The sequence below is a fragment of the Lynx canadensis genome, chromosome D1 (assembly GCF_007474595.2).
Source record: "Lynx canadensis isolate LIC74 chromosome D1, mLynCan4.pri.v2, whole genome shotgun sequence".
Classification (NCBI taxonomy): Eukaryota; Metazoa; Chordata; class Mammalia; order Carnivora; family Felidae; genus Lynx; species Lynx canadensis.
This window is the reverse complement of record NC_044312.2, coordinates 82,657,759-83,234,474: the sequence shown is the minus strand read 5'-3', so window position 1 is coordinate 83,234,474 and position 576,716 is coordinate 82,657,759. Positions and strand designations below refer to the sequence as shown.

The window sequence follows — 576,716 nt, the reverse complement described above, 5'->3', positions numbered from 1 at the left end:
GAACAATGGGCAGGAAGAAAATGGAATCAAAAATTAGTCCCTAAGGTCTATGTCAACTCTCAGTCTATAATTCTGACAGCTGGAAGTAGCTATACAAGGAAGATATAAAATAAGTGGTGGTCTTGTTAGAAGCACCACTATCGCGTTACCTGCCATCTGGGTCATTTTGACAGCAGCTAAAGAAAGTGAGGCTTTGCCCATGCATGATAGAAAGCACTCCTTCTGCCCAGGGGCCAAAATAAAAAGGCAATAATCAAACCCAGCAGCCTAACATTTCTGTCTGGGTACTATCTCAGACAGTGTGAAGAGGGGGACAATGGGCTGGGCCTGGCACATGCTCTCACGCTGAGACTGCAAGCCAGGAATATTTTTCCTAGAAAGCAACCCAGTGGGGAGCCTCTGTGAAAGAGTGAAATATAAATTATTCATTTTCTGCTCTTTGTCTACTACCCCCAGCAAGCCTGGTTTTGCAGAGGCAAACAGAGCACTGAAGAAGGTATCAGGACAAGAAGTCTCTTGCACTATGCTCAGCTGAAGGTCACTGCTTTCTAATGAGTGTGCATGCACAGCAGACTGCAAGCAGTCTGGATGGTAGCAAGAGGGAAGGACTGTCACTGGTCTGACTGAGAGGCAGACCCACAAATTTATCATGGCTCAACACTTAATGAATGGGCAAATCACTTCAATTCTGTAGACTTCAGTTTTATTAGCTATAAAGAGAGAGAAATCTAAGATTATCTTCGAAGGGTTGGTTCTGGAAAAGCACATTTCCAAGACTTGAATTCTTTCCTATCCAGCCAGCCTCCCTGACTCCTGGGCAGCTCTTTAAGTAAGAGAAAATATCAACTAGAGAACTGCAACCCTAAGAGCCTCCCAAAAAGAGCACTGTTTGCAGAGCATAACACTAAAGGGAGTGAATAAATGAACTCTTGAAGAATGACTGCTGTCTGCAGAAGGACCAGAAATGGCATCACTGCAGCAGGGTGCAAGAAGGTATTAAACCATGAAGATCATTTTCCACAGCAACACCATGCAGCTATGACAGAAGGAACCTATGTGAAACAGGTTCTGCTACCAGACTGATCATTTTTCCAGGTTTTCTATTCTCCTGCAATTTAGAAGTAGGCCTGGAATCTTTGGGCTAAATAAGTAAAGTTATTGGACAGTTTGTAGAGGAAAATCTCAAAATTAATCCAGTGATTAGCCTAAATATTAAAAAAGAAAACAAAGTGAACTTACACCACCAAGTTGGTGAAGAGGATCATGCAAATTTCATTTGACAATTCGGTTCAGTCAAGGCAGCCTCAAGTCTTCCCACCTACTTTCAGAGCCTCAGGACCTTGCTATAGTCCCTGAGAGGGACCCTAGCCTTCCACAGTTTCTTTCTAGGAGGCTTTCATGGCCCTTATTCAAATAAAAGTCTTGTCCAGGTGAGTACAACTGCTAACACACCTCTAGACTTCTTGTTAAACCAGCTCCAGTTCAAACAGTACCCTCTGGCTTTCAACAGCAAGCTGGTTGAATAAGACAGAGAGAGGGGATGAGAGATCTGTCTCTTAGTCATCTGTACTATCAGCTAATTACATTGCCTTTATGCTTCCATATGTTAAATATGAAGCACTCAGTCTGAGACCCAGGAGGATCAATGACCAAATACACATCAGTGTGTGTAGGAGTTTAACATTGCATTGACACGATAAACCATTCTCCCTCATCTGACATGTTCATGTAGAGCTCATCCTTCATTGCCTAGCCAAATTCTACATATAAGAAATTTTTGGGTCAATAGCATTTTCAAGCCAAATATTAAATTTTCTCATAAAAATGTGGTGCTTGCCTGAACTTTTGGTACAGGGCTTATGAGACTATCTCATTTTTGAATGCCTATAGACTAGACCAGGAGCCTTGCCATAGCTTCATCTCTAAGTAACCTGACATCTACCTTAAGACTATCAAGCTGTTTATGAATTTTCTCCCAGAAAAGCTGAACTTTGCCACTTTGGGCCACCTTCAGCTATCTTTAGGAGCTTACTTTCTCACATGCATTCATATACCCACATTTATGAATATCTATTTCTATAATATTTTGAGGGGCCTTGCTCATATTTTTCAATTATGGTCTTAGTGGTATGTTTGGTAGAGACTTTTGTAACATCTAGTTCTCTTATTATTGTCCCTAAAAGTGCTTCTAACCTGTAATTTTAGGGGGAAAAAAACATAAACTTTTTTTTAAGTAACATAAATTCATTCATTAAAATTAACCTAAAAATAGTTAAGTCACACTTGTCCTGCTGCCTCCAAGGAGCATAAATATGCCTTATAAACTGTGAATGTAATAAAATTTATTCTTTTGTTATTTCTTGGATTAAAGAAAGAATTATAGAATGACTATGGAATTTCCAATGACTGAGGAAACAAATTAGTGAGTATTTATCACAAGGGTGAATAAGATAGGATGAGGAAAATGGAAATAAATACTTACAAATTGATCTCTAATACTTAGAAAATCATACAAAAATTTTTAGTTTATTCATTCAATAAAAACTAAATACATACATACATACATACATATATACCTACATATGTGTATGTGTGTGTATACATATGTATATGTGTACATCTCTATTCATATGTGACAGTATCTACCCTGGAGCTCACTGCCATTGGACAGGACAGATAGGAAAACCAGCAACATATTAGAAGGCTCCTCAAGTCTTCCATAGAGTGGAGGCACTGAAGAGAAGATGTCAATTCTGCCCTGGGGAATGGGAATGGGAAAAAGAAAAGGATGTGGTATTAAAATTCCAGAAACACTGCAAAGGAGTCTTGAACAAAACATTAGTTTGCATTAGGCAGATGAGGATGGAAGGCAAATGCTCTGCCAGGTTATAGTCTATAGGTGGATCATCAGCAATAGATGACTGGGAAGGACAGATTAAGGAACAAGATAAGCTTGATAACGCAAAGGTGAAATTGAAGAGAATCTTTAATGCCATTCTTTGTCTTTCGTGAAGAACTTCATATTCCATTCTTGAATAACATCCTGAGTCCCAACTCTTATTGGTCCGTAAGTTGCTGCTCTGAATGCCAAGGTGAGAGGGATTCTGGGAACTTCTCTGAGCTCCAAGAGGAAAAGAACTGTGACTACGCATACCATGAACATGTCTGAGTCTAGCATGAATGCAGGAGCAGAGCAGGGCAGCACATGTGCCAACAATTGGTCATTGCAACTGAGATAGATTAAACGTAATAAATATTCCTTGACTGATGGACAGGAAGACACCATCATAAGATTTGCTTACCCTAGAAACAGGAAGCCCTAATTGGTTAACATGTAGCCCAAGATTGGTTTAACATATAGCACTTATGACATTGCAATTTCAGCTGCATTTCCCCAGGGAATTAGTTTCATGACTCTTCTTGGTGGCGCACCACCAGTTTCCAGGCACTCCTGGGAATAATTGAAATTCAAAACCAATATTCTCTCCAGAAAAGTCTATTAAAATGCTAAATGGAAAGAAATTCCTAGGTGACCCATACATTGCAAAATAGTCTATAGTGACATGAAGACAGGGTATTGCAGGTATCAGAGCCATCTTATCTCATCTCATTGAATGCCAATCACATCACCCTCATCCACTGCCACTACATGCTTTTCCTGGAGGAATTTTAGTCTGTGCTCCTTCCTAATTTAGACCTCAGAGTTTCTCTGTTGGCTTGTCTGCCTCCTTCCTTCATTTTTTCCCCCACATTTACTGAAAACTTATGATGTGCCAGGCTCTGTGATGACTAGGTAAACAGATCTAGAGCTGGCCCTCTTGGAGCTCAAAGTCTAAAGGGAAAAATAGATATTTAAGTAATAAATTACATTTTCTGCTGAATTCTCAGTCTTCAGACTTTTCTAAGGCCCATGTCTTGTTCATTCTTTCTCTTTCAACCACATTTTATTTTGCTGGTGTTTGCCATGTTTTCTCTCCTCTTTAACAACTCTGCAATACTTTCTTTGCTTTTTAACCCTTGGAACTTTATCCAATCTCTCCTTGAGATTTCCTCTCCAGCTACTCCCTAAGGGCCTTTTTCTACATGACCTTTTTTTAACTTATTTTTTTAATATATTCTCAAGTTACCTAGCATACAGTGTAGTCTTGGCTTCAGGAGTAGATTGCCATGATTCATCACTTACATACCACACCCAGTGCTCATCCCAACAAGTGCCCATCACCCATTCTCTCCCCAATTCCCACCCCCATCAACCTTCAGTTTGTTCTCTGTATTTAAGAGTCTGTTATGTTTTGCCTCCCTCTCTGTTTATATCTTATTTTTTCTTCCCTTTCCCTGTGGTCATCTGTTAAGTTTCTCAAATTCCACATATGAGTGAAATCATACAATATCTGTCTTTTTCTGACTGACTTATTTGACTTAGTATAATACCCTTCAGATTCATCCACATTGTTGCACATGGCAATGTGACTTTTTAAATTATCATTACAGGTCTTATATAGACAGATGTCAAGAACTTAAACTAAGAAAGACCTGGGAGGTTAAGGGATAGGAGTTGGGGGGGGGGAGGGGTGTAGAACAATGCTTTTAATTCTTAGATCACCTTGCAACATTATAATCCCAGGCTTTACTCAAGATGTTAGAGGTTGAACCAAAATCTCTAAGGAAAAGGAGGCAATGCTATAATAACCACATTTTCTAGTTTCTGTAACTGACACTTCAACATCTTGAGGCCTTGCTGACCCCAAGGGGTTGCCCCTCCCAGGGTTAACCAATTCCTAGAGACTATAAAAGACTTGCCTTCAAGTATGCCTTTCGTATGTAAAGCAGCCAATCCAGCCCCCACAACCACACCACCTCCTCCATCAAGCTCATACTCAGAACCACTATCATTTTGCTGGACTCTCCCCAGAGCCAGTTAACTAACAATCAACTAGGCCCAGTTCCTATACTCCAAAGCCCACTAAACTATTCAAACTAGCCAATCCAAACTGGTAAACCCTGCCTTGCCCATTCCTTCCCACAGAAACCACAATAAAGGCTCTTGCTCATATCTTCCCCTCATTCCCTCTGTCTCCTGACCAGCCCTGGTGCTTCCCCATACAAACCCCATGGCTTGGCATGGTCTCTCCTTTTGGATCTGTGAGTATAACAAGTTATCTTTTCAGTGGAAATGGTCTTCTGTTTTTAGTCTTGCCATAACTGCATTATAATAAGTCTACATAAAAAAAAAGATTCTTGAACTGAGATGATTTTCTTAGACTTTTTCAACTGGGAATGACCCAGAGGTTGCCACGGCCCTTTAGGTTCTTCTAAAAGAACATAAGTTTTTGGTTTGCCCTATAAGAATGGGTTTTGTGGTGGACATGTGCCTCTCAGATCTCTGACTGTAGATGTAGAACAGACTCCTGGTCTAGATGTTGTGCTCTTCATTTCATCCCTCTTTTTGCAGTGAGGCCATACTTCCCATGGGCTACCCCAACCAATAACTGAGGACTGAGCACAACAGGGACATTAAGGCAGGTATGTTCCCAGGAGATAAGGAACCACTCCAGTGGGCAACTTTGGCTTGAGGACTCCCTGACTGCACTGCTGACCTTTCATTTGGACTACACTGCAATCTAAAATGCTTCCCTCACTCTCCTACCTTCCCTCTCTCCTTCACCCAGGGTCAGGCCTGCATCACGTTCTGCCAGTTTGACTAGCCTTCCCTGGCTCCCTTCCCATTTTCTCTCAGTTGTTTCTCTTAGTCAAATTCTTTCTCATCTAATTCTGCATTTGTGTCTGTTTCTCAAAAGAAACAAAATAACACAAGTGTCACACCAGTAAGAACTGGAATGATTCCAAAACAGCCCATCTTTGTTTGCTTATCATGAAGAGATGAACTACACAAAACAAATGATCAGTGCTGGAAACTAGGGATTCATTCAGCTCCATTAGAGAGTCAATTAGTTATTAGCTTGAAGTTAATTAAGTTCTGGTCACAAAGGCATTCAGAATGTCCCACATGTATGATGTTTTTGTTCTTGGGAGCAAAGAGAGACTCCTGTGTCATCATCTGTTCTTAATGCTGAAGTCTGTTAGGAGAATGAAAAAAAGAGAGAGAAAAATAAAAAAAGAAAAAAATAAGGAAATATTAACTCTAACAAGGTTAAAAAAAAAAAAAAAAGGCATAATACTGTCCAGGTGGTCCAAGGATTTAATTTCCACTGTCAACATTGAGTGATGGGCTCAGAATCCAATGACCCAGTGATTAGGCTCTGACCCATACATTTTTAATAATGGCAGGTGTCCCAGACATACCTTTTGTTTCCCCAGGCCAAATTCCTGCTGCCACCATCAGGAAAGAGGCTGCCTGTTTGAGATTATATCAGCATGGAATTTATTTCCCAAGCAAGAAAAGTGTACACCAGATCAATCAAGCTTCAGCATACCAGCAAAAGCCTCAGCTTCCCTCCAGTTTTTCTACCAACTATTCCTATTGAGGTCACTATTTTAATTAATTAATTAATTAATTAATTAAATTATTAAATTATTATTTATAAGGTAGGTGGCTATATGCATTATTATATCACCCTTCCACCTTGGTCACAGGTGACTGAACCAGGGGAGGACAGCTTTTACAACTTCAGCCAATATGTAGGCCAGCTGGAAGGTTATGAGGTAGGCTTATTCAGGAATTCTGCCCATGAAGATGAGAGTGACAAACCATACCAGTCAAATCTCATTCAGAACTTTGAATTTGAGAGGGGGGCATAAAGAGGGATAGGGAGCAAGAGAGGGAGGGCGGGAAGGAGAGAGAGAGAGAGAGAGAGAGAGAGGGAGAGAGAGAGAGGGAGAGGGAAGTAGTTTAAATCTGGAGGGAAAGTCAAAGAAGCAGATCATGCAAGAAAAGATGGGTCATGAAATGGTGGACATCAGACTGGGGAAGAGGCAGAAGGAACTGCTGCTAGAGCTGTACCAATACCCAACACATCTTGCCTCTCAAACTACTTTCCCTTGCAGCCTGGTTGTGTGACAATCCCCATATTGCCTTGAGGCTTGGCATAGTAATAACTTATTCTTACATGTAACCCTTATTCCTACACTTATGGATTCTGAGTGAGACTCTGCTCCTTGAGGGAAAAAAAAAGTAAAACAGACTACAATTATCTGGGGAGGAAAAATTGTTAAAAATACAGCTTGCACTACACTATCTTGTAGATTAAGATTCAGGAGGTCTGGAGTGGAGGACCAAGCATATATAATCACACATATATATAATCATAATGACAATAAGCCAGATCTAAATACTACTGACCCAACACAATGACTAGTCAATTCAGGCTCCAGAAATAAAATATTCATCAGAAAAGTGTACATGATGGAGAAGTGAAAGGCTTCATGCTTCCTACCCTTCCCCCTCCAAGTAAATGAACAGCAACATACTTGTCATAGGTGTCTTCTTTAACTGTTTGGTGGTTTGAGCTGTCACACTATACTATTCATAGAATAGGATCCCTAGAAAAAGGTTACACTATCATATAAATCAAAGGAAGGATTCATTTTCCAGCAATTATGAGAATACTTATGGAGGCAATTGTACAGATGATTGAAAGGGGGATGGTCACAAGAGAGTTAAGATTTATTTCATCACTCAAAGCCCATGTGCAAACTGTAAGTGGATCTAATCATCTGACGTTCAGTGTGCAAATCATACAATTAAGAGCTGGGCTCTGAGATAAGACAGATGTAAGTTCAAATTTCAGTTCTGCTCTCTACATGCAAGATATATGACTTTGGGCAATCTGCTTAAGCTTTCTTGGCTTCTGTATCCTCATCTAAAAAAAACAATAGTACTTGGACCTTCCTCATAGAGTTGCTTTGAAAATTAAAAGGAGCTGATTTATGTAAAGCATTTAAAACAGTGTCTAGTACATATTAATTGCGCATTAAATGCTGTTTTGCTGCTGCTGTTATTATTCCTCATGTACCTGCTAGCATGTAAAGTGAGATACAAGCACTTCTTGCATTTAAGGTACTTGTCCTAAGGCTCCTTGCTCCTTCCTGTCCTGCTTTCCTCTCAGTTCAGTCCACATATGCTTTCTTTCATCTTTTTCATAGCCCTGTTGGAGTAGATGTTTGCCTCTGATACCTCTGAGATTCTGACTTTTGAATTCCATCATGGAATCTGCTTTAGATGTATCCCAACTAATTTCCTTAGCCTCATGATACCTCAGGTGGAATACCTCAACCAGTATACCTCTGGAAATCCAACACCAATGTGGCCTGCATGAGCCCCTATAAAATTGAGATTCAGGGGGCGCCTGGGTGGCGCAGTCGGTTAAGCGTCCGACTTCAGCCAGGTCACGATCTCGCGGTCCGTGAGTTTGAGCCCCGCGTCGGGCTCTGGGCTGATGGCTCAGAGCCTGGAGCCTGTTTCCGATTCTGTGTCTCCCTCTCTCTCTGCCCCTCCCCCGTTCATGCTCTGTCTCTCTCTGTCCCAAAAATAAATAAACGTTGAAAAAAAAAAAATTTAAAAAAAAAAAAAAAATTGAGATTCAGAAATTGGGTAAATTACAGCTTTATTAGCAGATCGATGACTACTTTATTAAGTGCTCACAAGCAGTTAAGCCCCTAAACAGGTACCTATCAATGGTGAGCTCCCAGCCATGCCGAATTTCTGGAGCTTAAAATATCTGATGTAAGAGAGCAAAGGCTTTTAACAAATCTATTATCAAGTTCTAGCCAACACACCTATGTGCTAATTATGGGGACACTTTCTGTTGTTATTCATTGTCTCAAGTTAAATTGCCTTACTTTTCCTGGAGAAGTTGTACTTCAAAAAGACCATATTTTCTCAAAGTTTCTATTGCAAGCCTATGACTAGCAGGAATCCCAGCTGGACATTCAGTCTTCTTCAACATTAGTCTCTTTTGCCGGATTTGATCTGCCTCTCCTGAGCTCAACCTTACGTCATTCAGAAAAATCATTCAAATAGCTTTTGCCTCAAAGTATTTCATTGAGAGGTTTTTTTTTCCCTCCCCCCCCCCCCACAGAGAATGAGATCTGCTCTGATTAGCATAGAATCCAGCCAGTTCTTTTCCTATGATCAAGGACCACTTTTCCCACCTGTACTGGGAAGTATATAATCTACCAGCTGGAAACATTTTCTCTACAAACAACAATATTAAAGTCTATAGAAATGGGGGTTTATAAAGAAATATCTAGCACTTCCTCAGAGAAGCTTACACTGTACCCAGACCTTGATTTAGAATGTGTTGTGTTCTGTTCCAGAGATAACAAAAGCTTTAGCTGAAATGCAACCCTGTGTGATGGCAGAGCTGGGAAGCCATAACCCCAGGTGAAGAGAGGGCTACAGTTGGAATCATGTAAAGCCCAGAAATTCTTTCAACCACTGGTGCTCAAACCTTGTATCACAACTCGGAGGAATGATTAGTTATTCTACTGAGTCAGATCACAAAAGGGAATTTTTCCTGAGCATAAAAAATGAAAAAAAAAATTGTTGTTGTTGCAGCTGATCTTTAAAGATGTCCCACATCTTCCAGTATTCTTACCCTGTGAGATTTCTTCACCTTGAATCTGGGTTGAGAATTTGGTTTTCCTGAAACAAATAAGTAAGGCATGCTACATGTCTTCTGACGCTGGGTCAGAAGAAGCAGTTTCTGCGTTGGTCTCTGGTATTCTTACTCTGGAGAAGCAAGCCTTACATAAAAAGTCAACTTGTGAGTGAAGAAGTCATCTAAGATGTCCAGCCCAGTTGGGTTTTGTGGTGCCTCTAGCTTGGGGTGACATCTGATGGCAGCACATGAGAGGAACCACGCTAGAACTACCTGGCTGAGCTCATTTGATGGACAAAAACATGAGCAACAATAATAAATTGCTGTTTTAAGCCTCCAGAACTGGGGCAGGAGTAGGGATAGACATGGTTATGCTCTAGTAAATAACAGGAAAAATATTCTTAGAAGTTAGGGGTACTAACTCCAAAGGTTATATGACATCAGCCCTGCATTACACAGGAATTTTTTAGTTGAAAATGACTTACTGTATTGACTGAAGCAACAAGAAGGGAATTTATTTGTTCAGGTAGCTGAAAATCTTAGTTGTAGATAATTCCAGCCGTAATGAGATCTAAGTCCTCAAGTGATATAGTAGGAAACTGAGCTCACTCCTTGCCCTCTGCTCTTCAGTTAACTCCACTCCCAAGCAGGTTCTAGCATTCGCCACCAATGGCACTATTCTTGAAGTTAACGTTTGGAAACTCCAGCAGAAAGTGTTTTTCTGTCTCAACCATTCCAATAAATATACAATATTTCTGTAAACTGGCCTGGTTTGGGCCACAAGCCCACTCCTCAAGCCAGAGATAAAATCAAGGCTTTTTCATAAACAGACACTAAGAGTAAAGGAGTGAGTCCCTGAACAAATGGGGGTGCTTATGTTAGCTAGGCTATCACTTCGGGTTCAGGAGCAGAAATCCAAACTTTAAAACAGCTTTGAAAATCAGTTCATTTCTTTCTCACATATAATTTCAAGCAATGAACCACCTCTCATCCTTGAAGATGTCAGGGGCCCAGGATTCTTTTATCCTAGTGTTTGGCCATTATTAATACATAGGTTCCATCTCATAACTTAAAATGGCTGTTGCAGCTCTGTCTGCCATGGTCACATTCTCCCAAGCAGAAAAGGGGAGAAAGGGAAGGGAAGGATACAACAGTCACACATTAAACTTCTGTTCACATCCAATTCACTACAGCTGAATCACTTGGCCATGCCTAGCTACAAGAGAGTCAGGAAGCGTAGTCTTTATTAATGGCCTTGTGCCGAACTAAAATTCTTGTCACTGTGTAAGATTTCTAGGAGACAAACGTTGCCAGCAGAAAAGAGAATGGGTGCTGAGTAGGAAACAAAATCATTCACTGCATGCATCTGGATGGAATTTTTATGATTCTAAGATTTTTTTTAACAATATGGGATTCTTTTTCCTTGAAAATTATTAGCAGTGGCATTACTAGTATTAATGGCCCTCTATTTCTCTAATAAGAGAGTCTGATGGGCACCTGGGTAGCTCAGTCAGTTAAGTGTCCGACTTTGGCTCAGGTCATGATCTCACCACTTGTGAGTTTGAGCCCAGTGTCAGGCTCTGTGCTGATGGCTCAGAGCCTGGAGCCCATTTCAGATTCTGTGTCTCCCTCTCTCTCTGCCCCTCCCCCACTCGTGCTCTGTCTCTCAAAAATAAATAAAAATGTTAAAAAAATTAAAAAAAAAGATTCTGCATGTGATTCAGGGTATTTTTTAATTTGTTACCTTTTGTTGTTTTTGTTATTTTTTGAAGTTTGTGCATGAAATGTTTTAATTAAAAAAAATAGGTACACCACTTTGCTTGGCAGCCTATCTAGTATTTAGAATAAGATCATCTATTATTGATTGTTTTTCGATAAAAACTTCTCTTAGCAGTTGCTTAGCTTGTATCTTATTGCCACTAAAATATAAAGATGGCTGGAAATTAGAGCCTGTCAGTTGTGACATTTCTATGGAAGCAATAGCTAAACAAGGTTTTTAAGATTAATATTAATGGTTACCTCTTCCTTTTAATAAAATAAATAAATAAGCAAATAAACATAAAGTATACCAGGTAAGTTAGAATACATTCATGAGCCTGACACTGAAAATTAGCAAATGTTGTTGTGTTTTAATAGAGACTGTAGACCTTTTCTTTTTTTTTACAAAATAAAATATTACAGACAAAGTCAAAATCCCCTGTGTTATATTCCCCTGTCTCATTCCTTTCCCTTCCTCCCTAGATACATCCCACTTCATAAAAATTTTGTGTGCAACAATGCACAATATAATATTTTAATAATGATAGTAATGATAGGAAATATAATGCTTCCTCTGTGTAGACATTTTTATAAGAACTCTGTAAATAGTAACTCATTTAACCATCATAATAACCAAAAGGTGAGTACAATTATTATCTTCATTTTACAGATGGAGAATTTAAATAAGAGAGATTAAATAACTTCCCCCAAGGTCATACAACCAATAGTGGTGGCTCCAGTATTCAAATCCATGCATGCTGACTCTGAATGGAGTACATGCTTTTAGAATCACTAATAAAAAATGGCCACTGTGCCTCAAGAGCAGTGAGTGGTATTGTTTTGTGCAAGCCCTTTTTTAAACTTCAATAAATGTTACCATCTGTAGCCCTTTGCATCATGACATTTTCATGAAACATTTTTGATATTTCTTCTTATATCACAACTTATCATATGTTTAACTGCTATGCAATATTCCTTTGTATACTTATAACACAATGTCATATTTCCCTGTTTTCTAAACATTTCCAAAAAGTTGCTATCTCAGAAAGTACTAAAAGGTTAAATGAACATTTTTATTTTTTTAAAGAATATTCAGTATATGTTATATATCTTCAAGGCACATGTGTTGTGAAAAACTTATTTCATAACAAATAAATAAAAGGAAAAATATGCCCCTAAATTGTCAAAACAAAACAAAACAAAAACAAAAACAACCACACTGACTGGAATAGATCATGTCTAGACAGCAGACATTTTGACTATCTGTCCTGGAATTTGTGAACAATCCAAGGCAGTGAATTATTCTCAACCAAATCAAAAGCACAAGTAAAGAAAACATAACTAACTGATAACTATGCTGTTATTCTTATTGTAATACCAGTAAAATATAGCAAATATTTATTAAGCATACATAATATTTAGGCACTCTCCAGCAATAGATAATAAACTATGCCCCCAAATTTAGTGGCAGAATGTCAAGAAAAAAGAAAAAAAATTAATGCATAGAATAAAGGTGTCCCTTGGGAATGTGCTTAATTTGAAGCACCATTTTTCAAGGTATAACTGTATAGGACAAAGTTTCCCAAAGTATTTTTCATGAAGGTCAAGAAAAAATGAAAAAAAAAAAAAAAAAGGAAAGAGAGAGAGAGAGAGAAAGGGATGTTTCTTAGTCAAATAACTTTGGGGCATCCTGAAACAAGCAAAGTTTTAAACATTTTCTCATTGCACAGATATAACAATTTTAAATATGGAAAATATCTTACAGATTCAAAAATCAACAAAACCACTTTGCTCCCACCCAAGGAGGGGATCTAATAATTTTGAATTCAGGAATTTGGTAAATCAAGGTCAACTCAATTGTGAATTGAATTGTCAATTCAGATGTAAACATTACATTAAAAGCTAGAGACTCCATGGTGGAAGCCAGGTATCAGAAATTGGCCCAACTAAATAATGTCTAAAATATTATTGCCCAAAAGGTATGCACTAGAAGTGCAAGATTTCACACACACACACACACACACACACACACACACACACACACACTTTCATTCCTAAATAAATTATAAAACACATGAACTAGATAAATTTGGAAAATAATGTTTGCTATATTATTCTTTTAAAATCCTTAAATAGGGGTGCCTGGGTGGCTCAGTCTGTTAAGCTTCCGACTTCGGCTCAGGTCATGATCTCGCAGTCTGTGGGTTCGAGCCCCGCGTCGGGCTCTGCTGACAGCTCAGAGCCTGGAGCCTGTTTCAGATTCTGTGTCTCCCTCTTTCTCTGACCCTCCCCTGTTCATGCTCTCTCTCTCTCTGTCTCAAAAATAAATAAATGTTAAAAAAAAATAAAATAAAATCCTTAAATAGGTCCTGGAGGTTTCAAAAATGTTGTATTATGTTTATAAAGTGGCAGAAATTAAAGTCAATTCTTAATTGGGTTTTCTATCTACTCCCCAAATTGGCCTTGTCTCTAACATGTAAAATAGAGCTTCAACTGTGAGTGCCAATTGGGATTCAATCTTTCATTCAACCAGGAAACACTGATTGATCAAAAGACATTAAAATACCAAGAAGGGTATATGAGGTGGAGCTCTAGAATGTTATGGAAATTAGCAAATTGAGTGCTAAAACTGTGGCCAGTATGAACACCCTCATCACGAAACTCCCTTTGCTAACTGTGGAACTCAAGGAGTTATTTGCAAAGGTCCATAATAATCCTTTCTCGCCGTTCAGAAAACCTACACTAGGGGCACTCAGAGAAATTTGAGAGCTTTGGCAATTATGCCTGCATATATTATTAAATAATAATATTTTGCATATAAATAGAATTTCTTCACAGATTTATGAACAACCCCTTGGTCTCTTAAGATGATGCACACTAGGGGCGCCTGGGTGGCTCAGTCAGTTAAGCGGCCCCTTCGGCTCAGGTCACGATCTGGCAGTCCATGAGTTCGAGCCCCACATCAGGCTCTGCGCTGATAGCTCGAGCCTAGAGCCTGTTTCAAATTCTGTGTCTCCTTCTCTCTGACCCTCCCCCATGCATGCTCTGTCTCTCTGTGTCTCAAAAACAAATAAACGTTAAAAAAAAATTTTAAAAAAAAGATGATGCACACTAGGCTAAGACAATATTATATCAACACTTATTTGATAAACCAGCTAAACTAGGTGACATGCCTCACTGTCCCCAGTTTGGCATTGCTTGTAGCTGCTCTGGGAAACAAGATTGTTTTTTCATGGATGCATGGCAGTAGTTTTGATCCTGCCCCTTCATTTCTCCTTTCATTGTGTTTCTATCCTGATTCCCTGGTGCTCTTTCTCAGGAGTTACCCTCACCCCATTTGAGAATATCTCAATTACAGAATTTGTAATGGGGAAAAAATCCTAATAAAATACGTTGTTTAATCTCCTTAGTTTGTATATTAAGAAATTAAGATAAAGAAAAGGCAAGGGCCTGTCCAACACTTCCAGGGACAATCAGAGTAGGGGAAGGACTGGAAAGCAAGTCACTTGGGGTATATCAGTGTTAAGATGCACAGGGATATTAGCAGCATTAGAATGAAATGGCTGGGATGTCATTTAAGTTTTATGCTGAGATTTTAAGTTCAAGCATTTAAGGGGTAAGGTCATGTACAATCTGCACGCCAGGCAGTCCTATAGTAAAATAGCTATTTCCATTTATTCAGAATGTCAGAATGGTGAAGTGCAACAAATAAGTATATATATATATATATATATATATATATATATATATATATATATAGGAAGAGAAATTCATATCACTGGCTCCTCTTCTTTCAAGTCATAGCTAAGATGTCACCTCTTCAAAGAACCCTTTATTGGCCATATTGCACCCAGAAAATTGATTTATTTCCTTGCTTATTATTGTCTCCCTTAGCCACCACCCCCTTACTGAAACACGCAATTCTCCTGGTCTGTCTTTTCACCATTGTGTGCCTGGTGCCTAATAGAGTATCTGGTTCAGAGACAACACTCAGTACCTGAGTCAGTGAAGCCAAACCCAGACAGCCAATGACAGGAGAGGGAACAAGACAGCAACAGATCCTCTGTGATTTCTAAAAATGAGTGATGCAAAAAGAGCACTGAGGACTTCCAACAAAGGGGCACAGACCTAATGGAATGTGAGCAGTTGAGAAGAGGTTAGATGACAGAAGGTGCTGTGGGAGGATCAGACACATGCAGAGTGAAGTGGCCAGCAGTGGGGGCGGGGGGGGGGGCGGTGGGGCGGCAGTTAGGAGCCTCTTGTTGAAGAGCTGAGCTCTTCCAAGTCAGTTGGGTTGCAGGTGTCTACAGCGGTGTTATGCAGCTTGATCTTTGTGTAGCATGAGAATAAAAATGTTCCTGAAACACCAAAATCCTTTTCTCAAATCTTTATATTGCCACTATCTAGGCTCCTCATCCTCACCCTCCTACTTCCAGCCATTGCTGCATGAGCCCACCATGACCAGAGGAAGAAGTCTGGAGGGTCAACATGAGTCTAGCCACATTTTGATTTCCGTATAGTGCCTCCTCCATTAGCTCCCCTCTCCGTGAACTAGAATAGCCAACTGGTGCTGGTGGTCATTTAGAAAAGTTACCTAGGGATATCCTTAAAGGCAGCATGCCAGAGTTGAGAAAGGGAAATTTTAGGCCAAGCCATTAGGGGAAAAATTCATATATACTTTCCCCAAAAAGAACTGAAGTTTTTAAAAGCATCTCCAGGGCAGAAAGTATATCAGCTGTGGTAGTTTCTGCACCTCCTCCTCCCCAGCAGACTAAACTCTGTGCATCTTGCCTAGACATAAGCCTCAGCTTCATCAGCATCTGTACCACTGAGCCCAGATACTTCTGTTTTACCCACCTCTAACTGCATTTATTTCCCCAAACTAGCTCCTAAAAGAATAAACTAAACCTGTGGCAGAATAGAGAGTTAACAATTTGCAAATAACTAAGGGTTAATGAGGCTCTGGATTTGCTGCAAATATGTAGACAATTGGGCACCATATGAATGTATGGGGAGAGCCACAGCACCTTAGCCAGATGAAAAGAGTGAGGTTGTGGTTGAGACTGGCTTTGGAACACAAAATTACCTAGTTACTGGAGACAATCACCCTCCAAGGCTTTCTCATCTATTCTGGTAGTGCACTAATACATCCCACACATCTTGAGGAACTGGGCTGAGCTGCAGTGTGGCTATGGTCTCTGTGTTTGTCTTACTACTGATGCCTGATGGGTTAGGCCAATATTCAAGTGAAGAGGAATTTTCTCCATTGGAGGGACCCATCCTGTTTCCAGACTCTTTATTAATGTGAATTTCTTTTTTTCTGTGGGTTTATCATAGAAAGAGGTTTTAGTGGAAACCTATTTTATATCTGTCAGATGCCTTCTTTCAGAAACAGTCTTGTGATAATCTTCCCATCCCATCTGGTTTCTGCAGGAACTAACATACCTCAGCCTGTCTTCTGACACTGGCTATGGTTGATTGATCCCAACATAGATAACTGACCCAAAGAGAGCCAACATTGTGGATGCAGCTGTGCCCAAGGCCCAGCCAAATTCATATTCTTGCATTCCTTAAGATATTACCTTTTCGTCTAATCTAGCTCAAGTTGATTGTCTGTCCCTTACAACATAGAGCTCTAATTAACACAGGAAAGAAGGGAGAGATGGAATTAACATATACCTTTCATATGGTTATAATAAAGATATTTGAACACAGTGGTTCTCAAGTGGGGCTAATTATGACCCCTCAAGGGACATTTGGCAATGTCTAGAGTCATTGCATGTGTGTGTGCATGTGCATGTGCATGTGCATGTGTATGTGTCACAATGTGGGGTGTGGGTTTAATGGGTAGAGACATGTGTTGCTGCTAAACAACTTACAATGCACAAGACAAACCCCACAACAAAGAATTATCCAGCCCAAAATGTTACTAGGACTGCTACTCAGAAACCTTAGCCTAAAGAAAGTCACTCATCCATTCGCTTTTTCTTTTATTCATTCAACCAACATTTATGAACCATTTATAATGTTGTAAGCACCAAGTAGCTACTTAGGCATAGACAAACATGACCAAGTAATTGATCTTGAGTGGCTCACAGTCTGGAGGGAAAGACAGAAACTGACCAATAATTACAGTACAGTGTGCCAAGTGTACACCATTGGAGTTATACATAGTGGACTGATATGGCTCAGTTGTAGGGTATGTAACTCCCATGGGAGAAGGTTAAGGAGGCTTTCTTGAAGAGATGATGACTGAGCTGAGTATTACAGGGTATGCAGTGTTAGATGAGACAGAGAAAACAGGGAGGAGAGAGAAAAGTTTTCCCTTTACAGAAACACAGGTAGTTGCTCAAATACCAATTTATCCATTCATTTAGTATTCACTCATTCCATAAACATTTACTGAGAAAGGAAGAATGCATAGTGGTTAAGAGTACAGACTCTTGGATATAGAATTGTCTGGCTTCAAATCTCAGCTCTGCTATTTCCCAGCTGTGTGATCTTGAGCAAGTTGCTTAACCTTTCTATGACTCCACTTCCTCTTTTGTAGAATATGGATAATTATAAGAATCTTCCTTCTGGGATTATTGTGTGCAATAAGGGAATGAATATGTAACACTATAAAAGTGTTTGCTATTATTATCTTTGTTATTCAGTGCTACACACTTCTTAGGTGCGGAAGATAGAAAAGTCAGTAACATACACATAATCCCTGTCTTCATAAAGTATATAGTCTACTGGGAGATGTGCAAGTGCAACAAAGGAAGAAGTATGGGGTGCTAAAAGAAAGGAGCACTATATTAATAAACAGACGCTAGATTACGTCAAGGCATCAAACAACCCCCAAATCATAGTAGTTTATAACACAAAGTTGGTACTTCATATTTCTACTGGATGGCAAGTTTTCTCAATCAGGAATCCAAATGGATGGAGCCTTTAACCACCTGGAGTTTAGCATTTGCCTTGAGAGCTAAAAGGGGTATGGCTAATCGCACATTTGTTCTTAAAGGTTGCTGCCTGGATGTGACACACACAACTTCTGATTACATTTCACTGGCCAGAGCAAGTCAGATGATCACAGCATAATTTAAGATGGTGGGAATGTGCAATCCAGCCATGTGCCCAAAAGGAGGAGAATGAGAGCATTTGCAAATGGCCTTAATGGTGGTCACAGCCACCTAACCTAGCATTACAGGGTTGGAAGAACTTCCTTGAGGAAGTGACATTCTAGCAGAAAGCTCTTAGTAAAACAGGAATTAACCAGGTATAAGAAGAGATGGAGTGATTCCAGGCATTATATTGAGAAAACTGGCTAGTCAGAGTCCAAAAGTGAGGTGGCAAGAGAGAAGGCTAAGAGGTTGTTCAAGCCAGATGGCACAGGTCCTAGCACATATATGTCATGAATATGTTTGAAAATTAGATTTTCATTTTAGAAGATAGTTCTGGTTGTGATGTGTAGAATGTATTAAAATGACTAGACAAAAGGTAGGGATACCAGTTAGGAGACTCTTGCTGTGATACAGGATGAGCCAGGGAGATGCAGGTGAGGAGAGAGAAGAACACAAATAAAGCATCTCAGTGGGGTCAGGGGCAACAAGGATGTTTGCCAGGTCTCTGATTTGGCAACCAGTAGATGGTGGAAACAATTCACCAAAGATAAAATATAGTACGAAGAAAGATGAAGGGGTTAGCCTTAGAGAGATTAAATATGACAGGCTTCTAAGTTATCCAAATGGAGATGTCTCATAAGAAAATTTATAGGTGTGGAGTTCAGAAGACAGGTTTGAGTAAGAAAAATGGATTTGGGAGTCATCAGTATATGGAATTTAATTAAATATACAGGAGTTAATTTTTCAGTAAGAATGTGCAGAATAAAATAAGAAGGTATAGGACCTCTAAAGAACACCATTATTAAAAGGATAAGAAGGGGAAGAAGGTCTGGAGAAAGATGTCTGGAATATGGGAAGGAAAAAACCAAAAGGTTTGCCAATAGGTTTACTACCAAACAAATAAAAGGAAGAGAATATTTCAGAAGGGAGTAGTCACTAGTGTCCATACTGCTGAAGGATTTGGATAAGAAAATAGAAAATGGACAATTTCTCATTGAAAAAAAATGTCAATTAGAAATTGGCTAGAAAGTGTTCCTTGTCCATGTTGTCAAAAACAGTGTAATGGTGAAGTTGGGAGGCAGATGACATTAAAAAGATGAGTAAGCAGGAGAGAAGAAAATAGAGCCAATGTGGCCAGATCTTCCAGGAAGCTTGGAAGTGATTAGGAAGAAAGTTGTAAGGTATCTTTTATGTCAGGTCATAAAATTAAATCAAGGACATTTTTCTTACCTTCAAGGAACTCAAAATCCAGTATGAAATGAGGATATATCCACAGAGAAGAACATTAAGGTAAAGAAACACTGAGCCAGATAGTTTGGACTTCAGATGAAATAGCTCTCACTAGTGATTAAACCCTTAAGGGGAAGCCTCAAAAAGAAAGTAGAATTTGATCTGGCCCTGAGACAGAGGAGTTAAACTTAGAAGGAGAGGGCATTCATAGGAGGGGAAGAATGTAAATAAAAGTACATGCATGCAATAGCATTTGAGGAACAGAAAGTAGTCTAATCTTGCTGGAGAAGAGTAGTAGACTTAGAAAGGATCCACATTTCATAATTTTCAAAGGGCTCTGGGGAGCCCTAGAGTTTCCACAGGGATGTCCACAAGTAAATTTTCTAGATCAGATAATGATAAAATATGGCCCTTGGGTAAAATCCAGCCTGCCAGCTATTTTTGTAAATCATGTATTATTGCAACACACCCATTTGTTTACATACGGTCTATGACTGCTTTCAAACTACAATGACAGAGTTGAGTAGTTGAGACAGAGACCCATAAAGCCAAAAATATTTAGTATCTGGCCTTTGTCAGAAAAAGTTTGCCAACTCCTGTTCTAGGTAATAGAAGTCTTTCTGTTCATATGATTAAACTCTTCATTTTCATCATCATTGGTAGAAATCTGTGTAAAATATTTTAGATTGTATTGCACAGACAAATGATGACAGTGTTATATGAACTGAGGCTTTCTTCACCTTTCCATAAATAAAATGAAATAAATCCCTTATATTCTTTCTTTCCCTCTAAAGTCAAATATAATCAAACATGATTGAACTTTGGCGAGATAACTCCAGCATTGTTGTAAACTTAAACTCTCACCCTAGGTTGTAGTATGGGAATGACTGCAAGAAAGCTCTCTAGTGTTCACCGGCATCTAGTCTTTCTTTCCTTCTGACACAAGGGAGGATTACTTGCCTGCTTCTCCTTGCACTTTGAAATTATGTGCCTAGTTCTGCCCAGTGGTAAATATGTGTGTGTGTGTGTGTGTGTGTGTGTGTGTGTGTGTGTGTGTATGTGTCACTTTCAGGTAAAGCACTTAACTGCCAGGAGGGAGATGCTCTAAGGATAATTTTCCCCTGCCATGGCATTCAGTAATAAATGTGTTGAGGGTCAAGTGTCCAGTATGCAGTAGGCTAAACTGAGGAGCCCCCACATGGATATTAGTAGTCTAAAAGAGCCACCCAGACCAGAAGTAGTCTTTGTGTAAGGAATCATCTTTAGTGGTGTTCAGTCCCTAAGATTTTAGTAATGTTTGTTACTGCAATATAAACCTATCCTATATGGACTAATATAATGCCCTATGAATTATTTATCAGCATAAGAATGTTTTCCTCCATGCTGTTTGCTCCCAGACCCATACACTAGGGCATGTCAATACTTGAAACTTCATATTTTCTTTTTCTTTGATATCAGGCTATCCTTTTAAGTCAGCATGTCCCACATTCACATTCACTTATAATTTGCTGATCTTAATCTTATATAGTCTGAGAAAGCAGATACTTATAATCATTTTAATCATTTCTAAAGTAAAATTAATTGTCTCTGAGAGAAGTCCTTGAGGGAATTTCTTGTGATTAAAATGTTTAGTAGTACGAGTCTTATAATATCCATTTGACTTTTCAGAGGTCTATTTTTTTTAACTTCCTTCTTTGTTTTGGGTGGTGTTCTAAATCAGAGAAGGTTTCAACCAGTAATTTTTGGATAAGAGATGAATGGATTACCACATGTTTAATTAAATTTCATGGATTTCTTCCAGAAAGTTTCAGACTTATCACAGGTAGTTCTAAAATACACATTAAATTTTTTTTTCCACACCCATGATACATCTTCATATTACATATCTGTTAGGCTTCTCAAAATAGACTTGTCACCCTCCTGTAACACCTGTCCCAATAACAGTTTTCATTATCCATGAATTCAACTGTGGCAAAACTCTTCTGTCTTCTTTCATTCCTCCCTTACCATTTCCCCAATGGATAATGGACCGTGAAGCCTTGTTGATTCTTCCTCTAAAATATGCTTTGATATTCTCAGCTTACATAAAAAATCCTTCACAAGTTGGTCCCATCTTACTTTTAATGGACATTTGTCATTTTTCTGGCCAGTATCTGTTCCCATCTATTTGGGTGATAGTAACCAAATAGATTGGAGCTCTCTCTCTAGAAAGAGCTCTATCAAAGAGTTTTGCTCTCTCCTAGCCAAAGGATGTCTAAGTTGTACCAATCATATGCTGCCTCACTGAACCCTGATGTTCAAGAAAAATCACTGAAGATGATTCACCTTATGAGACTGCCTGAAGAGACCACCATTAACAGTGACAGTGTGGGTGTGTATGTGTGTGTTGGTGGGGAAGCTATGTGAGGGTATATGTGTACATTTGTCATGAGTTACTCCATTAGCTTCTGTTGCTTGTAACCAGAGAATTCTAACTGGTCCTCCCAACCTTCCCCCAGGCCTCTCCTTGTTATACGTACTAGATTTCAAGACCACAAGAAGTTGAGCAGTTTCCACAGAATGCTATATATTTCCATTCTTCAAGCTTTTAATCATACTGTTCTCTGTTCCCATAATACCCTTTCTTCATTCCTGGAAAAGTCCAATTCATCCTTCAAGTGTTAGTTTAAATATGGAAGTATTTCTACTTCAAACCTTTCCCCACCCTTAACAGGCAAAATGAAGTGTCCTTGCCTTTGTGTATCCATAGCAACTTATACTTCTTTCTAACTTACAATATGGTATCATAGCTAGTGATTCCAGGAGATGCTGAAGTCCTCAAGGACACACAAAGTTCCACAAATATCTGTTGAATTGAATGAATTGAATCACATCTAAAGAGATTTATTTTCTAAAAGATGGTTCTTGCTTTTATTTATTTATTTATTTATTTATTTATTTATTTATTTATTGTTTATATGTTTTAAAGTTTCTAATCCTGTGCTCTTTTGAACATTGTATTCCATTAACACTTTACAGAATTGGGAATTAATAACTGATGAGATGTAGAAAGCAAAAATAGTTGTCCCACTTCTTTCTGTGCTTCGGTGCTTCTCTCTTTTCCACTGACACATCACATTTTAATGCCATTTTTTGTTTTTTTCTAAATTCCCTTGGCCTTTGTCTTAGCAGAAATATGCAATGACCCATTATGCAATGAGTTACATTGTATAACAAACAGGATTTCCCTCCTCTCTTGAGACTATGTGAAAAAAGAAAAAAAAAAACTCATGAAATCCTTAATAAGGCTGCTAATGTGAATGAAGGCCAAGGATGCAATCCCTTAGGAAATTCTGGAGATGGATACAGTTGGGCTCCTCTTGGTAAATAGCTAGTGAATTATTCAATAAAAACAAAACATAAAGAAGAAAATGCCAGGGATTCCTCTCTTCTTTACTGAAAAGATTGATCCAAAGCTTCATTTTGCAATTGTTCAAATGAATTCACTTCAATCAGAGAAGCAAAATGCTAATCAAAACTAGGGGGAAATAAATGGAATTGGTTTTCTCTTTGTATTATTTAATGGTGCCTGTCCTATTTCACCCGCTGCCCTTCCTGATTGACCAGAGTTAGATAATATGTCTTTGGTATTATATGTCCCCATTCTTGAAGGGAAAGGAAAAATGATCTTTCAAATTTGACCTCTTGATCCTCTTCATCTTAACCCCTTTGTGTACAAATTGAACTTTAAATTCCTCACATTAGCATACAAGGCCCTTGATGATTTCGTCTGGCTCCACCCTGTCTCTTCTCCCACTATCTCTACCATTCTGCCTCAAAAGTTAGTTACTCTGAACTTTTCCAGTTTATCCAAATATATATTTTTTGATCCTGGTACTTTCAAGCCTGCTGCACCCTTTAACTGGGAAACCTAGTCCCCTTTATTTAGGGGAAAAATCCTCTCCATACCATTTACTCATTTAAAAGACTTAGCCTTCCACTCCTCTGAACATCCACAGTGCTGTAAAACATATCTCCATGATCTGTGTAATTTATCTTTTGATCTATCTTTCCCTCCTAGACCCTGAGCTCTTTGAGAGCTAAGACTATATATCAATCACAGTTCCCATAAAATACAGTCCACTATTTGTTGGATGAATTAATGACTACTCACTTCCAAAATAATACCATGTAAGGTTGTTGTCAAGGGAAAAGTAAATGCCCAGCTAACTGTACACATACTAATAATGTGACTAACATGTGTGTCTTTGAACTTTTCTTATTATGGCAAAATAAATTTGCCACCTCCAAGTCCCACTGAAAAACACTCAATAACATATAAATAAATGGGTTTCATGGGGCCAGAATTTCTTGGTGTTTAATATGCTGGCTAGAAATCATGGTATCTGTAAATTAACACCAACAGAAACCAAAAGAAACTTCTTTATGTACACATAAGGGCATGAAACAGCTAATCTATAAAACCATTATGGACACCAAGGATAAATGACAAGGGATAAACATATACTTATCTCCAACTGGTTCTGTTTAGGGGAAGAAGAAAAATGAGGTCAATGACTTCACTCAAAAAGCTATTCTAGGTTAAACCTTTCTAACATGAGCATAGATAGAAATTGGTTATTTCAGCCCAGATTCCAACAGCTTTAAAGAGCTTTTCTCTTTAGAGGGTAACATTCATTTATGGGATCTTTCAACCTATACAATTTCCCAATTCCTAAAATTGATCATAGGAACAACTTGATTCCAAAAGAGGATAGCACTTCAATAATAATGGTAAGATAAGAAATAAGGAATTACTACAAAGTACTTTTCTCGGCCTGAAATTAAAAAAGCACTATGACACTGTGGAAAATGCATATGCTTTAGAAAGACACAGGTTCTAATCCTGACTCTATTTCTTCTTGGCTGTCACTTTCTGCCTGTGGGAACTTGGGTAAGATTTTTAACTCCAGCAGACATCAGCTTCCTCATCTATGAAACTGAGATTTTAAAAAGTCCTCTTCATAAAGTTTGTGAATTTTGAAGATGCTATTGTAATACTTAACACATAGTTACATATCAAGTAATATATACTCACTATATAAAAGTATAGTAATTACTTAATTTAAATTAATTTAATTTTTAATTACTAGTTTGAATAAGGAATACCAAAGTACATAGGAGAAATTTCCTTTGCTCTTGGTGTTTGGTAAGGACACAATAGAAGAAAAAGTTAAGGATGAAGAGCCAAGATAAAGAACAAGACACAAAGCAAACAGGTTGAGAATCAAAGTAGGAACATCTCAATAATCTGGATCATGGGAAGGGTGTTTATAAACATGTCAGGTGAACTAAAAAATCCAGAAAGAACATAAACATCCTAGAAAGAACATAAATAAACAGACACTGCATAAACAAGTGAATTTCTGAACATTCCACCTGACTTTTTCCACCAGTAATGGAAATCCTTCCTTCCTTCAACAATAATCCCCCAAAATGTCCTGCAGCTACAGTGGTGTAAAGAAAAGACAAATGTGTTTTTCTACTCACAGATAGTCATGCAGATGGATGGGAAGCACCTCTGGACAGATGTAGGTTACATGTTGTTTTGAATAGCATCAAAGAAATAACATAGGCAGTCAACTTGTGGACCCAAGTGATATAGTATTCCAGGATTTCTATGCAGTGACACATTTTTTTTTTCTGCTGCAAGGCCCTAGGCAGTTGAAGAACAACTTCACACCATGAGAACACTTCACACCATGAACTGTCCTATTATTTTGACTTAAAAGACATGCAGAATCTCCTCTCTGAGTAGTGGGGCATGAAGAATTCCAGGCTTTGTCTGGGAGAAAAAAATTAGGTTCAAATCCTTCCTAAGCCAGTTGGGATCTATAAGATATTGGGCAATCTATATCTACATTCCAGTTAAATGAATAGAATAATAACTATTTCATAGAGTTACACTAGATATTAAATAGCATAATTATGGATATTATGTATCACAGTCCCTATATCATAGTAAACACTCAATAAATGGTAACTATGGTTATTTGGAAGAAAAAAGGAATGAAACAGGGCCATTTGTTCATTTCTGCATTTGATACTAAAGGAATCCCACAGAAGACTGAAGATGAGACTTCACAAAAATGAATAATCTGATACCTAAACCCATACCAGTTTCAGTGAACCCCAGTGACACCAAAGGATGCATTTCCTACAAAGGCTACCATAGAATATTGGACTGGAAGACTTTCGTTGCATGCAGCTTTAAAACTCCCCCATTTCCTCAGTGAGGAGATGCACTCATGTGTGCTTATATTCTTCTGCCCATTCAGGGTGAGGTCTTGACAGTTGGAAGCCCTGAGGAGGGGATTTTCAAAGCCTGGATATTCCCAAAAACATCACTCTGAAACACCAGCATAACTGATGTATATATTTATGAAAACTGTCACCTGAAACTAACATCCAAGTCTAGATAACAAATTCATATCATGATGCCAGCCCATCTCATTTCATTGTTGTCAGGTTATGTTTTAATGACCAAACATTAGGGGCGCCTGGGTGGCTCAGTCGGTTAAGCGGCCGAATTCGGCTCAGGTCACGATTTCGCGGTCCGTGAGTTCGAGCCCCGCGTCGGGCTCTGTGCTGACCACTCAGAGCCTGGAGCCTGTTTCAGATTTTGTGTCTCCCTCTCTCTCTGACCCTCCCCCGTTCATGCTCTGTCTCTCTCTGTCTCAAAAATAAATAAACGTTAAAAAAAAAAATTAATGACCAAACATCACACTTGCCAATCTTTTGGCAATTGTGCAACAATGCTCAGTATGTGAGTGTACACAATCAACTATCTTCCCCTTATAGCACCTAAGAAGGGAAGAGTGTGGCAAGCCTGCCTGGTGAAGGCCTAATACCTCAGTTCTGTGGGCAGCTGAGGCACTTGCGGTCCACAGGACGTCTAGTAGGAAGAAGCCCAAGAGGTGGGCAATGTGAGGCTTTAACAGCCATGAGAGCTTTGAAGTCCAGGAGCATCTATGAGCCTCAGTTTCCTTGTTGAACAAACAGGGATGAAAATACTTCCCCTATATCAACCTTTCAGACTGGTTGAGTGAACCAAAATATAAACAGATAAAATTTGTGCAAGTTCAGTACAAATCATAAATGCTAAGGATTATAATAATATAAGCAGTCTTACAGGTGTTTCAAAACATGTCTTACAAATGTTTAAAAAACACAATTTTGCATTGAAAGAGCAGGATCAGACAAAAGTGGGGATGGGATCTGTTTATTTGGGTCTTCTTTAAACACCTAGCAAACCCATTGGTGCATTGGGCTTATACCTCAGACATTTTTTTTGAAGGGGCAATATTTTGTCCCTAGAAAGTCCCTATTGGAATTATAGGAATGATTTTGGCTCTCCATTCTTTCAATCTCAGAAAATTTGTGAGCGGCAGTATCTTCTCAGTGCATTTCCTTTTTGCTTAAGCCAACATAATTGGTTACTGTGGCTTGTAATTAAGAACTCAAATACTCAACATGTTACAGTGGAAAGACCTTTTGAATAAGTCAGAGCTGGAATGAAATGCCAGGCCCATTATATATGAAACTTAGACAAGTCACTTAACCTCTCTAAGTCTCAGTTTCTAGAGAGATTGTATAGATTAAATTACTATGAGAAAAAATACTGCATAGGCTGGTTGATGCCTAGAAGAGTTTAATATATTACAATTGCCTTAATTCTTCAAATCAGTGGTTCCTTACCTGTCAGGATCACTAACACCTTTGAAAATCTAACAAAAGCATTGGGTCTCTCATTCAAAAGATAATGTGCATAACATATCCACATATAATCTTGCATATAATTTCAGAAGTTCTTTGGATCCACTGAAGTCCAATAAGGGCCCAGCAAAATTAGGTTAATAATTCCTGCAATATATGGTCACTTATGACATATACTTATTTTCATTTTGAGTGTTAAATCTCTGTTTTGCCTCTGATGTCTTCTGCTACTGATACTATCATCAAGACTCAGTAAAAGAGGGCCCCTGGGTGTCTCAGTCAGTTAAGCATCTGACTCTTGGTTTCAGCTGAGGTTATGATCTCACAGTTCATGGGTTCAAGCCCTGCGCCGGGCTCTACACTGACACTTATGGAGCCTGCTTGGGATCCTCTCTCCCTCTCTCTCTGCCCCTCCCCTGCTTGTGCGTACACTCTCTCTCAAAAATAAATAAACATTTAAAAAAAGACTCAATGAAAGCTTTTACCTTTATAAACAATAACTACCTACAAAAAGCTTTCACATTCATCATATCATTTGATTTTCAGGAAAACCCTATGAGGTTTGTATTAGTGTCCTATTTTATGGACTGGAAGAAAAGTTTTTGCTTGTTCCATTTTTGTTTTTGTTCTTGTTTTTGTATTTCTCCTTTGTAAATAAGACTCGTGAGCACATAGACTATATTGTTTTAGTCACCAATGCTTCACCAACACTTTATACAGTGCCTAGAACATGAGAGGTGCTCAGTGTGTTGGAATAAATGAAGGGAAAATATAAAAAAAGAACCCTCAGTTCCTGAACAGTAAAACTGAATACTTTGAGGCCAAAACAATACAAAGCTAAAACTCTATTAGAACTTCCTGGTGGACTTAGCCCAGTGTCATCAGAGATATAATGAGCTCTTGATAAATGTTGGTGGATGGATAGGTGGCTAAATAGGTGAATGAATAAAACATCATTTCTAAAAAGTGAAACCCAAAATTTAAGCAAAAAGTCTGTTTCCTTAATCTATTACTGCCCAAAACTTAGTGGCTTAAAACAAGCATTTCATACTGGAGGATCAGGAATTTGGGAAGGGCTCACCTGGCTGGTATATCTCTAAGCCATATGGCATCAGCTGGGGTGAACAGAGCTAGGGGATCCATTTCCAAGATGGCTTCTTCATTCACTTGCCTTGGCTTTTGCAGGAACTGCTGAAGGTGGTCCAAGCTGGACTCCTTTCCCTCTCTATGTGATGTCAGAGCCCCTCCATGTTGTGTCTCTAGGGAGTATTCAAACTCCTTACACAGCAGCACAGGCCTCAAAATGAAGAAGCAAAAATTATTCACCACGATCAAGCGGGATTTATACCTGGGATGCAGGGCTGGTTCAATATCTGCAAAACAATTAACGTGATTCATCACATCAATAAAAGAAAGGATAAGAACCATATGATCCTCTCAATAGATGCAAAGAAAGCATTTGACAAAATAAAGCATCCTTTCTTGATAAAAACCGTCAAGAAAGCAGGGATAGAAGGAGCATACCTCGAGATGATAAAAGCCATATATGAAAGACCCAATGCTAATATCATCCTCAGTGGGGAAAAGCTGAGAGCTTTCCCCCTAAGGTCAGGAACAAGACAGGGATGTCCACTCTCGCCACCATTATTCAACATAGTATTGGCGGTCTTAGCGTCAGCAATCAGACAACACAAAGAAATAAAAGGCATCCAAATCGGCCAGGAAGAGATCAAACTTTCACTCTTTGTAGACGACATGATACTCTATATGGAAAACCCAAAAGATTCCACCAAAAAACTGCTAGAACTGATTCATGAATTCAGCAAAGTTGCAGGATATAAAATCAATGCACATAAATCGGTTGCATTCCTATACACCAACAATGAAGCAACAGAAAGAGAAATCAAGGAATCAATCCCATTTACAGTTGCACAAAAACACATAAAATACCTAGGAATAAATCTAACCAAAGAGGTGAAAAATCTACATGCTGAAAACTATAGAAAGCTTATGAAAGAAATTGAAGTAGACACAAAAAAATGGAAAAAGATTCCATGTTCCTGGAAAGGAAGAACAAATATCATTATAATGTCAATACTACCCAAAGCAATCTACATATTCAATGCAATCCCTATCAAAATAACACCAGAATTCTTCACAGAGCTAGAAAAAACAATCCTAAAATTTGTATGGAACCAGAAAAGACCCTGAATAGCCAAAGCAATCTTGAAAAAGAAAACCAAAGCAGAGGCATCACAATCCCAGACTCCAAGCTATACTACAAAGCTGTAATCATCAAGACAGTATGGTACTGGCACAAGGACAGACACTCAGATCAGTGGAACAGAATAGAGAACTCAGAAATGGACCTACAAACATATGGCCAACTAATCTTTGACAAAGCAGGAAAGAATATCCAATGGAATAAAGTCAGTCTCTTCAGCAAGTGGTGCTGGGAAAACTGGACAGCGACATGCAGAGGAATGAACCTGGACCACTTTCTTACATCATACGCAAAAACAAACTCAAAATGGATGAAAGGCCTCAATGTAAGACAGGAAGCCATCAAAATCCTCGAGGAGAAAGCAGGCAAAAACGTCTTTGACCTTGTCCGCAGCAACTTCTTACTCAACACATCTCCAGAGGCAAGGGAAACAAAAGCATAAATGAACTACTGGGACCTCATCGAAATGAAAAGCTTCTGCACAGCAAAGGAAACAATCAGCAAAACTAAAAGGCAACCAACAGAATGGGAGAAGATATTTGCAAATGACATATCAGACAAAGGGTTAGTATCCAAAATTTATAAACAACTTATCAAATTCAACACCCAAAAAACAAATAATCCAGTGAAGAAATGGGCAAAGGACATGAATAGACACTTCTCCAAGGAAGACATCCAGATGGCCAACCGACACATGAAAAAATGCTCAACACCACTCATCATCAGGGAAATACAAATCAAAACCACAATGAGATACCACCTTACATCTGTCAGAATGGCTAACATTAACAACTCAGGCAACAACAGATGTTGGCAAGGATGAGGAGAAAGAGGATCTCTTTTGCATTGTTGGTGGCAATGCAAGCTGGTGCAGCCACTGCGGAAAACAGTATGGAGGTTCCTCAAAAAACTAAAAATAGAACTACCTTACGACCCAGCAATTGCACTACTAGGCATTTATCCACGGGATACAGGTGTGCTGTTTCAAAGGGACACATTCACCCCCATGTTTATAGCAGCACTATCAACAATAGCCAAAGTATGGAAAGAGCCCAAATGTCCATCAATGGATGAATGGATAAAGAAAAGGTGGTATATATATACAATGGAGTATTACTCGGCAATCAAAAAGAATGAAATCTTGCCATTTGCAACTATGTGGATGGAACTAGAGGGCATTATGCTAAGCAAAATTAGTCAGAGAAAGACAAATATCATATGACTTCCCTCATATGAGGACTTTAAGACACAGAACAGATGAACATAAGAGAAGGGAAGCAAAAATAATATAAAAACAGGGAGAGGGACAAAACAGAAGAGACTCATAATATGGAGAACAAACAGAGGGTTGCTGGAGGGGTTGTGGGAGGGGGTATGTGCTAAATGGGTAAGGGGCATTAAGGAATCTACTCCTGGAATCATTGTTTCACTATATGCTAACTAATTTGGATGTAAATTTTAAAAAATAAAAAATAAAATTAAAAAAAAAACAAACTACAGATCACTTAAGTGTAATGGTTAGAGCTAGAGCACTACGTCTCTCCACTGTATTCTGTTGGTCAAAGCAGTCACATGATGGCCTGTGGCTCAGACTGGGGAAGTTGATCCCACATCTTGATGGCAAGATTAACAAAGAATATAAAGTCACTGCTAATCTGCTACAGTGTCCTTAACCAGGACAGGAAGTTCAGCAACATTGAACTATACAGTTGTTCTTATTGCCACCTTCAATCAGACTTTCCTCATGGCATAACTTTCATTTCCCAAATATCAGTAAATAATTCTATAAACCCTTAGATTAAAATTCAATGAAACTTGGATGCATATCTGAATTAATTTCCATGCTTCAGTGAGCATGTCTCAGGGGTAACATAGGAATGTCTATGTTCTAGTTATTTAAGGTAATTCAAACTTCTCCAAATCTGGTGGGATCAAGCTGCCCAAAATATCATTACAGCTAAAAATTTACTCTACAGTAAAGTGTCATTACAAATCAACCCTGTGCTATCCACCTCCTGGGCATGAAAAAATTCAGCACCGCCACTTTCAGGATATTTTAGCATCTCAACAGGGAGTATGGCTAAGTAAGAGCTAAAATAGCACAATGATCCCAGAAACCACATAGAAGAAAGGAAATACAAATAGCACAAACAAGCACAGGGCATCTCGGACGATTCCAAAGAGAACTAAAGTTTATTCTCCACACTAGTTTCTAGAGGCTCCTTATTTTAAAGAATTTTACTTCTCATGGTTTTACTTCTCATGGCTAAAACCCCCACTCCCACAAATTCAAATTAATTCCATAGGCACAAGGATTATTTTCTCATTGTGTCATGATCTTAATTTCTACCTGTCACAAGCAGTTATATTACACATATATTTTCAATGACCCAAGGCTTTTTTATTAACTGATTAAAAAAAGAGGAGCTGGTTGGTTTGACCAAATTCAAGTGTACACTTGGATTATTTAGTCCATAGGAACTTTCAGTATAAGGGCTGAGTATACTGGGGAGGAAAACATTTTATAAATGCAAGACCTGCCATACCTAAGATAGATTTAGACACAAATTTGGAAACCTTAGAGTACAAAAGCAAAGGATAGGATTGGCAGAAGTTACAGATGGATCCCTAGAGAGGATAGCTGGGAGAACTGCCTTGTTTCTGATGGGACACAACTGTCCAGCCCCAGCATCACAATCTCTCACTCTTAAAGTGTCCACTGGAAAGCAAGATCCATGGGGAGCAAGATTCTGGTATTTGTGCTCACTAATGTATCCTAGACATCTAGAAAAGCACCTAGTACATAATGAGCATGCAATAAATATTTGTTCATTTTTAACAAATGAAGCTCTTGAGAATTACTTTAAAGGAATCCAGGAGGCTAATTGAATGTGGGTGCAGTTCTGCTCATGCAGCAGTTAACTCTGCCCTGGCTAATGAGAATGGAGACAAGATACCTGCCAACACTGAGGCAGCTCTCAGGATCCTTGCCCAATGGACAGTGTCTAATGAGGGGTTCTTCAGTGTCAAAAAGAACAACCCACCAGAGCTCAGAAGAGGGGCCCCACAGAGAAATCCTATTCTGAGGTGAAAGTGAGAAAACTGAGAAAAGGGGACAATTACAAGGCTGCTGCAACCCTGTCAGCACTTGGGCATTCAGATCCCAAGCCTTGTTAGCAGAAAGGGGGATTGAGACACAATGGAGTGGACACCACATGATCTGTGGTGTGATACATAACATAATTCCAAGATTTATTCTACTCAAAATATAGGAGCAATGTGAAGAACATCACTATTCACCATCTTTTTCTCTTGGTTGACTTAGGAACTGGGGGTTGTGCCTAAGTCAACTTGAAGGGGTGGGCATATGTAGGTATGAGAAAACAACAAAGGCTGGCATAATCTATCTTAACCCCTAAAGCAAGAATTCTAGTCTCTCTCTTATTGAGATATTCTGAATCTGAAGAGTTTTTCAGCAAGAAAGTATATAATATCCAGTCTCTAAACTTAAAAAAATTTTTTTGAACGTTTATTTATTTTGAGACACAGAGACAGAATGCAAGAGGGGAAGGGCAGATAGAGAGGGAAACACAGAATCTGAAGCAGGCTCCAGGTTCTGAGCTGTCAGCACAGAGCCCAACACGGAGCTCAAACCCACGAACCATGAGATCATGACCTGAGCTGAAGTCAGATTCTTAACTGACTGAGCCACCCAGGTGACCCCAGACTCTAAACTTTTTAATGCATCAAGAAGAATTGATTTGAACAGTTATCCATGGTAAGTTTTGTAAGATTCACAGTATAAAACTAGAGAATAAAAATTCTCAAAATCTAAGTAGAACACAAGCTAAAGAGATCCAGCCATTGTTTTCTGAGATACCAAAGATGATAAATTATAGATAGATAGATAGATAGATAGATAGATAGATAAAATGTACAAATAAAGGGGGGAAGTCAAGGCCCATTCTGGTCTTATTCAATGCTTCATTACTACCATGGCTAATAGTGATGAATTCATAATGAATGAAGGAGTTTGGCCTTGCACATTCAAGACACTGTCTTAACACTGTCAAGAAGTGGTGTTCACCAAATGGTTCACGGGTAACAGATGCTGTGTTCCCTTTTAGGAGCTCTGCTCTGGAAATTCTTTTCTGCATGTCTGATCACCTGACTCCTTGCCAGCCAGCCTGCTGTCCTCTGAGCTTTCTTCCACTGCCTTTTGTAATCAAACCTCATGAGAGAACTACATGCCGTAGGGCTCCAAATTAAGAATAACATTAAATAGCCTGAGATGCTCAAAGTTGACAAAGAAAAAGAATATTAGAAAGCAGAATATACAGTAATACAGATGCATAAAAAAAAATTCTGAGAAAAATATCCAAGTAATAATAGAGGTGAGCAGAGCAATTACAGGTAATTTAAAAATATGTTTCCTTTATATTCTTTTTCTATTTTCTACAAAGAACACAAAGTATTTTTACACTGAAAATATTATGAAAATATACGATCCTATTTTTTAAAAAATATTTACTTATTTTGAGAGACAGAAAAAGCATGAGTGGAGGGAGGGGCAGAGAGAGAGGGAGAAAGAGAGAATCCCAAACAGGATTCGTGCTGTCAGTGTGGAGCCAGATGTGGGGCTTGATCCCATGAACCAGGAGATCATGACCAGAGCGGAAATCAAGAGTTGGACGCTTATCTGACTGAGCCACTCATGCACCCCCATTTTCATTTTTTAAAGAGAGTGTATTTATGTGTGTACATGTGCATACATAGATGCTTGTATGTGTATAGAAAAACTCTGAATCTCCAGATATCAAAACTATAAGTACTAGTTTTAGGAATATGATTGAGGGTGAGGAGGATACAAAGAAAGAACTTTACCTCTTTTCTTTCATTCTTCTGTAATGTTTGAATTTGTATTTTATAATAGATATATTTTTTTATAATAAAAAAGAAAAAATAAGTGAATAGAAAAGATACTCTAAAGTGTCTCTTTGGGAGTCAAGTCCATGAAAAATAAATCCAATGATAAAATGAACTGTGTTACTGCTGTGATAACATGTAGTTATTGACATGATAACTTAATGTTAGTATACCATAATTGCTATTACAACAGTATTTTAAAATTGTTATCAGTTAAGTTCTTTTTTCTTCTTTTAGATTGGACTGAAGAAACAAACCTGAGCGATAAGTGATAAAATACCATTCTCTAAATATAATGAAGGGCTTGTGACTTACTGTGAGTCCTTCCTGAAAACAGGATGAGAAAAAAATGTAAGACCTGCTCCTTAAAAAGTTAGTTGATTTACAGGGAAGACTTCACACAGTGAGGGCAAGTGACACCATGTGGGTTAACAAGAAGCACACACAGAATTACTTTCCCTGGAGGACTTTAAAAATAGGCTGGTGTGTCTGGGCGAGTGGAAATGTGTTTCTGCTGAAAGCTAAGGACATTGGCTTGGTGACCCCTCAAGATCCCTTCTGGTCCTGTGACTCAGGCTTACAACTCTGGCTCAGGCTAAGAACTCCACCTGACCCAAATGGCCTAACTTGTATTCAATGGCTGTTGCTTCTCCATAGGCACAGATGTCCCACCATGTCCTGCTATACCTAGAATCCTTAATCCTAACTCTATCTGGATACAGAGTCTAATATATCTGGCAAGAAAATGGCAGTTCAGAAGCAATTTCAAAACATGAGGTCTACAAAATGCAAATTGAAGAGATCCTATAAAATAACTGCCCTGTAATTTTCAAAAATGTCAATGTCATGTGAAAACAAAGAAAGGCTGAGACACATTCCAGATACTAAAGGGACATGGAAACTACATGTAGTACATGATCCTAGACTGGATCATACAATGGGGGAAAATGCTGTAAAAGACATTACTGAGCCAATAAATGAAGTTACAATGTACTGTATTAATATTCAATTTCCTGAATTTGATAACTAGACTATAATTATGTAAGAGAAAATCTCTGTTCTTAGGAAACAGACACTAAATAATTAGGGAATAAAGAAATAGATAGATAGATAGATAGATAGATAGATAGATAATAGATAGATGATAGATACATACATAGATACATAGATACATTACATACATAGAAGATACAAAGATGATAAAGACACAAAGATGACAAAATTGTTCATAGATGGTGAGTATGGAAAAGGGTCTACAGAACTACCTTTTACTAATCTTACCATTTTTCTACAAATTAAAAATTATTTCAAAGGGAAAGTTTTAATTTTTTTTAGTGTTTATTTTTGAAAGAGAGAGACAGAGCATGAGCGGGGGAGGGGCAGAGAGAGAGGGAGACAGAGAATCTGAAGCAGACTCCAGGCTCTGACCTGTTAGCACAGAGCCCAGTGCAGGGCTCGCACTCACAAATTGCAAGATCATGACCTGATCCAAAGTCAGATGTTTCACTAACAGTCACTCAGGCGCCCCTCAAAGGAAAAGTTTTTAAAAATGAGTTCTAATGTTCATACCATGACTTATGAGTTTCACTCCCAGGATTCCTGCCTCCTCATTTGTTCCTAACCACCAGGAGTTGCATCCATGTTGGACAACCTCAAACACTTACTTCCCACTTGGTTCTGATCTCTGGAAACACCACAGTTTTGCCCCTCAACTTGTTTCTCCTGGCTACCCCCATCACATCTGTAACCCCATCCCTTCAAGATCAGGATTCAGGCCAGTTAGTCATATCTGGTCTGACCTGATGCTGCTCACATCCTGACATGACAGCTGTCTACCTTGCTCTGAGCAATGTCCCTGGCTTGTCCATTCTTGTTTTGAAATAAAAAAAAAGCAAATATAATTTTCCTTATTTTCTTAGGAGTTCAGCAAGTTCAGTAAGCTGCAGGAGAAATGGCTCGCTTGCAATTCATGTCTGTGTATGATAGTGCTAGTGTGGGAATCTTAACCTAGAAAAGAAGGTAAATTTGGAAGGGAAGGAAGGAGGTAACATTTGTGAGTGTCACCCTCATGCTAAGTGATTTATGTACACTATCTTGTTTAATCCTCACAACACTGCTGCAAGGCAGATTTTATTATCCCTATTTTATAGATGAAGACATTGAGGTTCAAAGATGTTAAGCAACTTCAAATTCACACCACTAAATGATTAAGTCATTAATCAAACCCATGTCTTTATGTTTCCAAGCCTCATGATCTAAACAACTTCATTACATGGTATCCCAATTCTGTGGGCAAACAGTAGAGAAGTACTATCTGCACTGACTTATAATTAGCAATATCAAATAAACTATGAACTATTTTACATAAGCTATTTTGTTAAAGCCCAATAAATATAAGCCACTTTATATTGATCTTTCATTTACATCTTCTATAAAATTGTTAATAAAATTCAACTAATTTAGGGGAAAAAATCTCTTTATTGTTAGCACTACAAGTGGGAGCATTGGTCTATTCTTTTTGAACACAACTTGACAATACGTAGCTACAGCCTCAAAATGTTTATAGCCTTTAACCTAGCAATTCCTGGACATCTATCCAGTATTGTAATTATGGAGACTGGATGACTTTATGCAGCAAGATATTTCTTGCAGTGTTATTAATAATAGTTAAAATAATCGTCAAAATGTCCAATAAGGGGGTGAATAAGTAAATCATGGCGTATATCTCCATATAGTAACAATGCAGTCATTAAAAATTATGTTTATAAAGAGTAATGACATGAAAAAATTCTGTTATGGTATTGAGTGAAAAAAATCAAAATCTAAAATTAAATGTAAAGAATGATTGCAGCTTGGGAGAAACCTTCTGTATTTTAAAAAATTGTGTCTACCTGTTGGTTGGAGAATAGATTACAGGCTGATAGGTCAACCACTTATAAAATTACTGCATTAGTCCAGGGGAACAGTGTTGGAGGTGGACTGGACTCAGGTGTTAATGTGGGAGGTGGTAAGAATCTGTCAGATTCTCTTATATACTCTGAAGTAGAGCTGCCAGGATTTCCTAACAGATTTATTGTATGGTATGAAAGAAAGAGTAGAGTTAAGAATGCCCTCCAGCCTTTTGGCTCAAGCCACTGGAGTTACCATTTTCTGAGATGGAGACACTGAGGAGGAGCAGGCTGGAAAGTACAAATCAAGGCTTATATTTGGGGCATGTTACCTTTGAGATGATAGTTAGACATTCACGCGAGAATGTTGAGGCAGTTGGATATATAACCCAAGTTCAAGGGATGGGCTGGGATTATGGATGGAAATTTCAGAACTGTCCTCCACTGAAAGCCATGTGACTTGGTGAAATCACTATGAAAAGTGTGCAAATAAGGAATACAAGAGAGCCAAGCACTGACTCTGCTCAAACAGATTAGGAAGATGATGAGAATAGGGCAGAGAGAGAAAAGTAGCAGCCAGTCAGGTGAGAGGTATAATGAGAGAATACCACACCATAGAAGTCAAGCCTGTAGGGTCTTGTCTGTAGGGTCTGTAGGGTCTGTAGGGTCAAGTCTGTAGGGTTTTACAGAGGAAACTATTAGTGGTGTCAAAAGTTGATGGGTTAAGCAGTGATTGTCAGTAAATGGTAGGACCTAAGTTTTATTTTGTTTTGTTTTGAATTTCCCCTTTCTGATAGATATCAGAACAGGGGTTGCCTAGGGTGGGGAAGGAAATCATGAAGATAGATAGGAAAGGGACATCAGGGAGCTTGCTGGGTGATGAAAATGTTTTATATCTTGACTTGGGTGTGGGTCACACAGGTGAGAATACTGTTCAAAACTAATCAAACTGTACACTTAATATCTGTGCATTTTACTATGTGCAAATTATACTTCAATAAAAAAATAAAAATAAATTCTGTTTTTCACATTTCTGGATTTTCTAATATTACTATAATGAACATTCATTACTTTTATAATAAAAAATAAACATTTGGAAACGAAGGTTGGATTACTGCATATGTCAAACTTCTTTGAATTGTAAAGGTAAGAATTAGCAGGATATTATTTTTTCCCTCAACCAAAAACCAATGTAAATAATAATTGAATAGTGTACATAATGAAAACTTTGCCATGGATTCCCCAGAGGAAACTCACCTCTGCAAGTAAAAAACTAATTCTTATAGATAAACCAGGCAAAATCTACTTCTCCACAGGTCAAGACTGGACACTTCAGGTGATAAGTAATTTTTGCATTTTTCACACAAAGAACAATGGAAGCTAATGTCAAAATGTAGTTTTATGTCCTTGAGTAAGTCAGCTAACTTTTGTATCCAGGTTTTCTACAAAATGGCAATAATGCTGTCTGCAATTTGTCAATCTCATGGTCTTGAGACAATTCCATGAGCTAATGACCATGAGAGCTATTTGTAAGTCATAAAAAATTCCACAAGTTCAAGGCCTGGGAAATATTAATACCATCTGAGACCATGGGAAGTTCCATTTATCTCAGTAAACTCATAGAGATGTGTATTTTGAAGGTAGAACTCAAAACCTCCTTCTTTCCTGGAAAAATAACCCAGAGTAATTGCCTAAACACCTGTGAATCTGAAGCATCACCTTCTTACAGTCAGCACACTTTTGTAGTACAATGAGAAGCTCATGGTCTGAGAAATTGACAAATGACCCTACCCATTCTATACCTTTCTCTAACTCCAATTTTCATTACAATGAGAGCCCCTTCTTATCAGTTAGTTCAGAAGGAAGTTTTAATTTATCTAAATGGCATATCAACTTCTATATGTCCCCATATGAAATCTCTTCTTCTCTCAACCCACCAACTTGCAAAACCTACTCTTTTTCTTGTGTACAAAGCAGCTTAGCACATTTATATAATCCCTGGAAGTTGTGTTTGCAGGATAGAGAATAATTAGTATTTTCTAGAATAGAGATCTGGACCAAGAAATTAGAAAGAAGACAGGATGATACGAGGCTAAATGAGGTGGATCCTATCTTACAGGCAAATTGGTATCATTGAAAGTTTTTTAAAGGAAGAATATAATTTTTTCTATTAAGTGATGTTTTTAGAAATATGAATCTGGATTTGGTAAGCAGAATGGATTGAAAGGAGTCAAGTAATAGAAATCTCTCAGATGAAAGTCTACTGACGTGGTTCAGGCAAGTGGAGGTGAGGTCGTGAGAGCAATAAGAATAGAACAGAAATAGGAAAGTCAGAAATAGGATATAGTCGTGAAGAAAATGAAAATATGGTTTAGGGCATGGTGAGTTTAAGGTGACAGTGGGATCCAAACAGAAATGTCAGGCATATACAACTGAAAGTGCAGGAATAGGAAGCAGAAGAATGGCTTGAAACATAATTATTTTGGGAAGAACATTCCATCAATGTCATCATAGAGAATCTGTATAGTTGCCTCTGTCAAAGAGTGTAATGAGTTTATTAAATAACATATTTAACCATTGGACATATCAGAAATATATTTTCATCATGTAAATAATATTAAAAATTACTGAGATGTTTATACTTTTTTCCCATATTCTTCAAAATTATTTTTTCCATAATCTTCAAAATCCAGTGTGGACTTTGCACTTACAGAACATCTCAGTCTGGTCTAGCCATATCTCAATTGCTCAGCAGCTAATTGCCTATGGGTAGTGACTACAATATTGCACAGTGCAATTCTGGATGATATTTTCCTGTTTCTCATAGTTTAGCATTTATAACAGAAGTCCGTAGGAGAAGGAAAACCTGATTACCAAGACAGAAAAGGTAAGAAGGTATATAAAATTATGTTTGTTTGTGTGCATCTGTATGTGTTTATATTTATGTGTACATTTGTAATGACATTTATTGAGTTTTTATTATATACCACGCAATTAATTTACCATTTTGCATATATTAGTATGTTAAAATGGCTAAAACTACTCTGTGGAGTAAGTACTATGAATATTAGTCTTGTTTTATGAATTAAAAAATAGTCTTCATAAGATTAAGTAAAATTTTAAAAGTTATGCAATACTTAAGTAGATTTGAAAAGTTATCTATCTTCTTTATTTTTTTATGTTTATTTATTTTTTAGAGAGATACAAGAGTGCGAGCAAAGAAAGGGCAGAGAGAGAGAGAGAGCGAGAGAGACAGAATCTGAAGCAGACTCCATGCTCTGAGCCATCATCACAGAGCCCAGTGGGGGGGCTGGAAGCCATGAACTGTTAGATCATGACCTGAGCTGAAGTTGGACACTTAACCAACTAAGCCACCCAGGCACCCCATTATTTACCTTCTTTAAAGTGGACCAGTCTCATCCCAAAATCTTTGCACTTAACTTATATTAAGATTTGTGGGATTTATACAGGCAAGGGCATTACAGCATGGACTTTTTTTTGTGTGTCATATCCATGAGATACAGCCAGATCAACACTAAACCATCCTGCACACCTAGAAAACTGATTTGAGGATTAACACAACAATTTCCACAACCTGAACCACAGAACTCAGCAAGTATGTGGTGTGGAGAGGTGGACTGGAGGAGAGAGAAGCTGCGGGGGGCAGGGAGCTGCTTTTGCTTGTGGAGAGAAGATGGAGATGGGGGAGGGTACGGGAAAAGCACCTCCCTCCAAAAGCAGCTGAAGAGAAAGTGAAAAGGGGAAACAGCCCAAGGGACTGAATAAAAAAGGGAGAAAGGAGAAAGGAGAGGGTTTAAATTACATTAAGATTCTATAAACAGAGGGAGGGCAGAGTCTGAAACTCCACAGCTTGATACCTGGCGGTGCTCTGGTGGTAAGGACAAATCCCCAGGAGCAGAGAGTGAGGTCTGGGGGTGGGGGGTGGGGGTCCTCAGGCCACACAAGGAGAGATGGTTCTCCTGCTAGGGGGACATTTGGTAGAGGCTGTGTGGCAATCCCACGGGCAAAGGTCCCAGCAGACCCCAAAGAACAACCACATTCTCTAGTGTTGAACAAGGTCATTAAGGGTGAAGCCTGGTGACAGATGTGTGCTATGATTTTCCATAATCCTTGAAACATTTCTGGTATATAATCATGTGAACTTTTTCTGGGGTAGGCTGGCACCCAGCCACAGTCTCTGGGCATCAGCCACAGCACAGTCCTGTGAATGTTCCTGGGTGTGGCCGACACCCACCCATTTCTCAGTGAGACCCTCCCACAGAAGGTCTGAGTGGGTCAAAGCTGCAGTCCCTCAGAAGTGAGGGGTTAGAAACACAGCCACATCTGAGATAAACTCAGGAGGGAGGTGCCATCCGGAAACTTGATGGCTTGGTCACAGACAGTGTAAAAGCATGGAGTGTACAGGAGCTGGAGATAAAAGATAGGTGCACAATCACTGATCGGGAGAACAGAGTTATGATACTAGAGACTGGGTAGCTGGGTGACGCCATTTTCACCCCACCCGCATATGGGCATACATGCCTACAAGCTCCACAACAATTCACCACAGTAAGTTGAGCAGCGCCTTCTAGTGAACAATGGAGCCATTACACTAAGCCCCACCCAACTGGGCCAACCTTGATCTTCAGGAACAGGTCTCTCTGCCTGCTTAGTTTATGGACTATAAAGTGTTTCAGAGTTTGACTTCTAGGGGAAAACTGTGTAATTTCAACCATATTTCAGTCTGTTCATTGGTCCATCTATTCATTTTTTTCTTCTTCATCATTTCTTTTTCTTGAATACAGAAAAAGAAAAACATTATTTTTATTTTCAATTTTATTAAAAATATTTCTCTTTAATTTTTTTCTACTATATTTTTTACTTTTTTTGTAAATTTTCCAAATTCTATTTGGCATCCATCATTTCTTTTTATTCTATTTCATTGTATTCATTTTTTTCAAATATTCAAACTTTTTCCTTTTTTTTCTTTTTCTTTTTTTTTTTTTGTTTTTTATCTATCCCTTTTTTTCTCTAATCTACAAAGCTCCTCTCAATACCCAGATCAAAACTCACCTAGGATCTAGCATCATTTATATAATTTTTTGTGTGTGTTGTTTTTAATTTTTTTAACTGATTAATTCCTTTTCTTCCTGCAAAACGAAAAAGTGAAGGAATTCACCCCTAAAGAGAGTAGGAAGAAACGACAGCCAGGGACTTAATCAACACAGACACAAGCAAGATGTCTAAACCAGAATTTAGAATCACAATAATAAGAATACTAGCTGGAGTCAAAAATAGTTTAGAATCCCTTTCTGTGGAGATAAAAGAAGTAAAAGCTAGTCAGAATGAAATAAGAAATGCTATAAATGAGCTGCAATCTCAAATGAATGCCATGGCAGAAAGGATGGATGAGGCAGAGTGGTGAATCAGTGATAGAGGACAAACTTATGGAGAATAATGAAGCAGAAATAAAGAGGGAGACTAAGGTAAGCACAATTTAAGAATTAGAGAAATCAATGACTCATTAAAAAGGAACATCAGAATCATAGGGGTCCCAGAAGATGAAGAGAGAGAAAAAGGGGTATAAGGGTTATGTGAGCAAATCATAGCAAAAAAATTTCTAAACCTGGGGAAAGACACAGACATCAAAATCCAGGAAGCACAGTGGACTCCCATTAGATTCAACAAAAACTTACCATCAACAAGGCATATCATAGTCAAATTCACAAAATATTGAAGCAAGGAAAGAATTATTAAAGCAGCAAGGGGCAAAAAGTCCTTAACCTACAAGGGAAGACAGACCAGGTTTGCAGCAGACCTATATACAGAAACTTGGCAGGCCAGAAAAGAGTGGGAGGATATATTCAATGTGCTGAATTGGAAAAACATGCAGCCAAGAATTCTTTATCCATCACAGCTGTCACTCAAAACAGAAGGAGAGATAAAAAGTTTCCCAGATAAACAAAAATTAAAGGAGTTCATGATCACTATACCAGCCCTGCAAGAAATTTTAAGAGGGACTCTCTGAGAGGAGAAAAGATGAAAGAAAAAACAAACAAACAAACAAAAACACCAAAAAAACAAAGACTAGTAAGGACGAGAGACCATCACCAGAAACTCCAACTCCACAAGCAACATAACGGCAATAAATTCAAATCTTTCAGTACTCACTCTAAATGTCAATGGACTAAATGCTCCAAAAAAAGACATACAGTAACAGAATGGATAAGAAAACAAGATCCATCTATATGCTGTTTAGAAGAAACCCACTTTAGACCTAAAGACACCTTCAGATTGAAAGTAAGGAGATGGAGGGGTGCCTGGGTGGCTCAGTCAGTTGAGTGTCTGACTTCAGCTCAGGTCATGATCTCATAGTCCATGAGTTCGAGCCCCATGTCAGGCTCTGTGCTGACAGATCGGAGCCTGGAGCCTGCTTCAGATTCTGTGTTTCCCTCTCTCTCTGCCCCTCCCCTGCTCAAGCTCTCTCTGTCTCTCTCTCTCTCTGTCAAAAATAAATAAACGTTAAAAAAAAAAAAGAAAGTAAGGAGATGGAAAACTATCTATAATGCTAATGGTGGACAAAAGAAAGCCAGAGTAGCCATATTTATATCAGACAGCATAGACTTTAAAATAAAGACTGTAACAAAACATGAAGAAGGACATTATATCATAATGAAGGGTCTATCCACCAAGAAGACCTAACAATTATAAACATTTATGCTTCAAATGTGAGAGCACGCAAATATATAAAGCAATTAATCACAAACATAAAGAAAATCATTGATAATAATACCATAATAGTAGGAGACTTCAACACCCCACTTACACCAATGGACAGATGATCTAAACAGAAAATCAACAAGGAAACAGTGGCTTTGAATGACACACTGGACCAGATGGACTTAACAGATATATTCAGAACATTTCATCCTAAAGCAGCAGAATACACATTCTTCTCCAGTGCACATAGAACTTTCTCCAGAATAGATCACATACTGGGACACAAATCAGCCCTCAACAAGTACAAAAAGATAGAGATCATACAGTGCATATTTTTAGATCACTATGCTATGAAACTCAAAATCAACCATAAGAAAAAATTTGGAAAGGTATCAAATACTTGGAGACTAAAGAACATCCTACTAAAGAATGAATGGGCTAGCTGAGAAGTTGAAGAGGAAATTAAAAGTTACAATGGAAGCTAATGAAAATGATAACACCACAGCCCAAAACCTCTGGGATGCAGCAAGCAGTCATAAGAGGAAAGTGTATGGGATTCAGGCCTTCCTAAAGAAGGAAGAAAGGTCTCAAATACTCAATCTAACCTTACACCTTAAAAAGCCTGAAAAAGATTAGCAAATAAAACCCAAAACCAGCAGAAGACAGGAAATAATAAAGATTCGAGCAGAAATCAATTCTATCAAAACCAAAAAAACAAAACAAAACAAAACAAAACAAAACAAAACAAAACAAAACAAAAAACAGATCAATGAAACCAGAAGCTGGTTCTTTGAAAGAATTAACAAAATTGATAAACTCCTAGGCAGTTTGATCAAAAAGAAAAACGAAAGGACCCAAATAAATGAAACCAAGAATGAAAGAGGAGAGATCACAACCAACACAGCAGAAATACAAACAATAAGAGAATATTATGAGCAATTATACACCAATAAAATGGGCAATCTGGAAGAAATGGACAAATGCCTATAAACATATAAAGTACGAAAACTGAAACAGGAAGAAATAGAAAATTTGAACAGACCCATAATCAGTAAAGAAATCGAATTAGTAATCAACAATCTCCCAAAACACAAGAGTCCAGGGCCAGATGGCTTTCCAGGGGAATGCTAACAAACATTTAAGGAAGAATTAACACTTATTCTCTTGAAGCTGTTCCAAAAAAAAAGAAATGGAAGGAAAATTTCCAAACTCTTGCTATGAAGCCAGCATTACCTTGATTTCAAAACTAGACAATGACCCCACTAAAAAGGAGAACTATAGACCAATTTCCCTGATGAACATGAATGCAAAAATCCTCAATAAGATATTAGCCTACCAGATCCAACAATACATTAAAAAAAAAAATTATTCACCACGACCAAGTGGGATTTATACCTGGGACGCAGGGCTGGTTCAATATCTGCAAAACAATTAACGTGATTCATCACATCAATAAAAGAAAGGACAAGAACCACATGATCCTCTCAATAGATGCAAAGAAAGCATTTGACAAAATAAAGCATCCTTTCTTGATAAAAATCCTCAAGAAAGTAGGGATAGAAGGAGCAAATCTTGAGATCATAAACGTCATATATGAAAGACCCAATGCTAATATCATCCTCCATGGAGAAAAACTGAGAGCTTTCCCCCTGAGGTCAGGAACAAGACAGGGATGTACACTCTCACCACTGTTATTCAACATAGTACTGTAAGTCTTAGCCTCTGCAATCAGACAACACAAAGAAATAAAAGGCATCCAAATTGGCCAGGAGGAGGTCAAACTTTCACTCTTCGCAGATGACATGATACTCTATATGGAAAATCCAAAAGATTCCACCAAAAAACTGCTAGAACTGATTCATGAATTCAGCAGGGTTGCAGGATATAAAATCAATGCACATTAATCGGTTGCATTCCTATACACCAACAATGAGGCGACAGAAAGAGAAATCAAGGAATCAATCCCATTTACAGTTGCACAAAAACACATAAAATACCTAGGAATAAATCTAACCAAAGAGGTGAAAAATCTACATGCTGAAAACTATAGAAAGCTTATGAAAGAAATTGAAGTAGACACAAAAAAATGGAAAAAGATTCCATGTTCCTGGAAAGGAAGAACAAATATCGTTATAATGTCAATACTACCCAAAGCAATCTACATATTCAATGCAATCCCTATCAAAATAACACCAGAATTCTTCACAGAGCTAGAAAAAACAATCCTAAAATTTGTATGGAACCAGAAAAGACCCCGAATAGCCAAAGCAATCTTGAAAAAGAAAACCAAAGCAGAGGCATCACAATCCCAGACTTCAAGCTATACTACAAAGCTGTAATCATCAAGACAGTATGTGCTGGCACAGAAACAGACACTCAGATCAGTGGAACAGAATAGAGAACCCAGAAATAGACCCACAAACATGTGGCCAACTAATCTTTGACAAAGCAGGAAAGAATATCCAATGGAATAAAGACAGTCTCTTCAGCAAGTGGTGCTGAGAAAACTGGACAGTGACATGTAGAAAAATGAACCTGGACCACTTTCTTACACCATACACAAAAATAAACTCAAAATCGATGAAAAATCTAAAGGTAAGACAGGAAGCCATCAAAATCCTCGAAGAGAAAGCCGGCAAAAACCTCTTTGACCTTGGTTGCAGCAACTTCTTACTCAACACATCTCCAGAGGCAAGGGAAACAAAAGCATAAATGAACTACCGGAACTTCATCAAGATAAACAGCTTCTGCACGGAGAAGGAAATAATCAGCAAAACTAAAAGGCAACCAACAGAATGGGAGAAGATATTTGCAAACGACATATCAGATAATTGGTTAGTATCCAAAATCTAAAATGAATTTATCAAACTCAACACCTTAGAAACAATCCAGTGAAGAAATGGGCAAAAGACATGAATAGACACTTTTCCAAAGAAGACATCCAGATGGCTAACAGACACATGAAAAAATTCTCAACATTACGCATCATCAAGGAAATACAAATCAAAACCACAATGAGATTCTACCTCACACCTGTTGAATGGCTAAAATTAACAACTCAGACAACAACAGATGTTGGCGAGGACGCAAAGAAAGAGGAACACTTTTGCACTGCTGGTGGGAATGCAACCTGGTGCAGCCACTCTGGAAAACTGTATGGAGGTTCCCCAAAAATTAAAAATAGAACTACCCTATGACCCAGCAATTGTACTACTAGGTATTTATCCAAGGGATACAGGTATGCTGTTTCAAAGAGGCACATGCACCCTAATGTTTGTAGCAGCACTATCAACAATAGCCAAAGTATGGAAAGAGCCCAAATGTCCATCGATGGATGAGTGGATAAAGAAAATGTGGTATATATATACAATGGAGTATTACTCGGCAAACAAAAAGAATAAAATCTTGCCATTTGCAACTACATGGTTGGAACTAGAGGGCATTATGCGAAGCGAAATTAGTCAGTCAGAGAAAGACAAAAATCATATGACTTCACTCATATGAGGACTTTAAGATACCAAACAGATGAACATAAGGGAAGGGAAGCAAAAATATTATAAAAACAGGGAGGGGGACATAACATAAAAGACGCTTAAATATGGAGAACAAACAGAGGGTTACTAGAGGGGTTGTGGGAGGACAGATGGGCTAAATGCATAAGGGACATTAAGGAATCTACTCCTAAAATCATTATTGCACTATAAGCTAACTAACTTAGATGTAAATTTAAAAAAATAAATTAAAAAATTTATAGATAAAAAAATATTTTATAAAGGACTCAAGAGAGAAGAAAAGACTGGTGGGATTTATTTGATTGACTTTCTTTTCTGGCAAAAAATAAATGCTAGGGCTATTATCAGCTAATAAGTCATTGTGTACAATTTTCATATCTCAAAATAATATTCAAAATTGTGACTCTAATGATTGTGCATAAAATTGCATATGGATAAATTATTTATTTATTTCTCCTTGTCCGGATTTTGGTTTCCTTCTCACAAGTGGGGCTTTGTTGTTCAGCAACACAAGTAACTTGCTCACCAGTTTGATTGGGTATGCAAAAAGGTATAATGGGATATATGTTGAAAACTAGGTTGATTGTCATTCAATTACCCAGGCATGGATATCCCTGGGGGAGAATAGCAATATAGCTGTAGCTCTCCATCCCACCTCATAATATTTGCAAGAGTTTTTTTTGTTTGTTTATTTGTTTTGTTTGTTTTGTTTTTAGACTAGAAATCTGGACCAAGAAATTAGAAAGGAGACCAGAATAATACCAAGCCAAATGGTGTGGGTCTTATAGACATAATTGGTATCATTGAAAGTTTTTTTATAGGAAGGATATAATTTTTTTAGAAAGTGATGTTTTAGAAAGATAAATCTGGATTTGATAAGCAGAATGGATTGAAAGGAGTCAAGTAATAGAAATCTCCCAGATGAAAGTCTATTGATGTGGTGTAGGCAAGTAGAGATGAACTTACCTAGGTATCTAAGAGACTTGGCAAAAGCCTCCATCTCTGCCCAACACAGTCACAGTTGACAAATTCAGAGCCCTAGGAGCAGCTCTGAAGATAGATATGCCAACTAAATGCCAAAAATGAAAGCAAGTCAGATACATTCTCTTGTATGTGTCAACTCCACAGGTGGGCAATGAACCGACACGTTCTGCTAACATGTGGCAGGTTTCCAAACCCAAGGCTTCTCTTCAAATTGAAAACCAATTAGTCTCAAAGTACTTAATGATTAAATCCCTCCTCTTGGTATGTCTACAGACCTGTAAAATTCCAGCAGATAATTGCAGTAGGAGTAAAAGAGATCAAACTTAACAGTGCTTATAAAACACATCCCCACTAACCAAGGCTATCTGATGTTAGTAATATTATTGAGTACTCACTGACTATGTTTTCTCCTCTGCCTCCCATTGGTCCCACCCACAAAAATAATGAGGGAAAGACACATATAGAGTTCTACGTGAAGAAATGCACCATCACATTCAAGTTTAGGCACCTGATCAGATATGATACCTTAATAGACAAAATTCTGTTATTCCAAATTGCTTTAACTAGTTAGTTTGGGATTGAGTTCTCCTGACATCTCATGGAGCAGATCTGTCCCATGTAAAACATTTACTTACGTTGTCCATATGCTGGGTATATGCTCAGCACAGCAAGCTTTCATCATCATCATCATCATCATCATCATCATCATCATCACTATTGCTAGCATCAACAATATTTCTGAGTGTTCTCTGGAATACATAACATATGATAGGCACCTTCCTGAGATTTTCTAGGAAAGAATTAGCCTTAACAAAATTTCCAACCTCTATGCATGCCTTAGTCCTTTTGAGACCTCAATCATTCCTTCCATAGATCCTAAAACAGTTACAAGTTATTGCAAAAGAGAAAATGTTCACCCAGCCAAGATTCCAAACAAGGGTCTAGAGACTTCTAGCAATGGGTGGCAATTTCCTTTTTTCTGTCCCCGACTGGATCTGTCCCCAATGGACCCTACACAGACTTTTACCACAGCACTTATAGCACCTTATGACATTTTTTTTTTGCATTCTGCATACACACACACACACACACACACACACACACACACACGTATACACAGACAATTAGTGTTTCTAAAAGTGTGGTCTAAGGACCACCAATATCAGAATCATGAGTATGAGGTAATTGATAAAATGGTTTCCTGGGACCTACCCCAGTCTGTACAAATTAGAATACTTGGAGAGTGAGAAGTGGAATTCAGTCAGACAATAAAGTCCAACAACCATGGCTTTGAACCCTAAATCTCTCAAGTGTAGGGAATATGTTTTAGCAGGAGAAGAGATATTTAGGGTCAAAAAAGACTTTTGAGATTTCCTAAGTTACCCACTCAGGACAGAGACCCTAGTCCTTTCTGCCCCACTTGGTCTGAAAAGACTCCAACATCCTATTTGTCCTGTTAGGAACTCTGAAATATTTCACTTTGAAAATGAAGCTCCTGGTGAGCATAGTGCACAATTTCTCATTCTCACTGTCTGGGAAAAGGTCTTTGAGCAAAAGTGCAAACTGGGATAATAATAGAATTGAGTTCCTGGGCTCTTTAAAAAAAAATTACTATTAAAACTAATCACAAAAGAACTCCCTAATATAATGTAGGCTGGAACTTCTTAAAAATAGAAATAATGAATTCAGATTTGTTTATTTTAAATTCATTCACTAACTCATTTACTCATTCATTTATTCACTCCTAATCCAATAAATATTTAGTAACATCTACCATGTATGGGGCACTGATATAATGGCTAAGAATAAACAAGATAGACAAAGTCACTGCCCTTGGATGGCATAAATCTGGTTCATTTATTCACTCATTCATTTACTCATTAATTCATTTGTTTAACAAATTTAGTAAACATGATTTGGAAACAATTGGATGCTGTGATACATTCTGCCATGCAGACAGGAGAAGAACATTCATTGACTGAAATAACAGGAAAAGGCAAATATGACTATCTATTATTTGAGGAAAAATATAACAGGATGAGTGCTTTATAGGGTATGTTTAGGAATTGGAGAGAAAAACATCAGAACAGGTTGAATAATACCTGGCTAAAAATTTAGTCTATGTTGCATACCTATATGTGCATATTCTTTTTCTACATATCCACTCAACTACTCATTCAAAATATTCATTAAGCACCTAATATGTATCAGCTGCCATAGTGGGTGAATATATATATATCACCCACTATATACATATCTCATATATATATCTCATATATATATCTCATATATATATATCTCATATATATATATCTTTCATATATATATCTTTCATATATATATATATATATATATATATATATATATATATACACACACACATATGAGATCTAATCAATACCCTCGACGACTTTAGGGATGAAGAGAGAAATTCTGAGTACATGGCACATGGGCCACTTCTATTCTCACTAATGGCTGAAATCACTAAATTAACACAGTACCCTTTTCTGCTGAGCTTATATACAGCCTCTGAATATTCTAGAACATGGAATTCCATGTAAGCACTTAAAAAAATTCAGTGTAAGAGATATTTGGAGGAGGGCTGAGATTTCCCAGTGAAGGCCACTCTGGATCAGGTTGACCATAGATATAAGAGCACTGAAGCATTAAAATTAGCTCAAGATCTGCAAAATCTTCTATCAATCCACAGACTTGTGAGAAATGACACATTATTGTTATTTTAGTCATGAAATTTTGAAATGGTTTGTGACATACACTGTAGCAAGCTGACAAAGAATTTGGTGTTGCACATGGGTTCTGCCATCACTAAAACACAGCATATGCGACATTGGCTTTTGGTCATAGGAGCCTACACAACCTGGAATGATGAGAATGGTCATGCACTTCATATAGTGGTGAAACAATTGGTAAATCTGTCACTTGTTGTAACAAAGAAAAGAGAAAATGTAGTAATGAGTTTTTAGATTTGACCAATGTGATTTCTAGGCAAAATCTTGAAATATTTACTGGCTCTTATTGGCTGTGTTTAATAAGCTGCTGTAATAAGGAGATGGTCTAAAGAAAAAAAAACTAGCTAGTTTATAAGCAAACACAGAAGAAATATAGAGGGTTTGCAATTTTCTGGCAGGAAACATAAAACTGCTTTTCATCTCTAGCCTCTCTAGGGAGCAAAAAACTTCTCAAAATAAAATATAGCTTGGGGGGTGCACCTGGGTGGCTCAGTCAGTTGAGCATCCAATTCTTGGTTTCAGCTCGGGTCATGATCTCAGGGTTTGTGAGTTGGAGCCCTGTGTCAGGCTCTGTGCTGACTGCACAGAGCCTGCTTCAGATCCTCCCTCTCCCTCTCTTTCTGCCCCTCCCCTACTCTCTCAATCTCTCTCTCTCTCTCTCTCTCTCTCTCTCTCTCTGTCAAAATAAATAAATTTAAAAACTTTTTTACATAAAATAAAATATAGCTTGGGGACAAAAGATGAAATCATAGATGTGGCTATCAGGCCCTTATAAATATCTGTGAAAGAATTAAGGCAGGGCCTAGTAGAACCTCTCTGCTATACAAAAAGGCTTATAAAGGTATTCAAGATGTGGCTTTTAGTTCATGGAGTAGGATCATATCATATTCAAAGGAAATCTGCAATATTTTAAATTCAGCTGGATTGGCAATGTTCTGTCAGTATGCACTAAAATGAATTGGGACTATAGAAAAATGTCAAAATTGTAGAAAGACCTTTGTGTCCTCAATTCTTTATAGGAAAAAATCAAGAGTATTTTCCAATATCTTCTTTGGAAATACCCAAAATGGATGGAAAAGAAACAACATGCCAGAAATCTGACCCAAGAGCCATGAAGAAGAATGGACTGGGGGCCATTCCTAGGGAGCAGAACTAAAGTCTATTAAAAGAACATTCCCTATCTCCAGAGTAGGAAAACAGACAGCATATGCCCAAGAAAAGTTCAGAATTGCTATGGACCAGTGACTGCTATGTACTTTCTACTCTTCCATTTTCTAGATGGTAATATTTGTATTGGTCATTCCTCATTTCATTACTATATAGTGAATATGTATAGGGCAGATGACTTTTTCTCAAGAAGAACCTTATATGAACTTGATGTACATCATAATACCCTAGACTTTAAGCATAATGCCAGGACTTGAGATATGGGAGTAAACATATTTCACATATGACAGCATGTTAGTAATTGTGGCCAGAAAGCAGACAGCAGTAGATTGTTTGGAGTAATAGCCCCATGTTTTCACACCTCCCTATATCCATATTTTTGGTCATGTTTTCCCACTAGAACACATGACTTATTTTGGCCAATAGGAAATATCTGACACCAGCAGAAACTCAAAAAAGCTTTTATGCATTTCTGCCTTGATCTCCCTGATTCTTGACACTATCATTAGAACATATCTGGGTTAGTCTCCTGGAAGGAATGAGAGACACATAGAAAAGAGCCAAGTGTTCTATCTAAAACTATAGTAAATCAGACCATCTCCAGCCAATTTGCTGGGGATTAGAAATCCTAGTGGGATTAGAGGGAAAAAAATGACAGATCTGTGAAACATAATCAAAGGAAAATCCTACTAGTCTTACGGTCTGGTTGTGGAAGAGGAAGAGTGAAAATGAGGCATTAAAGGTGATCACAGACAGTCATTAATCTGCTTAAAAACCTTCAATGCTTCGGGGCGCCTGGGTGGCGCAGTCGGTTAAGCGTCCGACTTCAGCCAGGTCACGATCTCGCGGTCCGTGAGTTCGAGCCCCGCGTCAGGCTCTGGGCTGATGGCTCGGAGCCTGGAGCCTGTTTCTGATTCTGTGTCTCCCTCTCTCTCTGCCCCTCCCCCGTTCATGCTCTGTCTCTCTCTGTCCCAAAAATAAATAAAAAACGTTGAAAAAAAATTAAAAAAAACAAACAAACAAAAAAAAACCTTCAATGCTTCTTTAGGAATGTATGTGATATCCTTACTAAAGTCTGAGCTCCATGAAGGACTGGGTTATTAGAAATCATCATCATTATCCTCAAAAACTGACATCTATTGAATACTTATGCTTGTTATAACAAGCATATCAGGCAGTGTACTAAATTTGAACAAGAAATTAAATAAACATCAGTTTTTGGCATCAATGATATAAAGGAAACGAGGTTATTTATACAGATAAGAATAACCTTTGCATATCTAGGAACAGAAGGCAAAAAATAAAGGGAAAAAAAGGTCATCCAAATGAGCTAGCACACAAGTTCTGGGAGTTTGCTGCTGAGAAAGAATATCTTACCAAGTTGTGGTCAAAGATGGCCATGCTATAAAGCATTCTTCCTGAGTTGCACCTGCTTCCATGTGCACTGACCCTAATTAGCAAGAACAGCTGAGAATTCACTGCTTATGTCTGTACATGTACTATTCATTGTGTCAGACCCTTCATATACATTCCATAATTTAATCCTTACAGCAACACTCTTAGATTGATACCATTCCTTCCATTGTGTGGATAAAGTTCAGAGAGAAAAAATGGTGGAGGGATTCAGACTTAAATCTGTCTAACATTAAAACCCTTTCTTGGGGTGCCTGGGTGGCACAGTTGGGTAAGTGTCTGACTCTTGATATCTGCTCAGGTCATGATGTCACAGTTTGTGAGTTTGAGCCCCACATTGGGCTCTGCGCTGACAACTCGGAGCCTGCTTGGAATTTTCATTCTCATATTCTCTCTCTCTCGCTCTCTCTCTCTCTCTCCCCCCCCCACTCATCCTCTCTCTCTCTCTTTCTCAAAATAAATAAAGTAAAAAAGAAAATAAAAAACATAAACCTTGTCTTATTTTTTTATACCATGCAAGCAGAACTTTCAGACCACTGACTGAAAGAGAAAATTACCCCCACCACTATATGGTCATTAATCCTCAAGAAAGAAGGAAAGAATACCCAATGGAAAAAAAAAAAAAACAGTCTCTTCAACAAGTGGTGCTGGGAAAACTGCACAGCAATATGAAAAAGAAGGAAACTGGACCACTTTATTACAGCATACACAAAAATAAATTCAAAATGGATGAAAGACCTAAATGTGCAGCATGAAACCAATAAAATCCCAAAGGATAACAGGCAGTAATCTCTTTGACATCAGCCATAGCAACTTCTTCCTAGATATGTCTCCTGAGACAAGGGAAACAAAAGCAAATATAAACTATTGGGACTTCATCAAAATAAAAAGCTTCTGCACAGTGAAGGAAACAATCAACAGATCTAAAAGCCAACCTATGAAATGAGAGAAGATATTTGCAAATGGCATATCAGATAAAGGGCTAGTATCCAAAATATATAAAGAACTTCTAAAACTCAACAGCAAAAAAAAACAAATAATCCAATTTAAAAATGAGCAGAAAATGGGGCACCTGGGTGGCTCAGTTGGTTAAGTGCCTTGACTTCAGCTCAGGTCATGATCTCTCAGTCTGTGAATTCAAGCCCCACATCAGGCTCTGTGCTGATAGCTCTCTGTTGACCTGTTGTCCCCCCCCCCTGCTCACACTTTGTCTCTCTGTCTCTCAAAAATAAATAAACATTAAACAATTAAAAGAAAAAATGAGCAGAAGACATGAATAGACATTTTTCCAAAGAGGACAACCAGATGGTCAACTGACACATGAAAAAGATGCTGAATATCACTTATCATCAAGGAAATACAATGAGATATCATCTCATACCTGTCAGAATGATTAAAATCAGTAACACAAGAAACAACAGATGTTGGTGAGGATGTGGAAAAAGGAGAACACTCCTGCACTATTGGTGGGAATGCAAATTGGTATAGCCACGTTGGAGAACAGTATGGAGATTCCTCAAAAAGTTAAAAATAGAACTACCCTACAACCCAGCTATATACTACTAGGTGTTTACCCAACAGATACAAAAATACAGATTTGAAGGGGTGCATGCACCCTGATGTCTATAGCAACATTATCAACAATAACCAAACTATGGAAAGAGCCCAATGTCCATCAACTGATGAATGGATAAAGAAGTTGTGTATATATACACAAAGGAATATTACTCAGCCATCAAAAAGAATGAAATCTTGCCATTTGCAACTATGCAGATAGAGCTAAAGTGTATTTTGCTAAGCAAAATAAGTCAGTCAGAGGAAGACAAATACCATATGATTTCACTCATATGTGTAATTTAAGAAGTAAAACAGATGAACAAATGGGAGGGGAAAAAAGAGAGGGAAAAAAAAACATAAGAAACTTTTTTTAATGTTTATTTATTTTGAGAGAGAGGGATGGGGAGAGGCAGAGAGGGGGAGAGAAAGAATCCCAAGTAGGCTCTGAGCTGTCAGCACAGTCTGATGTGGGGTTTAAACCCACAAACTGTGAGATCATGACCTGAGCTGAAATCAAGGGTCAGATGCTTAACTGACTGAGCCACCCAGGCATCCACCATAAGAGACTTTTAATGATAGAGAACCAACTGAGAGTTGATGGAGGGAGATGGATGGGGGATGGGCTAGGTAGGTGATGGGTATGAAGGAGGGCACTTGTCATGATGAGCACTGGGTGTTGTATGTAAATGATGAATCACTGAATTCTACTCCTGAAACCAGTATTGCACTGTATGTTAACTAACTAGAATTTAATTAAAATTTAAGAAGAAAGATGTTAAAAACAGAACTACCCTAAGAACCAGCAATCACACTACTAGGTATTTACCCAAAGAATATAAAAATACTAATTTGACAGTATACATGCACTCCAATGTTTATATCAGCAGTATCTACAATTGCCAAATTATGGAAAAAGCCCAAATGTCCATCGACTGATGAATGGATAAGGAAGATGTGGGTATAAATATATATATGCAATGGAATATTATTCAGTCACATGAAGAATGAAATCTTGCCATTTGTAACAATGTGGATGGAGACAGAGAGTATTACGATAAGTAAAATAAGTCACAGAAAGCCAAATACTATATGATTTCACTCACATGTGGAATTTAAGAAACAAAACAAATGACCATAGAGGGAAAAAAGGTGAGAAGCAAACCAAGAAACAGACTCTTAACTATTGAGTACAAAACGATGGTTACCAGAAGGGAGATGGGTGGGAGGATGGTTTAAAAAGGTGATGGGGATTAAGGAGGGCACTTGTTGCATTGAGCAGTGGATACTGTTTGTAAGTGCTGAATCACTCAGTTGTACACCTGAAACTAATATTATGCTGTATATTAACTAATTGGAATTTAAATAAAAGATTTTTTAAAAAGAAAAGAGAAAGAAAATGTCCCCCCTTTGCCTTCAGTGGGCAATGTTGAAGAAGAAACACTTTCTCCCCTCAAATACATTTCCAAAGAGATAAAAGAATAATAAACATGAATGGTCATTTCCAGTCAGTTGAATGATTATATCAGAGTTGTTGGTCCTTATACTTGATTCCTTAAAAAGAAAGAGATTCACCCAACTTTGATTAAACTACCACAACATCTTAAAGACTATTAACAGAGAAATAAAACAGTAGTGAGTTGTTTTTCTTTTCCAACTCTGTGTCCTTATTCTTTTCCATTCTCAATTACTAACCAAACCACCTGTCTACAACAGACTATAGGGTTTGACTAAGAATTTGGTCACCCCAATTATAATCCCATAGATGGCACAAAAGGGCATTCTCCATGAGATGGATGCCAAGTCACATAAGGTTTCGTAGTGGAAAGTTGGACTGTTTCCTATACCCATAGTTACATACTGCGGTGTTAATGGAAGGATTTCTCCATTCCTAATAAAGGCTGGGAGGGAGTCAAGAGTCCTATGATGTCCTATCCTGTGGAGACACAGTTTGCTTGTTGTCTAATAAGCTATTAGTCTGACTCTTTCCTGGAGTGTCACTATAGACTTCACTGGACATAAGTATTTTCTTTTTTTAATGTGTATTTTATTTATTTTGAGAGAGAGAGACACAGAGAGAGAAGGGGAAGGACAGAGAGAGGTGGAGAGAGAGAATCCCAAGCAGGCTCTGCACTCAGTACAGAGCCCAACGTGGAGCTTGGATTCATGAACTGTGACAAAGCCAAAATCAAGAATTGGACTCTTAACCAACTGGGCCGCCTAGGTGCCCCTAGACCTAAGTATTTTCATTCCTCTCTTTACTTTAAAGTATTGTAATAAACATACAACTTCCACCAATGTTTCAAGGCACTTCTGACTTCTAGCCTTCTTTGTCATTTAAGGACATATATAATGTCCCCTAAGACAGCGTAGTGTTTTGAGGGCAGGAGCTCTCTAAACAGCAGTTCTGGTGGTGGCAAGATAAAACTGAGAATAGAGTGTCAGATTGAGGGACCTATTACATAAAGTAGGGTAAAGCAGTAGAAAGCTCGTCCTGCTATATTCCTGACAGGCCACGAGGTACAGGGAAGAGGCAGCAGTCCAATAGGCAGCAGTGTCACAGAGGGCCAAAAGGTCAGGCAGGTAGAGTGTGGTGATGAGCATTCCAGACAAAGGCTATATGAATAGGTGGTCAGCATCAAAGAAGTAGCATGGCTGGCCCCAGCAGGGCCTGGGGTTTAGGAATAGGACTCTAGTCATCAGGATATGAGAACGGGATCTGCTGGTGACAAATACAGGCCCATTCTCAAAAGCACTAGAGTCCTGGAAAAGAAAGACACAAGGTAATAAGATAGCAATGATCTGACCTCAGGGATGGGGAGCAGTTGGGCTTGTCAAGGAGATCATGACAGATCAGCAGAGAGACTGAGGTCCTAAGCTCCTAAACTTGATTCAGGGTAAGATGTCTCCCAGAGCCTCTGTTGGTACTCATCTTTCCTCATAGAGGCATCTGTGAGGTTTACAGGGATCAAACCAGTCCCTATAGTGACTTGTAGATTATATAATTTTGTATTCCACCACAGGTTCAAGTCCAGAACCCTGAGCATGTAGAAGACACTTAATTATAATTATATAATTATATAAGTATATTCTATGTGCTAGACACTAGTTGAGGTGCTTGCCATGTGTTATCTCATTTAGCTACATTCTAAGAAGTATATACTATTATTCCTATTTCACAGATAAGAAATCCCAGGCAAAGGCATATGAAGTAATTGCCCAATGTCATGAATTTAATAAGAGGTGACACTGGAATACAGATACAAATAGCTTGACAACAAGATGCAATGTATAAACTACATTGCTGATCTTAGTCATACATTGTATACAAAAATTATTTGCTAAATTCGTATGATGTGGCGGACTCTGTGCTAGGTATTATAGATATCACTCATGCCTTCAAATAGCTTAGGTTATAGTGGGATTATAAATGCAATAAAGATAGTAACACTTACTCCTGGGCCCTGATGGGAGACTACAGAGTGCTATGAGAGCACTTCACGCCAGGACCCAATGCTCCCTTAAAGTGAGATCTCCTGAGGGATGTGACAGAAGACAGTGGTCATGAAAACAAAGGAGGGACAAGAAATAAAATGAACAACTTGCTTAAGCCCCAGGAGCAAGAAAAAGCATGATTTCTTTCAAATTACTGGAAGAAACTTGTACAACAGGAGTGTAGAATAGATAGGGAGGTGAGAGGAAAGGATAAGGGATGTCACCAGAGAAGTGCATAGAGCCCCATTGTGCAGAACCAGGGAGGTCACATGCAGCAATCTAGAAAAATCTGATGGAAAAGCCAGGAAAAATTTTAAAGTCGAGTAACATGACCAGATGTACATTTTGGGAAATTATTCTGGCTTCTGTGTGGAAAGAATGGATGGATGGATGGATGGATGGATGGATGGATGGATGGATGGATGGAAAATCAATGCTTGTTCTTCCTCCTCCATGAAATAGGCCATAGTTGGTTTACTTGCTCTGAAAACCCACCTGCCCCTCAGTCTTCTATGAGGGCCTAGAGCCCAGAAGACAGCCCCAGAGACCAAGTCTACCAGCAGGAATGCTATCATATGGGAACAAGGACTGGTTTTCATTTAATGGTGGTTTCCTTTCATGCTTTGCATGGCCCCTCATGTTCCCATCCCAGCCAGGCAGCCTTTGGTTTCTGAGACTTCATGCCCAGCTTTTATAGGTCTGACAAGTCATCTACAACCCTCCACCACTACTTCAGTAACTGTAAACATATGTTTTCTGTTCTCCCCACATCCCTGCATCAAGCCACAGGTCATGGCTTGATGCAGAGAAAAGGAGGCACAAAAAAGGTCTGGAATGTTCGGTGCAATCCCACTCACACAAAAGGTCTTGGCCTTATGTGATAAATCATACCTTCCACATCTGTCAGTGGTAGAACTGAAAGGGCACATCTTTTCTTCTGTGTGTGGCCGAATGGTTTTCTCCAAGCATTAAACAAGCCCATTTGAGGCACAGGGTGGCAGGGGTCATTTCCTTTATTATCACACACATTTTAACAATCCAGGTGCTCATAGAATACAAAGTTCTCTAACTGACAAGAAAGACACGGCTTTGAAGAGCCTTTGCTAATGCTTTTCAGAAGGAATTAGGTGCAGGAAATTCTAAGTGTTGTATTGAATTTATGCTGTTCTTTGTGTTTCTATCATCTTCTTTGTCATATGTACAAACCTTCTCTACACTTTTACCCTATCTTATCCTCCATGCAGAGAACCAAAGAGGTGAGAGGGGCCTATAGTAATTACCCACCTTGGGTAACAAGTGATAGGTTAGACATTTTTAATTCTTCTCTGTAAGATTAAGTCTTTTTTTTTAACTTATTAGCAAGGTTAGTTTAAGACAACTTTATAGCCATTATGACTATAAAAATGATGTAATATTAGCATTATATCAAAATGACAGATGCAAAAGCCAGTATGGAGAAACATTCTGAGCAATATAAAAAGCTTTAAAAATGAAAAGTATTATGACTAGGTGTTTCATTAGCCCCATATTGCTATGACATCCCACCTCTACTCAATATTCTACCATTCTTGTTCAGAATAGACCTGATGAAAAGAAATACTTCACTTGCATGAAACTTGGTAATGAAACAATCTTACTTTCCTGAGACAGAAAGAGATAGAGGAAGGAGGGAAGGAAAGAAAGAAGGAGGGAAGAGGGAGGGAGGGAGGGAGGGAAGGAGGGAAGGAAGAAGGAGGGAAGAGAGGAAAGGAGGGAGGGAGGAAGAAAAGAGAGAGAGAGACAGAGACAGAAAACAAGAAATCAAGAAAATAAAAGAAAAAAGAAAAGTGGGTCACTGATAAAGCAAAGTGATATAATAAAACTCATGCACTTTATTCACATCGGGATGTTCCTGGGGCTCACATTTAGAGTTGATCTGCTCATATTTTAGGCACAACTTTAATGAGCATGATTGTTTAGTTTCCCAGTTCAAGGTATCCTGGAGGCAGGTCACAGGGAGATACACACTGGCAGCATCAGAAAGTGACAGCTGGCAGCCTGAGAGTTGATGAAGACAGGAAAAGTCTGAAAAATTGATACCAGAACTCTAAACTGGAACCCCCACAGGTTCAAACACAGAGCCCTGAACTCAACGGGCTCTGTTACAGCCCTTTAGAATAATTTATGATTGAGTCATCAGGACAAGATCAAATTAGAATGTTCTATTTAATAAGGAAGGGAAGTATACATATATTTTCAAAGACGTTCACCAAAAATAATTTAAATGAACCTATTTTTATACACATGAGCGTTGTAACCAGAACAACTCATTTCCGTAGTTCTGGATAGATAGATGACATTTTACTGTACATTAGTTACCTCTCAATTTTAATCCCAAGCCACCTGCCCTTCTTACCCCTCACTGGCCAGGAAGCCATGCTCAGGAAACACAATATGTTTATGCTAGTACTACCCCCAAGCTTAGCAAAATTAGGCATATAAAGTTACTGCTACCCTCCCCAAAATAAAATCATACACTGCTAGCCACCCCAGCCCTACACAGATGATTCCAGACTTATCTGTCCTGCTGCCAGCTGCCAATCGTAAGTAATGTATGTTATTGTATGTGCTGATCAAGTTTAAATCCAATTTTAGCAGTCCACTTAAGAAGATATCCTTCTAATCTAACGGTCTGAGTTTCTTGTGATTTGATTTCTCTTTGAATCCCTTGTGCTGGATTCTCAAGAAATCAAATTATTGTCACCCAATAGAACTGAATTCTTGAACCTAGAAGAGAAAGATAATAGATTGACTGGGACCTAGAAGATGGAGCAAGAATCTACGTAAGTGATATTTTGCATGCTTCTTTTCACAAATGTTAAAAAGGAAAAATCAGGTCACCAATACCAGAACAAACCAGAGATAATTCTACTGTGCAAATGGTTAAGGTTTCTAGATACTGTCAATACTTGAAGTAAGAATGAAAAGGAAAAAAAAAAAGAAGGCAAAGGATAGGTGTACAAACCCCAGGAAACACTTGTGGGTAGCATGCCAAAATTCTTTCACATCGTGCCAAGGAGGAAATAACCCTTTGGAGATAAGCTTTGCAAAGCCATTCATAAAAAGTCATAGTCAGTTACAGGTTGGAGGAAAGGAGGTATGTCAGTGAGGACAATGCCACAGCGGTGATCACCCCCGAAATTTCAAAGCTTTAAACAACAAAGGTCTCTTTCTTTCTCATGCTGCATCTTCATTGCCAGTCAGCTGGGACTCTGCTCTGTGTTGTCTGCTCACCTCCCTCCAGGATCTAGGCTAACAGAGCAGCTATTATCTGCTCATTGCAGTTCACAGTGACAGAAGGAAAGACAGAGTAGCAAAGCATACACTGGCTCTTAAAATGTCCACTTGGAAGTGGTCATGATCATTTCCCTCACATTCTCTTGGCCCAAATAAGTCACATAAGGAAGCTTGACTTTTAAGGGAGTAGGAGGTACTCCTTCAGGGGGCAGGGGCTTCAAATATGGGTGTGCCGGAAGGCAGTCATTAGACACTAGGGCAGAAATGACATGCTGTCCACCAGAGATCAGGACTTTTCAAAAGAACATACACAGAAATCCTGTGGAGGGCTTATTAAACTGCAGCTTTCTGGGGCCCACCTCCATTTGTCCTAATCTATCATCCTGGGTGAGGCCCAAGAATGTGCATTTGTAACAAATTCCCCAGTGATTCTGATGTTCAGGTCCCTGGAGCACATTTTGAGGAGAACTGATCTAGAGCTGTGCCTGGGAAGCAGCTGCCCAGACAGACACTGTACGTCCCAGCCTCACCCTTGCATCCAGATGGGGCCAAATGACTAGTGCTCATCAAGGCAATATGAGAAGTGATGTGTGTCACTTCTCCAAGTGGTTAAAGAGCAATTACATATCCTTTTCTCCCACTCCCTTTTCCTATATGCTTTTTGCATGTGGATGACTGGGAGACATTGTAGTTTCATCAGTCTGAGACATCTTTCCCCACTGGCAGGAAGCACCCCCATCAGATTACTAGGGGAAAAAGAACACATGGTTTCTTTCATGCTAAAGCCCTGAAATTTGGGGGTTTGTTTGTTACAGCAGGTAGTATTATCTTAACTAACATTGAAGAGAATGGGAAGAAGGTCAAGAGAATCTCTTCTGCCTCCTTAACTTCTACAAATGTCACTTCCTTTGATTCGCCTGCATTATATCTCTTTTCTTCTCTAAGTCACTGTGGTAACATAAAATTAAATAGATTAGGGTTAGAAAGTGGAAAAAACTCAGAATCACTTTAATTCCTGCCTATGCTCCCAGTTATAATTCACTCATTTACAGTTTATTTATTCATTTAACAAACCCTACCTGGTACCTACTTGCATATATCTAAGACATAGTCCCGCCTCCAAAAATGGCATAGGTATTACCCCAGCCTCTCCCACAATGATGGCAGATATCAAAAATTAAAAGAAGTACTTTTTCTCACTGAGTCCAGAGAAGGCCTCAGAATCCTTTATAGCAGAGTACTCCAGAAAGCCATTACAACTAAATCCATAATGGTGGTTTTACCATAAAAAAGGCAACATGTATCTAAGCTGTTTCTATTTGTATCTCAATAAATGGGCTTTTCCAAAGATATTGCAAAGAGGTTTGGTCTCATGTGGTCACTCATTTCAATCTACTTCTATGGTATTTTCCAGAGTAATAGAAACTGTGAAGACCAAGCTACATTTGAAGCTAAGTTTCCACACTGATTAGGTTCCACTAAGCAGATATACCCGCACAAAACCTGAAATGGAAAAATCAACATTGTGAGATTATAGCCTTACACAAGAGACCGGACCTTCTGGCCAGCATAACCGAGGAAGTGTTTGATTCTCCTGAGGCAGCTGTGAGGCAGGCTCTATAGGTTAGTACCTGGCGTCAAAGGTACAAAGCAGCCAGTGTCTGTGGCAGTCAGGTTTCTCTAAACAAGTCCCTTGGTGTGGCTTGGCAATTCATGAGGCTGCATTGTACCTGAACAAGCAGGACCTACACTTGTTTCTGCCCTTTGTCCAGGTGACAGAGTCTCTTGTTTGGGTCCAACACTTTAGAGGTTCTTATCTAGCTCTCCTCTGGCCATCCCCTAAATACTGAGTAAGGAATATGTGGGGTCAATTGGACACACTTAATTGGAGCCCTAGTCCCAGAGTGTGCCTTGGGAATCATAGACTCAGATTCCTTACCTAACTGGCCCTGAATTTGTTTCCAGGGTATCTGTGGGCCTGCTTCCTGGGGCTGTTTTCTCCTGAGAGTGAGCCACACAATCAGTGTGGATACCTTTAGGTCTGAGAGTGGCTACAGGGCAACTTTCTTCCAGGGGTATAGATACAGCCTGGACACGGTGGGTGCAGTGTCCACCCATATGCGATGAGAGTCCCTCACAGCACAAGAATAGAGCCAGAGACAAAACGAGAAGGTGGAAAACCTGGGCTGGGGACTGGGGTTATGCTTTCCTCACACCATTATGCTTTGGTGAGGAACCCAAATGAGTCTGAGAATTTTAAAGTCCATCTTGACCTTCCAGCTCATTTAGGAGGTAAATTTCTCAATCAGGAAACATAGCACATTATGTTATTAACAATCTGAAGCTGATGTTTAACTTTTGAGTACTTAGACATGTTATGTGGGTATCTACTCGTACTCTTGCCCCAAATCCCACAAATTTTAGTAGCAGAACTACTCAGTTCTCTAGCCACTGCTACATTCTATAAACTACCTTATGCTCTGTAATAAACCTCCTTCGGCCTAAACTATCCAGAGCATATTTTGTTCTCTAAAACCAAGAACTCTGTCTGTTACACTTCCCTAGATGTTTAGAAAGGAGTGGTATTTCCCTTTTGTTGTAGATAAATCCACATCAACTCCAAAAATATAGAACTCTTCCAGTACCAACCATAGCTCTGATTTTCTGTGAGTGACTCTTCCCAATCCCAAGGTTCTGTACTGTAGCAGCAAGAGTATTGATGTTGAATGAGAGCCTAGGTTGGAGACCCAGCTCTAACACTTAACTGGTATGCACTTTGAACAAGCCATGTTTAACCTCTCTAAATCCTAATTTCTCACCTGAGGACTGAATAAGATAATATGTGTACTTTACTGAATGCAGATGTAACACTGTTATTTCTAATGCTGGACCTAAAGAAAAGAGTTAATAATAGCTGACTTGTTAGGTACATTCCCTGATGCTTTTTCTTTGTTTACTTCAGAAACCCCTGTTCCAATCACTGCCTCTGGAAAACCAATTCCACTGTCCTAACTTATGACTGCATTAGGAAATATTTCTAGAAAGCCATTCAAGTGTTTCCATTTGCCAATTCCATTCTGGTACTTCAAGTTCTAACTCCTTATGCTACAGGAAACCATGTTCTTCCTTGCTTGCTATTTAAACGCTTCAAGGACTTGTCAAGCATTATTATGTCATACTCACCCTACTCAGGGATTTAATCACACACTCCATGCACTTCAAGACATATTCATTTTCTGGAGTATCCAATGACATGATCTGCAATAGAAAGATAAGGATTCAAGCATTTAAGTTCCTCTTTGGTTTTCTTGATTTTCAGAATCTTAAGGAATCTTTTAGAGTTAGTCCTATAGCAATACAAGTTTCAAACAGCTTTCATAGCATGATGCATTTTCTTTTCATTACATTTTTCAGATCAAGGGCCTACCACAACAGTAGCCTATGCTTAACAGGAAGATAAGCTTTCTGTTTCTGGTTCAGAAACTTGGAAAAGGGAACATTTCAAAAGTTATTTTATTGGCATATTTCAGTCAAATGTCTAAAAATCCATAATGAGATGAGCAAGGGCTGCATTAAGTAATTTTTATTTTTAGAAGATTCTTCTAGTTTCCAATGGTCGCCACCAGATGGTCCTGTGAAGTTTCCCCCAGCCCCCAAAAGAAAATGATTACTTGGAATTGTGGAACCATTGAGACATGGCACCAAACATAGAAGCTTTGGGAAAAACTACTTTAAATTTTGGAAAAAATTGATACACCTATAGGCCCTGTGGCTAGGAGCTTGGGCATGGTGGCTCCATCCTTTGTCTTTCTCCAGCTCAGCTCTCCATTAGAGGGAGAGACTGAGCCCTGCAGTCCATGTTTCCCAGGATCCCAGATCAGTTGTCTTCTGGCTGAGTTTTGACAAGGAAAGACACAGGTCAGAGATTGAATGGGGTGGGAGAGAAGCCAGGGCCTTTCTCTTCCTGCCTCTCTACCTGAGGCATCTTCTCAATATTTGCTTCTCCTTTATGGCTACAGCTCCTTGGTTTCATGGCTCAGCAGGTTTGTCTTAGTTCCAGCTTCCACCTGATGACTCCCTGGGCATTAATACCACTACATGTTTCATCTTTCTAGCTCAGAGATGGTAGTGATTTCCTGCTGTTTAACTTTGGAATACTTTACTACCTCCTCTGTGGGTCTCAGAACTTCCATCACCTGTGTAATAAATCCTTGAATTAAATTCACTGTGTTGGAAAGTCTTAAGGTGGTTTCTGTTTTCTTGGTTACACTCTGATAATATAATGCATTGATTTTTTTATTTTTTTATTATTCTTTTTAACATTTATTTATTTTTGAGACAGGGAGAGACAGAGCATGAACTGGGGAGGGTCAGAGAGAGAGAGAGGGAGACACAGAATCTGAAACAGGCTCCAGGCTCTGAGCTATCAGCACAGAGCCCGACATGGGGCTCGAACTCACGGACCTGGAGATCATGACCTGAGCCGAAGTCCGACGCTCAACCGACTGAGCCACCCAGGCGCCCCAATGTTTTTTTTTTAATTGGAGAGAGAGAGGGTGCAAGTAAGCGAGGGTGAAGAGGGAGACGATCCCACGAGGGGCATGGGGACGGGGGGGGGGCAGGGAGAAGGAGAGGGAGAGGAGTGGGGCTCATCCGAAAGGGGGCGTATGTTTACCCCAAGCGGGTCTCAAGCTCACCCAGAATGAGGCTTGAACTCAAGAACCGTGAAATCATCACCTGAGCGGAAGTCAGATGCTTAGACTGAGCCACCCAGGCTCCCTATATGCATTGACTTCTGAAACAATGCACATGACCATTAGTGCACTGATAGGAATGTTAAGGACCTGGGATACAGTAAGTCACTATATATATATAGTATATAGTATATATATATATAGTATATATAGTATATATATATATATATATATATATATTTTTTTTTTTTTTTAGGATACTACATTAAATGAAGCGTAAATTGTGGAACAAACAGCCCCAGCAAGAGCCAGAAGACTAAATCAGAGGCACCAGAAGAATCTGGGAACTTGATTGCCCTTTTCTTTTTCCTCTCTCCAGATAAAACAATATATAGGTGAGCAGTGAATGCAAGAATAATCACTCACCTATTTATCAGTCTGACTTCGGGCCAGCAGGTTTGTTATTGCTGCACTATTATACAGGCTACACTACGATGTTCATTAGAATAGCTCAAGGAAACATCTGAAAATATTATGTCTGGTGTGTTAACAAAACAAGTGCCAAATATTGTATAAACCAAAATCACAGAAACGTCTGCCTTCATTTTGATCTCATTCTTTCATTTACTCATTAAGTTCCTACTGTGTGTCATTCTTCTATGTCCTATAAATATATCCCTGAATAAGGAACAACAACAAAAAATAATCCCTTACTTGTGTGGAGGTTATGGTCTGGAGTGGGCAGAGGTGGTATTTGGACCAGTATCAGCCAACAGGTGGTAAACTTCATATGAAAGACAGCCAATTAACACTTCGATATGTTTTCTAAGCTATTTCCGTCATCTTAAATCCTAAAAGGAAAAAGGAGATTGTCGTCTTACTCTCTAAAATACAGTTGTATAAAGGTACTGGATTTGAAGTTTGGCAAGTTTTGCTTTGAGTTCAAGTTCTTTACTAATTTTTTAAATTGTCTTATTTATTTATTTGTGTGTTTGTTTAATTTAAATTCAGGTTAGTTAACATACAGTGTAATCTTGGCTTCAGGCATAGAACCCAGTGATTCATCTCTTACATATGACACCCAGTGCACATCTCAAAAATTGCCCACCATAACCGCTGTCACCGGTTTAACTCACCCCACCCCCCACCCTCTCCTCCAGCAATCCTTAGTTTGTTCTCTGTATTTATCAAAGATCACTCACATAGGCTCCCTGAAGTAATTTTAAAAGTAGAAAATTATGTTGAGATTAGAGATATTTAAGTTTGGAAAACTGAAATTAGTGAATAGCTCTCATTTTCATTTTATTCTTGATTTTCAGCAAATGGGCCATGATGTGCTTGTGGATTGTTGTTGCTGTTCCAGAATTGGGGGTTTTATGTCATTAATTTTTCAGATTTATTTTTCTGCCTTATTCAATATCTCTACATCTGTGACTTCAACTACAGTTTCCTTTTTTTTTTAATGTTTACTTATTTTTTGAGAAAGAGAGAGAGAGAGAGAGCATGAATGAGGGAGAGCCAGAGAGAGGGGCACAGATGATCCTAAGGGGACTCTGCACTGACAGCAGTGAGCCCAATGCAGGGCTGGAATTCACAAACTGTGAGATCATGACCTGAGCCAAAGTTGGACGCTCAACTGACTGAGCCACCCAGGCACCCCAATTACACTTTCGTTAGAACAGTTTATAAGGTCCCATGGTCAGTGAGAATATATTCTATTTTATTAAATCTTTTTTTCTCTGTTCTTCAGAGTAGATAATGTCTATTTTCCTATCTTCAAGTTCAATAACTTCTTTTTTTTTTCCAGTTTCCAGGCTGCTGTTAATACAATCCAGTCAACTTTTTAAGTGCCAGACAGTGTGTTTGTTAGTTCAATTTGGTTCTTTTTTATAGTTTTCATTTTTCTGAGATTTCTCATTGTATATCTCCTAATACATCTTTCCTTTTAAATTCTTAAACATATATTTTAATAGCTAATTTAAAATTAGTACTCCTAAATTCTGAGTCATCTAGGATTTGTTTCTTTTGGCTTCTTTATGTCAAAATTATTGGTCACCTTATTTTTTATTTCTTCTTATATCTAGTAATTGTTAAAATTTTTATGCAAGACATTTAAGGTAACATTACATTACACATATACATATATTATACATGTATATATAAACATATATACAGTTAGGTTAAATCACATTATAATGAGTCTGATTATTTCATCTTCCTTTAAAAGCTATTAAGTTTTGTTCTGGCAGGCAGTAAAGTAGCTCCTTCTTTTAAATGTCCTCTTTTATGGTCTCACAAAGTGCCTCCTATTCCTTCAAGTACATTGGACCAACTTCCTCTACCATAAAAACTATCACACTATCAAACTATCTCTTTTCAGGAGAAAAGAGTCTATACAAATGATCAGCAATTCAAAAGTTATGCGTATTAGAATTCAAGATCCATTTCATCCTTTTATTTCAAGGGTACTTCTGTGTGAAGAACCCACTATACAGATTTGCATATGTAATATTTTGTATTACCTATAAAAATTAAATCCTGTAAGAAACTAGTATAAATTTTGTAAAGTGTAAATAGTCTTTCCAAAATCAGTTTTAAAAAACATCTTAGTATAAAAAGCTTAATTTGAAAAAAAGGATTATAATTTCAGGGAAGGAGTACAACACTTTCATGTTTCAGATTTTCTGAAATTAGAGGAAGTAAGAACAGTATTTTGGAGGGAAAACAAACAATACTACTTGCTAATATCTGGATGAAATATGCATGAGGACTAAGTCAGCCCATGTCTGAAAGGGTGTCTTTTTCCAGTTTGAGCCCACGCTGTAAAACGCATTTGTTTTGTTTTGTTTTGTTTTGTCTTAAAAGAAAACTATATTTGTTGTAAAAAATGTTTTAAATGCTTAAACTATAAAGAATAAAATACAGTCTTCTCAGAGATAAATAGCCAAACATATTAAAGTATTTCCTTTAAATTTTTCTTATGCATGTGTGCATTGGAAAAATATATATATATATGTGTATATATATGTATATATGTACATGTATATGTATATAATATATTACAAAATTGGAATGGTGCACTCAATATGATGTGTCTTATGTATATCACTAAAACATAACATGGGCTTTTTCACATCTCTAAATGATCTTTGAAAAATGTGATTTTTGATAACATTTTATTACATGGATCATTTACTTACTTATCCATCCCCCTATTATTAAAGATTATATTGTTTTCAATTTTTTATTATCAAATAAATAATTGTCCCCATGTATGATTCTTTCCTTACAGTACACTTCTGAAATAGAAATGGTGGGAAGAAGAATGGGAATAAAGATGGCAGCACATGAAGCCAGTATAATGTAGAGAGAAAAGCTTGAAGCTCAGAAAAAGAGGGTGGTTTTAGCTAGCATTGTTTTTGTAACTGAAATGAGAAGGAGGGCATGCCAAAGCAACAGGCTTTCATAAAATAGTGGCTCTGAATTTCCAACAATCATTGGAAAATGGGAGCTTAGACCAAAGACTTGTAAAGCTCCAGCAGAATTCTCCATAGCAGAGTATCCATTGTGTGGGATTTTAATAGGTGTTACATTAGGGAAGTGTTCTGAGGTATAGTGACTTTGAGAAATACAGACTTAAAGCGAGACAAGATTTTTGCTATTATGTTTTACTGCAGGACTTCCCAGAACCTTTAATGTTCTTCTATGTTTTTTAACACACCAAACAGAGACTATAACATGGAACAATTCCCAAACTTATTTGGCCACAAAATCTTTTGTGCACTAAAGTATCTTGAGAGAAGAGTGTTCTGTGGAACACCAGATTGGGCAAAATACTTGAACAGGATTGAGGAAAAGTAAATTATAGTCAAGGCCAGTGGAAAAACCACATCAGTTTAAGTTATAGATTAGGTTAAATTGTTTAATGGCAAGCATTGCATGTTTTGAAATCTTGATTTCAATTTAAATTCCTTATCTCTTTAAAAATGCCAAACGAGCTATATTCTTCTTTTGTCAGTACATAGCTCTACACAAAAGTAGGATTTGGTGGACTGTGAATTTTATCTTATCATGACATGTTTTTGTGGAGGCCGTATAATGAGGTGACAAAGTCCCAATGTAGGAGTTAAAATAGAGTCATTGGCTCAGCCACTAGCTAACTTTGTGACCTTAGAAAATTAACTCAGGCTCCCTGAGCTCTGCTTGGCACAGTATACATATACAATAAATTGTTGGATCAATGAATGATTTGAACTAGATGTTCAGAAACTTTTCAATCATTCTCACCTGGTGTCATTCATGGACTTCAGGAAGATCTAACCAGCTTCTCTGTGACTAAGCTCTGATGGTAATCTTTTTCTCTAAGACCCACAGCATTTTTAATAATGATGCTATACTGTAAAGACATAAATCAAGAGGAAGACAGATAGTTCAACTTCCCATCAATAATTAAGATTTAAGTGCATTTCTGTCTTGCCTTTTACCTAGACAGATATTTGTGCCCCAGAGATCAGGGACCTTGCTCAACTACATTTTCTGTATTTATCTCCATAGTTCCAGGTTGGCCTATGGTTTATTTGCCCTCACAACAGAAATGTTCAGTCTGGGGTTACTAAGCTTCAGGGGGCCCTTGAACCCCATGAAACTGTGTATAAACATTTTCTTTTTACATGAGAACATTCATCTTTCTGGAGACACACCCCATGGCTTTCAGTAGATTTTCAAATGGAATTTTAAGTCCCTCAAAAAAGTTAAAACTTACTGCTTATAGGTTTCTTAAGGTTTTTGAGAGGTACATGAAGAACAAAACAGGCACAAATTAATGCTCAAGTTCAAAATACTAGTCTAAGTTACTGCTACAGTAATTTACCTATCATCAGAATCATCATCAACCTCAGGGTACAGTAATCAGCGCAATTGCTAAAAGGAAAAAAAAAAAAGCTATTTAAAGGGATTTTCTCTTCCTCTTAGCTTCCCAAGATCCCAACTGCTACATGGAAAAAATAAAATAAAATAAAAAACAAACAAACAAAAAATCCTGTAGGAAAAAATGTCTTAATATGTTATAAAAACAGCAATTAACCAGATAGAAGTGTCATCATTGGCAATAAATGAGATAATATTTACCCATTTATTAGCCACGTAGAGACCTTAAAAAGAAACATTTCTATAGGATTGTCCAGTGTCATCAGAGTGCCTATGAAATAGTCCACAGTGATTGGACCTTTTTTGGAGAGGAAAGCCTGCCTGCCTGTAGGTAATTTCGCTATCTTTAACCTAATCCTGATTCATTTTGGTGATCTATTACCTTCTGCATGCTCTTGAGTTCCAGGTCCCAATTTATTAACTCCTATTCTAGATTAAAATCACATATGTGTCTCCATGCACCTCTGAACATCACTGTGTGATAGTGTGGGTGATGATGGTGATAGCTAATATTGGTCTAGTACTTAGTATGTGCCTCACAGCAAGCCTTGGAGGTAGTGACTATTATTAACAAGTTTACAGACAAGGAAACTAAACTATGGAAAGGTTATGCAAATTATCCTGGATCACAGAGCTAGCAAGCCCAAACCAGAACTTAAGCCCAGTCACTCCACAGTTTATTATGCTACTTGGCCTCTATTTGCTCATATATTCCTCATTTCTCGTCAACCCAATTTTTTCCATGTTTGTTCTCCTCAGCTCTACCACTTAGAATGTCAAAGTTCCTTCTATATTCAACTTCCATAAACTTCCAGCATTTTCTGCTGGCTAAAATGGAGTGGGATTAAATGGAGTCATCCTAGTGACCTAGGATGACCATTTAGGGACCTTGACTGTCATACTCCTTGTTGGTCAATTATGTCTGAATTCGGTTGTTTAAGAAAGGATGTTGAAACATTTATGTTGCAATGGCCTTAATAAAGTTGGAGTTAAACTCTGAACAGTCAAGTTTAATAAATTATATGTAGAGGTTTTATGGATCACATGTAGAAGACTAAGTATACTAGGCTGGCCAGGGATAGATACTACATTGATGGCTATTTCCCAAAGCTTGGCCAAGACTTTTCTTCAGTTCTGTGCTATCTGTGCTAGTATTTATTTAATATTTTTATTTAAATATACTCTTTTTTTAGTTAAATGAATATATTTATAAATGAAAGCTTATTTCATCACAATAAATGGAAAACTAGTACCATCTAACCTAAATAGAGGGCAATTTTCAAAGCAAACACAGAAACCATGTTGTCAAATTCTATCTAGATTTATGGCCTTCTAAGTCTAAGTTTCATGCTTCTTTCTTATTGTTAAAAGGGGAAATTATGTAGTATTAGAGAAAAACTAGTACTAAACTAGGATTTCTCTTTGATCCAATCAGAAGAGTTAAAGGGAAATAAAGAAGAGAATAACTTTTATTACTGTATGATTTACTCTTATTTAATGCCCTGTCTGCACATTACCTAAAATTCATCTTGAGTAATACTGTCCAATAGAAATATAATGCACAGCATAGATAATTTAAAATTTTCTACTAGTCACATTAAAAAAAGAAAAAGAAACAAGAGCTTAATTTCAATATTTTATTTAAACCCAGATATCTAAAATATTATTTCAACATATTTAAAAATATAAAACTTACTGTGTGAGATATCTTACACTTTTTTCTTACAGTCTTTGAATCAGGTATGGATTTTACACTTATAGTACATCTCAATTCACACTAACCACATTTCAAGTAGTCAGTAGTCACATGAGACTAATGTTACAGTAATAGCACAAAAGCCCCACACTGCTTAAGGAAATATAAGCTGGAATCAGGAGGTCTGGGCTCTAGGACCCTTTGTGATTAACATGGTTATGACCCCTGGCAGCCAGTTAACCTTTCTGACCTTCATTTCTGTGCCTCAAAAGTAAGAGGATTTCACTGGCTGTCCCTGTGGTTTCAAGCTGTCCTGCTCTTGTCCTGCCATTTGTTTCTTTCCTACTGAAATTTTACCTAAAGCTTCAATCCTACTCTCAGAAATCTCCAAACAACAAGTTGCACCATAACCTTTCAAAGGTACACATTGTTGGTGAATGTTGTCATAGAAGAGCAGATACAGGGATGGTTTAAAATACATAAAAGTTACAGTGCCTTAAAGCAGCCTCAAAAGAAGCAGCAAAGCACATGAAAAATCAGTGTTCATCTGCGTGTTCTATCATTCATTAGTTAACTTATTCATCCATTCATTCAACCAACATCCATTGAGCCTGCTCTGTGTCAGGCCCTATGTCAGGTGTTGGACTTAGACAGTTGAATAGGATACAATCTCATCAGTGGTAGGATGGGTTGGGAAGAGTTTGGAGAAACAGTGTGACAAGTACCATTGACTGAACTCAAGTTTCAGAAGCAAAGAAATGGGACTCTAAACCCAATCTAGGGCATCCTGGAGAAGTGGACACTTAAACAATGAATAGGAGGTAGGCAGGCAATAAGCAAGAAGAATGTTTTAGATAGAGGAAGTGGCAGGTACAAAGGCCCAAAAGCAAGAGGTGTATCTGGAGAACACCAAGTAATCGTCATCAGATTCAAGGTGGAGATGGTAGTGAGAGATGACAATGTTGAAGTAGTAATTAGGGTATAGATTTGGAAAGGTCCTCAATGACATGTAAGGATTTAGACTTTGTACTGAAATGAAGAGCACTGAAGACTACCAGTTGGTTGCAAAAAAAAAATATTTATATTTGATGAGTATCTTTCTGTCTGCAGAGTATAGAAGGAATAACAGAGAGCCAAGGAGATTGGTTAGGAGACTGCTTCAGCAATCAAGACTTGAGAGAAGGAAATGCATTGGAGAGACATTTAGTGGGGAGGATCCATGGATTGAATTGACTTGTTGCTGCTGGTGAGGGAAAGGGAAGAGGCAGAAGGAATGATACATGTTTTAGCTTAGTTAGCTAATAGATAATGGTGATATTCTCTAAAATAGGGACAAGAGAAGGGGAAACAACTTTATTGACCTGATATCTTCCATATTTTGTAGAAGTTCTGGAAACTACTAAAGCAGGCTTGGGTAGGCTTTGGAAGGTTGCATGCACAGGAAGTGGATGCTTATCTTAGGTAGGAGTTATACATGTCTATTTCACATTCACTGGTAAGGAAACAAATGGATCAAAATATACAATAATATGAAGCTTTACTGCATAGTTTAAAATTACAGGGTTTTTTTTTTTTTCATAGAGACCTTGAATCATGCTGAAAGTAAGATAAAAGATGTTCCAGCAGTAACTTAGCTATCCTAGAAGTATCTTCCTACAAGAGTGATTTGGCCTCTAAAGTTTATGAATTACAAGGGAACAGTGTCTTTTTTTGTTTTTTTCTTTTGTTGTCATTTTTGGTCTCTTTTAGTCAGCCAAGATGAGGATTGAGATCTTCATCAAAGCCAAGTAAGAGCTTCCCTTGGTTCAGGAAGGACCAAGTGCAGGTTTGCTGAGAACTATGAATGCATTCAGCTATTTATTCCCAGGTGTGGCACTGGTTGCCTTGTACGGATTTCACTGGTTCTGCTGTTTACAATTCTCATTGCAAAGACAAAGATTAGAAACGGATACCAAATAAATGAGACAGCAATCATCAAGACAATTACTCAATAAAAGAACAGAGATAAAAACAGTAGGGTCAACAAAAGGAAAACCATATAAATCACACAAAAGATGAGAGAGAACCAGTGAGTCCTCCTCCACATCTGGAAAAATGAAGATGATTTTTTTTAAATCCTGATAATTAACTAAAAAAAATAGATTAAGTAATTACTTCTTCGGGGAGGTAAAAGCCCCCAAAAGGATCCTCCCCAAGCAGATATTCTTAGACAGAAAGCCATAGTCAGCTGATTCTTCCTCCAGGCAAGTAATAATAATACCAATAAAAATAATGGATTCCCTAATTTAGGTATTTCATTAAATTGAATCACAAATATGGCAGTCTCACGTCCACTTGAAATCAGTCGATTTTTGTCAACATTAAAATGGCAACAGATACCGCTGGGCATGTCATTTATTTATGGGGAACTTTGCCAAATAAAAATCTATTGTTTGCTGTAAGGAAAACTCATTGGCTATTTTAAAAACAGAGATTGGTAATGATTTCCTCTTGACAACTGTTCACACACACTAGTGTGTTCTCATCCTAGTCCAGTGGAAACCTTGCAGTTAAAAAGACTTCAAATAAGTCACTGCTCTCAAGTGTTTTCAATCCTGTTCAACTCAGCGCTGAATGAAGCTGGTTAGGAGGGAAACTGCTTGTCTTTCCAAATTCAGTGTTCCGAAAACACGTTGTTATAGTTAGTGAACACTACATGAGCCATCTAAATTTAGCAAACATTTTCATTCCCTTGCCCAAGCCCACCCACCGCAGTGGATGGAACTTTGATTTCATCCACCCTCATCTGGTTAATGTAAACCCCTTGGGTTCTACAAAGCCTGCTGAGCAAGAAAGCTGAATGCAGAAATGTTAGGAAAATATGTAACCTTTGGACCTAAAGAGGAGTGCAGGGGTGGGGGCAACTAAGACTACACTGACTAATTTCAGTTGGCTTTTAAACCATTCCTCACCTTATCCACATCAGATCTCCTTTGTTTGTCTGGGGAGCACCTGGAAAGATGCCTAATTATGGGAAGCTGGCTTGCTGTTTATCTGAGGAGCTGGCCTTCAGCACTCATGGTGCCTCACCTCTGAGCAAAGGTCAGATTAGGACATCATAGCTCCCTTCCATGTTGATGACTGTGAGTGCAGTCATGTTTAAAAATTTGTAGGCTTAACATTGGGTCTGGATTACCAAGGTTGAATGGAAGCTGCCTTGTACAGTACAGGACTGCTGTAGGGAAAGAAAACTTGCTCCATACAATGCTATACATAGTAGGTTGTCAATAAATTATGGGTGAATAAATAAATTGTAGCCATCTCTAAGCAAAAGGCCAAATATATGGTCCTGAATCAAATCTGCAGAGCAATTTTTCTCAAACTTTACTGCTTAAGTGCAGCAAAGAATGTGAGGAGGTAGAGAAAAAAGAATGATCTAAGATTAGGCAAAAACAGGTCATTGTAGGAATTTCTTTGAAGTCTTAAAAGTTCATGCAAATTTTATACTCCACCCCATAGTAGGATATAAACATTTAGCTTATGGCTTCAGGTACCATGCTGCCAAATAGTGTGGGTAACATGGCAATTTGTCATTCTTTCTGTTATGTTAACTAAAGAAAAGTTTAGAAAAAGACTTTGTGAATGACCTATCTACCTTGAATTTATATATCAAATGTTTGTGTAAATTATATGTAAATCTTTTTAATTTTATTTTTGGAATTTCATTATCAATCAGTAGATGCATTTTGATGTTTTCAAATGATTAGAAAGATTTTATACCTTAATATATTGAGGTCTGTATTAGGGGAGAAAAGCAAGTAATGAATACAGTAAGTAACCTTGTATTAACCACTTGGTATGTATCTGTCACTACTACAGTATAGAATTAGCTATTAGAAAAAAATTGCTAACTAATATTCCAACATATGTGCTATGAAGATAAATGATTTAAAAAAAAACCCTCTTGACATTTAGATACATTGCTTTAAAATAACACCTTCTACAAATACAATGAGGATGCTATCTACAAGTTTTCTTCAGAGAGATGAAAATAAAGTTCCATTTTCCCTTTCTGATAGTAGCTGCTACAAATAAAAGAGAACAAAATTTCCCTACTTTTAATGCATTGAAAATAATCCACACTTACACCATAAGTGCTGAGTTCTTATACTTAGATACTAAGTTCCAGTTGTGAGTTTCAGGCAAGTGTGATAAATACTAAAATAAGCAAATTAGATTCCTATTGTTCACTTGGGTTATGTTTTATTAGTGTTACCCAAAATTCTTGGATATTATATAATATATTGGATATTTTATATATCTTGGATATATATATCTTGGATATTGGAGATATATATATATATATATATATATATATATATATATATATGATCTCCATCCCTGCAGAATTGTCCAAAATCAGGGCCAGGGGCAGACTTTTATATCTCCATGTTGACCAGGGGACATAACCTTAGGTGAAGTAGCTGTCTTCAGGATAAGGCCAATCTCCTCAGGGGCCTCAATCATGAGCTATCAGTCATCAACATGCAGCCAATAGGGGAATTAGTGTTTCAGTCTTAAAGCAGGTAGGATGGGTAATCAGGCCAACATACTACAATGACTACTACAGTAACCTCTGTTCAGTCTCCAGGATCATACAGGAACTCAACTACTTTCTCTTAGAAGGCAGACACAGTATTCTCACTATCCCCGTGCCTTAACACAGTGCTTGACACCTACAAAGTGCTCAGTGAGTTTGTTGACTAGCATTCCCCTGAAAATCAGAGTCAGGCTTGTGCTTCACGTGACACTAAGTTCAAAAGGACAAACAGTCTTGGGTTCCAAATTGTGAAGGCAAAATCAAGTCCCTTTTGAAGTAGAAGGAAATTGTGGGCAAGGATAATTGTCAGATAATGTCAGAGAATGCTATGTATAAAATATACATGTGGAAGAAACTCTCCTAAATTGATTTCATTATATTTTATTTTAATTATGACTGGTTTATTAGAATCAGCTCACTGCTTCTGCAGATTTCAATAAGTAGTGTGTTTGGTGGGAAGGAATCTGCTAAGATGTAATCTTAAACATGGATTGTTTTGAATAAATGATTTCATTCATTTAGCTTATGCTTAATACATATTCATTTGTGTATCAGGGACCATGATGTGCATATAAAGATAAGTAATGCTTGACTCTTTCATAGTCCTGGGAAGAAACCAGCACAAACTAATGATTATAGGAAATCAAGGTAAGAATTTTGTTGGAAAGGACAGAAGAGCCACTTCCAGAAAACAGCAGCAATGGTGTCATTAAAAAGATGAAGTTTCATTAATGTCTTTATGTGTACACCTCTCTTTCAGTGTAGAATCTAGTTATAAGAAAAATATCTAGGGGCACCTGGGTGGCTCAGTTAAGCATCTGACTTTGGTCAGGTCATGGTCTCATAGTTTGTGAGTTCAAGCCCCGCATAGGGCTCTGTGCTGACAGCTGAGAGCCTGAAGCCTGCTTCAGATTCTGTGTCTCCTCTCTCTCTGCCCCTCCCCTGTTCACATTCTGTCTCTCTCCCTCTCAAAAATAAATAAACATTAAAAAAATAAAAGAAAAATATCTAATATCTTCAGTGCATGTGGACCTCCCAGCATAGGAAGATTAGAACTGAGTCCTTAAAACATTCTAGGAATTTTTTAGTATTGAGAATTTTTGTCTTCTGCCATCTCTAAGACCACACTCCTTTTTATAACTTCCATCCCCCCTATTTGTGAGCCACAGTGTGTCAGTGAAACATCAAAAGGAGAACAAAAAGAAAATTAGACCCAAATATGACTGAATGTGATTTTCAGAGCTGTACAAATTGAATAATACCAAAATTCATACAAATTCCTCAACATTTCTGTTGTGGTGAAAGATTTTCTAATTGTTCCTGCTCCTTCCCAACTGCCCTTACAAAGATATATTTTTTGTTGTTGTTAACCATCTGCTAATTAACAGAAATGGAACTCTTATGTGTCATAGAGCCTTGTGACAACCAAATCTAATTGCTCAAGATTGATCTTTCCTTCCTTTATCTCTTTGTCTTCTTTCCTTCTTCCTTCCTTCATTAATCTTTGAGCAAAATATAAAGTACAAGGATAAAAAGGCATGACCCCTACATATATATGCATATTGATACATACATGTATATGATATATATGTATATGTATGCACAGACATACAGTGCACACTTGCCATTTTAAATAGATATATAGTAGTATGCAGAAGAGGCAGTTACACAATTTGGGAAATTCAAGGAAGGCCTCTCTCGGGTCCTCCTTTCCAAGATGACCAAGAAAAGAAAGAACAATGGTCATGCCACAAAAGGCCGCGGCCACGTGCAGCCTTCTGGCTGCACCAACTGCATCCATTGCGTGCCCAAGGACAACGCCATTAAGAAGTTCGTTATCTGGAACATAGTAGAGGACGCCGCCGCGGTCAGGGACATTTCCGAAGCGAGTGTTTTCGACGCCTATGTGCTTCCTAAGCTGTATGTGAAACTACATTACTGGGTGAGTTGTGCCGTTCACAGCAAGATAGTCAGGAATTGCTCTCGTGAAGCACGGGAAGGACGGAACACCGCCACCCTGATTTAGACCTGCGGGTGTTGCCCTACGACCTCCATCAAAGCCCATGTAAAGAGCTAAGTCCTTAAGGATTGAAGAAAAACTGTTCTCTGGAAAAATAAAAGAAAACAGAGATTATACTTAAAAAAACAAAAAAAGAAATTCAAGGAAGGCTTCCTGAGGATTAACACCTAAATGATAAATGATGATGTGGTAGTAGCTACCCTTCAAGATGGTCCCCAAATGATCTTCATCTCCTGGTGTTCACATCCTTGTGTAGTGTTTTCCCACAGTGAAGCAGGGCAGACCTGCATGACCAAGAGAGGACTGCAGTAAAAATGTTCTCTAACTTCCAATGCTAGAAAACAAAAGGCTTTGCACCTTCAGCCTTGGTCTCTTGGATTATTTGCTCTAGGAAAGCCAGCCCCCATGCTATGAAGACTCTCAAGCAGCCCTAAGCAGCGGCCCATGTAGAAGGGCCACCTGCCAACAGCCAGCCCCAACGTGCCAGCCATGTGATTGTGCCACTTTGAAAATAATCCTCCAGTACAGTTAAGTCTTCAAATGGCTCCAGCTGACACCTGACAGCAACCCTTGAAAGACCCAAAGCAGAATTGCCCAACTAACCCACTTCCAAATTCCTGCAGAGACACTCTGAATAATAATAAATATTTATCATTGCTTTAAGTTATTAAGTCTTGGGGCAATATGTTACACAACAATAGAAGACTAATATAGTTGGGCAGGCTTAGGCAGGTGAAGGTCATGGGAGTTTAGGGAAGAAGGAAAATGGAAGGTGTTCTATGAAAAACAGAAACAACAAAAGCTCTGAATATGTCAGGAGCTAAAAATGAAACTCTAGTGCAAGAGAGTTAATCTTAGGATAGAAAAGTTTTGTTGTTGTTGTCGTTGTGGGTTTTTTCTAATGTGGTTGGAGAGGTAGCCAGAGCCAAGACACGAAGTGTTTTATTAGTTAATAAATTTGAAGTGGATCCCAACAAAGATTCTCAACAGTGGACTCGCTGCGTCTCTAGGTTCAGCTGAATTTACAGAGTTAAAATCTTTGTGGGCATAGCCTTCAAATATGCTTTTTAATAACATCCTCAGCTGATTCTCAAGTCCATGCAAATTTAAGAATGTGGTGACAAATGAAGAGCAATTGACAACTTTTTAAGAAAAAAAGAACTTAGTCAAAACTGAGTTTCAGATGGACCATGGCAGCTATGTGGTGAGTGGATTGGAGAGGGACAGACTGTTCACTGGCAGGCAGTTAAAACAGTTTTCACAGGGAAAGCTGCTTGCTTTCCAATCAAACTAGGTGAAATCCTATGTCTGATATCTGCTTATTATCCAGGACATCAAATTCAGACCTAATCTGGCCTTTAAAATCTAGCAATAGACCATACTATCTAATAATAGCTAATGTTTAGTGTACATTTATTATCTGCCAGGCATGTTAAGAAGCACTTTTATAACGCATAGAGAAGCTAAGTGAGTAGTTCAAGGTCACAAAGCTGGTAAGTGGCAGAGCCAGGACTCAAACCCAGAGCCAGTGTTCTGAGTTCTCACTCAGTGTCTTCTAATGTGGTTCCTGTACTTCACAGTTTGTTATCCTGCAATGGGGTCCCCATGGAACACTTATCTATTTACCTTCAAAAATTTCACATAGCTAGTTGATCTTCACCACTCTGATTTTCTGTATAGCATTTATCCTCCTGACATGTTTTCTCTGTTCCTAAAGCAGTGGAGAAAACACCAGCTCTGGAGTCTGTTGTGTTCAAATCCTGCCTTTGATTAATTAGATATATGATCTTAGAGAAGTCTTTTAAGCTCACAATTTGTTTTCTCATCTGTAAACTGGTAATAAAAAAAAAATGTTTATAAGACTATTGTGACAATTGGGTAAGAAAACATTTTTAAAATGCTTAGTATACCTCCTGGCCCATATGAGGTGCTCAATAAATGGTAATTTTCTGTCTCTTTCCTGTCAATGTCTTCTACAGTTCAGAGGTCACAAACTCATGAACTTGAGAGCCATATGCATCTACTAGATACATTTAATTTGGTTGGTATAATGTTTTTTTGATGTGTGTGTTAAAAAATACATAGCATAAAATTTACCATCTTAATCATTTTTAAGTATACAGCACTATAGTGTTAAATATATGTACATTGTTGTGAAATAGATCTCTAGAACTTTTTCATCTTGCAAAGCTGAAATTCTATATCCATGGAACAACACCCCCTTTTGTCCCTCTCCCTAGCCTCTGGCAACTACCATCCTACTTTGTGTTTTAAAGAGTTTGACTACTTATACAGGTAGAATCATGCAGAGTCTGCCTTTTTGTAACTGGCTTATTTAACTTAGCATAATCTCCTCCAGGTTCATCTATGTTGTAGCATATGCCAGAATTTCCTTCTTTTTAAAGGCAGCATAATATTCCACTGTATGTATATTTCACACTGTTTTTATCCATTCATCTGTCAGTGGGCATTAATGTTGCTTCTGCTTTTTGGAACTTTTAAAATTAATTCTGCAATGAATATGAGTGTGCAGTATCTCTTCAAGGTCCTGTTTCAATTCTCTTAGATATACACCCAGAAGTGGAATTGCTGGATCATACGGTAATTCTATTTTTAATTCTTTGAGGAACTTCCATATTGTTTTCCGTAGGGGCTGAACCATTTTACATTTCTGTTAAAAATGCATAAGGGTGGGGTGCCTGGGTGGCTCAGTTGGTTAAGTATCTTGGCTCAGGTCATGATCTCACGGTCATTAGATGGAGCTCCACGTCACGCTCTGCACTAAACATGGAGCCTGCTTAAGATTCTCTCTCTTCTGCTCTCTCAGCCCCTCCCCCACTCACTCATGTGCACACATGGGCAAGTGCTCTCTCTCCCTCCCTCTCTAAATAATAATAATAATAATAATAATAATAATAATAATAATAAAAGTACACAAGGGTATTTCTCTACATCCTCACCACTCACCAACACTTGTTATTTTCTGTTTTATTTGTTTGTGTGTGTGTGGGGGGGGTGTTTGTTTTGCTTGTTGTTTTGTTTTTATCTCTTTTTGCTAGTGGCCACCTTAATAGGTGTGATTGATATCTCATTATGGTTTTTATTTGCATTTCCATGGTGATTAGTGATGTTGAACATTCTTGTTGGCCATTTGTATATCTTCTTTGGAGAAACATCTGTTGAAGTTTTTTGTCATTTTTAAATCAGTTTATTTGTTTTGTAATTGAGCTATAGGAGTTCTTTATATATTCTGGATATTAACCTCTTATCAGATATATGGTTTATGAATATTTTCTTTCATTCTGTAAGTTGTCTTTTCATTGAGTGTTTCCTCTGTGGTAGTTTTTAAGTTTGATGTAGTACCGTTTGTCTACTTTTTCTATTATTGTTTGTGCTTTTGATGGGTCATATCCAATAAATCATTCCCAAATCCAATATCATGGAGATTTTCTCCTATGTTTTCTTCTAGGAGGTTTATAGTTTTAGGTCTGACATTCAGGTCTGTCTTAGTTTATTTAGGCTTATTATCACAAATACCATAGACTGGATGACTAATGAACAATAGAAATGTATTCCTTACAGTTTATTTTAAGAATATACTTAAAAGAATGCTTGTTTGTTTGTTTGTTTGTTTGTTTATGTCTGAGAGAGAGGGAGAGCACAAGCAGAGTAGGGGCAAAGAGCAAGGGGGGGTGTGGGGGACACAGAATCTGAAGCAGCCTCCAGGCTCTGAGCTGTCAGCCCAGAGCCTGACATGGGGCTTGAACCCATGAACTATAAGATTATGACTTAAGCCGAAGTTGGACATCTAACAGACTGAGCCACCAAGGCACCCCTATTTCTTACAGTTCTGGGGGTAGAAAGTCCAAAATCAAAACAGAAGCAAATTTGATGTCTAGTAAGAGCGTGCTTTCTGATTATTAGTTGACTATCTTCTTTCTCTGACCTCATATGGCAAAATGGGTGAGGGAGCTCTCTAGAGTTTCTTTTATAAGAGTATTAACCCCATGCATGAGGGTCCACCCTCACAACCTAGTCACCTCCCAAAGGTCCCACCTCTAAATATCATCAGATTGGGGGTTAGTTTCCAACATAATTTTGCAGGGACACAAACATTCATTCACTGGGCCCCCAAAATTCATGTCCTTCTCATAGCAAAATACAGTCATTCCATCCCAATATCTCCCAAAGTCTCAACTTATTCCAGCATCAACTCAAAAGTCTAAAATCCAAAGCCTTATCTAAATATCATCTAAATTAGATAGAGGTGAGACTTGAGGTATGATTTATCCTGAGGCAATTTCCTCTCCAGCTGTGAACCTGTGAAATCAAACATGTTATGTGCTTCCAAAAGACAATTGGACAGGCATAGAACAGGCATTCCCATTCCAAAAAGGAGAAATAGAAAAGGAGTGACAGGTCCCATGTAAGTCTAAAATGTAACAGGGAAAATTCTATTAGACCTTAAGGCTTAAGAATAATCTCTCTTTAGAGGTGCCTGGGTGGCTCAGTTGGTTAAGCATCTGACTTCTGCTCTGGTCACGATCCTATGGTTCATGGGTTTGAGCCCTGCATCGGGGTCTGTGCTGGCAGCTCAGAGCCTGGAGCCTGCTTTGGATTCTGTCTCCCTCTCTCTCTCTGCCCCTCCCCCTGCTCATACTCTGTCTCTCTTTCTCAAACATAAACAAACATTTAAAAAATTAAAAAAAAAAAAGAACACTCTTTGGCTTGCTATTCTGCCTTCTAGAACCATAGGGCTAACATTGTCACCCCCAAGGCTTAGCAGAACATTCCTATGGCCAGCTCTCTGCTGGGGCCTGCCTCAGTAGTTCTCTCAGAATGAGGTTGAAATCCTATGGTTCCAGGAAGCTCCATCCTTTGAAACCTAGGTAGAGGCAGTCGTGCCCCTTGGGCCTGTGGTGGCAGAGATGGCACCACACAGATGCCACCAAAAGTTGCTGCCTGTTCTGCTCTGCACTGGGGCCCAGGGGAGCAGCACTTGTGGTGGCTGAGGAGCATGGTGCTATGGAGCAAAGAGCAGAGCCCTGAATGTGAGGCAGTGCTGGGTAGCAAGCACCAAGGTTCTTCAAGTGCCAGAAGCCTCTCCTTTGAAACTGTTCTACCCTATGGGCCCTTGCACTCTTCGCCTGTGATGGGAGTGGCAAATCTGATGATCTCTGAATTGCCTTTGGGGTCATTCTTCCATGGTCTTATAGAATAGCTCTGCCTCAAGTTAAGTTGGCCCACTTACACTTATTTCATTAAACTATCACATGGCTACACCTTTAGTGTTTAATTAAAAAAAATTTTTTTTAATGTTTATTTATCTTTGAGAGACAGAGCATGAACAGAGGAGGGGAGAGCGAGAGGGAGACACAGAAGCTGAAGCAGGCTCCAGCACAGAGCCCAATGCGGGGCTTGAACTCACGAACTGTGAGACCATGACCTGAGCTGAAGCCGGACGCTTAACTGACTGAGCCACCCAGGCGCCCCATAGTGTTTAATTTTTTTAAATGTCGAAAGGCTTAGAATTTTGTAAATCTTTTAAGTTCTACTTCCCTTTTCCTTAACAGTTCCATCTTTAAGTCACTTTTCTCTTCTCATATTTTCCTATAAGCAGTCAGGATGTGCCAAGCCACACCTTCAACACTTTGCTTAAAAATAGCTTCAGCTAAACATCCAATTTCATTGCTCAAAAGTTTCACCTTCCACAAAACACTAGAACATGAACACAATTCAGCCAAGTTCTTTGCCACTTTATAATAACAAGGATGACCTTTCCTCCAGTTTCCAATAACATGTTCCTCATTTCCATATGAGATCTCATCAGAATGTCCTTTACCATCCATATTCTTACTAACATTCTTTTTAAAATTATTTAGTATTCTCTAAAAAGACTGAGGCTTTCTCTACAGCTCCTTTCTTTTTCGAGCTATAAATAAAATCACCCTTAACAGTCCGTTTATAACAATGTAGGTTTTTTCTAGCATGCACCTCAAAACTCTTCCAGCTTTTGCCCATTAACCAGTTCCAAAGCCATTTCCACATTTTTAGGTATTTGTTAAAGTAGCACCCTACTTCTATGTACATATTTCTATTTTAGTCTGTTTGGGATACTATAACAATACCATATACTGGTATAAACAACAAAAATTTATTTCTCACCATTCTGGAGGCTGGGGAGTCTAAGATCAAGGTGCCAGCAGATTTGGTGTCTACTGAAGGTATGCTCCCTGCTTCACAGATGGCTGTCTTCTCACCATGTCCACACTTGTCAAAAGGGGTGAGGAAGCTCTCTATGATGTCTTTTATGAGGGCATTAATCTTTTACATGAGGGCTCCACCTTCATAATCAAATCTTCTCCCAAAGGTCTCATTTCTAAATACCATCACACTGGGAATTAAAGTTCAACATATGAATTTTGGGGAGGACACAAACATTAAATCTATAACAGAGTGTTTAATGTATTTTGAGTTATTTTTCTTTTTTTTTTTGATGGTAGAAAATCAAATTTACTAGTGTATATACAAGGAATCCACATAGATATGGGAATTCCAAAGACACTCAGGCAACATGTATGTGTGTATACACACACACACACACACACACACACACACATACACATATATATACATATATATAAATATACATACATATATCTGTAAATATTCATATATATATCTATAAATATACATATATATAGCTACAAATATACATATATATATATGTGTGTATATATATATATATATATATATATATATATATATCTATATCTATCTTAGGGTTTTTTTTATATGGTATAAGATAAAGGTAAATTCACTATTTCCGTGGATATTCAGTTTTCCCAACACCATCTGTTGAGACTATCCTTTCCCTGTTGTGTAGATTCAGCAGCACCCTGTTGAAGATCATTTAACCATAGACATCAGGGCTTATTTTGGGGCTGTCTATTCCATTGTTCCATTGGTCTATGTGTCTGTTTTTATGCCAGTGCCATACTATACTTTTTTGATTACTATAACTTTGATTATTGTAACTTTTTTTTTTTTTTTTAAATTTTTTTTTTTTCAACGTTTATTTATTTTTGGGACAGAGAGAGACAGAGCATGAACGGGGGAGGGGCAGAGAGAGAGGGAGACACAGAATCGGAAACAGGGTCCAGGCTCTGAGCCATCAGCCCAGAGCCCGACGCGGGGCTCGAACTCACGGACCGCGAGATCGTGACCTGGCTGAAGTCGGACGCTTAACCGACTGCGCCACCCAGGCGCCCCTACTGTAACTTTTTAAAATCAGGAAGTATGAGGCCTCCAGCTTTGTTTTTCTTTCTTAAATTTGTTTTGGCTCTTCAGTGTCCTTTCAGATTCCATATGAATTTTAGAATAATTTTTTTCTATTTCTGGAAACAATGCCATTAGAATTTTGAAAGAGATTGCACTGAATCTAAAGATCATGTGGGAAGAATGGACATTTTAACAATATTAGGTCTTCTAATCCATGAACATGGACGTCTTTCATTTATTTGTCTTTTACAATTTTTTTATCATTTTGTAATTTTTAGTGTACAAGTCTTTCTTTTCATTATTATCTTGTTATATATTAACTAAGAACTATATTATTTATAATTCATATAGAGTACCCACTTTTTCCTTTTCTCTTTCCCCACTATTTTATTTAAGGAGTGTTTATGGTGATTAATTTTCTAGTATAGTCTTGAGGCCATAGGATGTCCCAGTGCAGTGTGTCTGAATAAGAGCAAGAATTGACATGCTCAAATGCACAGGTGACCAAAAAGGCCTTCTGCCCTCCAGTCTTTGGAAGCACCAGTGTGTCATTGGCATGACAATAGCTACAGGATCTTAGGCCATGGCTCAGTGTTGCTGCTGAAACTGGGAGGTAAGGTAGGAGGTGAGTACAGGGGCTAAAAGCCCAAAGGGTGCCCATGCTGGGAAGTCTGTTAGTCAGCCTGTGTGTCTCAGCAGCAACAAGTCTGGAAACCATGGGCCTTTGCTGTCTGGATCCCTTATTGGGTTCTGAGATGAAACCAGTGTGAGGTTTGGGAAAAGCCACTATGGTTCAAGCCAGTGACAGGCATAAGGCTTTGCCAGAACCCCAGGCATCCTTCCAGAGTTGCCCACATCAGAATTTCAGGCAGCCAGAATCAGGGTGGTGGGCCTCCATGAATGCCATACTTCCTGATCTCCTGTCCATTGTTCCAGCCTTGATCTCTCAAGAGATTAAATTATTAATCAAGAGATTAAATTATTAAATGTCTTTCTGCCTTAAATTTCTCAAGTGGTTTTGATTTTCCTGACCAAACCCTGTGAAATAAACTGATGCTGACCCGGGTAGAGACAGCTTCCAGTCCCCTCCTCAGTGAACACAACCCCACATTACTGTCAAGGGGAGACAGAGACCCTCTTGAGCTGCATTTAAAGAAGAGGCAGAAAATGAAAACTCTATGTGATGGTAAAGAAGGATATGAAAGACCACCCTGGAATGAGTGTCTCTTCCTCTTCCCATCCAGAGGTCGCAGAAAACTCCAAGTGCTCCTGCTTTGAGAGTTTGGTTGTCCCCAAAGGCTGATGGACTAGGATTCACCCTGGAACTCATATACTGTCTTTGGAAGTACTGTCCTAGTTGTTCTCTTGGAAATCAGGACTGGGACTGCAAGGCCTCCTCAGACATCTGGAGTTTTCTGGACACCAGAAACTCAGACCGGGTTTTGCTATGGGATAGGCACTCTTCATGTCTGAAGGCCTACAGCAGACTGAGTCTGTGGTGCCACATGAGATAGGTAGTCAGCGCAGTCAGTGTCAGCAGAAGCAGAGCGGCTGCTACTATCCTTGCAATAGAGGAGTTGGTGCTGCTGGCACCACTGCTACCTCCATGTTGGTGTAGGTGGGCGCTGGTGCTTCAGCAGGTTATACACCATGTCATCAAACATGAGCACTCACAGCTCAGCCACAGTATGAGTTTGTGGGCCAGGGTGCCGGTATGGAAAGGTGAAGCACAGTGTGATGATACCTGAGTGAGTCAGTGGCTGCATCACGGCTATAGCATGCATTCCTAAGGAAGACTAAGGAGGCAAGGCCCATGAGCAGTGGCTGGAGAGGAGCAGCATTAGGACAATCAGCTTGTCCCAGGTCTGTGACCTACTTGGTTAAGTTGATTTCTAAGTAATTTATTCTTTTTTATGTTATGCTAAATGATTGTTTTTCTTCATTTTTTTTCTTTTTTAAGATTATTTTTAAAGTTTATTTATTTATTTTGAGAGAGAGAGGGAGCATAGTGGAGGAGGAGCAGAGACAGAGGAGAGAGATAATCCCAAGCAGCCTTTGCACTGTCAGTGCAGAGCCTAATGTGGGGCTCAAAGTCATGAACATGAGATCATGATGTGGGATAAAATCAAGAATCAGACACTTAACTAAGTCACACAGGCACTGCTTTCTTAATTTCATTTTGGATTGTTCATTGTTAGTGTATAGAAATGCAACTGATTTCTATATGTTGATTTTGTATCCTGTGATTTTTCTGAATTAAGTTTTTAGTTCTGACAGCTTTTTGTGTGTGGACTCTCTAAGATTTTCTACATTTAAGATTATATCATCAGTAAATATCTTCCTTTCCAACATGGATGCCTTTTATTTCTTTTTCTTGCCTAATTGCTATGGCTAAAACTTCCAGTACTATGTTGAATAGAAGTGGTAAGAATGGAAACCTTGCCTTGTTCCAGATCTTAAAGGAAAAGCTTTCAGTTTTTCACAATTGAGTATGACGTTAGCTGTGAGTTCTTCATCTATGGCCTTTATTATGTTGAGGTAGTTTCCATCTATTCCTAGTTGGTTGAGTGTTTTCATTATGAAACAGTGTTCAATTTTCTCTAAAGCTTTTTCTGCATCACTTGAGATGATTATCTGATTTTTTTGTCTTTCATTCTGTTAAAGTGGTGTATTACATTTCATATGTTAAACCATCCTTGCATTCCAGGAAAACATCCCATTGGTCATAGTACATAATCCTTTTAATGTTCTGTTGAATTTGGTTTGCCAGTATTTTGTTGAAGATTCTCGCATCAATATTCATCAGGGATAATGGTCTATGGGGTTTTGCTTCTTTTCTTTTTATACCTTTGTCTAGTAATCAGAGTAATGCTAACCTCATAAAATGAGTTTGAAAGTGTTCTCTTAACTTTTTTGGAAGCATTTGAGGATTGGTGTTAATTTTCCTTTAAGTATTTGGTAGAATTCTTCAGTGAAGCCATTTAGTCCTAGCCATCTAGTTTCTTTGTTGGAAGGCTATGAATCCTGATGCATAATTGATTTATTTATGATTTAATCTTAGGAGGTCTTATGTTTCTAGGAATTCATCTATTTTTTTCTGGGTCATCCAATTTTTTGGTATATAATTGTTCCTAGTAGTCTCTTATGATCCTTTTTATTTCTGTGGCATCAGTTATAATGTCTCCTCTTTCATTTCAGGCTTTGTTGAATTTCCCTGTGTTTTTCTTAGTCTAGCTAAGGATTTGTCAATTTTGTTGATATTTTCAAAATAACAACTCTCAGTTTTGTTAAAAATGTTACTATTGTTTTGCTATTCTCTCTTTATTTCTACCCTAATCTTTATTATTTCCTTCTGTTAATTCTGGGTTTAGTTTGTTCTTCAGTTCTATTTCCTTGCAGTATAAAATTAGGTTGTTGATTTGAGATCTTTCTTCTATTTTATTAATGTAGGTGATTATCATTATAAACTTACCTCTTAGTTCTGTTTTTTCACCCCATACATTTTGGTATGTTGTTTCATATTCATTTATCCTAAGAAATTTTCTAATGTCCCTCATGATTTCTTCTTTGACCTGTTAGTTGCTCAAGAGTATGTTGTTTAATTTCCACATATTTATAAATTTTCCAGTTTTCCATTTACTGTTGATTTTTAGGTTTTATTCCATTATGGTCAAAAAAGATACTTGGTATGATTTCAGTTTTCTTAGATTTGTTAAAACTTTTTTTTTAACTGTTACATGGTTTGTAACCATATAACATGTGATCTATCCTGGAGTATGTTCTGTATGTACTCCAGAAGAATATCCATTTTGCTGTTTTGGGGTAGAGTGTTCTGTATATGTCTGATATGTTCAATTGGTCTATAGTGCTATTCATGTCCTCTATTTTCTTATTTATCTTATGGCTGGTTGTTCTATCTTATATTGAAAATAGGACATTGAAATCTCCTACTATCATTGTGTAACTATCTACTTGTCCCTTCGATTCTATCAATGTTTGCTTTATATAGTTAAATGCTCTGATATTAGTTGCATATATAATTGATATATCTTCCTGTGGAATTGATCCTTTTATCATTATATAATGTCCTTCTTTGCCTCTTGTGATGATTTGTGACTTATAGCCTATTTTTCCTGAATTAAGTATGTAAGTATGGCCACCCCTACTTTTTCTTGGTTACAGTTATATTGAATATCTTTTTCTATCTTTTCACTTTCAGCCTATGTGTGTCCTTATATCTAAAATGAGTCTCTTATAGGAGCACCTGGGTGGCTCAGTCAGTTAAGCATCAGACTCTGGCTCAGGTCATGGTCTCTTGGTTTGTGAGTTTGAGCCCTGTGTCAGGCTCTGTGCTGACAGCTTGGAGCTCAGAGCCTGGAGCCTGCTTCGGATTCTGTCTCTCCCTCTCTTTGCTCTTTCCCCACTCGTGCTGTCTCTCAAAAAATAGAACTTTTTAAATGGGTCTCTTATAGATACGTTATAGTTGGATCTCATATTCTTGATCTATTCAGCCACTCTGTGTCTTTGATTGAAGAATTTAATCCATTTAAATTTAAAGGAAGGATTTACTATTTCCTACTATTTACTATTTCCTACTATTTCCTACTGTTCACTATTTCCTACATGTGTTATAGTTATTTTATCCTTCCTTTCTTCTCTTCCTTCCTTATGTTTTATTGATTTGTGTGTGGTAATCTGCTTTAATTCCTTTCTGATTTTCTTTTGTGTATCTTCTATAGGTTTTATGTGTTTGAATGGTTACTATGGGGATTACATAAAACATCTTATAGTTCTGGGGCGCCTGGGTGGCCCAGTCGGTTGGGCGTCCGACTTCGGCTCAGGTCATGATCTCGTGGTAAGTTCGAGCCCCGCGTCAGGCTCTGTGCTGACAGCTCAGAGCCTGGAGCCTGTTTCAGATTCTGTGTCTCCCTCTCTCTCTGACCTTCCCTCATTCATGCTCTGTCTCTCTCTGTCTCAAAAATGAATAAACGTTAAAAAAAATTTGGGCGCCTGGGTGGCGCAGTCGGTTAAGCGTCCAACTTCAGCCAGGTCACGATCTCACAGTCCGTGAGTTCGAGCCCCGCATCAGGCTCTGGGCTGATGGCTCAGAGCCTGGAGCCTGTTTCCGATTCTGTGTCTCCCTCTCTCTCTGCCCCTCTCCCGTTCATGCTCTGTCTCTCTCTGTCCCAAAAATAAATAAACGTTGAAAAAAAATTAAAAAAAAAAAATTAAAAAAAAAACATCTTATAGTTCTAACAATCTATTTTAAACTGTTACCAACTTCAATTATATACAAAAACTCTACTCCTTACATGTCCTTCCTAGTTTGTCAATGTCATAAATGACATATTTTTATATTTTGTATGCATTAATATAGTTTTATAGTTATTTGTTACAATTTTATATTTTAAATTCTTTGCCAGAATCAAATATGATTTATGCACCACCATTAAAGCATTCTGTGTTTGTTTACCATAGATTTATGATTTCATATGCTAATCATATTGCTGTTAGCATCCTTTTGTTTCAACCTGAAGGAGTCCACTTAGCACTTCTTCTAAGGCAGGTTTAATGCTAATGAACTCCCCCAGGTGTTGTTTATATGGCTAGGTCTTTATTATCCCTCCTTTTAAGCATTTTTTAAATTTATTTTTGAGAGAGAGAGAGAGATACACACAGAGTGCGAACAGGAGAGGAACAGAGAGAGAGAGGGAGATGGAGAATCCGAAGCAGGCTTCAGGCTCCGAGCTATCAACACAGAGCCAGATGTGGGGCTTGAACCCATGAACCAAGAATCATGACCTAAGCCGAGTCAGACGCCCAACTGATTGAGCCACCCAGGTGTCCCTTCCTCATTTTTGAAGAACAGTTTTGTGAGATAGAGTTTTCTTGGTTGGTAGTTTTTTGGGGTTTTTTTTGTTTTTTTTCTTTCATCACTTTGAATACATCTCCACATTTTCCTTCTGGCTGATATATCTGCTAAAAATCTAATGAGAGCTCACTTGTATGTGACAAGTTGCTCTTCTCATGATACTTTCAAGATTCTCTTTTTGTCTTTGAGTTTTAACAATTTGATTTTAATGTGTCTCAGTTTAGGCCTTGTTAGAGTCCTCCTAGTTAGAGCTCTTTGAGCTTCTTCAACCATTATTTCCTCAAATAAGCTCTCTGTCACCTTTTCTCTCTTTTCTCCTTCTGCGACTCCTGTAATGCATATATAGTAGTCCCCCTTTATCTGCAATCTAGCTTTCTGTGACTTCACTTACCCGTGGTCAATTGCAATCTGGAAGCAGTTGATCCTTCCTCTGAAGTATCATCAGAATGTTAGTGGTAGCCTAATGCTATACCACAATGCCTACATCATTCACTTCACTTCATCTCATCACACAGACATTTTATCATCTCACCTCATCACAAGAAAAAGAAGAATGAGTAAAGTATAATATTTTGAGATAGAACACATTCACATAACTTTTATTATAGCATATTGTTATAATTATTCTATTTCATTATTATTGTTAATCTCTTAATATTCCTAATTTATAAGTGAAATGCTATCATAAGCATGTAGTTATAGGAAAAATCATAGTATATATAAGGTTCAGGTACCCTATGGAACACCCCATGGATAAGGGGGGATTACTATATTGTTCCGTAGATGGTGTTCCACAAGTCCCTTTGGCTTTCTTCATTTTTCTTCTTTCCTTTTTTGTTTGTTTCTTCCTCTGAGTTGATAATTTCAAATGATCTGTCTTGAGTTTGTGATTCCTCTGTTTGATAAAGTCTGTTGTTGAATTCCTCTAGTGAATTTTTTAATTTAGTTACTATATTCTTCTACTCCAGAATTTTTGTTTGGTTCTTTTTTCCAAAGTTTCTATTTCTTTGTTGATGCATGTTTTTGTCATTCATCATCTTCCTGATTTTGTTTAGTTGTCTGTGTTCTCTTGCAGTTCATTGAGTTTTTTGAGATAATTACTTTGACTTCTTTAATAGATAAGTCATCAAATTCCATTTCTTTTGGGTCAGTTTTTGGAGATTTATTTTGTTTCTTTGATAGGGCTATCTTTCCTTATATTTTCATATGGCTTGTTTTTTTTTTTTTCAGTCATTTTTTTGGGTATTTTTATTTTATGGCCTTTTTATTTTTTGCTAGGATCTGGGCATTCAACAAAACAGCCACCTTTCCTGTTCTTATGAACTGGATACATACAGAGAAAGATCTTTCCCAATCAGCTTGGCTAGAGATTCTGGCCTCTCAAGTCTTTTCTAAGAAGGCATCTTTTCTGGGCTTGTATATGCCATTTCTGAATTCGAGGGGTTTGCTGGTTTCTTTTTCTGGAGCTCATAATCTCTCTCTCCCTCTGGTGTATGGGCTCATAATCTCTTTCTCCTTCTGGGGTATGTGCGTACACTGCAGGTTTGCTCGAGTTACAATGAACCATTGAGCTCTTTTTTTCTCAGAGGCCCCCACATATCCAAATATGCCAGTTCTCTATCAGCACTGTGAGTTAGGTAAGACATTGCCTGTCCCTCACGCAGTCCCCCAAAAAGCCAGAATGTTAGGCACACGTTCCACATTTCCCTTTCCCTTCTTAGAAAAAAGTGGGCACTTTATCCCAAATGCATTAAGCTGTGTCAGCTTGGGGAAAGGACTACCACAGGTAAAATGCAATGGCTTTTCTTACCCATTTCAGTGCAAGTTTTCTGGTTTTGCACTTGTTTGAGGTACTGTGTTGTCTTAACTAAATTTCTGAATTCTCATGAAGGCTTTTTGGTATATTGTTGTTAAGTCAGTGTCTCTGTGAGGAATGAAGTCTGGGATGCCTATTTTACCATCTCGCTCTGACATAGTGTTTTTGGAAAATTTGTATTTGATTATAGATCAGCAGAGCATGCAGCTCAATTTAGTCCTCCCCTCACTTATATGGAGCCCTGAATGATACAGAATTGTCTTCCAGGCCTCTCTAGACACTCTATATCCATACATTTTCCAATGTTTGAAAACCCAGTATCAGAATACCATTCACAGGAAGCCTCACTACAGGAGTTTCACCTTCAAGAGTGAAGGGATTACCACTTCATGAATGAACTAATTCAACTGATAAATAGTCTTAGCCTTCAGAAATTGAATTTTCATGATTTTTTTAACACTAAATTGTAATCTACTTCTGTATTGTTTCTACTCATTGCTCCTATTCCTACCCTCAGGAGAAATTCAAACTAATTGGTCTGAGTTTGTTTTTGTTGTTGTTTCCTTTTAATTACATAGGGCAGTCCTTTATCTAAACATGAATACAATGACTCATTCTAGTTTCATCTGGTTCTGGATGAACATCCCCAAGCCCTTTTGTTGTATGAATCAAGGACTTCTTTCCATCTGTATGGCCTCCATGGAGTCTGGTTTGCTTTTGTCCTACCTAAAATTTTCTTTAAAGGACTCCAGAACTTAACACAAGATTCCAAATGGTGTCAAGTTAACATTCTGCTTTTTTGTCCAATCCTTCACAGATTTTTCACATAAAATAATGCCAATTGAAGTCTTCCATATTCTATTCTTGTGAAAGGAATTCCACAGTTTCCAGACTCAGAGTCCTAAAGGAGGAATATGATTAGCATAGAAAATAATAGGTTTTATTACTTCACTGAGACCCAACATACTCTGATATTTAATATTCCCCACCTAGCGTTCTCTCTACTCTTTTCTTATATTTTTCTTAATATCACCATTGTGATTCTTTGCTCAATTATTTGGTGGGTCCAGTGTTTTGTGTAATTTATTTGTTTAATACTATTCCTATTTGACTGTAGCCATAAGAAAAGGAATCTTGTTTATCTTGTTCATGGATACAGCTGGTGTTTAGCATATCACTTGGCCATCATTGATCATCAATACATACTTATTGAATAAATAAAAATGCTCTCTCCATTTTTCTTTGAAGGTCATCTGCATTGGCTGGGTCTTCCAGGAAGCTGACATTGAGATGGAGTTATGAGTGTAATCAGTTTATTGGAATAATGTTTGTCAAAGATAACAGCGAGAGGAAACAGAATTAGGCAGGGAGAGCCTTGAACAGTCTTCTCCAATCCAATGAGGAGCTCTAGAGCAAAAAGTACTCATTAGAGGAATTCTGTGTTGGGAAGAAATAGACAAGCTCCAGTATCCCAACCTCTTGGGAGCCAATACTATGGTTTGATCATATTTTCTGGCATGTTATAAGCATTAAGTAAATATTTACTAAGTGAAATAGCAATATCATAGGATTCTTTATGCTCTCCTCCCCCTGTCCAGGAAGGAAAGATGTGCTTTAAAAGAGGATACGGTTCTGGTAGTGTATTTATTAGAATTCCTCATTAGGAGGCAACAGAAACCAAATCTAGTTGGTATAAGTAAAGAAACATTTTTGTTTTTGTTTTTGTTTTTGTTTTTTTGGGGGGTGGATATATTTTAAGGATAAAGAGATGCCTTACAGATCCTGAAAGATGCCAGGCCTCACAGATTCTGGAAAGCCTTCTGGATCCCAGGCAGTGTTCCTCTTCCACATCATGCCTGAGTCTACAGATTGGCTTTCTCCATTTCTCTTGTTCTCCAGGGGAAAGTGGCCATCCAACATCTTATGAGTTTACATTGTATGGTTACAATACAAACTATCAGCTGCTTCTCAGTTCCAAATACCAATTCTCATGAGAAGGATTAGGCTAAATAATCTGCTTGGTTCATCCTGAATCATGTTTTCAGCCCAGTTCCAATCAGCCTTGCCTAGGGAGTGAAGTGGGATGGTAGGTGAGGTGGTTGGATTATACAATGGAAATATGGCTGGTAAGTTCATCTCATGCTTGTGACCTGGAGGAGCAGTTCGAACAGAATGAAGATAGCAAGTGAAAGAATGTATCTCTGGACATGAAAAGATGTCATGGTGACTGTATCCCTGGAAATCTTAAAAAAGAAGATTTAGGAGCTCCTGGGTGGCTCAGTTGGTTGACTGTCCAACTCTTGATTTTGGCTTGGCACATGATCTCACAGTTTGTGAATTTGAGCCCCTTGTCAGGCTCAGTGCTGGCAGAGCAGAGCCTGCTTGGGATTCTCAATACCACCCTCTCTGCCCCTCCCCTGCTTCTGCACATGCTTTCTTTCTCATTCTGTCAAAAATAAATAAATAAACATTAAGAAAAAAAAAAGAAGAGAAGCTTTAATGATGTGGTTTAGATATTCCCTTAGAGGCAAAACACCCTCTTAATGTCTCTTCCAGCTCCCATGACTCCAGTGATCAGGCACTCTCTCCTGAGGGGTGAGTTTCTTTTCTATGTCTTTTAAGACCATCTCGAGTCAAATTTACTTTTGGATCAAGCAGGTAAATGGAGATAGGGATCAAGGTGAAAGAACTGCACCTCTCAGAAATCACTCCAGAGAACTGGTATTAATAGGGTGTGGATGTTACTCTCTATAAAAATCACTCATATAATTAAAGTTGCTTCAGTTAGGAGGGTAACTGATTCTGCAAATTTAATAGTTGTTCTTTTAGTTAAATCAGTTTGTCAAAGAGCATGATGGGTACAGTTTTTTATGAGTTGCAAAGCAGAACAAATAATAATTTCTTATATATACAAATTTAAAACCAAAATTTACAATGCTATCCCAACAAATACTTTGACTGTTTGGGTCTCAGTGTCAATAGTTCACTAATTCTCTTACATATTCACTCATTATTTCATCTAACAAACACATCTCACATGTCTCCACAATGTCAGGTTCTATGCTAAGTTTGGGAGATACAAAGATAAATCACATAGTTCCTTCCCTTAAAGACACTACTATTTTGCAGAGATGGTCACATAAATAGGTAATCACAAGACACCAAAAAGTACTACAATGAAACCACATAAAGGTGCTGAAGGAATCCAGGGGAGGCAGTAGGAAAGATTAACTGAAGTTTCAAAATTTAGATCTCTGAGATTCTATGTGTACTTTCTTTTTCTATTTCAGATCCAAAGTACTGCTTTTAGCATGAGGCACTTCTTCCCTAATTAATTTTTCATTTTTATACTTCATGCTTCAGTCAAAGTTGCAAGCCTGGTGTAGTGCTTTTTACTGATTCTGTAACAAATTAGCACAAACACAGTGGATTAAAACAACACCTTTTACTACCCTTACAGTTTCAGTAGGAAGTATAATATGACATGATTGCTTAGGGCCTCACAAGGCTAAAATCAGTTCTCAGCCTTTTGCAGCCCAAGATTCACATCCAGGCTAACTGGTTGTTGACAGAATTCAGTTACTTGTGGTTGTTCCATGGTGGGTTGATGTTCCCATTGCCTTGACACATGGTCCCTTTTATTTTCAAGCCAACAAAAGCACATAGCATCCTCCTTGTATTTTGAATATCTCAGATTTCCTCTTCTGCTTTAAAGGGATCATGTAATCTCCCTATCTTAAAATCCACTGATTAGTAACTTTAATTACATTTGTGTAATTCTGTCATGTAACAACATATTCATGGGTGTAAAACCAGAAAGAGATAAGGTCACAGAACGAAAAATCTACCTATTATACCTGACATATGTATATTATTCTTCCTTTCTTTGCTGGTTGATTCCTTTTGAATCACTATAAAAAGTGACCAGTGTCTTAGACAGAAGATGTACTAAACTCAAAGGCAATGCCTAGGGGCGCCTGGGTGGCGCAGTCGGTTAAGCGTCCGACTTCAGCCAGGTCACGATCTCGCGGTCCGTGAGTTCGAGCCCCGCGTCAGGCTCTGGGCTGATGGCTCGGAGCCTGGAGCCTGTTTCCGATTCTGTGTCTCCCTCTCTCTCTGCCCCTCCCCCGTTCATGCTCTGTCTCTCTCTGTCCCAAAAATAAATTAAAAATGTTAAAAAAAAAAAAAAAAGGCAATGCCTAATAAAATGAAGATTTCTTTGGACTAGGTCAGGTGATTAAACCACTTAGTCCTAATTTGTGGTTTTCTTTCATTAAACCTCTCAGTCATTCTAGGGTAGTCAGTAAAGGTAGAGGCTGATAACCGAGCTGATTGGTATTGACTACTTACCATGAATCAGGCACATAAATTCATGTAATCCTCACAATGCTCTTATGAAGTAGAAGTATTACTGTGATTATTTGAAAGATAAAGTAATGAAGATCCAGAGAGTCTGTATAGCCAGACAGGAAATCCTGAGATGTAAATCTAAGGCTACTATCCAGTGTTGTTTCTCCTGGTAACCAGAGAGAAACTTTCTTTTATATGTAAACTAGGTGGGAAAGAAAAAAGAAATGAGAAGGGAAGGGAATATTTATGTGTCAAACACATGCACACACACACAGTCTCATGGAATTCCCCAAGATATTCTATTTGGTTATATATTCTCCATTTATGGAAAAGGAAACTGAAGCTCATTCAGGTTAAGTAATTTTGCCAAGACCCTAGACTTTGTAAGAGGTAACCAGAGAACCACGTGTAAATCCAAAGTCTGTAGTCCTTCAGTTTATGCTACCTGTCCTACAAGTGACACACTCCTTCCAAAGTTAAAAGCAAAAGTTTTGCCTATTAGGAGCAGGAAATGGAAAGAGAAATGTTCTGTGTGCAGTGAACCAGGATGTTATTAGCACCCGTGAGGTTCTGGACACATCCATGGTGTCAGGCTCAAGTATGGAGCTGAATGTGCCCAATCTCTTCAAGAAATGAGCCCTGAGGCCAGCACACCTGGGCCTGTGTCAACCACAAACATGCCAGGTGATGCCTCTTCTACTCAGGAGAACACCTTGTTTCAGCCAGGATACCATCTGGGTCTCTGATTAATTTGAAGGTGGGTTAGCTCTAAATACCTAGAGAAACTGGTATTAATCTGTGAAATCATTCCAGATTGCTCTACAAAATGACATCATTCAAATGATATTTTTGTTCCCAGGCCTTTGATTTGGCATGGTTCAGCTGGTCTGAAAATGTTCTGCCAAAATAGAACTTATGCCACTGCTTTGACAGAAGCCACTTTTGGAGTCAGAAGATGCCAGGCCATTGTCCACCCAGCCAGAGCTCCTGGTTTGGCTTTCCTTCTAAACAAACCCTGGCCTTTCAAACCTTTCCTGTAGAGAGAGCTTTCTCCTACCTCTTCTTTAAGACTTCATAAATATGCCCAAGTGATTTCTTATGAGAAAGAGCAGAAACTTTATATATATACATGTTTTACTTTTTCATTATTTAAATTTTTAAATAGACTCATATACAAAGGGCTCAGGTTATTCATTCAACAAGCATTTATTGAGTGTCTACTGCAAGTCAGACACTGTATTAGCTATCTTGGGCTCTGCAGTAAATAATATTGACAAGGTTTTTCAAAGAGCTTGGAATCCAGTGGAAGGAGACAGAAAACAACAAAGTAAATACACACATAAGCAAAATAATTACAGATTGTAAAAAGTGTTATGAGAGAGACATATAAGCAGGGTTATGAGATACCAAAAATCCACAGAGGCAACTTTAGATAGAAGGCAGGGAAAGACCTCACTAAGACGGTGACATCTGAGCTGGGTCCTGAAAGGTAAGAAGGAGCAAAGAACTGTAAGTATAAAATTACAAGTAGAGAGAAGAATACATGCAAAGGCCTTGAGGTGGGAAACAGCTTGGTGTTTTTAAGGAAGAGAAAGGCAGTTAGTGTGCTAGAAGGGTAGTGAGTGAAGGAAAAAGGTATTATGAGATAAGGTTTTGAAGGTAGGGAGAATCTAAATCATGGTGGCAGTAGGTGCTGGAGGCCACATTGTATATATATACGTATATAATATATAATATATATAAGCAAATATATATATTTGTTTGATCTTTCCACAAACCAGTTAAGGATTAATGTCTTTTCTACCAATAGAATTTAACCAACTGAATGGTGGCTTTCCTCCAAAGACAAGGAAGCCTAGCCTTGGAGAGCTACTATTAACCTACAAAATAGTTCCAAATTGCTGCATAAATAAAATTCTTCAAATATAATTTTTGTTTCCAGGCCTTTGTATTGGTGGGGCCTAGAAAATTAAAAAATCTATTTAAAAATAAGAATTTTTCAAATTTCAAGAGAGACAACTTTAAAACAGTGAATGAGGGATGAAATTATATGAATACTTCCATCCAAAGTTGATAACGGAAAATAGGTTTGGGGATAGGCAGACAAAGACCTCTCAACTACTTCTGTATAAATGATTGTAAAATCTGTGTTCAACCCCAAGATCACACCCAATTCCTATTCATGCCTCCTACTCTCTTCCATTGTGGTTCCTAATACCCTTTAGTTGGCAGCATACGTTGACATACAATATACATGAAGGGGTTAAAAGTTAGAAGTTCAATACTGATTTTAAAATAAGTTTTGTCAAATAGAAAAAAATGCACGCAATTATAGTGCCACTCACTGATTTTCCTTAAGCTCTATGTCTCTGTGTGAGTAGCAATGTTTACTGCCCTGACCTTTCTTATTTTGTTTGTTGGATAAGCTATCTAAGGAAGATGGAGTTTAATCACTTTTATTTTTTATTTCCACTGCTGCCCTCAAACCATTCTACAAGATTTTTCTTCTCTGTCCTCTTAGGCCAATTTGTTAACTTTTTTGGCCACTTCTGGATATTAATAAAACTGTTATTTTCAAATATTAAAATCAATCTAAAACAACATCTATCCTCAAATTTAGGTTCCTCTCTTTTCTAGTTTGGCATTGCACAATAAATCTACAGATTAGAGTGGGAAAGGAGATAGCCATTTCTTTGCTACTCTGATATCCCATTCTCCATATTCTCACCTCACCCCATTATGTTCCTGTGAGAGCACCAAAATGAGAGAGCCATGTAGGCTGGTTCATTGGTCAGCCATTTTTACCTAAACATTCTGTCCTCCCAGCAGAAAGGTCAGACAGCATTTCTCACCTGTGCTGTGAAGAAGTGCAGGCTGGGTCTGGGGACATCTCTAAGAGTTCAGATTCTCAAACTCAATTTGCAAAGAAAGGAAGTAGACCTAATGTAGAGAGAATAATAAATTACATCACAAAAATTACATTATCTATACCATATACACTGACTCTCAATTTTCATCTACAGAGCCATTTTCATTCTTACAACCATGAAATCCTTTTGAGGGAAATCAAAGCCGAGAGAATAAGTGACTAGCTTCATGGCTCCAGGTGAAATGAACCTTCCAGCAGAGCTTATAAAACTTAGTCCCTCTCAAGTTTTGGCTTAAGAGGTTTCTTAATCATTAGCCATCTTCATTGAAGACCTCTAAGTCCTGCCTATGATGATTTTGCTTAGTTATAAATTTCCTGTCATGCCTAACTGAAACATGATATGTGACTGGGTAATACTGCTCTGTCATATTAAACTGCCTTAAGTTTATACTTAATGATATTCAAATACAAGGACACACACTGTCATACTATGGCTTAGCAACCTGTGTAGACTGATGAAGACTATATACTCCCTTACACCTGGACTGTAGGCCATGGTTTATGAAATGCTCTCTCACACACACATATCATCACACTGACTTGCTAGTAAGGCAGATACTCTCATAGAGAAGTGGGGCAAAGGATTTGAAATGTTCATGTTGCTTATTTATTTGTGTTGATGAATGATTGTTTCTGAATTCATACTTTAAGTAGTCTGCTTCAAATTCCATTAGGTTTAACAAGTAAGAGAGATTTCTTCTGCTACTGCCACACTGTCTGTAAGGAGAAACTAATGGAGCTCATTGCATTTTCCAGGTTGGCTAAACTTCTCAAATTCACGTAGGATATGGGAGAGTGGGTAATCTTTGTAATTAAGAGTTGCTTGGTTACCAATGGCCTATTTTAATAGTTAGGGTAGGGAATGTATATAAGGAGGTTTATAATTCCTACATCTCAAAATTTAAGTTAAAAATTTTAATTGTGATTTATTTTCTTAAATAGAGCAAAGCTCCTTAGGGACAGTGCCCAGGCAGTGAATGAATACCTGTTGATTGTTTGACAACATCACTTTGTGTTCTATATTTATACTTTTATCAATGTGCTAACTGAAGCACAAAAAGAATTCCCCAACTTGGGTCAGATGCTGAACAATAAAAAGATATAAAGGCAAAAACGTGTAGAGCAAAAGGAGCGATCACCATTTAGAAAGACCAGGCTTTTCTCCAAAAATCTTCAAACCAAGTAATTTTCTTTCTAGATGGATTTTACCATGAAAGGGGCAACTGTTTCAGCCAACTTGGGTTGATTCAGTGTTTAATAGGCTTAAATTGTAGATTATGGGTGGCCCTTTTATTTTTTTAATGCCAGATGTAATTCTATAATAAAACTACTTTTATTTATTAAAAACCACATACAAATTGTTAAATAGGAAATCTACCCTCTTTGCTCTTCCCTTGTTTTTCTCATTTCTTTCCAGTGCCTCTGAAATGGTCAATTTGCACATCTGTAGATTTGTGAATTTTGGCCATAATCCATAAATTAGAAACAATAATTTGTGTGGGGAATAAGTTTAGGAGTTCCCTGAGCCTGCACTGATGGGTTAACAAGGCATAAAGAATTAGAAAGCCATAGGATGTTCACGTCCAAGTTTGGGTAAACTAGGTTAAGTAAATAGGTATAGAGAGGGTGGGGCAAAGGCCCCAGTATAGATAAGGCAGGGCAAATGCCCCAATATAGAACAAAGGTATACAAGGTAAATAAGGTTAGGTATTCAGGGCAGAAACACCCCTCCCCCCCTTTAGTAGTATAGCAGAAAGCTGCTTCCACAGGAAGGAAGGACCAAATTAGGTGAACAGGTTAATAGGGTTATATACCTCTGCGGGGCAAAGTTGCCCAAAGGGGAGCTAATTAACAAAAGAAAGGTGCCTTTTTGACCCTGAGGTAGTGTGCTCTGTCTTTCTTGTCCCCTAGACCAGTTTAGGTAAACAAAGGTGGTGCCTCACGTCTGCTGTAAACAAACTTCCACCAGGAGTCAGGATTTTGTTTTGTATTAACCCAAACCCTTAACATCATATACCTTCAAAAACCCCTTTCCCTCACGCCCATGAGTTAATATTGTTTCATTGCCTCTTTGTGCATTTCCATCACCATGTTTGTAAGCCTTCTGATCCTAATAAAAACGGAGCAAGTATCCTTAATCAGGGCTCTTGTCTTCTCCTGGACATTAGGAGAAGAAAAATCTGTCACATTTTTAACCCTGCGTCCTGCTTTCTTGCTGGACAAGAAAGAACTCCAGACCCAGAGTATATGACAAATTTGTGGCCATATTTGTAAACAATTCCTTGGACCAGGTTATGGTGATCATCTTTATTTTGAATGCAGGCATTGTTCCTTATTTGTCTTTAGCTCCTGGAGCACACAGTAGGTATATAGTAAATGCTTGGAAAAATGAGTACATATGAAGGGAGTAGAGAGGGAAGGTTAGAGCTTGTATCCATTAGCCTAATATTGGTGGCTATCTTCAGTGTAGCAGAGAAACATTTCTAAGGGCAAGAGAAAAACTCTGCAAGATGTCCATGAAACAAACCATTGTGGCTACAACACCTTCTGTGCTATCCCCTCCCTACTCCTTTTATAATCTTTATCATTTATATTTTATTTTTTTCATCAACACTTTACTTAAGAATATTTACAAAGAAGCAAAACCAATCCTGATATAAATCACAAAACTCAATGCCTACAGGGAATGGAAATTGACTGGGATCTTCTAGGGAGATGTAAGTATTCTACATCTCAATGTGATTTTATATATATATATATATATATATATATATATATATATATATATGTTAAAGCATTGAAATATATGCCTAAGAACTGTGCTGATTAAAGTATGTAACTTTTTCTTCAATTAAAAATATATTTAAAGAAAAGAAATAGACCGGGTAACTTAAATACATTCACAATTAAAACAAAAATTGTGTTATTAACTTCTAGATAGATACTATTCCTTATAGAAGGCTCTACGCCTAAAGCTGCTCCCTTTTTAAAAGAGAAAAAAAATATAAAAAACACTAGCAGCTGTATCTCTCCCTCTCCCCTTCCCCTTTGTTTCTTTCCTTTTTTCAAAAAAAAAAATTATTAGCATTTTTCTTTCTGTTGTTCAATAGCCATGAGTTGAGTCTGACAAGGAAGGCTGCTGGCCTATGCAGAGGAAGCCAAACATAGCATGGGGCAGGTGTATTTGCAAAGAGGGTGGTGGCCCAGCAGTATCAGAAAATTGGCTACCTCCAGGGAGATTGAGCAAATAAATAAATACATCAAGAACAATAAGAGTCAGGTTTCTCACTATTGGATAAAGAGCTACAAATACAGAAAAAGATAAAGCTAGAATAAATGCAGCTGCCATTGGGTTGGAATTGGATGTACCAGAGTGAGCTAAGTTTCCATTACAGATAAAGAAATAAATATAGATGTAAACATGTGTTTAGTTCCTAGCTATCTGCTGGAAAGGCTTGGGAGCAGTGGCATCTTAGTAGTAACGAATACCTCATGCTCTTGGTGTCAAATGCTAAATGAACCAGGGCTCTTTGAAGAAATGACTGAATCCAGGGCTGGGGCTGGAAAAGAACACGATGCACCTGGATCATCTTTGGTAACAGAAAGTAAGGAAATGCTCAAAGAAGGATAGGGGCATGTCAAAAGAACACAGAAGTAAACTTGAGGGGGCTCTAACTGGCCAAATAAAGGACAATTGGAGCCTTTAAAGAATGATATAACAAACTGTAACTCGTTGATTTAACTAGTACTCCACTGATATAAATAAATGAATGACTAAATAGATGGATAGAAGAGAAAGTTCCTCCATAGAGTGGAAAGCCTTCAATGAAATGTAGAAGGAATAATGGTTTTTAGAAAATTACCATTTGGCAAAAGGCATAGTAATAATTAGCCCAGGCAAGAAATTTCAGTGGATACTAAAACAGGTAGGTGAAAATGAGACAAGGAATGAAAATTTTACATGGTTTCAAAGAATAGTCTTACAAAGTACTTGTTAGTTACAGATGGAACAAAAAGTAGATAAACCTGGTCTTGATAAAGTGGTCAAAATGAACAACACTAGTAATGGAACAAATAGCCATAATGTGCAACTGATAAAATATAATGAAGAGACTACAGTGAGACAGTCTGGCCACAAATACACAACGGGTATAATAATGGTTATATATCCAATAATGAAGAAACACTGGATGAATCTATACTGCAAGACATTCTAAAAAAAACAACCGGCCTGTCTTCAAAAGTGCCAAGATCATGCAAGCTAAGTCAAGTATGGATGCAAGAGGAGGACACGCTCTGAATTCTGTTTATAGATGTCAGGAAAGGCTGATCAAAGGAGATGACTCACAAGTGGTTTTGTAAACATTGCCGTATAAACTAGAGAGGAAGTCATTTTAGGCAAGGGGATAGCATTTTCAAATTGCAGGGTCCTGGGTACTTGTAGTGAGCTGGGTATATCTGGAGCCTAGAGATGGTAGAAGCAGCCAGGGTAATGAGGTGAGGCCATATTATAAAGGGCCGTTTTCTTTGCTTTCTTTTGCAGAGTATTATATACATATACAGTTTGAGAAACTGAAAAAAATGATCTGAGTTAATGTATTAGTCCAGGTCTTCTGAGAAACAGGTGCGAAGACAGGATTAAATGTACAAGTTTATTAAGAGAAATGCCTGCATGAAAGGGAACTGGGAGGAAGCCGAAGTCTGGGAGAGTCATTTGGCTGTGACATACATCTGACGCTGAGTGAAGGAAAGGTAAGGAAAGTTGGTGGGAAGGTTCAGTAAAACCATTTATGAGTCCTTGAGCCAAAGCATTCCCCTGTTTCCCAGGAACAGGACTGCATTACTATCCTACCTCACTCAGTTACTGGTGAGAAGCAGCCCATAGTAGGCACAGCCTCAGTGCAAACACAGGGAGAAACTTCACAGTGCAGCAGTTTGGATCCTTAGTCAATTAGGCTCCCTCTTGTAGAAGAAAGCAATATACATTCTCATGTACAAAACTCAAAAACATTTGATGATTATGAAAGGATTTAATTGACAGAAGAGGTGAAGGATATTCCAGGGAGAGGTGTGAAAAACCTTCAACTCAAGCATTTAGTATTTCACCTTTGTTGTTTTTAAATTATCAGTTGGCTTTTATTTACAAAGGAATCAGGCACTTTTGAGCCATGAGCCATGAGCACACTTATCAATCTGCAGTTAATAAACATGGACATCTAATCCTGGAGAGCCTACCAACTTGCTTTGGCTTCTTAATGTAGTTAAAATTTCTGTTTTTATTTGGTCCATCTGTGGAGGAGGCTAACTTAAATATCACATAACTGTCTTTTTTTCTGGAATTACTTTGATCCATCATGGTAACACAAGTTGTTTTACACTGAACAGAAGCTGTTTAGTAATTACATATGTGTTTCACTAATAAAATAGGGAAGTACATTTTATTTATACAGTAGAAAAACACATTTTTCCCCCTTAAACACTAGGTTCATGTGGTAGAGAAAAGCTGGTAAAAAGGAATAGCAAAAGGGATCCTCAGTTTTGTGAAGGTTGGGAACAATTGAAATTACTGATCTTGTTGAGGTCCTATTGAGTCTGAAAAGAGTATGAATTCATAACACAATTTCAAGTTGTTTTAGTCTATTCTTAATTGCAAATTTTCTAAACCCTATTAAAGAAAGGAAATGGTCTTTCTAGACTCATTTTATCAGGTCTGGAGTCCCCTCATTCTTTATCAAGGGCCTGAAAAGTTCTCCAAATTGCATAAGTAACAACTATAAAATATGACTCACTGCATTTTTTTCACTGAGTAATGCAATTAACACTGCAATACTGTAGCCACTATTTTGAAAAAAATCTTATTAACATTTATTAACTGCTAGCAGAGAGATTTTTTTTAACCCTAAGAAAAGATTCAAGATGTCCATTATAGCTTTTAACAAACTTAACAATGTGCCCTTTCCTCAAAGTATGATTTGTCTGTTCCAAATGATGCCATTTAAAAACACAACAGAATATTTTATCAGGTAAAAAAATGGTGGCTAGAATAATTTGGAGGATTTTTTTTAATTTAATGGCAAGAAAATTATCCCAAAAATGAAATGCATACAAGAAATAGCTTAACTGGGGAATCATGCTGAAGATGTGTCTGTAAAACAGCTACATATATACTATATGTATATGTATACTCTAGCTTATATATGAGCTATAATTTTGACATTTGGTCTTCAAGATTATTCAGTTAAATGTCCTATAGTACCTGAATAAGATAGCAATATTTTATGAGCGGTGAAGAGGTTGAGGAAGGAAGATTTCCACTCCCTCTTTTTTTTTTTTTTTTTAATAATGATTTGCTTTAAATATCTTTCTCTATAACCATCATTCCTGGCTTAATATATGCTGTGGTTGTTTCCTGGCCAGGAATGCATCAATTTACCTACAGTATAAACTCGTCTTTTAATGCTGATCAACCCTGGTGTAGTCAGCCTGAAGCAATTTTTAGAGAGGTTGCTAGTATGAATTAGTTTGATTTTGGATGTGGCTACAAAGATCTGTTTTGGTTATTTTATTTTTAAAGCTGTTTTGTAAGTCGTACCAAATGCATTGGCCCTTTAGAGAACAGGATTGACAAGATGCAGCTTCCTCCCGATCAGGGCCACTGCACAACATGGTTTCAGGGGGCATGGCTTGCATCTCTTCCCACGTGAGATGCAGTACAATAGAAGAAAATAAACCGTTTCTTCCCAGATAGTTATGGGAGAAAGTATTCTTAAAAAGGTAAAAAAACTGATCACTGCTATAACAAAGCCAGGTATACAGAAAGATTGACATTTATTCTAGGCTTAATACCTTCCTGTCCAGTATGAAAGCCACTACACACTCGTAGCTACTGAGTTATTGAAATGTAGCTAGTCCAAACTGAGATGTGCTCTAAGGGTAAAATGCATACCAGATTTCAAAGACTTAGTACAAAAGAAGGAATATAAGATATCTTGTTACTTTTGTATATTGATTACATGTTGGAATATATTGGATGCATTCATTTAAATAGATTATGCTATTAAAATTGATTTGAACTGTTTCATTTTACTTTTCTCAGTGTGACTTCTCAAAATTAAAAATTACAGTGTGGCTTGATTTGGTGGCTTGCATTGTATTTCCATTAGACAGCACTCATCTGGAATATTTGATCTACTCAGGTTTTTGGAAATAATTTTATCTCTTCTATTCATTGTGCCCAGTCAAAACTGTTACAGGAGCTCAGATTAGCCTTGGGACACTGCCCAAGTGGGTGATACCAAGATTGGGATCCTTGAAGATCCTTCAGGATCCTTCAACGTATGGAGCTTGAAGTATCTAGGACTGAAGGGACCAGGTGAACCTGAATGGTAGAAATTGTCAGCCTTGATCCTTAGATGTTTCACAGGGTCAGATTTGGAAATGCGATGAACTGAGATGTTTTTCTAGTGCTAGAGTTACTGAACTTGAGCCCATCATAGACATGAGGGCTTTATAACCACTCAATGTTACACAAAATTAGTCTGTGTGCACCTGTTTATTTAAAGAGACTCTGGGGTGCCTGGGTGGCTCAGTCGGTTAAGTGTTAAGCATACGACTTCAGCTCAGATCATGATCTCACGGTTTGGGAGTTTGAACCCCACACAGAGCTCTGTGCTGACATCTCAGAGCCTGGAGCCTGCTTCACATTCTGTCTCCCTCTCTCTCTGCCCCTCTCCCGCTTGTACTCTCTCTCTCTCAAAAATAAATAAACATTAAAAATAAATAAATAAAAATAAAGAGGTTGTAATTTTAAGAAGATTCTCATAGGAGGCCATGGCTTCAAAAATATTAAGGATCCTAATTCTACTTTTCAACAGAATTATTTATTTTTGCATTAAGTTGTATGAATTCTTTATATATTTTGTATATTAATGCCTTACCAGGTGTATCGTTTGCAAATATCTTTTCCCATTCAGTAGGCTGCCTTTTCATTTTGTTAACGATTTCTTTCACTGTGCAAACGTTTTTTATTTTGGTGTAATCCCAATAGTTTATTTTTGCTTTTGTTCCCCTTACCTGAGGACATATATATAGAACAATGTTGTTAAGGCCAATGTCAAAGAGATTACTTATGTTCTCTTCTAGGAGTTTCATGTCTCACATTTAGGTCTTATTCCATGTTGAGTTTATTTTTTATGCATGGTATAAGACAGTGGTCTGGTTTTTCCTGTCTTATAATTCTTTGTTATAGATTAATTGACCATAAAAGCATGGATTTATTTTGGCTTTCTATTCTGTTCCATTGATATGTGTGTCTATTTTTGTGCCAGGACCATACTGTTTTGATTATAGTAGCTTTGTACTTTAGTTTGATATCTAAGATTGTGACACTTCCACTTTGTTCTTCTTTCTTAAGATTGCAGGATCTTTTGGGGTTCCATAAATATTTTAGGATTACTTGTCCTAGTTGTGTGAAAAATACTATTGGTAGATTGATAGGGATTGCACTGAATCTATAGATTGCTTTGGGTACTATGGACATTTTAACAATATTGGTTCTTCCAATACATGATCATGGAATATCTTTACATTTGCTTGTATTGTCTTCATTTTCGTTCATCAATGTTTTATAGTTTTCATGATATAGGTACAAGTCTTTCACCTCCTTGGGTAAGTTTATTCTTAGATATTTTGAATAGACATTTTCCCAAGGAAGACATACAGATGGCTACCAGCCACATGAAAAGATGTTCAACATCACTCATCATCAGGGAAATGCAAATCAAAACCACAATTAAATATCACTGTCAGAATGGCTAGAATAACACACACACACACACACACACACACACACACATACACACACACGTGTTGGCAAGGATGTGGAGAATAAGGAACACTTGTGCACTATTGGTGGGAATGTAAATTGGTGCAGCCACTGTGAAAACCAGTTTGAAGGTTTCTTAAAAAATTAAAAATAGATTACCATATGATCCAGTAATCCACTACTGGGTATGTATCCAAAGAAAATGAAAACACTAATTCAAAAAAGATATATGCATTCCTATGTTTACTGCAGCATTATTTATAATAGCCCAGATAAGGAAGTAACTAAATTGTCCATCAATAGATAAAGAAGATGTGGTACATTATACACAATGGAATATCAATCAGCCATAAAAAAGAATGAGATCCTGCCATTTGCAACAACATGGGTGGAACTCAAAGATATGATGATAAGTGAAATAAGCCAGGTGGAGAAGACAAATACCATATAATTTCACTTATATACTGAATCTTAAAAACAAGACAAATGAACAAACAAAAAGCAGAAATAGACTCATATATACAGAGAACAAACTTGTGGTTGCCAGGGGAGAGGGGGGTGAGAAGATGGACAAAATGGGTAAAAGGGAGTGGGAGGTACAGGATTCCAGTTATGGAATGAATAAGTCATGGGGATGAAAGGTATAGTATAGATAACATAGTCAAGAATATAGTAATAGTGTTGTATGGTGACAGAAGACAGCTACACTTGTGATGAGCATAGTATAGAGTTGTTGAATCATCCACTATGCTGTACACCTAAAACTCATATGAACTCATATGAAAAACTCAAATGAATGAAACTCTAGAATGAAATGGCTCATTTAGATAGGATACTTCACAATTATTGTAAGGTAGTCATCTATGTCTATGACTAGTAGCCTTCTTAATAATGTGAACATGTGTATACACACATCATGAAAATGAAAGTGCATAGAGCTCAGTGAACAAGAATCACCAGCAATAAGTATAAGATGGGAAGGCTATCAATGGCATTAAAAGGAAAGACACCTGGTGTTGATTAAGTCCCAGGACACTACTGATGATTCAGCACAAAATTCCTGTAGCTCTTACACTTAAAGGTTAAGTTATAAATCCAGCTCTGCTTGAAAGAAGAAAACATCATTCACTTACTGTGTTCTCAATAGTTTCTCTCATCATTCACTTTGTGTTCTCAATAGTTTAACCTCTATTACAGAATTTAACCCATTATATTCTAACTTCTCATAATTTGCATATCTGTGTCTCAATTTATAATGTGGCTCTTCATGAACAACAGGCACAACTTTTCTTTTCACTCTTTTGCCCTCAGCGCCTAACAAGTGGATGCTCAGTAGGTGTTGTTGAGTAAAATAAGTTAATGGTTGTTGCCTGACTTCTACACATCTGAGAATAAAAGATGATTTATGAAACAAATACAGCTTTAAAGATTAAAACTTAATGGAGGGCTAAATAAAAGGCTAGAGCTGTGTAGTTTTAGCCAAATCAACAAGATTCAGCATTTGATCTCATTCAACATCCAAAACTGAGCTAACCTGTAGAAAGACTGCACACAGATTGTGGCTGCGATACACTTTTCCCAGGCCCAAATAGTGCTGATTCATTCACCACAGTTTGTTTGCAAGTGAAGGAAACAAGCTTTTAAGTTAGAGAAATATAAGCAGTCTTAGATCTGGGAGTCATCAGGAAATGTTTGATATTTTAAAGAACTGACTGAAAGTTAAACAGGTTAATGTGACATTTCAAAGGGATTTTGAAATTCAATAGCTTTCTCTAGCAGCTGATGTTTATTCTCTGGTTGTAAGGCAAATGTTGAATTTCTTCAAAGGAACAATGATAGATTCTAGGATAGCTAGATAGGTTCAACGTTCACTATAGGTTTTGCTTTTTGTCTTCTCTGTGACCCCTCCCCATCATGAAAAATATATATGTATGTACACAACAGGAAATGGGAAAACCATCTGGCTGGCTTTAAAACATGGTTTTATTCTTCATCATCAAAGGGTTTCTGTGTGAAAATAAATTTATGGATAAAGAAGTAGATATGGTGCCATTAAAAAGAGAAAAGCAGAATCATAAAGAATATATGTAAATTTGGAAAGAGGACATAGTCATTTTTTCCCTTACCATATCAGCACTGTGCAGGAATGTAAGATGTTTGTTATCACTTAAATGAAAGTTCCATGGGTTGGACAGTCTCTTTCAGATGGACATATTCAAATTTAGAAAGACTAATGACAAAGCCATGTGATATCTAGTTAGGTAAGTTTGAGGAACTTATTTTATTGCTTAGAACCTGGATATGTATTGTACAATTGTGCATGTAAAATAATTTTGTAAGTGTTCATTAATATGAAGATCACATTTAAGTGATTCAGTAAATTAGGAAAGCTAAAGAACACATTTTAAGGAATTATTAAACATTCAGGTAAAATAATTCTTTTTTTTTTTTTTTTTAATTTTTTTTTTCAACGTTTATTTATTTTGGGACAGAGAGAGACAGAGCATGAACGGGGGAGGGGCAGAGAGAGAGGGAGACAGAATCGGAAACAGGCTCCAGGCTCCAAGCCATCAGCCCAGAGCCTGACGCGGGGCTCGAACTCACGGACCGCGAGATCGTGACCTGGCTGAAGTCGGACGCTTAACCGACTGCGCCACCCAGGCGCCCCTCAGGTAAAATAATTCTTAAGCATCATCTATTCCAAACCTATACTGGTGTAATCATAAATAACAGAAATTCAACCTGAAGTGATTGTCTTTAAAAAAAAAAAAAAAGTGATAGGAGGAAGGAAGGAATATAGTGGCTTATAGAGTCCAAGAATGAGCTACACAGCAAAATCATGGAAAAGGCATGGATACAGATGGGTTTCCAGAAAAACTGAGATCTGGAGTGAGAATGCTCCCAGGAGTAGCTCTCCAACTCCTATCTCTTTATTGTCTCTGCAAGTCACAGTCACTCTTTTTTTACATGGTGGAAATGTGCACTCCTAAGAGTTCTTCAGTTTTACATCTTTCAGATATGGAGGAGGGATCAAGAGATTTCTTTTTTCACATTAAATCAAACAATTTTAAGAAAAGAATGCATTATTGGTCTAGATTAGGTCAATCACTTGTAGTCAGGATTAATCTAGTTTGCATCAGAATCCTCCCCTGGACCAATCAATTATTGTGACAAGAGTGGAGCAAGAGATTTGGGGAGGGGAAGCAGTCATGGAATAACACGACAGATTGCAAAGAAGTCATGTAGATGAGAGTCAGCTCTAGAAAAGGTGGAGGGTACAATGGAATGTCTCATACAAATTCTGTCGTTTTACAGGTAAGCAAGCAAAGAGATGAATTGGTTTGTTGTAGCTTATATGACAAACTAGCAAAATAGCCAGAACTCAATAAATGAAAATAAAAAGATAAATGTTGATTGCTTTGGCCATAAACTGATAAAGTGTTGTATATACATATTTATGTTTAATACAATCACCTTATAAAATAGGTATTAACATCCTCATTTTTTCAGATGAGAAAACTGAGGTCCAATGATTAAGTAAATTTTCTAAGGCTACACTACTACTTGGTGTCTCAGCCCAGATTTATACAAAGGTCTGTCAGATTCCAAAACCTGTGCTCTTTAAAAATAATAATACTAACGATGAGATTGTTTTTATAAAGCATGTAAGTGCTCATTATAAATAGTTACACTGTGCTATGTTTAACACAGAATGAATAAACACCCCACATTCCTCCACCTAGAATTTAACATCATTAACAAAGAATATCTTCAATATATCACTAAGAAGAGTAAATAGATCAGCAATGTTTTTTTGTGTGTGTGTTTGTTTTGTTTTGTTTTTGCAAAAGGGACCCGTCATGATGTATCTTATTTTTAAAATAAAAACAGAATATTTAATTTTACTTGAATTTAACTGGAAAGAAATTAGAGAGTGAAGAACTGCTGAATCTCTATTTTTTTTAACTATAAAAAACCCTTGTTTTTTTACAGAAACAAGTTACAATTATGTAATGTACAAAATATGTAATGTACAAAAATGTACAAATTAATGTACAAAAAGGTTGGAATATTTTTAAAAGAAACTATGTTTCAAATTTTCACAGTATTGAGTCCTTGCTCTAAAAATAAGGAAATTGGTGCACTATACTTCCCTGTATCTTGACCTCTTAACCTTATAATTTTGGTGAGTTCTGTTAATTTTCAAGACATGCTTGTATTCTGTTCTGTAGCCATAATTCCCATAGTTATTTACTCTTAGTTCTGTATTACATGGATTCCGAGCTTATCATGGTACCCTTTACCAAACTTCTCCCTTACTGGTTTTTTTTTTTTGTTTTTCTTATCTTGGTTTGCTTTATTTCATCATCAATAGTTACCTTTCCCTAAGAATAGCTCATGTGAGCCATATTCCTAGAGAATGCCTGTTGCCTTTGATTTTGATTTCTAGTACGTTTTAGATGCTGTTTCTAGAAAGTTTTGAGCCTTCTTGAATTTGTAGCTTGATGTATTTCATTAGCTTTGGAACATTCTCAGTCATTTTCTCTTCAAATGAGAAAATTTTGGAAAATTCTCAGCCATTTTCTCTTCTTCCTCTTTTCTCAAGATTCCAATCACACATGAATTAGACCTCTTATTGTAACTGCTAAGTTACTCATATTTTTGTGTTCCTTATCTTTTGTCTCTCCATGCATTATTCTGAATATTTCCCTTTGAAATATCTTCCAGTTCATGATTTATCTTTAGCTGGGTACAATTTGCTCTTTAATTAATCCACTAAGTTCTTAAGTTTGAATACTACATCTTTCAGTTGTATATTTTCAGTTGCTTTATTCTCTATAGTTTTTAGTTCTATTCCCTTGAACATATTTATAGCATTTGTCTACATACCCTATGAGTATTTTTAAATTATCTATATTCTTCTCCTTCTTTTAAAAATTGTCTTGTCTCTTCATGACTGGTTATTTTTCTGACTCAGTAATAGACAATAAATATGAAACATAACAGAAATTGTGTGCAAGAGTTCTGCACCCTGCCCTCCCCACCCCCAAAGAGTATTTAAAATTGCTTTGGTCAAACAGGTAGGGACTCTAGCATCTGGGATCAGTTTAGTCCAATTTCAAGGACTAAGATGATTTGAAACTGAGTTTCAGTTCTTTCAAAGTCCAATTGACTTCCAGTTCACCTGTACTCCATAAAAGATTGTCAAAAGTTTGGTTTTCTTTCTCACTTGCCTTCTCTGGAATTAATTGGCAATTGGCAGTTACAAATGCTAGGGTTTCCTTCTTCTCCCAGATATTCTTCACTGCCTTATTAGCTTTTTATGTTTTCAAATAGACATTAAAAAAAACACATTTTTTTTCTAGATTTTCTAATTGTTCTTACTGGGATATTTGGTCCAAGTTATTGTCTGCCATTACCAAAGCTGAAGTCCTGATTAGTATATACTTTAATTTGATGTCAATTTTAGCATCCAGGAAGACTCCATTCTCTGTTCCTTCCACTGCTTGTTATCTTGGCAACATACCCATCTTTCATCTGCTTCACAGATGATCATGGAGTGATTTCATAGCAGTGCCTTCACTAAATGTAGTTCTTCACTTGGTATACCTACACCATGAGAACAAATCACATGAGACATGGTCTGGCTAGATTGGACAAAGGAAGAAAATCTGGTGAAGGAATTAGAGTGTGAGAGAAACAAAACTACAGAAGGGGTGATTTTGGAGAATGCAACAGAGAACAGGTTTTTATGGAAGGATAGACCAGTGCAAAACACTGCAGAGATAAGGTACCGCAAGAGGAAGATTAGGCTATTGGGTCTTGTAATTAAGAGGTGACCATTGTGCTTACTCTAGCAGCACATTCACTAAAATTCAAATGACACCAACAAGAGTACCGTGGCCCCTGTGCAAGGATGACAGGCACATTTGTGAAACGTTCCATTAAAAAATTAAGGTCACTGGGGCGCCTGGGTGGCGCAGTCGGTTAAGCGTCCGACTTCAGCCAGGTCACGATCTCGCGGTCCGTGAGTTTGAGCCCCGCGTCAGGCTCTGGGCTGATGGCTCAGAGCCTGGAGCCTGTTTCCGATTCTGTGTCTCCCTCTCTCTCTGCCCCTCCCCCGCTCATGCTCTGTCTCTCTCTGTCCCAAAAATAAATAAACGTTGAAAAAAAAAATTTAAAAAAAAAAATTAAGGTCACTATTAATCATTAAGAGAACAGTTTCTATAGATAGTGTACTAGATTGGATAAATAAAAGGAGAGGAGTCGGAGGTAGTGTAGACTTTAAGGAGTCAAGTTATGAAAGAAAACAGAATGATGGGTGTGGTATTTTGGTAAGGAACCAAAGGAAGACAGAGTCAAGGAGAGATTTTAGTCCTTGTTTGCTTTTCACCTAGGCACTTTTGAGTATGTTTGGCAGCAGAGAACAGATTAAAGCCTGGAGGGACAAGCAAAATTAATTGAACTAAATCCCAGAGAAAATAAAAAGAAAAGGAGCAAGGCTAATCTCTCTACTGAGATATAGGAGTACAAAATAGAGATAAAGGACAAGATTTCTAAATACTGAGATGAAGATAAAGAGGTGGGAATTACATGGATTCAGTTCTGTAGTATCTATTTCTATGGTGTTGTAAAAAAGGTCATCAACTCATTCTAAGTGTAAATAGTTCTCTTACCTTTCACTGACTATTTTCCCTTTAATATCTGCAACACACATATTTAGTCCTTCTCATTGGCTTTGGAGCCCTTTGGTATCCTTTCATTGCCTTTAGTGTGAAGAAGTAGGAAACTTTTTTAATACTCCCAAAGCAATCTTTTCTTACTTCACAAAGTACTCATTTCCTTTACCTCCCTCAAAATGTATTCTGAAAAATCTTAATATAAGGACCATGTAGGTCGGCTACTTACTGATATGTAAGTGTAGGAGGACAAATACTTTCTCCAACCTAAATGAATGTCAAATAACCTTAGCAACTAGTTCTTTTTTTCTTATTTTGTTTTCTTATAAATGGAAACTCCACATGAAAAATGACTGTGTTTTATAGGCCCTGTCAATGTGTTGCAAACATTGGGGGCATTACATAAATAATAAATGGGGATAAAGCTTCCAAATAATAAAACTGACTATAACCCAGTCAATTGCTGCTAGTAATGTAGATACTGTACTTAAAATTACCAAGAATAAAGCACACACATCCTTAATCATGATGTCCAGAAATGTGAGTTACATTTTGGTAATTATAACTTTCAGTTAATTCATAAATATTTATTGAGTGTTTTCTATTTGACTCATAGCAACTGATGAGAAAGTACCAATATTATCCTCATCATAAAGTGAAATAAATGAGGATTCAGGAGATTAAAGAGCATGCCCAAGTTTGTATATTCAGCTAATATATGCAGACCTTGAATTCAAACTTGTTTTTCTGAATCCAAAGCCAATAGTGTTACTTACAATGCTATACAGCTTCCTCCCCAGTCTAGCACTTATAATTATGAGTTGGATGATAATATTTTTCCTTGTGAAAGAATAAGAAATCAGAATATTTGATTGTTTGTCGTAACAAATTCTAACCCTGTGCAAGGCAGACAAGTATATTGCCCAAAGTATAAGGATGGATTTTAATGGATAGATGCAATTATTCAAGAATGAGAAATGGAAAATGTCCTGTCATTTGATTTCACCTTTGTTTTTTAGTGCCTGGGCAATGATATATTGAATAAGGCATGTACTAAGGGGCACCTGGGTTGCTCAGTCAGTTAAGCGTCAGACTTCAGCTCAGGTCATGATCTCATGGTTCGTGAGTTCAAGCCCCATGTCGGGCTCTGTGCTGACAGCTCAGAACCTGGAGCCTGCTTCTGATTCTGTGTCTCCCTCTTTCTCTGTCCCTCCTCTGCTCACACTCTGTCTCTCAAAAATAAATAAACATCGAAAAAAAATTTTAATAGGACATATGCTAATGTAGAAAACTTGTTCAATATTTAAGGTAAAGAACTGTTTAAGGAGATGTGACATTACCAAAGAGGCAAACTTCTACTGTGCATATCAGAGTATTAAATTTTATTCTTTATTTTATTGTCCAACAATTTTGGTAGAATATATAAGAAAAGAATGAGGTGGACAAAAGTCTATGAAGAATTTTTAAGGTCCATCTAAATAACAGGCATTATGACTATCACCACTACATCTTAAGTAATTAATTCTATTGAACTTTTTAATGCTTTGGGAAATCTATGCTGTAACTAGACTTATAAAAAATAATTTATACATATTTAAACTTTCTCTTAGTATTCCCGCAGATCATGCTGTGTGTTACCAAACATTAGCTGGAAATAGTAGCTATAAACAGATGAAATTTGAGAAAATAATATAAAAATAGTTATGCTTGTTATACAATCCAGCCTCTTTAGAATATGATGCTGATTTTTATAAATCATGCTTCATTCAACATCGAACATATGGCATTGTGGTTCTGAGAAAAATATATCTCTGATCAAGATTTCTATCACTAAATTTATATTTATGAAGCACTTCACAAAATTCCCTTCTATTCTTTATTGCTTACCTCTTTCTATTAAAGAATGTTGCTTACACACACACACACACACACACACACACACACACAAATCTAGATTAAGGCAGCAATCACAAAAACTCAGTAGAAAAGTAGCTCAATTAAAATTATACAATTTTGACCATAAGCAATTTTTAGTTAATTTTTAGTCATTACAGAAATCCTAACATGTAGGGCTTAGTTTGTGAGAGTACATGCTAATATTGTCTAATATTTCTTTATCTACAGTAAATATGAAACATAATGCCACCACAGTTGGCATAAGAAATTCACATACCAATGTGAACAGAAACAGGAAAGGGAAAGAGCTTAAAAACAAGACCAAGTCAAAAGCTTCCATGTTTAATGTTATCCTCTTGCTCTATAAGTAAAGCAAATTCCTTTAGGCCAGGGTCTGAGAGGGAGCTATCTTGTCATCTGTTAGAGTAAAGTAAATATTCTACACACATTTGAAAATGGCCCTAAATAAATCTAAAATTAAAAGTTTTGAAAGAATAAAAAAGAATATCTGATAAGGGACTAATATCTAAAATATATAGGGGCGCCTGGGTGGCGCAGTCGGTTAAGCGTCCGACTTCAGCCAGGTCACGATCTCGCGGTCCACGAGTTCGAGCCCCGCGTCGGGCTCTGGGCTGATGGCTCAGAGCCTGGAGCCTGTTTCCGATTCTGTGTCTCCCTCTCTCTCTGCCCCTCGCCCGTTCATGCTCTGTCTCTCTCTGTCCCAAAAATAAATAAACGTTGAAAAAAAAAAATTAAAAAAAAAAAAAAATAAAATATATAAAGAACTTACACAATTTAACACCAAAACAAGCAATCCAATTAAGAAGGGGACAGAGGACCTGAATACACCTTTTTCCAAAGAAGATATATGGGTGGCCAATAGACACAAGAAAAAATGTTCTGCATCACTAATCATTAGGGAAATGCAAATCAAAATCACCATGAGCTATCAACTTATACCTGTCAGAATGTCTAGTATCAAAAAGACAAGAAATAACTGTTGGTAAGGATGTGGAGAAAAAAAAAAACACCCATGAACAGCTGGTGGGAATGTAAATTGGTATAAACACTATGGTAAATAGTATGGAGTTTCTTCAAAAAATTAAAATAGAAATGCCACACAACCCAGTAATTCCACGACTGGGTATTTACCCCCTCAAAATGAAAAGACTAACTCAAGATGATATATATGCACACCTATGTTTATAGCAGCATTATACACAATAGCCAAGTTATGGAAGCAACCAAAGTGTCCATCAATACATAAATGGATAAAGAAGATATGATATATACATACAATGGAATATTACTCAGCCATGAATAAGTGAAATGTTGCCATTTCTGAAAATATGGTTGGAATTAGAGGGTATTATTCTAAGTGAAATAAGCCAGACAAAGAGAAATAACACATAATTTCGCTTTTATGTGGAATCCAAAAACCAACCAAAGAACAACCAAAGCAACAACAACAAACGCAGAAACAGAATCATAAATACACACAACAAATAAGGTGACTTCCAGAGGGTAGGCAATTAAGGTAAAGGGAATTAAGAGGTACAGACTTAAAGTTATAAAATAAGTAAATCACAGGAATGAAAAGTATAGTGTAGGAAATATAGTCCATAATATTACAATAGTGTTGTAAGGTGACAGATAGTAACTATACTTACTGTGGTGAGCAAGTATAATGTATAGAATTGCTGAATCACTATGTGGTAAACCTGAAATTAATATAACATTTATGTTAACTATACTTCAATTAAAAAAAAAATAAATAAATAAAAGAAATATCACCTTAAATTTATTAATTTAATGGATAATACAGTGTAAAATAAAACTATAAAAAAGAAGTGAGAATTGTTTTGATTTCTTCCTAAATAGCTTTAAAAAAATTATTTATTTAAGTAATCTCTGCACCCAATGTGAGGCTCAAACTCACAACCCCAAGATCAACAAGTAAGAGTGCATGCTCTTCCAAATGAGCCAGCAGGGTGCCCGCAAATAGTTTTTAATACATACTATGTAAGAAATATACATATACATTTTAACGGAATAAAAGTGCTGATACAGATTTTTTATTTGTACATTTATATGTACATGTTGAATTTTCCATCAAGAATTATCTCTTACTTTTTGAATGAGAGATTTAAAATGAAATTAAAATTGCTTTTTTTTAGAAGTCTGCAGTGTAGATACATCATTATTTCTGCTTATTTAAAAACAAAAATCAGAAAAAAGAATTTTATAAACCTCTGAACATTTATTACTCTGCATAGACTAAAGAAAATACGATTTTCAAATGCTCACAAGTGAATCTTAAGAGATATAAAAAACCTACTTAGGTGTATTGGATTCTCTCATGAACTATTGGTTGTAACATAATAAATACTTCAATAAAAATGACTTTAAGCACAAATCATGTATCATATATTACATGAAATAGAAAAGATGTCTCTCAAATGATTCATGTCTCTCAAATGACTCTAGAAACTACAAAGAGAAGATTATATAATAACTAATATACAGTACTTAAAACAAAATGAATATACAAAATAGAGATATCAACTAAAAATTGTGTGCTGTTATTAAATTTAATTTCTTAATAACCAACGAACTAAAACCTCTTAAGAACTGATGTACTACACAGTGGTATTGATGCTATATTAAAATGATTAGTAGAAAGCAGTCAAGAAGATGGGGCGCCTGGGTGGCGCAGTCGGTTAAGCGTCCGACTTCAGCCAGGTCACGATCTCGCGGTCCGTGAGTTCGAGCCCCGCGTCAGGCTCTGGGCTGATGGCTCAGAGCCTGGAGCCCGTTTCGATTCTGTGTCTCCCTCTCTCTCTGCCCCTCCCCCGTTCATGCTCTGTCTCTCTCTGTCCCAAAAATAAATAAACGTTGAAAAAAAAAAATTTAGAAAGCAGTCAAGAAGAGATTCAGAAACGTAAGACACTTGTTTTATATTCATTATATTTGATTAGAAAAGAAATACACATTCATTTTTAAGACCAGTGTTTATTTTCTGTATGTACTGTTTGAATTTCACAAAAACATTTTCCAGCATAAATTCATTCATGTATTTTATTATACATCCTACAGCAAAGACTAAGAACCAGGCAAGAATGATTGTGGCAAACAGCCTAGTTACAGAAAATAACATATATTTTTACACTACAACATTTGAAATTAATTTGGTATTTATCAAAGAAAGGATTTCTTTCATGAATATTCAAGATTTTTTTCTATCACGGTATTAGCTTCCCAGGGCTGCTGTAACAAATTACCACACATTAGGTGGCTCTGAACAACAGAAACATATTGTCTCGTGGTTCTGGAGTCTGAAGGTCTGAAATAAAGGTGTCAGCAAAATTGTTGGCTCCCACTTCAGACTGAGGGAGAATCTCGTCCATGCTTCTCTTAGGTACTAATGGTTGCCAGCAATCCTTGGTGTCCTTTGGCTTGCAGATGTATCATTCTGATCTCTGCTTTTATCTTCATGTGACATTCTTCCCTGTGTCTCTGTCTTTCTTCTCTTCTTAGAAGGATACCATACATATTGGATTAAGGGCCTGCTCTGCTCCAGTATGACCTCAGCTTAAGTACTTACATCTGTAGTGACCACAGTGCCAAATAAGGTCATATTCTGATGTTCTGAGAAGGACATGAATTTTGGAGCGGAAACACTATTCAATCCAGTGCAGTCACTTGCCATTCAATGTTAAAGAAAAAATTCCCATACTATACAGGATCCAAAAATGACTGATGAATAAGTGAATCATTGTTATATATGAGTGTGATCTCCTATTTTCCAATCAGATACTCATACAGGAATTCACTTTTTGGAATTTTCTCATTCACAAATATGACTTACATGCAAAACATTTTTTTTTCAGAAAAGATTAGCAGATTAACCTGGGTGCATTCATTTCTTTCTAAATTGAGGACACGGCTTCCTATAATATTTTCTAATTCTGCATAACTAGAAATTACTTTCACTGCAGAATTGCTCAGACTTGAATACAGCCTATACAGTAAAAGCTGTGGGGCACCTGGGTGAGCTAATCAGTTAAGCATCCAACTCTTGATCTTGGCTCAGGTCATGATCTCACAGTTCATGAGTTCAAGTCCTGCATCGGGCTTTGTGCTGATGGCACAGAGCCTTCTTGGAAATCTGTCTTTCCTTCTCTCTGCTCCTACCCCACTGTGCTCTCTCTCAAAATAAATAAATAAAATTTAAAAAAATAAAGTAAAAGTGGCGCACAAGCTTGAGAACTAAAGTTAAATATCACAGAGGTAGATAAAGTAAATCTAAGGAGAATTAAAGTATTTAATTCTTATCTTTTGCCCATAGTTATGTTAATATTTTATTCACTTGTACTCACCAATTCAGAATGTCATCATAGTGGAGAGAATGAATTTTCCCTGTATTTGAATAGTTTACTAAGCATATTAGTAGTATAAATATGATATCAGGAACAACTTAAGAAAGCAATCATTTATATACACCTTTATTCAACATGCCAATGTACCCTTTGACTATATCTCTCATTCATCCTTCAAGTCATAATTCAAGCATCACGTTGTCAGGCCTGGTTTCCTTCAGTAAATGAAATCCCTACTAGATGTTCTTATCCCTGTATTGCTTCTTTGTAGCTTTTACCACTGTGTTAATTTTACATTGACTTTTGTGATTATTTAACTACCATCACTCTTCTCCACTAGACTCTAAACTCTACAGGCCAGATACTGTGACATATTTTACTCACCTTTATTTCTCTGCCTAGTTCAGTGCTTGCTGAATAATTAAAAAAAAATAGAAATGTTTATTTATATATAAAAAGTTTATATGTGAATTGTGAATCAATGTCATTAAGAATCCTCTACCAAGTGAACGTCTCCTGAAAAAACATCTTACTATTACAGTACTGTTGGGTAAATAAAAACATTAAAGGGCACATTCCTTTTAAACTTTTTTTTTTTTTTAATGTCTATTCATTCTTGAGAGAGAGGGACAGAGTGTGAGAGGGGGAAGGGCAGAGAAAGAGGGAGACAGAATCTGAAGCAGGCTCCAGGCTCCGAGCCGTCAGCATAGAGCCCGCTTCCAGCCTCGAAATCACAAAACGTGAGATCATGACCTGAGCTGAAGTCAGACACTTAACCAAATGAGCCACCCAGGCAAAGGGCACATTCATTTTAATATCTTTAATATGCCCTATATTTTATTGCAATAACTTGGTTGAATTATTTTGAATAGCTCAATTAAAAAATGCCAGATTCAAATGATGACAGATTTTATTATTTGTCAAAGACATTCTGGGATATTATTAAAATATAATTGACTTTAAATATTAGTTTTATGAAACATTCCCTATGAGGGCTATTGAACAATTTTGCATTTTTACTTTATACTATATAAAAAGATAGTACATATCATATTGCAAAATTCCTTTAAAACAATGAACTTTGTAATTTCAAAAGTGACATTTCTCAGTATGATGCATTTTAAAAATAATACTTGAAAATTTAAAATTTACATAATACCTGTATTTGAGAAGACTATGGTACTTACTAATTAATTACTCCTAAATAGAAATGAAAATTTCTTTGATGATCTTTACTTATTATTTATTACTTGACCCATAGAAAGTTTGTTGCAAATCTGAATATCTAAATTCAGAACTTAGAAAATACAGATACAATTATAATCTCTATCTTCCGACAGTTTGAGTGTTCATACTTAAATAAATACACATAGTATTCTTCTTTTTAAAAATTTTCCATGATTAGGGAAAGGACTACATTGCAAAAGTCAAATATAATGCTCAGATAGAGACATTATTCGAGTTTTGGGATGCTGCTTCTCCTTGAGTTGAACCTTCTGTGTCATGCTAGTATTTCTGAGATTTTCTTTCTAAGACAAAAAATGGTAAATACCCTCAATTTCCACACATATATAGTACATGTTTCTCTATAGATCCCATACTTCCTTATATTAAGCTATTCAGGAATATCCAATAAAAGAAGAGAAACTCTGAGGGAAAACTTGAAGGACCACATGATGAAAACTTTCTTTATCATAATTTGATGGCTGCTCTAAGCTTGGCTGAGCGTGCTCTGGGGTTATCCTGTACATCCTGATCTTCTGGAGTAAGTACTTTCTTGTGTATCAGTTCCCACATTAAAGGGGCTCTGCTTATAGAGTCTCCTTCCTTGTTTTCATAACTTGAACGTAATTGTGATGCTTGTATCACCTTCTGTCTGGCACTTAGGTTAAACCTTTCTGTCATGCTTATCCCAAGCAAGAATCGTTTGACAATGCGATCCTCTAGTGAATGGAAGGAGAGGGCAACAAGGCGACCACCAGGTCTCAGAAACTTCTGAGCTGTCTTCAATCCTATGTAAAGTTCATTGAGCTCATTATTTACAAATATTCGAAAAGCTTGGAAAGTCTTGGTAGCAATATGGGTAGATCGTTGTAGCAAGTCTTTTCGTGCAAAAATAGCAGATGGAGGAAATGCACCTATAAAAAAATTTAGTAAAAACAGGAAAAAAGGAGAGGAAAAATTAATATTTTCCACTCTAAGTCTACGTTGTATTGTGTGTGCATATATTTAAGGAATTAAGTTTCTTTAGAAAATTGTGGCATTTCAGCCATACTTTCCCATTTTATTTCCAACCATTCAACCAAGATTCAAACTATTGTGTCAGAAACAGCTTTCATAACTCATAAGAGTAACTGGTGTCAAACACGGAGCAGATAAAGAGGTAGCCAAATTTTTGAAAAAATAATGATTAAAAAAACTTCCCAACTTAGGTGAAAGACATTAACTCACTGATACAAGAAGTTCAGTGAACCCCAAATATAATGAACAAAAGAAAACTGCATCTAGGCACATCATAATCACACTATTACAAGCTAATCAGAAAAATCTTGAATACAACGAAGAAATACATTACATAAAGAAGAGCAAAGATATGATTAACAGTTATTTTCTCATTAGAACAACTGAAGCTATAAAGTACTAGAATAACATTCAAATTGTTAAGGAAAAATATCTGTCTTCCAAGAAGGCTATCTAAAACTATTCTTCAGAATTAAAGTTCAAAGACATTTTTAAATGAATAAAAAAATGAGAGGATCCACTGCTAATATGTCTGTATTCAAGAAATGCAAAAGGAAATACTTCCATGTTGAAGTAAAATGACACCAGATGATAATTTGCATATACAGAAAAAAAGAGACTATAGATACATCTTTATATATTAAATCTTCTCTTATTTTCTTTAAAATACAGGACTCTTTAAGTGAAATTATAACAATTTTTTACATTTATAAATATTTTAATATAGATAGATATGTCCTGTATATGATAGGCAATAGTGTGAAGGATTAGAGTGGGTAAATGGAACCATACGCTTGCAAGATTCATGTTTTGCTAGAAGTTAAAGTTGCATATTGTGGTCCCTAGAGCAATCAATAAAAATAATGCAAAGAAATAAAGCTAATAATCTAACAGAGAATAAAAATAATACACAAAAATTATTGTTTAACACAAAAGACAGAAGAGAACAAGAAACAAAAATGAGGCAAAGAGAAGACAAATAGTAAAATGGCAGACAGTAAAACCAAATATATCAATAATTACATAAAGTATAAATGTACTCAATATCCCAATATAAATGCAGAGGTCATCAGATGGAAAAATAGTGAAACCTAACTGTACATTGTCTAGAGAAATGTACTCTAAATATAAAAACAAATAGAAGTGAAAGCAAGGAACAGGCTGTGGAAAGTTATGCCACGTACACAGAAGCATAAAGAAGAGAGGTCATTATATATTATTATATCATAATATATAATAATGATATTAATATTAGAAAAAACAAGTTTTTGAGAAAAGGGAGAATTCCTAGACCCAAAGAGGAACATTTCCTATTGACAAAAATGTCAATACAGCAGAAAGATACAACTATAAGTGCATATGCACCAAATAACATAGTTCTCAAAATTTCAATGAAAGAGAGTATCTGTACAAAAGAAGATGAACTTAAATTCTTACTACACACTATACACAAAAAGCAATACAAAATGGACCACAGACCTAAGAGTAAATACTAAACATAAAATACATATCTGACAAAACTCTCTTATCCAGAATATATAAGGAAATCTCACAACTTAATAAAAAGAAGCTAAACCACCTATTTGAAAAAAAAGGGCAAAAATTTGGACACTTCACAAAAAGATATACAAAAAGTCAGTAAACATGTAAAGACATTCATCATTATTAGCCATAAAAATGCACATTAAAACCACAATGAAATACCACTACACATCCACTAGATGCTACATCCTAGAAAGCAACAAACTATTGAAAATGACCCAAGAGGGGCATCTGGGTGGCTCAGTCGGTTAAGCGGCTGACTTCAGCTCAGATCATGATCTCGCGGTCCGTGAGTTTGAGCCCCGCGTCGGGCTCTGTGCTGACAGCTCAGAGCCTGGAGCCTGTTTCAGATTCTGTGTCTCCCTCTCTCTTATCCTCCCCCATTCATGCTCTGTCTCTCTCTGTCTCAAAAATAAATAAACGTTAGAAAAAAAAAATTAAAAAAAAAAAAAAAAAGAAAATGACCCAAGAAAGAAATAGATAATCTGAACAGAACTGTTACAAGTGAAAGGATTAAACCAGTAATCAAAAGCAACCCACAAAGAAATGTCCAAGCCCAGATGGCTTCACTGCTGAATTGTGCCAAATATTAAAAGAATTAATAACAATACTTCACAAATGCTTCAAGAAAAATTGAAGAAAAGAGAACACTTCTCAAATTACTTTATGAGGCCAGTATTACTATGAAACTAAAACCAAAGGCATCACAAGAAAATTACAGATCAATATCTCTTATGAATATAAACAATAAAATCCTCAACAAAATATTAGCAAAGCAGCATATTAAAAGAATTATATGCCATGACCAAGCTGCATGGTCATGACCAAGGATAGCTCAACACATGGAAATTGACCAATGTAATACATCGTATTTATGGAATGAAGGAAAAAAAAAACACATGATCATTTCAATTGATGCAGAAAAAGCATTTGAAAAATTTCAACACTCTTCCATGATAAAAACACTCAAGAACTAGGAATAGAAGGAAAGTACTCAACATAATGAAGCCCGTATATGAGAACCCAGACCTAACATTATACTTAATGGTGAAAGACTGAAAGTTTTTCTTCAACGATCCTGAACCAGCAAGGATACCCTGTTTTTTTTTTTTTACCACTTCTATTCAACACAGTACTGGAAGTTCTAATCAAAGAATCAAACAAGAAAAAGAAATAAAAGGCATCCAAATTGGTAAGGAAGAAGTAAAATTATCTGTTTACAGAGGACAGGATCTTCTATGTAGAAAACAATAAAGATCACACATATACACACCTTGTGAGAACTAACAAATGGATTCAGCAAAGCAGCAGTATATAAAATTAACATGCACAAATCAGTTATGTTTCTACACTTAATAATAAACAATCCAAAATTAATTTTTTTCACTAGGGTTAGTTTATTATTTAAATATGAAATTTATTGTCAAATTGGTTTCCATACAACACCCAGTGCTCATCCCAACAGGTGCCCTCCTCAACACCCATCACCCACCCTCCCCTCCCTCCCACCCCCATCAACCCTCAGTTTGTTCTCAGTTTTTAAGAGTCTCTTATGTTTTGGCTCCCTCCCTCTCTAACCTTTTTTTTTTTTCCCTTCCCCTCCCCCATGGTCTTCTGTTAAGTTTCTCAGGATCCACAAAGGAGTGAAAACATATGGTATCTGTCTTTCTCTGTATGACTTATTTCACTTAGCATAACACTCTCCAGTTCCATCCACGTTGCTACAAATGGCCATATTTCATTCTTTCTCATTGCCACATAGTATTCCATTGTGTATATAAACAGAATTTCTTTATCCATTCATCAGTTGATGGACATTTAGGCTCTTTCCATAATGTGGCTATTGTTGAAAGTGCTGCTATAAACATTGGGGTACAAGTGCCCCTATGCATAAGCACTCCTATATCCCTTGGGTAAATCCTTAGCAGTGCTATTGCTGGGTCATAGGGTAGATCAAAAATTTGATTTCCAATAGCATCAAAAAGAATCAAACACTTAGGAATAAAGTTAAAAAAAGAAATGCAAAATTTATGCTATGAGAGCTACAAACAATATTTTAAAAATTTGTTTAAGATGGCAATACTCCTTCCTCCAAATTGGTTTAAGGTTCAATGCAATCTCTATTAGATCCCAGCTGACTCTTTTATATAAACTGACAAGCTAATTCTAAAATTCACATGGAATTGTAAGAGACCCAGAACAGTCAAAGTGATCCAGGGGTGGGGTGGGGGGATGAAAAAAAAAAAAAAGAGAGAATGAAGGAGGACTCACATGTAAGGATTTCAAAACTTTCTAAAAAGTAATGGTAACTAAGACAGTGTGGTACAACAGAGAGATCAAAAGAACATAATTGAAAATCCAGAAATAAACCCTTCTATCTATGAGCAACTGATTTTTGACAAGAGTGTCAAAGCCATTCAATAGGGAAAGAATGGTGTATTGAACAAACAGTGTTGGGACAACTGGATAGTCATATACTAAAAACTGGAGTTGGACCCTTAAGTTATATAGAAAAATTAACTCAAAATGGATCAAAGACATCAATGTAAGAGCAAAAATTAGAAAACTCTTAGAAGAAAAACACAGGGATAAATATTAATGATATTGAATTTAGCAAATAATTCTTAGATATGACACCCAAATCACAAAAAAAAAAAAAAAAGAAAATTGTACTTCATCAAAATTAAAAATTTTGTTCTTTAGGGGCACGTGGGTGGCTCAGTTGGTTAAGCAACTGACTCTGGATTTCGGTTCAGGTTATGATCTTTTGTGTCATGATTTGAGCTGCAGGTCAGGCTCTGCACTGACAGTGTGGAGCCTGCTTGGGATTCTCTCTCACTTTCTCTTTGCCCCTCTCCTGCTCGCCGTCTCTCTCACTCAAAATAAATACATAAGCTTAAAAAAAATTGTTCTTGAAAGGACACAATCAAGAAAATGAAAAGACAACCAAAAGACTGGGGAAAAAACTGCATATCATATAACTGATTAGAGATTTGTATCTAGGATATGTAAAAGAAGAAAATTACGAAGTGATGCATGTATGTTAGTATTTACATTTTAAAATATGCACATCAAAAGAGACAAGCCCCATCTAGTTTTCAAGAATAGGGTTAAATAAAAAGTGTTGATTTAATAAATCAATGAATATAATTTTATTTAGACCTACTCCATTGGCATACAAATTATATTAAAGTATAATGTTCAATGCATTTATACAGAAATTTTCTATTTAAATTTTTGTTTAATCATGTCTTAAAATTTTTGTTCCTAGAGAGTATTATCCCAGAGAGATGTAATCCTTCCAGTCCAGACTTTCTATGGATGAAGATCTGAGAGTATGGCTGCAATCCTGGCACTTGAGTTTCCTTGGCATGCTTCTTACAGCAAAGTAAATTATACAAGACTGGTACCTCGGTACACATTTTAGTAACCTGCAGGTCCAGAAGTACATTAAGACACACCTGATTAAGCTTCTTGGGGAACTGGATCAGAGAATGAAAGAAATAGTATCTTACTTGTACCAGGGAGCTGAGAACCTGGCTGTCAACAGTTAACCAAATCAGTGTTATGGGTTCACTCTTTCCTCTACCAAAACTACTCTGATGAAAGGCTCTTAGAAGATATTAGATGTTAGGAAATTTATCTTCTAACAACAGGTCTCTCAGAAACAAACTATCAAAGACAAAGCTGAAGAGGGAGATCACCTCTTTTCTATTTGCTATTCAATCTCCCTGCTTTCCACAGAATGAGTTTTGGTCACTGGGAAATGTATTTTAAAACATTTGAATATCTGAACAAATATGCAACTCTTCATATTTTAGAGCATGAATTTAGAGGATGCTTCAGGAAGGGTGTATTCCTAAAGACTTGCATGATTCAAACCTTGCATAGTTCAACACTAATTTTCTTTTTTTTTTCTTTTTTTTTTCTTTTTTATTTTAAAAAAAAAATTTTTTTTTCAACGTTTTTAATTTATTTTTGGGACAGAGAGAGACAGAGCATGAACGGGGGAGGGGCAGAGAGAGAGGGAGACACAGAATCGGAAACAGGCTCCAGGCTCTGAGCCATCAGCCCAGAGCCCGACGCGGGGCTCGAACTCACGGACCGCGAGATCGTGACCTGGCTGAAGTCGGACGCTTAACCGACTGTGCCACCCAGGCGCCCCAACACTAATTTTCTCAAAGAAGAAATGTAATATAGAATACATTTTAATTTACATGTATTTTGATGTAAAATAGGAGGTTAACATCCATGGAGCACATGAAGCAACAAATAACGTAGCATTTAAAAAAATGTTTTTTCTTAACATTATCTCTAGTATTTTGTAGAAATAAAAGGATGGCTCAAAAGGTTAATTCCCTAGCTTTCCTGGTTCTTATCACATTTCAAGGATATATATTCGAGGATGTTGTTCTAACAGCACTGAATTAGTCAGACCTGGCTATATGTTAACTAATTTGATGAAATAACACAATGGCAGAGAGCTTAAAAATATTTGCTTGATATGGTCAATGAATGTATTTTTAAAAGCTAATGAAAATAGAAAATGCTAAAATCATAACTCAAATCACCATGCAAATTCTAATATAAACAACAGCATTGGTTCATTTGACATAAAGTATGGTAGGCATTTCCATTTACCAGCTAAATGGTATCTTCCCATGGCTGAATTATCATTTATAATTCATTCAGCCAGCTAGCTGTGAAATTATGAGATCCCTAATTATTTTAAATGAAGGGATCTGTTTTTATTTCAAAGTATTTCACATGAGAATTTATTCATATTTTATATTATACAACCTCACGTTTATATAATTAATACATTAAACATATGCATACTGCATACGAATCTGCAGCTGAAAAATTAACACCACTGTGATCAGACAAGTTTTCTTTATAGGGTCTAATTAGGCCTTGCCAATGTCATATAATAGAGAGAGAAAATAAGAGCTTTCATTTTATTTAGGAATGGTCTTAAAGGTAATAGGAGAACTCCAATCCATGAAAAACTTTTCTTCCAGGGCTTTCTTATTTTGCTTAGAAAATCCTAAACTAGACTCTGTGAAATGGGTTTCCTGGGCAGGATTTCCAGGTGTGGTCCGGTGACCTCCTCAAGTCCCATCTTTACGGGAAGATAAAGAACTGCAATGGGCAAACGATGTGTTCTGTGGAGTTTTCTGGTGCTGCTCTGGGGATCAGAAGTACATATGCTGCCTTATTTTAGAGAAGTTCAATTTCTAGGACTACCCTTCCTTTATAAACTGGCACTTCTGTGTCTGTCATTTATAGGAAGAAAGGCTGATGATGCAGATTGTATAAAATGAAATTAAAAAGAAAAAACCAGAATTTAAACAGTCAGTAATGGAAATTAAAATAGTAAAAACAAAACATCAACTGGCAATGGTACACATAGACAAGAAGAAAAGACAATCCTACTATCAAGGATTAAGCAAAGATTTTTGGTCTGAATTAGCAAGTTTAAAGACAATCAGTAAATGTCCTGTCCCCAAAAATGGGCTTGCTTGTGAAAGTCACTGGCCAGAGAGCAAGGGCCAGAGTTCTCCTAGGTAAGCAGAGACTATGTGGGAACATCTGCTGGACTCTAAATTAGGTCAGAGAAAGAAAAATATTAAAATGAGACCTGGTTCTTGGCCCTGAGGAACTCACTGTTTTGCAAGACGTCTTCCTTCTCCCACCTCCTTCTCATCGCTCATATCCTATTATCAGAAATAGAAACAGGTTTCTGCTCTTCCCTCTATCCTGAGCTTAGTCACAGATCTTAGATGGCTAATTCATTTGATTAAGGGATACAGTAGGTAAGACAGAAAATATTGACTCAATCACAAATTTGGTCCTTTGATTTGGTGCTTAGAGAAAATCTCTTTTGTGTTTTCTAGTCCATCAATGGACTTAGTTAACACCAGGCCAATGTGAATGAGTTCTAAGTGGGCAGAGGTGTGCTTACTCCTAGTGGAGCACTTGTCACACTCTACTGTGATTACTAGGTTACTTGTATCTCAGTACCTTGACACTGAATAGGAGCTGTTTCATGTTCATTCTTCATATTCCTCATACTTAACAGAGAAGCTTGTGATTCTTAACCTTGACTGTACATCAATCACCTGTGGAGCCTTTGAAAAAAAAAAGATGCCTGGCCCCAGTCCAGACCTATGGAATCAGTTTCAGGGGTTTATTACATGGGAATCACTACTTTTAAAAAGCTTCACAGAGGATTTTGATTGCAGAACTACTATAGTAAACACTCAGTAAATGTTTATTGAAAAGATAATAAATAGATAATGAATGGAAAAAATAAATGGATAAGTGAAGAGTATAATATTCAATCATATAAATGAACGACTAAATGAAGGGCATATTTTTAGTCACAGAAAACATTATGAACTGAATTTTCAAATAATGTTGTGAAATGCCCTACTTTTTGGCCAAATGTGAATATGGGTAACAAATTATGATTTTAATGGGACAACTGACCTCTCAAATTTGCTAGTTATTTCATTATCTCAATATAATTATTCCTATGTATTTAATGATATTTGATAATGGCTGGGAATGAATGTCCTTAATGAATCAATTATTTGCACATGCAACAGAGCACCTGCAAATAATTTTAACCTCAGGAAATGCAAACTTGCAAGCCTTTATTAACTGAAAGTAACCAATGTGCAAGGTGAACGTTTTTGCATATTTCTTTTACAGAATAAAATAAGACATGAGATTGATGTTCAATGATATCAACCCCAAATTTTTTCCACAAAGATTAGTGCACAATACTGTTGATATTTTTTGTAAGCTTTTATTTCACTTAACACCTATGAAATCCTTAACCATGAGTTTTCTCAATTCTTCAAAATAGCAGAACTGCTTTCCTCCGAATACTTTTTTTTCATGTTTTGAGGTTTTTTATATCCTTCTAATACTTTATGATTGCAAAATGATGCTAGTAAATCTGACTACAAAAGGGAATTAAAGGTTAACATACATTTAACAGCAAGATGTTTTCGAGTTAAGTACACTTTTAACAACGTATAGTTAAAAGTAAATGTACATTAAATCCACTATGCGGTAACAAGTTGTAATTTCAATTCAATTTTACATTATTTGATACTTACCTCTCACACAGTAATTTGGGAAAATTCCTGACATACGAGATTGACCCTAGCTGTTCAAGAAAACTGTTGAGTTCTGCCTCATTAGAGGTACTCGCTTCTCACATTCCAAATCAAGTTTGTTGTTGCAAGATTTTTAAAGTTCCTGACAGTCTCATATGGTTACTCTTCCCTTTCTCTCATATCAGCAATTTTTGACAGCTCTATATCCGAATTGCATCCAGAACCCCACCATTTCTCACCAGTTCCACTATCACACTAGTCCAAGCCATCATCTTTTCCACACAGCCACCAGGTCAATCCCTTTTTTTCTTTTTTTGGGAGAGACAGAGAGAGAGAGAGAGAGAGAGAGAGAGAGAAGGGAGGGAGGGAGGGAGGGAGGGAAAGAGAGAAGGAAGGTACGCAGTGAGGGAGAGGGGCAGAGGAAGAGAATCTTAAGCAGGCTCCATGCTCAGCATGGAGCTCAGCTCACACAACCCTGGGATCATGACCTGAGCTGAAAGCAAGAGTCCTACCCTCAACCAACCAAGTCACCCAGGCACCTCAGACCACTTCTTTTCATATAAAAATTAGATCATGTGATTATACTATTCAACACCTTTAGTGTCTTTCTATCACGTGATTATAAACTGAAGGGTCGCCTGGCTGGCTCAGTCAGTTAAGCAGTGGACTCCTGATTTCGGCTCAGGTCATGATCTCAGAGTCTCGAGATCCAGACCCGTGTCAAGCTCTGCGCTGAGCGTGGAACTTGCTTAAGATTCTCTCTCTCTCTTTCTCACTTTCTCTTCCCCTATCCCTTGATTGTGCTCTCTCTTTCTCTCTGTTCCCCTCTCCCCTGTTCGTGCTCTCTCTCTCAAAAAAGAAAAGATTTTAAAAAAGAAAGAAAAACTGAAGTTCTTACCTTGGTCAAGTGTCTCTGTGCCATATGCAACCACTGCTACCTACCACTCCCATTTCTTTGACCTCACCTTCGTAACCTTGAGCTCTGTACTCTTAACTGAACCATGGCATTTTCCTTCCTGGGACCTTTGACTTCCCTCACATACCTGGATGGCTTATTCCCTACTTCATTCAGGTCTATTCTTAAGTATCACAGAATTAGATAGCCTTTGACCACAGTTATGAAAAGTAGTATCCTGCCACTAAAGTCCCTTACATTGTTTAATTTTTTTCCTAATATCTTATCAGGAACAAATATTCACTTGTTTACCACCTGTCTTCCTCTGCTAGATTATGTACTCAGTGAAAACAGAGAACTGTTTGTTCACTGCCATAAATCCTTTGCACCAAGAAGAGTTGGTGGATTTAATGAATGATTTCATTTGTACTTTAAAGTTATAAACATAATTATTATTTAAAAAACAAACAAAAACATATCATTAGTTGTACATGAAGTAAAACATTAATGTCATTAGTCCTTAGATCCCACCCCAAGAAGCAACTGAAAGGTATACTTTATAATTTTTTTCCTGATAAACACATATGACATTGTATATGTAAATGTATCTATGCATATAAATATATTTGTAAGAAGGAAGAGCACAATAATCTGCAACTTGCTTTGTTTACTTATCATACTTTAAAAAATAATTTCAGTTGTAGAGATGAATGTAATTCATTTTGCTTGTTCATATAACAAATGGGTGTAGTGTGAACCACAGTACCAGAATACCATGGTAATTAAGACAGAGGCAGTCTCTACTCTGGTGGCGCTCAAGTTGCCATCACAGCAGTAACATTTAGGATTGTCTCTATTTTTGCTATCACAAAAATATTGCAGTAAACATGTGAATTACACATTTTAAATTTCTGCATGGTAGAAAACTCCACAAAGTAAAAAGACAGCCACATTGTGGGAAAAAAAAAATATTTGTAACTATTTGAATCTATGATAGTCATCTATAGGATTAGAGTTTTTAGGTCAAAAGCTATTTACGTCCATTTAAACTTGAATCAATGCTTCTAAATTCACTCTCAATAGATTGTACCAATTTATTTCCATCAATAGCACATGAGTCCATCCTCCCATATCTCCACTAGTACTAAAACTAGCTATCTTTTAAACCGTAACTAGTCTACTATACTGAGCAAATAATAGTTTATAGTTGTTTTAATTTACATTTCTTTGGCAATTAGTAGAATTGGGCATCCTACCAAATCTAATGGCCATTTGATTTCAGCTATGAATTGACTGAGCAAATCCTTTGTCCATGTTCTTATTCTGAGGTTGCTTTTTTTTTCTTTATTGATTTAAGAGAGCTGTTTATAAAATAAGGATATTAAACTGTTTGTCTTATGTATAGTTGCAGATATGTTTCCTGGATTGTGACTATCTTTTTACTTTGTGGAGTTTTTCTGCCATACAGCCATTAAAACAGTATATAGACTTTTTTTTTCATATTTTTTTAGATTTTATCAAGTTTAAAAAGTCTTTCCCCATATCAACATTATGTAGTTACAATCAACTGTATGTTCTCTGGTATATTTCTAGTTTTATTTCCTATATTTAAATATTTAATCCACAGAAGATTTAATTTTAGTATGGTATGAGGCAGGGATCTAACTTCATTTTTTGAAAATTACATAGCCAATTATCCCATTACATGGTACATTAATTCCCTACTCATTTGAAGTACCACTTTGATCATATACTACATTAAAAAATTTTAATGTTTATTCATTTTTTGAGACACAGAGAAACAGAGCATAAGCGGGGGTGGGGCAGACAGAGAGGGAGACACAGAATCTGAAGCAGGCTCCAGGCTCTGAGCTGTCAGCACAGAGCCCTATGTGGGGTCGGAACCCATGAACTGTGAGATCATGACCTGAGGTGAAGTCGGATGCTTAACCAACTGAGCCACCCAGATGCCCCTAGTTTTTGTTTTTTTTTTTTTAAGTTTATTTATTTACTATTTGAGAGGGACAGAGACAGTGCCAGTGGGGGAGGGGCAGAGAGAGAGGGAGGGAGAGAGAGAATCCCAAGCAGGCTCCATGCTGCCAGTGCAGGGACTGGCTCGGGACTCAAACTCATGAACCCGTGAGATCATTACCTGAGCCAAAGTTAAGAGTTGGACACTGAGCCACCCAGGTGCCCTCTCACATATCTTAAATATGCCATTAAATGCCTATAATAATTCTAAGGGAAAGGCAGATATTCCTATTTCCATTTAAAGGTGAAAAACTGAGGGTTAAAGGCCTCTTCACAAGTTCACAGAGCTCAAATGGAAATCTGGGTCTTTTTAACATGAAGCCTATCCCTACACCTGTTCTTCCTATGAGACCGAATGAAGTCGACTCCTCCCAAAGAGAGGCCTAACATTTCTGACTAGTCTATCTGATAAACACACTCTGGGAAGGCCAGTTTTGTTTCGTTAAAAAAAAAAAAAAAAAAATCATTTCATTATATAGGTTTGTTATGTTAATTTTTCAGTTTCTTGTGGATGTTCTTGAGTTTTCTTGTCTTTACGTGTACGCAAAACAAGGCAACAATTTTAATTGTTGTGAATGGTACATTCACCAAACCACCTCATCTCCTTTTTCCTGATTAGAATTTAAGGAAGTTAAGATGAAATCACATGGCTTAGAGTGATTTGCAGAAGCTCTGATTCCATGTCTAGTGTTTTATTCCGGGGAGAAAATGAGTGTGGAATCTTTAAGCCTGAATAGCCTTTTACTGAGAGATGTTGTAATGGAACCCAAATCACTTTGCATCAAGTTGCAAGAGTTTGGCTTTCTCTACACTTTTCCCTTGGGGAGATGTGCATTGTTAGGCCTCAAGACGGCACATCTGGTGAAGGCAGCGAGTGCCCTGGTCTCTTACCCTGGGAACGGTAATGAATACCTTTGGCTTTTGTCCTTTTCATTCTATTGAAAATAACATATTGTTAGCTCAGGTTATTAGACTGTACATTTGCCTCTCTTCTTCATCAGCTTTCTTGATAGTGGGTTTAAAAAAGAAACTGCTGTCATTATCAAAAGACTTTTGGGCAGGTACTGATTACATGTTTTTGATTAAGAATCTAGACTCATCCAATGCAGTACACACCGGGGCCTTTCCTGACTCACTTGCTAGGAAAGGAGCCCTTTATAGTTGTTTTTATGCTCCAAAAATTAGTGCTTAATATTCTCTTGCTAAGCAAAATGAGGGACAAGCTTGTGTAAAATTAGAAATAAAGGGTTCTGGTGGCTAAAGTCTTGGGAAATTAAACCCAGCTCTAAAACTTTTTCTTTAAAGCTTCTTGAGAAATATTGAAAGAGAAGAATGAAAGATTTTCTATACATTTTATATTATGCATTTCTTGTAAATACAGTTTCAGCAATGACAGGGCAGTGATCCTTGCTCTTGTTCTGTCTAGAATGCCCTTCTCCTTCTTCTTACAGTTTATATCTACTCATCCCTAATGCTAAGGTGGCATCTTCTCCAGGAAGCTTTTGCAATGACCTTTTTATACATATTTCAACAAACTATTGCCATTCTACATTATTGGTCTATTAACATCTACTAGCCTGTAAAAGGTCCAAAGATCTTGTACTATCTTCATTTATATCCTCAGTCCCAGGTCTCAGTCCCAGGGCTAAAGCCTGGTGCACAGTAAGTGGTGAAGGGATAAAATCCACTAAATAAGAGACACTCCTCCAGTCCCAAAGAACAAGATGCACCATAAATGGTATTCTAAATGTGGACATTCCTGAAAGCGCTGAAATCTTTGTAAGATTTTGTGTGTATGTACAGTTTTATGTGGAGATAATCCAGGGTTTCTACTGAATTCTGAAATGCATCAGGGACCCCAAAGTAGGTAAATTCCTGGTAAAAAGAGTTGGCTGAGTTGTCAGCTTACAATTTACCGCCTTTAGTGACACCACCAAAAAAGCCTCTGCCTTCACGTAGTTTGGTTTTGCATTTTTAACTCCAGGAGTACCACCACTTAGCATCATCAGGGGCACGGATTGAGAACCCCCTTCATGCATGACAGCAGAAGCTGGAAACTGCATCAGTGAATACTCAGTTTTCTGCTGACTAACAAGGGATTTCATATTAAAAGTAAGAGAAAACCTTGCTTAGTAACAGTCTGCACTACATATAATAATAGAACACAATTTGTATGGGGAAGCTGTAAGATAGATTTCATTCATAAAAAACACCATGCTTCTGGCTAGATAAATGACTTGAAGTCCCAGAGAGAAATTATCATTTTTAGTTCTGGGATACCCTTATGCTACTTACACTTTTTAAAATTTAATACATTCACATGTTCAAATGTATTGAGATTTTTAAGCTTGTGAATGAAATTAGCAACGTGCTGTGGCTGTCAACGTGATGCATTGCAATTCCCCCTGAGTGGTAGGGTTTAAAAATTAATTCAGCTCTTGCACCTGTTTGCCGGCATTCGTCTGTTGAATTTCCATCACATTTAATAAGTCTCTGTGACGCAACTCGTGTCCTTTTGCCTGGACTCCTATAATACAGTGTTAAATTCTCACCCATTTGAAATTCAAGTAATATTACAAATTTCAAACTGTTAATTAAAATCTGTGAACTTGAATGGTTCTGGATAAAATTGGCTTTACTCAGTGAGGTTCTTTTTAAACTTCTTCATCGTCTCATCTAATCCCCAACTCCTACAGGTTAAGTCTGATGACAACATGATCTCACTATGGGTGGTTGAGGCTTACAAATCCTCATACAATAGGGGAAAAAATCAAGTTATAGGCTTGAGCAAAAAAGATAAAGAGGAACATTACCTGCTGAGCTGAAATAAAAAACATGGCTTAGAATTAAAGAAAAGGACTGATATTTTTCATATATAATTTTTAAATAAAACATATAACACTATATAATATTATATACTATAATGTAGTATAGTACTATAATTCTATAGTATCTAAGTCTTAAAATATTGAGGGTAGATGGCATATCTCAAAGTGAATCATGACTCCTTTTACTTATTTAGGTGGTCAATATTAAATTTAATTATTGAATCTTTAAGAAGGAATTGAGGCCTATTTGCCAAATACTGTAAACACAAAGCAGAAGAAGGTTCTAGCATATTTAAGACCCATAATAAGATACTTTATTTGAACCATTACTTTATTTGAACAGGGCAGTGCAGTACTGCCCTCTGAGCTGGGACATTTGCACTTCCCAGCACTGGGAGATAGTAACAAGAAAAGGTATGTAACTGTGCTTTTTTGTGAGATGAGCACATATTCAGACCTGATCCTTGGGATCCAAGGTAAGTTGCCTGCCCTCCTGTAGCATACTTAACCTGCAGTGGAACACTGATCAGATGTTTACAATGATCTTTAAAAAATGTTTATCACTTCCACTGAAGCATAAGCTTGCAGAAGGCAGGGACTGCGTGTTACTCTCAGAAAGTAGGGAGTTTGCATTATCATAATTTTTCTCATAACACGCTTGTTGAAAGACTAACAGACTATCTGATTGAAGAATAGATGATTAATATCTCCAAGGGCCAATAGCATATGGATTTTAATTAAATCACAGGTTATAAGTAACTTTTTTCTACCACATCTAAATTCAGTACTGAACTGCACTCTTCCATCTTTTATTTTTCCGCCTGTTCTATTCTACTACCTTGGTCTAGGAGCAGTGCTTTGAATAATGTCCAGTAAAGTCTTTTGGTTTTGGATGTGTATCCATTTTGAAAGATAATGTTTCAAAGGCAAAAGTCATATATGTCATTAACCTCATTAGGGAATTTAGACTAGAAAGAAAGTACACCTCTCCTCTCTAAAAATCTCTTAAATATGCACAAAAAACTATTACGGTTTTTAATAATAACCCTCACTAAGATGTATGCCAAATATTTAATAATAAGGATGTGATTAAATAAATTCTAATATTTCTTACTGATACACAGTATAGTGGCATCAAAGGTAGCATGATAAGATACCAAGTGAATAAATTTCAAAATTATATAAATTCAATCATTTCAACTAAATGATGTGAGAATAAATAAAGGTAAAGAGATAAAGAAAATATGTAAAATTATAATCATGTTATGGTGGTAGAGTGGTGTTACAAGCTTCTAAAAGTTTTCACTTGAATTTCTTAACAATGTTGTATATATGACCAACAAATGAAAATGCTTATATAATACAGAAAATCATGGATTTTACATATTTTTACATATATTTATAAAGTAGATTCTGTCAACAACTAGATAAGGTAAATTCTTTTTACTGACTAGCTTTACCAAGTGGCTATCATATGTCTACCATTAGGGTAGGTAGTTTTACATTCTAATTTCTAATCATCATGGCCATCTTATAAGTTAGGAACCATTATCCCCATTTTAGACAGGATTAGAGTGGTTATATAACTTGTCTAAGTTCACACAGCTAGTAAACAGCAGGGCTGAAATCTGAATCCTGGTTTTTGTATAATTCCAAAGTTAATTTCTTTTTCAATTACTCAGTAACACAATAGAATGCAGTGACATAAACCCATAAATAATGCAAGGGTGATGAGACATTAAAAAAAGACTAATAAGGAAAAATGGGTAAGCAATATAGCAATACAGCATGTTGGCTTGATGATTTGAGTCTGTCATCAAAGTCCATTTCCATCTAAAGAGTACAGAGATAAATCAACAGCTTATAAATTCTACCTGTTAGATTACCTTTCTCAGCTTCAACTTTTGAGACAAATATCTGAAGCACACAAGACTCTAAATTAAGGCCTTCTAGTAGATTTTACATAAATGTTAATATTTTTTGTTTGTTTGTTTTTTTAAGGAAGGAAATGTAGTGCTTTCAACATCGTTGCAATGTATGCTGTGTCTAAAACAGCTCATTGAATAATAATAATTAGGCAACAGAAATCTCCATTCAATAATAATTTATGTTACTATTAATAACAATCCACTTTCCCTTTTCAAAATCCATAGACCTTTTTGTGTGAGGTCTAACTTGTCACCTGGCTAATGAGATGCTGATGTACCTTGAATGAATTGGCAGCCAGCCCATCCTTAGAGTTCTTTAACGCGAGGAAGAAAAACTAGGTAGAAGGGTAAAGTGACAGCAGAGAATAATGTTTTCAACAAAAAAGGGGTGCTTTCCCCAGTCTTAGGCTTTTTGCACACTGCTTCTCAAGGTTTAGGTTCCCAGTGCCTTGACTGCAACACTGCTGCATGTTGACATCTTAACCATTCCTTTAAAGAGTAAGACAGTTGTTGCTTGTATAGAAAGTCTTTCCTTTCCTGGTGAATTCGTTATAAAAAAATTTTTATAGTATTTGCTCTATTCACTCAAGTGCATTCGCTCATTCAATTATCCACTCACTCACTCATTCATTTTTTATGTGCCCATGCAACAAAAGTTGAAAAATAAATAGATTATCTACTAGAGGTGGATCTCTTTTGGGCATTTAAAATACATCGTTGGGGCACCTGGGTGGCTCAGTCCGTTGAGCGTCCGACTTCGGCTCAGGTCATGATCTCACAGTTTGTGAGTTCGAGCCCCGCATCAGGCTCTGTGTTGACCGCTTGCTCAGAGCCTGGAGGCTGCTTCAGATTCTGTGTCTCCTTCTCTCTCTGCCCCTCCCCCGCTCACTCTTTGTCTCACTCTGCTTGTCAAAAATAAATAAATGTAAAAACATTTTTTTTAAATACATTGTCTGATTTAGTAATCCAAGAATCTTGTAAGGTAGTTATCATCACCCATATTTTGCAGATGAAACAACAGAATCAGAGAAGGTAATAAATGCCCAAATTTACAAAGATAGGAAATGACACAGCCGGCTCAAATCTACCTGACTCAATAGTTCTTGCTTTCGTTAATCCAGTTTGTTGACTTCTTCAACATATCCTCTAACAGATGGGTGCTGAGGCTATTCAGGAAAATGAGATGTAGTCACTCTATCTTTGAGCTCACAAAGTATATAAGGGAGACAAAGTATAATGGAGCAAATGTTCATCAGATATATAAACAGCAGATAAACAGGAGATATATAAATATATTGAAAAAGTAAGCAACTTCAGGAGGAGGGTAAAAAGGAAAGTGCAGGAAGGATCCAAAGTAATGATATATAAGCCTAGTCTTAAAAGAGTAGAGATTTTGTAGAGTAGGTAGGGGCAAGAGAAAACATGAAGAAGGACATATCCTGCGGAGAAAGATCATACACAAAAGGATGGAAGTGAGAAAGCAGAAAGTGAGTTCTGGGAGCCTAAATGGTGAGCAGTTTGGTGTAGATATGGAGGGCTGTGGTGGGGAGTGGCAGTGAAGAAATTAGGTTAAAAAGACAGGCAGAAGCCAGATCATGAAGGACCTTGTTTTTCATGTGAAGGTGTTTACATTTTGTCTTACAGATGATAGGAACCTATTAAGAATTTTATGGAGAGGTGTGATATTATGAGGCTTCTATTTATAAACATAACTCTGTAAGTATATTTTATAAATATGACTCTGGTAGAGTTTGAGGAGGTTGGGAGAGACAGAAGATAGAGTCCAGTTAACAGATTAAGGTAGTAATTTTGGCAAAGATGATAAACGTTTACAATAAAACAATGACAGTGGAAACCTGGGGTTGGGGAAAATAGAAGGATTTAAGAGACATTTAGGAAGCAGAACTGAAAAGTTCTAGTGATAAACCTTTATACTTCAACTCAAGGTTGATTTGCAGGTTTTGATTTGGGCTTTTGGGTAAATGTAGTTAGGTGCATTGGAAACTGGGTAAATGTAGTTAGGTGCATTGGAAATAGACAAAGAGGAAGGGTCAGTGGCACTCAGCAAGGTAAGATTTGGAACACTGAACTTTATATGCTTGTAGGATACGTTGACTGATATGTTCAGAAAGTTGGGCAAATATTGGTCTAAAATTCAGAAGAAAGATTTCAGCTGCAGATGGGAATACAGATGATGTCAGATCTGTGGAAATGGATGTAGATGTCCAGCATCATATGTATTGTGAGAAAAGACCCAAGGACTGAAACCCCAGTAAATATCAACATTAAAGGCACAAGCAGAGGAAGAGAAATTAGTACTAAAAAATACAATCAGAGAGGTAGGAGGGAGATAAAAGGGAGATTATGTCATCATAAACATCAGTGGAGAAGGGGAAGGTAGTTAAAAGACAGAGAGTGGCAAAATATTCTGCTTCATTTTAGAATTATTTGTTTAGATGTCTAATACTCCATTATCCATTAGAGTTTAAACTTCTTCTTATATATATATATATATATATAGAGAGAGAGAGAGAGAGAGAGAGAGAGAGAAAGAGAGAGAGAGAGAGAGAGAGAGAGATGTAGATAGATATGGATGGATATATATATATATATGTATGTGTGTGTGTATATATATATATATATATATATATATATATATATTACTGAAAAACAAAGAAAGTAGAAAAAGGGAAGTCATCAAAAGGAAATAATCAAGAGATGTTAGAATTAAAACAGCAGTACTTGTCCTGGTTTATTCATATTTCAATGTTTTAGAAGAAAAGGTTGGTCAAGTACCAGAGTGACACAGCTTAACAGATACACAAAATTGATGCTAACAATTATCAAGATTATGCTACAAAATGTCACATAACATAAATAGAGGAATGAGAATTAAGCTTGAGAATAAATACATCAGGAATGAAGAGCCAATGGAAGTTTTTGAACAAGTAAATTAAATGATTAGTAAACTGTAATGTCTTAGGGGATTGGTTGAAATAATAAAAAATAAACATGAAATAGTAAAAAATTGAGAGTGAAGTAACATTTAAGAGAAGAGAAAATATTAGTGATGAAATAGGATACAGAAGGGCCCCAGTACTTTGATTTATGTTTAGTTTCTTTGTATTGAAAACTCTACTCCCAGACTTGTCCCTTGGCTACTTATTCTTTAAGTCTTTGCTTAAAGGCCTCCATAAAACCCCTAACCTTCTATGTCTCCTTACTATACTTTCTCATGACTTTTTTTTCCTTAACTTTTATACAATTTATAATTCTCTCTTTGAGGGATTATTTGCTTATTGCCTGCCGTCCCCCCCCCCCACACTGAGGCACAAAAAGATTAAATAACTTGTCAAAAATCACACATCCCTTAAGTAGCAAAACCAGGATATGAATGCAGTTCTGTCTTACTTGAAAGCCTATATTCTTCCTGCTATACCACACTGCCACAAGGAAAATAAAAGACAAAATGCTATGATAGTTTAAATCAAAGACTCTATCCAACTCAGGAGATCAGAGATGCAATCATGAAAAAATGGCATTTATGCTGGGTCTTAAGAGTGTAGATGTTTTCAACCAGTGGAAATGTCTTCAACCAGTAGAGATAGAAGGAGAATTTTGTTGTTTTGTTTATTTGTTGTTGTTTTTCCAGGTAGAGGATATAGCATGATCAAAGATATAAGCCAGGAAAGTACAAGTCATGTTTGGGGAAAAAGGACAGAACAATTAGGTAAGAATATAGGAGGATGATGAGAGAGAAGCATGAAAACTATGGCTCAGGCCAGAGAATGGACCCAAATATGGCAAACTTATGGGATAAAATGCAGCAGCAATGAAGAGCTAATGAAAGTTTTTGAACAAGTAAATTCAATGATTAGTAAAACTGCAATGCCTTAGGGGATTGGTTGGATGTTAATGAATAGAGCAAAACCCACTCCAATTAAGATAACAAAATAATAAAGGATATGTATGGATCACAAAAAGCCAACTATAGGAAATACCATTAGACTTTATGGGAATTGGAAACCTATCCAACAAGCATTCTTTCCACACTTGTGTTTGTGTGTGCATTTGTGTGTGTGTGCATGTGTGAACATCTCTTCCATTTACTGGATGTCTGTTCTTTCTGCAAACTTATTTCCGTCACTCTGCTCATGGTTCCCAGTTCTCTTAACTGTGATTTTCACCTTGCTCTGGACTGACAGAGAGTCAAATCTAGTCTCAATTCTACACTCCCAGTACCTTATAATTATAGTTTCTGGGTTTGGTGGCTCACATTTTGAGAAAAGTATCTAATTTATATGACCTAATCAGTTGCTTCTTGGGTGACCTGGTATCAACATGGCTGCCTAGGTGCACTGTTTCTTAATCAGGTATCAGGAACTGGTAGGAGTCTGGGCAATTCTAAAGGAAGAGAGTGTGGGCTGGGCAGACACTTGTAACAAATGGATTTAAGGGGAGAAAGTGAAAGCAGGCAAACCTCTAAGGAGGCTCTTGTAATAATCTACACAAGAAATAACAGTAGTGGTGGTAGGTATGGAAAAGAGAACTTAACCAAAAGCCACAATCAGAGCAGAATTTAATAAATGATCAATGGGAAAATGTGTGTGGGGTGTGTGTGTCAGAAAATGATGCAAAGCTATCTTTGAAGTTTCCATACCAGAGACTAGGAAAATGCCTGATGTAGTTTCATAAGACATTAGAGACTGGGGGTTTAATATACCTTCCCTTTATGAGAAAATAAAATTGCGACCAGAGAGACAAAGTGACTTAAGTAACAATCAATTAGTAGTAGAGTAGGAATTAAGACTTGTGGAGATTAGACTTGGCCAGGAAGTGGTGATAAAAATTTGGACCTTGGGTGGGGTAGAAGAAATGGTGCTGCAAGATTTCCAAGAAAATAGGCAAGAACACTATTCCATGGGAAGTGTTAGAGATACAAAAGGAAAGATACCTGTGTTAGTAAAGTGAAGATATAAGAGTAACAGAATTGGGCACTGAATAAGAGAGAAGTAGAAGCTGGTCAGGACTAGGGCTAGTCATGGTCAGGTAGGTATATAATGTATAAGAAATCAAGTTAGCTGGGAACCAAGAACACTGAAAAGAAGGCTTACTAGTCACCAGTGGTAGTGTGAGTCGGAAGCCAGATTGACATGGTCAGTCAGCCAACTGGCAGCAATTGAATGGAATCCAGGTATTAACATATGCACAACAAACCCAGGAAGAGAAGATGGTTTTGGTGTAGAAAATTATGAAATTGCCACATTACACATTTTGAGATGGAGGTGTTGGCAAGAAATTCAGGTGGAGATGCCCTGTAGACCACTGGAAATATGGGAGTGGACCTCGGAAATGTGATCCTAGCCTGAGGCATATCTGTCTGTCTATCAAATGACCTGCTAAAAGTGACATTCTAGAGAGAAGAGAAGATGTCTCAGTGTAGCCTTATTTTGGTGGGGGTGGGGGGGAAGGAAGAGAAGATCTCAAAATAAGGCTATTAGTCTTGGACAGTAGAGTGGTTTGATTGCCACTGGAGATTTGGGAAAACTATAAATTTTATCATGCTTTGGTAGCATATTAGAACTGTTATACAGCAGTTACACAGCAACTCTTTCAACAAAAGACTACTGAAAAAGACACAAATTACAGGGTCCATTTTGTTTACCTAGGTAGATGAATTAAAGGGGAAAAAACCTCACCACTAGTCATGGCCTCCTTCTTTAAAGAACAACTCCTGCTTTACAGCATTATTTGAATAATTGCAATCCTGAGGAGGACTCTATGGACTGACTGGAACTAAGTAGTTCCTTAAGCTTTAGTCACTGTGCTAGTGCCACGTAATTCCAGTGGCAGGCATTTTAAATGGAACTAGTGTAAAATTCTGCCAAACAAGGAGATGCTAAGGATAACTATGGTCCAAATTAAGTCCTTTAGTTTAGGGAACTTGAATACCAGGCCAAGAGAAAGAAAGATGAGATGATGAGAAAAGAAGGAGAAAGACAGAAACAATTGGCAAAAGAAGCAAAAACTAAAACACACAGTAAAAGATTACTTAAGTAGGAGCCATGAGACAGTAAAAACAAGAAAGATATGAGTAAGCAGAAACTAGTAATCCTGGAAAAAAGTTAGTAGTAGAGAAGATCCAAACAAAAATAATAATAATTTACTCGAGAAAAGAAGTTTCCTGTTGAGGCTGCAACACAATCGTTGAGTTGCAAAACTGTGTAGCATCCTGAACAACCTTTGAGTTGTCTTCCAGTCTTTCAGAGATCTGTGTAGCTCAGATAACTGTCTTTCTTAATAACATGAATAGCCTTATAATAATTCCTTCTTATTATCACATATACCTTATAATAACCGTTTATCACTTAAGTCTGCCTACATGTATCTTTGATTTCCACAACCTAAATAGCCAAACATACGTTTTGCTCATCAGGTGAACCCTAGATGGAAAAGGGGAAGGGAAAAAGGAAGAAGCAAGCATTCAATCACAACAAACAAAACAGGATTTCTAAAGGGGATGTGTGTATATGTAAAACCCTCTGAAGACCTGCTCATACTATATACATTTATGCATACAAGTGTGTGTGTGTGTGTGTGTGTGTGTGTGTGTGTGTGTGGTAAATCAATGGATGAAATAAATAGGAAGAACTGGAGATAACAGAACAAATCAGCACAAAATATGAAATAACTGTGTATATTTACTATTTAAAATGTTAAGATTTAAAATAATTGATAGAGACTATGATGAAAGAATAAGAACAACAGTATTTTTTAAAAATAGAACTTGCAGGGATGAATAGTGAATTTAAAAATTCCACAAGTGGGTTAACAGCAGATTAACTATCTCTTTAAAAGAGACTTAGCAAATCAGTAAAGGATCTTACCCAGATTGTAACATACAGAGACAAAGACAGAGGAAATATGAGAGACGTGGTGAGGAATAAGTGCTGCCCAGGAGTCAAGAAAGTAAAGGAAACAAATATGGAAAGAAATAATGTCTGATATTTCCAGAAATAGAAATATTAAAGAAGTTTGTTTTGTTTCATTAATGATAAATAAAAACAAAGTCACAACCAAGTACATCACAATTAAACAACAATGACAGGAAAATCTTTAAAGGTAGCCAGAGAAAGAAAAAGACCAACCATAAAATAATGACAGTTAGACTTTTCATCAACTATGATAAATGTCAAGAGATGATAAAATATTACCTTCAAAGTACTGAGTGAAAATATTCATAAACCTGTTGACTTTATACTCAACTAATTATCATTCAAAAGTGAGGGCAAAATAAAGATATATTTAGACAAAGTTTGAAAATATATCACTCACTGATCTTCAGTGAAAATATCAAAATATGTACTTGGGTAAGAAGAAAACTGATCCCAGAAAGGAGTGGGGAGTATATGCTAAGGAGAAAAAAAAGTAAACATGATGCTATATGCAAATAAGCACTAACTATGAAGACTACTATCTAAATAGGGGAAAATCACTTTTTTGTTAATTCTTAGAAGATGAAAACTTCGTATTTATCACTTACGCAATTTCATCAGTGCCTACAACAAAGTGGAGTCACAATAAATACTTGATTAAATAAATTTGTGATGTATAAATAAAATGTGTCTCATCTCAATGTTAGGTCAAATTCCCTGCTTTGCTAATGAGGAAACTGAAAATATAGAAGACTGACCCAGTATTGTGTGACATATTGAACCTGATCCACCCTTTAGAGAACAGGAAAGACATTACAATGCCAAGAAGATTATGACAGTTTCTCTTATTACTGTAGGTTTGAGTCTACTAACAATAGAAAGTGCCTATTGCTGAAGAAACTAGTTGGTTGGGAAATTTTATTATTAGCTGTCTCTTATCTCATCCATGTTCTAAACATCACAAGAACTACAAAGAAATGGACACTGATAAATTCATTCAAGAAATATTAATTAAACACCTATCATAAGCCAAATACTATATCAGGTGTTGAAGATGTAACAATGAAAAAGATATATCTAATCCTTGCTCTCAAAGAGTTAGTAGTCCAACTGATAAGAAAGTCATTAAATGAATACTCATGCATTATGAGAATGTAGGAAGTCCTACTGCTTACTGTGTACTACATGCAAATGTAAGGGGAGAATATACGTTCTCTGGTTTATAATATGGAATGAGATTCCAAGTAATCAAAAATATGTGAGGCAGTATATAGTCACATAAAGAATAAATGGGTAAAATAAATTAAAATGCAAAACTACTATATTCTTTAAGAAAAACTTTTTTTTTAATGTTTATTTATTTTTGAGAAAGAGAGACAGAGACAGACCTTGAGCAGGGAGGGGCAGAGAGAGAGGGAGACACAGAATCTGAAGCAGGCTCCAGGCCTGTACAGAGCCCAACATGGGGCTCAAACCCACAAACTGCAAAATCATGACCTGAACTGAAGTCAGACACTTAACCAACTGAGCAACCACCCAGGCTTCCCAAAACTGCTAATTCTTGACAAAAATAAAAAGATGGGGAAAGACACAAAACAATTACATACATAAAAGATACGAAAAATTAATATGGATTCCTTTTATTTTTAAATTCTGAGGAATATCTTTTCCAGATATTCCATAATTTCTCAACTTCACAAAACAAAAGATATAACAGAAAATAACTTGGAAGCTTTTGTGTTAGTTTTTCATTATAATTAAAGCTTGGACATCAAACCTACTCTCATTCACTATTCCCCTTCCCAGCCCTAGAAATCTAACCTTTGATCTTTATCAACCTATTAACATCTGGGGTTCTCTTTCTCTGACAGTCTTTTGGGGTGGTTTAAACATTTAAACTTTGAAAATGAAAGCAGATGCTTGTCTTCAAAATATGTTCCCAATGTATACATATAACTGCTGATGTCTGAAACCTACTCTTTGGAAAAGTGCTGCACACTGTTGATCCTCTCAGTACTTTTAGGGTGAAGTAAAGACAGGTAATTGTACCTACCATGTAGATGAGATCTGAATCATGTTAATCTCAAAAACAGGATGGTAGTACAAATAAGAAGACTGCTTTATCTTAATTCTTAAATTGAGAGCTCTTGTAAATATCTAGCACCAAATTCTTAAAACTTCTGAATAACTAGTTACAGGAACAAATAATCTTTCTTCTTCTTCTTCTTTTTTTTTCTAATCAATAAAGATAAGGACAAGATGGCCAGGCTATTTATATACATCTTTGCAAAATTAATACCAATGTGAAAACTACTATATGCAGAACATACAATACCAGCAGATCACTTTAATTTTCACCTGTAGAAGTACACAAATTATAACATAAGAAATGGGATAAGAAATAAGTAAAGGGATGCGTTTCTCTTCTCTTGTTCCATAAAAGCAGTTTGAAATTCAGCCATAATCATTAAGACTTAGAGGACTTGATTATGCTGAATTATTGTTCTAAAAATCTAACCCAACTCAACGTCACATTTAGGATAGTGGATACCAAGATAATGGGGGGAATTTTAGGGATTTGGAATTCCACTGGGTTTTGGGATTGGACTCTGAATTGCCTATCTTGTACTCCCTTCAGCCCTTTGAAATCCTACCTGCTATTTGTTCATTCCTTTTTTTCTTCTGCGATTACTGAGTATCTACTGTGTGCCATGCACTTTTCTATAGATAGCTATCACTTCTCCCCCTAAAGACTCAACTCAAAGGTCTCCTTTCTGTAACTTCTACTTAACCCTTCTCCACAATAAATTAAACCCTCTCACTACATCAAAATCAACTTCTCCCTTCTCTGGGTTCCCATACCTTTTCATTCATGACTCTACTCTATACAGCACTTATCACAGGGTGACAGAGTGAGCTGCTTTTATGACTCTCTCCCATATGAGAGATGTGAGATCCTGGAAGACTGAGCTGTCAGCATCCTCCAGCAACAGTTCACACTGTACCTTAATTATGAGAAAGGGATCTAGCATCCTAAATAAGAGCACAGAGTCTATAGTGAGATTACTTCTAATTCCAGCTCCATGTGACAAGAGACAAGTTACCTAGACTCTGTGCTTCAGTTTACTCATATATAAAATGGGGATAAAAACAGTACCCACCTTGTAGGTTATTGAGGATTGATTTAATATATGAAAATAATTTAGGATAGTGTCTTATATTTGCTCAATAAGTGTTAGCTAGCATTCATCATAATCATCACCATCGTCATCACCATCATTATCATCATCATCAAATTAGGCTTGGGCCACCATTACTTGGGATTAGGGCAATCCCTGCTCCCCACGTGATACTTCAAACTGAGAATGGCCAGGTTTTTAGAAGGAAAAAAGATTTTTCAGGTTTCTTTCTTTCTTTCTTTCTTTCTTTCTTTCTTTCTTTCTTTCTCTTTCTTTCTTTCTTTCTTTCTTTCTTTCTTTCTTTCTTTCTTTCCATATTTCATTTTTTTGTGAGTTGGGCTTCTTGTACAGAATGTCTCTTGGAAAGATTACTTATTAAAATAAGAAATAAGTTTACTTATGAAATGTCATTTGATAATTTAGTTGGCATGAAGTTACCATACTAATGTACACAGTGTATAACAGATTGAACTCAAGAGATTTAAATGACAGAATAACTGCCTTATCATAGGCGGTGACAATGACAACTGTAACTCACTGGCAAGCCATCCAAATTTGACTGTAGGTTTGACCATACTACAGAGTGACAGATCGACCAGAGAGTGACAATTGAACTCTCTGACATCTTCATTTATTTCATAATCATGGCAATGTTAGTATACAGAGTGCTTTTGGGGGAAGATGGAGGAAGTAACATGCAAGTTATTAAAACAATAAAAGGATGGCAAACTGGTCTAATTAATTTCATCAGGAAAAAGTTGCACTAAAATTTGATGGCAATGACTACTTCTTAACGAATGCTGCACTTCATTTATTTTGTATTTTGGATGTTTCTCTCCAGATTAACAAAGCTTTGTTGGAAAAATATAATGATTTCAGATACAAGCAGAGGCATAAGCTATTAATGCTACTGTGGAAAGATATACCTTATATGCCAGTGCAGAAAAAAAAAAAAAAAAAAAAAAAGATTCTTCTTTTTTCTAAAAGTCACATAATCCCTAAGGGAAGAAAAGCTTGGAATGAAGCAATTAGCCTATCACAAATCACACAGTTTGGCTGTGGACAGGTATTCATTGGTATAAGATCACAGTCATAGTTCTGACTAGTGTACTTGTTTGTTCCCTGGATCTTCTCAGGTCTGGATAGAGAGAAGTAGAAAATGCTTATAGTTGTATATACACTTTACAATTCACAGAGAACTTTCTTACATACCACCATCTCATTTATTGGTCATAGCAAGAATTAGTTATTCTTCTTTTCCAGATGAGGAAATAAGGATCAGAGAAGAGAAGTGATTTACTCAAGTTCACAGAGCACATAAATAGCAGAATCAGACAAAGAACTTGAGAATTTTTGATTCCATGTCCTAGGGAGTCTCATCTATTCCTCAAGCTGTTTTAATTTATACTGAGTACTTGGATGCTTAGGTCTCCCCCCTCTTCAGTGTGAAGGGGAGAGTACAATTGATTCTCAGTAACACCTAACAACTTATACTTTTTTCCCTGAATTTTCATTTTACCTTGGCTGGGAATGTACACATCTTTTTATTGATTTATTTGTTCAACAAGCATTCATTAAGATCTGGCCATGTACCCAGTTCATGAGTCAGAATAAAGGTTACATAGAAGTTTCAGTCAGGGAATAAAGTCTATATATTTAATCAACAAGAATCAAACAAATCTAAGAAACCTACCCCCTCCGTTTTACCATTCAAAAATTGATATTGTATGCCTTCTGTCACTTTTTGATTATCAGTGCATTGATTATATATTTTGTGAATTTGAATCTAAATTCTAATGATCTGAAAAGCATACTTTGATTTTGGCATGTGCTTGGAAACTGAGTGAATTTCAATATTACAAAACATAGTTACATTATGAACAAAATAACAAATGGTCATAATCATCAATATTATTCACTTCCATTTCAAGATGAGAAAGAAAAGGCCTAGAACTGTTCGAGTCTACACAGGAAGCAAGTAGAACCAGGACTTGAACTAAACTCTCTTTGTTAAACTGAATTTAATAATTAAGTTTCCCTTGATGTATCCAGAGAATGGAAAGAACAATGGAATATGGAATAAAATATGGACAGCCTTTTGAGACAATATTCAGAGGTATGTCTAGAAACAATCCCATTTTTTAAGCCTCTGTAAATCAAATATACACAAATTCTGCAAAATTTAGACCACAGCCATGTTTTTTTAAAAAATTAAGTACATAAATCTTTTTCCTGGGGAGCTGGAGGGATTATTATATGTATCATTTCCCATTATTAAAGATTCTTAATTAATAAAAATATTTTATTAGTGTTATTTTTCTTACCAGCACCTCTAAAGAATAAGGGAAGAAAAATATCATTTCAGCCTAAAGATGAATAAACTAAAATACTGGGTAGGCAGTGTGTTTGTCTAATTTACCTGAGTACTTTAGTGTTAATGTTATTAGTGCATATTGGTGTGGGAGAGATTCAGTTTATGGTCTACAAGACTGAACACCAATTTTTTACTAACATTGATGTTATTTCACTGAATACCAACTGTATAAAAGCAGAACCTTCCTGGATCTATGTGATTTTCTTTATTTGATAAATTAACCTTGAAAAAGCATTTACCAAATGTCTTCCAAGGGCCAAAACTATGATAAGTGCTGGGGACACCCTGATGAGTAAAAGAGTCACAGCAGTGCCCTCACAGTGCTTAGTATCTGGAGCAGCGCCATCCAATAGAAATATAATGCAATCTACATATGTGATTTAAAAATTTCTACAGCCACGTTAAAAAAGTAAAAAGAAACAGGTACAGTTAATTTTAATACTGTATGTAACTCGATAATTTCTAAAATGTTACCATTTCAACATAGAATGAACATATAAATTTTTGAGATACATTAAATTCTTTTTTCAAACTAAGGTGTGTATTTTACATATATGACCTCTCAATTAGGAGCAGCCGCATTTCAAGAATTCCAAAGACACATGTGGCTACTGGCAAGTGTACTAGATAGTATAGGTCTAGGGGAGAAGTTAAATAGAAAGCAATAAGAACAGTGTCAGTGCTTCGGCAGGGAAATTCAGTACTATGGGGAGCATGTGGGAGAACACCTCAACTAACTAATCTGTGTAGAGCTAGAAAAACCTTCCTGGAGGAAGTGACACTTTTAACTAAAGCTCAAAAGGATGAGCTGGCATTAACCACAGGAGAGGATAGGGGTTGGGCACTCTAGTGTTAATGTTAATAATATCCAAGGCCTGTAAGAGTAGAGGGATTGTGGTGTGCCGGAAAGACACGACCATCAGGACTCTAGCATGGCTGGAACGGAGATTACTATGGAGAAGCAACAGAGATGAAAACAAAAAGGTAGAAACCGGTCCATGAAAAGCTTTGCAAGCCATGTAAAGGAATTTGGACTTTATTCTAAGGAATTCATCCTTTCTAAAGACTTAAGACCTCTATTTATGGAACTAGCAATTTCAGACTGAAATGTGCTCCTCTTCACTGAAATACAAGGGGGGGAGTAAGATAGATGGAGATGAAAAGGCTAAAATGCAAGATGACCACTTATTAGAGGTAATGAAGAATTTGGCTCTACATTAAATTAGTCCCTCAGGCCATTTTCAAGTCTTAAATTTCATAAATCCAATTTTTCAGCTATAACTGCATTAGAATAGAAACTATGCTTAACAAAATGTGACTTGTTATTCATAAATTATTTTTGGAGGGAACACTATCTAACATGTGTGACATATTAACATTGAAATTTCTGCCTAGCAGTTCTGAATAGTGTGTATGAATAGTGAAGTCCCACAGGTCGTTTTTGGAATTATAAATTACTAATTTGGTAATTTACAAAGTAATCCATGGTAGTTATAAGTTTCCTGCCTCAATTTGCAGCCTTGAATCTGTCTTCTGGTGCTGATAGGATATGGAAGAGTACTGGAGTATACTCATTTGTACTAGTGAAATGCACCAGGCTCTAGGTTCTACAAATTACAACTTATTTACTTGACTTATTATATAATCCCACTAAGTATATTGTGATTACAAGTGTGGTGGTCTTCCTTGTCCTTAACGGATTATTAGCTTTTTGAAAGCAAGGGGAATGATTTATATTTCCTTCAATATATGGGTTTTACCATGTGTCAGGAACTGTGGCATATTTCCCAGAGTGCCTGGATAATCTTGAATTTATTAGAACCAGAAAAGATGTCCAAATATAGTCACAGCATATTATAGCTTGACAAAATACATGTTTGTTAAATAAAGATATTGCTTAGGAGCTGTACCAGCTTGAATAGTGTCCCCCCAAGTTTGTGTTTACCAGGAAGCTGTGAACGTGACTTTATTTCAAAATAAGGTCCTTGCAGATATAATCAAGTTGAGGACATACTCTATTAGGGTAGGTGCTAAATCCAATATGACTGGTATCTTTATACTAAAGATAAATTTGGACACAAAAAACATGTATGGGGATAGTGAGAGTGGAGGCAGAGACTCAGTGATGCATACACAAGCCAACGAACACCAGGGATTATTGGCAAGTGCCAGACACAAGGTAGCGTCAAGGAGGTAGCTATTCTCCCCCAGAGCCCTGCTGATACCTTCATTTAGGACTTCTGGCCTCCAGAACTGTGAAAGAATAAATTTGTGTTATTTTAAGCCACCAAATATGTGGTACTTTGTTAATACAGCACTAGGAAATGAAACTAAGAGAGGAACCTTCCTGGGCCCTCCATTGCTTCCCATATTTCCTTCATGAATTAGCTCTCTTAAGAGACTTCTGTTTAATGGACTTGACAGATTAATCCCTTTCTCTGTTAAACTGTCTTAGCATGGTATTTTACTCTCGAATATTCCTATACAGTCCTGCTCCCACCAAAAGAGCTGTAAGCCAAGAGCACTTACTATTGCCATTAAATAATTCAATCAAATATTACATAAACTGGTGAAATATGAATGCAAAAGGAAAGGCATCTGCTGATCCCATGAAAAGTAAATTGGAGACTTTGGAGAGTATTAATAAAGATAAGTCATGTAAAAAATGCAATCAAATTAGATGTAGGTGAGGTAATTATGAAAGATTTAAAAAATTATGAAAATGTAGAAAATTAAGAAAATCTAGAAAATATGCTCAGATTGCTTTGTAAGTACCTTTGAACTCTAAGTTCATTTTAATAAAAATAAAATCAGCACTTGTAGAAGGTATGCCATGGGTATGGTTTATGTAAGAATGGACTTTGTGGAACTGCAATTAGGACCTAAGCATCTCCATATATATAAATATGGATAGGTTCTATAAATTCTCCCCATGTACCAACTCTTTCTATTACCCACACAATCATAACTTCAGACTACAACAAATAAGAGGGTTTCCACTATAAGTAGAAAAACCTTGTTTACTATTATCATTTTTTAGTCACCTCTGACCCATTTTTCATTAGTACTCAGTATAATGCCTGGTATATACCAGCCTCTTCCAAAATATTTTGTGAATGAATGAGCATAAAATGCAAACTGTTTTTTTTTATGTTTTTTCCTTTTCTACAGAATTATATCATCATCAATAAAGTTGTATTATTATGGGCTGATTTGAACTATAAAAATGGACTCATTATGGGGAACTCAATCTTTTAATGGCATTTATTAAAGCCTACACATATATGAATATTCTCACTTTTACAATATCATTTGTCATAGCCCTAATACGTTTTTCACATCATAATCTTTCTGAAAGTACTTAAATTGTTTCTATTCTACATCTTGATATAATTTCTCTGTAATGCCACAGTGTTAGTACCCCAAGTTTGAAGATTAGGACCTTGAGACCAAAAAATTAATATCTTAAAGGCAAAAATACACAGTTATGCCTCTGATTCTAGATTAGTACAGACTATCATTAATTAGGCTGTATACCTTCGAGGATACTATTGACCCTCTCAGAGTCGCAGTTTCTTCAGTTATCAGATGAGGTTTTTGGTTGGCTGACTGCCCTCAGTCCTAGTCTTCATTTTCAGCACCAGAAAATTCTGGATTTTCTTATGAATAAAAAATGTGACTTTTCACTGTCATCATTTCCATATGGGAGACAGAGAACAACACATATAGCTAGTTAAATCATGACAAAAAGGTAAGGTAAGGTGGTAATGTTTAGTGAGTATGGGATGGAAAGAAAGGGACACAAGACAGAGCATGAATTAATGCAGCCTACTAGTACAAACTCTTTTTGGGAAACAAATACAATGGCATATTTTATGATCATCTAACCCACAAGAATTGTGCTCTTAGTTGCCTAAAGGAATCTCAGTGGTAAGTTGGAAGGGCCTTGAGGTATATATAAAGCTTAAAACATTTAAAGACTTGGTCAACTCTTTATATTTTATTATTCTAAGTAAAATATAGTCTTATTAAGTTATGTCATAAAACAATTGCTATATGATCTCTAAATCTTGATCTGAATGAATTTATAATCAAGCTTTATTCCTTAAATTATAGATAATATTAAGATTAGAGGCAACCAATATCAGGTTCTTTTTACAAGTTATACAATTATTTATTTTTCTCCACTTCTTTAGCTAACTTAATTAGGTAACTTAATAGGAGCCATGGGAAAGAAATCCTAATACATTTGGTAAATAAAAATGATGTAGGGTTTCAGATGGCCCACAAGACAAAGAATGTAACATGAATTCTGTTAAATAACTGCAGGAGTTGTATTTTTGCCTTGGAAAACTTTCATCATGGAACACAGCTGTGAAACAACTTTGGCTTCAAACAGAAAGGCTATAATAAAGCGCCTCCTAGCTAGACTTAAGTTCAAGAGGTTTATGGTGGCGAACAGCAGAAAAGATGAAATGTTTCAATAAGCCCCTCAGGCTGATTTAGTTAGCATTCACAAAGTAGAATAACCTATACATCACATACCCTTTGTTAGCTGGTTGTTTAGAATAGATGTATGAGTCACTAGATTTTATTTTAGCAGTTGGGCAATGCAATTCTCCTTTTGCCCAAAATATTAAAATGCAGAAATGTGAAACTAAGAGAGGTAATGTCAGATCTTATACAGAATGCTTATCAACCACTGTGATGGATCAAGAAATTCTGCTCTCACCATTCCATGTTGCACCTTGGTAGGCACAATGATAAATTACCTCTCATGAAAAAACAATCTATTGTTCAACTAATCAGCAACTATAGTATATTTTCTTAAATTGTGTGGGGAGAGGTGCTGGGGAGGGAAGCTTGCAGAACCAAAAGAAAGCTGATATAGAGAGAAAGATAGGCAAGATTCTATCCTGAATGATTTTTTTTTTTTTTTAAATTTTTTTTCAACGTTTTTTATTTATTTTTGGGACAGAGAGAGACAGAGCATGAACGGGGGAGGGGCAGAGAGAGAGGGAGACACAGAATCGGAAACAGGCTCCAGGCTCCGAGCCATCAGCCCAGAGCCCGACGCGGGGCTCGAACTCACGGACCGCGAGATCGTGACCTGGCTGAAGTCGGACGCTTAACCGACTGCGCCACCCAGGCGCCCCTATCCTGAATGATTTTAAGTACAAATGAATCCCTCTGGGAGTTTGGAGGATATGTGTATATATGTGTGTGTGTGTGTGTGTGTGTGTGTGTGTGTGTGTATACACACACACACACACACACATACATATATTAGTGTTGTTGTTTTTTTTTCTCTGAGACACTGTTCAGAATTAATGAGGGTACCTGCAACGATGCTGGCAAGCTGCTGGGTTCTGGAGATGGGGTAGAGGCTGCGAGCCTGAACGATTGCTGAAGCGATTTTCTTGGCATGCTTCTCCTCCCCGTATGTTCTCAGGATGGAGGCAAGTGCCTGTTGATCTAAAGCGTTCACAACATCAGCTGCGGTGGGCATGTCAGGGTACCTACGCACAAGAAGAGCCAATTAGTTCGCTGACGTCAGTTTTCATTGACAAGAGGTGAGACTTCAGAGTACTGAAGTCAGGCATACACACACAGTCTAAGCATCTGAGGTTTTTCAAGTCAGAGACTGAAATCTTACACAAATGAAATAGATTTTCCATTTCAAATGCCCATCATAATGGCAAGAGGGGATTGTGTGTGACATTCATCAAGGTCAAAGGCAGCAGGAAATTAAAATATTTTACTAACATTTAATTCACGAAGTTATTATTCCTTATGCAGATTTCCCCTAAGCCAAAATAATGGAAAATGTTTGGATTTAGTTTGTTGAAAATTTAAACTACCATTTGATTTTTTTTCACTATAAGAAGATACAAGATACAAGATACTGACATATTTAAATGAGCCTATATCCCAGGAATTTAACTAAATCTGAGATTATAAAGTAACCGAGTACTGATATGGGAGCACAAATTGAACTTAGAAAGTCTATACAAGAATGTACTCCCAGTCAGTTTCCCTCACAAAAAACTGAACAATCTTAATGACAATAATGTATATTACTTCAAATATTTAACGATATTGGCTTATAAACTCAGGACTAAAGTCACCATGGGGTAAAACTTAGTAATCAAGAAACAGTACTAAAGCCTAAGTACTAAACTTAGTACTTAGTACTAAACTTAGTACTAAACAGTACTAAAGCCTTAACAGTACTAAGCCTAAGACAATAATTTTAGGTGGTGGAGACAAAGGAAAACCTCTAGCCAAACAGAACAGATCACATAGTAGGAAACAGCATTCACTCTGTCAGACCATTGCAGTTTACTTTCCTTTAGGGAAACGTGCCAAGGAATTCTAAATGATGAACGAACCGAGAACTTACTTATTGGTAAGACAGCTTTGTTAACAGTATTGTTACTACTCCTGTAATTAATACGTTGGATTGATTGCCAGTATCACACTGTGAGGACTTTAAGTAATAAGGATATGGTAGAGCTTTAAGGCCTAAGAGGGGGGTTGTAAAGAAACACCTGAAAATCCCTTCTTAAAAATAATAACCTGAACCTTGTTAACATATCTAGTGCCTCCAGGAGAATGGCTTGTCCCCTATTTTGTTATGATCTCTCTCTCTCTCGTTCTCGCTCTCGCTCTCACTGTGTGTGTGAGAGACAGAGAACGAGAGAGAGAGAGAGAGAGAGAGAGAGAGAGAAAGAGCGCAACATTGCTTTCCAGATCTGCCTCATTTTTTTTTAGCTGCCATGACACCCCCAGACCAATGAACATCCTGTAAGGTAGTCCTGTTTCCATCTCAATAGGCTTTGTTCTGCTAATAATAATAACAACAACAACAACAATGAGGAGGAGTCAGATCAACATAGATTAGAATACCTGACTTGCTATTCACGCTGAGTAAGACTTTTAACTTACTGAAACCTCAATTTCTAACCTGTAAAATGAAAGTAACCATGCTTTACTCATAAGATTGTTGGGAGAATTAAGGGTGCATGCAGCTGTAAAGCAGATAGTAGAATGTCTGGCACACGGAGAAGGTCAATGAATGTGCATGTCCCCTAGATCTTGCCCATTCCTAAATTTTCCCATCATCATTCTTGGCCTCATTGACAAAATCCCTGCTACATCTTACCTAGTTGTGCATTCAACTGCCCAAAACCACTGAGCATCAAGATAAACCTTATTAATGATGGTAAATTCAGACCCAAGGGACAAAGTCCAGCTCTACCAGGATAACTCTAAGATTAGTATAGATGGACTTAGCAGTTCTTTATAATACCTTTCTACTTTTAAGTGAGACAATTAAAACAGCATTTTGCTCAAATAGAGTTCAGTGAATAATGGGCATAATTTTATTTTACTCTCATTCTAACATTGAATAGCAATGTACAAGTTTCCATTGTTCCACAAGACAAAAGGGGCAACGCTATGAAAAGCTGACAGGCTGCTAGCAGACACATCAGGGTAGGCATTCATAATGAAGAAGTCAAAATCTGCCCCACCCCCCCAACTTAACAGGTAAGAGATTTTAACGGTTCTCCAGAGATTTAAAATGACTACATTAACAGAAGGAAAATATTAACATAAGTGGAAATTTATTTATTAACTTCCAGGGAAGAATACAACTAACAACAGTTAGACCTACAAGTACTTGAAGCTGTGAACTAACTAAACTATGCTGTAAGATTCTAGTGATAAACGGAATAGGTTAAGAAAGCCTCTTGTGTCCACCTTCACCACAGATATATCAGCCTCCAGGATCTGACTGGCCATACTTTTTGGTGTGGCCTCCCTCTCCCCATGACACCACTTGGGTAAACATTGCACATATTTACCATGATTCTCCTTTTCTATGAATTCATGTGAATGAACTCCCTTTTTCTGAATGCCATATACTTTCTTCAGATCTGTTAATATCTTTGATTACGTTATACAGTCTGGGCTATCTACCTGGAAGCCACCCTGCTTTCTAAGATATATTTGCTAAACTCAAATCTCATCCATTATGTATTGACTTAGAGTTTAATGTTTAAGGAAAATTTTATTTTCAGGTTCTTAGGGGAAAACCTCAAGAACCCTGATTCACAACTACAATTTGCTGAGAAGTTTTTACATTAACAATATAGGGATTTACTACCATTAACTAGAAGCTTTGTTCATTGTATTTCAGAAGGCATCCTCCTTAACAAGACATAGGAACAGCAGAAATTTGCTTGACATTTTATTACCTCTGCACAACAACCTCAATCTCCAAACATGAAAAGATATTTGACCTTTACTATTAGTCACTGCTTTTTAAAGGATTTTCATTATTTTCTTTTATGATCACATTCTTCATTCAATGAATGCCAACTTGGGAAAAAGAAGGTATAAGACTCAGAACAAAAGGTTCCAGCAAGTATGGGTCACAATCCAAGTTACTAGGTCATATCAGAACATGGGGAAAAGGCTATCTGTGAATAATTAGCATTGGACAAAGAAGTTTGTGGGAAAAGAAGTCAAAGTCAACTCAATATGAATTTGCTGACTTGAATTGGACATTAAATTTCTTATATATAGGTCCTTTGAATAGACTGTAAGAAATTTTGGAAAACCTGTTTGTCTCAGTAGAAATGTTTATGCAGGTCTAGAATTGCAGATTAGTAAGAGTAACAGAATGGTTTGCTTATTCAGATATAAGAAAATCTAACATTTCTCTTAGAAGATAAGGTTCCCAAAGGTAGGGGCCATGATACATAATTTGGCAGTGGTGGTGGGACATGAAATGAGGGAGAAAAACATGGTTAAGCTTTGTAGGAACAGGCTGTTCAGTCCCTAAGCCAGTGTTAGGCATAGAGACAAGTGCTAATCTAAGCTTTACAAATTAATTTGGATTTAAAAGAATTTATCCTATACTTTACTAGAATGTGAGCCTCATTGTGTTCAAATGTACCTATTTGAATAATGGAATAATGGAGAACAAACTAGTATTTCCATGGCGGTGAGGAATGAACAGGAGGTGTAAAGCTGTCCTATATATAGTACTATGTGGATACAGTACCATAAACTGTAATTTCCCTGGAGAATGTTAAATAAAAGTGACTATACAAGAGACAGCACAAAACACACAATCACTGACCCCTAGAATCCTGCATTTCATGCAGGACTCAAAAGAATATGTGTTAAATAGAGTTCCTTTTACATCTCACAAGAGGCATAGTTGGGCCTGCATAAAAATGGATCCATTGTTTCAGATTCACATTAATCAATATTGTAAGCAGTCTAAAAGCCCATATTGTATCTATAAAAAAGATAATTAGTATGAAAGTTATCCTCCTCACTATTTTGTGTAAAGACAGCAATGATTTTTCTTTTAGAATCTCAAATCTAGAGAAACACTAAAGTCTATAATGAGTAGCAAACAAAACTGATTTATTATGTATGGATAGTGTTAGGTGTGGGCGTGTGATGGGAATTCTGCAGTCTTAAAAGGAAATTAAATTCAGGGTGTTTTTGCAAAATTGATTTCTTGTTGTGAGGAGAAATGCTTTATCAATACTCACCTGCCACCATCCATTCTCATGTCCAAGGGGCCGTCCTTCCGAAGGGAAAAACCTCTTTCAGGAGCATCAAGTTGCATGGAGGAACACCCAAGATCCAAAAGAACTCCATCCAAAGTCCCTGGCTGCACTCCAGCTTTCATTAATAAGGCTTCTGCCTGGCTGAACTGGCCTAGCATAGCTCGGATCTGTTTACTGTGAATAAACCCAGGAGATGGGAGAAAAGACTTCTGTTATATTAAATTCTTAAGGTCTATGATCAATGAAACGAAGTGTATCCTATTATTAGCTTATTTAACCAATATATATTTACACCAACCACATGTTTAGTACTACATAAAGACATTTGGAAATGGAAACTTTACATCCTTGGTTTCAACACCAGAGGTGATTTAATGTAATTTTAGTTTTGCTAATAAATGTAATTTATTGTATACCTATGTGAAGGTATACAATAAGTCATTGAATTTGCAAAATCCCTTTGTCAGATCAGGTCATTCACTTTTTTCTTAAAAAAAATAAATCTTAAATCTATAGGTTAGGAAAAAAAAGCACATATCATTTATCAAAAGAATAAATTTAGGGATAACAAATGCTGATGAGGATGTGGAGAAAAGGGAACTGTGCACTGTTGGTGGGAATGTAAATTAGTGCAGCTACTATGGAAAACAATGCAGAAGTTCCTCAAAAAATTAAAAATAGAATTACCATAGGATCCAGCAATTCCACTTCTGTAAATATATCAAAAGGAAATGAAAACATTCTGTTCAAGAGATATGTGCACCCCCGTTTTCATAGCAGCATTATTTACAATAGCCAGAACATGCAAACAACTTAAGTGTCCACCAAAAGATGAATAAAGAAGCTGCACACACACACACACACACACACACACACACACACACACACACAGGAATATTATTCAGCCATAAAAGAGGAAGGAAGTCCTGTCATTTGTGACAGCATATATAGACCTTAAGGGCATTATGTTAAGTAAAATAAATCAGACAGAGAAAGACAAATACTGTATGATCTCACATGTGAAATCTTAAAAAATGAGAGAGAGAAAAAAGCCAAACTGATTAAAAAAAAAAAAAAAGGCAGATCAGATTTGTGATTACCAGAGGTAGGAGATGGGGAAAAAGAGAATTTGATGAAGGTGGTTAAAAGGTAGAAATGTCCAGATAAATACAGTGAATACATATGATGGATGTTAACTAAACTTATCGTGGTAATCATTTGACAATATATGTTGGTCAAATCATTCCACTGTACACCTTAAACTTAATACAGTGCTATATGCATTACTATCTCCAATTTTAGTATATGTGCTGCCGAAGCGAGCACTGCATTACTATCTCAATAAAACTGGAAAAAATAAATTTTTGAGTAAGCCAATTTAATTACAACAAATAATAAAGTAGAGATCACAGAAAAAAGATATGTCAAACATCTTCAAGCCAAGCATTTTAGCTTTCTCCATATTTTTCCCATAATTTAGGATAGGGGTACTGTGTAGCTGCATACTTGAAGCATGAAACTATGCTTAAAATAAATACCTTCTTGCAGAAGCATGTTTTAGCTTTCAGCAGGGATTTTGAAGTCAATGGAGCATTCAAAATCAATAGACAGGCAAGAAGTTGGGATCACCTTGCAGCTATACTAATTCTCCTTCCTACACAAAGTGAGATGCTGCCTGCAGGGTTCTTCGGAAGCCTTAGGGCAACTGGTATGCATTTTGGATGGGGAATGAGAAGAGAAAAAAAATGGCAACTCTCCCAAGACCTCATTCCCTCCATCTACAGGTGGATAGGGTGAATTTGGATTTCAACAGTGTTGGGGAATTCGTATTTATGATGTTTACTTATGTGTTATGTTTAAGGAGAATTTCACTGCTCATTGGTAATTTTTTCCCAAATTCGAATGGAGAAAGTGATTCTCAGATTCACTCCCCAAAAATTCATTGAATATCTGCTATCTCTCAAGCATTATGTTAATTGAAGGTATATAAAAATTAATAAAGCATGGTTTTCTGAGCTTTGAAATGAGAGGAAGAAATGTACAAATGAATAGTCTGTGAAACAACCTGATGGGGGCTAATCGTAGAAAGATGGATTGTTATGTCTGTCTTTGGAAAATATAAAATGAATGCTAATACTAATACTGGGAACACAAAAAATAGAATCATGGGATTGAAAAGCAACTCACAAATCACTTATTCCAATTATTTAACTGATGTTTGAATCTCTTCCCTCTCCACTATCACAGTTGAATGGGCTGGGGGGGGGGCAGTTATTTTTTAGCCACCTCCCGTTCACCCCATTGGTGAGGGAAGGATTCCCATTCTAGGATTATGGACATTCATTGCTTGAAATATGGCACCTGACCACTGGACAGATGAGATTGACAGTTTATTAATCACACACACTTACAGCCCAGGGGAGGAGGGCAGCATGTGCCCTGCATGGCTACAAGGGGGTTGTACTCACAGACAGAATGGGCAGGCAGAGGCTGTAGGATGTAGGTTTTATACTAACAAAAGAGCAGGTGGCCCTTCATTCCCATGAAAGTGATTGTCTTGTCTGAGTAATTCCATGGGCAGGGAACTGAAACCTGCTTTTCAATGATAAGCAGATGTTGTTAACAAGGGTCATTTGGCTCAGGGACTTTATCTGTGGGAGTACAGTGAGGAGGACAATTTTTGGTTGGTCCACTGGAGGATCTCCTAGTTTTCCTCAGATGTCAAGAACACATAATATTGGGATTTAATTTTAAGGCCTTACACCATATTTGGTGTATTTGAACAGTGCCAATAATAAGAACTCATTACTGTTTTCTTAGTTATTTTTTAGTTGATAGCTGTTTCCTCACTATTTCTACAATTTTTCCTCTTGGTGTCAGTCTATGTAAAACAACTGAAAACTCACAACCATGGAAGCCTTTTACATTTCTTCTGTTGGTCATTGTAAGGGATATTTGTTGGCTACCTCTTAGTTGCCAATCTCTGTTTCAACAGGACCTCAAAATTTCAGCCATGTATTTTGGAAGAGACTCATTATATCTATGATGGTTTATGTGTCAACTTGGCTAGGCTACAGTACCCAGTTATTTAATCAGACAATAATCAAGGTGTTGCTGTGCAGGTAGTTTGTAGATGTGGTTAATAATCAGTTCACTTTGGGGGAGCCTGGGTGGCTCAGTTGCTCAAGTGACCAAATCTTAATATCATCCCACATGGTGACCACTCAGGTGTGAGACTGAGCCCTGCGGCAGGCTCTGCACACAGGGTGAAACCTGCTTGGGATTCTCTCCCTCTTCCTCTGCCCCTCCCCCGCTTGCACACATGCACTCTCTCTCAAAATAAATATACTTGCACATATAATTTATATATAAAAATATATTTTATGTATAGTCTATAAATTATAATATATATCAATATATAATACAATATATGTAAGTGTGTGTGTGTGTGCGCGCGCGTGTGTGTGTATGTGGGTATCTTTTGCTGATTCTATTTCTCCTGAGAATCTTGACAGACGTAGTATCTTAGCTCAAGATGTAGATTTGTGGGGGCGCCTGGGTGGCTCAGCTGCTTAAGCATCCAACTCTTGGTTTTGGCTCAGGTCATGATCTCACAGTTCGTAAGTCTGAGCCCTGTGTCAGGTTCAGCACTGACAGTATGGAGCCTGCTAGGGATTCTCTGTCTCTACCCCTCCTCTGTGTGCTCTCTCTCTCTCAAAAATAAATAAATAAACTTTAAAAAAAAGATGTAGATTTGTGATTAGCCATCCTAATTTACATACCATCTCCAAGCCTATATAATTTGTTCAGAGACTGGCATATGTCACAATTCTAGCCGGTGAGATATAAGAGATATTTCCTAGGGATTTAGAAAAAGAAAATTACTCTTTCTTTCAATGAACTATATAGGAAGAAAAAGGTTTTTCAGACTCTCACTTGACATGAAAGAAGCACACTGCCTGGACTGTTGCCAGCAAATATCCTGACCCAAAGAAAGGAGAGAGTAACCATTTTTGGCCAAAACAGCCACTAGATTGAGCCTCAAATAAAATCCCCAACTTGTTTTAGAACTTTTGAGTTACATAAACCCATAAGTTGTTTGTTATTGAAGCCAGTTAGAAATGCTTTTTCTCTTACTATGGCAGACAAACATCATAACTATTGTAACTATCATGCTCCTTTAAGTCTTCTTTCCTCCAAACCATACTCTTGTTTCTTCTGCTATATTCTCCATTAAAAAAGAAAATCTATCATGCTAGACGCTCTTTTCTGAATGTGTTCCAGTTTGCCTATGCCCCTTGATCTAAATTCTATAATGATCAGCATGGAATAAAGTCAATTCTGGCCTTTTCTTACTGTAGTTACTATATTAACGCAACTTGATATCAAAATAATTTTAGAATTGATTTCACACCATTGCCTTATGGTACCTAATACCCTTCAGTTTTTTTTCCTGTACACAGTTGCTAAGCTTCCTCCATCACTGTGTTTGTATAGCTTTGTTTTGTCAAATGTTGCGGATCTAAGTATAATTTCTGCCCTACACATTCTCTACAACCCTTTAGGATCCAGGTATTACCTTTAACCACAGAATCTTCTTTATATTTTCAGCAAAACCTCCAACAAATCACTCCTTCCCAGTCTTAATTCCTTAGTATTACAGCTATTATCCTGCTTGAAGCTAACATACTTGTAAAATAACAAGTAACATCTTATAAGGAGTGTTTGCATTCTTGGGTGCCCTCAAACATAATTGTTTAACACACAGTACTCATACAGTTTTATGCCTGACTATTAGTAAATAATAAAAATGCAATCCTTGTGGTACAAAACTCAGTGTAAAACACAAGTATGAAAAATGTCACATGGGAACAAAAGTAACCACATGGCAATAGCACAAAGTAAATCATGTGGCAGATCATTAAGGCAGAGTTTTCTGATGCTGAAATGAGTTATATGTTTCCAGAATTATATCGTTCTCACAGTCAAAAAACCATCCACAACGTTTACTGACCAATCTGTCGAATGAAAACTCAGCCTTAACTTCAGACCCCGGGGCATTATTTCATATATACAATTATGTTCAGGCTAATTTTCCTGGACAGGCACATTCCATGCCCCCTTTTCTCTTTCTTCCTCCCTTCCTTCAAATTTTAATTTTCAGTATTTTTTGCATATGTATTTCACAAGGATTATAAAACAAGTAACAGAAAGTGTGAATTGGCCAGGGAGGATCATGATGGTCACAAAAAATAGAGGCAAACCAGGACATTTAGCCATAATTAAAAATGCACAATTTGTTCAAATTGTCATCATCGTGTGTCATCACCTTAGGCTCCCCAGGATGTAAGCAGAATACTACTGTGACTCAAAACACATCCTACGTGAGAATGGTTCTGCAACCCAAGCCCAGGAAAAGCCAAAGTGCTTAGCAGTAGAGTGTCAACAATACCTTGGTTGCTGGAAGCCATTTATGAGGTTCTCTGTGATAATCTTGATTCTAACAAGTCATCTGCACTTTGAGTACAAGTGATGGGTCTGTTTATTATAAAGGACTAAGGTGCACTGGGATATACTGCGGTGGTGATATAAGAGTAGTTACAACTCACTGTGTATTTGATTTAGGATTGAATGTGGCACATCATCACTCCTCTAACTGCACATAAAGTCTAATAATAAGGGTTTAAGGATGTTAGAGATGAATTACTCTACAAATTATAAAAGTGGATCCAACTCACAGGGTTGAACACCTTGGAGTTAACATGAATACCTATCCATCTTGGTTTTAAAACCCCAAAACTCCAATGGTTTATAAAATGCTTGATACAAAAGAGGTACTTTGGCTGCCCAGGGATATATAATATTCAGTTTCATGGAGAGAAGACTTATTTGTGTAGAATCAGGCAACACAATTTAAAACATATGTTTATGTTCAGAAGTCTGAACATAAATGTTCAAAAAACACTGAATTTGGAGACTAACTCTGAGACAGGCTAGGGAAGAAAACCATCACTATTATACTTTTCCTCATAGGATTTAACACTCTTCCACCTTCACCAATAATACTAAATAAATGCTTTAAGTCATTATATGCCTCTAGTCTCAAGTACAGTAATGAACTTTTCCATAATAAACAAATATAGAAACATACACAACTGACAAAAACAAAAAATGGTCCATGAAAATGATTAATGACAGTCTTGATTCTTTCTGAATCACTTAACTTTTGCTGTGTGGCAAACTACCCCAAAACTTACTAGCCTAAAACAACAATTATTTATCAGCTCATATTCTGTGCATCAACAATTTAGGTTAGGCTCAACTGGGTGATTCTTTTGATAGTGGGTGACTGAGGCTTAGTTGGTCTCATTTGGCCTCAATTACATGTTGGGAAGTTGGCTGGGGTAAACCATGTGTCTCTACCATGTAGCCAGCTAGCCCAACCTTCAACACAGAGTGGCCAAGTTCCAAAAATAGCAAGGTAGGACAACCCCAATACAGAAGTACTTTTTAAGTTTCTGATTATGCCAATGGGATTTTCTAAAATTTTTTTTTCCAACGTTTATTTATTTTTGGGACAGAGAGAGACAGAGCATGAACGGGGGAGGGGCAGAGAGAGAGGGAGACACAGAATTGGAAACAGGCTCCAGGCTCTGAGCCATCAGCCCAGAGCCCGATGCGGGGCTCGAACTCCCGGACCGCGAGATCGTGACCTGGCTGAAGTCGGACGCTTAACCGACTGCGCCACCCAGGCGCCCCGCCAATGGGATTTTCTAATATCCCATTGGCCAAAGGAAGCCCACAGCTCAATTCAGGTTCAAAGGCTATAAAATCAGATTCACCTCTTGATAAAAATAGTAAAGATATATTACAAGGGAGTATGTAGAGAAAAGAGAGGGATTACAGTGGGCATTTTTGCAAACAATGTACCACTTTCTTTGTATTTAGGAGTGAATTTGAAAGTAGGAAGGAGAAAAAAAATTCCCTCTAGATTCTCTTCTACGGAGTTAGAATTTATATTACAGAGTAGCTTCCTCTACAGGCATCACAAGAAATACCCAGTGGTGAGTGGTGGTGTTTGATGTTAGAATGCAGAGGAAGACTAAGGTGCTAGGTTCTGGTACCAGAAATACAACTCTGGGCAGAGACCAACAAGGAGTCTGCCATATGGGTCTGGCAAGAGCTAATACGTGATCATCTGGGAGGGGGTAGCATGAGGTAGTAGGGGGCCTGCAAGAGAGCAATGTATTGGGAATTAGTTGTGTTCACATCAAGTAAATGTGGCAGCAAATAGGCGGGCTCTAACTGTTGGCCAGACTTTTCCTAAAAAAACAAGTCGTGTAGGAACAAGTGTAAAGGAATTGAGGTGCTAAACAGGAATAAGGGAAGAGATTCAGGCATAAGACAATAAGCTTAGACACGTAATTAGAACCAGCCCAGTCACTAAAACTAAGGCATCAAATCAGGAGTAGTAGTAAAGGCAACTTGATGCTATCACTTAGGCTACAGACTAGGCCATCTTCAATCCATTACCGGAGCCCTGTGGTGAAAAATGAGGGTACACTGAACTAGCAGATGGATATGCAGAAAACTCTAATCATATGAACTAGAGTGACAAGCAGAGCAATGGAAAGCAGAAGAGAACTAACAAGTCTTAAGAAGCTGCCAGGAACAGTACCCAGACACTTCAAGTTTGTTTCACTGAACTTAAAGTGAACTGAATTCAGGGTTCACTTCATCATAAACCTGAATCATTCATTTTGTGTGTACACTTGGAGACATACCTAGGTGATAACATTCCATAAGAGGATAAGAGCAAAATACAAATAGCTTTTTTTTTTTTTTTTTTTTTTTTACTGTGGCTCCAGGTCCTTCTTACATTAGCGTCAACATTATTTCATATGAATCCCAATGTACTGCCTATTTTCCAGTCATTAAATTTAATTGATCTGTAGGCAAAAAGCAGGGCCCGTGGCTGCTTTTACCATGTCCTTAGGCCTCCCAAATAGGAATTCAGAGTGAGCCAAAGCAGTGGATGAAACATGTAGTTAATTTGAGCAATGGTAAGAACAAACATCCAGAGTGCTTTCTGTGTGCCAGACCCTATGCTTTATACTTATCAAATCATTTCAGCTCCTGCTAACCTTATGATGTAGGTGACACTATGGCCTGCAATCTGCAGATGAAGAAACAAGTTCAGAGGTGAAGTTATTTATCCAAGTCATACGACTAGTAAGTGGCAGAATTAGAATGCAAACTCAGGCTAGTCTGGCTACTGAGTCTCTGTTCGCAACCACTATACTGTGATACCTTTCAACTTTCTATTTACTTAGTACCATTTCAGATCTCTTACTTCTTACCATTATGACCCTGTCATGATCCACAAATCTGCCTAGTTTGTCTGATTTTTTTATTAAAATACTTTAATTGTTTTTAATGTTTGCCATCTCTTCATAGTTATAGGTCTTCAGATTCAGCACTCAACAAATATTTGCTGAATAAGGATTATCTATTAGGTGCTGGACACAGGAATATAAAAATGAAAAAGAGCACATAATATAGATAGGTATATGCACAAACTCACTAAATTACAGAGGAGGTGGTTTATTTCTTCTTAAAACAACAGTGGCAGAGTGGAATGGGGACACTGCAGCATAAGGTTTATGTTTAAATCTTGGCTCTGCTACTTATTAAACCCTGTGGTATTGGACAAGTTATTTAATTTCTCTCCATTTCAGTTCCTAATATCTCATGCTATTTAAATTTTCCCCTTTTATTTTAAGTTTTTTTTTTTTTGAGGTTGGGGGGGGAGAGAGAGAGAGAGAGAGAGAGAGAGAGAGAGAGAAAGCAGGGGAGGGGCAGAGAAAGAGGTAAACAGTGAATCCTAAGCAGGCTCTGTGCTGAGAGCATAGAGTCTGACACGGGGCTTGAACCCATGAACTGTGAGATCACGGCCTGAGCTGAAACCAAGAGTCGGATGCTTAACTGACTGAGCCAACCAGGCGCCCCAAGTTTCCCCCCTTTAACTCAACTTAGTATGGAAGAAATATCTCAATAAGTTCTGGACTCAGACTGAATCAGACCATTAGCTTTCTAATTCTTTAATTATTTTTGAATCTGACTATGTTAGGTATTGTTAATCTTGACTCCAGCAAGATCTGCACTTGGAATACAAGTTACGGGTCTGCTCTATTACAAAAAACTGTGGTGCACTGGTATGTACTGAGGCTGGTGATGTAAGAGCATTTGATTTGTGTATTTAAGATCGGATATATAACTTCATCCTTCTTCTAGCTGCATACTGTCTAATGATTCTGGAGCCAGATTCCTCATTTGCACTATGTGAACAACACAGCAGTACCAATGTCATGGAGCTTTTGTGAAGAGTATATTAATTAATGTACATGAGAACACCTACTAAGATGCCCTAGGCATAGAAAAGCCCTCAAGAAATGTTACTTCTCTTCCTCTGCTCCACGTTGTTTTATTCCCTTAGATACTCTTCTTACAAGTTGGTCACTATGCTGCCAATCAAGAGCTGGGAGCATTGGCAAGGATTTCCTTCAAGCCCACCAAATGCAGGGCATACTGGCTGTGACCCTTTGACTACAAAGATTTCTCTCTCCAACCTCTTTGATGTGCCACTATTATTTCTCTTTCCACTTCACCATGCCCGTTTTAGTTTGAGAACTTGTTCACTTTTCTTTTGAGTTTTTATTTAAATTCCATTTAGTCAACGTACAGGGTAACATTAGTTTCAGGTGTACAATATAGTGATTCAACAATTCCATGCAACAACTGGTGCTCATCACAAGGGCACTCCTTAATCCCCATCACCTATTTTTTTTTGCCCATCACCTATTTAACCCATCCCCCCTCCCCATCCACCTCCCCTCTGGTAAACATCAGTCTGCTCTCTATAGTTAAGAGTCTGTTTCTTGGTTTGCCTCTCTCTCCCTCCCTCTCTCTCTCTCTTTCCCCTTTGCTCATTTGTTTTCTTTCTTAAATCCCAAATATGAGTGAAATAATATGGTACCTATCTCTGACTGACCCATTTCACCCAGTATAACACTCTCTAGCTCCATCCATGTCATTGCAAATGGCAAAATGTCATTCTTTTTTCATGGCTGAGTAATATTCCATTATATATTGGAATTATATATTGCATTATATGTCACACCCTCTTTATCCATTCATCAGTCAATTGGCACTTGGGCTGCCTCCATAATTTGGCTATTGCAGATAATGCTGTTACAAACATCAGGGTACATGTATCCTTTTGAAACAGTATTTTTGTATTCCTTGGGTAAATACCTAGTAGTGCAATTGCTCTATTGTAGGGTAGTTCTATTTTTTTACTTTTCGAGAAACTTCTATACTGTTTTCCAGAGTGGCTGAGCCAGTATGCATCCCCACCAACAGGGCAAGAGGGCTCCCTTCTCTCCTTTTCCTCACCAACACCCGGTGTCTTTTGTGTTGTTGATTCCAGCTATTCTGACAGGTATGAGGTGATATCTCACCACACTTCTGATTTGCATTTCTCTGATGATAAGTGATGTTGATAACTGTTAACTTTTTGATATGTTTATGTTTACCATACCGCATAGAGCTCTTTGCAGACACATATATATGTAATCTAAGATATTTTGATTTTCATATTAATTATGATCACTTTTAAATATTATTAAAAGATGCCCTTGCTCAAAGAATAGTTTCATATACCGCAGAGATAGAATGAAAAAAACATTATTTTTGCTTTGCATAATTTGTTCAAAATCTTCGATAGCATTATATTTACTGACCATTGTATTTCCTTTCAGGAAATACTTGTTAAAAACTGATCTAGCCATTCATTCAAACTCATAATGTACATTTTAGAATAATACACATTTTAGAAATGATAAAATGTAATTGGTATTTGTATCTCTTACGAAATTTTTCAACATTTATTCACTGGAGTAATCTCCCCTGTTCTGGAATAATAGCTTGGCAGGCCTCATAACTTTTCCACTCACTAATCTGTTACAGTCCTATAGCTATTGTGAGTTGTAAACATAGCAAGGTTAGAAATTAGACTGTCCAGTGCTCGGCTACAAAAACAAACAACAAATGAATATTTACTGAGCAACTATTAAATATCAATCATTGTTCTAAGCACCTGTGATATAAGTAAATAAAACATAAAATCCCATGACTGCAGAGCTTACAATCCAGAAGATAATCCAATCAATATATTTGAAAACATCTATTTCTGTCTATAGCAGTTAACTTGATCAGAACAACCCTTTCATTGAAAAAACCTAGGAAAGTTGGAGAATTACAATTATCTGTTTGAAGGGATCAGACAGCTACAAAAGCAGCTAAGACTTGAGATAAATGGGTAGTGCAAACAAGTGAGCCTGACATTCAAGGCCTTTGTTTATTTGCAAGTAGAATCTGAGAGGCTATGAAACTGAGGAGAACTTTTGGGAACCTTATAGGATGAGGGAGACAAAGATTGAGCTTAGAGTCTATTAAGTGGATATGGCCAGGAAATAGCCCTAAAATTTTAGATGGGACCCAAAAGGGCTAAAACCCGTGGAAAGGTAGACCAAAAATAAGTCACACAAAGACAGCAATACAGTTTCAAATCAGTTCAATACACACTGCCATAAGATGATATGGTCTTAGATGAATTGCCCACCAGAAGCAACAGTAAATAATATCTGGAGGAAGATACATTTCAGACTCTCAAAACAGCTCCATGAGTTTTCAAAAACAATGTATGAAATCAAATAAAAAACTACTAGATAGACCAAGAGATAAAGCCCAAATACCTTAAGGAATAGATAATAGAAACAGACATACAGAATATAGAATAAAGTCCTTAGAATGAACTTTAAGATAACTAATATGCTCAAGAAAAGAAAGGATAAATTAAGTAATTTCAACCCAAAAATGCTTCTATAGACAATAGTAAAATGAAAATCAGAGCAAATGGAAAACAGATAAACACAAGAATTAAAATTAAGAATTCAATAGGTAAGTTTAGAAAATAGACCATGAAAGTACTACTGACATAGAAGATAGTTTAGTGGAAAGTATTAAGACTGAAAAAGGCAGAGGAAATGATTTGAAAAATATAGAACAGAGCATAAGAGACATGTAACATGGTAATGAAATCTAACACATGTATAACTGGAATTCCAAAGGAGAAGAGAGAGGAAATGAGGCAAAAAAACAATGTTTATAATGATATAATGACCAAGAGACTCCAAAATGATTCAAGGTTTCAAGCCACAGATTCAAAAAGCATAATAAAGTCTAAAGAGAATAAATACATAAACAAACAAAACCAAAAGGAAACAAAACCAACAGTGGGACCTTCATAGTAGAATTTGTGAAGACAAGGGAAATTAAAATATTAAGAACAAAGAAAAATGATATATTGCATTCACAGGAGCAATAATCAGAACTGAAGTAATGAAAGCCAAGAGACTGGTAAATTTTTTTTCAGAAGTGAAAGGGAAATAAAAATATTTTCAGATAAAGAAAATTGAGATAATTCACCACTAGCAGACCCATACTAAAAGACATACTAAAAATAGTTTTCTTCAGGCAGAAGGAAAGTAATCTCAAGTTGAAAGAAAGAAAATACATGATGGAATGAAGATCACTGGAATGTGTAACATATTGGTAAATCTGGATGAATACTGACTGTATAAGACAATAATAATTTCTTGTGCCTTTTATATATGTAAAGTTAAAGCACAAGAGGCAAGCGTGTGATAAATGTAGTTAACGAGTTTAAAATTCTTGCAATTCCAGTGTCCAGAAAGAGATTAAAGTACTAATTTACGTGAGATTTTTAATAGCAAATTATGCATATTGTGATCTCCAGAGTAACCTTAAAAAGAATAATAATGTATAATGTATGAGCAACCAGAGAGAGAAGATAGAAAAACAACAAGAAAAGAAGACAATAAAGGAGTTTAAAAAAAAAAAAAAAAGGAACAAAGAATAGGTTAGGCAAGCAGAAAACAAACAGGAAAATAGTATACAGATTTAAACTCAAATATAACAGTAATTATATTAAATACTCTTAGGTTAAATATTCAAATTCAAAGACTAAGATTTTTAAAATCTATATGCTGCTTATAAATAACAACTTAACTCTTGGAGACAGAAAAGTAAAAAAGTAAGGGGGAAAATGTCATACATAATCATCATGGTAGTTTTTTAAATATCACTCTTAGTAAATATAGAATAAGCAGACATATAGAAGACTCCAAATACATAATTATCAACTTTGATATAACTGAAATGTGAAAACACCCCACTGTAAAACTACACAATATACATAGTTTTAAAGGTACACTGAATATGTAAAAAATGGACTATATGCCAGACTATAAGACTAGTTTCATCAAATTTCAAAGAACTGATACTATACAGAATGTGTCTTCTAAACATAGTGGAACTTAATTGGAAATCAATAATAGGAAAATAGCTAGAAAGTCCCCAAATGTTTAGAAGTTTAGTGATATACTTCTAAATAATACAGAACGAATGGAAATTAGTAAATATTTTTAAACAATGATAAAAAGTACAGCATAACTTAACATCCAATGAAAATGTAACACATCAAAACTTATATTTTTAAAATTATATTTGAAAAAAATTCACATACTTGAATGTTCATGTTTAAAAAGGCTGAAAAACAATGATCTATGCATTCATTTTTATAAGTTAAACAACAGCAATTTAAATTCCTAAAAAGAGGTAGGAAATTCTATAGAGCAAAAACAAATTATAGAAATAGAAAAAGAACATATAATCAAAAGAATTAAACAAAAACCAAAAATTTCTTCCTTGAAAATACTAAGGAACTTGTTTAACCCCTTATAAAGATGATGATGAAGTGAGAAGAGAGACATTACTAATATAAGGAATGAAAAAGAACATGTCATTACAGATTCTACAGACATTAAAAATGTAATAGGAGGACACTGTTAGCAACTTTGTGAAAATAAATTAGAAACTTATAAGAAATGAAAAATTTCCCAGAAAAATCCTACATATAAAACTGACCTAAGAAAAAATGTAAACTAGTCCTAAAACATTAAGATATTAAATCTATAATTATAAAACCTCACACAAAGGAAACAGGCATAGATGGCTTTATTATGAATTCTTCTAACATTTATACAACACCAATATTATGTAAACAAACAAACAAACAAAATTAGTAGTAGTATATAAGCTCTTCCAGAGAATAGAGAAAGAGGAAATCTCTTTCAACTCAATTTACAAGGTCAGAATAACCCTGATATAAAATTCAACAAAGATATTACAAAAAAGAAAAACTAAAGACCAATCTCTCTCATGGACAAAATAAAAAATAACAAAATTAACAAAATATGAGCATACCAAATCCAACTACACACATATGAGATGATAGATATCACTAGGTTGACATCCAAGTGGCAAGACCCATGAAGCAGTTGACCACACTGTACTGAAGCTAAGGAGAGAAGTCAGGGCTGGGCAGATGGCTTCTGCAATTGTCTCAGAATAGTAAGCACTTAAATTTTTACTAAATGAATATATAACAGGACTTTAAAGTGGAAGACTTCTTCTGGTCTCAGTTTCAGGCCTGTATTTTCAGGAGATGGATACTTGATACTAAAAGAAATATCAAATAAAAATGTAATTTTCCCAAATATTTGGTCTAGAGAAGGCTTCATTATACTTGGGCCCCTCATAGGGATGTTATAAATACTTTAATAGTATAAAAAAGATTAGAAAAGGAATAAAAGACTTCTAATAAGGAACTTTTCTTGCTAAAAACTGCTTTCTTATTTTAGCATTTCATTTACTCTTTTGACATGGTATTCAAACACTGAACTCTGATTCTATGTAATGCTCACATAAAAACACCAACATAATTGGACTGTACTATTCCAGTGTTTGCTGATCACTTCTTCCTAGATTGCTATAGAACTTACTGATGATTCATTTGGTGCTCAGTACATGCTACTTTGTAACATTATTGTGTGCATCCTGCTTCATCTGCAATAAGAACCTAAATTTCTTAAGGGTCACATGGACTAGGTCATATACTCTTTTGTATCACCCAAAAATTTGTAAGTGTATAATAAACTTTTTTCTTTTACAATAAAGGTGGTGATTATGTTGAGAAGCGAGAACATTTAGTATAACTCATTTCTTTTTTTAAGTCATACTTAAATGTGATCAACTACTAAAAAAGAGATGTAAGATACAAAGTATACTTATACAGGCTTTGGAGAGGAAGCGTAGTTATACAGTGCTTATCCCGTAAGTAGTTAACTAAATACAATTGTTATATGGGCATAAGTTTTAGACACTTATTTTTCACATGTCTGAGAGTTATAAGTTTTATAGAACTAACCTGTAACCACAATCAATTTAGATTATTTTAAGTTTTTGTTCACAATATCTTGCCACCTACATACAATATCAAAGGAAAGAACACTAGCATGTTCTATTACGAAAAAAATAAAATTCACAATTCATACCAACTATAGCCAGAGAATTAAAGATAAATTTAATTCACTCAATAAAAAAGAAAACTTTGAAGAGCTTTACTTTGAAAGATAGTATTACAGTCACAATACCATTTAAACAAAATTTCTTTTTGGAGTATTCTTTTTCCTCATCTGGGGCACTTAAAAAGTCCCAGAAATAAATGTATTTTTTTTCATATGCAGAAAAATTTATCTACAATCCGGTTTTCTCCGGGCAATAATTATATAGTAATTAAAAAATAGTCTTTAAACTGCTCCTTCTATGATTTCTAATATGTCTCTGGCTTTTGCATGCTGGTTAACCTCGCTCCCTTCATACTACCCTCACATCCAATTTTCTAAAAAGTAATGTGATAATTGGAATAAAAAGTATCAATTTCTCAGAGGTTTCACTTTCTAAAATTTATACCCTGTGAAGTAGGTTAGATGAATTCAGCCTCTAAATAATCACTGTGCATATACACTGCCAAAATATACCACTGATTCTATCAGTTATTCAGGGAATTCTATCACAATTTAAACATCAATAGTTTTGAATGCTTGGCATTGTTGATGCAGGATGCTTGGATGATGGCCTGAATCAAATCTGAAGGGGCCAGATGATTTAATCTAGACATCTCTAATTAAGGATGAATATAACAATCATCTGGAGAGTGTTTACAAATTATGGATTTTTTTTTTTTTTTTTTTTTTTACCAACCTAAAGAATCAACATCAAGACAAGCATGCTATATTTTGGGGATTTTCCTGAGGTATTCTCACTTACAGCCCTCTTTAAGGTGCAACAGTTAGATTCAGACACAAAGAAAAAAAAACTTTAGGCATGTTTATAAAGACCATGAGGAATGGTAAATTCTTGAGGCTGATAATAGCTTTTATGAAGTATGTACAACAAGCATGAAGCAAATGAGTGAGAAAAATTAAATGCTTACTATTATACTAAAGAATGATGGTTGTCACATAGACAAAGGACAGCAGCTGTTAGGAACCTGAGGCTTAGGAAGTAGGTGTGTATGTCACTCCTTGCAGAGAGAAGAGAGAAATTCCACTTAACTTGTGGTAAGCAATAAAGTCACCTACACAGAGGAAGTGGTATGGGGGCACGTGCTAACCTGCCTTCATGTATCAACTGGCCCTAACTCTAGTCAATCTGAAATTTCCAATTCCTACCCTAGTAGCCTTTGATGGAAGGACTCTAAGACGGCACCTTGAGTTCAGTTTAAATAAATAAATAAAAATCACTAAATACAACCAAGTATTTAATTTTTTTTTTTCAACGTTTATTTATTTTTGGGACAGAGAGAGACAGAGCATGAACGGGGGAGAGGCAGAGAGAGAGGGAGACACAGAATCGGAAACAGGCTCCAGGCTCCGAGCCATCAGCCCAGAGCCTGACGCGGGGCTCGAACTCACAGACCGCGAGATCGTGACCTGGCTGAAGTCGGACGCTTAACCGACTGCGCCACCCAGGCGCCCCTACAACCAAGTATTTTAAAATGAAGGAAAAAAATCTATCATGGAAGTCAGCAGTGTTTTTCATTTTTTTAATGTCTATTTATTTGTTTTGAGAGAGAGAGAGAGGGAGGGAGGGAGAGTGAGACAGAGAGAGACAGAGAGACAGAGAGAGACAGAGAGAGATAGAGAGAGAGAGAATCCAAGCAGGATCTACACTGTGAACACAAAGCTCAATGCAGGGCTCGAATTCATGAACCGTGAGATCATGACCTGAGCTTAAATCAAGAGTCAGATGCTTAACCGACTGAGCCACCCAGGTGCCCCAAAGCAGTGTTTTTCAAATGGTAGTCATTAGTTCAAAATTCAGACCATGAAGTCTGAGGTTTTAATGTTTAAATTAATGCACATTTTTTATCTATTCTATATCTGTGTTCATTTTAATATAATGTTTAATTATAAAACCATGTTTAACTTAACAAGTTGATGCCCTAAAAGCCATATCATGTTTTTCCCGTAGTCTTGAATACTCACTGGGCAACACTGCTGACAACTACTGGCATATTAAAATGTGTGTCCAGAGAAAATAAAATAAAATGATGCATCCTGAGAAGACGAAGAAAGCATGCAAACTTTTGTCCTGTCGGTGGTTCTCATTAGCTTAGAAACTTAGTGTGGTCATTACATAATATAGCAAGAAGATTATGGCAAATAGTTAATGGTTTTAGTCTAAGGAAAAGAAAATATAACCTTTCTGGCCTCTTTAAGAAAGTTCATTAAAACTTAAAATTGATAGTGGGAAATTTTAGTAAATTTTCATTGCTTTTTTAAGTTCAGTGGGAGTAAGAAAAATTCATTCCCTCTGTAAATGCAAATTAAGTCACTGGGTGTGTGTCAGAAGGAAATTTCTTTTAGCCATACTATTTTCCAGTGACCTCTCTCTGAAAAAAGGTTTCTGTACTTTTCAGTTGCTGAGTTTTAGTCCTGTAACTACTATATATAATTTCTCATTTTAAAAGAATATTCAAGGGTATATTAGTAGCAGATAATCTCCCAAACCAAGCATGGATTTAGTTCTTATATATCTTGAGTGCTGTTATTTTGCAAAAGGGTGCCTGGGTGATTAGATTCAAACCTGGAAATGCAATGTAAGAAATAATCTCCAGGATCTATTTTTTTTTTTTTTTTTTTGGTCAGATTAATGTTGCCTAATTCCAACACTTTTCTGGTCTACAAGATTTTACTTCCTGCATTATTAACTTAAAATACATTAAACACATTACATGAAAGATTTTCAAATGCAGTCCAGTGTGCTAAAGTTTGTGTTTCTAGTCCATTTAATAATGTTAATAAACATATAGTGTCCAAATAATTAGAAGGATTTTAAGGAGTTGACTACAATGCCGATTAAGTAGATTTCATCATTCAAAGATTATTATTAGGTTTAGGTATAAAATATATTTTCAACCACTCAATACATTTCTATATATGACATATAAATTCAATTATTCTAAAATCTGGAGGCTAACTGTGGCTTTAGGTACATCATAATAATACCAGCTTTTGGCCATAATAGATTAAATCAATTTTGAAATGTTAATATCCTTCTATGCACAGATAAATGCTTTTGAGATTTTTAAGGAAATCAGTCTGCTAGCATTTTCTGAATACTTCTTTGTGTCAGGTATTATGTTAGATACTAAGGTAACAAAGGTAACACCTGGTCCCTAGTCTCCAAGATCTCACAGTAAATAATAGTACAAAGCTTTATTATTTACCAAATGTTTTAACTTAGATGATTACATTTGGAGCTTCATCACAATCCTAGAAGTTATATAATATAAATACTTTTACCTTTAACTTATAGTTATTGAAACGTGGGCTTAGAGAATATTTTTCTCATGTATCTTTGTATAAGATTATCTAGCACACTAACAGGGAGCATAGTGGATCCTCAATAAATATTTGATAATGAGTGATGCGCTCAAGGTCACATAGCTAGTACCAGTAACACTAAGAATTAAACTCAGGTCAAGTTAATTCTAAGACCAAGAGGTCAAAGTATTACTATAGATAGTTTTGAGAGGTTGATTCAGGGCATCTGTTTGTACATCTCTCTGATGTAACTGATTCAACAACTTCTTAATATAGTAATTCTTGAGCTATGTATACATTTTTTTTTAAGGTGGAATGGCATGCATGCCAGGAGAAAAAGTCTATTCATTGTTCTAGTTTTAGCATCCACCCTTGAGGGAGAGGAGGCAGCAAAGAAATGGAATTATAGAGCTCTAGCATCCAGGTCAGCAATATGGATGGTTAGGGCACTGGCAAGTATTATCAGACTGAAATTATCAGCCTGCTTAAAAAAACAAAACTAAACTAAAAAAAAAAAAAAAAAACTTATTGTGTGCTCAAAAACAGGAATAATCCAAATCTCAATCCTGAATCAGAATTAACCAGGTTAGCCTCAGACCAGTGTAACTAGATTTCCTGGAAGGACTAGATATCTCAACTTTCCAAAATGGAACAACAATAAAATCTGAAATAACATGGTTCTGCATTAAGTACTAAAATGAATTCACCTGAATTTTAGTGTCAGTTATTTGGGTTATTTCATTTGTGTTTAAATGAGTTTTACAATAAATTTTTATTGAAAGGCAATTTACAGGATGCGTGGGCTCTGGATGTCAAAATGCTGAGAAATGCTGTGTGTCTTTGGGAAAATCATTTCTATAGCTGGGCCTGTTTAGTTATTATAAAATACCAGGGCTAGACTTAAACAAAAAACAAAACAAAACCTCAAATATACCAGGGAAACTCATATTCAGTAATTTTTGGACAGTGAAAAATAATATTTATTGAACCCTTACTATGTGGCAGCATTGTTCTGAGTACTCTCATTGTATTAAAGCATATAATCTTCAAACACACCTGAAGTAAGTACAACCATATTCTCCCATTTCATAGATGAGGAATCTGAGGCAGCAGAGCTCCAGAACTTCTTGAGGCTTACAGAGCCAATAAGTAGTAAACATGGGATTCCAGCCTAGGCAGTCTAGTTCTAAAGCCGGTCCTGTGCCATACTGCCTCTGTAGACAACAAGAGTTAATCGAGTGCAACAGCTCAATTGATGGCTACCTTTTACTGAGCTGTTACTATCTGCCAGACATTGAACTACCTTATGTTTGTTATTGCATCTAGTCCTTACAGAAACAATAATCTTTGAAGTAGTTGTTATTATACCTATTTCACAGGTCAGGAAACTGACTCTGAATTTAAAAATGCATGGTCACTGTCAGAGGTAGTGGCAGGCTGAGATTCTAACCTTGTTTGCTCTTTGCTTCTAATGCCTCTATGGCTTAACCAATGTGCAATATTAGGATGCTTTGTTAGAAATATGCTACTTTTGGAGTTGGAACTCATCATATACATTTTGAACTTCAAAAGAGTTTTGGTGGGGTGGGTTTCAAGAGGAAAAGATGAGTTGAAAAAATTATATAACGTGAAGGGGTTACCAATTTATATAGAAGTATTTGAATTTTCTGAAGAAAAACAATCAACCCAATAAAATGTGAGGATTAAAAAGTAGATGACACATTAAAAATAATAGTAAGATGATTGTTCATTTGAGGTTTCACATTGGAGTTTGAGAGAATTAACTTTCTTTTCTCAGATTAAATGCAAGCATCTCCTTAAGTGACACAACTGAATTATTCCACAAACACAAGTTTGGCAAAGTTTTATACAGGGTTTTAAGAGCAGCTAGGTCATTAAATAAAAAACTCAAAAAATTTCCTCTTCTTAATTCTAAATGGTGGTCCCATCAGATCCAATTTGAAATGCACTGGCAGAGCTCAACATATAAGTTGATGCTTGGCTGGCTCAGGAGTCAAGGGACTTTAACACCATGTGTGGATACACAGCGCATATTTTAGTATCTTCAGGGAAAAAAAAAAACCCAAAAAACCAGACAAACTGAAGCAGGAGGAAAGCCTGTCTGTAACTGATTATATTACATTTGTACAACATGGTATTACCCCATCACTTCCAAAGAATCTACAATTGGTAGTAAACAAATGAAATGCCATGGAGTCCTCTTAAAATAAAAGCAACAGCAATAATGACAACAAACATGTAAAACTAAGCAGCTAATCAGTATCCACATCGATAGTGAGAAATAACAATAATATATAGGTAATGCTTTTCCATGAAATACTAAGCATTCTTAAGAAAATAAAACCATAATACGTGGCTTTTGAGAAGAAACTTTTAAAAGGCTTTATACATATAATGTTAGAGTATATATAAATATAAACATTTAAATATATATTACACACCTTAGGAATATAAAGCATATGCATATTATGTATACACACATGTATATATATTTGTGTATTATATATAATTTCTTAGTTCTAAGAGGGAAAGAAATCTAATTGGTCAAAATCAGTCATAAAATTTTAACCATGTTTCTGCAAAAAACAGCAGTGCCAAAGGGTAATGCATCGCTAATGGTTTCCAGTGGAATAAATAGCTACTCTGACGTCAAAACTTTGTTACACTCCAATAACTGGCTCACTTGGGGTTTCAGGTACAGCAAGTTACATGTCAGTTTTAAATAAAGTTATAAAAATAGAATGCCTGGTGAACCATATTGTCGCTATGCAACCTGATACGTTATGATTTATATCCAATAAAATGTTAACAAAGGTGATAGATTATACCAAAATAGTATCTGGTGGTGTAGGATGCCCTGCTCCTTAAACTTCAGATTTAAAAAATACTATATTTTATTTTGTCTGGACCTAAAGTGGTACACAGATGAGTTATTCACTGTTAGCACAGTGTCAAATTAGAAATATTTACATATCTCAAAGACAAAGTGATTCATACACTGGTAAATCTCCCTTGATAGGTATAATGATGATATTTTAACCAAGGACTTAGAGCAATAGGAACAGTGAGTCTACAGAATGCCAAAGGAAGGGCGGGGGACTTATTATGTTAGCTCATATAGGAATATCAGTCTCCTTTCGGAAAGGATACTGCTCAAATAAATATAGGAATTCCAATCAAAATAGAGCAACTGTACAACCTTACCCTAGAACCAGACTTGGAACTGGTAAGTTGAAAACACCTGAAGGGTGTGCTCTAATTATGTATTATATTTAATACTGAAAAGGTGCTAATTGAAACAGTTTATTTCAAAGCGAGTGCAAATCAGATCTTATAAGGTTGGAACAATCCATCAAACAGACCATGCACAATCAGAATGATAATAGTTTTTCTATGCCAGTGTCTTGCTATGGACTGCATAGAGGATATATTTGTGTAAAGAAAGAAGAAAAAATTTCTGTTTCAGCAACAATATTTACTAATATATCAAAACAAAGCAATATTTATTTAAGCGATTGATGAAGACAATGATTTATACGAAAGAAAATATTTGAATTGTGTTATTCAATTATTATTTCTATATTAAAATAAAAAATATTTTATTCTTATAGTAGACACTTTTAGAACAGTGCCTTATCCATGAAATAACACCTAAATCTATACATAGTTATTATTTAATCTATCCGTATTTATTCTATTGCCTTGTTTTTCCTTACTTTGCATAAGAGAGGCAAGGAGCAGAAGATTTAGACACAAAAATCTCAGCTCCACTATTTACCAAATATTGACTTCAGCCAAGTTAGGGGAGCTCTATGAGTTGTCTTCCTCCATACATGCAGAAATAATAATTAAATGAACTAATGTATATAAAATCTCTAGAACAGTGCTCCTCACATGCAATATTCCAGGCACCGTTCTATGCTACTGAGAATCATCAGCAAACAAAACAAAGAATTCTGTTTCATGGAGTTGATAGTCTGGAAGGGGTACAGAATGAGAATACACATTTTAAATAAGTAAATTATATAGTTTAATAGGTAATAAGTAGCATCAAAAAATACAAAATGCAATAGGAAAGAGTAAGATCAGAAGTGCTGGGTTGTGATTTTAATAAAGTAGTGAGGTAGGCCTCATTGAGAAGATGATGTTTGAGCAAAGACTTTAAGGAGGGAAAAGAAGAGGGAAAACATTCCAGGTAAAGGAAATATCTAATGCAATCCCTTTAATTCAGAGGCATGCTTGGTAATTTCAGGAATAGCAAGGAAGCAAGAATGACCAAAGCAAAATGATCAAGGGGCAGAGAAGTAATGAGGAGGCTATACATTGTAGGGCTTTGTAACCTACTGTAAGTTCTTCATTTTTTTGTAAAATAGCTACCATTGCAGAGCTTTGAGCGAAGGAGTGGCATAACCTGATTTTTGTTTTAAAAGGATCATTAATGTTTGCTGTGTTGAGAATATACTGAGGAGACAAGAAGATTGGGTAAGAGACTATTGCAGTGATTCATGTAAGAGATGGTAGTTAGGAATAGAGCGGTAGCAGTAGAGGTGGTGCAGTCTAGGTATTCATTTATAATATATTGTGAAGTTAAATGGAGGAGATGTAGGCTGAGAGAGGAAGGGAGAAATCAAGGATGTCTACAAGGATTTTGGCCATACCTATTGGAAGGATGAGGAAGGACATAAATAAAGCAGGTTTTGGGTGAAGATCAGGTGTTCAATTAGTCACATTAAATCTGAGGTCTCATCATATATGCAAGTAGAGATGTCAAGAAAGTATTTAGGTATACACGTCTAGAGTTCCAGAGAGAATATTGATATGAAGATAGTATTTGAGGCCATTAGACTTGGTGAGCTTACTAAGGGTGTGAAACTAGACAGAGAAGAGAACCACAGAACTCCAATACTAATACCAAATTAGGAAAGCTGATGAAATTATAATTGACAATGTATTTATGTTTAATATTTATTCATTGCAATAATAATAATTTAGATTAGGATGCTCCCCAGATAGGGCTTCATGTGCATGTCTAGACTCCAAATAGGAGATAATATAGAGAGGCCCAAAGGATTGACAATTTCATTTATTCACTGCCTCTTTCATGCTTTTCTCAAGGAAGTTCTTTCTCTCTACCTTTCTGTGATATAAGTAAGCTTCTACCAGCTAAGGTGGAAGACTTCATCATTACATTCCATATAGTACTAATCTGGTTGAGTAATTCAGACCTTGTAAAGTTAGGGAATTCACAAGGGAAAGGGGGAGGGGAGGTGTGCAGGGAATGAGGATCCTTACCTGCCTATGAATCAAAAATAGGGCTTGGCCTGACCTTAACATACATAGACCTTAAAATATCTGTTTTGTTTAGCCACTGTTTTCTATAGCATTAGCTATCTTTGGTAATTTGTACTTACTCATTCCCAGCACATATAGAATTCACTTCACAAAGTCTCTGATTGGCTTATTACGTATTTTACAATTGTTTTGATTACCACCAATTACAGAGGCTTGTATATTAGATGGTTGATATATTATAGCTATTATTATTGATGCAAAGCATTACTACAAGTAAATCCTTAGGTGAGTAAGAAGGATTCTTTTCTCCATATACAATGCTTACACCAGGTCATATCCTTCTGTAGTCAATATTTACAACTTAAATGTTACACAAAATCTGTGAGATCATATAGCCTAACTAAGCCCTTACCATACAGATAAGGAAAGAAATTCAAAGACAGCCAGTAGTTTGTCCAAGTTCAAATAGTTAACTAGTAGAAGAACCAAAGTCTATTCAGAATTGAAGTCTACCATAAGAGACTGTGAACAGGGTATGAAAAGGAATATATTAAAGAGACTGTATTCTAGGGTATTCTAATCCTTTACATCTTTATTCTCTTAATATGCAGAACAAAATCTTGGTACACAATGATTTTTCTTGGTTCCTACAAACAATTGATCCTTGACTTGATAAATAACTAGGTGACATGTTACCACAGGATCTGAGACGACAGTGCCGTGAGGATCGTTACCAGAGAGGATATTCTTAAGCAGGGTCCTCAGTCTACACTGATTTTTGAGTAGTTGCAAACCAAAAACAAAAACAAAAACAAAAAACAAAAAAAAAAAACAAAACCAAAAACCATCCAGATAACCACTAATTCTATTGCTCTAATTACCAATGTACAAAAAATTCTACTAAAATGAATGGAAAAAATGGTGAGATATTAATGTTGATTATCAGATACTAAGCAGTAATTTAGGTCAAGAAAAAAATAAATTGTATGAATAGTAACAGAAATACAATAATAGTCTATGAGCAATATTATTCAAAATATTATACTAGAGAATTGGGCTGAATGAAACACTTTCACATTTTTTTTAAAGTTTATTTTGACAGAGACAGAGTGAGAGAGCGGGGGAGGGCAGAGAGAGAGGGAGAGAAAGAACCCAAGCAGGCTCTGCATTGTCAGTGCAGAGCCCAATGTAGGGATTGAACTCATGAACTGTGAGATCATGACCTGGGCTGAAATCAACAGTCAGATGCTTAACTGACTGAGCCACCCAGGCGCCACAACACTTTCACATTTTTTAAAAGAATTTACTTCTCACAGTGTCGGTCACACAATTTGAACGGGGATTACAACAGTAGGGACTCAACCAGCTGTGCAACTTAGGCAAAGTCATGAGAATTTTTTAGGCCTGTTAAGATTCTATGTGGTTAAACGGAGCTTAGAATTTAAGTGTAAAAAATTAACTGCCATGTGTGTAGCACTGTGCCGAGCCCTAAGGAAGAATCACATGAGGCATATTATGTGTCTTTTGCTTTCAAGGCATTTACCATCTTCTTAGGGGAATGATACATTCTGTTGACATTAAAGGTCAATATAAGTCAGAATATAACTGTGCATTTTATGTGTAAAGGTTGCATGTCTATTGAGTTCTAGAAACTGGGCAAGGTACTATACTGGAAATATGAAAATACATGGACAGTGCTTCCTAATGAGAATAAATACAATTAAGAATACAAAATGATTAATTATACAATGGTATTTCAAAACTCAGAGACAGCTAAATTCTTTATATAAAAAGGAATCAAAACATATATTCAGGTTTCAGTAAAATCGAAGTCTAAAAAAGAGATACATATATATATACATATATATATATATAATTTTCTCTGTAGTTTTAGTCTTTATCCAACTCTCTCCTTGACTATAAGACTAAATTTTATTTCATCAATGTCATCTATGCCTATAAGACCAACACATAAAAGGCATGACAATAAAATATGAACTATAGAGAGTCTCATTTTAGATTATTACATCTAACTTTACAGAAGTGGGTATACTTAGTAAGTTTTATCATATGTAAAATGAATCAACTACATCTCTTAATATTTTGCTAATAGGAGGCTAATTTCCAGAGTATGGGAAGACAGAATGTCACCATATTCTCCTGGGGTGGGGGGTGGAGGGGAAGGGAATATCAAAGCATATATACCATGTTCAATTAGGAGCACCAAATTTCAAAAGATACACTGACCAAGAGGTCAATGGGGAAAAGCATTTGGAGGTCAGGTTAAGAGATCAAAAATGGAAGGAAGTAGAAATAATGACCTAAAAAGAAAAAAAAAAAAGTTCAAATATAAAGACTGAGGCACTCAAGAACATTAAAAATATTAAAATTTCAAGACTTGTATGAAATTGCACATCAAGTTCCTCTTTGTGGATACAGTTCTGAAGTTTCACGTGTGGGAAACCAGGAAGACTGATATTTTGAAGACTCTGAATAGATAGATAGAGCCCAGTAAAGGCAGACAGAAAAGCAGATGGCTTTGCAGTAAGCCTGGCTAGAGATGATGTAGCAGTAGAGATGGTGAGAAGTGGCTGAATTAGACAAGAAGTATTAGTGAGGGAGAGGAATTGTGGATGACTTCTTATTTTTTGACCCAAGCAATTGGGTACTAATTCTGAGACAAGAAATAGAGGATGATTTTGGTGGGGATGAAAAAATATTTCAGGTTTGGCCATGTTAAAGTGGTGATTTCAAGTAGCTAATTAGACTACACCTGAATTTAAACCTTGAGTTTAGGAGAAAGGTCAGGGATGGAGATGAATTGTAGAGCATCATTGAAGAGCTGACTTTGGAGGTCAAGGAATCAAACTCTGAAAGGATGTAGATAGACAAGAAGGCTAGGGACACTCCAAAACTAGAAGTCTGGTAGAGGAGGAGAAGACCAAGAAGTGGCATTAATAAGGAAAAACAGTGCCTTTGAGGTCATACAAGCCTAGAAAAAAATATTCTATCAACAAGGAAGAAGTGGTTATTTCAGTAAAGTCATGAGGACAAAAAAACCAATGGGAGTGGTTTAAGGAGCAAATGGGAAGTGGACAATTGGAAGGAGTAAATATAGACAACTTTTTCAAGCAGTTTTGCTGGAAAGAGATGAGAAAAATAAAGCAAAGCTGTAAAGAAATTTGGGGCCAAGAGAATTTTTTAAATTGTGATATTAAAAATGCTTGTTTACTGATGAGGGTGTATCATAGAAGGGGAGAGACTGATAATGCAGGGAAGGGAAATTTTCAAGAGCAAAATCCTTGAGAAGAAAAAGAGAGTGGGGTTCAGTGCTTGAGGCCTACTTTATAAAAAAGTACTTCTCCATTACAACTATAAGGAACAACAGTGGACAGATACAGATACAGGTAAGATGGTGGGGCTGATGGGAGAAATTTGAAACAGTTCATATTTTATTTCATCCTTTTTATCTGTACCTGGCAAGTCAGTGGCTGAGAGGGAGAGAGGAAAAAGGAGCTAGGATATAAGAAGAGTGGAGGTATGAAAATACCTGTCTAAGAGAATGGAAATTTACTGGCAGTAATATTGTCCCTTTGAAATTAGCGATGCTGTCTTTGTTAGCAAAGATATCAATACTTCCCCTTTCCTCTCATCAATGCTTCTATTCCTATTCTGTACTATATATTATCCTTAGCACTTGATAATATATATATTACCTCCCACTAAAATGTATGCTCTATGAAGGAAAGGATTTTTGTATTTTTTGTTTACAAATACAGTTCCAGCACTCAGACCATGTTTACCACATAGTTGATAAGCAATAAGTATCAATCAATTGAATGAATTTGTAGTAATAAATTGAGATTTGTCCACCCAGTAAAATTATATTCCTTTCTCTAATAAAGCTCAGTTGCAGCTGTGGAGTTGGGAGTTAGGTGGGTTTAGAGAAATTCGGGGGTAATGAGAGGCAATATGACAGAGGAAGAAAGGGAAAATGATGAGTAATGACTTGAAGTGGATGATGAACAGTGAAACAGAATAATAGTCATTGGATGTTAACTAGAGGTCGGAGGTCACCAAGCAGCTGAAAGTTGGCAGGTGTATTTTTGGGTAGGGGATCTAAAAGGACAGAAAGTGATGGTCAGAAAGTAGAATGTTTGAAATGAAAATGTTAGAGATCTAGGGTATGATCATGTGAGTGATGGCTGAGGTGGGATAAAAGAAAAAATCATTAGAGTTAAGGAAGCCAAGGAACTGAGACAGCAGGATGTTGAATGGAATTCATCGCAGAGACTGGTTAGTAACATATTTCTAATATTGATTCCTGGAGTACCAGGTACCTTGTGTATATGAAGCATCTAGGACTTTGTCAGTTATTACAAGGAAAGTCTATTCCAGCATTATATTACTTCTGATGGCATAAAGAATCTCAGAGCCCTGGAGTAATGACTCAGATAGACAAGAAAATTAATGACCTATCAAGAATAAAATTAACCTTCAACAATGACTTGAGAGAGAAGTTTATGAGTTTGGAGTTAGTTGAAAGCCTTGGTCTCCTTAAAGCTAAAAGCTTTATTAATTATAAAATTTATGGCTAAGAGGGTTATGTGTAAAGAGTGAAGCAAAACTCTGACCAAAATAGGAAGTTTCTAATTTAGTAACAGGGGGCTAGGCCAAAAAATGATCATTCTCATTTACCCCTTTGCTAGAGAATAGCAGACACAGCGGGGTAGGACCATGGTATGAAAAGCAAAAGGAGTAATTTCGCTATCTCTTCAAATTTGCTTCAAATATTAGTAGGAATATCAGGATCTGCATTACTGAGAAGCGAATGAGAGGTTAGAAAGTCATAGAGCCTTAGAGAACAAGTTATATTTCACATGCGACTATGGGGAGGCTTTAAAAGGACAAAAGAAAACTCCAGATCTGATACTTTTGATTCAAGAATCACCCTTTCCCCAAAATATCCGCAGAAACTCCTGAAGCTCCTCTCTTACACCCCACACACAAATAATGCAAGTGGGACAGGAAAGTGAAGAGCTAAAACTGACAAGGTGGTTGACCTGAAACATTTTATTAGTGATGCAGAAATAACAATGTTTTGAATGCTACTGACAAGTCAAAGGTCACTGATAACAAGAGAGAAGATCTTTTTCTGGCAGGTGAAGAGCAGAGTTGAAGGGGATTTTCTGGACAAGAAAACCAATGAAGAGAAGGCTGCTTTGGCCTTTGAATCAATAATTAATTTTGCTGCATCAGCCATGCCTGCTGCCCAGAAAGTTACATAGTTAGGTTCCTCTACTCATACTTTTATGAGCAAGAAGAAAATGAAGCAACTGATGTAGGGGAAACATCATGTTTTAGTGGAAAAAAAGTTTTAAAATATCTCATTAGTGTCGTACCAAATCAGTGCAACATCACATGACAACATCATTTGTTTAATAGGGCAAGGCAGCTAAATTATACAACATATTAATGTGCATGATGATGAGCATTACCTGTCTAATGATGTAAAGAAGGAACTTACCCATTAATGAACACTTACTGAATCCCTTACAAAATGCAAAGCAATAAGGAAATAATAAATTTAAGAAGCATAAGATTTTTCCCCACAGAAAATATAATGTAATTTAGGAAATAATATACTTACATGCTATAATACAATATTAGGTAGAATACCAGAGGAGTATTTCAATTTTTAGTTAAGTACCTAATGTATGAGGGTTGCTAAAAGTAGTAATTCTAATTTTTATTCACCTAATAATAAAGCCTCAAAATATATGAAGCAAAAACTGATAGAACTACATGAAGAAAAAAATAAACCCACAATGACAGATATTTCAGCAAAAAAAGCTACAGACTTTACATTAGGGTGACCATGAGTGAATTTTTACTTCCTTCTTTGATTTTAAGATCAATCAGTTTAATTGCTTTTGCAATAGAAAAGTAAACTGAAATTAGAAAAGTTATATAACATTAGTTAGCTTCTCAGGGTAAAAAGTATCACGCTTTGAATTTAAAACCATCTGCAACTGATCCATTCCCAGATGAAACGCCTTATTTTTCAATTTATTCAATATCACATATCTATCAAATCCTTTCATACACCACTGTTTTAAACAATGAGGATTGAAAAACACCCTTACATCAAGTTATTCACATGTAGTAGGAGACACAAACAGGCAAAAGCTCTACAATACAATAAATGTTATGAAAGAGGTAAGAAGTAGATGCTAAGGGAACACATGGCAGGTATGTGATCTGGACTTGGGAAACCAAGGAAGGCTTGCAAAGAGCAGTAGGAGTTTACCAGGTGTAGGAGCAGGAGAGGGGTTCTGGATATAATCAACACAAGGGACTGTAGGCTGGAATAAAAGGAGAGGTGATAGGGATGGGGTGTAGACAGACTCATAAGTGGCTTTCAACTTCTGACAAAAGGATTTTGAATTTTATTCTTAAAAGATGAGAAACCACTGAGTAACCTGATGAGATTTACAGAATAAACTGGCAAATATTCTTTTTCAAATACTCTCATTGTTGTCTTCAACAATAAATATAAATATAAATTACCAAGAATTTGATAGAAGCTATTTTCAAACTCAAAAATATCATTTTGAACAGGTGAATGTCTTTTTAATTATTATTACAGTTACCTATTTTAATTTACTTTAACTAGCCATTGTTGGTTAAAATAAGCTGCTTAACAGCTTTCGTTTGATTATTTTTCTGGTTGATTTCAACCCCTTGGGTGACTTGTTAGTAAATGATTTGGAAATAAAAAGTGACGCAAAAAGCCTTGAAAAGCCTTATTAATTGTTAACTCACTTTACCTTTAAGCCACCTGCTGTACCTCTAAAAGTTGATTATGGGACAAAGACGTCAGCAACCCAATAAGGAGAGAATGAGTTTTTAGTTCCGGATTTGCAACATGGTATTTTCTTTCCCCCCAGGAAGCTCTGTTCAAATTACCAATCAATCTGAAAATGTTCTCAGGTTCTGGCCTTATATAAGGCTTGATCTGTGGGTCAAATTATAAAAGATGCTAACTGATATTTATAGCATAAAAGTATGAAGCAACTCACTTCACAAACCAGTGAAAGGTATACAGAAATAAACATACTTCTTTTGAAAAGTTCCTTTTCATGAACAAATTTAATATCCTGAGAAATTAGGAAAACCAGTCACAAAACTAAAAATTAAAACTATATTATTATAAATTGTACAATTGTGACAATATTTACCATAATTTAAAATATGCATACTTTTTAATTCGCATATTCCATTTTCAATAAGTTTCCTACTAAAAAATTATAGATATGTACCAAGTTATGTGAAGAATATGTCCACTGTGGATAACTTAATGTTAAAATTATTAATGAGATCTTTTACATTCTCTTTTCTACACTAAGTTTTGAAATCCAGTATATATATTTTACAGTTACAGCATATCTCATTTCAAATGCAAAATTTCATCAGAAATGTTCAATCTGTATTTAGATTTCATAAAATGCAGGTGAAAAAGTAGATTCATATGCCCATGCTACTCCAAAAACATTTAAAAGCTTTCCAAGGGGCGCCTGGGTGGCGCAGTCGGTTAAGCGTCCGACTTCAGCCAGGTCACGATCTCGCGGTCCGTGAGTTCGAGCCCCGCGTCGGGCTCTGGGCTGATGGCTCAGAGCCTGGAGCCTGTTTCCGATTCTGTGTCTCCCTCTCTCTCTGCCCCTCCCCCGTTCATGCTCTGTCTCTCTCTGTCCCAAAAATAAATAAACGTTGAAAAAAAAAAATTTAAAAAAAAATAAAAAAAAAAAATAAAAAAAAATAAAAGCTTTCCAATAATTAAAAAAAATGTTCCAATAATTAAGTACTGAATTTTTAATTTAAATTAATTAAAATTAAAAATTCAGTTACTCACATGAGCCTCATGTTAAGTGTCTAATAAGCTGTCACATGTGGCTAGTGGCTACCCTATTGGACAGTGCAATTCTTGAAAATGGTCATCCTTGCTCATAGACATCAGCCATGTGCATCACTAATGTATCTTAGTAGGAAATGTGAGCTTGACTGAAAGGGGTCCCCCCCAAAATACCATAAAAGCCCCAGGTCAGTTTTCCCTGGTTTTCATGATAATAGAAGTACTACTGGCCATAGTTATAAATCTGTTGATTACACCTTTTCGATTATGTGATGTGACACTTAAACTGCACTGATACTTAAGTACGTGATACTTAAACTGCACTTATTAATTGCTATACTTTTACAATCATGTAATGCTATGGATGCAAAAATTCTCAAGAAGATACTAGCCTAGCCAACCGGATACAATAATACATTAAAAGAATTGTTCACCACGATCAAGTGGGATTTATACCTGGGATGAAGCGCTGGTTCAATATCTACAAATCAATCGATGTGATACATCACATTAATAAAAGAAAGAATAATAACCACATGATCCTCTCAATAGATGCAGAGAAAGCATCTGACAAAATACAGCATCCTTTCTTGATAAAAACACTCAAGAGAGTAGGGATAGAAGGATCATACCTCAAAATCATAAAAGCCATATGTGAAAGACCCACCACTAATATCATCCTCAAAGGGGAAAAACTGAGAGCTTTCCCCCTAATGTCAGGAACACGACACAGATGTCCACTCTCACCAGTTATTCAACATAGTATTGGAAGTCCTAGCCTCAGCAATCAGACAACACAAAGGAATAAAAGGCATCCAAGTCAGCCAGGAGGAGGTCAAACTTTCACTCTTCACAGATGACATGATACTCTGTATGGAAAAGCCAAAAGATTCCATCAAAAAACTGCTAGAGCTGATCCATGAATTCAGCAAAGTTGCAGGATATAAAATCAAGGCACAGAAATCAGTTGCATTCCTATACGCCAACATGAAGCGACAGAAAGAGAAATCAAGGAATTGATCCCATTTACAATTGCACCAAAACCCACAAAATACCTAGGAATAAACCCAACCAAAGAGTGAAAAATCTATACACTAAAAACTATAGAAAGCTTATGAAAGAAATTAAAGAAGACACACAAAAAAGGAAAAATATTCCATGTTCATGGATTGGAAGAACAAATATTGTTAAAATGTTGATACTACCCAAATCAATCTACATATTCAATGCAATCCCTATCAAAATAACACCAGCATTCTTTACAGAGCTAGAATTTGTATGGAATCTAAAATTTTTATGGAACCAGAAGAGTCCCCGAATAGCTAAAGCAATCCTGAAAAAGAATACCAAAGCTGGAGGGAGGCATCACAATTCTGGACTTCAAGATGTACTACAAAGCTGTAACCATCAAGACAGTATGATACTGGCACAAGAACAGACATATAGATCATTGGAACAGAATAGAGAACCCAGAAATGGACCCGCAAACATTCGGTCAACTAATCTTTGACAAAGCAGGAAAGAATATCCAATGGAATAAAGAAAGTCTCAGCAAATGGTGCTGGGAAAACTGGACAGTGACATGCAGGAAAATGAACCTGGACCACTTTCTTTCACCATACACAAAAATAAACTCAAAATGGATGGAAGACCTAAAAGTAGGACAGGAAGGCACCAAAATCCTCGAGGAGAAAGCAGTTAGAAACCTCTTTGACCTCGGCCACAGAAACTTCTTACTCAACATGTCTCCAGAAGCAAGGGAAACAAAAGCAAAAATGAAATATTGGGACCTCATCAAGATAAAAAGCTTCTGCACAGTGAAAGAAACAATCAGCAAAACTAAAAGGCAACCGATGGAATGGGAGAAGCTACTTGCAAATGACATATCAAATAAAGGGTTAGTATCCAAAATCTATAAAGAACTTATCAAACTCACCACCCAAGAAACAAATAATCCAGTGAAGAAATGGGCAAAAAACATGAATAGACACTTTTCCAAAGAAGACACCCAGATGGCTAACAGACACATGAAAAAAGTCTCAACATTACTCATCATCAGGGAAATACAAATCAAAACCACAATGAGATTCTACCTCACACCTGTCAGAATGGGTAAAATCAACAACTCAGACAACAACAGATGTTGTCGAGGACGCAAAGAAAGAGGAACACTTTTGCACTGCTGGTGGTAATGCGAACTGGTACAGCCATTCTGGAAAACAGTATGGAAGTTCCCCAAAAAATTGAAAACAGAACTATCCTACGAATCAGCAATTGCACTATTAGGTATTTATCCAAAGGATACAGGTGAGCTGTTTCAAAGGGGCACATGCACCCCAATGTTTATAGCAGCACTATCAACAATAGTTAAAGTAGGGAAAGAGCCCAAATGTCCACTGACTGATGAATGGATAAAGAAGATATGGTGTGTATATATATACAATGGAGTATTATTTGGCAATCAAAAAAAAAATGAAATCTGGCCATTCACAATAACATGGACGGAACTAGAGTATATTATGCTAAGCAAAGTGAGTCAGAGAAAGACAAATTATCATACGACTTCACTCATGTGGAATTTAAGACACAAAATAGATGAACATAAGGGAAGGGAAGCAAAAATAACATAAAAACAGGGAGGGGGACAAAACATAAGAGACTTAAATACAGAGAGCAAACTGAGGGTTGTTGGAAGGGTTGTGGGTGGGAGGATGGGCTAAATGGGCAAGGGGCATTAAGGATACTTGTTGGGATGAGCACTGGGTGTTATAATAGAGGATGAATCACTGGATTGTATTCCTGAAATCATTATTGCACTATATGCTAACACACTTGGATATAAATCAAAAAATAAAATCATGTAATGTTTATTAGCTTAGTTCATCCTCTCAACAATGCTATGAAACAGATGAGAGGTTAACTTGCCTGGTTCACTGTACCCTTAGTGTTTCAGTCATTTTTTTTCACAACACCCCCCAGGACAAAATAAATATCCAAAAGTTCTGTTATTAAGTAGTTAGGGCCAAGCAGCTTAATAAGTATTTATGTCTTCATTATTTAGAGACATTTGAAGTATGCATTAATTGAAACAAGAAATATTTCTATTTTATTCTTCATCACAATTACTTACTAAAGGTATATGTATGCCTGTTAGACAATGTACAGCTTTTCAAATCTTGGCATCAGACTGAATGTTACCACCCTTACTTATTTCCACGTTGCCTTTATGTGGTATTTTTTTTTCTCATAACAATCACTAAAAATCAAGCTTTGTAAAGATACAACATCACTGAAAGAAATAATGCATGATCTAATGTTGAAATCATCAGTAACCTTGAACTGGTGGGTTGGCAATATACAAAAGGTATTAAGTATCACTATGTTTCCCTTGAAAATTCAAAATATCCTTTTGTGGCCACATTAGTTAGCTTAGCCTTCTTGGTATACAGTTTCAGAAGTGGAGAGAGGTAGTTAATTACTTCCATTATTTTACAAATGGGGAAATGGGCACTGGGATTGAGTAATTTTCCCAAAGCCTCACATGACTAAGGGTAGAGTTGAGTTTTTTTTTTAAATTTTTTTTTCAACGTTTTTATTTTATTTTTGGGACAGAGAGAGACAGAGCATGAACGGGGGAGGGGCAGAGAGAGAGGGAGACACAGAATCGGAAACAGGGTCCAGGCTCTGAGCCATCAGCCCAGAGCCCGATGCGGGGCTCGAACTCACGGACCGCGAGATCGTGACCTGGCTGAAGTCGGACGCTTAACCGACTGCGCCACCCAGGCGCCCCTAGAGTTGGGTTTTGAACAGAACTTGTAATGGTTCATCATCTGTGCTTTTTTTTGTTTTTTTTTAACAATTCTGCAGTTCTGATTTCCAACTGATACAGACCAAAATATGAGAAGCCAAATCAATTAAAAAGAATGTCACCCCCCATCTAGCCAGGCATCAGTTCAGGTCCTAGACATGCTTGTCTCAAATCTATCTTCTGACCTTCTCCTGCTCTGCTTTCTATTTCAGGGGGGCTAATGCTAAAGGCTGCACTCTCCGGGGGTCTATCAGGGTCAGCCAATACAGGATACTGACATAATATCAGAATGCAAAAGGAAGAAAGAAGCCAGGGGATTTCTCCACTTCCTCTGGGTCTCTTTTCCATAGCTCCAGCTTCAGCTAGGTGACCCAGGTTCTTGAGCTCTAGTAAGACTTTCATGCCTTTGTCCCCCCAGCCTAGGATTAGTAGTGGCTTCTGGCCTTTTTAATCCCTGGAAAGCCTCCCTGTTTGACTTCTCAGTTCTTCAGTTACTGTGTATATATCCCCTCCCCTCACTGAGAGAGTCTCCTTTTGTTCTAGAATCCTCCTCATACTTGCTAATACTCTTTCCAATAAGTATAAGGTTTGGATAAAATTCCAGTAGTTCTCAAACCTGGACATAATGTCAAAATAACCTGGAAGAGCTTTTAGAAATACAGATTTCTGGGCTATAGTGAAAACAAAACAAAACAAAACAAAAATTGGAGTTAGAACCTAGGAATGTATATGGGAGGTGGGGGGGAGAAGAAAACAAACAAATAAAAAATCACCCCCAATAATCTTATGTATCTGGAATTTCAACTACTTAGATCCCACAATCTATGGGAAATGATTGTTACATTGTTTCTTATGTAAATGTCATCATGTTAAAATTCAGGTAGAGCTAAAAAAGATCAGGACAAGAAAAAAATCATTATAATAAATGACACTTTTAATATTAAAGAATAACAATAAAATAGATACCCATGCAGATACTCACCAGGCAAAGAAACAAAATTTTCTTGATCCTCAGCAATCTGATTTCCTTGCCTAATATCAAGTTATAACTAAGATCCTGAATTCTGTACTAATTATTCCCTTACTTTTATTTATAGCTTTTTATTTTTTACAGTCTATGACTACATCACTAAATATTATTGTTTACTTGCCTGATTTTGAACTTTTTTTAAAACTTGTTTTGAACTGGCTGTCCTAGCCACTTCCAGCCATTTGAGCTACCCAGCTGAGCAGCAAATTGGTCAGTAAATTTCAATGGTCAGTAAAATTGATGATTTTGTCCTTTACTTTATATACTTCCACATAACCCATCTGGAGATCCTGGAATGCTATTCTTAATTTGAATTAAACTTTAATATGAATAACTTTGCTTAGGTATTTGAATGCTATAACACTGGCAAAAGGGAGAAGAATAGAATAAAACAGTTTTCTTCTCAAAAAAGTAGTTGATGTCAATGCATCATTTTACTAAGTCAAGTAGGAAGATAAGAGTCTTCAATCACAAATTCAAGGAAGCAAACACATCTGTATGTTTTTAGATATTCTTTCCCACCTTAACTACTTCAACTGTAGCAAATAACACATTGTATAAACTCCTAGTACTAAGAGAGAAAATATTGACCACAAGAAGTCACAAGACTAATTCTAACCAAACCAATATTCCTACAGCTGAGTACTCTACTAGAAGTCTTGCTGGGAAACATACACTTATACCAATGATGGCACCAAGACCCCATACATTTGAGGAACTCTTCTTTGGCATTCATCTATAAAATCATTTAAAAATCCCTCTAGAATACCAGTTTTAAACATACCATTTTCACTCTCATGCTGTTTTTGCTTATCCTTCTATTAAGATACAGAATTACAATTTTTCCTCAGTAAGTTCTTTTATAAAGAGATTATAAAAATATATGTGGTCATTCTTGGCTATGAAGTTTAATCCACATTACCTCCTTCAAAACAACAAGCATTCACTCAATAACAGACACTTATGTTAATGAAATTATTAAAGCAATAGGATGTCTAGAAAACAATGTAAGAAATTTGGTGTCTGCCAATAAACAACTCTTATAGGAAGGCTGGGCTAGATTTGTAAGATTTAGTTCTCTGCCAGCTTAGCATATCCTTTCCCCTCAGAGCAGCCTTAAAGAAACTCCTCCAGGATCCATAGAGAGCACTTTGAAAATTAACTCTAAAGTTCCTTTTCCCTGATTCTTCAAGACTATCGTGAATATTTATTTTATCATTTGAAATTAAAATAGATGCAGAAAGTCCAAGGAAGGTAAAATTGGAGTTTTATCTACCAAAATGTGGAAAGACACAAATGAAAATGAAAAGCAATAATATAATAGATAAACATGGAAAAGGAAACTAACATGACTTTGTAATCTGATGAAATCCTTTTATTACATTTGAATAAATGGGTATTTTTATATGCTAGAAATGATATTCTCTAAATTACAGTTGACTAAGGTTTGTTGTTTGGAATCCAGCCTCTGGCTGTCTCTCTTTCTAGGATAATTTTTGCATATTAATGGTATATTTGAACTATTCTAATTCAAGAAACAAATTTTGAGCACTGAAAATACAGGTGAATAAGACATCATTTCTGTCTTTGAGTTGCTCATACTCTGGAGCAGAGATGATGCAAAGCATGAGAGAAAATCAATAAATCTAAGTATAGTAACAAGAATTTTAACATGAATATTTAAGAACTGACAAGTGCACGCTAATAACATGCAAACGTGTGTATAGATCTTTTACCAAATACCTACTTCTGACATTCTCACAATCCTAATCAAGATTAGAATTTTAAAGCTTTATTGATATTATTTTAATAGCCCCCCTATTTCTAGCTTCCTTGCATCTGCCCTTGGCCTCTTGAGAGTACTCTCAACATAGCAGCCAGAGTTGTGCTTTTAAAACATGTCAGACAATGTCATTCATTCCTGTACTCAAAAATCTGTGATAACTTCCCATTTCACTCAGAATAAAAGCCAAAGTTCTTTCAATGGCCTAAAAAATTCTGCATGATCTGTCATCCGAGCACCACCACCCTCCCTTCTTCCCACCCATTAGCTTTCTGGCATCTCTTATTCTTAAAATCTTACTTGATCATTATCTACTCCCTATATGGACTTCCTTTTTTTTTTTTCCCTTGAACACTCTGGATGTGAGTGGTGTAACCCTCATGCCTTCACCCTGCCCTGGCCACTCATATGCCTCAATGTTCATCCTCGCAGATCCATCCCATGCTAATTTCTCAACTCTGAATCTTTGCTCAAATGTCCCATTCTTAATGAGATCCCGTTTACCTTACTGAAAACTGCAACTAGTTTATGTCTACACTCCCTTCTCCTTCCCATCTCAACCCCTTTTGCTCTGTTCTGGTGTTTTTCCATAGCATGTAACACTTTCTCACATACTGGACAACAATATGTTTATTATGGGTTCTGCTGTGCTAGCGTTAACTCCCATGGGTAGAGTACTCTGTCTAATTTGTTCACTGATTTAACCCAAGCACTGAGAAAAATACCTGGTACATTGTCAGTATTAAAAATATATATGTTGAATAAATGAACAAATGACTGTGTTTCTAGAATAAAACAATTATTTCAAGAAAACGTTTCCAGAGTATTTTACTATTCTGAGAAATCTGATTAGCTCTTTAAAAATGCATCTTGGGCACCTGGGTGTCTCAGTCGGTTAAGCATCCAACTTCGTGATTTTGACTCAGGTCATAATCTCACAGTTTGTGAATTTGAGCCCTGCATCAGGCTGCACGCTGACAGTGCAGAGTCTACTTGGAATTCTCTCTCTCTCTCTCTCTCTCTCTCTCTCTCTCTCTCTCTCTCTGTCTCTCTCTCTCTCTCTCTCTCTCAAAAAATAAATAAAACACTAAAAAATGTTTTTAATAAAAAAAATACATCTTTCATTTTCTGATGATCATCTTGCTAAATAATTCCATTTAGCTTTTATTTTCTTCAAATTTGAAACCTATCAGCAAATTAAAAAAAATTTTTCCATTATCTGATTTCTTACCTAGGTGTCTTTTAATACATATCTCTATTGTTCCAAGCCTGTTTGGAATCTTCAAAAAATAGGAAGGAAACTGGGAAGCTGGGGAAGCTAGAATGATGTAAAATGGAGGCAAGCAAAGAGCAGAGTCGTGACATGATCTAATTTGCTTTTAACAGTTAGAATGACTTGTGCTGGTGGTAAGAATACATTACAAAAATATTATAATGGCAGAAAGAAGCAGGGAGACCAGTTAAGAAAGCAAAAATCCAGGTAGGAGATGAGAGTGGCTTGAACCATGGTACACAGTATCACTAAGGTGGTTTATAGGAGTCAAATTTTGTGTGCATTTTGAAGATACACCTAACAGGATTTCCAGACAGAATTGTACTGGCATATGAAAAGATGATATTCTCTTCTTAATTAAAAAATTTATTTTATTTTTTTTGCATGAGCAAATAGAAAAATAGAATTGCCCTTAATAGATGGTCAGAATCAGGGCAAAACATGTTGTAAAGGGGAAGATCAAAAGCTTTGTCTCGATGTGTTAGATTTGAAATTTCTATTAGCCAAGTGAAAGTGTTAACTAAGCAACTGGATGGATAAGTCTAGAGATAAAAATATGAGAGTCATCAATGGGTAGTTTTTAAAACTCTGAGACTAGATAAGATTACAGAGGGAGTGATTATAAATAGAAAAGAGGCCTGTAGAATGAGCCCCAGAGAAGCACAAATGTAAGGGGAAGATGAGAAGAATGTGGGGAGAAGTTCACAAGAGGTAAACAGCCCAGGGAGGAGGAAAACCAGAACACCCAAATAAAATAATTTGAAGAAGAGAGACATGGCCAACTACATCACATGATGCTGCTGGTTCAAATAGGATGAGGAATGAAAATGGAGCACTGAATTTGGCAGGGTGATATAACTGGTACCTTTGACAGGGCGCAGTTCTAGTAGAGCTGGGAGGTGCGGCAGCTGAAAAGTAATACTTGAGTGAATCCAAGAAAGAATAGAAAGAGGAATTCAAAACAATGAATGCAGAGAGATGATGGAATAACTAAAAAAGGACAGTGAATATGACACTCATGTATTTGTATTTGGATGTTAGCTGGGGGACTGACTACAAATTAACAATAGCATAAGAAGCAACAGCTATGGTAACAATGATTAACATTTATTTAAATAATTGAGCACTATTTTCTTTAAGCCTATAAACTACACTCATCAGGAAGAAGACAAGGTGACTAACACATAAAGGAACTTGCTCGAAGTCGGACAGTTAATGAGAGGAAAAAACTGAAGTTAGTCTTGTATTCCAAAGAGACTTTTATCCTTTAGGTTAAAAAAAAAAATCAGCCACAGATTACATAGGAGTATCTGGATGTCACATGAAAACAAAAATGAAATAGAACAACAACAACAACAACAACAACAATAAAACACAGCACAAAACAAACAAGAGTTTTACGGCTCAGACGGATAAAGAAATTTATAGCAGATGTGATCGTTTATGTGAGCAAATTATTTTCAAAATACTTTTTCTTATTCTGTATACTATAATTATTTTGCTTGATTTTAAAGAATTCTACCAGTATTACTATTCAAAGTTTTAGTCTTCATTCAATTATTACTATCTATATTATTTAACCAGTAAGGAAAATACTTTGTGTCCTAATCTAAAATAGTCAAATTCAGAAGGAGAGAATAAAATGGTGGCTGTCAGGTACTGGGGGGGAGAGAGAAATGGGGAGACATTAGTCAAAGGGTACAAAGTTTCAGTTATAAAGATCAATAAGTCCTACTCATCTACTGGAAAGTATAGAGCCAAAGTTAACAATACGGTACATATATTTTAAAATTTGCTAAGAGGGTAATCCTTATTCTAAGTCTTATCACACACACACAAAATGATAATAAAGAGGGTAGGAGTAAACTTCTGGAACTAATGGATATGTTTATGGCATAGATTGTGGTGATGGTTTCATGAATGTATACTTACCTATAAATTCATCAAGTTATATACATTCAATATATATAGCTTTTTGTGTGTCGAGCATACCTCGATAAAGGGGTTTATAAAAAAAAATACCTTGCATCCTAAAATTCAGATACAAAGGCATATTCATGATTTATAAATGTGTTCTACTTTTGGTATTCACATTCATTGCATTTGATAGCATAAATCTTAGACATTAAAAATGAAGTCATATTGATGATACCAGATGTGATTCCTTGATATGAGAAATTTAGATTTTTATTACGGGTATAATAAGAAATAAAGAGGAATTTTGGTTTCCAATTCAATTCCTTGCATACAGGTAGATAATTTTTTGAAAGTCCAAGCTTGGACAAGCTCTTATTCTCTTTTTCCCCATGATGTGTATGCTGCTACCTTAATAAGGGGAAAAAAAATAGGTCAAGCCCTGTTAGATATTCAGAGTGTAGGTGGAAATCCTTTGACGAGCTTTCTGGGGATGCCTCTGACATGGGAATTGCTGTTGAGATTCCAGGGGAAAAAGGTAAAATTCTGTCAGTAGCAATATCTCTTACAAATAAACCCTTTCACACCCACTAAAAAGAAGGTTAGAAAGGTGCCCGAAATCTAGCAATTAACCAATATCATTGCAAAGTTTTAGTGCAGAAAATCCTACGCTGAGCCTACATATTGCACACAATGTTCCTTTTAATATACCTGCTTATATGAAAACAATCCTTTAAGAAACAAATAAGGATGTTAATATAAAAATTATTTTCTAGATTATTCTATGTATCCTGATATCTTTAATTATTACATGACTATTTAATATCATGTAGTACTGACTTTTTTTTCTTTTAAAAGAAATTATTAATTTTATCTATAGGAGCTTGACATCCTAAATCTGAATTTTTAAGTTTCAGTGAAAGAGAAACAGACTAGCATTACTAGAGAATGGAATTAAAATTTCTTATAACATATGGTATCTAAACACCTTTATGTAATGGGAATACATATATTTCCATATAGGTTCCCTGGATGTGCAGGACTTCAAGTGGAAACAGAAGTGGTAACTACTTTCTCCATAGTAAAACTGGTAATAAGGGCTTTTAGCTCATTCTAAAGTTTACTGTATCCAATCAGAGTTTATCTCCTAGTATTTCTTCATAAATATTTAATGAGTAGTTGAATCTGCACTTAGTCTTTAGTTCTCACTAGAACCTAGATCTGGACTAACATGATTTCAAACAGTGGTTTGGAGATTTAGAAGGGTTATATTTACATTGTGAAATGGAAAGCAAGATAAACTCTGCAAATTATATCTAATTTGACTCCTTTACACATGTGATCCAGATAATAGAAAATCATCACCATTCATTCATCCATCTATCCATATGACATTAATCAAGTATCTACTACAGAATTTGGAAGATACAAAGTCAGGAAAGATTACAACCATACTGTAAGAAGCCTGTAATATATGGAAGTAAACCAACAGAATAGTGTGTTAAGAACTTAGACAAGGGTTGTACAGGGTGTGATGGGGAACAAAAGAGAGACATTAAAACAGACTGGGAGAATCACTGATGACTTCTCAGAGGCCATAATGCTTAGTCTTGAAAGATAAGTGGGATAAATAATGCTCCAGGTAAATGAACAGCATGTAGATATAAAGTATGACATAACATGATAAGTTGATGTAAAAGCAGTTTAGTATTTCATAGAAGGTATGGGGAAACTGGTATGGAGTCATAGGAGAGGATTCTAGAGAAAAGACAGAGGCCAAATCCTCAATGGCCTCCTGTGGTAAGCTGAAAAGTTTAACTTTATTTGGAAAGCTATGGCTCATCATTGAAAAACTATAAGACTTTTACCATGGAATAAAGATTGCTGTATATAAGTATTACTTGAATAGCTCATTTAACTTGATCAGTGTTATCGTTATTACAGACATTTTACTCATCTTATGAAATGTCCGTAATATGTGTTATGTAGTGAGTATTCCCGCTTTTCATAAATATTTGTGGAAATGGTATTTTATTTAAATAACATAGAATCAGTTCTTCCATGATATAAAAGCTTATTCCTGTAACATCTAATGCTTCTGGGTCCTGACACTCATTACTATCTATTGTAAACACCTGTTTAATATCTGTCATTTTTAATAACGTAGGAAGGGATTATACTGCTCTTTTTATCCAGCTGTACTCCCAGAATGTGGTTAATATCTGCCCCAAAATAGGGTTTCCTGAAGTGCATAAATGAATAAAAGATAATACTAACAGAGAAAATAAGAACAGATTTTCCAAAAATAATTCAATTTTGGATTTAGAATACATCTGGTATTTTCCCTTCCAAGAGATTTACCTAACTGATCTCATTATTGGTTTACCTGTCTAGGCATTAGACAATGAACTCTCTCTTGTGGTACAGAGACCTTATCTTGGGGCTTCTGAGCACTCCCCATGCCAAGCCTATTTCCCTATACATAGGAGGTACTAAAATGCATGTTGAATCGTGTACTAAATTTAGATTGTATTCTCTCAGGAAACAAGAATAAAATACTAAAGTAGATAATCCAATCTAGCAGCTGTTTGTCTCAGTTTTACTTTAAATATCAGGCAAAAGTGGGGGTGTAGAGAACAGAAAGATTATACATGTAATTATAGCTAACCTATTTTGATTTAATTAGTTTATGATGTTAGAGAAAATACAATTATTGTTTTCATTCTTTTAATATCTCAGAAGCCCAAACATAAAGGGTTTTACTAAAACTTTCTCATATGTAATAATATATGTCCCTAAATATGTATTGTTTACCCAAGATAAAATAAAATGAAGTCTTTCTAGGTATAGTCATTCTTGTGCTAAACAAGCTGTTATTCTCATCCTGGTACCATATGGATATGTTCAAATGACGTAGGCAATAAAAATGGATTATCTTAAGTTTGTGAAAAGATAATTCATCTTCTCATAGTTATCATAATATGAAACATGATTTGCATTTCAAATATAATGTTGACTTCTATGAATCAGTTTTGTAAACCTTTAAGTCAAATATTCTAAGTGAAGAAATTAATCTATAACACCACTTGGAAATGGGTGTAGAGGTGTTAATAATATAGATGTAGAGTTAAATTTTTAATGTCAGAAAACAAAAACAAAATATTTTATTTTTAATTTTTTAAAAATGTTTTTAACATTTATTTATTTTTGAGAGAGAGAGAGAGAGCTGAGAAGGGGCAGAGAAAGAGGGAGACAAAGAATCCAAAGCAGGCTCCAGGCCCCGAGCTGTCAGTACAGAGCCCGACGCGGGGCTCGAACCCACGAACTGTGAGATCATGGCCTGAGCTGAAGTCCGGTGCTTAACTGACTGAGCCACCCAGGTGCCCCATCAAAGATTTTATTTAAAAATTTTTTTTTTTCTTCAACGTTTTATTTATTTTTGGGACAGAGAGAGACAGAGCATGAACGGGGGAGGGGCAGAGAGAGAGAGAGACACAGAATCGGAAACAGGCTCCAGGCTCTGAGCCATCAGCCCAGAGCCTGACGCGGGGCTCGAACTCACGGACTGCGAGATCGTGACCTGGCTGAAGTCGGACGCTTAACTGACTGCGCCACCCAGGCGCCCCAAAGATTTTATTTTAAATAAACACTTGTAGACTCTGTCTCCCCATGCTGGTAATAAGCTAAATAATAGACAATTAGAACTTAAATATAAAGGCAATGAAGATGACTCAGGAATCAACCTTTCAGAATTTTCAGATTTCAGAACAAGAAGTAACTGAAAAGTAAATGCCAGAAAACCTTCAATCTTCTTTAATGGGGAAAAAGTTTTGGGGAAGGTAGCTGCATATAAATATAGGAGAGAACCAGAGAAGAAGAGACACATAGAAAAGGTCTTTTGATTGGTTGATGGCATTTGTAGAATATTAGTTATTTTATCCTGAAGCCAAGAATTGATAGAGAAATCACAATCAATAAAAAAGTAAATCGGGGGGAGGGGGGTAAAAAGGAAGACAATGATACAGCTCAGTGGAGAAGTGTTTGGAATTGTGACAGACATCGTCTTCAGTATTTTTTGCTGATAACAGGAAAAAGAACCTGTAATAAAAGACAGAAGGCAGAATATGGCAAGGTGAGGAAAGCTGGATGCAGTGTCCCACACCTGAAATCTTAGACCAGCTCGTATCCATGCATGTTAAGGAACCAAGAAGGTAAAGACAGAAAACAAAAGCCAACCATCATCTTGGTATATGCCAAAGAAACTTTCCATACTTTTAGAATAATGGCAATAATTATTAGTATAATTATGTATTATCTTATATAACAGTTATTATAACAAAGGAATGATAGCTAATATTTAGTAAGTAAATTGAAGCTACACAATTTAATTGTATAATTTTATTTAACTTAATAAACACACCGTGGGGCATATATTAATAGTACCTCATTTTAGAGATGAGAATAAAAACTCAGAAAGTTTAAGTCACTTATCTAAAATTCCACAGCTAGAAAGCTGAAATAAGACTCCAAACCAGGACTGATTGATTCCAAAATCTAGAGTCCTTCTCCATCAGTGGGGATGGAAATTTGTCATAAGTCAGATCCACATGAGTCCATAGAAGGAGAACCCAGAGATAAAGAAGGGTCAGAAACCCTGTGAATCTGCAAAGTTTAAGGTAAGAGAAAAATGGCACATCCAGGCAGGGTAAATAGAAAAAGTTTAATAAAGAGACTATTTACAAAAGTATGACTAGGTTAAGGAGAGTCAAAACGGGCTGTGAGAGGCACCCCAAAGCTACGAGGTGAAAAGGTAAGGACAAGAAGTGGTGAGTAGAATCCTGAAGAGCCAGAGATACATCTGGTAGGAGGCTATGAACAATGACCTCCCTGAAGAGGAATGTGGCCACTGTGTCTCACACTTTGGCCTCACTCTCCTCTGCCCTGTCACTTCCTTCCAGTGCCTCCCATTTGCTGAACTCAACCAGAAGCCAGAGGCAAAGAAGCCTGTTGATAAATCCATAAAGGTTATCTTCTGGGATTCAAATGTGGACGAGGGTGGAGGGAGAGCCTAGGGATAAATGGAGATTATTCAGTACACCTCATAGGAATTCAGAAGAGTAAGGGTTGACTTAAAAAAACTGAGAAAAGCAATTCATTTGGTCAACTTGGAATCAGGTACCTTTCTGAGCCTGTTTGTCATTCCTTCTTCCAGGTGCTATCATAGTTCTAAGTCAAAAGAAAAGTTAACTTTTGTCATATATTAAAAATGTTTTGATTATAGACATCATGCTTTATCTCTTACTTTGAAACACTATTCCACTCCCAACCATGTGTCCTTTCTTCATAGTCAGTGTCTAATATTTTATATTCTATCTCAATCATGGCAGGACAGTTAAGCAAATACAAGTTAAGGGATGGCCTTTTTCAGCGGGTTCTAATTCTCTAGGCAAATTGGGCTTTCCAGACAGCACAATCCTAGAAGGTATAACTGCCCTCTATACCATTGGTTTCTTTCTGTTTCAACCATAAACAAACACTTGTTAACTTCCATATGTATTTCAAGCACTGAGCCAGGTTCTAGGAATATGGATGTGCATTAGACAGAGTTTCTATCTTCAGTGAACATTTAGTATACAATGTGAACAAATATGTGAAATGTAGCCATATGGAACTACTGTTTTCAAAAGAATTTGATCAAGATACATAGTCAGAAATATGGTTTAGGGATATCTGGGTGGCTCAGTCCCTTAAGCGTGTCCCTTATGTGTCAGACCTTGGCTCAGGTCAAGATCTCATAGTTTCTTAGTTTAAGGCCTGCCTCAGGCTCTGTGCTGATGGCTCAGAGCCTGGAGTCAGCTTTGGATTTTGTGTCTCCCTCTGTCTCTGCCCCTCCCCTGCTTGCACTCTGTCTCCCTGTCTCTCTCTCTCTCTCTCTCTCTCTCAAAAATAAACATTTATATATATTATGGTTTATATAATATATATAAAGTTTAACTGCAATCCCATATACAAAAATACAATATATTTAAATTGTTAAGTATATATAACCTATAGTTAAACTGGTGATGGGGATTAAGAAGTGCATTTGTCATGATAAGCACCAAGTGATGTATGGAATTGTTGAATCACTATATTATACACTTGAAACTAATATAAATGGTACGTTAAATAACTGGAATTAAATAAAAACTTAAAAATAAAAACAATACAATATATATGTATATATACACACATACATATTATTTCATTGAAAACAATACTTAAATTAACTTCATGTGATATACTATATTTCCTATTCTTTTTCATTCAATTCCATAAAATGCTGATCAAGACCCCCCAAAAAAGGGGTACCTGGATGGCTCAGTTGGTTAAGCGTCCAACTCTTGATTTTGGCTCAAGTCACAATCTCACAGTTCATGAGTTCAACCCCGTGTTGGATATCTCTAACATCTCAGAGCCTGGAACCTGCTTTGGATTCTATGTCTCCCTCCTTCTCTGTCCTTCCCCCTCTCATGCTCTATCTCTCTCAAAAATAAACTTTAAAAAAAAATTAAATAAAATAAATAAAATTTAGTATCACAATACTAACTTAAATTTCACCTATGAACATGCAACATAATTTTACCTTGGAATGAACTACTTTAATCCCTTCAAATCCCATTAAAATGGGAAGCCACAGACCATCAAAGAAAAGTAGGATTTCTAGTAGGATGATCAGAAAAAGGAAACCTACAAGGCCCAATCACTACCAGCTTTCACAAAGAGTGTCAATTCCTAGCCTTTTAACTTGTTTTCACTAAATCTTTTCCATTTTACCCTCTTCCTACCCATATTCTTCAGGTAGAATAATTTGTTAGACATGCAAATATGATCATGTCAGTTTTCTGTTTCGGCACTTGGTACCTTTACATTGTTCATAAAATAAAATCTAAAATCCTTCACAAGGCACTGTATGATCTGGCCCTAGTTTACCTCTCTATCCACTTCTCCTCTCTGTCTCTCATCCATTCAAACTGTTCATTTTATAGTCCCTTCATTGGCATTCTCTTTCCTGCTAAAGATCTTTGAATATTCTGTTCTCACTACTACAAGTGCTGTCTCAACTCCATCATCCCTCCCTCTTCACCTAGCTATCGGTCACTAGTCCTTCAGGTCCTGTCTTGAATTCACATAGTAGGTAGCTTTCTAGGTATTCTAGACTAGAACATATTGCTCCTAGAACATACTATATTCATTCTTAGCCATAATCACAACTGCAATGCAATAATTAATTGTGAAATTATCTTCTCCTATCTATTTTCCATTTACTTCATGAGCTATGTGAAGGCATGGGCCCTGTACCCATCCCCTGGGAGCCACTACAACAGTCACGACTGCCTAAAACTACTTAGGCATGTTTCCTCAAGCCTTGGAACTAAATGTTTAGTATATCAGAAAATCACATACGTTCATCTCCCCAAACACCTTCATCCTGTAAGATGGATATCCCTCGGGTAAATGTTATATTTAGTAGTGTTCGGTGGGACAAAACCTAAGATGTCTTTTTAGTAATGTTTATATTACCAAAAATAGTGAAAAGGTGACAGACTATCAACAATAGTTCAAAATGGCTTTGTTAATTTTTCCAAGTTGCTTTTTTATGCTTGCTTATACTTATAAAAATTCTTTCACTTTGATGGTGCATAGTAGAACTGACCTCCCATGGTTAGTAAGATTAATAGGAGCTGTGTCTCCTAACTTATCCTGGTAGTCTAAATTTTAGGTAGATAGGGCTGTTTGAGGTAGTGTATCCCTTTGTGCGGTTTTTACACTGGCCCTGGGGACAAAAAGCCTGGGTATGAGTATGGGCTCTGCTCGAGAAAATGACTAAATTGTTTTGCATACAATATTGTAGAGTGGTACAGAGAACATAAGTAGCAAGCCTGAACCCATGAGGTCTAGATTTGCCTTTGCCCTGGCTTCCTGTATGAATTTAAAATAAAATTTAACCAAGTTTAACCAAAAATAAGAAAATAGTTGCTTAAAATAAGAAATAGTCGCTTAAAAGGAATAAAAGTTAAATGGTAAACTTCAAAGTGCCAGGGAACAGACTATAGACTTAGAAGAGATCATTTGATTTAGAATAGATCATGTCAGGGGGACCTGGGTGGCTCAGTCAGTTAAGCGTCCAATTCTTGATTTTGGTTCAGGTCATGATCTCACAGTTTGTGAGTTTGAGGTGCAAGTAGGGCTCCTCACTGACAGTGTGGAGCCTACTTGCGATTCTCTCTCCATCTCTCTTTCTCCCCCACTCATGCACCCTCTCTCACTCTCTCTCAAAATAAATAAATAAACTTAAAAAAAAATAGATCATGTCATATGAGTAATATACTTATAACTCTCCACTTTAATGACCATGGAACAAACTTTAATCTAAAAAAATGGAGGCCAGCTATTGATACCTATTTAATCTTCTCTGAAAGCAAACAAAACAATGGATGTTCGAATAGTATCAGTAACTAAAAACTTTCCTCAAAAATGTGGCAGAATACTGGAAAAACATCTCTTCTTACCAAAGGTAAGATGAGAACCTGATTGAAGGCAGTAGAGACACTTAATTAAAAGGTTAAGAATGTTCCATTCTTACTCATTACCTCAGAAACACAAAAAAGCACCTGAAAGGATTATTTAAACTGTCTAGACAGGAATACTCTGGGGCTACCGGGGCCATTTTACCTCACTACTTCTTATGCAGGAACCAATACTTTTATGACTACATGCATTTAGGGCTTACAATTCATACAATGTGTTAACACCAAGGGCAGAAATGAATAGGTATTGTCAAAAGGTACTTTGGATATGAAGAATCTCTGTCGAATGGAAGACTGGAAAAGCCACAGAAGTAATAGGTTACGGGATCAGTAGCATTTATAAACTGTGTTCTCCAGTAAGAATAAGAAAACAGAATCCTCCTCCTATTGGCAGATCCTAGACAATGATTCTAAAATGTTAAACTTTTTGCAGTAAGAGACTATGTGCCTCAAGTAATTTTTTAGCTTAAAATCTAAATGAAGATTCCAGCCACATAACACCAAATAATGAGCAGGTCAACAAAGAACCTATGCAAATAGTAAAAACTGTACATACAAATACATGACCAAGAAGGGGGCCTATGAAAAGATCCTGGAAGAGAAAAGAAGGAAAACTTTGCATTCAAGAGACAGAGAAAAACATACTTTTAAAAAAGATTTGTTAGAAAAAACAGAAATACATATACTTTGGATTCCATAAATTTCAAAAGTCTGCTATTAAAACAAAAATGAGACAACAGAACAGGAAGAAATAAAAAGGAAATGGCAGAAAAGAACAGATCAACAAATTAAATATGGTTACAAGGAAAGATAACTTCCAATACCTGAATCAAAACATGAACAAGAGTCAATAAAAATCACAATCGACACTGTAGAAAACCAAATCTGTAACATGGAGAATAACCTTGAGGAGATGTCCCAGTATAGTGAGGCAAAGTAAAAGTAGCAGAAAACACTGAAGGGAATTAAAGGTCATGGAGACAGATAATACAACTCCAGCCAACAAATAAAAAGTGCTCAAAGGTTAGAAAATGGAAAGAAAAGCAGAGGCTAACTAATGCAAAAAACTCCTTTGTAGAGAAAAGACCTGATCCACAGGCAAAATTGTTCACAGAGTATATGGAAAATTAATGAAAAGAGACCAGTTAGTAATATTTCTTAGTGAAATTTGTGAATATCAAAAATGGTCAAGAAATATATCTAGTAAGCATCTAGGCTGGTGTGGGGAGAGGGGAGTGAGAAACAGATTACCTCAGAGTGGAAAAAGGAAACTAGGTTGATCTCAGACTTCTCTACAACACTCCATGTCAGAAGAAAACAGAGTAAAATCCATAAAATGCCCCAAATGCTATGCCAAATCAAGTTACTGATGTAAGAAAGCATGAGTACCACAGTCTCTGTAGACAAAGGCAGAGATGATCCCCTTTTGCATATTTCTAGAAATAATCTTTAAAGATGTGATCAACCGACTAAGATATGAGCCTACATGAAGAACTCAAAATAGGACCTGTAGTATAAAAAGGCTAGTGGAGTGCACTGACATGAATTAAATGGATTTAAGTAAAAATAATTATTTTAGGGGCGCCTGGTTGGCTCAGTCGGTTAAGCATCTGACCACGGTTCAGGTCATGATCTCATGGTTCATGAGTTCAAGCCCTGCATCGGGCTCTGTGCTGACAGCTCAGAGCCGGGAGCCTCTTTCGGATTCTGTGTCTTCCTCTCTCTCTAATCCTTCCCCACTCATGTTCTGTCTCTCTTTCTCTTTCTCTCTTTCTCTCTCTCTCTCTCTCTCAAAAATAAACATTAAAATTTTTTTTAATTATTTTAGATATGACCGCCAAATAGTGTAAATGTTAATAAATTACCATAATAGTAGATACGAATGAATAAATCCAAGATAATACTTTAAAAGACAAGCAGGGGGTTGGGAAAAACAAGTAAAATAAAAATGGGAATATCATTTTCTTCTGTATACTTAACAAAAAAAATGTTTAAATTCATTAAATTTAAAAAAAACACATCAGCCAGTAGTAAACTAAAAAACAAAAAGTATGTCATCAAAACTGGTAGAGAAAAGGCAAACTGGATATATATATGGACAAAATAGATTTTAAAAGCCAAAAAAATTTCAATGAAACATAAAAATAGAAAAGTATAAAACAAGATCACATAGAAGAGTGCAAGCATGTCCTGAATTAATTATCCCTTTACAGAACACATACTCAGATTTGTTTACACAAAGTACATCTGGTATTTGTTGTTAATAGGAAGACATCTAAAATAATATAGCATAGAAAGATTTAAAATAGCAGCAATATGGACATGGATGAGACTATAGTGAAGTTAGAATTCTTATAAATTAAGTAATAATTACATGAAGGAAACACTCTACAATCAATAAAATTATTATTTAGATAATTTAATGAAATATGAATGTGCTAATATATAAGTAATAGTACGATACATATATCATACATGATCTATATAATATATAATATATAATGTATAATAATCTGATAATATATAAGTATGATCAAATTTTATAAAATATATATGTATGCATATTGAATGCATAAACATGTTAATACTGGTGATGGGATTTTGAGTTATTTTAATTTTCTTTTCAGACTCTTCTGTATTTTATCATTTTAATCAAGAAAAAGTATTAATGAGAAACACAAAATCTGTAATAAATGGAAAAGCATATGACACTTCTGGATTAGGATATAGAATAAATATGCCAATTCTTTCTAAATTAATTGTTTAATACAATTGATCAAAATTTTTTTTTTTAATTTTTTTTTCAACGTTTATTTATTTTTGGGACAGAGAAAGACAGAGCATGAACGGGGGAGGGGCAGAGAGAGAGGGAGACACAGAATCGGAAACAGGCTCCAGGCTCTGAGCCATCAGCCCAGAGCCCGACGCGGGGCTCGAACTCACGGACCGCGAGATCGTGACCTGGCTGAAGTCGGACGCTTAACCGACTGCACCACCCAGGCGCCCCTCAAAAATTTTTTTAAACTTGGCCAAGATATTCTTACAATTTAGACAGAAGTATAAAAAGCAAAAGTACCCAAGAAAGTACAAAAAAGAAATAGTACATATAATGAAATATTGATAATTAAAAAGATGGAATGAAATACATAAAATCATTACTATTGATAAAGGTGGTGGAATAATTAGTGAGTTTAATTTTTTTCCTTTACATTTTTTCTGTATATTATAGATTTGTTCCAATGAGCTACCTACTTTTATAAACTGTTGAACTATAATGTTAAAATTACAGTCAAGTGACGGGGCACCTGGGTGGCTCAGTTGGCTGTGTCCCATTCTTAATTTCAGCCTAGGTCATGATCTCATGGCTCATGGGTTCGGGCCCCACCTCGGGCTCTGTGCTGACAGTGTGGAGCCTGCTTGGGAATCTCTCTCCCTCTCTCTCTTTGCCCCTCCCCTGCTTGCTCGCTCTCTCTCTCTCTAAATATATAAATAAACATTTTTTTTAAAAAATTAGTCAAATGAAAGAATCAATTATGATATTTATTATTTTCTTTATATATGTCTATATTCTCTCTACTCAATAGATAGCACATTTTATTCCTGAATTTAGAAAAAAAAATCATTAAAAAAATTGTCTTCCAACGTCCATCTTCCACTGTGGCAAAAGTAAGCAAACACCCCACTGCTCCAATTTAAATGTGTTTTCTCTCTTACAGTCTTCAGAGGCAATATGAAAAAGCTTCAGTTTTCAAACAAGAGGTGATCTGACATGCCATCTTTTCTGAAACACCTAAAATTGGTTAGCCTAAAATTCAACCTTCCCATGAATTTCTTAGTTTTCAATGAAAATGTTACTTTCTATTTTTGACTTCATTTTGACAGAGTAAAGAACATGAGATTTTTCACAAGCATAAGCTTCTCTTTGACAATGGCAAAATAAATAAATGAAAGAAAGAAATTACTATATTTCCTCAAAGGATACTCACACTGAAACGAAAAACCATTTCCTTTATTGTGTACCTTACTACAAGTCGTAATTATACATGTATCTTTAAGAAGATGTATTTTTAAGAAGTTTAATCTGCCCATCCTTCCAACCATTCATCCATCCATCCATCCATCCATCCATCCATCCATCCATTATCCCGAAAAATAATCCTAAGGCCGAATCTGTGTTTTTTTTATCTCATGTATGTTCCTATACTACAACTACATATGTAGGTATTCATAAATAATATATAGCATTGCTTGGCATTTTCTACTTTCCATATCATGCAGACATGTGATCATACAATCTCTGGGTTTGTCCTTTTTAACCAATTTTCCCTTTTTCCACACATCCACCCACAACTAATCCCTTCTTCCTCAAGTACTCCATGATTATATATGCACAAAATGCATATATAAAGTCTACGATAACGCTGAAGTTATGCTTCCTTAGATACCGATTCTTTTACTTAGATGAAATAAATTCTTAGCATGTTGTGTACTTTTTTAATATTAAAAGATGCTCACGAGAAATGGATGAATATCCTTTCCCCATATCTTCACTTTCAAAATTATTCTGTTTTTCCAGTCTGATATATATAGGATATTAGCCCTTATTATTTTCACTTCATTTCCCTCATCACCGTTATTGATATTGAGCATCTTTTCATACCTTAATCTACCATAAATGACCCTTCCATATCTTTTGTTCATTTGCCAAATTGGATTTTGTTGTCTTATCAATTTTGAAAAAAACTCTTCCTACATAATAAATATCGATTGGGTTCAGGACATGCTACCTCAAAATACATTACCTTGGCACAGTGAATATTTCAAACTGAAGGAATTTGAGAAATGGCACATGAAAGTACTTGCTGACCTTCTTCTGCAGTAGGTCTTCAGACCCTTATGTGAGAGATGCCCTCCCTCTATGCAGAGTAAAAAAGCCTTCTTATCTCTGAAGATGAGGGACAAGAGGAATCTGAATGCATGGGGCTTGCTAAGTTTCTCCCAGTTGACTACACTTAGTTCATACCCTTGTCCTATCATATTTTTCCATAACTTTCCACTCTTCATCAAACCCAGTATAGAAATAATCAAGTATAACCATGTCTTAGGTACTTTACTTCCTTATGAAAGCTCCTATGTCACAGAAAACTTAAATAAAAAATGTGTATGCTTTTTCTCTTGTTAATTTGCTCAGGCTGAGAATTTAGGAGGATAGAGGAAAAAGATATTTTCCTTCCCTAGAATATCAATTCTGTTCCTATTCTTTATATTACTAATATTTCTTTTTCCAGATTGACTGGAAAATATACCATATTATTTTTGTCATATACTTTTAAAATTTTTATGAGATACTTCTAGCATTTAATTTTATAGATTTATGATTTCTAGTCTTAAGAAATTTTCTTACCTTGGATTGTCTATATTATCTCTTAAATTTTCTTACAGAATTTTTATTTTCAGTTTTTCATACCTTTTTACTTTATCTGGAAGTTATTTTTGAATCTGATTTAAAATAGGGATTCATTTTATGTTCTTCATAGTGATCACTGTAACAACCCTATTTATTTAACAATGCACTATTTTCTCAAAGAAGTGAAATAGCTTTGTCTTTTATTAATTTTTTTATAGTATAGTATATATCTATTACATACTGGAATGTATATCTAGATTCTTTCTTCCACTAATCTACTTACCTATTCTTGTGCCAATATGATACTGATTTCATTATATATATATATATATATATATATATATATATATATTCATATATATATTCATATATAAAGTATGATCTGACATCTGGTAAGGCAAGTTTCCCCTCACTTTTTTATTTCCCCCCCAAAGATCTTGTCACTCCCCCCATCCCATCAAAAAAAGATCATGTCACGCCCCTGCCATACATACTTAACATCATATTATATAAACTAATAAACAAATGTACCTCAGTTAAAGTGAAATCAACTAAGATAATTCCTGGGAGTACATTAAATTTGGGGAGAATTGACTTTTTAAATAATACTAATTTACTTGTACTACACCAAAACAAATGTTTTCTCTTCATTCATTTCCATATGTCCTTTAATAAAATTATATTTTTTTAAAATTTAGAACTGCGCCTTTCTTATTAAATTTATTACTAAATATTCTATATAGTGTTAGGTACTTTTTTGAGAATGGAATTTTTTTCCTAATTCCCTTTCCAAGTATTTACTACTGAGTATATTTTAAAGTTTTTATCTAACCATCTTATTGTATCATCTTACTAATTTTACAAGTCTTTCAGTTAAATGATTACAAGAAGAATATTTTAACCTTTCTTTTAGTTTCTTACTTACATAAGCCAGAACTTCCAAAAATACTGATTAGAATATTTATAGAAGCTAATCCATATTTAAATCTAGATTTTGATTTAAATTGTTATAGTATTTTACCTTTTGGGAAAATAATTTCTGTTTGTCCTTGCATAATAGGATATTTTACATTTAAGTAGTTTATTTATATTCCTGTTTAGCATAGAGATTTTAATAAGAATAGTTGATTATAGTCATGCTTATCAACTTATCACTGGCTGTTTGATGTGGAACCATCTCTATATTCTTTAGGTATTACTCTTAATTAGGCTATACGTATTCTTCTTCTTTTTTTTTTTTTTTTGAGTTTATTTCTTTTTAAGAGAGAGAGGGGTGGGGTTGGGGGGAAGCACAGAGAGAGAGATAATCCCAAGCAGGCTCCATTTTATCAGTACAGAGCCTGATGCTGAGCTCAAACCCACAAACCATAAGATCATGACCTGAACCGAAATCAAGAGTGGGACGTTTAACCAAATGAGCCACCCAGGTGGCCCGTATTATTCTTTTAATTAAATAATATATGAGTTAGATATGCTAGTATTTCCTTTTGAATTTTGCATCTATATTCTTCAGTGAGGTTAGACTTTTTCTATTTTTTTTCTTTTATACTATTTCTATCAGGATTAAATATTAAAACTAGGTTAGATTCAATATAAAATGAACTGAAAGGGCTTTACATATTTACCATGATCAAGAATAGTGTAAAAGACAATGCTCTTTCCTATATTTTTAAGAACTAGGTAACCACTGCAAATCTAGTCATGGTACATTGTTCTACATACTTTAGCTACCTTTCTTATCTCTGTTATGATAATGTGATGACCTACTCAACTTTCATAATATTCAGTCAATTTTAATAATTTATATTTGATAAAACATTATTCATTTCATCCAGGTTTCACATGTTACCACAGAATTATGGTTGCATTATCTTATAATTAATTTATCTTGTGTCTATGGTTGGTGTCCTCTACAGTCTTAATCATATATTTTTGCTCATTTTTTTCTTTAATAATCAGGCTATTGGGGCGCCTGGGTGGCTCAGTCAGTTGAGCGTCAGACTTCGGCTCAGGTCATGATCTCGTGGTTTGTGAGTTCGAGCCCCGCATCAGACTCTGTGCTGACAGCTCAGAGCCTGGAGCCTGCTTCGGATTCTGTGTCTCCCTCTCTCTCTGCACCTACCCCAATTGTGCTCTGTCTCTCTCTGTCTATCAAAAATAAATAAAATGTAAAAAAAAAAAAAATTTTTTAAATAATAAAAAAAATTAATCAAGCTATCAAGGACTTTTGTTACTTTCAAATAAACACTTAGGATTTCTTTATTCTTTTTTCTTTTTAGTTTCTTTGATTCTGATTTCAATCTGTATTAATCCCTTCTTCCTATCTTATTTTGATTTACTCTATTGTTCCTTAACTAATTTATTATGCTTGACAAAGAATTATCTTATGGATGAGGTAAAAAAGTATCAATTAGATTTGAGTCAAGGTAGTATAAAACAAAATAAAATGAGATTATTAGGCTTGAAATGGAAGAACAAAGCCAAAGGTATCATAATCCCAGATTTCAAGGTATACTACAAAGCTATAGTAATGAAATAGTATGGTACTGGCACAAAAATAGACACATACAGCTCTTTGGACAAGAATAGAGACCCCATAAATAAACCTATGATAATATGGTCAACTGATATATAACAAAGGAGGCAAGAATATACCATGAATTAAAGGCAGTATTTTAAATAAATGGTATTGGGAAAACTTGACAGCTGTGTGCCAGAGAATGAAACTGGATCACTATAAACAAAAATAAATTCAAAACAGATTAAAGACCTAAATGTGAAGGGTGCCTGGGTGGCTCAGTTGGTTAAGCCTCTGACTTTGGCTCAGGTCTGATCTCACCATTTGTGAGTTCGAGCCCTGTGTTGAGCTGTGTGCTGACAGCTCAGAGCCTGGAGCCCACTTCGGATTCTGTGTCTCACTCTCTCTCTGACCCTCCCCCCCTTGCACTCTGTGTCTCGTTCTCTCAAAAATAAATAAAGATTAAAAAAAAATTAAAAACAAAGACCTAAATGTGAGGCCTGAGGGGTGCCTGGGGGGCTCAGTCGGTTGAGCGTCCAACTTCAGCTCAGGTCATGATCTTGCTGTCCTTCAGTTTGGGCCCTGCTTTGGGCTCTGTGCTGACAGCTCAAAGCCTGGAGCTTGCTTCATATTCTATGTCTCCCTCTCTCTGCCCTTCCCCACTGATGCTCTGTCTCTCTCTGTCTCTCAAAAATGAGTAAATGTTAAAAAAAAAAAAAAAAATTAAATGTGAGACCTGAAACCATAAAACTCCTAAAAGAAAACAAAGGCAGGAATCTCTTAGACATTCACCCTAGCAACATATTTATGCATATGTCTCCTTGGGCAAGGGAAACAAAAGCAAAAATAAGCTATTGGGATTACATCAAAGGGAGAGACAGAGAGAGAGACAGACAGAGGGAGACAGAGAGAGAGGGACACAGAGAGAGAGACAGAGAGAGAGGAATTAAAAGCTTTTCCCAGAAAAGGAAACCATCAACAAAACAAAAAGGCAGCCTCCTAAATGAGAAAATATTTGCAAATGATACATGCAATAAAGGGTTAATATCCAAAATATATAAAGAATTTATATAACTCAAATAAAAAAAAACAAAAACAAACAAACAATCTGATTTAAAAATGGGCAGAGGACTTGAATAGATGTTTTTCCACAGAAGACATACAGAGGGCTAGCAGATGCATGAACAAATGTTCAACATCACTAATCAAGGAAATGAAAATGAAAACCATAATGAGATATCACCTCACACCAGTTAGAATAGCTAGTATCAAAACGATAAGAAATAACAAGTGTTAAGGAGGATGTAGAGAAAATGGAACGTTCCTGTGTGAAAAGTAAACTGGTGTAACTACTGTGGAAGATACTATAGAGGTTCCTCAAAAAACTAAAAATAGAAATACCATACAACCTAGTAATTCCACTGCTGAGTATTTACTCAAAGAAAACAAAAACACTAAACTAAAAAGATAATAGCATCTCTATTTTTATTGCATTATTATTTACAATAGCCAAGATACAGAAGCAACCCAAGTGTCTATTGACAGATGAAGAGATAAAGGTATATATATACATTGGAATACTACTTGGCCATAAAAAGAATGAAATCTTGCTATTTGTGACAACATGGATGGAACTAGAGGGTATTAATACTAAGTGAAATAAGTGAGACAGAGAAAGAAAAATATTCTATTATTTCATTTATGTGTGGAATCTAAACATAAAATGAACAAACAAAAAACAAATAGATTTTTAAATACAGAGAAACTAGTGGTTGCCAGAGAAGAGGTGGACGGGAGGATGGGTGAAATAGCTGAAGGGGACTAAGAGGCACAAACTTTTAGTTATAAAATAAATAAGTGACAGAGATGAAAAGTACAGCCTAGGGAATAGAGTCAATAACATTGTAATAATGTTGTATTGTGACAGATGATAACTATACTTACTATAGTAAGCATGGAGTAATGTGTAGAAATGTTAAATCACTATGATGCATACCTGAAACTAATATAACATTTATGTCACCTATTCCTCAAAATAATAATAATAATAATAATAATAATAATAATAATGACGATGATAATAATAATATTAGGTGATGGGGCAAAATGCATGTCTCAGCTTTGTTTCTATTTAGTCATATATGCCTTTTAGCAAATCATTTAATCTGTCTAGCTAATGGTTTCTACTACTGAAAACTGAAAAGAAAACACAGTCTCAAGATAAAAAACTACACCTGACAAAATTGATAAAATGTTAAGTTCTATCCGAGGAAAGGAGACTATTTGAAGGAATAAGAGACTTTGGAAAATCTGAACTGGAACTCATTGCCTTTAGAAACAACAATATCTAAGAAAAATCCAGTTTTTCTATGATAGTGAAATAGGAGACCTACATGCATTCTATGAATGTTCAGGTCATAAACAAGTGAACTCCTAACATGTTTTACAAACATGGATGCCCTAATTAAATACAAGATCTTCTTAAAGAAGATGCATCTACTGGACATTGCAGAATGACAGAGGTAGGTTTAAAAAAAAAAAGTATCATATCATTAAACCATATCCTCATATTTTTCTTAGAAGAAAATAACCTGGGGTCAAACTGATTTCAGGCACTCCAATAAACCCTCTGATACTGCTAACAAAAACTTAGGTGTATTTATTCACATTTTTATTGGGAGAATTAATCACATTGATAGATTTGTAAAGAGTTTGGGACCTGAAAATGTGAAATAGACTATTCTTCTTTTTTTAAATTTTTTTAACATTTATTCATTTTTTGATAGAAAGAGACAGAGTATGAGTGGGGGAAGGGAAGAGAGAAAGACACAGAATCTGAAGCAGGCTCCAGGCTCTGGACTGACAGCACAGAGCCCAATGCGGGGCTCGAACTCACGGACTGTGAGATCATGACCTGAGCTGAAGTCGGACGCTTAACTGACTGAGCCACCCAGGCGCCTCAAAATAGACTATTCTACATTAGTAATTCAGCTTCCTATCCTTAGTCTGTGATTAAACTTTTCCATGGTCATACTTTTGCTACTTTACCAAATGGACCTTTTCATTATTGGACAGTTAGAACTATCAAAAGACCCTGGCTTACATCAAGTCAAAATTTACCTCTAAAATTCTCATCTATTTTCTTGATTTCAGTCTCTGAAGCATAAGAGAAGAGAACAATTCCTTATTCCTGAAAATAGCCCTTTACATATTTGTAGATAGTCATCTTAACTCCAAGACATGTTCCTTTTTCAGGCTGATAACTTTTAAACAACATAGCATAACTCATCCAAAATTTTCTCTAAAGGAAGATGCTTTCACTTAGGAAGTGAACAGGAAGGAAGTTCTTCCTAAGGAAGAACTTAGGAAGACAATATTTTATATTCATTTCCAAGGTGAAAGGTCACCTAATTCGTGACAGAGGGATAGACTGCTCTAAATTTACTTGTGAATTTCAAAAAGAATTCAGAGACAATAACTGCATTATGTTAATATATGTGACCTAATGAATTCTGCAGAAGTCTCACATACTTATTAACTTCAGTAAATTCTTGGAAACTGTAACTCATAAGTTCTTTAAAAATTATTTTTTAAACCAAGGCTTATTTGTCAAAACATTATTCATGGATGGATTTCAACCCATCTTCAGATTTTAGCCATAAATCATTTTTGTATTCATTTTTATGAATTCAGAAAGGATAAAGGCAGTAATATCATTTTAAGTGGTACTAAAACATTATTTACATTAATTCTTTTGAGGAAAAAAGGGAGAAAATATGTAGCATAGTGAAGCATAACATCACACAAGGGAGAACAAATGCCAAAATGGTAAACCAAGCTCTATAAAACTCAGCATGAAAATTCAATAATTATACAAGAGTAATACTTACGGATAGAATTCTGAAAGCTGTTCAGCTATTGCATAAGCTGTCGGGTCTCTGTCTAAGGCATACAGAGTAATATCTGACTCCTTCTGTAGAATGGCTCTTGTGTGTCCTCCTGAACCAAATGTCATATCTAGAAAAATCTAGCCAACATGAAAAAAGAAAATTACCACTTAGCATGAAGAAAATATTCTTGCTAGCTACCTTAATTTCTAGAAGCACATACTGAATTTCAGAGCTGATAGTAATTGGAAAACAATTAAAATCATTTTGCCGAGAGTTGAATTTGTTATACATGAGATCTGGATCAATTATGATTGATCAGTCCAAAAGAACGGGACAGATATCAGTAAAATGATAATCTCTGGTACAGGGTGGCCAATTCAAGACAAATTTACATTTTCCTCCAAAGGTCAAACTGGCCACAGTGTTGTACTGCTAGCTTTTTAATGCTTTCCAGCACCTGGCTGATAATGGTATTTCCAACAATTTCTCATCAAAAGGAGACAGCTTACAATTAGTATGGATCATTTTATCTCAGTTTCTCTAAATACTTTATATTACACATAAAGATATTCAAGAATACAAAGAAAGAATGAGAGAGCGAGAGTGAGAGAAACATCGAGAGCGAGCAAGGGAGAGATGGAGGGAAAGAGAATGAATATATCCAACAATAAATAGTCACAGGACAAATCTTTAAAAATCTAAACTGGAAAAGGCTCAAAGCTCAAGTCAAAACAACTACAGTAAACTCTAGCTTTGCCATGAAGTAGCTATACATCTTTCGGAAAGACACTTAAAATCCCAGTGTCTTTAGGTTTCTCCAGGCTCTGAAAAGAAAAAGAAAGTCTAGAAGAAGATACCATCAATACCTACCTAACTGGTAAGATGACATATAATTACCTAAACGAAGACACTTTTGAGAGTAAAATATTTGCCAGTAATAATTTTGCCAGGACAACAGATTAAAATATGCCGGGGTGCCTATCTTCAATGCTTAGATCATTCTAAAAAAAACAGTAAAGTAAATTGGATTTGAACCTACTTTTTGACTATTTTATTGGGCCATACTATAAAGAAAATAGGTCTCAGTTGGGCAAGAAACCAGACCCGGACCATTAAAAACATATTTGTGAAGAAGTTAATTGATGGCAGCCGATGTGGAAGTCAAGACACTCAGTGTTGTGCTCTTAGTTTAATGTACCCTTTCAATAAGCTTCATGGTATTACGAAAATAAAAATAATCATTCCAATAATATTGAATACTGTGAAAAAATAATATATAGCCAAACTATTAAAATATTCAAACATATAACTTTAAAGTTATATGAATACACTGCACAAGGGAAATCCCTGCAATGAATGTGAACATTTCCCTGCCCTGAACGCTACAACTTACTTCCAGCAGAGTGGGCAGAAACAAGACACAAGTATGCTTTGAATTTTTGCTACCAGCAATCATGCTGAGTCCCATCCTCTGATCAAGTCCTCAGAAAAGCTATCCTGCTATTTGAAGAATAATATGCAGAAAATAGTCCAATAAAAATTGAAAAGAAGAGAGATATAAGTTATGAGGGATGTAAATGTGGTGAAAATACACAAGCACTGCTTTTTAACAAAAGTATGTTAATACAACTTAACCTTGCATTTCTGTCACTGTCAGCACAAAAGACATGGCTACACACTCTTTTCACCATTATAAACAGTAATGTGAAAACAATACTTGAAGTCATATTATTTGTATAGTTGTTAGGAGTACGTACTTACAATCTCAAGAATGAATAATTTCTTTTCCCAGTCTGTATACTTATCTTATGCATCTATGAATAGGTAAAAATCTGCCATCTTACCATATTTCAGTTTCAAAATTGTTAGGGATTTAGGGGCCCCTGGGTGGCTCAATCAGTTAAGGGTCCAACTCTTGATTTCACAGTTTGTGAGTTTGAATCCCACATCAGGCTCTGTGCTGATGGCATGAAGCCTTCTTAGGATTCTGTCTCTCCTTCTCTCTGTGCCCCCCTGCTTGTGCTCTATTTTCTCTCAAAATAAATAAGCTTTAAAAAGAAATTAAAAACGAAATTTCTAGGCGTTTGGCATAAACAAAAAAACTTATCCAAGGCAAAGTATAAATTACCTTCTTGTTATGCTCAATATCAAGTCTTAATATTAAGTCTATAATCCTGCACTTAAAATATGATTACCTTATCCCAAGCCAGGAAAAGTCCTCATCAGTAATTAAAAAGAAAAATTCCTTATCATTAAAAATGTTCTTGAAAATGCGAGATGATGATAATAATTTACATGATTTTTTTAATATACAATGATTACACCATTGGAGATATACTGACAATCAAGGAAGTTTCCATAGAGGGAAAAAATTATTACCAGTCAAGTGTAACACAAAACAAAGTGGGAGACATGGGATTTATAAAACTATAAGTGAACCCCACCATATGTCCTGGGTTAATACATGACTGAAGCCATAGACTTTCATTTTTAAAATTCAAATATACATTGCCCATCAAATATAAATCATGACATCCAGGCCTTGTGAGTCAACCAGCACTACAATTGAAAAGGGAGCCAATCAGTCTCTCCCTTTTCCTGGGTCATTAACTTGATATAGGACCACATTTTTTAATTTGTACGAGTTGACGATAAAATTAGGAGATTGGACAAGAACAATGCACAAGAACAAATATATCTGCATGTTAAAAAACAATCTTTCTATGAGTCTGATCTGTGTGTGTGTGTGTGTGTGTGTGTGTGTTCATATGTTTAGGTCATGTTCCAAACATACATGGAACTCTTTCTTTGAGATTACCTGATATAATTTATCTAAAACACAAAACCCATATTTGATACTAAGAGTTTATTCTGCTAATGTCAGTTTTCACCTGTATAACCCTGGTCAAATTTTAACTCTCTGAGCCCCAGCTGTTTCATCTAAGAAAGGGGGATAGACTGTCTCCCTGTTTACTTTACAGAGATTTATAAAAATTATGTTATTTCTTCCTTATGACCACAAAGTAGATGTTATTAGATTTGTACATACACAGAAACTAAGATTACATTAAGTTAGTCAGTGGCAAATGTGGGAACTGAATACAGGTACACCTGACTCTACAATTTGTGTTTTTTCTCGTACTATTTGCCCACTACTTCATGTTTACAAGCATTAACGTTTTCCTTCTTGGTCTAACAAAAGCTCTGTTAGTGAGTATGGACAAGTGGCATTATTCCCATTTTTGCAAATAGAAAAAAAATTCAAGGTGCAGAGAGATGATGTGACTTGATTTCTTAGATCATATTACTAGCAAGTGAGGGAAAGAGAACTCTAAGCCATGTGTCACCAACTCTAAATTCTGTGCTTTTCTGAAAGAAAGAAAGAAAGAAAGAAAGAAAGAAAGAAAGAAAGAAAGAAAGAAAGAAAGAAAAAAGGAGGAGGGGTGAGCAAACAAAAGAAATTTTAAAAAGTGGATGGCACAGAAACAATCACAGCAGAGATAGCTTTACAAAAATTATACAAGAAAACTTTACTTGTTTTATAGAGCACTCATTCCCGCTGGAATTTAGGCTCTTGGAAACCATGTCTTAATCTTTGTGTACCAGGGTAATTCTTGAGATATGTGTGTTTCTCTCTTTTTTTCCTTTGTCCTCCCTCCTTCTCCTCTTTCAAACAGGCACCTAAGGATTCAGAGCTTTACAATGTATGTTCCTTGAGGGTTTTTGCATGGCACAAAGAAAAAAGTATCTTTCCTATAGTCTGAAGACAACTACTTTCCTGTCAGTAGTTAAAAACAAACAAACAAACAAAAAACAAAAAAAAACAAAAAAAAAGCTCAGAAATAATGCTAGTTATCCTGGATAGGTTAGTGTCTTTAAGGAAAAGAGACAGAGAGAGAGAGAGAGATTTCACTGAAATTGGGCAGAAGAGCGATGGAAATGAATGAACAAATTCCAAGAAGGTGCAGGACCAATGAATGACTGACAGGGGATAAGATCTCAAAGCAGCTGTCTGTTTGAGGAACTGAGGGAGTGTGGTCCCTCAACCAGGGTTCTCAGTGCTACTAGAGATTTCCATACCACTCTGTGGTACAGAAGAAGCAGAACCTTTGGTCCTCGAGGGCCTACACAGGTTATAACAAAAGGTATCTCAGGGGAAACAAAGGGTACTATGAGGTGAACAATAAGATGCAGGGCCTCTGCACAGCTCTGGATGGTGTGTGGAGTCAAGAGAATGACTGAGATTGATGGTTTCTTAGCACAAGGACATTGAGGCTCAGAGTCAAAATGAAAGTGACTTAAAGAAAAAATAAACAAGCATTTGAGGGAAGATCCATGACTACAATTCTCCAACTTTTTTTTCAAAGTTGATTTATTTATCTTGCGAGAAAGGGGGGTGGGCAGAGAGACAGGCAGAGAGAGACAGAATGCCAAGCAGGCTCTGCACTGCCAGCGAAGATGCGGGGCTCAACCCCACGAGACAAGAGATCATGAAGTGAGCCGAAATCAAGAATTGGATGTGAACAGACTGAACCACCCAGATGCCCCTTGCCTCAAATTTAATAGAGTAGCATCAGTGCACAGAGGTAGATGCATAGTAAATATTTAGTGATGCAATTTGAAAAAAAAAGCTCAGCCTCCCAAGGTAACAATGATAAAGATAGCAATACTCATTTGTGCATATTAATTCAGAAATACTCAAGATAGAAGATTCATTACCATAGGAGGACATAAAACAGTCACAGGATATCCAACTTTTGGATTTATTTAACATTAATATAATCCTAATATTACAAACTGATTCACTAATGAAAAAAAAAACTTTTGCAAAACATTCATAATAATCTGATATTAATAGTATTATGTACCTCTAATGTACCGTGTTCTTATTTGTTGACTAGTCTTCCTTTGCGTTTGAAATAAGAAATGAATATTTCTTATTTTAGGTTACCTCTTTTAATCAAATACAACTAAATGACATTTTATCCCCATGGTCTTCTAAATATAGAAATGATTAGGTTCTACCTTGCACCAAGATGAGTCACACTTGAATAGTTGAGCTATAGCTGTGAATCTGATAATGAACAGGGTACAGATGCAGAATTTCAGAGCTGAAAGGGACATAACACACTATTTATTCCACCTCCTCATTTTACTTATGAGGAGACCAAGGACCAAAGAAGGTAGATGTTTACTAGTGGAGGGCAAAGCTAATACTAAAACTCAGATCCTATGCTCTTTCCACTTGATCTCATAATATTCTTCTACTGAAATTATACAATAACACTGAAATAAATGATCAATTTTTGAAAAAGTATTTTTTTCTTAATATGAAGATAGATATATGTAGGAACTTTGCATCTTCAGCCTCCAACACAGTTGAAAGCAACCACTGTTCTACTGTTCTAAATTGTTTTAAGACTTTATGAAGATAAATCCAATTGAATTAAATTCCAAAGACACTTATGTTATATATATGGCCTCATATAAATGTCCACCCATTATATGTAAGAGCAACTGGGGATAACTGACTTCTTGACAAGTTACAGTTTTCAAATTGATATTGAAATTAAGAGCAAAAAATTAAAATACTTAAAATCACAGCCTCATGGGTAGTTAGAGCTAGAATGACCCATAGAAATAATGCTAATTTAATCCCATTAGTGTATACTACTCTTTCTAGAGTATTCTTAGCATTCCTTTATACCTTTCAGAAATGATATCCTTTAAGACTCAGCTAATGCTGCTCTCTGAAGGGGGAGACTGACAGAAATCAAGGGATTTGCCCAAGATCATCCTGCAGACTAGATAATTAAATGATTTGTTTTTTTCCAAACCAAGAATTCTAATCATTGAAATTTTCACACTGGAACAACACTGTTAAAATTGGACATGAAAACATTTTTAGCCATGAATAGCATGAGGGCAGATCTTTCAATTTCATTTTCCTAATGTTGATTAGTCATTTCCAATCTGTGCAAGATTTTTAATAGTAAGTTCTCATCCGAATTTGGAAACAATATGGCCTGATTTCACTTTAAAATTTCTTCCTATGAATATTTTCTTTTCTGGAAATTACTAATTTTGAATTTTTAGAATTGAAGTGTTTTTGAAAGAATTTTAGTTAAGCTTCACCTATTTGCAGCGGGCACCTATTTCGGTATTTTTTTAAATACTGAAACGTCTCAAGCATATACTTAACTTTCTGAATTTTTTTTCAGGAGGTAATTAAATTTAAATGTAGCGTTAATTAATAATCTGTATATTTACTGAACACTCAGTACAGATAAGGCCACATGAGGTAATACAAAGATATTAAGCTATGGACCTTCAAATTTGGTAAGGAATTTAGACATGCATACAAATAACTACTAATAAAAAGAAATCAGCAATACAAGAAAAAGCATATTTTATAGGAGTGAAAAAAACATATTTATGTCAATCACTTGTGAGATGGACAGAATCGGGGTAGGTTACAATTCACTCAGCTGGGCCTCGAAGACTGGGCAGAAGTCCGAAAGCACCCTATCTTCTCACTCTCCTATATTCTCCAAATTCAATTAGCTACCAAGTCCTATTGATTTTATCATATAAATATGTCTTAAATTTCTCCGCTCCCATTTTAAATTCAGGCCCCCTTATTTCCTTGTTTTACTACTGCAATAGGCTCACACTCATATCCGCACCTCTAATCTGAATTCTAATTTTTCTTCTACACTGTTAACAGGATATCCTTTCTGAAATAAAATTGTTAACATGTGACATTATTCTCCTCAAAAGCTCTCCAAAGGTTCAAGATAGAGTCCAAATTTCTAGGCATACTGGATAATATTCTTCAGATTCTGGCCTCTGCATTTCTGCCTAACGTTATCTCCCACCACTCACACATGAATTTTACAATGTATTCCTTAGCCATACGGTTATAAAACATAATAAAAGCACATGCAATTATCAAACATGCTGAACTGTCTCATGTCTTCTCTCCCTTCTTTCCTTGTTCCATCTCGCTCATTTTATTCTCAAACAATTACAAGGATTCTGGTATATCCACAGCTCTTTTCCAAAAGTTGGAAATACAACAGTAGGCCGAAACAGACATGGCCTCTGCTCTCATGTAATATTTAACTGGGGGCCTTAGTATCTTTAATATATTCTTCTTTCTTTCTCCTTTCCTCCCCTCTCCTCTCCTGTCCTCTCCTTTTCTTTCTTTTTCTTTCTTTCTTTCTTGCTTTTTTCTTTCTTTCCTTTCTTTGCTTGCTTCTTTCTTTCTTTCTTTCTTTCTTTCTTTCTTTCTTTCTTTCTTTCTTCCTTTCTTTCTAGAATACACCTCAGGAAGATGTCCTAAACATCTCTGTCCCCAATGCCAAATAATGAATGACACAGAATATAATCAATAAATATCTATTGAATAAATATATAAAGACAAAGAGAATTAAATCTTAGCAAAGGTGTAGACATAGGAAAGAATATGTTATATAGAGTTTGATTGGAATCCAGGATGTATTAATAGAAGAGAGGAGAAAGAAAAAGGGAGGAAAGAGAAACAAGGAGAAATTAAAACTTTCACTTATGTGCCAGATACTGTGTAATTTGTTGTGATATGTTCCCTCTCTCCGTCCTAATAGTAGCCCTATGAGACAAACTAGGAAATAATGCTGGAAGGTAGGGTGAAGCAACTGTGGCAATCCTAAAAGGCCAAGGTAAGTGATTCACATCATATTTGCTAGAAAATGAACAGCTTTTGAAGACTTCTAAAGTACATAAAATAATGTAACTGCCAAGAGTATTAGATGGGTGGCAGGTTGTGAGAATATAGTTGTGATTTGGTATAGAGCATGCACCCAGGCCAGAGGACACAAAGGCTGAGCTGTCAACAGAAATGGAGAGTAATTATGATAAATAACAACATACAATGCACTTATTGAGTGCTTATTTTATGAACCAAAAATGGTGCCAAACATTTGATCTGCATCATGTATTCATTTTATACATAGGCATAAGCACACACACACACACACACACACACACACACACACACTCAGTTAATTGAATGTGATTCTTACACATTCTAAGTTACTATTATTATTACTATTTTATAGAGAAACAGGAGATTTAAAAGAGGGTTAGGTGAATTGTCTGAGGCACAGCTGATGAATGTTGGAAACAGATTTCAAAAGCAATCCTGTCTCCTGAACCTAACAGCTTTGCCTTTCTATAGAGGTAGAATAGACTAATTAGATGTAGTGAGTGGAGAAGTGAGAGAAAAGTGATTACAAGGCATGCTATCTGGGTAACTAGGAGTACACAAAAGACAATATTTATTGTGCAATTATTATGTGCCACCATACATTATGCCACACACTTTAAAAACTTGACCTAATTTAATACTTACAACAGATTGTACGGTACATAAAATAATTCCATTTCACAGATGAGTATATCAGAGCCATTTACTTAGGAAAACATAAATTGGCAGTGTAATTATAGATAGAGGCAGAAATAAGCATTTCCTTCTCTTCCCTTCCACCCTTCTACTCTGCCCTCACCACCTCCCAATTGGTGTTAGAAAGGCCAACGAACAACTTCTTTTACTCCAGAAGAGAGAAAAACAGAAGTATGAGAAGATACAGGCAGCGTGACAGGGAGAACAAAGATTTAAGAACTCCACGTGGGAATAGAGTAACTCTTTGTAGTAAACTGGAAACAGTGAAGTGAGGGGCCATACTGAGCAGAGATTCTGAAGAGAGTAATAATAATAAAAAGCTGGAAACCCAAAAACATAATAAGACCAATTATAACAGCATTAATGCATAGTGGGAGGAAGAAGTTTGATTTCCTAAAATACTTAAAGAACACTAAGTTCTAACTCTATTTTTAAAGCTCATCCTAGTCAAAAACATTGATACATTTAAAAAAAGTAAGATAAATTACTTTCATTATATATCCAAATTGTATTATGTAGCCTTTGGAAGTATTGTGCCCCCAATACAGTGTAACGTAGCACACATTAAACCAAATGCAACAGAAGAGAGCCCCTTGATGTAATTAGTGAGGCAAATGTTAAAAGGGAGATGAGCTAGTTATTTGGACATGATATGATAAATATAATGGATATTTTGACTAAAAAAAAATCACTAGAAGAAGTTACCTGCTTTACAGTGTCACTGGAATATTTATAATTGCTAAGCAAACTATTGTTGTACCATTGTATATTGAATCATACAAGACTATCACTGACTTCTCTCAGACTTTACTTATGTATCTGTCTAATCTACTGACAGGTAGACATTTATCACACCGAAGAATCTGAAGACCCAAAATAAATTAGAACATATAACTGTGAACATAGAAGGCTACCAACCTTATAGTCAGCTAACATTCTGAACAAACATTTTTTCTACCAAACTCCTTGATTTATTATTGTCTTGTCAAGCTCTGTTGAGTATCTGTCTGCTACACGCTTATTTTGTTTTATTTGTAACTATTACATGGGCTTATGTAAAAGCAAAAAAAAAAAAGTCTCAAAAGGACATAAAAGTTATACCACAAACAAAACAATCAATGCACTGCAATAAATTTATCTCTTTTCCCATTTTATCAAGAGTATTGGTGTTACTATAACTCATTCTGCAAACATTTCATCTTGTAGCTTAAATTCCATCCTATTCACAATAGAAAGCTTTACTTGTCATAACAAAACTTATTTTTCTCTTGTTCATAAAGTATGTTCTTCAGTTATATTAAATTAAATAATTATAGTATTCATCTTTCTCCAGTGATAAGTAGGTTTGCTCTTATCTGTAACACGGATGGGTTTCAGTCATAAGTCCCAACTATGTACAATGGACTGCCACTTGCTCTGCTTGCAGATACATACAATGCACAAATTAACAAAAATAGCTAAAAATAATATGGCATGGGTGGTCACCATAAGCTTAATTTCACAGACATTTCTGGCCCAGACAATGCCAATCTGTTAGCACCTTTTTAATAAGAAAAAAAGTTTTTATCTACACCATCAAGAAACTCATATGACATATTCTGGACACACTTTCTCTGAGAATGCCAGACAAATATTTTCTTATAAATATTATTAAATATATAGATTGTTTACAGTACTCACAAAAAATAATGTGAAAATAATGGCATATTGAGCTCTTTAATCAGTGTGCTCAGCAAATGCTCTTTTCAATATATTTTTTTTTTTTGTCAGAGGGGCAAATGTCACTTTACTGATGGCACTTTCAATGTGGTTCTAGTAATAAATTTTTATCAGCATTAAAATAAAACCAATAATGGTAACATTTTCTACTACTTAGCCTTCAGATAACAACTTTGTACAAATCAAAGCAGACCAATATATACATAAGTACTGGTGTCCAATCTACTGTGCTATGTGCGCACACAAGAAGGCATATGTGTATGCACATGCATGCATACATATAAAAGCAGATGAGTACAAACTGCCAATGTACTTGACTTGTTTAAATATGTGACTCAAGGTTGGACAACTTTCAGACTCAGAATAGGGTACACTACACTACCACGAAACCCTTGTGTGGAGTAGATGTTAGAAAGTAAAATTTAAAGAGAAAGAGTTTCATAGGTTAGTAAGAAGGAAAATCATTAATTATTTTGAAAATAATTCAAAATAATCAGAAGAAACAGGTTCAATAAAATATCTAAATACTTTTAGAACTGCCTTTGTGACTTTCAAGTACTATATGACTTGAAAAATAAGACATAGGGGCGCCTGGGTGGCGCAGTCGGTTAAGCGTCCGACTTCAGCCAGGTCACGATCTCGCGGTCCGTGAGTTCGAGCCCCTCGTCGGGCTCTGTGCTGACTGCTCAGAGCCTGGAGCCTGTTTCCGATTCTGTGTCTCCCTCTCTCTCTGCGCCTCCCCCGTTCATGCTCTGTCTCTCTCTGTCCCAAAAATAAATAAACGTTGAAAAAAAAAATTAAAAAAAAAAAAAAAAAGAAAAATAAGACATAAATGAGGCAGCAGGGTGTAAAAGAAGTAGACTGAAGGTTACAATATCTACTTTCTGGTCCAGAATCTATTATTTAACTGCCATAAAAGTTGGGCAAGTTACTTCTCTAAACCTCAATTTCCTCATATGCAAATGGAGATAAGTATATGTCCTACTCCACATCACCAGGTTATTGGGATATGGAAATAAGACAATATACATAAAGGAATTTTGAAAATGGTATAATGATATTTAATAATACTATTAATAAAATGCACTTTAAGGTTAAGCATCAATTAAGTGTCTGACTCTTAATTTTGGCTCAGGTCATAATCTCACGGTTCCTGAGACCGAGTGCTGCATTGGGCTCTGCTTGGTATTTTCTCTCTCTGCCCCTCCCCAGCTCATGTGCTTTCTCTCTCAAAAATAAATAAACATTTAAAAAATGTACTTTAAGAAAATAATTATTCACAAAAGACTTAAATTCCATAATAATTTATACTAAATACAAAAGTAATTTAGCAGACCAAAAAAAAAACCCCACTTTTTTTGGCTTCTGAATCTGAAGAAACACTAACAGAACATTCAGTTGGCAGATGGTCTTTAAAAGGAGACTCTCTGTAATAAAGGGAAAAAGTCATGATTCATTTGATGTGATTGGCTTCTTTTTATGTTGCATCGAGAATGAAACTGTTTAATAGCTGTAACCAATGGTACTCATCTATCCACCCAATCTTGTCTGATTGTGGTTTGATAGTATTGCATTGTCACACTAGGAAAGCTAAAGAAACAAAATGGCTTTAGTTTTCATGAAGATTGGCCTTATTAATGGACAGCTTTCCTAACAAGTGATTATTAACTTTTATCAGGTGTTAACATCTGTTTCAGTAACATGGCAGTATGTTTACACGTCAGAATTTTTGTTTAATTCTGTGATATTTCTAAACTGATTTATTTAAATAAATTCAGCAAATAAAAGAAGCCTCTCCATAATGTAATGCTTCTAGAGGGAGAAATTTCAAAACTTTTTAAATGCAACAAAAATCACTAATGATAGATCTGAAATAAGACAATTTCATAATTAGTCTGTCTTTGGTATGCTTAAAACTAAGAAAATATCTTTGAGTTATCTTTTAATTCAGCCCAAATTAAAAAAGCAAAACAGTTTACTAGATGATCTTTAAATCCTTTTTCTTTATATTTTTAATTTTTTTATTTGAGTATAGTTGACACAAATGTTACACAGTTTCAGGTGTACCACATAACTAGTCAACAACGCCAAACATTATGCTATGCTCACAAGTGTAGCTACCATCTATCACTATACGGTACTATTACAATACCGTTGACTATGTTCCCTATGCTGTTCCTTTTATTCTTGTGACTTACTCATTCCATAGCTGGAAGCCTGTATCTCCCACTCCCCTTCTTCCAATTTTGCCCATTCCTCTACCCCTTTCCCTCTGGCAACCAACAATTTGTTCTCTGTAAATACTCACTCTTTAAAAAATTTTTCCATGAATATTATTTTATATATAGACTTATGAGTCACATAAATTTTACATAGACAAAACATAAATTTAAATTAAAAAAACAAACCCCCAAATTGGAAACATTTGTTGGTATTCTCAAATAAATAACCTAACCATGCAGAAAAAAATTATTCCAAGTGACTTTTGAGTAAAATAAAAAATATTTTAATTAAAAAATTTTATTAGTGTTTATTTATTTTTGAGAGAGAGACAGAGCACAAGCAGGGGAGGGACAGAGACAGACAGGGAGACATAGAAATCTGAAGTAGTGTCCAGGCTCCAAGCTGTCACCACAGAGCCTGACTCAGGTCTCAAACTCAACAACTGTGAGATCATGACCTGAACCAAAGTTGGACGCTTAACTAACTGAGCCACTCAGGCGCCCCTAAAAAATATTTTTTAATGTAAGAATTATTACTTTTCTTTTTTAGATAGTAATAGCTTTAAAAAATTTTATTATTGCCCTTTAAAATTTTATCACACTGCTGGTCATATTTTAGAGTGGATAAACAATTCCATCTAGGACAATGAATTGGGCAGTGGGGCAAATTTAACTGCACTAGTACTCTGACATATTACTAGGAACAAAGAATTCAAAATTTCTCAATTCTTAACTGACCCGGAAGACTTTATACAACTTTCAAATTGGCCAGTTTACTCAAAGTAAGCACTATTCATATGAAAATCAATTAGCTAATTATCTTGACAGTAAAGAACAATTATATACTTATTGTATAAATTCTGTATGCAGAATACAGAATTTTAGAGTATAAATTTTGTATGGAAACATAAGAATTATTAAAATAATTCCTAGTTTCCTGATGAACATTCAATCTACTTGCAGAGACCAAACATATCTATAGAATGATTAAATAAAAAGAAAGAAAATTCCAGGCATGCTAAACACCAGTATATAATTAATGGCAGAATTAATAACGAGTAAACGATGTTTTACAGAAGCAAATAATACGCCATGCAGTCATTGTCTCAAAAGTCCCCTTTATTAAAAAATCATGGCCCAAGTCAAGCCTGGATTATAATTAACTAAATATAATAGAGGGGAAAAAATATGCCCCCAGGGTACAGAAAAAATCTAAAACAAAGACAGAAAAATATTATCCTTGCATCATTCATTGATTTAATTGTTTGAAATACAAGATTTGTAATAAGAAATAGAATAGACCAGGTTGAATGTTAGATTGTTTAACCTTTGTTAAGTCTGCTCCTTAGTTATAAAATGGAGTCAAAAACACTGCCTTACAGATTAAGTGAATTTTGTGTTTACATATAAAGTGCTTAACTTCCAGAAACATAGTGAGCATTCAAATAATAACAATCACAATGACAACGATAATAATTATAACACCTACTACTTCCAGTGACAAAAAGTAGAACAGACGAGAGCCCATGGCATGACAGTACTTGCACTAGGATAATAACAGATGGAGAGGAAAGGGTCCATATGAGAGAAATGACAGAAGGAATACGACCATAAAGAAGTACTCATAAGAACTAAAGCTCAGTTTGGATGTAAACACTACACTTGGAAAAAGGTTAACATTGTCACAACACTTTCAAAACTAATGATAGTGCTTACCAAAAGATGGTATCATGAAAGGAGATAATCTGTTTTTCAGGGAATTACCATGATCCTCTCAAATCCGGCCCTCTCAAAATCAGAAGCATGAATTTAGAAGCAGAGGTATTTTTCCTTAAGACTCATCATCATCTCTACTTCACCAATATAGTTTTGTATCTAAAACAAGGACAAGAACAGGTTCTATTCAAGATCACTAGCAAAAAATAGTATAGTTAGGACCTTATTTTTTTATTATTTTTTAAAATATTTTATTTATTTTTGAGAGAGAGAGAAGCAGAGAACGAGAACGAGCAGGGGATGGGAAGAGACAGAGGGAGACACAGAATCTGAAGCAGGCTCCAGGCTGTGAGCTGTCAGCACAGAGCCAGATTCGGGGCTCCAACTCACGGACCAAGAGATCATGACCTGAGCTGAAGTTGAATGCTTAACCTATGGGGCCACCCAGGCACCAGGAACCTTACTTTTTTTTTTTTTTTTTTTTTTTTTTAAGTTTGTTCGTTTGTTTAAAGAGCAGGGGATGGGCAGAGAGGCAGAGAGAGAGAATTCCAAGCAGACTCCACACTGTCAGCATGGAGCCTGATGCAGAGCTCAAATTCACAAACTGTGAGATTATGACCTGAGTCAAAATCAGGAAGTTGGATGTTTAACCAACTGAGCCATCCAAGCACTCCATTAGAGTTAGACCCTTTTATTATTACTACTACTAATAGCAAAGATTTATTAGATTCTTTCTATATGTCAAGGAGAGGGTTACTTTATATAACAACTCTATGAGATAGATGTTATTATTATTTCCTTTTTATGTAGAGAAGTCACCTAAGCTTGTAGGGTTAATAAATTACAGATCCAAAGGATGAAGTCTATCCTCTGAGTTTACACTCTTAACAAAACCACTTCCTACCATTTGTTTTTGAGTAGCACAAATACAAGATCACATCAACAATTCTGCTCAAAACTTTCTGATGGCTTCTATTTCACAAAGCCCTTTTCAAAATATGCCCAGCACACCTCACCCAATTTGTCTGATTTCATCTTCTACCCTTCTCCTCCTGGATCACTCTATTCCAATTACCAGAGCCTCCCTACTGTTCCTCAAACACACTCCTGTCGCAAAGCCTTTGCACTTAAGTGTCCCATCTGCCTACTCCACTGCAGCCAGATATTCAAGGCTGGAGCACTTACCCTATCTTCTCTTCTGGGTCTTTGCTTAAATATAATTTTCTTAGTAAGGCTGTCTCCAGTAAAGCTATTATTTTAAACTGAAACTCTTTTCCTCACCACTAACACTCCTCAATCCCTATACCTCTTTCTTGTTTTCCTTCTTCCCTATAGCATTTATTATTTGTTGAATGTATACATGGGTAAACGAATACAAATATATTGGTAATTAAACACAATTTGTTTTCAAAAGAATAAAGGAGAAAAGGCAATCATAATTAATATTTATTTAACATCTAATGTGTGCCAGGAAGTCTACTGGGTGTTTAGTATATATTAACTCACTAAATACTCATCTAATCCTCCTGTGAGATACAGATTTCCCCTATTTTATTTTTTAAAAAAATTTTTTTTTCAACGTTTATTTATTTTTGGGACAGAGAGAGACAGAGCATGAATGGGGGAGGGGCAGAGAGAGAGGGAGACACAGAGTCGGAAACAGGCTCCAGGCTCTGAGCCATCAGCCCAGAGCCCGACGCGGGGCTCGAACTCACGGACCGCGAGATCGTGACCTGGCTGAAGTCGGACGCTTAACCGACTGCGCCACCCAGGCGCCCCTAGATTTCCCCTATTTTATAAAACAAGAACAAACTCTGAGGTTAAGCAGCTTTTCCCAAAACAAACTGTAGTAAGTAATGAAGCCAAGTTGTAAACAGTGCCTTTTTGATTCTGAGGGCCAATGAGCTTCCTGCTTTATCACCCTGCCTCCTGTAAAGTATTTTAGGTACTAGCTAAGATTTACATATCTAATCTAGCATGTGTAAACTCCATCAATGGAGAGATGCAATCATAGGTAACTTTTCAAGTAAATGGCATCGTGATGATTAGTTTTATGTGTCAACTTGGTGTGGCTATAGCACCCTGTCACTTAATCAAACACTACTGTAAGTGTTGCTGTAAAAATATTGTGTAGATATAGTTAGCATCTAAAACGAATTGACCTTAAGTGAGATTAGGTGAGTGAGTGGGGCCTCATCCAATCAGGTGGAAGGCATAAAGAGCAAAAACTAAGGTTTCCTGGAGAAAGAGGAAGTACTACTCCAACACTATAGCATTGACCCCTACATGAGATTCCAGACTGCCAGCCTGCCCTACAGATTTCAGATCCCCACAAATGTATGAGCCAATTCCTTAAAATAAACTTCTTAATATATATGTATTCATCCTACTGATTCTTTTTTTCAGGTTCCAGAGAACACTGACTTTTACAAATACTGCCTAAATGTCTGAAACAATAAATAGGACAAAACAGAAACTCCAAATGTAGACTTCCAGCAATGCTATGAACACAGCAGGTTATAAATATTTGTTAAGTATAGATGAACAAATAGATGGCTTACTTAAAGTGGAAAGAAGAGAGGAAGTCTATAAAATCCATAAAGAAAATATTATCTACCAGGAAAAGCTTTAAATAAACTTTGATATGAAACGAACATCTTGCTTGATTATTACAGTGTTATTAAAATACATTAAAGATATCCAGAATTAGGAGCACCTGGGTGGCTCAGTCAGTTAAGTGTCCAACTCTTGGTTCCAGCTCAAGTAATGATCTCACGGTTCATGGGACAGATCCCCACGCTGGGCTCTGTGCTGACAATGCAGAGCCTGCTTCGGATTCTCTCTTTCTCTCTCTCTCTCTCTGCCCCTCGCCCACTCTCTCTCTCTCTCTCTCTCTCAAAATAAATAAGTAAACATTTAAAAAAATGATATCCAGAATTAGTGTTAATTTTATTTGTTTGAATCTTAGATTCACTATGGGCTTCTTTCAAGTGTTCTTTACTATAGGTATTGGCATAAGATAGTTCTCCACATAATTCAATAGAGTCCCAATATAGTGCTGGAAAACAGATGGGTACCCTTAAGAACACTGAAAATGGAGTCAGCAAAGGGTGGGTTCATTTAGAAAGCGCTCTCCACTATAAATGACTTTGGAAAAGTCATTTAATAAAAGTCTCAATACTGTTGTTTAAAATAATGAGATAATTCATATGAAAATGTGTTGTACACTGTAGATCACTACACAAATATTATTTTTGCCATTAAACATTTCATGGTGGCAATAATGGCATGGCATCTAATTCTATCTCATATGTGTTTAGAAATACTGTATTTCAACTGGAATTTAAATAAAAACTTGAAACAAACAAAAAATTAAAGACAACTGCCTCAAAACACCATATATCAAAGATGAAAAAGTTTAAGTCACTTGAAATTATTATTTTTTATTTCATTTGTCTATGAAAAATAACTAAGAAGCTCGAAAGTCTCACTATTAGAGATCTACTACTCTTTGAGTTCAACTGTAATGGGAATCTCAAAAGCCCAGAGCATGGTCTACATTCTTGAACAGTTCATGACCTGTGTTGTATACTTCCTGTCTCTCCCCCAATTTTCACACCTCTGCATTTCCAAAAAGTATGCTGGAATGCTTGAAGCAATAACCCAAAGTATATAAATATTTTCAAAACTACAAAGGTACTTAGGGACACCTGAGTGGCTCAGTTGGCTAAGCATCCAACTTCAGCTCACATAATGATCTCACGGTTCGTGAGTTCGAGCCCTGCATCAAGCTCTGTGCTTGACAGCTCAGAGCCTGGAACCTGCTTCAGATTCTGAGTCTCCTTCTCTCTCTCTCTGCCCCTCCCCTGCTTGCTCTCTGTATCTATCAAAAATAAATAAACATTAAAAAAAAATTTTTTTAAGCTACAAAGGTACTTAAATGCCAAATACATCCATTACTACAGGGACCATTTAGGTTTCAAAACAATAATTGTAATGTGCAAAATAATTATATTTTTAAGCACCAGGACTATATTATGTTAGAATACAAGGAGCAACTTCTTAAAACAAAAAATGTAAATTGCTATAAATCTAATAACAAAAGGAAGCTAGTCTTCTCAATATATCTTCTTTCTTCCACTTTTCAAGTGGTACTTGAGTTACTTCTATTTATGAAATGACCAAAAAAGTCCAATATTTTCAATCCATTCTAAATTAAATCATCTTAACATGCCTTCTGGATTTAAGGAAGAAACATTAAACTAGATGAAAAGTCAGTTTTTCCAATCATTCCTTCAACCCTTCACCTAAAATTAAATGCCTACCCTAAATTTTCTATCTCCAATTCTAGATTTATGTTGCAGTAAACATGACTACAAACAAGTTCATAATCACTTAAAGCGTGTAAATCTTTTAGTTATGCCATGTTGTGTACTGCAGTATGTGTTATCATTTGTTATCGAACAATATCATTTATGTCTTCATAATGCAAGTACTAAGCCTATTTACTTGATATGATTTTAAGAGAAGATACCATAAGCCAGAGAATATGATCTTTGAATGAATACCCAATCCTGAAAAGACATACAAATAAGCAAAGAAGAAAGTTTAGTTCCCTATGTTTGAAGTAAAACATAATATTCCAAATAACTTCAGATGATTTGATTAACCATTATAAAACATGCTTTAAATATGTAAACATTAAGTATAGCAAACAGAGATCAGACGCAGGCTAAGAGAAAATAAAAAATATATATTAAAATATTAGTGCAGATCAAGAAAATTCTTCTTACTCTGGCTAAGAGTTATTAGACAGAAACAATCAGCACTTTCGGTTAGTTAAGGTATTTTACTGTCAAAACACAATGCTAAGCTATTTTCTATTAGTTCTCACAAGAGACTTAAAAATAAATCAACTTTACCTTTCAGGAGTTTATCTAACTTCAGACATGTAATTGCTGTTACTTCTTAAAATATTTCTGTGCCAAAAGAACTCTTCCACAATATATTACCACTTGCTTTTTTATACTCGGAGTTCAAATTAAACACTAGAATACTATCCACAAAGCCTGAAGTATACCACAGACTTATATCCGTATGGTAGTTTTATAAAAACATTTTTAAGTTGCAAAAATGACTATTATTGACTAACTGTTCCACTAAAAAATAGTTTTTTATGAAAATATACAGACTTTGAAAGGTAACTTTCTTTATGCTAGATAGAAAGGCCAAGTAAAATTTCGATCTTTTTGTCTTTTTAGCCTCTATTCCAAGTTTTTCCTGTTTTTTAATTTTAGTTAATAATTGAATTCTCAATAATACCTGAAAGGTACAAAAAAAAAAAAAAAACCAACTGTAACACAAAAGAGAAAAAAAGCAATTTGAATTACACCAATACCCAAACTAATGACATCACAAGAAAAAGAAAGCTTTCATAAATTTCATCAACTTACATAAAGGTTTGCTTTTAAAATTACAGACAAAATTTTAAGTAAAAGTATTGTCACCCACTTTTAAATTCCACTGGCAAGTGTAAGAACTTACAAAGCTAGTTTGGTTCTACAAAACAATTTATAACTTCAGGGATAACTATAAAATATAAAACTTATTATGGTAATTATATGAAGGAAGCATCACTTGTCTTCTGGGAGATTAATACAGAATCTAACTGTTGTCAAGCAAAGGTATATTAATAGGCTCAATGTTATAACTTCATTGTATAGTATAATGTAAATAAAATCTAGTATAATTCTCATTAGTGCCATTCTACATCTATAACTTGGGTTAAACAAGTTATAACTAAAGCACATGAGCCAAGTATGACAAATATTGCCTTGCATCATTCCAAATCTTGAGAAAAAGTTCACTTAATTTTTTAAATAAATATTTTATTTTTTAAATGTTTACTTCTTATTTTTGAGAGAGAGCGCGCGCGCACGCGCGCGCTAACGGGGGAGGGGCAGAGAGAGAGGGAGACACAGAATCTGAAGCAAGCTCCAGGCTTTGAGCTGTCACCACAGAGCCCGATGTGGGACTCGAACTCATGGACCATGAGATCATGACCTGAGCCAAAGTTGGACGTTTAACCAGCTGAGGCACCCAGGAGCCCCATAAATAAATATTTCAATTTAAGTCACATTATAATTCTACCTAATGTAAACATTAATTCTGCCTTTTCTGTCATAATCGCTTACCCAGGTTTTGAAACAGATAATTAGTAAACACTTCATGTATAAGCATCATGCTAAGCTCTGTATATAAAAACAGGTATGTAACTTCAGGAAGCCACTTCACCTCTCCAGGCCTTAATTGCCTAAATGATAAGGCAAGGGGATTAAAAAAGATAATCTCTTCAAGCTCAAATATTCTAAAATTCTAAAATAAACAGGATCTAAATATAGCTGACTATAAATTCAGAGACATCTTCTTTGCATTTTTAATAGAGTTAAATAGACTTAAAATAACTCTTATAACTTAATATCACGTCAAGTGCACTGGAAATTTAAATCCAAAGAGTTAAGTAACTGAAAGATTGATAAATCCTTGAAATAATGATTTTTCCTAAAATTCCTGAAAAATAGTTGAATTTCATATATATCACTTATAAAAATATAAATTATTTTTGTTACTGCTAGCTACGGGGGGGGGGGGGAAGGCTCATGTGATGAAGGGATTTTATTCATGTCCTAGGATAAATGCAAAAAGAGGCCATCTATTTCCCTTCTCTAAATAATTATTGTCACACACAAGAAGAGAACTATTAAGGGAAATTTAGATGTCAGAGGTCTCTCTTTATGAGACGTAATCTTAAAATCATCAATAATAAACAGTATTAAATCAACTTTTGAATAACCATTGATCAAGAAAAAAATTAAAGTAGACAATAAAGTATAATCACTATATAAGAATAGATCAATTACATTAACTCAAAATACAGAGCACTGCAGAGGACTCTAGCAGGAGCCCCAAAAAGAAAAAATTATAAATCAATAACATTGCAAATACACATGAAATCTGTTTCAAAGAACTTTGTGGTAATGGCTTCATAACTAAGTGCTGTTGCAATAAAAACACAGCTGACTGTGATCAATTGGGAGTCTTTTATTAAAATTTCTATTATAATGTTATTTGAACAATTCACAAAATACTCTTGCATGACATCCTACTGATATTTTATAAAATGTGAAGTTTACTGTACTGGCTAGCTAATCATCACTGGGAATCATCAATGCAAGTGAACTCATGGAAGTTTAGTCCAATTATAACCATTCACCCAGTTGTACACATCAACTGATAAAAGTAGTCATGGAATCAGATTTATTAAACTGGTCTGTGTCATTTACTACCACTTCCTCCATGCTTAATTGAGACTAATAAGTTGATTCAGATTTATTTATATTTGTCAGAATAAGAACTGGAGAATAGATATAAGGAGTTTGTAAACAAAGTTCAAAAAGAATTCAAATTAGAGCTTTTGGAAAATTCCTTGGGAATTATTTCATGGTCTCTTTCTCCATAAATAATATTTGATATTGACTTTAGGCATAATCCTATCTTTATCTACTATGACATTCTGTAGACTTTGTTTCTTTCTTCGGTTAATAAAAAATGAAGATACACAGGATGAAATGCCATTAAATTAAGCACACAAAAATCTCATTTGGTAGTTCAAGTTATTAGTGACTTTGCAGCAAGGTTTATAACCCCAAAATTCTAAATACATGTTAAAGAAGGAAATGAAACTTGGAATTATGATTAAACATTAAATTTAAAATTTCTTGAGGGCTTCTGAGGGAAATAAAAATTCAACAATAAATTTACTGGCATACTAGTTTAGTCAATTTATACTATCACCTATATGCTACACTTTATTATACACTTAAGTGTGTTCTAGGAAATAAAAACAATAAAATAAGCTATATACCTAAATTATACATCGAATAAATGATGATATTTCATGAATGCAAACATTAAAAATAAGTTAAGATGAATGGGTTACTAAGAAACAAGTTAATATATTTTTATACTATCATTTATGCAAACAATCACAGTTTCCTTTGGGAAATAAATATTATTTTACACTGAAAGAAGTTAGTGATGACATTTCCCAGTGTAAAAAAATAAATAAGGTAACAGGGAAGAATCAGTTATCCATCTATATGATACGATTAAATTGACTTTGGGTAAATTACAATAACAGCCATGCTCCAAAGGGCTAACAGGTACAGCTCAGCCAAGACTATACGGCATGCACCAAGGCTTTGAAACTAAGCAGCTTAATACAAACTCCAGTAAGTCCTAACATCAGCTTTGCTACTGATATTATGTATCACTTTTTGTTTTTTTTGTTTTGTTTAGTTTTATTTTTATTTGAGAGAGCACTCCAGTGTGTGCATGCGCTCTCATGGCAAGTGGGGGAAGGGCAGAGAGAGGAGAGAGAATTCTAAGCCAGCTCCAGGTCCCACAAGGGAACAAACACAGGGCTCCAACCCACAACACTGAGATCATAACCTGAGCCGAAATCAAGAGTGCCCCTATCTACACCTTTTTGAAAGACATTTCTGGGGAGCCTAGGTGGTGTAGTCGGTTGAGTTTCCAATTTCCACTCAGGTATGATCACGCAGTTGGTGGGTTCAAGCCCCGCATCGGGCTCTGTGCTGACAGCTTAGAGCCTGGAACCTGCTTTGGATTCTGTGTCTCCCTCTTGTCTCTGCCCCTCCCCTGCTCACAGTCTCTCTGCCTCTAGAAATAAACTTCAGAAAAAAATTAAAAAAAAAGATTTCATATCTTTCTGTTTCTTCTGTACATCTATACAACATTATTTATTATGAATGTTACAAACTAGTAAGCTAACATTTAGGCATGAGTCGAGTCAATTTTTTAATATCCGTTTGGTATCATTACATCAATTTTTAAATTCATAGTAAGTTAGTTCCAATAAGTGAATATCTGACTTTATATTTTTCATCCCTAAATAAATCCAAACAAAAGATCAAAGTTATTTAATAATTTTCACTGTTAAATATCACAAATTAAAATACCATATATGCCTCAGTTTAAAACTTTGTCAGAATATTAAAATATCTCTCCAATGATATATTTGAACTTATTTTCAAATAACATACGTAATTCATATTCTTTGATGAACCAAATGCCAGAAATAGGCTAAGTCAACTATGATATGTCTCAGAATATTTTCCCATTTAGAAAGTTAATTGGATAAAATTTTGTGAAATGGTATTCATTGTATTTTCAAATGCCATGAAAACTAGTGTAAGGAAAGGTAATGAATAAAATATTAATCTAATCTGGCATAGGCCGGGGTAGGGGGAAACCTAAAAAGAATGAATGGTAAAGAGAAAAGTACCCAAGAAAGTAATACTTGCATATCTAAATTATAAATGCAAATACTATAACACTAAAATTTAAGTTATAGTCTACAATTTTATGGAATCAAAAACATTTCTTTTCCATATATTTGATCACTAACCTGTGTGACATAAATCAAACCTCACAGTTTCTTATACACGAAAATACAGTAAAGCCATTCCCCCAAGTAATCGGTTAACTTACAGTAGCAGTCAAGCACTTTTAAGTAGAAATTAATCCAATTCTGCTGTCAATAAATTGGATAGGTATCCATATACATGAAGTGGTGAAACTATCACCTAAAGACCTTTCCAGATCAGAATATATACTTTTTTCTTCTCTATTATTATTTTCCAAATTAGAACACTTCAAACAATAAATAACAATGAAAAATAAATAATGGCTTCTACTTCCTCCTCCTAGTTTTTCCAATATAAACTTAAGTGCTTCTTTTTCATACCTTGTTTTATACATATGCAAACATAAATACATATTTTTTTATAAAGTTTATTTATTTTGAGAGAGAGAGCAAGAGAATGATTATAAGTGGGGGAGAGGCAGAGAGAGAGAGAGAGAGAGAGAGAGAGAAGGAGAGAGAATCCCAAGCAAGCTCTGTGATGTCAGTGCAGAGCCTGATTCAGCGCTCAATTTCACAACCATGAGATCATAATCTGAGCTGAAATCAAGAGTTGGACCCTCACCTGACTGAGCCACCCAGGTGCCCCAAACATAAATATATTTAAATACGCATATATAGCTTTTCACTACAAAAAAAAATAACAGATTAAAATAAAATTATACAGTAAGTCTTGTATTACAACTATGAGGTAACTATGTTTTACTGACATGTAGAAAAAACCCAGCATTTATTGTGTACTTCCTATGTATCAAGTACTATTCCATATGCTTTTCTTCAATCTTCATAATGACTCTGAGTTATATTTTATTAATATCCCCTACCTCCCCTACCAGTCCTACTTCATCCTTTCCAAAAGCTGCATGTGCAATCTTATAATTCTATTTAAGCATTTCCTGAATGATAAATTTTCAAACATTTTCAAAATCTCCAGCTACCTAACTGCATGTGCTCAAAGTTCAGCTTGGATTTATTTAGTCAAAGAGGGCCATAAGCAACGTCAAAGTTTACAAACCCACCTACTTTTGTGCAGAATCACCTCTAGATATGTGGAGAAATTTAGTTACTTTTATACTCATTAATTATTATTTTTAAAGAGCTAGTATACCCCATAGATTTCTGAAGCTTTCTATTATATACTTCTGAGAGGTTTCCAGTAAAGATTTACTTAAGGTTATTCAGTTTCAGCTCCTCAAGAATAGAGTTGTTTTTATATTTTTATGAGGTTTGTCTCCAAGTATAGGTACACAGTGTCACCCTGTGTACATCCCATCTGATTACTGGAATGAAGATATGTGATTGGTAAACTAATTTATTTCCAAAAATACATACTTAAAGATTAACCAATATGAGTACATCTTCAAAGGTTTTACCAGTCTATTCTATCCAAGGAATCTCCTTGCTTTTGACAAGTATACTATACATAGATTGATTAAGCTTACTTAACCACAGTATCCTCTTCCTAAAAGTTTTTAAAAATGCTGTATTACTATAGTGTAGGGTAAAATTAAGATGATAAAAGTACTAAAGATAAACAACTACACTGCATTTAAAAATATTTTACATAGAGGAGTACCTGGGTGGCTCAGTCGGTTAAGCACCCAGCTCTTGATTTCGGCTCAGATCACAGTCTCACATTTGGTCCTGGGATCAAGTCCCATGTCGGGCTCTGCATTGAGTGTGGAACCTGCTTAAGATTCTCTCCCTCTCTCTCCCTCTACCCCTTCCCTACTTCTGCACACTCTCTATCAAAATTAAAAAAACAAAGTTTAAAAATATTTTACACAGAATTATTATCCCACTAAATATTCTCAAGCTTGTAGGATTTAAAGCTTTGTTCACACTTGTCATCTATGCCATTTTCATTCATAATATAGGTACTATATATTATTGTACATAGTGAAAAACTAGGCAATTATGGTTATTTATAATTAACTATTATGAAACAAGATGTTTTCATCTCAAGGTATGAACCACTAAAACAATTTTTATTATAAATATAAAATCCAAATTCATAAAATTAGCCTTCCAAATAAATTAGTAAAAACACTGAAAAATTATATCAAGAAACGCAAATCTTAAGCATATAAACATTAAGAAATCATTTATTTTCTTGCTGAATGTAAAATATTTGATAATTATTGAAAATAATACAAATTTCTGTAATACAGGTTTCCTATATTTGCTATCCTTATAACATTATTTCTTTAACCCACTCCAATCAGGTTTTTCAATCCCTACTACTTTCCTGACACATCTCCTCACAAAATCTCCAATGACCTGTATCTAGACAAAACTCAGTTCTTATCTTACTTGACCACAGCATTTTATACAGTGGATGATTCATTCCTCAAATTACTGTCTTCCCTAGCCATGGCTTTAAATACCCTCTATAGCCTAACTTTTCATTTATTTTCTAGACCCGAACATCCAAATGTCTTATTTGTCATTTCTACTTGGATTTCTACTATGCATCCTACACTTAACACAGCTAAAACAGAATACTGGATTCTACTACATTTTAAATACATACATATATGTGCATACATATATATATTTATATGTTATATATAAATTTGCATTTTATATATATTTATGTATTAATTATGTCTTCCCCAGTAACTCATAAACTCCACGAAAACATGAATGTTTTCTTGTTAACTGTTACATCCTCAGGGCTGTGAACAAACCTGTTTCAGTACCTGAAACATAGAGCTCTATAATATGTATTAAGTGAATGAATAAATAACATACAGAATTGGAATAAACGATTCTTCACTTGGCTTTTGCCCTGGGCTTTAAAATAATACGCAAAACAGTTTTAAACCTAAAACCATCAGAGGGTAATAACTGATGAACTGTTTTATTTTTAAGTGAATTACGTAACAATGGATTTCTTTTGTTTCATAGCAAAGTCAAGTTGATCCTAATCAATAATAATAAAAAAAAATGATGATGATGACAATAGCTACTAACTGTTCAATGGCTACTATATGCGAGTCACACTTGAAACGGCTTTATACATAATTAATCCTAATTAACAATTTTAAAAGAAAGGTATTTTCATGTTCCCAAATGCAAATAATGATAGATATAGAAACTAAGACTCAAGGTTAAGCAACCTGTCCAAGTTCTTTCAAAGGGGGGGTTAGGATTTGAGCCCACCCAAATCAGTCTGACTCAAAACCCAATGTTTTTAAAATAAATGTTTTCATTTCTTATTTTTAGTGTCTACTCATTTTCAACAGTATTCAACTTAACCAAAAGAACTATCAATCAATAGCTACAATGTGTAACACACTGTAGGACAGTAAACAAATATACAGATATAATCCCTAGTCCTATAAAGCTTATTATATACAACTTAAGGGACCACTGTAGATAGCTTTCAAATCAAAAAAATATTAAAATATATATATATAAAGCAGTTATTTTATATATATTTTTTAAAATGCAATTTTCTTCTTACCATACCCCTTCTGGCATTAAATGCATTAAGTGAAATGTGAATTAAGTAGGATTCATCATTACAAACTTCCAATATATCTCCTTTACCCAGGGATGACATATCAGGGCATTTTCAACAGTTTTTCTCCATCACACATTTGATGGAAGATGGCTTTCACAGGTGACACATACTGCTAGGAGCCTACTTACTCTGTAGGGAAGATAAGACTGGGTTTGATTCCTAACCAATACCCATCATTTACCATCTTTCCCCCATATGAACATATATGAGAATATTTGCAAAGTATTAGGTAACATTACTATAACAATAACCTGAATCGGCTATAATTTTAAAAATTTGCATTTGGTACTAATGACAATAAGAGAATGGTAGTTAAGAATTATAAACCCAGCACAGTCCTAAGTACTTACATGTATCATCTTTAAATATTATTAGTAACAAATTACTTACAATTATGACTCATCAATGTGTCTCTACACATATGCTTGAGACCTTTATGTAACACAGTAGTTATTCATGCCTCTGGGCATGAATATTTTCTTTATTATTTATCTTGCCATTTGGCCATTTTTGAAATCCACAGGACAAACAGGAAAGAAAGGAAAATAAATTTATTATCAGTCAATGTTTTATCTCTGTAGCTATTACACTTGAGAGGAAAAAACCTAAACCTGGTAAAAAAAAAATATGGAAGATTTAGTGTATGTGTAAATTATTAATTAATTACTAATGCTTTTACTTCCTTTACCAACAATAAAAGGAAAAACTGGTAACACTCAATGGCAATTGTCATAACTCAATTTTCTTATTCAAGTCTTAGAGACCACCAGTAGAAGAAAAGGCCTAAAAAATGAAATAAAATACCAAAGAACTGGGGAAACTCGTGTTCAAATGTTATTCATTTTATTTGCATTGCTTATAAAAACCATCTTGTTCCTACCCCATTTTTCTAAGGCTAATAATGATTATGACTTGAAAGTATTCATGTCAATGATACTGAGTTTTTGTTCCAAACAGTAAAAAGATTAGCACCCCAAATTTTTTTAATGGCCACATTGAAAGTAAGACATAGAGACAGAAGATTAAATGTTCAACTTTACATATAGTTAGGGAATGTAAATTAAAATAGAAACAAAATACTCTTGACAAAAAAGTGTATTAACATCTGGCCTTGTAGGAGGGCGACACTGATAACACTGTTGGCAGACTATCACCTGGTAGGTGTTTTCTGGAGGGAGATTAAGTAATATGTATCAACTACCATAAAATGGTCTATGTCAAGTAATTGATGCGAATGTAGTAATTACATAAGTGAGATACCAATTCTCCATACAAAATTGTGAATAATAGCAAAAACTAGAAACAAAGTGTATTTCTTTTTTTTAAGTTTATTTATTTATTTTGAGAGACAAAGAGCATAAGCAGGGGAGGGGCAGAGAGAGAGGGAGATCAAATCCCAAGCAGGCTGGGCACCATCAGCACAGAGCCTGATGCGGGGCTTGAACTCACGAACCCAGAGATCATGACCTGAGCCAAAATCAAGAGTCAGATGCTTAACCAATTGTGCCACCGAGGAACCCCAAAACAAAGTGAATTCCTAACAACAATGACTGCTTAAATATTTGTGGTATATTTTTATAGCAGAATCCTATACAGTTAATATACTGTATTTATGTTTATTGATATGACAAATGTTAATGATAAATTGCTACTCAAAAATACTGGTGTAAGAGCAGTGAATGTGTATATATGTATGGGTTTTCATACTCGCATAACCTTGAATAAGCAACCACACTGCCAGTAAATGTGGCTTAGTAGAACAGCTGGGCAGGCAAATAAATGATAACAGAAGCAAATTAGGCAGTCAAGCATCAAATCATTTCTACCTCTATGGAAAGGAAAAAAGCAAGTAACTTGGGTTCAGTATTTCTTCCAAGAAGTGAAAAGCACTGAAAAGTCCCAAATCAGAGATGTGATAATATAGTAAAAATCACAGTCTTAAATTATAGTAAGGTCCTAAGTTCTAGTCCCATATACATACAATGAACTCATAAAGGGTTGTTCAACTTTGTTTTAAATCCATCTGTCCATCCACCCACCCAAAGCAATTTAAGCTACAACCTCTCTTCAGACTTTCACATTAAATGTTCCTTCTAAGGCCTAAACACTCTAGGATATCTAAATTCCAAAAGATTCTATCACTTTTACCACATCAGATGAGGAACAGATGCCAAGAAAAGCATGAAAATTCATAAATCCAGTGAAGAAAGCATACAATTTCAAATGCCTTCCTAACTCCTCTGATCATGTGAGTAGTTTAATTTTGCAGTTCCCAGAGTTCTGTGTTCTAACTTTTACTTTTTCTTACCTAACCTTTATAATCCAAATGTTGTGCCTCCATTGCCATATTTCACATTAAATACAACTTTCTATGTGCACAGAAAACATTTTAGTTGGAGTCTTCACACAACCTGAAACACTTGAGACACTCGTCTCAAATAAAACATCTGCTTTGCCACCAAATGTTTCAAATTTGAAGACATTTGTTTCAATCATCTTTGTAGAAATTAGCATTTCTCTTGATTTGAGGCCAAATACTTACAAAAAATTACTATATATTTTTTATGGAGCGATCTATTCCCTAGTAGAAATCTGAACAAAATTCATTTATTTTACTACTGCAAAAAAAGTTTACATAAAATATTTTCAAACTTTTAAATATTTTCTTCCAGACTCTGTGAAACTTTTCATTTCTAAAAAGACTTACCAAATATCTCAACTAATGTAAAGTTTAAAAAATAACTACAATGTGAATCATTGAACTTTTCTCCTAGTGTGTCCAGCTAAGAATTATTACATTTATAAATTTATCAAAGCTTATCAAACTCATAACTTCTTAATTTTACAAATATTATTTAAAAACTTAAGATACCCGTTTGATGCCCTTTATGAAGCTATTCTACCTTGACAAAAACAGTAGGTAACATTTATTGAGTATATTATGTGCCAGGAGTTTTTCTAAGTTGGTGTTTTATACGAATACTTTATTTTTCACAAAAACCTTACACAGTACCATAATAACTCGATCTTACATGTAAAAATAATCTCACAGAGTTAAAGTCAATGGTTCAAGGTCACACTGGTAATAACTGGCAACACAAGCCAGGTCCACTAGATTACAAAGACCACACTTCCTAAGATTGGATATCTTAGTGTAAAAGAATACTGGATGATAATAATAATAGCAAATACTTATTTAAAGCTGATTAGGTACCAGGCAGTGTTCTAAACATTTTCCAACATCAACTAACTTAACCCTTGTTATACCCCTATCCTAACTTTATAGATGAGGAAATTTATGCACAGAAGAGAATAACTTGCCCAAGAACACAAATAGTACTTTGCAAGATCAGAATTCTGACTCAGACATCCTGGCTCCCAAATGAGGCTCTTAATACTATATTACAAAAAAAAAAAGATATTTAAATTTTTTGCTACACACAAAAAAGTGTGAATAGTATGATTCCAATTCTATAAGAAAAGAACAATCCTTCAAACACAAAGAGTTTGGAAAGATATATGCCAAGGGTATTAACAGTGATCACCCCTAATAACAGGGATATTTTTGGTCTCCTTCAAACTTACCTGTGTTTTCTTAAGTTTCTAAATTTCATATATATTTATTCTAAAATGTCATTAATATTAACCCAGTTAATAGTTATAGCTTTATGACTAATGTAATTATCAAAATAAGATTTCACAAATCTAGTAACTTAAAACAAGTTTTTTTTTAAATTTTTTTTTAATGATTATTTATGTTTGAGAGACAGAGAGAGACAGAGTGTGAGCAGGGGAGGGACAGAGAGAGAGGGAGACACAGAAACTGAAGCAGGCTCCAGGCTCTGTGCTGTCAGCACAGAGCCCAACATAGGGCTCAAACCCACAAACTGTGAGATCTTTACCTGAGTGAAGTCGGAAGTTTAACCAACTGAGCCACCCAGGCACCACAAAACAAGTTTTAATGTTAAAAAATGTTCACCATTAAAGAAACCAACAAAAAAAGTTTTGAAATGAAGAGAGAAATTAATTGCTATGATTCTACAGTAATTTTGATATATCATCTTTCAGATCTACAAACCTACATCAAAGTTTTAATGGCTGTATAGTATTCTTCTATATCATTTGCCTTTACTTTCTAAATTTATTTTTAAACAATGTACATTATATTTTTTAAAAATCACTTATAACTGAACCAAAAAGAATACCTAGAAATAAACTTAACCAAAGAGGTAAAACACCTGTACTGTGAAAACTATAAAACACTGATAAAAGAAATTGAAGGTGACACAAACAAATGGAAAGATATTCCATGCTCATGGATGGGAAAAATTAATATTGTTCAAATATCCATATTACCCAAAGCAATATACTTTTTTCAATGAAATCTCTGTCAAATGCAAACAGCTTTTATACAAAACTAGAAAAAAATAATGCTAAAATTTGTAGGAGCCACAGAAAACCCCAAAAGCCAAAGTAATTCTGGGAAAGGACACAGCTGGAGGTATCATAATACCAGATTTCAAGATACACTACAAATCTGTAGTAATCAAAATAGTATGGTACTGGCAGAAAAATAGACACACAGATCAATGGAACAAAATAGAGAACCCAGAAATGAACTCACAATTAATCTATGACAAAGGAGGCAAGAATATACAATAGGGGAAAGACACCTTCTTCAATAAATGATGCTAGGAAAACTGGATAGCTACATGTAAAAGAATGAAATTGGACCATTTGCTAACACTGTACACAAAAGTACACTTAAAATGGATTAAAGACCTAAATGTGAGACCTGAAACCATAAAAATCCTAGAAGAGACCACAGGCAATAATTTCTCTGACATTGGCCACTGCAAAATTTTTCTAGATAGGTCTCCTGAGGCAAAGGAAATAAAAGCAAAATTAATCTATTTGACTACATCAAAATAAAAAGCTTTGGCACAGCAAAGGAAACCATCAAAAAACAACACAAAAGAAAATGACAACCTATTGAATGGGAGAGGTTTTTGCAAATGATATACCTGATAGAGGATTAGTATCTTAAATATAGTAAGTTAACTTATAAAACTCAACACCAAAAACAAAACAAACAAAATCAGTACAATTAAAAACTGGACAGAGGACCTGAATAGACATTTTTTCAAAGAAGACATATAGATGACAGATACAAAAGTTGCTCAACATCTCCAGTCATAAGGGGAATGCAAACCAAAACCATAATGAGACATCACCTTATATCACTTTAGAATGGCTAGTATCAAAATGACTAGAAATAACAAGTGCTGGCAAGGATATAGAAAAAAAGGAATGCTTGTGCACTGTTGGTGAAAATGTAAATGGACGCTCATCCAAAAACTGAAAATTATTTCTATTTTCATATGGTATTTCTCCATACGATCCAATAATTCCACTATTGAAAACGAAAACAAAAAGACTAATTTGAAAAGACATATGCACCCCTGTTTGCTGCAGCATTTACAATAGCCAAGATATGAAAATAACCTAAGTATCCATCAATAGACAAATGGTTAAGGAAAACGTGCTATCTATATATAATGAATACTATGTAGCCATAAAAAAGGATGAGACTGTGGTGCATTTGAGACGTGAATGGACCTAGAGGGGATTGTGCTCAGTGAAATAAGTCTGGCTGAGAAAAACAAATACCCTATGATTCCACTCATAAGTGAAATCTAAAACAAAACAAAACAAAAACAAATGAATAAACAAACAAAAAGCAGAATAAAAACTATAAATTCAGAGAACAAACTGATGGCTTCTGGTAGGGGGAAGGGAGGTATAGGTAAAGGGAATTGGGAGATACAGGCTTCCGGTTATGGAATGAATAAATCATGGGGATAAATGGCACAGCATAAGGAATATAGTCAATGATAGTGTAATGGCAATGTAATAGGACAGATGGTAGCTACACTTGTGGTGAGCACAGCATGATTTATAAACCTGTCAAATCACTATGTTGTACAGCTGAAACTAATGTAACATTGTGTATCAACTATACTCAAATAACTAATAATAATGTATATTAGAGACGAATGAAAATAGGAAAAGCCCTCATAAATGTTTTAAATCTGAAGCTTTCAAAGATTTGGAGAGCCAAGATAAGAAACATCTGGAGAATCTTTCCTCCATGAAAATTTCAAAACACATAAAATGACACCCAGATTGGACGTAAAGCTTGAACATTAATACCTCTAATCCAATCCTTTGAATTAACCCTCAGATTTCACTCTCAAACCTGCTCTCTTCTCTCCACTGTAACAGTGATTTCTTTAGTTATGTTGTCAGAATCATTCACCTAGATTACATAAACATTTTTATTAATTCTACCATTTATTCTCTTTCCCCATTTTGATCTGACCGCCACTTTGCCTTCTGAAATATCTTCTTAATAAAACAAATCTAAGCATGTCACTCCCTTGTTTAAAAAACCCCAGGGATTTCCTGTTGCCTACAGGTTAAAAATCCAAAGACTATAGTTGTTCTTGAGGAAAGGGGTTGGGAATGGAACAGTGTGGGTGTTTGTTAAAGGGAACTTAAGCTATATCTATTAATGTTTTATTTCTTTTAAAAATTAACTAAAAGATATTATGACAAGGAGTTAACTTAGAGAGATGGGAATATGAGAGATGATTGTACTACACATTGTGTTTTTCTATATTTAAAAATTTCTCTTTAAAAGAAGCATCACTTAGATTACTGATTCTTTTTTTTTTAAATGTAATCTCTACTTTTGAGAGAGAGAGAGAAAGAGAGAGAGAGAGAGAGAGAGAGAGAGAGAGAGAGAGAGAGAGAATGTAAGCAGGAGAGGGGCAGAGAGAAAAAGACACAGAATCTGAAACAGGCTCCAGGCTCTGAGGTGCCAGCACAGAGCCCAGTGCGGACTCAAACTCACGAACCGGGAGATCATGACCCGAGTTGAAGTTGGACATTTAACTGACTGAGCCACCCAGGTGCCGCTAGATTACTGATTCTAAAAAAACAAATGAAAAGGCACCTGGGTGGCTCAGTTGGCTGAGCGACCGACTCTTGATTTCGGGTCAGGTCATGACCCCAGGGTCATGGGATCAAGTTCTACATTGAGATTCCATCTCTCCCCCTCTGCCCTCTCCTTGTGCACTCTCTCCCTCTCTAAAAAGAAAAAATAAATTTAAAAACCAAGTGAAAGAAAAGAGATTATCCTTAATTATCCTACCACATAACCTATCAAAATTTATACTTATTTTTATACCATTTTTCATTTCTCAATTATAATGGTAATCACTTGCATTTAGTATCCATACCTGTCTGCAGTTCTACACTGGACTGTGAGTTTCCTCAAGGGTGGGTGAGGCTGAGGGTGCCATGTTTTGTTTTTTTCTTTTAGACATCCATGCCTACATATAGAAGTGCTCAATAAATAAGTGACAAATGGAAAGAGGGCTGGAAACAGGATAAGAAGGAAAGAAGGGAAAGAATAAAAATCGTCAGTATAAGAATCTTTCCCCAAATATAAGAATCTGTCCCCAAAAAGTATTGAATTTAAAATTTAAATTGGGGTGCCTGGGTGGCTCAGTCAGTTAAGCGTCTGACTTCAGCTCAGGTCATGTTCTCCCAGTTCATGAGTTCAAGCCCCGCATCAGGCTCTCCACTGTCAGTGCAGAGCCCACTTTGGATCATCTGTCTCCTTCACTCTCCGCTTCTCCCCTGCTTATTCTTTCTCTCTCTCTCTCTCTCTTTCTCTCTCTGTCAAAAACAAATAAACAGGACGCCTGTGCATCTCAGTCCATTAAGCATCTGATTCTTGATTTCAGCTTAGGTCACAATCTCATGGTTTGTGAGTTTTTTGATTTTGAGCCCCACATCGGGCTCTGCACTGGCAGTGTGGAAGCTGCTTGGGCTTCTCTCTCCACCCCCCTCCTGCCCCTCCCCTGCTCTCATTTGTTCTCTCTCTCAAAATAAATAAACTTAAAAAAATAGATTAACATTTAAAAATAAATAAATAAAAATTTAAAGAGTTTCCATTATTACCTTCTTCTCACTTTAATTCTAAAAAATGGATTGGCACATTACAATCTTATAGAACATAAGTAGTTTTCATACATGGATGCTAACAAGTTTTTCTTCATGTTTCTCAAAGACTAAAACAAGAATATAAAATTATTTAAAAATTAACTTACGCTGGATAAAAGAAAATCTAAGTAGCAGATCACTGTGATAAGATATTGAAATACCATCTGCGAAAACTTGTCGGGTTCTGTCATTACAGTCTAAATTTGACTTTTTAGTATCTAGCACCAAAAATCTTTCCATGGAGGTAAATACCCCAGCGTGGGCTTCCTTGGTAACAAGTACCCTCTATCTCCTCATAAATAAGCTGCAGGGACCACATCACCGCCCCCCCCGCTTCTGCTCTCATTCCCCGGCAATAGTGATCTAGATTCAGGCAGTTCAATGGTTCCACCCTGAATTTTGAATCCTGAAGGAGTGATACTAAGTAAGAATCGGGGATAGTTAAAATTATACATGTGAGGATAAGAGCCCGGGTGTGGCGAAAGTGTTGAGAATTTCGCAGCAGCAACAGGACTGAGAATGACAGATTCCCAACCTAGACTATTCAGTGGCATGATGCTGGTTATGTTTGCCACTGCTCAGCTTCCCTTGATTTCTGCCCATTTTCTGAACCTGGTTCCCCAGTGCTTTTGCTGACTGTGAGAACTATTCAGTTTACTTCAATGAATTCCTCTTCCACTCCTGCCTTGATAACTAGCCATATCCATTCATTGGCAATAAGCAAAGATCTCTCAAAGTTCCTGGAAGCCCCATTATTTAATGACTGTGTCTTTCAATAGCAAAACTTGTTAATTCAGGGGGAAAAAAAAAGGAACAAACACTATCAAAAGGTTAAGTCAGAACCCACAGGGTATAGAGAGAGCAGATGAAATACATAATCATTTTGTTCACACAGTTTTTAAATGCTTGTTTTAGTTTTAGACCAGGAAAGAAAGATATAATAGTAACACAGTGTGTGTGTGTATGCCTGTGTGTGTGCGTGTGCACATGCATGTGTAATAAAGTCAGTATCAAAATAAAGTACCAAGGAAATACAGTGATTTCATTTTGGCAATGAATAATCCCTAAGGGTGACTTATGTTTATATTTAAAGAGCTCAAGGGGTGCCTGGGTGGCTCAGTTAGTCGGGCGTCCGACTTCAGCTCAAGTCATGATCTCACAGTCCGTGAGTTTGAGCCCCGCGTCGGGCTCTGTGCTGATGGCTCAGAGCCTAGAGCCTGCTTCAGATTCTGTGTCTTCCTCTTTCTCTGCCCCTCCCCTGCTCATGCTCTGTCTCTGCCTCAAAAATGAATGATAAAAAAAAAAAAAATTAAAAAAAAAGAAGAGTTCAAAATATGAAATTTTGTTTGTATTTTCTTCAGACTTTACCAATTGCCTCTAAAATTCATATTTAATTTTTAAAAATAAATTTAAGCCCACCAGGAAAAAAGGGGGGGGTCTTGATTCTTAAAATGAAAAACAACAAAAGAAATTAAAAGAGCCTCTTCCAAAAAGATACAAATTATAATTTGGAAAATACATTACCAGTATAACTCTTTCTAATAAAAGAGAAGACATATTAGTTGTGGCAAGTTTTCAAATTGGACAAAGAAAAGGCTTCCAGACAATGAAATGCACATTGAAGAATTAACAACAGTTCACTAAATTTTAGTTAAAGATAATGAAGTTCCCAAGGAACAAGCCATTTTGGGTAAGGTAATTCTAGGGGAAAATTATATAAACAAAATTATTCCACCTAAGTCATTAAGGGTGAGGATACGTGTTTGTGTTTATTATGTACATGATGATTGTGTGATATATATATATAGTTCTATAAGAGAAAGGATCCTATTAAAATTAGATAACCAAGTAACAGCATGTGGACGAGTTATGACAGGAAAAAATCTGGAACAGATTTCAAATGACAGCAAAAGCAGTGCTGCTGTAGAAAGAAGTTCTGGCAAAAGGTCCAGAAAGATGGGCACATGGGAAGGCGGCCATGAAGCCTGACAGAACTCTGGGAATACAATAATAATATTTAAAATTTATGCCATACTTTTTTTCTTCAAGCATTTTACACACAACTAATTAATCATCAAAACGCCCACATGAATATTTCTCTCTTCATTATCACACCCAAGAATGATGAGTGGCTTCTTCTGGACTGCATAGTACAAATCATACTTAAAATTGTTTCTCTTTTACACTGAACTTTTCTGTAATATTTGTTGCTCCAAATAAAAATAATTTAATTGTTGCTTCTGGTGTTTTCAACAGATTCTTCTGCTCCAATTAAATCCAAAATTAGACCGCTTGTTTCTGATAGATCTTCGAGAATGGCATAAGGATTTATTAAAAGAATGGCTACACCATGGTTGCTGAAGCTCAAATTCAATCTGTATAGAATATATTAAAGTTCAGAATAGGTACTGGAGAAATAGAAAATTAAAAATTTCTAGAAAGTCTGAAGAAACACGCTTGGATAATTTTTGTGGGCTTTATAACATTACTGAATGATGATTTCCCAAGGATCTACTAATCACCAAATCTAATGACCTTTTCTAAAATGCTCTTAATCCTGTGATATAGCTATCATTCTCGTGTCTTTGGCCTTCTATAACAACACAATTTATTCACTAACTGCTATTTCTTATTACTGTTGCCTCTAAAATGAATGAACTCTTCAAGAATTCATTGAAACTGGGCTCCAGTGTCAGATCACCTGAGTTTATATTCAAACCCTGCCACTTATTAGCTATGTGAAGTAAGGCAACCTTTCTGTGTGTCCATTGTTTAATATGTAAAAAGGAGATGTGGATAATAATTTTACCTATTTTATAGGGGTTTGTGAGAAATATATAATATACGTCAAATAGATGTATAATGCATGGCACGAAAGAAACGAACAAATGTTAGCCATGAAGATATTTATTATTATTATATTATTATTATCATCCTCTTCTTTATTTGTAATATTGTCTAATCTTACAGCTTCAATGATTCCTGCTTTGTGAATGACCTTCAAAACTAAATCTTGTCGATATAACCTTTTTCTGGAACTCTAATTCTCATTTTCAATTACCTGCTGAATATCTCCATCACAATGCTCTGACAATAAGCGCAAATTCAACAGACCCCAAACCGAACTCATTACTACCCAAAATTATTACTCTTACGTTCCTTTTTCTTGATGTAGAAGAATTCCAAATACAAGTCATATTTTCTATCCTATTTCACTACTATACCACCTTATGTCACAACCTAGACAATCATTTTACTATTACACATAAAATGAGGCCCAATTCATTGTCTCCAATTTGATAGTACATAATTTGTCTTCTTATGTTTCCCTACTTTGCCTAAAGGTATTATCCTTAAAAAGGTATTTTGCTTAAATAAAAAACTAAAAACATGGTATGTTATTACTTATTCTAACATCCCCTGTGACTCTACAGCCCATTTGTACATCAGCTGTTTCAATTTCCTATCTTTCTTATATGGAATGATATGTGATCTCCTCCATCTCTTAAGTCCAAATATTCACTATTAGCATTGTTTTCTAGCATTTACATATTGTAATACTTAATATTTACTATGATTTACTTCTTTAAATTTCTCTGAACTGCAATTGGTATATTACACTGATTTGCTTTATTGTGCATATTTGGCTATATATTCAGGATTATAAGAGATGCTACAAAATATTTATTATAAAAAGGGGATGTTACCTCTGATAGGATTTATTTATTTATTTATTTTTAATGTTTATTTTTTGAGACACAGAGAGAGAGAGACAGAGCATGAGCGGGGAAGTGGCAGAGAGAGAGAGGGAGACACAGAACCTGAAGCAGGCTCCAGGCTCTGAGCTGTTAGCACAGAGCCTGATGTGGGGCTTGAACCCACAAACCATGAGATGGCTGGTGCCACCCAGGCACTCAGGTCTGATAGGATTTAGAACCACTGTACTAAATGAAGAGCTACATCATGAAGTTCTATTGTCTTGCTAGGTTTATTAAAGGGAGGAATGTTTTGCTATTGGGTTTACTTATTTTAGTATTATGGCCACTTGGTACGTACTATATATGAATAATAGGGTAAATTTGATCATTACCAGTACAATACTATTTCACAAATGTCTTCATCATACCAGTATGTAATTATTGCAAAATCTCACTAAGCATATTGATTTCATATGTGTAAATTCTATGACAGAATTAAGTATACCAACTCCAATATAAAAAATAAAAAGTTTTTAAAAAGTAACAACAGGGGTGGCCTGGGTGGCTCAGTCAATTAAGCGTCCGACTCTTGGTTTCAATTGGGTCATGATCTCACGGTTCGTGAGTTGGAGCCTTGTGCTGGGCTCTGCGCTGACAGCGCGAAGCCTGCTTCGGATCCTCTCTCTCCCTTTCTCTCTGCCCCTCTCCCACTTGCTCTCTCTTTCTCAAAATAAATAAAAATAAACTTAAAAAAAAAAAAAAAAAACTAACAATGATTTTCTAAGAAGCCAGGGCCACACTAGATCAGTACATAACTATGTACTTGTATTTATAAAGGATATCCAGGAAACCATTCTTAAACAGATTAAATTGTACAAAAAATCCTAAATCCGACACATAAGCCAGGTCATTAACTTTAGAATCCTATTATCTAACAAGCAATTTTTAAAATAGTCTATTAACTTGTTATGAAGAGAAAGATGCCATCCTTTCTCTTTGACCACTTCCCAACAACAAGAATTAACTACTATACCTATTATGAAATAAGAAAATGAGGGTTTATAATTTCAGGAATAAGAACTAATTATCATTTCTCTAACTATCATTTCTGCAGATTAAATAACCATGTTTTTCAGACATAATTTAAAGTAACTGTTTTTGCAGAATTTTGATGTCAAGGATATTTTCTTTTCTTTTATTGTGTTTGAAGCCCATTTTCTTCTCAGTGGAGCCATCAGAGTCATATGTCTAACACTACCAGGGAATAAAATAATTGCCCATACTATCATTTGTTAGTTTTAAGTAGATACACTTAATTTTATAAGATAAGAGGGGAAACAAATTTGTCCACAGGCAAGTTTGACAGCTCGTAAATATTATATTTTGGAGTTTTCTTCATTTAAGAAAGTGATCTTACACAAATGTTTTTTTGGTTGTTTTATTCCCTCCCCATTCCCAGAGAATGAAGCACTGGTAATTGTTAACACTTCAAAAAAAGAATTAGAGTGGCTTAAAACATCTACAACGTGATGACATAAATGTTTATGGGCAAAGATATTTACCTATTTGAAAAGGTTATTTTTAAAGGCTTCAAAGATTCTATTGTAATAAATATCCATGGTCAGGAAGAGTTATGGTATTTTGAACTAAAGATACACTTTCCTAATACACTGAGATGTGTTAATGTTAAAGTTTCAAGCATATGAAATGCATTTATGACATGAATAGAAAGATGAATTTCTAACCATTCTATCTATTTGAAAGATACAAAATGTTCCCAAGTTATATATGCCTTAATATAAATTCCAGGTCTTCATCTCTTCCTTCTTCTCTAACTGGGTACCTTATCACGAGCATGTCTCCTAACAAGTACAAGGGATAAAAAAGATTTTCTCTGAGGTCCCTTCCAAATCTAATTTCCTACCCTACGGTACACTTTAGACCCTAAAGAGCAAGAGTAATAACACACTAGATACACATGGGAACATACAAATTTTTCCAAGCAGAATAGCATTCATAGAGGAAATTTATACATATACCTACACAGCCTTCAGCTTTAGGCATATCAGTTTCTAGTAATTCACATTTATCACAAAAATGAAGCCCATGCTTCCCTATCTACTTTCTGATATAATCCTAAGAACTTTTTAGTAACAACCTTTAAAATAATAATTGTTAATACTAGCAAGTGTTCATTTAGTGTTTATCACACATTAGTTAAAGATCACCACCAAGTATGTATCACATTAATACAGTCCTCTGAGGTTTACTGTCTTCATTAAACTGAAGGACACAGGCACAGAAAGAAGTCAGGATTTGAACTCAGGCAGTCTTTCTCCAAGTCCCATCCTCATAACCTCTTCTCTGTATTGTCCTTTCTTCTTTGTCCTTTACTCAAATCTTCAGCTCCTAGATTTATTATGGTCTCACCACCCCCTCCATCTCACTCCTGCTAAGAGGGTCTATGGGCTATTCATTCAAACACAACCGCTCCAGAAACCTGGCAAGGGAGGGAATGAAAAAAAAAGTAAATTCTAATAAAAGTTAAAGAGAGAAGGACACATCACTCAGACTGTAAAGTAGCAAGAGCTATGCTTTTTGACAGATCAAGAATTGGCTCTAAAGGAAATTTTATTGGAATAAATGTAGCATTTTCTAAGGTTGATTACTCTGCACTCTGCAGGACAATATATTTAGGTTAATACTGGAGACGGTAACATTTTAGAGGTGGGAGACATTTAAATCATCTATTTCGATCTCTGTCTCTTCCCCCCTTTCTCCTTCCCCAAAAAGAAGAGGCTGAAACATTAAGTGAACATTAAAAAAGTTGGGTGACTTTTCTCAAGCCCTAATAAGCTGTGACAAAACCAGATAAAGAACCGATGTTGAATTCTTATTGGAAAGCAATACATTCTACAAATCCTTAATACTGGAGAATTACCAAATACAGTGCAGTAATAAGGCACAGAAAGACTTCAGCAAAATAATCAGAAGGGAAGGAACTGGGACTGGCTTTCCCTACAAATTGCTGCATTAGCACTGCAGATAACTTGAGATCCACCCTACCCTTACACTGCTTTTGTAATTCTTTTTCCCTGTGTTCTCAATTCTGATCCTGCCAGAATAAATGCCATTAGGAGAGCTTCTTTCTATCTTTTGTGGCTTCTTAATTTTCAGCAACCTTAATACGGCTTTCCCTTCCACAAAGGACGGGATGAAATTTGCTTCATCTCAAATTCACTGGCAACCAACAAATTCACTTAAGTCATATGCTACAACCATCCCAGATTGAGACAGACACATATTCAAATACACAGATTAGAATGAAGTTCCTTTAAGAGAGAGAAAGACTGTGTATGTAACTGTAAGTTAAGGGCAGCAGCATTTTTGAATATATATACTACATATCAAGCATAACTGTAGTGTGCACATTATCTCATAAAATGAGCACAACATCCCTATGAAATAGCTGCTATTAACGTATTTTATACACAATACTATTAAAGCTTAAAGAAAAAACTTTGTCCAAGGTAACACAATATTAAATCACAGACTTCTGAGATCAGAAACCTTATTCACCTATTTAATATCAAAAACTATATACTTCATATACATTGATGCAATAAGCTGCTACCTGTCTACTTCATTCTATTAAAATTAATTCTAGAACCAGAAGGAAACCTGGAGCTTAGTTTCTTGTACAAAATAAATAAAATACACAAAGCCAAGGATATAAAGTAACTCACGTAAGATTACATAACAAGTTAGTTAACTGCAGGACAGAAACTACAAACTGTTCACATTTATGTTGAACTTACTACCCTGTACATAGGTGTTCTTACTATCCAATCTTTTTAAATGAAAAAACTGAAGCAAAGGGAAGGTTTAAGTGGCTTGTGTAAAATCATAAAGCAAGCAACAAGAGGAGCAGAGATTTGTCCTCAGACAGTCTGGCTCCACAGCCTGTGTTTTTAACTGCTGTGCTAGAATGTGCCTTTCAATTGCAAGTTGGATCTCCTAATTCCCTTTTCAGCTCCCTTTACTGCAGACTAAATAAACAAAAATTCCTACCTGAAATTAAGATAAACTTTGCACTTATGAGTTATGGATAAAAGAATTAATAATAGAAACATCAGATAAGAACCCTAGTTTGAAAATTCAAACAACTCCATTATTTCAACTCATAATAGATATTTATATTAAAAGGCAAATGAGTCAATTTATGGAGATTAACCGAGGCTCAAATTTTAAACTATAACTTTTCCCAGCACAACTAATTTCTGCACTTAGCTCATGCTTCCAACTCTACCACATGGATGTTTGTTAAACGAGCTTAACGATTAGAGTCTGTGTCCAGAATCATTCTAAATTGGGACCTTAATTGTTTCTGTTTCATGAGTCAGTGGGTGTAATATTTTATCTGTTGGATTTTCTAAATGCCAGTTCCATCATGTTCTGAGCACACTCTTTTGCCCACTCAGTAGCCTGGGTCACCAAGACAAAATTTTGAGATAACAGGAAAATGAAGTTTTCTAATTCTTTAATTATTACAAGCAACCAACAGACTAATATTTTCCTGGGCTCAGATCTCTCTCCCTCTCTGTCTCTCTTCCTCCACCTCCTTCCACCTCCCCCCATCCCTTCTCCATGTAGCCAAGCCCAATTGTATAAATCACACATTAGAATATTTCTTTTAAAAGATTATTTTTCAAAATTAAAAAACATCACTAAAGGCTATGAAGGTTTCATAACCTTTTTCCTTTTTGCTCTCTGTGAACTGTCAAACTATAAAAAGAATGTGATGGGACCACCATTTGGCTACACTGCTTATATATTTACAGTATATAAACAAATCTCTTTCATCAAAACTGACTGGAAAGAAATTTTTTTGTATCCTGAGTCCCACTTCCTTCCCTATCATCCATTTGGAAATGAGAAATGAATCAAGAAAGCTAAGGTTACAAGATGACTGTAGAGAGCAGCTTAGGCATAATGCTAATGAACCAGAAAGGAACAAGCAGGGTGGTGCAGCAAAAAAACACACACAGGCTCTGAGGCCATGTAAAACTAATTCTATCACTTCCCCACTCTGTGATGTTGGGCTACTCCTTTCACTTCTCTAAACCCAAATCCACTTATCTAGAATGTGCATAAAGTAACAGGTGTGGCCTAGAGGATAGAAGGAAAATGTAAAAGTCTCAAGAAATAAAAGCAGAAATACAGATACACTAACCAATGTTACATAGTATGAATAAAGCAAACATTCATGCCAGGGGTTAACCCTCTCTAGACAAATAATTACAACTGATTATTGAATCTGAAGGAAGAGGATGGGACCAATGATAGCTGGGGTAAAAGTTAGAAATTAAAGATACGTTTTCAGGGGAAAACTTAGAAAATATGGGTCTTAAAGAACAGCCATCAGGGCACCTGGGTGGCTCAGTCGGTTAAGTGTCCAACTTCAGTTCAGGTCATGATCTCACAGTTCATGGGTTCCCGCCCCACATGGGGCTCTGTGCTGACAGCTCAGAGCCTGGAGCCTGCTTCAGATTCTGTGTCTCCCTCTCTCTCTGCCCCTCCCCCGCTCACACTCTGTCTCTCTCTCTCTCTCAAAAAAAAAATAAAGGATAAACATAAAAAAGTAAAATAAAAAAATTAAGTGGTTTGGGAAAAAAAGAATAGTCATAAATTTACTTACAATTCTAAATGTTGTTGAACAAACACAGAGTGAATTTTATAAGACACAGAAGGAGGGGCAAATGGGCTAACTGGCTAAATGTTGAGAAAATACAGAGTTGGTATGATCCACAGTCTTAAAGAGGAAACAGGTAAGTTAAGAGACAATTATAAATCATGTAATAAATGCCATACTGGAAGAAAAGAAAAAAAAATAGCGTAATAAACAGTGCCTAAGTGTCATCACGAAAGAAAACAAGGGACAGAAGCATGTGCAGAGTAACAAAGACCTAAAAGAACATCACAGGTCTGATCAGAGTGGCAAGTAGGGCAAGTGGCAGAAGAGGAGACTGAAGAGGTAGAATGGGTCTAGCAGTAAAGGAACCTGTACATTTGCCAGGAATTTATAGACGATTAAACTGAAAAGTGATATGATCACAGATAACATTAGATCCATTTAACGGCAGAGTGGAAGATGTATTCAAGGTAAATGACCTATTATGATGTTCTTGAGTCATCCTAAGAGATGAAAAGGTGGTGATATAGTGTTTTAAAGTGGGTGAGATATGAAGCAAAAGAATACCTACTGGGTTTTGAATTCAATCACCAACCCAAACAAGTAGATTATATAGTACAATCTTGAAAGCTATAAGTTTGTTTTTAATTCAGGTCCAAATACTTGCTTTGAACATCAGGTCCAAATATTTGTCATGTGGAAACAAACAATCCCTTCCAATGAAAAGCTTTCATCCACAAAAAGCACATCTCAAACAGGGAAATCTTTTTTATTACCTATTTTTTTTATCACTGTTCTTCTGTCTGAACAGATGGGAAATTCCTCCTCTTAATCCAACTGAGGGCAGAAACTTCAAATGGTAAGAACCTTCTGGCATGGGTTTACAAAGAGTGCTTAAATCTATTCCAACAACATAGTGTGGGAGTATTTCAGCACAGGTTGGAGGAGCTTTGGGTTTATCATTACCTCCTGAGAATGCCTTTGATAAATAAAGCTTTATAAGAAAAGTAAGGCTAAAGCCTCAACTCTCTTGAATAGACAGGAATTATTCTCTTCTGTTTTTAATGTTCTAACCCTCATGGGCAGGATTCCTAAACTGCTGATCACCAGAAGTTAGAACAACATATCCCATCCTTTAGAATGAAATTATATAAACGTTAGGGGGTTTTGTTTAGGTTTTTGTTTTTTCCTCAGGGGGCATGTATGTATGTGTAAGGGGAGAATCTTTCATTTTTTAAAAATCATCTACATTTCGAATTCAGTACAAATATTCCCAATGCATCTTCCCAACTCAATATCCTCACCTTTTCTCCTTTTTCCATCTCACTGTCTCCTCCTTCTCCATGTCCAAAATGCTAGGTATTTGTGTGTTTGCTTGTGGAAGAGGTGTTAGTGAGAAGATACTGGTCAAATTCTTTGTTCCCATAATCTCTCTCACACAAATCCACCTCAGTACCAAGGCCGAAATAGAAATAGTAAGAAAGAAAAGGGAAATAAGCAGTAACAGGGAAAAGGCAAAAGAACCAGTAACAATGAAGCAGGAGCCAAGCTGAAGAAAGATCAGTATATACTGACATAGTAAAATTACTGAATTGGAAGGTATCTTAAAAATATTCCAGTCTAACTACTTTGTTGACAATCTGACACAAAGGAGAACTGGAGTACATAGGAGGGCATGGAAAGAAGAGCCTTTCAACCCTAATCTGGCTAGGAGTTGAAGACTGCCTGCCCAAGAGATGCATCCTGCACAGTAATAGGCCAGAAGTTTGTATATCTGAAATTTAAAGAGGCTACATTTACCTTAGATGTGTAAGGACTATAAAAATACCAGATACTACTCAACTTATTTTTTCTAAATTCTTCAGTTAACTCGGTGAGCACTTTCCAACTGCAGGGATGTTTTCTTGTCTGAGAATTTTATGTATTGACTCTCAATTTGAAAAACACAAATGCATTTTAAATGCACTTTAAGCACTGTTTTGGTACAGTGCTTTGTGTGTGTGTGTGTGTGTGTGTGTGTGTGTGTGTGTGTGTAACTCCTTCTTGTAGTTAAAATAATTTTTCTATTGGAAGCAGATGAATCCTGAGTAGTCATTTACCAGTTTGTTTAGGGTAATCCATCAGAAATACTATAATGAAATAAAAGAGATAGCCCAACTCTCCTGTCATCTTTAAGCCATCCTTAACTACTACTTGCCTGGCCCCAAAATATCATATATTTTAAGCTGGGATAATATCTTTTAATAATTACCTAATCCAAATCCATTATTTTATCTATTTAGGTACTGTGGCCTACAAGGGAAGGTGACTGGCAAAGTCACACAGAGCTAGGACCAGAACCCAGGTCTCCTGATTTCTAGTCTAGAAAATACAAGCTGCAAAAATGGCCCTGGGGTGGTATGTCCGCTACCCAGCTAGGCTTGCTAGACTAGAACAGATTGTGTGGTTTCAACTCCTGCCCCCAAACTCCCCACACACACACTTCGGCTACACCCATATTCCAGTACTTTTTGGCACTTTATTATTGTCATTGTCATATGTACCAAGAACTGTTAAATGCTTTATGAACAATGTATAATTTAATCATCAGAAAATCCTATGACATAGGTTCTTCAAAGTAAAAAAGGCTAAAACATAATATCAGAAAACAGGCTGAAGCCAAAAAGATGTGGTGGTAATAAAAGCATCAAGCTTCTTGAAATAAATTCAAGTGTTTAGGCTAACTACATAGCTTGATAGGAAAAATGAAGTGTATTATTCCCTTGCTCAAGAGCTATCCTACTCTGGCAATAAAATTGCTAAACAACCTGGCACCAGTCCACATTTCTAATCCCATTTCCTACACCCTTAATGCAGTATTATACTTCTCAGGGTCCCCTTTATATGCTATGAATGCAGTAACTTATGACTTAATGGGTTTTTCCTCACTGAGATCATAGGATGCTTAAAAGAATGAATATGTAAACTCCATGATGGCCACTACCATTCTAGAAACATACTTCAAACTCAAGAGTACTTGCTAGCAGGCATAATGATCACAAGCATAGCTACAAGTACCACAGGTAAGAAAGGAGGAAATTGGAAAACACTGCAACAAAATCAGCATACCTGAATGCTTGGTGACTGAAAACACATGATGATCTATGGGCCAACAGGAAGACTGGTAAGAAATCAGTTTAGCTTAAGCATAAAAAGCCAAAAGCAGGCTCTGTTGTACAGAAGTGCTAAGAACAGGGCTCCAGAAGCAAGATCATTAAAATATACAATGGGGAATGAGAGTGTACAAATATTACATGATTGAATTCATAATCCCGACAGAATACAGAATTGGTAAGTAAACTGAGTCCAGATATTAGGCAGAGGGCAGGGGGAAGGATAGAGAGGAGGGGAGCGGAGGGGAGGGTCAGGAAATAAGAAGATAAGTAAGAAAAATAGCAGGGAACATACTCCTCCTTAGTAAGTCCTTGGAAGATGAAAAATGTCATACCTTTGAAGAGATCAGCATAAGATATGTAAATGAGTCTCCCATAACCTACTGACCTTTAGATGTCATAAAATGAAAGAAAATGTGATTTATACATTTGTAATTTATACATTACCAAGAATTCTCTGGTTGTTTAGAATCCTTAACAAAACTCCAAACACCCAGTTGATAAGCTTCAAAAATTTTGCTAGCAAATGAGGAAAAACTGTACACCAAGACACAACTCAAGAAACTTTAAAAAAAAAAAAAAGACAAGAAATTGGTAATGAGGTATGATTAATACATGAAAATAAAAATAAAATGAGGTTGGGTAAGAAGTCTGAAAAAGAAAAACCTGTTAACCCTCAGAAAGGTAAGACTCTTAAGTGGTGATACCCTTAGGCAAGAGTGTAATCCAGCATTTCCCAAAGGTATAAGCAGGGTATTAAGTTCTTCAAGCGCAAAAAGACAAAAAAAAAAAAAAAAAAAAAAAGAAAACAGGAGATTCTTTGGTCAAATAAATTTGTACAACAATGGGTTAAACAAAGTTAAGTATATTTTACTTTTCACTTTTTTTTTTTTTTTTTGCTAAAATGCTTATATGCTACTGTGCAATGAGAATCTCCAAGAGGATAGAGTATGCTATGTTTCTAAAACTTCGTTGACCATTGAATTTTTTAGACCATCTCATTAGAGCAGACATAGGAAAAAATGAAAGAAAAACCAAAAGGTTAAATGGTTGCTTTTGTTCTTAAACATTTCTAAGGAGTGACAAGAACAAAGACTATCTACTGTATTCCAACAAATCTAACATCATACTGATTATAAGATGCAACATTAATCTTAAATACTATAAAAAAAAAGATGCTGCCAATTAAACTGACATATCATCAGTTGTAAAATGTTTCTCAATTTCAGTGAAATAACTTCAAAGGTAATGGTTAAGAGGAATGATTAAAAAAATGTGTCATCCATTTATTGTCATATAGATGGTCTATTGTATAACTAAAATAAATACTTTTCCTGCATTTTCCTTTGGCATAATGCTCTCTGGCATGAGACAGCACACTAAAGAGCTGCCATAGATTGCCTAAGGTGTTTACTATACAGATATTGTGAAGGACTTTGAATAAGTTATTAACTTGCTGGGCTTCAAGTTCCACATTTGATTGTGGGTAAATAAGTCCCATATTAAAGACATGCTAAGAGGACTTAACGAAATAATACATGCAAAGTACCTGGAAATTAGTAGGCACTTAATATGTGAGTTTTCTTACTTTTATTTCTTTTTCCCCCTTACTAATTCACCTTAGCGTTTTATCATCTTGCCAGAACATATTTGACCTCTCAGCCAAAATATCTTCCTGGTCTTAATTTCTTGTTTAATCTTCCGTAAACATGAAGAACACCTAATCAATGTCCCCCTTGCAAAATCCTTCATACAAATGAAAGTACTTTCAACAAATCTAAGTACAATAAAGAAAAAGAATCTTTCAAAAACATGTCATCTTTAATGAATTTATTAAGGTCAAATTAATGCAATGTAAAGAAATCTAGATAAGCCATTTAATTTGTATTTGTTAAATTAAACACATGGTGTTTCATTGGAGAAGGGGCTCTTATTTGATAAATCAATATACTATTATTGTATAAACTAGTTTCTGTGGAGCATAAAAGACTTCTCTCGTGACCTGATAAATTAGCAAGCCAGAAAGAACAGGAACTGTATTGAATAATTTTTAAAGGAAAAAAGGCATCAAGCAAGGGAGAAATTAAACACAAATGACACAAGGTTCATAAGAGAGCTTAAAAAAAAAATCAACATGGTAACTATAGGTCTATTCAACAGATTAAAAAAAAAATACATAAAGCAAAACAAAAACCTAAATACCAAAGAACAATTAAGCAAGTTGCCAAAAGACAAAATACTTTGGTGGGATGTCAATCAGTAACACTGAGCTGACAACTGTGCCTTAATTAATTTTGAAACTGTTTCCAATTAGTTCGTATAGAACACTAGAGGCTTCATGCTGCCTATGACTCAGTGCACTGACTCATCCACCAAAACTTTTCTTACAGAAGAAATATCCAAGCACCCGCCAGGATGCAAGATCAAAAGGAAAGAAGGTTCACCAACCTTCTTAGTTAAAGGCCTGTGATAAATTTAGATGACCGGAAGGATATGGAACAACTTTTCAGAAAGGTTTAATAGTCAAAATAGCTTGAAAAGTTTGATTTGTTAACAAAACAATGAAAATATATTACTTTAAAATCAGTTTTGCAAATATATCCATAAGGAATGCTAGTTGCTTTCTAAACCATATAGAGGATATAAATAACTCATATTAAAGTGTTTAATGAAATGCACCAATTCATATTTTTATATATATATATATATATATAGAAAGAGAGAGAGAGAGAGAGAGAGAGATGTACACATCCCATATTTCCTAACTCTTTGTAAATAGCAATGGAAATAAAATTTAGATATGAACAAAAGCCTAGAAACATTAAAATACATTTAGCCTATGGGAACTTTCTTATATTTTTTTCAGATTTAGTTTATTCTTAGTGTGATCCAAGATTACTGACCTTTCTAGAATTAATATAAATGAGTTAAATGGTTCTTCAAAAAAATTACAAAACATAATATAAAAAAGAAGGCAAGTAATTAGCTTTCCTTGCTTTTAGTATAAAATTTACTTCTACCTAATTCAAAGGTTTTATTAGATCATAGAGTTATAATATAGGTAACTATTTTTAAAATACTTAAAAATTGCTTTGGGGTTGGGAGAGTGGGTAGAGGACCAGAGAAAAATAGAATGAAAGACTATTGCCTGCAGGGTAGACAAACAAGACCCTGTATTCACAAAATAGAGTCTAAGAGAGGGGGTGTTCCACAGGCCCCAGCCAGTCTCAATATCCTGGAGAGCCTAGAGAATCCAGTGAGAGAAGCCAAAGTTAACACCAAGTCAGTTCCCAAAGAAACTGCCAATAGGAGATCCATGTCTACATGTAATTTTTAATGCCTTGTGATTCAAAGAAAATTTAAAATGACTTACAGAGAGAAATCAGCACAGAAAGTAAAAAAGCAATGAAATGGAAATAGGAAGGGGAGGAAGGTGGCAACAAAGACAGAAGAAATTAAAAAGTATAATTAAAATCAGTAGTAAGACTATTATTAGTCAAAACACAGAACAAAGAATGTTTATGTCCTCTGATAAAGGCAGCTACAAAATTTATCTGAGTATCCCAGAAACCACTATAAAGAGAGAAACATAAGCAGATGCATCATTTGTCATATCCACGGAAAATTAAACACACACACACACACACACACCATAGTCAGACAAAATAAGTCTTCCTACTTACTGTACCTTGAAAAAAATTTCCTACTAGTCTTCACAAAGAAATCACAGTAAGCTACCTTCTCCTCCAATCTTACAAGTGATCACAATGGTGAGTGTCAGAGCTGTGTTACTTTCAGTATCCCTTGATATAAGCTATGGAATAACACAATTCAGTGAAACCAGTTCTAAGAATGTGAAAATGATATGATCCGAGTGCAGTGCAGTCCTTCATAAATTCTATTTCCCCCCAACTTTTTATATGTATTAGGTGGCAAAGAGTTCAAAGTCATAACCTACAATAAAAACTTGGAGTATAGCTATTTTATGATGTTTGTTAAAGAGAAAGTCTATATATTTTACCAGTAAGCTAAGCAGGGAATGTGGTTGATATACACATATAAAACCTAATGAGTCCAATGAGAATACCTGCCTAAATTAATTAAACAAGTGCTTAAGGAGTCCCATTTTTAACAGATAAGGCAGTACTTACTGAGGATACAATAGTGAACTTGTCCTCCATCCTCCCAAGGTTAGAATATTGGGGACCACATGCAATTAAATAATTATAACAATGATGAGGACAATAAAAGGGTTCAGTGGCAACTGGAGAAGAACCTAACCTGGAAATGAAACATTAGAAAAGGCTTTTCAAAGAAATGACTATCTAAGCTGAGACCTAACAGAGGAGTCAGCTCAGAGGTTCCAGTCAGAAGTCAACATAGATTGGTCCTTCTCTAGGCTCATCTTCCTAACTCAAACCATTACATGATAGAGCTACTTAAGGATCAGGACACTCTTTCATTTACTCAATGACAGGCAAAATCATCTGAGCCTATGGCTTCAATTTTTACTTAACATGCTGAAAAATCAGTGATGTAACGAAAATCATTAATGTGTCACTGTTCCCAAAAGTGTTCCTTGACTTTCCTCTCCCTAAGCCATCTGAAGAACATCTGGCTTTGTGTTCCCAGTCTCCCTACCCTCCATTGCCAGGAAAGCCCTATTTTGTCAAATCAGGACAAAACAGTTACATCAATTTAAGCAATGAGGAGCAAAAAACAAAAGATAAAGGAAGAGTTAGTATAAAAGTTGGCCTGAATAGGAGGGGGCAGCTTCTTCAGGAGTGTTGAAAACAGGGGTGGAAGAGCAGCTGCATGTGACGAAGAAAGAGGAAGACGGAACAAGAGCATTAACAGAAAGTACTGCTGGGAATTAGGAGTCCCATTCACAGTTTTAAGAAACGCACAAAGGATCTGCATTATTTTGCAGTAACTGTTTTGCTGGACTGTGTTCTTTTGACCACAACACTCTTCAAGGACTGCATCACACAGGTTATGACTTAAGAAATAAATCTGACAAACTTTGGTTTCATGTTCATAACTCTCCACTGAGCTTCTGGACATTGTATCTAACTAGTTCTGGAAACTCCATTTTGGCTGTCTGAAAAGCACCTAAAAACATGTCCAAAAAGAAATACAAGATCTTTCTTCCTTTAAAAAATTGAGTCTTTATCCATACAGTAACAAGGCCAAATACCTTCATTAACAGCTGCCTTTCTCTTCACCTCTCATATCTAACTCCTCACAACATTCTGTTTATTTTAAATAGAAAACCTCCCAGATCTGCCCACCTCTCTCCATCTAAACTGCCACCACATTAGCCCAAACTATCACCTCTTTAGATGAATTCAGTTGCTTTCCCACTGTCTCCTCTCATCCACCTTTGTACAACCCTTTGCCAGCCTACCACTTCTAATCTATTCTTCACAAGGCAGTCTGAATGCTCTTTACAAAACACATCTAATCCAGTTACCCCACAACCCCTGATAAAAACTTTGTAGTAGATTCCCACTGCTTTTTAAAATAAAGACCAGGGGCGCCTGGGTGGCGCAGTCGGTTAAGCGTCCGACTTCAGCCAGGTCACGATCTCGCGGTCCGGGAGTTCGAGCCCCGCGTCAGGCTCTGGGCTGGTGGCTCAGAGCCTGGAGCCTGTTTCCGATTCTGTGTCTCCCTCTCTCTCTGCTCCTCCCTCGTTCATGCTCTGTCTCTCTCTGTCCCAAAAATAAATAAATAAATAAATAAATAAATAAATAAATAAATAAATAAATAAAATAAAAAAATAAAAAAAAATAAAATAAAGACCAAAATCCCTAACATGGCCCCAGGCCTGGCATCTTCTGGTATACCTTCCTTTCTTTCCATCTCTTCTCTGCTGTCTACCCTTAGCCACACTGGTCTTCTCCAGGTTTCTCAAAAGTACTCTCCTTTTCCCACAACAGAATTTCATATGATGCTTCCTGTCAGGAATGCTCTTCCCTGTTCTTTAGATCTAAACTCACAAGCCCTTCTCAAACCCCCATACTAAGTCAAAAGTCTGTTAGCCATTCTCATAGCAGTACATACCTTTCCTTGATGACATTTATCACAATTGAAACTCTTTTATTTGTGCGTATTATTTCTGCATTACTGTGCAGCATATTAATGTGCTGTGTAACAGATTACCCTAAACTTAGGGGCTTAAAACAATAAATATTTCTTATCTCACAGTTTCTATGGGTTAGGGATACAGAAACAGTTTAACCAGGTGATTCTGGCTTGGGGGTCTCTCACAAGGTTGCAGTGTCAGCCAGGACTACATTCATTTGAAGGCTTGTCTGAGCCTAGAGGATCAGCTTCCAAGATGGCTGACTTACCTATGCTGGCTGTTAAGAGGCTTCAATCCCACCCTATGCAGGCCTCTCCATGGGTTGCTTAAGCATCCTAATAGTATGGTAACTGGCCTCCCAGAGCAAGCAAGCAATCCAAGAGACAGAAAGGAAGAACCCACAATTTCTTTCTTTTTTAAAAATTTTTTATTAAATTTTATTTATTTATTTTTAAGAGAGACAGAGAGTGCAAGCAAGGGAGGGGCAGAGAAAGAGGAAGAATCTCAAGCAGGCTCCTCACTGTCAGCACAGAGCCCACTGGGGCTGGAACTCAGGAACCATGAGATCATGACCTGAGCCAAAACCAAGAGTGGGATGCTCAACAGACTGAGCCACCCAGACACCCCTACACAATTTCTTTCCTGACTTAGCCTCAGATGTCACCCACCATCATATCTGTAATATCTTACTAGTTACACAGGTCAACCCAACTCACTGTGGGAAGGAACTCCAAAGACTGTGAACACCAGGAGGTGAAGATCAACAGCAGCCATCTGTACACTGAATATCACAGTGTGTTAACTGATTTTTTGTAATGTTCCCCAAGAGATTAAACTCCAGGTCCTAAACTCAAGTGACTATAGTAAACCTGAAATTACCTTGAAGTCTGTGCTTAATCTGAGTCACAGCTCCCACCCCCAAGGTAACCTATTTCTTGCCACGTTCCAAAAACATCCTCTTTAAAGCACTCTACATCTGCCTCCCGCACTTCAACCACTACCTAGCCCAACTACTCTAAGAGACATTTTTTTTTTAATGCTTATCTATTTTTGAGAAAAAGAGACAGAGTGTGAGCAGGGGAGGGTCAGAGAGAGAGGGAGACAGAGAATCTGAAGCAGGCTCCAGGCTCTGAGCTGTCAGCATGGAGCCCGAAGGTGGGGCTCGAACTCACGAACTGTGAGATGATGACCTGAGCTGAAGTTGGACGCTTAACAGACTGAGCCATCCAGGTGCCTCGAGACATTTTTAAAATAATTTTTATTAGTGAGCTCTACGCCCAGTGTGGCCTCGAACTCAGGACACTGAGATCGAAAGTTGCATGTTCTATCAACTGAGCCAGGCAGGCTCCCCTAAAATCAATGTCAATATTTAGAGGAAAAAAACTTACAAAACTACATATCCTAAGATCTTTAATCTTTTTCTTAAATCAGATTACTCTTAAGCAATATTCTCAGGATTTTTTCTTCATGACATGATAGGTTTTAACAAATATTAAAACTTTTTATTTTCTAAGTTGCAATTAATTTCCTTATGCATCATTATTCCAATAGGTCTATAGACTTCCAAATCTGGGGAAATGAAAATTGAAAGTTAAAAAATATACCTTCCCTTTAATCTTACCAACTCTTGCTGATTTTTGCAATCTGTATTAATTCAATATTTTATTCAAATAAAACTTGCTAAGATTAATATACAGTAAGTAAATGGAAGTTTCTGAAATTTGATTTTCATAGAACTTTTCAGGAATTTGTCACTGGTGGCAAAAACAACAAACAAGCAAACAAACAAAACACTATACACCATGTACCAAAGATGAAGAAATAATTCTCCTCTAATATACCACATGCCACACCAAAGTGAATTTCAAAGAATAGATGACTGAAAAACTCATTTATGGTAAATATAAGCTCAAGTATAGTTTACGAAAAACTCATAGGGGAAAACCCCACAGAATGAATTTAAAAGCAGCTGAAATTAATTTAATTGAATTAATAGACTCATTTTCAAGATTATTAAGGGGGCATGATAAAAAGAGTAAGACAGTAAGAACAAATTATTTTCTACCAGTTTAAAACATAGACTAATGTATTAAGGTTAAGGGACAAGAACAAATTGGATTTATGAAAGATCTATTTTTTCTCACATAAAAATGATATATATTTTAATACAGAAGAAATGTAACTGAATAAAGAGATGCCACCCATGCGTATAATTGTGATGTAATTACACAGTGCTAGGCGACCATACTAGTGCTTCATTTCAAGATCATATTTGTTGCTCTGACCTTTATATGGGGAAAAAAAAAAAAAGGTTCCATTTTTACAACTCTGGCTAATCTGCAGGGAAACCCAAGAGGCATAACAATTAATGCCAATCACAATGATTTTCTTGGCATGGACATTTCTCCCAGGAAACAGACTGAAAGTAGGTATATTGCACAAAGCATGTATACTTAAGGAACTACAACGAATCTTCACTATTAAGGATGGGGTTTTACTTCCCAAGGGAAGCTATAAAAACCTCATCAAACCTCATTTATCCCTGACTAATCATTTTTTTATCATCCTAAATTTTTATTTAAAATGGAAACTATTGGGGGGCCTGGGTGGCTCAGTCGGTTAAACATTGGACTTTGGCTCTGGTCATGACCTTGAGGTACAAGAGTTCGAGCCCCACGTTGGGCTCTGTGCTGACAGCTCAGAGCCTGAAGCCTGCTTCAGATTCTGTGTCTCCCTTTCACTCTGACCCACTCCTGCTCGCACTCTGTCTCTCTATCCCTCTCTCTCAAAAATAAATAAACATTTAAAAAAATTTTTTAAATGGAAACTATTGTTCCATATTTCAAAAGTAACCTAATTTTATTTTTTTATTTTTTAATATAATTTATTGTCAAGTTATATAACATACAGTGTATACAGTGTGCTCTTGGCTTCACATGCAGATTCCCATGATTCATTACTTATATATAACACCTAGTGCTCATCCCAACAAGAAAAGTCACCTAATTTTTAAAAAGCACAATATCTGAATGGCACAACTTGACCAAACTTTACTCTTTCAAAAGCAATACTTTTGATTAAGATCACCAGAAGCAACCTGCTGCAAATGAGATGATTCTTCCAAAATAACAAAACCTGTTGACATTGGACAAAGGTGACGCTATGAAAGGTTTATCATTTTGAGCAAAAGATGAAACAGAAATAATTCTACTGCATTTTAATGCATTGGGTTACGTTCACAAGCAAACACAGAAATTCAATGATTACAATTTTATGTAACACATTTACTGATGGCAAGGAAAAAATGAGAATAAACATTTAAATGGGAATGATAAGGCATTTATACCAGTCTTCATACAGAAAAGGAAAGCTTGGAAGTTAGCAGAAAGGAAGTAAAATGCTAATGTAGTTAAAAGAGAAATTATGCTGAAACTACTCTTCACCAAATCCAGTCAAGAATTCTTACTGCACCGGGCCATGAAGTGTTAACATAGGTTGGCTACCAGCTGCAACTGGGCTGGGGGTGGCTTGGAGGAAGGAATTAATGAGGACAAGAGGCTAAGATGGTAAGAAAACTTTACCACTTTGCACCATTCCAACTTTGTATCAGGATTCTACCTGGAACTTTGTTACCAGGTAATTCCCTGCCTCATATCTCTATAATATTAGGTCACTGTGCCAAACAGGACCCTTTTCCTGGGATCCAATCCACATGGTACTCTGTGCCTTCTCTCCCCTAATTCCCTGTAATGCTCAACAGGAGCATTTTGAAAATGTGCTTAGGCTGTACAAAACATTAGAGGACACCGCTAGCTATCAATGGATGAGGTACAGGAATGCTGGATGTCCTGCAATAGACAGCACAGTGCTGAAAAAGAACCCAAATTCTATAGGACATACAGTTCACAAAGGGGGTGGGGGAAAGGGGAGGACAATTATGCCTGAAACCAAATTTAAATTTACATATCACACAGTACTTTTTATAAGAACTTAATATACAGTAAATTTTCCAAGAATGCAACTATTAGGTAAATTAAGAGAAACTTTACCAAGAATAGCTTTCCATTCCAGAAAATCAATTCACGTTTAGCAATGCCACTTGTCATATTTAAGTGGTCAACAGTCAATACCACACCCCTTTGTCAGTCTGCAGAGGTTGCATCAATCATTCTGTCTATAAGTACAAAACTCTAATACTTTGACAATATGTCCATCTCAAATCCAGTGACCTTTACCTCTCACAGTCAGTTACCAGACCTTCTCATCAATTCAACATGTTCTAACTAAAATTTTTAATTCAAATAACCTATTCTTTAACCACAACTACTCCAGCTCTTGCATGGACACAACCACATATATTCTTGCTCTCTTTCCCTCTCCATACCACTTATTCACTGCTTCATCCCTCACGTTTCAAATATAACAATCAGAACTATAATTTATAGAGTATTTACGAAGTATCAGACACACTTTAGAAGGTAAAGATTTATTAACTGTCACAATATTCCAGTGAGGCAGGAACTATAGTTATCTCCATTTCTCCATGAAAATTGAGGCACAGAAAGATAGTGTACCCTTCCTGTGGTCACACAGCTAATCAGTAGCAGAATTCTAGAGCTCAAGCTCTTAACCACACTGCATTTCTCAGTGACTACTCCAAATTTTTAACAACCTCCTAAAACCCCTACTTTAATAATTTCTTCAAACAACCCTCAGATTTACAGACAACATTGTCTTTGACCTTATCATGAAAGTAAAGGGACTCAGACTCGATTCCTCTCAATGTTTCTGACTCCTTACCTACAAATTTATCTTTAATCATCCCTATCCTTACTTCAAGTCCCAAAGGGTGCAGTGACTCTCCTCTACTTAAGGCCAATCTAGTACCTGTGTTCTTGAACCAAGACTCTCTGGCTTTTATCAGACATCCCCTCTCCTGTATCTCCAAAATTTCATTCTGCCCTACCCCATTCTCATAAAAGTAAATCAATATCTATTTCTACCTATCTACCTACCATCCTACTCACCCACATACATACATACATACACACATACATAAAACCTTGTCTTATTTCCATCCATATTCTCTCCTTTACTCACCTCAATTTTTTTCATATCAGTTTACACTTGCTCTCTCTTTCTGTCCCTTCCATATAGAAATCTAATATCTAATGAGCAATTACTCCATTGAAACCGCTATTTCCCTACAGTAATCATTTAACTGTCAACTCCAAACACTATTTTTCAGCCTCTACCTTTCTGAAATTTGGGTGCATTTGCCATTGTGGATGGTCCTGTGTTTTAAAGCTCAGTTTCTTTGGCTTCCAGGCTACCAGAGTCTCCTGGTTCTCTGCATACCCCTTCAACCATTCCTTCTTTCTCGTTCCTCAGGTCAACTTCTTCTACCAAATTCATATTACATTAATTTTCTACAGCTTCCGATCTTTGGTGCACATTCTTTTTTACACACAATTATTGAGTGATCTCATTCCCTTTTTGGTTTTAATAATGGTTTGCTGATGACTCCTTAGGTTATTATTTCTCATCTGGTCTACTCCTCCTTGCTTCAGACTATTCCAATCAACTGCCTTCTATAACAGGAGAACCTAGATGTCCCTTAGGCACCTCAAATACACAAATAAAAAATTAATTCATCATCTCTCCCCCAAACCTCATCTTCCTCCATTATTCTCCATATCATGTCACCATCCTCCATCTGATTACTCACACAAAAAAAGATAAAAATGATGTAAAGCTTTTTCCCCTTTCATCCAGTCCACTGCCACAACCACTCATTTTTCAACTCCTTCCTTCAACACACTGATTACTACTGTTCTTCTTCAGATACTTATAATCATTTATCTAATATAAAACATCAGCCTCCTTACCTACAAATTCACCCAACATATAGACATCTGAGGAGCCCATAAAAAATGGAAATTTAACCAGGTGACTCCTTGACTTACACTCTTTTTTTTTTTTTTAAGTCTATTTATTTTGAGAGAGAGAGAATATACATGCACATGAGTGAGCAGGGGAGGGGAGAGAGAAAGAAGGAGTGAGAGAACCCCAAGCAGGTTCTGCACTGTCAGCCCAAAGCATGACATGGGGCTTGATCTCATGACTGCCAAGATCATGACCTGAGCCAATATCAAGAGTCAGACACTTAACTGAATGAGCCACCCAGGTGCCCTGGACTTATACTCTTCAAAGACTCCTCCTCACTGGTACAAGAAAAGACTCCACACACCTTGATCCAATTAGTCTAATGATATTTTCTTCCAGGAAGATGACTTAAATAAAACTGTTCAGTTCTCACTGAATGCAAAGAAAAGGGGCACACACAGAAGAGTACACACACATATCTCTTAAACAGGTAGCATACAATCCAATCACAGCTACTGACAATTAACATAATAGCCAGACAACTTAACATGTAGTTCCTCCCAGAATATTTTCATTTTATAGAGACTCTTGATAACACGTAATGGCAATAAATCTTTAAGATATAGAGATTGGTGGGACATCATTCCAAGAGAACAGAAAGTATTCAGTCAGTTCTGGCAAAAAAAAAAAAAAAAAAAAAGTGGCATGCTCAAACTTGGTAATTTGAGAATGATAGCTTAACTAAGGGTCTACTTCAAAAACATGGACAGAGTCTAGGGGATAGAGAACAGGGGATAGTGCACAGTTCCTGGGGATCTGGCAACAACAAGAGATATTACCATCCCTAAGCCTGAAGGGCAAGAGGAGTAAGTAATTATCAGAATCTAAAAAGGGGTAATTATATAGAGAGGGCCTCCTGACAGGAGGTAGAGCTTTTGAGAGAGGAAAGCAGCCAATTCAAGGCAACACAAGGGAGGGCACCAGGGGAGTAACTACCCTGACTCCACTTTCACCTCACTCTCTGATCTCCAGCTGGTGACTCCCATTTGTGTAATCCAACCAGAAGCCACAGGGCAGGGGAGCCAGATGATTTGGCTGGGGAAGGTCAGTCTCCCAGGACACAAATAGTGTAGACAGAGGTAGAGAGTAGTTCTGGAAAGGTAAACAGAAGATACCCAGTCCATTTATAAAGTCAACTCTGATAATTACAAATAATCTGTTACAGTTTAAAAGAACCCTTAAAGAGGAATATAATTCCAAAATCTTCCTTTTCCATATTAGGAATTGAGGTTTAGAGAATCAAGTGACATTTCCAAAGTCATATCATTACTTAGGAGCAATACATGTACTGGAAGTTAGGTGATAATTTCCATTACACCTCATGAGTTCTGTAAGCTTCCATTAAACAATGAAATATTCAAGTCTCCAAAAGCACAAGCATCTTTCCAAGCCTTTATCAAATGCCACCTTTTCCATAGTGTATTTTCTAAAGATCCCTATTTAATATAATTGCTCCCTCCTCTAATTTGAATAATACACGTTTGTTATAACACTTACCTTTTCAACTAGTGTTACTATTATGGTCATCTACATATGGATTATTCTCACAGGTTGAATTATAAACCCTGAGAGAAATTTAAATCCATCCCCACACATACCACCCCTAACATGTGACTGCTCCTTAAGTAAGAGAAAACCCACCCCTTTTCCCCATGAATACCCAAGCTATTTCATACCTGGGCTCTTTCTCCACCAACTCTAGATTTAGATGATCATCCCACAAACACAAAATAAGGGCCTTCAGTTAAAGGATAAAATCTTCTTAGTTTTGACTATCCCCTCAATATTTATTCACCCATTATTTTGATAACCCCTACGTCTCCAAACACAATGCCAGACACATAAAAAACATTCAATACATACTGAATTTTTAAAAAAAATTTTAGAGCATATAAAAAGATCCATAAGTAATTTGATATAACTTAAACATTTTCCCCATCATTAGATTAGAAAGAAAAAAGTACAAAAATGAATATCAAAGTATATAAGTATGCCTTTCTTCTGCAATCTAACAAAATCAATATAATAAAATGTTATGAAAACTGGGGGGAAATCTAAACAATTTCAAATGTTCAAGATAACCACAAATATCTATTCACAGACATGTTGATCTAAAGTCCACTGACCTGCAGTGTAAATGAATAGAATCTAAAAGAGCTCTCATTTCTGAGTCATGAGAATAAATTAACATAACAAAAAGCAAAACCATCAAAGACTAATTGATGCATTTTGTCAATTTAATGTTTTTGTACTCTCCTAAAACACCATCAGTGCTACTTTAAATTACAGTCTAAAAACTTGTGTTGATGGTCAACACATCCCCAAGTCATCTAATATAATTAAATAATAAAGCCTTACCTATAAAATCTGATCAGGAAACTCATTTGAAAGAATTTAGTTTCCCCATTCACATTCTTACAGGAAATCATATATCCCTGATTTTAGTAAAAAGAAAAACAGTGAATGCGTAATTTCTGCTCCGTTTTGAACTTTTACACAAAACATGAAAAAACAAAACCCCAAAGATTCATATAAAATGTCCATTGCAAAACAACAACAATTAAGTTTCTATCTCTAGCAGTAATATTATCTGAGGAAAAACTATACAAAATACGTGTCTGATTTTTAAGCATCTTGAAAATGTTTATAGCAAGCATACACATTCATGTTAATTTTCAGCAAATGACAACAAATTTACAAAAAACATACACCCTGAATGCCTCTCTTAAAACATCATACAAACTCTACTTTTCAATTTTGAACATTATGTATATGTAAGCTAAATTATTCTTATTTTAAATGTTCTCATTGACTATAAGTGTGGTATATAGTGTACCTTTTAGCAACATTCATTCATTTTGAGAGTAGACTATTATTCCTAGTTAGTTTTCTGCTCTTAAATTTATTTACTTATTTTCCTTTTGTTTTTTTTACCAAATCTATACAATACCATCAATATATAAATATGGAAGAGAGGTTTATACCTCAATTAAAACAGTTGCCATAAGAAAATGCCTGGGTGGCTCAGTCAGTTAAGAGTCCAACTCTTGATTTCAGCTGAGGTTGGGATCTCACTATCCTGAGACTGAGCCTCAGTGGGGCTCCGCCCTAGGCATGGAGTCTGCTTAAGATTCTCTCTCTCCCAGGTGCATGCATGCTCTCTCTCAAAAAAAGGAAAAAAAAAAAAAAAAAAAAAAAAAAACAACGCCTACAGATCATTCAATGGAAACTCATATGCAGGAAGATCCTTTCTTTTCTCCATTAGGTATGAACATTATATATAATTCATCAAGTAGGTCCAAAAAGACAAAATTAAAATTCACAACTTAAGTAGGTGTTCTGTTACTTAATTTACAAGGAAATTAAGTCTCTGAAAGGTAATAAGTCAACTAATAGGTTGAATATTAGCCCAAAGCATTGAAGCTATAAACACAAGGAAAGAAATACAACAAAATTCAAATAATGGACCAGAGATGGGTAACCTCTAGTTCAAAGCTGGCAATTCAAAACAGGGGGCACCTGGGTGACTCAGTCGTTAAGCATCAAACTTTGGCCCAGGTCATGATCTCTCCTTTCAGAGTTCGAGCCCTGGGTCGGGCTCTGGGCTGACAGCTTGCAGCCTGAAGCCTGTTTCGGATTCTGTGTGTCCCTCTCTCTCTGCCCCTCCCCTGCTTGCGCGTGCTCTCTCTCTCTCTCCCTCTCTCTCTCTCTCTCTCAAAAATAAATATTAAAAAATAATTTAAACTGGGCAATTTCTTTGGAATTCCTTTTTGTAAATAAATCTGTCAAGATTAGTAGTGATATAGTATTAGTTTGATTAACTGGATCTATGTGGTAAAGTTTATTCTACATAAAGCAATAGCAATGTAAAGCTTTTAAATAAAGTCATTTTTTAAAATTTAAGTTTCTAGATTAAATAATGCATATATTGCAAGTGGGTGTTTTGGAATTTGGATGAAATGTTATTAATTATAGCAAGGGAAGAGTTAATCCTAAATATAAAGAAGAAAATAGTCCAGGTATTAAAGATGTTATAAATCATTTTTGCCTTTCACTTGAGCTGTTCACAGAGCCAGAAAACAACCTCTTCCTTCAAACCCCGGGCCAATGGGCCAAAAGTAATGAAGCAGATTAGACTAGGTAGCCATTCATTCCAACTTACTTTACATACCTACCAACTTCTCTAACCCTTTCTTTTTCTATCTCCCAAATTCTTTTACAGCTTTGATATTCAATGTGTTATCCAAGAACCTCTTTTATCTGCTTTAACAATCATGTCTATTCTCAAGGGTTTAAATATCACTTGTGTGATATATTCAATCTCCATATCTAGTACCTACCTCTTTCTAGTCTCTTCTTTCTGCTGGTGAACATTTCAAATGAAAACCTTATCTCATCAAACCCAACTGTCCATCTTTCCATCTCTACCCCCGAATGAGTTTTAACTTCAGATTCCACACCAACCTGAAGGTAATGAGAAAGAGGAAATGACCAATGTTTCCAATCTCCAACAGGATAAAGTTCCTATGTTATTAGCATTCCTTAGACATTCCTTCATGTTCTGAACTTTTGTCTCCCTGAATAAATGTTGCCTTCTCTTGCCTTTTTGCCTTTCTACAAATAGTTCTCTCTAGCTAGAATGCCTTTCCTCTACTTATCCACTTAGAAAACTCTGAAAATGTATATTAGCTTTCCATATCTTCTGTGAAACACCAGGCAGAAGTATTTCCTTACTATTATCCCAAAGCAATCTATACATTATCTCTAAAATAGATACCTTTATTCCAGAGAGCTCTTTTACCACAGGTTATTTCTTTTCTGTATCCCCATTACCTAACACAGTGTCTAACATAAAAATAGTGTTTTAATAAGTATCAGTTTCATCCAGTGTTTTTACCTCCTAAATATCTCTCAGATCTATCCATTCCTCTCCAACTCCACAACCATCACTACTCATTAATTTTGGTCTTCATCCAACCACTTGCCACATCTCTCTCCTTAACATCTCTCTTACTAGCATCTTTCTTTTCATTCCTCCATTCAGTAATTATTTCAAAAAATATTTATGGGGCACCTTCTATGTGCCATACATTGTTTTCAGGGTTGAGGATAGGGTTGTAAAACCCAGCCAAAATCCAAGCTTTCATGAAGCTTATATTCTAGGATTCCACAGAGGAAGGGTATAAGACAAGGGCAACAGACAGTTAAGAAGACGAAAATTAAATATATACTATATATATTAGTGATAAGTGCTGAAGAAAAAGAAAAAAAAGCAAGAAAAGAGGACATCAACTATTGGGGGGGGGTGGTAGCTAAAATTTTAGATAGGGTAGCCAGGGAAGGGGGTCTCTAAAAAGGTGTTTTTTAAAGAAAGACCAGTAATAAGGAAGCCAGTCATGTGGATAACTAGGCGATGAGTATTTGAGGCTTTTTTTTTTTTGACTCAATAAATGTGTTATCTACTTTCACCTACAAACTCCCCAATTTGCTTAGATTAGCTCTATGTTGTAAGTAAGTATGTAGCTCTTGCTGTAAGTCTGCATACTACAAAATGAACACCTGCAGAAATAATTTAAAAAAAAAAAAGGCATCTAGAAATACACAGCCATGTAGGGATTTAGATAAGGGAGAAATTAAAGCACTAAGAATATCACTGTTACACAGAACAGAAAAAGAATATTGAAAATTACTACCATAAGTCAATTAAGAAAAGTTTAACTTAAATGAATATATTCTAAGTAAGTTTGCATTTTTGAAAGATCAGATTTTAGAAGACTTTTATCCAAAAACCAATACAAAACAAGTGAACAAAAACAATTATAATACTTAAAGTGGTAACTAAATATGCAATCACCCTAATTCAAAATCAAACATAAGTGTTAGCTATGGTTTGTTTTCTCATTTAATTAGTTAGTTCTTGTTTTCCCATTATCATAGAAGTACAGTGAAAAGGGCCCGAGGTATGCAACTCTGTGGTTAACATCTTAAACTGACATAATGAACTAGACAGAAATGCAATATTGAATCCTATTTAAAACATAAATTAATATCTTAGTTTTCATATCACCATACAAATGAATATCTGCCTTTGCAGATCATAACTCAATTAGAGTTTGCTCCTATTTCAGCAAAATAAAAATCTATATTAACTTTGATATATCATTTAATATTAGTTTTGTCAACAGTCTCCTATCCTGAAACCTAGGCTGCTTCTCTCTTACCTTCAATAGGAAACTCTAAGCTATTTTTGGTGGGTACCAGATTATATTCTTGTTTCCTCAAATGGAAGAAAAATGTGTACCTCGCTATGCTCTGAATGTTTGTATCTACCCAAAATTCTTATGTTGAAATCCTAACCCCCAAAGATGATGGTATTAGGAGGTGAGGCCTTTGGGAAGTGCTTAAATCATGAGGATGGAGCCTTCATAAATGGGATCGGTGCCTTAAGAGAACCTCCAGAGAGATCCCTAGCCCCTTCCACCATGTGAGGACACAGCAAGAAGGTGCCTGCAATGAACCAGGAAGAAGTCCCTTGTCCTACCATGCTGGGTAGGATCCTGAACTTAAACCTCCAGAACTGTGAGAAATAAATTTATGTTGAGTTTTGTTATAGCAGTCCAAATAGACTGAGGCATATCCAAGCAGTTGGTCAATAAATATTTATTGATTAGCCATGGACAAAAGAACTTTATAATTTTTATGGTTACATCTTCAGAAAAAATAATTCTGGCAAAAGTCATTCATTAATCATTTATAAAAAACAATTACTTTTTGGATTTTTTTCCCATATATAATTATAAAACCAAATGTGTCAAGTAAGATAGCTTGGGTGTAATTAAAAAATTCAGAACAGAACACACAGAAAATAAAATGAACAAACAAAAAATGTTAGTTTTAGATGGATACCAATTGCAAAAGGTTCAGAAATAATACATTCAGCATAATAGAGCCACAGTAGTGTCAATCTACTTATGGAAGATTTTACAGGAACTGAAGAATCTGACACAACACCACTTCTCACCTCTGGCTTTCAGAAGGCATAGTCACGTTAAGCAGAACTGATTAAATGTCCCTGATATACGTTTCTCAAAGAATTTCTAATATATACTTTGAATGAATCCCAAAATAATTTTTTTGTTTTGTACGTTATGAATCACGCTTTAAGCTAATGGCTTTTCAGGGGAAAACTTTGTAACTTTAGAAAAATCTGGGCAGTTTCTGTTACTAACATATTACAAAAATAATCATTAACACAAGAAAACATTATAAAGCATTTCTCTCTCATTGGTATCTCTATTCTCATTTCTAAAAATCTCATTTTGTATTTAAATTCTACAGTAATCCTCCTTAGCAAGAGAAATTGGTTCATTCATTAAAGTGATTCACCATTTTGATCATTTTAAACTGAAGTAAAATCAAGTCTTTCTTTTTGTCGTTGTTGTTACTTGAAACACGCATTACATACTGTGTAGTTTCATTCAGGTAAGAATAGGTCTATTCCCATGTGTTTCATACATATGTTTACAAACATATATATCAATGAAAGAAGGTGTTATTTGAATAACAGTTTATACACAGCTAAGCATATAGCTTTCACATATATGTCTACACATATGTGTAGAAACTTCTAATGAAAGAAGATGACACTTGAAAAACATTATACACCATGGTTTCAGAGTGTGAAGCATACAGCTATTCCCATATGATTCTACACATACATTTACAAATACATGTATTTTAATGGCACAAAAATAGACACAAAGATCAATGGAACAGAATAGAAAACCCAGAAATAGACCCACAACTATATGGGTTGTGGTTCAAAGCAGGAAAAAACATCCAATGGAAAAAAGATAATCTTTTCAACAAATGGTGTTGGGAAAACTGGACAGCAACATGAAAAAGAATGAAACCGGACCACTTTCTTATACCACACATGAAAACAAATTCAAAATGGATTAAAGACCGAAATGTAAGACAGGAAACCATTAAAATCCTAGCGGAGAGCACAGGCAGTAACCTCTCTGACATCGGCCATAGCAACTTCTTACTAGATATGTCTCCTGAGGCAAGGGAAACAAACTCTTGGGACTTCATCAAAATAAAAAACTTCTGCACAGTGAAAGAAACAATCAGCAAAAGTAAAAGGTAACCTACGGAATGGGAGAAGATATTTGCAAATGACACATCTGACAAAGGGCCAATACCCAAAATATGTAAAGAACTTATAAAACTCAACACCCAAAAACCAAATAATCCAGTTAAAAAATGGACAGAAGACACGAATAGGCATTTTTCCAAAGAAAACATGCAGATGGCCAACAGATACTTGAAAAGATGTTCAACATCACTGATTGTCAGGGAAATACAAATCCAAACTACAGTGAGATATCACCTCACACCAGTCAGAATGGTAAACTTAACAAAAAGAAACAACAGGTGTTGGCAAGGATGCAGAGGAAGTCCTTCTATTTAACAATGTTGGTTTCATACATATGGCTCAAAGAAGAAATCATCTTAGTGATGATATCCTACATTGGTGGAAAAGTTAGTCTTCATAGGACAATTATGAAGGTCATTTTTAAAAAGGGGGTGGGGGAGAATAAACTCAATTTTTTCATGATTTCTGCTGCAAAGAAACAGTAAAATCAAAACACAGAGAAGAGGCATATGGTAGTAAGGTGTAGGAGAAAGAACTGAAAACATATAAAAGATGGAAATTCATGAAGCTGTTTCTCTCTTTAGTATTAATACTGTTCTTCAAATCATCCTCTTAACAGTTTCCTTCCCTTGACCCTATCCTTTCCCTCCACCTTCATTTCTAAGCCTTAGTCACTTAATGGCTCTAGTCAATTTATCCTATACCTTTATTACACGAATATACCTCCCTCTCCTGTCATTAGAAATACAAGGTTTCCTTGCCAGAATGAAAGATCGATCTTGAAACAAGCTCTGAAAAACCTAGAAAGTAGACCAAAGAGATGTGTCAGGACCCCTTGCAGAGTGTTGTGATGGCAAAAGCAGCATAATGTGCTCTGAATGACTGAGTACTAACATAGTCCCTAGAGTGCTTGGGAAACTAGTTATCTATTTTCTAAGGATATTAGGCCAAAATGGCTGACGTAAGGGATTAAGGGACCAAATACAGATCCTGAAGATCTTGTAGTCTGACCACTAGATACAAGGGAACTAATACTAATGGTGGAGTTAAAAAGCATACTGCATAATCTGATTATTAGCTAGAAGCATTCAAATCCAACCAATATCATTTATTACTACATGGTTCCAGTAGCACAGAAGCACTGGAAATATTTCCTTTCCTACTTTCTACATTTAACATGGTACTTTGTACAAAAAGCTACTGAGATCAGACCTAATGAAAAGCACAGACAATATATGAAAGTGCTTTGCCAACAGTAAAATCTTACATAATTCTATGCTATTATTATTAATAATATTCTTCCTAGCAAACACTGGCCTCATGTGGGAAAACCTCCATCTTTATGAATATATTCAATATCCAGAGTTAACTTACTTGCTTTCCAGAAAGAAAAAAACATACAACAAAAGAAAAAGCTAGGTTTTATTTGGAAATTTAATTATAAATATAGAAAAATACTGTATGCCACTCAGAGAAAATAAATGACAAAGATAAAATATATGCTTAATTTAGTATGAAATGTGATATAATGACATCTCATATACTGAGGACCAAACAAGTACAATGTTTACACAGAACAAGAAGAAAAATAAGTAACTATAAAAAAATGCACATAAACACTTTCTAAAACGACATTCATCAAAGTAAATAAAACCTTTAAAGGCACATTACCTCCTGGTAAATGGTATTTGTTTCACCCAAGAGAAACAAAAACTAGCACCCGCAAAAAAGAAGAGAGAGAGGGTTCACAGAACATTACAAGAAGATGAGTCATCATAAAGCTTTGCAACTTGGTTTATTATAAAATAACATTTTAAGTATGCTACTTACAGCTCAGTAGTTTGTTATATGAGGAGAAAGTAGTGTAGGAAGAATAAAATAAAATATTATGAGAACTTACAAGGTCAAGGTATACTTCCTACCACTCTTAAAAACAGTATGGGACTTAGAAAAACAATAGGAAAAGAGAGAACCACTGAACCTAGCCTCTTGCAGTAACTATGATTAGACTATTGATTAAGGACTAGTGCTGACTGACCTAAATAGAGAGTAACCAGTACCCAGGATGACTCATGAGAATGTGTTTTGGGAACAAAAAAAGTCTTACTTCTCCTGTTTTCTTTGAGCTTCCATTCTAGAACGGACTTCTGTTTTCTTCCTGGGTCTCTATTTACTGAACTAAAAGAATGACTCTTAAATAAATTTTAAAAATCAGTACATAAAGCTGACTTTTAGACATGGTGGAACATCATTTTTCACAACCACAGAAGCATATTTATTTGGGGGGGTTTAACTGGACCAGTGATTTTTAAAACTGTAGTTCCTGACTATCATTTAAGTTGAATTTAAAATTTAAAAATCTTTATTCTTATATTTTAATAGTAACAATGTAACAAAGATTCAGCTTCTAGACTACAAAAATGACCAAATTGTAGGACGATAATGTGAAGACATTGGATAGGCCAAACAATCAAGTTAAGTAATTGGCCTTATTTTTCCTATGCCCTCTTTAATTTGATTGTAAACTCTAATGAAAAAAATTATATTCAGTGATAAAAATGCATTAATTCGCTGGTAAAAAAGCAAGAATATTCTCATGGATGTTGAACTTAAAGGAAAGGGTGGATATACATGCAAGAAATATACAGCACTTATTAAAGATTTCAATATGAAAATTAATATATGTATTATTTACATAAATGTGTACAAAAATACATATATGTAAAATAAGTATTTTAAATAGTATCATATCATTATGAAAAATAAGTATAAACAAGTTATTTTCCTTTTAGTTTTAAGTGACACATTTATATCAAAAACTTTAAAGGAATTGTTAAAGAAACTAACATTTTAGGTATGACTGAATAGCTCATTTCGTTACAAAAGCTTTATTCCTTTATATATACCCAGTAAAATTTTAAAAAGTAACCAGAAAACTTCTTTATGCATCAATTTTCAACATTTTTTATAACGAGACACAAGCAAGCATTTTATAAATAACATTAACTATATAAATTCCCATTGAAAACATTATATTAAATTTACCACTGGGTTCCATACTCCCATATGCTCCACCTCAAAACTCTAAGAGGAATTTCTAAATTTGACAGTCTAAGTAGATGGGATTTACTAATAATACACATTAACATTTTCATAAACGATAAATTTTATTGAGAATATTTGAAAAGAAGGGGCACCTGGGTGGCTCAGTCTGTTAAGCAACTGACTTCGGCTCAGGTCATGATCTCATGGTTCCTAGGTTTGAGCCCCACATCGGGCTCCGTGCTGACAGCTGAGAGCCTGAAGCCTGCTTTGGATTCTGTGTCTCCCTCTCTGTCGGCCCCTCCCCAGCTCATGCTTGCCTCTCTGTCTCTCAAAAATGAATAAACGTTAAAAAAAATTTAAAAATATTTGTAAAGAAAATATTTTAATAAATGATCAAAAAATATAAGGATTTAACATTTGTCTGTTTTACGTTTACTACTGTTGACTCCCTATAAGATTTTAAATACTTTAACAGTATGTTCATCACATCATCAGGTAGTGTAGCTTTCTATAAATGCTTAATAGTTCAAGTGAAAGATAACAAAATAAATGTCACTAATAAAATATTACATATAATAAGCACAAAGCTAATCATGAAATTCAGTACTAATAAGATTCTTAAATATATAGTAAAGACATATTTTGGAAGTACACATAGAAAAATCTGCTGTTAGCTCAGAACCTGGAGCCTGCTTCAGATTGTCTGTCTGTCTCTCTCTGCCCCTCCCCCACTTGAGCTCTGTCTGTCTCTCTCTCTCTCTCTCTCTCAAAAATAAACATTAAAATTTTTTTAAATAAAAATCTGCAAGTATAAAATTTGCAAAAGAAAAATAAAAAAGCGACAAATTCATTGTACTTGCAAACTTCATATTAGACAATCATCTATACCTAGAACCATAAAGTAATATAAGAACTGTGCTTTCTTCAAAAAGGTAACTTGCTTTAAAAACAGTTTTATTGTGCTAAAATACACATAAGAAAAAAACTTACCATATTAACCATTTTTAAGTATACATTCAATGGTAGATATTAAATACATTCATAATGCTGTGCAACCGTCACCCCATCCACCTACATAACTTATTTTATCTTATCAAACTGAAACTCTGTACCAATTGAACAATAACTCCCTATTCCTCCCAACCCTTGGCCACTACCATTCTACTTTCAGTCTTTATAACTCTGACTACACTAAATACTTCATGCAAGCACAATCATCTAGTATCTTTTTATGACTGGCTTATTTCACTTAGCAAAATGTCTTCAAGACTCATCCATGCTGTAGAAAACAGCAGAATTGTTTCCCTTTTTAAGGCTGAATAATACTCCCTGTATATATATGCCACATTTTGTTTATCCATTTATCCATTAATGAAAACTTGAGTTAAATCCACATTTTAGTTTTTGTGAATAATGCTGCAATAAACATGGGTATACAAATACTGCTTCAAGAACCTTCTTTCATTCTCTTGCATATATACCCACTGTGTCTCCCTCTCTCAGTGTAATTGCTGAATCATACAGTAAGTCTATTTTTAATTTTTTGTGGAAACACCATCTTACTTTCCACAGCAGTTCTACCATTTTCCATTCCCACCAACAAAACACAAGGATTCCAATATCTCTACATCCTTACCAACACTGGTTTTCTGGAGTTTTTTGGATAGTAGCCATCTAATGGGTATGAGGTTAAACCTCGTTGTGGTTTTGACTTGCATTTCCCAAATGATTAGTGATATCAAGCGTATTTTCATTCAGATATCATCTTTGGAGAAATGTCTTTTCAAGTCCATTTTGAATTGGGTTGTTTTTGCTGTTAAGTTTTAGAAGTTCTCTATATATTCTGGATATTAAACTCCTATCAGATATATGATTTGCAAATATTTTCTGCCATTCTGTGGGCTGCCTTTTTACTCTGTGGATAGTGTCTTTTGATGCACAATTTGCTTTTTAATTTTCATAAAGTACAATTTGTCTATTTTTTTTTTCTTTTGCTACCTGTGCCTTTGGTATTATATCCAAGAAATCACGGCCAAATCCAATGTTATAAAGGTTTGTCTTATGTTTTCTTCTAAGAATTGTATGGTTTTAGGTGTTATATTTAAGTCTTTGATCCATTTTTTGAGTTGATTTCTGTATATGGTGTTAGGGAAGGGTTCCACTTCATCCTTCTGCATGTGGATATAGTTTTCCAGCACCACTTGTTGAAGACTGCCCTTTCCCTCTTGAATGGTTTTGGTACTCTTGTTAAAAATCATTTGACCGTATATTTAGGGGTTTATTTCTGGGCTCTCTAGTCTATTCCATTTGTTTACATGCCTGACTTTACACTAGTACCAGTTTTGATTACAGTAGCTTTGTAGTAATTTTGAAGTAACAAAGTATGAGTCCTCCAGTTTTGTCTTTTTCAAAATTGTTTTGACCCTTCAGGATCCCTTGAGATTCTATATAAATTTTAGGACAGATTTATCTATTTCTTCGAAAACATCATTGGGACTTCGATAAGGAATGCATTGCATCTGTAGATTGCTTTGGATAGTATTGACATTAACAATATTAAGGGTTCTAATCCATTTATACAGGATGTTTTTCATTTTTGTTAGGTCTTCTTTAATTTCTTTCAGCAATGTTTTATAGTTTTCAGTGTACAAGTCTTTCACCTCTTTGGTGAAGTTAATTCCTAAACATTTTTTATGCTATTGTAAATGTAACTGTTTTTATAATTTCCTTTTCAGATGGTTGATTGTTCACGTACAGTGATTTTTGTGTGTTGACTTTGTATCCTGCTACTTTACTGAATTTATTTGTTCTTATAGGTTCTTTATTCTTCTTTTCCTTTTTTTTTTGGGGGGGGAGCCCATATAGTTTTCTATATATAAGAGCACATCATCTGCAGATAATTTTACTTCCCCTTTCCAATTCAGATAACTTTTCTTTTTCTTGCCTGACTGCTCTAGCTAGAACTCCCAGTACTATGCTGAACAGAAGTGGTGAAAGCAGACTTCCTTGCCTTGTTCCCAAGCTTAGAGGAAACACTTTGTCTTTCACTATTGAGTATGATGTTCACTGTAGGTTTTTCATTTAAGACTTTTGTTAAGGTAGTTTCCTTCTATTTCTAGTTTATTGAGTGTTTTATCATGAAAGGGTGTTGAATTTTGTCAAATGCTTTTACTGCACCAATTGAAATGATGTGGGTTTTCTCATTCTGTTGATATTACAGATTACATTAATTTTTGTATGCTAAACCCTCCTTGCATTCCAGGAATAAAGCCCACCTGGTCCTTTTAATATGCTACCTAATTCTCTTTGTTAGCATTCTGTTGAGGATTTTAGTGTCCATGTTTATAAGGGATTTGGGGCTATAGTTTTCTTGTAGTGTCTTTGGTATAAGATAATTCTGGCCTCATAAAATGAGTTAGGAAGTATTCCCTCCTCTTCAACGTGTTTGGAAAAGCCTGAGGTGCTATTAATTATTCTTTAAACATTTGTAGAATTCACCAGTGAAGTCATCAGGTCCAGGGCTTTTCTTTGTCAATAGATTTTCTTATTAGTGATTTAATATCCTGAATAGTAATAGGTCTATCCTTATTTTCTATTTCTTCATGGTTCAGTAGGTTTGGTAGGTTTGTTTTGTTGGTTTTTTGTTGTTGTTGTTTTGTTTTTTAAGCAGGCTTCACAACCAGCAAGGAACCTAACACAGGGCCCTAACCCATGACCCCAAAATCAATACCCAAGCTGAGATCAAGAATCAGACGCTCAACCAACTGATACACTCAGGTGCCCCTAGTCTTGGTAGGTTTTGTGTTTCTATGAATTTGTCTAGTTCACCTACGTTATCCAATTTGTTGGCATACAACTGTTCATAGTGCTCTCATATAATCCTATTTCTGCAAAATTGGTAGTAACTGTCCCCATTTTCAGTCTCGTAATTTGGGCCATCTCTTCCTTTTTTAATTGTCCCTCTAGCTAAGATTGTCAATTGTCCTGATCTCTTCAATCTGGCTTCACTGATTTTCTCTATTGGTTTTCTATTTCCTATATCATTTAACAGTGCTCTATAATTTCTTTCCCTCGGCTAACTTTGGGTTTAATTTATTCTTTTTATTTAGTTCCTTAAGTTATAAACTTAGACTGTTGATTTGAGATCTTAACTGAAGTATAGTTGACATACAATATTACTTTGAGGTGTACAACAGCAATTCAACATTTATATACGTTACAAAATGCGCTTATATACGTTATGGAAGATTTGGCACCTTTCTTGATTTTTAATGTAAGCAATTTATAAATTTCTCCCTTAGCACAAATTTCACTGTGTCCCATAAATTTTAGTATGTTGTATTTTTTTTCATCCCTAAGTATTTCCTAATTTCCCTTGTGACTTCTTTGATCTTCTTTGACTTCTTAGTTGTTTAGGAGTATGTTGTTTAATTTCCACAAATTCATGAATTTTCCAGTTACCATATGTTCTATCCCAGAAAATGTCCCACGTGCACTTGAGACAAACGTGTATGCTATTTTTGGGTGGAGTGTTCTGTATACATCTGTTAAGCCTAGTAAGTTTATTGTGTTAAAGCCTCTACTTCTTTATTAATATTTGTTCTCGTTATTGGAGAGGCTATTTTGAGTGAGGTATTAAAATCTCTATTATCATAGCACTATTTCTCCCTTTAATTCTGTCAGGTTTGGGGGCACCTGAGTGGCTCAGTCAGTTGAACTCTTGATTTTGGCTCAGTCATGATCCCAGGGTCATGGGACTGAGTCTGTGTCAGGCTCCATGGTAAGCATGGAACTTGCTTGGGATTCTCTTTGGCCCCTCACCCCCACTCTGTCTCTCAAAAATAAAAATAAAAATAAAAATAAAAATTCTGTCAGGTTTTGCTTCATATAATTTGATGGCCTGGCACTAGGCACATGAATATTTATTAATATATAGTGTCCTTTTTAATCTAATTAAAAATTCTCTTACCACCTCAATTTAACTACAAATTAAGTTGAGGGGCACCTAAGTGACTCAGTGAGTTAAGTGTCCAACTCTTGGTTTCAACTCAGGTCATGATCTCACAGGGATGGGACTGAGCCCCACATCAGGCTTCACACGGAGCACGAAGCCTACTTAGAATTCTCCCCCACCCCTGCCCTCTAGACCCCTTGCATACACACTTTCTCTCTAAAATAAAATAAAAATAAATAAATTTTTAAAAAATTAAGCAGATTTCAGGAAGACTGTTTAAAAAAATTTAATTTTATAAATTATAAATTATAATTTACCTTTGTGAATCCAAATTATGCAAACAAAAAAATTTTTTTTAATTAAAAAAAAAGTGGGGGAGGCACCTGGGTGGCTCAGCCAGTTAAGTGACTAACTTCAGCTCAAGTCATAATCTCACCGCAGTTTGTGAGTTCAGGCCCCACACTGGGCTCTGTGCTGACAGCTAGCAGGCTGGAGTCAGCTTTAGATCTTATGTCTCCCTCTCTCTCTGCCCCTCCCCTACTTTTGCTCTGTCTCTCTTTCTCAAAACTAAATAAACATTTAAAAAAAAATTTGAAATTATGCAAAAAAAAAAAAAAAAAAGACACGGATGTTGATTTTGAAGTTTTGCACTCAACAAAATGCCTCTGTTCCGTAACTGACTCTGTCACAACTAAATTATATAAACAAATTTACACTATGTAATGCTGTTTTTATCTGTCTTATGTTTGGGATTATTTATTAGAGAGAGAAAAAAGAATTCTGTTGTTAAAAAGTGTATGAAAAATAACATTCTATGGCTATACCATGGTACTTCCTAGGGCAGAGAAACATAAAACAAAGGTTTTAACTAGGGAACATCAAATGAACAAAGACAAAAGAACTCTACAGACCATACTGATTTTCAGAAACGTAAGGCAAAAATTCTGCCATTATATAATTCACAGATATCTCATGGCATCATGAGAATCATACCTGGTATTGGTCATACCAGCTGAAGAGCACCAGCTATTCATATTTCTCCCTAAGGCTACAGTGACATTAGGTTGGTAGGCTGAAATGGCCTATAATAGGAATATATATATCATGAAAATCTGTAAACAAAATAAATCAAGGTTTTTGTTTTTGTTTTGTTTTTAACGTTTATTTATTTTTGAGACAGAGAGAGACAGAGCATGAACAGGGGAGGGTCAGAGAGAGAGGGAGACACAGAATCCGAAACAGGCTCCAGGCTCTGAGCTGTCAGCACGGAGCCCGACGTGGGGCTCGAACTCATGGACTGTGAGATCATGACCTGAGCCGAAGTCGGACGTTTAACCAACTGAGCCACCCAGGCGCCCCTTGGTTTTGTTTTTAAAGCTACACCACACCCTGACTCTCAGACCAGGCACTAAATATTTACCAGTGTAACACTGGAAGTATCACACTGCAGAAAGTATTTTGATGCAAAGTTCACTTAATTAGCTACCTCATTTTTTAAGATGGAAACATTATTTTTTTCAAATAATTGGTAGAATGCAATGTAAAATAAAAATTTACTTCAAAGAAACCTATACTTTAAAAAATATGGGAGGGGCACCTGGATGACTCAGTCGGTTAAGCGTTCGACTTTGGCTCAAGTCATGATCTTGCGGTCCATGAGTTGAAGCCCCACATCAGGCTCTGTACTGACAGCTCAGAGCCTGGAGCCTGTTTCAGCTTCTGTGTCTCCCTCTCTCTCTCTGCCCCTCCCCTGCTCACACTCTCTCTGTCTTTGAGAAATGAATAAACCTTAAAAAAAAAATATATGGGAGAGGAAGCACTACATTTTGACAGTCCATTCCATCTGAAATTTTAATAGTCCTTCCTAAAAAAAAAAAAAAAAAAAAAAAAAAAAAGGCAACTCCCTACAGGAGCTATGGCACTGGTCCTGTCTCTCAGAAAAGTTCCTTTTTAAATAATTTGAGGTCAAACAAAATAAACTCCTCCTCTCTGTGACCATCAGCCTTCAATTGTTTAAGACAGCAAACATATAGTCTCAGGATTTTCTCTTTGATGTTTACTCTACATTAAAGATTATAAAGATTTTCAAGTAAAATATTGCTCCTGATCTTAAGAAAAATCCATTATACAGGGAATAATGAATCTTTTTATAAAGAAAATTATAACTGGTACCGGGACAACTTCAGTAAATCTAGTAATTATGAAATTAATATTAAATGTTAGAATATCAAAATAGCAAGATAATTATTTCGAGTACATATGAAACCAACCTTACAACCTTACTCTGATATTTATCATAATTGATTTTGCATCAGTTTAGATATCAACTCATTTTCTCAGTCCTTGTATCTACTCCCTCACCAGGGACTAGGCCTGTCACACTGAAGTTGGAATCATATAAAGTCTTGAGCCCAAGAAGCAACCTTAGTACCCAAGGGACATTCTTTTTATTTGTGCCTCTCATCTGTCCTTCAATTTGACTTTTACTCATTAACTTAAAAAATCATTATAAAACCCACCATGTTGCAGGCCTGTGCCAGGCACTGGAGATATAATGGAAAAACAAAAAAACAAAAAAACACACCTATGACTTCATAGAGGACAGTCTGTTAGGAGAAATGTCCACTGAACAAATAATGTCATTAAAAAATTATAATTATCAATTATTATTAATGCTATGAAAGAAAAACATATGACTCAATGAATGTATAACAAGGAGACCTGCCACCTCTGGAGCCTTAGAAAAAATTTGCCTGATAAAGTGAAATTTGACTCAAGACCAGAAATACGACGATAAGGAGACTTCAATAGTGCAAAGGAAACTACTTTTTCAATTCCAGACATATTGGTTTCACCTTTCCTGAACTTTTGTCTCCACCTTTGTTATCTCTTGGTATTTTTTTCCTAAATTTTATTGTATCTAGCTAGCTACCAGCTCTGACCCTTACTATCCCCCCTAATAATAACAGCTAATGTTTATTGAGTTCATACTACTTGGAAGATATCATTATAAGCAATTTACATATGTGAACTCACCTAATCCTTACAGTGACCAGGTGGTATGTCATATTTCCCCATTTTACAGATGAAGAATCTGAGGCACAGTCATGATAAGCTACTTGCCCAAAATTACACAGCTACTGGTACTAGTCCTTGCATGTCCATCACCTGCCTCATAACCTATCACTCTCACAGAAACCCCAAGGCACCAAACTAAACTGGCACTACTACTAGGAAAAAAATAAATATCAAGTCTCCTATATCCTCCAAATTGCTACCATCTTCAACTAGGCAGGGTCATGCTTTTTCTCCACTTTTCAGAAATTAGGAATGAAAAACTGACCACAGTAGCCAACACTAAATTATCTCCAGAAGCAAGAAAACATTTTTACAATAATATATTCTTACAAAAAGTTATTCACCCAGAATATGAAATAATGGAAACTTGCCAAGGAGAATTATAATTTATTCAATCCCTTCTATACCTCCCAAAGGAAAGGAAGAACTTTTTTTTTCTTTTAATCCAAATTTATAAATATTTTGCATGTATTTGCAATAGTAATATAAATTAATAACAGTAAATTGGTTATGATATAGAAGAAATTCCCCCAAATTAGCTTGAAGTAAGCAACTTTTAAATGTTAAAGAAAAAAAATTACTATTAAATGAACAAGGCCTCATTGAAAACTATATTTAGATATTTTTAAGGTTCCTGTTATGATCAAAACTTTCATTTGTTAATTCACCATTGAAGGTGATGTGAAAAACAATAATTATGTGGGTGATTGCTACAAGTGAGTGTATGACTCATAGTTTGCAAAAGAAAATGATTTGGGGGAAAAGGCTCAGGAAGAAAGAAGCAAATAATGGATTCTGGAAGAAATGAAGACCTTTCCTGTCCAAGAACTGTCACCAGTTCTTTATTACTTGAAGATTAAGGGAATAGTGAATAAAGCTGTCTGCCAGACAGCAGAAAAGGTAAGAAATAACGTTGTCTCTAAATGTACCTCACATGAAAATTTTCAAATATAACATTCATAAAATTAAACTTTCTATAAAAAGTTACCAGAAAACCCAACTCAAATCAGAACAATGGAAATGTCAAAATAAACCAACATTACATTTGTCAGGAACCTGAACAAATGAAACAGCAAGATAGGTCAAGTTGTAAAATTGTCTCATTTTATTCCACTTGGTTTTAGAACAAAGGCAGATCCAATACTGATTTAGTAGGAGACTTTGTGGGGTTTATTTTTGTTTGGCTATTTTTCTACTTTAGTTATTACAAAATAAATATTTAGTTTTTGTTACTAAGTTTCAGCAAATTTATACAACGAGCTTTAGTTTCTGGCTCCAGAGGTCAAATTCAAGCCACTAAATTCAGTTCCACTTTTTTACTAACTGCCCCTTCCCTCTCCTATAGATCTCAAATATATCATATATATTTACTTGTACTTTTTCTTAGACTCACATTAAGGTATGGGTATTAATTGCTATCCTTGCATTATGAATCTTTACAGAAAATGAAGAGAATTTCATTTTAAGTCATATTTAACAGGAAGTTTGATCCAATTTTTTAATTTATATTTTCATGTATACTTTAGAGTCCCTACTATATGACAGCATTGACCCAGATGCTTTGTACACATAATCTCATCTAACAATACTGGATTTACCTTGTTATATATATACTGCCTAAGGATAAGATAAATGAATATTTTTGTGGTAAAGCAACCTAAGTCATATTAATGATGGCTTTCACATGAGCAACATCCACCCATTCCAGCATACCTTATGTGTATAGCTTAGAACTTAGTTCATGAAAACTATCTGATGTAACTTGAGCATGTCTCAAAAAAAAAATAAAAATAAAAAATAAAAAGAGCTGTGTGTGTGAATGTATGTACACACTTGTGTGGTAGATGACGGATTCAAACCTAGGAAGTCCAATTATAGAATCTTTGCTCTTAACCATTAAGCCACTATATCCTGGAAAAGAACCAAGGTGTGACTTTTAAACGTACATAACTGATTTAGGGAATAGTTACTTCTAAAATAAGAGATCATATTTCTGAAGTCAGTAAGCTAAGTATCAGCATTAGGTTATAAGAACACATCTGATGAAAATTTACTATGACAAAAGGTTTTTTTTTTTTTTTTCTCTCTTGTGAATGAGCTTAATTTCCAGAAATTCTAGCTTTATCATATTGGATATTATATTACCTAACATTTTTGTGATCTCTTTATAGAGTTTAAAGCATTTTTGTATCTAAAACCTTATATAATCCTGCCAGCAACACTATAAATAAGTCAAGTATGATGGTTAATTTTATGTCAACTTTGCTGGGCCATAATACCCAGACATTTGGCCAAACATTATTATTCGGGATGTTTCTGTCAAGGTTTTTTTGGGGGGAGTGAGATTAAATTTTAAATTACTGGACTGAGTAAAGCAGATTACTCTCCATAATGTGGGTGGTCCCATCCAATTAGTGAAAAGCCTTAATAGAACAAAGACTGACATCCTGAAAACAAGAAGAATTCTGCTGGCAAATTGCAGACTCAATTTGGACTCAGATTTCTTACTTGGGTCTCCAGCCTGTCAGCCTACTGTACACATTTTGGACTTACCAATCCTCTTTAACTGAGGATTGCTATTCCTCAGATAAATTCCTCAGATTCAGTTCCTCAAAATCAATCATTCAATCTCTTTTCCACCTCACACATGTGTGTGCACACACATATGTACTCACATACATGCACATGTACATACACATATACATGCATCCACACAAACACACACATCCTGTTGGTCCTATTTCTCTGGAGAACTCTAAATCAAAAAGCAGGGTAGTTGAAAAGTCTAACAAAACAAGAAAACAGGAATTCATATCCTTATCTTTGTCTATAGTCATTCTTAAAAAGATACTAAAATTCTCAAGCTATGCTAGAATTGTTTTCATACCCAAACCACTCAGCCAATGTAATGTTCTTTTTCTTTTAAAACAGTTACTTGACAAAACTAATCAACTCCGTAAAACAGTATGGAGGATCCTCAATGAGTTAAGCATAGAATATCATATGACCCATCAATTCCACTCCTAGGTATATACCTGAGTGAAAACATATGTCCCTACAAAAACTTGTACATGAATGTTCATGACAGCATTATTCACAGTAGCCAAAAAGTGGACACACAAATGCCATCAATTAGTGAATGGATAAAAAGGATGTGGTATATCCATAAATGCAATGTTGTTCAGGGAAAAAAGAAATGAAGTACAGGCACATGCTATAACATGGATGAATCTTGAAAACATGCTAAATAATACAAAGCAAATGCAAAGGGCCACATATAATATGAATCCATTTATATAAGATTTCCAGATTAGGCAACTCCATACAGACAATAATAGATTAGTAGTTGTCAGGAGCAAAAGGAAGGGGGTCAATGCGGAGTGAATGCTAATGGATATGGGATTCCCTATTGAAGTGATGAAAATGTTCCTGAATTAGATAGTGATGATTGTACAACCTTGTGTATATACTAAAATCCACTGAATAATATGCTTTAAAATAGTGAATATTAAGATAAGTGAATATCTCAATTTTCAAAGTGTTAAAAATTAAAAAAACTAATCAACTTACCTGGCCTTTTTGTGGTGCCAAACAACGAACAACTTCATCCACCATTACTGGGATATGTAATTTAGTCATAGCTTCAAAATCTCCATTTTGAGATCTATGTAACTCCTGAGCTCCAGTTTGATCTGTTTGCTCCTGGGCTTCATATTCATTACATCTTTCTGTTGTAGCATGTATTTTTTTTGGCCAGATACCTAAATTAAATATGCCAGATTCCAACCAGCATGAATGAAATTCTTTATAGATTTTACAAAAATATGGGTATCGAAGCATCTTGTAGGTCAACCAATCTAGAAAAAATTAAAAATATCATGATTGTTGGATTTTTAAAATATGTAATTTTGTATAACTTTTTAAAATGGCCTGGTAAACTATTAAGACCATTAACATGTTAATTATTAGGAATGTAAAAACTGCTTATTAAGTCATCATTTTTCTGAAATATACTTTTTTTAATGTTTATTTATTTTTGAGAGAGAGAGAGAGACAGAGCACAAGTGAGGCAGGGGTAGAGAGAGGGGGAGACACAGAATCCAAAGCAGGCTCCAGGCTCTGAGCTGTCAGCACAGAGCCTGACACGGGGCTCAAACTCATGAACCATGAGATCATGACCTGAGCCTAAGTTGGGCACTTTAACTGACTGAGCCACCTAGGCACCACAGAACTATACTTTTCTAATTTTAATTAAGTCTAAAGAACAGATTCAGTGCATTAGAAATGTTTATTTGAAAAAACTATCTGGATGATTGAAGGGATTATAAATATTATCCTATTTTAGTTTCAGGTAGTCTTTCATTTCAAGCTCTTCTATTTGTTTTTTCTCATAATGCTAAATCTTCATCTTTAATTTAACTTTGAGGAACTGTCCCTGGAAAAAGCTACATATGTTTATCTAAAAAGAAAGAAAGGTAAAACTGTCTGTGAAAATCTTGCAGACTTATTATGAATATGCTCTGACAAGATTGTCTCACGATGGCCTGTATCAGTGAAACATGTTTCAATTTAAATTATAACTTTACAGGGGCACCTGGGTGGCTCCATCGTTAAGCACCTGACTCTTGATTTCAGCTCAGGTCATGATCTCACAGTTGTGAGATCGAGCCCTGTTTCAGGCTCTGCACAGACAGCGCAGAGCCCGCTTGGGATTCTCTCTCTCCCTTTCCCTCTGCCCCTACCCTGCTTGCTTGCTCTGTGTTTCTCAAAAATAAACAAATAAACACTTAAAAAAAAAAAGGCTTAGGAAATCTATAAAAATAAATAAATAATTTTTAACCTTATAAACACTCAACTGAGCCTACTTTGGCATTTCGTATTCACCTATGTTTTAACTGTCTGTCCTTGCCCCCAAAAAACGAGAAAATAAATATTAAGTTCCTTAACTTTCTCACACTTGTTCCTTTTTATTCTGCAATCTGTAACTCTTAAATGCAGAGGAAAAAAGTATGTAAATATATTAACAGAAAACGTTTTAAAAACATTATGCTTTTTATACAGGTTGTAAGCAATGTTTTTAATACTATTATAGTAAATGCAGAGTTAACACTGTTTTTTAGTCCTCATAGGAGTTATTTAAAAATAAGATAACACCTTTTTTATCTACAAAAGCAGATGCACACTCAGTGCTTAGTGTTTTCTGAAAAAAAAAAGTGAATGGATGGATAATTCTACACAATTAATATTTTTAACAAAACTTGCTTTAGGAAATTTTGCCTGCCTGACAGACCCTACCAAAAACCACATTCTCAAAATACTTCTACACATAAATATCCACCTCCAAAAAAGAAAAAGAAACATAAATATCTTGTTTAAATATGCCTTCCCTTCCTTTTGCAATAGAAAATGAAAAATGATGTTGAAAAGTTGACCACACGTAATGACTAGAAAAGAAATACATTTATATTATATAAATATAGTATCAACAAGATGTTACCTTAAAAATACGCCAACTTTACCTAAGGCATAATCCACAGAATTTTGTGGCAAACGTGACACAGGAAAAATATTGGGGGGGGGGGGTTAAATGTTTTAAGTAAAGTTTTCAATGTTCACCAGTTTCAAATTAGTCAAATTATTAATTATGCCTCATTTGTTTCAGAAAAGTTATACAGGGGCACCTGGGTGACTCGGTTTAGCATCCAACTATGGCTCAAGTGGATGGTGGATTGTGTCCCAGGTAGGGCTTTGTGCTGACAGTGTGGGGTCTGCTTCAGAGTTCCTGTTTCCCTCTCTCTCTGCCCCTCCCCCACGCATGTGCACCGCAAGGGTTCTCTCTCTCTCTCAAAAATAAACATTAAAAAAAAAAAACTTTAAAAAAATAAAAAAAGAAAGCTTATACAAAGTAAACCCAACTACCCTCAAAACCTAGTGTTTCTAACATTTTTCAAAATAGAGGCTAACATTTATTAAGCACTTACTAAATACCACTAAACTCATTCTATCATTACAACTCTTAGAGAGACAGTATAATTATTTCTATTTTACAGATGAGAAATACAGAGAAGTAATTTGCCAAAAGGTCACATACCTAGAAAGCCATAAAGCTAGAACTGTATCCCAAGCCTTTAATCTTAGCTTCTATGTTACAAACATAGCCCACTAGCTCTATTTAATGCACCCATGTAATTGCATGGCACTTTAATTATACTGACTGTATATTTGTTGTATCTCATGGATTACTTTTTCTGTAAAGAGCCAATATCCTATTGCTTAATCCTATATCCATATTTTTATATTTAAATATATACCTAGATAAATGTATGATATATATATTTAAATAGACAGATATACATATATCTATACATCTCTATAATATTCCAGTACAGGAATCAGAACTGCACAGGAAAAGCAAGTAACATAGAAAAAAAAGCTTCCTTTGCCAACCGTTAATTCTTTTCTTTTTGCATTCAATTTATATGTATTTACTCAACTATGTTTCAAGTACAAAGCCTGAAGATTTTATTATGCAGCAATTGGCTACTAACGTGGGTTAACATGGAGAAAGGACCTCAAATAATCTTCCTCTTTGGTGGTTCCCTTGACTATCTCCCAAGAATGGAAGGGGACAAGCTCTAAAGGAGGATGTTCCTTTCCTTTCCGCAGCCCAGTGTCCTACCAGATAACCCAGAGCGCTCATGCAGTTGGCTATGAACCAAACACCCTACAGGATTTAAGATCCTTTAAAAGTTTCCCTCTGGTCACAGGAAGGAAGCGGAGAGACGGGAAACCGGCCGCTCGAGCCAACTCTGGTTTCCTAGGTAAGTCTTTTAGCTTTGCCAGCAAAGTTCAGTCTCAGCTGTTCAAAGCAGGGAATTGGCCAGGTTACTCTTTAATTGTGGGTACAGAAGTGATACCTTTGAAAACTACTTCCTCAACGGTGCCGTTACCATCTTAGCACTCAGCTTTCCCAGTGGAGAAAAACGTTCGAAAACTTAATTCCTAAGGCCAAAAACCCAGCCTGGAGGCTGGCAGCCGAATGGAGACAAACTGAAAGAGGTTCTAAAGTTCAGGAAGAATGCATCCTTTTGCCTAAGAATTATACTCGGAGGAGGGAAAACTGTTCACAAACTTCTGAACTCAGGATGAGTGAGTGTTTAGGAGGGAAAGCGGGAGCAGGGGCGTGTTTCCTTTTGTCCTGGGCGAATTCAGCGACCTCTGAAGTTCCCCCAAAGGTTTGGGGTAAGCTCCAAGAGAGCTCCCGGGACTCGGCCACCTTCTCCTCACCTGAGGCACGAAGAATTCACTGTTGGCTTCTAACTCGGGCCAGCGACGACCACTACTACGGTGCCAGAGAACACGAGTTGGCGCACGTCTAGGTCCCAGCCTTGGGGGAAACTTGCAAGGACGGACAGATCGGATCCACGTCCGCCCCAGCAACCGAAAACCGTCCGCCTTTCGTTCCGCTCTTTTCGGGCCCCAGCTGACAAAGGGTCCTGCAGGCGCGAGGGGGTTCAAATAGCGTTCCTGAAGAGGGGGCGGAAATAAGAACCTACCACTGCCAGGTTTAAATTTACTTTTACTTTTTTTTTTTTTAATGTCTGAATCAACTTTAAACCTAACTCCATTTTATTCTTAACTCCACTCTATTCCGTTTACTATGAGCCTCTGTCAAATTTCCGTGTTCTATTGTAACACATTATACTCCGAATTTCTAACAAAAGGTGGGAATTTCTGTCTCCTTTAGTGCTATGTTTTTATGGTTTCGGTTCTTTTTCCTTCATTTCGTTACAAAATACACTAGTCTCATACTTTGTTTTATTTCTTGATGTCTTGCCAAACAGAAGCCAACTGGCAGAGTGATGGCATTTATTGTAACATTAAAGTTTCTTTGCTTTGACTACACAATACTTTAAGAATATAGACCTCATCATCTAAATGTGCTAAATGGCAACTGTAAGGCAGAATTTAAAGTTAAATGTAAAATAAGCACTTAGATTAGGTGTGGAAACACCTGTTAGCAAGGCTTATAATGTGGTGTCGAAATAAATGAAATCTAAAACACTTCTTATTCACCAATAATGAATGCAATTTTACAAGAAATTGGTTTTAAAATACCTATTTTCAGAATAGATTAAGTATCTTAAGATCACTTAACCTAGAAATTATTTCTGAGACAAATGCCTCATTTCTGAATTGGCTGGTTTGTACAGTTAAATTTCCTTTAGGGATCTTCTGAAAACTTGTTTTTGTTTTTGTTTTTTAAGTAAAATAAATTGTGCCTGTATCTCATGGGCTATTTTGAGAGTGAAATAAAATAACATATATAGAGTTAACAAAATGCCTGGGACATCAAGTATACATCAAGTACTATAGAGTGAGTACATATTTGAAATAAAATAAAAAGACTTCTCAATTTTATTACCAAACCCAGCACCACACAAGTAACTATTGCGTTAGCTAACATATATGTAATATAGCCAGCAATTAATATCTTTATTGATGCACTATCCAGAGTTCAGAAACAATCATATAACATGCATCGTATACAATACACTGTGCTTCTGATTTTCTTCAAAAGGAAATAAGTGTCCATAATGTAGAAGTTTTCATAATTGTTTCACTTATAATATTCTGCAATGTGTTGTGCCATCCTATTTATTATGGTGATAAGCTCCATATAAGAATATAAGCTCCAAGAAGGCAGGGATTTTTTATTTATGCTATTATGTCCCTAAAGTCTACAATCAGTAATTGCAGAATGGGTACAATAATGTTAATATAAAGAATAACAATGACATTCAGATCATACTATTAAAAACATCCTGACAAATAAAATGGACTTATCTTAGCAAACATATTTCCCTTTTTTTCTGGTATTTTTTTTTTCTTTTTAAACCGTACATTTTGAAATAATATCTACAATCTAGGACTTTAAAAAACACTGCATCCAAAAATGAACTAAGCCAATAAATTTAAATGAATTTATTTTGTAAAGTCCTCATCCGAAAGGAATGTCAAAAACACCAAATAGTTTCAGTCAGCAATAAAGGGAGTAGGCCTGGGAGTCCTGAGAAATAAAGCCTAGGGCCTCAAACCTAAAGCTCTGGACTTTCAATTAATTGAGGCGAATTGACCCCAGTTCGGTTTAAGTGAAAGTGGCTGAAAGGAACAGGTCCCTACACCTTCCAGAGCATGGGACCTGTGCCTTGGAGGCCTCACTACTCAATAGAGAAAAGAAGATAAACGTTCACAATCCATTAACCCACACCCAACAGGCTCCGCCTCTCCCCCAGCAGACTGCACAAGCCAACCCCTGCCCGCTCCCGTCTCACTCACACCCTGAACCCAAGGACCGGGCCCTGCGCCCGCGGCTCTTGAAGTGGTCTGAGGATCCCAGGTGGCTACCTCCCACCTGCAGCTGCGGTCTAGCCCCTCCCACCTCGGCCAACGCCTCCGGAAACAGCCGTGCGCGTTGCCCTGGCGACGCGCAGCAAGGCCGGTTCCACACAGCCGCGCGGCTGAGACTACTGGCGCCAAGCTACCACGCGCCACGGCAACGTCCGACGTGATTGCGTCACGAAGTCGGCAGCCAATGAAACGAGGTCCTGGAAAAGCTGGATTGGGTTTGAATCTTGTTGCCGAGTTTGAATCGCGGTGAGGCGGACATCGAAGTGAAGTGTCGCGGTAACCTTTGGTGGACTAGAGGTGAGTGAGAGGCACGTGAGGAGTAACTTCTCGTCTCGGGAACGCTTCTTTTGATGGCCTGTCTCGCTGGAAACGGAAGGCTCCTGCGGCCGCCTGAGGAGAAGACGGGATGGGCTTGTTGACAAACGCCGAAGGATTGAGTGGGGGGTGGGGGGGTAGGGGAGGTGGGGGTAGGGGGCGGGTAGTTAGCGTCCCCGGGGAGAAAGTGAAAGGAAGAGGAACTCTAGTCCCAGCTAGAGCAGGGCTCTACCTGATCGGGAGCCCTTCACTGCTCGACAGGAAGGGCAGAAATCTCCTGCCTTAAATTCTGAGAAAGTCGGAAGTTTTAAAGGACATCCTGGCTCTTTCCCTAGACTGGCAGAGCACTTTAATTGCCTTGCACCTTACAGTGTAAAGTTCGTTCCGGACTCCAAATTCAGAATGTTTTGTTTAAGATACAGTTGTAAATGTAACTCTGAGCTGAACTATGTAATAAGGATTTTTGGTTTTCCAACTTACAAACTTTTTGTCCTGCAAGGTCCTGGTGTTAACTTGGCAAAGGTCAGTCGGGAACCTCCTCTGAGTCTCAGTTGTAGCGTCAAGATAAGACCTGCCAGCACTGTGTAACGGGATTGCCAAGAATCAGATGAGGTATGGAAGCGATACCACTTGGCAAAGTGCTTTGCAAATGAATAAGAACTCCTTTTACCCTCTGTTCTTAGTTTATGCAAGACTTTTAGCAGCTTACTAGGCATTCAGTTACAGAGAGATCAAGGCTAACTGCTGTTTATGAAAAGAGTTTATTTGTCCAGAATTGAATAATTTTGTATAATATATACTTTAGGTTATTTACTATGAACTATGGAGTAGACTGTGTTAAGCATTCTACAGGGTTTAGTTGGTAGTGTCATTCCACTACATTCAGGCCCTCTGGGAAGTATTTATGAACTTTGGTGCTAGAGAATATCACATCCAAAGACTAGATAGTGCTTGTTAATAAGTTTCTGTTACATTGTAAGAATTGACTTTTTCAGTAAACAAAGATTATCTGCCTTTAACGGTAGTAATTAATCTCTTCTGTTACTGAGCAAGTATATAGAACTACATAAAATTTTCACTTTAAAAGTGCATCTTGTCAATATCCATTGATAGCCTGAATCAATTAAAGTACACAATAAAGTCACTTTTATGGTAACTCCATGAAATCTAGGAGGAAAAAATAGCCCAGATATTAGTGCCACCCTTAAACTCCATTTGAAATTTTTGTTCCTCCCTGATGTTTTTAAGTTAGTAGAAGCACTGGCTCTAACACTAAAGTTATTTCCAGAGAGGTGTAAGCTGCATAGACTATAAATGATATTGTAGAGGATAGTTCCTGCTCCTAAAAAATGTTTGTTGAACCTGAATCTAATTCAGATTTGAGTTTGAATATAAGAAATCACTTATAACTGTATAACTCCACACTCAAGATAATTTGAGCAACATTTCTGTTCCTTTGTTTGAAAATGTTCTGTTGTTATTCCAGTAGAGTGTAATCATTAGGGACATGGGCTTTGGATTTAGACATGAGTCTACATTCTGGCTTCTCATTTACTAGCTATGTCATCTTGGAAAAATTACTTGTCCTAAATTAAGTCTCTGTTTTTGTAAAATGGAGACTATTGTAGAGTATGCCTTATATGATTATTTTAAGGATTGATTAAGATGATGAATATTAAATGTTTACCATACCATATGTATGTCTGACATACATAACGTGCTCAAATGATAATCATTGTTCATTAATAGTAGTTATTACTTTACTGATCTAATTTAAGAGTTCTCAATGGTATATTTGCTGAGAATAGATGCTGTTGGATATCCCACAAGCAGAAAGAAATCATACACTTTTGGTTTTATTTCAGTATTCATTCAAGAGCTCCTACGCTAGGCCCTGAGGTTTCTATCAAAAATAGGCAAATATATATTTTTATTCTCTCTAAGAAAACTTCTAGAGATTAAATATTTACATCTGAAAGAGTAGTGATTTAAATACTTTGACTTCATATCCAGTTAGTCTGAGTTCAAATCTCATGTCTTGTGCTTCCAAGTTAACTTTAGCCAGTTAACTTAATCTCTCTATATTATGTTTTTCCTATGATAATAATTCCTATATTATAAGATTGTTATGGGGATTAAATGAGAAGTATGTAAGTTGCTTAGCAATTTCTATGTGTATACTAAGAGCTCAATAGAAAATATTCCATAAATACAATGTTATTAAATGGAAGATTGTGCTTAATGTAAATTTTAATAGTTTCTCCTTTGGTTTGTTTTTTGAAATAAAAATAACTAGTCTTGTTTAAAATCCAAATTCTAGAGCGGCTGCACCAATTTGCATTCCCACCAACAGTGCAAGAGGGTTCCCGTTTCTCCACATCCTCTCCAGCATCTATAGTCTCCTGATTTGTTCATTTTGGCCACTCTGACTGGCGTGAGGTGATACCTGAGTGTGGTTTTGATTTGTATTTCCCTGATAAGGAGCGACGCTGAACATCTTTTCATGTGCCTGTTGGCCATCTGGATGTCTTCTTTAGAGAAGTGTCTATTCATGTTTTCTGCCCATTTCTTCACTGGGTTCTTTGTTTTTCGGGTGTGGAGTTTGGTGAGCTCTTTATAGATTTTAGATACTAGCCCTTTGTCCGATATGTCATTTGCAAATATCTTTTCCCATTCCGTTGGTTGCCTTTTAGTTTTGTTGATTGTTTCCTTTGCTGTGCAGAAGCTTTTTATCTTCATAAGGTCCCAGTAATTCACTTTTGCTTTTAATTCCCTTGCCTTTGGGGATGTGTCGAGTAAGAGATTGCTACGGCTGAGGTCAGAGAGGTCTTTTCCTGCTTTCTCCTCTAAGGTTTTGATGGTTTCCTGTCTCACATTTAGGTCCTTTATCCATTTTGAGTTTATTTTTGTAAATGGTGTGAGAAAGTGGTCTAGTTTCAACCTTCTGCATGTTGCTGTCCAGTTCTCCCAGCACCATTTGTTAAAGAGGAATGGATAAAGAAATTGTGGTTTATATACACAATGGAATACTATGTGGCAATGAGAAAAAATGAAATATGGCCCTTTGTAGCAACGTGGATGGAACTGGAGAGTGTAATGCTAAGTGAAATAAGCCATACAGAGAAAGACAGATACCATATGGTTTCACTCTTATGTGGATCCTGAGAAACTTAACAGGAACCCATGGGGGAGGGGAAGGAAAAAAAAAAAAAGAGGTTAGAGTGGGAGAGAGCCAAAGCATAAGAGACTGTTAAAAACTGAGAACAAACTGAGGGTTGATGGGGGGTGGGAGGGAGGGGAGGGTGGGTGATGGGTATTGAGGAGGGCACCTTTTGGGATGAGCACTGGGTGTTGTATGGAAACCAATTTGTCAATAAATTTCATAAAAAAAAAAATAATAAAAAAATAAAATCCAAATTCTACAAAAGAATATACAGTAGAAAGTAAGCCTGCCTGTCACCCAGACCTTCATATTTCCCCACCATGGGGCAACTGGTGTTACCAATTCCTTGTGTTGTCTTCCTGAGACAGCCCATACATATACAAATATGTATGTTTTTAAAAATTCAAATGGTTACATGCCAAGTCTGCTATTCTGCACTTATTTTTTTGCACATATATTTTGAAAAGCTGCATTAGTTCATTCATTCATCTATTGAACAAGTGTGTTTTGAGTCGTAAATATTGAACAAACCCTGTTCAAGTTTCTAGGGTACAAATGAAGCCCATAGTCTCATAGTGCTTATATTCTAAAGAGGAAACAAGCAGTAAATATGTAACCAAATAATATTTTCCAGTAATCTAGATGCTAAGAAGAAAAATAAAGCCCTTAAGAGATTAAAGAGGAAAAGGCAAGGTGACACTATTTTGAATGGAATCTTTAGGGAAAGCCTCTGTGTAGTGCTATTTGAACAGAGACCAGAATAATGAACTGAGAGATTAAGATTTGCAAGTGTCTGAAGGTAGAGCCTTCCAGGAAAAGAAGAGAAAGTGCAAGGTTATGAGGTTAGAATAAGACTGAGTATTTTAGGAACATTTAGGACAGTGTGACTGGAGCAGAGTAATCAAGGAGGAGGATAACATTTAAAGAAGGGGTTGAAGAGGTAGACAGGGCCAGATATAGAACCTACAAGACATGCTAAGGAGTTTACATTTTATTCTGATGCTGGGAAGTCATTGGAGAGTTTGGAGCTGGGGAATGACATGAGATACATAACATGATCTGATTGCTCTTGAAGAAGACATCAGTGCATGCAATCAATGAATTAAATAAAATTTATTATTTACTTGCATATAACTGGGGGTGAGTCTAACTTATTTGGTTTATATTTTTTTCTTGGGTGAACAGTAGTGGCTTGTAAGTTAAGAATTTGCCTCTTCAACTTGGTTTATATTATCTTGCAGCTGGTGTAGAGAATTAGATTTTAACACCTCTTCATTAAATGTAGCAGAGGAATGAGCTTTTTTTATATAAGTGAATGTCCCAGAAAATTGAATGTTACCCTTGTTAAGTATAACATGGCATGGTGTCTTAACCACCCTCAATAATTCATATAAAAGATGATCTTCCCATTTTCCTAATTTTGTAAACAAGAAACTGGGTACACTATGTAATTTTTTTTTTTTTTTGATGCCTCAGAATCCTCATTGTAACTGCCTATTACTGCCAGTCATACTTACTATAATATGTTGATTCTTTCAGAGAAATATATTGTATGTTTGCCTCTATTCTAAATGAGTAAGTTACTCTCTTGGATTCTGTGTCTGCTTTTTATAATTTATTAATTTACTCATTAATCAAATATTTGAGAACATGCTATTGACTAGGCTCATACAAGAGATTAGGGATATAATGGTAAAAACATACAGTCCCGTTAGCTATTATTTCTTGTCACTTTCTTATACCCTTTTCCAATCACATGTAATAATAAAATATTAGAGCTAGAAAAGGACTTTATCCTTTCACCAATCCTATCACTTTATAGATTAGCAACTGAAGCCTCTTCATTATTCTCATTTATATTCTACTTTCTCAAGACTAAACAAATACCTTCTTATTATAATGAACAGTGGTGTTGGAAGTATTTATCTTTAATGTTTTAGTCCCATCAATGAAATTCTAGCAGCTTACTCTTGGTTCTATTAAACAAATGTAATTAGGAGTAGATATGACAGAATTAATCAGAAATTGTGATTCTAGGGGCGCCTGGGTGGCGCAGTCGGTTAAGCGTCCGACTTCAACCAGGTCACGATCTCGCGGTCCGTGAGTTCGAGCCCCGCATCGGGCTCTGGGCTGATGGCTGAGAGCCTGGAGCCTGTTTCCGATTCTGTGTCTCCCTCTCTCTCTGCCCCTCCCCCGTTCATGCTCTGTCTCTCTCTGTCCCAAAAATAAATAAACGTTGAAAAAAATAAATAAATAAACCATTGAAAACAATTTAAAAAAAAAAAAAAAAGAAATTGTGATTCTATCTTCTAAACAGTCATCTGAAAAGAATGTTTGAATCAACACATTATTACACAGATAGCAATATCTAGGCTTTTCTTTTCTTGCTTCTTGGTCAACATGGTCAAAGAATTTGCTTTCTGTGTGCCTTTATTCAGAATCAACTAGATGCCCATCTCTTTTAGTTGGCCATGTCAGGAAAGAAAACTGGCATCATGCATTAATGTAGGAAAAACTTCATTTTTTAAGTTTATGTATTTATTTTGAGAGAGAAAGAGAGCAAGTGCACACGTGTGTGTCCTTGAGTGGGGGAGGGGCAGAGAGAGAAGGAAAGAGAATCCCAAGCAGGCTCCGAGACATCCACAGAGCACAACGCAGGGGTCAGACTCTTGAACTGTGAGATCATGACCGGAGCTGAAACCAAGAGTTGGATGCTTAACCAACTGAGCTACCCAGGCTTCCCCAAGACATCAGTGTATTTGAACATAGACTAATTGTTTACATTTTGGTGATTCTGTTGACCTTGGGTGTTTTTATTAAGAAAATTATAGTCACTCCTTTGTTTTGAAAAATTGGAGAAATGTGTGATACTTTAGAAGTTAAGATCAGTGTCTTTCTTAAATCTATAACAAGTTGTAAAACAAAGTTGTATTTGAGTTTATACTTCTTAAACCCCTTTAGATATTTGTCAGTATTTCTACTTGATGTATTCCTTGAGTAAGATCATTTGCCTTCTAAAATACCTTCAGCAGTTTCCAGTAAACTGCAAAATTAAATCTAAACTTGATAGCCTGTACTCAAGATTTTCCAAATCTGGCCCCACTCTTATCTAGTTATAGCTTCTTAATGCAACCCACTGTGTTTCCTTTTGTTCTCTCCAGCTGCCTTAGGACTGGGTAAAGCTAAGTTGAGTATTTCTTTATATACTGTAAAGTTGCAATTAGCTAAAACGAAACAGCTAAAAGAAATGAGATTTAAGCAGATTGACCATGCTTAAATCAGTTATGTCTTCACCACAAGCTCTTTCTTACCACAGGCCTTCAGACTTGCTGCCTAAGATACTCTTGTCCCAGAGAGCCACTCCTCTTCAGTTTCTGTAAAAAGACACTCCACTAGACAAGCTTTTCTCAACTGCCCCATCTAAAACTGCCCCTGCCGTCTGTCCTGAGACCCAGGAAAATGCCTAGCTCATATTTATTTAATGTGTAACTAGTTTTCCTTCATGAAATGCTTTTTTTTTTTTTTTACCTGGTTAATAACTATGCATCCTTCAACTCTCCACTCCTGTCACTTCCTCTAGGAAGCTTTCTAACTATTTGAGCCCCCCATGATAGTCTTACGTAGCACTATTAACCTTTATTTACCTTACAGTACTTGTCATAGTTACACCTTTACATATTTGTGTCACTATTTTACTAATACCACTTTCTCTCACTGCACTGTATATAATAATAATAATAATAATAATAATAATAGCAATGGTGGCAAACACTTGTAGTACCTACCGTGTGCCAGGCATTGTTCTAAGTTCCTCACAACAGCTCTGTGAGGTAGGCATTATTATTAGTCCCACTTTACAGGTGAGGAAACTGAGCCACAGGGAGGTTACGTAACTTGCTGTCACAGCCAATAAATAGTAGAGCTGGAATTTTAACCTAAGGTATCTGGCTCCAACATCTAACAGTGAACGTATTGAGTTGATTCGTTAATTAATTCATTAGCAAGAGATCCCATCCAACCTTGAGATTCTAAGGTCTGTTTTGAAATAATTACCTAATGTTTTGTGCTTATTTAACCATTTCATTTGTGTGTATTTTACCTATCATTGGGGGGGAGGGGAATTGTATCCGTCAAAATCAAAGCATTCAATATTCCTAAGAGCTTTTAGAAATGTATATGGAGGTCAGTTTTTGGTATCACCCGGAATGTGGGATGCTACTGGCCTATAATAGAGGTCAGAAATGTTAAACATTCTCTAATACATGCAACAGTTCCAAACAAGGAAGAATTGTCCTATCCAAAGGGCCATCATAAGCCTATTGGGAAACGCTAAAAAGATGAACCATATCTCTGGCAAGAAGAGACAAGAATGGGGGTGGATAGGGAAGCGAATTGACATTTATTGAATGCCTTAATACACTTAATACTTGTTATATCTTTTAGCCTTCACAACTATGAGGTATTATTTCTTTAATACAAATGAGAAACCTGAGACTCAATGAGGTTAAGTAACTTGTCCAAGGTCACAGAGGTGAGGCATAGGTGCTTTGTGGAACTTGGCTAGTCAGAAGGTAATTCTTCTGGATGGAACCTGACTGTTGGAATCAAAATGACCATCCTTCCCTCTTCAGCATTCTATTTTTGGGGAAAGACAGAGTCCTAAAAAGGGAGTGCTGTGTCCAGTGTCTCCTGCTTTTAGATTACTTCGGCCTTCTTTGAATTCTTCCCAAAAGTGTATGGTTTTATCATTGTTGATATTCATCCCATTTTAAAATAACAAAATATTGGGGCATCTGGCTGGCTCGGTTGGGCAGCCAACTTCGGCTCAGGTCAAGATCTCACAGTTTGTGAGTTTGAGCCCTGCGTCGGGCTCTGTATTGGCAGCTCAGAGTCTGGAGCCTACTTTGGATTCTGTGTCTCCCTCTCTCTCTACCCCTCCCTTGCTCACGCTTTGTGTCTCTCTGTCTCTCAATAATAAATAAATGTTAAAGAAAAAATTTTTTAAATAACAAAATATTTTCTTCTAACCTTCCCCCCCCACACCATTTCTTGGCTCACTTTTGTATTATTATTACCTGTGTTCACTGAGTCTTCTCTCATCAGGTTTTTGTCCCGTCTTCCCCTAGAACTTTTCTTCTAGTCGACTTCCATGTTACTAAATCTCATGGTTACTTCTTAGTGTGTACTTTATGTATTAGCAGTATCTAACACAGTTGATGATCCTGTCCTTCATTCAAAGATTCCCCAAAATCTTAGTGTCATTTGAAACTCTAAAAACTATTAAAAGCTTCAAAGAGCATTAGGACTCTGAGGACAAACTGTACTTTTTTAACTTGGGTTCTATCCGCCTTGACATTTCTAGATTTCTAGATCTTCCAACACTCAGGCCAAGAACTTTGGAGTTATTCTTGAATCCTATCTTTCTCTCATACTGCACATCTATCAGGAAAATCTATTGTCTTTACCTTCAGAATACATCCAGAATATGACCGCTACCTGCTTCTGAGTTGACAGCATCATCTCCTGTTTATATTACTAAAATGTTCTAACTAGTCTCTATTCCTTATAGTGTGTTATCTACGCAGTAGTCAGAGTGAGCAGATTATATCACAAAACAAAAAATTAAATGACACACACGCAAAACCCTGATAAATCTCTCTGCCTGAAGTATAAGTCAGACCCTGGGCTTCCACTTAGACTGAAATGCTATTGTTAAACCACATACAACCACAGCTAGGCTGCCCAAAAACCAAGCTTTGGCTTTCACAAGAACTTCAGCACTATTTTAGTTTGGGTTATGGGAATGGACAGGAAAAGATCTCTCAGAATCATCATGGTAATGAAGGGAAAGTCTTGGCTTTTGAACTATTTTTAATAAAAGTGATCTTGGCTGCAAGCCTGTTGGCAGTGGAAATTGATACATCCAGACTCTTCTCTACCTGTATCTTCACAAACCCCTGTGTTTAAAAATAGTTGCAAGGATGCCTCAATTAGTTAGCCCAGGCACGAAGGTGATAAAGATGGCATATACACGATGATGTGTTCAGAGATCCTAATCTGCTCTGTAATTCTATAAGTCTACTGTACGTCAGTGATGGTAGGTTTAAAAATTGTCTGATTGGAGCGCCTGGGTGGCTCAGTCAGTTAAGCATCCGACTCTTGATCTCGGTTCAGGTCCCGATCTCATGGTTCATGAAGTTGAGCCCCATGTTGAGCTTTGCGCTGAGCATGGCGCCTGCTTAGGATTCTCTCTCTCCCTCTCTTTCTGCTCCTCCCCTGCTTATGTGCTTGCATGTGCGTGCTCTCTCTCTCTCAAAATAGATAAACTTCAAAAAAAATTTGGCTAGACTGTCTCACATAAAATTAAATAGTAAAAGTGAAGATAAACTAACAAAGATCAATAATTTGGAAACCTCAATTATCCAGAAAATAACCTAGAATCTAAAAGTTAAAACTAAGAAAAAAAATTAAAAACATTTTAGATTTTCTAATGTATTTATTCATCAAATAGTTATACAGTCTACCATGTGTCAGGCACCGTTTTAGGCTCTTGGAACATTATCAGTAATCAAAACAGATTTAAAAAAATGCATGCCTTTAAAGAGTGCATAGTTTACCTGGAAGAGAGAAAATAAACAACAAATACAATAAATAGGTTAAAAATATATACTATTTGGAGTTGGTAAGTGTTTGGGGGGAAAAAGCTGTATAAGAGTAATTAGGCATTGGTTTGGTAGTTTTAATAAGTCGTGAGGAGGGCAACATTGGAGCAAGGACTTGAAAGAAGCAAGGGACTTAGTCATGCAGATATTGAGGGAAGCATTTTGTAATAGAATGGCTAGTGGAAAGACCTTATTGGGGTGCCTGGTGTGTTAGCTGGATTGGAGGGAACAAAGGTAAGATCAATAAAATGGGAAATTGAGACCATTTAGAGAACTTAAACATGTACTCTGAATAAAATAAAGAACGACTGGAAGGTTTTGAACCAAGGAGTGAAATATACATTGTATTTTTTAAATGTACATATTTCCAGTAACATTTACCAGGTGAGTAGAATAGAATTATTCATAGTTTTTTTAGTGACTACTACATTCCAGTCATATTATAATAGAATTAATATTAATACTTTATTTTCCTTTTTAATTACAGAGAAATATTCAGGCTTTCACATAAACAGAAGCAAGATAGTCAATAATGTCTGTCACCGAGGAAGATCTGTGTCACCACATGAAAGTAGTTGTTCGTGTGCGTCCTGAAAACACAAAAGAAAAGGCAGCTGGATTCCATAAAGTGGTCCATGTTGTGGATAAGCATATCCTAGTTTTTGATCCCAAACAAGAAGAAATCAGTTTTTTCCATGGAAAGAAAACTGCAAATCGAGATATTACAAAGAGACAAAATAAGGATCTCAAATTTGTATTTGATGCTGTTTTTGATGAAACTTCAACTCAATTGGAAGTTTTTGAACACACTACTAAGCCAATTCTTCGTAGTTTTTTGAATGGATATAATTGCACAGGTAATTATTTCAGTTAGAGTTTAATTTTTCCACCTGATTTCAGTTTTACATTAGAATGTACATCAGCTTGGCCCATTCTTCTAAATATAATCAATTTTAAGGTGCTTTTTGCTAAAAATTATTAAGTTCAAGAGTATTTCGCTGTAAATGTAGACTTTCTTTGAAATTCAATTATCACGTGCTCACTTCGGCAGCACATATACTGAAATTCAATTATCACATATAACATATCTTGAAACTCTCTCTTCTAGAGCTTTGCTATGGTGTCTTTAGGCAGTCATCTTCTCAGTTTCCTATGTTATTAAACCACACATGTCTTGATGCCAGATTTCTCACAATTTAATTCATTAGTATTCTTTCCGCTTACCTATACAACGATCTATCCCTGGGGAATAGTTGGACATTTCATTTATAGTACCTTGAAATAAAAATGTTAAAAGGCCATGTTAATTGAGTACCATGTGCTATTTCAGCATATCTTCAGCCCAGAAAGCATCTCTAGTGTTCTGGATAGATCTCTAATTTGCCTTTCAAAACAGCCATGTTCATTTCCTAGAGAGAGATCCAAAAGGCCAGTTAATTCAGTGTTTCTAAGGCCCGTAACACTATTATTTATATCTTATTTTTGTAATTACCACCATTTATGACATTTTCTTTAAGATACCCCAAAACTGTAACATGTTTCACTGTCTGATTCATTCAGTTTTATTACAAAAGACTTACCGTCTTGGTCAAATAAGAATAGAATGTGGTTTATTGATTAGAACTGCTGTGATTCTCATTTTTAAGTGTATATTTTCCTCATTCATGAAACTCCATATTGTCTCTAGAGATTTTTAAAATTTTTCTTGACTCCAAATGAAAAAGTCTCCACCAAGCAAATAGTGAATCTCTGTTTTCTTCTTGACTTTGTTTTACACTATGATCCAACTGTCTTAAGACTTCTCAGTTTGCCACTAGCTTACATAATATAGAACAAAATGAAACATGTGTCAGTTCAATTAATTCTGTTGAAAAGTATTTTAGTAGTTTGTTAATATTCGGTTTAGCAGGGAAATTTAACTTATAAAAATATTCTTACCAGTAATAATATGAGGACTTAATTGTCTTAATTGATTATTATGTCAGGAATTGCCATATGTAATTCAGAGTAGCTTTTTGTTTTTTGTTCTTCAAACATCACTTTTATGCTAGAGAGAATTGTGAAAACAAAGTAATTTGCCTAAAACAAATTTTATTTTTTTTAATATTTTTTTTAATGTTTATTTATTTCTGAGACAGAGAGAGACAGAGTATGAGTGGGGGAGGGGCAGAGAAAGAGGGAGACACAGAATCCAAAGCAGGCTCCAAGCCATCAGCACAGAACCCAACGCAGGGCTCGAACTCACAAACCGTGAGATCATGACCTGAGCCGAAGTCGGTCACTCAACTGACTGAGCCACCCAGGCGCCCCTAAAGCAAATTTTAAAAAGGAATTTTATAAATGGCTTCTATTGGAATTCATTTATTCAGCAAACTTGCAGTGGATATCTGCTTTGTTTCAGCTGATTCGCTATTTGTGAAGGATACACAGTTTCAGACTTAGAGCTCACAGTTGGAAATACAGGGTGATACAGGCTAGAATAGAAGGATGTGCAGCATACACTGAGAACTCAAATGAGGGAGTACACATATCTGCCTGTGACATGGAAAAGTGACATGTGTGCTGAATATTTAGAACAGGTGTAAGTGTTCCAGCTGGATTAACTGGAGGAACTCTTCAATGGAAAAGCAGTGGAGTAGATAAGGAGCAGCACATGCAGAGAACGTCACACAATCTAATATGCCTAGACCACAGCAAGGAAGGAATAGGATAGAGAGAGGGCTTAATAATATTAATATTCCAAGTGGAGGAATTTCTACTTTCTCATATAGGACTGTGGAACAATTAAGGAGATTTAACATATTCAATTTTGTTTTCATAAAAATAACTGTACAAAATTCTAAGAGATGAATTAAAGAAGATTGAGACTAGGTAGGGATACTGATAACTGAATAAAGGTTTTAAGAGTGCTGTAGAGGAAAGGGAGCAGATGAGCTGGGGCGGGGGGAGGGGGGAGGGTGGAGAGTAGTGGTACCATTAACCAGAATAAAGAATACAGGAGTTAAGAGTAGATTTGTGCTAAAATTCCCAGGTTTTAGGATAAGCCTAGAAGTTAATTTTGGATCTAATGAGTTTAAGGTTATGTTCAGGATATACAGATAGAACTCTCCACTGGACAGTGGATTATAGTAATGTTGTGTGTCGTAATAAAGAGCTTTGATCCCCTTTTATAAAAACTTAGTACTTGCATATGGTGCCACTGGAGCTGGGAAGACCCACACGATGCTAGGATCAGCTGCTGAACCTGGAGTGATGTATCTAACGATGTTAGACCTTTACAAATCTATGGAGGAGATTAAAGAAGAGAAAGTATGTAGTACCGCAGTTTCTTATCTGGAGGTGAGTTGACAGTACCATTCTTTAGATGAGTCAATAGTATTACAAAATCTTTAAGACGTTCCATGGCCTATTCAAACTATTCTATCATATAGGAATTTTCTTATGAATGTATAAAATCATTGAAATTCCTGCTCTTAGGTATTTGTTATGCATCTTTATCTCTTTCTGCTGAGTATGTTATTTTCGCCTAATTTCTGAGTAGCATGATTAGCACAGATACCCTTCACCCAGATCCCCCATATTTTACTACCTTTACTACCTTTGTTTTTTCCCTTGGTATGTGTGTGTCTTCCTCTTTTTTCTAATCTGTTTAAGTTACAAACTTGTAAAAACAAGAATAACCACTGCCAATTATTCCATTGTTGCCCTTTTTGAAAAAGGAAATCTAAGATCATAAGTTGCATGCAATTGTCATATCTCTTTAGTTTTAATTTGGATTTTTTTTCTCTGTTTTATATCACTGTCATAAAACCTCTAATTTGTGTTAGTCCACAATTGGATTCAGGTTGTAAACTGGCAAGAACACCATAGAAGTAATGTTGAGTTCTTATGGTATCATAACTTACATGGTTAGTTAGTCCCATTACTGGTTTGGTTAACTTTGATCCATTTCATTATGTTGATGTAGGCAAAATTTCTGCCCTATAAAGATATTACTTTACCCTTTATCCTCCTACTCCTCAAACTTTCATCTACTACTATTGGCATCCACTGATGATTCATGCCTGAATCAGTTATTATGATGGTAGATGATAGTGATACTTAAATTCCATAATTTCATCTATAGTCATTCCTCACTTTCTCCTATACGGAAAGAGCTTTTCCTTTTCTTTATTATATCAGTGTGGACTCATGGTTTCTTAATATTTAAGAGCTTATAAGCCTTTTCCATAATTAAAGCTCAAATTATGCTAGATTTGACTAGTCAGGTCTCCTTCATGTTTCTCTTGTGTCCTTTTGACATACGCCATCATTCTTTGAGGACTTCTGCTTTCTTAGTAATAGCTGACATTCAACAAATCATAACTAGGTGGTAGGCACTCTTAACTTTGTGTTCAGATAGTGTTTCAGATACCAGTGCAGAAACAAATCTGTGATTTTACTGCCTATTCGTTTGTGGTATCGGAGAGAACATTTCTACTGGTTACAGCTCTCTTATTGACATCTTGTAGTTTGGTTCCTACTGAGAAAGTTACTTCACATTTCAAGAATTGATTAAGATATGTAGGTTGCTGAAAAAACTCATTGTCTATAAGTAAGTGTTGAAAAAATTGCTTTGAACTTAATTGGGGAAAGAGCATAGCAGTATTCATTATTTCTTCCTTAGATCCTTTTATAACTGGGGGAATTCTAAAGTTTGGTTATTTTTATAATGTTTTTAATTGTTTTTTCTTTTAATCTGCCTTCATGTTATTAATGGTAAGGAAGGCAGTGTCTAATCTAGTGGTTTTTCACTCAGGCTCTGCACCCAAGTTGGCTATGGAGCTTTTTAAAAATAGATACCTAGGTATCACCCCCTGGACATTTTAATTTAATAGGTCTGGATTGTGGTTGAGGCATCTTAGGTTTTTTAAAAGTTCCCAGGTGATTCTGATGTGTAGACTGGCTTGAGAATGATTGTTCTAATTGTGTATTTTCTGTGATTGAAATGGGTAAGGGGAAGCGTTTGAAAAGTGACTGCTGCTTATCAGAAAAATAACAACCAACAAAAATTATCTCTTTTGATTTTACTACTTTTAAGAGTTTATTACATTTTGGGGCACCTGGGTGGCTCAGTCGGTTAAGCATCCGACTTCAGCTTAGGTCATGATCTCACGGCTCGTGGGTTCGAGCCCCGTGTCGGGCTCTGTGCTCACAGCTCAGAGCCTGGAGCCTGCTTCGGATTCTGTGTCTCCCTCTCTCTCTGACCCTCCCTGTTCATGCTCTGTCTCTCTCTGTCTCAAAAATAAATAAACGTTAAAAAAAAAATTTTTTTTATTACATTTAAAAATTATCATTCATTGTAGAAAATCTTACCAGAAATGAAGTATCACTATTGGCTATTTATTAGAACATGGAAATAACTTAAAATATTTCTTAAAGCCTTAATTCTGTGTGTGTGTGTGTGTGTGTGTGTGTGTGTGTGTGTATGTGTTTAAGTTTTATCACTAGTTGTAGTTGTCATTTGTTTGGCAAGTAGAAAATTCAGTAACTTTGATAAATTCATAAAATCAATAGTACCATTTTTATGCCTTGCCTACAAAATTACTAAAAAATATATATATTGCCAGAGACATAAAATACAGATGTGTATTCAATGCCATGCAGTAGGGTAAGGCTATTTGGCACCATTCTGCTATTACTTTTGTGACCATGGACAAATCACTTAACCTTCTAGGGCCTCAGTTCCCCTCATCATTCAAATGAAGGGTGTGTGTGTGTGTGTGTGTGTGTGTGTGTGTGTGTGTGGTGGGGGGGGGTCCTATTATGGAACTTATTATTAAGAATTGCATATTAAACTTAATGCAATTAAAAGATAAATGAAATATATCCCTGAGTATGGGTTTTCTTTAACTTTTAAGCTCTAAAATTTAAAAAGTTTTGACTGTTGGGGCATAATAAAATAACAGATATCTTCAGTAAGAACCATGGCATCTCCATATAACTTACTAGAATCTCCCAAGACCTTATGTCCCATATATTTGCAGAAAATAGGAAAAGACACATCCAGCTATCTTATTTGTTTCACTGTAGTTATCAAACTAGGAATTATGGAGTAAGAATATAATGACTCACCTCTAAATTTCAGTTGCACACCTAGGTAATAAAACTTCTGTTTTCTCAGACGATAGAAAATTAATGGCAACAAGAGGTAGAATGGGTGAGATGAATGAAAATGAGTTGACGCTTACCTTTAAGATGTAATTCTAATACAACCTTAAATCAGTAGCATATGTGATGTTATCACTATTATTTCAATATCAGTGCTAAAGCAGTTGTTTTTGGGGTTTTTTTCCCCCTTAAGGTATATAATGAACAGATTCGTGACCTCTTAGTAAATTCAGGACCACTTGCCGTTCGGGAAGACGCCCAAAAAGGGGTAGTTGTTCAGGGGTTGACTTTACATCAGGTATGTTTATAAATGTCTTTTTCCTTATGCTAATAGCAAGTGTGATTATTTAGCCATTTACTTTTTTTCCATTGTGTTCAAGATAGAAGAAAAATAATGAAGTGCAGAGTTAAAATAATCAGAGTGTATCTTTAGTATTATTTTGTTTCCCTTTGAAATAATTGAATGACTTTTTCTTTTTTTAAATTTTTTTTTTTTTTTTCAACGCTTATTTATTTTGGGGACAGAGAGAGACAGAGCATGAACGGGGGAGGGGCAGAGAGAGAGGGAGACACAGAATCGGAAACAGGCTCCAGGCTCTGAGCCATCAGCCCAGAGCCCGACGCGGGGCTCGAACTCCCGGACCGCGAGATCGTGACCTGGCTGAAGTCGGACGCTCAACCGACTGCGCCACCCAGGCGCCCCTGACTTTTTCTTTTAAAAATCTACTTGAAAATTTAATACCATGTGTTCTGCATAATACATTTATATTTTATCTCCACAGAAAGAAAAGATTTTATCTTTTATTTCTCATAGAACACCAAACAAAGTATAGTTGACCCTTGAACAACATGGGTTTGAGCTGAACGCGTACTCTTATATGCAGATTTTTTCTTATAAACACAGTACAGTACTGCAAATGTATTTTTTCTTCCTTATGATTCTCTTAATAACATTCCCTTTTTTCATTTATGGTAAGAATACAGTGTATAATACATGTAACATGCAAAATATGTATTAATCATCTGTTTGTACTATCGGAAAGACTTCAAGTCAACAGTACATTATTAGTAAAGCTTTGGGGAAATCATAAGTTACACATAGATTTTCAATTCCTGGAGGGGAGGGGTGGGGAATATTTAATGGGATTTAATTTATAGAAAACGTTTTTTACCTTTTATCTTTAAAAGTCTTTCTTGTTGAAAGTTTATTAAAAATTTTAAAGATAGATGGCTAATTTGTATATTTTTCTTTTACTTAAACTTTTCTAGCCCAAGTCCTCAGAGGAAATTTTACAGTTGTTGGATAATGGAAACAGAAACAGGACACAGCATCCCACTGATATGAATGCCACATCTTCTCGTTCTCATGCTGTTTTCCAGGTAACAGGCCATTAGACTATTGCTCTTAGAATTCAATTTAAAATGAACAAAGCCAAATTCATGTGTGGTAGTTTTCACATATACAAAGAAAATCCCTTCATCTGTGGACTCCTTACTCAGTATTTCCTTAACTCTACAGCTTTGAAAAGATTTTATCAAGAATATTCAGAATTGAGATGATGTAAATCGGAAGTATAAAGTTTTACATGTGTGAAGATACAGGATAGTAAGGTAGTAGTGTTAGAGGGTTTTTTCCTTGAGTTAGTTGTTTTTCTTTTTTTTTTTTTTTTTTTTAATTTTTTTTTTCAACGTTTTTATTTATTTTTGGGACAGAGAGAGACAGAGCATGAACGGGGGAGGGGCAGAGAGAGAGGGAGACACAGAATCGGAAACAGGCTCCAGGCTCTGAGCCATCAGCCCAGAACCTGATGCGGGGCTCGAACTCACGCACCGCAAGATCGTGACCTGGCTGAAGTCGGACGCTTAACCGACTGCGCCACCCAGGCGCCCCAGTTTTTCTTTTTTTAAGTTAGCAAAAATATTTAGTCTTTTCTAAAGATAACCTTATATTCAGAGCAAACTTTCTCTTTATAGATCTAGATTTACAGAACCAATAAATTGGGGAGATACTGATTCACTTTCTAAAGATTTCACCATAGGGACTGTGTGAGTAGTTGCATTCCTGAAGGACATTGATTGCATTGTTACAGTTCTTTTTAGGAATACAATTCTAGAAAGAGTTAAAGCATAGGTTAATAGATACTATTTTTTGTAGCTTCTGGTCCTGTTAAAATACAAATTATTTTATAGCTTCATTCTGGATTATATTATTGGAGCACATCGTATAAAAGAAATTGACATAGTTGAAAGAATTCATATCGGAGGCAGTCAAGTCATTCAGAAAGTCTCTAGTCCATAAAATTTTATTAATCTTTTCTGTTCTTTCCAATGACTCTTCATTTATCAGTGGTCATGAGAGAAATGTTTATCTGTGACACTGAAATTTCCCCAAAATGTCTTAGACCCTGCTTTATAAGAATATTAGCAAAGAGTTTTATAATGGAATAATAGCTAATCTTCTCCATCTCTTTTAAGTTTGCCACTTAGCTTATTTCAATTAAACTATAAAGTAGCCTAAATTAGCTCAATAAACGATGCTGTATGCCAACGAGCTGAACATGACAAGTACATTTTACTATTTTTTTTATATGGGATATTATCTTAAATATAACAACATACAACAATTTTGGGAATTAGAATACATTTACTCTCCAATTTAGGCCGACATCAAATTCACCTTTCCTTTAGGAAAAGTCCCCGGACAAAGGCAAAGCATTCTGACCACTGCCTTTGGTTTTCTGTTAAGAATATTATTTCTATGGGAATGCAAGCTGGTGCCGCCACTCTGGAAAGCAGTATGGAGGTTTCTCAAAAAACTAAAAATAGAACTACCTTACCACCCAGCAATTGCACTCCTAGGCATTTATCCAAGGGATACAAGTGTGCTCTTTCGAAGGGACACATGCACCCCCATGTTTATAGCAGCACTATCAACAATAGCCAAAGTATGGAAAGAGCCCAAATGTCCATAGATGGATGAATGGATAAAGAAGATGTGGTATATATATACAATGGAGTATTACTCGGCAATCAAAAAGAATGAAATCCTGCCATTTGCAACTACATGGATGGAACTGGAGGGTATTAGGCTAAGTGAAATTAGTCAGAGAAACACAAAAATCATATGACTTCATTCATATGAGGACTTTAAAAGACAAAACAGATGAACATAAGGGAAGGGAAACAAAAATAATATAAAAACAGGGAGGGGGACAAAACAAAAGAGACTCATAAATATGGAGAACAACCTGAGGGTTGCTGGAGGGGTTGTGGGAGGGGGGATGGGCTAAATGGCTAAGGGGCATTAAGGAATCTACTCCTGAAATCATTGCTTCACTATATACTAATTTGGATGTAAATTTTAAAAAATAAAAAATAAAGTAAAATTTAAAAAAGAAAAAAAAAAGAGTATTATTTCTAGAGTACCTGTTCCCTACCACCACCACTGGTAAGTCTATGTTCTGGTTCAAGGGTTACCAGAACACAAATGGTAGTTGTTTTGAGCTTCTGTCATGCCAACAGTCATTTGCCCTCTGGTACACATACGGGAAATCTCACTTTTGAGGTTTTTTTCAACTTCCATAATTTTGGTATTCTTACATATCAGCCAGTCAGAATATTATACTTCAGTATGTTTTTAAAATGAAAATAATTTTGATTTCATGCTCTTTTAAAAATAAAGTGCACATTTCTCTTTTAATTTTGTTAAACCTTATCCTCATTTTTCCTATTCTCCTGTAATCTCAAAAAGATTTATTTGCGACAACAAGACAGAACAGCAAGTATCAGTCAAAATGTACGAATTGCCAAGATGTCACTCATTGATCTGGCAGGGTCTGAGCGAGCCAGTACTACCAGTGCTAAAGGGACCCGATTTATAGAAGGCACAAATATTAATCGGTCACTCTTAGCTCTTGGGAATGTTATCAATGCCTTAGCAGATGCAAAGGTAGGTGCCATATGTTTACTTATTTAAATATATTGAAATGCTGAAATATGTATAATTCCTAGAAAGATACTAGTTAAAATAATTTTTTTTTAATTTTTTTTTTTAACGTTTTATTTATTTTTGAGACAGGGAGAGACAGAGCATGAACAGGGGAGGGTCAGAGAGAGGGAGACACAGAATCAGAAACAGGCTCCAGGCTCTGAGCTGTCAGCACAGAGCCCAACGCAGGGCTCGAACTCACGGACCGCGAGATCATGACCTGAGCCAAAGTCGGCCGCTTAACCAACTGAGCCACCCAGACGCCCCAAAATAATTTTGTTTTAATGGTCTATTATAAATCAAATGTCATTTGTATATAGCGCAAAGATCACAGAAAGCCTAATATATCAAATAAAGCTATATTTTGTTTCGTTTTAATTTCTAGTTTTAGAATCAGAATTTGTTGAAAGAAAGTGATTGACTATCATATTCATAGTCAGTATTTTATCGTACTTTCTCATCACTTATTTTCTACCTGATTATTAAAATCACCATTTAGGGGTACCTGGGTGGCTCATTTGGTTGAGTTTCTTATTCTTGATTTCGGGTCAGGTTATAATCTCATGGGTCGTGAGATCAAGCCACGTGTCAGGCTCTGTGCTGATGGCATGGAGCCTGCTTGGTATTCTCTCTCTCCCTGTCTGTCTCTCCCCTGCTCATGCACCCTTTCACTCTCTCTCAAATAAACATTTAAAAAAATAAAATGATCACTTAATGATCACTACACAGCAAGCGTGATAATTGAATTGGGATGAATATGAAAAACATATTTAGAAAAGCTAAATTTTGTTCTGGTTTGTATTTTATATACTGTAAGATTGGGTTAAATGTTAGAGTTTTAATTTTTGTTAGGAAGAAGGGCTTAAGATATAAAGTATAATCAAATCACCTAATAAGGTCATGTTTATTAGATGTCTTTGAGGTATTTAAAAATATTTTACGTCTACTATATGCTGGAGTGCTTACTAGAATACAGCATATTTAACAATTTCTGTATTGGTAAAAATGACTTTTTTTTTTTTTTAATCAAGTTCAAGCCAGGTTCAAGATTTAAGAAATTGTATTTAGGAAAATACAGGTCAATGAATGCTAGGAAAATGTTGTATTTTGATTTAATAAAATTAAAATGATTTGGGAAGTGTTTTTAAAAAAGGCAAGTTCCTGAAATCACATAAAGATTACAAAGGCAATATGTCTTTTATGTTCTAAGTTAAACTCTCAAACGTGTAAATAGCATGATAAAGAGACTGATTTTCTGAACTTAAGCCATTTATAGCATTTTTTCCATACTGTCTAAATTTTTAATAATTGACTCCTATTGAGTCATTTATGAGTCCATGTTTAACGTTTGGACTTGTACATGTAAAATCATTTCAAGTTAACACCAGTAATATACATTCCACACTATTTGGGAAACACTGCTATAGTGGAAAGCACGGTACTACTGGAAACTGGGGCACCTCGGGTGCATTTCTAGCTCTGAATTATCAGGCACATGACCCGAAGCAAGCCATTTCACTTTTGGTTTAGCTTCCATTAGTCTTTTGTATAATATGAAAGATCTATACTAGATAGCATAAGATTGCTTTTAGCTCAACATTATAATGTTTTGTTTTTATATAGAAAGTGTGCTTTTTGGAAATTTTGATTTTTACTTTAAAATCAGAACTGTATCTTTTAAGTAAAGGGGAACCTAGAAGTATTAAGTTCTCTTAGAACTCTGTTGTCCTTTCAGATGAAGTCTCTGTAAAATTATAATTTTAATTTACTTTATGTCCATGTTAGCTAATTATTTAATGAGAGAAATAGCTGTATGCCATACAAAATTCTTACTATATTTGTATAGGGCATGTAATACTTTTGTATTTTAATTTTTTTTAAATGGTGATTTTTTTTTTAATGGACATTTATTTTTTTAAGAGAGGAAAGTTGCTAAAATAATATGGAAAGATCTTCTTAAATATACTCCACACTCAGTTTTCCCAGTTGTTAACATCTCACATTTATCTGGTGTACTTATCACAACTTATAAACCAATATTGATTTTTTTAATTAGCTAACGTTTATTGAGATGGGGATATAATCCTTAGGTAGGATATTTGTTTTATATATTCACTCAATAGTTCCATAAGATTCATCATCATCATTTCAATCACCAGTTATATCATAAGTCTCTGCAAAGTTGGGCAGTGCTTAAATTCTTAGAGTGAAGTGATAGCAGGTTTGCATTTAAATGTGGAAAATGACATAAGAATTCTTTTTTTGTTCTTTCAGAGAAAGAATCAGCATATTCCTTACAGAAATAGTAAGCTCACTCGCTTGTTAAAGGATTCTCTTGGAGGAAACTGTCAAACTATAATGATAGCTGCTGTTAGTCCTTCCTCTGTGTTCTACGATGACACATATAACACTCTTAAGTATGCTAATCGTGCAAAGGACATTAAATCTTCTGTAAGTGTGTTTACTCTGCCTTTGTTGTAAGGGCATTAGATGTATACTATTTTTATAACTCTAAAAAATATTGTATTTTTACTAATGAATTAGCAAACAGGGTTAGAAATGTCTTTATTGGCTTGGTTAATTGAGCATTTACTTGGACAATTAAATCATTAAGCATCTTGATTACATATATAATAGATACCATTATTTAGTCTTTTGGAAGCTAGAATGCTTTAGTGCCTTTCTTCCTAAACTTTTTCACATCATGGCACATTATATTTTGATGGCACCCTGGGGTAATTGGTCAAGGCTTTAACACATTTGTTACAGCCAAGGATGATGCCATCTGCTATAGCTCAGATCTAGCCCTTTCTTCCTGAAAACCTTGGACATGTTAGGTAATTTCTCCAAGCCACGGTCACTTCATCTGTAAAATAGATATATCTGCCTCAGTTTATGAAGTAAATAGCCCCTTTAAAATAATTCATGATATTGATGCAACCAATATAGCTCTAACAGTATAATAATTATTGATCAGGTCAGTATTCTCGCCAGTAATTTGGGGCAATTTAAAGAAATTTAGGTCAAACATGATATATGTTTAAAAATCACAGGATCTCAGGGTTGGAAGAAACCTAGAGTTCAGGTAGTATGATGATTTCTCCTCCTACTTACCCTTCTGCTACTCCCACTGTATGAAGATGAGCCAGTTATTGTCTTCCTTAGAGAAATGTCTATATACTTTTTATGTAATTAATTGGGAAAGATTATATTAAATGGGTACACAAAGCTTTTCACATGTTTTTCATATATTCCTTACACCAACCTATTGATATTCAGAATTTTAAGTACCATATTCTAAATCAGTTAAGTAAGAAGTGGACAGGGCCTTGAAATCAAGTATTTGGACTTATATCTTTGATGTTTTCCCACTATTCCATAGCTGCCAAGGAACCCATACAATTATAAAAAGGATAAAATGTAATAAGAACTCATTAAAAATTAGTTGAACTTAAAAATGATTGAAACTTAAAATTATCTCTAAATTTCTTAGAAGTCAGAGGAAAAAGAAAATGGGCAATTTTAATTATAATGTGAATGAATGTTTTGTAAGTTCTTAAAAGTATATTTTCTCAGGTAGTAAGATAATTTCTTTATAATTTCATTTATTTTGTAGATGTGCTCAGCATGTCCTCTTATCATAGATTTTGAACATTAGCGTAAATGAACATGATTATCACATGACTGTAATTGTCTCAAATTTTGAATTCATGGATCTGAATTAATGAGGATATAATGCCATTTTTCTCATATATATATATGTGATTATTATCTACCTACATACAATCATAATTTCTATCTTTTAACAGTTGAAGAGCAATGTTCTTAACCTTGACAATCATATAACTCAGTATGTAAAGATCTGTAATGAGCAGAAGGAAGAGGTATGTCTTCTCTTTATGTTACTCTCCTTTAGTTCTTCATTTATGGGATTCTGCAAACTTAATTGCTTAAAAATTTGACATTTTTTTCTATTATAGTTGAAAATCTAGCATGTTCAGTTATTTTTCACAGCTAACATTTTTCTGTAGCCATGTATTATGGAGACAAATAATTTGTATTTTAACTGGTGTTTCTCTCTACTAGATTTTAATGTTAAAAGAAAAACTAAAAGCCTATGAAGAACAGAAAGCCTTTACTGATGAAAATAACAAAGCAAAGTTAATGATTTCAAACCCTCAGGAAAAAGAAATTGAAAGGTAAAAATGACATTAAGATCTCATTTTGAGGATTTTATGCTTTTGGAATTTAGTCAGATATTTTATGTTATCATTTTTTGTGTAAGTATGTCTTTATATATATTCTCAACTGAATTCAGGAAGTCACTGATTGCTCTTTATTTGCACACTTCAGAGATCAGATCATTTTAGTTATGATTATACACAGTTGTGATTATACCAAGACTTGGGTATAAGATGGAGAAAGTAAAGCCAGTTACGTCACTTATGAAATTAGTTTTTAGCTGTTTTCATATTTTTCTTCTCAGGTGTCTTATTCCACTCAGGCTGCTGTAACAAAATACCACAGAGTGGCATCTTATAAACAAAATAAATAAACAAAAATTCTTTCTCACGGTTCTGGAGACTGGAAGTCCCAAGATTAGGGGACTAGTATAGTTGGGTGAGGGCATTCTTTCCAGCTGAAGATTTCAATTCTTGAATCCTCACATGAACTCTGAAGGGAGATCTCTCTCTCCACAGCCTATCTTATAAGGGCACTAGTCCCACACATGAGGGTCTCTGCCCTCATCTGATTACCTCCCAACAGCCCCACTTCCTAATACATCACCTTAGGTGTTAGGTTTCAACATAGGAATTTTGGGTAACAAACATTCAGGCAATCTCATCTGGCATGATATCATTATTTGTATAGTTCACATGAATCTTATCTACTCTTTCTTGACTATGTATAACTCTAATAATTCACTTAGTTTGGTTAATTATTTGAAGGGACATCTCTCAGTGATATAAATTAATACGGAATTTTGATAGGTTCCCACTAAGCTTCCTAGCAGGTAATTGGGAAAAAAAAAAAAAAAAAAAAGGTGTTGATAATACAATATTCACGAATACTTCTCCCCTAAGCAGTTAAGATAATTTTCCAAATTGTCCCAAAGGGGATGCTAGTTCAAAAGCTGTGAATCTTGAGTAGCTCTAAGAAGGCAGTAAGAAATTCTTGGATCAAACAAATTTGGAAATTACACCTTACTTGAGGATTCTAGGTGATTTCCAAAGTATATCAGTTTATTAAAGGCTCTGAGAGGTCTTATAATAAAGGAATCTGTTCAATCTTGATTGAAGTTGACTGAAGTTAAAGTTACTTGACAATCTCCAGAGCCAGTGTTCTGTTATCATTAGTATGAGAAACTAACCACAATTTGGAAACCAATGATTATTCACACTGTTTTGGAGCTCTAGAGGTTATAGAAGATATCTTGCTATATGTAAGGAAGACTAGTTGACAGTGACTTCCAACCTAGTTTCAGGTACGACACCATTTTTAAAATTGGATTTGTATTTTGAAGTTTATGGAAAATATCCTTGATTTGAAAAAAATAATGTTTTCTGACTCAGTTGACCCCAGATGCTAAGATTGCTACTTCTAGTAATAGTACTTTATCTTTGTAGATGACTTTATAGTTTTTGATGATTTTTAGCCCCATATCAATTTAATCTGATCACTAGAACAATCCTTTGAAATTTGAAGTGGGATATTGTTTTTTCAAAGATAAGCCAAGAACTTTTAAATCTTAATCTTTTTCTTCCATACCATGCTGTTTTACAAATATCATAAGAGGTAATTAAACAACTATTTCTCTGAGTGACAATCAGTTTTTAATATAGCATAAAGTTGACCTATATATTGGACTCCTTTCTTGCATGGAATTGTTCACCACTATCTAACCAGATTTAGTTATCAGTTGAAACCTTATTAAACTTTTCTGCAATTGATGGCTTTAAGTTTTGAAACTTTCCTTCAGATAAGATGATTCTGGAGGGAGATGGCCTGAACTATGAAATAAGCATTTCAGGGGGGTATTTTTCACATTTCAACCTGATTTAACCAAGAGTAAAAGCCTTTAGAGTTTTAATTTGTACAACATGTTAAATAATTTACTTGTATTACAAAGAAGCTTTAATAATCGGGTTATATACCCCATAGCCTTTGTCATTTTCCCTCAAAATTAGCTGTCTCCTGAAAGAAATATATGAAATAACTTTTATCATATCCATCATACTGTTACATAGAGCTTTTTTAATGCCATGAATTTGCAAAGTGTCTTTTTAAAAATAAACTTAACATTTTTATATGGTTGAATGAGATAAAAGGAAGAATGTACAGTATTTACTGCCTATCAAAGCTATTCTAGGAGAAGTCATAAAGAGAAAGTACAGTTCTTTATATACAGAATAATTATAAAACTTCACTATGAGTGTATCACAAAAATTATGTAGAATTAGGGGCGCCTGGGTGGCCCAGTCGGTTAAGCGTCCGACTTCAGCCAGGTCACGATCTCGCGGTCCGTGAGTTCGAGCCCCGCGTCGGGCTCTGGGCTGACGGCTCGGAGCCTGGAGCCTGTTTCCGATTCTGTGTCTCCCTCTCTCTCTGCCCCTCCCCCGTTCATGCTCTGTGTCTCTCTGTCCCAAAAATAAATAAAAAACGTTGAAAAAAAAATTTAAAAAAAAAAAAAAATTATGTAGAATTTAATATTCATCATGTATCACCTAAAATTATTGGCAAAGATTTTTGTTACTAGTTACTTGAATGTTTTAAATGACTAGAAAATAGTTGTGAGTCAATCCCTTAGGGTTCTTTCTGTTTTAAAATGGTAAAATTTTTTTTAAAGGAGATCTCTAGAAACTTTTGATACTATTACCTTTTCTTCCATCCTAAACAATAGACCCCCACCAACTAAAATAAGTCTGAACCACAAAATTACAAAATTGACCAATATTTAACTATGTCCTTGAATAAAATGTTATTAAAAAACCTGAGAAATTATCTTTGAGTATAACCTAAAGATAACTTATCAATTCATTTACTGGCATTAGCGTGTTGTAATATAATACAATGGAATTGCAATGTCCGTACATACTTCCTATGAAATATTTATCAGTTTGACAAAACTGCAGTAAAGTCGATGTATTGTGGTTTATAGCCATTCCCAATAGAGTTTCATTAAGAACTACTGACGTAAATTGGCAATGTTTTTACCACAGGTCCTCACAAATACATTTAAAATTCTAGCTGAGGAACATTTATTTTTAAATGCATATACTTTGTTACAGTTGTATTTTAAAGGCTTCACAGTTAATTTTTCTTTGAGAGTTTTACCTGTATGTGACTATTTATACTGTTACTGTAGCTCAGACCTACCTGATCTGAGATTTTAAAACATAAATATATACTTATAAAACTAGAATATTGCTGTGACCAATGTTCTGGTGACCCTGGAGGATGCAGATTTGCAGGTTCATTTTAGGCCTTTTATAGTAGTTTCCCAGCTTGAGGCCTTTTATGTGTTTGGAGATGCTGTGAATCAAATTCCCCAACTTTGATTCTCTAAATCTCCATTGCCTTTGGAGGAAAGACACTGGAGTGGCTTTTCTAGGTTTGCCACATTGCAAACTTGGTTGTTTTGGGTCCTGGCAGTGTCAGCTGACTCTTAGCCAGGCTGTAGGGGGTACCTAACCTTATGGTGTGTTTTTGCTGTAACAAATTCTGAAACTAAAAACTGGCTATCTCACTTTCCCTAGGGGGCCATGGAGGCACCATATGATCATGCCACCCACTGCTTATTTCTTTGCAGTGAGCCAACATCAAAACAACACACAGTAATGTGTTGCTTCTGGGGCCTTGTTAATTGGGATAGTACAGGTCCAAATTATCATCCTCTTCCTACAAACAAAATATTTTATTTTTGCTAATAAGCAGCTGGATTACATAGAGTACATGACTTATATACCTATGACTTATATATAGAGGCCTTATAATACCCATATCTTTTAATAACATGATCTTCCTTGAAAGAGGAAGAATACAGTAAAAATAATTTAATATTCTTTTCCAAACATTTTGTAATTTCATAGGAAACAGTCACTCTAACCTATTTGCTGTTTGTCATTTAGTCTAATTCTGTGAGTGATATATATTCTTTTGCTCATTTATTTCTTTAGATAAACATTGTAACATCTGTCACAAAATTAGTGAGATTCTATAATGTGTTTTAATTTTTGATTTTGGTAGATTTCAAGAAATTCTGAACTGCTTGTTCCAGAATCGAGACGAAATTAGACAAGAATATCTGAAGTTGGAAATGTTACTAAAAGAAAATGAACTTAAATCATTCTATCAACAACAGTGCCATAAGCAAATTGAAATGATGTGTTCTGAAGACAAAGTAGAAAAGGTATTTATTTATAATTAAATTTTAGGCACTGTAAAGACATGGGGACTTCTAGAAATGTGATAGGTAATGTTATTTAATCGCACATTCACTACAAATACCTGGAAATGCTGGGGGAAATGTATCAAAGATTGTTTCAAATACATAGTTACGTATGCAAGACAGAAAATTAAATTCCTAGGTGTCAGAGAGAAAACGGAAACCAAAAGAACAAAATCTCAGTTGGAACTGTTGCTTCTGTGAGGGTTGTTGGAATGCTTAACATAAACCTACCACACTCAGGAAATGTTGGGTATCAAAGGTGAGGCAGTGGGAGCAGTATATCCCAGATGTAGGTGATAATGTAGAACTTAGACCAAACTCAGATCTTTTTTTTCCAGGAAAGAATATTTTATCACTAACATTGTTAGAATTTCCATTGCGTGGTACTTGAAAAGGCAGACCATCTTTTACTTGGTTTTATTATTTTATGCAATTGTACACTGCCCTACAACCTCCATATACACAGCCCACTCCCGATACCCTAGCTTTGATGTACACTGCTATTTAGATAAGGGACCGAAGGGAGACCAGGGAGATAGAAATGGCAGACCCCACGTAAAGCTGGGAACCTCAGAAGCCTTCACCGTTCATATTGCTGGTACACCTTGAAGAAACATCTTAATCAGCAAGACAACCACGCCTAGAGTAAGAAAAAGTCTCATGTAAAGATTGTCATTATAAATATACTTTTCAAAGAGTTGAGGTTTGAATTTTTACAATCCATGTGTTTTATTTAGTAAAGCCTTAAAATGAAAAATTAACATAGAAAATGGTATCAGAGCAGCAATAATCTATGGGTAACCGTGCAGAAGCCATACAGAAATAGCCTATTGAAACAGACCCTCAACTCAAATTACTAATGAGAACTCACTGTCCAAATTACAAAACACATGGTGAAACAATCCACCATAAACAAGTCAGCAGACTTAGCAAATAATGACAGGATTCCCAAAAATTCAGACACTAGAGCAATCTGATTTAAAAACTAAAAAAACTGCTGGGGTACCTGGATGGCTCAGTCGGTTAAGGGTCTGATTTTGGCTCAGGTCATGATCTCATGGTTTGTGGGTTCAAGCCCCACATCCGGCTCTGTGTTGACAGCTCAGAGCCTGGAGCCTGCTTCAGATTCTGTGTCTCCCTCTTTCTGTTCTTACCCCACTCGTGTTCTGTGTCGCTCTCTCAAAAATAAACATTAAAAAAAAAGTTTTTTAATCTATAAAAATGACTGGGGCGCCTGGGTGGCTCAGTTGGTTGGCTGCCGACTTCAGCTCAGGTCATGATCTCTCGGTCCGTGAGTTCGAGCCCTGCGACGGGCTCTGTGCTGACAGCTCAGAGTCTGGAGCCTGTTTCAGATTCTGTGTCTCCCTCTCTCTGACCCTCCCCTGTTCATGCTCTGTCTCTCCCTGTCTCAAAAATAAATAAAATGTTAAAAAAAAAAAAAAAAACTACAAAAATGACTAAAGTCGTCAAAGTAGGAATTAATGATAAAGGAATTAAAGGTCAAAAGAACATACATAATACAAAAAGAAAACAAATGAAATGTCCAGAAATTAAAGATTTATTCACTGAAATTTATAAGTTCATTTTATAGGCACAATGCTTTAAATACTTTGCATGCATTAACTCAATTCTCAGAAAACCCTATGGGACATGTTATTATCCTCATAATTAAGATGAGGAAACCAGAGGACAGAGAAGTCATTTTGGGCAAAGTCACACCTCTCATTGGTATCAGACCTATATGGTCTGAACTCAAGCAAGTTGATTCCAGAACCTGTTACCTCTGTCCTTTTCTGTGTGTTAGATACAGCTAAAGATGAATTACTGAACTGGGAGATCTGAGGAGACTATGTCAAATAGAGGATAAAAAATAGCAAATGTAAATAAAATGTTGTTGCATGAAGGACAGACTGAAAAGTCATTCATTCTTCTAATAATTGTTATGAAGGAGGTATATTAGTGCAAAAAGGGGAAAGGATAATATGCCATTTCAGGCTTAGAATTTTCTAGGACTAATAAGATGTCAATAAGATGTATGTTCAAGAAGAATGAGTTCTAAACAGGATAAAAAATAATGTATTCCTAGGTGTATGCCACTCCAAATCACCAAAGAGCAGAAAAATAAACATTTTGATAATTATTCCCCCCCAGTTCTGGTGTTCACTGATGATAAGCTTAATTTATTTTTATTTTATGAAATTAGTTACATAGATAATACATGAGATGATTTGCAAATTACTTATTCAAAAGCTGTCTCTTATAGGGGCTCCTGGGTGGCTGAGTTGGTTAAGAGTCCAGTTTCAGCTCAGGTCATGATCTTGCAGTTCGTGGGTTCAAGCCTGCAATGGGCTCTGTGCTGACATCTCAGAGCCTGGAGCCTGCTTCAGAGTCTGTGTCACCTCTCTCTCTCTGCCCCTCCCCTGCTTGTGCTCTGTCTCTCTCTTTCAAAAATAAATAAACATTAAAATACTAAAAAAAAAAAAAAACTCTTATAAATAACTTTTCAGTCCTCTTAGACCTCTACCCCAGATGTGTTTTTCCTGTCCCAGAGTATCAACTCTATATAAAAATTTCACATATTTTAATGTTGAAAGCCATCAAATTTTAAACAGTGCTTTAAAACACTAGTATTTCAGTTTTTTTTCCAGCCTATGAAATTGTAAAATGTGATATGCTAAGAAACTAATCTTAAAGGATTCATTAGTATATCACTGATTCCAGCTTATCAGTAGCTGTTACACTATCAACATTAGTATTTTTACTTATGAGTATGCATTTATTGTGCCTTATCTTATCAAAAAATGTCTATTTAAAAAATCACTGTTAGATATGATTGACACCAAAAATGTGAGTACTTAGTAAGATGGAGTAGGGGAATGGGTTTGGCTGGGTTTTTTTAATTTTTTTTTCTGTTTTCATCTGTATTCTTCTGCTTAATTGCCTTTTTTTCAACCCACTTACCTTTTATGGTTTCTTACTTTTGGTCATTTCAATCTACATGTTCCAGTTCTTATAGGTATTTTCATGAGACTAGGTAAACAATGGAGATAAAACCTCTTAAGTGTATCGGTTTGGGTTAAATTATTGAAAAACATAGGAAGGCATCTATAGAGATTGAGTTGTTTTTGTTTTGATTTTTACACACTAAAGTGTCAAACAATAGTTTTACTAAACTGCTTGCTAAGGCAAGAAATTTTATATCTGTGTTGGACCCTCTCCAAAAGTGGTTTATTATCAGAAGTGCTAAAAGAATCTCATAACATTGATTCAGGCAGAAATGGTTCCAGAGTATAGACTCTGAGATTAGAATTAAAGTGAAGCTCTTGGGTAATTTTATGACCATATAAAGATAATCTGCAAATTATTTTTAGCAAAATAACGAGTTTATTTACCACATTAGCAGTCCTTTTGCACAAAGCAGTAGTAACACCTAAATTTTAGAATTATATGTTTGTTCTCACTCAAAAAGTTTTGTGGTATTCTGGGGGTTTGTTAATAAAGTGTATAAAGTTCTTTTTAAACCTTAACAGGAAGCATTTACTTTAATGTCAGGGTTTAACATGCATATTTAGAATTTATTCTCAGTTATTTGCTATTTATTTCAGAACAGTAGGTCATTATGAGTACCCTGATGGAAAATGTCCCCATAGGGAACCATCATAGAGGATACATTTGATGGACATTAGAAGTAAAAACTCAAAAGCATACTTTTTGGGGTTTTGAGTTAGGAACTTTTTGGTATTAAATTATTGGCTGCCATGAGAGCCTCAGAGCATTTCCTGCCCTGGTTTCTAAGAGTTCCTACAACATTTATAAATGTTAAAGCCAAGTAAAGATAATCTGATTTAACTGCCTTCCTCCAGGCAGCTACAATACTTTTATGTTCATTTTCAGATGAGGTGATAAAGAACCACTGAGATTAACTTGCCTAAGTTTTCATACCTGCTGAATACAGCAGAAGAAAGTCAAGAAGCTACATATCCTACCTTCTGTTAAGGTAGTGGCTCTAAACTTTTTAGGTCTCAAGACCCCTTCCTATTTAAAAAAAAAAAAAAAAAAATTATTTAGGACCTAAAAGAGCTTTTGTTCATATGAATTCCATCTACCAGTATTCCTATATTAAAAATTCAAATTGAGACTCATAAAAATCTATTTAGTATCAGTTAATTTTAAAACCATTAGCTCATTGCATGACAACATAACTAACACTTTAATGAAAACTAGTGAGTTATATTTTCTAAAACAAACCAAAAGAGATAGTGAAAAGAATGACACTGTTTCACATTTTTGCAAATTTCTTTAATGCCTGGCTTTCCCCAAAAGTTTCACTACATCTTTTGTGAAAGATAGCAAGAAAGAAGAAGTTAGCTTTTAAAGAGAGCCAAAAGGCCAGATTTGTGCCTACATAAAACATCAAAACTATTCAGAATATCCATTATGAGTCCTGAACCAATCATCAGGTAAGATCAGATATTTATAAGCACTGTGATATAAGCTTTATTTTCTATTACTTGCACCAGCCTATCTAAAAGCGTTGTGGGCAAAATCAGAGCAGAGTTATTTCTTCACATCTTTCATGTTGGAGGAAAGGCAAGGTGGGACTTGTGTCTGCTTTGATTTTGAGTAAAATCGTGGGAATTATCAGACCTTGTACGAACTTTTCATATGCAACACTTAATGGAATGTATTTTAGCACACACACACAAAAAGTTATAGTCTTCAATTTGGCCAGTGAAATTCTTAAAGCCATAAACTCTCAACATGTAATTTTATAAAAATGAGTCACAACTCAATTTCCTATTTTCCTGCAAGCAGTAGTATTGTGGAGATTTCAAAGGGGAAGTAGCTTTAAATATAAAAGTATAGTCTAAATAGATTACAATGGCAAACTTACAAGAAAATTTACTACTTTGCTAATATCACATACATCAAATATCATAAAAATTAGTCTGGCTATTAAATACATTATTTTTCAGGCCACTTGCCGACGAGATCATAGACTTGCAATGTTGAAAACTCGTCGCTGCTACCTAGAGAAGAAAAGGGAAGAGGAATTGAAGCAATTTGATGAGAATACTAATTGGCTCCATCGTGTAAAATCCGAAATGGAGCTCTTAGGTCAAAATGGCCATATTCCAAAGGTAAGATGTGTTTATGTGTTCAGATTCACTTTGTAAAAACTGAGTTCTTTAAACCCATTGTCTTTGTCATGGAGTAAATATCTTTCATAAGACAACTATTGCTCCATCTCTCTGAGATTTGATTCTTTTTACCATTTATATTTGAATATACCATCTGCCTTGCTAATTACCCATTAAATTTGCCTTTTCTGTACTTTGAGAAGAGTAAGGTTACTTTTAAGTGACGACTCTTAAGCGATCGCTTCCTTTTATGAGGTAGCTCTTAAGTTAGAATGAAGTAATCAAACTACTTGAGGATTCATCATATAGGTAATTTGTTTTAATGCTTGATGTTTTGTGGAAAAATGGTTTTAAATGTAGTCACCCTTACTTGCATTATGGCTAATGAAAGCTGATTTGAAAGCTGTATGTATGTGTACGAAAGTGAAGATATTCCACCTAGAATGGCAAAGGATTACAAAAAGTAGTGATGGGTAATGGTTAATGGCTGAATCAGATAAGAATTCTGTTCATCCACATGGTTACAGAAATGTGACTTTACTGCCTTTACCAGTTAGGGCTGTATTTTGTTCCTTTCACAATAAGTCTTGGGAATATGTAGTTCATTCCCAATATAGCACCTCTAAAATGTCATCATTCTACTTTTCATTTCATAGTTGCCATGTCATCATTTCATCTTTAGCCTCAAGTTCACACTTAGGCCAAGAAGAAGAAGAGAGAAAGAAACGGGGGAGAGCAGAAGCTTTTCCAGAAACTCTTAACAGACATCTTATTGGCTAGAATTGTCACATGACTGTCCCTAGATATAAGGGAATATGGAAAGGTGACTGTTCTTGCTGGACACATTATCACCCTGAACAAAATTAGAGTTTTCTTAATAAGAAGAGGGAAATGAATATATAATAAGCGACAAGTAGATGCCTACTACAAAGAAACTAATTTTGATCCAAGTACCTAATACTTTAAAAGAACAACTTCTTTACGCTCTTTTTTTTTTTTTAAGGAGGAGTATCTACAGCCTTTACTTTGGTGGTGCTTTTCTGAAATTCACTACTATGTATTAGCAAATTGGTATCTAGTCCTAGAACTTTGAAATTTCTAAAAAAACACTAGACTGATTATCAATACAGATAAAATAAAGCTCAGTATATTCAGTAACAAACGAATCCAAGTTGTAATGGTTAATATTCAAAGGTAATTTTAAAAGATATTACCCAGTACACCATGATTAGGGAAATGAATTCTCTGGTTGTCTAGCAATAGCTATCAGGGGCCATCCTTTTAGCATTACAGCTCAGACTGGAGAGGGAGAAGATTAGAGGGAGCAGTCAGTGATGACAGTCAAGGTAGTGAAAGGAGCAGTGAGTAACAAACAGCAGATACCCTGTTTCCTAAAAAGAAAACCAAAGACAAGTAGAGACTGAGTAATTGTTTAGTGTGGAGATTTGTGGAGGGTCAGCCAACAACTTGATCTACACTTCAGTTATTCTAGAAGTCTTCAAAGTATCTGGCTGAAAGCATGCCACTGGATTAATTCAGTAGATTAGGTATTAAGTGTAATACAAAGCATAATTTAATATTTTATAATATAATTTAATTGATAAAGCACTTTGGAATATTCCCTACAGAGAAAGAATGTAAATACTGGGGAAAGGTTAGACTTCAGAGTTGGAGTGGTTAGTCATTCTGTTATTCAGTAGTTGTGTTGAATACCCCCTCTAACACTGTTGTATGATTTTGGATAAGTTGTTTAATTTTGTTGTCTTAATTTCCTGTCTTCAAAATACATTTAAATGAGATGCTATATGCAGAGGCCTAGCACCACCTAACACATAGTAGATGGTTTACAAATATATAGTATTCTCAGCATCTATAACATACATGTCAGTAGCCAAAGAAAAGTGTCAGCTGCATTACAAAATACATTTTCTATTCTTCCTCCAGAACAGTGATTCTGACCTTTTTGGGTAATAGATGCCTTTGAGAATCTGATCAAAAAGCTATACAGATCTTCTCCCAGAGATTAGGGAGGTCACATTCATATAATGTCACTTTTTTTTTTTTAGTCATTTTTCTATTTATCAGTATCTACTTTAGAAGCAAACTAAGGGACACTTTTTTTTTTTTTTAATTTTTTTTTTTCAACGTTTATTTATTTTTGGGACAGAGAGAGACAGAGCATGAACGGGGGAGGGGCAGAGAGAGAGGGAGACACAGAATCGGAAACAGGCTCCAGGCTCTGAGCCGTCAGCCCAGAGCCTGACGCGGGGCTCGAACTCACGGACCGCGAGATCGTGACCTGGCTGAAGTCGGAAGCTTAACCGACTGCGCCACACAGGCGCCCCAAGGGACACTTTTTTTAATGCTGTATTCATATTAAGATGAGAGAATAGACATTTACATAACAAGAGGAGTAAGCAAAAAGAGACAGTGATTAATCAATAAACTGTACTAGAGATTATTTAGGTTTAGAAAAGGTAGCTTCTAAAATTCCACGTAGGTCTAAGGCATCTAAAGCTGTAAGGGCTCATCATAGAATGCAGCAGCCTCCGTCAGAGCACCTACCAGAGCACCCAAGCCAGGTGCTGAGTGACAGGTTTTCTGAGAAAACAGCTGAGAGCCCTGGGCACATAAGTGTTTCTCATTCACAGCACAAGAGCCTCTTCTCTTGGAAAGGCAGCAGGTGTTGAATGTTTAGAGTAGTTTTTGGTTTTGTTTCACTTATTTGTAAGTTTTACTTATTCATTAGATACCATGTATCTCTAATATGGTCTTGTTTTCAAAATGATCATTGTCAAAATGACTTTAGGTTAGAGTTAAAATTTTTGCACTTGTTTATCTATTTGTTTACTTGTTTTAAAATAGCTAATTTTGAGAAAAGACTCACATTGTAAACTTGGCTTTCCAAAGACAACAAGCTAGCCAAGGCCCATTGTTGACTAATATAATTATACATTCAAGCCTTGTCTTTTTAAGAGATAAGTAATTCAAGAAGATAAAAGAATAAAATTATTGGAGGAAATATTTAAAGAAGGGTTTTGTTTTGTTTTTTTTAAGAGAAAGGATGGAATATTTGGCAAATATGTTCAGACCATCAGGATTATTGAATTTTCTAACTGGAAAAGACTATAGAGATCATCTAGTCAAGCTCTTAAATTGTAGTCAAGTAAAGTGATCTCCATAAATACTATATTTTTGGCTTAAGGTAGCACTTTTGTCCTAGCTGAAACCATCTCTAAGACAACTTGACTCATAGGCCAGTGCTCTAACCATATTATCCTGATTCCCTAGGGAGGATTTTCTCTAAAATGCATGCTATATTTCTTGAAATATAAATCATGTAAAGAAACAACCCCCAAGTTTACTCTGTCTCAGATATATTAAGTGACATTATTTCCAGTCATAGTGCCTACCACTGGCATGGGAAGTTTTGAAAAAAAGAAAAAGAAAAAACAGTTTTAAGCTTTTAGATAATCTGGTCAAATGCAGGTTAGGAAGGAATATTGAAAAGTTAAAATGGATTATGGAAATTGTCTCCAGGAGGAAGTTTCCAAGCTTAGCTTCCCTGCTTATCGGATTGCTGTCTTGGCCCCTCAAATGTCCAAAAGATTTCATTTCCTTTCATCGTATTGAGTAAAATTTTCCCAGTTAAGGATTCTGAGAATGCTATTGGACTATCCCATTCACTCTTTCATATGACCACTTAGCTGACATTTTCCTACTGAGGGTATAGTAGGCTTAAGGAAAGAAGAATGACATTGGGTGATAGGTTGGAGAACACTTGTACCTAAGCACATGAAGTTTAGGAAAATGGGCAGCTACAAAAGACTTTTCATACTTTTGCTCTAGGATGAAGCTTACACCAGATTGAGTGAGTGAAGGCAAGAAATTTTTATTACATGCAACTTCAGACACTGGACACTAGGTCTGTAACACTAAAATAGTTTGACACACCCCCCTCCTGGTTCTGAACCTAACATTCTAGTATAGATAGTGAAACTATAAACAAACAAATAGGTAAATGAAATAATTACTGATGAGTGCTCTGGCAGAGACTATTGGTAGTAGAGTGTCCATCTTTGAATATAATGCTCAGAGAAAGCTTCCCTGAAGAAGTGACATTTAAGTAAAAACTGGTCATATTCATGTATTTTCACAGCATTATCAACAAATTGGATAGACCAAGAAACTGCCACCAGAATAAAATTTGTTCTGAGTTCCTAACACTTAGTTTCTGAGAAACTTGAAACTTATCTTGCTTGTAAGTTATAGAACTCCTATACCAATATGTTTATTTGTCAGATTGTTTCTAAACATTATCATTTTATATATAAAAAATTAAAATTATTAACACCAATATAAAATAAGTTTTATTAAAATTTATTTAATTTCAACATTCTTAAAGGAATCTGAAGTGTAGTTTGCATTGTTTTCCCCAGGAGCTCAGTAAAGATCTTCATTGTCACCATTTGCACCTTCAGAACAAAGACTTGAAAGCACAAATTAAACATATGATGGATCTAGCTTGTCTTCAAGAACAGCAACACAGGCAAACTGAGGCGTAAGTGCATGGATTTACCTATTTTACAAATTTTAACATTGTGGACCTAAACCTGAAACAGAAGTTGTTTTCCAGAAAATTGAGTTTTATTAGGTATAGGATACATTATTTTTTAGTGTCTGCCAGCATCAGAAAGTATGCAGAGTTAGAAAACATTGATAAAGTATAAAATAGGTAGTTCTTCTCCAACTAATATTGTTAGTGCTTTATAATAAAGTTTTGAAGGCATTTTTCTATAAAACTTAATTATTAGAAGCAATTACTATTAATACCAAATCAATTTTTAAGGAGGCAGTTTTTAAGTATTCATAATTCCAGAATGATTTTTCTGTCATTAAAATGAAATTACTAAAAATGTATATTTTTTAACATCAGTTGTCCCGGTTTTTATGTGATGCTATAGTAGCTCTTTCATGCTCTACTAGCTTAGTAGTAACATCTTTTGAAACATAATATTTAAAAAGTATAAGTCTTTATTTTTGTTATATGTCAGTCACCTCTGTAGGTGTCACTTTCATGCTCTGTAGAAAAGAAATTTATTTCTCTAAGGGCTTTCCACCAGTCTACAATTCTGCAGTTCTAGTATTCTTGCATATCTAGCAATTAATTTTCCATACGTCTCATGTAAGGGAAATCATATTAGGATAGTTACTTTAAAAAGAAGAAAAAGGAGGGGTGCCTGGGTGGCTCAGTCAGTTGAGCAACCAACTTTGGCTCAGGTCATGATCTCACAGTTTGTGAGTTCAAGCCCCGTGTCAGGCTCTGTGCTGACAGCTCAGAGCCTGGAGCCTGCTTCAGATTCTGTGTCTCCCTCTCTCCCTCTTTCTCTGTCCCTCCCCCACTCATGCTCTGTCTCTCTGTGTCTCAGAAATAAATAAACATTTAAAAAAAAATTAAAGAAAAAAAAGAAAAAAAGGAAAGGAAGAACTTTAGGGAGATATTCTTCTGTGGATAAAAGTTCAACCTAATGTCCTCATACTTTCTATATCTCTGTCTAGAACAGACAATGAAAATTCTTTTACTAGCAGTCAAACCACCTACAAGAGTTAAAGTTATCAAAGAAACCCATTAATTTATTTTACCCATACTGTATTTATTATATAAGACATATATACATTTTAAGGTAAATTTTTGTTTCAAAATGGGCAAAAAGATTCTGACTAACTCTCCTATTTAGTAAATTGGTGAGCCAAAACATTACAAGCAGAGGTAACACAGCATAGTAGAAAGAGTATGAGTTTTAGAGTTAGTCTTGAATTCTGTTTTATATTAGCAGTATAAACTTGCATAAATTATTTAACCTCACTAAGCCTTAGTTTTCTTTTATGTTAATAGATCATAATACTTTCCTTAAAAGATTTTGAAAGGATTTAAATGACATTAAAATAAAAAGGAGGTGAACTGTCTTATTCTGACCTTGTGTAGTGGAGGCAAAAAAACTGATTTAATACACATTCAAAGTGCTGAAAGAAAAAAATTTCCAACCAAGAAAACCCTAACCACTAACAAATTATCATTCAGAACTAAAGGGGAAAGATAAAGAATTTTCCAGAGAGGCAAAAGCTAAAGGAGTCCATTACCATAAAACTGGTGTTATGAAAAACATTAAAGAGACTTCTTTAGGCTGAAAAGAAAGAATGCTAATTAGTAATAAGAATACATGAAGGTATAAATCTCACTGGTAAAAGGAAATATATAGTAAAGGTAGGGAGTTAATTACTTAAAAAGCTGGTATGAAAGTTAAAAGAAAAACTAACTGTAATAATTAATGGATATATAAGATGAAAAGACATAAAATGTGTCATCAAAAACATAAAACTTGGATTATTAATTATATATTATATATATTATTATAGGTTCTATGTAGAATCTAAAAAACAAAACAAAAAAAAGTCCTAGACAGAGCAATTAGACATTAAAAAGAAAGAATAGGAGTCCAGATTGGAAAGCAAGAACCGAAATTGTCACTATTTGCAGATGACATGATAATATATATAGAAGACTCTAATGACCACCAAAAACTGCTACAACTAATAAATGAATTTAGTAAAGTTGTGTGATACAAAACCAATATACAGAAATCTGTTGGGTTTCTGCATACTAATAACAAACTATCAGAGAAATTAAGGAAACAATCCAATTGACAATTGCATAAAAAGAATAAAATACCTAAGAATAAATTTAGCCAAGGAGGTGAAAGACCTGTACACTGAAAACTGTTAAGATACTGATGAAAGAAATTGAAGAAGACAGAAATAAATTTAAGATATTCTGTGCTCATGGATTGGAAGAATTAATGTTGTTCAAATGTCCATACCATCCAAAGCAATCTATGGATTGAATACAATCTCAATCAAAATTCCAATGGCATTTTTGACAGAAATAGAACAAAAATTCTAAAATTTGTATAGTGTTACAGAAGATCCCAAATAGCCAAAGCAATCTCAAGAAAGAACAAAGTTATCACACTTCCTGTCTGATTTATTTCCTTCAAACTATATTACAAAACTGTAGCAATCAAAGCAGTATGGTATTGGTTTCAAAACAAGCATGTAGTATACTGTATGTTGACTAACTAGAATTTAAATTTTAAAAAAAAAGAAACTGCTCTGTGTATTAAAAAAAAAAAAAAAAAAAAAATGTAGATTAATAGAACTGAGTAGAGAGCCCAGAAAATAAACCCACAGATATAAGGTCAATTAATTTATGACAGAGGAGCCAAGAGTATACAGTAGGGCGATATGCAAAAGAATAAAACTGGACCACTGTCTTACACTATACATAAAAATTAACTCAAAATGGTTTAAAGACTTCAACATAAGGCCTGAAAACATAAAACTCCTAGAAGAAAATGTAGGTAGTAAGCTCCTTACCACCACATAGGTGGTAAGAGATGATATTTTGGATTTGACACCAAAAGCAGAAGAAACAAAAGCAAAAATAAGTGAAATTACATCAGACTTAAAAACTTCTACATACCAAAGGAAACCAACAACAAAGTGAAAAGGCAACCTTCCGAATGAGAAAAAATATTTGCAAATCATATATCTGATAAAAGGTTAATGCCCAAAATACATGCAGAACTTACACAATTCAATAACAGAGAGAGAGAGAGACAATCTGATTTAAAAATGGGCAGAAGATCTAAATAGACATTTTTCCAAAGAAGACATATAGATAGTGAACAGGTACATAAGAAGGTGCTCAGTATCACTAACCAGGATAATGCAAATCAAAACCATAATGAGATATCACCTTATACCTATTAGAATGGTTCTTACCAGAAAGACAAGAAATAACAAGTGTTTCCAAGTATGAAGACAATAAGGAATCCTTGTGTATTATTGATGGGAATTGGTGTAGCCACAATAGAAAACAGTATGGAGGTTCTTCAAAAGTTAAAAATGGAACTACTGGGGCACCTGGATGGCTAAGTTGGTTAAGTGTCCAACTCTTGAATATGGGCTTAGGTCATGATCTCACAGTCATGACATTGAGTCCCATGGGCATGAAGTCTGCTTAAGAATCTCTGTCTCTCTGCACAGTCCTGCTCATGCTTGCACACTCTCTGCTCTCTCTCAGTCTTTCTTTAAAAAAAACAATAAAACTACCATATGATCAACCAATTCCACTTCTCAGTATTTATACAAAGAAAATGAAACACTAACACAGAAAGATATATGCACCCCATGTTCATTGCAGCATTATTTATAATAGCTAAGATATGTAAACAACCTAAGTGACTATCACTGGATGAAAGGTTAAAGAAAAAGTGGTGTATGTTTATGTGTATAATATATCTATACACACACAATGGAATATTATTCAATCATAAGAAAATAATGAAATCTTGCCATTGGTGACAGCATGGATGTACCTTGAAGGCATTATACTAAATGAAATAAATCAGTGAAAGAGAAATAACAAATGATCTCACTCCTATGTGGAATCTTAAAAAAAAAAAAAAAATTCATCAATACAGAGAACAGATTGGTGGTTGCCAGAGGCCAGGGTTGGGGAGTAAGCAAAACAGGTGAAGTGAGTCAAAAGATACAAATTTACCATCATAAATAAATCATGAAACAAAATGTACAACATGGCGACCATAGTTAGTAAAACTGTATTGCACATCCAAGTTGCTCAGAGAGTAGATCTTAAAAAAATTCTCATTGCAAGAAAAAAAACTTACATGTGGTAATGAAAATTAACTAGATTTATTGTTGTGATCATTTGCAATATAAATAAATATTAAATCAAAAAATATAAATGAATGAATGCATAAATACATTCAAACAAACAAATATAAGTACATATGTATGTCATGGGTCCCTAAGACCACCTCCTTGTTTGATGATTTACTACGATAGCTCACAGAACCCATCATATAGTTGTACTCATAGTTATGATTTATTATAGCAAGAGCATGCAAAACAAAATCAGCAAGAGGAAAAGGCAAATGGGGCAAAGTCCAAAGGAAACCATATGCAAGTTTTCAAGTGTCTTCTTCCACTTGGACCCACACAGGATGTGCTTAAGTCCTCCAGCAAAAAGTTGTGAATACATTCTAAATGTTGTCTAAACTTTGGGATCTCATTAGACAATTAGTGCACTTGGGTTTTTACTGGGAGTTGGTTACAAAGGCACCTTCTACCTAGCCTGTACCAAAATTCCAGACTTTCCAGGAGGAAAGTAGTTGTTCAGCATAAACCATATTGCTTATACAAATAGTTTAAGTACAGTGAGCCACTCTTATCAGTTCTGAAAATGAGAACACTCTCAAAATTCAAGTATTAAGATGTCAACCAAGGGCCAACCTTGCCAGCAAGCCTTTTTTTTTTTTTTTTTTTTTTTTTTTTAGTGTTTATTTTTTAGAGAGAGACAGAGTGGGAGCAGGGGAGGGGCAGAGAGAGATGGAGACACAGAATCCAAAGCAGGCTCCAGGCTCCAAGCTCTCAGCACAGAGCCTGATGCAGGGCTTGAACCCATGAACCACAAGATCATGCATGACCTGAGCTGAAGTTGGACGCTTAACCAACTGAGCCACCCAGGTGCCCCAACTAGCAAGACTTTTTAAGAATAGCAACCTCTGGCTGGCTGTGTTATGTGTTCTCTGCACAGCACCTCATTAGTATAGGTGCTCAATAAATACTGTTTCTTTTAGTGACTTTATACTTAATGACTTTTCCCTATAGTTGTTGCCTACGTGATTTAAATGGAGTACTCTCTACCCCCCCCAAAAGGGGCAGTGTCACAATTTATGTGTACTACTTTCTAAATATTTAAGTCTCTGAGGTAAAAGCGCAGTTACTTCCTTGATTGTTAAAATCAATGCCTATCCTTTTTCCACTGCCCTACCATACTTCAAATAATCCTATTCTGCCGGATGTTATGAGTCAACTGAATCAACCAGGTCCGAAGCATTTCAAGGTCATTCGAGTTGTTTGACATCTTCCTTGATATAAAAATTAGGAACCATTAATTGAGTGTATAAATTTATAACTGTTTAGCTGTGGTATTTCTTCAGTGAGCACTTACATGGAGGTCTAATACATAAAAAGATACATTCAGTACTGCTCTGATTGATAGCATTAGGCAAGATTTTGAATCAGAGCCAAGAATCCAGTGCCCCTTTGATTCCCTTTAGCTACCATCCTTGTCCACAACTCTTCTACTTGGAACCCCTCTGAATGGCTTTGAAAGCCATTGCTTTAACTCATAAAGAGCTATCTTGGAGGAAATTTGACTCTGTGGTTCCTTCAAAATACTATATACCTGAAACGGATCTCATCATTTAACAGTGCATTTTTTCATTTTAATTCCATGGTACTTAGTATGAGTAATAATAGTATCTTTGTTTTATAAATCACATAATGCTTTGTAGAAACCTTTTACATGTATTTAACTCACTTAGTTTTGACAGTAGTCTCCTGTTGTAATGACTGTCTAGTTGTACCCCAAGTCATTGAGAAGAAACCTCAGTTCGTGTATTACCCAAGATCACCTTGGAATTGAAAACTAGCCAAGTCTACAGCCTGGTGCTTGTAATTCCCATCCAGGATTCTTTCCACTCTTTACTTAATGTAGTGAGAATATGTTGAGGTATTTTATTGAAATATCTAAATGAAAACATATACAAGATATTATTTAATGATGTGCTAATACTTAGGATATTATGTAGAACTGTAATAGTGTATTTAAAATTCAATATTTATCTCTCTTGTCACCTTTTTTATATAGAGTATTGAATGCTTTGCTTCCAGTCCTAAGAAAACAGTATTGTGCATTAAAAGAAGCTGGCCTTTCAAATGCTGCTTTTGAGTCTGACTTCAAAGAAATTGAACATTTGGTAGAGAGAAAGAAAGTGGTGGTTTGGGCTGACCAAACTAATGAGCATACTTTAAAGCAAAATGATCTAACAGGGGTTTCTGTTCTTATGACCTTTCCACAACTTGGACCACCAGATCAATCTCCTTGTTGTAAGTACAGCTTTTCTTTTATTAGGTAAATTATAAGGTTATTTCTAAAGAGTAGCCTCCTTTATATATTGATCTCCAGAACAGTTAATTTTTTAATAGGTTTGGCTATTTTGTGAGAATTAATGGGAAAATTAGCTTCACAATCATTTCATTAACCAGTACCTTTCAAAGGTTTAAGAGCCAAGTATGCTTGATGTTCTAAATAACTCTAGCAATAAAACCTTTAAGTTATTTTACCTATTTTTGATGGAATAATTGTACTTCCACCCTTCTTTAAAAGTTAACCTCATTTAAATATGAAGATGATAATTAAGAATATTATATTCTGTAATACATAATAATCTGTTCTTAAGATCAACTAACAGCATAGAATAAACTATATTTTATTGCCATATATCACTTGTTATCAAAGTGTGTTTAGGACATTTTAATTGCAAAACAAACATATAATGTTTAAAATAAATTCAGGCAATACAGAATTACATGTACAAGTAGAATGGCCTCTTCAACTTTCCCCAGAACCCAATCTTGTATCCTGTCTCAGAAATAAATACATTTAACAGTTTGATTGTCTTTATAGTGTGTGTGAATGTGTGCATCCATGTGTGTATGTGAATGTGTAATATTTGTAGTACATAGTCTAACTCTAGCTTTTTGTTAAGTTTCATATGAATCCTAGCACATAATATATATTGATCTACAACTTTTTTTTATTTGTCTAGTTTATTATGAACATATTTAGGGTCTATGCTTAAAGAATTTACCTTGTTTTTTTTTTTTTTTTAACAATTGTGAGAATTCAGAGAATAGATGTACTATAATTTATTTAACCATTGATCTATTGGTGAACAGTGCATCAGAAAACATGCTTGTATATTCACATTTGTGCATATGTACCAGATTCCTAGAGACTGATTTGTTGGAATATAGGACAAGTAATTTTTTAAAAAATTAATCTGTCAAACTCCAAAATTTTCTCTATGCCAAATGTATATGAGATACCTCTCTCATTCTTATCCCAAAATAATAGCAACCCTAAACTGGTCTGTATTCTTTTTAAATTTGCAGCTCTCAGACTTTACCTCCAAACTTTTCTGTCTTTCTGGAAGTTTGGATCTTCCCAAGGCCCTATTCTACTTTTCTTTGTTTCCAATGCTGGTACTAAGAGGTCTCCATTTTGTTTAGAGAGTTTTAATTTACTGTACAACATCGCAGTCAATCCATTGATCAGTTAATCTGATTATCATTGGTAATTACCTTGTAGTCTCTCCCCATTCTTTTTTTCTGAGTTTACAGATTTGGGAAAAGCGTTTCTCATATATACAATAGTGGGGTCCCAATTTTCCTTGTAGCTTTTCTGTTGATCTGATCCACGTGATTTCCAACTTCCAAAAATTACCCAGTTTCTGATGTTGGCAGCTGTTTCTTTTTTCTATTGCTGATGCTGTGTCAATGGATTTTAAGAGGAAGATGAGGCAAATCTCTGTAGATTTGTGTATTTGATTTTATTTCTTTTAGTATGATCTCTTCTTGTCAAAACGGTCAGTCAAATATTTATTTTGTAGCTTTTTCCTTTTAGGTGTTTGTTTACTTTTTCGCTGTGGGTTTTATTTTCTATTTAATTGTTTTTATCTTTACTTTTATTATTTCTTTCCATCTACTTTTACTCGGTTTATACTGCTGTTTTTATTTCTGACTGATAAAGATGGATATTTGTTCATTAACTTTCACCTGACTTTTCTAATTTATGCATTAATGTCCATAGGTTTCCCTCTAAACACAGCTTTAACTTCATTTCACAAGTTTTGATACATAATATTCTAGATTATTATTCATTCAAAATATTTTCTGATTTCTGTTGTAATTTCTTCTTTTACCTATGGAGCATTTTTTTCCTCACTTTTTATTTAAAATTGCACTTTCAGATTGAGCAAATTTCCATTTGTGTTCAGGCTTGGAGAAGCAATTAAAATGAGGATATACTTTTTTTTTTTTAATGTTTTATTTACTTTTAAGGCAGAGAGAGAGCATGAGTGGGGATGGGAAAGAGAGAGGGGGAGACACAGAATCTGAAGCAGGCTCCAGTCTCTGCGCTGTGAGCACAGAGCCCGACGTGGGGCTTGAACTCAGGAACTGTGAGACCATGACCTGAGCCGAAGTTGGACACTTAACCAACCGAGCCACCCAGGCGCCCCGAGAATCATACTTTTTTAAGTGCCATATAGGCATCCGATATATATTTCACAAAACTGGTAGATTAGTTTTAATATTTTTTAGTTTTTATTCTCTAAAAAGCTATAGCATATTCCATCCAATTTTTTATTTTTAGCTTAATTGAATTGTATTCAGAGAAAATACTTAATATGATTTTAATCCTTTGAAGATTATACAGACTTGCCTTATGCCCAACATATAGTTAGCTGGTATAAGTGTTTCAAGTATGCTTATAAAGAATGTGTATTTTGTAGTCATTTATTGCCAGTCTGTTAGGTCAAATTTGCTGTGTTCTTCAAATTTTACTTTTATAGACTTTTTTTTTAATTCACATTCTATCATATACTGAGGAAACCTATTAAAAATTCCCTTTATTACATTGGATTTTTCTATTTTGCATCAGTTTTCTTTCACCACACTAACAAATCAACACAAATATGTCAACCTAAAATAACACTGATTTATTATTTCCGAGTTCTGTAGATCAGAATTATGGCAGGCTCAACTGGTAACTCCACTTAGAGTTTGAGAAGGCCAAATCAAGGTGTAAGCCAGCTGGATCTCTTTCCTGGATGTTCTGAGGAGAGAATGTGCTTCTAGTCTCATTCTGGTTGTTAGCAGAATTCAATTCTATGCAACTGTAGGACTGAGGTCCCTGTTCTCTTGGTGCTGTTGGCCAGGGGTCATTCTCCAATTTTAGAGGTCACCCATATTCCCTGGCACGTTGCCCTCTTCATCATTTCATTTCCTAGCCAAGAAAGGCAGGACACTTCATTCTCATGCTTCGAATCTCTCTCACCTTCCCTTCTGCTTCATCTCTCCTGCCTACAGTTAAAGGGAAGTCTCTGCTTTTAAGGGTTCATATGGTTCTATTGGGCCTGCTAGGTAATCTAGGATAATCTCCCTGGTTTAAATTCCATAACTTCAATTACATCTGTAAAATCCCTTTTACCATGTAATGTAACATATTCACAGGTTCCAGGAGCTAGGGATGGACATCTTTTAGGAGATATTTCTCCTTGTAGTTCTGTCAATTTTTGGTTTTTATACATTGAGATTATATTATTAAATCTATATATTTCAGAATTCTTACATCTTCCTTTTTTACAAAATGTACTTACTCATGTGCTTATTCTTTTTTTTTAATATGAAATTTATTGTCAAATTGGTTTCCATACAACACCCAGTGCTCATCCCAAAAGGTGCCCTCCTCAATACCCATCACCCACTCTCCCCACCCTCCCACCCCCCATCAACCCTCAGTTTGTTCTCAGTTTTTAAGAGTCTCTTATGCTCTGGCTCTCTCCCTCTCTAATCTCTTTTTTTTTTTCTTCCACTCCCCCATGGACTTCTGTTAAGTTTCTCAGGATCCACATAAGAGTGAAACCATATGGTATCTGTCTTTCTCTGTATGACTTATTTCACTTAGCATCACACTCTCCAGTTCCATCGACGTTGCTACAAATGGCCATATTTCATTCTTTCTCATTGCCAAGTAGTATTCCATTGTGTATACAAACCACAATTTCTTTATCCATTCATCAGTTGATGGACATTTAGGCTCTTTCCACAATTTGGCTATTGTTGAAAGTGTTGCTATAAACGTTGGGGTACAAGTGCCCCTAGGCATCAGCACTCCTGTATCCCTTGGGTAAATTCCTAGCAGTGCTATTGCTGGGTCATAGGGTAGATTTATTTTTAATTTTCTGAGGAACTTCCACACTGTTTTCCAGAGCGGCTGCACCAGTTTGCATTCCCACCAACAGTGCAAGAGGGTTCCCGTTTCTCCACATCCTCTCCAGCATCTATAGTCTCCTGATTTGTTCATTTTAGCCACTCTGACTGGCGTGAGGTGATATCTGAGTGTGGTTTTGATTTGTATTTCCCTGATGAGGAGCGACGTTGAGCATCTTTTCATGTGTCTGTTGCCCATGTGGATGTCTTCTTTGGAGAAGTATCTATTCATGTCTTCTGCCCATTTCTTCACCGGATTATTTGTTTTTCATGTGTGTAGTGTGGTGAGCTCTTTATAGATTTTGGATACTAGCCCTTTGTCCGATATGTCATTTGCAAATATCTTTTCCCATTCCGTTGGTTGCCTTTTAGTTTTGTTGATTGTTTCCTTCGCTGTGCAGAAGCTTTTCATCTTCATGAGGTCCCAATAGTTCATTTTTGCTTTTAATTCTCTTGCCTTTGGGGACGTGTCAAGTAAGAAATTGCAGTGGCTGATGTCAGAGAGGTCTTTTCCTTCTTTCTCCTCTAGGGTTTTGATGGTTTCCTGTCTCACATTCAGGCCCTTTATCCATTTTGAGTTTATTTTTGTGAATGGTGTGAGAAAGTCATCTAGTTTCATCCTTCTGCATATTGCTGTCCAGTTCTCCCAGCACCATTTGTTAAAGAGACTGTCTTTTTCCCATTGGATGTTCTTTCCTGCTTTGTCAAAGATTAGTTGGCCATACTTTTGTGGGTCTAGTTCTGGGATTTCTATTCTATTCCATTTGTCTATATGTCTGTTTTTGTGCCAATACCATGCTGTCTTGATGATTACAGCTTTGTAGTAGAAGCTAAAGTCTAGGATTGTGATGCCTCCCGCTTTGGTCTTCTTCAAAATTATTTTGGCTATTCGGGGCCTTTTGTGGTTCCATACAAATTTTAGGATTGCTTGTTCTAGCTTCAAGAAGAATGCTGGTGCAATTTTGATTGGGATTGCATTGAATGTGTAGATAGCTTTGGGTAGTATTGACATTTTGACAATATTTATTCTTCCAATCCATGAGCACAGAATGTTTTTCCATTTCTTTATATCTTCTTCATTTTCCTTCATAAGCTTTCTATAGTTTTCAGCATACAGATCTTTTACATCTTGGTTAGTTTTATTCCTAGGTATTTTATGCTTCTTGGTGCAATTGTGAATGGGATCAGTTTCTTTATTTGTCTTTCTGTTGTTTCATTATTAGTGTATAAGAATGCAACTGATTTCTGTACATTGATTTTGTATCCTACGACTTTGCTGAATTTGTGTATCAGTTTTGGCAGACTTTTGGTGGAGTCTGTCGGATTTTCCATGTATAATATCATGTCATCTGCAAAAAGTGATGGCTTAACTTCACCTTTGCCAATTTTGATACCTTTAATTTCCTTTTGTTGTCTGATTGCTGATGCTAGAACTTCCAACACTGTGTTAAACAACAGCGGTGAGAGTGGACATCCCTGTCGTGTTCCTGATCTCAGGGAGAAAGTTCTATTCTTAACCCTAAGTTTACTATTAATATAGCTGTCCGACTTTTCTTTTGCTTCATGTCTTCATGGTTCATCTTTTTTCTGATTCTTTCACTTTAAATCAAACATGTGTCTTATAAACAGCATGTAATCGGGTTTTTCTCTTTTTATATATAATTCTTTTTTTTTTTTTTAAGTTTATTTTGAGAGAAAGAGAGAGACTGTGAGCAGGGGAGGGGCAGAGAGAGGGGGAGGCAGAGAATCCCAAGCAGCCTTCACACTGTAAGCGCAGAGCCCGATGCAGTGCTTAAACTCACAATCTCTGAAAGTATGACCTAAGCCAAGATTAAGAGTTGGACACTTATCCCATTGAGCCACCCAGACATCTCTGGGTTTTGCTTTGTTGTTCTGTTTATTAGTCTTTATCTTTTAAACTATTCATTCCTTTTCTACTTGATGAATGTATTGATATTTGGTTTTAAACCTGCCATCTTTCTAGGACTAGGACTAGGACTAGAAACTAGGACACGTTTCTAGTTGTCCTGCTTATTCCAAATTCTTTTTCTTTTGAACTTTGCTTTAAAATGATAGAGTGATATTTAATATCCCATTTTTTTACCTCTCAGCTTAGAAACTATATACTCTTTTTATATTCTTTTAGTAGTTACCCTTGAGTAACATTATGTATCCTTGCTTTATCAAAGTCTGTTTATCAAAGTAATTATGTTACATTCACCCTCAAACAGTGCTAGAAACCTAAAAAATTCTTTACCTGGGTAAACTCCTCTCCTGACATACCATTGTTATGATGCATTTTATTTTTCTATATATAATATACCCATAAAATGTTTTTTTTATTGTCTATGTAATCAGTATTCACATTTACTCTTTTTATTCTTCTATATTTTCTCAGCATCTCTGCATCTCCATCCAATAAATTTTTTCTTTCATCCAAAGAATCTTTGTATTTCCTTTACAGTGGATGTGCTAATGATGAATTTTCTTAGTTTTTATATGTCTGAAGCTATATTTATTTTACTTTCTTTCTTAAAGACTATTTTGCTGGGTATAGAATTCCAGTTTGGTATTCTTTCTTTTCTTAGCAGTTTAAAGATATCATTTCATTATCTTCTGGTTTTTTTTTTTTTTCTTGTTGTTGTTAAAGTCAGCTGTCATTTCTTCCTTGAATATAATCAGAATTCTGATCTCCTTAAATATTTTCTCTTTGTTTTTGGGTCTTAGTAGTTTTGCTCTATTATTCCTATATGATTTTATTTTTACTTCTCTATGTAGTTTCATAGAACTTTCAAATTTTGTGTCTGGATTATCTTACATTAGTTCTCCTTGCCTTATATGTGCCTTTTTTTTTTTTTTTTTTTTTTTTTTTTTCTTGAAATTTCTTTTCACATATTCTATAGTTTACTTCTCTTTGCAGCTGTGTCAAATGGTTCCTAAATCCATCAAGTTCTTAATTTGAGTTGTATTTCAGTTCTAGAATTTCTATTTGATTCTTTTTTATAAACTCCATTTGTTGACTAAAATTCTCACTGAACACAATGGGTGTAATTACTTTAAAGTCTGTGTCTGAGAATTTCAGGTCTGGAACCCTCTGGGTCTGTTTCTGTTATCTCTTTCTTCTGGTTCTCTTTCACGTGGTCTCATTTCCTTGAAGACATGCTGAGTTTTGTGCATTGGGCATGTATTTGCAGAATTGTTTACAGAAATACTTTAAGACTTCTCATAGTAATGTCTTCCTTCAGAGAGGATTTACATTTGTTTCTTCTAGGCCCCTGATGGCATTAACAATCCAAAATCACTGTAGTCCAGTTTTAAGGACTGGGATAATTTGAAACTACACAGAAACTTCTGCTAGGGTCTGCCTACCCCCTGATTTACCCTCAAGAGCATAAGCTGTTTAGAGTTCTAACTCAAAGCAAGGAGGGTTTAGGAAGAACTTTGCCCTAACTTCAAGCGCCAGCACCCCAGTTCTACCAAGTTCTCAACATTACTAAGTTTTTCTGCCACCTCCTTCAGGATCAGCAAAAAATCTCAAGGGGAAAATAGCTGTAAATGCAGAGATTACCTTCCAGAGGTTCCCAACTTTCTCTTGATGCTTACCTATAATTCTTCACAATCTTGTTAGCTCTTCTGTGCATTCAACCATATGTTTTTTATATTTTGTCCAGAATTTTTTATTGCCTTCAGTAGAGAGATTGGTCTGGATTACCTAGCTCTCTATTATTAAGTTCCCTATGTTAATATTTTCACATTAAAATGAGTGGGAATTTGGAGATACATATTTATATCCTCTTTTTCTTTTAATAAAGTACTATCGTCATTAGAACTAACCTAGTTGAGATCTTAGGAAAGAAAACTTAAGATTTTTTTCAGATTCTCTTGTACCTTTTGGGCCTTGGGGTTTTTTTGGGGGGGTTTTTGTTTTTTTTGTTTTGTTTTTTTTTTTTTCTTATATAATGTACTCAAGATGTTGGAGAGGAAATAGTGTTTTAACACCAAGATTGAGAAATACTGACCACCTGATGGTCATTATTACTTATTTAAAAATCCATATTTCACTTACAGTGTAATTGCATAGACTATACTTGTCAGCAGTAAAACACAACATTTATTTGGCTCATAATTCCTTTTCATAACATTTTTAAAAGGAAAAACTGTTGAAGTCATGTTACATTTTATAAACATGTATTTCCTTTTGAAAGTGTATCAGAAGATGAGTTTTGTTTTTATTATGTTTTGTTCTTGGTTTGTTGTTTAATATTTTGTTCACATGATTTCATAGATTAACTATTTGTTGTGTCTTATTCATTCCATGAATTTTATATGTTGTATTCACTATGAGTAGGGAGTCAAAGATGAGTAACAGGGAAGGGGCATGGAGTACAAAGCGAGTCCACTTATAAATATTTATTTTTCTTAGTCTTAGAATACTAAAATAAAATTGTTCATTAAAAAAACATAGTGAAATTTATGTTTGCGTTTCTAAAGATATGAAGCAATACCTAGATAACGTATTATGAAAATTATACTATTAATGGTAGCCTTAACACATTTAAGAAGTAAAATTGAAGAGATTCAACTTAAGCAAAACCTGAGTTAAAAATGTGTCTCATTCATCTAAGCTTATACATGTGTTACTGACTTTTTTTCCTACATTCTCATTAATAGGTAATAAGTAGTTTTGTTGTCAAATTTCTTGTTGTTGTTGTTGTTGTTAAATTTCAAAAATGCTAAACGCTCTGGTATTTGAGACTTGAATTTGGGTTTTTTTTGTTTTGTTTTGTTTTTGTTTTGTTTTTCTGGTGCATTAGAGACCTTTTAATAGTATTTATTAGATCAGCAGCAATCTTTATATTTAAAATGCCTACATTGCTTTTAAAAGTCTGATGAGATTAACCATAATAATTTAATCTGTGCTCTGTTGTTAGGAATCTAGATTGTTTAATAACTTTTTATTATAAATAATATTGCAGTAAGCAAATATGTATATTTATCTTGATGCTCATGTCTGATTACCCTTATGACAAATTCTTAGAAGTAAAATTTCTAACTCAAGAAATAAGCACATTTTTTTAAAGTTTAAAATATATATTGCTTCGTAACTTCTCCCACCCCCATGTGATTATACCAATTTTAATTCCCATCATCAGTGTAAGAAAATGTGTTCCTTTCTCCCTTTATTCTCACCGACTCTTGGTGTTAAAGTATCTTTAATTTTTAATTTATAGAAAATTATTTTCAAACATACGTAGAATTGCAAAGTATACAGTAATGAACTCCATGAACCCATCACCTAACTTTAAGGTTTATCTCATGGCTAGTCTTGAGAACTCCATCTGCTTTTCTCCACCCCATCAAATCTGTACTGGATTATTTTGAAGGAAATCTCAGCGTATCATTTCTTCCATTTACATCTTAGTGTCTCTGAAAGAAAACACAATATCCTTTTCATACCTAATGTCATTAAATATCTATCCAATTAGTGTTTAAATTTCCCCCTTTGTCTTAGAAATGATTTCTTTTTAAGTCCTTTCATCAGCATACAAACAAGGCCCATACCTTGTCGTTGGTTGATATATCTATTAAATCATTTTGAATGTGGGGTTCTCTCTCCCTCTTTTGTCTTTGCTAGCTAATTTATTGATTCTTTGCCAATTTCAACCATAAATATTCTTTCCATTTTTCCTTTGTTTACTAATATAGTTTTTCTCATCTATTCAAGGATCTATTTTCTTTTCTGTGAATTACTTAGCCATCAATTGATCATTTTTCTTGCATAGTCATCTTTTGTAAAAATTGTTACATATTTACAAGAGCTTAGGATATGAATGTTTATTCATTCAGCAATATTTATTGAACTTCTATGTGCCAGATACTTATGCTAAGGATGCATCAAAGTACAAAACAAATTTTTTAACCCTTCCGGAGTTTACATTCTAGGGCAAGAAGAAAGACAATAAATATAGTAAGTAAAGTACCCAAATCTTAGAAGGTGGTACATGCTATGAGCGAAGAAATACAGGGAGTTCAGAAGGGGGAGGGGGAGAGGTTGCTACTTTAAATAGCATTGTCACAGTAGGCTTCACTGATAAATGTGAAGAAGTTCACAGTTGCCCATGTAGATATCTGAGAGAAGACTCATTTTTAGGTAGAACAACTCACGCAGATCTCTAACACAGTCTGACATATTCAAGGAATGGCTAGGACATATAATTGGTACAAAAGAAAAAGGAATTAAAGTAGACAGTGATGAGATCACAAAGATCAAGCGGAGGAAAGCAGATCAAGTAAAGTCTTATAGGTCATTATAAGGACTTAGACTTTAACGCTGAACAAATCAGGGAACCATGGCATGATCTGAGCAGAGAAGTAACATATTTCCATCATGTTTTCAAAAGATCCTTCTGACTGGTGAGTTGAGAGTAGATTATAGTATGGCAAGAGCGGAAACAGGAGACTACTACAATAACACAGGTGAAAGATGGTGGCTCAGACCAGATTGGTAGCAATAGAGTTGGTGAGAAGTAGTCAGATTTCAATATATTTTGAAGGTAGAACTAGCAGGATTTCATCACAAATTGGATTTGGGATATGAGGGAAACAAAAAGTCAAGGATGACCCTAAGGTTTTTGAATTTAACAACAGAAAGAATCAAGTCACATTACAAGAGATTGGGAAGACTTCAGGTAGAGCAGGTTTGTAGGGTGGGGGTGGCAGAAGATTAAAGCACAATTGGGGCATTTTAAATTTGTCTACCATACATCCAAGTGGAGGCCGTGGAAGCAGTTGGAGATAAGAATCTGGAGTTCAGAAGAAAAGTCTAAACTGAAATATAAATTTGAGAGCTGTTAACATTTAGATGATATTTAAAGCCATAGGACTGGATGAAATCATCAAGGGATATTAACTCTTTCCTCTAAGATACATGTTGTGAATATGTTAAGTTTATCATTAACTCTTAACATTGAGATACCCCTTTTAATACTGAATTTTTAAAATTTTTATGTCATAAAACAACTTCATTTTTTTTCTCTCTTGCTTTTGGAATAATTCCTCAAAAGGTCTTTTTATCCATAAGGGTTTTTTTTTTCTTTTAATTTTTACTTTTGTTTTCTCTAATTTATTTTGATGTAAGGTAACAGGCAAGAATCTAGCTTAATTTTTTGCAAAGAACCTGACATTCTTGTGTAATAAGTTGATAGTCCATCCTCATGGTACCTTTGTTTTAAATGCAATAGGTAGTCCTATAATTCTATTTTTGGAATTATTTATCCTATTCTGTCCTATTCTTTAGCTTATTTGTCTGTCCTAGAACTAGTAGCTATTATTTTCATAACTGATACTTGATAGTATCTTTGATATATAGCAGTGCTAGTCCCCCTTCATTATTCTTTGTTTTTAAAATGCTATTAGCTGCCCCTAAGAAATAAATTTTAGTATAAATTTTTCAATTCCAAAGAAATAAAATATTTGTAAAAATTTATAAGTTAATTTTGTCTTCACATTTTTTCACCATCAAATCTTCTCATTCTGCAATAGTGTGTCTCCATATTCATATTTTCTTAGATGTTTCTCAGCAAAATTTTAGAACAGAACTTTCTTTGTATATATTTTGTACGTTTGTTATTAAATTCCTAAATGCAATATTTTATATTTTTGTTACATGGATTATTTAAATTTTTCTTATTAATAAGCCTGTTATTATCTCTTAAGAAACTAACTTTTAAAATTTTGTTCATTTTAATATCTTACCAATGTCAGTGCTTGATTTTGGAATAGTTATTTGACTTGAAATCTTTGCCTCCAAACTAAATGTCTGTTTACTTGGAGTAAAACATGCACCTATTTTAGGTCTGGAAAACAGAAAGTGCACTCACTGAGTGCCATGCAGGATGGGGGTGCTGGCAGCAAGGTTTATTTATGGAACAGATAAAATTCCTGACATTAAATGAAAAGTCAAGATTTCCTCATTATCCATCTGGAAACTCACATTTAGTAATATTTCTGTCTCTAACCTTTCCTTTTCTTAAATTTTGTACCTCATGTTAGTGGTTTTTATCTTAAAGTACAATAAAAGAAAAGATACCAGTAGAATCAGTGTCTTCTATATAGTAGATATATTATGATTGAATATAGTTCCAATGTAAGTTTAGGTTTACCCTAAAATTACTTGAATATGTCATTTAAAAAAATAAGTCTCTAGATGAATTCCTCATATAATAAATATGAAATAGCAAAAATATTTATAACCTGAATTTTCCATGTATTTTCCCATTTGGCAATAAAATTTAATCATTACCAATAGACAATGGAAGTCATGTTTATATCCCTAAATACATTTCATTTGGCCCTTATTCTCCTCATAGACAAAACAGTGTTCAGTTGCTCATCCATAACTGTAAATGTTACCATAAATTATAAGGTTCTTGCATTGTTCCCCCCCCCCTTAAAAAAAGCATGAATAGTAGGAAAATGAGACTGAGTGGAAAACATGGTATCTGCTATTTCCCACAAAGGCAAGTATCAAAAGGTTATGGTTGATTTATTACTCAGAGTGTTGGATTAATTTAAAACACTATGCCAATTTTTTAATACGTAGGAAAATGTATTCTCTCTTTGCAATATTTGTAAATAGCTGTAAACTATCTATATAAGCATTAATACTGCAGTAACCACAATAGTGTCATATGAATGCATTATAAAATGTTTATTGTATGTATGGTTAATCAGTAGTACCTTAAAGTTACATATCTTTTAAATAGTTAAAATTCACTCACCTGTATCATTTGCAACTGAATTCCATGAGTCATAAGGCTGTTAAAGGAATCCAGATTTATGATTAGTACAGTAATTGTATCAAGCATTTGTAGCCTAGAAGTGTTTATTGAAATGCATATATTAATATTTGATTTCACTTTAGACCTTTGCCAACTAATTTTAATTTAGCATAGTTTCCCAAAATACCTCCTCACGTACATATTAACATGAGTACTAGCAAAAGAAAAATCCTTGCCATCATTTTGTACCAAGCCTCAATTAGATCTAATCCCATTCATCAATGTCTCCCTGTCGTGAACCCTGCTTTGCAGCCTGTGACTCATGTTTGCTAAATACTGCATTCTGCTTTTTACACTAACATACAGCTCTGTAAATCTTTTAACGTTTGCAGTCTTAAGCTCTTGATAAATTAGTTCCTCTGGGTAAAATCACTCAGGACACCTGATATGGCACATCAAAAGATGACCCCAGAAGGCCTGCCCATTTTTTAAGAGAGGGATTTTTCACTCATTAGTGATAAATTATCTAGTCTCTTTATTTAAAGGAACCATCTGTGGAATATTTCAGAAAGCTAAAAAATATAGACCCCCTCGTACCTAAGACATCACATGAAATTGCCAATTCATACTTGTGTTTTAGAGATTTATTTAAAACCAAGAGAGAAAGACAGGAAATAGAATGATGGTTCTTCATTCAACTTATTTTAAAACACTTTGAGAAAATGTGATGTAAGAAATGAATAATAATAGCAATATCTAAACTAGTTTCCATTTCTCTTGTCTCTCCTCTCTCCAGTCTACCCTTCACACTACAATTATCTTCCTAATAAAGTGCAGACCCCTTATTTAGGAGAGCCTTCTTAAGGCTTTTGCCAGTCTGTTTTCAAGCTGCAGACTTACTTATCTACAGCACTTGGTGTCCCGGGCTTTTCTTAAACATACTCTGTTTCGTGCCTCTCTAGTTTCCAAGCTTTTCCCTCAATCTTGAATGCTGTTTCCTCTTGCTTCATCCCACATCCTAACTTATTAAAATCCTTATCCCCACCTTGAGTCCAGTTCAGATTCTGCTTTCTTTATGAACCTTCCCTTTACTGAGTCCTCTCTCCTTGGCCTGTACATAGCCTTGCATTTCCACCATATTTTTTGTATTTCTGTTACAGTGATTACCACTCCTTACCTTCTCTCTCCCCAACAACTGTATCTTCATTGGCAGTCAGAAACTGTTTTCTGTAATTCATTTTTAACTTTATTGCTCCTTTCACTAATATTTTAGCCTTTTTATTATCTTAGCAATAAATGTTCATTTATTTGAATTTGGAAAAAGAAGTCCAGCCAAAAGAAATAAGATGTCTTTCATTAACGTCTATTAATATTTTGTTTTAATAGTTGGACATTTTTTCTAAGCATTCATATGCAGTTGGTATTTTTTAAACAATAAATATTGAGATCTATTATACATAGAATTGATCACCAGCTTTTTCTCACCGAACCACTTGTTACACACATTTTCCTATCAAATATGAAATTAAATTACTTTTAACAATTGCATGCTTACCTAATCCCCTACCAATGAACGTTTAGTTTGTTTTCATTTTATTGCTGTTAACAATTAACATTCCACTAAACATCTCTCTGTGTGTTTATGTTTCACAGCTTGTCTAATTATTTCCTTAGGCTAAGTCCCTAAAAAATAGAATAGCTAGATCAAGGGGTATGTACATTTTCACAGTATTTGATATGCATTGTCAAATTATTCCCCAGAACTATTATAACTGTAGAATCTACCACTTTGCATGGGTAATGAACGTGGGCATTTTTTTTTATATATATATATATGAAATTTATTGACAAATTGGTTTCCATACAACACCCAGTGCTCATCCCAAAAGGTGCCCTCCTCAATACCCATCACCCACCCTCCCCTCCCTCCCACCCCCCATAAACCCTTAGTTTGTTCTCAGTTTTTAACAGTCTCTTATGCTTTGGCTCTCTCCGTGGGCATTTTTTTATGTGCTTTTGTCCAGTTGTGATTCTTTCTAAATTACCTGTTCACTTCCTTTGCTTTCTTTTTCTCTTTCATGTTTCTTATTCATCTTTTAAGAATTCTTTCTTGGTAGACCAAAGATAACCAACCACACAGATATATATATATATATATATATATATATATATATATATATAAATTTATATATATATAAATTTATATATATATAAATTTATATATATATAAATTTATATATATATAAATACCCAGACAGAGACACGTACACATACAAGAGCTTTAAACCCTTTGCCATGTATGGTACTTTTTTTTCTTTTATTCATGGTGATTTTTAATTTTTATGTAACCCAACTTTAAATTATAAAAATACCCATATTTCATTCACTCTTAATGTTCTTTTTCTGACAGTAGTAGTCAGGAGATAGAATCTGTTTTGGGGAGATGAAATTATATATTACCTCTATTCATATTTTTGAATCTGTGAAATTTTATTTTTTTAAGTCTTCGTTATAATTATATATGCTATTACTTTGGTTTCTTTACCTGACTTCAGCAAGAGACTTGAGTTCTGTCAAAAACAAATATGATTGATATGATTTTGAGCATGTCACTTTCGTGCTGTGAACAACAAATTAGAAGATAATCTAATACTAAATTCTGGTTCTTTGTGTGAGATGGTACCCACTGTGACTTTTCTGTGATCTGTAGTTAGGAAAGAAGTAGGACCTGCTTTAAAGTGGGAATTTCTAAAGTGGAAATTCATTTAAAAAATATAGATTGCTAGCCACCTGAGTGGCTCAGTCAGTTAAGTGTCTTGATTTCGGCTCAGGTCATGATTTTGCACTCATGAGATCAAGCCCCGTGTCAGGCTGTGCTCCGAGTGTACTTAGGATCCTAATCCTAATCCTTCTGCTTAGGATTCTCTCTTTCCCCCTCTCTCTGCCCTTACCCTGCTCACGCTGTCTCTTTCAAATAAATAAACATTTAAATATAGATAGATAACTAAATGTCATGATTTCTGTGACATAGGAATATCACAGTGACATTTGGTTTAAAATTATTTAGACCTGACTTTCTTAATAATTTATTAATTTAAGGGCATTTCTTATAATGAAAAATAATAATCAAAGAATTATTTAAAAGTAAAAATATACCAACATTCTTATAACTACCTTTAGGAAAATCAGCATATCAGTTTTTCTTCTGTTGTTCACTTGAAACTCATGATGGATGACAAACTGCTAGAATTTATCTAGTATTTCTAAACAGTATGCTTACACTGCTGTTTATTGATTTATCTATGTTTAGATTTTTATCATCTTCTGATTCTGATTGATGAAGATTTGGTTCATTTATACCACCACTATTTCTTCTTCCCTGATCTGCTAATGTAGCCAAGTATTATACAATATACATAGTTTATTATTATGTATTATTATATAATTACTATGTGATAATTATTAAAACATTATAAACATGTATAATATTATATAATACATAATTAACTTAAATCTATAATATCCTGGCATATTAGCAGGATCAGGTAATTGGCATATATTATATATAATATTATACTTACACATATGTTAATAATATAACAATACTAGGGCCTATTTAAGGAAATTTTTATAATAAAATATAAATATTATTAAAACATTTTTTAAGTTTTAGGCATAATTTTTAAGTTAATAAATATTAGCAAGATTTTTTTTAAGACATTCCTTAAAACTACTTTCAGAAAGATAGATATGAAAGCAATCTGTTTCTGCTTTCTACTAGAAATGTTTCAGATTCCTCAACCAAATCTGTGGGATAGGGTTCTTGGAGAAATGAAATATTGATAGAAATAATGAAGAAGACTAGATTGTGCTTGGAGGTGGATTTAAATGGCTTAAAGAACAATACAGCCAATAAATACATTTTTAGATGTTTCTCTTCAGGTCTTTTGCATATACTTTTTCATGAGACTGTCCTATATTTCATTAACAGAGTCAAAATATACAACTTACTGTTTTTATTATACTACCATAATTGATCATATTCCTTAAGATCCCAGAAGTTTGAGAAAGAGATGGCAAGTGGCAGATTAATTAGTATATCAATTTCATTTACTTCTTCATTAACTCCTTACCCAGGGATCAAATATTTATTCATAATTTCTTTTCATCACTAACAAATGTAATTTAATGGAGAAGCAAATTATTGTAATTTCATTATGATTGTCACTGTTTTTATTTTGATTTTAAGCTGTGGCTTATATTAGCATATTTTATTCTGTATAATACTATACAAACTACACAAATGTTAATGTGCATAAGTTGTAACCTAGGTAATATTGTGTTACAATCTGGACAATCACAGATGAAAATTGTATTTTTTTTTTTCCATCTAATCCACAACTTTAGTGCTTGCATTTACAGTTCATTTTAAAAGTGGTTTTAATACTTAAAAGTCTTTTGAAAGGCTTCTAAAACTTGGCAGTCTCAACAAAATGTTTTTGTCTGACTTCCTTTTTAAGCCTCTCTATGGACTTACAGTAAACAAACTTTTTAAAGCGGGAAATCTCTAGCCATAATGCAGAAACAGATGAATAGAACACTAACCACTTTATCCTGAAATGCACATTTTCAGTTGTACATAAGATGCCTTAAAGCATCATATAAATATTTTAAGATGTTTCGTAAACTATTAATGGATAAGTATTACAAAGACTAGGATTGGATTCATTAAACACAACTTATTATAGGGTTTAGAAGAGGAGCTCTTCTATATCTTTCAGTAGTCCTATCTCTGATTACTTTTAAAATCCTGTTTTGAATTATAGCACATAATTATTTCGAAAAGTTCTATTATTTAATCGTATAACTTCCACCGCCTACCCTCTTTCCTAAACTAGGAGTTTATCAATAAGTCTTTAGCATGTCATATGTATTTTTGTTAAATTGTTATTTTTAAGAAAAGCCTCATGATTCTAGAAATAGCAATCAGGTGCATTATATTGTTACCTCATTAATATGTGCCTTCAACAATGTGAAGTGTTAATAAGCCTAAAAAGATCCTCTTGAACTTAAGAATAATTGTATTAGGCCTTTATAACTAAAGAAATACCAAAGTTATTTTTCAGTGAACAATTCTCTGAGTAGTTCCCAAAGTGTTTTTACAATTTTATATAATCCGGTTAAGTAGAAAATAGTAATAGAAAATTTGCGGATCCTTAAAGTGACCTCTCTCTGTTTAATCATCTGAATATTTCTCAACAAACATATAAAGAAATTAAAGTATGTCATGTCATCATATGGAATCTAAATGTGAAGGTAAAGATAGGTATAAGAAATCCAATAACTAAAGCTGGAGATCTTTAAGACACTTAGAATATCTGAAGACAAACTGATTAAATCCTTGTTCTTATACAAAGTATGTCTTCTTTCTTAGAGATTTTGCTATCCTAAATGTTATTTTTATTTCTGCTATTGTTGTCTATATATTTTTGGTATATCAACATTACATCTGCTGGCATTCAGATTACACAGGCAGTTCCCTGAAGAAAAGGAATTTTCCTTCATTCTGGAACTCATGACTTTAAATCTATTTTATCCATTTCTCACCATATTGAATGATTTATTTCTGATAATTGAGTCACATTTTTATTAGCCCTTTTTAAATTTTTCCAGGTAGGAAGTTGTTCTCCCTTGCTTTTTGTTATATGCCAGAGAAAACATGACGTGGGGAGGGAGGTTGGTGGTAAGCCTCTAGAGAGTAGGGCTAAGTAAAGATCTTTCCCACCTTCCCTAGACCTAGAACATTCATATGCTCTTCTTTTTGCCCATTCCTTTCATATTATTTGTTTACATGTTTCAGTTAGACTTTTGAATGTAAAACTTCACAGCTTTGGCTAGCTTGACCCCACTTGGGGTCCACAGATTTTGAGTAAAGCCTTCCCAGAACAAGCAAGATACATATTTTGGCCTGCTTTTCCCTTTACAGCTCCAAAGTCTGATTATTTTATTTTCATCAAAACTCTTACATGTGGGTGCGTATGTGTGTTTGTGTGCCTCCCCCTCTGCTTTCTCTCCCCTTCATCTGCTTTTAAAATCCAGCTTACATTTTTATAAAATAATACATACTTTTTAATATGTACATAGTGTACATAGTGCATAGGTTAGAAAGCTAACAGGTACTCCTATTTGTGGAAATATCTCTGCCATTTTGTTGCCCATTCCCAATTCTTATTCCCCTTTTAGCGGTAACTTCTGGTTTTTCCTTTTAATTTCCAAATTTCAAATTTATACTGCTAATTCCTATTTGCTTACATTTTTCCAATTTTAAATATCATCTACTTATTTTTTTTACTTTGGACCCTAAGTATTTAATACCTTTACATGCTATATATGTTTCCTCCCCTACTCCATCTTTCCAAAAGTTTTTCAGCTTTGTAAAAATAAATCTCTAGGGTGTGTTCAAGTAAATATTGTTTCCTCTTGAGCCAAAAAAATATGTAAGTTTTCTTTCTTGTATAGCTTTATTGTTTCTGTGTGTAGTACTTGCTTTTTTTCCCATCCTCTTTTTTGTTACTCTCCCTTATTTTACAGAAATACATCCTCCAATAGAGTCTTCCAGTGGGTGTGCAGGAAGTAAATTTTTTGAGATAGTGCATGTTTGGCATTATATTATCTGGTTATTTGACTAGGTATAGAATTCTAGGTTGGAAATAATTTTTCTAAGAACCATGTAGATATTGGCTCCACTGATTTCTAAATCCCAGTGTTGCTGTTAAGTGACATGCCATTTTTATTCCCCATACTTTGTGTGTGACTTTTTCCTCTAAGGAAGATTTTGGGATTTTCCCTTTATCCTTAGTTTTCTGAAATGTCACAATGATGTACCCTGGGTATTAGTCTTTTTTACTTCATTAAACTAAATAGTCTGGGCTTCTCTCTCTCTGAAAATCTTTATCTTTTCACTCTGAGAAATTTTCATATATGTATGTGTGCACATATACATACATGTACCTCCATATAATAATATTTTTTCCTACTTCCTGCTCTGTCTTTGGACTCTTAACTAATCTGGTGTTGGATTTCCTGGGTAGAGCCTCTAATTCTTTTATTTGCCTTCTTGTATTTAACTCTTTTGGTTTGCTTGTTCTTTCTAAGAGATGTCCTCCACTTGATCTTACAGACTTTATTTTGATTTTTCGTCCATCTCATATTTTAGATTTCTAAGAACTCTTTTTAGTAATTCAGTGTTTCTTTCCATAACATTTTGTTTCTATTTCATGAATGTAGTAATTTCTCATCCCTCTGAAGATATTAATTGTGGTTATTCTAATACAGTCTTCTATTTCTACATTGTCTATTTCCTCTCTTTTTTTTTTTTTTTTCCTGCATGTAGTTCTCTATCCTGATTATCGTGTTGAAAGATATATACTCAAACATCTGGTGACCCTAGTTATATTCTGTGTACATAGTTAGGTCTTTCAGCTTTACTTTATGGTGATCTCCAAAAAAATAGTTTTGGGGAGCCTGAAAATGTGAGTACCTATGTCTTTATTGTTATGGTTTGTCTATGAAGAATTCTGATTTCCCATTTAGGAGGTGTGTAAGTCTGGCACCAGTGTATTAGAGCAGTAGGAGAAAAATCTGTGCATTCATTATTGAGACATTACTAAAAAAACCCTAATGTAAGCTGTGCATGATGGCCCCAAGTCTCCACCTGTCCAGAGAATAAAACCTCATGTCTTTTAACAGGGTGATGAAGGAATAATCACCTGGCAGGACAGGTGATATTGATGGGGTAAGAATTTAGGGGGTCCAACTTCCTTATACAGACTTTCAATCAGTTCTGTTTTTAGCTCCACCCTGTGCCTTCAGAGTCATCCTCATGCCTCCAATTCCTGAGATTTTCTGAGGCTTCAGAGAGCTAGGTTTTTATTTGTTTTTGTCTCATTCCTTACATTACTCTTATTTTAAAAAATGTTTTTGCTATTTACAATTTTGGAGGAGCAATTATACATTTATTACAAAAGTGGTCAAATGCTTTAAGAAGAAAATAACATTCAGAATTTTTCCATCCGTAATCACTAATATTTTAATAGATTATGCATATTTCCTTCTGCTGTTTTCTTTAACTTTCCCCCACCTTTTTTGCTTGCAGACTTTGTGTATGTTTTTTGTTTTCAAAATTGAGATCATGCTGTGTGTACAATTTGTACACTACTTCATTTTTCCATATTTTCAGATAATCTATGAAACATGGCTTTAAATAATTTTGTAGTTATGCATGTCCCGTGTTTTATTTAGCCATTATTCTAATCGGTTTCATTCTCCATGTGGTAGGGACTCCATCTTGTGTGGGAGTGAAGAACATGCATCTTGATTATCAGCAGGCCTGAGTTTGTATGCCAGTTCTGCCATTCCTTTGTTCTGCCATATCTTTTTACTGATCCAGTGAGTTCCCTCAATACGTGTTATCAGTATGCTTTGCCCATAACTTGCTAATACTCAAGTAGAAATTAGGGTCCACAAATGGGGGACAAATGCATTCCTTTTCAAGGATCTAACAGCCCCAGGAGTATAGAAAAGGAACCAGAGCTCTAGGTAGTATCAGCTAGAAACTTTGCCATTTGCCCAAGATCTTCTGATCCATGTGTAATGTGGTACCAATGCTAGGAGCAAGGCCCACAGGTTTGGGTACTTTCTGTTCCGTACTCCTCTCAATATTGAGACAGCTGGGCCAGGACTGGGTTTGAGGGCCTCTTAGTGCTACTGCTAGTATTCAGATATTACCATTTTACTGTATCCCATAGCTTTGTCTCATCCTTTCTACTTCTACTTCATCTACTCCCTCATTCCTATTCCTAATGTAAGGGACTCTAGTAACATTCTGCCAATGTCTTTTACTCAACTCCCAGGGATAGCACTGAAGGATGAGGTGGGGGAATATTTTATCATATTCTCCTCCATGTCTTTCTTTATTCTAGTTTTAGGTACACAGTATCATCCCTAAAGTCCTCTAATGTCCTAGTGTGCAGATAATATTCTTCCCTTATCACCAACATTAAGACAAGTTTTCTCCTATTTTTATTATATGGTCATTTTAAAGGAAATGTGGAAGGAAAGCTAGATGCCTCTACTCAGATTACCATCTTGGTTAAAATTGATTGTCTTTTGCAAAGTTAACCTTCATGTCCCTTCTTGTACCATGGATGCTTCTAAAACAACACGTACAAGGTGAAGCCAACCAAGTTCTGGTTCTTCCAGCGAGAAATTCTTCCAAGTATTTGATGCCTTTCTGTCTTCCCTCCCTATCAAAAAGAAAAGTTTCTGATATCATGTATATCATATATTATTTGATCAAAATGCATTCATTATGGGACCACATTTGCATTTTGAAGCTTCACTAAATACGCATTAAAATGCAGTGGCTCCTTTTTAAGGAATTGAATGCAACAATCAATCAACAAGGTATTGGGGGTGGAGCAGTCAGTCCTTGTATCTGAAATCATAGTAGGTCTATGCCTAGAACTGAAGATAAATCTGTTTCAATTGTTAGAGGGTGTCTAGAGATGAATTTGCAGAGAAAGTAGAGTGCCTGACCTAAAAAAGGATGCTCTTTCTGTATCATTCTGTTCACTTAAATCTTTCCCTCCCTTTGTATAAATTCCTAGGAGCCAAAGTCCATTTTCAGTAATTGTCTTTCTGCCACCCTTTTCTAGAACCATTTCCTACTGAACCTCTCTCGTCTCTCCTGTTCTTTCCTTTTCCTTACCCAAGCATGATAATAACAGCCATCATCTCTGAATAAGAAGCTATATCCTCAAACCCCAAAAAGTATCTGCTGCCTCAGGTCCATGAGTATCCAAACTAGACAGGGAAGGAAGCAGATTCCCAGACACCTGCATTTACTTGAATCAGAGTTCCTCAGTAGAGGACAGGACCTCAAATGTGATAAGTGGGAGTGGGGGGAGGAAGCTGTCAGTAACAATGAGGATGCCAAATTTGAAGGAATGACATTTAGGACCTTTTGAACTTTTCTGTAATTGCTCACATAGAAATGGCTCATGGTTTCACTGAAAGTTGTCAATTTTGTTGATTAAATTATATGAAATACTGCTCCTTTGTGTGAAGTCCTTATCTTTGGTCCTGATTATTGGGCAGCTAGTCACATGTATGTATGTCATTGAAAATGTTCTGAATTTACTTTATATAATTTTAATCTGGTCATTTGATTACAACACCCTTCCCACATCCAATCATACTGCTACCAGTCTAGTCCAGGCTCTCATTTTTTGCCTGAGCTGTAGCAATAGCTATGTTACTGATTTCTCTGTTTCCTCTCTCACCCGTTCATATTGTTATCTACACATTAAACAAGGCAATCTTTTTTTAAAACATAAATCATATCACCTCATATCCATGTTTAAAATAATCCTCCACAGATAGCCCTTTGCACTTACAATATCTCATTTTATCTCATTCATAAGCCCTAACATTGGCTGGCCCCTTTTGAACTCTCTGGCCTCTTCTTATTTCTGTTTTCCCTCTGACTCACTACACTTCAATCACATTAGTCTTCTTTCTTTTCCTTGAGCTCAACAAATTTATTGTTGCCATCGGGTCTTTGCACTTGCTATTTCCTCTGCTTCTTTCCCAGATCTTCGTAGGGCTGGCTCCTTCACAGCCGTTCACGTCGCATCCCATCTCCCATCTTTAGAATCACCTTCCCTGGCCATCTAATTAACACCCTTCCTATCTCCCATTGCTCTCTATTACATTTCTATGTTTTATTGAATTTAAATGAATTTGTCATGATTATCTTAATTAAGATAATTTACTTTTCTTCCCTCTCTCCCCAGAAACGTAAGTTATTAAATGTCTTGTTTACTGCTAGATTCTCAAAACCTAAAAAAGGTCTGGAACATGGTGGGTGCTTAATACTGGGTGGATGAACAAATAGTGACTTCTCTTTATGCGGATACAGTCCTCTTAGTTGTTTCTCTTGTACCAAAGCTGACGAAAACTTTTTTTTTTCCTTTTGTAATTAAAATAAACATTGATACTAGATTGGAAATAATAGTAGTGACTTCTTTTAGGTGTCTTGACATGGTTACTGTTATTATCTGGAAATGAATTTCAACATATTCATTTATATCCCATGGATCATAATTGTTTCAGAGCAGTAGAAATGCAATATACTTACAATGTGTTGAAGAGCTAGAGTCCCAAAACTGCTATTTCTAGACCATAAGATACATTGCTACCTACTGCCTCCTATACTCAAATATATGATGATGCCAGTTGGTTTGGGGGATGGAAATGCCCAGGAGAGAAGACATGCTGTCCTTCCAAGGGGCTACCAATCATTTTTATCCCACTTTTTAAGAGCCTATAACAATGCATTTTTAATTTGCTATCCTCTCCTGTGTGACACCATGTTCCTGAGGTATTTTATTGACTATTATCATCTGTTAGAGTCCCTTGTTCTGCAAGTCTGTAACTGCATGATTCCTTTTCTCATTTTATGAAGCTTTTTTTAAAGGAATTATAATCTGCCTCCAGGTTCCTTCTTTATCATTTCCACTCTGTAGGCCCAAGAATTACAGAATCTTGTTAGATAGTGTTTTCCCAGTCTGAATCAGGGGAAACTACAACTGCCCCAAGCCTTGTCTTCTGGAAAGTTACTGTACATCCTCTAATGGAAAAGTACAGCAAATCTCTTTTATAGACATAGACCTTGCATACCCAATGGTTCTTAAAGCCTATTAAAATGTACAGTGTCCCTAACCTAACAAGTCTCCAGTTTGCCATGCCCACTTAATATACGTCACTTTATCGCCTAAAGGAGAATAATTGTTTATCATATAATTGTATTTATATATTTTGGAAATCATATTCAAAGTCAAATGTCAGTTTACTGTGTTCTTTTAGTTTTCATGGATTAAATGGAGACATAATCTCTTTATCAAGTAACAGTAGATTGACTGTTGAATTTCTATGTAAGCCTCTAAATCTTGTTTTTAGTCTGGTTATCTCCTGTGCCTTTCCGAGCAACTAGTCAGCCTAAGTAGTCCTGAAATGACCATCTATTTTCTGCTCCCTTTTTATTATTGTATGTATTTAATAATTGAAAGGATAAGTATAAAAGAACCCTCTGGATTTGTGTTTTGCATGTATGTTGTAGGTTTGTAGCATCTCTTCTTCCAGGCACAGGAAAACCATGGTATGTGAATCTACATTAACTACCACATCTCCATGTTTCTCCTTGAAGTTATCATATCTTTCTTTCCAAGAGAGCAGAATTATGGCTAAAGATGTGTCATAATGACATTGCTGTTGATTTCACTGACAAACTGTTAGTCTGATGATATCAAAATTTGATGTTGGGTGTATGTTTAAATTATCCCAGAGAACAGGTGGATATTTCTTCAGTGTCTTATGGAAGACCCCTGTTTTCATGTTCTTTACAAGCAGTAAGGTAAAAGTGGTCCACCATCATGGGAATTTGCCCAGTGCCACTCCAGAGATTATCCCTTTCTAGATACTATGTACAAGAAAAATAGTGACTCTGGATAATCCTTATCTCTTGAGATTTCATGTTCCATTGTGTTTTAAGTTTTACAATATTGTTATGAAGCCTGCATTTTTAAAGAACACTTAGATGTGTATGCTTTACCAACACTTTTGGTTTATATTACAGTTTACTATCAGCTTTGGTAAACTGGCTATCTGATAAACTAAAAATGAGACATTGTTTGAAATGTGTTCTTTTTGTGATAACTGTGTATAAGGTATTAATGGAAAGTAAATTATAACTTTCTCTGTAAAAGTAGTAGTGCTAACAGTTGAATCATATTTACATATCTAGAGCCTTTCTTTGAACCTTAAGTATTTTATAGATCTTACCTAATCCTAGAAAACTCCCTGTACATGAAGGTAGTATTCCCCCCCCCCCACCGGCCTTTTTTAGGGGGTATTAATGCCCACACTGCTTAAGTGAGTTGCCCAAGGTCACTCAGTGAGTTGTTGCTGAAGCCAGAAATAGAATCCAAGTCTCCTGACTCCCAATTCAGCTCTCTATCCTCGATATAGTTTTCTATCCTCTATATACCCCTGCTGCCTCTCATGGGAAAAGAAGTTAATCTTCCAGCTATTAATAGCCACCAAATTGGTGGTAGCAGCACAGTGGAGAAAAGTAACTGTCTTTACACTGCAGCATTAGTATAAAAATATCTGGTAATGGAAAATTTGACAAATGTCATGTTAAAGGGAGTGGAAAATTATTTTAAGATCTGGATCTCATTTATCTAGTTCTCAGAAAAGTAAAATTCCTTAGTAGAACAGGGATCATATTTTTCTTCCTGTTTTTAAATTGTCTTTCCTAGAGGGTAATTGTCAACCTAGCCATAGCAGAGCCTATTGTCAACTAACATAGTAAGAATAATGCATGTACTGATTATTATAAGTGATTATTATAAGTGTATTTTCTAACTGGGTTGAAAGCTTGAATTGCTTTATTGAAATATGTAACACTTATGCAGCTTTCAGTGTTATTTAAGTTAGTATTATATCATAAAGCAAATGTAGCATTAGTTGGGAATCTTACTGCATGATTTGAAAACATGGGCAGAAATACACATTGTGGTTTCCTGACAATATACCTCCAGCAAAGTTGCTTCATGTCATGCACCTGAAGTTCACCGTGAATGAAACTGGCAAAGCAGCGGAAAGTTAATTAAGAAAGACAAGATTAGCACACTGGAGCTGATGAAGTGTATTGTTATATATTCAATCAATTCATTATTCTATATATTTTAAAAAGGTATTTGAGAGGTAAATATTAAGCCTGTCTAGATTGTGGGAATTCAAACTTAAGTTCAAACAAAACAATTTGTCTCTTAATTTTGGAACAAGAAACAGGAATTTCCTTACTAATAATCTCTGGATATCATGTTTCTGTTTAAAGATCACTAAAAGCCTTTAGTCAGAAGAATGACATCAACATTATGTTTCAAGTTTAAGTGTAAGAGAGAAAGGATTGGTGGAGGTTCGAAAATGCAAGGAAACAGTAAGAGTTAGTTATTTGGGACCCAGGTGACTGAGAAAGTAGTGGCGAGAGGATAATTACAAGAGTGTAGAATAAGACTAGAGGTCAAGTACAGATCTTTAGGGAAATATATACGTTTACTGGATGAAGTAAAAAGAAGGTAATAGATGTTGGAGAGGGAAATCATTTTGAAAAGCTACAGAAGTTGTAGGATAGAGCTAAGAAAAGTTCATTAAACTTGATGACCTCTTGACATTTAGGAGACTTACTTGTACAGAGTGATAAGGAAGGGCCATGTAAGAGTATTCTGACCTCTTCAAATTATGTTCATTTATCTTAAGGTACTAACTAATCTAATTTTCAAAAACTGATGAATTATGTATGGTATAGGAAACAAATGATCAGAACGCTTTATTAACCACCATATCTGAGAGAGTAACAGATTTAATTCTTTCATTCACTTGGGATTTTATCGGTTATTGCCATTCTTGTTAATTTAGACTAGACTGCCACCCAATTAAAAAATAACTGGTGATATTTTATAATCTCTAAGTTATTAAGTTATTAATCTCTGTGTGTACGATTATTGAGTACTTTTTTGTTATCTTAAACATAAATCAAACATAAAATCTAAATTCTGCTATCTCTAAGAATTAGGGTTGGTATTAGCCATTTATTATTTATTTTCTGTTCCAGAATCTCTTTATAATGAGTTCATTAACATTATTTAAAGTTATTAGCAATAAACTATGTTTTTTCTTTCCAACTTTCTTTTAAATTTTAATCAGTTGGCAGAAAATGTACTTTATTATTGGTGGTGATGTTGTTTAACTGATATGGTTATTGGAAAACTATTTAGGTGACATTATTGAGCTTCTTTTTAATTTTATTGAATAGGTACATCTTCAAGTGAATCTAATCTGTTTAAAATCCTTCCACAAAAAAGAACCCGAAGAAAATTAATGCCTTCTCCCTTGAACACAAAACATCCCCAAAAGTCTACACTGTCTGAAAGTTTGCAGCTCAATGATTCTCTCAGCAAAGAACTTCAACCTATTGTGTATACTCCGGAAGACTGTAGAAAAACTCAAAATTCATCTATAGTGACCTTACTACAACCATCATCACATTCTACAAGTTTTCAGACCATCAGCTCAAATGTAAACAGTGATAATTCTCTGAAAATGTTATGTGAAGCAGGTATTCCTCTCAGCAGGAGGAAAGAATATGGACAGGAAGATTTGGACTCTACATTTACTATATGTGAAGACACCAGGAGCTTAAAGAGTAAATTACCTGAACAAGAATCACTATCAAACAATAACATTTTACAAAGGTACAAAAAAGAGTATTTACCAGTTCTTCTTTTGTTTGTGTTTTTATTTCATTTTGTTTTGTTTACATAGTCCTTAAACCATAGCTTTTTTTTCTTCTTAAGTTATACTTAAGGTCTATTTCATGAGTCAAGTATGCTATCTTGATTACAAAAGTCAGTGTTTTACCTTCATTAAATCTTGTTTTTATAAATATTAATCCACTAACACAATATTTTAAAGTCTTTAATTTGATATCTTAGTTGATTGACCCTCAGTAGACTAGAAGAAACCTTAAGGTATATTTAGTTTGTCCTACCTACTCCAAAGTTAGATGATACAAGCCATCATCAGAGGATTACTGTGTTTACTTTTATTTATTAATATGTTCACTAAAGAAAATCTCACATTTTTTATTCATGTTCAGCGAACCTCAGCTTACCCTGAATCATCATATATCTAAGGTATGGCTGACTACATGTCATCCAAGCAGACAGCCTTCTCACTTCTTCTCAGTTCATGTCCTGTACACTTCATCTGTTTAATCACAAGTAATCCAAATATGGGAAGAATGATACCTTCACCTTTCTATGCTGTTGGGATGCAGAAATCTCTTGAGAGCAACTCTTTCTATGAGATAAAAAAGAGAGAAGAAAACCCTAGGGCAAGCAAGAGAGGCTTTATAGTCTACAATAATATTTTTCTTTGTATATTCATACAAAATAATATTCTAATTATGAAAGTGTATGTTCATTTTTCTCCATAGTACAAATCAAAATTACTCATTTTATTTTTTATTTAATATACAGGCTTGCCTCTTCTTCATTTTCAACTAAACATTCTCTGCCTATACCAAGCATAGTACCATCCTACATGGCAATGACTGCGGCTGCCAAAAGGAAACGGAAGTTAACAAGGTACAATTAAACATAAACTGACTCAGTATTTACATAAGGTCATCTTTATACTTTGTTTCCTATAGCTGCTTTTTATTTCATGTGATTAAACTGTGAATTATTACATATTTATTTAATGTTTCTTTACTTTGGAGAAAGAGAATGTGTGTGAGCGGGGGAGGGTCAGAGAGAGAGGGAGACAGAATCTGAAGCAGGCTCCACATTTTCCACACAAAGTTGATATGAGGGACTTGAACTCCCAAATCATGAGATCATGACCAACTTGAGCCAAAGTTGGATGCTCAACCAACTGAGCCACCCAAACGCCCCCTGTGAATTCATATTTAAACGTATATATAATTAATTGCTCTGAATGCAGCACTGGATTTATATTATCAAAAGCAGATCTTGATAAATCCCAAGTATTTCACTTGCTATTTACATAAAGTATTCTATATCTCAGATAATTAAAAATAAGTTGAAAAGTCTTCTGGCCTTCAAAAATGTCATTTAATTTTAACTTTTCTTCTGGTGACAACTTTTACTCATTTGGTATTTTTCTTTTTATACATTAATTAATTGCTTCAGTCCTAAAATATGTATTTTGATATATGACTAAATGTATTTTGATATATGACTAAAATGTAATGAGCAAAGAGACTTCTATTTCTGTCTATGACAATGTAGCTTATATCAGACCAAGCCCACCCATCAACAAGTTATAAAAGCTGATAAAACACAACCAACGGCTGCTTTAAAGGCACTGGAGAACAACCAACATAGCCAAGACTTGAAGGTCTAAGATGCAGAGGAAAGGAAGACAAGCTATAGAGAGTCAAACCTTCTCTGCCTCTTTTTTCCATTTAGCATTTGCCAAGCATCAAGTGTAGAGGCCAAGCACAAAATGGAAGACTCCAGCTATCAGCAGTCTCACTGATCTAAGGAAAGAAAATAGTTCTATATGTAGCTTTTGCCCTCAAGATGTTTGCCAAGTTCTGAATTCTGTGGCATAAGAGGCCAAGAAATAAAGCCGAAAGAAGCGGAAGTATTAAGTAGAGTTTTGACATTCTCATGCAGCTGGGACACAAAAACTGTACCGGGATCCATCAAGAAGAAAAGGTGCTGTTAAACCTTCAGGATTTTATTTGAGACCCTTGAAGGCCTGTGCTGTAGGAGTAGGGCAAACTGGAGATAGACCAGTTCTTAAAAGCCTGAAACAGACCTTACAACAACTCAGTCTCTTTTTGGATCAGAGTGATCTAATTCTGTCCTGCCTGCTTGCCAGAAGAAATTAATTTCTGGAGAAGTATACCTAGAGCATATACAGGTTTTTGGTTTGTTTGTTTTACATGTTTAGCACTTAAGCAAAAATCACCAAGTATGCCAGGAGACAGGACCAAATGACTGAAAACTGAAGATCCATAAGTGATACAGATATTAAAATTATCAGGTAGGGACTTGAAAAATTCAACTGTGATTAAGTTCAACAAAACAGTGACAATTTCCGAAAGAACTGTATTGTATTAAAATGAATCAAATGAATATTCTAGAACTGAAAAATGAAAATCTACTGAATTTAAGAATAAATAAGTAATAAAAAAAATTTTTTTAATAGATTAGACACAGCAGAAGAGAGTTTAGTGAACTGGAAGACAGATTGACAGAAAACTATCTAAACCAATGTGCAAAAGGATAAGATAGAAAATATGGAAAAGAGTGAAAAAGACATATGGGACACAATTAGATCTAACATGTGTGTATTTTGAGTCCCAGAAAGAAATGAGAAAAAGAATGGGGAAAACAGTGTTTGAGGAGATACTGGCTAATAATTCTCCCAAACTGACAAAAGATAACTAATCACAGATTCAAGAAGCACTGCAAACCACAAACAGCATTAATACTACAAGAAACATACCTAGTTACATAGCAATAAAACAACTAAAAATCAAAGACAAGGAAAAAATCTTAAATATACTGAATTATAGGACACAAAGTCCATTTTGTAGTCTTTATATCCCACGACACTGAATGCAATGACAAGATTGTAGTAAATGGTTATATTATAAAATGACTGAATTGCTTTATCTCTTTTTCTTTGACATGTGATTATGAGGAAGAGTATAAGATCCTAAGATAGGATAACTCTTTTCAAGTTTACTGTTTTCCACCATGAACCTCTTATCATCTGGGCTAGTGTAAACAAATTTACAAACAGTCTGTTTGTGCCACATAGAGTATTACCTCATTAGCATATTTAAGATCTGTCCTTTTCCCTTCCAAAGTATAGCAGAACCTTGGAACATAGATTTAAGATTCATGGATTGATTTTTCTAGAATGTCTTTATCCATAACGTTTAAATTTCTGTATTTTGCTGTGGCACAAATTTGAATGATGCAATTTGTCTGGCTCCTGTATGAGTATCAATCATTTAATGAGTGAGCCTAGCTAACCATCATGTTTCATCCATCTTATCACTAATTTTCATTGCGTCAATTGTGTTATTCTTTCTGCTAATTAGTGTTGGAATTTTTGGTTCTTGTGGTTCTTCACTGATAGCATGCTCTTTTGTGTTAACTAAGATGTAGCAAAAGTTTATAGCTAATTATCATTTCAAAATGTTTGCATCATTATCAAAATCAAATGAGTTTTCAAGAAATGTCCAGGTATGAAAATTATATTTAGAGTGGTTTTAGATGAATTAAAGAGCTTCCACATGAGCAGCTAATATTGCGAAATAATATTAAAGGACATATGAAGAAAGTAAGATTTCTCATAGCCTATTAATTGCTCTATTACATTCCCTCTGGTACCAATAATTAGATCCTGCCATTAACTAAGGTTAAAAGAGATTAATGCTAGAAATGTACATAATTACTTTTTTTCTTTTTTAATCTTCCTTTTCCCCAATTAAGCCTACATGAGTTTGAGAGTAATAAACTCTGGTATTTTCCACTTAGCATATTTTCCATTTTATGTACATATTTAGGTGTGTATGTGTATTCTAATGTGGTTTCTAAAAATGAAGAAGGGAAGGCTCCATATGTATAGTTATTTTAATTATTTTGTACCAGTTTTTCTCTCTGAAAAAAAAAAATTACAGTCCAAAAAGCACTAGATATTCTAAAAACTTATGAAACTCAACTTTTTAGTTACTGCTTAAATTGAGAATATGAAATTTTGAATCATTTCAGATTATTTAATACCACTATAGCACACTGATTTAACTATAAATCAACCTATCAAATGTAATATATACATATGTAAAATTGTACTTATAAATTATACTAATCAGAGTTTTGGAGGTTTGTTTGCTTTGTGTTTATTTCGTTAGTTGGTTTTTTTCTTTGTTTCACAATCTAGCTTAGCACCCAGAAATGAGTCTCACATTCATAATACATTTTTGGTTTGTTTTGAAAGACATCTAGGGGTGCCTGGGTGGCCCAGTTGGTTAAGCGTCCAACTCTAGATCTTGGCTCAGGTCATGATCTCACAGTTTGTGGGCTCGAGCCTGCATCAGACTCTGCACAGACAGCACAAAGCCTGCTTGGAATCCTCTCTCACTCTCTCTCTTTCCCTCCCCTGCTCTCTATTTCTCAAAAAAAAAATAAACCATAATAAAATTCTGAAAGACATCTAATGAATCCAACTAGAAACTATCTCAACTGAAAGAATATGAGATGCATTATGTTAACATAATGCAGAAACATACTACTTTTATAAGGGACAGGGGTTAAATCTTTACTTTCATTAATAGTTGTAACAGTATATTTGACACATAACCAGAAGAGTTATTAAATTTCTTCTCAATATAGTCTTTAACATAATTTGAATTTTCACTCATACCAATTTTAAGTCTTTTTATTTTGTGATCCAACATAAATCTAAAATAAATTTATAACATGAATGTTAAACATTTCGTTAGTAGACTGTTTTATCCAAATCCTAAAAAACTGTTTGCAGGTATTTTACTTATATATAAATATATAACTTATTTTTTATTTCATTCCTCGAAATATGAAGATTCTTTCAGATTTATTCGAAAGCCTAATTTTCAAGTAAAAACAATTTATGAGTAAAAACAGAGGTCCTAGAACCAAAGTCAAAAATCGTACCACATAATAATAAAGATAATTTTAAGATAAATTGTTAGGAAAACTAACTCTTATCAAAAGTAACCCATGACATTGATCTCTATACTTGAAATAACCAAATGACCAAAAAAGAATTTTTGCCTTAGACAGCGGATACATATATTATCCAAAAAGGGCAGTTAGTACCCCAAACAGAATTATAGTAACTTAGTTTATTTAGCACCATTTAGAAATGGAGAATTTCTACAACCAAATTTGTTTGCTTTCATAATACTAGTACTTTTTTGTTAGCATTCTGAGTAGATATAATTTATATTCTTGAACAGAGTAGGCAAAATTACATTTGGAGTACCATAATTACTTTTCTCACAGGCTCTAGAAAAATTGAGGTACATAGGTTGATTTATTTTTGCCGGCACTCAGTGTGCTCATGCCTGTTTTTCTTTCCTATCATGGTAAGTTGCCATTTCTGACCACTGTCAGTTACCATACAACTGATCCATCTTCTCCCTATTCCACAAACACACCCACATCAGTTTACTATTTGGTTAGAGCAAGCTGTTGCCATAACAGGGAAGCCCCCAAGTGTTAATGCAACCCACATTCAAATTAGTATCAACTTGTAAAATGGCATATGATATCTTTTTTAATCAGCAACTCCCTAAATTAGCTTATTTGAATCAGTATGAAGGGGGGATGTTTATCCTTCACTGGATCCCAACCCTGCCTGTTAAAACTTGATCCTCTTTGGATTAAGAAGGATTGGATTGCTATTTTTCAGGACCCAGATCAAACTCCTCTTATCCACAATCTTTCAGTTGTTTTGTTTTTTCTACTTTTAAAATCAGGAACCTACAGCTCCTTATAGTTTAAAAACCTACAGCACTGTTTTTTGCTTTACCTTGTATTATTTTGTGTATTTGTCTTACTTGTCCCCCACTCCCCATAAATTCATTATGTAAGTTTTCAGGACAGGGGTTATTAATGCCTAACTTATTTGTATATCCTATAACATGAGTCCATAGTAGTAGGTGTTTAGTCATAATATGTCACCTCAAATTGAGTTAGAAATTTGACCCTTTGAAATTTTTTTAAGATAAAACAAATGAAAATAGGCCATTCTTTTCATTTCAGTTTCTATAATTGTAGTAATCAGAGAGAGATTCTCAGTCTATTACCATGCTTCGATATAAAAACAAGGTTTCCAAAAATCTCACTTGTTTATATTCTCCAGATTAAGGTTCATGCTCCAAATGTATAATATGAACTTGGTTTTTAACCTCTTGCAGGGTGCTCTTTATCTCTACACTGTGAATAATAGAGTTTGCTTATATTCTAGCAGGGCACTCTGAAAATATTTTGTTACAGACTTGTTACATATACCTACAGACATAATCTCCAACTTGAGTAAACATCATTAAAATCACTACATTTCCCTATGGGCCAAAAATGTGTTTAGTACCTCCAATTTTATGGAATTTTGCAATTTAACTGTTTTATTATTTCACTTTCTCTTTAATCTTTATTGCATGTAGAATATGTATTATAACTTCAAATATAAAAAATGCTTTACTAAAATAATTTTTTTTTTCCCTCAAGTTCTGCATCAAATACTTCATTAACTGCGGAGGTAAATTCTGGATTTGCCAAACGTGTTCGACAAGATAATGCAAGTGATAAGCACTTACAAGAAAACAGACCAACAGCAGGTATGTCTCAGCTCTTAATTTGAGATTTAATAACATGATTGCCAAACATATGTATAGTACATTTTTTTTTTTACAGTGTTCTCGTAAGAATCTCCTTTTATCTACCCATTGCATTTACTACATGGTAAGTGTGACTTTCCATGTTACAGATAAGAAAATTTAAGACACAAAATAGAAAACACGTACCTGAGATCACACAGATATTTCATTGTGGAGCCAGACTTCTAACTCAGTATTCTTTACACCCATACTGCAGAAGAATTCATAAATAATTTAAGTAATAATTGAAATAATTAGCTAAATGTATTATTTAATAAGTTAATGATTAACTGTATTTTACAGTTTACTTGAAATTTATTAGCTTATTATTTTTAATAATTTGGCCTCTGAATCATTAGTTTAATTATTGCCAGGCTTCAATCTGTATCTAGTTACAGTCATATTGTAAACCACATTAGCAAGTTGCAAAAGATGCTGATGGAGACAGCTACATCTTCTCAATTGCATATGGCAGTGACATGAATCTGTAGTAACAAAACCACATCTTTGGTAAAAGTAGAGGGAGTAGCACAAACCAGCATTTGGGCGTTGGTGTCTAGACCTTTGTCTCTCTGACACTGTAATTCATAAGACTTCATTTAGGAAGTATTTCTTTACTATGCACTGACTATATGCTAGGTTCTGTGACAGATAGCAAGATCTTTAAGACCCAGTTTGGTGTCTTCCCTAAAGTAACTTGTAATTATGGTGCTTGGGATTGAAAGGGGTTTCATGAGATAATGAGGGTTTCTAAGAATAACATGAAAACTTTTTTTTTTCCCTGTCAATCCTTTTTATTAGAGTAATACAAAATCTCTCAATAGCTTTGCCGAACTGTATCGATAAACCCTTACTTTTTGTGGTAGCCAGTGGCATCCTTAAGTTCAATGGAAATGTCTTTAATGAAAATTTTAAAAATCAAAAAAGTCCTGAAATGTAAAATTTACTACAATTATTTGGTTAGCATGCCAAACTTAATAATGTTTAAAAATGTGTATGTGCGGGGCGCCTGGGTGGCGCAGTCGGTTAAGCGTCCGACTTCAGCCAGGTCACGATCTCGCGGTCTGTGAGTTTGAGCCCCGCGTCGGGCTCTGGGCTGATGGCTCAGAGCCTGGAGCCTGTTTCCGATTCTGTGTCTCCCTCTCTCTCTGCCCCTCCCCCGTTCATGCTCTGTCTCTCTCTGTCCCAAAAATAAATAAACGTTGAAAAAAAATTTAAAAATGTGTATGTGCAATTAGTATAGATATATATTGCCCCATTGGTCTCCTGAAAAATTTCCCCAGGAAATCATAATTTACAACTAAATAATTTATGATATTTCTCAAATAGAGATTTGGTTTTCCTAATATGCTTATTTCCTAAGAGTGGTATAAAAATGCATTAAATATCTCATGTATAAAGAGAGGTGAATTAAAAAATTCTACAGAGAAGAATGTAGGAGTTGATACTAAACTGCAGTGCTTGCCAGAGCAAAGAGGAGCTAAAGCTAAGTTAAAAGATCATGTGTTATTAAGGATAATGGAGTACTTAGAAAGAAGTATTGGTTTAAGGGGCAGTAATAGTTTATGTGTATTAGGATAGCCAAGTGAAAATGCCCAAATACACATGAGAAATTATTAGAAAAGTAAGAGAGAACTAGAGCTGCCTTTCCTAGAATATGTTTATCTGAGTTTTCCAACTAACAATGTACAAATAAAAAAACAAAGAAACATCAGTGGGAAAGAAGGTAACTGCTATTTACTGAGAAATAAGAGTGTCAAGAGACTACGTGCCCCTGAAACTAAAACCTAATGTGACCAGGAAAATGGATAAGAGATTAGGCTGATCCATAAAGAAGTCAGTGGCACTGTTTTTAACGGCTTGGTTGAGCAGTCATGGTGAAGGCTTATGAAGAACCAGAGGAATGGACATTTGAGAGGTGGCAGGAAAAGGAATAAGGGCTATGGGATCAGGATTAGCACTTAGGGAAGTACTAGATGCAAATTATATTCTTAAATAGGAAAAATATGAAAGTTTAAAAGTCTTAGGGAAGTAATCCCAAAGAATGAGGGGAAAAAATGATGCAAAAAAGAAAGAGAGCAATGCTTGTAGAATAGTTGAAAAAGAACAAAAGTAAATGTAGCGGTTTATTCAGTGATATTACTTGATACCTGTCAAACTCAGTTGACAACATGGAGAAATGATTTCCTATTTTTAAATGAATGTTGTTAATGTTTCTTTCATGTCATGTTTTAAATCATGTTAGTTAACAACTATGAATTTTAAAAATAAATTTTTCTTATTTGGTTATAATTTTTAACAAATTTTTATACGTTGAATGAAAAGTGAAAATTATTTTTGAATGATACTTTTACCATATTTATATGTCTTTTTTTTTCCTTTCTAGACTATAAAAGAAATATCCATAAAGTAAAGGCAAACATGGTTAGAAAATTTGGAAGAAGTATTTCAAAAGGAAGTCTAAGATAAGTCACTTCAAAATCAAGGAAAACGAAATTGACATGTCTCCTTTTAAAAAGATTTGTTGCCAGTGCCCTTTCAGGAACTTATTTAAAACCTTTGAAAGAAGACCATCTTAAATAAAGCTCAGTTTACCCTAATTACTTTAACAAGCAGAAGATGAAGTTCTTTCTGTTTTATTCTTTTGTATTCTAAGCAAATATGAAATTTCAACAGAAAAAGTTATGGTTTAATAAAGTTACTAACATATTTGTTACCCTTTGAGATCCCTAAGTCAGCATGGTGGCAGATCAGTGTTACTATGCTACAAGTTGATTAGGACATTTTAGAAAATAATAGTGAGTTACATTATCCTTACTGTTTGTTTTAAAATGAGAATTTAGAAGTGATAAAATTATGGCACAGGATATGTTTAGTCTTACATTATTTTAATCACATGTGACTTTACTTTCCAAAAATACTTTGATGTACAAATGTACATATATGTGCCCATAAAGTTGTTGTAAAGATTATTTAAGTAGTCTTCATGAATAAAATACTAATATTGTTCCTTGCTACTCGGTATATTAAAGATGTAGATTTTACAATGTTGGCTTTTCTGTCTTGTTACCACCCCTTACACACTTTAAACTATCATTTTGTGTAACATGTGAATTTTGTAGATTTGTATTTCAATTTAGATCAAGGTATATGGCAGTAGCACCAAGTCTGAAAATAATCCTTAGATTCCTTAATGATAGTGAGACAATGTTTTTAATCATTCCTTCTCCTATAGGAAATATATGGAGCTGCAATTAATCATATTGTTCACTTGCCATGTTTGACCTGTTCATCTTCTGAGTGCAACAAATATTTGATCAAGCACATTTTTAATTTTATGTGGCCTGGGAACTGTTCCACCAGAACAAACAACCACTTAACAACCAGTTGAAACATCTTAGGACCTTTAATTTAGTCATGTTTTTCAACTTAAAATCTGGTGGGAGAGTATGAGATGGAATAATAATCTTTCAGGTTCCTCCCAACTCTGGGTCTGCAATTCCATATTTATAAATGTGCACACAGGATCTGTCATAGCAAGAGCCACCCATGCAATTTCTTTGGGGTCCCTTTGACATTAAGCCTTTAGTTGTGTTGCCTATTTACCAGTCACTTTCTCCTGTTTTCCTTTCCATCTGTCTTAGGAAATTATGTGTTTCAAAAAAAAAACCACATCCTTTTACTAGGTAATGATGAATAGCTAGCAGGATTCAGTGACCACACCTCATGGTCCACCTCATACCATAAGATGTGAGTGATTATTTTTTCCCCCATCTCCCCTCCTCCCCACTCTGGCAACCACTAGTTTGTTCTCTGTATTTATGAGTCTATTTCTGCTTTGTTTGTTTGTTCGTTTGTTTTCTTTTATAGATTCCACATATAAGCGAAATCATATGGTATTCGTGTTTCTTTGTGTGACTTACCACAATACCCTCTAGGTCCATCCATGTTGAAATGACAAGATCTCGTTTTTGTATGGCTGAGTATGAGTGAATGATTTTCTTATATGCCATTTTTATAAGCTAGAGGTTTTGCCTTCTATAAAAATTAATAATAATGCATTTGCGATACAACCATGTTAAGGAGAAAGTAGTGGGAAGAAATCATAATGATTGTGAGGAAAGAAAGCTGTTGACTATATGAATACAGAGAAACTACATGCATTTAAACTAGAACAAGAATGCTATTCAGTAAGTCACTGTGAAATAATTTTTTTTATTATCATTTTAGAGAGAGAGTAAGCAGTGGAGGGGCAGAAAGAGAGAATCTTAAGCAGGGTCCACACATGGAGCCCAACACAGGGCTCTGAGCCCACGACCCTGGGATCATGACCTGAGCTGAAATCAAGAGTCAGGTGCTCAACTGACTAAGCCACCCAGGCGTGCCTGGAAAACAATTTTTAAATGAACTTTATTCATGTAAAAAGGAGACTAATCATTAGTATATAGCTCAGTGAATTTTCACAAAATGAACACATCCATGTAACCAGTACTTAGATCAAGGAAGTGAAAATTATCTATATCTCCAAAAGCCTCCCTTGTATCCCACCTTCCTATAAAGGTAACCACTATTCTAACACTATAGACAGATTTTAACTAAAATAATTTATTTTTATTAAAAAATAATATCTTGGGGGGCGCCTGGGTGGCGCAGTCGGTTAAGCGTCCGACTTCAGCCAGGTCACGATCTCGCGGTCCGGGAGTTCGAGCCCCGCGTCAGGCTCTGGGCTGATGGCTCAGAGCCTGGAGCCTGTTTCCGATTCTGTGTCTCCCTCTCTCTCTGCTCCTCCCCCGTTCATGCTCTGTCTCTCTCTGTCCCAAAAATAAATAAACGTTGAAAAAAAAAAAAAAATTTAAAAAAAAAAAAATAAAAAAAAAAAAAAATAATATCTTGGGGCGCCTGGGTGGCGCAGTCGGTTAAGCGTCCGACTTCAGCCTGGTCGCGATCTCGCGGTCCGTGAGTTCGAGCCCCGCGTCAGGCTCTGGGCTCATGGCTCAGAGCCTGGAGCCTGTTTCCGATTCTGTGTCTCCCTCTCTCTCTGCCCCTCCCCCGTTCATGCTCTGTCTCTCTCTGTCCCAAAAATAAATAAACGTTGAAAAAAAAAATTAAAAAAAAAAAAAATAATAATAATATCTTGTTTGAAAAAGTGACATGAACTATAGACCGTAAAAATGTGTTCCCTCCTCATCCCTTACCAATATCATCCCAGTTGTAACCACTGCTAATAATTTAGGTACCCCACCGGGTCATTTCCAAACCTGTATGCTTGGTTTTATACAAAACTTGTATCATGCTGTATATTGTTTTGCAGTTGGCTTTTTTATTCATATCTGAAAGCAGCATGGCCATCTATGTCAAATTTTTAAGTGTGAATTTTTTAAGTACTGCTATCGCAAATAGACTGCTCTTAGTATCAGCTGACAACAAATAATTTATATGTGACAAATCAAAGATCAGAGAGGAACCTCGATGATGCTCAGTCTCTTTTGACTAACACTGAACATGGTTTCTGAGAATAAGTTGGATTACTCAGTATTATTTGTAGATGAGTGTCCAAAGGATGGTCCACACACATGACTCACCTTGGATATTCTACTAACAGAAGGGTGTTGTGTAAAAGAAGAGTGGGAAACAGAGTCTCTTGGGACATCGATCATGCACGTTGACAATGTAAACCCTGAAGTCTTGCCATCCAGCATCTTATTTGATTTAATCCAGTAATTCTCAAATTCCTTTCAAACCTCAAACTTATTAAAAATGTTTAAGTGAGGATAAGGCAGTGAATCCTTATATAATCCTAACACTGAATCCATTTATCAAAATTTTCCACATTTGCCTGTAGTATCCCTTTTATCATTTGATTTTGTGTTTGTTTTTTTTTCGCTTTGCACACCCTAGACATTTTCTTTCACCTTTATATACTGTTCATGAATCTCTAAAAAAAAAAAAATGGCCATTTTTTATTTAAATATAAAAATATATCTTTTTATTAAAGCACTCCTAGTAATATCTCTAAGAATGTACTTTAAACAATAATGTTCTAGGAGCATCTAGGTGGCTCAATCCATTAAACACCCAACTCTTGATTTCAGCTTAGGTTATGATCTCATGGTTTGTGAGATCAAGCCTTGCGTAGGGCTCTGTGCTGACAGCATAGCCTGTTTGGGATTCTCTCTCCCTCTCTGACTCTGCGTCTCCCATTCTTGCATGTGCTCTCTCTCTCTCTCTCTCTCTCTCTCTCTCTCTCTCTCTCTCTCAAAATAAATATTTAAAAAATAGTGTTTTAGATTAAAAATCTCTATAAAGTTAACAGGATTAGAAAACAGAGTTTTATGGTAGGGATTTACTAGTTTCAAATAACCTCTTTTGACATGTTAGTGCTAAATCCATCAATCTTTTTCATTCATTCGTTTTTGTAGAGTAACATTTTTTAAAAAGTAAGTTTATGTTATGATTTCCTACTTTTTAAAATTAGCTGGGGAACTTGTTCTTATGTGCCTGGATATTGTGTTAACTGTGTACATGCTAAATACACACCTGGTATGTATTCCTAAAAATCACCACTGCTGTGCAGAGCTATGCAGTAAAACCACAGAGCTTATAGGGAAAATGGGTTAGGGGACCCAACACTCAAAAGCTTTGTCATTGACACAATAAAACAAAGACTGGAAGCTAATATCAACAGTAGCCCAGCTTCACACATTAAATGTTTAAGAAATGTATAAATGAATAAATAAATATGGCACTTTGCTTTGAAAAAGAAGTTAAGTTTGCCTGTAAAAGTGGGTGTCGAAGGGTTGTAGCTTGTACAAGTTAATGTAAAATAATGGAAGGAGGGTGATCCAAAGTTAGATGGACATTTATAAGATCAGATGTGGATAGCCATGGCTCCTCGTTCTTGTGAGGTGTGTGCATTTTATGTACTCCTACATGGCTTGGTTCAGCCGGATGCAGTGTTTTGTGTTCAGCTAGTGTTTCATATGGATGAAATAACACAAACACGAAATGCACATTATGCTCAAATTGTTTCCCCTGATCTCTCAATGGTGCTGGAGCAAACTCATGTGTTTTCAAAACAGTTAAAGCAGAACTATACATATAAATACTGAGTTTATTATTAATAATCAGAAGAATTAGTATTTATGAGAAATGTATTTTATTTTAAATTATCCTTTGGTTCTTTCACATTTAAATAACTTAGAAATATCTAAGATAACTGCTCAATTAGAGCTTTGGTGTTGTTAGAGATACAGATTCTAGAATCGACATTTTAACCCTCACTTGAGAGAATTCCAGTCACAAGTCTTCTGAAGTATCCCATCCTTGGGAAGGAGCCATCAATCAATACCTTTTAATAATAGTCACATGGGGGGGGGGGTCTTATCATGTGCTAAGTGCTTTAAATGCAATTTTCATTTATTCTTCACAACAAACTTAGATGAAACAGGGGCACCTGTGTGGCTCAGTCGGTTAAGCATGGGACTTCAGCTCAGGTCATAATCTCAGTTTGTGGGTTTGAGCCCCGCATCCAGCTGTATGCTGATAGCTCAGAGCCTGGAGCCTGCTTCAGATTCTGTGCCTCCCTCTCTCTGTGCCCTTCCCCCACTCGCACTCTCTCTCCCTCTCAAAAATAAACATTTAAAAAATAATAATAGTAAAAGAAAATAGATGATACAGATCCACAGCCCCTCATACACAGTTCTAAAACTTCATAGGTTTTGAAAATTACTAGAAGTTTTTTGTTTCTGTAATTTTGGGCAGTGAAACCTGAGTTCCGCTAATGTGAAACTAATGAGAGTATTTATCCCACTTGGAGTGAACATTCAAAGTTTTCAGGGGCGCATGGGTGGCTCTGTCGGTTTAGGCGCCCAATTCTTGATTTCATCTCAGGTCATGATCTCACGATCCCTGAGATTGAGCCCTGCATCCAACTCGCACGGACAGCACAGAGCCTGCTTGGGATTCTCTCTCTCCCCCTCTCTCTCTGCCCCTCCCCCCTCCTTCTCTCTCTCGCGCGCTCTCTCTCTCTCTCAAAATAAACATTAAAAAAAAACTCAAAGGTTTTACTACAGAATGTTACTGATTATGGAGTGTTGTCCTAGATCCCATTGAGGGTGTTGTATCAGCAAGTATGTGTACTATATTGCCTTTCCGAAACAAAGAATTTTGAATTCCCGAACTCCTAGCCCCAACTATTTCAGAAGATGTATATCTATTTTTCTGCTTAAAAAGGAGAGAAGACAATTAGAAAATTTTATTAATTTGCCAAAAAAAATCCCACAACTAAATGGTAGCAGAATTGGGATTTTGAACTAAGATTGGTATAAAAGGGTTGCTGTTAACCCTAGACAGTAAACATTGCCTTCATCTACAGTGGAGCTAATATTCTACATATGGATAACTGTACAAAAAGTACTACAGAAAACCAGTTCCACTCCCATGGTCACCTGTGATTAGGTAATTTAATTTGTGGATGAAGGTCAGCAAATTGATTATACTACAGATTTGGTGGAAGTTTATTCAATGCATTTTATAATTATAAAATCATAATTTATAAGTAAATTATATTTATCTCATATTGTTTATATGAAAACAAAAACAATTTAAAGTATTATTAAAATATTATTAACAAAAGTCTATAGTATCACTGAAGACATTCACAAATCGTATGGATTGATGATTCAGTCAATTGCATATTCACAAATTGCTCCTGAGGTTTTGGCCACTATTCAAGGTAAGATATGTTACAAAATCACTGGTTTATATCCTGAATCTTTTGTGTTAAGATTCTGTATTCAAAGTCTGAAGACACCACTTGGACACTAATACAAAATATAGTATGTGTTTTAAGAATAAGCACAGAAAAATGGTTCTTTAAATGTATAGGTAGAGTACTAAGTTCTCCCTCTCCTGTAACTTCCCTCAAAAGACAGTAGTTGACAGATAGTCCATACTTCTCAGAGTGAACATCATTTAACAAACCACTCAAGCCCCGCAAATGGCAAGTTCTGCATAACACTATAGGGATTAGTCTGTCAAGTTAAGAGCTGTCAGGAAAGGTTAGTTCTGAGATATTTCTATCACGTATGTGTCTGTATACCTAAAGCAGATATAAGACAAAATAAGCCAGGAGTTATAATTTAAAAAATATTTATTCTCATACTTTCAAACAGATGGAAGGTGAAAGATGTCTGTTTGGTATAATTAAGAAGATTAGTGACATGAGAGGAAAACAGTTCTATGATCAGGACTTTGTCCTCAGCCTCATTTCTCATCCCTGCAGAATGTTCTTACCCTCTGCAAACCACTTCTCAAAAATGAAATGCTGGGAATCCTTTCTACCATCCCCTGCACACATCCCTTTCCCATTCTCCCTTTATACAACTATTCCAGAATCACACGTTAAAATGTATATATATATTACTCTCTCCTGTTTTTCCCAGTAGCAATTAATAACGTAGGTTCTTGATTCCCACCCTAATTTTCACTGTTCAAAATGCTATTTGAAAATGTTCCTTTTCCAAGTATATTGCCACTCTGAATTCTTCATATCAAATAAAACAAATCTACTCAAGCTGAGTCTGAAAGATCACCACCTGACTGCCATTATGTTTTCCTCTTTGCCTGATTCCTTTGCTTTCTCCAAACAAGTCTGCCAGTTTTTTCTACCTCCCCATTCAATTTCAAGCTGAACTATGTTGTTAGTCCCCGATTAGCTCTGCCCCCACAGTTTGAAGAGATCTCCTCACTCAGAGTACATCTCTGACAACCAGCAACCCTCTTTCTGTCTTTTGCTACAGAGCACTACCTAAAATGGCCCCAACTCAAAAAAGTCTCCAGCTACCACTGAGCTTAATAGATAATCACAGTGGGGTTTTGCCAATAAAAAAAGGTATTTTCCAGGTTTGAGAGCATAAGTGGGTATTTTTAAATCCTGGAATCAGTGTTAGAGGGCTTCTACTTTTTTTTTCCCCAAAACTTCAATTTAACCTATTTCAGCTATTCCATCATTTTACCTATAAAAGTTTAGTTTTCTGTATGATTTAGAGACCATGGGGAATTTGTAGTTTTTTGTTAACTTCACTTACATTGCAATTTGAGATTCATTTTGCCCTACATCTTATCATGTTTCTGGTAGATCTTTAGCTAGTTACTAAATTCTATTCAGTCTTTTTAGCCTTAACTCTTCTCCCCCACCCCCCAAAAAATACATGCAATTTAAACCTGTAGCCACTCTTCATTATACTTTATCAATATTCAAATATTAGATTTTCAAGTATTTATATATATCCACAGAGTTATCACTGTGACATTTTAATAGGATAGTAGAAATCTGTATTTTGCCTGGCCCAGCCTAACATGAGTTTGATAAAACCATCTCAGTTTTTCTTTGGGAAACAACTCTTCCTCAGTGAGGTCCTAATGGAGCTATTTCTGTGCATGTGTGTGCACACACACAAGCACACACACACACTCCCCCAGCCCACCGTGACCAGTCAATGTAGTCCCTCTTCTTGGCAACAATGATCTGTTCCAAGAAGACATCTGATCCAAAATTTGGAGTCTTCCCTAAAAATGGAGAATTTGTTTTCTTCCCGGGTTACTATTAAATCGTGTAAGCATAGATCTCTGACATCTTCCCCAGCTTCATGGAGAAAGCTGTCAGCAGAATGAAGTCAACACAGAAAGGTGAGCAGAACTGAAAAAAGAGAGAGAGAGAGCAAGCGCCTGGTGACATTGCTTGAGCTCCTATTTTTTTTTTTATTATTTTTTTTAATGTTTATTTAATTTTGAGAAAGAGCATGAGTAGGGGAGGGGCAGAGAGAGAGAGGGAGACACAGAATCCGAAGCAAGCTCCAGGCTCTGAGCTGTCAGCACAGAGCCTGACTCAAGGCTCCAACTCACAAACCGCAAGATCATGACCTGAACGTAAAGTCCGGCCCTTAACCAACTGAGCCACCCAGGCCCCCCGATTGAGCTCCTTAATCCAGGTTTGCCTGAAAGTAAATTCAACTTCTGGACTATCCTATTCCATAAACCAATGTATTCCCTTTATCACTTGAGCCACTTTTTCTTTTTCTTTTTTTTTTTTTTTTTTTTTTTTTTTTTTTAAGATCTAGATTCACATGAAGTTGCAAAAACGGTACAGAGACATCCTGTGTCCTCTTCATCCAGTTTAAGTACAGCATAATATCAAAACCAAGAAATTGATGTTGGTACAGTATGTGTGAATAGTTCTAGGCCATTTTATCACATGTATTTTCATTTAACCACCACTGCAATCACCACCAAGACCTCCCCTTATGTTACCCCTTTATAGTCAAACCCACCCTTCATCCCTTACCCTTGGCCATCACTAATCTGTTCTCCATCTCTAAAATTTGATCATTTTGAAAATATTATATAAATGAAAATCAAACAGTATGTGATCTTTTCAGATTGGCTTTTTTCACTCTTTTAATGTCCTTCGGAGTCACTCAAGTTGCATATATCAATAGTTTATTTCTTTTTTATTGCTGAATAGTATCCCATGATGTGGATATGGATATACCATAATGTGTTTAACCATTCATTTCTTGAAGGATATTTTGGTTGTTTCCAGTTTGGGGCTGTTAAAATTAGAACTGCTATAAACTATTCGCATACAGGTTTTTGTGTGTTGAGTCACTTTTAATTTTCGATCACTCGCATCTAAAAGAGTTTTGAGTAATAGAAGCAGAAAATGACAGAAGAGTATAGGAAGAAAATTTTTTTTCATCTTTACATATTCCTTTATTGCCCATAAATTAGGAATTTTATCCAACATTTTCTTCTCTCTGAATGGAAATAGAGAAGCTTCTTTCCTCCACCTTCCTATTTTTACTTTCTCAAAGAGAATAGATTTATCTAACCTGGGATAGTAAAATCCCAATGCCCATTGTTCTACATTGCTCTACTGGGTTGAGTTAAACTGTAGAATGTTATTACTCTATTTCATGTGTAGCCTGGCCTCTTGCTATATTCTCTTGCATCTCTTCTTGCATTCTCTTGGCTTGTGCTTTCCCAGACTTTATTTCCATGTAGTAAACAGCCAGGATTGGGACACAAGCCGGGAGCCTCGCTGTCCTCCAGCATTTCTATTCTTGCTCATTCTCATTCCAGGAGCATTGCATAGCCTATGTCCCTGAGGAGCTAGGTGGGTATAAGAATTCCAAGATATAAACTAGGGGGGAAGTGATAGAAAGCTCTATACTCTATTAGTAGCCCCATCCAGATCTCATGTCTACCTCTTAATTGGTTTTGAACCTAGAGAAGAGATGTGAGAGATTAGTTTTTCCCAAACTTCCCAATATAAGATGCTTATATGTATTTTAAGAAGTATTATATGACTTCTCAAAGATACTGCCACACTTAAGTGCTTTCCACAATTAAATTGAAATTTTTTTATTGCATCATGGTGATCACTTAAATTCTAATTTGTTTATGTTCACTCTACCCCTTCTCTCCCCCATATATAACATATATATGTGTGTATATATATATATACATATATATATGTACACGCACACACACTTCAAACAATTCCTCAATTCCTGAATTAAATCACTCCTATGCACAACTGACCCATAACTGTATTATTCAACTCCACTTGACTCCATCTCTTGAGTACCTATTCTCAACTTTTCATCCTCAGTTCAAACACATTTACTCACCTTTATTGTTGTGATGAGGGCTGCCACTCTTCACATTTTTTTACATTACTGAAATAAATTTACAATGTTTCCATCTTGTCCTCATATGCTTTTTTTTTTTTTTCTTTTTTTAAAGCCAAGGATTGATAGCAACAAAGCTTGCCTTTCTGTACCTGGCCATCACTGGCACATGAGCCTCAAAGCTGAGAGGAGATACAAGGTATCAAAAAGAGATATGCATGATATGGGAAAAGGTAAACCAAACCGTCTATTGGTAATTAGAGTAACAAAAGCCATCTTTCACACAAATTTTTTCAAAATTAGCATTTGACTCTGAGCAGTTGCTTCTACCAAAGTCCTCTATTTGGTTCTTAGTTCGATAAAGCTACCCTGAGTATACCAGAGTATAAATCTTTCAAGCAATTGGGCACTTCCACTACTGAAAGCCCAAAGTTCATGATCTTAGTTCTTGCTTTCAAAGCCTCCAATGAAAGAGGATTCCCTCTTGCTTATGTTTTTTTCTTTCTTTTTTTTTTTTTTTAATTTTTCTATTTTTAAGAAGTAACCAAGTCTAATTTAGTTCTGTGTGGTACCCAGACAGCCACAGGGACTCTCTTAAATATTTTAATGATCTTGAATTGAAGAAATGTGCTGTTACTATTTTCCATTTCCCGGCAAGATTTAAAGGACAAGCCTCGAGGGGTGTCTGGGTGGCTCAGTCAGTTGGGTGACCGACTTCAGCTCAGGTCATAATCTCATCTGTGGGTTCGAGCCCCGTGTCAGTCTCTGTGCTGACAGCTCAGAGCCTGGAGCCTGCTTCAGATTCTGTGTCACCCACTCTCTCTTCTCCTCTCCAGCTTGTGTTCTATCAAAAATGAATAAACATTAAAAGAATAAAAAATAAATACAGGGCAAGCCTTGAGAACTAATTGAACTAAATGAACTCCATGCAGGTGAATTTTAATGCTTCTTTTTCACCAACATAATACTTTTTGATTCCTGTAACAGTGATGTTCCCTGAGAGACTGCTTCCTTATGACTACAAGTTTAATTTTGTCGGCAGTGTAGTGTAATGAACTTTTGGTTGTATTTGGTAGTCATCATGACTCTCTAGATCAACCCATGCTCCCTCCCAAAAAAGAAATGATGGGTAACAATTCGTGATATGAAACATCTTTTGTAGGTATTGGGTAGATTTCATCATCTTTCTTTCCCACTATTGGAAGTTAATTTTTAACTAAGAGTGGTGGGAAGTGATGGCTGTCAGAATTAGTTGGAACTCATTTCAAAATTCTCCATCTGTCAGTAGTTCAGCATCATTGCTCATAGGCCCAAGATGATACAGTTGATTGCATTGAAATGACATTTCCAGGTGAAACTCATTTACAAAAGTAAACTAATTCCCAGCAATGACCTTAATGACCATTAGAGAGTCCCTCATCAACCAAAAGTAAGCTGAAAAGGGGCGATGAGTGCAATCGTTCATTTCGCATGAACCAGACATGAAAATTTTCTAGTTTTTTTCCCCAATTCATTTAATGCTCATTTAGAAATACACACCCAAAAGGACTTGATATTTAATTTTTTTATAAACTGTAAACACATCACAGTGGTATTTGGATATCTTACAGACTTTGTCTGTAAACAGAAGTTGCTTCAAGGCATATTCCAGATACTTGCTGGTACAAAATTTTAGATGCTTAACAAGTTCTTCAAATGAATGCCAATAATTTTTAACATTTGGACATGGAAAGCACATTTGGTACAATGAATGTAAAAATGTTTTCCTTTTATAGTGGCCATTGTAAAGGCTATCTATAGAATTCAAGATAAATCCTGAACTATAGGTAGTTTCATGATACCTTGAAATCTATCTCTATCTGAAACGTATTTTAAATTAAAATTCAAGATTCTACATCCTAACATATTATCTAATGCCAGATGGAATGTAACATAATATTGCACAACTTAGCATGACTCAGCAATCCAAGTGGCTTGGATTTAGAATATTTTTCAATTAGAAGTATCATTAGAAAGAAAAATGCTGGGGTTGGGGGAAGGGAGAAAACCTGTTCCTGAGTAACCAATTCTTCAGACTATTATATTGATGAAGGCAGTTGTAGCATTAGCACACATGTAGCAAAATGGACCCTTTGTATTCAAATATGTCTATTTGTGAAGGGGCCAATTAGCCTATCCACAGGTGTACATTAAGAAGCGTTCATAACTGGTTGAAATGTCAAAGTAAATTAGAAGAAACCATTGATGCAAACATGAAACTACCTATACCTTAGATGAAAACAAAAAGCTGAGTAGAAAATATCCACTGTAAATATTCATGAGGCCAACTTTGAAACCTTAGATTTGCCATTTTAAAATTAACTTATTTGTAAAAGGTTCAGAAATGTCATTTGGGTTTATTTCACCTAACTATAATCAGAGCCATAGTCTAATAGGTTTGTATAGCCATAAACATTGGGCAGAACCCAGTGACTTATTTGTGAGTAAACTTGCATTTCTTGGTAATGAGCTGTTTCTATTTAGAGTAGGGAAACCAAGAAAGAAATTATTTCACTTAAAATGAATAAATCAGTATTTCATATTCCACTGCACTTTAGTTATGTGATGCTCATAGCAATAAGACTCGAAGCTGTATGAAATTCAAGGTCATGTCACTTTTGTTCACCTTGTACATAACCCAGTACTTGGTTTGGTGTTTTCCTGTGCTCAAGAACTCCAATGGGAGGCCCTATCATGGTTCATGTTTGGCACTTCCCAGAGGGATGCAAACTGCTTAATTTAGGAGAACACAATTCCAACACTGTCTGTACAAATGGCACAACAATTTTTTTTAACCAGCAATTAAAAAGTGATTTATTTCTTACAATTATCTCTTAAAATATGTTCTGACTTCTCCGGAGTGGCCTGGGTCATATGTTCTATATCTCTCAGGTAGTGAGTGAGTCATATAACCTGAGAGGTGTATGCCATTTTTCCCTCTGTGTAGGCAGAGGGATAGATGGCTATGCCATTCTCGGCAAGGCTCTCATTTGAGCCCTAAATACTGCAATTTTTTAATAATAACTTCTGTTGAAATTTTTAAAAATTACTTTTAGCATATTGGACTCGTCTATAATGCCAAGATAAGTGATTTCCTGGAATTGTAACTGTAATTGTTTACAGGCTATTTTTAGCTAAAAGTATTATTTTCTTTTGCTATATTGAAACTCATACTACACATTTAGTACACGGCTTTTATTAATCCTGTGTAAATTTACCACTTCAATATGTTTGAACATCTAGGTTTTGTACTATAGTTTCATTTTCTTTACCTACTGACTCATAAAGAAAAAAAAATCACATTTTATATGTAAGTGAAATGTTTCATTTTTGAGTAGGAATTGGATAAAACTACTATTATCTCTGTCTGACAAAATCCCAATCAGAATTAAGGAACCGGGGTGCTCTGGCTATTTGAATTTGAGATTTAACGGTTTAAAAGAAGTTTCTGATTTAAAACTTTTTTTTGATTTTGACACTCATTGTTGAAAAGTGGTATTAGAACCTTAGAGTAAGAAGGAATATTAGGAGTTCCTCCTCTAACCTTCCACACAATGCTAGAATCCTAAGCTATGGTGTTGCTGCCTCTTCCTGAAAATTTTAATGGTTAAGAAATCAATCTCTTTGCAAGAGAGCACACTCCATGAATGGAATACTTTGTTAGAAAGTTCTTTTTTTTTTTTAATTTTTTGTTAATGTTTATTTGTTTTTGACAGAGAGAGAGAGACAGAGCATGAGTGGGGGAGGGGCAGAGAGAAAGGGAGACACAGGATCGGAAACAGGCTCCAGGCTCTGAGCTGTCAGCACAGAGCCTGACACGGGGCTGGAACTCTCAGACCTCCAGATCATGAGCTGATCCGAAGTCGGATGCTCAACCAACTGAGCCACCCAGGTGCCCCTGTTAGAAAGTTCTAATTTATGTTGAATTCAATTTGGCCCATTGAAACTTTGGTCCATTGGTTCTAGTCCTGTTATTGGAAGCAATAAAGGTATATCCTTTCCTCCCATGTTACCACTTATATATAATGTAAAATCTGCTGTGCAGATCATTAACCATTATTGCAAGTACTTGATAACACCACTGTGAAACATCCAGTTCCTAATCACTTGTGTATGCTGTGTCAGTCAAAAATGCCTTCAGCTGCAAGGAAGAGTACCCAAGTACAAAAGCTTAAGGAATGAGGATGTACTTCCTCTCCTAGCTAGAAATCTAAAGATAACTAATTGCTAATGTTTGTTCAGCAGTTGAGCAATGCTGAGGAAATGTTCTCTCTGCAATCCTCTAGGTCTTTCTTGTCATTTCCTATGCTCAAGGCACGAAGAAAAGGAAAGTGCAAGGTTTTCTCCAGATGCATGTCTCTTTTTCTCAAGAAAGCAACAAAAGCTTTCCCAGAAAGACTCCAACCAGACTTGTATGGTCTATTTACCATTTTGTTTCCAGCCCTTAACAGAATGTGGCACCCAGCAAGCAATCACTAAATGTTAAGAAATTAATACATGAATGAATGTCTTACATCAGCATCATCATGTGTATAAAACACTGGCCTTAGAGGAATCCAGACCAGAGGGGGGATAAATATAAAATCAAGACACAATGCAATCCAAAAGCTCTCACTCCTCTCTGAAAGAGAAAAGAAAACAACCAGAAGGAAGAAACTAAAGGGAAACCTATTTAAATGCTATTTCTTGCTTACTAGGAATTTCAGTCTGACAAAAGGGGCTCTCATGGTACACATTTGATGACACTTGTCTTCAAATAATAGTAAACGTAAAATAAATGATCAATACGTTGTTGTTGTGGAGACTTTCCTGGTGAAATCTCAAAACATAAAGAAAACAAATAAATAAATATTACCAGGGAGAAAAAAGACCTGGGAACTTGTTAGAAATGGAAAATCTCAAGCCTCACCCCAGCCCTCCTAAATCAAAAACTGTATTTTAATAAGATCCCCAGGCAATCTGTAATATGTACTCTTTCCATCCTTTCTTCCTCCACCATCAATTTTTCTTCATTATATATATGATTATACTATATTATTATTATTATTATTATATTAAACTATATAATATTATATAACATGTTCTGTTCTTTTACATAAACCAACTAAGGACTCTCAATGCTATTACTATAGTTACATAGAAATCATATGTACAAAACTAAGTAGTATGACTATCCAAAGTGAAGGAAATGTAATACTCTACATTGGAGTTGACACGACTCCCATTTGGGGCATTACTTGACACGTTGAGCCAGATTGTTCTTTGATATAGAGGGCTGTCCTGTTCGTTATAGGATGGTGAGCAGCATTTCTGGCCTCTACTCACTAGATGCCAGTAGCAATCCCCACTCCAGTTGCGGAAGCCAAAAATGTTCCCAGACATTGCCAGATTTTCCCAGGGAGCAAAGTTGTCCCCTGTTGAGAAACAATAGTCCGCAAGAAGACTTTGCCCTTTGATAGAAAATCTTCCAAACAGCTTCCCTTCATTTTTTTCTAGCTCTTCCTTTACTTCTTAGTTTATATCCAACCACTAGTAAACCAACTATTAGTAAACCAACTATTTACTATAATCCATGTATTTTTATTTACATGATGTGGTTTCTATTTTGCTATTGTACCTCCTTGAATAATTTTTTTTTTAAGTAAAGAGTGTGTGGAAGGCAAACTTTCAGACTTCTTCCTAGTCCCAAAATGTCTCAATTTGGCTCTTACTACTGATTACTGGTTTGGCTGAGTATTCAGAATTCTGTATTCAGTATCCTTTCCACCCAGAACTCATGCAGTGTTGCTAGTGTGATGTCTGATACCAACATTATCATTATTCTTTATGTGTTTGTGTAAATATATCTCACTATTGTTTGAGTTATATGAAATTGCCAATATTTGACCATTTTTCCTACAAACCAATAATTTCATACGGTTCAATCTAATATTTGCTTTCTGTTTGTCTGCTTGTTCTATTAGGCTTCTCTTTCCCTTTTGGTCTCCTTCCTTTGGATTATTTTTTATTACATTTTTCTTCATCAGTTTGGATGCATATATTCCTTTACTATTAGTGATTTCACTAGAAATTACAACATGCATCACTGACTTACCAAAGTCTAATGGTCCTTGGTATTTTACCTCCTCCCAGACTAAACAAAGATCATCACACATTTTTGCTCCGTTTACCCCCTTCTCACTTATGTGTTTTCGTTTCCTTGTGAATTTGTTCTGTATCTTATCTCTCAGACAAAATTCTTATTATAATATACAATGTTTATTTAGATTTATTCCCATCATTTTCCATTTTAGTTGTTTTTCTTTTTCTCTCTTTTTTTAAAGTTTATTTAATTATTTTGAGAGAGAAAACACAAGGGGAGGGACAGAGAGAGAGAGAGAGAGAAAGAGAGAGAGAGGGAATCCCAAGCAAGCTCTGCACTGTCAATACAGTGCCTGACACAGGGCTTGGACTCACAAACCATAAGATAATAACCTGAGCCGAAACCAAGAGTTGTATGCTCAACTGACTGAGCCACCCAGGTGCCCCCATTTCGGTTGCTTTTCATTCCTCTTGTATCTTCTTTTATTAGACAGAATTCCTTTTATTAGACAGAATTGTGTTATATATCATTGCTCATATCTGTATTAATCATGGTTCTCCAGAGAAACAGAACAAGTAGGATGCATTTGTGGGGAAATGGAGGGATAGGATCGGTGAGTGTATATATAGGTAGATGGACAGATAGATTTATTTTAGGGAATTGGCTATGTGTTTATGGAGGCTTGTGAGTCTAAAATCTGATGACAGAGGCTAGCAAACTGAAGAATCTGAAAACAGTTATAGTTCGAGTCCTAAGGAAGTCTCCTGGAGGATTCCTTCTTATGTGGGGGAGGCCAGCCTTTTGTTCTATTCAGACTTGCAGTGTTTTGTGTGAGGCCCACCAACATTATGGAGGACAATCTGCTTTACTCCAAAGTATAACCTTTATTCAAATCTTACCTAAAAAACACCCTCAGAGAAACATCCAGAATAATGTTTGACCAGATATCTGGACACTGTGGCCCAGCCAAGTTGACGCATAAAACTAACCATTGCAATACCCAACAAGGAAAACATAAGCAAAATAAACTACCTACACAGGTATTCCTAAAATTTTTTTTCCCATAAAGAATCTAAGTCTTCTGAATTACTTTTTGGCTACTCTGCATCCATAGCTTTTCCTCAAAGATTGCATTAAGGAACTAAAAGCCATTAGTGATGGGCTCCTAATCTGGTTTTGAAATTATGTAGAACTAGCCTACCAGTGACTTCTCTTTGGAAAATGTCATTAAACATGCCTGTGTGATCTCCTTCATCCTCTTCCCATAACCATTTGTTTTCTAGCAAGTGGAAAGAGTGTTCCACTACTGTCTCAGGGATTTTCCTCCAAGTTTTTGTTTGCACTTTTGCTATTCACATATGCACAGGCAATGATAATAGATAACAGTTGTCTAGCTTCAGTAAAAGTAGGAGGCTATCAGTTATCAGATAAATCCTGGTCTCAGAAAAGATAAAATGTACTAGAAAAATGCATCACAGTGAAATATTTGATAATTGATCATCTCTGCATTTTCTCTCTCTCCTCTCCTACGACTCAAGTTAAATGCATACTAAACCTATTCATTTAAGTATCTCTCTCCCATACTTTCCATCCTTTCACTGCTGCCAAATTGAACTTTTGGGCCCTAACCTTTCATTATTTTTCAGTTTGAGCATTTCTAGCTGATTCTGTTGCAAATAAGTGCTGTCCCAATTTTTATAGTTTACAATTACTTGCTGTCATTTTTGTCTTCTATCTCCAGGAGTTTTTCAGGTATTGTTTTGCACTTACATTTTATGAAAGGACAGAGGGCTTTTTATAAGTGACTGAACACACTTTGTAGAAAAAAAGTATATTGTGTGACTTGCAACTATATACAGTATACTGTAAATGGACAGAACAGATCGTAAAGGATCAATGATGGATTCTGCTATCAGTTTCCTGATCTTCTCTGACAAGGTGGTAGAAAATAATGGTTACAAGCAAAGCCAGTTAGACAGATGTGTGTTTGAGTTCTGGCCATGAACTCTTGGGTGGTTCCTTTACTTCTCTGGTCTATGTTTATTCATATAATTAAGATAATCACAGTAGTGATCTAAAAACTTGTCTTGGATCAGGTTACAGTAAATACGGATCGAGTCTGTAGACTAACACGGCACCTGGCATGCAGTTCACATTGAATAAATGCATTGTCTCATTATTAGGGAGTTGATGACAATCAACCCTTTACCTAGGGAAGTCTGTGTCTTTCTTCAGGAATCCCACACTGTAGCCACATGGGCAGCCCTGATACTGGGATGTCCACTGTTTCTTTCAGGTTCTTTCCACTAAGTCCTGAGCTTTGTTGTGCATTTGCCCAAAAGTTTGTACTTGAAGTACACCTCTAAGTTCCAGGGCTTTATCCACTGATGCACAGCCTAGAAAGCCTTGTTTCCTTCCATCCTGCTCTGCAAAATGCTGGCCATGCATCATGCTGCAGCTTCCTGTCTCTCTAATTCTTATCTGTATTCTTATCTGTATTCTTATCTGCAAGAGCCTTGGCAATTGAAAGGGTAGAGAGAAGGAAGAGAGCAGTTGTGAGAGAAGTTGAAAAAGAACATATAAATTCCATCTGGCAATTCAAGTCACTTCCTGTGCAGGGTCCAAATCAGAAACAGATTCTCCAGTGCACAGAACAAGGGTGCTAACTCCAGAGCTATTCCACACACCTGACCCCCAGGGGAGCTCCACAGGTGTTTCTATTGTGCTTCTTGTTTATACACACATTTCAGATCTCCAAGGGGAGGGGAGGGCGTGTGCCCACCAGTGCAGTCTGAGAGGATTATACAGGAGCACTGGGTCATCACAGAAATGGAAAACGTCAGCTGCTGTGTGGAAGACTGGGCTCAATGCCGAACAGCCCTAAGAGATACTCTGCTGCTGTAAAAAAAAAAAAATGCAGAATCGTCAAAGATGAACTCATCCTCCTATTTGCCTACTTTCTCCTCAAACTTGACTACAGACAAGTTTCAATTAGTTGGGTTTGGGGTAATTAAAAAGTAATTTCTATAAGGATAGGGCTTATGCCTCATTTATCTCTGTGTCCCCCAGAGCTAGCCCTGTGCCTGTAACATTACTGCTGCTGCTTAATGCATAAACAATAGTATTGTTGAATTTGGTCTACTCCAAATGACTTAATCCATGACTAATCCATGTTGGAAGGGAAGTAACAACTCATGCTTTGTTAACCCCCCACAGAACTTTTGATGAAGAAAAATGAAATATTTCTAAAACTGCTACTCGATAGTGTCAAGATATTTATTACTATTATCATTTATGTGACTTGGAACCTTAAGCAACTCATTTCTCTTCTCTGTTGGACCTGTTCCATTCTCAAAATGTTATGTAGTAAAGATTAATATTGTGTGAGAAAATTATAATTCTCTCTTTAAAAAGTCATATTCAGTTTAATCTATAACATAAACACAGATACTGGTTCCAGCCCTCTTGGAGGATAGTTTGCTGTGATATTTCTTTCTGTTACAAATGTTTTTCCCAGGCCTTGCTTTGGTAATAATCACTGGGAAATATTTAGTGCCTGGCTGTGTGCATAGCCCTAAAAGGAAAATGATGATGGTCATGTTGGAGAGAAATCAAATCCCACTTATTATTAGACTTCTCCCTATCAAAGATTAATCCCTCCACCTGTGCTCTGGTCCTCTCCCCTTCTGCCCACTCTTGAAACCTGTTCTATCAGGTATACTAACACTTGCCTCTAACAGTTGCCCCTCACGCCTGGGTGGCTCAGTTGGTTAAATGTCCAACTTCCGCTCAGGTCATGAGCTCATGGTTCATGAGTTCAGGCTCTGCACTGACAGTACAGAGCCTGCTTGGGATTCTCTCTCTTCCTCTCTCTCTCTGCCTTCCCCGCCCCCCCCCCAAATAAATTTAAAAACTTAAAAAAAAAAAAAACATTGCCTCTCTCTCTTCTCCAGACTTCTTTCAAATAACCTGGTTCTTTAGTTTAACAAACTTTAATGAAATACTTGACATATGCCTGACACAAAGCCGGGAACTGAGACAGATGCAAAGAACACTAAGATATTGTCTTGGCTTCTAGATTCTAGAAGCTCACAGTATAGTTCAGGAGGTTGACATGTAAACAGAGTATCAAGCACATGTGTGTCGTAACAGAGACATTTAAAAGTGGCCACAGGGGTAAATATGATCAAGTATTTTATATCTTATCTAAAGCAATTAAGTAGACTTAAATCCTTTGTAGCATTTGGTGGGATATAAACACACAAACAAATGTGTGAATGAATTTGTGCTCTGAGCATAATCTAAATTCTTATGATTGAATGCAGCACAGTAAGTCAATTAAATTCAACAAACTTTTACTGAGTATGTTCACGGTGGCCAGTCTTGTACTATTTCCAGATCTATACAAAATAAAAGACACTGGTGTGGCCCCAAAATGCCCCTAGTACAGTGTAGAAGTGTAAAGTCTATGTCTGTTTTCTGGGCAGGAATGGGGTATATAGGGTGTAGTATGTGGGAATGAAAAGGAAGAGATCAAAGCTACCATTTATTGAGGACTAATAAGTTCCAAGTACTGATCATGTAATCTTCACATCTCTATAAGGAAGGTACCAGCACATTGCTCCCCAGGTTCCCCCCAAAAAGAGATCAAAGCCAACCCTACACTTCAAAAAGCTAAATACAGCTTCTATTGCCTCCAAAAGCAAGATGTTTCTAATACAATTCATTCCCTTCAAAGATGGGGTGGATAATAGGGGGTATGGTTTGGACAGTGTATTTTTATTTTTTACATTTTAGTTCAGATCAGAAAATTGGTATTTCATTGCCAAATCCATCAAGAATACATTTATTACTTCATGTTTGAAACATCTACAATGTTCAAAATTTCAATTAAAAGCATAAAATTCTTTCAATCTCAATATTAAAACAAAAAACACAGGTATAAAGTGCAATTTCATGTTCTGTTAATATTTCACTGTGTGGCCACAGATGAATCTCTCTCTCTCTCTCTCTCTCTCTCTCTCTCTCTCTCAGCCTTTGTTTTCTCATCTGGTAAATGAGGAAATTGAAATAGTATCTTAAACCATTTCTATGTTCCTTTCACGTGATTGAATATAACTAAATTTGTTATGCCTGTAAATAATAGGTGGTGATGAAGTTTTCTGATCCCCACAGTTGGATGCTGTAACAATTATCGGCAGGATATTAGGCATTGTTACTCAAGGGGGTAGTCTGATTGTGACAAGAATAAGAATGCAGCGGCAGCCCTTCCTGATGAAAAGGGTATCAGCATGCCCTTCAAGACAGTCAAGTCTTGAAAAGTAATGGCTGCTGCCATGCACTGAATGACAGCCATATGCAGGGGCTTCACAAACCTTATCTCATTTAATCATTGTAAGCACCTCTGAGAGAGCTGGTTCAGATGCAAAAACAAATGTCCAGACAAGTTAAATGACTTGCCTTAGGTAACACAGCTGGTAATTCGCAGCCACTCACCAATAATTCACACTCAGAGGCCTTCTGGAGGGGTTACCTTAATGGGAGGGTCCAGGAGAGCCAGCACCTTTCCACTGAGACACTGGGCTGGTGTGACTAATTCTGAAGTCCTCTAGGATGCAGGGGTTATACATATACTCACCTGTGACCCTCTGATAGCACATTAGTACACTGGTGTGGTGCCATCCCCTCTGTGCCCACCAGAGGAGACTCACACACTGGGGCAGAGAGCCTGCTGCCATGGATTCACTGGTCTATGCAGGCTTTTACAATATTGGAGCCACCATGTAAAAGTTACATTATGGGGTATGTGGGTGGCTCAGTTGGTTGAGCGTCTGACTCTTGATTTCATCTCAGTTCATGATCCCAGAGTTGTGGGATCAAGCCCCATGTCAGGCCCTGCCCTGAGCGTGGAGTCTGCTTAAGATTCTCTCCCCTCCCACCGCCTTCGCTCCTCTCCCCCACCCTCGCATATGTGCTCTCTCCCTCTTTCTAAAATAAATAAAATTTTTTAAAATGTAGAAATGTTAGGAGATTACATACAAAGTTGCAGATTTCCAGCTTCTCTTCAAAAATCCAAAGACCTAGAAACAGAGTACACTTTGTAGTCTGACAATAGCAAGCTGGAACCAGCTCTCTGTCTATACTCCTGTACTTTGCATAAATTAGAACAAGGGGCTGCCCCAGGCTGATGGGGCCGGTGGGCTCACAGCTCGGTAAGAGGAGACGAGGTCGGATTTCCCCCACCTCCCTCATTGTCAGCACCCTCTTGCACACTTCCATCTGGCAGCTGTAGCCACACAGCTCCTTCTAAAGGTGGGGCACATTCTTCTCTAACATTCTCTTCATTCTCCCCAGCTTTGAGACCCAGTACCAATTAAACAACTGAAAATCGATGGACTCTCAGTATTTTATACCCAGTCCACTTCACTTGCTTCTCTTATCATATGGCCCCTGTAGAATTTTTTTTGTTTGCAACCCTCACTCTAATGAATTATGGAGGAAGAGTAGTATGGTGGCCGTCACATGTATTTGTAAGGATAGGACACAGAATGGCAAACAGGGAGGTAGAGACTAGAATTATCAAGCATGGAAGCAGTTGTGCTCAACCGTTTCAAAATTTCCAGTGGTGAACTTAACTTCTTCCATTCCATGGGCTTGCTAGGACTTCCAACACTTCTTGAAGTGCCTGTGAGCCAGGGGTGGTTCCCCTGTTCACCTCATCTGCTTTGCCCCAAACTCACACCTTAACCACTCTTGATTCACTCTTACCTTCTCATAAATGCCCCTAGTGTTCCTTCTTGTTGCCCTCTCCTCATTCTTCATGTAGCACTGGCTCACACATCAATGTCAAAGCTGCCACATTTGATTATCCCAACTGGACACTGACCTTTTCACAATGAAGGAAACACATTCTTTGCTCAGTTAAAGTCCATTGCACCCTGTTATGGGTTGAATTGTGTTCTCCAGGAAGATATGTGGAAGTCTTTAGCTCCAGCACTTTAGAATGTGACCTTATTTGGAAATAGGGTAATTGCAAATGGAATCATTGATATGAAGTCATCCTGGAGTAGGATGGGCCCTTACTCCAACATGACTGGGGTCCGTATAAGAAAAGGAGAAGAGACACAGGGAGAATACCATGTGATGAGAGAGGCAGAGACTGGAGTGATGCATCTACATGCCAATGAATACCAAGAGTTGTTGACAATGACCAGAAACTAGGAGAAAGCCATGGAACAGGTTCTCCCTCTGTACCCCTAGAAGGAACCAACCCCACCAATATCTTGATTTCGGACTTCTAGCCTCCAAAACAGTGAAAGAATACATTCCTGCTATTTTAAGGCACACAGTTTGTGATAATTTGTTATGACAGCGTAGCAAACAAGGATACTTGGCTTCATCAAAAGCAGTGCAAGTCTGGCAGCCCAGGCCTGGACGGGTAAAGAATGTGGCTGGGATTTGTTTCAAAAGGACAAGGCCCAGTGGGGATCACTTGGCTTTGGTCTTTGTTCCATAATCTGGGTGAACTGAGCAGATTGGAGACTGTAATTTTTTTTTCTATATCTTAAACATAGTCTTTTATTTTTCCTAACTCCCTGTGTACCACCTCCACTCTCCCTCTCCCCACCCCCAACATCTTGCTCATAGTGTGTTGAGAGCAACATTTCTCTGTGTGGACGTTCTGACTCACTCCTTTTCAATAACACCCTCTTACTTGATAAATCAATAGCCTGACCAAAGTGATGGTGCATTTAGGTCATTAAGCAAAGTAATCATGGCAGAAGAAATGAGGTACAGCTTTGTTTCCAAGGTATTTTTGCTTTTGGTCTTATTTACCTGGATAATGAAATAAAAGTACAGCTTCTAAAAACCAACTAAAGAGAAAACTGACCATACAGAGCTGTGATGATTGAGCAAAGCAGCCAAGAAAAGGTGAAGAATAAGCTCTCGTGGGAAGATATAAATCGTCCTGGGAAAATCACATCCCCTTTTCTGAACTTCAGTTGTCTCAGGATGGAATAGATGTTCTTTTCTGAATCTGCTTTAGAGTTCTATGACTCTCTTGTCTTTTCAAAAACAGTTGCAATGTCCAAATAATATGCAAAATCCTCAAGCATCGTCAGGTTTGTCCCTTTTTCAGGGGCTTGTCTGTTAAGTATATAACTACCTTTGGATGATGGCTTTTGTAATTCTTGAGGCACACTAGGGGCATTGACTTACCATGCCTGTCTACCAGAGATGCAAAGTAGCTGCAAATGACATTGCCACCAGTAAACTGAGACACAGAGGGCTTCAGAGAACAACATTTCAAGGAGGACTGCAGAGAAAATCTGTTAGGGAAAGAAATGTGAATGCAGATTTCAATATTGTGCTTTCAATTTCAATAATATGTTTCAATTTTCTCTCTTTGTTTCTGCCTCTCTTCTTTTCCTCATATACTATCTTGGTAAAATACATTTTATTAAGTTTTATGGAAAAATTATAACAGGCTGATAAGCAAAGAGGAAAAATAAGAAATACGCATAGTCTATAAACTGGTAATAAATACTATTGGCAGTTTGGTATCTGCTTTGGGATATGTCTCAGTGCACTTGCACGAGTGTAAGTGTGTGAAATACAACTTCCAAACTGAATTTACAGAGACTAGAAGAATTTTTATAAACTTTTATAAGCCCTCAGAAAGTTTCAGGAGCACAGCTTCTTTCCAGTTAGAAACTACTCAGCAAATCAATCAATCAATTGCTTATTTGGTTGTTTATTTACTTATTTATTTTTTATAAAACATTTATTTTTTATTTTCGAGGGAGACAGAGAGAGTGTGGGCAGGGGAGAAGGGCAGAAGGAGAGAGAGAGAGAGAGAGAGAGAGAGAGAGAGAGAGAGAGAGAGAATCTTAAGCAGGATCCATGCTAAACATGGAGCCCGACACAGGGCTTGATCCCACAACCCTGGGATCATGACCTGAGATGAAATCAAGAGTCGAATGTTCAACCTACTGAGCCACCCAAGCACCCCAATGATATATTTAATTTAGTGCCAACAGCCCAATGTTTATAGGGTCTCTGAGAAAATCAATTTATAGTGTTGATCTTTTTTTTTAAGTTTTTTTTTTAATGTTTGTTTATTTTTGAGAGAGAGAGAGACAGAGCACAAGAGAGAGAAGGGCAGAGAGAGAGGGAAACACAGAATCCAAAGCAGGCTCCAGGCTCCCAGCTTTCAGCACAGAGCTCAATGCAGGACTCCAACTCATTAGCCATGAGATCATGACATGAGCTGAAGTTGGACGCTTAACTGACTAAGCCACCCAGGTGCCCTATGTTGATCTTTTTTAAGGATACCATATAACCATCTTCAGGCAGGTCATGTGTGGTTTTGGATATTAAAAATCAGTGGATAAATATTCCACATTCTGCTACAAGACCAAGAGCCAAAATGAGTTTTAGTTCCTTTATTGGTTGGACATTTATTGAACATCAACGACATGTACAATCTCATGGTCTATACTGAGTTATGACCAAAGAAAAGTATACTAGATTTCCTCTCCCCTCTGCAATTTATAGTGTAGGTTTTAAAAAAATAATAAATTTTAGGGGTGCCTGGGTGGCTCAGTCGGTTAAGTGTCTGGCTCAGGTCATGATCTCGTGGTTCGTGGGTTAGAGCCCTGCGTCGGGCTCTGTGCTGACAGCTCAGAGCCTGGAGCCTGCTTCGGATTCAGTGTCTCCCTCTGTCTCTGCCCCTCCCCTGTTCGTGCTCTCTCTTTTTCAAAAGTAAACATAAAAAAATTAAAAAAATAGTAATAAATTTTAGAACTCACTTTTTTTGAACGAAAATCTTATGCTGAAATTAATGTATAAAATACTTCAATTCAGACTGTTCTGGAGGACGCAGAAGTAGAAGCTTAATGTTCCATCGATAAGTTTTTTCCAGGTAGCCTCTAAGGACTCCACAAACTACAGTGTGAAAACCAATAGCTCCAGAAGATGTATAAAAGCATAGATCAGTCAAGGTTTGGGATTATGACTATGGTTGGTCATGGTGAGGAAACCACAGTTAATATGCTCCCCTCTGTGCTCGACACTCTTACTGGAGCTTTGCCTCTATCAATTAATTTAATCATCAAAACAATCTGGATATGTAGGTATAAGCATTTCTATTTGACCCAAAGAAACCTAAGGTTTGGAAAGATAAAATGACTTACCCAATATCTCATAGTTATATTTGGCAGACCTGAGATTCCAACATAAGTATAGCTGACTCCAACATCCTTGAAAACTCTTATACCTAAAAAGAATGCAAGAGTTGAAAACTACACACACACACACACACACACACACACACACATGCACACACATGTACATACAGAGACAAAAATGCACAAGGACATGCATGATTGATTGTGAAATGAGAGGTAATGGCTAGATCCAGTGTGTCTTGACCATTGGAATGAAAAACGATAGTATTATAGCTAGAAGTCTGAGCACAGCCATTGGACCATGGCAAAAAAGAGAATGTGTGTTTCAGGTAGCTCATAGTGAACAAAGATTGATATGTGCTAATATACACACTGTGTGTGAGACATTCCAAGGATGAGAATCCTTATTGTTTAGAAAATCTACTTGGAGGAAGAAGAACTTGATTTAGAGTTAAAATAATGCTTGGTAGCCTCATAAAAACTCCCTCCCAGATATTTATTAAATTACTATGTCCACAAATTCTTTTGATACTCCTTCCTTCAGGTGGTAGAGCTTAATTCCTTGTTCCCCAAAAGTTACAAGATATAGGTGGTAAGGTAAATAGCATGATAGGGCACTGAATTAAGCTTTTCTGACTACTAAGGCAAAAAATACATGTATATGTATATATAATATATATAATATATATTAGATTTTATTGTCATTTTCAGATGAAAGAAAAATCATTGATTTGCAAAAGCAAAAAGTATTATTTTCTGTTACCACTTTTAATGTAGAACAATCATGTAGGTCTTTTATTAACTTATTCATGACTAAACAAAAAAGTTTTTCAACTTTGGAAAATACACAGTGAGACTGTCCAGATCGTATGGCTCTTTATAAAAGGGTTTCATGTCTACAGTCAAATTGTAGTTCAATTAAGCTATCCCCCCAAGGTCAGAGATAATGTGAACCCACTAGTTTGTTTTAGGACTATCTAAATTGATTCTGAGAAAATTGCCTTGAAAAATGGAAAAGAATGAATAGTTAAGCACCACTTTTATCACACCTCTCTTACTAAAAACGTTTCAATGATTCCCTATTGCCTACAGGTTTAAGACTAAATACTCTGTAGTAAAAGAGCTATGCCTCAGAGGCCTGCTAGAGGAGTCCATCATTAACTATCCATATCCCAGCATTTGCCAAACGTTTGTATTTTACTGACTTTGGCTATTCACAAGTATCTAGTGGATTTGATTTTAATTTTTAATTTTAATTTCAGTAACATACAGTGCAATTTTAGCTGCAGGTGTACAATATAGTGATTCAACGCTTCCATACATCACCGTGTGCTCATCACGATGAGTGCACTCCTTAATCCCCATTTCCTATTCAACCCATTCCCCCACCCAACTCCACTATGGTAACCATCAGTGTGTTCTCTATAGTTAAGAGTCTGATTCTTTGTTTGCCTCTCTGTTTCTTTTTTTCCCTCTTTGCATGTTTGTTTTGTTTCTTGAATTCCACACATGAGTGAAATCATATGACATTTGTCTTTCTCTGACTTACTTCGCTTAACATAATACCCTCTAGCTCCATCCACATCCTTGAAAATGACAAGATGTCATTCTTTTTGCTGGCTGAGTAATATTCCATTATATATACCGGCTCTTCCTTATCCATCCATCAGTCAGTGGACATTTGGGCTCTTTCCATAATTTGGCTTTTGTGGATAATGCTGCTGTAAACATCAGGGTGCATGTAATCTTTTGAATCCGTATTTTTGTATCCTCTGGGTAAATACCTGCTAGTGCAATTGCTGGATCATAGGGTAGTTCTATTTTTTAACTTTTTGAAGAATCTCCACACTGTTTTCCAGAGTGGCTGCACCAGTTTGCATTTCCCACCAACAGTGCAAGAGGGTTCCTCTTTCTCTGCATTCTCACTAACATCTGTTGTTTCCTATGTTGTTAATTTTAGCCATGACAATGAGGTGATATCTCATTGTAGTTTTGATTTCTATTTCCTTGATGGTTAATGATGTTGAGCATTTTTTCATGGGTCTGTCAGCCATCTGGATGTCTTCTTTGCAAAAGGATGGGATGGAAGGGGGCTCAGTTGGATGGGACCTGGAAAGACCTGCATGCCAGATAGAGGACTTGGGATGCTACTGGGGCCTTCTTGGCACCAGATGATATAGGTTTGCCCTGGAAAGGTAATGGCAGGAAGAAAAAGGTTGATCGACATTATGTAACTCCCTTTATTTATTACCAAAAAATGCATATTGAGTTCTAGTTTCTTGGGATGCATCAATAAACAAAACACACATACACAGACACATGCACACACATACAAAGATTCTACCCTCACTATATTTATATTCCAGTGGAGAGAGACAGACAGTATTAGATGAATAAGAAAGTTTTATGGTGTTTTCTTAGAAGACAGGAAGTGCTTTGAAAAAAGAAAAAAATAAAGAAGGGTACAGGAGGGCATATAGCAATTTTAACTGAGTGATCAGGGAATCCTTGCTACAAAATTGAAATCTGAGCAAAGCCTAAAGAGATGAGGCCATCAACCATGTCGATATGAGAGAAAGATCTCGTCATTCAGAGGGAAAGGGCAGAGCTGGGAACTGAGTGAGCTGGGGGAAAGGAGTAGGAGATAAGGTCAGGGAGGTGACATGGGGTCTCACAAGCCACTGTAGGAGCTTTGGCTTTTACTCTGAGGCTAACCAGGAGCCACAGGAAGGTTCTGAGTAGTTAGTTGACTTGATCTAACTTAGGTTTTAAAAGAGATACTCCGGCTGAGGCAAGGATAGAAGTAGGAAGCCAAGTTTATGAAAGAAGACCCATCCAGCCATTGATTTAAACAGGCTTAAGTACCAAGGACCACTTTGTGGATAGTCTCATCTCAGCTGACCAGAGAAGATTGTCACAGCATGAAACTGATGAGAGCAAGGCTCTTTCCTGATTTTCCCGGTTGCATGTTTTCTTCAGTGGGTCAGTTCGACGACAGAGAAATTCCTGGGTGTCTTGGTGACTGAGGCGCTGGTTGTCTTTTGTATCCAGCCAGGCCTTAGTCCTGTCGTCATGTGTGGCTGCCGTATTTTCACTTTATTTCAAGACATGGGAGTCTCTCAAATCTCTTCTGTGGCTTTTTTCTCAAGGCAGAGACACCACTAGTGGCCTCCTTCTTTTGGTCCTGGGGCTGGAGAAAGGAAGCAATAAGGCGTTTATCTGGACAACTCCAGTCTGTCTCCTAGATTCTATTGAAGTGATTCCCAGCACTGCCATGCTAGGGAGAGGCATGTCCTCTTAACAATTAAAGAGGGGTTAAGGAGGTTCAAACTAGCTCATCCCCAGACAGGTCTTCAAAACAACACAGTCCAATAGAAATATAATGCAAACCACACATGTAACTTTAAATAGTCTAGTAGCCACATTTTAAAATGTAAAAAGAAACAGGTGAAATTAATTATAATAATATATTTTATTACTCATATCTAAAATATCATTTCAATATGCAAAAATATAAAAAATATTAAAGACATTTTTTATAGCAAGTCTTCAGAATCTGGTGTGTATTTTACACCTCTAGGGCGTCTAAATTCAGACTAGTCTATTTCAAGAGCTCAATAACCACAGGTAACTACTGTACTGGATAGCACAACTGTAGAGTTACAGATCCCAAGATGCCTGTTGACTATCACTGCACTCAACTCTTTGGTGCATTAAGTACTAATGATCTGTAGAACTTTCACCATGGAATTGGAATTTGGTTTTATATGGTAGAAAGAAGGTAGAAGCACCTCAATCATATCCTGTCCCCAACTGCAATCTGTCTTTTCTCCACACTGAGAACAAATACATGTAAGAAAGGGCTTTGTAAACAGAAAAGTGTTTTGCTTAAGCTTATTACTATGATTACAACTGCTGGCTCTATCTTTGGAGCATACACGCTGTTCCTGCCAGTATGTGCTTCAAGAGTAAAAAGGTACCTGAAGAGCAAAAGTCTTCCTATGACAAGGGTGATGGGCTCGTTCCAGGAGTTTAACTCCAGGAAGATGTGAAATTTGAACACGGGGCAAATGGATCCTTATTTGAACCAGATTTTCTCTAGCTGCTACTGTCAGGGTAATTTATGGCTAAGGTTTGGCAGGTTTTTCACCAAGGCAATTTATTTCCAGGCACCGTCAAGGGTCTCCATATTGCCTGTCAATGATTACTGGTCTTGGCTGGGAAAATCTCTCCAGCAAACACAGCAGAGCAAGAACTTAGGCTTCAGCAGATGTTTGCACTAGGCAATGTGCAGTCTGGGGTAGAAGAAAGAGAGTTGAGAGGTGTCTCTATATGACTTATAGAGTTTCTTTTACTTTCCCCTAAAGTCAAATTCAGGTTGTTGAATAAATCTAAGAACAAAGTGCTAAAATTGCTAAACAGGCCAAATCAATAACAAGGATACTGAGGGCAGTAGAGGATAAAAAGAAGAACATATACAGATATTTTACTGGACTGTAAGCATCTTGAAGACTGAGCTATAAGCACCTTGAATCAGTTTTGTCACTCCTTTCATTGAGTGAATGAATGATACAACTAATACATTTTATTATTCTGTAACCCAAGACAACAATTGGTTTAAGCCCTTGTGCCTTTCACAAAACCAAGTGTTAGAATTCTGAAGATTGTATAATTGCACCAGATGAACTTCAAAGTCTTTATGAGATTATGATTCTGTAAGTTGACTGGAAATGTGCTAATGTGTATCAAATATCATTAGGCCTAAAAAGTGCTTTAATTAAATTTTGGAGTAGCTACTAGAAAAAACACTTGTCCATTTTTTTCTCAGTCCATGCCAGCTCAAATGCTAGGCCCAAATTAGCTAGTATAAATATGAGACTCTACTGAGTGACAAGGATTGTTTGTGGTTATTGCTGTGAGATAAAACACAGGGTGAGGGAGCCTGTGATATTAGGTGCTAGCCCAGAATCTTTGTGCCCTAGGCACTCACTAGAGCTCCTTTGGCCATGGTATACATAACTGGACGAGATGACCTGCAAAATACTATGGGCACTGCCTTTTTACATGAACTTAAGTGGAGAAGCTTCCCAGGGCCACATCTTTGCCCAAGGGTTGTGACAAATACCTTTCAGTCCTATAATTCCCCAAGCATTATGTAGGATGCTTTTCTCCCTCCAGGTTCTCCAGGCACAATGTAAACATGTGGGGTGGCTCATTTCTACAGCACTGAAGACCATCAAATTCCAGAAAGTCCGGGACACTCTGAGAAGCTCAGCAGAGAAACCATCGGTTTGAAAAGTGAGCAGTTGACAGGCTCAAGGGCGGGCATTCCCGAAGGTGGGCTGGGGGGATAATTTTCCTCTAAGATCTCTCTCCCCACCCACTCCACCTTACTGCTAGAGTAATTGCCCTAAAACCAAAGTCAGATATAGTCACTCCCAAATTCACAAACCCTAAATGACTCCCCAGCACCTGCAGAATGAAGTATAAACACCTTGATGAGGGATTTCAGGCTGTCACCATCTGACCCCAAGCCATCATTCCAACCTCATATCATGTTTCATCCCTCCATGCACTCTAGGAAATACCACAGCCCACTGGACGACTCATCATCCCTTGAACAATATGTGCATTCCCCGTCCCCCACCCCGCCCCACATCTGTGTTTTAGGCTACAATGCCCTCCCTTGCCTTTCTGGTCTAGCAAAATCTTTCTTACTCTTCAATGACCCACTCAAACAGCAGTCCACCAAGCACCCCTGTCCCTATAACCAATTGCTTACATCTTATTATTACTTTAATTTAATTCTGCCTTTGATTAGAATACATTGTATAAATGTTCCTCCCTCCTCTGCCACTTTATTTTTGAGGACATGGACCAAGTCTTATTAATTTTTGTTTTTCTCAAAGATTCTATTACATGGTCCTGATCACTGTAGATGGTCAGTTGATGTTTGTTGGATAAAGGAATGGGGAGCGGACTTATGTCTTAACTTACACTAGCACTTCACCTGGCATTGGTGGGATAGGATTTGTGGTAAGTGCTTCACTGCTTAAGCAAGAGGGGACTGTTTGGAAGAATGTCTTGGTAAGAGAAAGGGCCTTAAGTAGCAAGATTCAGAACACTTGTGTTTGGATGCTGGTTGGGAAGGCAATGTACCCAGGGGTACTTCAAGTGGTTCCCCACTCTCCATTCTCCCCTTTTCTCTTATGAATAGAACATTCAAGTTTTGGGGTGCCTGGGTGGCTCAGTCGGTTAAGCGTCCGACTTCAGCTCAGGTCACGATCTCACGGTCCGTGAGTTCGAGCCCCGCGTCGGGCTCTGGGCTGATGGCTCAGAGCCTGGAGCCTGCTTCCGATTCTGTGTCTCCCTCTCTCTCTGCCCCTCCCCCGTTCATGCTCTGTCTCTCTCTGTCTCAAAAATAAATAAACGTTAAAAAAAATAAAAAAAATAAAAAAAGAACATTCAAGTTTTAGCTGAGCTCATGACTGTCCAGCTGAAGATGACTTTGCTTAGTTGTCTTTAAAACCAGATATCAAAATTTTGGCCAAAGGAATGTTGAGTGGAAGACATATGAGCAACATCAGATGTTTGCCTTTAAAATGAATGCTCTTCACTTCCTCTCTTCCTCTATTTCCACGTGTAGGAATGTGGAGTCAGAGCAAAGTAGCAATGTATATTTGACCATGAAGATGAGGGCAACCCCCTAGGTTGTGATGGTTCCACCTACTCCATCTGCAATCTTCCCTACCCTGCTGTATTGCAGCCTCATCCTTTCGTAAGACATCTGGCCCAGCCTAAAAATCTTAGTGTTATCTTGATTCTTTATTCTATCAAAGAAAGAGATCAAGTCCATTAGGAAATCCCATTGGCTCTATTTTCAAATATATCCAGAATTCACTGACTTTTCCCCACCTCTACTGGTACCAGCCATCATTACCTTTAACCTGGATTACTACAGTAGCTGTTCATGACCTCACAGCATTTATCCTACTCCCCCCCACCCCCCGCCCTTTCCCCACCATCAGTCTGTTTCCATAGAGAAGCCAGAGGGATTCTTTTAACTCTTACCAAGTCACATTAATTCACTCCCTTCCAAACCCTCCCAATGCTTTCCATCTCAATCAGAGATGGGAAGTCCTTAACAATAACCTATAAGGACCTTCATGGTCTGGGCTTTTTACCTCTCCGAATTTGCCTACTACTTTATACCCACTTCTCTGCTCCAACTGCTTAGCAGCTCCTTGATGTCCCTCATACACTTGGTGTACCTGGTCTCATGGCCTTCGCACCGGTTGTTCCTTCTTCCTGAAATGGTCTTCCTACAGATAGCCACATGGTTAACTTGCACACCTGAATTGTTTGCTCAAATGTTAACTTCTTAACTAGGTCTACCCTGAAAATTCTATTTAAAATTGCAACCCCATCTCCACCCCCATCCTACTCATTACCTACTTTGTTCTTCTTAGAAGAACTTACCATTTTCTAATATACCTTACAATTTATATTTTTGTCTATTGTCTATGCCTCCTACAAGAATATAAGGTGAAGGTGGGCAACTATATATATACATATATCACCTCTGTACCTCCTGTGCCCTGGTACATAATAAGCACTAAATAAATATTTATTGAAGGAATGAAAGTCATAAGAATTCTGGGGCCCCATCACCATGGGGCTGCTATATCAGCTATTAGACCCTGGATGGTTCTATGACACATAAATAACTTTCTGCTCTTGTCGGTTGGGGTCTTGGTTATAGCAACTGACTCCATATCCTTATACAAAGATAAGGAACTTGGGCTTTGGACTTGGAAGACTCCATTCAGTCCTATCACACCTCTGCTTGCAACCCGCCTAAGGCTGTCATCATAATGAAAATACTTTCTGATTTTCCTTGCCAACCAACAAATTAAACCAGATCAATTTGTTCTGGCCCCTAACTCCCTTTTCCACTTCATATACTATTCTCACCCACGTTTGTTTCCTCATTAGGGGCTTGGCACCCACTGTTCCACCTGCCTGAAACACTCCTCCCCAGCCCCAGATCTTTATAGAACTGCCTCCTTATCATCAGTTCACCATCCACCAGCCCAGAGAGGTTCTTCTTGGATATCCAACCTACAAACAGAGCCTTGCCATCCCTGTCCCAAGATCCCTCTCTACCCCTGCACCCTACTTTACATTTGTGATAGCACTTAATATAATTGCTCATTAAACTTATTATTTGCCTGTCTACATTGGGAATTGGGAGTGTTATCCATCAGCTCCCATTCTCTGTTGGTTGAAGTTTGCATCCACAGGTGCTAATTCCTTGCCCACATCTGAGCTGCTTATAGGCCAAAATACCTCCAGGGAGGGAAAACAAAGATGTTAGATGCACTTTTGAGGTAACACACTATCAATGCCAAGTGATGGGAGCCTTCAGGGAGCTGCTCAACTCAGAGATATGGCTTAGGGGCTATGAGGGGGCATCAGAGGCTCCTGATAGACATCACTTTCTCCCCCCCACCCTCCCACCAGATATGTAAGCTTTATGAGAAAGGGATTTTGTCTGCCCAGTACTCTATTCTTAGTGCATACAGCACTGCTTGGACTTCGCAGGTATTTAGCAAATGTTAGCTGAATGAATTAATTAAATTCCATAGACTTTTCTTTGTCTCTTTCCTCACCTATAAAAGGGGAATGATAATCCAGTTGATCCTGCAAGATTGTTGCGAGAGTCAAATAAAATAAAACACGGAAGATGCTTAGTACAGGAAAAGACCACAGCAAATTGTAAACTATTATGATTCAGCTGTGTGATTTTGATCTAGAGAAGATCACTTACTTCTTCTAGGCCTCAATTTTTAAATAATTATAGTTTTACCTTTCTCCAAGTTGGAAAAGAGTAAAATGTGATAATATGTATTACTGATAGCATTGTATATTTATACATTGTTATTATCACTCCTTCATCCTTTTGAGTTACAGATTAATTACAGCTGGACAGGCAGGCAAAAATCCCTGTGGGAGAGACAAACAATAAAATGAATATATTTGCTAGGAACTGGTCCTGAATCTTTGTGTCTTAGGCAATCACTTGACCTCTCTGGGCCTCAGCGTTTATAACTGGACTCCATGACCTGCCAAATCCTATGGGCTCTGACTTCTTTAATATGAACTTAAGTGGAGAAGCTATCCAGAGAATGCAATTTGCATAAAGACTTTACAGAACAGAAGGAGCAAGCTGAGTATTCTTGTCAAGTTACATTGTTTGTTTACCAATCAAGATACGTTAAGCAGTGCCAAGCAGCAAACATCTCTGTGGCTCTCGAATCAAAGGTTTATCTCTTGCTCACACTACGTGTCCACTCTGCTTTGTCAGGAACCTGTTCGGTGTTGGTCTCATCCAGGGACAAAGGCTCACAGAGATAAGGAATAAAGAGGGCTGTAAAGTCACACACTGGCAATTAATTGCTCCAGCCTGAAAGTGACACATGTCTCTTCTACCTACATCTATTGGCCAGTTATATGATTTTGCTCAACTGCTAGGGGACAGGGAAATATAATCCTCCCACATACTTGAAAGGGGAGGAACATGCAGATGAACAATGGAAATTTCTACTATATTTAATAATCTACTTTTCCCACATACATATCACAAAATTATTTATGAGACGGTCAATATTCAAAAATGTTTCATCATGGGAAATTTCTTTTTCTTTTTTTAAAAATGTTTTTTAAACGTTTTTATTTATTTTTGAGACAGAGAGAGAGAGAGAGAGAGAGAGAGCATGAGTGGGGAGGGGCAGAGAGAGAGGGAGACACAGAATCCAAAGCAGGATCCAGGCTCTGAGCTCTCAGCACAGAGCCCGACGCGGGGCTTGAACTCACAGACTGTGAGATCATGACCTGAGCTGAAGTCAGACACTCAACCCAACCGACTGAGCCACCCAGGAGCCCCTATCATGGGAAATTTCAAACACACACAAAACAGGATAGGATAACAAACCCCCAGATATCCACCATCAATCAACACACCACTATTGTTAACCACTGAAAGCGTCCCCAGTGTACAAAACAGCTTCTTATTTATCCAAATTCTTATGTTGGACATTTGGGCACTGCTGAGTTTGCCACTGTGCATCACACTGCAATGAACATCCTTACTCAAAAGTTGTCACTTATTTGATTATTTCCGTATGATAAAATCCTTTGGTCCTTTTAGTGACAACTTCCAGACCTATCTTTCTCCCTACCCACTGACTTCCTGGGTCACTGCCCATCCCCCAAGTAATGCAGAGTCCCAGGATAAAGGTAAGGACAAGACAACTAAATGTTTGTCCAATCAAAATGTTTTTCAATTTTTAATCATACTCTAGACTTACAGACGTTTCAAGGAAAATATGATTAATACATAATTTGCCAGACTGAATTAAAACGTGATTTGGTGCTCAGTCGGGCAGCAGATATGCTAAAAATTTGAGGGGTAGAGAGATTAGCATGGCCACTGGGCTAGGATGACACACAAATTCACGAAGTAGCCTGTGTTTTGATAAATAAATAAAAGTAAATAAATAAATAAAGTACGATTGGTGACTTAAGAGTTTAACATGACTTAAACTGATCATTCAGTAAGAAAATTTCTGAATTTCCCCCCAAAGCTCCCACTCCCTCACATAAGTCCCCTTATTGGAGAGAGTACTTGGAGTCAAGGCAGACTTGCAGTTTGATAGAAAGGCATGAATCCTAATTTGAGTCACACTCTATCTACAAGCTGTGTCACCTAAGTCAAGTTATTTAACTCTTTCCAAGCCTCCATTTTTTTCCGTTCGTAAACTGGCAATTCTAACTCCCAGGTGTCCCAGTGTTGTGACATGTAGACAACATGGTGTTTGCGGAAACATCGTTATTACTAGGCCGGTATGCATGGGTGCACAATAAAAATTCCACCTCCTGTTTTATTCTTCCTTTCTCTTTTATCTTCAGGATATACTGAAGGCATGAAGGTTGCAGTTATTTTGAACAACAATGTTCATGTTATAGTTCTTAGCGAGCATGTGATTCTTGACGACATGTCTGGCAATCAGTAACACTGTTTTGAATTTAGTGTTTTTCCATGACACCAAAACCAAATTTGGGAAAATTCTTTCAGGTAAGTCCTTTCCTCGGAAAATTCCCGTTCCCTCATTTGCAGCAGCCAAGTACTATTTGCCCCAGGATGCAGCACCTTTCAAATTGTTATTTTCAATGTTAATAAATGATTTCATTCATTTCCCGTTTTCCTCTGTTCACCAACCTGCCAGGAGCAGTCACATGCCGGCCTTAAAATAACTGTACTGGTAAACAACTGATTCAAATTATTAGTGGGATATCTGTAATTGTGTTACATAGTCAAGCCAGCTGGAAATGGGCAGACATGGCTGCTAGCATCCAGCTGTGTGATTTGGTGACTGCAAGCGAAGACTGGGTTCAAGAGGGCCTGGAAAGAAGAGTATCATAAAACTTAAAAATATGAGTTCAAGGTTGGTGAGAAGAGAAAGCTCTGTTCTGCTTTTGTCATATTCTCCAGGGTTCCCGGCACACGGCAAGCACACAGTAGGAATTAACAAATACATCTGGGTCGAGTGGATGCCAGGAGGGGAGCAAGTGTTCTCCTTCTCCACATTGAATTTTGCTCCAATATTTTTTCAAGACCCTTCCTATTTTTAGTAATTTTCACCATTTGGGGTTTCTTTGCTTCACCAGTCAAACTTCTCTGTGTATTTCTTTACCTAGTGGCAAGGCTGGCCCTCCGAGACAGTTCAGTAAAGGTTTGTTCAATGAACAAAAGGTACAGAAGATCTTCTGCAAAAGATACAAGGAGCTAAACTCTGAATGTTTTGAGAGAGAGATGGAGAGGGATGGAGAGAGAGAGAGAAAGATGGAATGCCTGCCTTTGTGCGTGGATACTTACATGTGTGATTTTAAAGTGTTCTTCTGGGGCGCCTGGGTGGCGCAGTCGGTTAAGCGTCCGACTTCAGCCAGGTCACGATCTCCCGGTCCGTGAGTTCGAGCCCCACGTCAGTCTCTGGGCTGATGGCTCAGAGCCTGGAGCCTGTTTCCGATTCTGTGTCTCCCTCTCTCTCTGCCCCTCCCCCGTTCATGCTCTGTCTCTCTCTGTCCCAAAAATAAATAAACGTTGAAAAAAAAAAAAAAATTTAAAGTGTTCTTCTGCGAGGTGGGACGCCAGATCACTGTTGTACTGAGGAGTATACTCCTTATTCATGGCTTGCTGATGTTGAAACTTAATTAAGAGAACTCTAGGCAGAATTCAAATCTGTTTTCTCAACGATGATTTTGATGAGGAGTTTTTTTTATCCTTATTGCTTTCAGATACACATAAATCTTTTCTCCATTTTTCCCCCACGTGTGTGAAATGTGATACTTTTCAGTATTCTTGGGTTCTTTTGGAATCCAGACTTTTCACTTCCTCCACATCTGCTATGAAACCAAATATTGATTAATGTGACCTATAAACCTAAATGGTTAAATGGGGCCAATGACCAGTTCCTATTCTTGGATTTTTTAGGAGTTTCTGTCATTTTTTCCAATCTCCCTCTTAACTGTGCTTTTTTGTTGTTGTTGTTTGTGAAAAGATTAAAGGAAAATTACAACATCAGCAGTAAAGTTCTCAACCACATCTGAGGTTTAAACTCCAAACCTTTTGACTAGCATTAACCCAGACCGTCTCACCAACTTTAAGACAGAAATGTTTCTAACCTTGCCACTTTTGTCCTATAAAAATTACAAAATAATGTGAAAACATAAAAAACCTAACATCTCCAGAAGGTAGTGCCCATTTGTTTGAAAGTCCCATATATGACAGAGAATAATTAGCAATAAAATAGGACTATCACTCAGTGACTCCACAGGATGAAAAATATACTTAAGGGGAAAACTGTTATAACCCACAAGGGCCTGATATTCTGACTTAGACTGGTAAAAGGATGCTATAAAGGATGGCTGCCATGAAGACTGGGAGAGCAATTCAAGTCATACTATTACTTTTTCCCAGACAAAATATCCTATCCAAAGTAGGATATACAGAGTCCTCTGTTACAAAATCCCAAGGGGTATTATTTACATAGAATACAATGAGACCCTCCATAGTTTGTGCAACATGGAGACCTGAATATATGCATGCAAGTGAGCAGAGGCTTCCTCTACATAGTCACCTCCATAGGAAGCCTTAATCCAAAAACATTGCCTTGTTAACAACTTTAGAATTACCTTAAAGGTCTGTGTTACATTCTTTGGAATACCTTTAATAGCTGCAAATAATCCTTCAATGGTGGACTTGACATTTGGAAATATTAACAATCTTTAGGTACCAAATCTCATGTAAATGGTAGAACATGGCAAATGTCATTTTTTTTTTTTTTTTGCTAAAAAAGAAAGAATTTTGAAGTATTTAGATTAATTTTTCCATGTGACTGAAGCGAGTCTGAATGTTTTTTCCCAAGGAGATAGGAGAAAGTTAGGAGCAAAGGAAACCTCAAAAGAATAAGCATGTGGCCTCCTATTGACATACTTCTAAGGATAGTAATGTTAATTTGGTTATTATATATTTTTTCCAGTCTTATTTTGTTAATATCACATGTACAATCTAGTTTGAGTGTCCATATCGGTGCCTTAGTCTCCTCAGAGATGAAATGAGAAGAATACACTTTAAGAAGGCTGTTTCTGAGAATTCATACACTTAAAAACTTGCTCTGGAGATTTCAAATAAAAATCCAGATGGAGAATTCTCTTGGTAAAACCTCTGTCTTGAGGCAAAGGACTTGATCCCCTACCCCAACCCCATCAGGAGTTTATCAACACTATGTGAGACCATTCAATATCACCATTTTTCAGAAGGGATGACAAAAGGGAGCAATTATGAGTTAACATGATTCCTAAGAAAGTTGCCTCTTACGGTTCACCTGTTGATTATAGTTCAGCAATTCTGCACAAGATTTCCAGCTGTAGACAAAATAATCAGCTAACATTTTCCTCTTGATCTTTTTAGTTTAATAATGAACCCAAGGGCTAATAAGGCCGACCACGTTAGACTTCCCCCCAAAACCAGGAAACCACCTCTGCCTTTAGAAGAGAAAACCATAAACTCAGAAACTAAAATTAGTCTTTGCATACAGCACAATTAGTTCTACCAACTGAGAAGCCTCCCTACTTCCCATTTGCTTCTATTGCAAGTAGAATCTATTAAGGTTAGTCAGAGCCCCGGGGGTGGAGTGGGTGGGGTGCATGTGTGTCTGTCTTGTGTTGGCCTGTTATTGTCATGGTGCTCACAGGACCATGGGAGGCAGTGTTGAGTGATCCCTTTTAAGTCTAGACAGATATTCATAATGAAATAGATGTCTGGCCCCTTGAAGTTAACTTCTTAGACTGGAGGTATTTTGGTTTACAAAGGCCCAAAAAAGAATGGATGACATTGTCCTGGGTGAAGCCACAGAGACTAGGAGGAAAAATGAGCAGGGGGTGGAGAGAGGGTAAGGAGATCTCCTGCTGAAAGTTAAAATGTCACCTGTGGCAGAATAGGGTCTATAATAAGAATCCTGTGTGTTAAATCATATTGACCTGGAAAGCATTCTTCAAGTCCAACTTTCCCAGACATCCAAATAACCTGTCTTGATCTTCTTAATACCCCCAAATGATGGTGAGTTTTCTTAATAGCTTGTTTTCTTTCCTTTGACATTCTTAGGGCCCTCGATTTTGGCAGAAGCTAGAACAATCCTCTGGGCGTTCACATTACACAGCTTCCATGACCATTTTATGAATTTCATCATAAGCAAGGCCAGTTGGACAAAGAATGGGCTCTTGCTTTTTTTTTTTCCCATGTTCCCCCCACCCCATTCCCAATTTTCCATACTGTGGAATGACGTTTGAAAGGAATTTCTCATGATTAATCCATTTTTATGTTAATGAAAGTGCATCATCCATAGCTTGGCCAAATTTAATATCTCTGTGCTACCTATAAATAAGGGTGTGATAGAATAGAACAAGTTAAAATGGAGTGAGCTGAGGAAGTACTTTCTAAAAACTCCTTTTTTTCTGTCCCCCCACCCCCACCCTTTTAAGCATTACCGTCATCTGCCTGCCAGGTGGAACTTATTTGGATAATACAGTACAGATGTATCTTGTACTCAACAGATGAATTCCTGAAAAGCTGTATTTGATAGAATTTTTATAAATTAAATCATATTTTCCTGTAGACTTGCATTATAGTAACAGAAGCTATTATCCACACTTGACTGATCTTCAGTTGCCAGAGTCTTCTAACACTTGAGTTTCATGTTTCTCAGCCAAATCTCTATGTCAAACAGTTAATGATCTGGAAATAATGAGCACTTATGTGAGCTAGGGGAGCACTATACTTAAAAGAAACTTGATTGTATTCCTCTGAAAGTAAAGAATCTTTATTTCACGATGTGAATCTCCACTCATGGAATCTTAGACTATCAGGAATATAACAGATGATGCAGTCCTGACCTCTCTTTCTTACAGAAGGGGAAACTGAGGCCCTGAGTGTTTATTCATCTGTTCCGGCATGCAACAATACACCAAGGAAAGAATGACATTTTGAGGTTGGCAGCCTTGAATTCAAATGTTCTCTTCCCAGCATACTAACTGTCTGGCTTTGGGCAAGCTATCAGAACTTGCCTAGCCCAGTTTCCTCATCTTTAAGACAGAGAGAGTATTACCCACCTTGAAAGGTTATTGTAAAAATTAAGCAAGGTAATGCATATAAAGTGATAACATACTCCCTAGAACACAAGAAGAGCTTGATGAATGTTTGTCTTCTCTTCTCATTTCCATGTTTTGGATTTTTTTTAATGACCTGTTTTTTTTTTTTAAATACATTCCTTTTAAAATTGTAATAGTAATAATGTTTGGTACTAAAATCTAAAGAGAGTCAAAGAATATAGAATAAAAACCACATAGTCCCTTTCCCACGCCCTGAGCTCCTTTCCCCAAATCTCTTTCTAAAGGAAAACACCGTTAACAGTTTGGTTAACAGACTTTTTTGTCTTCAGCATCTTCTTAGGTGAAGCACATCCTATACTCAAGTCATTTTTGGAACTTCAAAGAGTCTTTGTATCAGTCCTCTGTTGCCGTAAAAATGCCGTGTAACAGAACAACCATAAAATCTCAGTGGCACCATTTGTATCTATTTCTTACACCTACATCTGAGGGTCAGCTGTGTGGTCCTGCTGATGTCAGCTGCTGGGCGTGGCTCCAGGCAGAAAGTTCCTGTTTCATGTCTGCTGTACAGGTGGGGATTGGCTGTAATTTCAGTTTAGGTCTGTTGCATGTCTTTCTCCTTCTGCTGAGACCATCAGGACACACAGGGCATGTTCTTCTCACAGCAGAGGGTGGAAGTTCTCTGAAAGATGAGTGGACACTGGTTATGCCTCCTGAGGACAAAGTTGGCAGTGAGCTCACTTTTACCCTGGCACAAATTGCACTGGCCAAAGCAAGTCACCCGGCCAAGCCCACCAAAAGTGGGGGAGGGAAGTAATTCCATTTCTAGAGAAAAGAACTACCACGTCACATGGCAAACAACAGGGCGAGAGGGAAGAGTGGATAGTTAGGAGCAACAACACAGGCCTCTAGAGTCCTAGCAAAGGCAAATCCACTGGCACGCAGAACCTAGACCCCCTGGTTCCTACAGCTCCAGTAGAAACTCCTGGTGGGCAAGGACCATGACTGTTTTGTTCCTTGTTCTACTTCCACTGAATTTGGAGACTGCGGGCAAAAAAAAAAAAAAAAAAAAAAAAAATGGTGTTAACTATTTGTTGAATGAATATGGAGAATTCTGGTCCAAGAGAGTCCAGGAAACAGAAACAGAAACGAGATATATTAACCCCAAATGTTATTTGTACGTATTTGTGAAGTGATCTCTTTTCCTTCAGATTTCAACAAGCATTTATCAAAATGTGAAGCTGGCAGCCAGTACTTAGAGCAGGCCAGAGGTTCTGCAGAAGGCCCTCTGTCAGTCAGTATAATTTCTATGACGGTATAAACCTTTGCTTAATTGCTCTGGCCTGACCATCTAAAAATGACAAGCCCATCAGTAAAGTGTGGAAATATAGAAGGAACCCACAGCTTGCTTTTAAATGTCAGCAGTGTGGCTTTGGTGTTGGCCCGAAATTTAGATATGGTTTCCAACCCAACTGTCCTTTATAATTTGTTGTGTTACCAGACAGAGATATCTGGTAAAGGGAACATTGTGGGATTACCTGAAGGGCGACCACCCAAGGAGACTATGGAAAGGACCTGTTTCTGAGCTGGGAGGAGGGGAGGCTGGCCAGAGAAGCCTGAAGCTGATGCCTGCCTCTAGCACCTGGTGCTTGGATCCCAGGGAACTGACTTGATTGCTCTTTCATTCCCCTCCCCCAACCCCCTCAGGTTTACCTCAGGACCATCCAGTCCTCTTTGTGTGTTATTTAACATTATCTTTCAGATAATCATAGTCTATTTATATAATTAGCCTAATTGTGGGTAATTGTGTGCCAGCACTGTGTAATTATGAAACCTAGCCTCCAACACTGTGGCACAGTCTGTAGGCAAGAAGCACTGTACATGCAAAGCAGCCACTTGATCCTTCTTCTCATTCAGGGACTTTTTTTTCCTTTCAAGGTGCCAGAAAGGAAGAACAAGTCCCTTTGTAAATACAATATCTGCACAACAAGGCCCCTGACAAGCACGTTTGCAGAGTTTCTGCACTGGAAGTCACAACCATGTGTCGGGGGAACGTTGTCTCTGGAACTGGCAAAGGTTTTCTTTCCTACACTGAGGAACAAAAGGGTCAAATTGCAATCTTGGGGCCGATTCCCTCACCCAGGGCTGTGTCATTGAGGGTGATTTTGAACTAAGGCTTTGTGAATGCCATCCTTAATATAGGCTAATTGGCATGAGTTTGGGGGTGATGGGAAGGTCTCTCCTCTCCCGGAACATCTCTGGTATCATTTTGCCCACAAATGCCATTGTCTGGACCTTGTACTGGTCATAACAGCAACTGTGTGTTGAGTGTTTAAAATCTTCCAGGCCTGGGAATGCAAGCTGGTGCAGCCACTCTGGAAAACAGTATGGAGGTTCCTCAAAAAACTAAAAATAGAACTACCCTACCACCCAGCAATTGTACTACTAGGCATTTATCCAAGGGATATAGGTGTGCTGTTTCAAAGGGACACACTCACCCCCATGTTTATAGCAGCACTATCAACAATAGCCAAAGTATGGAAAGAGTCCAAATGTTCATCGATGGATGAATGGATAAAGAAAATGTGGTGTGTGTGTGTGTATATATATATATATATATATATATATATATATACACAATGGAGTATTACTCGTCAATCAAAAAGAATGAAATCTTGCCATTTGCAACTCCGTGGATGGAACTGGAGGGTATTATGCTAAGTGAAATTAGTCAGTCAGAGAAAGAGAAAAATCATATGACTTCACTCATATGAGGACTTTAAGAGACAAAACAGATGATGGGAAGGGAAACAAAAATAACATAAAAACAGGGAGGGGGACAAAATGGAAGAGACTCATAAATATGGAGAACAAACTGAGGGTTACTGGAGGGGTTTTGGGAAGGGGGATGGGCTAAATGGGTAAGGGGCATTAAGGAATCTACTCCTGAAATCATTGTTGCACTATATGCTAATTTGGATGTAAATTTTAAAAAATAAAAAACAAAATTAAAAAATAATAATAATAAATCTTCCAGACCAAGCACTGTGCTGAACATCAACATGCATTATCTTACTGAACCTTAAGACTATCCTTGAAAGATAGGTACTATTGTTATCCCCATTTTGCAGATGGGGAGGTTCCAAAAGGTTAAGGAAGTTGACCAAAGTCCCACAGCCAGTGAGTAGCTTCACAGGAATTTGAATCCACATTCTCCTAAGCCCAGAGCCCTTGCTCACACCATGCTTTGGGATGGTTATCCACCCGCACACATTTATTTTTAATATTTACACATATGCTTACTTTCATTGGCTGCTAGCTGGGTGGATGTGAACTAAAGAATGGTGTGAGTGGGGGCAGGGCGCACCCTGAGAGAACATGCAGGTGTTGGTGAGCCCTGGGTGGGAGCTGGAGGAAAGGATAAGGATGAAGCTTTCAAGTGAAGGTAACGCAGGATGAAGAAAATCAGTTGTACGAGCAACCAGACTTGGTGTTGTGTGTATAAGACAGAACCATGAACTTCCCCAGAGAGTCTGCTTCACTGGGGCAGCCCACTCCTGACTCTATCACCAACTCTCAGAAAAGTCCTGGGATTCCAAGGGATGCTCAATAGATATTAGTCAAATAAACTAAACTCCTGGATGGAGGGCAACTCAGATGACCGCAAGGTCCAAGTGGTTATGAAAATGAATGATGCTGGATAGATTAAAGACAAACAAATAGCGTAAAGTGACAAATGCTAATAGGGATGTAGTCCCAGAGAATATAGGTATGACTTCCTAAAGTCACACACCTAGTGAGTAGCAGAACTATTAATAGGACCCGGGTCTCCTGACCTTCTGTCCAGTGTTTGTTTTTCCATTACCGCTGCTAGTCAAGCCCCCAGATGTGTATTTCTTTCATCCACCATCACAGATTTGTTGAATTTAATTCAATGCTTTCATTTTACAATGGGGAAACCAAGGCCCAGAGAAGGAAAGGGGCTTTCCCAGAATCATATAGGAGGTAAGTGGCACAACCATGTTTCCTGGCTATCAGCCTAGAAACTATCAGCTATCAGCTTTCTATTAATCATGGGGCTTCATATATATCCAGGAAATAACCTGACTTTGAGGGCAGCAAAAACACTATGAGAATTCACTAGGCTGTTTTTCTACCTGTAAATCAGGATACATTTTTAATTACAACTGGGGGAGTAAAACACTTTTAAGACAAAAGTTGGATTTATATTAAAGATGGTTCCCTCATAGCATTAGAGAATGTTAGATCTGGAAGGGACTTCATTTTTTTTTTATTATGAAATTTATTGTCAAATTGGTTTCCATACAACACCCAGTGCTCATCCCAACAGGTGCCCTCCTCAATACCCATCACCCACCCTCCCCTCCCTCCCACCCCCCATCAACCCTCAGTTTGTTCTCATTTTTTAGGAGTCTCTTATGTTTTGGCTCCCTCCCTCTCTAACCATTTTTTTTTCTTCCCCTCCCCCATGGTCTTCTGTTAAGTTTCTCAGGATCCACATAGGAGTGGAAACATATGGAATCTGTCCTGGAAGAGCCTTTAAAGAACAAAAGATCTGCCACCCTCATGTTACAGATGAGGAAACTGAGACCCAGGAGGATTAGTGAGGAATATTTTTTGTCACTTACATTATGGTCATTCAGAAATGACCATAGAATTTACATAGTGTCATTCAGAAACTAGGGAAGGTGAAACAAGGAACAGAAGCCTAGCAGACAGAAGCTATTCTTCATCTCCTGCAGTGAAACAATTCCTTCCTACTCACCAATGCCCTTTTCCTCTGGAGCATTTAGGGAAGAGTAATCACCAGCACAGATGGAATGAAGTTTCAGGAGTAGATGATGCCCGGTATCTTTATTCCTGCATGAAGGGGCAAAGAGTTTGTCCTCATAGAGGATGTTCTTCAATGCCTAAAAGAAAGTAATCATTCCAGGAAGGCAGAATCTGGCGCTAAACTTGAAGAAGAAAATTAGAGAAGGAGGCAAATTTGTAGCAGGTGTTCCTGCAAGCCCTCTGCATCATGAAATGATCTACTGGGAATCCTGAATGGTGAGACCTGAGCTGGAAACTCAGGAGCCCATGGGGCCAAAAGGTACAAAAAAGAAGGAAATGGAGGGCGTTTGTCTCATCTCATTGTCAGATCCAGTGATTTTAGCAAGATCAGCTTTTCTTTTTCTTTTTTCCAAGAGAAGCTAGGCACCTGATCTTTAAAAATTAGGAACTAATTACATTTTTAAAAATGCAGTGTAGGGCAAAAACCAAAATTAAATCCCATATCTGAGGTCAGAGTTGACTGCTGGCTTACCATGTTGAAATCTCTGTTTTAGAGTTCAGCTGAGCTGACCAATCAAGGGCAGATGTTGAGTCCTGGAGGGTGACAATAGGACAAAAGAGCAAGATGTGTGGGAAGTTCACTTGGAGCCCCTGTAGACAGACACACTGTTTTGAAGCTCCAAGTCTTCTTTCCTTCCAGGAAGAAAATATAACATCTATGCTGGAGATAGTGCTGTTATACAGAAACAGCCCTGGCTTAGGAGACATGCATCTGGTCCTAGTGCCTCCGGTTTTGGGTTTAACAACCTTGGAAAAGTCATTCCCCCCTCTGACCCTCCAATCCATAAAGTGAGGCCCTTCATCCTACCTTAATTGCCTCCCAGATTTATTGTGATCAAATCAGATAATGCTGTGGAAGTACTTGGTAATCTGTAACATTATACAAGCAAAAGGGAGTCTGAAAAGTCTGAGAATCAACTTTTTATATGAGAAAATGGCGACACAATGGAAAAAGCGCAGATTTGGACTCAGATAGAACGTGGGTTCAAATTCTGGATTTCCCACCACCAGCTATACTGTCTTGAGAAATGTTTCTCTGTTTTGAAGCTCAGTTTTCTCATCAACAAAATGGGATAATAGTGTCTCTATTTAATGCTTCTGTGAGGATTAAATGAAACTATGTATGTAAATCATGCACACAGTACATCAGTGGGTGGTAGATAAACATTATTTCCTTTATAAATATATAATTAGAATTCATTGATTCATAAAAGCACAGCATTATAAGAGAGAATTGGTAGTAACTTTCCCTATTCTGAAAGGATGTAACGTTGAACAAAGTAAAAAGGGGGGATTTAGTAGATTTAAAAAAAGAGAGAGAGAAGGAAACGAAAGGTAATAGAAGGCTATTGTGGGGAGGCAGTTAGGGAAAGCTTTAGCCAGGAGGTGACATTTAACTTGGTCTCTTGGGCATGAGATGACATTGAGGAGGCTTAACAGTGGAGTGATGTCAGTGAATATTCTAAGCAGAGGGACAGCATGGGCAAGACCCTGGAAGAGAGATAGAGCAAGCTACATCCGGAAAATAGAAGGGTAGGGACCTGCAATATAGATCCTGGGATAATTGAAGGCAGTAGAGACAACCAGAAAGGGAGCCAAGACTAGTTTGCATTACCCAGGAGTTTGCTTTATTCTGTAGACCATGGGATGGCATCCAAAGGTTTGACACATGGGGGAAAAAAACATGATCAGACTCACTTTATAGGGAGAACTTTCTGGTTGGAGCATGGAGGACAGAGGGAGAGGAGCTGTAGCAGAGGCAGAGAGACAATTAGGAAGCTGTTGAACTAGGTCCATGGTGTGGGAAGGAGTGGAGTCAGGGAAAACTGGATAAACATTTCAAAGACTAATGCTGCATTTGACTTATACCTCTGTAAGACAGAAATTTTGGTGCATTATTTCTGGGGGAAACATTTCCTTTTCCCAACTGGACTGCTTTAAGGCCATCATTATTCTGGCCAATGAAGGAGAATGTAAGGAGGCTTTAATTGGCTTCCTGAGTAGACCAATTTTTATTATTAAGATGGTTGACAGGGGAGACTCGTAATAGATCCCATGTTACTAACTTCTGTCTCTGTCTCTCCTTCTGGTAGCCTCTTTTGAAATAATAGCATGTAACTACAATATGTTCCATCATTCTAAAATAAAGTCAAAATGATTTTATTTTACTATGAAACTTATAGCAATCAGACATCATTAGTAATACCAAAAGGGATTATATTAAAGTTTGATATTAAAATGCTAACATCTGTTCTGGTCTCAGACCTTATTGAACTTTCCAAACTTTTAGATGAAGAAATATCAAACTTGAAGTGAAAGGACCCTGAAAGAATAAAGTAACTTTGTCTCCTTGAGAATTCTGGAGAAGAATGAGAGATAAACTCCATCTTCAGGGAGAGATAAAAAGAGAAGCATTAAAGAGATTTTTCCGCACTGCATATATGAAGGGTTCCATTTAGGGTTGGTCTGTGCCACTTAAGTTAATTTTGTTTTAGAGGGAAACACTTTGCCCACCTAGTTCTTAGGTTCCAGTTCCCAAGCTGTAGCAATCAGAGTCCAATACAAAACAGATGGCCACTCAAATGGAGTAATTTAGTAGGGTTTAATGAGGGGATTATTACAAAGGTTTGATAGGATTAAGGAAAACCAACAAGAGATGGGGAAGCACTTTGCTTCTAGTAACAGTCCTTGGCACAAATATTAGGAAGAGGAAATAGATCCAAAACTTCTTTCAATCAAAACAATGTCAGTTCTTCAATTTTAGTATTTGAATGGCCTCTTGCATGGACAGTGTGTTGGTATTAATCAACTGATACTCAGGCTATCTGAGACTAAGCAATAAAAGTCTTCTAGGAATTCATTTGGGTTAGTTAATATCTTGTTTTATCATTATTCTTTAGAGGCAACATCAATCTTTACTTTGAATGTTTACCTCTTAATCTTTTCCTAGCCAAAAGTTGAAGGAAGCACAGAGCTAATCTAGATTTTCCCCAGTAGAATATAATCTTCACCAAGGGCAGGGACCTTTGTCTTTCTTGTTTCCTACCGTATCTCTAGCTTCTAGCTCAAAATAGATACTCGATATGGATTTCTTTGTAGAAAATGAATGAAAAACTTATTTTGAAAAATAATGTGTTAAGAAATCAAGACACCTCTTGGAACCATAACAGTTGAAATTTCCCTATGTACAGTTCCCAAAAATGTATGTTGACATTTTCGTACTCCTTTTCAGAATTTAAGGAGCTATGTCCAGATAACATCCAGAGATAATGGGTTTTTCTGAAATTGTCTCCAAAACTTTGGCCCTGACCCATATCAGAGATGTGCTTGTGTTTGTGCCATCTGGGAGGCAGACTTAGGCCTTGGCTCTGCAGCCATGGCTCCCAGGGGAGGAGAGCTGAGCATTGTTCCCCATGTAAGAATGCCAGTGTGTCTGTTGGCTCCAGCCAGGAAGTGTCCTGGCTCAACAGTTGGATCACCTCTCTTTCTGGATCCTCACACTATCTTCCTTTTGTGCAGATCATGTTTTAAAGTTCATTAAAGATAAAATTATGTGTTTTACCTGAATTGATAGTTTAAAACCTTGCTATTTGTTTTTAGTCTAGTCTACGATAAAAAAAAAAAAAAAAAAAAAAAAAAAAAAAAAAGATTGGATTCAGATGGTTGGATTTTGTTACCAATTCATCAAATTACAGGTATTGATTGCAAGTTACTACACCTTAGCATCTGATACCCTCAAGATGTTTAAATAGGCACTATCTCATTTCTCCAGGGGGCTAGCATTCCATAGCAAATGTATTTCCTAGCTAGTTGCTTCCCAGATAAGCAGCATCAGAAAAATATTTAATGAGAGTCATTTATTTTTATTTTAACAATAACATAAAATGTGGTTGAAAGGTCTTTAAAGGAAAAATAACCCACTGATAATCCCCACACTAAGTTTTTTCTTACATCACATTTCTTTCTAAAATTTGTTCACTTAGATGAGTATTTTACATAATTAAAAATCATATTATTATAAATTTTATTTCTATTTTCTCTCTAATATTATGCTATAAATATCTTTTATGATCTTATATGTACCTTAATTTACTTAAAGTAAATTACTTACTTAATTTACTATTCCCCTGTGTTGGACAAGTAGCTTCTTTTTTTTTTTTTTTAATTTTTATTTTATTTATTTTTTTTAATGTAATCTCTACCCCCAATGTGGGGCTTGAACTCATAACCCTGAGTATGATAGTATCTTTGTGTTACTTTACTTTTTATTTCTTTAAATAGCAATGAGAGGGGCGCCTGGGTGGTTCAGTCGGTTAAGCATCTGACTCTTGATTTGGGCTCAGGTCATGATCTCATGAGTCATGAATTCAAGTCCTGCATCAGGCTCTGTGCTGGGAGCGCAGAGCCTGCTTGGGATTCTCTCTCTCTCCCTCTCTGTCTGCCCCTCCACTGCTTGTGCTCTCGCTCTCTCTCTCTCTCTCAAGATAAATAAACTTAAAAAAAAAAATAAAAATAAAAAAAATAGCAATGAGAATCACTTTCCCCATGCATTGAAATACTTCATTTGTACTACATTGGGGATAGTTCTGGAATGAAAAAATGCTACTTTCTTTTCAAAATGTTGTCATTATAGCTGGATATTTTGAATGCTACAGTTATACAATGAGAGGATTGCAACTTTTCTTATTGCTGGACTCATCTGTGGCCACAGATCCCATTTAAAGACTCCTTTGAACTTCTTAAGAACTGATCTGACCAAGAAGTGCCCTCTAGGTGGGATATTTCACCAGGCATGGCCACTTAATCCTGAGTTTCTTGAAGTAAAAATACATAATCTTCATCTTTATAGAGATATTGATAGTACCTGACATGTTGTGGAATGAAATAAAATGGAGACATCTGGACAATGCTGACCTTGACTAAGTTTAGAAAAATACATTTGGGTTAATTTTGAGCTCATTCAAACACCACTCTTCACTCATTTACCTTAAGGAATCGATATCAAGTTTCCACTGTTATGGTATAAGAACTACTTTTAACTCTGCTGGAGATCTTTGTTTCCCTATAACACTCTGCTTCGTTCTCATAAACTGTAGTTTGGTGAAGACTAGTATAAACATCTAAAATGTAACTAGTTCACCTTATGAGTTACACAATACTTTTCTCTTAGCTACATACACATTTCCAGCCTGTTCATTTCCCGGACATCTAGACTTATATACCCAGCTACCTACCTAGTATTTTGACTTGATTGTCTAATGGACATTTTAAATTTCACATGTCAAAAATTGGGCTTTTAGGTTTTCCCACTTCAGTAAATGACAATTCCATCCATCCAGTTGCTCAGCATGAAAACCTTGGGGTCATATGTTACTCTTTCCCTCACACACCATATCCAATCCCATACATATCATATACTCTCTGCTTTTCCTTCAGAATAGAACCAGAATCTGACCATTTATCATTATAGTAACTGCTACTACCCTAGGCCAATTGCAATTATTTTTCACCTAGAATAGACCCAAGGAATCTCTTTGTTTCCATTCTTTATTATTATTATTATTTTATTCTATTTTATTTTATTTTATTTTATTTTATTTTATTTTATTTTATTTTATTTTATTTTTTTATCATGATAAGTAAACTCTTTAACCCCATCACCTATTTCATTCATCTCTCCCACCTACCTCCCCTCTAGTAACCATCTATTTGGTCTCCATAGTTAAGAGTCTGTTTCTTGGTTTGTATCTTTTTCTTTCCTTTGCCCATTTGTTTTATTTCTTAAATTCCACATATGAGTGAGATCATATGGTATTTGTCTTTCTCTGACTGACTTATTTCACTTAGCATTTTACTCTCTAGCTCTATCCATGTTGTGAATGGCAAAATTTCATTCTTTTTTTAGTTAAATAATGTTCCATTGTATACATACACTACATCTTTTTTTAATATAATTTATTGTCAGATTGGCTTCCATACAACAGCCAGTGCTCATCTCAACAAGTGCCCTCTTCCCTGCCCATCACCCACTTTCCCCTCACCCCCACCCCACATCTACCCTTAGTTTGTTCTCTGTATTTAAGAGTCTCTTATGGTGTGCGTCCCTCTCTCTCTGTTTGTAACTTTTCTTCCCCCTTCCCTTCCCCCATTGTCTACTGTTAAGTTTCTCAAGATCCACATATGAGTGAAAACATATATTATCTTTCTCTGACTGATTTATTTCACTTAGCATAACACCCTCCAGTTCCATCCATGTTGCTGCTGAAAGATTTTATTCTTTCTCATTGCCAAATAGTATTCCATTGTATATATAAACCACATCTTCTTTATCCACTCATCAGTTGTTGGACATCTAGGCTCTTTTCCATAATTTGGCTATTGTTGAAAGTGCTGCTATAAACATTAGGGTACACGTGCCCATGTGCATCAGCACTCCTGTATCCCTTGGATAAATTCCTAGCAGTGCTATTGTTGGGTCATAGGGTAGTTCTATTTTAACTTTTTGAGGAACCTCCACACTGTTTTCCAGAGCAGCTTCACCAGTTTGCATTCCTACCCACAGGGCAAGAGGTTTCCTGTTTCTCCACATCCTCACCAGCATCTATAGTTTCCTGATTTGTTCATTTTAGCCACTCTTACCTGTGTGAGGCAATATCTCAGTGTGGCTTTGATTTGTATTTCCCTGATGATGAGTGACGTTGAGCATTGTTTCATGTGTCTGTTGGCCATCTGGATGTCTTCTTTTACACCACGTTTTTTTTTTTTTTTTAATGTTTATTTATTTTTGAGAGAGAGAGAGAGCAGGGGAGGGCAGAGAGAGAGGGAGACACAGAATCCAAAGTAGGCTCCAGGCTCTGAGCTGTCAGCACAGAGCCCAACATGGGGCTCAAACCCACAAACCATGAGATCATGACCTGAGCTGAAGTTGGATGATTAACCGACTGAGCCACCCAGGCTCCCCAACACCATATCTTCTTTATCCATTCATCTATTGATGGATACTTGGGCTGCTTCCATAATTTGGCTATTGGAAATAATGTGGCTATAAACATTGAGGTGCATCTATCCCTTTGGATTATTGTTTTTGCATTTTGGAGGTAAATATCCAGAAGTGCAATTTCTAGATCATAAGGTACTTCTATTTTTAATTTTTTGCGGGAGTTCCATACTGTTTTCCACAGTGGCCACACCACAGTGGTGGTGCATTCCCACCAATAGTGCACAAGGGTTCCCCTTTCTCCATGTTCTTGCCAACACCTGTTGTTTCTTGTGTTGTTGATTTTCACCATTCTGACAGATGTGAGGTGATATATCATTGTAGTTTTGATTTGCATTTCCTTGATGATGATTGATATCGAGCATCTTTTCATATGTCTGTTGGCCATCTGGATGTCTTCTTTGGAAAAATGTCTATTCATGTCTTCTGCCCATTATTTTAATTGTATTATTTGTTTTTTGGGAATTGAGTTGTAGAAGTTCTTTATATATTTTGGATACTAACCCTTTATCTCATATGTCATTTGCAAATATCTTCTCCCATTCTGTAGGTTGCCTTTTAGTTTTATTGATCTTTGTTTTCATTCTCGAAAGTCCCCAATTCTATTCTCAATACAGCAGCCAAAGTCTTCCTTTTGAAACCTAAATTACATCATGCCACTCTTGGCTCAAAATCCTTCACCAGCTTTCTACTTCACTCTGATTTAAAGCAAAAATCCTTACAGTGAAGAGAGACTTCTGTCTCTCTCTCTTATCTCTTAGACAACATCTCTTACTTCTTTCCTCAGGGTTTACACTTCTCTAGTCATATTGGCCCCTTTCTGTGGTTCTGTGAACATTCCAAGAATGATTCTGTCCTAAGGCTTTTTGCTCTTGTCCTTTCCTTTGCCTTCCTTTAGCTGTTCTCCCAGATAGCCTTCTTTATTTCCTTAAGATCTGTTATGTTACAGGCCTTCCCTAACCATTCTTGGGTGTCTATGTTCCTTATCCTACTTTATTTTTAACCCTGGCATTTATCACCATCTGATGCATCATATATTTCCTTGTTCATTGTCTGTCTCCTTTACCAGATTGTCAGTTCCATGTGGACAGGGACTTTGTTTTGTTCATTACTATACCTTCAGTTCCTAAGTCTGGTATACAGCATATTCTCAGTAAATATTTGATGAAAGAAACAGTGAATAAATACATTGAAATTCTTCAGTAAAATATTATTTTCTGGAACTTCTTGTTCTTATGCAAGCCTATGGACACTGCCTGGTTGGCCCCATACACTGATAAAAAGAAAATCGTAGATCAATTAAATCCCTATTCAGAAGATGAATTCCATTACTTATATCTGCATAGGGCTTCATTTGCAGATATTTAAAGTGGTCACTCAGAGAGGTCACTTTCCTCTCTGACTTTCTTCTTCATTTTTTTAAAGTTTTTTTTAATGTTTTATTTATTCTTGAAAGAGAGACAGAGCATGAGCGAGGGAGGTGCACAATGCTAGAGGGACACAGAATCTGAAGCAGACTCCAGGCATCGAGCTGTCAGCACAGAGCCCGACACAGGGCTCGAACTTATGAGCTGTGAGATCATGACCCGAGTGGAAGCTGGATGCCCAACCAACTGAGCCACCCAGGCACCCCACTTTCTTCTTTTTTTAAAGAACAAGAGAGAGAGCATGCACATGTGCATGTATGAATGAGGGAGGGGCAGAAAGAGATGGAGAGAGAAAATCCCAAGCAGAAAATCTGTCAGCACAGAGCCCTACACAGGGCTCCATCTCGCGAAGTATGAGATCACGACCTGAGCCCAAATCAAGAGTCAGATGCTTAATCAACTGCGCCATCCAGGTGCCCCACCCTCCTTACTTTCTTGAATTCTGAGATTTTCCTTGAGACTAATGGAGGTTAAAACTTTTTTCTCAAGTTCTTGGTTGAGTAAAGTATTATAATAAAGTCATGGAATTAGCATTGAAGAAATTGCTAACTATTTTCATAGGTATCTGCCCACACAGTGACTATGATAAAATCATTGAAGGAATATTAGAAAAAACAGCTAAAAGTCTTGGAGATAAAGTGTGATTGGAAAGAGTACATAACTGATTTGAGTGACTGAATGAATGAATTGTCAACTGATTTATTGAAGTCTTCTTCTTTCATATGAGAAACATCTATGATGTTTTAAACCCTACAGTGATAACCAAGGATGCTTCTTTTCTTCCCTACCCCACCCTTCATTCTCCAAAATAATATTCTCTCCTTTTCCCCCAACTTTTTTTCCTGCTCTTCACCCTGTCTGCATCCTCATGCTCTCCTCTGTATCTTACTCCTACTCATTCTTCAGTTTAGACATCACTTCCTGTTCATGTAGGAGGGGTCCTGATCCTCTCCTGTTTGGGTAGAACTATGACTGGATTTAGCTAATGTGTTGTGAAGAGAGGTGACATGTATCACTCCCAGGCTGTAACATTTCATTGGTATTTCCAGACCCTCTTGAGCTAAATTCCCTCTGTTATTGCTGGTTGCTCCATTAGCTTGGATCCCCTGGCAGCCTGCTGTGGACTCATAGCATGAGTGAGAAACAAATCCTTGTTGTCTAAGCCATTGAAATTTTTGTTTGTTTGTTTGTTTGTTTGTTTGTTTGTTTTTGCCATAGTGTAACCTGACCTACCCTGACTGATTCATTCACAGGGCTATGTGCCCATCCTATGTCCCCCAACAGAATTGTGGAATTTTTCCATTCTTTATACTTACTACCTCTCTTCTAACTTGGGTATGAGTTATGGGTATCATGTTTATCATTATATTCTCAGTACTTGGGACAAAATGTGCTCAGTATTTGTTGAGTTGACTTTAATATTTTTATGAAGAAGTAGCAATGCTGTGAAATTTATGGATGATACAAAGCCTCACTTTGATCCTTGATTTGAATTAGATCTTCAGCCGGCAGTTAACCAAAATCAAATTGGCCTTAGTCAAATTCTCCTTCTTTTCTCTCCATGAAACTTCTGCCTTAAGGAAGGGATAGGAAGTCCCAACATAGATGCAAAAGCCTAGAGGGAAAGATTGAAATCAACTACTGTTCTGCGAGTAGTAAAGGACCACAGATGGGATCCAGAAGTGATGGGCAGAGCATGGACTTTGCATGAAAATTCTCCCCATTTTGAGAGTTTAGGAAGTCTGTATAGCTCAAAATCTCAGCATCTAAGAAGTACAAAAAGTAAAAACAAAGTAGAGAAACTTTCTGCCAGATCATCTGAAAGAAAGTTTTGCTAACAACCTTGAGAATGCTTGGAAATGAGATGGTTAATTTTATGAAACTTGATTTATAAAACCAGAGATGGCAAATGGCAGGATTGGAACAGGTTAATCACCAAACACGTGTCCTTCTTGCCTACATTCCTTTTTTCCTTATGTCAACAAATATTTACCGGACAGACATTGTGGTGAACACTTGGTAGGGAGAAAGAAAATAATTCACAGTTTAATAAAGGAGACAGACAAATAGGAAAAATAAAAACAATTTTATAAAACTAAGTGGGAATGACAGAAAGTGAACTCGTGTAGGAAGGGTCTTCAACCCATCCCAGAGGAGCTAGCTTTCCCTAAGTGTTCTCTGTTGTAGACAACTTTCATCCTAATGAAATTTGGGATGCAAGATCAGCATGTGGGAACCAGCCAAGTGTGATAACTCTCTCCTCCCTCACTCCTCCACAAGCCCACTGGCCTGGCTGCTAACATGTCAACCTCTTTTCCTTTGTGCTTAGTGTTCCCTCTGCTTAAAATGATCACTTTTTTGGCCTCGCACAGGCTACTTTCTTCTTATCCAGAAGGACCCTGGCTCTGTTCCAGTACCCCCTCCCCAAATGAAACATTTTCCAACAGCCCTGTTGAGAACAGCCTCTTCCTGTGCACACTAAAATATCTTCTTACACTTCTTCTTCTTCCCATTTTTTTTTATCATAAGCAATCATAATTTTGCTTATTTATTAATTATCCCCTAGACTTGAGTTGAAAGTTCATGAGAATAGGATACATGTCAATTTTGGTCCCTGTCACATCTCTGTTGCCTGGAATAAGGCCTCAGAAATGAAATGCCCTCAATAAAGATCTACTGACTGACCAGTGAATGAAGAAAGGAAGGAATAAATTAACCAAAGAACAGATCCAAGTAGACCAGAAACAGAGGACTATCTGGTTAGATGGGCATGGACCAAGTTCATCAAGGTCATGTAAAGCAGACGGGTAGCTCAGGTCTGGGCAGGAAAGTCCTACACTCTGGAAGGGCCAATAGTAGGAGTTAAGAGTCCAGGCAAAGATTAGAGGGATCAAAGACTGGGAAGGCTGTGAAATAAGCTGTTGGGATCTAGCCAGGGTGCTGAATTAATTTATGGGTGTAGGAGAGAAGCAAGAATGCTCTAACCAGAACCAAAGGTCTTCTGCCCAAGACCTGAATTCATCAAAACCATGCAAGTGTAGGCTGGCTGGAACCCAGGGCAGAAAGCTTGACAAGCCTGTAGCAAAATCTTTTGAGCATGCAGCGATATTCACCCTCCACATCCTTGGGTTCTCAGGCAAAACACCAACAGCCTCAGCTTGGCCGACTGTGGCTTTTCACCATACCAGAATTATAAGAAAGGACAACACTATGACTTATGTCTGAGTATAGAAAAAACATATTTTTTGTAGGCATACAGATCTTAGATTTAACTCTAGCTCTACCACCTACCAGCTGGATAATTTAGAGAAGTTTATTTACCCTCTATGGTCTTAGTTTGTTCATTTGTAACAGAGAGGTACTAATGACCAGCTCTCAGTTTTTGTAAGCCTAAAACAGTGATCTAACCCATTTAGTATAGTGCCTTACCTGTGGTAAATATGAAACAAATGGCAGCTGTGTAAAAGGATGAAAGTAAGGATTCCTTACTTACATAAGGGAATGTGGTTCTGTACTTGTTTATAGCAGTAGATGCATACACTTTGGAGAATTCAACAGCTCCAAAGATGGCTTCCACTGAGTTGATCATGCAGTATTTTCACTCTTGTAAGGTCCCTCCCCAAATACGGGCTGGCCCTATGACTTTAACCAGTAGAATGCAGCAGAAGTGACACTGCCAGTTCTGAGCCTAAGCTTTAAGGACTGATAGCTTCTACTTTTGGAACCCCTGGGCCATTACATAATAAGTCCAGCTACTCAGTTGAAGAAATTTCATGGAGACTCCATGTAGAAAGGAAGGAGCCCTGAGACTATATGGAGAGATAGGCCTACCTGCCTTGGGGTCCCGTCTGAGCCCTATCTTCCTTCCAGCTTTTCCTTCCATGGTACAGACATGGGAGGAGTCATCTTGGATATTCCAGATGACTTCAGTCCAGCCACCGTTTGATTGCAGCCTCATGGGAGATCCCAAGCGAGACAGCAAATGAACTACTTGGTTGAGCCAGTAGACCCACAAAAATATGAGAAATAAATAAATATCTGTTGTGTTAAGCCACTAAGTTTTGGAGTGGTCTGTTTTGTTTCCTTGCAATAGATAACCAAAACACTGAGGTGCCTGAAATTTAGTTATCAGGAGCTGGATTTTCTCTTGGCTCCTTGCAGGATCTAGAGTTAAGGCAAGGTGCTACATGCAAGCACTTTCCAATTTTGGATCCACATTTGTCAATTGCATTAGCAGGTCTAATTCGCTGAATCTCTCCATCTGGTCTCTAAACTCAAACCTGGAATTATTTGAGCCAGTTGCCTCTTCGGAGTCAATAGGTAGCAGTTCAACAAAATGGGTTTCAGCTGGAGTTTGCTGTGCCTGCTCTTAGCCTAAAAAGTATTGCTGTGATCCTATCCTGAGTTTAGCAGCCCTGGGATGTGAGAAGCAGGAGAGAGATTAAGGGGCTGTCACAGACTGCTCCAGATGTCTAGCAACTGGGTAGTAAACTTGAGACTGAGGGACCTTGTTGAGATGAAAACCAAGTTGTAAACTAGGACCGTCTGGCTGATATTGTATTTCAGCCTTCAGACAGTAGGGTGAGTGTTATTGGTGTTGAGCCCTTTCTGAACGGCTTCAGGAGCTTGTGTTGCTGAAAAGATAGTGGGGAAGCTATTATATTCATTGGGCAGCAATTAGGCTAAAAGTGCCAGAGAAGCAGATGCCCATAGTTTGCTCCTGTTGGAGTAGGTTTTATTTCATCAGGCGTCACAGGGTTGCTCAGAGAAAGGGTAGAAGATGGGTGGTGCCTGTGGCAGTGGCTGGGAGGAAAGCTAGAAGTCTCCCCTGTCCATAGATGTCCCCTCTTGGCCCAGCACTTTCCACATAGTAGTTATCAGCCAATGAGACAATGTACTCAGCTGGCTGAGTACAGACATACTGACAGGTAAGCTCTTCAAATGGCTGGATCTTAAATTCTAAAGGGTCAAACTCTGAAATGAACAAAGTTGCTTTCAATAATTGTGAGTGGGACAGAGCCACTAAAATATAACTTTATGGCTTAAAAAGTTTGTTCTGACATCAAACATTATTCAAGTCTCACTTCTGTCTGTCACATACCAGCTTTGTGGCCTTGGGTGAGTTATTTAACCTTTCTGGGTCTCTATTTTCTCATGTCTCCAATGGTAATAATAATGGTACCAATTTCATCACTACTGAGAGACTTAAATGAAATAACCCATGCCAACCATTAGCACAGGGCTTGCAAACAGTAGGTGCTCATTAGTTAGTAATTATCTTAGCACCAGTAGTATCTGTCCTGACTCTGATGTCCCCTGGAAAAAAATCCTAGTCATCCTTCCAAACCCAGGAAGCCATCCCTGACCCCCACTGCCCTGGAAAGAATTCACTGTTCCCTCTTCATGCCTTGGATTTATCTCTGTTGCTGTACTTCTCACCCTGTATTATAATGGTTTCATGGTTGCACTTACTTTGTGCTGGGGATTGTTCTAAACACTTCACACGTATTGAGTCATTTAATCCTTGCAAAAATAATACATATGTAGGACTAATATCATATATCCCCCTTTACAGATGAAACTAAGGCACAGAGAGGTTCAGAAACGTGCACAAGGTCACATAGTAAAGGCTGGAGCAGGGATTCTGCCCAGCTTCCCTGATTCCAGAGGCCACATCGTATGCTGCCTCCATTTCTTCACATTTCTCTCCATCCGTCTTCCCTATTAGAGGGCAGGGATGGCCTTCCTCATTTTTATGCTGGCAGTGCTTACTGAAGCACCTGCCACAGGAATAGCACTGTGTGGAGGTTTGGTGAATTTAATGGCATTCAATCTGAACTGAGGCCCATCTCCTGCCAGTCTCAAGAACTTCTTCCAATCCAGCCTGGATCTTGGAATTCAGATTATACATTAATATTGATTTTCCCCAAAAGTTATCCTTGATATGTTGTCCTAAGCCCAGATCTTTTATTTAATGTTTATTTATGTATTTTGAGAGAGAGAGAGAGAGAACACATGTGTACACCCATGAGTGGGGGGAGGGGCAGATAGAGGAGAGAATCCCAAGCAGGCTCCTCACTGTCAGCACAGAGTCTAACCTGGGACTTGGGCTCATGAACTGTGATACCATGACCTGAGCCAAAATCAAGAGTTGGACGCTTAACCAACTAAGCCACCAGGTGCCCCTAACCCCAGATTTGACAAGAGGGAAGAGTATGAGTCCTCTCAACACGTAAACTAAAATGTGAAAACTGGATGAATCCATTACTTCAGGAGCTCCAGGGAGGTCCATTCTGGTGCAGTAATGGATGTAAAGGCTCTGCATGCAAGAAGGAGGTGATCAGTAAACACGGGCCTTCCTCACCTGCAGACCCTCTACGTCCCAGAGCACACAGGGGGAGCTGTTTGTTTTGCACACACAGGTAGAGTCTTGTGGTCTCAGCACAGGGGCTCTGGAAGTATGTGTGGAATAGACAGATGATCTGGCCATGTTCCCAAATCTGACACTTTCAATCTAGGTAACTTTGGTGGAGTTCACTGAGAATGTGATAGGTCCCACACATGGGGGAGTTTTAAGTCTAGTGGGCACTGAGTTTGTTTACAAATAGGTGATAATACCTATTTCTTAAGGCCATTGTGAAGATTGAATCATATGTCTGAAACATTTGAATATAGTGCCCTCTATGTGCTTGTTATCAGTGATGCAAAGAACATCTGACCACGGGTCAGCTGACCTGGGTCCCACTAGAGCCTTACTTGGAAATCAAGTGCATGCCACATAATCTTCCTGTGCCTCAGTTTTCTCAACTGCAAAATTGGGATGGTGATTGCTAACCTTTTCCTTGTAGAATGGCTATGATGATTAACAGATGTGTGAGTGTGTGTATGTATGTATGTGTGTGTGTGCATGTAAAAGTCAGTGTACTGTGCAAATAACAAGGATAATAATTATTGAATGCTTCAAATGTTCCAACAGACTGTTTGAAAGCCTGGTTCCCACTTTGAGCAGGTGCATCTCTGCATTTGTAGCATCTTCCTGGCTGGAGTTCAAATTAATAGGCTGACAAACCCTGACTTCTGGGAGTAGCTGAGGCCATTTAAAAAAGCCTGATGCGGGGCGCCTGGGTGGCGCAGTCGGTTAAGCGTCCGACTTCAGCCAGGTCACGATCTCGCGGTCCGTGAGTTTGAGCCCCGCGTCGGGCTCTGTGCTGACAGCTCAGAGAACCTGGAAACTGTTTCAGATTCTGTGTCTCCCTCTCTCTCTGCCCCTCGCCCGTTCATGCTCTGTCTCTCTCTGTCCCAAAAATAAATAAACGTTGAAAAAAAAAAAAATTTAAAAAAGCCTGATGCTGAATGAATGAAACCCACAAAGGCTTCTAACAAGGGAAGTCTCTGTTACTCTAATTCCAGAATTCTCCCTCATCCAGGTACAGATAGGGATGGGGAGAGGTGAAAGATGCCTAAAGGGATCTTAACGGTCACTGGGCTTCACAAATGCACAAGTAGAGGCCTGGAGGATTGGGGTGACCTGCCCAAGTTTGTCCAGCAAGTTAGAGGAAGGGCTGGGAACAGTTTCTCTCTACCATGTACCCTCCTAGAGCCAGTTCCTTTTTTTAAAACTTAAAAAAAATTGTTTTTAAAATTTTTTGTATTTCATAATGTTTTTTTAAATTTATTTTTGAGAGAGAGAAACAAAGAGCAAGCAGAGGAAGGGCAGAGAGGGAGACACAGAATCCAAAGAAGGCTCCAGGCCCTGAGCTGTCAGCACAGAGCCTGATGAGGGGTTTGAACCCACAAACCGTGAGATCATGACCTGAGGGGAAGTCTGATGCTTAATTGACTAAGCCATCCAGGCACCCCAAAACTTGTTTTTAATATTTAAAAATTTGTTTTCACTTAAAAAAATTTTTATTTAAATTCCAGTTAGTAAGCATACAGTGTAATACTAGTTTCAAGTGTATAGTATAGTGATTCAACACTTCCATACAACACTCGGTGCTCATCACAAATGCACTCCTTAATCCCCATCATCTATTTCACCTATCCCCCACCCGCCTCCCCTATGGTAACCATCTGTTTGCTCTCTATAGTTAAAAATCTGCTTCTTGGTTTCCCTCTCTCTCTCTCTTTTTTTCCCCTTTGCTTGTTTCTTTTGTGTCTTAAATATCACACAGTGGAATGTCTGGGTTGCTCAGTTGGTTAAGTGTCTGGCTCTTGGTATCAGCTCAGGTCATGATCTCATGGTGTGAGATCAAGCCCCACACTGGGCTCTGTGCTGACAGTGAGGAGCCTGCTTGGGATTCTCTCTCTCTTTGCCCCTCTCCCACTTGTGTGCATGCTTTCTTTCTCTCAAAATAAATACACATTTTTAAAACTCCACATGAGTGAAATCATATGTCATGTCTTTCTCTGACTGACTTATTTTGCTTAGCATAATACTCTCTAGCTCCATCCACATCAGTGTAAATAGCAAGATTTCATTCATATGTACATGTACATACACACACACACACACACACCACATCTTTATCATCAGTCGTTGGACATTTGGGCTCTTTTCATAGTCTGGCTATTGTTGGTATCGCTGCTATAAACACTAGGGTGCATGTACCCCTTTGAATCAGTATTTTTGTATCCTTTAGGTAAATACCTAGTAATGCAATTGCAGGGTTACAGGGTAGTTCTATTTTTAACTTATTGAGGAACTTCCATATTGTTTTCCAGAGTGGATGCACTAATTTGCATTCCTACCAACAGTGAAAGAGGGGTCCCCTTTCTCCATATCCTCACCAATACCTGTTGTTTCCTGTGTTGTTGATTTTAGCCATTCTAACGGGTGTGCGGTGATAGCTCATCGTGGTTTTGATTTGCATTTCCCTGGTGATCAGTGATGTTGAGCATCTTTTCATGTGTCTGTGAAGCAGCACCTTTTTTTTTTTTTTTTAAAGGAGGGACTGGAGTGGGATGTACGGATGGGAGACAGTGTCTGCATCAGAACTGTGAAATGCCTCAAGCGTGTGGTGACAGTCATTATCTGAAGAAAAGGAAGAAATATGGACCTCCACAGATAGAGAAACTTAGATCCAGGGGAAGAAATTACAAAACTACCTAAGGCAGCTGAAAAAGAAATGATAATTATTATAGTTAATAATCATGTGACTTTCCTATATACCAGGCACAGTTTTAAGTGTTGTAACCCATTTAATATTCATAATGATCCTCTGAAAATAGATACTATGATCATTCTCACTTTACAGGTGAGTAAACTGAGGCACAGAGAGACTAAATGACTTGCCCAATTTCCTATAGCGGTAATAGAATCAGGACTTAAACCCCGGGCATATCTTTGGTGTTGTACCGCTGTCCCCCTGCTGTGCTTCAAGACAAAGGTAAACAGTACAGTTTGGCATCAGTCGGACTTATCAGATCTAGCAGCCCCCATCACCTTGCCAAAAAAGGGAAAATCATATCTTTCTCCCAAGCTTCTTTTAAAGAAATAAGAAATGTGGTATACTTTGCACTGGGCTTGATGGATGGCAATTCAGCAATAACTAGTGATTCCTGCCCTGTTCTTTGTGTGTTTCTCATTGTTGACACCTGGATTTTGTGGAGAAAAACGGAGAGGTAACATTTTCCACTGGGCACTAGATTTATTCTGCATCAACTTATTTTCCAAATAGAGAAAATAATGGCCTAAATATTCCCCATCCATTTCTCCTTGTGAAATTTTTGGAAACATTGTTGGGACAATTAATTTTCTATTTCCAGTTTTCTTTTTGAGAACTGAGTACCTTGATTATAATACAAAATTTAGCTGCTACCCAAAAGATAACCTGTATCTCAGTGGTTCTCAGTGGTGGTAGTTCTGTATCATGAGGAGCATTGTGGAAATTTGTGGGGATATTTTGTTTGTCAAATAACTGGGGGATGGCTTTCAGTGGGTGGGGACCAGGGATTCTAAATGTCTTGCATTTTATGTGGGCTAAACTGCATGTGAAGAATTGTTCCCTGTGTCCTGCATGACTTTTGAATGTTCAAGTAGGTTTTCCTGTAGGTAAATCAAACAATCTTTTTATAATTATTTGAGCTTAAAATTGAACTGAATATTATATATAAACACAAAGTATGAACTGAATTTTCCAGCAAAGCACCTATTGTGTAAATAGAGAAGACTGTCCTTTATCCTGTGTAGAACTCTACCAGGAATAGTTGACCCTTTGAGAAAAATCATATCATTGATGGCAACACTAACCCAGGGTATATGAGTTAGCAATACAACACTTCCTTATCAATCTGCATCTGTAGCTGTCACATTCCTGGAGACTCTACGCATAAGTGCAAGTGTGTTCTTCAGTAGATGTTCTAGAGTAGTTGTAGCTAAACATTTACATGTTGCCACACATGTTTAAGACGTTTTCCTTTTATTTCTTTTATATTACAGTTATCATTGATCTTTTAAAAAATGCATATACAAAATATAGGTAAGTTTCATCATCTATGAATTTCATTTTAGGATGATAAAGGGAGTATTACAAAATGTTTGTAGAAAAAAGTATTTCTGTTTGACAGAGTTGGAGTACTCTAATGTAGTAAGGCTACTTGCAGAATCTTATATTCTACAGTAAAGCACTATTATTTCAGGCTATTCCTATTAAAAATTGTAATTATTTGTCTTGGCTGAAGTTTACTGACAATTACTAACAAAGGAATTGAATGGTGAATTGTATGGTATAGCATTTCTTTCAATGAGTTTCACAGAACTCTAGTTCTAAGTGAATTGATAGCTATATATAAGGGGGGAAAATCCATAGTAAAATGACTTTGGGAAATGGTTAGATGAATAAGCTAAACAGGTTTCCTTACTGCAGGACTTTTTAGAACCTTCTATATGCTATTGTGCAGAGTGTATCACCAAGAAGAAAATTAGTATGTTGTGTTCATTCAACCATAGAACATATGTAATTATAGAATCTTCTTTAAGAAACAAACTTTCTAAAGGACATTTTTATTTTGATGTTAATGGCTTCTGCTAATTACCAATGGACTTTTACCATGAAGAGACTGAATGTAAAAGTGTCTTGAAAATGATATAGCTCCACAAATGGAAAGTGTTATGTGGAGAGAACCTATGGTAGACATAGGCTGTTTTTGTCTGGTTAGTACCCTTTCCCTTTATTCTAGTAGCAGTGTCTGCCTCTCAGCTCCTTGCTTTAAGGGTCTACATCTCCTTCCCTTCTGCCCGTGATTCTAATGGAGCTTCATGGTTAGGCACATGGCCCAGTTTTGGCTAGTTGTAGCTCCCCATCCCCTTGGCTATAGAGGTAGGTCTAGATGTTGGTATGCATCCACGGTGGGCCCATAAGAATTCAGGGAATCCTCTGGGATTCTTTCTTATACTGAAATTGGGTGGAAGACCTTCCCTCAACCTAAGCCATAATACTGCTGAATGTAAGTTTGGAGCTACTAATGGAGAAGTTTCCCACCGTGTGGAAAATGTCTTCTGCAAAAAGTAAGAGTCTTGGCAGTCCTGGACTGGGTCATTTCTCCTGTGAGCTTGTTATTTGAGCCAGTCAGGTCATTTAACCAAAATGTTGCTAACTGATACAAAGTCAGCCTAGGTCGATGCCCTTGAACCTAGACTACCACCCATGTGACCTTCACAAGCTCCTCTGGCTCTCAAGCATTTCATCCATAAGATGCCACAGACATGTAATCTGCTTACCCCTTGGATTGCTGGAGACAATGTTAAGTCGGTAATGTGAAAACACATACTATAACAATATATGTGAAGTACTCACAACCTATACTGTAAAATCTATTTTTCCATTAAAGCAAGTCCATTCAGAGCTCAAATACCAATTATTTTTCAAAATCACATATTCAGATTTATTTCACTCTACCCAATTAATTGGAGTTTCTGAAGTTTGGATGCCCAAATGGATTACTTCATTCCAAACTGAAGAGAACTATACTGCCAAGATATAAAAAAGAAGTTAAACGTTTTTGCAAAATAGGGTCTCAAAATCACTTATAATAATTTTATCACATATAATCTCCTAGAGGAAGAATTTGTATCTATTAAAAAAACAAAACCCTAAATTCCTGGGTTCTACTTAGGACCTTTTGAATAAAAATCTCTAGCCTTGGTGTCTAAGAATATACATTTTTAATAAGCTCCCCAAATGATGCTCATGCCTGCTAAAGTTTTAGACCCACCATGTTAGTGGAAAAAGCACCAATAATAATTTGAGAGACTTGATGCTAAAGAATCAATTAATTGAGAGTGTGTATAAAGTTTGATGTTAAACTAATATATATATATATTCCATAAAGTTGTGTGATATATTAAGAAAAAAGTTACAGAACGATATGTATAAGATACTTCCAATTTTTAATAGACTTTACTTTTTAAGAGCAGTTTTATATTTGTATAAAATTGAGTGGAAGATACTTCCATGTTCAAAAAAAATATGTTGACATAATTTATGGCATAAGCATAGAAAAAAATGGAGGGTTCTATACTTAACAGTAACAATGATTTCAGAGGGTTTACAGAGCACTCTTACTTTCTACTTGTCTATAATACTTGAGTATTTAGTGAGAGTTTGTTACTTACATCATCAGAAAGCAATTATAAACAGTCATGTATCTATCTATCTATCTATCTATCTATCTATCTATCTATCATCTATCTCCCTATCACTCTATCCATCCATCCATCTCTGTAAAAGAACATCAGTTTGGGCTTCAGATTGAAGTCTCAGCTGAGCTTCCTACTCATTGGGTTATAGGGAAGTAGTGTGATGGTTAAGGATTGGTCATTAAAATAAAAAGATCTGGGTTCCAAACCTGACCCTATTACTTCTTGGTGACATGTTTTAGGGTCATTCCCCTTATTCCACTGAGTCTTTGTTTTCTCATTTGCAAATAAGAATAAAAATACCTATCTCATCTCCCAAAAAACTGTAACCTCCATCTATAATCATGAGAAAAAAGATTAGACAAATTTCAACAGATGGGGCATCCTAAAATATACCTGATCAAACTACTAAAAATTGAAATCTGAATATGGACTTTAGTTAATAGCAATGTATCAATATTGGTCCATTTATTATAACAAAAGTACTATACTAGTGTAAAATGTTGAGATGCCTGGGTGGCTCGATTGGTTGAGCATCTGATGTTGAATTTGGCTCAGGTCATGATCTCACAGATCATGGGATCAAGCTGTATTCCAAGCTCTGCTCTGACAGTGTGGAGCCTCCTTGGGATTCTCTCTCTCCCTCTCTTTCTGCCCCTTCTCCACTGATGCTCTCTCAAAATAAGTAAACATTTTTTTTAATAAAATGTTAATAAGGGAAACTGGGTGTGGGATATATGGGAACTCTCTGTGACCTCTTTTCAATCTTCTATAAGTATAAATCTATTCTCAAAAAAAAGAAAAGAAAAGAAACCTACCTCATAGGTTTTCCACGAAGCTTAATTGATGTAAATGTTAGAAACTAGTGCCTTGTAGGCACAATGGGGGTTACTATTATAAATGGTAGTAGTTACTATTATAATCTTCTGTCTGTTTCTTTCCATTTGATTTGTTGAGTGTGAATCATGTTCACCATTCTTGCAACCTCCATGGATCTGTCTTAGTGACACTACACCTTGCCATTTAGTTTCCTCATTATCCAGCTATGTGCCACACTTAGGATAATTCAGCGGTCTCTTTTATAAAAAGATTGAGAATCAGAATGACTAGCCACACATATAACCCCAAAAGGCCTCAAAATGTTTCCAGCCAGACCCAGATTGATGTCAAATAGGGACGGATGTCTGTATTACTTTACCAGGTTCTGTGTGTCTGTGCCAGTGATAAGAAAGGCCTTGGAGAGGAAGAAAGAAACCACCAAAAAGTGTCCCAAGGGAAAAATAACCCCCCCTCTCCTTCTCTTCTACATAAACCCAGGATCACCGGCTGGCTCCCTGTCTGTATGTTACAGGGCTACTTCACGGCCCATTGTCTCTCTTGGAACCTAATTGTTTTGCAGGGCCCCATCGCTCCATCCCAAGCAGAGAAATTAACTAAGTGCAAGCTGAAGTGTGTATGCATTTCTGTGGAGCCCCACAATGACTTGAGTCTCTTGAATGGAATTTCATACATGTGTTGGGTGAGGTGATTTATTATGGGAGGTAATGGAAATTAATTTCACTTTGAACCCTGGGGCACCAGAAAATGCCTAAGTGCTGAGCCATTTTCTGTAAGTAGGCTATAAAGCTGCTACTGGCTTCTGACTGGGCGGCGAGGTGGCGATGACCACTTGTAAAACAATGAGCTGGAAGAGGAGGTTAATGGGCCCTGGCCGTCAGGCAGCCTCCAGTGCGTGCCCTACCAGCCCCTGCCGTCATGGGACTGTTAGTCTTCTTGGCGCCACAGATAAGGGCAATGCTGGAACAGTCCCTGTATGCTGAAGGAGAGCCAAAGGAAAGGAGAGGAACATTCTTCAGGGGCCAATGACCGTGTTTGACCGTGGGTATTTGGCTGGTTTGGCGGGGGGGGGGGGGGGGGCATCCTGGGAGTTCCCTTAGTAGGAAACAGAATGACTCAGAGTTATAAATTGGCCACAAGGAGATCCTGTTTCTAAAGATGGCCTCAGTTCAGGCTCTCACTACTTAATTTGAGAAGGATAGGGTTTCCCAAGAGAGCTTTTGGGCTCCAAAGTCTCCCACCCCAGAGTCTTTTGATTTAGAATTTTCAAAGGACATCCCAGGCATTATTGGGAGGCACACAATCCAGGGACCATTCTAAGGCCTCCAGCGAAGCCATTCCACAGACCCAGGTGTTATATTACAATTGTGAGGCCTTGTGGTTAGAAGACCCTCCAGGGTTTTCTGGGGGATAGGGCTCCTTCTGGAATTCATACAAAATTGAAACATGTGCTTACTACAGTGAAGGATCACTCACTATCTAATATACTGTATAAATATTTTCATATATATATATATATATATATATATATTACTTCATTTGTTGTTTCTTCACTAGAATGTTTTGTTCACTGCCATGTTCCTAGAGCTTAGAACAATGTCTAGCATGTAACAGTCCCTTAATAAATTTTGTTGAGTGAATAATTATTGGGGGGGGATATAAAGATAAATGAGGGACAAAATAGGCCTTTAAATAATTTTCAACTTATTTATTAGAGAAAGCAAACATTGATTTCATTGATCCATTTATTCATTTTTTTCTAAAAAATATTTAATGAGTTTTTACTAAGTACCAGGTACCACCCTGGAGTTTAAACAATGAATGAGATATATCCTGAGCCCCCTTTCTGAGCCAGGACAAGCTTCTGAAAAATAGTGATGGTCTGATCTGTTGAACAGTGTGCATCTTATAACTAATCAGGCATCACTTTATGTTTTTGTCACAAAGAAACTCAGAGTTGATTTACCAACACAAATGCAGCCATCATGTTTGCATCTGTGCTTTTCTATGTATGAACTTTCACCTCCAAGCATTCTTGGACAAGGTTTCTTTCTCCTCTCAGTTTTATGTTTTGTTCTAGTTTTGTTTGTTTGTTTGTTTGTTTGTTGGAAAAACATAAAAAAGTGTAAAATCATAAAGTACCTTGAATCCTTTAGGGAATGATGTAGAACATGAAACTATACAAATAAACGTATATGTCAGTCTATTTGTAAATAGATCACACCACCAGATTTCCACCAAATTTGGAGACTGGGATTATGGGTCCTAAACAGGCAATATGTTGTGCATGAAGCTCACTTTGCGGAGTCATTAGGGGGTACTTCAAAGAGATGGGCAGTTACTCTCCGGAGTAGCTGAAAGCAAAGCATGTGAGGTCTAAGTTATTGACCAAACAGAAAAGATGAACCATAAACATTAAGATGCCAGATGTAGTCAAAGAAAACAAACCTTAGTTCCAAATTTAAGTCCCAAATTGCAAGTCACAAGTGTAAGACCCTTCAAATCACTGTTTCTCCCAAAGGCAACTCTCTGTAATAGCATTAGGATAAAGAGGGGTAGGGATTAATTATTTAAATAATAATAAAATGGCTAATAATCTACCTCAGCAATCTAGGAAGGCCATCTAGTAAAGGAATAAATACCTTTAAAGACAGTATGAGCACTAAAGAGAAATGGAGTGTGAAGAGTAAGAAGTTCACACACCCAAAATGCAAGGCAGAGACAGATTGAGCAGCTAATAAAGCTTAAGTTTCAGAGCTCATTTGCATCAGGCCCTTCCAAGTTTCTGGGAGAACTCTAGTAATGTACTAATGTGGTCATATGTTTTGTAATATTTACAATATATGTCACGCTCTCCTGCACTTGGTTAAGACTGCCCTTTCCCCTCAATGTTCCCTCTCTTGAACTTGCCTGCATGTCCAGTAGTATTGGTATGACAATAGGCATCTTGCACATCCTAAGGGGAAGTTGAATTGGGAAGGCAATGAACTTGGGCTTGCTACTACATACTCATGTGATTTAAAGTCACTTCCCTATACACTTATGATTAGTTATGCTGGTGTTGATGTAGCTTCCAGGAATAATCCTATTGTGTTCTGTGCTAACTTACTTGGTGTCATGACTTGAAGGTGCAAGGCCAGAGGTCATATGATGATAGGAATGTTTTCTGTAGCACTCAGCACCAGCTGTATGTGGAGAGTGGAGGACAAATAAGGTTTGAATATATGGAGCCAACAGCTGGTATTGTGTGGAAACTCCTTCCAAATCTTATAGTTTGATAAAGTTTTTGTAAATTTGACAATTCTAATTTACATGTTACCTAAAATGAGTTGTAAAACTGAAAGAAGCTTTTCTAAACTATCAATAATTTAAAAATATTTATATTAACTGCACTCCACAAAAACCACATCTGACCTTAACAATAGGGGGAAGCCAGTAGAGAAATGTTAAGTGCCCCTTGCCAGGCATAGCAGAGGAAGCCAGAAGAGCCTAGACTTGGGGGAACAAGGCTCTCCAGTGTCTGGGAGCCCCTGGGGGAACACTGCAGCAGCAAGGGAGGAGAGGAACCACAACATTTTCACAGAAGTCTTCTCTGTATTTGGTGTCTGAGCTTTCTGAAAATGGAGGGCGTGAGAGGAGTTTCAACTCTAACTTACTATGTGAATGTTTGAGGATGAAGCATAGCATGTAGCCTTCTAGTGGTGAAGAACAAGAAAAAGGTAAAACCATAGGTAGAAGGAGAGCAGGTCTTTGGTCTCTGTGTCTTCTTTTCAGCATCCATGCTTTTCTGGAAGGAGAGGATTCTCCCAGCTGTAAGACATGGACACCTCCACTTCCTTAGCAGAAAATGACTTGTAAATTGAGGAAGGGAAAGCCTATATTTCCTAGACATGTTTGGATCTATAATTATTTGAGGTCATGAACCCACTTGTGAAAATAAATGTCCTGTGTTTCTTCCTCAACATAGTTGGGTTAAGGAAAGAAATAAGCTTCTCGTAGGAATGTTCCTCCAGCTTAACCTGTAGCTAGAACATCAGGATGCTGAGAGTTAGCCCTCTTTAGTTGCCTCTGCCAGAGGGTAACTGTATAAGGGTTCTCCAGAGAAACAAAACCATAAAATATTTACTTATATATATCTAGGAAGATATTTCTTATAATGAGGTATTGGCTCACACGATTATGAAGGCTAAGAAGCCCCATGATCTGTTGTTTGCAAGCTAAAGATGTAGAAAAGCCAGTGGTGTAGTTACAAGGCCTGAGAGCCAGAAAGGATGGTGAAGATTCCTGTCTGGATCTAAAGGCCTGAGAACCAGGGTCACTGGAGGCAAGAGAAGATGGATGTCCCATCTTCTTAGACAAGAGCTAATTAAACCTACTTCTGCCTTTTTGTTCTATTTACATTCTCAGTGGATTGGATTTGCTTTACCCAATTCAAATGCTAATCTCTTCTGGAAACACCCTCACAGACACACTCAGGAATCAAGTTTATCATCCATCTGGGCATCATGTAGCCCAGTCAAGCTGACACATAAAATTAACCATCACAGTAACCCAACCTTCCCACCATGGATCAGAAGCCAAGGAATACTCAAAGAGACTCTTCTAGTTTTGCGGTTCCAAAACAAGCTTGCATTCTGGAATTCCTGGACAGGAGTCCTGGTCCTGGGTGTCCATCTCAGTGCTTGCTGGTGGCTTTCAGGGATAAAACTATGGTGCAAAATGATCAGCTTTGAAGCCAGTCAGCCAGATGGGAGCCCTGGCTCTGCTACTTTCTAGCTCTGTGACTGCAGGCAAGTTATTAACTTCCCTAAACCTCATTCTCCTCATCTGAAAAGTAGAGAATGAGGCCATCAATCACAAAATTGTGAGAGCTGTGCCTGGCACTTAAAGAAACTCAAACATGTGTTCGTTCCATATCTACCTATCTACTCCTAGATTTTATTCTTCTTCCATCACAGGTACTTAATCTCTTCTAAATATATCTTTTCCCAATTTCATACTTTGGATCCTAAATCTGGTGACCGAGCCCCCTGATTCAGAAGCTTCAAAGAGACCAACACTGCCCTCCTCCTGACTGGCCTTGGACAGATGTAGCCTGTCTTATGTCTTGCCCACTTACATCTACTGCTAGGGACAGTGCTTCATCAGAGAAAGAACTGGACTGGCTGTATCAGTACTTCTCAAGTTTGAGTAACTAATGCACCTACTTTAAAGTGTAAAAATTATCTCATGGATTTCCAGTACTGACAAATTATTTTCAGTAGCATGTTGTTTAAGTATATATAACATGAAACTAAATATGAACTCCATATGCTTCTAGTCCTTATCACATAGAAATAGAAAACTAATTTACAATTAGCTATAAGCAAACGATAAAAGTAGCAAAATTTAAATGAACTTTAATATGACAAATGATATTATTTTGCAGAAACTAAATTGCCTCTCTCTCTACTGTGGAGTATGTTTATGGTACTATGTGCCATATGATTACTTAATTCTCTTACGACTTTACCTATTACAAGTACTATGAATCCTCTGTGCACTGTGCTGTGATGCTATTTAGTCTTCACTTCTTACACAGTGATAAAGGCACACATTAATTCTGCCTGCTTCTGTTAATAGCTGGCAATAATTAAGCTAGTACTATCTAATGATACTACCATTTATACAGCACTTGCTCTGTGCCAGGCACTGTTCTAACATATTAATATATTTAATCCTCTCAATAATTCTAGGAGTGCGGTATTTTATCTCCGTTTTATACATGAGGAAACTGAGGCTCAGAAAGATAACATAATTTGCCCAAAGTCACACATATAATCAGTCGCTGAGCTGGAAATCCAACTGAGGCATCCTAGATCCAGTGCTCTTGTTCTTACTCAATGATAGCCTCTCAAGTGACTGTAAATATAAACACAAAGTAAACATGGGCATTGAAAATGTGTGACAGTACTCTGTTATGAGTACTCTGTGGTCATGGAAATCATCCAGAATATACCTATGTTACTTTCTTTAGAGTGTTATAGAAATAAATTTTAAAAAATTTTCCATATGTAACTCATGGAACCTGAGAGTATGTCCACGGGAGTTCTCAGAACCGAGCTGAGAGAAAAAACAAAAACACAAACATTGAAACAGATTAAACGGTGGATTGTGGCCTTTAAGCAATGCTCAGGAAAGCTAAAGTCCCAACTATAAGGCCATCTCTTCTTAATCTGCTTGATTTTCTTAATTTATTTGTGTTTGAGGAAGCAAGAGATACTGGGTTCCTTGTCCCAAATGACTTCAAGCCTAGGATGGGTGAAGATTTAACAGAGAAATTTCTGGATGTTTATACTGAATGATTTCTAAGGTATTTCCAACTCTGAGAAACCATGCTTTTATGAAAGCACCATGAGCCGTAAGGCTGGGAGGTGAAAAGAAGAAGATGGGATTACCGGAAATTCATTCCCCAGAGAATTGAACCTGAGTAGTTGGACCTCTGAGAAAGGCCTGCATACTTCAGGGTCTCAGAGGAAATACTCCCACAGAGCTGGTGCTCAGATTTTTGAGGAAGAGGCTCCACTCAGCTGTTGCTTGGTCCTCTGATGGGGCAGCACAAGGCTCGTCTCAAACTGCCAATAAGAGCTGGGTTTATCTAAAAAGAACTAAGTTTGGTTTAACATTTGAAAATCAGTTTTGTACACCACAATAGCTAACTCAAAAGAAACAATGGAATGATCCTATTAGACGACTTCTAAGAAAAGCATTTGACAAAATGCAACACTTACTCATGATAAAAGCCGTGAACAAACTAGGAATAGATGGGAATTTCTTCAACCTGATAAAAGTCATCTGTGGAAAACCTTAGGCTAACATCAAAGTTAATGTCAAAACAGTGAATTCTTTTACACTCAGAATAGAAACAAAGTAAGGGTGTCTGCTCTTACTATTTCTGTTCAACATTAGACTGGAAACCTAGCATGTGCAATAAGGCAATAAAAAGAAATAAGGTCATAAATATTGGAAAGGAAGTAGTAAAACTATATTCACAGACAACATAATTGTCTGCATAGAAAATTCTAAAAATCCATAATAAAGCTACTAGAACTAATAAGGGTTTAAACAACTACTCAGGAAACAATGTTGATATATAAAACTCAATTGTAATTCTATGCAATAGCAATAAGTAATTAGGAAATAAAAATTTTACAATAACATTTATAAGAATATCAACACTTAGAGATAAATTATGTCCAAAACTTGTATGGTGAAAACTCAGATATATCACTAAGAGATCAGAGACCTCAATAATTGGACAGAAAACATATGTTCATGCATGAGAACACTCATTATTATTAAAATGTTCATGCTCCCCAAATTGACTCATACATTTAACACAATCCCAACCAAAATTCTATCAGATTTTTGGGAAGTTGATAAGCTGACTCTAAAATTTACATGGAAATATAAAGGACCTAGTTTAACCAAAACAAATTTAAAGTAGAAGATAGTTGGACCTGAAGTCTTACTATAGAGCTATAGTAATCAAGATGATGTGGTATTGACATAAGGATAGACATATAGAGTAATGGAACAATAGAGTGTGCAGAAATGGACTACCATAAATATGGTCAATAAATTGTTTACAAAGATGTCAAAGTAATTCAATGGGAGAAGAACTATCTTTATGTCTAACAGTGCTAGAACAACTGAACAGCCACATGAACACACAAAAAGAACCCTGAGCCTCACCTCATACCACACACACACACACACACACATACCTTAAAGTTAATGATAAAACTAAATGTAAAAACTAAAACTACAAAACTTTCAGAGGAAAATATAGGAAAATATTTTTGCAACTTTAGGATTTCCTTGAATACAAAAATCGATCATTATTGAAAGGAAAAGTTGATAAATATGGACATCATTAAGGTTAAATGATACCAAAGTGCTCACCAAAAGGCACCACCAAGAAAATGGAAAGATAAACCGCAGATGGAGGGAAAAAAACCTCAATACATATATCAGACAAGAAACTTATATCCAGGATATATAAAGAATGCTTACAATTCAATATTAACCCATTTAAAATGGGCAAACCATTTGACCAGACATTTCTCCAAAGAAGATATACGAGTATTCAGTAAGCATATGAAAACATGCTCAAACATCATTAGTTATCTGGGAAGATTGAAATTACAACCACAATAAGAGAACACTACACACCTATTAGAATGGCTAAAATTTTTAAAAACTGACAATACCAAAGGCTGACAAGGACATCGAACAAATGGAACTCTCATTTATTGTTGGTAAGAAAGTAAAATGGTAAATTTGTGATTTAAGAAAGTGAAATCAGTGGAAAAGTGGACAATTTGAAAAAAAAGTTTAGCAGGTCCTTCCACCCCTTCCTTCCTTCCTTCCTACTTCTTCTTCCTTCTTTCCTTCCTTCCTTCCTTCCTTCCGTCTTGTCTTCCTTCTTCCCTTTCTTCCTTCTTCCCTCCCCTTCTCCCTTTTCTTTCTTTCTTTCTTTCTTTCTTTCTTTCTTTCTTTCTTTCTACAAATGAAGCATACACTTAACATATAAAATAGCAATTCTACTCCTAGGTAGACTTACTCAAGAGTAATAAAAACAGGGGTACCTGGGTGGCTCGGTTGGTTAAACATCAGACTCTTGATTTCAACTCATGTCATGATCTCATGGTTCATGAGATTGAGCCTCAGGTAGGCTCTGCATTGACAGTGTGGAGTCTGCTTGAAATTCTGTCTCTGCCCTTCCCTTATTCTCTCTCGCTCTCAAAATAAATAATAAAAAACTAAACATTTTTTTTAAAAAGTAATAAAAAATGATATCTACACAAAGACTTGTATACAAATGTTCATAACTGCTTTATTCATAAAAACAAAACTGGAAATAACCCAAATGTCCATCAACAGATGAATGAATAAACAAATTGTGGTTATACACATAGTGAAATACAAGTCAGCAATAAAAAGGAACATACCACTTGGGGTCCTGGCTGGCTCAGCCAGTAGAGCATGCAACTCTTGATCTCAGGGTTGTGACTTGGTTGTAAGTCAGAGAAGGCAAATATATGATTTCACTCATATCTGGAATTTAAGAACCAAACAGATGAACATAGGGATAGGGAAGGAAAAATAAGATAAAAACAGAGAGACAACCTCTTAAATATAGAGAACAAACTGAGGGTTGCTGGAGGGGAGGTGGGTGGAGGAATGGGCAGTAAGGTGGGCACTTGTTGGGATGAGCACTGGGTGTCATATGTAAGTGATGAATCACTAGGTCCTATTCCTAAAACCAAAACTACATGGTATGTTAAGTAATGTTAATTTAAATAAATAAATAAATAAGTAAATAAATAAACAAATAAACAAATAAATAAATGAAATCTCAGGTTTCCAAATCTCCAGCTCTGTGGTCTTGGTCAAGTTTCTTAGCTTCTCTGAGTCTCAGTTTCCTCATCAAAAAAGAAAGAATAATAATACCTAGATAATAATGGGTCTTAAGTGTTTCACAAATAGTAGTTAACCTGCTTACCCTGTGCCACTGAGCAGTGTGGTAGATTGGTAACAATGACTCTGCAGTCCTCCCCATCAAGAAATGACACTCACTTCTCTACCCTGAAATCTGGGCTGGCCTTGGGCTTTCTTTGGCCAAAAGACAGTGACAAAAGTGATGATGTGTCAGTTCTAAATCTCAGGAGACCTTGCATAATTCCACTTTTATCTTAAACTCTTACAGCCACCATGAGAACAAGTGCTGGAAAATAAAAAACTACATGGGGCAGAGCAGAGTCATTTCTGCTGAGGCCATGCTAGACCAGCAAGTCCCACCCAACTGACCAGGTGACCAGAGATGCATGAGCAAGAGCAGCTGAGATCAACCAACCACCCAGCCATCCTGCCCAACTCCTGAGACATAAGATACTTGTTATTTAAGGTATTGGTTTTGGTGTGATTTGTTATGCAGCAATAGCTAACTGATAACCACCAGAAATTAATATTATCTGATTTATTTATTTATTTATTTATTTATTTATTCATTCATTCATTTATTTATTCTGAGAAAGAAAAGAGCACAAGCTGAAGAGAGGCAGAGAGAGAGGGAGAGATAGAGAGAATCCCAAGCAGGCTCCACACTGTCAGTGCAGAGCCTGATACAGGGCTCAAACTAGCAAACTGTGAGATCATGACCTGAGCCAAAACCGATAGTCAGATGCTTAACAGACTGAGCCACCAAGGGGCCCCAATGTACTATTTAGAAGAAGCTCAAAAACATGCTCAACTTTACCCAGAGTAGTATTCCCTCTCTGGTGAGTAATATCATAAGCAAACTCATATTTTCCCCATGTGTTCAAAAGAGAAGATCCACACAAGCTACTGGATGATTATTCTAACAACAAATGAGAGTAGTGACTTTTTGTTTCCATGGGCTCAAATCAACTTTCTTTACACATGAGAAAAAAAAAAGTAACAAACTATGGATATATGCAATAACATGGATGACTCTCAAAAACATTATGCTAAGTGAAAGCAACTAGACACAAAGGAATTCATATTGTCAGATAATATTCATATGCAATTCTAGAACAGGCAAAATTAATTTATTGTAACAGAAAGCAGATCAATTTTTGCCTATATCTGGGGAGTAGGGGTTGATTACAAAGCAGCATAAAAGAACTTTTTGGTTGCAGGAAATATTTTACATTTTGATTGTGGTATGTTTCCATGGATATATACATTTGTCAACATCCATTGAACCACACACTTAAAATAAGACATATTTTATAATATAAACATTATTCTTCAATAAAGTTGATTTTTTAAAATTTAGAAAGAATTAAAAGTGGTAAATTGATATAAAATAAATTTATTTTATTAATTTGTTAGGGCTACTTGGAAAACTATCACAGAGTGATGGCTTAAACAACATGATTATTTTCACATGATTCTGAGGGCTAACAGTCAAAGATCAAGGTTTTGGCAAGTTCAGTGTCTTCTGAGGCTCTTTCCTTGGCTTGTAGATGGTCATCTCCTCCTCCTCTTCACGTGATCTTCCATAATCTCCTCTTTATATAATGACACTAATTCATTTTGGATTAGGACCTACCCTAATGATTGCATTTTAACTTAATTACTGTTTTAAAGCCTTATCCCTAAATACAGTCACATTCTAAGGCACTTGAGGTTAAGATTTCAACATATTAATTTTGAGGGGACACAATTCAGCCCCTAACAGTTGCACAAACATATATTTTTATTTAAGAAATTTATGGTGACTATAGTATTGGTGAGGCTAGATGAGAATTCCACAGAACTCTCAAAAAATAATTGATCAAAAAATTTTGCCTTCACTTTATGGATCCTAGCCCAATTAAAAAGAGGGGGGTAAAAGATAAAGTAGGGATTCTGGGATAGGAGAAGAGAAAGGTAAGAACATAGTGGCTTGAATGATAAACTTTCAAACAAAATTACTAAGTGAAGAAAGAAAATTTGAGAGTTTAAGATTAGGCTTTCCATTATTATCCTATTGTAAGGGAAGATTTGGAGGATCCCCCACTTTTGTGAACCATAAATTTCCCAAGTGCTCAGGGCTGACACTACTGAAGTTATACTCCCTTGAAGTTTTTTGTTTCAGAAGGAACCAAAAAGGTTATACTTGTATTTCATGGCATAAATAGAACTCTTCAAAAACATAGTTCTTGTTCAAGAGAAATAGTATGAGGATAAAAATCATTTCAGATGTCAAATGGGAAACCCAATGAGTTGATTTTTCTGTGACCACATTCCCATGGTGGGAAGAGGGATAGCATCTGAGAAAAAAAATAGGGCATAGCAGTATAAAGGAAATCTCTCTTTATTGATAGTCTCTTCAGAAAGGGTAAGAATGATTTCACCCTCTCAGAAGAATCATTTGGGCTGAGCAGTTACCTTTACAGCAAAGGTTAAGCAAGAGTGAGCTTTACCTTTCAAATGAAATCATTAATAAAATCCCTTCTGAACTCTGAAATATGCTGTTTAAGGCCAATTAAGATTTCTCAGCCAGTGATATCAATTCTCTGGCACCTTTGAAGAACATCAGGAAACATGGAGGTGTGAGGGTGGGTGTTTGATGCTTCCCAACAGCAACTGGAAAGTAGAGAAAAATCAATCCATTTACAGACCCAGAAAAGATACAAGAGATACCTTCATTGCTATCCCACTCCCACTCCAAATCTGGGAATCCCTACACAGCTCACTAGGAGTTGAATTTGAATAAAGACCCTCTAGGCCTCCAAGCAGAGAAAGAGTACAGGGAGCTATGCAACTCTAATTTAGGTTCACAGACACTGAGATTAGGAATATTGATTGGGAATAGTGGTGGAGCAGGGAAAGGCTGGTCTTTCCCTTGGAAGTTCTGGGAAGCTGCCCTAAGGAGGGAGAAAATTGAAATGCCTGGGTTCCACGTTAAGGAACTGGTTTGAGGTGGCAGTGTTAGCATTCTTAAGTGTGTGCCACTGTACAAGACCAATCAAATCTCTTCCTATTCAGTCCCAAGTGGGATGACCTTAATGTCCTAATTTGCCTGAAACAGTCCCGGTTATTCCTGCTGTCCTAGTGTGATTATTAAATTTAACCTCCTTTCATGTCAAATATGGATGATCAGTTATATACTCACATTAGCTCTAAGAGACATTCTCCAAATTCTTCAACACAGGGCATGAGAGAAATGGAAAGGGCCAGGCCACACTTTCTAATAAGTGACACATAAACATTCACAAGGAGAGACCCTTACCTGCCTTGGTGAGGGAGCACCCATAGCAACAGCAACTAGAAGCTCCATTAGCACTACTGGAAGCTGCAGAGTGGAGGACAGCATCAGTGACAACAGAAAGACATTTTCATGACTTCCAAGAAGACCATGGAAGCCATCTGAACATTGGCAGGAGGAAATCAAACAGCTTTGGGGGCTTGGGAGTCACCCTTAGATTAGCAGGTGTTATTTATAGTTTGAGACTCTTCCTGCTTTGTGAGTAAGGGGCCCACATTTTCATTTTGCACTGGGAAAGGCTATATAGTCATCACTGCGTGTTCTCCTTAAGAAGCTGAGGTGGCAAATGTCTTTTGGAGAACAACCTGTATCCCCCTGGCTGCCAGGCAGTACATGTCCATCTTGATACTCCTGTGATGTCTCTCTGAGGTGGAAAAAACCCACCTCTGACTCCAGTCTCCTTTCTAGAACACTCACACAACCTCATCCTCATGCCTTGGAGATACCTGCCTTTCTGTAACCACTGCCCTTCATGTCTTTAGCACCTCCTTGGCTCCAGCCCATTTCCAATTATTGGCCCCTAATACTAGTCTGATTAGATCAGTTGATTCACATCAGTCTTTTACTATGGAAACTCTGAATTCTCATCTTTCTTCAGATGTTTATAAAACATTTGGTATAATGGAAAGGACATGATATTTGAAGTCACATGTCCTGGACTTAATACTGGCTCTGTTATTCATTAAATATACAAACATGAATGATTTATTTCACCTTCCTGAGGCTCAGTTTCCTTAACTGTAAAATAGGAGGTAAATCCTACCCTCCAGTTCCTTGATTGCCCAGGTGTGTGGGGCACCTGGAATCAGATTCTGGTATTTGCAAGTCAGGTTGGTTACTTTTATGACTGCTTTCCTGGATATACTCAAAGCCCTTGTCACCACATTCTTTAGGTCAGAAAGGTTGTCTTCCTATACTCTCCTTCAAAGTCACTTGTTCCTATCCAGTCTCCTAAGCCTCTTTCCCAGGGCTCAGAATCCAGAGTCTCTCTCATCTACTCCTATACAAATGACCTCTGGTTTAGGATATTCTGGTAGTATTGATTTTGGTTTGTCCCCAAGACGTGTCTTCTTAGTTAGCCACTCAGTTCCATGAATTGGAAGGAGGCAACAGGCAAACAGTATCCCCCACCTGCCCCAGAACCACCCATCTCATCCCAAGCCTCTTGCCTAGCTCAGATTCTTAGACCCTGCTAGGGTCCTCTTTTCATGAAGGGAGATTCAGCATCATTACCATGTTGTCCCCCTTGCACTCTCTTGCTGAACCTTCTTTTTACTTTTGGCCTGTGTAGATGAAGGATACAATGGTTAGTTATGTGGTTGTCTTAATCATTGTAAGAAGAGAAGTTGAAAAAAAGCATTGCTTACTGCATCAGAAGACATCATATTTCCAAGAAGTACTCTGTGCTAATGAGCTCAGAGATAGAGACAGTAGAAGCATGCATACAGGCATCTTCCTCCTCCCCTGGGAAGAAGAGAGCAGAAGCCAGCAGGCTGTCCCCATGGTTTTATAGGTGGGGAACCACAGGCATCAAGAGGCTAAGTGAAGCTCCTGGAGATCAGAGTGATTTTAAGAATGAGACTCTCAAACATGGGCTGGTTTACTTCCCGCATGGTTTTACAATGAAGGGGATTTGTGTCTTGGCTTTTCCTGTCAGAAGCCTCAGAGTCACAATACGATGATGAGTCTAATCCCCAGGGATTTGGGTGTGAAGACAAAATGGTTTTGGCTGCCCTCCTCTCTCTTCACGTCTCTACTTTACAATGAAGACAGTCGCCTTGAGTCAGGCAGGATTCAGAAATGAGTTCTGCACCTGGTTGCAAAACCAGCCTAGGGGAAATCCACCTGATTATGGGTTTTAAGATGTGACCTTCCTGTGGTTCTGGCTCTCCGCTGAAAAAACCCACTAGTTAGTGGGTCAAGATTATTTTTGGTCTTTCACCTATATACAGTAAGATAATCCCGGGAGAGAACAACCATAACCTTTACTTTTATTGTCTTGTGTAGGGCCTGCCACAGTGTAGGAGCTCACATATTTGAGTTCAAAGAATGAATCCGTTTAGTCTGGCGTGAGAGACAAGACAGAGAGATGCTCACAGCGAAGGCCAAAGGACCCTGTCATGGGCACAGGCATCTAAGGGTCCTCAGCTATCTGGAAGCTTTTATGACATACCTCATCCATCAGGCTGGGCCCCCTCCTCTCCATCTTCCACTCCCTTAATTAAAGTCCTAATAATTTCTAGCCTGGACTATTGCAATATTCTCCTATTCATCTATCAGCTTCCAGCATTGACCTCTTCTTCTATCATCCCAATACTTCCTTAACTGCAATAAAAGTCATGTTTCTAAACTGCATTCTTAATCATGATTCTCATCTGATTACAACCCTTCGATGGCTCCTCATCCCCGACTATAGTGTTCTCAGCTCTTCACACCCCAGCTTTAAAAAAGCTCATTCCTCAGGGCGCCTGGGTAGCTCAGTCGGTTAGGTGTCGACTTCAGCTCAGCCCATAATCTCATGGTCTGTGGGTTTGAGCCCCACCTCGGGCTCTGTGCTGACAGCTCAGAGCCTGGAGCTTGTTTCAGATTCTGTGTCTCCCTCTTTCTCTGCCCTTCCTCCACTCACACTCTGTTTCTTTCTCTCTCAAAAATAAACATTAAAAAAAAAAAATCTCACTCCTCATTCTTGCCAAGCTTTGGATATGCCCCATATCCTCTTTTTTTTTCTGAATTGGCAGGTCACCAGTGTCCTGAAGACAGAGTATCTTGTGTGTTGAGAAGTTTGCTTGCATTTATTTTTGGTAGTGTGCATTATCAAAGCAATGGGTATTCCCAATGTTGAAAATGCTGTGGAAAAAATATACTGCCCAACCAGTAACTCTGATATTTCCTTCCAAAGAAGGAAATATTGCAACGAAGAATAACTTCCTTAGGAGATGAAATCCATGCATTGTGTACAAAGTTTTTCATGATCCAGCCCCTGCTGCCATCTCTAGCCTCATCTGCCACCATTTGCCAGCTCACCCCATCGCTTGTGTCCCCAACAACTCCTTATGCTAGTCTGTGAACTGCTAGCAGTTCACTTACTCTACTATGCTGTTTCTTGCCTCTGTACCTTTGTCCATACTATTTTCTCTGCGTCAACATAATTGTAATGTACTAGACACTATTTTCAGTGATTTATGTGCTTCAACTCTTTTAAACAACAGAAAAACCCTATAATGCCCCACAATTGTTGATCCTATTATAAAAAACGAAACCAAGGCAGGGGCACCTGGGTGGCTCAGTCAGTTAAGCATCCGACTTAAGCTCAGGTCATGATGACCTCATAGCTTGTGAGTTCAAGCCCCACATCAGGTTCTGTGCTGAAAGCTCAGAGCCTAAAGCCTGCTTCAGATTCTGTCTCTCTCTCTCTCTCTCTCTCTCTCTTTCTCTCTCTGCTCCTTCCCTGCTTGTGCTCTGTCTCTCCCTCTCTCTCAAAAATAAACAAACATTAGAAAATTTAATTAAAAAAAATGAAACCAAAGCTCAGAGAGGTTAAGTAACTTGTCCTAGTCTAGACAACTAATGGTGATAGATTCAGGAATGAGATACATACAGGTTGCTTCCAGGTTGTATGCATTTAGCCACTGTGCAATAGCCGCCTGTCCCGTGGCTTCCTGGTGAACTCCTTTTAACTCTTCAGTAGTCCACTCAAGTACCACCCCCTCCATGAAGGCTTTCCTGATCTCTTCAGGTGGAGTTGAATATTAAATATTTCTTCTCTTGTGCCCCACTGAACCCTGCATATAACCTCTGGAATAACTCTTAACAAAAAAGAAAGGAGTTATTGTTCCCATGCCCCACTTGTGACCTCATGACTATTTTATCTGTATGTACCTAATACATAGGCTGGCATATTCTAGATGTTCAATAAAGTTTTGTTGAATGGAAATTCACGTCCTTAACATATGACTCATTAACTCATTTCCTCTTTTAGTCTCAGCTTTGTGAATCAGTTCTGCCTGCCTGTGATTCTCAGCATCCCTCTTCTGGACTATGTTTTTAGTTATAGAGAATACAAGAGCAAACTTTACAGCAATGACAGGAATCATGAGGTTCCACTCCAGGCTAGATCACCAACATGTAAGTGGACTGCAGAGTTATTGAGGCTTCACCCTGCTTAACAGAATGTGTATTGTTTCTTTGTCATGATATCCATATCATGTTTTATACCTGGCCCCAGTCTCCCAAAGAAGATGCTCCTGCACGGACATTTATGAATTTATTTCCCACTTACCTATCACCACAAATAAAACCACTCTAAATCTTACTAATTTTTTTGCTCATGAATCTGCAGTTAGGACCAGGCTTGGCAGGGACAACGCATCTTGCTCCATGTGATGTCTGGGCCACCAGATGAGATAATGGCTGGGGGCTAGAGCGGATGGGTGCTGTCCAGGCACGTTTCTATCCTCACACTGTCTCAGGAACTCTCATGTGCTCTTTCTAGCATGGCACCCCCAGAGTGGTTAGACATCTTACATGGCAATTAGCTTTCCTGGAGTGATTGCTCCAAAATGCCCAAGCAGAAGCTCTGAGGCTTCTTATCAGTTTGTTTCAGAATTTTAGAGCATCATTTCTGCTGCATTCTATTGATCAAGAAAGACAATGCTCAGCCCAGATTCAAGGGAACAAAAATTAGACTACTTCTCAATAGGATGAGTAGCAATGAATTTGGTGTCATTTTTTTAAAAAAAAATTTTTTTTGTTTATTATTGAGAGACAGAGTATGAGCGTGGAAGGGGCAGAGAGAGGGGGAGACACAGAATCTGAAGTAGGCTCCAGGCTCTGAGCTGTCAGTACAGAGACTGATGCGGGGCTCGAACTCACAAACCAAGAGATCGTGACCTGAGCCAAAGTTGAATGCTTAACAGACTGAGCCACCCAGGTGCCTGGAATTTGATGTCATTTTTAAGTTGTCACAATACTAAAAGCCAAATAGTAAGTAAAGCATCAATTAAAAGACACATCAGGAAAAGAGACAAATCTTAATATTTGCAACAACATGGATGGAATTTGAGGGCATTATGCTAAGTGAAATAAATAAGTCACACAGAGAAAGAAATACTCATGATCTCCCTTATATATGGAATCTAAGGAAAACAACAAACAACAAAACCGAGTTTGCAAATGTAGAGAACAGACTGTCAGAAGTTGAGATTTAAAAGTACAAACTTCCAGGGTGCCTCGGTGGCTCAGTTAAGCGTCTGACTTTGGCTCAGGTCATGGTCTCACGGTTTGTGGGTTCAAGCCCGGCGTTGGGCTCTGTGCTGACAGGTCAGAGCCTGGAACTTGCTTCAGATACTGTGTCTCCCTCTCTGTCTGCCCCTCCCCTGCTCATGTTCTGTCTTTCTCAAAAATAAATAAACATTAAAAAAAAAGTACAAACGTCCAGCCATAAAATAAATAAGTCATGAAGATGTAATTAATATACAGCATAGTGACTATAGTTTTTTAAAAAAAATTTTTTATCATTTATTTTTGAGAGAGAGACACAGAGTGCAAGTGGGGGAGGAGCAGAGAGAGAGAGGAATCCGGGGCAGGCTCCAGGCTCTGTCTGAGCTGTCAGCACAGAGCCCAACATGGGGCTCGAACTCACAAACCGCGAGATCATGACCTGAGCTGAAGTCGGACGCTTAACCGACTGAGCCACCCAGGCGCCCCGAGCATAGTGACCATAGTTAATAATCTTGTATTATTCGAAAGTCGCTGAGAGTAAATCTTAAAAGTTCTCATCGCTAGAAAAAAAAAAAAACCTGTAACTGTGTGTGGTGACAGATGTTAATCAGACGTACTGTGATGACCATTTTACAACATATTCAAATATCAAATCCTTATGTCATACACCCAAACTAACATAATGTTATATGTCAATTATATCTCAATTAAAAAGAGGGGCATTAGTGTACAGAATGTGTAATTTAGAAACTAGGACAATAGGAAGTCCTGTAGAATCTCAGAAGCCCTGAATCACAGAAGAAGGAACACACCAAGAGCCCAGGGAAAGAGTGGAAGGGCTACTCCTCCAAGCTTCATATTGGTCTATGCAATTTTCTTATAATGGGATTTCTCATATTTCTTCTGATAACAGTAAGAGCTAGCATTTATTATTTTCTGTATTTTATTTGATCCTTTAAGATGTTTGGGTCTACTAACTTAATCCTTTTAACTGAAATCTGAAACCCTGAGGTTGAATGACATGTCCAAGGCCACATAGTTAGCAAGTAGCAGAGCTAGAATCTCCAGAGCTGGTATTCCATATAGGTCTCTATCTCTAAGATCTAGGGCATTTTTTTCTGCAATGTTTGGGCAGATGTGTGGAGGCAGCATATCTTCTCAATCTTTGGGTCAGTTCTAAGCCTCTTAGTCTTTAGTTTAAACAGAGATTTTTACTACATTTATCTCAGATAAAGTCTGATGATTCTTAGATGATTCTAATGGGCCGCAAGGGTGGAGCATATGTGGACTAAGCCACACTCTCTGAGACTGCCCCTCTCATTTTAAAAGCTAGCCATGGTTTTGATTTGATTTAATCGTAACACCCAGGACCTTAACTCAGGTTCTGGTTTACCAAGTGGGCTAGGGAAGTGCTGTAAGTGTGAGTAAATGGGTGACTTTTTCCCCATACTGCCTTGTATCAGTTCATTTCTCACTCTGTACCTTCCCCAGAGTCTGGAAGCCCCTTGAGAACAGGAACTGTGTCTCACTTGTTCCACACTCTATCCCCAAGCACCTGGCATGGTTCTTGGAATGTTGTGGATGCCTAGTAAAGAGGTGTTGAGTTAACAAGTGGATGACACACAAGCACTTGACCAAGAGGGTCTTTGTGGTGGAAAAAGCAACGACTATGGAGTCAGGAAGACCCAGGTCATCATCTCAGCTCTATATTTCAAGAGAGTGTGTTCTGAAGTATATTAGATAAAACTAACACATCTTCAAAATTACCTTTCAAAGTCTTTATAAAGGTGCCTCCAGTTAAACTAACACAGCCAGTGTTTTTTCCAGAAACAGATGTCTGTTTCTTCAGTTGTGCATTAGACCAAGTTGGCTTGCATTTAAGAGACAAGTCATAAGAAAAATAGCTACTCTTAAACCGTTGAATCACCCTCAGCTTGGCAAGTTGCTGTCTGTCTGGGCAGGACATGGGAACAGAGACCCTCTATAGTGGGCACATTAATGGCCCCTACCACTTAAATGTTTACACGAATGTCATTTTTATTACATATTTTATATTAATATCCAATTTAATATATGTGTTTATTATTTAAAAAATTATTTTATTTTGTTTTATTTTGCACTCATGTAAATTGAGTGCTCATATAAATAAAGTCCCAGTTTGCTTCTTTGTCAGGTAATACAACTGCTCTGGTCTACAAACTAAACAAGGGAGGGAAAAAGGAAACCAAAGAAACTGAGAGAGAAAAAAAAGAAAAAGAAACAAGCATAGGACAAGAGAGCTTTGTACAGTGCACACTCTCTTTTCCGATTTGCTCCAACAAAACTCCTTTGAGAATTCTATCCTGTCCTCTCCATTTAATTAACAAAATGCTCTCGCAGTGTTAATAAGTGCCAAGCACTGTTCTAAGTGCTTTCTAAATATTATCTCATTCAATCCTCATAATACCCCCCATGAGCATACTATTACTCTCATTTTATAGAGGAGGAGACTGAGGCACAGAGGGATGGAATCGTATGTCCAAGGTCATTTGCTAGTAAGGGACAAAGCTGGGATTCCTACCCATGTGGTTTGGCTGCAGAGTCCGTGCTCTGTACTGTTACTCTGTTCACTAGTCTGTTTAAAGGCAGTTCTGAAGATGCAGTCTCTACTGCTGTGATACCTATGGCAGCATTTGCCTAATGGAATTTCTTAGAACCAGTATTGGAGGGTATGGGACAATACTTGGGGGAAATGCTATATATGCTTCTTCATCTTGGGGCAGGAGGACTCTTAGTATGTTAAAGGCATTGCACAGTCTGGCAGCAAAGAGCTCCCTGTAGTTCTACCCAGCACTTCCTGGATTTATTGAGGGCAGACCATGTTCATGCAGAGGTTGCTTACATCTTCCAATGTGAGTATTTTAAAGAACAGATCCTGGGAGCCGTTGGCCTGCAGGATAAAGTTTAAACTCCATATTTGGTCAAGAAAGGTCTCCTGCATGACCTGGCCTGATTTACCTTCTCACAGCATCTCTGACCACTCTTTCCCTTCTCTGATTCACTGAATTTCTCTTCTTTGAAACTGCTGTCCCCTTTCTTTTCTCTGTGCCTTTGCTTCTGCTGTATCCTCTGCCTGGAATGCCCCCTCCTTTCTCCCCTGGCAAACTCCTAACCATTTTAACCACTAGCTCCAATTTCTGCCTCCCCCAACCCAGCCCACTTTCCCCCAATCCACAATGGATTAATGCCTAACTCCTCCTTTGGCACCTCATAGATCTTTACTAATACACTGTTTCTTTTAAAGCAGTTGTGTTTTCTATTACTCTTCTTTTATCTATTATATCACACTCTTTAAAGACTATAATTATTGAGTATGCATTAAGTGCTTAGCTTTGTGTTAAGCATTTTATGTGAATTTTTCCATTACGCTTTATAAAAACTTTGAATTACATATTTATTATTATTATTATTACTGTTATTGTTATTTTCATTTTAGAGAAAAGGAATTTTAGGTTCAGAGACCTCATGAACCTAAAGTCACTTAGCTCATCAGTCATTGGATTTGAACCCAGAGCTTTTTGGTGACCCAAAAAGCTGTATCCACGTTAATTCTATAGGTCCATCTTATTCCTTGTAATGTGATGATTTCAAGAGCACAGACTCTTTTTACACATTTCTCTAACCTTTGCTTCTAGCACAGGACCTACTAAGAATGTAATAACTACTCGTGTTTCATAAATGAACAACTAGATACATGGGTGGAAAATGATCCCAGTGGTGACTCCCCAGCCTTAACTGGGGATCCAACTGGTGATACCCAGTCTTTCTGCTTAACTTCTTTCTCATCCCATTAGGTAGACTCTTCTCTCCGGCCTGTAGCTGTATGCAGAGAGAAGTAACCTGCAGAGTCTTAGCTCCATAGCCCTTATCAAAGAAGGGACAAGCTGTAGCTCTCATATATTTTGCCAAGACTAATTATTCTAAGTTAATATTTACCGAGTACTTCCAAAGTTCTAGTCACTGCTCTATGTGTTTACATGAAAATTAATCACAACAACCCTGAACTAGGTGTAGTTATTACAGATGAGGAAACTGAAACAGAAGGAAATAAAGAAACCTACTCTAGCTCCACAGCTAGTGAGTGGGACAGCCAGAACCCCAAGTAGGGTAATCTGGCCCCAGAGCCCACACTTTCACTCACTCCTGAATATTGCCTTCCCACAGCCTATGCAAAGAGAAACTGGGAAGAATTCTTATTCTAGACAGAAAGAAAATGGAATTTGTTTTGTTTTGGAATTTGGGTGGGTCAGTTAAACTATTTCCTCTGTGGATCTATTGTTGAGTTAGCCACATTTCCAAGGAATCCCATGCAGGTGGGGGCCCTGCTCAGCATGAAGTTGTATGAAACAGCAGCATGACATCTCTTCATGTCTCTATCTCTGATTCTTTCTTTCTCTCTATCTCTCTGCCAACCTCTGTAAGTCTTTCTGTTCTTTCTCCCTCTTTTTATATCTCTCCCCAAGTTCTTTCCCAATCCCATAGCTCAACACACATGCTAATAAATTGGGAGATTCACTCCTTTAAAAATATAGAATTCAGGCTTTACAAGCAAATTTATTTTGGTAGAGGTTGGTGGGAGGAAATCTGCCTCTGTTTGTGGAGGGATTATTGTCAAGGAGCAGAAGCGGGAGCCATGTCAGGGGAAATGCAGACTCTAGAGCCGGAATGAGCCTGTAGCCAATTGGATAATAATTGTGTCATTTATTACCTTATTGTCTAAATTGTGTCTTTTGAGTTTCCTGACTCTTAATCCAAGAAATCTCTTCTCAGTGCTCAGGTGGTAAATTATTTATCCACCTTTCTTTCTCTTTCATTACCCTTGTCTTCTTATGGGAATGCAGCAGTTACTAGCAACTTGCCCCAGACAGAGTACAGTAGAGCAGAGCTGGGGCCATTAACCCTGAGCTTTTCCAGGGATTTCAAGTCATGATAACTAGTTTCAGGGAGGTAGTGATGAAGGATAAGAACTCAGGCTTTACAACCAGAGTCTGTAGATTCAAATCCCAGATCTGTCACTTAAAAACTGTGGGTTCTTGGGTGAATTACTCCTTTTTCTCATCTGTAAAATGAAGATGATAATAATATCCACCTCATAAAGCTACGAGGATTGTGTGCATGATACATGTATGACACTTAGAAGAATTCTTAGCTCATGTAACTGCCTTATAAGTGTTTGCTTTTGCTGTTGTGATTGTTAGTGGTAGAAGGAGTAATTGTTGATTAAAAGGGAAAGGAATCTTTGACAATCTTCCATCTATTTTCATTGACTCCTTGGTTTTGCTCATCAAACATTCCTTGATCAGTGTCATTATACTGAGGATTAAAAAAAGAAATAAGACCCCAAAATAACTAACTAACTAATGAATAGATGGATGTATAAATAGATAGATGATAGATAGATGATAGATAGATGATGATGATGAGAGATAGGTAGATAGACAAGCAGATAAAGGCCATACCATCACCCAGAGGCTTACATCCTCCTTGGTAAATTAGACACATTAACAGGCAATTCTAATACAATATGTTATCTGCTTAGATAAACAAATGCAGAGTGTTGAAGGAAACCTCACTGGGAGGAGAATGTCCAGTCTCAAACTACATCAAGGATGAGTAAGTGGGAATAGGTGAATTGAGATATGAATGGAATTCCAGGGCGAGACCATGGCATGAGCACAGCATGGTGCAGTAAAACAGCTTGCTGTCAGTGAAGCACTAAAGCCATGAGGTATTGCCAGATCTCAGCAGAGAGTTTAGGGGATGAGGCATGTAAGTAGGGGGCCAAGTCATGGATAGAGTGCCAAGTATTCTTGGATCTTACTTTGGTTTGTTCCATGAAAATGATCCCAATGGAGCTCACAGTTCCTATCCCAGGTAATAAAAACTCAGATGAATTGTAACTCCATCTCCCCCATAAAGGGACCTCTTGACAAATACTAGATTACTCACAGTGGCTATAATTAGGAGGGGAGCACTTTACCCCAAGAAAGTGGTCAATTCCCAGCTGGGACTGCTTTGGACATGGAGAGAGGATTCTGGATGTTCTGGTTGTTGCCCACCACCCCCCCCCCCATAAAAAAAAACACTCCAAAATTTAGTGACTTAAAACAAAAATTTATTACTATGTTCCATGTTTCCACGGGTTAACTTGGCTCAGTTGAGTGATTCTTACTTGGTGTTGTAGTTGTACATGAAACTGTAGCTGTACATTGGCTGGGCTGCAGGATCTCAAGGCTCAACAATGCTGGATGTCTAAGATGGCTCACTCACATGGCTGGGAGTTGATACTGACTGTTGGCTGGAATCTCAGTTGCACTATTGACCACAGCCTCTCCAGATGGCTTGCACTTCTCACAGCATGGTGGCTGGGTTCCAAAAGGGAATTTCCTAACAGTAGGCATTCCAAGTAGCCCAAGCAAAAACTGTAAAGAAGCCACACTACATCAGCATTGCTTCCACCACATCCTCTTGCTTAATGCAGTCATAGGACTCACCCATATTCAAAGTAATGGGAAAATAGACTCTACCTCTTGATAAAGGAGTGGCAAGAATTCACTGTAGAACAGCATAGGGCTGAGAGATATTATTGAGGCCATCTCTGGAAAATACAATCTGTCACATTGGCATAAGGAAGACACTCCCAAGATTGTTTTAAGAATATACTCTTACTAAAAATATGTAATCTGGGGCACCTGGGTGGTTCAGTCAGTTGAGCGTCCGACTTCGGCTCAGGTCATGATCTCACAGTCCATGAGTTCGAGCCTTGCGTCGGGATCTGTGTTGTCAGTTCAAAGCCTGGAGCTTGCTTTGGATTATGTGTCTCCCTCTCTCTCTTCCTCTCCCCTGCTCATGCTCTGTCTCTCTCTGTCTCAAAAATGAATAAAAACAATAAAAAAAATTGTTTTAAATAATAAAAATAAAAGATATGTGATCTGAGTGACCTTGGTGTTTCTGAAAGGGGGAGGAACCCTAAACTCACACCAAAAGGGAATCAACACTTCTGAGATCTCTTATATTGAGGAAAGAACACTGTACTAGGGGACCAGAGACCTGGGTTTGAGTCTAACTCTTCTACTTATTAGCTGACTGGCCTTGAGCTAATTACTTCTTTCTGAACCTCAATTTCTTTGCCTGAGAAGTAGTAACATAAAAAAAAAAAAAAAAAAAACCTTGAAAATTCTTTTTTCAGAGACATCTGGGATTTTGATGATCCTATAAGGGGTTTTTTTCACTACAACTATGTCCAACCTCATTAATTCTTTTATCAACTGACTCTCTTTATAGGAGTAGTGTGACCATAATAGCTCCAGTTTGTCCAGAAAAAATCATAGAGTAAGCCTGTTGTTTTAATGCAATTATGAATAACTCCCACTTTCACTCTTGAGTGTTGCAGTTTATATAATAAATTGTATGATCACCCTCATGATAGGACAGAGGGTAATGACAGCTTCTGTGGTTATATGTTTACAAAGGGCCTATTTCATTATTGAAACTTTATTAGGTATGAATAGTGACTAATATTAGGTTCTTCTGATTGCAAGCAACAGAATTCAATTTAAATAGCTTAAGCCAAAAGTATAATGTACTGGATAGATACTAAATTATCTTGCAGAAGTTAGGGACAGCTAGGTCTGAAACAAGGAACAGAAATGTTATCAGGTCTGAAACAAGAGATAGTACTAGGCAGTGCTATCTTTAAGTCTCTGAGATTTGTGTCATTTTCTTTCTCTCCAGACTGGCTTTCTCTGCTTCTTCAGGTAATGATAGTCAGAAGATGGCTGTCCCATGGTTACTATTTGTTTCCCCTCAGTTATAGCCATGCACAGAGACTACCTTGTTACCAATTTCAAATTCCTTGGAAAGAAAATGTAATTAGTCTATCCCTGGTCTAAATTGGGAGAATGAAGGACAAGTGGGTGGGTGGGTGAAGGACAAGTGGGAAGTGGGTGAAGGACAAAGAAGCTACTTGGGGGCCTACCCAGTGCTGTAGAAGAAACTCTCAGAGAAAGTAGTTTTGTTAGTCCCGGTCCTCCAAGAAGCAAATGCCAAGACAAGATTAAATTAGATAAAATGTCTTAAGGGAAATGCTTGTGATATAAAATGGTAAGGGAGCCAAAGGAGAGCCATTAGATATAAATATGACCTCAAGTGAAGGAGAGAGAAAAGGAAGGAAGGAAAGAAGGAAGGAGGAAAGGAGGGAGGGAGAGAGGAAGTGAGGGAGGGTAGAAGTGTTTTAGCCTGGCTTTAGATCCAAGTTTTAAGCTCCAAGGAGAGTTTAGCAAGGCCACTTGGGAGTCCTCAAGCCAAAGTTGCTCATCAGGGGAGACCCTAGTCAACTAGGAAGAAATCTGCCTTAGCACCCTTGCTGGATTCAGTCATTGGTTAGAAGTAGCCTTTGAGGAGGGCACCTTTTGGGATGAGCACTGGGTGTTGTATGGAAACCAATTTGACAATAAATTTCATATATTGGAAAAAAAAAAAAAAGAAGTAGCCTTTGGAAGCAGTGGCCTTAGAACAAACATGGCAGTGGATTTCAGAGCTCAGCAGCTTAGGCCCTTAGTGGATCATATTCTCATAGGTAAACATCTGTGAGCTGCATTCCCATGGCCACAACAATCAATGATCATTAAGAACAGAGTAAATACCCAAAAGGTATCTAGTGTAACTGGTTCCCCAAAGTATGAAGACAACAGTCACCCAAAGTATGAGTAAACATTTCTATTCTAGACCCAATGAGAAGACAGGAGAAATAACAGAAGACAGAAAAATGAGACTGGAGACTGGAACTGGGAAACTCTAACATCAATCATACTTTCATTCAACAATATCAATTGACTATGTACTGTACACAGACAGTGTTCCAGGTTCCGGGAATACAGTGGTGAATAAGCCAGGGATTCTATCTATAGTCTAAGGACTTACAGACCAGTCAAGAATGACAATATCCTATTGTTAAGTGTTATTACAGGAAGAAACACAAGGTGCTGAGGCTGCACAGAGAGTGGACACTTAACCTTGATGAGTATCGGGCTACCAAGGAAGAGTGACAGGGACCTTAACATTCTCCAGGCTAACTCTACCTGGAGAGGCACATCTGAGGTTGGCAACGTGCTTTGGTCAAGGTCAAGGCACCCTGCTGGTCACTCAGTTCTCTTGAATTCCACCTTATTTCCATGCTCTGCATCCGATGGCAACTTAATTATTGGCAATCCTCCATAAGCATCCATTCTTCCAGCAGAGCCAAGGGTTGTTATTATTTTCTTTCAACCTATCAACACCACCACCAGAAATATAGATGATTAAACACCAAGCTGAGGATGCTACCTTTTAGAACTCTTTGAGGGCTTCTGAACAATCAGGAAACTTTAGCCTGTATTTTCAGAATATGCTGCCAGGGAAGGTCATCTGAATCATATCCATCAAATGTTGGGGATGACTCACGGTCAAACAAATCTCACTTTTAAAAACTTGCCTTTATAAATACACGAGAAGAAATCACTTCTGTTGTTTCTGAGAGGGTTCTTCATTTCCTCTACCTCCCCTCCTAGTTCTCACTCTGAGCCCCCCAAACAAAAGGCCTGCAGAAGAAGTACACACCTCCTCACTGCCCCCAGCTTGACTGGCTTCAGACACCCAGGATAACGCCAGAACAGCCGCCCCACCTTCATGCTGTTCTTCCCTGGCCTTATTGGGGCTGACTCACTAAAGCCCAAAGGCTTTGCCTCCTCAGGGTTATGGCCTGTGGGGAAGGGAAAGAGCTACTTGCTCAGCCTGTGGGCAATTAAAGATACACATGCAGTCCAATGAGTGGCTGTTACACAGGAAAGGCTTGCAGTCAACTGACGCCAAAGAGTGAATGTTCTCAAAGAGAAGCCCGGGCTGCCTTTCCCTTTATTGGGTCATCAGCAGGAAGAGGGTCTTTTAGGCCACTCACTGTGTTGGGTACACTTTCTTCAAGACTCTTCTGAGCAGCTCTCTTATCTGAACGTTTCCATGTTGGAAGGAGAGGATTGCAGGAACAACTCAGTTTATGCATCCTTCAGCCTTGAGGTAAGCTTTATTCAGTTTTACCAGAAAAAACACACACTAGATCCCCAAGAAAGCTGCAACCTCTTGGCATATAATGTCAAGAGGAAAAAGAAGCAAACATATCAAACAAATCCCTACTGTTTAGGCCTAGAAGTGGCATATCCCTCTCCTCCCATATCTACCTTTAGGAAAAAAAGGTAGAAAATTTCTTGTAGAAAATACCAAAATAAAGAAAATACCGAAGAAAAGAAAATCCTGTAATTCTTCCCTAAGATTTTCATTGCTAACATTTTAGTGTATGTCCTCCCATGCTTTTTTGCCTAGGCCAAATATATACATACACACACATGCTGGAACAAAATTCATCTGGAGCCATATTTCCATGTTAATATACTTTTATACTATTATTTTTAATGGCTATATAATATTTCATTATATAAGTATACCATGATTAATTTAACCAACTTTCTATTGGCTGTGGAGGTTGTTTCCTATTTTCAGGAAAGCCCCACTGATCTGCACCCCAAATCCCTTCTGGTACAATGGAAATTTCATTTAGCAAAATGGAAAGATGTTGTCTACTTTCTTCTAAATCTATAGTTCTCAACTAGGGGTGATTTTGTCCTCCAAGGGACACTTGGCAATATCTGGAGATATTCTTGTTTCTTAAATACTCTTGGCATCAATAGGTAGAGATCAGAGATTTTGCTAAACATAGTGCAATGTAGAGATAGCTCCCCAACAACTCGGAATTATCCAGTCTAAAATGTCAGTTGTACAGAGGTTGAGAGACTGCTTTAAACATTGGTCTAATTGTAGTTATAAACTTAAGTGAGCTGTTGATCAGAGGATCTCCATGCTAATCCCCTTCTTCTTAGTTCCTCATCACCACCTTTTCACTTTAGTTCATCCAATACAAAATAGAACGCTGAGCTGGACACAAAAGGGACAAGATGCAGCTCCCTCCATGCCCTGAATCACACCTTGCATTGCAAAAGCTCTTTTTCCAGATCAGTGGAAACTGTGCTTTTCCATGTCCATGTTGCTCTTAGCAACCAAACTCTCAGTCTTTATTCAATTACTCAGTCTGCAGTCACGTGCTGTTAACATTCTCCTCTCTGAAAAAACTTTCCTTCAAACCTCCACCCATCCCCCTGAGGTCTACGACCAGCATCCCTTCCTGTATGCTCCCAGACCTTTGGTATATAATTTTAATAACAAGGATCCATTTACTCACCTGTCTCCCACATTAGACTGTGAGTTCCTCAGGGGGAAAGGAGAGCATCTCCTTGATCCCCCTCTCCCTAGTTTCAATGCCTCATCAAATGTTTGGTGAATGAACTAATGGTTGAATGAAAGCCCTTTTGGAAATTCAGGCACCTTCAGGACAGGTATTGCTCTCCAACACTCATAGTGAGGACTAAGGCAATGCAGACAAATGCCTCTTCATAATAATTCTCAGTGGAATTTTTTCAACATCATGTAAAATCAAAAAGATCTCATCCTGTATTCTACCTGCATTAGCCAGATTTTAGGATTCCCAGCAATTAGTATTTCCCAGCTGTTAGGATTTATCTCATTAATGTTCACGGGAAATTCTCTGGAAATGCCCCCAATGTGCCCACAAAGGCAATCTACCTTCTATAGTAAAATCCACTGGGCTATTTAGTTTTTGCTTATTTATTTTCCACTCGTAATAGCATTGACAACTGAGGTTAGGGCATTTCCAAAACATCAAAAACTAGTTGTGGGTTGATGTTCTCAGAAATCAGTTCAAAAATCACCTTCCTTTTCCTACCTTCAGATCTATCTCTCCCCGGTGGCTACAATTGCCAAGCACGTGTCCAATTCAAGTTTGCCCCAATTATGGTTGCTCTCCGTCTCTCAGCCCCTTGAAGACCAAGTCCCAGGAAAATAAGCAAGGACCAGCTTCCTTCCTAGTTATCAAGTGTGAAGGATTCTAGAGTATGAGAGGTATGGTCTGAAAGCAGAATTTTCAAGCCTCATAGTGTCTCTAAGTTGAGATATTCTGTCTTTAGAAGGTCCTTGCTGATAATACAAACACATTCACTGAAGGTGGTGCAGGAGAGAGATGGAATGATATCTTTGCAAAAGGGAATGGACTTAAGTACAAAGAAAGTTCCTGGCAGGAAAGGAGGGGGCAATGGAGGGCTGATATGAAATACAGCTGAGCACTGAACAGGATCAGAAGTGATTTGTATGGGAACCCTTTATCACACCATTTTCTTTCTTTCTTTTTTTAAGTTTTTAAATGTTTGTTTATTTTTGAGACAGAGAGAGAGAGGCAGAGTGTGAGCATGGGATGGACAGAGAGAGAGGGAGACACAGAATGTGAAGCAGGCTCCAGGCTCCGAACTGTCTGCACAGAGCCCAATGCAGGGCTTGAATCCATGAACTGTGAGATCATGACCTGAGGCGAAGTTGGACTCTTAACTGATTGAGCCACCCAGGCACCCCTCTTCTTTTTTTTTTAATGTTCATTTATCTATTTTTTAGAGAAAGAGAGAGAGCGCAGGGAAGGGGCAGAGAGAGAGAGGGAGAGAGAGAATCCCAAGCGGGTTCCATGCTTTTAGCACAGAGCCTGATGTTAGGCTCAGTGCTGCAAACCGTGAGATCACAAGGTGAACTGAAATCAAGTGTCGGGGGCTTAACTGAATGAACCACCCAGGCGCCCCTAAACTATTTTCAATACAGAATCAGGTAGGTACCTGGAAGGTAAATGCATATGCCCACATACTGCCCTGGGGCTACTGCTGCTTCTGGGTTAGGGGTGATTGATTGTATGAAAAACAACAGTTAACCTTTGGGGGGCATGACATGTATTAGTCTTAATACTTATAAGTATTAACTCACTCGATGCTCATTACAACTTTATAAGGTAAGACTATGATTATTTCCATTTTAAAGATGTGGAAATTGAAGCATAGAGAGGTTAGGGAACTTGCCCATTTCACACAGCAAGGCAGGAGTAGAGCCAAGTTGAAGAGTCAGGTAAGAAACAGCAGGATACAAAAGGATATGGACTGTCTTTTCCAGTGGCATATTTTAGGATAATAATACTTTTGAAAATAGTGACTAAGAGTTCACCCAGAACTTTTCATTCTCATAATTCCAAGTGAGCCATGGAAAAAGAAGAAAAGGAGCAATCAAGCTTATTACTTAAAGAAAAATACATCAGTTAATATGGTGTGAGTTCTTTCAACATTTTTCTATGCATTTAGAGATACATATTAATTTTGTGAAAACAGTCCATATTCCTGTACTTCCCGCTATTTCTTACTTGAAAAAGTATTGTGAATATCTTTCCATTTCATGCTAATAAATAATAAGCTACATTATAACTGATAATCATTGCATAGTATTCTGAAGTATGGAAATAACATGATTTATTATAACAATACTGTAATTTAAAGCACTTAGGTTATTTTAATATTTTCACTATTATAAACCATGCTAGAATAAATACTTTTATTTACCTTCTTAATTGTTTCCTTAGGATACATTCTGAGAAGTGGAATTTCTGGGTCAAAAGTCAAGATACATAAATCAGAGCTTTGGTATATGTTGCCAAATTTCCTTCTGGAAAGATTGTGGCAATATACATTCACACCAGAAGTTCATATGGAGTTCATTGCTCCATACCAAGACTTAGATATTACAATTTTTGCTTGTGTGTTTGTTTGTTATGTTTTGTTTGTCAATTTGATAGGACCAAAGTGGCATTTTCATTATTGATTTGATATCATTGCTCTTTTTATTGAGGGAAACTTCCTGTTTCTGTTTTTGTTCTTCTAATGGGAAGAGCTATTGTATCAAAAAGTATACAATTCAATCTATTTTGCTTTACTCATTTGAAAGATATCCGTATTTATATTTACCTTTCCAATGGTTACTCTGAAACTTTTAGCACGCATACTCAAATATATTTTTCTAATGTGTAGAATTAATAAGTATCTCTCCCTCTAATAAGCTAGGAACTTAAGCATACTTTCACATTTATCTGACTTCCGTATCTCCACCACCAAGTTCAGCAGCTTGTTTCTACCTGTAGCTATTCAGTCTATAGTCCGTCCACCCACAGTGAAGTCCTTGCCTTCTAGGATGAAAGAGACTGAGCTGAGAGGTGGCCAGGAGAGAACAAATTACGATGCAAATTATCTCAAAAATAGAAAACTTAAACAAAATGAAGGCGACTTTATTATCTCATCATCCCATCTACTCAAGACGTAGTAATCAATGTGTTTCTCCAGTGAAACAGGTCCAATAGAATATGATAAATATACATAGAAAGAGGAGATTCATCATAGGAAATGTTTCAGGTGGTCAAGGAGGCTGGAAAGTCCCACAGTCTGCCATCTGCAAGCTAGAGAACCAAGAAGTCCAATATTGTAATTCAGTCTAAGTCTGAAGGCCTGAGGACTGAACGGTGTTAAGTCCCAGTTTGAGCCCAAAGTGCACAAACTAAGAGCACTAATGTCCAAGGGCAGAAAAAAAATAGATGTCTCAACTTAAGCAGAGAGGGTAAATTCATGTTTCCACTGCCTTTTTGTTCTGTTCAGGCTCCCAGGGGATTGCCTGATGCTCAGACACATCAGGGGGCCAGTGGGGGAACAGCTTTACTCAAGATAATGGTTCAAATGCTAATCTTTTTCAGAGACACCCTCACCAACACACCCAGAAATGAAGTTTTACCAGCTACCTGGGCATCCTTAGCCCAGTCAGGCTGACACATAAAATTAACCATCGCATAAGGGTAGAGGGGAAAAACAAGAAACAAGAAACAAAAAAACAGGCATCCAGAGAGACCAGAACCAACAAATGGAAACAATTGAAAATTGTGCTCACTTCTCACAGCCCCTCTCTGCTCCCCCTCCTTTCTATTCATCAGCTTGATTCTAAAACTTTTTTTGTTACCCAATCTTACAATGCAGAACTTTCCTTTGAGACTCAGGAGAATATCCAAGACTGAGACTGGAATTTCTTTGTCCCAATTCCAAATTCTTGGGGCGGCGGCGGGGGGGGGGGGGGGGGGGGGGGGACTCACCTATTTTGAGTCAGATGACAACCCCCAGACAAATTGGTTACATGGAAGAGTCGGGATGATAGGGCAGAGTTGGCTGCCCACCTCTGTGGAGTGTGGTCATTTCCCAGAGAAAAGCCACAACCCAATGCACATCCACTGCCGGGTAAAACACCCAGGACAGCCAAAGCATTAAAGTAAGGACGTGGACGTGTGGGTGAGATGGTCAAAAAGTACACTGATTTTTTTAAGCTAGTTCTGTTTCTAATTTTTTTTAATGTTCATTTATTTCTGAGAGAGAGAAAGACACAGCGTGAACAGGAGAGGGGCAAAGAGAGAGGGAGACACAGAATCTGAAGCAGGCTCCAGGCTCTGAGCTGTCAGCACAGAGCTGGATACAGGGCTCAAACCCACAAACTGTGAGATCCTGACCTAAGCCAAAGTCGGACGCTAAACCAACTGAGCCACTCAGGCGCCCCAAGTGCATTGACTCTTATCTGAGTAGCCTTTTCAAAATATGCTCTACCCAGACCTACCAACTCAAAATCTCTGGAGGAAAGAAAAGGGTGGATAATCCCTCTTGGATAAATTGAGGCGGAGGCTGACTGAAGGGAAATAATTTGCCTCAGGTCACTCAACAATTAAAACTGCAACGAGGGGTGGGGGGGAGGGGCAGAGAGCGGTGCCTGGGAGGCTCAGTTTGTTAAGAATCCAACCCTTCATTAGGACTGAGGTCATGATCTCATGGTTTGTGAGTTTGAGCCCCCATCGGGCTTTGTGATGACAGTGTAGAGACTGCTTGTGATTCTCTCTCTCTCCCTCTTTCTCTGCCTCTCCCCCACGTGTTCTCTCTCTTTTTCAAAGTAAATAAACTTAATTTTTTTAATTTAAAATAAAATAAAAAAATAAAAATGCAACTGGAATTGGTAGAGCATGTGACTCTTGACTTCAGGGTACTGAGTTCGAGCACCGCATTGGGCATAGAGCTTACTTAAAAAAAAAAAAAATGCTACTGGGATTAGAACCCAGGACTCTACAATAAAGACTTGTCTGTGTCAACTGTGCCAAACCCAAACATGCAAAAGCCAGGGCCCGGGCGAAGTAGAAAATTGGGAAGTTCATATGTATTCTTGCAAATGGGAAATGAAGCTGGAAAAATGCAAATGTTCTGGGGATGCAAAATTGTTCCAGGAAGGAGATGAATTTTCCTAGATTTTATTATCAAAATGCTCTAAGCTTTAATGGCTTTCCAGGGTCTGTAGAGTCTGTTCTCTGGGCTCAAAGCAATCTGCCATGACCAAGGTAGTAGAAGGATTTGGAGTATTTGGTTTCTGTCACATAGCTATAATCACTGTGGTTGGGGCTGGAGGCAGGGGTTACTGGAGTGACCTTAGAAATGCTGTTCTCTACTCCGGATCTCCCTCTACTATGTACCTATCAAACAATCTTTACACTCTAAAAATTGGATTTAAGAACATAGAACTGAATTAATCATAATCAATGGTTCTCGATTCACAGTTACCATAAGTCCAAGAATGACATTGTGTTTGCTTCAACAATATAGTAAGTCTCCATCCAACCAACACCAACGCCAGAACCTTGGCAATTGCTTACACATACCTGTGCATTCCTTCCCCTCCCGCCTGCCTCTGTCCAACATAGTTGCCAACCTCACTCCTGTGTTCATCATTCATTTACTTTTTCCTTTTATGTGGTTTTCTCTCATCTATATATATTCCTAGTAAGCATTGTTTAAAGTTTAGTTATTTTTAACTTTATAAAAAGGCATTATACTGCTTATAATTTCCGGACTTACTATTTTTACCTAAAATTATATTGCTAAAGGGAAAAAGGGTAACTCCACAGAGGGGTGGCTTGGCACACATCATCTTAATCAGGGGATCAAAGTGAACTTCATCAGCAATGGGACAAATCAAAATCATGTGCTTGATAGGATGCAATGAAAAAAACGCAGCATTGCTTCTGGGATATTCTTGCCAAAGATACATAACCTGAATCTAATCATGAGAAAATATCAGACAAATGTCAATTTGTCACATTGAGAGACATTCAATGAAATAACTCTGCTATAATCTTCAAAAGTGTAAAGGTCATGGAAGTCAAAGAAAAATTGAAGAACTGTTCCAGATGATGGAGACTGAAAACATGACAACTAAATGCACTATGTGATTCTGAACTAGACTCTTCTGCTCTTTTTAAAAATTTTTTTTTGTTGTTTTATTTATTTTTTTGAGATAGAGAGAGGCAGAACAAGCAGGGGAGGGACAGAGAGAGGGAGACACAGAATCCGAAGACAGGCTCCAGGCTCTGAGCTACCTGTCAGCACAGAAACCAATGCGGGCCTTGAGCTCACCAGTGAGATCATGACCTGAGCTGAAGTCGGACGCTTAACTGACTGACCCATCCAGACGCCCCAGGGCTCTTTTGCTCTTAAAAACACTTTGGGGGGCGCCTAGGTGGCTCAGTCGGTTGGGCGTCCGACTTCAGCCCAGGTCATGATCTAGCAGTCTGTGAGTTCAAGCCCCTCATTGGGCTCTGTGCTGACAGCTCCGAGCCTGGAGCCTGCTTCAGATTCTGTGACTCCCTCTCTCTCTGCCCCTCCCCTGCTCATGCTCTGTCTCTCTCTCTCTGTCAAAAATAAGTAAACATAAAAAAAAAAAAAAAAAAAAAATTTAAAAAACACTTTGGGATACTTGAAAAAACTCAAATAGGGTTTGAGGATTGCATGGTGGTTAAACATTAATACAATTTCCTGATTATGATGGTTGTATTGTAGTTGTGTAAAAGAATGCCCTGGTCTGTAGACAATATACCCTAAAGTATTCAAGGATGATGAAGTATCAGATTGGCAGCTTATTCTCAAATGTATCAGAAAAAAAAAAAAAAAAAAGAAAGGTATTTGGACTGTACTTGTAGCATTTTTATAAGTTTGAGTTAGCTTCAAAATGAACAAACAAAATAAACACAAAAAGCGGATTGCTAAGATGTATCCAGATTTTTGCATATGGCTAAAATTCATATATTCTAACTGTGGTGTTTTTATTCTCTCTCCCACTGATGGGAGGAGAAAACAGGCCTGAAGCTTTTGTGGCCATCTGTAGGTCATGCAACTAGTAACCATCAGAGCCAAATGTCAGTCCAGGCCTTTTGCCTCCCCAAGTCAGTATCCCTTTTACCAGGTTGCATGGAAAAATGTTGTTTGGCATGATTATCATCACTAAAATCTTTATGGCAAACTGCAGTCAGCTGCTGATTAACCAGGAAGGGACATGGGAAGGAGACTGTGGAAATCAAAGAAAGATTGATGAATCATCAGCAACTCTAAATCAGGCTTCAAGAAAATTCCACAGTTAAACTCCTGTGGAATGGGAAGGGTTGGGGGATGAAGGAGGAAGGTAGGCGTTTAGTCCCTGCTTCTGTTCAATAATCGAAGTCATTTTGAATCTTCCAGACACCCTCATTTCAGGTCCCCATCGCAGCTTAGCCATGGTTCACACACACACACCAGGTAACTTTGACCGCACATGCAATGACAAAGTAACCGAACCATTTCCCTGGGTATAGAAAAGAGATAAAGGTTCTACTGGAATAGAAAAACAGGTTAGTCAAGATTGTGCAGGGTTAAAAGATGGGAATGAGTAGAGTCAATAAGACAAGTGTATATGCGGTGGATGACACAGCATCTGGTACATGACTAGGGCGAAATAGATGTTGGACATGCTCCCTCAAACCTTTAGGAAATCGTGAAGAAATTCAGGAAGAATAAGAGAATGTAGCTTACTACTGGTGACCTGGAAGCTTAGTTACAAGAAGCCCGAGACATCACAGACATGGCCCAGAACCCAGGCTCTGCCCAACCTCAGCAGCTTATTTTTTCTCTTGGATCATTTGTTTTCTCAACTCCATATGAGAGGATTTAATTGCTTGATCTCTTATAATCTTCCAATTCAGATATTTTATGTCACAGGCTGGGACCAAACCGCTTCCAAAGGCAAAAGAATGGTCTTCCTCCTCCCCTTTCTCACACGGTCTTTGGATGCTCTATGGAAACGTCATTTTCCATCTAGGCCACACATTATTTAGAGCAAAGAGGATGCACAGAGTCAAACAGTATTTCCCAAGATGATCCCACAGCCCACTAGTCTCCTAAGAGTCCCTTCCAAAAAAGCTTCATAGCACAGCAGAAAAGATCCCGTTCATAATAGCAACGAAAGATGAAATACCTAGAAATAAATTTAATAAGAAATATGTGACATCTATATAATGAAAAATTGTAGATTCTTTTGAGGGATTCAAAAGGCTTAACCAAATGAAAAAAAGCATTCTGTATCATTGAAAAGGAAGTTACAACCTCAAAAAGGTGTCAATTCTCAGTAGGTAATCTGTCAGATTAAAACAATTCCATAAATATACCAACTGGAATGTTTTTTTTTAAAAAAAAATCAGACAAGGTAGCTCTAAAGTTCATTTGGATAAATAAACAAAAATGTACGGCCAGGAAAATTCTGAAAAAGAAGAGTGACATGGGAACAAGAGGTACCAGATATTAAAACACACTATAAAGCCTTAATAATTAAAAGTGTGCTACTGATGCATGAATAGAAAATGATTCAAATAACAATTAAAAGTTTGGACATAGAAGGGAGCCTGGGTGGCTCCGTCGGCTGAGTATCCGACTATTGATTTAGGCCCGGGTCATGATTTCACAGTGCGTGAGATGGAACCCTTCATAGGGCTCTGTGCTGACATCATGGGCCTGCTTGGGATTCTCTGTCTCCTCTCTCTCTCTCTCTCTCCCTCCCCCACTTGCTCGCTCTCTCTCAAAATAAACAAATAAACTCTTTTTAAAAAGTTTGGAAATAGACCTAAATACTCACAGAAACATAAGAAAGTAGTACTTCAAAACACTGAAGACAAGATGAATTATTTAATAATTGTTGTCAGTACAACCAGTTAACCATCTGGAAAAAAACCAGATGTATAAATTACACCTTACCCCACTATAAATGTTAAAAGAATCAATTATTTAAATGTAAAAACGAAAATATAAAAGTACTAAAAGAAATTGTGGAAAAATTCTTTTACAAGTTCAGAGCAGGAAAAGCTTTCTAACTGTGACTTTTAAACTATCCCAAAGTTGGGGCACCTGCGTGGCTCAGTCAGTTAAGCGTCCAAATCTTGGTTCCAGCTCAGGTCATTGTCTCATGGTTTGCGAGTTTGAGCCTCGTGTTGGGCTTTGTGCTGACAGCATGGAGCCTGCTTGACATTCTTTCTCTCACTCTCTCTCTGCTCCTCCCCTGCTCACTCTCTCTATCTCTTGCTCAAAATCAAATAAATAAAGTTAAAAAAAAAATAAATATTGCAAAGTCTTGGGGCACCTGGGTGGCTCAGTCAGTTAAGCCTCCAACTTTGGCTTAGGTCATGATCTCACCATTGTGGGTTCAGACCCCGTGTCAGGCTCTGTGCTGATAGCTCAGAGCCTGGAGCTTGCTTCAGATTCTGTGTCTCCCTCTCTCTCTCTCAAAAAATAAACATTAAAACAATAATAATAATAATAATAATAAGGAAAAAATAAAATACCCCAAAGTCTTTTAAAAGGATGAATAATTTTGTTTACAGGAGGAAAAAAAAAAGTCTGGATGGCAAAAGTCACCATGTTTAATATATTTTTTTTTTCAACGTTTATTTATTTTTGGGGGGACAGAGAGAGACAGAGCATGAACGGGGGAGGGGCAGAGAGAGAGGGAGACACAGAATCGGAAACAGGCTCCAGGCTCCGAGCCATCAGCCCAGAGCCCGATGCGGGGCTTGAACTCACGGACCGCGAGATCGTGACCTGGCTGAAGTCGGACGCTTAACCGACTGCGCCACCCAGGCGCCCCAAAAGTCACCATGTTTAAAGATAAAAGGCAAAAATCAAATTAGAAAAAAATATTTTCAACTCATTAAACAAGGGGCTAGGGGTGCCTGGTCAGCTCAGTTGGTGTAGCATGTGACTCTCGATCTCTGGGTCTTGAGTTCAAGTCCTACATGGGGTGTACAGATTACTTAAAAAACAAAACAAAACACAACAAAAACAGGCCAATTTTATGATACCTAAAGAACTCTTACAAATCAATAAAAACAAGACAAAAAACCCATTGGCAAAGATCATAAAGAATTCACAGAAAAATAAATACAAATGTCTCTTAAACATATGAAAGAATGTTCAACATCCTTCATAATAAGAAAAAAGCACATTATTGCTACACTGAAAAAAATATTCTTCACGTATCATTTTGGCAAATCTCCAAAAACTTGATATAGTGCACTCAGCGTCTTTATATTGTAGATATATTAACATGGCAATTCCGCTTCTGGAAATATGTCTCACACATGTATGAAATTATTTATTGCAGTAATGTTTCTAATAACTTGAAATTAGAAAAAAGTACATATTCACAAAAGAGACTAGTAGTACATCCATGAAACAGAATACTACAATGTTGTTAAAACATTAAGGTGATTTTTAAAGTACTAACGTGGAAAAAAATATTTAGTAAGAAAAAAATTAGGTGTAGACTAGTGTTTAAAGTATGATACCATTTGTTCAGAAACAGATGGAAGAGATATATATTTGCTATACATGAATAAAATATTCCTAGGAAGATACACCAAAAAATAATACAGCTTGTAGTGAAATAAAGTGGATATGAAGAAGAAAAGGTTCTTGAAGTGTATACCCTTGAACCATATGGCTGTAATCCCTACTGAAAAAATATTAAATTTGTAAGACTTCTATAGAATTATCCCTGCTCTAAGAGATCTACAAGAACCATCAAGATAAAGGCTCTGAGAAATCCTATAATAAATAAACTTGTTTAACCTAGTATTTTTCAAACATATTTGACTCTGAAACTTTTCCCACTTAATGCCTGCTTATATCCTGTGGTGCACAGTATGGAGGAAGCACTATCTCAGGGCCCCCAACTGCCCAGGGTTGTCCCAGGCCCTATGTCCTGGATGGAGAGCCTTGCTCAAAGGACTCTGATCAAGGGAAATAATCCTTAGGTGGAATCCTATAGAGAAGGAACCAATTATAGTTTCATCTTAGGCTCTGAGTAAAATGGGAAGACATCTCTTTTCCCCGTCAACTCCCTCTTTTCTGAATGAAGCCATAATTTTCAGCTGTATTTAAAAAAAGAAATCAATGTACCATATCATTTGATAAAGACGATGCACAGCTAGCTTTTGGCCACGTGAGCTTATTCATGCACAAATAAGGCATGAGGGAGGAGGGGTGTTAAACAGTAAATACGAAGTGACTTTGTAAGTTAAAGTTCTCTTCTTTACATTATATCCCAAAGGAAAAAGGAACACGACACTTCTAATAGTATTTCCATGTCAGCGTTCCCCATTGCTCAAGACGTCCATAATTTACACACTTGACATTCCCCTGGCTATTAAGCTTAAATGAGCTATTCTGGTTGAGAAGTCAACTTTCTTTTTTGGAGTATGGCTAAATAGGGTCACTCTGGTACCATTTGAGCTGACTTTCAAAGGTAGATTGTTTTTACCGTTTGGAAAAGTCACTGTCAGAAAAAGCCAACCAGAAACCATTCCTGGCCTTAACTAAGAGCAGAAGGTCAGCAGAAGGAAATGTGGAGAGCTTCCCAGAATCCTAATACAGTTGGCTAAACTTCAGCAATGCAGGAGTACATATGTCTTCCAATAGATCAGTTCTCAAAGTGGCCCCCATCCCAGCAGCACCAACACCACCAGGGAACACAATAGACATTGCAGACACTGAGTAATTCTGATGCCCACTAGGTTTCGAGAACCACTACTCTAACAGCAGAGCCACCTGTCATCATCCCCACCTAACAGGGCTGAAGTTTCAAGAAATGCTTCTGCCCTGGATGGGCCTCTTAGGAGCTTAGTTCCTAGTTTCTTTTAAGTCCTGGTTTAGATACTGAATGTTCAGTCCCATATTAACATTATTATTTTGGAGGAAATGGTAGGGATTTCTTTCTTTCTGGAAGATTCAGAGATACAATTATTCCTACTTTATGTTTGAGAAAGAGAGTGCACGAGCAGGGGAGGAGCAGAGACAGAGGAAAATACAGAATCTGAAGCAGGCTCCATGTTCTGAGCTGTCAGCACAGAGCCCAACGCGGGGCTCAAACCCACAATGGTGAGATCATGACCTGAGCCAAAGTTGGATGCTTAACTGACTGAGCCACCCAGGTATCCCCAGCTATTCCTATTTCAAAAGAAGAAGGATGAGGAAAAAGATGAAGATGGGGAGGAGAAGAGGAAGAAGGAAAAGAAGCATCCTGGCTGAGAAAATTGGCTTGTACAGCTGGTACCCAAAGGAGTAATAACAGTAACAATATCGCAACAGGGGAAACAGCTATACTGGAACTGATATTCAGGAGTGACTAGAAAATGGACATATGGAACCACCAGGTCACTGTATGCATAACATGGTACGTTACTTAGTAGTTGAAGAACCTCCTAGAGAATAATTGATTCCCAATTCCCAAGGCCAAACACAATCAGGCATAGGTTTCATGTGGAGGTGTGGGTAGGTGGGTCTTTTTGGAGCAAAATTGCAAATGATGGATTGACACCAGAGAGACAGTTCATACCAATGGCAGGAGTCTAGCCCAAGGACCTGGACTTTGTCCTGGAGCTTGAGAATGGAAGCGGGGGCTATTGGTCCTCAGTCCCCCAGGAATGGTTCTTAAATCTATTCTCCCTGCTTCTCCTCTGGTGCGAGACCTCGCTGTGGGTAAAAGGGCTAAGTATGACACTTCACAGCCGTGTCTTTCGTCTCTGAGGCCTAGGAAATTCCATCTGAGGGGAGTGAAGGGTCCTGCTTAGTTTATTAAGAAGAGAAAAAAGTTCTTCAAGATATCACCAAGCTGTGCTGGACCCTCTGGAACATAAACAATGAACATAAGGATAGTATGGGGCAACAGAAGCCAGAGGAAGACAAGGCCATTTAAAGCGGCAGAGGCCAGAGGAAATGACAGGTCAGAGGAGCAGGAGAGAAAGTGGGGCAGAGGTGGGCAGGAAGCGCAAAGCAAATTGAAGCCAACGAGAAGTTTTATCAAAATGATGACATTTTCACGTTCCCTCAAATTCATTCTGTGTTACCCCCTTCTCGTTAAGATGTACTTGGAAAAGCATGTACTTTGGAGTCAAACAGATATAAATTTCAGTTCTGACTCTGTCGCCAGCTTGTCATTTTGGATAAATCACAGCATTTCTCTATGCCTTAGTTTTCTCATCTGTGAAAGGGATAAGCCAACTTTGTGGGTCCATTTTGAACATTGTTTTGAGCAACGAGAATAAAAACACCAGGGATTGCTTTTTGAGCACCTGTCAGGTGTTTCACATACACGATTATCTTGATCCATCTTTGTAACCACACTTGAGATAAATATCTTTTTTCCTTATGGTAGATTAGGAAACAGCACCAGATGGGTTAAGAAATTAGCCCAAGGTAAGTGGCAAAACCAGGATTTTCAAAGTCAGGTTGAATCTGGCCCCAATATCCACGCTGTTTCCACTGTCTTTCGCAATGTGAAGTATAGTGTCTGAGAGGTGGGGTCTACAAAGCCGAAGCTTTCTTTTTTCCCCTCTTCCCTGCAATTCCCTTCCCTTTACCCTCCAGGTCTGGCTGGCATTCCACCTTCTTCCAGATCACCCTTGTCAAAGGTGATATACATATATATATTTTTTTTTTAAGATTATTTATTTATTTTGAGAGACAGCAAGTGAGCAGGGGAGGGGCAGAGAGAGAGGAAGAGAGGGAATCCCAAGCAGGCTCCACACTGTCAGCACAGATCCCCGTGTGGATCTCAAACTCACACACCGTGAGATCAGGACCTGGGCCAAAATCAAGAGTCAATCGCTTAACTGACTGAACCACCCAGGCACCCGGAAAGTGATATTCTTTTAACTTTCATCAATGATGATCCATACAACTTGTAAGCTGCCTTTTGATTTCTCATCGACAGCCCATCTACTGAGGTCAGATAAAGCTGCTTCGAGCGCTTACTGTGATGTCTCTTTTCTCTAGTGCGTGTCTCTTTCTCACCCACCAGCTTGCAGACTTCCCATGAACGGATCTTGTTATTTTCTGTGTTCTCTACCCCTGGGGCCTCCCTGGTGCCTTGCACACCCTGGCCGAACTGAATGTGTTTAGCTCCTTCTCCACTTGTGTATTCAGAGCTGTAGGTGGGAGGACCTGGAACCTCTCCAGCTGCCTGACTTGGAGAGAATGGCCCCTGCTCAGGGGTCCCTGGTGCTCCCCCCTCCCCTGGAACATGTTCTCTGGTTTTCCTGCCTGGGGGCCCACAGTGACAGATCCCCTCACTTGTTTTCTGCCTCACAGGATTCACTGCTCAGACATACCCAGTAATAAATAACAACCTAGATGATTGTGTCGGGTAGCTAATTGACTGTGTAACATAGGCTACCAGCCTCTGGGGCAGCACAGCATGCTGCTTGTAATTAATCACCCTCATCCCAGCCTGACTACCCAGCTATGTCGAATCACAGAACAATTAGGCATTTTCTGAGTGGGTTTCCCTGCCTGGGTTGGGGAGGTAGAAACATCCTACTAATGCAGCTTTCTGTAGGTCCTCAGAACCATATTGATTCTATGGGAATCAGTGCTGTGCCAGACACTGTGGTAAATGCTCGTAGGAGTTGGCAAGATGAGAGAGAAATAATCTGTGCCCTCCAGGACCACATAACTAAATGGAGGATATAAAACAAAGTTGGGGTAAATATAATTTGAAAGGTGTCCTGTCAGGTATACAAACACATTCCTATGAGATAAGGGTGCATTTTGATTGAAAAAAGGATAAATTAGTAGCATGATGGGCAGAATCACAGCACAGTGCAGTGGTTTTTTTCAAATCACCCATGAGAGCAATTAGAAAATATAGATTTCCAAACCCTATCCAATACCTGTGGAATCTGGATCTCTGAAGAATGATGAAGTCAAAAATCTCCATCTGGGTGTTTGAGAAATCCTGACGCAAACATGGTTTAGGGCAGTTACCCAGCCTTATGTTCTGAAAGCTTTGACGCCCTCCCATAAGGATGGGTCACGACAGCTCTCCGAACAATGAAACCCCTCTACCCCAGCCTGCCCTTCAGTAGCTCTCTGAACCACGCATGCACATCCCACACAAGCTGGGTTCCTTTGGAGCTGGAAGTCAGAAGTTGTACTTGATTAGCTGCATGTGCTAGACCCGGACCTGGATTCTGAGGCTGAGGGGGCCATTTGAGAGCCGTGCACCATGAAGGAGGGAGAGGAATTGCTTCTATCCCTCAAAACTCTTTAGTTTCCGGTCCTAGTCCTTTATGAGAAATTTACACTTTTGGCAGTAACTCTCATGAGAATTTCTGTTTCCTTATAAGATGACTCCATCAACTAAAATTTGCTTGCCTAAGTTTCCCTTCCTCATAGGTAATGCTGTTCATGGGAGAGAGAACCTCAACACTGGGGAGACTTCTGAGGCCAGCTATCCCAAGCCGGTCCCCCTGCAGGACTGATTGTCCCCACTCCACTCTACGTGAAATTGCTCAGCGTCCTGTTTGGCAGAGTAGATGCTTAGAAAAGCACCTGGGCCTTATTCTAAGAAAGCAAACTCAGTACCTCAACTATGGATACTCCATTAGAAACTCCTCTTGTTACTGGGCCCAAATATTCCCCCCTATAAATTTTTGTCATTAGATCTCCTCTCTGAAACCAAACAGACTTATTCGATCCCCTTTTCTTTTTTTAAATTTTTTTTTCAACGTTTATTTATTTATTTTTTTTTTGGGACAGAGAGAGACAGAGCATGAACGGGGGAGGGGCAGAGAGAGAGGGAGACACAGAATCGGAAACAGGCTCCAGGCTCTGAGCCATCAGCCCAGAGCCCGACGCGGGGCTCGAACTCCCGGACCGCGAGATCGTGACCTGGCTGAAGTCGGACGCTTAACCGACTGCGCCACCCAGGAGCCCCTCGATCCCCTTTTCATCATAATAGTAAACGAGTATTTTAAGATGGCTCTCTGTATTCTCCTTCTTTGGCCCAAATATCTTGCCTACTCAGCTGTTCCTTCCGTGTTCTCTACTCCAGATCCTTCACAATTCTGGTCCCTCTCAAATTGGTTATCCCAGTTTGCCAATGTTCCTCTTAAAGTACAATGTCTGAAGCTAGAGATCCCAAGGATGTCATCTCAATTACTGCCATATCTGTGTGTTTTATAGTCTTTTGAGGCAAGATAAATTTGCAGGTTCAGATGTTTATAGAGTCCTTTAGAGTCTCCTTTGCCTTCCACAACAATCTTGTTTCCTTGTTCCATTTCACAGATTGACCTAGAATAAAGACTGGGGCAATTGAATGTCTTGCACAAAGTCACAAAAAGTGGTTGAGTCTGGTTGTTATGAGCTACATTGTATTCCTCCCACAGACCAGCTGTTGAAGTCCTGAGACCCAGCATCTCAGAATGTGACTGAATTTGATGATAGGGCCTCCTTAAAGAGATAATTAAGGTAAAATGAGGTCATATGACTGGGCCCTAATCCAATATGACTGGTGTCCTTATAAAAAGAGTAGATTAGGACACAGACACAGAGAAAGACCCATGTGAGGAAACACAGGAAGAATATGGCCAGCTGCAAGCAGAGGAGCCTCAGAAGAGAGCAACAGTGCCAAGACCTTGATCTTGGACTCCATAACGGTGAGGAATAAATTTCTGTTATTTAAGTCACCCAGTCTGTGGTACTTTGTTATTGCAGCCCCAGCAAAGTAATACACAGATCTTGAACCTCGTCCTTAGATTTCAGTTGCCAAGGCTTCTTCGCTTTACTACGGTCTCTTGGCCAGGTTTCCTTCCTGGACTATCTTCTTCTCAGAGCACGTTGAAGGCATTAAAAAATCCCAGCTTAAAACTATCCTGAGCCGAACCTCTCTCTGTTAATGTAAACATGGCACACAGCCTCTGAGGGTTGATAAAAGAGAGCCTTTGGATTCAGGTTCAGGCACAGGGCAAACATAGACAGGAGAAAGAGGGTGAACTGGGTGAGCCAGACCTTGTTGCCTTGGGGCCATTTGGGTCTTCCATGATGGAACATGTGCCCAAACAGAGCTACAGCACCAAGGAAGATGCCAAGTCATAAAACATCTAGATCGAGAACATGAGGGACAAACTCTAGAGCTAGAGGCAGTAGAGTGACATGGTTTTATGTCAGCTCTGGAGATTGTTTGCATTTGACTCTTGGCCCTACCATTTGAGAATATTGCTTGTTTGTGTGGGGCCTCACCTTTTGTATTTATAAAATGGGGGAATACCTTTTTTATAGGGTTTTATAGGATTACATGAATAATGTATATGAGGTTCTTTAGGACATGCCTAGCACACATAGTTTTACTAATCTTGTACTTATCTTACTTATACTTCTCTTGTGTTCACTATGTACCAGTGTTCTAAAGCACTACACATTAGTTCTCTTGTCTACTTAAGGGGAGGGCAATTGTAATCCCCACTTTACAGGTGGAGAAAATGAGCCATAGGGAAGTGATTTACTCAAGGTAAGTGAGAGAGTTGAGATACAATCCTTGAATTGGCTCCAGACTCCATCCTCTAAACCACTAAACTACATGGCACTCAGCAAGTCTTCGTTGTTGTTGTTGTTGTTGTTGTTGTTAGATATGTAACCTATGAGCAAGTCCTTTGGTCTCTCTGAGCCCCGGTTTCCTTATCTGTAAATTGGAGATAGCACCAAGAAATATTGTAAGATAATGCCTGAGGACAATATAATATAGTATGGAAAACATACGTAGTATTCAAAAAAAGTTCTTTCTTTCGGTCTTTTCACTTCTTGAGATCTCCTTAAACTTCTTTCTGTGTTTATAGGAACCTCCCCAGCCCAAGGAGGCAGAGACTAATCTAGCATAAAACCTGACTTATCTCTAGTTGCTTATAGCCCAGCTTTATGGTCCAAAGGCTGTATTGTCTGTCCTTTGCCCCTCGGACACTTTACTTTAATTTCAGGGGGTTACTGAGTATTATTCCACCCGTCTCCCAATCTGGAATGCCCTCAAGGCCCACTTTGACAGGAAGACTCTTCTCGTTCTAAAGGGTGTGTCTTCCCATTTACTGCATTTTTGTTTAGATGGGAAACTTCTGAAATGACTGGAATGCTCTTTAAAAACACTCTCAATTCTCATTTGTCTGCTCAAATTTTTCATCCTGCAGACACACCCATATCATTCAAAGTGGCTTTAATGTTGGCAATTTACAAAGGACCCCAGAGTCGTTCACTGCCGCTTTTATAATTGTCCAGGCTTTCATGGGACGGTTTAAAGATGAAAACAATGTGCTAGTCATACCATTTGTACCAGATTTTACCAGTCTGGTCTGATCTGAGAAGAGAGAGGGCTAACTGATTTGGGGCAGGTTTGGGGCATGACTATATCACATATACAGATTCATTGGCGGGCTCATTGCCTCATTTCCCTTCCCATCTACTGCCTCCAAGCAATCAATTGCCGGAAGACCAGGATTCTAGTTTCCTTGTTTTCCTTACAAGTTCAGTGATGATTTAAATCAGGAGTCAGAAAATGTTTTCTATAAGGGCCTAGACATTAAATTTTTTTAGGGTTTATGGGCCAGATGTTCTGTATCTCAAACTGTTTAACTCTACCGTTGTTAGCAAAAGCAGCCATAGATAATACATACATGAATAGGCATCGGTGTGTCCCAAAATTTTTTTATTTGAAAAATAGGCAGCAGGGGTGCCTGGGTGGCTCAGTCAGTCAAGCGTCCGGCTCTTGGTTCTGGCTCAGGTCATGATCTCACAGTTGGTGGGTTTGAGCCCTGCACTGGGCTCTGTGCTGGCAGCTGTGGAGCCCACCTAGGATTCTCTGTCTCCTTCTCTTTCTGCCCCTCTTCCCATTCGCTCTCTCTCTCTCTCTCTCTCTCTCAAAATAAATAGACAAACATGTAAAAAAATAAATAAAAAATAGGCAGCAAGATGGACGTGGGTAGGCGACATCTAATTGAAATAATAGTGAAAAGCACCCTCACTGCAGAAAGTTTACGAAAGGACAGACATGAATCCCAAGAAGCAGCAGGCAGTATATTGTAGGGGTCAGTCAAGTCGACCTGCCCGAGCCAGGGTTCTGGGACCGCCTTGCGCAGTAACTTAATGTCTTCAGACGCCAGCTGCTTTATCTGTAAAATAGGCATAATCATACTATGTTCCTCGTGGTGCTGATGGGAGAGTTGAACGAGATGATCAAGCACTTTGTGTTTGTTAGCGGTCACGGCAAGGCCACAGAGCACTGTGCGGCAGTGAGCACGGACTCAGAGGCCTGGCTCTGCCCCTGATGACCTGAGGCTGAGGGCGGTTACTGTGCTCAGCTCCCTCTTTAACAGTCGCTGTCTTACTAGGATATTGTCTTAGGCACTTCAGGCTGCTGTAACAAATATCCCATAGACTGGTGGCTTATAAACAATAGAAATTTATTTCTAACAGTTCTGGGGGCTGGAAGTCTAAGACCAGGCTGCCCGGGTGGTCAGGTGCTGGTGAGGGCGCTCCCCCAGGCTGCAGACTGTGGCTTCTCATTGTGTCCTCACATGGCAGAAAGAGGCTAAGATTGTTCTCTGGTGCTCTTTGTAAGGAATTGAGCCCATTCCCAGGGGCTCCACCCTCATTACCTAATCTCCTCCTAAAGTCCTCACTTCCTAATACCATCCACACTGGGGACTAGAATTTTAACACAAGCATTTTGCAGGGACACAGGCATTCAGTCCATACAGGGCTATGAGGATTAAATGAGTAAACACATGCAAAATGCTTAGAAGAGACCCTGGTATATTGTAATTGTTTCCAATGCTACTTCTTAAAAATTACTGGGGCGCCTGGGTGGCGCAGTCGGTTAAGCGTCCGACTTCAGCCAGGTCACGATCTTGCGGTCCATGAGTTCGAGCCCCGCGTCGGGCTCTGGGCTGATGGCTCAGAGCCTGGAGCCTGTTTCTGATTCTGTGTCTCCCTCTCTCTCTGCCCCTCCCCCGTTCATGCTCTGTCTCTCTCTGTCCCAAAAATAAAATAAACGTTGAAAAAAAAAATTAAAAAAAAAAAAATTACTAGTATGTTATTGAGAAATGACTATTCCATACCCTGAGGTAATCACTGTTAACACTTTGGAATATTTCCTTTTAGCAAGTTTATATGGTTATCACTGCACTATTTTTGTATACATAATTTATTTTCTTTATTTGACATCGTATGTTATCACGTTCCCATTTGATTAAAAGCCTTTGCTAAAAGACCATTTTAGTTGCTCTATTACAGTCTACAGAGTGGGTTTGCCTTAATCTCCTTAATCTTTGCCCTAGGTTTGAGTATGTTGGTGGTTTCCAGTTATTGTTATCTTAAATAATATTGCTACAAATGTCTTGGGCACACAGCTTTTTGCAGATTTTTGGATTCTCTCCTCAGAACGGTTTCCCCAAAGTGGAACTGCCAGGTAAAAGAATATGCATATTTTTAAGTTACTGTATATGTGTGCTCAAATTACTTTCCAAAATGAAGGCACCAATTTACAGCACTTGTTTGACCTTGAGCAGGTTGCAGAGCATGTACATTCACCAGACACCAATTTCCTCATCTGTCAAGTGAGGGTGCTACAACTTGCGTGGTCTACTTTGTACAATTATTGTGACATTCCGAGTGTATATAGACATGCTTTGGAAACTGCCGTGAGATCTATCCCTGTAGTCATTTCTTATTGGTGACAGCATCTGATGAGACCAAGTAACATTGACAGCATCTGACTGAGCCAAACATGATCCTCTTCTGGGCAGCTGAGCCTACCTGTGGTGCAAACCATGGTGGTCACATCTGATTCAATTAAGATGGCAAGACATTGCGACCCAGACCAGCCTTTCAGCACTAGCCACAGTGAGCGGCCATTGCCATGATTTCATGACCTGACTACTGTTTTGATTTAGGCTTCCCAAAGAGGAGCACTGCTCACTTAATAAAAATGGCATACAACATTTTCCCAAAAGGGAAACAAACTAACACAATGGCCCAGAATAAGCACCCTTTCCACTTCTGTAAGTATGGGTGCTTATGAGTTTTGCATACTTTATCACGTGCCAACATACAAATCACCATCAGGTCAGCCAAAGTACTCGTAGAAGCACCAAACTTTGAACAAGGAGACCTAAGCTTGGATCCCACAACTATGACAACTTTGTTTGACCTTGAGCAAATTGCTTCTTTTCTCTGAGCTTCATTTTCATGACATTTAAAAGAAGGATATTCATACTAACCTTACAGAATTCTTGGGACACTTAATTAAGATTTATATGTCAAAGCACAAATTAAAAATTTAGCAAACTGCCACATAGTAGGTGTTCAATAAAGGATAATAAAATATAAGTATGTCAAAGCATACTTATAGAGAAGGAAAGAAGGAAGCAAGGAAGGAAGAGAGAGAGAAAGGGAGGGAAGGAAGGCGAGAGGGAGGAAGGAACAAAGGAAAGAAAGAAAAGGAAAGAAAGAAGGGAAACAGAAAGTGAGAGAAATAAAGAGAACAAAGGAGAGAGAGAAACCAAGAGAGAGACAAGGAAAGAGAGAAAGAGGGACTGAGAGAGAAGGGAGATGAACAAGAAAAGGAGAAGGAAAAGCAGACCTAGAAGACTACAGAATGCAGAGGAAATGCATGGAAAGCAAAGAGTTTCTGGCCTTAGCTGCCAGCACTAATTAGAGCGTCCTATAGAGCACTTTTCCTCGAAGAGAGGAAGGGCAACATGTCACATACCATAAGGTGCATATACATGAGTAAATAAATTGCCAACCAATACATTTTTAAAGGGAGCCCATTATGCTTATTTATTGAAGCTTTCAAGTGTTATGTCGGATGCTGCAATGAAGTAAATTATTAAGCATCTCTGTATCTACTCCAAAAAATATCATGGCTTCTTTTGAGCTTTGTTTCTATTTCTACTCTGAGTCCTTCTTTTGGGGCCCTTAGAGCAATTCTTTATATTTACCACTTGAGCTCCTCTTAAGAAAGTATCAGAGACTACCCACTTCCAGTGTTCACAGGAACTCTGGGACACACAAGCTCTCAGTGTGTGGTTGATATGAATGTTGAACATCAAAGTAATGTTCATCACCTTTATGCTCCTGTGCCCCTTTCCCCTTTCTCCCTCTTCCCCCATTTGTCTACCCCCTTCTCTCAGTTTCTCCTCCAAGAAGATTTGTTTTCTTTCCGAAGCCAGACGTTGGAAATAGCTGACCTGAAGTTTGAAGGCAACAGGAGTTATCAGTCATATGATCGCTTCCCCAACCTGCAGAGATTTCACTTTCAAAGTGAAGGCAAAAATAACTACACGACTCAGTCAAATGAAAGCAAATGAAAGGGCTAGAAAATTAGAAAAGGTTCCAACTCTATTTTTATAAATGCTCTCGCTCATTGATTTCAGTGAATTCAAGTTTACTTTCCAATTCTATCATCCCCAGCTCCCCTGCGTGGAACTCGGCGGGGAAGGAGAGTGGGCTTCAAAGCCACACAGCGGCTTCAGAGCCTGGCTTCACCACTTTGGTGCAGGATGTCTGTGGGCAAGGGACTCCGCCCCTCCAAAGCTCAGCTTCCTCAAATGCAAAAAGGGGATATTAGCAGGACTTATCTCATTAGATTATAGGGAGGACGAAAGAGTGCCTGTGTCAAATCACAGCGTACTGCCTCACTTTTCCCTATGTGCTGACACTTCTCTGCATAGAGAATTCTGTCCATCCTTCAAGGCACAGTTCAAATGCCACCTCCCAAGTGAATTGTTCCCTGACCCACCTCTGACATATCATTAGTTACCTACACATCTCACATGTCACCTACTCAGCCCCGGAGTTCTCTGTGTCCTAGGCCCCAACACCTATTATTTTTAACCCAGGGAGATGGAAACATGGGTCCATCCATAGGTCAATGTTCCTAGTCTAACCAACTCATTTAGCAGAGCCGTGACACTTAAGAACTTGAATGGCAAAGCGGGCTAATGCTCTTGGTGGGAAGGCAGGTGACCATTTATCAAACATGAGACCTGACATCTCATTTTCTCTGCTTGGGTGCTGCTAAGGTGATCTTTTTGATGGACCTAGGCCTTATCCCCTCAACTGGAGTATAAGCGTTTTGAGAGCAGAGATCATATCCTATGCTTCCTGATCTCTCCCCTTAGTATCTGGCATAGCGTTTGCGGTAGATTTACTAAGTGCATTTCAACCCAATTTCTTGAGATATCTGGAATGTCAGAGAAAAAGTACTTGTTAAGCAAAGAGGCAAACTTGGATGCAATAATGCAAAGGATTTGTTCAGGAAGACAATCACAGCACTTGTCATAACATGAAAACAATCCCAGGCAAACGTTTCCATTAAAGGTAAGTTTACGTTGCCTTTTCATTCACGCCTTCACCCAGCAAATATAACGTGATAGCCTCAGGTCTCTGCTGTCAAAAGTTTATACTCAAGGTGAAGAGGGAAAGTCTCTAGACCCACAAAAATGATCCTGGCAACAGTTCCTAGATTAATGAAAATGAGATGCCAGCTCTTGGGCTTGATAAATGGTATGACTCATCTCAGATTAGGTTGGGTTCTCATTAGCTGGTCACAAGTCTGTGTCCCTCATTCATCTAGGAGCTATTCAAGGGCAAGAGCCATGCATTAATCATCTTTCTATTGCAATGTGTAGAACAGTGCTTGGCATTCATTCATTCATGGATTCATTCACTCATCACATTTTTAATAAGCATCTACTATGTGCCAGGCATAGTAGGTGTCCATCTTAACTCAACTCCTCCAAGGCCTCTGTCCTAAAGCACATCAAGGTCCATTTCAAGTGAATGTCATTTTAATTTAACCCAAGTGAACTACACATTCTAAAAATCCCCTGCTATGCATTAGACATTAGGGATACAGCAAATCAGATGAACACAATTCTTACCCTCAAAAGCCTTTCAATTCAGGGGTGTCTGGGTGGCTCAGTTGTTGGGCATCAGACTCTTGATTTCAGCTTAGGTCATGATCTCACAGCCCGTGGGTTTGAGCCCGGTGTTGGGCTTTGCACTGTCAGCACAGAGCATGCTTGGGATCCTTCTCTCTCTTCATCTCTCTCTCTCTCTCTCTCTCTCTCTCTCTCTGCCCTTCACCCATTCTCTCTCTCTCCCTCTCTCTCAAAGTAAACAAATAAACATTTTTTAAAAAAGGCTTTCAGTCTAGCATGGGAAGACAGGGGCCAAATGAGCAAAAGATATTCTAGGGGACACCTGCATTTACACACTCAAATCCAACTGTCCTTTTCCTGGTCCCTTCTCACAACTTGCTCTGCTGTGTGACTCAGCTCAGTTTATGCCTCTCCTGTTCCCTCCAGCCTGACCCACCTTCTGGCCTTCCTGTACCAGCCCTCTCCCTGAATCCCTCTTGGTTTGCCAAACTAGGAGCAGTCTTTAAGGTAAACAAGTCAGTTCAACTTGGCTCTGAAGCCCTCTCCCACTCACTTGCCCCCAGGGTGTGGCCCCCAAGCCTGCCTACAAAGCAGCGTGTGGTAGGACACACTCACTTTGGAGTTGCTAAATGAAGGCATGAATGAAGAGGCAGTCTAACTTTTCTGTCAGCAGAGAGGTTTGCCAGGGGTCACCCTTCATGTTATGATAAGTCTTAGTGCCGCAATTGTCTTCCTGGCTATAGAGCCCTTCTAAGCACTCGTGCGTGAGGGGGAGGAGTGCTTAAAAAACCATTTTAATTAGGCAATTATGACAATTAAATATTTGAGACTCAAGGCTCCTAATCCTTATTTGATTTCCACTTTAATTTTCTAATAATGCACGTCTCTGTTCTCATTGTAATCTTCACCTTTGAATTTGTGGGGAATTCATTTGCTGGGGATAATTGCTTCTCCATGAGGCTCTCCCTTGTCACGTTCACAATGATCTAACAGTGAGGGGAGGGGAGACATAAGCTTACTGTCATGAGAACAGTTTTTTTAAAGACTGGTGAATACTAGCCTTCTTATTATGTCCCATTAGAGACAATGAAATAAAGGGACCACAAGAGGAAAGGATAGCTCTGGACATTCTGATCAGAGATTATGTCAGCGACTTTCCTCTTTGTCAGAGTCCCTGAACTCAAGATGGAACTAGGAGAGGCCAAGAAGAGGAGAGATGGCAACAAACACTTACTGAATACCTACTAAGCATCAGACTCTGCGCTGGACACTTTGCAGACACAGCTCGTTGGGTTGTCATAACAACCCAGAGAGGTAGCTCTTGTTTTCCACATTCTACAGAGAAGGCTCCAAGAGCATCTTGTCCAGAGCGATTCAGCCAATTAGCAACCAAGCTCCAATCCAGGTGTTCCTGAGCCCATAGCCTATATTCCCTCAACCCCACTGGGCCACCTCCATTGGTCTTGACTGCAGAAGCTGTGTGACTTCAAGCAAGTTACTTAACCTCTCTGAGCCTCAGTTTCCTCATCTGTAGAGAGAAACTTCTCCATGAGAATATATAACACTTGAGTATATAAATATATATAACATGAATATATAAAACACTTGGCACTAGATACATAGTATTTTTGAATTCAAAGGAGAATCACTGTTACTACCATTCTTTATCAGAACAGGGGCTTGGGACCTTGTAGGCATCTGAAGCACTAGGAAGTAGCAGTGTGATACGGAGACAAAGGGCAGGCTTCAGACTGGTTGGAGTTGAGCCCCATAGACCTCTTGCACCTGCAGACCACAGATGGCTCTCAGTGTAGGCTCTCCTCTGGCATAGGCTGGGAAGCAGGGACAGGAGCTGAGCTGCTACAGGAACTGGTGGGAGTAAGGGAGGACAATATCTGGTTCCCAGAGGGTAAACTTGGGGTCCCAGACAACTCAAGGAGCAGGGACTCCAGCAGTGGTACAGAGTGAGGCTATGAGACAGGGATCTGCGTACTAAGACTCTAGGGTTCGAGGAAAGTTTTGGTTACAGGAGCAAGGCCCTAATTCAATCTGTTGGTCCACCACCGACTGGCCATCACCTGGGCTTCAGGTACTGGGCTGGGGCTGAGGATACAGCAGTAAACAAGACAGAATGACTGCCCTCAAAAAGCTCCAGGATTAGGAGGTGGGAGAGTCAGGCACATTAACAAATTTCTGTAATACAAGATGATAAATAACTCTCGCAGAAACATATATATCAAAAGCCTCAGGAAGAATGAGAGCAGCAGTTGCTAGAATCACCAGCATTTAGTTGTTAGAACTAGGACATTAAAGTCAGAGACTGATGAGTAGCCGAGGTGCCAAACACTGCATCGAGCTCCTTAAAATCACCCCTCCCTACTTCAGCTGGAAACAGGCCCGCAGGGAGAGGAGCTGAAGCCCTAAGCTGGGGGAGTGGGGGCTGGGGAGGATGGGAGTGATGGGGTGGCAGCTGGTCTTGGTGGGTGACCCTCCGTCCCCCACACTCTTCCCTAATAATGCTTCTACAAACGCCCTCACGCCTACTTGGCTACATCCCTTCCTCCTACAAATACCATGGCAGAGGTGAGGCCTTTGATCTTCACAGAGCTCTCAGTGCCCATTGTGACTGGAGCACTGAAAATATTTACAAAGCCACCAGATTGATGGCTCCATGTCAGGTCTCCCTTAGATCAAATATGGAATGTTGGCTTTGTAAATCACCACGCGTAGCACCAAGAATGGACAAGAAGCCTGCATGACATCAAAGACATTTCCTGTGTCTGCAAATCATGTGTGTTTTCTGGAGTACAGGATGTGATGGTAGCAATAAACACACGCACAAGCAGATGTGTGTGTGTGTGTGTGTGTGTGTGTGTTTCATAGGCATGTGACCACATATTTGGGCTCCCAGCTACACCTCTGCACTCACGTGCTCTTTATTTCAGATACACACAAGCACACACACAGACACATGTAAACGCAGTCCCAGTGATCCCAGCTGTTATTGTGGCGTTTGGCTGGGACTGGCAGATGGAAGTCCATCCTAAACCCAGCAGCCATCTTCACTCAAATGCCGTGTTCAGTGCAACTTTAAAAGCACAGCAGGCTCATTATGATGCTATTACCTGCAGAGATGGGTGTGATCAGCCCAGCCACAGGGGCAGTGGAGCCTGCCTGCCTGTCTGCAGCGGCCCGCCCAACACCTCCTTAGGGGAAACTGTGGTACTGAGTCTCCACACCTGAGATCAATCGCTCCCTAGCTGCCCTCCTGTTTTACCATCTGAACTCCATAGTCTGTGCATTTGGGGCAAGAGCCTTAAACTTAATGCCGGGACCCCTGAGTTCTATTCTTTCCTCTGTCCCCGCCTTGCTTTGCAGTCTTCATGGGACACTTCCTATCTCAACACTGCCTGATCTACAAAATCGGGTCCAGATCTACAATTGGTCTAGATCTAAACTGTCTGTTCACCAAAAACTACTGAGGAATTTATAGAAGTAAGCAAAATATAGATTCATGGGCTCCAGACTTCCTAAGTCCAAATCTCCCTGAGCAGGACCCAGGAATACACGGTTTCACAAATTCCCAAAGAGATTCTCATACAGATCTGTGAGATAGGGAACACAGGATTATACGTTTCTAAAACACCTTTTCAGCTGCCTCTGATTTTCTAAACGCAGCTCAGCCAAATGCTTTCCACTAACATGAGAGCATGTCTATGGGGTTTTCTTGAGATGCTCTGTATTAGTTATTTATTACTGCATAACAAATGATCCCCAAACTTGGTGGTTTAAAACTACAATGAATATTTATTATCTCTCATGGTTTCTGTGGGTTAGGAATTTGAGAATGGCTTGGTGGGTGGTTCTGGCTCAAGGCCGTGATGAAGTTACCACCAAGATGTGGGCTATAGTCATCTGAAGACTTGACTGGGGCTGGAGAATTCACTTCCAAGATGGCTCCCTAACATGGTTTGCATCTTAGTGCTGGTTATTGGCAGAAAGCCTTGGCTCCTCTCCACGTGGTCCTTTCCAGAGGGCTGCTTGAGTGTTCTTAAAATATGGTAGCTGACATCCCCAAGAACAAGTGATCCAAGAGACCAAGGTGGAAGCCATGATGCCTTTGGAAGTCACACTTTATACCTCTGCAACAATCTATTGGTCACACGAATCATCTCTGGCTCAATGCAAAAGGAGAAGACATAAGAGTATGAATACTATGAGGATCACTGGGGGCTTTTTGAGGAATAAGCTTGGTAAAGGCCAGGCCTTAGGTTGGAGACATGTGGACATCATACACTAATGACACTAAAAAGATGCCCCTATGCTAACCTACCAGCTTCACTCTGAGCTCAAAAATCCCCACAACTTTCACAGGTCTGCTTAAGAGATCACACAGGAGTCCCTAAATTGTGTTTATCTGCCTTTTGACTTTATATACACATCCAAGAGGGCAGGGCCTCCTGTCTGCAAACACAGCCCTTGTTAGAAGCTCATTCTGTACCCTCCCCTAAATCTTTACAGAAAGGGAAACCAAACATCGTCTCTATTTCCCCTACTCTTTTGTCAATCTTTTGCACTCCCCTGGTCTTACCTAGAGATTTTGCCCTGGGGCCCTTATCAGGTTAAATATTTGATTTAACCTTCATAATAACCTTGACAGCTTGATATCTTCATCCTCACTTATGGGCAAGGAAACAGACTCAGAGAGATTACATGACTTTACAAAGTCACACAGCCTTTCAGGGGTGAAATTCCAGGCAGCTTGGCTGCAAACCCCTGGCAGAGATGACTAAGTCTGAAATAAGGCTTTCAGCTGCCTTGGCATCAGCAGACCACCCACCCAGCATCCAAAGGGAGCACCAATGTCTCCCCCACAGGGAGGTTCACCAGAAGCCTCTCCGGGGCCACAGGTCACAGGTAAGGAAGTGGTTTAGAGTTCCTCCAGGGCAATGGAGCTCCCCACACAGGCTGGCCCTAGATCTGGTGGCTGGAGGGTCCTCGGTCGCCCAGCTTTGAGGGGTCAGGGCAGAGGTCATGCCCTCTTGAAACCAGAGAGCCCCGCTCTGCTGGGGCCACGTGTGTCAATGTGCTAATGTTTCATGATTGCGACTCAGTCTCTCACTTTGACACAACCTCCCAGAGCAATCATTGCAAAGCGATACCTGCCGGCTGCCCTCCGATTATTTTACAGCCCTCCCCAACTCCAGCTGCACCAGCCTCTCCTCTCTGGTTTCTTTTCCCTCTCTGTTTCTGGCAGGTGGAGGGGGTCAGGACAGAGGGGTCGGAAAGGGGGAAGGAATTAGTATCTCTTTCTGTCACCCCCCGGCTTCTCCAGCCTGGGTCCCCTCTCAGATGCTGCAGCCCTGGTAGGGAGAGGCTACGAGTACTTATCCTGCACCCACACCGTGCCAGGCATTGTGCTGGCTGTCTGGCACATATATGGTACACCAAATCCCACAGCAGCCCTAAGAAATGGTTCGGGAAGGGGCACTTTTCCAGCTGCCTGGTTGCTCACCACATGCCCTGAAGAGAAGAAAGGCTCAGGCTGGCAAGTTGCAGGAGGCCCTAGAGATCACTCTCTTCCAGTGACTTCACTTGGTGGTGGCTGGGAGTCTCCTCTCCCAAAGCCACATGGCTTCGGAGCTGTATGGCCAGGCTGAGAAGCCGGTTTTTCCTTCCCTTGGCTCAGGGTCTTTCTATAACCCCAGGTTGCTTGGCATGGGCCCTGTCATTAGAATCATATCTGTGGAGAACAGTGAGGAAAGTTAAGGGAAGCAGGGCTATGTAGAGTAAATTTATGAAAAAATATATTTGAACATGTATTAGAAAAAGCAACCAGCACATCAAACCCACAATTATTTTGGAGTTTGGGGTTAGGATGCGACAAAATGTATTAAAGTGAATAAAGGAGGTGGAGTTTCATTTGAAAAAAAAATATTAAGCTATAAGGTCAGCATGTGAGGATATGGAAAAAAAACAAACAAACATGAAAATAGCAAACAAATAACTGAAGTTAGGAAAATGCCAGGGCATGGGATTAGAGCCACACGACTTGGATACAAATCCCAACTGTGTACCAGCTGCCTGATCTTGGGAAAATCTAACCTCTATTTCCACTTCTATAAAATGAAAACAGTAGCAGAATTATCGTGAGACCCAGATTGCATAAGGCACATCAGTCCTACAGAATTGCTCTCTTTTCAGGAGTGTGCTAAGAGTGAAGGCCAATCTGAGGTGGGTACTCAGGGTTCAGGGTACAGTGGGTCTCTGGAATGTCAAGTTTGCACTTGGTATAACGTGAGCTGTGGGAACCACAGAGGTGGTGACGGGGCTGGTCCTGAGCTGATCTGGTTGCCATGGAGCTGGTGGAAGATGACTCAGGAAGTATGCAGGGATGGAGCAGGGTGGATCCCAGAAAGCCAGCAAGTGGGCGTGGCCCTCATCTAGAGAGAGAAAGTGAGGGTCTGGACTGTGATATACACAGGCTTGGGAAAGGATTCAGCCAAGTGGTAGGGTGGACATGGCAGCAGTGGGGCAGCCACGGGGTGTAGACATCCATGTGGATAAGTGAGGCCAGGGCACCAGGTGCCCAGCCAGACCTCGGGAAAGCCAGCCCTCCTGGCGGCTGATGCCTTGGACCGTGTAGGGTGATGCTGAAGAGCAAGAGACCTGAGGTCAGACTGCCTAGATTTAAACCCCAGGCCACCTTCTCTGGGTGTTAGCTTCTTTACCTATAATATGGGAGAATAATTCTACCTACTCTATAGGGTTGTTCTAAGGATGAAGTGGGGTGATGCATGGGAAACATTCAGTGCATGGCATATAAGTATTCTGCAAGTGTCATCTCTGCTTTTTTACCAGTACCTAGCTCCTGGCAAATAGGAGGTGCTTAGTAAATTGTGTTTAATGAATGCCTAAGTTAACTATTTACCACTGAGCACATCAGGCCTCAGCCTTGCTTAGGCAGAAGTGCTAATCCTGCTGCATTTGACTAAAGAAGACACTGAAACTGACCAGGATGACCCAGCGTCTGAGACAAAATGCGCCCGGGGTCTCAACCATATCTACTCTGGGATGCCTTGTAGATGACCTGACATCCTGCTTTTCTGGAATCATAGGTTCTTGGAGGGACTCAGGGTCCTTAGAGCTGTTGTTAACCACTCATCATACAGATGGAGTTCGGAGAAGCCTGTGCCTTGCAGGGAATCAGCGACAGGGCAACAGCAAGGACCTGGATTGTTCGCTCCCAGCCAGAGTTCTTTCAAAAATGCCAAATGGCTTTCTTTCCAGGTGTCATCTGCTCCAGAGAGCTGGATTCAGGCCTGGCTCCCTCCCTCTAGTAGCCACAGACAGCTGGAGTTCCTCCTTCCCTGGATCCTTCCAGCAGGAAGCCTTGTTTGTTTTCTGATTTTGAATAGACTGGACACCCTAGTCACAGACCTCAGAGGGTTTAGGGAGGAGAGAGAGTGTTTTGCAAATAGAAAATACAAATCCAGGCCCAGCAGGAAGCGAGTGCTTACTGCTTGCCCTTGTTCTATGGGGAAAGGAGGGGAGTAAAGGGCCTGAGTTGCACCTGCAGAAAGAATCTAGTTAGATGACTGGCAGGTCCTGGATCTGACCGAGGCCTGACTGGGGAGGGGAGGCTTGGGGGGAGGGCAAGCTGCAACCAATAAGATTATACATTTTAATATTTATTAAGATTCCCCAGCACCACTCTCCATAGTAACTTGATCTAGGACGGAAGTGAGAACCTGCATTTTTATCAGGTACCCTAGTTAATTCTGATCACCTGTTCTACAGACCATTCTTTAAGAAACAAGAATTCGGGGCGCCGGTGTGGCTCAGGCTTTTAAGCGTCTAACTCTTGGTTTTAGCTCAGGTCATGATCTCACGGTTTGTGAGTTCCAGCCCCACATTGGGCTCTGCGCTGACAGTGTGGAACCTGCTTGGGATTCTCTCTCTCCCTCTCTCTGCACCCTTCCCCTCTCAAAAATAAACACACATTAAAAAGAAAGAAAGAAAAAGAAAGAAAGAAAGAAAGAAAGAAAGAAGAAAGAAAGAGAAAGACAAGAATTTGAGTAGGTCTGACTTTGCTACTTATTTGTTGTATGACCTTAGGCATGTTATTTAATCTCTGTGAGCGTAAAATTTCTCACCTGTAAAATTGATGCAACAGTAATACATTTCTGGGATGGCTATTGTGAAGACAAAATAACATAACAAAACTTGAAGGACTTAGCACAGGTACTGGTATGTTGGAGGTCCTCAAAAATGGTATTTATTCATGTAACAAGTGAGAACTTTGTTTTCCACAAATTCTCCGGGACACCTACTCATCGAGAAATAGTCAAAACAAGGAAGAGCTAAGCTTTCCAGAAGATTACGTGTCTTCCTTGGGACGTGAGCAAAGAGCTGAGACCCAGAGCTGCCAAGTCCCTTGACAGTCATGGAAAGGCATCTCCACTTCTGGGAGAAGGGTGGCATGCATGTCAGGGAGAGTTCTGAGAGAACAAAAAAGTGTAAACTGGGAAAGAGAGAGGCACTGGAATGATTTGGGGGTATGAATAAATTAGGAAAGAGAGACAAACGGATTTTAAAAAATCGTGTGAGTTATGAGATGGGTCCCATTTAATTTTTTTTTTTTTTTGAAAGAAAACTAAAAACCAAAACGCATTTTTACTTATTTTTGGCTCTGGACTATACTCTTTTGCATATGACTCGAGGCATACACTGGACCACATGGGCTCCCAGCTATATAAGGTTATATTACCTTCACTGAAGCACTTGCTACATATTCCTCATTTAGCTGTGGATCTGCTAGAGATCTCTGCTTGGAAGCTTCTTGGATAAAGTACTTCCTGAAGTCTATCCATGAGCTACGCAGAGAAGACATAAGCTTAACTCAAATACTTCCTCCAAATATATGGAGGATTTTCATAAAGCATCTACTGTGTAGGTGTTTTTGCCAATCCTCTGCACTGATCCAGAGGAAAACAACAAGGATTTAGCTACAATAGTAGAAGAATGAGCCCAAAATGCAATTCAGTGTAGAGGTTAAAAACACTGGTCTGGAGATAGATTGTTGAGGTTTCTCTCCATTCTCCACCACTCGCTAATCAAATGACTTTGGGAAAGCTCCTTAATCTCTGTGTACCTCAGTGGTCTTCTCTGTGAAATGGGAAAAATATTAGTACCTACCATGTAGTGTTCCTGTGATGATTAAATGAGTAAATATTTCTGTGGTGCTTAGAAGAGTACCTGAAACACAGTTAGCATTGTACTAGTGTTAGATATTAACTTAGTTGATTGTCAATGAGAGGAAAACATGAGATAAGCTTTCAGTGGATGTCCCATTCCTCCAAGAAGTGAAAGGGGGTGGTTTAGACCAGGGTTTGGCAACCCATTGCCACATACCCACAGATGCAATTAAAATATTACTGGTCCATAATGGCCAGAGCTGTGTAGAGGGACCTACATAACCCCAGCTTTATGTGCACAGCTTGGCCAGGCTGATAGCAGGTGGAAGGAAGGAAGCTCCTACACTGTGTGCCCAAGACTGTGTTTACTCCTACTTCATGTCTTTAAATGAAGTAATAGAACTATATCTTAATTGGCTGGCAGCCAGAAAAAATAGTTAGAAGCCCCCAGACTTTGTTTTTACTCTGTCTCACTCCATACTCTGTTCATGTTCTATTCAACCTTTGACTGTGTTTTTCCACTCTGTTTCCAGCTTTGCTTTCTCCTCTTAGAATTTAGCCTCCACCATTCAGACCACTCAAAGATGGTCTTTTGCTCACTTGGCATTTCATCATATGTCTGTCTACCTTGTTAACATGCTCTCTTAACCCTTGAGCATCAAAATTTGCCTAGGTCTACACAGTCCCCCTAAATGGAAACCAAATGTCCACTAGCACCTCCCTTACTCCCACTTCAAGTAAGGGAGGAAATGAGAACCACTTTGGAAAGTTGCCTGCTCCCCAAATGAGATGTCCACCTGCCTTAAGATCCTAGGTAGGACTGACTATGCCCTTTTGGCTCCAGGATTGGGTAGAATTCATCCCCAGGCTCCATTACCACTGCCTAGCGTTGAGCCTTTCCTACATGCCTCCCACTCCAAAGAACTCCCAGACAAAGTGTTAAGTCCATTCACAAACCGTGGTGCCTGCCCTCTGGGAACTCAGGTTCAGAGAGTTTGTAATCCGCGTGGTCTCCCTGCTAAGTGGTCTTGGGCAAGTCACAGAAGCTCTTTGCATCTAACATTCCCCTAGGTGGGCACATCCCATTGCTCCGTCGCTGTTGTCAAAGAGAAGTGCCAAAACCAGTACTCCCATAAATGCCTCTTTGAGGTGAACACCTGGCATTACAGGATGTGAAGGGCATCTCAGTTCATTCCAGGATTGGGTGGACTCCAAGGCCTCATTAACATCTTTTTGATGGGTTCCAAGATGCTGGAAACATGCTTTAATTTGACTGGGGCTGACATCTATCCACAGCTGGCCCCAGAAGGGTGACTCTTCCGTGAATAGTTCCCCCTCTTCCCCCAGCTCTGTGTTTGCAACCAGCACTGAGTGGGCTCAGAAGTGGTTACCTTTAACAACACTAGGTGTAGAGCTGGGTGGGAGTAGAAAAGCTGCTAACAAGCAGCTCACTTGGCCCCATCCCAAGTCCCAGAACTCCAAAGGTAAAGCCGAAATGGCGGGTTGTTTTCTCTCTTACAGAAAGCAAATATTGTAACCAGGGCCTGCTCTCCATGGCAGTTACAACTTGTTTGACATTTGAGTTAGTGGTGCTGAAAAGAGGAAAATCCACCCTGGAGGAAGGAATGCTGTTTCCGTGGCTAATTGACTGGCTGACACCTCCCCACCCCTGGTTCCCTCCCCCGCGGGCTGCCAGGCAGAGGGTTATTTGCCACGGATGATGGCCTCAACAATTTATTGCACAGGCCAGAGGAATGCCAGGCTGCCGATTCTGCCGTGTGTTAGCTGTGGTTTAGGGGAGCCATTATCCAGCTCTCAGTGGGCACATTCATTTGCTAGCAGAAGACTATCCAATTGCAAAACTGGAATGATCTAAAGTAGGCTTTTCAGACTGGTACCAAAGTGGACCCTGAGCATTTGCAGGGGAAAGGCAAGGACGGCAAGGTTGTGCTTTCTCTTCTTCATGGGGGACATGTCGTCAGAGGACTTGTTGGCTCAAGTGACAGGCCACCATGGGAGCCTAACTCCTCCCTTGGAGGCATCAGCCATTCTTCTCTGCTCTGGTTGGGCCTATTCGGTGGGACCCTTCACTGATTAGTATGTCCAGCAAATTCCAATAAAAATTTCCAGTAGAAATTCCAGTAAAAAACTGGAAGTCACCTGGCTTCTCAAACTTCACCAGTATTTGAATTACCGGAGGGAGGAGCTTATTAAAATGTAGATTCAGATCAGTGGGTCTGGGGTGGAGCCTGAGCTTCTGCATTTCCAGCAACTTCCCAGTGATGCTGCTGCTGCTGGACTTCAGACACTCCCTGAGGAGCAAAAGCCTGTACAGTTCCCAGAGTCTATCCTATCGCTGGACACGCCTGGGGCTCTCTCGAGCTGCTGAGATTCTGATTTAATTAGTCTGGGATTGAGACAGAGGAGTTTTTATTTGTTTTAAATCTCCCCAGTACATACTAGGGGGGCACACATATATTACAGGTTTGAATATACATCAACTATTTCTGGAAGATACATAAGAAAAAGTAATGGTAGTTGTCCCTGGGAAAGGAAACTGGTGAACTGAGGTGATTATTCACTGTATGCTCTTTCGAATTGCTTGCATTTTTTTGAATGAGTGCATATATTGCTTTTTAAAGCATAAAAACAATTTAAAAGAAAAAGGAACCTCTCCGAGTGATCACTATAATCACCAAGTGTTCTGGGCTGAATTATTTGTCCTCAAAATTCGTATGTTGATGCCCTGACCCCCAGGACCTCAGAATGTAACTGTGTTTGGAGATGGAGTCTTTAACGAGATAATTAAGGTTAAATGAGGTCATTATGGGTGGGTCCTAATCCAATGTGACTGTCATCCTTATTAGAAGAAGAGATTAGGACACAGGCATGCACAAAGGCAAGGTCATGTGAAGAAGCAGGGAAAGGACAACCATCTATAAGCCAATGACAGTAGCCTCGGAATGAAGCCAGCCCTGCCAGCCTCTTTACCTTGAACTTCTAGCCTCTAGAACTCTGAGGAACTAAATTTCTGTTGTTTAAGCCACGGGTCTTTGGTACCTGTTGTGAAAGCCCTAGCAAACTAATACACCAGCTTCTACCAACACTTATCTAATGGAGGAAGCAGTAGGTCTGGGAGACTAGGAAGAATAAACCTGCTCAGACACCAACTGGCCATGAGGCCTTGGGCAAGTCACTTGTGCTTTGGGTCTTCGGGTTCCTCACATGTCAGAGGAAGGAGTTCACCCACGTGATCCCCACAGTCCCTTCATACTAAGAAGCGGTGGTTCTCTATATGTGTGAAAGGGTATAAAAGAGGGTAGCATTGTTAAGTGATCATCTATTATAGCCCAATGACTTTTCAACTTTTTAAAGCATGAATCCATTTAAAAAATGTTTTTAATGTTTCTTTATCTTTGAGAGAGGAGGAGGGGCAGAGAGAGAGGGAGACATAGAATCTGAAGCCGGCTCCAGACTCTGAGCTGTCAGCACAGAGCCCGATGCAGGGTTCGAACTATAAGATCATGACCCGAGCTGAAGTCGGACACTTAACCAACTGTTTCACCCAGGTTCCCCCCATGAATCCATTTTTAAACATAAACTATATTGCAAAAGTCCAATACAGAAATAAGTTGAGTCAAATGGAACAACTCTGGTTGAAATAGCTAATGTTGTTCCAGTTCCCATGTGCCTTTACAGTGGACCCTGCATTGCTTCTCCATGAACCACTAGGGACCCCTGGGTTATAGTCTGAGAACCACCTATTGGTATAATCCTGTCATATTCCACTCATGGAAACTGAAGCTTGGTACTGTTGAGTAATCACCTCAGAGTCACCTCGTGAGTCAGTATGAATGCTGGACTCTATTCCTGACTGTCTGGCTCATTAATCTTTTCTCTGCATTCCGTGAGGCATTAAGAATAATTTGATGTTGCCGATAGCATACAAACCATAACTTCTATTTTTCCTATAAAACATGATCAATATTTATTTACAGGAGAGGCAATATTTTACCAGAGAAGCCAATTATATTGTCTGTCTCTCTATATGTCTGTACATGTAGACATAAGTGAGTTTGTATACACCCAAAATACCACAACTTACATTAAAACTCCCTATTCTCTTCTGAAACTCAGCAGGCTATCCAGTCTCCTAGGGCTAACCTCTTTCAGCCTCATGTGATTATGTGGGCTACACAAAAGTGGGGGGAAAGAGGTAGAAACCAGATAAAAAGTACCAAATAGGTTTGAAAGAAGGGAAAGTAACGAAAATATATCCTAAAAAAGAGAGAGACCTTGAAAAAAGAAAACATCATATAATATGGATTCTGTGTTTCTTGGCTCCAGCTTCCATTTTCATACCTTGTTTCCTTTAAGAAAACCTAATTTTCCCCCAAGCTGTCTCCTGATTGACTTTCACTTGATATGGTTACTCGATAGCACCGATCAGTTAATCCTTCCATATGGTTAAAATTAAACCATCAATCCATGCTCATTTCCCCCCTTATGCTTGTTAATTTCTTGTGAAGATTATCCTTCCAGCTAAATTACCCTCATTCCTTTATCATCGCGTCCATATTTCCCCTGGAAACCATCAGGGTTCCTGGGGAATAGGAGACTGGTGGAGCACTCCTCTGTCTTGACGTACTGCACACTCCTGTGCTTTCCCAGGTTCAGTGAGAGCCTGGCCAGGATTGAGAGCTTTACATTCAATGACCTCTTAAGTTTCCTATAACCCGGGGACTGGTTATGTGAGACCTTTGCTCTGATGTGGGTCTTGCTCCCAGAATTCTCTGCTTCTCCTCTCAACTCCAAGGCTTAAAGCAAGACAAATAGTCTTCTGTGTCATCCTGACCCTGAAGGCCAACGCCGTGAAGTTATTTCCTTTCAATGGTCACGGATGTCGATTCCTAATGCCTCACCACAGTTGCCTCAGAAGAATCTGATCTGGCTCAGCAGTCCCAACCTCAATGTTTAGAATAAGAATTTTTCAAAAACTAAGGGTACCAAGCAAGATTTGAATATAGGTGTAGAAGTAAGTTATCCAGATCATTTTGAATTTAACCCAACAAGTCGCCTAATTATGGAGTTTCACCAGCGGACTCTGTTGGCTTTCTGATGGAAAATCCACAATTTATGAGACTTTCAGGGTTAGCTTGAGTCCTATAAGGCTAATAGGCCCTTGACTGTGAATAGTCATGGTAGACACAAGTGCTTCTGCATTCCCAGATGGGGTAAGTCTTGGGCCCTAATAAGTTAAAATTTTGAGCACTAGTTTCAATTTTCTGATCCTGAGCAGAAAATTGTTCCTCATTTAGGCAAACACTCATCGGCACCAACATGAGCAAGCCCATTATTTTTGCTTTTTTTTTTTTTTTTTTTCTTTTTTTTTATGGCTCTTGTTATTTCTTTCTGCCGAAGTTGGCTGTACACAAGCCCGGTCCCACACAGTACAAGCAAAGATAGGATTCTTGCCCCAAGGGTTCAGGAACCTCAAATTTTCCTCTCTGCTGCCTCTACTTTTGTTCCAGTGTACCATGAGTTCTAAAGCCTTGGCGGTCCTGAAACACTTTACTGTGTTTTGTTTTGTAGGAAAGACTTGGGTTTTATGGCTGTGGGTTATAAAAGGTTTTTTTTTTTTTTTTTTCTCCCCTCCGCTGCTTCCCCTGGGGAAATTTGATGGGTGTGACCGTTACCAATGAGCCCTGCTGGGAAAGTCCAGGGCCATGGTCAGCTTTCAACCTGAGGCATGACTCTCTTTTTTGGCTGTGGCCTGGTCCTAATTTTGTCCCCCTCTGGCTGGCTTTGTTTATTGGCATTAATGTTTCATATTAAAATTTAATATTTAAACTTTTGCTTCAATATTTAATGTTCTGCATCTTACATTTGGATGTCTCCCTTCTGGGAGCGGTCAGCTGCACTGCGTGATGCAAGAACTAATCCCTTTGACTTCCAGTAAAATGACCCCCACCCCCTTCCTTTCTTTCATTGTTCACCATCATTCCGCATTCAAATCCATCATGGTAACTACCTGGAAAACACTTCTGTCTTTTGCTCATGCATTCATTCAACACATATTTTGTGTGCCAACTTTGTCAGATATTATAAAAGGTACTGCTAGGGACCCACACACACAAAAATAAGACCCAAGTCTTACTTTGAGAAAGTCAGAGAGAAAGAATCATACAAGTAAGGTGTAAGTGTTCAAGTTTTGTGGGAGCATAGGAGAGAGAGACTAGCTCTGCCTTGGGAACCATGCAAGGTTTTTTCCAGAGGGGGAGTTATCTGAACAAGTCTTAGAAGGAACAGAAGGGCATCTCAGATTGGGCAGACAGAAAAACGTCATTCTATATTCAGTGGGGCAAAGACATCAAAATGTAAAAGTATTAATGATGATTAATAATGATGGTGAGGATGTATTTGTGGAATGGGGAGGAAATTAATTATTACTGGAAACTGGGCTGCATGTGTGGGAGAGGGAAGCAGAAGGCAAGATGAGCCTGGTGACATAGTTTGGTACTCATTTATGAAGGACTTTGTAAACCATAATAGATGGTTTGAGCTTAATCACTTATCAAATAAACCTGTGAGAGACATTTGCAGCAAGTGAGAGTCCCAGGAAATCTCTTTTGCAGAATATTGTGTAAAAAACAGCCTTCATTAGGGAAAGAATCTGGATCCAGAACATGGAAAACATATTTAGACCTTCTATGTGGGATAAAGAGAATGATTATTCCAGACACCTGTTTTGAGAAATTCAAATATAGTCGGAATGTAAGGGAAATACCAAGAACCCATGAGAAAACAATTGGTACATAACCTAGGTGCGTGATTGTATGAAAAGAACACAAATTCCTGTGAGGGCAGAGAAGGGAGCTTTATATTCCAACTGTCTTTCCTCTGAGGCTTTCCCTACTTGATGAAGGTCACCTTCATAGACTATTTGCTCATCTACCAGAAAAGGAGTTGTAGGGTTTCAGGGAGGTATGAGCAAAAAGAGGAAAATGAAAATAAATAAGCTGAAAGAATAGAACTAGAGCCTGGTAACTTGAAGGGACCACTATGTGAGCAAAACGGAGTGGACAGAGTAGACTAAGATCTAAGTGAATGAGGTGGTACAACTCAAGACTAAGGTTGTATATCCTCAATGTCTGCTGGAGCATTTCCAGTGTTGATGAAGATATCTTTGTTTCTGCTGATGATAAAAGTAATAATCTTGTAAAAAGGCTATGCTTTTTTTCAATTCACAATACATGAAGTAGAAAATAAAATCCTCTCCAACTCCACCTTTGGACAAAGACAGTCAAAGCATATGTACTTAAAACGTATATAAACACATGTTGTCAAATGGGCTGAGTGTCAAAGGGATTAAGAAGAAAAGGGGCGTCTGGGTGGCTCAGTAGGTTGAGCGACTGACTTCGGCTCAGGTCATGATCTCACAGTTTGTGAGTTCAAGCCCCGCATCGGGCTCTCTGCTGACAGCTCAGAGCCTGGAGCCTGCTTCGGATTCCGTGTCTCCCTCTCTCTCTGCCCCTCCCTCACTCATGCTCTGTCTCTCTCTGTCTCAGAAATAAATAAACATAAAAAAAAAAAAAAAGAGAAGAAGAAGAAATGACACGTTCATACTGGGTCTGTAGTTACCAGAGGATTAGAATCCTAGCACAGTCAGGCACTAGTAAGAGAATGTGCTGGAACTGGAGGCTAGGAGCAGAGCTCAGCAGGCTTCCAAATTGGTAAACCAAAGCCCAACTAGGTATCGGGAGCCTGCAAATAATCAAGACCCACAAATCGGAAAGCCACCATGAAAATTATCACAGAGAAACTCCATGTGAAAGAAAGTATCTACCTGCATGACGGGTTTCTCATACAGATGGTTTTGGAGGAACTTCTACATAGTGGGGAAAATAAACATGGAGTGAAGACAGTTTATGGAAAAAGATATACTTTGCAATGATGAATAAGGTCTGTGTCCTCAGCTCAGCTGCCCATCAGCTCCCTGTTTTGGAGTTTCTATGCCTCTGAGCCTCCTTTTCCCCTTGTTATAGATGTGGATGATCAGAAGGACACCTGTCTTACCAAAGTCACAGGATTGGCAGTGAGAATCCATGAAGGAGTCATTCAGTCAGCAAATGTGTGTTGAGTGCCTACCTTCCTCTAGGAGCCAGAGATAAAGAATAAACAAAATAGATAAAAGTCCCTTCCCTCAGGTAGCCTACATTCCAGGGAGTTCAGAGTATGTGAAAGTGTTTTGTACCCTGCGGATTGCTGATTCAACATGAGCTGCTCTGCCCCGGCATAGGAGGACTCGTGTGCTATTGAATGAACTTGCTGCATCTAAGCTGTGAGGAAGTAGTGAGTGGTGTCTCACAGACATGAGGCTTTTAAAGGGTTCATTGGATCCCATTAGGCAGAAAGGAGGGGAGATTTCTAGTAGGTTGGCTGAATGCATGTAATGGTGGGGATCAGTGGCTGTCTAGGAAGAAACACTGTCTTTGAATGAGATGGGCCATCACTTCATGGAATCACTTCAGCAGTTTGCCTGCTGCTCATCTTCTCACAAGAGGCCCAGATCACCACAAGTTGGGTCGATTTCCCATGATAGCTGGTACAGCAAGATGTCCAAGTGCTCCGAGCAGCATGGCAATTTTCAGGAAGGAAGCCTGCAGACTCTGGAAAGAACACCACCACCACCCAGGGCATTGCATCGGCCTATTGCCTTTTTTCTCAGATCTAGTAGACACACAGATTTGACTTTGGCTTACAAATCTTTGACCAACTTGGAGCTGTAGAGGTAATCTGGATGGAGGGCAGGGCTAGGTGAGAGAGGGCTTAAAGCATCATTCACAGGGCTGGAAAAGGAAAGAAGGGGAGAAATTAGCACTGGATAGGCGCAGCTATGGGACTGTTTATTTACAAGATATGCCATTACTCAGTCCTGTTAACAGATAATAATAGCCAGTGTGTTTTTGGAGTACTATTATGTGCCAATATCTGGGTTTTTGCACATTAATCTTATGAGTCCTCTCACCCACCCCCATTCATGTAACAAATATTGGTTGGAGCCTTTGCCATGAAGTCAGATATGGCTACTGTCTCCATTTAGCAGATGGGAACACTATACCTCAAGAAGTTAATTGTCCAGGATTGCTTCATCCATGGCTGCATTAAGACTCACACCCACATAGTGTGATCTATACATGTAACTTTTATGCAATCAGGCTGTGTAATATATTATATTCTGGCATATCTTAGTGCTTAAAACATTCGCTATTATATTTTATTAGCATCACGGTATCTTTGTTGTATAGATGACGCAGTTGAAGCCAGAGAGGTGACATAATCTGTTCAAAGTCACCCAATCAGAAACTGGCTGAGCTGAGACTGAACCCAGGTCTCTCTGACCCGCTGCAGTCTAGTCGTTTTGCTGCACAACGTTTCTTCCTTCAGGCTGATCCCCCACTGATTCAGAAATCCTTCTCTTTTTCCATTCAGTCCCTGTGTACATTTCCAAATGTAGCCATAGTCTCTTGGGTAGGATTGGAATACAGCTGCCAATAATTGTAAAGGGGTCCTGACCTTTCGCCAGCCCTTTCACAAACCACCTTCCCCTTCTCTCTTGCAGCCTCTATCTTTCTTCACACCCTGCTTTCCAGACTTACATTTTGTTCTCACCGATAAAGGAAATGCTGGGTGTGCATTAAGGCCACACTGTTTTTACTGCCCCCAGGAAGACTGAGGCTGACATGATTGGTCCTGACTTGCTCACCAGCCTGCATCTTGCCCTCAAGCCAAGACCTGTGCCCCAGCATGTTCCTCCTTAGTTTTTCCTTTCTCCCTAAACTCCTCCCGCCCAATGTCTTCCCCCCCATGTTTGCTGTGATGAGCTGGGCTGCTGCAGAGGAGCAGGAACGGGTGCCTTGGGGTGAACTGACTCCACAGGTCACAACCGCCAGCCTGGCTCCGCTGTCAGCCAGGCCAGCCACTGTAGGGCAGCGGACGCTGCAGGGTTCTGAATTCCCTCTGGATTATTCATGAATGCACACCACCCCCTCTGACAGTCACAGGTAAATCCCAGATCGAATTTTTCTCTCCCCTGAAAAGAACCCTATCAATATCTCTGGGGTCAGGCAGACTCACCATCTAGCCTTTCTTACCTGGGCTGGGGGGTACTTGGAGGCCACTTGGAATTTGCCGGCTTGGATTAGGTTTCCTCCTACTCATTGAGCCCTGGTGAATGAGATCCAGGAGTTAAGGGGTGCTCAGAATTATCTAATGATTTGGGGTACTGTAAGGTGGTTTCTGTACTTTTTCAACCTATTCCTATTGCTGTCCAGCCCTCCCAGCACCAAGCCCTGGTCCTCCAATCTTTCCTGCACACTTATGCCACACTTGTCTTCCTTAAAGCCTTTGCACACATCACCCCATGTCTAATGCCTTTGTGGCTCTGTATTGCTTACAAGTTTACCCCAGTCACTGATGTATCCCAATTATATCAGGTATGCCTCTAGTAATTTATGCATTAAGACAGTGAAAACAGCCCATATTTGGAAATAATTTAAATTATTAAAATTAATTAGAACAGATTGAGGGTTATCTCTATTGTCTCATGTGCAGGTAATTGCATTTTGATATGATTTCTTGTCACATGTTTTAATATGCCATGACAACACAGGGCCTAGTCACACGATTCTAGGAAAAGGACTAAGACTCTATTTCCTCAATTGCAAAATGAAGATAAGAGTATACAAAACTCACGATTTATCCATTGAATAAATATTTATTAAGCTTCTACTATGTTCGAGGCACTGCAGCTAAACGTCCTCGTGCATAATTGTGTCAGGTCGAGTGAGCAAAACATCTCTGGGCTCATGGAGCTCACCTTCTAGTGTGTTCTGGTGTAGATTCAATGAGATAATGATGGGTGACATTTGTTGAAGTCTCAGAACCCAGCCTGGCAGGTGGGAAAACCCCGATGGACATTCCACATGCTTAATCCTTAAATAACCTCAGGAAGTTGCCGCTGCAGCGATCCCTAGTCTGTGAACAGGCCTAACTGAAGAATAATGGTCCAGGTAATTGTCCAAATTTAACACCTAACAAGTGACAGGATCTGAATCCCAGGAAACCACTATTCTTTGCTGCATCTGCATTTGAACTTGAAACACTTAGTACGACACCTGGCACTAAGTATTTAGTCAAAGCTATTATTTCAGTCCCATTTTCATCAGAATTTTCGAACTCAGGGAAGTGTTTATAACTCATGTAATCTGTTACTTACATTCTTTTGCATAATTGTGCCAATTATAAACCGTGGTAGTGCTTATAAGTGCCTCATGATACTATTTGTTTACTTTCATGCAAAATATTGTTTGCTTTCCATCAAACTCTGAATATATGATGAGAATGTATTATACACATGAGTGTTTTCTGCTACATTTGCAGTGGTAGGGGAGGAAAAAAAAAAAAAAAACACAGCTGCTCCAAATCAAATCTCAAAGAGGAACCTGCCTCTCAAGGTCACAGTTAGGAAGTGTTGTTGAAGTAGAAAAGGCATGCATGGGCTTTGGTATTGGATAATCGGTGTTCAAATTTCCAACTCTGCAGCTGGTTAGCTGTGTGGTGTTTTTTGTAAATAGCTTTCCTTCTCTGAGCCTTCCTTTTCCTGTTCTGCAAAATGAGAAGGTTACCTCAGGTATCACTCTGGTCCTTTCCAGCCCTCAAGTGTGTGATTCGAGGTGTAGGTACAGAGTCTCATAAAGCTTTCCCTTTAATCCAATTTTCCTTGAGACAATTGCTAAGAAAGGACTATTAGGCCAGAGGCAAAGAACATTCAGTGACAACAGCTCTGAATTCCATTACTAATAGAAACCCAATAATGAACATTGAACTTTTTCAGGTGCCCTAAAATAATTGGTCATGGATTTTCTTTCAAAATGCAAGAGTTTAACCTCACACTTTGCATTTACGTGTTGCAAGTACCTGCAAGTGCAGGAGTGTCATGTGGTGATAATTCTATTTCTAAAGGCTTATTCCAGATCCAGCAAACTGAGATGAGCATTCCAGAACAAACAGAAGTGAAAGATGGTTTATTTGACGGTAGCATTGATGTTTCAAATTTACGATGGAGCTTTGAGACTTTCTTTCTTGAGTCATGGATAAATAAATGGATCTTTTCAAATAGAAAGACAATAGATATCTTTTTTAAAAAGACATAGTTTGAGGAGGAAAGAGACCTTAGCAATTATTTGGCTCCAACCTTTTCATTTTACAGATGATGAAATTCAGCTTCAGTAAACCTATAGATTAAAAAGAGATGATAATAGTACCTAAGGTAATGTTTAGAAACAACTTAGCACAGGGGCACCTGGGTGGCTCAGTCGGTTAAGCATCCCACTTAGCTCGGGTATGATCTCACGGTTTGTGGGTTTGAGCCCCGAGTTGGGGTCTGTGCTGACAGCTTGAAGCCTGGAGGCTGCTTTGAGTTTTGTGTCTCCGTGTCTGTTTGCCCCTCGCCCACTTGCACTCTGTCTCTCTCAAAAATAAATATAAAAAATAAATAAAAGCCACTTAACACAGTACATGACATGAAATCTCTGCTCAGCCTATGATAGCACCTATTTATTATAATTTTGCTTAATATTGTATACTTACCTAAATCTACACGGGTAGTCTTGGCATAGTCAAATTAGAAGTTAGGGCTCCTCAAAACCAGCCCAGTGTTCTTCTAAAATATCATTCATTCAATAAATATTTATGAGTGTCTACTAAATTGCATGCACTTTTAGAATACTGGGCTACAGCAGTAAAAAAGAAAAAAAAAAAAAGACACCCCCTCCCAATCCCCTCCCCAAAAGTCCTGGCTTCACAGAGCTTAAATTCTAACAGGGAAACAGACAATAAACAACATAAATAAGCAAATATATCTAGGGTGTAAGATGAGGCAAGATAAACGACAGAAGATGTTTGGGGAGGGAGGAAGGGAAGGAGGGATATGGCTTTGAATAGGATGGCCAAGAAAGGCAGGAGGTAAAGGAGCAAGCTGTGTGGATTTCTGGGGAGAAGTACTGCAAGCAAAGGGAACACGAAGCATGCGTGTCCTGAGGCAAGAGTGGGCTGCTCCCGTGAAGACTGTCAAGGAAGCCAGTGCAGCTGGAACAGGGTGAGGGGCAGTGTGGTGACAGGTAAGTATGATCAATGCCCAGGACTTTGCAGACCATCACCAGGATTTAGGCTTTTATTCCTCGAGATCTAGGGAGCTATGGAAGGGTTTGAGTAGAAGAGTTGCTGAAGGAGACAGACTTGAAGAAACTGCTTCTGAACCAGAATATGTGAGGGTGACAAACCATATATAAAAGACTATGAGACAGAGACTATATGTGTCCTGCAAAGCCTGAAATATTTACTAACTGACCCTTTCCAGGATACGTTATCTTAAAGATCAAGATCAGGCCTCACATGGGGGCGGGGGGGGGCAGAGGGGAGGGGGGATGAAGGAAGGAGGGAAGGAGGGAGAGAGGACAAAGGAAAGAAGGAAGAATCTGTATTGGTTATCTATGGTTGTATAACAAATTACCCCAAAACCTAAGGGCTTAAAGGCACACATTTATTAGTTCACAGTCTCTATGGATCAGAAATCCAACCACAGTTATCTGAGTGTCCATTATGGGACTGAACATTGTGTCCCCTCACAAAATTCATATGTTGAAACCCTACACTCAGGTATGATGGCATTAGGAGGTGAGTGAGGCCTTTGGGAGGTGATTAGGTCAAGATGAAGACATGAGGGCAAGGCCTCAGGTTCTTTCCAGCTGTTGGCAGGAAGAATCAGTTCTTGCCACTTGGGCCTTTCCATCAGGCCACTCACAATTAGCAGCTGGTTTCCATTTCCTTGGACCAAGAGAGAGAGTGAGAGAGAACACCCAAGACAGAATCCACAGTCTTTTGTAACCAAATCTTGGAGTGACATGCCATTGCTTCTGCCATATACTATCATTAAAAGCAAGTCAATCGTCCAGCCCACAGTAAAAGGGATAGAATTACACTGAGCAGGCATCCCAGGAGGTGGAAGTCACTGGGTGGCCTTCTTAGAGGTTAGACACACAAGTTCAGGAAATAGAATCAGCTTTCACAAAAAGAGGGGAAGTGACAGCCAAAAATTATAGGAACTACTAAATCAGTCCCTCCTGATTTCTGCAAATGATCAATTTGGAGAGAAGGCTATATCCATATCCAGCGGTAACAGTCAGGCCCCTTTTTAGGAACCACAGAGCCCACAGATGGGAGAATTCCAGAGCACACAACCAATTCCACATCACAGGAAGCCTGTCAGCTGAATCTGACAAGGAAACTGTGGTACAGGCAGAATAAGGGCCCCCAAACCTACGTATCTGTAGAACCTATGAAAGTGTTACCTGACGTGGCAAAGGAGACTTTGAAGATGTGACTGCATTCAGCCTTTTGAAATGGGGCAATTATCTTGGATTATCCAGGTGGATGCAATGGAATCACAAGGGTCCTCATAAGTGAGAGGGAGGCAGGAGGGTCAGAGAAGACATGGTGACAGAAGCAGATGTTGAAGTGTTATAATCACTGGCTTTGATGATGGAGGGGAGCCAAGAGCAAAGGAATATAGGTAATCTCTGGAAGCTGGAAAAGGCGGAGAACATGGATTTTCAACAAGACCCTCCAGAAGAATGGTAGTCTTGCTGTCACCTTGAATTTAGCTCAGTGGGAACTAGGTTGGACTTCTGATCTTCAGAACTATAAGATAATATATTTTGTTGTCTTAAGCACTTAAGTATGTGGTAATTTGCTACAGCAGTCATCAGAAGCAAACACTGTAGCCTAGTTATTTCTAGTTTTTCTTGATTTTTACTGGCAGTTTTTCTAATTATAATAATCACCATCTTATTTTTAATCTTTAGCAATACTTTATTACACAAGTAATACCCAAATACACATAATAATGAAAACATATATAAAAAGTGAAAACATAACACATACAGATGAAATTCCTTATGATCACATTCCCCAGCCTGTCCTTCCCCCAAGTAACCACTGTTGTCATCTTGGGGTATATTCTTCCAGACCAATTTATCTGCTTCTTCATTCATAGATAAAATACAAAGCCATTCAATAATTATCTCTTTCAGCAAATATTTATTGTGCCATTACCATGTGCTAAGTAGTATTGTAGGTGCTGGAGATATATCACAAATCTCTGCCTTCCTAGAACTTATATAGATAAAATATACACACTAGATGAGGCAGATGGGACTCAGGAGGTGATATGACCTGCGAGGTTTGCACTGTCCATCAGGGTAGCCACTAAACGAATGTGGCTATTGAGCACTTACGCTGTGCTAGTCTTAAGTGAGATGTGTGTAACTGTAAATATACATTGGATTTCAAAAACTCAGTGCAAAAGAACAGAGTGTTCAATATCTCATTAACATTTTTTATATGGATTACATGTTACAATGATAATATTTGGGGTATCTAATGGGTTATAGAAGTATTTTTTACAATGAATTTTATGTGTTTCTTTTGACTTTTTATCAACATGACTGCTAGAACATTCAAACTTACATATATGGCTGTATTATGCTTCCACATTCCACTGATCATTAGTTAGTGCCCAGAAATTAGAGGCATTAGCAGGTGGGGATCCCATTCTTCACTTTGACTTGGCCCATCCAAGGGAAATTCCTTAGCAGGACTACACTCATCCTCAAATGTAGTCTCCCCTCCTCTGCCTACAAGGCCCCTTCAGAGTCCCAGTGTTCAAGGCTTTGACCCACAAATGTCCAGGGCTCTCACTATATAGAGTCTCAGTCACCTTCTCCCCAAACCCAACAATCTTCAGTTTTCAGGGGCCATGTACAATGCCTACATTCACAACTCCTCATCCTGCTCTTTGACAATTCCATGAAGTGGAGCCTATGGACCGGGATTTCTGTGCTCCTTAAAACAGCATAAAATTACCATTCTTAGAAATTCACAGAAAACATTTGCAAAGGTCTTTTTTTTGCAACAACCTAGTGAAACAGGTAGAGAATGAAAAAAGAAAAAAAGAAGGCATTTAAAAAATAACATTTTCTTAAGGCTTTGGCACTTGCCAGTGCATTTCAGATCGGATCTGGTAGCAGACTATTGATGGAATCATTTTAAGACTCACATATTGATATTTTCATGGTATCCTGCAAAAGCATCATGACTTCTTAGCACTGGGACACCTGCACAGGTATGTGAACCTAATACGAACACTCAGCCTCCTGGTTTTGGTCCTGATGCAAATCCACCCCAGTGACACTCTCAGGTTGTGGAGTTTTGCTACCACCATTAACCCATTACTATGATTTTGAACAAGGTCTCTGGGCTTTCTCCTAGGTTTCTATATTTTAAAAAAATAAAGATACTCTAAACCATAACCCTCCAGTGTGGAGACTATACGTACAGGTAATTATATGGGCTTCATTTAAGAAAGGAATAGCAGAGCGAGCATAGGATGGAAGATAAGAAAGAGCTGTTCCCTTTATATTCTCAGTTCCTTTCACCGTGTAAGCATCTTGCCTTGCTGAGTATTGTTCTAACCAAGATATATACTTTTCATACATTCCTATCTTCTTTATCACATACTACTGTAGATTACAAAATGCATTGTACATTTGTACACACATATACATACATCCATATGCAGGGTTGTACACAGAAAAATCATGTGCCTTATTCTACATCAATTATTTAAAGACTTTTTCAAGAATACTTTGACCACATGAAAGTTACCTTACATGCTAACTTTAGCACCTAGTTTGACATAAATGCAATGCCACTAAACTACTCCCCAGTATTCCCCAAGCCTAACACAGGCATAGGCACAGAGCAAGAAACTGCATGATGAATGTCTTCTGGACAACAAAATCTTCAGGCCACCCGTGCCCTCTGGCCTCATGTGCCCATCAGAACTTTGTTGGGTGCCTTTCAGGCACGTCTGAGAAAACTACTTCCATTTTGGTATCTTCTAGGACCTCTGAATTCTGGGACAAGTAATAAAATTCATCAAAGACAGGGCCAAAGAGAACCAAAACAATGAATGTTCTTGATATACTGGAAAATGAATTGATCCCCTATCTCTAGAGGAAAAACACATGATGTTTTCCATCTGGCAAGACTGTGGAAGAATAATGTTGTGGAAACAAGAGTCTATTCACTGGAGCCATTGTGCCACAGTCCAGCAGCTAGGAGTGGGGAGTTTGCATCACCCCACCCACTTACAACACTCAAATGTGGAGTTCTGTTTATTGGTAAAAGTGTTTTCAAACTCTCTCATCTTCGCCCCCATGAGTAATTTTTGTCTCATATATGACTACTTGTCATTATGTTATCTCAAAGTGGGAAGACTGCTCAGAGGTCCTATGGCCCTCAGGTCACACAGCCTCTAATGAAGAGCTAGCCACTAGGTCCAGGTTGGGGTGCTTTGGGCTTCATGTAACATCATGCTCTGACTCAGGCCTAAATGTTAGGGGAACTTGTCTCCTATAGCCAGAAACCCGAAGGAGAAAGAAGGTGAGACTCAGGCATGGCACAACAGAGTTGAAAGATGTCATCAAAGACTATCTTCCTTCCATCTCTCTGGTCTTTAACAGATTTTTTTCTAAGGCTGATTCCCCTTGTGATCAGAACATGGTTACAACCAGGGTCCAGAGGCAGCAAAAGACTGTTTATTCTTGTGCTTCTTTTTTTTTTAATGTTTATTTATTTATTTTGAGAGGTGGGGGGAGGGGCAAAGAGATCCCAAGCAGGGCCTATGCTGTTAGCACAGAGCCTGATGTGGGGCTCCATCTTGCAAACTGTGAGATCATGACCTGAGCTGAAGTCGAGAATTGGTGGCTTAACCAACTGAGCCTCCCAGGCACCCTTCTTGTGCTCCTTCTTAAAAGAGAAATTTTTTTCCCAGGCCTCCTTCCAACCCCAAGCAGGACTCCCCCATCAAGAAGTTATATGCCCACTCCAAAATCAGTCACTGCTAAGGGGAGTGGGACACCCATAATTGGCTTGACTGAGGCATATTTTTGTCTCAAGAGGATAAACCTCTGGAGGGAACAAAAAGAATGTTCTAAGAAGAAGTTAATTTTAGGTAGACAACAACACCGCCTCCTGTATTTACCATTCATGGAACACAGACAGTGGGATAGCCAGGTACCTAATATTGTCATCATACACAATGGAGTCGAGCAGTTTATGTAGCTTTAGGTGATGTTGTGGACTGAATGTTTGTCCCACCTTTCTCCCTCCCTCCAAATTCATATGTTGAAATCCTAATCCCTAATGTGATGGCATTAAGAGGTGGGGCCTTTGGAAGATGATTGGATTATGAGGATGGAGTCCTCATGAATGGAATTAGTGCCCTCATAAGAGAGACCCCACAGAACACTCTCATCCTTTTCCACCATGTGAAAACACAGTAAGAAGACAGACATCTCTAAACCAGAGAGCTGGTACCTTGATATTGAACTTCCAGCCTCCAGAACTGTGAGACAAAAAATGTTCTTTGTTTAAGCCACCCACCTACGGTATTTTCGTTATGGCAGCCCAAATAGACTAAGTCATGTAGGTACAATCAAAACCCTCCGTTCGACTTTTCGTCACATTTTTCTCACTCTTGGATCTGAAACTATAGCTTCTCGTCATTGTTATTATTTTCATCTAAAACTACTGAGCATTTACTATGTGCCAGACACTGTGAAAACCATTTTCCATAGATTCTCTCCTTTATTTTTTATAACAGCCCTGTGAAGTAGGTACTATTATCTCATTTTACAGTTAAGCAAATTATGGCAAAGAAAGGTTAAGTAAGTTGCCCAAATTTGCACAATTAGTAGAGGGGCCAGGACTGGAATCATGTTACTAAAATTCCAATGAATCATCATTCATTCAAAAGATGAGGCTCCATGCTCTGTGCTAGGAATTGTGGTAAAGCAAGCAGATGCAGTTCTTGCTTTTAACACATCTAGAATTCTAATGGAAAAGAAAAATAAAAACAAATAGATTACACAAATTTTACAAAATTTTGCTAGGTATTAAAAGAAAAAGGAATGAAGGAATAAATGAGAGCCTTTATTCATGCTGTGGTGATCAGAAGAGGCCTCTCTGTAAGGCAACTTCATGCTGAATCCTGAGCAATGAGTAAGAACTATGTAAAGGTAAGGAAGGAAATATTCCAGGAAAAGGCCCTGAGGTGCAAAAAGCTTGGCACTTTTGACACATGAACAAAACCAGTGTGGCTGGAGCAAAGTGAGGAGGGAGATAGTGGCATCAGTGGTTTTAGAGAGGTAGGCAGAGGGCTAGAACACTTGAGCCTTGGAGATCCCTTAAGAATACTGAGTTTTAGGGGCGCCTGGGTGGCGCAGTCGGTTAAGCGGTCCGACTTCAGCCAGGTCACGATCTCGCGGTCCGTGAGTTCGAGCCCCGCGTCAGGCTCTGGGCTGATGGCTCGGAGCCTGGAGCCTGTTTCCGATTCTGTGTCTCCCTCTCTCTCTGTCCCTCCCCCGTTCATGCTCTGTCTCTCTCTGTCTCAAAAAAAAATAAATAAACGTTGAAAAAAAAAATTTTAAAAAAAAGAATACTGAGTTTTATTCTAGGTGCATTCTGACACTATTGAGGAGTTACAACCAGACAACTAATGTGATTATATTTGACTTTAAAACCTGATCATTCAAACTACTGTTCGGAGAATGGATAAGTTGGAGAAAGAGCAAATGTAAAGAGATCAGTGCGGAAGCTATTGCAGCCACTAGAAAAGCAGTGATGGAAGGTGGCTATGGAGATGGAGAAAAGAAGATTGATTCAAGACATATTCTACAGGTAGAAATGGCAGGAATTGGATGGAATTGAATACAATGATAAGGGAAAGGAAGGAATGGAAGAGGATTCCAGTTTCTGGTTCCCAGAACTTGTGTTAAAGAGGGAGGCCACTGGGGTGCCTAGGTGGCTCAGTTGGTAGAGCGTCTGACTTAGGTTCAGGTCATGATCTCACGGTTTATGAGTTCAAGCCCCATGTCAGGCTCTGTGCTGACAGCGCAGAGCATGGAGCTTGCTTCAGATTCTGTGTCTTGCTCTCTCTCTCTCTCTCTGCCCCTCCCCTGCTCATGCTCTGTCTCTGTCTCTCAAAAATAAATAAACATTAAAAAAATTAAAAAATTTTAAAAAGATGGAGGCCACTGGGGGGTGGCAGAGCAGGTGGACAAAGGTAAGAGGACAAAGGTTTAGTTTGAGGCATACTAAGTTTGAGATGCTAGGTGTTGATTAGGTCATTGCATATATGATCTGGAACTGAAAAGTTTGCTGGAGATGTGTGTTTGATCATAGTTGGCATATAGATTGTATTTAAAGTCATGAGAAGAGCTGGTTGCACCCAGGAAAATACTGAAGATAAGGGAAAACAAAGAGCCCAGAATACAAAATACACAGGGAATTAAAATGGAGCCATCAGAAAGCTAGGAGGAAAACTGTAAGAGTGAGGCATTAGCCAAGTCAGATACAGGAGTGTTTCAGGAAGGAAAGAGTGGCCAGTTATACTGTTTGTCACTGAGGGTCAAGTATGATGAATCTGAAGTTATATACTGAAAGCACCCATCCATTGGCCAATACTTGGAATTTAAAATGACCCACATCAATAATTTAAAAAATTAATTAAATTAAAAATAAATGAAAAGAAAAAAAAAAAGAAAAAAAAGTTTAAAGGCAAAAAGGCAGTGAAAACTAAGGAACCCTTTCAGATTAAGAGATGTTAAAGAAACATTTATGACCTGAAATTTGATTCTGAGCCAGGGTAATAAAATCTATAAAAGGGGCAGTTGATAAAATTTGAATATAGACTTGAACTAGATAATATAATTTTATCAGTGTTGTTTTCTTGACTTAACAGCTTTTTTATGAGTAAAAGGATGTGATGTTTCCATTGATTCTAAATTGGTTCAGATAAGAATAAATATATACACTCATAGACACGTACACAAAATTATGGAATAAATGTGGCAAAATAAATACACTGACATGTATGTGTGTATGCATGATATATTTACATAGATATCAATAATATAAGTATATATTTACCAACATTATGTATCTCATATTTAATAGACACAAACACTTAATGAGAGTTTTTTTTGTATCATCCTTGTAACTTTTCTGTAAGTTTTAAATAAAAAGTTACCAAACTATTGGGCAATGAAAAAATAAAAATAAATAAAATGACACACCTCAAGACACATTATTATGAAATTCCATTACATCCCAGACCAAAAAATAAGATTCTGAAGTCATTCTTTGGAAGAGGAGAGAGAGGGGCAATGAGAACAAGCCACATACAAAAAAGTTGGATTCAAAATAACATAAAACTAATCTAGAGCACCATTAAAAGCTAAAATACAATGGATAAAGTTTTCAAAATTTCAAGGGAAAATTATTTCCAACATAGAACTATATTCATAGTCTAGTAAAAGTAGAAGAGTCTGTTTAGACATGAAACTTTATCTTTCATATATCCTTTTCCAGGGAGCTAAAGAAGGATGCTTTCTACAAAATGAGGACATAATCAAAGAACAAATCCAAGAAAGGGATAAGAAAAGGAGAGAAGTGAAGGAGATTCACAGAGTGGTAATAAAGGGAAGTTCCAGGATAACAGTTCTACAGCAGGCTTAGAGGGTATTTATTCCCAACTGAGTAGCAGGTTTGAGGGTTCTAGGAGGTATTGGGGGTGGGGGGCAGTGTGGCGGCAATGGATAAACTACCTGGCATGACTTACCATATTGAATAAAGTTTTAGAAAGAAAGGAAATTTTGGGCTGAATGAGTAACAGATACACAGTAAATAACAAATGAAAAAAAAAATTGTCCATTCTAGTGTTAAGGAGCAATTTTCAGGGGGAAGAAAAGATAAAATTATGACTGTAATACAAATGTAAAATGAACACGTGTCAAAGATATTATTTAACCCCTCACCTGAGGAGAGAAGTGGTAAATGGTTCAACTGATACAAAGGGTGAATTCAAAGAGCAGAATTATGCATAAGGAAAAAGGAATTCTGAAATGAATTTACCAAGAGAAGCAAAATGGTCTATTTACAGGGCAATAATCAATTGCATTCATATTAGTTTTCTATTGCTGTGTAACAAATCATCACAAATTTCACAGTTTAAAACAACACACATTTATGATCTCACACAGTTCTGTAGGTCAGAATTCTGGGTGGGTTCAGGTGAGTTCTCTGTTGACTCTTAGAAGGCCAAGATCAAAGTGTCTATTGGGTTGGACTCTTCTGTGGAGGATCTAAGGAAGAATCTGCTTCCAGTCTCATTCAGATTGCTGGCTAAATTTAATTCCATATGGCTATAGAACTGAGGACCCCATTTCCTTGCTGGCCGTCGACTGGGATTGCTGTCAACAACTAGAAACCCTTCTCTGGTTCTTGCACATGTGCTTTGCACATCTTCAAAGCCAGCAACTGCATGTCAATCCTTCTGGTGCATTGAATCTTTCTAACTTCCCCTTCTGCCACTAGCTGGAGAAAACCCTCTACTTTAAAGGTTCATGAAATTAGGGTACATGGGATTAGATTGGACCCACTCAAATATCTTCTCTTTGCTATGGAATATACATAGTCACAGAAGCAATATCTCATCCACATTTGCTGCCCACACTCAGGGGAGGAAGTTTTCTTAGGACATGGTCATCGGGGGACCATCTTAGAATGTGCTCACCACAGCACTCCACCATACATAACCATTTGTATTTCTGTGAATAACAGTAACATGCACTGTTATTAGTTTTCTACAACTGATAGAATTATTTAAAAAGATCAAAGATAAATGAGAGGCAAAGACAACCTAGATAGATTGAGCTTCATGCACCAATCTTGTTTTGCCCATTCAAAGTCTTTCATAATTTTTTCCTGGCACCTGTTATATAAGAAAAATATATAGGGGCACCTGAGTGGATCAGTCAGTTTAAGTGTCAGGAGTCACATAGTTCATGAGTTTGAGCCCTGCCTTAGGCTCTCTCCTGACAGTGCGGAGCCTGCTTGGGATTCTCTCTCTCCACCCCCCCTCTCTCTGCCTCTCCATGCTCACTCTCTCTAAGTAAATAGATAATAAACAAATAGATAATAGTTTTTTTTAAAAAAAGAAAAATATAATTGTAACATACATGCCTCACTTTTGATCAATATTTAGGTAACTATTGGATATTCATGTAGCTAAAACTTGTGATGTGACTGTATCAATGACTATTTGTTAGGTTACTTGGTTTATAGAATAACAAAGGACTTGCAAAGACTATAGAGCCTTTAATAGACATTTTTGTGTTTCCCTACCTGGAAATCCCTACCCCTTTCTTCTAGTAATAGCACCCGGATTTCAGTTGGAGAGCCACTCCTTTTCCATTAACGTGAGTGGCACATGACCTAGACAAATGTGTGCATGCTAAGGATGAAATATTATCACAACGCAGATAAAGGATCAATCAACTCAGAATGACAAAGGCAAAAAGATTTTGGCACTGGGTGACAAAGGAGCTTGATTTTGAGGGATCATAAAAATGATAATACCTAACATTTATTATGTAGTTGTCACATATCAGGCACTACTTTTCATGCTCTTCAAGCATTATCTCTTTTAATTCTTACAGTGCAAAAAATAGAATTAGTATTACCTCACTTTACAAATGTGGAAACTGAGGCCACAGATAAATTAAGTAATTTGCCCAACATTACACAGCTAACAGGTGATAGAGACCATTCTCTCATGCTACACCATACTGATTTCAGAAAATAAAATCAGGGGCGCCTGGGTCGCTCAGTCAGTTAAGCGTCTAACTTCAGCTCAGGTCATGATCTCATGGTTCATGGGTTCAGGCCCCACATCAGACAGCTGTTCGGGCAGCTCAGAGCCTGGAGCCTGCTTCGGGTTCTGTGTCTCCCTCTCGCTCTGCCTCTCCCTCATGCTATCTCTCTCTCTCCCTCTCAAAATAAATAAAACATAATTAAAAAAAAAAAGAAAAGAAAAGAAAATCAGCTTGGGGCACCTGGGTGCCTCAGTCAATTGAGTGTTTGACTCTTGATTTCAGCTTGGGTTGTGATCCCAGGGTCATGGGATCAAGCCTTACATCAGGTTCCACACTGAGAGTGGAACTTGCTTAAGATTCTCTACTTCTTCGGTCGCCTGGGTGGTGCAGTTGGTTAAGCGTCCAACTTCAGCCAGGTCACGATCTCGCGGGTCCGTGAGTTCGAGCCCCGCGTCAGGCTCTGGGCTGATGGCTCAGAGCTGGAACCTGTTCCTGATTCTGTGTCTCCCCTCTCTCTCTGACCTCCCCGTTCATGCTCTGTCTCTCTCTGTCCCAAAAATAAATAAACATTGAAAAAAAAAATTTTTTGGTAAAAAGATTCTCTACTTCTCTCCCTCTGGTGCTCTTCCCCACTTTCCCAGAAAGAAAGAAAAGAAAGAAGAAGAAACGAAACGAACGAAAGAAAGAAGAAGAAAGAAAGAAGGAAGAGAGAAGGAAAAAGAGGAAGAGGAAGGAAAAGAAAGGAAGGGAAGGGAAGGGAAGGGAAGGGAAGGGAAGGGAAGGGAAGGAAAAGAAATCAGCTTGTGGAAAAATAACTTCACTCACAAAATAAAGCAAACCATTTTCATATACTGAGAATGACCAAAGAGTTTCCAAGGTCCTCCTTCCTTGCCCTGACCTTTGGTACCTAGGGGTGCACTTCATAACCCCCAGGAGAAACCTCTAAGTCTTAAATACATTGGGCCTCTATTCTGTTGAAGATTCAAACTTGGATGTCTATCAGAACCACCTGAAAGGCTTCTGACTGCTGGGCCCCACCTCCAGAGTTTCTGATTCAGTAGGTCTAAGGACAGAGTCCAAGAATTTGTATTTCCAACAAATTCTCAGATGCTGCTGCTATTTCTGGTCAGTAACCTACCTACATTTGAAGAACACTGGCCTACGATATGAGTAATAGCAGTATAGGCAATCTGGGCTCGGTCCCTACCCACCTCGTTCTTTGCTTCCAAACCTAAAGAACAGCCACAGTGACAAACTGGTGTGGTTATTGGCGGATCACCCAGGGACAGAACCACCAAGTAGAGAAGCTGGCTTGGGGAAGATCTCACCAGAGCTGATGGAGAGAAATTCAATATCTGTTTGAAATGAAATTAGGTTAGGTCTTGCCTCTCTGTATCGGGAGGGAGGGAAAAAAATCTAATAACATGGGGAAAATATGTACTTTTTTGCAACTGTGAACCGATTCCTTGGTATCGCCAGAAAGTCATCCTTAATAACCATGACGCTTTATATTTCTATGGCAGTCTTTCCTAAAGAATTTTAAAGTTACTGACAGAACCCATGAACCTTCCAAAACCTCTAGGAGTTTTCTGGGTGTTGTTTGATCTTTCAAAAAAATGAACCATACAAAAACTGGTTTTCCTCCCAGGTTCTACAAGAAGGGAAACATTTTTAGGATGCCTCGTATGTTGTATGTTTCCTGTTGCTTTCAAATGGCCCAGCTTTGAAAACCTATAAATGCTATCTTGTGGATCTTAATTGGAAATATTTATTTCATATTGTTTTTCTCCATGGCTTAAATTTATTTCCATGTAACTCTGACCACTGAATACATACTAAAAATATGTGTTTTAAAAAAAAAAAGCTACTTTTAGGGATTAAAAAACTTAACATCTATTGAACTATTCATTGTAGACTAAGAAGGGAATGTTCATCAAAAGCTGCTAACTTCATCCTCTTTGGAAAAGTTTGGACTATAATATTTCAAAATTCAAGGGTGGTGAGTGTAGACATTTAATGAAAAGACCCAGAACTAGGGTTGGCTAGAGAATAAAATCCACACAATACAGAAAAATTTCTTATGACTGAGTTGTAAAAATAATACAATGGATCAAACGCTTTGCACCACAGGGTTTTTTCACACCCTCTGGGGAAATTGCCAAAATTACTTAAAAATATGGTAAATCAAAGTTGGTATCCATCAGCCTACAAACATGTCTTTCACCGCTTCTAATCTCATACAGATGTGGCAAGACTATTGGACGATTGGGTTCAACACACTTGGACCTTGCTTAAAAAGAAAGCAGGATTACAATTTTTTTGAATTTTCTGCCACCTACTGGCGACTCAACGTGCTAGAATTGAGCACAGGGTAATATCGCTTCCTGTTGGAGGCTGGTTATGGCCTTCATCTGGAGGATAGTTAATTAGCACATGCTTTAACTGCTCTTCAGCACATGCAGTTGATTTAGTGAGAAAACACGGTGAACTGAGTTGTTTGGGGCTAGCTTCCAGGCCCCAGAGCAACTCTTAACCATCCTGCTTGGTAGACCTGATTACAAGTAAACTTGGCATTTTGGATTCCTTTCCCTCGTGGTGTGAATCATATGGCTTCAGTGCTGGTGAGTGGTGTTCAGAAGGCACTGCTGTTTGCACATGTGTTGCATAGCCCTTAGCGGCAAGGCTGGTGCCTTGCTAGGTGTAATTCTAGAAGACAAATAGTGTGTGTTTGTGGACTGCAACAAAGTGAATCTGAATATTGATTTGTATGGCATCTGGAATACATTCTGGAAAGTTCTTGGGGGAGAATGGGTAACGGTTTGGGATTGCCACCCTGTTGCATAGGGCCAGGATAGAGGGGGGAGATATTTCAGCTTGAATTATCGTCTAGTTTTTGATGCTAATTTTGACAGCTGAAACCTAGGTTCTTGGATAATCTCCTCAAATCTGTTCTTTAACAACAAAATAACCTACACAGAGCACCCTCTTGGTCTTAACCTCGTAATTCCTATGGTCCTGTTTTATCATTTCTAGGTGTGCCAAACTTTGCTTCAAAGAGTTCATTTCATTCCAAGGGGCAACCAGAAAGGGATCAAAGACTTTACTTCATTTTGCAAAGCCCAAGCTGGAGAGTTTATTACACCGAGTCAATCTCCCTTTGAAGATTGCTATCTGTGAGTGTGAAACTTGAGTCCCAGGAGAGGCACATGAGAAAAACTTTGGGGCAGCCACCAGACAGGAAGGTGTCATTTATACTGAGATGGGAAAGCAGAGTCAGGGATGCTGGAGAAGATCAAAAGGTTGAAGGTACATTGGACATATGGCAAAGAGTAACGGCCATCTGGAAAAGTGGGTATTGTAATGGGGCAAGCAACAATCAGAAAAGAGAGGTGAAATTAAAAAAGAAATTAAAGGTCAAGAAATACATCGAGTGATATACCAGTGAGCATGTTTGAAAAATAAGGGCTGTTAACGGTAAAAGTCCCAGCTCTGTGGTCCAGCTATATTAAATTTCTTTCCGTTCTGCAAGTGTGATATGCTGTCTGTAGCCTCTATGCCTTCATGCATGGCCTTCTCTCTGCGGGAATATTGTTCTCTCCCTGACCTCCTACATTTTCTTTTCACTCAACCAACTCCTCCCACTTATTGTTCAGGTCTCAGCTTAAGTCCCTCTTCCTCTGAAAGTCCAAGGAAGTCCCTTCTAGACCTAAGTGAGTTACTCCAGCTCTCACAGGGGAGCACTGCCTTTACCATAGGACTTCTCACACTTCCTCTTACTTTCAGTTTTCATTTCCTGAGAGCTCTATGCTCAATCATGGTGGGAACTTATCTGTCCCGCTTCCACTGCTACTACACCTCGGCACCCAGCACAATACCCACAATACGGTATATGTTAATTCTCATATCTGGAATGAAGAATAATTAAAAATAGATGGAGTGGTCCAGCTGAGTTATCCATTTTGAAAGAGCATCTGTTGGGGTGCTTGAGTATTCAGTCGATTGAGTGTCTGACTCTTGATTTCAGTTCAGGTCATGATCTCATGGTTCATGAGCCCATGTTGGGCTCCTTGCTGACAACACAGAATCTTCTTGGAATTCTCTCTCTCCCCTCTCTCTGTGCCCCTCCCCCCCTCTCAAAATAAATAAACTTACAAAAAGAAAGTAAGAAAGAAAGAAAGAGAAAGAAAAGAAAGAAAAAAAAAGAACATCCTGTCAATTTGCCCTCTCTTGCACAACTCTTTTCACTAGTGAGCAAAGCTGAAGACTGACATCATCCTGGTGCCAGAGAGAGTGGGCAGGGGGAAGAGCAAAGAGAGAGGGAGAGACAGAATCCCAAGCAGGTTCTGCACTGTCAGCATGGAGCCCAACAAGGGGCTTGATCCCATGAATTTTGACATCATGACCTTGACTGAAAGAGTCAGATGCTTCATCTACTGAGCCACCCAGGTGCCCTGTCCCTCAGTTTGTGATTGCAGTAGGACACTAGGGCAAGGATGCTGGTGATTTGTACAAATCATAACTGTTCCTCTCCCTTCGGGCTGGAACAAGGACATTCCCTCAAGTAAGGTGAACTTTATGGCCTTCTTTACATATGTTTCAAAATGTATAGAATCAAATCCTATCACTATATATTTTTTTAAGTTCCATCAGTTTAATAACAATTTTAAATGGAGTTGACTAAGAGTGGTTGCCAGCATCTCCCCCAGGGAATGGACCCTATGTACCAGCGAAATATCTTCTTAGAACCCCAACAGAGTGAACAGATAGTTATTTTGCTAGAATAGCTTTCTATTGAAAATTTAGCTCAGATCCTGTACAGATGTTAAAGTTAAGGAGAGGACAGGAAGTGGAAGCACTGGGGTTTTGCTGTGTGTTGATGCTGTTACGGGACACTTTTGAGGGTGCGTCCTTTTGTCAATGTGCAGTTTTACAAATAGTTTAGAATATTTTAAGTTTATTTACTTATTTTGAAAGAGAGAAGATGGGAGCAGGGGAGGGCCAGAGAGAGAGGGAGAGAGAATCCTAAGCAGACTCCCCACTGTCAGCACAGAGCCTGATGGGGGGCTCGAACGCACAAATGGTGAGATCGTGACCTGAGCAGAAATCAAGAGTCAGATACCCAGCCAACTGAGTCACCCAGGCACCCCTAGAATATATTTCAAAATCAAGTATTTCCCAAGCTTTGTGAAACCACTGAATACCTCTGCAATATAGATTTGAAAAATGACTCTGTGCCAGAGTTCTCAATGTTTCACCCATATCAACACTTCTACTCTCCAGAACAACCCCATGAGGCAGATACTAGTATCCTGATTTTATAGACAAGGACGCTGAGGCACAGAGAGGTTATGTAATTTACTGACAGCTAGTAAGTAGTAGCACCCAGATTAGGAAACAAAATCTGGCTCCATTCATTCATTCTCCTAACAAACATTTATTGAGTGTCTGCTATGCGCCAGGCACTGTTTTAGGCCATGGGCACACCACAGTGAAGCAAATAGACAAAGTCCTTGCCCTGTGAAGCTTCTCTTATGGCAGAGCCTTCCATGTCAGCATGCTCCCTCTTACCTACTACCCTGCCACTGCTCCCCTCTCTAACTGGTCACCCTGGGCTCTGCGGGAAAAGGGCGGAGTGATGAGAAAGCCAGAGTCAGGAACAGGTTCCTGGACTGACACCAGAAAGGAGAGTAGCAGTTGACAAGGAAGGTGTGGGGGAAGGGCACTGCAGGCACAGGAAACAGATGGGAAAACCTGGGGCCCATGGCATCCCAGCGTCCCCACCATTCTCCCCACAGTTGTCCTAGCCCCACAAAGAGGTCAAAGTCATGCCTAAAGTGGATGCACGTGTGCTTTCTATTTTAGAGAGGTTAATACTCTTCTGGCCTTGACTTTCCTTCTTGGTATTCTGTTGTCCATCATCACCACCAGGCCTGCTTCCTACATCCTGTCTGCTCTACTTGGGGTGTCCATCCACCTGAATGAATTTCAACTTCTGATCTTCTTGCTTCCTTCTCCAGTTTGTGACTCCTCCTCTTTTTTTTTTTTTTTTTAAGTTCCATCAGTTTAATAACAATTTTAAAAACCCCAAAATGGAAACTGAGGGAACAAGGAAGAGGGGTCAGGTTCACAAGAAGCCTTGTTCATGGCCCAGACCTGGCTCAGGGCCCCCTGGCATTTGTTGTTGCAGCAGTTCTTGGAAGGAGGGGGCAGTAGATGTCCTGTGGGAGCCACCAGTCAGCTGGATGGAGGACCCTTATTTCCTCTGGGGTATGCTCAGTTTTGTGTGCCCCATGTCTTGTCCTACAGGCCAGAGAAGATATCAGTGGGTTTGTAACAGTCAACCAGCAGCTCAATGACCCTGGCAGCCCTGGTATCATCACTCTTCATGAACCCTAAGAGTTCACCCATATCAATCTCCAATTCCAGGATCTCTTCTTCCTGGTGGTCGTAGAGGCCAGTGAGCTGCCCCAGAATTCACTCCTCCAGGTCGAGGCACTTCCCCAACTCCTTGTGGTCTTGCTTGACCAGTGACCTTCCCTTGGTGCCCCACTGGGCCCTTGTGGTCCGTGGCCAGAGCCCTCACCTGCAGCCCCAGGTGGGCCCTGAAGGTAGATGCAGGGCTCTGGGTCACAACTGCCTGGCCAGGGAGCCAGGACCACCAACACCACTCCCCCATTCCTATACACCCCCACCCTCTCCACCACACCTACCCCTGCCCCTGCTGCCTGTGGAGCTTCTATCTGCCAATGCCATGCTGCCCTTTGGGCTGGAGGCCGCCACCTCTGGGATGCCTGCCACCTTCAGGATGCCCACCAGCTGTCTCTGGGCCACTGGCTCAGGTTAGTTTGTGGGCTCAGCTCCATGGGGCTCCACGGGCTAGGTGGTGCCAGGGATGCCCAGAGATGGCAGCAGCTTGTGAAGCTCCCAGGGCATGGCAGGGCACACCTGCCTTATGATCCCCCCTCTTGATTCTTATTCCATGTCTTTTCTGTGCAAGAGGATGCCATTCTCTCCACACTCATTCTTATGTTCCCAGATTAGATGCAACTTTCCTGATGCATGTAACATTTGAGTGCCTGCAAGTGCCAGGCACACTTCAAGCACTGGGTACTATGAAAAGCTGAAAGATGCCACCACCACCACCACCCCACCAAAGATGTCTATATGCTAACTGCTAGAATCTATGATTGCCACCTTATATGGCAAACAGAAGACAACAGGTGAGTGAACTAAGGATCTTGAGATGCGGAGATGATCCTGGATTATTTGAGTAGGCCATAAATGCCACATCTGTATCATTATAAGGGGGAGACAGTGGGAGATTTGACACACACAGAGGAGAAAGGCATGGTTTTAGGTTTTAGTTCCTGCTGTGAAAACAGAGCAGAGAGAGTCTTGAAGATGCTGTCCTTGAAGACTGGACACACTGGACACGAGGCCACAAGCCACGGAAGGCTGGTAGCCACCAGCAGCTGGAAGAGGCAAAGAAAGGATTTTCCCCCAGAGCCTCTGGAGGGAGTATGATCCTGACTTCCGGCTTTTGGCTTCTAGAACTGTGAGAGAATAGATTTCTGTTGTTTTAAGCTACCAGTTAGTGGTCATTTGTTACACTATCATCAGAAAACTAACACAGTGTCCTTTCTCTGGGTCCTTCCTAGACTTCCCCAGGCCATTTCTATGGGTGTGCATAGTGCCCCACATCTTCAATACCAGCTAACACATTGCATATTACCAGCATGTTTCCATACCCTCCATTGGACTACACACTCCTTGAAATCAGGAACAGGCACCTTGTTTGTTCATCTTCATATACCCCCAGCATTTCATATTGTAGCCAGCACGTAATAGATACTCAAGAGATTTTTGTTAAGTAAATGAATAAGCTATCACAGAGCATTGTAGTGTTATTTAAGGCTTTTTTTTTTTTAATATGTGAAAGCATTTCTTTTCCAATTAGTTTTGTAAGAACCATGGTTTTATGTAATCTGTGGTGCAAAGCACAATATGGCACACTGTTTCTAGTCAAAGGATAGCACACAGGTTTCATCTCTCATGGTTTTGTAAATGTTGCCCGGATACTCAGTGCAACAGGATGCCTTAGACAATAATGTCTGTTATAGATGTGATCATAGGGAGGGGTGGTATATGGACATAGACTTTGCCATTCCTGGCCTGTTTTTGTCCTGTGGATAAGATCTCTTGTATCTAAGCATGAAACAAACGATGTTCCTGCTCTCCAGACTCATGGCACTGAAATTTGGCTTTTCTAACTCGTCCATGGTAGTAAGAGTTTCTCATATTTTAGTTCCTGCTGTGAAAACTGACCAGTCTGTGTGTCATTCTTTCATTCAACATTTTCAACAGCAGACCCTGTTCTAAGTGCTGGAGCTGTGTGGTCCCTGCCCTCAAAGAGTTTAAAGATTAACAGAAAAGATATGCGTGTTTTAGAGGGATCCTGCCCAGCAGTGTGAAATGGGCTACAGTGGCGGTACATGGAGCTATGGCGGCACCACAGAGGAGTCAATGTCTCAGGAGAGAGGGAAGACTGAAACCTTCAAGCCAAGACCTTGGATTAAACCTGTAAACTGGCTCTTAAGGCACTGACTGAGGGAGGGGACAATTCGCCCACTATGGATCAGAAGGAAGCATGTGTGACTCAGTGGCTCTTTGCCTTGGGCTCCAGGTCCCAAAGGAGGCCTGGGCTGTCTGGCTGCTTTTGCAATGAGTCTGGTAAAAATTTAGCATTTCGGTCACTCTGTGTCCTCTGAGCAGAGCTCCGGAAGCAGGATCAATAGAGAAACATTGTCAGCAGCTAGAGGATGCTATAAATCTTTTCAGCCCTCATCAGAACCATTTGTGAGAGGATGGGATGAGGTTCCTGGGAGGAGCTAAGGGGAAGCATTGGGGTTCCATCCTAATGAGCCCTGCCGATGGAGAGTGAGGGCAGGAGGCAGGTGTTGGTGATTCTCTATCCAGACCATGGGATGAAAACTCATGCCCAAACACAGTTATATAAATGCCCTTTTCACGCAGCAAGTATTTGCCAATGCCGAGCACACTGTGCTAGGGACTCCCACAAAGGTGAATGCTCCCTGCTGTGGTCCAAATGTTCGTGTCCCCTCCAATTTCATTCGTTGAAATCCTACTGCCCAATGTGCTAGCATTAGGAGGTGGGGTTTGGGAGGGGGGGTGATTAGGCTGATTTGGGAATGGGGGCTGATTAGATTGATGTCCTTATGAAAGAGGCCTAAGAGAGCTTCTTGCCCCTTCCACCATGTGAGGATGCACCAAGAAGTCTGGGACCCTGAGAGGGTCCTCACCCAACTACCTAGTGTGTGGTGTTTTGTTCTAGCAGCCCAAAATAAGACGCACTCCATCCACCCACCTAAACATACTGATGTGTTGGGCAAGGGTTCGAGCTATCGAGCAGAGTATGTTCTGGGGTGAGCTTAGCCTACACCTCAAAAGCTGTGTGATTTCAGGCATCTCTCAGCACTGCTCAAGCTTCAGTTTCCTCATCTGGAAAATAAGCATAATAATAGTGCCTACATCACTGAAGTATAAAGAAGCTTAGCCAAGTGTTTGGAGGATAAATAATATTAGTCACAAATAACTTTGGGGGGGGAGTGACAGCTAAGGTTGGGTAGGTGGGTTTAAGGGTCACCCTGGAAGCCAAGAACAGGTTGTAGAACCAAAAGTACCAGCCTTGCCAGGGGACTGTCTTAGAGCTGAAAGTTGATCCACACTCATGGTTAGATTGGAAAGCAATGGTGTGGTTAATTTATGTTGCTCCTTGTTCATTCATTCAGCAGACATTCTGTGAGCTAGAGGGAGCCAGGCACTCTGCTAAGTTCTGGCGATACAGAGATGATCATTTCCAGCTATATCTTAAGTTCTCTAAGAGCAAAGACCATGTCTGAGCTGTAGGCTGTTGTCGACCTTGCACCCAGTAGAGCTAGGAGGAATTAGATTAATAGGTATTGAATAATTATTTTTGAATGAAAAGAAGTAGGTGCTTGATAATTTTTTTCTTTTTTTCTTTCTTTTTTTTTAGAGAGAGAGTGAGCACAGGAGCGACAGAGAGAGGGGCAGAAGAAGAGAGATTGAATCTTAAGCAAGCTCCATGCTCAGGGCAGAGCCCAATGTGGGACTCGATCCTACAATCCTGGGATCATGACAAAATCAAGAGTTGGACACTTAACTGACTGAGCCCCCAGGGGCCCCTGATAATTATTTTTAATGTAAAGATGAAATCATAAAAAATAATAACTATCTGAAACTATGTGTGTCAGGGGGTGCCTGGGTGGCTCAGTTGGTTAAGTGTCCAACTCCTGATCTCAGCTTAGGTCATGGTTTCACAGTTTCTGAGCTTCAGCCCTACATCCAGCTCTGCACTGACAGCATGGAGACTGCTTAGGATTCTGTCTCTCCCTCTTTCTGCCCCTTCCCCCCTTGCTCTCTCTCTCTCTCTGTCCCAAAAATAAATAAATAACCTTTAAGAAGAAGAAGAAAGAAAGAAAGAAAGAAAGAAGAAGAAAGAAAAAGAAAGAAGAAAGAAAGAAAGAAAGAAAGAAAGAAAGAAAGAAAGAAAGAAACGATGTGTGTCTGAATTTGGCTAAATACTGGTCAAATGGCTCTCCTGAAGCATTCTTGCCCTCCCAACACTCCCCACCAGCAGCAGGTGAGGGCAGTTATATTCCTCATCTAAACTTGGTACTCTCCAATTGTCTAATTTTGGCAGTTTAAAATATGTTGATAGCTCATTTTTTAAATTTAATTTATCTTTTCAATTTACATCCAAGTTAGCATATAGGGCAACAATGATTTCAGTAGATTCCTTAATGCCCCTTACCCGTTTAGCCCATCCCCCCTCCCACAACCCCTCCAGCAACCCTCTGTTTGTTCTCCATATTTAAGAGTCTCTTATGTTTTGTCCCCTCCCTGTTTTATATTATTTCGCTCCCCTTCCCTTATGTTCATCTGTTTTGTATCTTAAAGTCTTCATATGAGTGAAGTCATATATTTGTCTTTCTCTGACTAATTTCACTTAGCATAACACCCTATAGTTCCATTCACATAGCTGCAAATGGCAACATTTCGTTCTTTTTGATTGCCGTAGCTCATTTGTTTTCATTCACGTTTTTCTGATTACTAATACATTTGATCAAAATTTCAAATGCTTGCTAGTCCTTTGAGTTTCCTCTTCTGGAAATTGCTTGTTCTTGTCCTTTGCCCTATTCGTCTCCAGGGCCTATATTCCAAAACCATTCTCAAAAATACCATAAAGAGCAGTGCACATTGCTGTTATTTGACATGGTTAGAAATTGGAGACAGTGTGAAGGCCCTTCACTTAGAGAATTAATTGTTCAAGGTGGGAGGGAATTAATATTCTGAGGTATTATGTGACAATTCTAAGTAATTAACTAGATGCACAGATGATTCTTAGAAACATAAAGATGGGTGATAACAGAAACAAAATGAGATGTATAAAATGATGCACAATATTGTGATTTATAAGAAATATGTATTTGGTCATTCAGATGACCAAAATATATTTTTCATATGTATTTGGTCATGGTTCCTGGCACACAGCTCCTAAAATCCTTGGAATTTCCAGTAACAAGGATAATAACTGTGACTTTTGTTATGTTAATAAAGGTAACTTTTGGGCCCCACCTAAGGGCAGGGATTAGTTGCCAGGAGGACCAACCAGATTAGAGGTTTAGAACTTTCAGTCCCACCCGGATCTCTAGGGAAAGGAGAGGGGCAAGAGCTTCAATCAGCCAATGGCTAATGACTTAGTCAGTCATGACCTTGCAATGAAACCTCCATAAAAACCCAAGAGATCTGAGTTCTGAGAGCTTCCAAGTTGGTGAACACATGGAGATGGTAGAGAGTGGTGTTGTCTGGGGAGGGCAGTGAAGCTCTGCACTCTTTCCCCATACCTTGCCCTATGCACCTCTTCACCTGGCTGTTGATTAACAGCCCTTATCATAAACTGGTAAACATAAGTGTTTCTTTGAGTTTTATGAGGCATGATAACAAATTAATTGAACCTAGGGAGGTCACTGCAAGCTCCAATCTGTAGCTGGTTGGTCAGAAGGACAGGTGACACCTAGGGCTTGCGGCTGACCTCCAAAGTGGGGTAGCGGGCAGACTTATAGGACCAAACCCTTAACTGGTGGAATCTGATGCTGGTGTCCAAGGATTGCTTGGTGTTATGTGGGTACAACCGACCCCACACGTTGAAACTGGGTCTAGGAACCCTAAAAGACAACGAGATTCATATGTAAATTATAACTCCATGCATATGAAACACCTATGTGTGTGAGTGTGTGTGTATTTTCTCAAGAACATATTAAACACATTAGTTGTTGGAAGGGGTAGTGGTAGTGGGAAAGAGGGGTGAAGAACCAGGATCAAAGAGAATAAAGAAATAAAGAAAAAGGGCCTTGGCGATGATAATATTTCAAGAACGATGAAGTAGAAGTAATTCAATCCCGTGTACCTGAGATCAGATAATAATAAAAAAGAGTAATGAATAGCCATAAATAAAATGCTTTCCATTTCTATGGCTCTTTGAATCTTTCAAAGCATTTCACAGCTGTTTCATTTGATACCAATAACGAGTAGCCCTGGAGGGAAAACACTCCTTTCCCCTGTTGAGAGAAAAAGGTCCAGACATGGTGAGATGAATTGTCCCTGAGAAGACACTAGGACCCAGAAATTCCCACACTGAACCTGCCTTCTTTCCTTTACAATGGATTGGTTGGACACTGTCACTGGGCTCCCTGAAGGCTGCTGAAACTTGAATCAAGCCCTGCATTTATCTTTCTTCACATCCCTTCCTGCCGGGTAAAAACCCATGTGCTTTAGTGGGCTTCCCACTTCCCTACTACATCTCAGCTATTAAGGCTGCTTCACACATAGGGCTCCCATTGACCCTGGCTCTCTCCCTAATTGAACCCAAAGACTAAAACGTCCTTTACAATAAGCACTTCTTTGTAATAGACAGATTTCCTGGACCCATAAAACAGCTTTTAGAAAGGGCGAGCTGTATTTAAGGAAGACATTAATATAGTGCCACAAAATGAGGTTTGCTGACATATGACTCTTTGAATAATTTACTTTAAATAAATTAACACTACAATTTACATTTACCTTTGAAAGTCCAATTTACTGGAGACACTGAGGATGTGCTCCCCAGAGAATGGGAATAACGAAAACCACCAGCCTCTGTCTGACTGCCTTGCTAAGAACCATAGTGATGAAATGCCTACTTTTTCCGGAGAAATCTCCCTGCAGTCCACTTTCAAACCATCTGCTGGTGGGGCTACCCATTTTTCCCTGCGGTCCTTCTGTTTGCCAACAGAATGAGTTTAGCACCCAGATGGGGGCAAAGGAGAGGGGATAGCTTGGAGGGAAGAAAACTGAGTATAATTGAAAAGCTAATACTAATTATAATAATAATATAGCTAGAAGTTATTGCTAAATTATTTGTATATATTATCTCATAAAATCCTCTATGAAGTAGGATTTTTTTATATATTAACCCATTTCGACAGATAAGGAGACTATGTCTTAAATAGTTCACTTACTCATGATCTCATAGCCAGTAAGTGGTAAACCTAGTATTTAAATATAAGGATTCTTTTTTTTTTTAATATTTATTTATTTATTTTGAGAAAGAGAAAGAAAGAGTGCTGGGGAGGGACAGAAAGAGGGGAAGAGAGAGAATCCCAAGCAGGCTCCGTGCTGTCAGCGCGGAGCCCACGTAGGGCTCAAACCTACAATCTGCTAGATCGTGATCTGAGCCAAAACCGAGAGTCAGACGATCGACCAACTGAGCCATCCAGGCGCCCCTCAAATATAAGGATTCTTAAGTCTGTGTCCACACTTAGATTTTTCTTTTAAATAATTATAGTATTATCAATACTTTGAATATTCAAAGTTACATGATCGTTATAAAAATCGGAAAAAGAAAGTATATATAAAGAAACAAACAAACAAAAAACACCAACTCAAAATTGATTTTTTGGGCATATCCTTTTCTTGTGAGAAGACTTCATTTCTGTTTTCTGGAGACTGAGAGCACATCTCTGTGCATTGGGGCAGGCTGGGTTGGGCAGGCCTGCTACAGAGCAGAAAGGGAAAGCAAGGACCTTTTGGCCCATTAAAATGAGTGCATGATTTATCTGTCCTTTCCAACTGGCGGCTGACCAAAGAGGCTGATGGGCATAGCAGGTTTCCTGGGCACGTGTGGCTCCAGCATACGGAACCGCAGGGCTGCCCGGGCTGGTAATGACGTCTCCCCCTCCTTGCTCAGGGCATGGAACAGCGTAAGAACCAGGGACGAGGGAGCCGCTCAAATCGCTGGCCTGGAGTTGGTCCCCACAGGCGGCAGATCTACCTTTTGTGGCCTCTCGCCACAAACAGCCCCCAGCCAGCCCTTTGTGGGCTGTGCCAGAGAGCTCTGTATCTGACACCATCTACACTTGAACGTACAGGATCCAACAGCAGGGCATTAGGCTGAAGAGCGTGATCTTTGAAATCACAGCTGGGGTCAGATTCTGGCCTACCCACATTTGAACAGTGTGAATCCTGGCAGATTATGCAACCCCTAAATTTCTGTTTCCTCAGCTATAAAATTAGGCAGTTCATTGTTCAGGCTCCCTGGGGCCAAATCCTAGCTCCATTCGGTACTAGCTGGATGCAGTGGGAGAGCTCCTCAGCCTCTCGGTGTCTTGTTTTCTCACATATTGAATAGGAATAATGACAAAGTCAGGAAGAAATGAGACATTACATGTGAAGTGCCCAGTGCAAATACCTGGGAAATAGTAGTTGTTTTTACCGCTATTAAAATGGGGGCAATTAGAGTACTTTACTCATAATATTTTTGTGAGGATTAATTGAAATAATATAAGTAAAGCACCTTAAAATATGTATTCTCTTGGAAGTTTAGTTCCTTGGGTAAACACTTGAAAGTTATCCTAAGTTCTTTTTGTTTTTTTTCTTCCTAAAATCATTCTCCCAGCAAATATTGTCAGCACCACTGTCAAGAAATTTCCAGAATCCAGCTACATCTCACTTCCTTTCTGGCTACACCCTACTCCAAAGTACCATTAGTCTCACCAGGATTATGTTCAATATAGCTTTCTGATTTTCTGACTCCTGACCTTGCCCCCATACAGTGTATTGTCAATCTAGCAGCCTTTAGTCAAATGTTCTTATTTTAAATATTTTATCTAGGTTTTTACAAAGTTGAAATATAATTGAAATATAACATTATATTAGTTTCAGGTATACAACATAATGATCCTATATATTTACACATTGTAAAATGACCACCTGCAATAAGCCTAGTTAATATCCATATTCTCTCTCTTTTTGTTTTTATTTTAATTTTGAAATACTGACTTTCAGACAAGTTCCACAACTGGTACAGACAGTACACCCATGTCCTTTACCCAATTTCCCCTAGTGTTAACAGTTACATACCATAGTCAAATGGTCAAAACCGGGACATTAACAAGACTATTAAGTACAGATTGTGTTCAAAGTTCACCTTTTTTTCCTCTGTTTTTTCCTTACCTCTTGATGGATGCAATCCAGGATCCCACATTACATGATGTTATCTCTTTAGTATCCTATAATTTAGTGACAATTTCTCAGTTTTTCCTTGGCTTTAATCATCTTTGATGAGTACTGGTCAGTTATTTTGCTGAATGTCTACCGACTTAGGTTTGTCTGGTGTTTTCTCATGACGAGATTAAGATTATATGTATTTTAACAAACATACCACAGAAGTGATGGTATGTTCTCAGGGCACCATACTTAGGCTACATATGATGTTGATGTAAGATGCTGTAAGATATTGACATCTTATTGGTGAGGTTAACCTTAATCACTTGATTTCAAGTGCCATTTATTGGGTTTCTCCACTATCGTGTTATTGTTTCCTTTGTAATTAGTCAATACTTGGGAGGATATACTTCAAAACTGTGCTAATATTCTATTCTGTTCAAATGTTCACCCTCAAATTTGAGCATTTATTGATGGAACTTGCCTGCAGCAACTATTACTGTGGTATACTAATGGTAATTTTATGTCTCCTTGACTGATTCTACATTTATTAATTTGAATTCTTCTGTCTCTCCTTCTCCATTTTCTTATTTAATGAATTACATATTTATATCACTATTTTTATTTTATTCTGTGAATTTAATCTAATTCTACCACTATTTTTTTTTTTATTTTTTTTTTCAACGTTTATTTATTTTTGGGACAGAGAGAGACAGAGCATGAACGGGGGAGGGGCAGAGAGAGAGGGAGACACAGAATCAGAAACAGGCTCCAGGCTCTGAGCCATCAGCCCAGAGCCTGACGCGGGGCTCGAACTCACGGACGGCGAGATCGTGACCTGGCTGAAGTCGGACGCTCAACCGACTGTGCCACCCAGGCGCCCCTTCTACCACTATTTATTTTGCTCAAATTGACCCAGATTTGACCTTTAAATTGATTCTTGTCTCCTTTCAACATGGCCCTAAAAGTTTTTCAGGCATTTCCTTGATTTCTAGTACCAAAAGATATTCCATCTTATATTTTTCCTGCCTTAATCCTGGAAATAACAACTTTTTAAGGGAGCCCTAGTTTCTTTCATTGGGAAATAATACTTAGAAGCCAAGGTCTAGGTGCTAAATGTACTTGCTGGTAGGGGGATGTCATTGCTCCTGGGCCCCATCAGCAGACAGAACTATGAAATATCCGTATGCACACTGATCCATACACAGCAGTCTTTAGGTTGTAAGTCTGTTCAAGTCACACCTCTGGTCAAAACCTTCCTCTGACTTATCACTTCACTGACCTCATACAATGGCTTATAAAACCCTGCTTGATCTGGGCCCCCATTTCCTCTCTGAACCAATTTCCTTCTATTTTGCCTCACTCTAGCCTCACTGGTTTCTTTGCTCTTCCTCCAGTGCCAAGCGTATTCTCACCTCAGGGCCTTTGCACTTATTCTCCCAACTGGACACCCCCCCCCCTTCACCTAAATGGCTCCCTTAAATGAGGTGTCTTCTTATGGGGGATGATATTCCTCACCAGCCAACCTAAAGTAACAAGTACTCCTTTCCCCATTCTAGTATTCCTTATACTCCTTACCCTGCTTAAATTTTTTCCTGCACTTAACATCCAACATCTGCATCATTTTCTTCCTGCACATCAACAACTAACATACTACAGTTTCACTAGTTTACTGGGTTTTGTCTGTTTCCCTGTTAGAATGAAAGCTCTGTCTGTTTTGTACACTCCTATACCCCTAGTATATAGAAAAATGCTTGACGCCTCGTGGACACTCATAAATATTTGTTCAGCATGTGAATGAATAAATGGATGAATAAATGAATAAAGAATATGAGCTTTGGAATCAGAAAAAAAAAATCGATGCCTCAAATCCCACCTCCACTATAAAAACCAGCTTAGGGAAACCAAACAAGTTTTAAAAGTACTCTTCAGTTTTATCATCTGGAAAAAAATAACAGCTCATAAAGGGTTATTGTGAGAATTAAATAAGAGAACGTGAAGCAATCTTCAATGAACGAATGAATGTGTTAAATGCTTGATAAATAATATTCAGTAAATGGTAGCTATTAACATGATCCGCAGCAGCAGCAGCTTCTAGTAAAAGCATACAGTTTGGTCACAGAATTAGGTTCACCATATAGTGTCTCCCCACCCCTTTCGGGGGGCCATTTTGGCAAGTTTCCTCCTCCACTGAGGGGCTTCAGAGTAAGTCTTTGGTCCCACATCCTACAGCTGTCCAAATGAGTGTTTTTCCAGAGGGTCTGGGACCACTGGGACATTCTCCAGAGCTCTCAGGCATGTTTTGATGTGCTGACTTGTGTGAGAAAACCCAAAAGGTGTAACTAATTTGTTAAATAGAAATATAAAACAGGCCCCTCTACTTGCGTCTGGAAAGAACCAGCAGGGGAAACTGAGAGGTTTGACAATGTGTCCGGTTGAGTTGAGGGACTCTAACACTGCTCCTACCCCACCCCATGCCACCCTACCCCAGCACGAATTTCCTACACTGATCCTCAGCCAGTCCTTTGGGGTCTCGGAGGGCAACTGAGAACAGGGAAGGGTTTGGGGTCTTCAGCTGTTCTCTGGGTCAGGGGCTCTCCAGGATACCCACCAAACAGGTTCCCATCCAGGACCCCCGGTGGGCCTCAGTTTGCTTCTCTCTTTCCTGACATTGACCCGAGGAGAGTGTCTCCATTCTCCAAATGGTTCCTCATGCAGTTTCCCAGTCTGATGCTGAAACATTTTTACAGGCTCTGCCACAGCAGCTGTGTGCCGGGAAATGGGCCGAGACGCCCGGAGGCCTCCCAGCCATCCAACCTCAGGAAATAAGAATGCTGGCTCCTTGCCACGCTGTTGGTCAGTCTCATTGGGGCCTTAGAAATGTGGAGGGAAGCCTGGATGGTGTCTGGACTCAGAATTTGAAGGTTTATGGTATGTACTAGAAGCATGAACGCAGTCCTTGTTTTAATGTGCATCTAGGCAATTTAAGGCAAAGAGGGGAGGCTGGAAGGAGCTTGAGGCTCATTTCCTCCAGCAGCAGTCCCATGGTGGAAAGGGTTGTGACCCGAGAGCAGATGCCTAAGTTCCCCTCTTCTGCCACTTTGTTAGCAGCCCTAGTACCGCACTCAAATTAATTATTATAAGGGCCAAATGAGATAATATATGTGAAAATTCTTTACAAAGTATTACTTCACTGTGAGCTTCCATCACTTCTCTCTCAATCGCTAATATAGTCTAGTTTTCCCCTCTCTGTTGTGTCTCCTTCTTTCTCTATCTCCTTGCACACAACCACACACTCTCATCCACCCCATGTGTTCCAGTGGTTCTAAAATGGGTTGTTCTACAGGATTCATTGCTTCAAGATTACATGGTGATGGTTAAACATATGGAATAGGTGCCAGACTCCATGAAAGCACAGACTTCCTGCGGCTTTCTAGCAAGTGACCTCTGGCATGTTACGTAACCCCTCTGTGCATCAGCTTCCTCAGCTTAAAATGGTGGTGATGATGATGATAGTGGCTCCTACCTCCCCTGAGTCATCATGAGGTCTTCGAACCATGTGGAATACACATAAGTACTCAATCAATTTAAGCACCAATGTTCCCATATACAAATAGGTGATTTTCCAAAAAGTGGAAACATGATCACTTTTATCTTATGCTAAAACTACGCTGTATGAATCTGAGCTTCTTTCTGTTTTGGTTCAGAAGTTGTTCTAAGGTCCTAAAGGGCCCCAATTAACACCATGAACGAAAATCGCCACTGTGTGAGATGGAAAAAGAGTTCATTATTTGAGCTCTTGTGTTGTGTGGACTCTGCTGGCAAAGATGAACCTGATGGGTCACACTCCATGATTTTAATCTGAAGCTGAAAGGGCCAAATGGGAATAATATTATTGCTAAACTGAAGTCACCAGACAGTGTTGCCTCCTTGAATGCCGGAGGCTGACTTTGAAAAGTCCTGTCATTACTTGTGATGTGACCTCTCCTGTGGCTGAGAGCCTTGTTTTCCATAAATGGAACTCCATTGGCTGAGGACATTTCCTAAAGCCAGTTATGTGAAATGCTATTTCCTTAGAACGTTAATAGATGTTGCATGAAAAACAGTTCCATGGTCCACATTTGGGGAACTTGGATGAAACAGAGATAAGCAGGTTCCCTTAACTAGAGGACTTCCCAAGGCCTTCAACATGTAATTCATGCTGTGAATCCCCAAGACCGGGCCATTGTAAGGGACATTCCGCAAATATCCTTGACCCCAAACCTATCTCATGGAGCTTATAGGATCTTGGAAAATGCCAGCATGGTGGAATTTAGAACAGACCTGGAGGAGTCAAGTCCTAGCTCTATAATTTCCTACCTGTTGAAGTAATTTGTAAGGCACATTACTTCATTTCTTTGAGCTCAGTTCTCTCATCCACAAAATAGGGATAAAGTACATGCACAGATAAACTGTATTTTGGAAAGAAAAGTAATGTGTATATATATATGGGATGAAGATAAAAGTTAATGCTGGTATTTCTTGCCAAGGCTTTAGTGGTAAGAAGTTTCTTCCAACTGTCCAAATCTGTACTTCCATTCTGTAGCTACTAGCCTTGTGTGGCTACTAAGCACTTAGAATGTGGCTAATCTGTAAATGTAAAGTCTGTGCCAAATTTTGAAGACCTAGCACCAAAAAAATGTAAAATATTTAATTTTTTCTCCCATTGATTACATGCTGAAGGGATATTTATATATAATGAATTAAATAAAATATATTATTAAAATTAGTTTCACCTGTTTCCTTTTCTTAAATCCTTTCACTTTTTTTTTTTTTTAATGTTTATTTATTTTTGAGACAGAGAGAGACAGAGCATGAACAGGGGAGGGTCAGAGAGAGAGGGAGACACAGAATCGGAAACAGGCTCCAGGCTCTGAACTGTCAGCACAGAGCCTGACGTGGGCTTGAACTCAGGGACTGTGAGATCATGACCTGAGCCAAAGTCAGACGCTTAACCGACTGAGCCACCCAGGCATCCCCCTTTCACTTTTTAAAAACAAGTCTACTACTGGAAAATTTTAAATGATATAGTGGCTCACGTTTGTGTTTCGCATTACGTTTTTCTATTGGAGAGCATGGGCCAACTGATTGAATGAGTCTTAGAATTGTTCCTTGTTCACACCGTATAACACATTGTCCAACACCTGCACAAAGCCACTGACCACTTCCCAGGCTGCCTGAGCGGTTCTTGGGGGCTTGTGGCCAGGCTGAATTTCCAGAAAGTAGTGAGCATGATCTTTCCTGTCATGTAAATTCTCAATTGGGTTCACGAAGAGTTAATGAGCAGGTTTAAGAAGATGGATAAGCTATGGATAATAGAGGCCAATTTCAAGTCAAGTTGGGGGAAAGCACTATTTGGTCTGAAGTTCATTATTCTGGACTGGATTTTGATTTCATATGAGCCTCACCCTCTGTCAGCCTCTCACAGACAGGCTGGCACTGCCAACTTAATCACCAATTAAGAGTGTCTGCATCAACTGGGCACTTTCTCAGAGCTCTTCAAGTGATGAGTTAAACAGATGTTTGGCCTCATGGGCTTCAAATAGGTATTTGTCTTGAGACAAAGAGTCTCAAGGCCCAAGAATGTCAACCCATCCAAGGGGGATCGCCTTAAAGTTGTAATAAATACCTGAATATCATTTCTGGGCTTTGGATAGTGTGGGTGAATAGCCAAGATGGGGGCAGAAGGGGGAATAAAGAATTCCCCTAGTGCTTCGGCTGTGTCTCTTTGAAAACATATATCATTGCCTACCCTACATGATGATGGTTGTGTGTGAACATATCCGATCTCCCTTCTTAGAACATAGCTCCAAAAAAGCTTCCAATGAGGATTCATATCTGATTTACCTTTGCGTTAATCTCTGATACAGAACCTTGAACTTGAATGCTCAATTAAATGTATAAGGAAGTAAGTGAAAGAGAGATGGACGGTGGGACGGTAAGAAGAAAAGACAGAAGGAAGGAAAGGAGGGAAGGAGGGAAGGAGGGAAGAGGGTCAAGAAGCACATCCTATTAGAAAATCTTAATCTGAGAGTCTCAAAGAGTCTCCCAGGCTACCCCGGGCTCCCTAGGCACCTCTATGGTAATTAACCATTTAATTTCTAGAGTTGCTCCTATACCAAGTAATCTCATTACCTCCTCAGAGGAGGGAATGTAAAGTTGGGGATTTTGATAGCATCAAAAAAAGCCCTCTTTTGACACTGTGCTCTGCCTACTCACCAGTCTCTCACCATCACATTACCCAGTTGTGTTTTTATTGCCACACAAATAATTGCCATTTTGTTTTTTTTGTTTTTTTTGTTTTTTTTTATATTTATATCCAACCTTATTCCACAAAGATCTGGGGAGGTTTATCACAGACAATGACTCCTATACTGAAATAACGTAACTATAAAACGAGAATCAAGTTTAGAGAAACTGGAGTTAGAAAAGCAAGGCCAAGTAGAGATAGACCCACGTGCTGGTCGGATGTCACCCTGGGTGCTGGAGGGTGGCCTCCGATTTGGGTCTGAACCCGGTCGGGTAGTGTTCCTGCCATAGCACTATTTTCCCTACCAGGCGTCGAGGGTTTTTTAAGCCTCCTCGAGCCACTTCCTCTTCTTCCCAGGCTAGTCCGGAGGACCGGCTGGTCTCCGGGTACCACGCTGCGGTGGACGGAGAGCGGGGGGAGGGGCAGGAGATGCAGCAGGAACAGCAATTAAGAAATACCGATTACTGTCTTAATTGAGCTGAGGGGAAGCGGGGGACAGCCAGCAGTGTGGTTTGCGCCAACATCCTTCCAATAAGCAGTGTCTGTGTGGGGAGGAAGTCTGGGCCTTCCCCGCAGCCACTCTGAGCATTCCCATCAGAAGTCCCGGAAGCACGAGCCCGGCGCTGTTGGCAGGGCCAGGCTTGTGTGGGTGCCCTGGCCTCCTCTGCTACTTACTCCGTGCCAGGCCAGCCTCGCCTTTCCGTCGCGAAGCCCAGGCCTGAGCACATCTGCTCTTTCCTGTAAGGCTGGCAGGAGTGGTTGGCTGTGTTTCCCAAGGAACCGATTGCACCGCAGGGGCCCTAATTAAGACCTTCAAGCACAGCGCCCTTGCAGGTGGGCGAGGGTGACCAGAAGTGTCACTCGGGGCAGCTGACTACAGCTGCCCCTTCGTGCTCTCTCACGGCCAGCCCACACCTGCCCTCTCAGCCCACATTCCTGTTAAGAGGGATCTGACCTCTAGCCCACTGCCTGATTAGAGATGATGATGCTATTTTTTTAAAACCATTCCTCCCTAATGAGCTTCCACATCCCTGTTTCCAGTCAGAGCCCACACGAGGTAGGAGCTGGGCAGGGCCTGTGTCCTTAGCAGCTGGCTCAGCCCAGAGGCCCTCTGCAGGCTCATTATCACAATTCCCAGAACCAAAGCAAGCCTTTGTCTAGGAGCTTGTAACTGGTTAGTGGCTTGAGGCTGATTCATAGCTTCTCTGCTTCTAGGGGAAAGGCACAGGACCCTGAACAAGCATTTATTTAGCCCCTTCTTTGTCAGGTACTAGGCACCAGAGAAGCTATAAGAACTTCAAGGATCTCACACTTGGGGTGACGGTGGCAAGAAGAATATGTATGTGTCCCCAGTTACCATGCGATGTAAATCATGCTGTAACAGAAGTATAACATTTAGTATACTCAGTCTGGAATAAGGTGAGTATAACCTAGAGCTCATGGTGCTGGGTGCTCCTTCTCCCTTGAGATCTAGGCAAGATTGGTCCCGAATTCTCTGTCCCATGCCTCCATAGAATTTTAAGACCTTCCTGGATTTCTGCAGATACCTGCAGGTCTTACGCTATCACTGTCACCTCTGGGCTCCTGTGTCTATGCATGGAGTCTCTGGTTTACACAACACAGACCCATGAGAAATCCACCTCTCTTCTTAGATGTTCACCCAGCTAGAACATATACACACCCTCCCTGGAGGCATTCCTGAGGGTAGTAGACTACACTGAAGAGTCACAATTTGAAATTATATAACTCTTTTTGTATCAAAC

At 37.3% G+C, this 576,716-nt stretch overlaps 2 protein-coding genes, 2 non-coding genes and 1 pseudogene across 4 annotated transcripts; 4 read left to right on the top strand and 1 right to left on the bottom strand.

Annotated features, from left to right (window-relative positions):
- The first annotated feature begins 79,915 nt into the window (after positions 1-79,915).
- On the top strand, positions 79,916-80,362 carry LOC115525683 (annotated as a pseudogene).
- A 36,791-nt stretch (positions 80,363-117,153) lies between these two features.
- LOC115526602 lies at positions 117,154-117,260 on the top strand. Its single transcript, XR_003972658.1, has one exon. It is a non-coding gene; the product is annotated as a U6 spliceosomal RNA (small nuclear RNA).
- A 7,761-nt stretch (positions 117,261-125,021) lies between these two features.
- Positions 125,022-314,274, bottom strand: METTL15 (methyltransferase like 15). The gene is made up of 6 exons (XM_032594843.1): positions 313,538-314,274; positions 309,821-310,107; positions 227,233-227,369; positions 164,922-165,113; positions 160,687-160,865; positions 125,022-126,401 (listed from the first exon to the last, which is right to left on the bottom strand). The coding sequence occupies exons 2-6, from the start codon at positions 310,088-310,090 to the stop codon at positions 125,956-125,958; spliced, it is 1,224 nt and encodes a 407-aa protein (XP_032450734.1). The 5' UTR covers positions 310,091-310,107; positions 313,538-314,274; the 3' UTR covers positions 125,022-125,955.
- Positions 314,275-315,891: 1,617 nt separating this feature from the next.
- Positions 315,892-398,431, top strand: KIF18A (kinesin family member 18A). Its single transcript, XM_030332370.1, has 18 exons — positions 315,892-315,958; positions 316,476-316,588; positions 326,289-326,658; positions 328,983-329,140; positions 332,145-332,249; positions 333,221-333,331; positions 335,703-335,900; positions 338,214-338,390; positions 339,749-339,823; positions 340,026-340,138; positions 344,187-344,349; positions 349,365-349,529; positions 353,969-354,090; positions 360,328-360,566; positions 388,236-388,674; positions 389,461-389,568; positions 395,239-395,348; positions 397,774-398,431. Exons 3-18 carry the CDS (start codon positions 326,334-326,336, stop codon positions 397,854-397,856), a joined length of 2,691 nt encoding a protein of 896 aa, XP_030188230.1. The 5' UTR covers positions 315,892-315,958; positions 316,476-316,588; positions 326,289-326,333; the 3' UTR covers positions 397,857-398,431.
- On the top strand, positions 355,482-355,547 carry LOC115526630. The gene has a single exon (XR_003972679.1). It is a non-coding gene; the product is annotated as a small nucleolar RNA SNORD57 (small nucleolar RNA).
- Positions 398,432-576,716: the final 178,285 nt, after the last annotated feature.

Excerpts from the sequence above, each read along its gene's own strand:
- METTL15 (XM_032594843.1), bottom strand. The coding sequence starts at position 310,090 with ATGCTTCGATACCCATATTTTTGTAAAATCTATAAAGAATTTCATTCA. Across the intron at positions 165,114-227,232 it reads CAGCTTTCAGAATTCTATCC|TAAACAGATCCGAGCTATGC; the intron begins GTAAGTATTACT and ends GTTTATTCACAG. Across the intron at positions 126,402-160,686 it reads GCTTGCCAGCATCGTTGCAG|GTGCATTTCCTCCATCTGCT; the intron begins GTACCCTCATTA and ends ATTTTTTTATAG.
- KIF18A (XM_030332370.1), top strand. The coding sequence starts at position 326,334 with ATGTCTGTCACCGAGGAAGATCTGTGTCACCACATGAAAGTAGTTGTT. Across the intron at positions 332,250-333,220 it reads AGGGGTTGACTTTACATCAG|CCCAAGTCCTCAGAGGAAAT; the intron begins GTATGTTTATAA and ends AAACTTTTCTAG. Across the intron at positions 349,530-353,968 it reads AAAATGGCCATATTCCAAAG|GAGCTCAGTAAAGATCTTCA; the intron begins GTAAGATGTGTT and ends TGTTTTCCCCAG.